The sequence below is a fragment of the Poecile atricapillus genome, chromosome 3, assembly GCF_030490865.1.
Source record: "Poecile atricapillus isolate bPoeAtr1 chromosome 3, bPoeAtr1.hap1, whole genome shotgun sequence".
Classification (NCBI taxonomy): Eukaryota; Metazoa; Chordata; class Aves; order Passeriformes; family Paridae; genus Poecile; species Poecile atricapillus.
Genome location: NC_081251.1, coordinates 68,066,720 through 68,643,435, shown reverse-complemented (window position 1 = coordinate 68,643,435; position 576,716 = coordinate 68,066,720). Strand labels below are relative to the sequence as shown.

Sequence of the window (576,716 nt, the reverse complement as noted above, 5' to 3'; positions counted from 1 at the left end):
CTGGATGCAGCGAGCAGCTGAGGGTGCCACTCCTCCAGCCCCAGCCAGCTGATGTACAGCGAGCTGCTTGTGCCAGGCTCAGGAGGAAGATGAGCAGCAACACATGCTCCCAGTTACGGCTGAAAGTGAAAACACTCCACCCAGACTAGGAGTGCCTTCACAGCTGATACAAACTGACCTGTTTATGCTGTAAGAGATGAAATAAAGAGGGGAGAGAAGGAAGAGGGAGTTTGGGTTGGTTTTTTTTTGCAGTACTTTGTGTGGCTGAAAGGGGCTGGTGAGTTTGCTTGGTGCAGTCTAAAAAAGGCCTGGCAATGGGGATGGCAGGGAAAGACCTGTCTTGAAAAGTTTTGTTACTGCATTCAAAGGTCAATTGCTTCATGTAAGGCTAAAGCAGTTATAGATTAAAATCCTGGACTGAAGTTTCAAAGGTGCTTTTAAACATTTCTAAAGAAACTCTGCATGAGGACTAAAGTAAGCTCCTATTGAACGTGTCTTGAAGTTTTATAGTTCAACTCCTGGTCAGATGCCCTGATAATAGCCTATTCATTCCTAGTTCTCTGAACATCGTCGGTCTTCTCATTTGCAAAGGACTCTGTGCTGCCCTCATAATTATAAGTACCACTCAGGGTGCTTTATCAAATAAAACAATAATCTATGTTCTATAACCAGTTATATCTGCCACTATGGCAGCTAAATACATCTGGCTGCTGCAATAAGAAAATGTAAAATCACAAACACTTTACTCTAGCCAGCAAGCTGTTTCCTGATGATGCTTTCAAAATGGAAATTTACTTCTGCTTCATTGTACAAATATCCATATGCTGTGTTTTTTCAGTATTTATGTCAGCTGATGCAACCTTTCACAGCTTTTTGTTGTGCTACTTAATGCAACTAGATATGAATTCTAGTGAGCTGTCTTTATCTTCTCTGAAGCTGTTTATTCTGCCTTGAAGTAGTAAGTCAGCAGGAAAGCATGGGAACTTGACTTATTGAAAAGGTTTAACAGCAATATTTTGTTACTTCCATTCAGCTGAGGTCCAAGAAAAAGTAATACAGTTCCTAATGCTGCTCAAACAGAGCATACTGAGAGTATGTTAGTCTGTTTCCCAAAGTTACACACATTTTCTTACAGTTCCTTCAGCAAGGATTTGCATTATTATTAAATATAAATAAATAGACTTGTTGCTCTGCACTATGGTGGATAGGTCTCATTTTGTAGCTATGAAATATGGCTACTTAGTGGATTTTTACATGGCTTAAATTAAAAAGTGCTTAACTTGGAGAAAGAAAAGATGAGATTTTTCTCCCCCCCAGATATCCACTGGGGATACAAAGCAAGAGCAGCACAAAAATCTCCAGTTAGCATGATGCAAGTAAAAAAAAAAAACCCTCAATTTTATTTTCTGTGCTTTTTTGCAGTTTTAAAGATTTGTCATCTTGATTGTAGCCAGTCTGAAAGATAATTACCTTAATGGCAGTTCTACACAAAACAAGCTAGGAGGGATCTTGCACAGTGTGAATGTGCCTTGCTTTTGGTTTATTTGAACAGAATATGAGAACAATTGCAAGAGTCCCTTGGATTTATTAATTATGTGATCAAAAGATTTTAGAAATGAGGAAATAATTGCCTCTTCCTCCTGCCTATAACAATAAAAGTCTACAGATGCTGTGGAAACAGCACTCTTTTATTTTTTCTTCACTGCCTGTGCCAAGCTCTGAAGTTTGTGAAGATTTTGCCAAATATCTTTTCCTCTTGATATATACAAGGACTGAGGGCAGGACAGGAGTCTGCCAAACACAGATCTAATCCATACAGGCAAGAAGTCTGCATGTTGCTTTGACCATAGCAATGTTCCCTTTGGAAACTCACAGGAAAAACAGGGGAAAATGAGAAGTGGATATAAATGTTTACAAGAGAGATCTACTGAGCGCAGAGAGAAGAATGATATGGAGCAACTACAGTTGTATGCATACTTACGGTTTTATTATGTTTTATATTATTCAAAATTATTGTAGCTGTATACTACAAAAATTAGTCTGAGCCCACTGCCTTACTTTTGAAGCTGTGCACTCTTTGCCAGCATCTTTCCTTGTGAGGATAAAGATGGGTATTTTGTTGAACTAGAGGGAAGGGGGAAAAGAAGAAAGGATGGTGCATGGAAGAAAATAATCTGCGGCTCTCACAGATTTCATTTTAAGAAATAGTATCAGATTCAGCAGCTGTTTTTTGACTTAAAGTGTAATGAAATTAACTTTTCCTAATTTTTAAGCCTAAGTCTGATCCCTCCTGAATAGGAATACATTTTGCTTGAGTGATTCACAGCAGTAATAGAACATATAAAATGCCCAGCCTTTCACATCTAGTTTATTTTTTGGAAAATAAGGAGCATGACTAGATAGCAGATGGTTGATTGAGATGGAATGTCTCCAATGGTAAGAACTCTTTAATTGTAATAAAAATTAACTGCAAAGATATAGGAAGTGTACATGGAGACCAAGTCTATTACATTACAGACTGGTTCTCCTATAGAAAGCAAGAGAAAATAACATCTTGTCTTCGGTCTTTGGACTGTTCTCATAATTTTTTTGAGTGCTTTGAATTCTCTATCTGTCAATATGGGGTGTTATTAGCCTTGTTTTGAATGCCTTTTTTGGAGGAGACAAAAAAGGAAAAGAGCTGCAAAAGCATCAGACAGATAACCCTTCCCTGCTGTGAACAACAGGCCTTGATTCATAGGTCAATCTCAGCTGCTGCAGAGTAGTGATGGAACACCCATGAGGTTCAGTGAGTTGTCTAACCACAGTTGAATTCCAGTTGCTGGTAGTTTCTTGTCAGAAGACTTATTTAGAGCTACCTGTCTGGCAGGTCATCTTATCTACATGTGATCCCTTTGTTCAAGAATTCTTTCATATTGCAGATATTCACTATTTTAATGACATAATATTAAATTTTAAAGAATTTTAAAGCCCAACTTCCTGCTATTGCTAGCTATTAACAACAGCCCAGTACTACACCATAATACACCATTAAAGCAATGGATTAGACAAATTTTGGGTAAATTAAATTTGCTATCAGTTCATCTACTGGTTTTGTTAAGTTACACAAATAGGGTGAAAGTCTTCTATAAACCTGGGATATTTAGAGCTGAGCTGAAGACAGGACATCCAAAAGTTAAGGGGAGTGACGGAAATCAAACTTAACCGGAATGGTTTAATCCTGAAAAGTTTTGACTTCTTTTCTGCTATATGAGGGAGATCCTTGGTGGATTAGATTTTGAAGCTGCTTTCAAGCTAGGACAGTGACTCCAAATGGGAAAGGTAAAATTAAAGCCCAAGAATCAGAAGCTGTGATGCTTTGCTGCACAGGGGATGCCTGCCAGCTCAGGTGTCACACAAAGCACAAAGAGGTCTGGCTCTTCTGCTGAGCCCATTCCCTTGCAAGGAGGGGACTGGGTTACCAGCATTTTCTGTCATCAGCCACAATCCAGTTGGGAAGAGGATTACATGCCATACAGGGGCATCATCTCTGATTCTGTATAAAGAATTATTCTGTCATACGGAGCAACACAGATAATGTCACGACTGATAAGTGCTTGCAACACCTGGCAATAGAGCACACTCTCTCAGCACCTCCTTCCAGACCACAGCAGGTGCGACATTTCTTACATGCTTTGGCATGACTACCACTGCTAAACAGTTTGCTGCTTGTGGTTTAGCTTTGGTGGGACACATGATACTGGAGTCAAGAATTATTCAAAGAGAGGAGGTAAGTGATACATCATTCAAGACAATTAAGGAGCAAAGGCTGTGAAGCTCCAGACAGTGTTGAAGAGAACATCAGTAGGAATGGGTATTAGAAGCATTGATTTCTCCAGCACATCCATAAGCCCTGCTAGTGGTATACTTGCTTTCAAATCAGATCTTGCTCACATCTAGCCGGCCTGGTTTGGTGAAGTGAAGTAGGTCATTCAGCAGTGGGCTGTGTGCTCACCTGTTGTAGCGCTTCACATAGATTTCTCTGGAAACTCTTATACCACTTTCAGCACCCCTGTATTGAGTAAAACTCTTACAGTCAAGCCTACATTACCATTTTAAATTGTCTTGTATAGCTTCAGGTAGAACATACAGAGTTATACAGGATTACAAACTCTGTTTTCAATTACATCTGTGAGATGTAAATTTGATCCCTCCCAAAGTTTGGCCCATGTTAAGCTCTGAGGCTTTGGTGCAACACCAATTGTAAGAACAGGATAAGGCTAATTACAGCAGAGTAAACTGACCTAGTAAGAGAAACCAGATCCTTTAATCCTGTAAACATACAGATCAGTTAATTACTAACATGGTTGTTCTTGTGGAGGGAGCTGCAGACGGCTGTGTGGTCTCAAAAGCTGTTCCAGTTTCACAGATAACATCTCACAGAAGTGAAGCAGCTTGCCCAGGATCCTAAACCAAGCTGGTGGCTGTAGGCCAGCATCCCAGCTCACAGAGAACCCAGTGAGGTACATGCTGTAGCTCTTTGGGTTTTGTACAATAGGTGTTTTGTGAAGAAGGAAATAAGACACCCTAGCCATAGCTGGACAAAATTGTGTGGGGGTGGAGTAGTTTTTGCCAGTAAGAAACATTCTGTCCAAAAACTATGTTGGACTTCCTACTGTTAAAATCACTGAGTGGGGCTGTAGCTGTCTGTACCAAGCATCCTGTGAAGGTGAATAGCTGTAGAAAAACTCCAGAACGAAATAGGAAATCAGAGGATGCAGTTCTTGAGAAATGCAGAGCTGTTATCCATGCAACTGGAGAAGGCAGTGCATGGTATACTGGGCTTTTGGACTTGGGGGAGGGACTGTGTGGTCCCAACAGCAGCTTTAACCTGCAGAAATGTTGCACAGCAAAGGTGTAGAGTTGGTGGTGTGACCTTCTAAGAAACAAACAAGTAAAGGAAAATGTGTATTGATTATCAGAGAGAAGGTGAAAGAATGCCTTTAAGAAACATTCTTTATATTAGGCTCTTGCTTATGCCATAAGACAAGAACTTGTAGTTTTCTCAGAACACACAAAAATCAGAAGTCAATCAGAATTGCTGTCTGCAGTATTGAGCTGAAAAAGGCTATTGGCCAGATAAGCATGGTCGTCCCCCTGAACTTACACATTGTGTTTAATTATTCATTATTGTCTATAAATATTTATTTTTAGCTTTACAATATTTAGTTATAATGTATTCTTTGGGCATAGGTGTTGTGGAGTTCTTTGTGTTAATATTACTACAACAGCAAGAGACTGCAATTTCTGTTTGTTTTCATATGATTAACAGAGAGCAGCAAAAAATTTAAACAAAAATATTCAATTTGTATTCATAACTGGAAACTTCTTTTTGTATGCAAGTATATACGTGAGGGGTTTTTTTGTAGGATAATTCCAAAGCCTATGATATCATTTAGTGCATGTCAGTATTTATTAAGGCTGGGCACTCCTACCCACAAAGCATTAGCCACCTCATTACACTTGCATTAAGAGAACAGGTTTTGGTAAGAGACAGCATCACATGCCTTCCTTGATAAATGGCATGTGCCTTGGGAAAAGTCCTGTCAGATATGGGAAATGTATGGCAGATGTCTGGGAGCTGCTCTGTGAGCAGCCTGGTGCTGCTGATTAAAACTCCACTAAATTGTATTAGCAAGTAGGTTTGCTACTGCCAACAAGAAATGAAATCTTTCAGAATCAGACACCTATGACAATATCCAGAGCAGAATTGTTTATATGTGACAGGGCAGAGGAGCTACTCCATTTCAGTAAGGAAGAAATCTACGCAAGCATTGTGGCAGCCAAGGTCTGACCTTACAGAGACACTCTGACAAGCAGTAATGTAAGCAGGCTTCCTCTGAACATTTTGGGAAGAATGGTACCGAGTGAAGGCAAGCTGTGCAATTTGCACACCCTATTTGCAGTTATGCCTGTGCACCACAATGAAGGCATTTGCTTATTAACAGCACAAGCGAGGTAAGAATTTGGCCGTGGGACTCAAGCAGAGACCTCTGCGAGCAGCCACAGGGAAAGGATGGCGTGACAAGGAGAGCGTGCTGAGTTTCACAAAAGCCTCCCAACATCCATGAGTGAGGCAGCGGGGACTGTCTGCCTTGTCTGATAAGGCACAGTGCCTTATGTAAACTTAGATCAAAATAATGCTCTTGTCAATCTCTAATAGTGCTAGCTTTACAAAACTCAATAGTGAGAGAATTAAATCTCTGTGACATTTCTTTTCAATCCCTGAGGCTAGAAGATTTGCCTCAAAGCACAGTCATCTACTGTTTAGCAAAATTATCCTGAGGTTGCATTTGGAAATACGTCATTTTAATTGTACTCCTGAAGCTGAATCCCTCCATTTTTAATGGAGCTACACCACAGACTCTGTCCCCACTTCCCATGTTACTTACATTGCAGAAATATTTTGCTACCTGCATCTTGAAATATTTTATCTTCATGATTAAGGAATCTTGGCCCCTTCTGCATAAAAATCCCTACCAAATTTCTGGGGGAGATTTCTTTTCACAGATAACGCAAAGAGATGCTGATTCATGATCTATTTCAAGGCTGAGTATTTCTTGTTATTCCAGAGGTGCCCAGCTGTGACCTTGGTTGTTGATTAGATGCAACCAGTGTATTCCAGCTTCACATTTTGGGGCATAAAACTGAATTTGCAACACAATTCTGATAATTAGAAATTATAACCTTAAAATAAGTCTAATGCAGAAAACTGCTTCCCATGTACTCAGAAAAAAATGTTCTTTTCCTCTAATCAAGGGGATTTTATTATTTAGTATTTTTCAGAGTATGTGTACTGTAGCCATGACAACCATGCGTGCCTAGATGAAAAGTGTGGAAATGCAACAGACATGCCAGAAATGCGTTATCTGACATGATAAAAGATTCCTTCAAGACCTTTGAGTCACAAAGCCAAAGTCCCTTAGAGGGTGTTTTAAATCATTTTCAGTGTAAGAGAGGCAATGTAAGCTCCACAGCAAGTGAATGGAAAATAATCCCTAAACCTTTATTCAATCCCTGTCTGGATTCCACTTCTTAGGACCTCGACTAGTACATTAGAGTTACAGCATTCAGTTTAAAAAATAAGTGAGATTTTTCTTTCTGTCTTAAAATAGCAAATAGTTTTAAAATTTCAGTTTCAATAAAATATAACAGCACAAATATCTGCAAAAACCCTAATGGAAGGAAGGGAAGGAAGGAAGGCAGGCAGGAAGGCAGGCAGGAAGGCAGGAAGGAATGCAGGAAGGCAGGAAGGCAGGAAGGAAGGCAGGCAGGAAGGCAGGCAGGAAGGCAGGAAGGAAGGCAGGAAGGCAGGAAGGAAGGCAGGAAGGAAGGTCCCTCTTCCTGTAGCTAGATATTCATCCAGCTGCAATTTAGGACCTAGGACAAATGTCCTTAAGGACTTTAATTTCAGTGAGAACCATTCTCTTTCTTGTGTTCATTGCTTACTGGCCCTCAAGCTGTATTCCCCTCTACCTGGAATCATCCTACAGGCATTCTAAAGTGTTCTGAGCTGCTGGGAGCTTTAGCAGGTTTCCTGATTGTCCTAGTTTAGGGCAAATTAGGGAGGAAAACTCCAAATGGGGATTTCCCCAGGGAAATGCCCCCTCCCCACCAACTGGTCCGGGAAAGGGGAAAAAAAAAATTCCTTGGAGAGAAGTGGAAAAAGCTGTTTATTTAACAGAAAATTGAATAATATTAAATAATAAAACCTCTTGCTGTTCGATGGGATGGCAAATCTAGGAAGAAAAGTCCTTTTCATGTGGTGTAGCTCGGCTTGCTCAGTTTCTTATCAGTCCCTCCGGCGCTGGAAAGTGCCGAGGCCCAGGCCCCGGTGGGCCACAGGCTTGTGAGCTCCCGGGGTTTGGCTGGGTGTTCAGTCCAGAGCAGGCTTGCACAGATCCAAGAAAAAAGGGAAAAAACAAAGGTCCAGGGAACTCTTCTGCCTCAGCTAGCTAAATCTAACTAAAAACCAGAGAGAAGCTCTGTCCCGCTGTCTGTCTGTGCTGCAGACACCACAGTCCAGGAGCGAGATGTGTGGGAGTGATGTTTTTCTTTAACACAAACTGCGGCTTCTTCTTCCCCCCTCTTCATTCTCAGAGCCAGTCTTAAAGGTGCAGAACTTATATATAACATAAACCAGACGATTGGGGATACCAGTATCATAAAGTCATCCCAGGACACTGATTTAGCTCCATGTAGCCTCATGTGCATCTTAGGCTGGGACACTTGGAGGTAAGTGCCACGCTGTCAGAAAAATGAGGTAAGTTTTGGGCTACTTACAAACTTTTGGTGCCATTGCTACATTACGTGGGGGCTCACCCAGGAGGGGAACCCTTGGCTGTCTTGATTGCAAATCCTGCTGTAAAGCCAAAACATAGACACAACATGCTTCATTTTCCTGGTCCATCCATCACAGAGATGAGCATTTTTATCTCTCTTCTGTGAACAAGCTCACAGAGAGTACAACACTGTGTCCAGGGTGTGTGTTCAAACTGAGGTTGTCACTGAGGCTGTGGTTTGGTTTGCATTCACAGCCAAGGTACGACTTTTAAGTGTGCTTGTTTTCAATGGAATTAACTCCTTTGTAAATGATGGAAGCCTCAGCCTCTCCATGGCAAAGGAGCCTGTCAGTTCCTTATCCCTTCAGCTACCCATATGATCCACAGCAGAAAGATTTGCAGGTTTCCTCCTCCCTCATGCAATGCTTGAGCTGCAGCACAGAATAAATGCTGCCAAGGATCAAATCATTTCAGAGCCCTGTGCTCTGGGGAAGGCAATTTTTTTGTCACTGGGTTTGCATTGCCTCTCCACACTGAACATGTGATGCTTTTCCAGCAACATCATTTTCTCTGTCTTACCTTGTTTCAAAGAGTGTTCAAGGGCTCTAGGGGAACTTGTGATCAACGGATATGAAGTGATCAGAGCCTGAATAAGTTCCTAAGTTAACCTATAGGCCAGAAAAGGTGGTTTTTTGTACAAGATTTCAATGAACCAAATTTTCATGCTTTGTGCTTATAGACTAAAGAGGCAAAATCAGTCATTTTTCAGTGTTGCAAGACCCAGTATGTTCCTTGCAGTGATTGTAAGGGATGACTTGTTCAGTCCAATACTTAGTCCAAACACTTCTGTTTCAAGTGAGCCACAAAATGTCAGAATTAAATAACTATTAATTTTGGAGGCTTTAGCATGAAGATAAACTTTAAAGAAATGTATTTCCTCAAATACAGCAAAATCAGTTAAGTACTAGTCAAACACAAATCCATATATATAACCAACCTTAAAATCCATATATATGTTATAATTTAGGAGATGATTCTCTACATGCAAGCCAACAGTGCCATCCACTGATTTTTTTGTATGTTTTCACACAGATATTCTTCAAGATGTTCTAAACCAGCAGGTCATCCTAAAAGCATTTTAAAAAAAGCATTGCTTAAAAGAACAGGATCCTCTTGAACATATCAACAAATAATAAAGAAAAAAGCCTATTTCATGGTCTGGTTAGATTTTTAATGGATTAGTTTCTTATGTCTGCATGGAGCTAAGAAAGATTTTGCAAGAAGCTGTCCTGTATTAGTTAGACACTTCCTTATACTCACCTTTCAAAAAATATCAAGAAAAAGTCTAAAAGTCAGATGGAACAGACAATGCTGGTTATGAAATATTAGCCCTTATTCATTTATCAAAGGACCTGAATTTGAAATAGTATCAACTAGCATCACTCTTTCAACCTTTTACATACTCTAGAGGGCACTCAGAAACCTGTACAAAATGATTCCTCTGCAAAAATCAATTCATTCACCATCTCTCTGAGGGGAAAATGTTTTGATCCAGGATATGCAGTCAGTTTCCACACTACAAATGGAAAAGTCATGCATTAGTACTCCCAGAATTAGGGACTTTTAAAAATATTTATGTATATTTAATGGAAGCAAGGAGGTAGGAGAAATCATTTATTTAACACTTCAGGTTTTTAAGCCTTTGATGTCTGTGCGTTCAAATTGTATTCTCTAGCTGTTACATGATGGAATCCTACTTTTTTTTTTTGTTTGTTTGCCTTTTGATTGCCTACATGAAGGTGCTGATTACCACGTAAGTATTTGAGATGCAGATGCACAGAAAAACAGAAAAGTTTTTGTACAACAAAACACACCCTAATTATAAGACCCGAAAATCAACCAATCAAGCTCCTCTTACAATTACATTATACCTGCATATTTGAGACTGACCATATGGTTGCTGTTGTTTGGGCTGAGGGGTGTCCTTTATTAACTGCAGGATCAGCCCCACGGAGCAGCTGTGTTTCTGCCACACGTTCATGCCAACACTCACATTTTCCTGAGGCTGCAATGTGAGCTACCCCTTGCTCCTACCTCCACATGTAACATATAGAGTGAAATTATTTTTCTGTGTTCATTTGTATTTGTTGTAACTGCTCCTCCCCAGCATCACTTCTTAATCATCTTTTGGAAGTTGGGTAACTTTGTATGTGGTTCAGATAAACATGTTTTGTGTGACATAGTAATAACCATTAGCATTCTAAAATTGACATAAAATAAATTTTTTAAATATTCTATAAAAAATTATGTTAGAATAATATTTAGGTATGGCAGGAGGGAACAGCATAATCATCCTTCCTTCCAAGAGTTGAAGAAAATCACTTCTTTAATAACTTTTTAGAGAAGTAGTTGCTTTCAACGAAGAGTTTTCTCTGCAAACCTCAGCAGCAACAACTAGGTGGCACTGCATATTCATTTGAGAGAAAAAAATATTATAAGAAAGGAAAGAAAGCATGAAAATACATCAAGATAGCTATTTTCTGAATTTTTAAAAATTGAGCTTGTTAAAAATTGATTAAATATGAATTAAACTCACTTGAAGATTCTAACATTAAGTATATAATATACTTATATACTACATGAGTATCTGTATCTATGTATCTATACATACCTCCACCATATACACTCTCCAGCCAAAAGAGTATGTTAAATGGTATTTATTCCTAAATTCTACCTTCTGGACAAATAAAAATGAAGAAGATATCTCTCTGGTAAAACAGTCCTTGATTGTGGCTCTTGAAGTGAAAGTGAATATTACATGCCACAAGGGAAAAAAAAGCTTGTAACAAAACTACTTAATATTGTTCCTCTGGTGTTTTCTTCAAAGGCAGAACAGCCAGGAGTTAATCATGAGGGGTCAGTGTCATTTTACGTTTTTTCACTCTAAGCCAAATCCATTAATCTGACCACAGCCCCCTACACCCTATTGCCAGCTCTCCAGGTGCCCATAAAGGCATGAAGGAGAGCAGCTGAGACATGGACCCGAGGAGGGTGATCTGAACATCTATTGCACAGAGTGTCTCTCTTTCTAAAGGCCATGAAAACCAATGCAGAAACAGACTCCTGGAAGAAAGGACTGGAAGGAAACGATCACTTTTAGCTACACTGGAGCAAGCCAGAGTCCCCTGTGCTGGGTTTCCTTCCCTCCCAGCTCAGACTGCCTGCCCCAGGCTCAGCAGGTGGTACTCAGAAGTATTACTTCTGTAACTGGTGGCCAGGGAGCTCCCCTGGCCATATTGACTGGGAGCTTGACCTTTACCATCTTTCCTACATGTTTAGCCAATTCCTGCTCTGCAAAAGCACTGTACCCCTGCTAACTCTTGTCAAGGGCATGCCCACTTCGGTTAGAAAGCTGTTCTTTGTGGGGGGACATGAAATTCTGAACCCCATGCACATGGATACGCCTATCTCAGAAACAGAAAACTATTGAGATATTATCTCAGACTTTGGGTTTTCTGCTTGTTTGGTTTAGAGTTGGTTTTTTTTCAATATTATAGGACAATAAGTTACCACTTCCAGCAGTCTTCTCCTCACAAGCTCTAAAGATTTCCACATTTATGTGGGCCACTGACAAAAAGAAATATCTTTTTCTTTTCTGCTAGTAAGAATACTTTCATTTAAAAGTATTTACCTTAATATATTGCTTCCTTCAGGATCAACTAACCTAAGAACTAATAGCCTCTAGCCTATATAATCTTTCTTTCTGCCCTGGCAGTAAACAATCATCATTTTTTCAGCCTGCTTTCCCTGTTAAGCTCAAATGACAAATAAAAACACTGTAACTTCTTAACAGTCCCACCATCATACCTGAGATTTCTCACATTCACTTTCAGGTATAATTTTTTTCATATTATTTTAACAGAAAAAGACAACTCTTCTAGTAAAAGCCAAGTGCAAGAACTAGAGCGTAGAGAAAGAGCAGTTTTAGGGTATACAAAAAGAAGGCTCAGAAAAGGAGCCTAGGAAGGGAAAATTTGGGACCAGGAAGAGAAATACAGATATTTCTAAAAGCTGAAGAACTGGCAGCTTCCATCAGTTTGGTGTTTTACTGCAGAATTTTCCAATGCTCCACTGTCTGGAGTGTTGATAGTTATATGAAATTTCCTATTTGTGTGATTTAGGGGAAAATTAGAAAATTGATTCAAAATCTATGAGCTATATTTGAATAATAGCAATTATTCAAATAGATTGCTAGCTTAGCCATACTTATTTATTTAGATGCAGAAGAAAAGAACATAACATTGAACAGTAAAGAGACCAATATAACCTTTCCTAAGTGCTGTCCTGCTGACATCACTGGCAATACTAACAGGGAGATTGATTCCCAATTTCAGCATCAGATTTTTAATTTGGTGGCTAAGCCTAGCTGCACTTAATTAGTTTGGTGTATCAATAAATATGAAAGACAACCCATGCCTGTGGACTGTTTATTTTTCCATTATGCTGTTTTGCTAATCAAACTACAGAAAAGCCTAACAAATGAATATGAAACCAAATGAAACAGGCATGCTTAGTACCATCAAAAATGCACAAAATGCACAAAGTTTTTCACAGCTTAACTATAATGACTTCCTGAAGAAAGTATAGCTGGTAGAATCATAATCAGAGGTATGAACCTACTGCTTTTTTGGTTCAGCATCCACCTGCTTGCCTTTATACCAATATATAGACCTTATTTGATTAAAAGTTAAGAGCTGATATATATATTCTCATACTGGGGCCATCATCCTTACTCTCATTGTTGAGTTAATTTGTAATGTTTTTGGTTAAGTGATAGAAAAGTCATCTCTGTTCAGGCATAAAAGTCTGCTACCTGTGTGCTGAATTATACCATGTTTTGGAATAAAAATATAAAATTAATAAATCAGTATCACAATAAAACCTTTGCAGAAATTAATTTGGTGTCGCTCTATTAAGGAACGGCTGGGAAGAGACGACACAGACTCTCATGGAGTCAGAACAGGAGAATTTCTCTAGTTTATTGCTTCAGGTCTTTTTATAGTCCGATACGTGGAAAGTACAGAAAGGAAACTCTTATTGGTTAGTAAACTGCTACATCACCATCATTGGTCAGTGGCACAATACCCTCTGACTTTCTCTTGCAAAGAAAACAAGGGATAGAAAACAACACCTGCAAGGCTATGTTCTGTCCCTGAGGATTGTTTTAATTCTTTCTCATGTTTTTCCCAGGCTAGCTTCTCAGGCCTGCAGTTTCACAGGCACTTTGCTGCCTGCTCCAGAGCTAGCATCCACAATTTGGGAATAATTTTATTCTGTTAATTGAAATAAAGTATTTGTCAGGACCAAAAAAAATATTTTCAAGGAGATTAATCTTGATTTATATTCTAATTACTGTGCTGTACCACAGATATCTCTTCTTTTTATTACTCTACCTGCATCCAGCTCCCTGTGTGGGCAGCTCATTCCCTGTTTCATAGCTGTGAGAGTACTGAGCCCCACCAAGCATAACTCTAGTGCTTCAGAACTCACACCAGATGTTCCTGTGCACAAAACAAATTTTCTTGATTTTTTTTCAGACTACCTCAAGGTAAATTTGCATGATTTAAAAAATTATTTGGATAACTTAAAAGATTTGGATGATTTAAAAGAGTTTCTATGTGTGGGGAAAACCGGTGTTGCTCATTGATGTTAATGCCAAAAGAATGGGAATCATACAGCTACCATTCCAGTTGCCTTGCCAGCCTACAGTGAATGGTTCTGAACTGCAAAGCCATGCTACATCTGTTCTGCCTAAAACAGCTCCAGAAGAATTCAGTGCCAGCCCTCACATTTTTGCATTTCACCATGCAGGCAGAGCAGAGAGGATCTGCTACCAGCGAGGAGGCAAAAAACCCTCCTGCTCTGCCAGCAGAACTGTGAATCTAATGGGATTCAACAGCTCCCTCCTGCTTGAAAGAGTGTGGCTGTTTCTGCAGCCCACAGCGCTTCATTCAGCAATATGCTGAGTCTTGGCCCCACAGCCTTGTGAGCCTGGCTAAGCTCTGATCCCACCAGTCACAGTGGGCACAGAGCTGATCCTGGGCTGGGGAGACCCTCCTGCTGCCACTGCCTGCAGCATCCTGCTGGGACCATCCTCCCAGGGCAGCCAGGCTGCTGGCCATGCCCTTAAGGAATGCCTGCCACTCCCAGCCTTTCCTGACATGTGCTGTGATCCAAGAAGCAAAGGGAATAGAAAAAATTTGTGCCATATTTTTTGTACCCAAACTCTTTTGGTGTCCTATTCTAGAGTTTCTTTCTTTCCTGCTTAACTTTTGCCTTGTTTTATTTCTGCAATTTTCTCCTTTTTCCTGCTCTATTCTCTGCCACAGTATTCATCTGTCTTCATCCAAATGTATGTCTGGTTTAAGCTGCTCACTTAAGAGCAATAAAAATAATATTATTCTTATTATTCTTATTATTCTTATTCTTATTCTTATTATTATTAATAATAATATTATTATTAGTATTATTAATATTAATAATATAAACAGTACTACTAATAAACATAGATCACTATGCTGTTTGTGTACCATATACACTGTAATGGTAATGGCCTTTTGGCAGGAAAGAGTTTTTCAACTTGTGCTCTTCAGAGAGCTCTTCTTTTCCCCTTTGCCCATATTTTTTCAGCTTTTATTGTTTTCTGGTTCCTCCCTATAGGATCGTAATACAGCCCACAGAGAAAGCTGTTTGAATACCCTTTGCTGACAGTAGTAATGCAGCTCTAACACAGGCACTGTGACACCTGTGGCAGAGTCAGGAGAGGTGGTAAAGAGTCACAGGTGCAATTTTGCAGCCCTGAAGAAATGGTTATTTCCACTGATGATTTATCAAAAGAGGGAAAAGTAGGTCTGACTTTCAGTGCTTAAACAAGGCATATAGGCAAAGCACCTTAAAACTGAAAGTTTATTAGCTGGGCTTTTCATCCTAAAATCCATAGGAAAATGTAGGTGCCCTGCTCTGTATATGCTATTACATTTTTTTTTTTTAATAAAAAACTAAATTATGTCACTTTTTTTTCTCTGATATTCACCAGTCAGTCCTTAATTGTTATCTGCCTGACAGTGTACATGCATCTCTCTGGAAATGAAATGAAAAATCTTCCTTTCTCTTCTTTTAAAGAAGCATTATCTAAATGCTTCTTGGCAGCTGATGATAAGTACACAGCCTGTAATACATTTCTCCAATTAATTTCAGGCAGAAAGCCAGATGTTACTCCCATTCAGCTTGACAAACCTATAGGAGCACTTAGATTCTGGCTATCTGTTCTTTGACCACGAGAGAGGTGGAAGGAGTCAGCATTAAGTCTTGCCATAAGCATTTGATTGAATATGAGGTAAGAGAAAACCTAGAGCCTCTGTTCTGATTCTTCTTAAGGTAAGTTTTGCTGTCATATTGTCTCAATAAATGTATATTTATATACCTATTAAAATTAGAATTTTTAAAATGTTTGCAGGAGGCATTTTTATATTTTTATAATTTTTAGACAATATTGTCTCTGTAAAAGTTATATTTACACCATAAAGATGTCTAGTAAACAGAAATATATATTTTTTTTTAAAACATGTATACAGCTAATGTTTTACATCTTAAGGGTAGGAACCTTTTAACCGGTAGCAAAATGTAACTTGCTTTATTTCAAACTAAAGCACAGGAAGGTCACCAAGTTCAACAAGAATGTTATGGGAAACTTCATTGATGTACATATCTTAAAATATTCAGAGCTTGCTGTGGAGGGAGAAAAGAAACAAATTTGTTGTTGTTTTTTTTTTTAAATAAGGAACCGAGCACTAAATGAAAAAAAAATAATTGAAGAGTGAGGAAGTGGCATATGAAGTATACAAACTGTGCATCTAAACAATGTGCTTTTGTCAGTAGAGGGCTTCAAGCTGGTGGGTGAGTTTGGAAAGCAATGTGAGAAAATCCGTCACAGCACTTGTGGCCTCAGTTTTATGCAGGAAATGTTTTTGTAACAAACATTAGAGAGCATAAATCTGCGTGGCTGCTGGCATATGGCATCTCCATCTCTTCTCTGAGAAGCACCAAAAAGGAGATTCACCTACAGCCCAGTCTTCCTCCATTCTTAAGCAGTGTCTGTCTTGTTTGGTGCAACTGGCACAACCACGTAGGGACAGCTTTAGACCTTTCTGATGAGTGGAGTCTGAGGGCCAGCTGGGGCCCCAAAACAGGGATATAGCTTTAGCTAAGGCAATCGGCTTTTTTGCAAGGATTGTTGTCTTCAGTGACTTGGACACGGGCCTTTGGCTCGAGGCAATTCTGTTTCTTAATTGCTCAACAGGTTTTGGCAAGATACATTGTGTGTCCATGCTTCCGTGCTTGTAAAAGGGACAAAGAAATACTGAGGTGTCGGTGAGGTTGCTATTGCTGGACCCCTTCTGCTTTGTGTGTTTGGCAAGCATGCAGAGGATTATATACCAGTTCAGCTGTGTGAATTACCCAGGATCTGCCCAGAAAACAATGGCAGACACTAGAATTAAGTTTCAGTTTGAACTGTGAAACACTTTCCCAATCCTTACAATTGTCAGAAAGAAACTCTATGGTTTCCTATAAATAAAGTCAATAGCTTTATTTTCTTAATTATGAACTCTCATTTTATCTTCCTGCTGTCTTTCTCTCCCATCACACAAATTCTTCTTTAGAAGCTGCATGAAAGACCCATTAGGCACAGTGTTAAAATTTGGAGTATATTCGCTGGCATGCACCTAATTTCTGAGGTAATAGGGTATTATCCCACATACTGGGATTATGATTCTCCTCAGAATCCCCTGCCTGGTGTTTTTCCCTGCAGCTGACAGCAGCTAGTAGAGCAATGAAGTTGCTTTTTCTGGCTGAGGGCAAGAATTGCATGTTTTTCAATAGTACAGTTATTGTAGACATATTCTGTACTATTTCTGGTCATTTGTGCTGTCTGATGGGACTTTACTGGGAACTTTGCCTCTGCCTTTGAAATGCAGAACATAATGTAAAGACCAAGTTGATACTCTAATTGGTTTATGACTCCTTCTGTCTCCATAAAATGAGCGTTATCTCTGTATGGGCTATCATAAAATTTAATAATATCCATCTGGTGTACTGAGGATGTTTTATATCACATAAAGAACTGCTTATTCAAAAAAACTGCCTTAAGTTACTCTGCAGGAACTCTGACAAAACAGTATGTCCAGCAGTATTTCTGTAAATGGATTTAAAATGATGACCAGAAAGTAAAATAAAGACTGAAAATTAAAGACAAATTTATAGAGATTTATCACTTCATCTGTTATGGGTTTCTGTGCTAGAGAAATTATTCACCTGGCCAAATATCCACCAAAATTAAAAAAAAAATACAAAGGATATTAGGAAATTTTCTTTCTATCCCTGTATAAGTAAAGATATACTTCTGAGCAGTCATAATGACAGCACAGATCTTTATGTTTCTCCATAATCTGTTTTTTTTTCCTGTGTCCTTGGAGTGCCTTCACTGAGGTGTGATCCTCTTCTATGTTGATCAACAACTCAATTTAAAATGCTTAGTATTTCTGTATGCAAGAATTTCAGTGCCTAGACCATCACAAGTACTGGTGCATCACACCACATCTAACAGAACCAAGAAAGCAAATCAAATATGGTATCACAGGATTTGAGAACAGTTAAAGAGCTTGCCCAGTGCTGAACTTTCAAACAAAGGAAAGTGTACTTGCTGAATACATTTCCTTATATTAAAACAAGTCTGTTTGCTGCTTTGCGCTTCTAAATCGTCGGAGTGATGTGTTCCAAGTTACAGTTCTTAAGTCACAAGTGTGGCTTTCAGTCTTAAAGCCCCATTTTGGTAATAGGGGTGGGATTAGAACTTGTTACAGCTAAGTACCCTGTGATCCTTCAAAATCTAATGTAACTTTTCATTCCCACCATATGGGATCTTCTCCTCTGCAAAGATTGTATTACATATGGAAACTTGAGTTCTGATTTCTCAATACTGAGAACGTCTGCAAGATTCTTCTTCAAAAGAGCTATGGTACCTGGTGACTCAATGTCCAAGAAATAACATTTGTAGCTTGCTTTCAAAACCCTGTGGGAGTAAAAGGCAACTATTCTCATTTCATCTCACTCTAAATGCTGCTTTGGGCAGTGGAAAACCATTCCAGTATTGATACCCTACACATGACTTTTGGAAGGGCAATGATTTTAAGATTTTAAGAAGGCATACTGTCTTCTATTTATATTTGACCAAGGTTAGGTTTCTACTTATGGCCTGCACAAAAACCAAAAAGAAGCAAAACACACACATGCAAACAACCAAAAATCCCAAAACCAGCAACAACAACAACAAAAAAACTCCCCAAAAAACCAACCAACCAAACAAAAAAAAGTAGAAACTAACAAAAACCTACAACCAACCAAGAAAAAAACAAAATCAAAAACCCAAACAAAATCTCATGTTCTCTGGCTCTTCCACTGCTGTGATTTTCTATACCATGTTTTTAAATATGGCAACTTCACTATATTATTTTTTCCTGACAGATAGAAAAAACTGAAATAAATTTTCCTCTCTTGACTGTAACAATGGGAGATGAAGCACAACACCTCCATACAGGTGCTTTTCTTGTAGGGCATTAGTTCTCATCATGTTTGTCTAAACATTAAGATAGAATCATTTAATAATTGAAGGCAAATGAGTTCAGGAGCAATTTCTTTCACTTGTGTCTGCAGTTAAATTAGCTCATGTAGTGCTAAAGATACAAAATCCATCCACATGTGACTCAGTAAATGATCAGTACACAGCGTAGGGTTGAAACCAGGACTGTAAATTCAGGGGATCCCACACAAAGTCTTGTAATTGAAGTGGAGGGAGCTCTGTAGGCAGGTGGGATGGAGCATACTCAGTATCTATTTAATTTGCTGTGATGACAGCTCTATAGACAAAATGTAGTCAAAAGGAAATGTTCCCATTCAATTTCTAAAGCAATCTTGCTACATTTTGTGGGTGTCTTTTTGTTGTTTTGGTTTGGAGTTTTTTGTGGGGGTGAGGGTGTTCAGGGTTTTTTAAACAAAATATATTTTATAACTTTTCTGACTGTCCTGTAGCTTCTTATATTGCTTATGCTATCTTCCTTCTTCTCAATATCTTTGCTTATAAGGTGTTCTTCATGAAATAATCTCAAATGATGTCCTCATGTTAATCTTGCTGACCTACTCTGCATAATGCACTCTGGCAGAAGAATTTCCCCTCTTTTGAATTATGGAGTTTTCAGATGATCATGGTGTGTTTGTCTAATTCTATGTCTTAGGTAATGATGATGCAGTCAATGTTAGGGTGGAGAAAATAGTGATATCATTAATACCCTTTAGCTCTAGTCCTTTGAAACTTAGATTGGGGAAGAAATCTCATGAAGCAGGAGTACTGTGACGTTCACATGGCTGCATTTGAAGGTTGCTGGAATTCTTTATTCTAAAGTATGGAAACTTCACACCTTTTGGCTAAAAGTATAGATGGTTTTAAATAATCACTTTAGCTGTAATTTAGACTGAAAACACACCAATTAAATAGCAACATCTCATGCTTTCAAACTAAATTAAACAACTTTTCTACTCACTGCCTCATTACATTTAACTTTTGGGATGTACATGCAGGGTCATTCCCCAGAGTTGTATATCTTTCAGGAGAATTTCCAAAAGAAATTACAAGATCATATCTACTGTCAATTACTTGCAGGCATCAAACTGACTTTTCAGTGTGGTGCTACACCAAGTAGCTCTTACTGAAACACCACACCCCAGCCATGTCTGTGGAACACCAGCACTGGTTGTGTAGCTCATTCTTATTCAGTACAACAGGCTGCTGGTGTCCTAAATTCTTATGGAAGAGGCAGTTTCCTGTCAGTACTTCATCTTTGAGGGACGTGATCATTAATTTAGATTAACATGAGCTTCTGAACAACAACAAAAAATGTCATTTACAAAGGGATACTCTTTGCTTCTGTCCTTTGCTCATCCAAACACAAAACATCTGACAAAAAATCTCCTTTCTGACAAATGTTGGATGGACTTAATGTAGAAGTATAAATCAGGTGATCTGTGCCCTGTTAGGAAGTCTGATGGCCACAAAATACGTATCAGCTCTTCCTGCAGAACTTACACTGCAGGAGTTTACCAGCTGCATTAGAACAACTTGTCACTGCACACTTACCAATTTATTTTTTCTCCTGTACATAACGCAGAATCTTGGTTTGCCAATCATTTGGTTACCTGTTTAGTGAAGGTGCAAGAGCTGTGGGAAATATTAATGGGGAAAGAGGAAATATATTGCTTATTTTCCTCTGTTTCTTCTTAGAAAAATACCAATATTCTGCTCCCAGAACCATGCAGAAGTTGTAAAGGAACAATGCCCATGTATTGCTCTTATCTACATTTAGCTGGCTCGGAGTTATTTCTTTCTGTCTCTCTCACTGACCTTAAAAGGGAAAAGGTTTCAAAACTTCTGAATGCTCATTGTAGGCTTCATGAGGTTCTTAGATTTTTTTTCTTCTTCACATTAAAAAGCCAGAGAGTGCAGAAAGGAAGTATCTCAGGTGGGAGGAAGGCTTAAAATAATCCATGTAACTTCCATTTACACTGAGAGGAATGAGAGTCTGTCAGCTAAGACTTATCCTGTAATACAGTGATTCAGGGACAGAGCAATGCCCCTTGAAGGTCACCTGAGTGTGAGGCTTCCTCAGAGCATGAAACAAATTGGAACAGAGAGCTGTATTCTGAGTGTCTCCATTACTGTGGTCCTATGAAATGTAAACTACAAATCTGTCCTCCTCCCCCACCGCCCTGATGCTGAACTCCTTCAAATAAAGACAATAAAAAATAGATCACTTTACAGAATTAAAAATTCTTTAAAATAAATAAAGGGAGGGAAGGAAGCTTACTGGAAGACTTAGGTGTCAATCACAGATTTATTCAAATCCACTACTTTTGTCAGTTTGCAGAATTCATCCCATTTAATTTCTCAAACTCCAACATCCGTTTAAAACTAAAATGTCAGTCTTCCCACATTTGCACACAAGTTCAACTTTAGTGAGACTATAAAGACATAAAAGTTCAGAAGAAAACTTTATTCAACTCCATAACATAATAGATATTTATGTGACATATTACTATGAACACCTATGTTCCTCCAAAAAAAACACATACCACATTTTCAATAACTTTTGTGCTAAGTCTTTTGAGCAGTGAAATTTCTTAAGGCATTTATGATTTATTTTTTTTTAACATTCCTGTGAATGTCAGTGGCTGTTAACATCTGAATCAAACTGTTCCCAGTTCATGTGACTGGAAATGGTGCCCAGAGCAAAAAAGCCAGACATTCTGACTCTCGTATAAGTATAGTCTGTGTGGAAATGCTTCTCTGAGCAGAAGTAGAAGTTGCTGAGTTCACATCAGAATACACTTTGGCAGGAAACAAGGTAAGGCTGCATTATGACCACTTTATTATCATTATTACCTTTAATTAAGGTATGTTTGGGAAATATATGGTCTAAGAGCTGAAGAAAAACACAATGAGCTAAATAAGGATTCTGGCTGGACACAAGGCTAAGTGGCTCACATGTTGCTGGCAGTATCTGAAACTCTTCTGGGATTACACTGGAATTATCTCACAGGATAGGAGGCTGAATTTGGGGTTTAGCTTATAACCACTCCAGGGAGAAGTTTTGAACAGCCTTAGGCTTCTAAGAGGTTTTCCACCTTTTAAGTAGAAGGAACACCACAGTGCAACTAGCTGTGCATAAGGGTAAGGGATGTTTTAAGCAATGAAGACTGAAAGAGATAAACTGAACTCTGTGCACATGTGAATGAGATTTATTTGGAGTGTTGCATGGTGGTATCAAAGACAGAAAACTGTGCCAGTCAGAAATGGCTGGACTAGGAGCAGCTGCAGATTTACACTTGCATTTGTCTCCAAAGGTGTTAGTGCAGCTAAATATATTTAAGACATAAGACTTGACATATGCACATCCTTTCAGAGAAATTGGAAGGTCTAAAAGCATAGCAGAAGATCTTTAACTGAATCCCCAACTCCCTATAAAGCTCACAGTCCAAAAGAGAAAAGGTTTTTTTGTTGTTGTAAAAAGGTTCATCATAATTAAAGATCCAGATGAGTTTTTAAACTTTATCTGTCATTTAGGAATAACCTTTTTTAAGGTTAAACTCTGCATGTCCAATGCAGATAGTTAAGGTGTACGTTAAGATACTGCTTTACTGAAAGGAGAAACAGGGAAGAGTAATTAACTCTTTCTCCCCAGCCTCCAGCTACCTTCTCTTGTTGTTACTCAATACTGTTGCATGTCCCTGGGTCCGTGGAAGCAAGCAGTAGCTTCAGACCATGACTGCTTTTTGCTTTGTTTCCCTTCTCTCTGCTCTGCATCCTGCCTACAGCATGTGCACAAATAGGAAAAGGATAGGATAGAGAAGCAGCTTCACCACACAGGAGGTTTGTTGCTTTGGCAGGACAGCACTTGTTTTCAAAGCAGGGGCTTCAGGCTGCCCACATAAAACTGGGCTAACTTATATTGATGTGACCCAGGCTTCCTGATTGAATGGATAGATTGCATGGGGGTTTTTTTTATCATTTCCTTTCATCAAAAAAGTTCTTTCCTACATGCCTCCAAGAGGAGGTATAGTAGGGATAAACTACGAAAAATAGGTGTCAATTAATTTGACAAAGGAGACTAATATTTCCAAAATAGCCTTGGTGTAGTGTCAGACTATTTGTGCTCATCCTAACTATGCTGGATGTGGATTTTGACTGAAAGACAAATCCTCAAAGAAAAACATGACGAGTGTGTTAAATAAATAAATAGCAGATAATGATGCTTTACAGAAGCTCATGTTCAATATTCCAAGATCTACAAGTGTTTTCCCTAAGCTGGACTGTCATCATTGTCTTACTATTTTTAACTGATAAAAAGTTTTGAGTTGTCTAGTGATTTTGAGGGAGAAGCAGGGGGAAATCTCACCACAGACAAAAAGGCATACCCCCAGTGTTTAAGAATAACGAAGTAGGTGGCACAGAACATCAGACGCTTTTTAGCTGGTTTGAGATGATAAATGAGGTGGTAATATAAACCCAGTTTCTCTGGATATTTCTTTAGCAGAAGAAACAGTGTAATATACATGCAAAAAGCCACAAACTGTTAAAATAACTAATACCACATAATCAAAGTTACATCTGTGTGCCTGTAGAAACCAGTTGCACTCCAGAATACAGAAGAATTCAGTAGCATTTTGTTTTGAGGTTTTATTAAGAATTTTTTTAAGAGAAAAAAGAGTGAAATTGAATGTTCTTTCATGGAGTCTTTATACAAACGGTTCTATAACCGAAAAATATAGATGAGCCAGGTAAAAGGACATTTAAGTAGTGAGAACTTACTTTAGATAGATCTGAAATAATCTTGTAATCACTTCCAGTTACTGAAATTCTTCATGTTTACAAAATATCTGTAAGACTTCGCAGTCTGAGTCATCAGATGACAACAACTCAAAATCCCCCCAAACCTAGTGGTTTTCCAAGTTTATCATCATACTGAACATATACAATGATTTTTGTGATTTATGTGTACACACATCCCTGACCTGGATCAAACTTCCTTTTATTTTTCTTTAATTAAATTAATTTTGCAGAATAAGAAAAGAATTCTTGGTTCCCTATGAAGATCTGAAGTAGAAAAAACTTACACATTCAAAATTTTAATCCTTACCTGTACTGAATTTCTCATGATGTTTTCACAATTGTACATAAGAAAACTCAGTTTCTTTCCAATGCTTTAATCATTACATTCCAATCTGCAGGTTTCCCTGCCTCATGCAATAGCCTGAGCTTTTTCTGTCAGAACTTTGTGACTTTCTTGAATGTTATATTCTGTAACACAGATGTTTATATGCAGGCTATATTTCAATGGAGAGTTTAAATTTGCGTTCTCTAAAGCTGCCTTTACATGTACTCATTATAAATATTTCAAGGCTCTCCTTTCTGCACTTATTTTCAAGATAGAATCAGAAGAGAATGTGGAATGAAACATAATCAAAATAGAATAACTCACAGCAGACACTATTATTAGAGGAATTTTTAAGTAACATGACATTCTATCTCTTTGAAATATAAGCTATACTGCATGCTAATATTTGAGTAAGAAACGGTTTTCTAGGTCATGAACAAGGTATTTCTGTCTTTTATCTGCATGCCTTCCCCAGAAAACAGTGGGCAGGATCTATTAATTCCAAGCTACAACAGGAGTATCAAGGGTTCTAGGACACAGCTGGAGCAGACCCTAATTGAGGGATCAAGGCAACAATGTCAAGATACATGTATATTTATAAATAAAGATGTCTTTGGTGTGGGTTTTGCCTTAAGGTCTCCCTGAAATCTTCCATGCAGTTAGGGTTTTAATTGGCAACATAAGCAGCCTTATTAATACATGATTTTGGCTTATGCCAGTTTAAGGAGCTGTAACTATGCTGCAGACTATAGGAGTTGAATTTTAAAATTATCTCTTTTATGCCTTTTATATCTTTAAAATTAATTATGATGCATATATAGGGAAGTTTTTCAACTTCTATTATCAGAAAAATCGTACATCCAGCATACTGCTAAACAGATGTTTATTCACAGCTATTTCAAATTCACTCATTCCTGCCTATGCAGACAATGTTGAGAGCTGTGGTTTAATGGAAAACCATCTTATTTTCTCTCTGGGACACAGCTGGATTTCCACATCAGAGGGAGAAATGTCAGACTGCTAATATAAAATTTCACACAGAAACTTTGGATTGCTTAGAAGCCTGTTTGTTATATTAGATATATCTTTTAAATATATATATATATATTACTTGATATATATATTTTATTAGCATTGAAATAGAAGGAACAGAAGAAGATTATTTGTGTCTAATCATGACATGACGGTAGAAGAAAAACTATTGTGTCATGAATAGTCCCTATATAGAGTGAATATAGGGAGTGAATAACAGTAAGGTCAATAAAGTGGAACAGGAAAAAAAGAAGGATTTTTAAATAACCCGTAAAATTCTTTTTTCCTTATTTTTCAGACTGGTATTACATATTTATGTTATGGTGTATATGTATATCTATCTTAAGGTGTATTTTCCAATATTGCATATCTCTACTTTATCGATAATCGTCTTGTGCACAAAGTTAAATTAAAAAAAACCAAAACAACATATAAATAAAAGAACCCACACCTACCACCAATGAAAATCATCAAGCAGACTCCCCAAAATCCCAAACCTTGTCTTAAAAGCATTCTCTTCTTACAGGATGTTTAGTGCACAGTGAGCCCTTGGTCTATAATAGAGCCTAATGTTAGTATTAGACCTGACATGAGTTTCCTGCTCTTTTGTATACTCATATTGAGCTACAGTATCTTGTCACAAAAGTAGCACTGGTAAGAGTAATGGTTGAAAATAACACTTAGCACATCCACATGAGTAATTACATGTTCCTGCAATTATGCAGGAGAAGTCCAACACTCTGGTGGTATCTGTGAGACAGCAAAGGTCATCTTTGCTTTTTCAGAGCTTGAGCATTCATGTATTTGGATGGAATGGAAACATGAGGTCAATGTCTACACCCACAGTTAAACCACCCAGAAATCAGAGTTTTCAAGGCAATACTTCCTTATGATGTATTACAGAAAAGACAGATCTTCCATCTGTCTTCAGCTTTCCTTTTCCATTTCTTCCTTTACTTTCCTTCACATCCTTATCACACTTTTTTATTTCATGTCATAATCATCCCATGTCAGTGACACCCATGATCTTTACTGTCCTGAGCCCTTCTGTAGCTTATTGTCCTTTGATTTGAAAGTACTGACAGATTTAGCGCTCTCTTTCCCACTTTACACATATTTGATATAACCATGAAACAACCACTTAATTTTACTAGTCCAGGATGTCTATTCTTTCCACATTAAGTATCTAGTTCATATTTTCTGGAAGGCTACTGATATTTATCCATCAAATACCTCTTCACTTCACTGTGATGCAAAAGCAAAAGTGGTGAAAGCCAGGGGGAAGAGAATAAATGCAATTGAGTTAATGAGGTTATCCATGTGAGTCTGCTTAGATTATCGTGGTGTAGGAACGGTGTGCTTGTAGCACTCTGCTTAGTGTTTGGTGCAGCTGGTCCCACCTTTGACTGTGTGTCTGTGAGTACAGAACACAGCTAACATGATAGCACACACCCTGAGTCCAGGCTGTCAAGCACAAGACTGTTTGGAGTTGTGAGGCTCAGTTAAAACAAACCAATCCCCTTATCTAAGGACATCCATTAACCTGAATGACAGACATGGGGAATTAAATTTCCCATTGCTTACACTTTGAGTGTTTCCTACATCATTGTCTGCAGTCTGTCAGACTGACAGAAGCTTGATGTTGAACCAGATGTATTTCCAGTCCAAATCCTGGGGTTTTTTTTACTTTTTCAGGTAATATATAATGAAATATTTCAGTATCTGTGGATATTGGGAAGATTTCTGGCACAGAAGCAACTAAAGCACCAGAGAATAATGGGAATACCCTATTTAAAAGTATTGGGTCCCCTTATGATTTGTTTTTTCTCTTTCTTTACATTATACTAGACATTACTTTAGCAAAGCAAACACCTCCTGTAACAATACCCCAGGTGAGCTGGCTCACAGAAGCCCATCAGAATTTTGTTAATTGGACATTTAATCTTTTTTTCCCCAGGTGGTGTACATTTTAAAAAATTAAAAAGTAAGACCTCTTGGGAAGTAATTTATTGTGAACACATACAAAAAGGTGAGCTGCTCTATGGACAGTTCACACAAAGTCTCTTTAATTTAGGGCTGTTGCTGAGTGTTTAAATTTTGTTACTTGAACATCTTTCCTGTACATAAAAGAAATGGAAATGTCATGTCATTTAACATGTGAAACTGACCAGCTTGCATGCTGGGAAGAAGTCTACTTTATAAATAATTTTATGTAAGCTCTTAATATGAGGGTATTGGCAAGACTGGGGACAGATCATAGTAAAACATTTGCTGAAAACTTTTCTTGCCAATTGTTGCATAAATAAACGCTTGGGTAGTACTTCAGGTTCTATGACCAATTTCCAAAAGCACTCCAGGCTGTCATAGAATCATAGAATTTGCTTAGTTGGAAGGGTTCCATCAGGATTATTGAGTCCAACTCCTGTCCCTAAGAGGAACACCCCAAAAATCACACCACGTGCCTGAGAGCATTGTTCAAACACTTCCTGAACCCTGATATGCTTGGTGCTGTGACCACTTCCCTGGGGATCATGTTATAGTTTTAGGAGAAATTAAGATCTTGAGCAAGCAAGCATTCTCTGAATTATAACTCCCTACACTCTACACTTCTCCCTCAGAACTGAAATTTTAGCAATTAAATATAATTTTCTTTAATCTCTTTTCTACATGTTTTCACAGTGTAAACTCTTCAAAAAGATAGGGAGGCAAATATTTAATTCTTTCCTTTCTCTTTATGACCGGTTCTGTTTGGACTGTGACACTGAAGAAAACTGGAATCCAACTCAGGGTTTTCACAAAGGGGAAATGTATCTGCTGCATAAAGCTAAAGTAGATTGTATAAAAACTACAGATAAAATAGATGAATACAGAACATCCTTTACATTGTCAGTCATGTCTTGACAATATTTGAAGGACATGGGCATTAACATTTACTAATGTTATCCAAGAACCAAGATATGGAAGGCAAAAGTAAAAACAATTAAAATGTCTGAACTGTAAACTGGTGAGCTAATTTCACTCTATTCCTTATCCACACTAATAGGTGGATATTAATAGGTGAAAGTGATGTTTGGTCCTACATGCTTCCACTCATTACTGACTATCTATCAAGAGTTGGAAGTGACTCCTTCTATCATAGCCACACAGGTGCCTCTAGGTACAGTCAACAAGATTTTGGATTAAAAGATAAAAAATGAGTGATGATACACCATTTAAGGACAGGACAGTTATCATGTATAGATGAGAATGGGGTTAGTTAGGAGAAGGAGAAATGGCACTGCAAGGGGAGGTGCAGTAAAAACTGGCAAATAAATGTAAGGGTTTGAAATTATCAACAACTTCAGAAAAAGGAATTAATAAAGATAAACCAATATAAAAAAAAGAGGTGTCATTTTGTATCTAGAAGTGTTATATTGAGGATATTCTTGGTCTGTGGATGACCTTGGATAAATCATGAAATGAGAAGAGACATCAAGCAAAAAATTATTGCGTACAGCAGTGGTGGAGACTAAGTCAAAGGAGAGGACAGGACAAAAAATTCAGTAGGACAGTTGATATTAGATACTTGGTCAGATGAAGATATTGAAGTTGAGGAAGAAGGCATAAAACTGTGAAAGATTGGGAATGGGTACAGTAAGAAGACCAGCAATATGGAAAAATTTAGCTTTTTATTGGTCATGGAATGAACATTCAGTCCCCTAACAGGATCACACTAATTGCTCTACATATTTAGCCCTACAAAATCTGTAGTTCAGTGGTGGCTTCTATGCATATTATAATACATTTGATACAAAAACATCATCACCCTAATTGAATTTCTGGGTTGTCTTACCGTGTTTCTTCTGTCGTAGTGTAGTTAAATAGTTTGCCACCTGTTCAATCATTATTGAAAATCAGGACCTTAACTCAGCTTATTACGACAACCATTCATCTGACAAAAGGAAAGCCATTTCAACGGCAAAACCATTAGGAATTCTTTGTGCTAACTGGGCTTTAAGGCCCCCATGCTAAGGCCTAGCTGAGGACATAAAACCTAAATTATGGATTGAGCCCACTTTGCATAGCTGCAGCTGTGTCAGTGCAGGTAATTCCTATCACAGCCAGTTCAGCCTAGTGAGGCAGCCAGGACTGCTTGGGTGTCAGCAAGTAGTGTAGTAGTGTGGCTAGGTAGACTTGTAGACCAGCTGATGTCCACTGTCCTGCTTTCTAATAGACAAAAGTATTTGAAACAATGCAACAAATTAGTACAAAATAAAAATTATCACATTTTGTAAACTTGTCCAAGTGTTTTACAGAGTTTGCCCCAGGGTTGTTCCCTCTGTGGGGAACATATAGCAATTGACAGGAGAACAGTTGGTGTTTCAACAAGAAATGAAAGCTGATTAAATGTTCTCTTTTTTTTTCATTTGATCCAAATTTTAAACATCCACATATGTGTATGCAACAGAACAATAACTGGTGTCTAAAATAAGATAGTAAATAATTAATATTATTTATTCTCTTTACATATTTCTAAAAATAATCAATGTAATCAGTCTAGATTTTTAAAACCTTTAAAAGGAATCTCAGGAAAAACTGGTCTTCAATTCTTCCTTCAGACTAGTAGGTAATTCTCCAGTAGAAAAGATAAAATTAGAGCACTAAGTACTTTAGTTAATCCCTTGTCTCCTGTAGAAAAGGAGTAGGCTCAAAAATACGCCATTGTTTCATGGCGTTTTGGGCTCTCTGCAGGCAAAGAGGTTCACTGATATGATCAAAGTCTACATTTTTCAAACCTGTCATTAAGTGCTCTGGGAGTTGTCCAAGAAAACCAACAAGACAATATGTAATTTTCCGCTTGATTTAACAGAATATGTTCTTTTCTAAGGAATGAAAATGAGGAGGCCCAGTTTCCTACAGTTTTGTGTTCTTTCTTCTTTTCTCTATCCTCTAGTACAATAAATCTTGTCCACTCTCATTTTTTCCTATGAAATGCTTGCTTGTGGTGGGTAGTTCTGAACTACGTTAATCCTGTTTGATGGACTGACACAGTCAGTTCTGCGTATCTTCCCCCCCTCTATGCAAATAGTGATTTCTGCACATGCATGAATTTTACAGGGGTTTAATGATTTCCATCTTAAAAGTTTGGTCAATATTTCCTACTGTATTCAAAAACACCTGAAGAAATAACCCTATTGCTTTGATTTCATTCCTTAGAAAATAAAATTATAACTTAGACCACTAATCAAATTTTTTGCTTGTACATTACAGCAGCTTGAATGGTAGAAACTGTTCTTTCTTTACTTTAACAGTCTGGTCATCTGATGTTTTGCTAATTATTTTTTTCTTGGTGTAGCCTAAACTGTGTTGGATTGAATTCATTCAGCATATACTAGCAAGCAAGTACTAGCTAGCAATTAAATTTGTCTGAAATAAACTTTGCGCAAGGAATAGGGGAAGCTATACCACAAGATACCTCACTTTTCAGTCTGTAATAGGAAATTAACCAGATTTTCAGGTTTCCTCATTGTTTGGGTTTGGATACAGTAGCAATGTAGTACACTGTGCTCCAAGTACAGGAGTCTGTGGCTGTAGTATTTGTGGAGGCCTGGACTTTTGGAGGATGTTTCTGTGACCTGAGCCTGAAATGCAATGCATAAATCTCTGGAATGCTGGCAAGGGTTTGAGTGCAGCTGTTCAGCCAACTCCTCCCAGACTTTTATGATGAATAGTATATTTTACAATAAATAAGCAGTAAGAATATGGAAATGCAAAGGGAAAACAATAAAGCAACTTATTGGAATGTGTATGAGTTTTGCTATGTCAAGCTGATCATATTTTTGCTCTATTTCACAATGCATAAATGTATTATTGCATTTAGGTGAAAAATTCAGGAGGTTAAATGCTTCATAGAGATTTTGGCTCCTAGCCGGTGCCCTTCTGCAGCACACAGCTGGCAAACATTGCATTGCTGAAGACATTGGTTCTTCAGATACACTAATGTTAAATGATAGTTCTCACTAGGTAGAAATTATGAGAAAGTTCAGCACTATGCAGCAGGAATTTGAAAATCCTAGTCAGTATTTTTTCATGCACTAAATAAAAGTTCCAAAACAAGTCAAATCTCACCTAGGATCATTGCTTGCTAGATTCAAGCTCCTTGAACCTTCCTAAAAGAAGCATTTTAATAGGTAAACGAAGTTTCCCAGTAGCTGGATCACCTCTACATAATATAAATACAATGCATTAGGTAGGCATGGTTTCACACTGCTTAAACAAGTAATAAAAGAAAGACCAGAATCTCATATTCACTAGAAACTAAATGAAGCAAGGGCAGGGCTACCTTTAATCCTGGCCACTAGGGCCTCTTAATTCACTTTATATGTTCTGATCTTCTGACTTGTCCCGTGCCAGTCACACCTGGAGCTTGTGAAATCCTGAAAGGCAATTTTATCTATAGCTGAAAGAGATGGGAGTGTGGGGCCAGGAAAAAAATTTCAACTGCTTGGAGCATTGGCTTTGGTAATGTAAGGGAATATTTAATGGTAGCTGATGCCTTCTGGGAAGATAAATTTTACATCAGGCTCAGAACAGCAGCCGGGGAAGGCTTCTTGCTGACACAGGGCAGCAGGAACTGGGACCAGGTTCCAGCACTGAGCTGAATGCGAATGCGTATGAAAATTCAAGCTTTAGTAACATCTATGGGTGGAATGTTTCAGTCTGCTTAAACGAGTCTTTCTTCACACCCTCTGCATTACCATATCCCAGTCAGTAATGTGACACCAGAGTACTTTAAAACCCTCCTGTTACTCTGTGTGCCTTTATCTCCAAACCAAACCCACACACATTGAGCCACTCATTAAAATTAATCTCTGCAGGGTGTTTATGGCAGATGTGAGGATCCCTTGCAGCCATGTCTTCTCTGGGAGCAGTGTGAGAGGAGACTGGAAAACACAGTACTGGAGGAGCAGAGCCCAGCTCCCAGGGCCTGCAGTACAGCACTGAGGCTCTCACACAGCTGCCCCAGCCCCAGTCCACCTCTGTGCAGAGCCTGAGTCCTTGGAGATTGAGATTCAGCCCCCTATAGTCGGCCTCTACCCTGGCCTGCCATGTGTCTTACGCCCCGGAGAGCACTGCCTGGGCTGCAGCAGCCCGTTCTCCCCCTGAGTGTCCCAGCAGGGAAGTGGAAGGGCACAGAGCCCATGTGTATGCATGGATGGAGCCTGACCAGCTACCTTGGGCCCCTGGAAGAGCTGGCTGTAACTACAGAGCCTGTCCCTCAGTCACTGTGCAGGGTACAGTTCATTCTTTGCCCTCCACATCTTTGCTGCACAGTGCTGATGGTGCAGCATCATGCTGGGATGCTGCTTTGGGTCCTTTGTCTTGCCAGCACTCCTGTGGATTAAACCCTTTCCTGTGGGTCCTGTGGGTGAAGCCTAACCCTGCCCAAAGTCTTGGACCCCAGCAGGCACGGCCTGAGGCAGTAACAGGGTGTTTGTTGTCTTCACTCTACCGGGACTTGTTCAACAACTACTGTTGAGAGCAGAATGAAATATCACAGTCAGTAAAGCACGGTGAAAACTCATCCACCCCAAGAAAGCTGTGTCTCTGCTGAGCAGGCTCCCCTAGGCACCCCTCATTTCCTGCAGGAAGCCCATGTTTGCCACAGGTCCAAACCAGCAGGATGCCAACTGATCACCCAGCCTTTGTGTAAGGAATCAGAGGGAGAACTCCTGACCTGGCAGGAGGGCAGCACTGCCTTGGCTGGGCTCCAGGAGGCTGAGTCCTGAGCCCAGGTGTGGGCAATCCGTGCTGCCCTTCCCCTCCCAGCTGATCAAGGGGGTGGGCGGGCAGTGCTGGGGGAGCCGCTCACCTTCCCAGAGAGGCTGCAGGAAATGGTAACTATCTTGAAAATAATCCCGGTCCCATAACGGGGTTTTGTGTTTTTAACAGGAATGTGTTAATGTGGAGGTCTCTGGGAGCACAAGGACAGCGTGTCTTGAGTTGTAAGTTTTGACTCTCCTCTGTGTGTAGCTATTTGCATCTCCTGAGTTTAGGAGGAGAGAGATGAGCAGGATCTCAGGTCTATGCTTCTAGTCTCACCCCTTAGTGATTTTGCTTGAGCACTGGCAAATATTGAATGAGCCAGGCAGGCAGGCTCTCTGAGTAGCCTCAGTAGTTTGCTGACAATTTATAGCAAGCAAAGAATAAGTTATAGTAACTCAGAATGAGTTATTATCATTCTTTAAAATTAAATATCGTTCTTGAACACCTCAATCCTTTCCTTTTCTCCATTTAGTGTCTGTTGAAAGTCTCTCCTTTTTTTATGTAGAATATTAAATACCATGTTAGCTTTTAAAATGTAGCTTATACTGAAGCCAAAATGTTCTGGTTTCTTGCTGACTTTTGTTAGCATGTTTTTCTCTAGAACCTAAAAGACTGGCTGAGAATGAAACTTTTTTTTATTGTAATATATTTTCATTTATATTTTTATTAAATATATTTATATTAAATATATTTATAAATAAATTTATTTATATTTTTATTGTAATATATTTAATTAATTTAGAATAAATTTAATTAATCATTTATATTTAAGTAATATTTTGAATATATTTTATTTTTTATATTTTAATTAATATTTTGAATTTTGAAAATACCTATGACTATACATTATGTGGGGTTTTTTAAGAACCGGCTCATCAGGATATGCTGTATGAAAGCTTATAGGAAATAATGTTCCTACATGATTAAAACTATTATAAGCTTATAGTATCTAATTAAAAAATGATGATTGATCTTTAAATTGACTCTCCTATAAGCCTAGCTGTGTCGATGAGTTGGTTTTGGAACACAATTTGCAGAGTAATCACTGCTGTTTCGTTATCATTAGTTGTAATGGAAGTGTATCGGATCTGCCAGGCAAGATCCCATGTTGACAGAGAAGGAAGGAAAGGGAGTGTTTCAGAACATTGCGCTAATTCTACAGTTCCCTTACACTTTCAGTCCATTCTATCTTTATATTACTCCTGCATTATGTTAATTTCCAGCAGATTTTAGTGGGAAAAGGGTTTTTAAGTGAGGTTGGAAGATACAAGTACTCCAGTTGTAATCAAGGCTTAGATCCTTGTCAGTTCTAGTCAGGTAACATACCCATCAAGGTATTATTCTACCACAGTGGTTCTCTCAAACTGTGCCTTAATTCTTACTGTGGATCTTCAGTTGGACTGAAATTATATGTGCTTTCAAAAGCCTTTTGCAAACACATAATAATGATGTAAGGGGTAAAATACTGCAACAACGTAGAAAGTAAGAAGGATAACAGGAAGAAAAAGCAGGAATAGAGTAAAAAAGCAAAATCACATAACATGCTCTTGCAAGTTTTGCTATACCAGGTCTTGTTAGTATGTTTATATTTTTAAAGTGTTAAAAGTGGAAAAAACCCTATGTTTTACTTAGATAAGGAAAAATAATTAAAAAAAAAACCCAACTGCAACAAAATGATCCCACTGAGTATACAAAGTCATCTGATCCACATACAACATTCAAGTTTTTGTAGACAAGAGGTTTCTTATGCTTGAACCACAGTCCCTCAGGACAGGGCTTACATCAGAGCATTAAGTGACCAAGAAGCAGAAGGAAGAAATTTTGATAGTTCAAAATAATTAATTTGCATGTGTTACAGTGTTATTGTTTCCAAACCAAATAAACAGTAATTATTTGCTGTTTATATAACCAGAGCCTAGATTTGTGATGGTATTTAGAAATCTTTGGGGAAAAAAAATGTGTGTGTCTTGGAGGGACCAGGAGGGTAGTGGGGAGGATGCCTGTGTAGTTTTTAAAATGTGAATGATGCTCCTTCTTTAATGCCTATTAAGGCGGAGGAAAGAAGTGAAAACTCTGGTACGAATTATATCAAAAGTAAGAGTTAGATAAACCAGTACAAGTAGAATGCGTTTCTCTGGAATGATGTATTCATTTCAGCAATCCCTGATGAAAGGAAAATTGCAAGGCTTGAGGAAGTTCATAGCCATGAGGAAAACATAAAGTCTTTCCCAGAAACTGAACCTAATAGACTGGGCAGTTTAGAGATGGTAAATTATAAAAATAAAATCTATCTGATTACTTCTTGTTTGGTGTTGAACCAAGGTATTGGGCAGCTGAACAGCTGATCCAACTTGGCAGTTTGGCATTCTCAAGTCCTTTGGTTTCTATTCCAGTTATTTTAATTCTAAATTTTAATAGTGGAAGGAAATATCTGTCTAGAGGTTCAGGAAATGTATTTATGAAATATTGAAGTTTATACATCTAAAGCAAAAATTAAGGAGAAGCAGCAACTGATTAAAACTTTTGCACAAACTTCCAAAGTAGTTAAAAAGTGTCAGCATCTAAATAAATTATTAAATATGTAGGGTGAAATAGAGGAATACTTTACTGTATCTTTTTCCTCAGTAGCATTTGAATACTGCTATTTTTCTTGTTTGTTTTATCTTGTTTCGTGCCAGATGTTTTTATCAGGGAAAACAATGGTGATGTGTTTTAATATTGATGAGTTGATTCTCCTGGGAATAACAGTATATCTACCTTCTCAGAATACAAATTGTGGGAGCCTTTTTATAGCATAATTACCACAATGCATTGAATTTTAAGTGCAACTCTTTAAAACTGTGGGAAGAACTTTCTGTTTATTATCTTTATTTTGTCTGCTTTAAAATGAGAACGACTCTTCTTTTAAAATTGTGTATTGTTTTGGTGGCCTTTACAAAGCAAACATATAAATCACCAGAGGTATTGTGTAATCCGTCAAAGCAGCATATGCTTAAGCACCTTATAAACTATTAAATAATCATAATATTTTTCTTTCCAAGTTTGTTAGTCGATTTGTTTAAGCAATTGCAGAGCAGTTGTGGAACAATTAAAGTACCTTGCTTTAACTTTTTTTGTCTCCTCTTTCCCTTCAGGAGCTGGAAATACTGAAATTATAAATGATTTGGTGACAAGCTGAGCTTGCAATGCAGGCAATAAAAACCGTGGAAAAAGAGGTGACTTTTATAAAGGAAACACTTTTCACAGAATCCTTCCTGAGGCAGCAAGAGTGCAGCAGAAGCCGGGCGAGCAGGCAGCTCCAAGAGCAGCAGCCATTGGAAGGAGCTGTCTGCAGCTCTCAGTGCTGCACTGAGCATGTCCCAGCGGAGCCCAGTGCGAGCAGCACATTATGCAAAAAGGCAGCTCTAGCAGATGGGAGAGAGGCACAGCAAGCGTTTGCTTCACTTGCATCACCACCGCTTGAAAACAAACCTGGATCGCTAGAGGGGATCTCGCCGGCAGGCCAAAGGAATGAAACCCGGGAGGATGGCCTGATTGCCGGAGGTGGTGCACTGCGAAAAATCATGGGGAATCAAGATGGGAAGCTAAAGAAAAATACAGGTGATGTGCAAGAAGGAGGAGAAGATGCCTCTGGGCCCAAGGATACGGACGGCACAAAGAAGGTATCGGGAGGCAGAAGGGGACTGGGGAAGCATGCAAAAGGAGGCGAATCGGGTAAGAAGAAGGGTAAGTCGGACTCCAGGCCCTCTGTGTTTTCAAATCTGAGGATCAGAAAAAATCTGTCCAAGGCTAAAGATGGGAATAGCAGTTCACGGGAGGATGTTTTGGAAAGCCAGGCCTTGCAGCCTGGGGAGCTGGACAGCACTCATTCAATTGTAACCAAAACTCCCGATATAAGCATCTCTGCAGACGAAGGGGGTCTCTCAGACACAGATGCTGAACATTTTGAAATCAGAAATGAAACTGTTCCAGCTGCTGCAGAGACACAGGATGGACAAAGGACCAGCTCTGGCTCTGATACGGATATATACAGTTTCCATTCAGCCGCAGAACAAGAGGATTTGCTTTCTGATATCCAGCAAGCTATTAGACTGCAGCAGCAGCAGCAGCAGGGGGCAATTAACATTGGAACTGAGGACCTCGCCACCAAAACAATGGGCCGACACTTGGCTAATTCTCAGGCAACCCCCTTAGATTTTGAACGGTTTTTCTCGGTAGCTAGCACTGAGAGAGAGAAGAGCCCAGACACCGAGGGGGCTTTTCCAGCGGTATCGGAAACCGTGGAAAACATTCCCGTCTCCTGTGCGACTGAACGTGAATTTACAGAAGTGGTAAATGGCACAGGCTCTCCTGGAAACGGCTCAGTTGAAACACAAGAACATCAGCCACTGATTGAGGAACAGCTCGTTGCTGGAGTGGATGCTGTAGCCAGTGAACTACAGGATGGTTTGACTAGAACTGCAGTAGAAAACGGGTCTCAGACACACAGCTCTACACAACCCTTTCCAACTTCAGTGGCAGATGCTGAGGCTAAAATTGCTGAAGTGCAGGCTGTTGATTTTCAGGGCTCAGTAACAGAGGGTGGTATTTCAGATGCAGGCCGTGATCGTGCTGCTGAGACTCAGGAAGGGAAACACACTGTGTCAGGCAGTCAAGAGGAGCTGCGCAATGGTTTGTCCACGGAAATGAAAAATGGCAGTTTGTCCTCTGAAGGAACAGCAGACAGCCCGATGCTTGGTTCCCGATGTTTTAAGCCCTATCTAATTAATCCCTGTTACATCAAAACCACAACTAGGCAACTGAGTTCTCCCAACCATTCACCTTCTCCCTCCCCATCCCAGAGCCCACTTTTCACCAGGAGGCAGGAGTCCTTCCACAAGAAGGAAAAAGTCTCGGTCAGGAAGAAGAGGTCTGCTAGTTTGGCAGGTTTGTTCAGTCGCTCTGCAGACTGGACAGAAGAGGTGTCTAATCACAAAAGCGAGGTAACGGAGAAGGTGAGCTCTGCAGACTATTTGGAGCACAAGGGATTTAGAGAGAAATTTCAAACGGAAAGAGTGCCTTTGACTCATTCAAGGAAGTCCTCAGGGGTCCAGGCTTCTACAGAGACATTTCCCAATGTCTTTTCAGGTGAGTGATATGTATTAACAGTTGTTTTGGGTTTTTTTTCCCCCCCACAACAGCTTTGAAAATATTTTTAAATACTTTAATTCCTTGCATGCAATACTTTGCATGCATTATCTTCTTTATGTGTGCCAACAGCTTTAAAATCCAAGGCCTGATCTTACAAACACAGCCACATTTCATCAGTCTGGCAGTACTGCCAGTAAAGGAAGTGCATAACTCTTTGAAGTTTTTCTTTCTACTTGTCTCCTTTGTCTACATCCTGTAGGAAAAGGCTGAATGCCTTAAATTATTCTTGTTGAAAAATGCTAAAGCTGCACTGTTGTAGGCAGACCAACTCTCTGCATAAATAGATCTTTCAAATGTAAAGCTTTCTGTAACCAGGATCCTGTTTGGGGTTTTCTTATGCTAGGTGCTTTTCCAGTGTGCTATAAACATATGAGAGCTGCACCTGGTGTTAGACTGAGGCAGTGATGAGGATTTGCTTAGTACAAAAAGGAAAAAGCCATGCAAGCACAGATGGACAGCACTTCAGAAAGGAACCAATTTCCTCTTCAGAAGGGGGCAGGGGGAGAAGAAAGAAATGTTAACGCATTGAAAGGCAGCAAAAACAGGGGAGGAGAAGGGAAACTGGGGGTTGTACAATTTTGGTAGCTGTGACAGGCTGCTGCTCAGGCTGCATAAGGTGACTCATTCAGTAAAGTATTTTTTACCTTGCCTGCTAGGCAGCTTGCATCCTGTCATGAGGACATGGGAATAGAAAGTTCACAAATGAAGTAGTGTGAGTAGATGGTTATATTTTCCTTCTGAGTTTTTTTTCCCTTTCCCTTCCCCCCATCTGAATTTTCTTTCTAAAGGTAATGTATTCATAAATAGGAACATTTCTGCCCCATAGGAGGTATGTATACAGAGAAAACTCAGCAACGTATTCCATGTATTTTCACTTAAGGAACCTGTAGAACATAAAATAAGAGAACATACTCTAAGAGCACCTGCTATTAGATAATATCAGTTTTGTTCTGAATGAAGTCAGTTCTAGATGCATGAGGACAGCAACCATATATGTGCACATCCTCTTTCAAAAATGGAGTGAGATTTTTTTGTGGTATTATGAAAAGTAAATAAAAGAGTATGATTTATGAAGTAAATAACTAAAATTATTTTCTAGATTCAAATCACAATGCTTTCATTCTTCAGTAGCCTTGAGCAAAAGTTCCCAATTTCAGCCTAGAAAATTAGAATTCAAATTTTTTAACAAAGAAAAAGCCAGTCCCCTCTGAGACTAGCCCTTTGTGAAGTGAGCTGAATCTTTTTTTTTGTTTTGTTTTAAATCACTTTCATCTGTTTACTAATTTCAGACATGCTATCTAAACTTTTCCAGTTTGAGGTGTTCACTGCTTTCAGATTTATAGCATTTAAAATGCACACTGGTTTTTGTTTTGGTTTGGTTTGGTTTTTATTTTTAGCTATCAACATTTGACAGCTTATGAACAACCCAGAAAATTTTTAATTGCCACATCAGTAATTAGATTTTACGGTGGTGCTATGATGGAAATAAATTTTATGTGGCAAACTTCAAGAACATGGTATTTCTTTTTAGATACCTGATTTCTGAGAAGTAGACTTTTTCACATTTCCTCACAAGGTCTTGATTTACTTACTAATAATTTTTGTTTTGGTTTGTTTTTTTTCCCACCAATGCTTTAGACTGTTATTGTGAAGGGACCAGTGTCCAATGCAACAGTAGTTCTGTCTCTTATGGAAATTACAGTGACCCTCATTTGCATGTACATACCAGCTGTCTTTACGGGCAGAGGACAATTATATCTTTCAGTTCATGCAGAAAAGCTTAAAGTGAGGGAACTGGAAATGACTCATCTCTGTTTGGCCATTCATAGTTTTAAAAATGTATTTACAAGCTAAAATTTATCAAGAATATAAAAATAACAACTAGTGTATGTAAAAAAAGGGAAATTAAACTTCACATTACTATTTCCATAAACTGCCATTGCTGTAAGAGCAGAAAATCCTCTTTCAATAAACCATTCTGTACAGCAATTATTACATAAATAATTTCCCTGTAACTTGATACTACTTGTGAAAAATGTTGTGTTTTACTTGCATACATGAGATACTTTGATTTGGGGATTAGCATCAGGCTTTTAGAAATAACATTCTTTATAGTGGGATATTTCTAGTTCAAAAAAACCCCAAAACAAAGCAAAACCAATCCCAAACAACTTCTTGCTTACAGCATTAAATCCCATTTTGTTGTGCAGTGACTGCAGTGCTGCTCTGCATTTCTAACTGGGATCAAGAAAAATATTCCACAACACTCTATCATCGATTTCAATGACAGCAGGTTCTATGCAGATGATTGGCCTACTTTTGCACCATGTTGTGGTTTGGCTGTGTCCCATTTGGTTTTCACAGTGAGCCATACTAACTCTTTAAGTCTGCTTTAATGTAAAATGTAGATGGAAGCCAAGGACTTGAACAGCAGAGAATTTGCATATTTTAATTTTGCTTTATATAAGAAGGAAAGTACAGAATTTTGAATTTGATACAGTTCTTAGGGAAGTGGTATGGACAAGTTTATGGGCATTTTGTAATTCAGGCATTGGATCTATTTCACTTTTTATGTGGACAGATGTATTTGAATTTGTAGTGACAGTAATTACAAGTTCTTGATTACCCAATGCACACTGGAGCCATGGTTTTTATGGTCCCAGGAGAACAAGAGCTCAACAATAGTTGGTTCTCTCACTTTCATGTGTGGCAGTGAATGATTTGCACTAATTTGAAGTGAATATCTTGGTGGGAAAATGAAATTTATGTTTCCAAACATTAACATAACTGAAATGAAAGAGCCAATAGACAGATTTTTAAAGGATTTAATTCTTGCATTAATTTGAGGTGCAGTGATTTCAGAGGAGCTAATAAGGGTGTTTTTTACATAAATTGAATGAGTCCCATCAGCTGCCCCAGATGGTAATTAAACTTGTCCCAGACAAGCCCATGCCCTTCCTAATCTCTGCTGGCTGGTTGTAACACTCTTGCTGCATGAAGATCTTTCAAACAGATAATTTATCTTTAAATTTTTCTTCAGAGATTTATGGTTTTTTCTGCTCTATCTGTAAAGAGGAGACAATCAACAAGTCCTGGTTACCATAAAACAAAACCTGAAGTCGGTGCTGTGCTTGTGTACTCATGTCTGCTTTCTGATTTCTGACACTTTATTTCACTTTTGTACTGTGCTAATGCCATCTTCCCACTTGCAATTGCAGTGCAGTGTCTACAGGCATATACAAAGGTTTAGTATAGATAAGTATGTGAAAACTTGAAAAAGTTGGATCAAAGTTTGTTTCTGAGACATAAAGTAGATCTTTCTAAATGCTTTTTCAAGGCTTTTTTTTTTTTTTCTTTCTGATTCATGTGATGCTGCACACAATATGGATTTGTATCTGTTGGCATTCTGAGTAGACTGTTTATCATGCAGCTGTTATTTAAGATTACTTATGTTTTGCTGTTTCACTGCTCATGCTTGTTAGCAGTAACACAAATGATTCTTTTATCAGATGGGTGTAGCCTCCTCTAACTAAGGGAGCTGCCCAACAGCAGCTCTACATGTGGTATGTGATCACACGCTACACTGAGTATTGCTAGCAAGTATCTGAAGGGAAAGATACTCCTCTTTTTGCCTAGTACAGACAAAACTTGGGGCAAGGGGATAGCTCCAATACTGCACTTCAACTGCACTAAAATGTGTTTGAAAGTGGGGTGCAATATATTATTGAAAGAGTGCTGAGTGCTGATAAATTACTTTAGTGTTACTGTGCCAGCACTGCAATATGGGATTTGGAGCAACATGACTAATTTCACTGGAATTAAGTGCTGCCACAGGCTTGTTTTGATGGAATCTCATGATTAATACTTTGATCTTTATCTAGAACTTCATTGGGAGTAGCAGGTTTTGGTCATGGGATTGGGTGGCTCTCTTAGGCAGCCACAATCTGAGGTATGACTGGCAGCCTGTCGTGTCTGGAGTACCAACATGTGGTCTTGGTTGTCTGATGGTCTTTTTTGGGGGGCAAAGGGAAAAAAAAAAAAGGGAAAACTTATAGCTGAGGTCTATGCATCTCTGCTTGGTTCTGAGACGAATATCTGTCACACAAGACATCTATCTGGAACTGACCATTAAAGGATGTTGTGTGCTTCAGTGACTTCATTTCTGTGAAATGAGCAGTGGATTATTCCAGTGGGAATAATTATGTGGAGTTTAAGTTTGATTATATTTCTTGGATCTAATTTTGATTATTTTTTTTTAATATGCATGCATTTTTAATAGCTTGGGGCATGGTTGGTCTATTTAAAAAAATAACAAAAACAACTGTGTGTAGGACTTATTTGAAGAAAAAAAATCATCTTTTTCTTGAGACAGGTCTTTTTTTTAGCTGTACTGCTCTAAGGAAAAACAAACTTGGATTTGAAAAGCAACTCTAGAGATTTTAGGCTGATTGTGTATGAAGGATTAAGTTTTAATGTCAATCATGGCGATAAAAAACCACAGAAATACTAGTTACCCAAGATATTTTGATTGTTTAGTGTTTTAATCAAGCTTAGGATATGGCCAAGTGTATTGAACTACTTCTGCCAAAATTTCAGCTTACATAAGGAGTAGCGGTGATGAACCATATATGTGTAGGTGCGGGTGACTGCAGCTCTGGTTATTTTTAGGTACTTTTAAAAACACCATTCTGTAGCAGTTAGCTGGACTGCAAGTTTCCAGAAACTTTATGCAGGCAGTTGATCTTTTTTGGGAATGGGGTGAGTTGGTACAAAGGGAACAGGGCAGAAGCAGAAAGAAGCTGTGAAAGGAAGGTGATGGACAGATGTTAGGACATTACATTGTGTCACTTCATTCCTGCCTCTTCATATGATAATAGAAGGCCAGTTGCATTTCATTAAATGCTTTAGAAAAGGCAGAAAAGTGGGTTCAGGAGCTGTATCATGCTATTATTTTCTCTAAGAAATAGCAGCTTCCTGCATTCCTACACTGCAGTTCATGTAAAGAAAAATTAGGGACCATATGGGCTGTGTTACCTTGAGTGAAAAAATGTCTGCTCCTCCTTTTATTTCCATGTTGTTGCTGTCCAGAATTTTTTATTCACACTAATGGAAATAGCTAGGTTTTCTGACCAGGAAGGAGGTTATGTTTTCTGATGCCAAACCTTGTTTTATTCTCAGATAAATACTGACCGTTGCTTCTTTCATCTGTAGTTGCACAGCAGTAGAAACATTAAGTTAGCAGTTTTGCAACAGTAAGAAGCAGTGGTTATGAGATTGTGTAAACATCACAAGTTGTAAAAGTAAACTCTAATATGTATAAAGCTAAATGTAAATACATAAATATAGAAGAAGTACATAAATATTGAGAATTTAATTTTTTTGATGTCTTGACATATATAGCTAAGTAGAGGCAGGAAAGCCTAGTCACAAATGAGATTTGAGACATTCTTATTTGCCAGTATAAATATGAATTTTTTGGCTTTGGGATCTATATAAAAGTTATCAGGAATGCCGGAGCTCTGAACCTGGTGTGAATTTGAATCAGGAGAAAATACTGATAACTTTACTGTGGAACTAATTAGAGAAGGCACCTTGCATTCTAGAGTTCTTTTGATGCTGAGATCTGTCTCAGCTGTCCCTTGAAGATGAAGAGATAGTATGTGCCAGGGAAAAAGTAACACCTATCCCTTCCTCTTCTTTGCACAGATAAGGAAAAAAAAATAAATCACTGTAAGAAAGAAATCTGTGCTGTAGTAACACAATAACTGTATACATTAACATCTCTTGAAAGTCATGGAAGAAAATGGAGTTTTCATTTAAACAAAAAGAAAAGGCGGGGGGGGGGGGGAACCCCAAACCATTGCCTTCATTAAAGAGGTTGTGTATTCAAGTGCTATTTTGTCATGCAGAGAGTCAAGAAATAATTTATGCTGAGAAGTTGTTGAGGTCAATATTTGCTTACATCAGTGAAAGAGCATAAAGGTCCAATTATAGCAAGGGAGCTGGTTGTCTTCAAACAAAGTCTAGAAGAACATATCGCCACAAATACATAGATGTGCATGTCTAGTTTTAGTTTTTGTGGGATCTAGTTCTAACTCTCTGCTTTTCCCCTTTCTTCATCTAACTGTTGTTTGTTATGGGTGCAAAGAAAAGCTTTTGTACATCTTGATAAATATGGAAAAGGAGTTATTAAAGTTGGAGATTAGCAGGCCTTGTGAACACAGCTCCTGGAGGGGCAAGAAAGCTAAGGCATGCCTGGGAGCTGGTGAGTAGGTTGAAGGAAATGTGTTGTGTTGTTCTTTAAAGACCGCCTAGTTTGGGTGAGTTCAGTTGTGTCTTGTGACTTTTGGCTGCTTGAGCACACTCTTGAATTTACTTCTAAGGTAGAGATAGGCCAGACTGTATGGAATGTGGAACAAAATGTTGAACCATTGGGAATAAAGTTTTACAAAATTGGGTTGTAAGGAACAGTGTGTATCAGGTTGGACTGACGAAAGATGCTGTTAGGAATAGATGCCCAAAAAGACATCAGAGGAGCTTCATACTTTAAAAGAGCTAGACAGAAAGAATTGCGGCTTTCCAGCAGTCTGTGAGAACCTGGCACAGACTGCTGCTTTCACATCACAAATCACCACAGAAACTAAAAGGGTAAAGAGGACAGAATTAAATACTTGCTGAGAGGAAGCTAAGTACCTGGAAAACACAATATGAAATTTGCCAAAGATACATATGGTCCCTAAAGGATTTGGTAGACAGACACATATAGGTTATCCTTCATAAAAAATTGGTATAATAAAGAAGCTTCATAAATGTACCTCTGTAAGCTGCAATAATACTGCATTAGAAACTGAAGAGAAATCAAGGTGGAAGGACGTAAGTAATTTAATGTTGGGGATGGGGGGGCATCTTGTTGATATTTTTAGAAAGGTATTTTGTACTCTGTGCCATGGCTATAATATAACTGAAGAATTGTCTGGCATTTAAAAATAATTTTAAAATCTTCAGCTTCTGAAAGTTCTTATATGAAAGCTTCTGAAAGAGGTATTCTTATCTTTTCCTATATATGTCACATGTTGATGTCACTAAATGACATGTATAATTGACATCTAGAAAAAGGTAGGGATAAAAGAATAGTTTAATATTCTGTCTCAGCTTATCCTGTTATACATATGTCACATGTAAGAAAAAATTCACTGTGGGGGAAAGGTGTAAAATCTTAGTCACCACGAAGGCAAAATTTCAAGGAGCTTATGTTCAAGTTAGGGAGACAGAGTGCTTCACAGACTTGCTAATCTGAAAGAATGCTGAAAGCACTGTCACAGCCTATCACAAATATTTTAATACATTTTGGAGCTCTGGTGATGGCAAAATTATAATAACTGCTTTTTATAAAAAGTAAAATATTGTTATTGCAAATAATCAAGCCAATTTTCTTCATGTTTTTGACTGCAGCAGCAAGCAAGTCCTTGGAATAAATCTTGAAGGAGGAAATGATAAGATGGATGATATGACAAAAGGGTAAAGAAAAGCAACAAAATGCAGCATGGTTTTAGCAAAGATCAATAGCATTTGATACATTGATAACATTTTATTTAAAGCTGCTTTCCAGACAGCACAAGAGTGGTAAGAAGGCATTCATCTGCATTTCCTTATGTAATGGTAACACTGCAAATCATTAATTCAAAGAAGAAAAGTCCTGGTGGTTTTAGATAAGGGAGTCTGGCATGTTACTTTACTCCCACTGAAGGAACATCATCATTTGTCCTGCTCCCCCCAGTGTTGTGATTGCTGGATCCTGTCAGGCTGCAGGAAGTTTCTTACATAATTAACACAAGTGTATATCTGTGTCCTGACCTTTGCCCTGACCACTGCACTTGTAGGACTTGATATTTTCACTACCAAGTCAAATTGTCACTCTACTTCTGCATTCCTGTATTATGACACAAATTTCAAAATTAGGAACTGAGCTGACCTTAGGATTTCATTCATCAGGATGAAGGTCTGCATTAACTAGATTTTCATATGCTTTCTAGCATGATTTGTAGAAATATGGTGTATGTTTAACTAATCTTATAACTTAAGATTATATGGGTTATATGCTGAAATTGGTGGTGTTGTCATGTCTCATAGTCAGCACAAATGAACAGGTTGTTTTAAAATACAGCTGCTTGGTTCAGTCAAGGAAAACTACAGATCAAGAGGGAGATATGTTTTTTTTGAAAATGGTTTGTAACATTCCTTCTGGGATAAATTTTTACTTCCTTAATTCAGTGATCTCTCTCTTTCACCTTTAATTTTGGAGAATTCTTTTCTCAAATTTTTTCAGATCTCTGCCTTTTCCATCAGGGCATTTCTGGCAGAATTTCAGGGCCATTTGAATGAGGTGCTACTTCTGCCCTGCTTGCCCTTTGGTGGCCCTGGGGACAGTGGCAGGATTCTCTTCCAGCAGCAGCTAATACCCTTGTTTCCAAAAGGGAGCATGCACATGTGTTCCTTAGCTCCCTTTGGGATGTCTCAAGCTCTTGGAGCTGTTAGCATTATGTGATGCTCTTTGTTTTTCTGTGTAGTGCATTGCTCATTCTTAGCCGAGTTGAAATCTCAGTTATACGCTTATTAAAGCTGTCTTGCACAACCCAGAATATGTTTAAGTTTTTAGTGATGATTATAAGGCTAAAATAAAGGAAAAAATGCCTGCTTGAGTTGCACAGGGGTTGATGTACTCTGGTCCTATTCTTAGAGCTAGTGAAGAGTTACATGGAAAATTTTTAACAATTACCAAGTGCACCATGAGAGATAAGACATTGTAAAAGGAGATTGAGATGCCAAGAAATTCGGAAAACTTGGCAAAAGTAAAGCATAGTGTTTACTGTGACAATCAAGTATAGGACTGAAAAATGTGAAATTAATAATTGATAGTCTTATTCTAGTTGTTTGAATAGTCTATGAATGTATTCAATCAATACATTATTCACTGTAATTTGATAAATAGATATTTCTGACTTTAAAATTACATTGAACTGTGTGTAGGCAGACATTGAAAACTGTGGGAATGAGGGAGATAGTGTTGATATGTCTTCTGCTTAATTCTCAGGCTTAGACAGGCTTTCTACTTTGACTTCTGAATTTAAGATGATGTGTGGGTTTAGTTCATGCCATCCCTGTGAACATAGCCAGGAAATCTGGAGGCAGAACATCAGAGAAGGAAGGACAATCCTCTTTGGTATTTCCACACATCCCTGACTTAATTATTAATGTTCTAAATACTAAAAATATAGACTCTAAATATGAAAAAATATTATTTTATGTATAATATGATAATATGCAGTATATATATAAAAAATACATCAATATATAACATCTGTGGGGTTTTCTTCCCCTCTTAGAAACATAGGCTTTTATACAACCAGTGAAGGCAGAGATCAGCTATTACACTGATAATAAGAACAAAAGGAAATATATTTGACAGTATTATGGCAATATTTGCCCTAACCCTAGACCTTGACCAATTTTGTTATATTTAAGGTTTATGTTGCCTGGAAATTATAGACTTCAAATTTTATTTTATTCTGTGTTTTTTCGAAGCAGAAGGCTTTCTTTTTTTTTTTCCTTTTGTTATGAAACTATATTGTGTGGAGGCCTGTTGCTTGCTAGGTTTTCCATGTTTTATGTAACCAGACTGTGAGAAATCTGTCACATGATTTTAGGAAAGTATCTGTCAATAAAAATTCAATCCCTTAAAAAAAAAAACAAAAATCCCAAAAAAGAGCTAAAGCAACCTCACAGGATGAGAAAACCAGAACAGTTTACCAATCTAAATCAGAAAAGGATTAGAAACTCTGCAGTGAAAAAGAACAATAAATGCAGTTTCTAATCCTGGAATATTGGGCATAATCTCCCAGGTCAGTCTTCAGTGAAACAACAGACAAAACTAAATTGCTTCTTTTTATACTGCAAATGCATATTTAATATGCACTTATGCAGTACTTGGGCTTATTATTTGAAGAAAAGTTGGCTAGAATACCAATTTCTGTTTCATTCCCCAGGTTACATGTGCATCATGGAAAACCTCTTCTTTCTCAGTAGTCACAAGCCGCACATTATATTCAGGCTGAGTATACAGGTTAGCTGTAAACTGGAAATTTGAAGAGATTGTGAAATATAGGAAAACATTAAAGAACTTTAATACTTTTTTATCATTGATTTAATAATTTTATATGTAAAATGTTGGTGTGTTTGATATATTTGAGATCTGGTAAAGTACGTTGAACAGCAAAAGGGTGAAAATGGAATGTGATTGATTTGCCCTGAAAAATTATTCATTAAGCTTTTGCTGTATAGTTTGAACGAATACAATGAACACATGAATATGTACTGAAAATTATTTAAGAACCTACATGTAGTTGCAATTGCTATCTCAGCTGAAAAATCTTTGAACATCTTTGCCGTATTTTTGTCTCTCTGACATGTTTGTCCTCTTCTGGCATTCTGGGGCACGTTTGGTGCTGCACTGTTCAGGTACTCTGCCAGAAGACTGAGGCCTGAGTTAGCTGCCACCTTGCTGGCAGCATAAGTAGAAAGGGAGATCAAAAAATAATTGAAACAAAGGAAGGATTTAGACTAATATGAAACAGCAAATAGCTGAAGTACAGCATTTCCTAACTTTTGAATGCAACTCTATTTTCTCTCTGTTTATTGGCTTGCGGGTATTTTTGTTGTTATTTTTTGTTTATAAAACTAGGTTCATAATTGAAATCCTTTCTAAATAAGAAACTGTAAGAAGACTACAATTGTCTTTTCACATTTTGCAAGACTAAAAATAATGTAAACAGAAATTCACCATTTTGTCTATTTCTTCCTCCTTTTCCTTTATTTTCTGTACTGTCTCCCAGAAGTAGAGTAAGGTCTGTGGTACATTTGGCTTCAAAGCTTATGAAATCAGTTTGCTATGGGAGCATTTCTGATCTTACTAAAATGGACAAAAAATGGAGTAAACTGGGGGGAAAGGAAGCAAGCAGATTTCAGCTTTTGAAGATGTGAGCAATATGTGCATAAATTAACTCTTGAGGTGACTGAGTAGGGTGCTCAGAACTGGTGTTATACTGAAGCTGTTCACTCTGCATTAGGAAGAATAAAAATGGAAAATCTGTCCCCAGTGTGTGCAGCTTAAGATGTGCTGATGCAACTGCTGTGTTAATGGTGAAAGTGTGGTGTAGTGCTCCGGTTTTTTGGAGACACAATCACTGAAACTGGCAGAAGGGGGAGCTTTTGGAGTAAAACTCATTTTGATCATTCGTCTCAACTGGTGCTCACTGCCAGCTGTGCTCCCGGGCTTTTGCAAATCCGGCATAAGGAGGATGGAAGACACATCTCTAAAGATAAATGTGAGGTTATAATAGCAAGATCCTCAGGGAAGCATTATTGCAAGCTCTGCTGTAGCTCAGTGCCTCAGTGAATTGTGTGTGTTTTCAGTACGACTATGACTACTCTAATTTTCTTCCAATTCTCACTTCCATTCGTGTCTCTTCCTCCCTTCAATAATTAAGAAAATTCAAAGCTAACATTTTCATGATACTGCTGATTGATAAAGATTTTCTTGCTCACCTTGTAGCCTTTGAAAGGCTTGTCTTCTGAGCATATCAAAGATCTATAAGGTGAATTCATTGAGTCAGGATTTGCTTGTGGACAATACTGAGCACTCTTTTTTACCCACCTTCTTCATACAGGGAGACAATATGAATGGAAACCATACTGGGACAGGTGAATTTTCATTCAGTAGTGAATAGATTGCATTTTCTACAGAGATGGCTTTCATGAACAGTGGTGTTCAATTCTTGGTCATAGGGATTGGATGAGAACCTGTTGTGTCATAGTAGAGGAGACAACATCAGTAGTGCTTCATCTTCATGGGAATGGGAGAAAGAGGCAGATCATATAGAGGTGGAGAACAAGGAACTTGGAAACTGAGCCAGAAGATTCTGGCTGAGTCACAGTAGCAAAATTATAACAAAATATCCCCAGAAGGCTAGAATCTGAGACTTCCAAACTTAATCTCATGTTCTCATTCTTGTAGTTGATTAATTGTGCAATCCTTTGTAAGAGAAGAAAAAACAAAAGTCTTTTTATCCCTTTGTGTGGTTTAATAAGTAATTCTAAGCTCCTAAAAAAATATCTTCTGAGTTTATAGTCATCATACTTGCTGAAGATTTTTGGCAGGATCCTCAGAATACTGGCTTGATCTAAAGCTGAAGTCCTTGCCTAATTCAAAATTTAGTATGCTCCCCATCCCTTGCCAAAATAATTAGGGGAAAGGTAAGAATAGGGTTCAGGAACTTCATGACCTGGAATTTCTAGGAAGAAATGTTTTAAACACAAATAGTGGTAATTTAACCTCTTAGAGGAAAAAAAAGGTATCTCAGAGACTTCAGTTTTAGTTTCTACTGTTCTCATGGCAGGTAAAGGCAGTCAAGAGAAAGTCTCTGCCGCTTCACTCACACCTGAAGCAGAAATCAGCCAGTCATCTAATAATTGTGAAATTATTAGTCATTTAATTATTCCAGATTATTTGCAAACATCTTCACCTCCTGAAGGTATTACCTCATGTAAATTATGAATATGAGGTGATTAAGGTGTCTGAGGCCAAAAGCTGTTGCTGCTGCCTTTTGTTTATAAACAAACAGTGCAAAATCGTAGCTCAAAGTCTTGGAGTTGACTGAAATTTAGCCTGAGATCAATTTAAATCAAATTATTGATTCTTCTAGATTAGAAAGTACTTGCTAAGATAATTAAATAATTTTTACTATCCTACTTATTCTAAGACTACTTCATGCTCTCATGGACAAAATTATATCACTTCTCTTACCATAATCTGCATTAATTAAATTCATGGATGACTTTTTTTACACATATACTTATTTTATGTTGTTTGAATACCAAAGTATTTTTAGAAACTTGTTAAAAACTACTATAAAAATTAAACTCCAACTGAATAGTAATTAAGATTCCGAACAATGTATTTGAATTTGAGCAAGACAGTTAGATGCTATAAAAATTAGCAAATGAATAGGTGGATTAAAGGGGGGGGAAAGCCTCATTTCCTGTTTTGTAATTTACAAATATTGTTCCTGCTAATTAGGTCAAAGCTAAAGGAAGGGGTTATTCTGGGTCTGAATATGCAGGAGAAGACTCTTTAAACATGACAAGATTATTTAAATGTTAAAATGTCCGGGGTGGAGGGGAGGCAAAACAAAATCTATCAAGTCTGACATTCTGTGGTTATGGATAACGTTTCAATATATAATATAGCCTGCAGAAATGTGTCATTTTCTTGCATAATTCTTTCTTTTGGGGTGTGAGCAAAGTGATCCTCTGTGGTCAGCAAGAAAGACTACCTTGAACTAATAAATTATTTTGAAAAATTAACAGCTGAACTGTGGTAGAGGGATATGTTGAATAAGCAGTTTTGTTGGCATTGCATTTCAGGTAGTGTAACCAAGGGACAGAGGCAAACTAATTGGCAAATGTAACAAAATTTGTCTCATACAAGTTTATCTCATAGCTCATCTCCTGTTTTATTCCCTTGAATGTATTGTATTTTGTCTAATAAAGGGCTATCAAACTTGGACTTATAATCAGATAATTATCAGATCTCTAGATGTGGAGAAGAAAATCTTAGAAACAACTTCCAGCATTTTAATGCATTGTTTATTTTAGGATGCATTGCCACATGAAGTTAAAATAATACAGAAACTCCTAGCCAAATGTCACTTACTGTATCTTTTTAAAATTGCTTCCAGATGTTTAAAAGAAAAATCTTTTTAGTATGTTCAGAAAGCCTGGGAAATTTTACATTTTGAATAAAGTCAGCGTTCAATCAGAAATCTTTCATGTAAAAACCAGTAGAATTATAATTATCAATATCATTGTTACTATGCTAAAGTACACTTTATGTTGCTTTCTTAACACGTTTTGGTTTTTGTTTGTTTTTTTAAAAATACCTTTGACTTTGAATGAAGGGGTGGAAAAAACAAGCTATAGAAACTTACTTCAGTACAAACTGTATTCTCAGCAAGTTTATACTCAAACATAAAATTGACTTTATTACCCCATTTGTCTTTCTTCTTTCAGTAGATCTATTTCATCTCTTTATCGATATCATGTGAATTGGAACTCTGGCATCTTTTTACATCTGACTATTTAGAGCTTAAGCAACTTAATGTTCTTACAATGTAGATTTTACTGCAACCTGTGTATGTAACTAATTTTGTAGTCTATTTCTGGCTTAACTCACAAAGCATTGTCATATTTCAAACCACTAATATTTTCTCCTCTAATATATTTTATAATATATACTTTCTTTTCATGTTCTGGTTGGATAACAAAAGAAAACACTTTGATCATGAAATCTGGCCCTATAAGAGGAATCAGTATCTTCCTGCTCTTTAAAAGCTTTACTTCTCTGATTTGCAGCTTCTGACCCTGCATTTTAGTTTGGAGCACTCCACCACTCTGGAGCAATATAAAATACAGTTTCATACAAAATAGTTATGAGGGGTTTTGTTACTATTCCTTTATTGAGAGTTTCTCCAAAGAAACACAGCAAAACTTCTCAGAGACTATAATAATTTGATGATTCTAAAAAACAAAGGCTCATTCAAGGAATAAAGAGGCCAAACTCTGTACTAGCTTTGTGTGACATCCTTGGAAGAATTTGTTCCATCTCTTGCTAATATCTTGATTCTCCCTTTGGAACAATTATATAGGAAATTGATGCCACAATAACGGTTCATGGTTTTTGTTCCTTTTTCACAGTGCAGCCAGCATATATAATATATACGTATATTTTCTTGAATGTCCTAATTAATCAGGCTCCAGGTCACTTAAAATCATTATGTATAAATACTTTATATTGAAGACTTACTATCAAATACATTTCTTAAGAACTTTTTTTTATTTAATAGCTTTTACTTCTAATAATTCAGATTTTCAATACACACTGTAATGCCTAAATTCTTGTGTCCTGCATATAGCTACAAATTCTTCTTGATCTCTCATCATCTTGGCAGGACGAACTCTGTTGGAAAAGCTCTTCAGCCAGCAGGAAAATGCACCGCAAGAAGAAGCAGAAAAACTGTGTTCTCGCATTATTGCAATGGGTCTTTTGCTTCCATTCACTGACTGCTTCAGAGAGCCATGTAACCAGAGTGCCAAGCAAAGCACACCCACGTTTGATGTAAGTACAGAAAAAGTTGTCTTTTTTCTCTTTTGTAAAGCAGGACATGATTTTCTAATATTTTATCCCCCCTGAAAGAATTCAGTTTGTCATTTTAATGAAAATTGTCCTTAGGAGAGTGACCATCTATTTTTGTGTGCTCAGGTATGTACACTTTTGTATCCACATTAGCATGTTTTCTTCAAAGAACTTAATTTCTTAACTTTGTAAGTCATATCTTAGTCTGAGTCTGTTCTTCATTTGCAGTTCTAATTTTTGTCCTCTTTGAATCAAAGCACTTTGTATGACTACCAAGATTTCCATCAATAGCTGCCTCACCAAAAAATAAAAATTAAAGGAATGACAGAAAAGAGCATGTCACAAAATTTTACAGAACGCAAAATGGATGTCTATCCTAGGTTGTTTGTTTGGTTTTTTTTCCCTGAAAATACTTTTGGTACAAAATAGTGCAGAGGTCAATGCAAATATGCTGGCATTCCAGCTATAGTGTTATCTGTACCTGTGGGCTATCTGGCCAGGCGTTTGCCTACTGTTACAAACCTGGGTGTAGATGTAACCTCACATACTTCTCCTTTCTCTTGGATAATTAATTAAATATTAGTATGTCTTCTTTTTGTAACCTATGGCACTTTGTACTGCTTTATGCAGCTAAAAATAATTAGGGATTTTCACTTCACTAATTAGCTTCAAAACAGTATACAAATATTAACTAATTGACTTAATGTCTTGCTGGTATAGTAAAGATCATCCTTATTCTACACATTAAGCTGAAGTTTGGTTACAAACAGACAAAAAAGTATTGGCATAGATATGAGAGAACATGATTCATTCTTAACTCTTTAAATCTTTCACATCTTTCTTAAAAAAAAGTTTAACAGAACTGGTGAAGGGAAAACTGAGAGAATAATTTTTCTTCCAGAGAATTACTGTACAAGCTTTCCTAAATAGCCCATTTTATCTACAAAGTCATCCAATGGTCCCTCTAGCAATATTATACATTTATGTTTTGGCTTTGGTGTTGCTGTTTGTTTTTTTTAAGATGAAAGATTTGAAACATTTTTAACTGGTTTTTGAAATTAATTGAAAAATGCAGTTTAACTATAATACTGAGGTTACTCAGGCAGCTTAAAATCACACAGCATTTGAAAGTGCTTGTGGTTGAATATACTCATGAAAGTTACTAGAAAAGTTTCTTATTTTTCAGGCTGTTTAAAAGAGTCTGGTAATATTTTCCACTCTCCTGCTGTTACCATATATTCAGCAATCTCCTTTAGATTATTGAATGCCATATTTTTAAAAAGCTTCTCTTACATTATAAATAGATTTTTTTATCAAATTCAAAGTTTTCAAAGAAACAGAAAAGGCTCTTTTTTTTTAACTAATATACCATGCTTTTTTCTGAATAACAGTACTTGAATTATCTTTTGTTTAATGTACCCAAAAGAAGGCACATAGTAGTAACCTAGTGTCACATCAACCATCTGTCAAGGGCAGGAATTTAGGATGTTGCTGAATTAGCAGTGATCTTAATTTGACTTGGTCTATCAGTAAGCCAGAAATGTCACAGCTTCTGTGACTTTTTGTCTGTATAAATCCCCTAAATAGATCCCACTCCTGGTAAAACAATGTCAGAAGTGGTGTATGGCCCTGTTATGTAACCAGGAGCATACAGCTGTCTTGAACACCAGATCTCCATAATTTAATTCTACATGGTGCAGAGCTGAGAGTTGCTGATGCTGAGTTTTGGAATATGTTTCTTCTCCAGCCTTGGTGACCACAGTACAGGAACACCTATTGGTTTATTCATTACACATTCTCCAAAACAGAAATATTTAGAACTTGCAGTATAAATTCTAACGGCTGAAAACTTGAAGATTATGCATCTCCTTTCTTCTTAGAGTAAATTTAAAGTATTTTACAGGAAATAAATACTAATTATTATGTAAGGGAACAAAATAATTAAAAATTAGCTTGAAAAAAATTATGGTGATGCTGAATACTGCTTTAAAAAGGACATGTAAAGTTGGCGAGTCATGTCCTCCCTTGCGTCTCTCTCCATGTGTGTACTTTGAGGTTTTTCACTATTAACATTTATCTTGTTTGTTTCTATGCATTTTTTTAAGTTCATTAGAGCAAAACTTTAATGTTGATCTAACAGTTTATTTTAAAGACAGAGGAATTAGGACTTAATTAAGGACTAGTTTTACTTCCTTAATTTCACCCATCTAGAATTAAGAGGTACATCTTTTTTGACCTTACTCCAAAACTGGGAGCAGAGCCAGACCCATATTCTTTCTTCATCTCTGAGTTCATTAATTGCCTCCAGTTTGGCTGATACCCTCTTCACTTAGCTGAAACTGCCATCAGCAAAGCTCCTGTAGCCCTGTCCTGGTCCCTGCCACCTTCTGGCCTTCTCCCTTCTTCATAAAGCCATGAACATGCCTGGTTCTTAATGTTACTTCTTTGGCTATTTTGATTTTCATCTTACTCTGGTGCTTGTAAAGTCTCTTGGGTCACTCTTTCAGATTTTTTTTTTTTTTGGCAGAATTTCCATCACTTTTTCCACTGAAACCCATCCTTGAATCCTTTTCTCCTTTTGTGATTTATCCCTCGTATTTCTGAACTTTAAAATACTATTTGTTTTAAATTAAATAAATTCCATGATTCCCTTCTTGCCTAAGTGTAGTCCCACAGACTTTGTTTTTTGAAGATGTTAGGTTACAGTTTATGAAAACAATTCAATAAGTTTTGTTCACTCTATGATCTATTGCTCATGGCTCGAGATGAATATAAACAGATTATTTAAAAGTCTTATTCTCTCACTCTGATCCCCTTTTCTGGATGGCCTCTAGTGAATTTAATTTAACATGGCTAATGCTGAAATCTCTTGAAATGTTTGCAATTGCACATTTTGATTATATTCTCATTTTCTTTATTATTCATGCTCTCTGGTCACCTCTACTTCTCCCTGTCTTAGAAATGTTTATCCAAATCTTTTGTCTGTTTTCTCAGTAACGCAAGAGATCTGGTCCACTTTTTTTCTCCCAAGATGTTCCAGTCTTCAGTGTAGGCCATTAAAGAATAGTACATGCCCTCTTTTTAATTTCTTTTTGTATCCTATTTCTTTCTCTTCTTCTCTGAATTGTCTTAATTGTCTGACTACAATTAAGCAGTGCATTAAAAGTAAGAACAGCTTCCACAGCTCTTAGTTTCTTGGGCTAATTCTGTTATGGCTCCTAGAATTCAGTTTAATTTAAATTCTTGGCACTTATGTCTCTGGTATACACTATACTTTGTGGATGTGAATTTTTTTTTCCTATATGGCAAACGTGAGGGATCAACAAATGCCAAATGAGAGCACAAATCTTAAGAGAACTAGCAGCTGTCACCACATTTATGCTGAGGACGGAGTCCAGTTTCCAAAGGCTTATATCTTACTCAGGTCTTCGGATAGATTTTAATGATGATTGGAGATGACACATTCATGAAGTATCTCTGAACCTCTTGTCAAATTAGCCCAAAGGACAGAAATTTTAGAACTGTTTTAAGAAATTATGAGAAAACTCGCATGTTCAATCTTAGCTTGTTTTATCATTTCTTTTGAAACAGTTGATGGCAGTTGCCCAGAATAAAAGATTAGTCTGAAAAATACAAGTTGAACAAAGCTTTAAAAGTAACATACACAGAGAAGGGTTGGTTTTTTTAAGATTTTTGCTGTTAAGAGGCAGTGGAAGCTTTTGTTATAGCCCTTCCTACCTACTGTCCCAATATAAAGAGTATCTTAAAGAGTAAGTAAATGTTCAGTGGCAGGTTCTCTGTCTAGACATACGTTGCCCTTAACGCTAGTTTCCCATTTGCTAGGGAGGCTGCTAATTATTGCTTCATGTATGTCATGACAACTTACTCATCAGGCTATCTTTAGTCTTTCATGCTTCTGCTAGTATTTTATAAAGAAAAACAGAGGGTTTAACTGAAAAGAAATGAAGTCAAGCAAGTAAATGGCAACTTATAGAAAGATGGATTAGCAAAAGCCTACAGAAAGCATGTTCTCTGAAAAAAATGCTTGCCTTTTGAACAGCTATTGCCTTTTATATTTTTTCCTTTTTAGCAGTTGTAAGTTATTCAAGACGGCTTGTAAAGATTCAAATTAAAACAAAATATCTTCTGAGTGAATGATATGCAAGACATTAATGCCTTGTGAAAAATACTTCCATTCATAAACCACAGAATCACAGAATTGTTAAGGTTGGCAAAGACCTCTAAGATCATCAAGTCCAACCTTTAGCCCAGCACCACCATATTCACCATTAAAGCATATTCCCAAGTGCCATATCCACATTCCTTTTGAACATTTCCAAGTATGATGATTCCACCACTTCCCTGGGCAGCCTGTTCAATGCCTGACTACCCTTCCAATGAGGAAATCTTACCTAGTACCCAAACTAAACCTCCCCTGGTGCAGCTTGAGGCCTTTGTCCCTTGTCTGGTCACTTGATCGCTGTGAGAACTACCTACCTTCCTACATGTGGTGCAACTGTAGTCTTAAGCTTTTTAGCATGTTAACTCATTATATTTTCCTATTAGAGTAAAATAATAATGAAATTGATATGTCCAAAGTGTGCATCTTTGGCAAGAATGTAATAACAGGAAAATTTTTCCTTCACCTGTTGGAGGATCACCGATTTTAATCAGTAGGGATCTCATCTGCTTAGCTCCTCTCTTTAAAATCACTGAAGGCGTAGGATAGCTATCTTCAGAGTGCCTTCAGTAAAGTGTATGGATTTTAAATATTTGTATTAGATTTTAAACAGTTCATAACAAGGAAGAAGCTGGCATCTTCCTATCATATGAGGCAACTTTCTTTAACATTTCAGTGCCAAGAAATTGTGACAAGTACTTGGTGTTTGCATTTTATCCAGCAGCTGCAATTAACACACATGTAGTGTGTGGATATGTAGTCCCTAATTATGTCTTACAATTTCAGATTTTCCAGTTCACGTTGTATATTTTTAAGCTACGGTCAGGTTTTTCTTTCATAGCAAGTTCCTACTTTTTTTCTGACAAGATTTTCAAGTAATTTTGTTCTGTTTCTGAGCATTAGATTTAAAACACCTAAATTCTGAATGAAAAATTTTGATAGGGGCTTTCTTTTATAATTTTGTAAGTGCTTTTGACAAGCAAATTGAGCATACCTTAGTATCCCTACTGTATTCCTTGTTTGAGGAACTTAATCTCTATTTCACACTGAAGGGTCCAGGAGTGACTACTTTTCAATTGGCACTAACAAAATATACCATCTTTCATCTTTATTTGTTTGTGGTTTGATTTTGACTTGCCTAAATCTCTACACCTCTTTTCAGTGCTTCTGTTTAATGCTCTTACTCTGTTGAGTACAGCTGTTAATGCCTTCTGGATTTATCAACAGTTTCAGCACATTCTATAATGAAAGGGCTAAATAAAATCTTCTGGATGGTATCTTTTTTTGCTGTGTTCTGATGTGATTTTATACAGAGTCATGTTTGACAGTTTTGGATAGTCACCGCCCCTTGTGCCATTTGTAGATATGATGCCTGACTAGGCTGTCATCTGTTTCTGAAATAACCCTTCCCTAAGGAAGCAGAGAGACAGCATGAATGGAAAATGCTGCAAAAAAGGCTGTTCTCCTATTATCTCCTGGCCACCTGTGGTGATGCAAATGCTTTCTAAGGAAATAAAGACACTGCTTTCTTTCTGCTGAGTAGTAGCAGATGGTGGGTCTTAGCAAGTCGGAAGGAAGAGAAATTAGTCACATGAAGGCTTGACTTAATTTTAACTTATTTGCACTGCTGATATCAGTCTGAAAATTAGTTGGTAAACAGATTGCAGATAGACTCCTTTCTCAGAAGACAGCCAAAATACCAGTGATCAGTTTCCAAAGAACTTTCACAAGTACTGGCATCAGCTAGGAGAACTTCAATTCTAAACTGCAGCACATCATTGGCAACAATGCATGCAGCATTTTTTCAAGCATACTTTCAATGCTTGGGCATATAATCTGTTAGACGGAATGTAGTCCCCTCTCAGAGCAGTGTTTATCAGAGCAGTACTTTTTAGTTCTCAATTTTTTCATCATATGATGGAGTCAATAGTGAATAAAACTTTAAAAGCAAACAAATGAAAATTGTGGACTAGAGCAGAGAAAGCAGATGATTAATCTGCTGTCTTATTCTTTGTTTGTAGTGTAGGTTACCATAGCAGTTCATTTTGGCTAAATCAAAGCCCCCATATATCCTCTTCCATTACACAGTCACACTTTGTCTTTTGTGGTAAGAAATTTGTTTTAATGTTAAGTGTAGTAAAATGCAGAGTTGGTTGATCATTGGGCAGAAGTATTGTTCCTTTGCTATTTCCCTGATTTCATTTCTTAAAAAAAATAATTTGTTTTACAGTTCTTGGCTCAGGTCCAGCAGTCTTCTACTCCTTTTACTCCTTTTCTTTTTTAGTTCTCTGTTTTCTTTCTCCTCTTTCTTTCTTTGCTTCCTTGTGGTGATGCTGCTGTATACACTTTCAACTTTGGTGTTTTATGTGTAGGACGTTGCTATGTTTTCAGGTTTCTTTTTGCTATGAGCATTGCTTGCTTATTTTTCTGAAGAACTGCTTCAAGAGCCGTATACTGAATGTTAAGTTTATAACACCTGTTTAAATTTTTTAGTATCATTGTGCATATGGTGAAGCTGGTGGTCAGCCTGTCACCTCAAGAGGTATTTTATGACTTTCTGTAGGCTAGTTCTCTTTCTTCAGAATGTCAGTCATAAAAAGATGTCTTTTCTCACTTGAAACTGTGAATAAATTGAGAGTTGAATTTGTATATATTGCATATCTTTCAGAGAGAGTTTTTACATTAGTACAAATTACATTATCAAATTGAATAGAGATGAAAGGAATTTTCTAAGGAAGCAGTTTGATTCAGGTGATTCCAATTTTTCAGAATCCAAACTTACAGAAATCTGTGTCAGTGTAAATGAAAGCAATTCCTAATGAAGAAGCTTCTTGTCTCAGCTTACGTTTCCTGATGAGTCAATGAGAGGTCGGACCCTCAGGTCATGTCAGTAGTAGCTGATAAGCTGGTGGTTTTGGGATGAGACTTTCCAAGTGGGTGTTCTAGTTGGATGTGTAGAAGGGCTGGGTCTTAACTTGTTTTTGAAGGTTTTCTTGAAGGCAAGCCACTGTTCTTCTTGCAAGTTTACTGTAAGCTCATCAGTTTAACCTATTCAGTTCTATTAAATGTAGAAGTTACTGGGTAGCAGGAAGACCAAGACAACAACATTGTAACAGAGTGAGAGTAGATGTGGAAATCTGAAATTTAGTTTCCTGGTTTCATATCCCTGTGAGAGTTCTAACTGCGGGGCTATTGGCTCTCTTTGCCTCTCCTGGGATACAGTGTTGAATCCTGAGCAAAGTTTGATGGGATCAAACATGTTTTTTCTCTCTGGTTGAGGGAGGCTGAAGTCATTTCATGGGTAATAAATGCTTCATGATTTTTGACACTTGAAGTGTTTTTAAATGCATTGTTGAGGCACATTGGTTCCCTGAAAAGAAAAAATCCCTTTGACTCAAGTAAAATGCTTATGTAACAAATTTAGTTTATGAGGATAAAGTGCTGCTTCAGTTATATATTACAGTATTATGAAGGACTTGCTGTTTTTCAGCCTTGGAAGGCATCTGTGCTCACCAGTGCAGCCAAAGGTAGCACAAGTTGAGGGCTGTGTTTAATCACTCCTCTGGTTCTGTCGGTGGCAAGACAGAGCTTTGTTACTGAACCTGTCCTCAAAAAGTAAACCACTTTCCCCATTCTTAAAAGTATTGATTTCTTTATTTTAAAAGCTGCTTAAAATAAAGCAGTCTCCTGCTGATAAGAGCATTTTGAGGTAGTCTGGCTCTAGTTTCTCAAACTAAAACCTTGCTTCTACAATTAACTCTTGGTATGCAGTGGAGAACATGCTGTTGACTTTCATTTTAGATGTTTACTTAGTATACTAGAATGATTAACCCTCCTGAATGGAAAAAAAATTCTTCCATAGACAATTTATTTTCTTGACAATTTCAATTTCTCAAAACATACTAAATGCCAAGAAATTATATGCAAATGTGGACAAGCTCTTTGGAGCTCTTAGCCTGGAAAACACCTCTGAGACATGGAGTCTGGTCCCTTCTTATCCCAAGTAACATAAAATGGAACTCCTCTATGAGTTTATCTCATTCCATCTTAAATGCAGTTATACTCTTTCCTCTCCCTGTTCTTCAACTTCTTCCCACCGAAAGAATGCTATCCAAAATGATTTGATGAGTAGGAACCTTCTTGTAACTACTGCTCTGGGTTTACTCCTGGCCCATTTGTACTTGCGTGAGAACACGCCAACACTTCTGTTCTTCCCTTTTCAGGATAGCTTCAAATGTTCATGGTTTTAGTGAAAAAATTTTCAAATTTACTATTAAAAAAATGTTCTGCAAAATAGAGCCCTATTGCATCAGAGCTCAGCACATCAGGCATGTTAGTGCCAATGCACTCTCATGTAAGAAAGTTTAGAGGTACTGCTGAATTACTTCCTCCCTCTACTGCTACCCAATGCTAGAGAATTGTGCTGCTGTACTGACTCACCTTTCCCACCTGACTGTGCTTTAATTATTTCCTTGAGAGTTTTCTAAATATCATTGGTCAGATTTTTTTCCCCCTTGAGCCTCACATTGCTAATTCATGCTTTTACAGCCATTTGGAGCAAATGTGTATACATCTATTACTATTTCAACTCCATCTCCTGTACCTCTTTTAAGCCTTTCTCACAGTGGCTATTTTTGTTCTTTGAACTGGAAGCAGATAAACAGCTGATTGAAAACTGAAAGGACATTGAGCAGAAGGTTATATTACCTGTATATTTCCAGGAGCAGTGTAGCATACATTCAAGGTTACATATTGTACTCCTACAGTGGGGGATATAGTAACCTGTAACTCAGTCTGTGGCCGAGGGAACAAAAGTGGTGTGAAAATTGTGTGAAAAACTTTTCTGAAAGGTTCTTCTTCTGATGTTTGCTGCAGGTCTAACTCATGGCCCTAGCTTTGGGCTGACCAGCCACATGGCACTTGCTAGAGGCCTTTCTTTGAGTAGCTTTCAAAATTCATTTCCATCTTTAAAGACAAGCTGGAAAGAACCTCCAGCTCAAGTAGTGAAGTGAATATTTAATATTTAATTTATTACATAGTTGAAGTGTAACACTGTGGTACCAGAGAATGAAAAGTTGTAACAAAAAGCCATTCTCTGTCTGGGAAGAGAGTGGGTTAAACTACAGACCTGACTCCCTGTGACTCTAAATGCTAGCATCTAAAAGTGGTAAAATGTATATTGATTAGGTAGCATCAGATCCTGCAGGCAGTTTGCCTCGCCCATGTGCAGAGCATCTTTAAGAACCAGTGGAAAGTGCTGTGTAAGGATGTGTGGAAACAAGAACTCTTCTTGACATAATGTTTAGTGCACTGGACTCAGACAGCTTGAAGCTTCCAGTGTCTGCCCAGATATGAGTCTGAAAAAATAAGACTGGCATCATTCATTACAAGGATATAAATGTAATTTTTTCCCCTCAAAAAAGATGCTTTAAAGACTAAATAGTGGAGTTTGAGCAAGATGAAGTGGAAATTCCAGATGTATCCAAAACTTGATCACGGTAAGCATATTCACTGACTGTATGCACAATGATATTTAGTAAAAATTGCCTCTGAAATGAAAGGTTTAAAGGAGAAGAATTTGAATGTGGAAATCTAGGTTCATGGATGATTGCTTTGTAATTATTAATACTGAAAACAAATCTGGATTTTTTTTTTTTAATTTGGGTTATTTTGTTTATTTTGCTTAAACTAGACTTCAGCATCACAGAATTGGCTGCGTATCTCTTTCTTCAAACTGTTCTAATAATCATGCACATTTATGGCATTATCAGATTTGAAAAATGAGAAAAGAGATGGATTACTATATTAACTGACAAGGAGCTAAAGACAAAGCATAAAGAGGATTAGGTTTTGGACCATAGCTTCAGTGCATAGGAATTAGGACATTCAAATGATTTGTATCTTTTGAAGGGCATGAAAGTAGAGACAGGGTTAATCTTTTTCCCTTTTAAAGTGTGATTTATGGACTATCAACTTGCCATCCAGAGCTTCAGACTACCTTTCTGTCATGAGGGTTTCTCATATTGGAAAATATGTTTATAAGCTTGCAAGTAATCTGAAAGTAGTTGTTGTTAAATACCTTGTCTATATATTGAAAATGGATATGCTTTCATTGTAGTGCAAGTTCCTTGGAGGCATTTTTGAAAATCTACATTTATCGCTGTAAATTTCCATTACATGAGGAGTCTATTCTATTGTTTTGCTCTGTATTGAACAGAAAATAAAGAAATCCCCCCCACCCCCCCACCCCCAAATGCAATGCAGACAAAAAATACTGCCTTTCATACTCACAAATAAAGCTCCCATGCTGGGGTAAGAGTTTATCAAGTTGTGTGATGTTTTAATTTATAACTGCTTATATTTTATATGCCGTAAATTACATCAGCAAGAACATAGGTACTTCATATTTTCTTACCTTCATAATTTATACCATCTGTACAATAATTCTGAGAGTTTGTTCTGTTTTTTTAAATACATCTTGATTCGTGTAGGCTAATCTTATTTGAAGATGCTTTTGCTAAATTATTGTATTATATCTTTCAAGAACTGGCATGGTGAAATGTCATGTCCAGGGACAGTTTAACTGTTTGTCTTCTTCATTTATGCTATGTCAATATTATCTACAGTCAGTTGTCTTTTGTTTTACTGCCCTATAACCCTACATGTAATCCTATTGAAAGTCATCTGTGCTTAACCAGTTAACCCTGTGCAGAGCATGTTCTTCCCTGTGTTCCCTGGACTGTAAAAGATGGTAGAGTGGGAAAGAAAACAACTTTTCTGGTTTGTCTCAATGACTTTTTCAAGTCTTATTTTCCTCTGTGTTTTTGAGATTTAAATGGTGCAGAAACATGACAAATAGCAAAATCCAGCACATTTTCTTCCCAGAACATGTACAGGTAGGACTCCCTCTTCTTTTTACTCAAACAGTATTGGAAATTGGGCAGGAATTCACATATGTACTCAGAAATACTTATTCTCTAAAATGCTGGAAATAGACAATGGAAAAGAATTAAGTGACTCAAAGGACTGAATTAATCAAGCCTTTTCAGATATTCAAATAGAGTAGCATAGTAATGCTGCTATAATGGACAGGCTTTTCAAGGAGCATCGAGTTTGGGGCTATGTAAAGAACCTGATGTTATTTTTTATTAAGCTTTTTATCCATGTATTTTTACCTTTATCTAAAGTCAATATACTTGTCTGGATTTTGGTCATGTTTTTCCTGCTGGAAAGGTCTAATGAGCTTCCTTTGACCCTGACTGAGGCACCTGCTGTAAAACAAAGCTTTATACTTTATTACCAGCATTTGTCTGTTCCAAGTAAGTTGCTCCCAACTGAACATTTTCACTCTTACAATAATTTATTTTTAGGCAAGTAGAAAATTAGTCACATAAAATAGTGATTATCCCAAAAACAAGCAACACTTTCTTCTTTGTCCTGCATATCTCTTCAAAGTTTATTATCTGCCAAATTTAAAAAAAAAAAAAAAAAGTTCTAATCTAAAAATGAAATATTTACAAGTTTTTACTCAGGTAGTAGAATGAATGAAATCTAATGAACATCATCTTTGTAAGAAAGTATTACTGTGATATGACTATATTTTCATCTTGCGACTTAATTTGTTTTCTAGTTTTGTGCTACAATAATTGCATCTTTCCAGATCATTTACTAGGTTACTTGTGCAATTACTGGGAATGATCTCTATAGAATTGACAGTATTCTAAATGTTTAATCACAAGGTGTGCATGTTGATGCAAACTTCCAGTCAAAAGAATAACTACTTGAATTGTGGTCATCTAAAATCTTGCTGCTAGCTTAAAGCATTACTTTGCCCTAGTTTTCATCAGAAACTCTCTGTGTGTCCTACTTTTAATCATAGACTCAAACTCAAAGCTATTGAGCAATAAGGATAATATCTGACTTGAGCCCAGAGGACTGAGAATACCTTTAGCTGTTGGTTTGGGGGTTATTTCATTTTATTCCAAATGAAAATCCACCTTTTTACCTTCTTTTCTAAAAATATTAAAATGGAAATTATAAAAATAGAGCTGAAAAGAGTGCACATAGCAGTTTAATTTCTGCCGAAATAATTCTGTTCATTTTCTTTGCTTGTGCTTTTGGTGTAAAATGATTATGTATGGTGTGGAGAGAAATATTTCCCTCCAAGCCATAAAACCGGCTGTATGTGACAAAGTGCAGTCATGATGGACAGAATGTGTTACTGCTCTAAGAAAAGAAGTGGCAAAGAGTTCCTTACTCAAAAAAGTGCTGAACTGTATCCTAACATGTTGTCGAGTTGTAGAAAACTGAAAGCTGTAATTTCTGTCATTAATGAATGTAACTATTTTAATATAGATTTATCTTAAGTCTTTATCAGACTGAAGAGCATAAAACCAAGTCTGTCATAATATAGGGGATATTGAGTTATTTGTACTTCAAAGAAAAGTTTAGATATTTTGACCTTGTCTTTCTATATGAACTTTTCCACCATTTGTTTTTGTGTTTTTTTTAAATCACAGCAAGACCAGCTTTATACTTGGGCTGCAGTTAGCCAACCCACACATTCAGCAGATTACATTGAAGGAAGCTTTCCAAGGAGAATTCCATCTGCGTGGCCTCCACCCAAACCTCCAGATGCAGAACAAAGGCTCAAAATTTCAGAACAAGGTACAGTTCTTGGATCTAGAGAAGATAAATGTGTAGGTGAGGGGAAGCTGCTGTGTTTTAGAATCTGAAATGTTAACTTAGTATCTTAGCTACTAACAAACACCTGGTTTTGAGAATCTTGGATTAGCACCAGAAATAATGTCAGCTATTATGAATCTAATAAAAAATATTCACCAAAAATGTGTTCTTTTTGTTAGCAACCAAGATCTGTACCTGGAATCTGTTGAGTAATGGATTTTGCCAGGTGCTGTGATCTTTATTCTTTTCCAGTTTACATACCTTCAAAGCTATGAGATATAAGTTCTTTTTTCTTAAAAATAAGGAAAACTTCAGAAGCTGACTGGTGCTGTACTGAAAGTTATTAGAGTGATGTAAGGTATTCCTTTGTAGATTCAGCAGTCCTGTGCTGACAGAGGGGTAGGAAAAGTGTATTTGAAAAAATAAAATCAGGGCTTGCTTAGAAAGTCAGTTTGCCTTAAAATTTGTGAGGTTGTGCTACCAGCTGTTTCTGCAATCGTCTTCATGCTCTTTAAGAGCTTTGTTTACATTGAAAATTAAAACCTAGAAAGAAAAATCCTCCCTTGTAGTTGACAGAGAAATTTAGATGAGGATTTCAAGCCTGTTTTCTATTAGTAGTGTTGATCCATAAATACCACAGGTTCTTGGAGGCTTTGCTTTTCATTAGTTAATATTCAGCAGCTCTCAATAATGTAGACTGCAGTCATCTCCATACCCTCCATGGAGAGTCACTGGATATTCTCAAATGTTTCATTCCTTTCCATTTCTCCTTTTCATTGCTCAGATTTGAAGAGTTAAGTCATTATTTCAACAGATCTCTTTGTATTGTTTGTAGGCTTTGGGTGGAGTTAATTTCAGATTTGCTTGTCTTGGGGACTTCTCTGCCACTACCTCTGGAACATAAGCAAAGTATTTCTTACATGCACACCTTTTACCATGGCAACATTTTATTTTTACTGGTATCACTTATTTCAGTGTTCACAAACAAAATAAGTGATTCCAACAAAAATGCAATACTGCTATATTATTCTGTTTATGCTTGCCTTTTACTGAAGGAATGCTATTGGAGTCCACAGAATTCAGTTCTGCATCCATCTGACTGATGCAATTCAGAGTGTGGAACTCTGCAGTGCTGGACTGTTGAGCCAGTCCAGTTTTTAGCCAAGGATCTCCTGTTTTATCTTGTATTCAATGAAAGTGCTGCCATATATGGTGATAGAATTCACTGCCATCTACTCTGGGAGTTGTTTCTCAGCTGGGAGACTTAGCTAATGGATGTGTGATCACAGTATTTATGAGCATACTGTGCACTGGAAAAACAAAAGGGTGAATTTCAAATTAAATAATTTTGAGGTTTTAGCCCAGCAGAGGTTGATGTAAGTCAAAAAGAGTTTAGTTTCTCTAAAATCTAGAAGAATGTTGATAATGTAAAATATTTTGAAATGTAAGGATACACTTAGAAGTGTATTTCTATCGAAAGGACAATACTAATAATTTTAAAATGTATTAATTTTGTATGTGATTTTTTTCCATCCTATGTTTTTCTGTTTATTATACCCATTACATGGATGTAATATGTACAGGACTTGTCTGTTCCTTGTCTCAGCTACTGCCCTCTCAAAAAAAAATGCAAAAAATTTAAGAAATAGAGTTAGAAATAAAGTGAAAATTGTGTATTAGGAGTTTTTCTAAGTTTAATGTAAGTAGCTCTTAAGATGTATTTATTGACGTTTTGGTGTGATTTTTCAGTGTAGGGAATGGAGGAAAAGAAAAAGTTATTATTCTTTTGAATACAACTCAGGCAGATTAATAATTTCATTTTCTTCAATTGTTCACATGCTTGCTATTTTGGAAGAACATGGAGGTGAGTGATGTGAAACCTGAGGATAAACACCTTCCTCAAAATTTGTAACTAAATTATTTTGTGTATTTACACATTTGCATTGTGTAGGGGACTAACTTTTTTTAAAAGATTTAAATTATATGCAGGGTAGATGTATTTTGTTATATATGTAATTATTGCTCTCTGGGTTAAAGAGATATATTAACATTAGAAACACTAGCTCATAATCAAAAACATGCATTTTAGACAAAAGCATTTCTTGAGAGAGGAATGCACCAGGATATTTTTATAGAATCTTTGTTTTTATTATATACATTAGCATTAGAACAATAGTAGGCCTTCAAGCTTTAAGACAAGACAAAATTCTGCAAGGTTTTAGGTAATCCATCCTAGATTAGCAAAGTAGTTAATCATCTGTTTAGTATAGTTTGTATTTAATAGTCTTGCTGTATGCTCTGTATTATGTGGAGCATTGCTGGATGTGTGAAAAGGGCTATTAGAGTGGAGTTTTTGGGGTTTTGGAGCAGTGGGTTTGGTCATGTTGGTTCTTGTTTGAGGATTTTTTAGGTTAGTTATTAATTTTAAAACAGACAATTATAAATACCTAATATGAATTAGGGTTTAAGCCAGCAACTTATGTTAAAAACATTTTCCATTTCTGGATTCAGTTAAAGTTTAAGACCAATGTGCATGGCACTAATTTTCTATTTGAATACCCAAATCTCTTCCTGCCTCTTCTTATGGCATTTCACTCTACCATTATCACATCTCAGCACATTGCCTGAATCTAAACTCAACAGGGTATTTGAAATTCAATTATTTTAATTCTTTGCTGATGACACTGTTCTACTTAACATATAGGAAAGGGCAAGTAAGCAGTGACAGTAGAGCCCAGTCATCCCATCTCCCATGTGGCTGTTTAACCACTTGTGAAGACATTCAAGGATTTTGCAACTTATGCAAAATGAAACAGTCTCAGCCCACTACATACCAGCGTGAGTTTACAACCTGAAACCTAAGTTAGTCTCTTAAAAAAAAAAAAAAAAAGACGACAAAAGAACCCCAAACAAAAAAAATTGTTTGATTTGGCTTAAAGGAAAGGTTTCATTTCTTCATTTGTTAAATATTGACCAATACTTAGGAGAGTTCCTATTTTCTTAAGTACTTTTATGTAAGGAAAGTGTGCTAATTTGCATGGCAGAAAACTCTAAGCGTTATGGGTGCATGTCTAATACTAGAAAATCAGCATAGACTAAATCTGATGTGAGCAAAGATCAAATAGATCAAATTGAGAGAACATTTCTCTCAAACACAGAGAAATCTAAAATCTAAACAATGAGTTATTTCTTGTTAGGTGAAGCTCATCCACATCCAGGTAAAAAAGTTGTGGATTGTTCATTTTCAAGCCTTGTGACATAACTCACACTTGGAATGAAACTGCTTCCTTGTATGTCTTGCTTCCCAACAGCTGGGATTGTCAGAAAGCTGTTAGGAGGCCAAATGTCTAGGAATTATGAGTCCAGAGCCTCTGGTTCACAGCTGCTTCACTCTTTCTGCAAATGGTCAAGAGATTTCCCTGTTGAATAGTGGTACCTTTAAACATATTGCAAGGATGCTACACATATAGTCTCTGGGCAGGTGTAAGAAAAATACTTCTGTTCTTGTTACATGTAAATAACTGGGCTATGATCAGTAAAGAGGCATCATTAGCAGTAGCTCCTAAACTGATTAAAGATCTTTGCACTGTGGAGTTGCTTGCTGGTTTGTTTTCCTTTTCTGATTATTTCCTGTTGGGAAAGGAAACAGACACAGTGTGGTTCTTTAAGGTCAGAAAAGTAATCTGGTTTTAAAATAAGAGAAGGATCTAGTTTTGTAGTGTCATATGTTTTGCTCTATTTTTAAGATCTGTATTACTACCTATGTCATTGTGGAGTTTTCAAATTTCTGTGGTAGTGGAGGAAAGGAAAACATAGTTGGCAAGAGTAAACCATTTTAAGGACAGGTAATGGTTGGGATAATTTGGAAATTGGGACAGTTTTTAACTTGACAGTCCTTTCATGAATTTCTTAATGTATATTTCAAAAGATCAGACAATTATTTTTTATCTATTTTAAAATCTGTATCTTTTCAAATTCAGAGTTGAAATCTACAGTCCCAGAAACAGAGAAGCAATACACAGGCGATGTTCAGCGAGAACAGGTAATATTCTAACAGAAATGTTTTATCATTTTTTTTTAAAAGGGCAAAAAGCAGTACTTCTTTTGAAATAGTTTTGTGTACTAAACGTCCTGTATGAAAAAGTTCCAAAGTGAGGGTATTTTATAAGCTCTATAGTGTACTATGTATACTACTAGGTATAAGGATTGAGGGTTCCTGCCTAAGGTGATTCTTACAAAATGTTATTATCCACTCAAAAGTAATGGCTCTAGTAAGGAAACTCAAATGGCTTTAGTAAGGAATAATTATAAAAGATCTTATAATAATAGCTAATCTACAAAAGTTTATGTTAGTAATAGTGGAAGGGATTTTTTTCTGACTCTCCTCAAGCTCATAGCAGAGGTACTATATGCACAGATTTAAAGGGTAATGCTAGGCTTAAAAAGGAGCTAATGTAATACTGGGACAATGGAGAGAATCTGGGTTTGACTTATGCCACAGAAACACAGACTATCTTGGTTTTTTAGCATGTCACCATACATGCTGTATTTGTCATTAAAGGTGGTGCAGTTTAATGGGGCTGAGGAATTTCAGATTCTGTTTCCTCAACAGACTTATCTCATTTGTAATTAACACTATTCAGTTGTTCTGGAAGTCATTAGAAGGAAGGCTAAATTCTGAAATCTTGGTTTGAAACAAGCAGTGACCAAAAGCTCTTGGAACCTCTTTTCTTCCTCCTCTGTTTCCCAGCTTGTTTCCCTCATTTCCGCCTTTGGGTTTGTTTTGGGGTTTTTTTGGGGGTGTTTTTTGTTTCTTTTGGTTTGCCAAGTGTTTTGTTGTGGGTTTTAAGCTTTTTTGGTTTTTGTTTTTGGTATTTGCAGGGCTTTTTGTGTTAGTGACAAGATAATTCAAGCATCGCTGTATCAAGCAGCATTTGTGAAAATGGTCAGTGATTTGCTTTTCAGGGAAAAATAAGGAATGTGTAGTTAAATACATACTACTGGTCATTAGACTTGCAAATTTAATTTGGGCTTGATCATGTATTTTGTGAGCCATGGCTGGAGAGAGTATGTGTATTAACTTTATGGCTTGTCTTGCCAAACAACAACTTCTGGCTGGTTACCTAAACTTCATAATATGGAACATTTTAAAACTGCAGCTCATTAATTAAAGTAATATTAAAAAATAATTTTTCACTGCGGTATTTTAAGTTTAACTTAAAATATATTTTTCTCATGCTATTTTTATATTCCAGTCATCCAGGTTTCACTAGCAATGGTTTCTAGTATGTATTGTGGAAAAGCACATTTTTCCTATATTTACGGAAAGTTATTGCATGTAAGGAGCATATTTAATCAGTCCCTAGCACTATAATTCATTGCATTGCAAGAAATGACCTCTATAAATGGTTTTTTATTGAAAATGTAATTAATTTAAGTAGGTTTATGTATACGTAGTTATTTTACCTATTAAAAAAAAATATTATGAGAATTACTATGAGAATGAAGTTTAATCAGGAGCTCTGGAGCACTGCCTGATTGCTTGAATGGCAATTGCTAATAGTTGGGAGCTTTACTTTTAGGACTAGCCTGATATGTCGTCCGATTGCTGAATTCCATTCGCTATTGTTTATGAGATCCCCATCCCTCTCACTCCGTGGCGATCTCTTATGACGTGAACTTCCATTCTATACTACTATTCATCAATGACCTGCAGAGCCAACTGTATCACCTCTCTTGCAGAAAGTCATCTCAAGATTTTGCTGTATTATGTTATCACCATTATTCTGGTTTTATTTTTTTACACTCCTACAGAGTGGAGGTTTTTTTTCTTTTGAGGAACAGTATGTGGATAAAATGTTGTCATATGTTTAAATTATGTCCCCAGCAGTCCAGCGTATTCTTATCCATCAGTGTTTAACTGTATCAATCTATAAAAACATTTAGAAAGTAGAACAGCCATCATACTTGTAGGTAAAGCCTTTACTGCAGTCAGATCATTCTTGGTGTTATTTATACATTTTTTTTAAAGTGATGAACATGTTTCTATTAGAGATATGCCCTCTTTTGTTGTCTAGTTTTAATTTATGTAAAAAGGAAACATTGGTTGAATTTAGCCTAGTAGGTTATTTTTCTCTATTTCTTTTAATACATAAATAAAAGAGAGCTCTAGTTTAAAATTTGAATTCATCAGCTGAATCTTATCAGAGACTTCTTCCCTCTCGTTTCTCTGGGAAAAGACATTCCCGCATACTACAAATATAATTGAAGATTATTGGCCAGAACACAGTTGTAACATGATGTGCTGATAAATTATCTCAGTTATAATAAATGGTTAACTAAAATAATCAGAATCATTTTAAATTAAAGGCACAAGTAGTACAGCCTGGATTCTACATTTTTTTTTTCACTTGAAGGGGTTTCTTTATATATATCCTCTCCATTTCCTTATCTTTAATAATAATAGATATGTGTGAGGTATTTTACATGCATGCTTTACAGAATAATTTATAAAAACAATTTCTGAAAGTTTTTTAAGTGTTTTATTGAGTCCAAAATATCAATTTTTTTCAAAATTACAGCTAAAAAAAAAAAAAGAGGATATGGGGATGTGCTTGCTTTTTAGTACAGGAATTGTTAAGCAGTGGAAAAATAAGAAAAAATTGGCAGCCATTTCAAGTCCTGGTTTGGAAATGCCAAATAGCAACGATGTCTGCTTAGTCTTCCCAGTACGAACAGAGAAAGTTTTGTTAGGCTTAACTCCTTTAGTGAAAGAAGAAGAGAAAAATGGGGTGCCCTAATTTAGGAACTCCAGCTTCAAACCTGATCTTTAAATTTGACAGCGATACTTTTTGCAAGAGCCAATTTCTGTTCTGTTTGTACCTCTGATCTTTTGCACCATCATTGCAATTTTCCTTACATTTAACTCGCTTTTCAGAGTCGCTTGATTTTGTTTGCACAGTAGGTAAGAATAGATCCTTAGAAAAAAGATGAAGGGGAAAAAAAAGAATCCTTTAATTGTAAAATGAGTACATGTAAAGTAGGCTTGGTTAATAGTGAGACATCACAGACTACAAGGGTGAAATTGTTTGAAAGGCACTTAAAAGCACTTTTTTATACACCGTATTATAAAATTACTTTAAATTTCTATTTTTGATCATTTGTGATGAGAGTCTATTCTGTGGACCACACAATTTTAAAAACAAAGTTCTTGTTACATTTATTTAATTGTCAGCATCCAGATATAATGAATACTTCATGCCTGGTCCCTGTAATCCCACCTCAGGAGAGGAGGATTTGCCAGACTGTTGCAGTCTCTAGCAGTTTGTTTATAAGATAGTTTACACTGACTATTTATGCTGTATTTACATCAGAAAAGCTTGTCATCAAAAAATTCTTATGCTCACAACATCTTAGTTTGGTTTGGTTCACACATTTTACCCAACAAATAATTCCTAAACTAAAATAATATGCCTTTTTTGCAATTCCAAGTACTTCCACTGGATACTAAAACCAGACAAAATTTTGGCAGTTTTGAGGCGTTGAAAGTGGGTTTCTACTGCATAATCTATTGGTGCATTTTCCAGCAATATCATAGGGGAACAGTGCTAATCTTAAAAAACTATATTGCAAGCCAGGTTTTGCCACCTTGAAGATACTTTCTGCTTTATAAAACCAGATTCATGGAGTGTATCTTTAGAATATTCCTAACCACTCCACTTTACTCGCAGCTCCTCTCTCAGCAGGGACCTTTCTTCTTAAACTAGTTTTTGACTATGACTTATTATAATTTCTTAGGGCAGTAGCTTAGTGATATTAGAAATGTTCCAATTTTGACACCTAGTAATACAAGAAAAAAGGTTCTGAAATCCTTTAAGATAAATACATAATCAGTCTGTTTAGAAACTATAGAACATTGGTGGGACTGGAATTTACTTTTCGTTATTATAAAATGTCACTGCTAGAATTTGTCTCAGAAACATGCATGCTGCCCAAAGCTCTCTCTTAAAAGAAATTTCAGAGATTATTCTTTATAAATAAGATAAAGACAGTAGATGTAAGATTAGTCTGAAATGGTGAAATACAAAAAATAATTTTTAAAAAGGGGAGATGTTATAAACCTGCATTAGACTGTTGCGACACTTGTAGTCTGGTATAAAACTTGTTTTATTTTTGTTTTACATGGTTTTAATCAGCACACAGACCAACTGTAGGCAAGAATAGTGAACCACAGACTTCAACAGAAACCTGAGGAAAACTGGGGACTCTTCCTCTGTTGGCCCACAAACAGTTCTGTGACAGTGGCACTTTTAACGCTGCCTGATTTTGCATGTTCTTTCTTGAGATAATTATTAAGGAAAAAAATCTGTGAAGAAGTGTCGTTCCCCTTCAATCCTTTTGCTATTTGACAGGTTGCTTTTTGTAAGGGGGAGGAGAAGGCTTGAGGAAACAGTGAACAGTTACTCTAAAACAATTCCTCTCCTACAGAAATATGACAACCAGAGTCCTAGATTTCAGGATGGAAAAATAAGTTATATAGTTGGTTAAAAAAAACCCAAAAAAACCCAAAAAAACCTAAAAAACTGTATGACATATTCAAAAGGATCTACTATATGCTGTTGTCTCATTGAGGAAATAAAGGATTAAGACAGACGCTTCCATATGAATCAAATGATACTGATTAGGATTGTATATCTTCTTTTAAGAACTGTACCAATATAAACTTTCTGCAAAACCATGTCAGCATACCCAAATTTTAGAAAACAAAAATTTAAAAAAATTCAGAGGTATGTATCTGGCTATTTTTATCTTGCAAAAATAAGCCTAGATTTTTAATATGTGATATGGAGGAACTTACATTCTAATTGTAGGTACAGTGTTAGAATTCCAATATTTTAGCTTTAAGCAGATGAATTTCAGGAAGCATATGCAGATAGATAGTGTTTTCTTGTTAGGATTCAGAGTATATGATGTTTTATCAGAAACGTACAGAAAAGAAACCAAGTTTGCAGGAAATGAGGGGCTACAAACCCGGCAGGTGACTTTACTGCCAGGGTCATAGGAACTGCTGAAATGCAGAGCATTTTTCTCAGGCAGTAAAGGAGAATTTAACTTTGTGGAACTCCAGAACAAGTTAGGTGCAAGTCAAGTATTTTATGTTCATGAAACATAATTTTTATGCAAAAGTTTTATTGATAGAATTCTTAGATTCTTAATATTTGAAGTTACTTTTCAGTTTAAATGTGCTGCCATTTTCAGGTTTATTTTTTTGATTTGTTCTCAGAAAGTCTTACAAGAACAAATAGATGTTTTATTTCCTAAAGCTGTAGCAGATAAATTAACTAAACTTCTTGAAATACGAAGTGAGATTCTCTGAGACATTAACATAGCTTAAGCAGAGACTGTCCGTTCATTCTGCGCTGCTTCCTACACGGCTAGTAGCCACTTTGTAATTAAATACTGTCATCTGATACTGTTGGAGTTTCTTAGGCTACGAAAGAAGGATGAGAAGACAAATAGTAATATTAGAAACGAATGTTAGAAGTACTATATCTAAGAGAATCTGAAGGACTACCTAAAGAAGTCTGCCCAGTTCCCCACTAGATGGCAGTTCAGTATTTTCGACCGGCCCGCAAGGCACTTGCAAGTCACTCCTGTGCGGTCCTGCAGACACCCTACAGCAGGAATTAAATTTTTTTTTTTTTTTTTTGGTCCCAGTCAAAGGAGTGGCTTTCTGCTAATTAATAAGTTAGCCTGTAGAATATACATACACTTGCTCTCTTAAATCTAACCAAGATTTAGCAACCTGAGCATCTCTCAAAGCTGATCCTCTACCCTCCCTTGAAACACTAAATATTTAGAAAGCATTGTTCAGTCACTGTTTAGTTGTTTGTTTTTCAAACCAGTGAAAGGAAAATATTTGCTTTGGTCTGCCAACCTGCTGGATGACTGCCTTCGAAGTGATAGTTAAAAAATTATCAATGAATTATCATCATTTAAATAGAGAGATCAATAGTCTGTGAAGATGAAATTTGTTTCTTCAACCACAATTGTGAACCCATTTTCTATTTAGTTCTGATGAGGCAGAAGTTTAACAAAACAAAAGGGAAAAAGTTCCATTGGACAAAATAAATTCACTTATATATAGAGCATAAATCACAGACTAAATGAAAATACAGGAGTATAGAATGTCATGCTTGTGTGGTAGAAAAATGTAAGCAGTTAATTCTCAGAACAAACATTAGTATTTTGTATTATATCCAGACTTCACAATACTTGGATTGACTTCTGTTATTTTGCTTGAAGGCAGTGTTTGCCTCTTTAAAAGAAACAATACATTTTATTATTTTCAGTGGAGTTACAATAACACATTTTTGAACTCTTTCTCCTAGTCATGGTGAGACTAAAATTTGTTTTTTCTCATCTGTGTTCTTAATGTTAATGTCAGGATTAAGTTTTACTTCTGTGCTCATTTGAGTTTCGAAGGTTCTTTATTCTGTTTTTCCACTTTTATTGAGACAGCCATATACCATAGATCTGAAACACATAAAAATCATAGTACAGTTCAGGGTTGAGTGGACATTAGGAGGTCATGATGTACAAACCCTTTTCCACTGACACCCTCCTCCAAGCAAGGTCAGCTTAGATGTTTGGTGAGTTTTCTCAGGACTTTGCTCATCTCTGAGTATGGGTATGAGGTAATGGTAATTTGCATTTCCTGCTTTGCCCAGTCAGTGGTAAAATGGTAAGTCTGCTCTGTTTCTGATGCATTGTTTTGATAACAGCTAAAAGAGATGAAAATGCGTGCTCTAAAAACCTCTATTTCCTGTGAGTTACTCCTAATTCAAGTCCTTTTAGACATTGATTAAAACTCTCAAGAAACTGTGAGTCCAGTTCTTGTGATTAATCTCATTTCACTGTTTCTTCATCACAGACTTTTATGCAAATGTATATTAATAACAACAACAGTAGTAATAATATAGATTTTGCATCCTCTAATCATAATGAGCATTCTCTTTTTTCCATTTTGGCTATGGTTTATACTTAGACAAACACGGGTTTGTGTCATTTTAGGTACAAATTCTTGGAAATGTAGCACCCACCTTAGGGTTTGGGCAATAATTTATGGGGGAAAAGGAGAACGAAAGTAAAACTGAGTAAATAATTTATTTTAACAAGAATTATTTGGCAATACTTTAAATCCTTGGCTATAATGTGAGAGACTTTCACTTCTTGAGAAAGGAGAACTATGGGATAGAGACTGTATAGAAAGAATTAATGCTTTTCTATCTGTGTTTAATTCTAAGCATTAATATATTTCATCTCTTGCCTTTTACAGTGAGTTTCTTATAAAATAATAGCAGAGTATGGTAACTTTTCTTAGGGAGCAGTGAATGGAAATGCATGATATCTACATGTGTGTTGAGAATTCTGTTTAAATTGTTTACTCTCTTGTCTTCTGACTGCTCATTGGTTTTACTCATGAAAATAAATAAATTGAGGTAGTGCTCATGCCATCTATGCATTCCTGGTTAGAGCAAAATTTATGAGCTGTATGCATGAATTGCTAAAATGCAATTTTCTTTTCATAAATTCTCTAAATCAGAAATCCTATTTCAGATGAAAATCTGTAAACCCCTTTTATACCAAAATATGATTTGTACTGTAAATTCCACTATTTACATATGAAATTTCTCTCATCTTTTGGAGAGCAGTGAAAACTGAGATTTTGTTTGTTCAGTGGTAACATCCCATACTTGGATTATGTAGAATATTTCTGCTATTATAGCATTTACTTTTCAAGCTTTTTAAAAAATAACTCCACAGAAATTGAAGAGAACAGATACAGAAATACAGGAATGCAGTTTGAAAAAGTGTATATGTGTAAGTCTGTGAGTGTATATTCGTAACAGTATGTGAAAAGAAATCTTCTTGTGACATTCCTAGCAGGACATTTCATTTGGCAAGTGGACTTAACCTATTTGAGAGACCTCCTCCACTCAAAAGTGAGAACTGTTTCAAGTTCTTCTTATATTTCTCTTGGCATTAAATATCAGGTGCTACCTTTTAGTAGTGTAGATCCTGAGATTCTCCACAGGACCCTCTGTGTAGAAGGGAGATAAGAAATGCTTTTCCTAGTAAAAATAAATATCCATTTAACTTAGAAATACCTTAAATAATTTAAAAACAAACAAAAAAAAATAAATAAAAATTATATACTGCCAAACCCGAATGAGAACTAAAAGGTAAGGCTGAGAATAATTTCTACTTTTTAGATACAAGACACAGGAACTGGTTTATCTTCTACTTACATTTAGATCAAAAGTTACCATTACATTTTCCATCTTAAGTTGGTATAAATAAAGGCAGTAAAATCACTTTTTTTCCTTCTCTGTATTTTGATACCTGTTTGTATTTATTCTTTAGAGAACAAGCCCAAAACTATTCATAAAAACTAACTCACATATTCCAGAATGTGTAATTGCTCTTTATGATTATTCAACTTTTTCTAAATATACAAATTGGGGTTTTTTTTTCTAATGTCCATGATACCAGAAAGATTTTAGTTAACTTCTCAATACCTAAAGCTCATTTTTGATCACTTGATTTTGATTGACTGTTTTAAGGTTCTTTCACTCAAAGTGATACAGCTTTGTTTTTAATGTAGCTTTCACACTTTTAATGAGTTAAAGAAGGTGAGAGACTTTCAGGCCCCTGCCTTCAGCATGTTCATGGATACATTTGCGAAGGCTCTCATTCCATTTCTCCAGACCTTTTCTGTTGTAAGTAGTAGGATAATTCATATCTACAAAGATTTATTCTGGGTATTTTTTGCTGCTTACTGTCTGTTGGAAGCCTAAGACAAAAGCAACATGTGAGCCTCCCATTCTGTGGTCTGGCTGAACTCTTGGATGAAAAAGCCAAGTACTGTGTAAGAAGTATCATACTCTGGACAGTTGCTTATCAGGATGTGGCAAAGTTCATCTGGAAAATCATTACCTTTCTTTGATCTTCCCTACTACACACTAAAGGCATTCCAAGCCCTTCAAATGTAAAGTATTAATGTTCACATTTTGGCTTATAGAATCTATATTGTTATTTCTACCATTAAAGCTTACAATTGTTGCCTATAAAGAGCACAAAAATAAGAATAGAATTAGTTTGCACAGTGACTGCTTTCCAGGTTGCTGGTCAGTTTCAGGTGGAACTGAAATTCAGGGAAAGATACGGTGTGAAAAGGTTTAACACCTTTCTCTAATATGTCAATGCAGTAATGTTGAAGGTATGCCAGATTTTCTATTTTAGCAGAGAGATGAATTGTTGCCTTGGCCTGGAAAACTAACCAAACACTTTAGTATCATAGTTGAAATACTTTAGAACAAACACAGGTGACAGAAGAAAGGAAGCAATTCATCATGTGTTAGGCATTTCAGTAAGCAATCTAATACTGAGGTGAAAATAAATCCAGATAGTTTTTATCCCAACTTTTAAGGAAATCCGTGACTTTTAAGGTAACTGTTGCTTATGGACAGCTGACATAAGTGTCTACGTTCTAGCTATCTTTTCATCTGCACTAGAAGTCTCTTTGCAATCCACAGCACAATAAATAGGACAACAGAAACAGGTAACATAAATTTATATTAAAATTAATAAAGTTCAACTTTTTTTTCAATATTCAGTCTTATTTACATACCTTTTATTTACACTGGATGAGTGATATAACAGTTAAATGAACTTCTAAGATATGCTATGATTAAGCTATAATATAATATAATTAAGCTATGTGGAAAGGTAAACCCTTTTTGAAGTCTTATTTATTGCTGTATTGTTGCATGCCTCTCTAAGAATGAAATTTCATCTAGGCCGGGACAGAAACCTTCGAGATTTGAAAGGGACTTCTTGATTGTTTTTTCAGCCTGTCCTGTGCTAGTTAGGACATTGCTCATTGCACATGGAACGTGCACAGCCTGTTTGAGGAATGCTGGGGTCTGTTCTATAGCCACACACTTCTGAGCATATTTTTTTCCTGCTCACTCTTTCATACTCAAGCCACCAGGATAAAACAAGGGTTAAGCTTCCACAAGTGTTATTTGTGAAGGTTTAAAGTAATACTCTGTAATACTACAGTAATTAAACTTGACTCCTGTGCATCTGCTAGGGTGGTCAGTGGTTCTGTGAGATTTTATTTTACCTTGTCTTGTCTGTAGTCTACAAAAATTCTTTTGAGGTTTCTATTGTAGTAAAACTTGGGGATAACCTAAGGTTATTTTCCAACAAAGTTAACAGTTACACCTTCAAGAGAGAAAATGCTTTCAATCTTTGATGTATCTCAAGTTGATTATTTATTAAAACGGGTACTGTAAAGAACTGAGATCTTATCCTCAGAAATATGCTTAGCTCAGGGATAAGGAATTCAAACTGTTCAGGAACAGAAACTTCAAGAAACTCAGCTCTTTTTTCCTCTGACTTTCAGCTTTCCAAGTCAGCATTTGCAAAGCATTCATCTTTCTTCAAAGGTTTATGTTCCCTGTTGATTCTGTGTTTGTTTATTTGAACTATCTGAATTTCAGTAATTATTGATCTCTGCATGTAATGGTTTGGGTTTTTTTGTCACACCTGATGGGTTATTACAAAACCACTAGGTTGATTAGATATGCCCCAGCTCTTTAGGACAGGAAGAGTTACCTAGTCCATTGCCAGCAAAGTGCAGGCTGCTGTAACCCATCTGTTGCAATGTGTCACAGAGTGGGAGAGTAGCTCACACTTACCAAATAAGTTTTATGACTTCGGGCAGGGCAATGCACTACACTATTTTTGTTTCAGGGCTTGCTTGTTCGCTGTTATGCTGGGGAGCTCTGCATCGTTTCCTTGTGGTTGTAGGAAGAAAAATGGACTACTGTGAAAACGTGTACTGCTTGTTCCCATATGTGCGATTTCAGAATAGTAAAAGCTGCTCTCAGAAAGATTTAATTGGGTAGTCTGAGGAAGAAAGCAGTATCCAAAACTAATTCTACTTCAGCAAGTCTCCCTGATGCTATTGCAAGTTTGCCGACCTTTGACTCAACTTCTACTGCTGTAAAAATAAAATGCTGCAATGGGCCTTGACATTAAGTGAAATGTGAGAATTAATTAGATGGATGCTATTTTGTTTGAATGCAAATCAAGTCTCCAGCAGTACTTCTCATTTGCCAATTACTGTAGCACTAAAAATGCCTGTTAAATGTTGTGTCTCCTTTTCTTAAGGTTGATCTGCAGTTGCAAGAAGTAGCTTTGAGAATGAGACAGCTTTAAAGAGAGAAACCTGAATAGAGATCACATTTCTCTGACTGAATTAAATTCTTACTGTGGCTCTACTTTGTGCCATTCGGTGAGCGTGCGCGTTCAAAAATTCACTTCGCGTAGAAAAGAGGCATTTATTAACAGAGCAGTTGGAAAGAGCATCCTTCCAAGTTCCTGTGCACTGCTAGTACCACCAAGTGCTCCCAGGCACACTTTTACTAGAAGACCTGAGGGGCTGTGTTTTGCCATCTTAATCCTGTTTAACAACTGTGTGCTTCTATTTCCTCTGTGCTCTTGCAACTAGGTAGCGGCACAGACTCTGATTCATCAATTGTGATGTAGAGAAGCTTATAAGTCAAGTTTTTTGGCAAAAAAAAAAAAAGAAATCAAAGCAAATATAATCCTATAATTTAAATATAAATTCCATCCAGAGAGGAAATTTCATGACACTAAGTGACAAATTGCTGAAAGTTATCAAATTGCTGATGCGACTTTTTGACTTGTAGTAGTATAAGGTATTAACTTCTAAAACTAAACTGTAATATGTCTTTATTTTTCGAATATGTCAAAATTACCAGTAAGAACCATCATTATGTTTACTTTAAAAAAAGATACATTATGGCTGTTCATAAAGCATATAAGTGAATGAAAGCTGAGATATGTATAGACAAATATATTATACAGACACACATACACGTATGTCTACATATACATATAGACTAGGGATAGCTTTTACAGATGTGGGGTTTTTTCTTTAGTTTAGTTACAGAAGTGTCCATAGGTTTCAGTCACTCATCTGAGCAGCTAGGTTGTCAACTCTGTAGCAGGAGGTAGCTGCAATCTGATCTTTTACATGTTTGAAGATCCGGGACGTGCTCTGTCTATATAGATCAGCTTTATGCTGGACGCCTGAAATGCACATGTGGAAAACATGACAAGATTGGAATGAAGTGTATGTAATGTACATGTGCAGATCCAGGTGTACAACCTTTAGCCAGTAAAGCAAATATTACCAGATCCGTGTACAAACAATCCTAGCAGTGCAACCCAAAGAGATCAGTCCCAGACTGAGCATCCAACTCGTTGCACATGGAACATGTACAGCCTGTTTGAGAAATGCTGTGCACTGTTCTATAGCCACACACCTCTGAAATGTTTTTTCCTGCTCACTCTTTCATACTCAAGCCACCAGGATAAAGCAAGGGTTAAGCTTCCACCTTTCTTTCTTTCTTTACAGAAAGAAGACTGTTCCACAGTACCTGGGTCCTGGGTAAGAACTCTAGGCAAGACAGAGTTTCCTCATATCTCTTTTAAACCCCATAGGTTTCTTCTGTGGAATTGTGCCCTGGATTGAAAATGAAACTTCTTTTCATTATGTGTGGGTTTTTTAATCTCAGTCTTCTGGTCCTTGTCAACAGCTTTTGACCATCTTTTACATGTATGAAAAATTAAGTATTCTCTTGCTTATTCTCTAAGGAAATTGTAGAATTTTCATTTCTGATTTGATTTATATAGTTTTGATTTCCTTCTTTGCTGAGGACAGATGAAGCATTCTATGACTTACGTTTGTTTGATAAGCCCTTTCAGATCTAGAGGTTGACTTTAAACTAGAACAAAGGCAAAAATCCAATTAAACTGCTCTGAGGGTATCTTAAAAGTCCAAATGAAAAATACCCCTGTCTAAAATAATTACTGAAACACATAAATACAGGGGCTGTGTTTTGTTTTGCTTTTGGTTTCCTTGTTTTTTAGACCAAATAAATTTAAGTACATCATATCCTCTGGATAAATATCTCCTCATTCACATCAAAGTCTTGTTTGTTCATACTAGTGCTGTTTCTATGAAAACCTGGATATGTTGGTGATTGTTAGGTATAACATGATAGGAAATCACCAGCTTGTTTGAAATGCCGTATCTTGAGGACAGCAGAAACACTGCTTCTTAGGTCATGGCTAAACAGCCCCTTTAATTCATCAGTGCATTTTCATTTCTTGTCTGAATTGCTAATTCATATCACTGGATTGCTTATTTTTAAAAAACTTGGAAAACTAGTTCTTCTCTTGAAAGAAATTTCATTATCTGCAGGGTAAATTGTCTTGTAAAACAGTGAATTCTAGGTTTTTCCTGCAGCGAACATTGAATTACAGTATTCGAGAACTACTTCTTTGTCTCGTTAAAAGTTGAAACTAATCTCCTGAGTAAAAGTGTTTAAAACAGTGAACTGTTCTGAGATCAGCCATTTTTAAGGCAAATCTCTTCAGAGCCATTGAATATTGTGCTTAATCCTGTTGGCTGCGGTTTGTTTATGGCAGAAATGAATTTACTGTATCTCTTATAAAACCTTTGTGGAGTGTTCTTGCACTTTAAAGTGGGAGCTGAAGAGAATTACAGTCTGGGGAAACTGGATTTGGTCTCAGCTGAAAACTGGTGTGTGGCCTTAATAATCCTAGCAACACATTTCCTTTGATAGACTTGCCTGTTGAAGAACTGGTAGGCATTATTGTATTTGCAGGTGACTGGTAGGGGGATAAGAGCAGATGAAACAAAGGGATAAACAATATTCTATTCCTCCTTTACTAAGAAATTCTTCAACAAAACTGTTGCTGCTATGAAGTAATGAGTTATTAAAGGAAACAGTGTAATATCTAATGGAAATGTCTTTCTCAGCCTTTTTTCTTATTATTATACTGTTTGTTATTATGTCTGTGTTAACTCCTTCACTATTCATTGTTTCATGTTCCTTTCTCTGTTTTACATTTTTCATCAACCTGATGCAAGGAGAACTAGTTAGAATACATAAATTTTGGTTCAAACTGCTGCTCCAGAAAGTTCAAACAATCTAAGAGATTGTAATTTTTTGATAATGGTGCTTCAAAATCAAACAATAATTGGTTTAAATGTTGCTGTTTTACTTCTGGGATTGCTTTAGGAAAACTAAGAAATTCTAAGATAAATAAGAAATTGAAATTTTATGTCTGAAAACCAATTCTGTGCAGAAACATTTTTTAAGTATTATTGAACAGTATATTTTATTAATAATCCCCAGATCAACATTATAAATTTCTTTTCCAGAAAAGCAAAAATTTTTTTTAATAGTTTCATGTGTCAAAAGATGAAAAAAACATCTTTTATTTTCTTGAAACAAATCAAGGCAATTGGTGTATTATATGTTTATTTGTAGGCCTCTTTACTAAACCTATAATCTGAATAGTTGAAATATTTCCTATTAAGCAAGCCTGTGGTCTCATCTGAGGCGCATACGATTTGGTAAAAGAGAATAAAAAGGCACTAAACAAGTCACTGTAACCACTTGTCAAGCCTGTTGCATGGCCAGCTTAGTTCAACTAAATACTTGAAATGCTGGCTAATATTTTAAATTGAAAGAGAAAACAAAAGTACTAAAAAGTAAATGTAAGCAGCTAGAAAATAATTTCTTTATTAGCAGATTTTGTTGTTGTTGTTGTTGTAAGGTCATGGCTATCTCTTGTTCATCAATCCTGAATAAGCACAAATGACACTTCTGTTGGCAGGTTTGGATGAAAGCACATATCCATTAAATTTTGTACAGTTTGTTACAGGTATTTCTTTAAAAATATAGGAATTAATGTGCATTTAAGGTTTAGGTTCCTCTACTCAGTCTACAGCAGGCAGGATAAGATGCTTTAGAGAATGAGATAAAAAATGTGACACCTGTCAAATACAGAATAACCATTCCAGGAAGGAATCTTTCCTATAACGGTCTGTTGCTTGGCAGAGTTATAAATTTGGGGTGGGACGAAAGTTCTCCCTTAGTTTTTTCTTGCTTCTTTTCCTCCCTAGTCATGCTGGCTGGAGAAAAGCAGAATTATTCTGTTCTGAGATTCAGCTGTTTTCCAAGTGTTTGTAGTGTTCTGCGTTCCTGATTTGTGTTGTATCACTAAGGTGTATTTTGAAATACAGCAGTCAATACTATGCTGAGTCCATTACGCATGGCGCATCCCTTTAAAGAACCACTTAACATTTTTTCAATTAACACAATTAAAGTAGTGCTCAGCCCTCCCATCACCATCTCTTCATATCCACGTGCAGCCAAATGCTTGCAGTATTTGTGCTTGGCAGCTGGTTGTTTTCTCAGTCAGGGAATTTGCAGGGAGGGAGGGGTTGCTACTGATTTTTGCTTTTGACAAGTATAATCACAGTCTAAAATATGCTTGTACTGATGAAGGTAGTGTCATACTGAAGTAAGTAAATTTCCTAAACTGTCGTCTTCCACTTAAAATGGAGCTAGCCAAAATGATTCCTCACTTTATAAAGCCTTGGTCTAACCAGCTTAATTTTGAACCTCTGGAATACTAGTATTCTTGATCTAATATTCTTGATCTGAATTTAATTTTTTATATGGTGATGAATGGTATTCTCTTTTGAGCTTATTATTTGTTTTCTTTGAAAGGAGGATTTTGAGGTGAAATCTGAGGAGCGTGCCAGTGTCATCCAGCAACTTGAGCAAACTATTGAGGATCTGAGGACAAAAATTGCAGAACTAGAGAAACAGTTCCCTGCTGCAGAGGTACAGGCTGCTGGGAGGGAGCAGGAAAATGATCACGCACATGCAGACTCTGGGGAACTCGGCAGTGTGACTCTTCAAAGGAATGAAGAGGAGACCACACCCAGGACTGTGTCACAGGCGAGATCCGTACAAACGTCACCAACAGAGGATTATTTAACACATACAATGCCTTCAGCCAGTGCACTGCCACAGCCACCCCCACCACCGCACATAGAAGGGGGCAAAAGTGAAGGGCCGACTCAGAAATTGCCAGCTCTAGAACTACAGCCCACATTTTGTTCTGAAATCTCCTTAATTCTGTCACCGAAGCTAATCTCAGTGCCATTGGATGCAAGCCAATCAGTACAGAGTATACCGCAGTCACCTCTTCCAGGACCCAAAGTTGATTTGTCCCTTGCATTTGAAGGAGAGACTGAAATGTCAGTTTCCCAACAACCTCTAAGTACTGTAGATGTAACTTGTAGTGAACATCCCCCTTCCTTGCCCCCAGAGCCCACATGTAGCATTCCCCCATCACTGCCAGTGACTGAACAGGCTGCCCCCCTGTCTGGAGCACATGGTCATTCCTTTGTTACTCCCACGTCTATGGCAGGATTGCCACTGCCACCACCCCTACCTGGCTCAGGACTCCCTTCTTCTGCTGTCTCAGCAGTGACACACCTGGACCACTCTTTCCCAGGCGCCATGACGTCACCTCTCCCTCCTCCTCCACATTTGCCAAGTGGGGAGATACCAATGCCGCCTCCAGCTCATCTCCTCCCATGTCCTGGATTCCCTCCACCACCTCTACCACCACCTTTGCCTGGAGCAGGAGTCCCATCTTCTCTGCCCGGTTGGGGTATTCCACCTCCCCCTCCACCACCACCTTTACCTGGAGCTGGTGTCCCTCCTCCACCTCCTCCTCTGCCTGGCCTGGGATTGCCACCCCCAGCACCACCGCTTCCTGGAGCAGGACTGCCACCACCTCCCCCACCTCTGCCTGGAGGGAGCATTCCACCCCCTCCTCCTCCACCACCACCTCCTCTGCCTGGTGCAGCTGTACCCCCTCCTCCACCCCTGCCTGGTGCAGCTGTACCACCTCCTCCACCACCTCTGCCTGGTGTAGCTGTGCCCCCTCCTCCACCACCTCTGCCTGGTGTAGGCGTGCCCCCTCCTCCTCCACCACCTCCTCTGCCTGGTGCAGCTGTACCCCCTCCTCCACCACCTCTGCCTGGTGTAGCTGTGCCCCCTCCACCACCTCTGCCTGGTGTAGGTGTGCCCCCTCCTCCACCACCTCTGCCTGGTGTAGCTGTGCCCCCTCCACCACCTCTGCCTGGTGTAGGTGTGCCCCCTCCTCCACCACCTCTGCCTGGTGTAGGTGTGCCCCCTCCTCCACCACCTCTGCCTGGTGTTGGTGTCCCTCCACCACCCCCTCCTTTGCCTGGGTTGGGGATGCCTCCTCCAGCCCCACCACCTTTGCCTGGAAGTGCACCACCCCTTCCAGTACCAGTCCAGGGTGGAAGCTACCCAGCAGTCCCACAGGGCTGTGGTTTTCTTCCTCCTCCATTACCATCTGGTTTATTTGCAATGGGGATGAATCAGGAGAAAGGGAGCAGGAAACATGTGATAGAGCCTTCTCGGCCAATGAAGCCTCTTTACTGGACAAGAATTCAGCTTCACAGTAAAAGGTAAGTCATAGAGTTGTGTAGAGTGGTGGTTTGGCTTTATGGCTGTCTTGATAGTATCGTTTGTCATTAGCAAAAGTTTTTCCTGCTAGGTAGGTCTTTGAGAGAACATCAGGGCAAAGAGGATTTTATGTATAATTGTGTATGTAAATAGGGTGCCCGTTTTCTCTAAAGGGTGCAAAAGTTACTTGCACATGGGAGCTCTTTGACTGGTAGCATTTTCAGTGTCCTTTGGGGCTACATATCACATGTGGATCAGAGATCTGGGGGTGATGGTGTGCCACCAAGTGTTCTGTGAAATGTTTTTGCAAATGCCATATTTGTGATTCCCCTCAAATTTCAAAGTAGCCTTGGTCTCTTTCTGGAGCAGCTTGCAAGTTTTGGTAGTGCCTTCCTTCTAGGTGAATGTATGCTGAACGCATTCGATCTTTCTCTTTCCTTTCTTCAGTGACCTAGAAATACTTTTGTTCTTTTTTTTTTTTTTTTTTACCTTGTACACTCAGCAGACTCAGATTCACTCTGCAATTTATTTGCATGAAGCCATTCTGATAGCCCTTACTTTGATATGACCTGGTTTCAGTTGTTGATGTTTTTTGGGGTTTGCAAAAGATCTTTACTGGTCATGGAAAAAGTTTCCTTATAAATATTTTCCTTATATCTCTGAGTAGTGGTAGTTATAAAATCCGTCTGCTGTTATTTAATGATGAATTTATTCCGTTTCAAGTTCTTGCCACTGTTGCACAGGTGGTCTGTCAATAACTGTCTATTTCTACTTCTCTTCCTGTCCATGTCTGTGTGTTTTTATAGCCCATATAGTCTATTTTTATTCCTATGCATGTAGAGTGGGTGAATATAAATAAGCCTGACCATATCACACATGAAAAGAGAAGAAAACCCAGAAGTATGAGGAAGAATCAACAGTAGTTCTTATCAAAATGCTTCTAGTAGAATTTAGGCAACAACTTTTAAATTGCTGCTATTTTATTTTTTTAATTCCTCCATTTATGACTTTATTTAGTTTGACATTGCCCTACATAGGTCTTTTGCTTAACTTTAGAGATTCTAGTGCTTCACTTGTGTGGGAAAAAATTGAAGAGCCTTCCATAGATTATCATGAGTTTGAAGAACTGTTTTCTAAAACAGCTGTTAAAGAGAGGAAGAAACCCATTTCGGACACCATTACAAAAACAAAGACTAAACAAGTGAGTACTCATTTAATTTCAGATCTTTTCTAGGCTGTTTTTTACAAAAAGACAGATTTTTGCATGCAGCTGAGATGAATTATATCAGGTGTGGAATTGTTACCATATATAAATACACACGATAGAAAAATAAGAAAAGGAGAGAATGCAGGATGGGTTTCAAAGCTGTACATGTTAAAGGCTGAAGATTTCTTTTTTCATAATTTACTTTTCAAGTATGTATTTTCTTAAAAATATCTTTGCTTTATCCACTTTAACAAAAATAATACCAAAATAATTAGGTGCATATATGATGCTTTGAAATTGACTGCAGATGTGCAAGGAGTAGTATATATATTATTCTGATTAATTTTATACATTAAATAATGAGTTGCATATGAAGTACCATGACTTCAGAGAAAAATTATGCTTCAGAATCTAATTCCTAGTGTTATACCAATCAGAATAGTTTTAAGTTTGTGTTTATGTATATAAAGAATATGAAGTTTATACAGACAATAAATGACAAGCACAGCTGGGAAAAATCCAACATTAATCAAACTGGTTTCTTGAGACAGAATGGTGTTCAATACAATAAAAATGGAAAGAAGACTTTAAAATGCAGAATTTTAAACCCCAGAGTAAAAGAATTGAATCTGAATGTTTACATGACTATTTGGCTGTAATCTTCTTGGTATCTGTGTAAAAATCAAATTGTGGTGATATGCTAAGTAATTTTTGATTAAACTTTCAGGTCAGAGAAGGGGGGTGGTCTCATGTGGATTCCTAAAAAGCAGTTAAAGTTCTTGTTTTATCTTGGCTTCATGTTCCTGTACGCAATTCAAATCTAGGCAGTTCTTTCCATCATCTTTTGACGTGCAGGTTAGTGCTGTACAAGACTTTATTCCACATGGGAATACAGAGTGGGACTCTTTAAAATCTCTATTCACTGGACCTTATATTTGAACACAACCTATTAGTTCTCCATCTTGGTTCTGGAGATCTTGCCCCCATAGACACATTTTGGTCAGGTGCTGTTCTGTGCTGACAACCTGTGGCAGGCAACAGATCTGGTAATGAAGTTAGGATGATTTTCCCAAGGTGTTGGATAAATCCTTTCTCTGGATGGATGGGAAGGATAGTGCAGACACACGTATCCCTGTGCTGCACTAGGCTGTACTAACTGGGATGGAGGGAAATGTAAGCTTCTGTTGCTATCTGCAGTAAATCTCCAGAGTCCAAGACCTTTGCTCCTCTTTCCTCCTTTTAGAAAAAGACATTTTTTAATGGTTATTCTTAGCTTAATTACTATAATAGTTGTTTAAGTAAAAAAAGGAATTAAAAAGTGATGCTGTGTGTCCCCGCACATTTCATAAGATTTGGTGATGAAAATCTCTCAAAAGAGTAGAAAGCATGATTGTTTACTTCTATAACATAAAGAGAGCTTAAAGACAGACAGTGATTATGAGTAAACATTAGATGTGGATTTTAATACTAAATATTTCTTTTTCTTGCAATACCATAAATTTAGATACGTTGTCAGTAAATGTAAAAGAAATGTAGCAAAAGCTGAATTAAAATTACTGGTTGTTCTTCAACTTCTTTGAAAAGAGCATGTTTTTTCTTACAGAAATTTTCACACAGAAGTTTAAAGCAATCAAAGTAGTTGCTGTCCCTAGGACAAACATTTCTGTGAGCCACCAAAATTCATAGAATTCTGTTCCTGTTCCTCTGATAAACAAAGAAACTCCTCTCAAAAATAAAAAGAAATTGCCTAATAAAGAAGTCTGGCTTTTTGACCTGTAGTATCTAGCAAGAGAAAATTGACTAAACAGATAAACAGGCTTTCGTTAGAACTATGGCTAGAGCTATCATTTATTGCAGATGATAAATTTATTTATTTTTATTTTTATAAAATTATATATATAAATATATATTACTCTCTATTAACATATAGGAATTAATATATTGTATATTAATATATCAATGAATGTATTTTAATATATTTTATAATTATATTTATAATTTATATTTATATTTTCTTTCTATATTTTATATTTATTTATAGTATTTAATCAAAGTTAAATAGTCATGTGTGAGAATCCAGTTAGGGCTTTTCAGAGTACTGCCATAAGAGAATTGAAATAGAACAGCTTCCCAAATATATTCCACTTACAGCCTCTCAGCAATTTGGAATGCAGGACACAGCAGTAAACACTTGGATAATGAAGTCTCTCCATGTTTAGGGGAAGAAAGAGTTATTTGGTGAAAGCACGGCTGTAACTCCACACGTATGTTTTTCACAGGGAGCACCCAGTGCTGCTTAAGTGGTTACTGACTTACACGGCTTCTATGATAGTTACGGGTGTTGTAAAGATCTTACAAATGGTGTTTCTGTAGTGATTTTTATGGGGACGTATTATACAAAGCAGATGTGTTTTGTCACCTGTTGAACTATGAGGAAGCACTGTACAGAACAGAACCAGGACCCTCACTCTGCTGCTTTCCAGAAAAGCTCTTGTCTGGTAGTTGGCTTTGCTCCTTGCGTTGATGTGCAAGGTCTGCTGAGTGAATGTATTGCTTAGATGGATTGGATGTAAAGTACTGGCTACACTGGAAATAGTAGTCATGAAAAAATGTACAGACAACTTTCAAATGGATAAAGTATTTGGTGCTCTGTATCAACATATGATTTTAATAAAACTGTTTTTATTGCAAGCTGAAATAAAAATGTATTCTTGCACATGGCAGGAGGGAGAATTCTAGCTAATCTGTAGGAAGATTTGATAGTTTTGGGATGTTTTAGTGGGTGAAAGATTAACGATTTTGAAGTTCACTGCTGTTCTATACCCAGGGCTTTAATTATCTAAGCTAGAGAGTGCATGCATATTTTGTTGTGTTTGTTGTGTATGTATATAGATATGTATGTTATAATTAATTTCTGAATAGTGAGCACTTTTTAAGTGTGTATTCTTATTGCTTTGGGTTGATTGGGGTTTTTTTTGTTAATGAATGAGATAATTTCACCCTACCCAACTATTGTCTGTAATTGTTTTCTCAGCATGATAATCTGCAAGTAATACAATATAAATCTGTAATGCTTAAAAAAAATCAATATTACACCTATCATTGAATGAAGGCTGCATTAGAACAAGAAAGAACGAAGTGTTATTATTTATTTGTGAATGCAGCTGATTTTATTCTTACCACCTCTTATTTGGTGCTATGGCAAAAACTGTGGTTTATTTCGCTCTGTTAATGCATATATATCAAATTTTCAGCTGCTGTTAATGTGTGCAGGCTCACTCAATGAGAATGCCTACTAAATCTTCAAAGAAAGTTCTTTATAGGCAATATTGTAGGTGGGGCTGCCATTGCTACCTATTAAAGTGGTCTGACTTTCATTAGTAGTCCCTGTTACAACATTGCCAAAATTTGGCTCTTTAGACTGCAAGTTTTGTTGGGTTGGGTTCCCCCCCACCCCAATTTGTGTCTCCTTCATTTTGCCAATGTTAAGAAAGGAAACAAGGTCTGGTTTTGCTCATGTTCGCATAGTTTCATAGACTCAAATTATGGAGAAATTTTATTATATGTATATTTTTAGTCGTATGAAGGGTGTCTTGAATGTTGACACTCTACAAGTTATAAGTCTGTTTCTGTTGCTTAGGAGGGACTTCAGGTATAATCCTGGAAGATTTTCTTCAGACTTTTTACTGGTAGTTGGAAAACTGGAACCAAGAGGAGGGAGGCAAAGGAAGATTAAGTAACTGGGGAAGGAGTTAAAAACTGAGGAGATCTGACAGCTGAAAATACAGAGCATATTTAGCTGCGATTCTGTGTCACCTCTTACTCTGTCTAAAGTAATTTCACTCAGAACCTTTTTGTGAGATTGGGGTGGTTTTGACCTGGATGATCCTTTAAACCAAATTGTCAAATCTCATCAAACTTGTGGTGTTTGACAGAGCAGAGGGTAAAACTCATCTTGTGTCTTGTTCAGCTGCAAGTATTGCAGTACTGCAATACTACAATACATAGTATTGTATGGAGTTACAAATCTAGTTTTGATTATGTGGCTGGGTAGTCTTTTTCACAGAACCCTTTCCATAGCTCCTGTCATCTGCATGGAATGAGCACAGTCTGTAATGATTGCTCATTAACTTAAGCTGTTACCTGTGTCAAAAATTGCTTTATAGCAGTTGTTGCAGAACTTAAAACACAAGTAATTAGTAAAGCAGGAAGAAAATGGTCTCATGATTAAGGCCACATACTCAAGCCTGATGGTAAATGCAATATTAAGAACATACTTGCATGGCAAACATTGGCCCGTGTTAATTAAAATAATTCAATGGAAAAATGGTACATAATCAGAAAACCTTGATATCAGTCAGCATAATAAAGATATAGAATGGACTGAGCTGACTTGCATAGGCTGCTTTTCTAATTTTTGAACAGTCATTTTAGAAACTTTACTGATAATCCTCTAACTGTACTTTTGGAAAATATTATTGAAGTAACTGCAATGAACTTTTCAATTGCAGACCATGTGCTTATAATCTGTCATATAAATGAAAAAATGTTAAAGATTTTCTCATGTGGAAACTTCACTCTGAATCTATTGACATTAAGATTTTAAATACTGTTTCCACCCCAGAATATAAATAGTAGATGGCTACAATTTCATTTGGTTTCAAAAGCCTCAGGTGCATAAAAGACATATCAATGAAACAGTTTAGATTATGATTTCAGGATATTTGAATTTTTAGTTGGACGTAAAGAAGCTGTGGGAAGAGCATACTTCTGGAAATAAAGTGCCACTCCAGTCCTTAGAGTTGGAACATGGTTCTGGTTTTTTAGCAAGGGACATTATACTATTGCTTAGCCTCCCATTGAGGAACACAATGTTTATCTAACTTAACTAGTTTCTAATTGAATTTAAGCAATCTAAGTATTTTTTTTTCACCTAATGCCATAAATGATGAACATTAACTGGGGCAGCAATCTCTTTGTAAAATATTATTCCTACAGTAATAGCTTCATGATGTTAATTTCAAACAGTGCTATTTTAGTGCTAAAACAGCACAGAAGGGCATGAATTGTTTCTCATCCATATCGGTAAAAGCTTTATTTATGAAAGAGCACAACAGAGTAATAGACAAAATATATGGAAAGTAAATATTATGTTTCATCGGTACCCTGAAGCATAAAGTTTCAGACATGGCTGCTTGACTTCACTAATTTGCATAACATGTCAACAGCTTGCATCTAAAATTATATGAGAAATATATAGATTATGAAATTCTTAAGTGGTTAAAAAAACTAGTTCATTTCCAGAGGGGATTTTCCATTTTGGTTAGGATAGGAGACAGAGATGTTGAAAATTATGCTTTGTTATTGATGCTCTGTGAGTTCAGATAAATCACTGCATGCTATCAGCATGGATATATTTTTAGGCAGCTGGGACTGGGTGTCGGTTGTGGGGCAGTTAGAGGCTTTTTTGTAGATACTAAGGAAAAGCTTTTGATCTCCTATTACATGAAAATGACTACACTACTTGAAGTAGTCCCTGTTTCCACTCTCACAGGTGCCATTACTAGCCAGAAGTTACTTCTGAATTTACCCTTAAAAAAAGGCAAACAAAAGGTTAACTAAAACTCCCAACACACATAAAACCACCCACCTTTATGAGTATATTATTCTGTTATACCTACAAGGAGGATATACATGGGAAAGATATGATGGGTCCACTTCTGTGATTGCCCATTTTACTCTTGGAATACACTTGAATCTGCAGAAAAGACTTGTTGTCACAATGCCTGGTGAGAAGTGACTGCATTACTGCCCTGACCCTGTCTCTTAACATTTTATTGGGAACTTTGTTGTTTCTGTCTCTTCCCTGTCACATGTATGAGCGATAGGTCTTCGTAAAGTGGGGTTTCCTGCACGTGACTTTGTGTAATGTAGTTGTTCTTAACCAGTGAGAACTTCGGGATAATTTTTCTAAACGCTCAAAATCAGAAACAGAAAGCAAGAATCATTGAAAAATTCCATGCATTAACTAAATATTATTCTGGAGAAAAGGCATCTTCATATTTTTTGCTTAGGGATTCTCATCAAACATGTGTCTTGCATTACCTTTCACTAAATATTTCTTTGACTGTTTTTGCTCATGCTAAACAATCAGGAACAAATTTGGCATGTAGTTTGTTTACTGCTCAACAATGAGGGCTACTCAACAATTAGAAAGTTTGTCCTAGACTTTGGGCTGCAGATAATATCTCTAGCTTCCTTTTTATTTATTTTTTTTAAATTTGTTTAAAACCGAGTTCCAGAATCCAGACTAAAAAGGAGCTGTGTATTGTGTCTGAGGCTTTAGATCTTGTAGAGATTGGATTTATCGAACTTTTGTTGTTCTGCCTTTAAATGGCGTCACTTGTCTGTAGCCTGTAGGTCCAGACTATGCAGCTGATTTATTTTGTTTTACTTTTAAGTGTGGGAATTGCTTTAGGCATTTATGCTAATATTCATATTTTCTGAATTAGTGTTGTATTGTTACATCCATTCTATTGGAGGAAACTCTAGTATTCATGCAATTGACTGCACTGGGAATGAACTGCATAATAGAGATTAGTATAAAAATTGACATAAACCCTACATTTTAAATAAAAATCAAGAAAGTTGGTAGCTGCTATGTGAAACTACTTTATCTATTGCAGTTCTGCACCCATTCACCTGACAGTCATGCTCTTTGTCACCCTTTTGATACCATCATGGTTCATTCTGGCAGCAAAGATAACTTACTCTTCATATGGACAGTAGTTTTTCTGGTTTGTTTTGCTTCTAATCACTGTCGAGATGTGGCACTCAGCAATTAATTATTCTCCTCAGCTCACTTTCAGAAAAAGCAGCTTCTTTTTCCTGTTAACTTTTAAGCCAGGACTTGAAAGGATGTACTAGGTCATACTAAGTCTGGTCCTGCTCCCTGGACAGGCATCATGTTCTAGCCTGCATGACAACAGTATAGCTAATTGATTTGCTTCCTTTTTCCCTAGCATTGATCCCCTTGTTGTATCTGTAAGCCTGATCTTAGTAGCTCTCTGAGCTTCTGAGTTCTGATCAAAGATAGAAACTGTGATTTCAGAATTTGAAGCAAATATAATAGTACATGGGTGATGAATTAGAAGTGGGAGAGTCCCAAGAACAGACTCCAACTCACCCCTATTCTTTAGGCCTCCAAGAGGGAACAGTGTAGTTCTGCTTCCTTTAGAAAGATCAAGTTGGTTCTAGGTAGGTTCACACCTGAATGCAGTTGTAATATTTTTTTGTGGAAGATCATTTCACAAAGCTATTTTGCTCTCTGTTTTCTTCTTTTGTTTTGTTTTACTCCTGGAGAACGTAGTATCCTGCATATGTTCCATTTCTACTCCGTTTTTGCAGAAGTTGAGGGATAGGAAACGTACAAGCTTATTTCAGATGAGCTCTTGCCACTCTGTGTGACCATTGTTGTTTTCTGATAGCACTTTTGTGATGGGTTTGCATTTGGTTTTTAATTCACTTTATTTGTTAGCTTTGGAATAGTTTTTTAGTTCAAAATAAAGGCAACAAAGGACTCCCACTATATGCTGACACCAGCAAGTTAGTTATGCTATTAGTACAAGATGTTTCAGACTTGAGCAATAATGATAGGAGCTGAAATCAACAGCTTCCCCAAAATTTTCTTTACCAAATCCAGTCTTTTCAATGTTGTTGAAATACACAACTTTAGGGTGAAGATTTTTAAATTTTTATGTAACAAACTATATTGTTTCTTTTGTTGCTCTGCCTTTCCTGCTGGCATGGTTTGGTAGCAACATCAGTTGAAAAAATTCTGTTCTTTTTTGAAATTCTGTACACTTTTTTGATAGAATGGAATATACTTCTTTGGTTGCAATTACAGATTGCAATTTAATAGTTAGAAAGATCTGCTCCATACCTTGCTACCCAAGATCTACTTTACTTTGTAATCCTTTTGTAGCTGCAAAGAAATGAATCAATAACAGCTTCTCTTTACAAGAAGAAAATCTTGTATTGACCCAGCTTTATCTCAATTCCAGGCTTGAATGAATTTTATTCCATTTAAAAAGGTATTTAGAGTGATTATAGCCTATTAGAAGACTAGTGCAGGTTGTCCTAATTGCATTTTCCTGAATTACATGAGTTTTACATTTGAATTCAGAAAAATCTATCCTATCCAGGATTTCAGTTCATTTGACTTCAGTTTTAAATTCCTAATAGTATATTAAATGGATTAAAAAGTTATGTAGGAATTTCTTGCTAATTTTTGACAGGTGATATCAGTAGCCATGTCTTGAATTTAGGTCTTGAACTTTGTGAACATCAGTTACGACATACTTGTTTTCCACTGTTAAAATTTTTGGTTGACGGGCATAATTTTTGATGTTGACGCATTCCACCCCAAAAGGGAAGTGAACACACAGGTGTGCAGATGCAAAAAGGAATGGCAAAAGTCAGAAGGTCTGTAAAATCTTACAGAGTTTTATTAGCAAATTATACATTTGTCATGGGAATTGCTATGTTATTTCCTTATTTTCCAGTATAAGCCCACAGTGGTGGGTTTTGAATAAAGAGATAGAGTGAGTGAGAGAAACTGGAAAGAGGGAGGAAGATCAGTCCTTGCTCCAGTGTCGATCCCGCTAATGGGATGTCCAGAGTCCTGGAGCATGTTTACCCAGCATGGGGGTACCTAGCTCTAGATAAGTTTTCCCCACCCTGGAGATGTTTCTTTACTTTCTGTGCATATCAGTTATCACACACAGTTCATTCCTCTAGACCTTTCTGGAAAGTGGTTGGAGGCCTTTGGGGGGGGGGGGGGTCTCTGGTGTCTTGATCCCTCTCTACTGGGCAACAATCCTTTTTTTCGACCTCATTCCTGCATGTGCACTGTACCATGCTGTGCTTTTCTGCAGGAGCCAGAACAAGGATTTCTGTCCCAGAAAATTGCTGCCCTACCCCCATAAGTCCCCCTTCTCCAGCCACATCCTGTTACTTCTCACAGCATGATAATACCGAGAATCCTTGGTTGACCACACAGCCATCTAACTGTTCATATTTGAGACATAAGACATTAGTCCCTTATCTTCAGGGCTTCTACAGCTGTATTTTCACTCCTCTGCAGCTAGTTTGGCATCTGTGAGAAAAGGGGGAATGAAATATCTTCATAATCAATAGTTATGAAGATTTAAGAGAAAATATAAAAAAAACCCCGTTGGCCTGCCAACCACATCCTCAGAAAACCTACACTGTAAGTACAGTGAGTTTCTCAAGTTTCCTTCCCTAAGTAGCTCCAGTGGCAGAGGTCAGGGTCAGGCTTTTTCTTCTCCTCTGCTGTTCAAACGTCAGTGTACAGACCTATGTCTGAAAATGTAAGTGAATCAAAGCTGGCAATGAATTAGTGAATCAGAGGGCAGACATCTTCTGGGTACTTTTTTGAATTTTTAAGATGTGAATTGCATAATGAAATTCTTTACTCTAGCTAACTTAATTCTACTTTTTCTAATATCTTTTCTATCAATTAATTAATTTTTAAATAATTTTGCCAGTGTGGTTGTAGATAACACAGCCTCTTGGTGCTACAACTGTAGCAGAGTAACTTGAAAAAATACATATATTTCTGATATGAACTAGCAGTTTTAATAATCTGTCTTTTCTTTTTTCCTCCAAGTGACTCCCAGAGGTTTTTATCAGTGTGTTTAGTACAGTGTAGAAATCAGCAACCTGAGTAAATATTAACCTCTCTCTTCTTGTGCTATGATTGAATCCCAGAATTGAAAATTATTTCATCTAGAATCATGTTGTTTTACAGATAAGAGTCCTTTTCTGGCATTACTTGTTTCTCCAAACAATGATATAAAATTTACATCTAGTTGAATTCAAATAACTTAGAGCCCTGTGCAAGAAAGTCTGTGAATTACATGCTGCTTTTATGCTTGCAAAACCAACATGTATGAAAGCCTATTTTAATCACTGATTTTAACCTCGTAAAGCAAGACATTTTGATGGCTTGATTTTGGTTTTTGGGTTTTTTTTATTTTGAAAACAAAAAAGCTTTGTGACCTTTCATAATCCTTAAAGTGATCAAAGAAAACCCCAATGTGTACGTGGTTATTTTGATTTTAAAATAAAACTCATATTGGCGCCTACTACGTCAAACATTCAAATAAAATACAAATTCTCACAGTTTTAGCTTACATCAAAGATGGAAATCATTGTGTGGTTTTGGAAACCAAAGCAATTCCAAGATAGACACAGTTGGATTTTTTTTTTTTTATTTGACAGTGTGTTTCATACACTTAGCAACATCAGTGTGAAGTAAAGTGTGCATTCTAATGAAGAAGAAAGACTAGGGGAACCTTTATAGGGACTCTTTCAGGATTAAATCCACCTAGGTGACAAAGTTACATACACTTGTAATGGATTTATACAGCAGAAGAAAACTTTAAGAATAATAAATTTGCTCATTTTTGGATATGTATATAGACTACAAAGAACTGTTTCTTGAATATGTCATTAGTAATGCAAACTATCTCGTACATCATCCTGCATAATATAAAAATACTTGTGTTTCTTTTGGCAGGTTGTCAAGTTGTTAAGTAACAAAAGATCTCAAGCTGTTGGAATATTAATGTCTAGCCTCCATTTAGACATGAAGGACATTCAGCATGGTAAGTGAAAAAACTATTGATTATTCTCAGATCACACAATTATCTGGAAATGATAAGTATTTCTAGACTTTGATATATAAAATAAATTAACATGAGGCCTTTTTTGCACTATTTTTTCTGAAAATAGCTTGTTCTGGCATTTATATTCCCCTTAGCATCAGCTGTATAAGTGGTGTATAATACAGACACTGATTTTTGGTCTTTTTGAGGAAGAAAGAATGATGTTTTGTTTATTTTAATTCAGATAACCTTGGGACATATCAAGAAAAGTGACTTATAATGTTTAATTTATTTGTTTTATAAAACAGTTCCTATATTTGGGTTAGCACAAACTGTGGCGTTCTTTCATCTGCAACAGCATTTTTTACAAAGCGAGATCTTTTAGGGGAGTGTAATACTTTTCACATTTATGCTAAGAGACAGTAGTGCAAAAAGGTGAAAAGTGGAATTGCATTTATATTCAGAGCATCCCTTATGTTTCCCAAAGGCTTTGGACAGATTTGAAGCAGATTGAATTATCCTGTGAAGTGCCAGCCTATCTATTAAATAAATGTGGTTTCAAGTATAACACAGGCTTCATAAATCACAAAAACATCTTGTGAACTTTCTAGGCTACATATTTATGGCCGTGCATTCAGTTTACTACGAATTGCTTATTTTGCGAAATTATTCGTAAATAGAACAAATTTGAGAGCACACTGTCAGCTAGTGAGTAACTCGTAATCACAGTTTTAAGGTTTTATTAAACTGTTTTGATGGTTACTAGACTTCCTCAAGCTGAAGCGCTTAAGATGGTAGTCATAGAGCAAGGCGCCAGTACTGGCGCCAAGAAGTACTTGGTATTTCCAAAGCTGGCAGATGTAGTTCAGTTAAGTCATAGAGCAAAATCTGAAAACAATGATATGGTCCTTTCCTTCAGTCAAATATTCAACTTGGTTTCAGTTAATAATGAGAACCTTATGAAAAAAGGAGTCCGCCTAACATCTGTGTCTGTGGTAAAGCCAACACAAGTTCATTGAAAATTTGCTTGCTTAACATGCAACACTAACAATAACATGGCATGAATGTCACTAGTTGAAGGGGTCAAACAATATTATTCTTAACCTTTATCCTATTACAATATTAAGCACACATGATCATCTAAGAGCTGTGTGCAGATTTTGTATATTCCTCTTTCAATAGCTGTTTTCTAAAACCCAATGTTTTTGCAAAAGGGAATTTAATAGTTCTTTTATTCCCTTGCTGTGCAGAAGTGAATGAACAAACATGAGAACTTTTTTCTGGTGGGGGAATTTGTGAAAATAGCTGGTGCTAGAATTTTTTATTTTATTTTTTTATATTTTTTTAGGAACATAAAATAGGCATGGAGAAAATGTGGTGAGGAGCGGGAAATAAATTTGCATGGTGGGGGCAAGGGAAATAGATATTGCTCGGAAGTATTTCTGGCATCAGTCACTCCATGCAGAGGTCTCTAACCATAGAGCTCATGCCGAAATTACAGAATCACAATCCTGAGTATTTAGCTTTACCTTCATGTACACAGCGTTGTTAATTCCTTATTAAAAACAAATGTTTTACATATTTTTCAGTATTATAACATTTAGGATTTTCTGCTGCAATTTGAATGTACTAACAAGAATGTACTAACAAAAATTCAAATAATGATCGAGTGCCTGCATTAACAAAAATAGTCACTTGATGTATTTGCATCTTTATACATTGTTGTATGACAATGAATACAGTAAAAAATGTGATCAGTGTTCTTTGTACCCTGGCCCAGGGCTTTAGGAGTGGTCTTGAGGTTTTTTTCCATGTTTGAAGTACACTGACATGTAAATTTACACATATCTCAGTACCATACAAGCAATTGTTTTCCATAAACAAGGAATCCAGTCAAATGAAACTTTCCCGCACCACCCTACTGAGAATTTGTGGTACTAGGCAACTTGCAGCTTTCTTGTAAATATTCCTATATCAAATCCTACATCAAACTTAAAGCAAATTTTTCGGATGCAGTGTTCATGCGAATCACAGAAATGTAATTTTGGTTTTTTTACTGGGCTCAGAAAGGCACCCAGAAGGAGAGAAACTTTCCGTGCTGAGGGATATTCCATTTCCTGTTTTGCAAGCTCACTGTGTTATATTTTTCTGGTGCTTTTGAAAAATTTTGAAGTTCTACATGAACAGAAGAGTAAACAATTATGCTGGATACTAATCCACCTAATAAATTTAGGATTTCAAGTTTTAAATCATATTGTGTTTAGACGAAGACCTTAAAATAATTTGACCTGGTCAAATGTTGTATTTAATGTCTTGCAACATTTTTTGTTCTTTGGTTGGTGTTTTTGGTGTAGTTCTATTTGCTTTTTAAGATACAAAATAATGATGAAATATTGTCTGCATATCTGATCAGGTGTGGCATTTAAAAGAAGATCTCAGTATACTGTAATACCTCTTAAATAGATTTCTTTTATTATATGGTTGTAAAGTGTCTGCTTGTAGAATTGCATTTGTCTGCTTCCAGCTTTGGAAATAGGTTTAGTAAGACAAATGCCCAGAGCCTGTCTGCTTTTAAAACACTTCTACAGTGTGGAAGGAGTAGTTGTAATAATCAGAGCATGTTTCTTCTGAACTCTAATGTGTCTTTCTAGTGGTGCTTCAGAGTTTGCTAGGTTAATTTTTGTTGTTGTGAGGACATTTTAGTAGATTCTAATTGCTAACAGAACTCCCATCTACTTTATGCAGACAAGGCTAGAACTGTAAGAAATGTTGGTCTCTTCAGTTGCAGTGCCCTTTCTCTGTTATTAGCACAAAAATGAGTATTCGTGGTTTCTCTGATTTCACACAAGGTCTTACTGATGCCTGTTTATTTTGCAATCATCTATCAACTATGCAAAACACTTTATCCAGGCATTTTGCTTGCTTTTGAATTTTCTGTATACCACAAATATCCTTTATCCAGTATTATGTTCCCACTGGAAATGTTGCTGTATTTGGCTGCATGATATGGCCAAAACTTGAGAAATGCCAAACAAGCACTTCTTACCTATTTTTCCTCTATAGTTCAGATTTTCTTCCTAGAGAAAAGACCTGAAGATTAACATCAATGTTTTGGAGGAGTTTTTCTTAACATTTCAGAGATGCAAAGTGTGCTCAGATTAGGGATACAGCAAGATTCTGGTGTAACTGCATAGAGTAACCTATGATGAACACCATCATAATTACATAATATACATTAAAATATAATTACACATTAAGCCTGTGTCTGCATTTAGGGACAGTGTCTCATAAATAAGGTATCTTTGTTCAAGTTGTCTGTCAGCACTTGAAATAGAACAGTTTGAAACTGCAGCCATGATGCAGGTAATAAGTTTGTCAGCGCCTTCCCCAATCCCCTTATTTATAAAGAAACAGTGTTATCCTCCTCTGTGTTTACAGCTGGTAATCAGTGCTGTAAGAATAGCAAGTTCTTTTGTGTGCGTATAAAAATAGAAGGAAAAAATTAAACTGAAGATGTCAGCCAGGAAAAAAGGAAAATTTGGTATTTTGTGCAGCAAAATATTAAATTTATTACACAGAGATTTTAATCTAGCATTTATTTCATATATGGAAATTATTCCTTGGAATATGAAAATTGTCTTGGTTCTAAGCATGCCTTGTAAATGTTGAAAGTAAAGTTTCCCAAAAAATGGCATATGCAGTTCTTTGTCCTTTGAAGTTGTCTGTTATCTTTTCCAATTCATTTTCTCTCAACAATGTTTGTCACTCCAGAAACTGTGTTGTTAAAATACTCTTAATTATTTTTCTGTAAAATTTTGCATAGCACCTTGTGGTTGCCCTGGTGCTGTTGGAAGTAGTTTAGAAATTTCTGGCTCTGAATTATGGATGACTTCTCATTTTCCTCATTTAATAAGTCATTTTTTCCCCCTCTCTGAGACACTGGTAGTATGCACAACTTGATGGAACTACCTGTCCCACTCTGATATCTGCAGGGGGGAGAAGGAAGTAAAGGCCAAGACACTGTTGCAGGCCTCAAAAAAACAAAAACCAAAAATTAAATAGGAAAAACAATTACAGAAAGGGCAGGAAGATTCACCTAACAGCTGGTAAAAACCAACCTTGTAATCATGACTGGAGCTTATTTTACTGGAAGTTATATCTGCAGCAGAGTTTGTTCTGCTAACAGCAGTACAACTTTGAACAACAAACATATCTTCTGCCCTGAATTCAAGACAGATGTGCAGGAAGTGAACATACTTTAAATGTTAGCAAGAAAAAGAAATGTTTATTCTTTAGTATTTGAGTATTAGTGACAAAAGAACAAGAGAAAAAAATCGGGTTTGTTTTCTTACTTGACCATTCATGCTGACATGTAGAAATGATGAGCAAGGAGAGACTTTGTCAAAGGCTCAACTAAATTATTTCACTAGAGAAGGATGATAAAATGTCTCTTACACTGCATTATTTCAATGTTCTGAGCAGGATTTATTCATGTATTGAACTACCACAGAGTCTGGGTCCAAGAGATGCTCTAAATGGAAAGCAGTCGGGAAAGAATGACTGAACATGTGGGAAATAAGACTTAGGATTAGTTTATTTTATAGAGAGTCCAAAGGTGATCTGAACATTATTTATCCTAACAACAATGTGTGTGCACAAGTACAATCATTTGAAACTTACAGTACCCATTCTTCACAAATATTTCAGTACATTCCTAAAAGACATGTTGTTGATTAAACAAGTTATGAGGACAAAACAATTCGTGATTGGATCAAGTTATCTGGCCACTTAATAGTTCTATAGTCTCCTCTAGTTCTTATATTAGAAAGTATAAGTAAATCTGCTGCCCAGAATTGTTATTTCTGCCCATTTAAATTATGGGGGAAAATGTTGGCTGGAGGAAGATATGCAGATCCTTTTTCTGTTAGCTGGCAAGTCTGTATTTTTTAAATTAATGATAAAGTGATTGCAATTAGTGCAGGTTAATTACAAAGTCTGAAACTTTACCTGTTACTTCTGGTTTATTAGTAGAGAATTGAAATTCTTTAAATGTTTCTCTTTTTTCCAAAATCAAATATTTGTGTGTACAAACACCCAAAAACCTTAAACTTCCCCTCTGATGGCCTTTCCAACACCTATGTAGAGCCTTCAGAGACACACCCAAATAGATTGGTTTGATACAGCAGTTTTTGATCTTGTGTACTAGCACTTCCTCAAAACTTCACGCCATAACTCTGAGTCTTATTTCTCTATTTCTTCTTGACTTTATGCTACCATATTCATTCCATTATGCCTGCTGTTAGGTGGTATGCTTACATGTTTTATTCACTTATAATTACTTTACAAGCAACTACTGGGAAATTATTGGGAAGGAAAAGAATGGAATACGCAAAATGACTTTTACAAAATACAGGCTGGAGTTAAATTTGAGTGTCACACATACGTATTGCTGCAGGTGCTTCTATTGCTTTGATGCTGTTATTATGCTCACAGGGCTCTGTACTGAGCAGTGATTTTGGACCCCTTGTCTGGCCACTCCTGTCAGACGCAGTCAGGGAGAAAGGACAGCAAAGGTCCTTTGAGACAGGTGGAGTTTCCCATGGAGCTTCCAATGGATGTGGCATAAACCCCTGAGCTGTGGGTGAAGGTCCTGTGTATTTAAAACATGCCTCTAGTCCTCTTTTTCTAAAGATCTTCTAAGATTTTCTAAAACTTAATTTAGAGTGCCCAGAGGTCAATAAAGCAATAGCAGCAGTTGTTAAGGGAAAAATACAGCTTCAATTATAATTTTCTTTTAATATATGGACAATACATCAAGATAATGAAGGACAGAAATATTAGTATCATCAAAAAAGGAACTGAATGTTTTATGTCATATATATCTTTCTAATTTACACTTAAAAACAAGTTTATAGAATTTACAATTTTTTTTTAATAATGCAAAATGCATTTTAAAGAACATAAGTTTAGGATTTTAAATGAGGAAAATAATATTGAGTTTTCTTCATCATATTTGAATCAGCAGACACTAATTACTGCCACATTGGACAGTTTGGATAATTAAAGATTTTTGTTGTTGTTAAGAACATATGAATGTAATTTAATAGAGAAGTTTTGTAAGAAAATGTAACTGCATTGTCTGTCTGTTGTTTCAGTTGAAACCATGGGTTTTTTTCTTGCAAGTCTGATCGAACTTTGAAAGTTAAAGAAAAGTTTCAGGAATGTTCTTTTCTCCCACAAGAAAAAAAAACCCAGTACTGTTATTTCTCATTTGTGTACTGTGTACTCACTTAGAAGAGGGATGATTACAAAATTCTTAGCATGTAAAATGTACCATGTAAAAATTAGGTGGCAGGAGGGAGAAAAAGAGCACCTTGTGTCTATTTTACAGCAAAGATATTTTCTGCTGGTCATACTCTTATACATTGCTTAACTACACAGAGATTCTAGAATTATTAAAATTAAGAAATCCCTATTAATCAAGATCTGCCAATAATACAGCTACATATTTTTTGATTGAATCAAAAGGTTTAAAAAAAAAAGTATGTTTGCCATAACAGTTTGACTGTGATTTTAGGTGTGTTTGTTAGATTTGACTACATTTACACACACAAAAAAAATTGCATTCAAAAATTAATGCCACTTATATCTATAATAGCTACTAACAATTTAAATACAAGGTAGTTAAAATGGGGATTTAGTATCATTGCAAGAAAAATAGGTAAAACTTTTTATTTTACATTCAGTGTACCTATAATTGTATTTTTATTAGTCTTTTTTTAAAAATCAATTAACACTATGTTACATTTGACCAAGTGGAGCTCTATCTAGTTTTGTACCTGATCTCTACAGGTAATGATAAAATAAAAATAAAAAGCTAAGGTGAGTGGCAATGACCACTCATAATGTATTTCTTGTAGGTCTCTTATCTTATTGCAGTAGTTCACTTCAAACTGAAAAGTTTATTTGGAAGAACTTTCATACATTTTATCTGTCCTTTTGATTTTTCCTTGTCTACAGTCCACATTTCTTTCTTGTCTTTGCCACTGAGGTGACTGACTAGCTCTGCATGCTGCTTTCAAGATCTTTGTGCACCATATGCCTTTACTAAGATGTCACATCATCTTCTTTCAGGCTCTGTTTTTTCTGTATTGTTGCTGATATTTTGTTTGCCCTTCACTGCTGCTAATTTTTGAGCTTATGTTTTCAGGAAACTATGAAAAAAATCTGAGTGTCTTTTTGGGGTAGCAGTTGCTAATTCTGTATGCATCACAGGACTTTTGCAGTCTGGGTTCTTTTTTTCCCATCTACTTTGCATGTATTGACACTGAATATTTGAGAGAGCCTTTTATCTGTGTGGTCAGCTTTTAATTGGTGTTACTATCTGAGAACATTTACGCCTTATGTTCATTAAACAGTACGGTAACCTTAGAGATCCTAGTAAGGCTTCTTTGCTGCAAATTTCTGCTTTGAAAGCTAATAATTTATTTCAGTAATTGATTTTTTTTTTTTTGAGCAAGTTTTGTGTTTTTTTTATTGTTGTTTTTTGGTTTGTCAGTTTGAGTACTTTTCATCCAAGTAGATGTTTCCTCTTATACAACAGAATAACTTTTTCGGAAGCCTTAGGTAAGAATAGTGAGGAGCCTTTTACAAATCCAGTATTAACCTGATCATTCTTACCTGGGCCTTTGTGGACACACTGTTAAAGCAGTACTACTTAATTTGTTGCTCGTGAGTGGCTACTATTGTAGTATACAAATTGTAGTACCTTGCTTTCTCATTACATTGTTGGGGTTTTTTTTTCTAACCAGCAGTTAGTTCCATGTTCTTTAAAAAACCTGTTCTTCTGTATGATACAATACAAAGGCATTTTCCAGGCATAAAAATCAGATTGACTGGTCTGTCGTTTCCAGTATCATCTGAGGAATCCTCTTAAAATTTTCATTTGTAGGTTCTGAATCTTGTTCAATTTGAGACAGTGCCCAAAACATATCACTTGAGAAGTATAGAACTTGTCTTAGAACCTCTTTGACCTTTTCTGTGGTTGTGAATCCTTACACAAATACTTTGTTTAACCTTTTCTGATTCTCTTTCTTTTGTGTTCTTTTTACAGCCAGATTATCTGCCTGCCCAGCTGTTTCCTGTCAGGCTTCATACATGTGATGTGTTTGAAAGCAGTTTTATTACTAGCTTTATGCATTTGGCAAGTTGGGTTTAGACCTTTTTGTTCTTGTCCAACTTACATTGAACTTCCAAGACTTTGCTTTTTGTTTTCTTTGGCTGATTTCCACTTTTGAAGAGTATCTTTTATTTACAGGTGTCTGCCATGCTCTCATACTTAATCATATATGTGATTGAGGAGTAAGAATAGGGATGTGAAAAGACAAGGAAGTGCATTATAAATTTATCAGTTGTCTTTTTTTCTCTGTGGCTCTAATGAAGTATCTTTAAGCTTTCTTCTGACCTTCAACCTTTTTTTGGGCTTTCAACTATCCTCTCATTTTAAGCTAATTTCTTGCTCTGAAATCTAAATTTATGGTGTTACTCCTAAAAATCTTATTCCCTCATCCTGCAGAGAAATTTCGTTAAAGGCTTGTTAGTAGATCAAGTGTTACTTTGCCTCCTTTGGTAGATCAACCTAGCTGCTTTGAGTAATAACTCTGATGCTATAAAATTTAGATGCGAATGATGACTCAAGCAATATGGTTAGCAGATTAAACCTTAGGCTAGTATGTTTTCTATGTGGCACACTGGCTTACACACAAATGGTGAAAGACTATTCAGGAGTCATTATTAAGATGCTTGTTGAGTGATCTCTAAGAGAGCACTGACTGTGTTTTTTCTATTTAGGTGTGAACTTTCCCCACGGGGACCGCGGTAGATCCTTTACACCCAGTTGCTTTATCTAACCCGGCCAATGCTCCCTTCAGTATTCGCTGCCTCTCTTCTGCTGTAACCCTTTATGGCACCACCTACAGCCTTCCATTGGGTCACGGCGATTATCGTCCTTCTGTTCCGCTCCGAACAGCCATTACATCCGCCAGTGAATACAAATCTTCCCTTTGCAGATGTTGGGTGACTCTAGGGACACGCATCATCCACACAGCCTGGCCTTTTCCCGCTGAGCTCGGCTTACCTGAGCACTGCCTCGCCTCCCTCGCCGATGCCCGCTCCGCACTCCTCCGCTGCCCGGCTCCTCGCTCGGGCAGCAGATGGCAACAGCGGCCCGCAGTGCTGCCCTGCCCTGCCCTTCCCTCCCCGGGAGCTCCGCTGCCCTTCCCGGGAGCTCCGCCGCCCTTCCCTTCCCTTCCCTCCCCGGGAGCTCCGCTGCCCTTCCCTTCCCTTCCCGGGAGCTCCGCCGCCCTTCCCTTCCCTTCCCGGGAGCTCGGCCGCCGGCAGAGCGGAGCCGCTGCCGCAGCGCCCCGGAGGCGCCCGGCCGGGCAAGGCGCTCGACCTTGCGGCTCCGAGGCGCTGCCTCTCGGCACAGTGCTCACACAGGGAATAGCTCCTTTAAACTAGCTCCGAGTGTAAGGAAGAGAGAGCATGATGCGAAGATGGTAGAGGGGCTTGTTTGCTGTGTCCATGAATCATCCATGATAGGGGAGGGTAAGAAATAGTGCCGGGGAAATAATGTTCTTTGCTTAGTTTGAGTGCCCACTGCTCCCCGTGCTGCAGTCAGTTTGTTGGTGTTCCTGTACCTGTCAGTTTGAGGTACCTGGATTTCTCCTACTTATTGCTTTCTTGTCTTTTGTTTTGTTGTTACCCACAGGCAATGAAAGATCAGGTTAATTTCTGTTCTGTTTCACATGAAACCTCCCCAAGCAATGGGTGTTAAGTTGTGTTTCAGTGTAATGTGTTTTCTGTTTTTAGGGAAGTTTCAATTACTTTTGCTACCTAGACACAAAATATAGCTCACTGTTATTGAACTGAGAACAACATCGACTGCCTCCCAGAATCTTAAAGTCCTCAGTAGGCCAAAGCTAATCATGAGACTGTAATATATATACATACGTTATTGTATATATAATGGTTCCAAATAACTTTTAGGTGGTTTTTTCTTCTAATGTATGTATTTTGGTTTTCTGTGTACATGGGCATTTGGTGTTTTTTTGTTATCCCAGCCTTTATTTCCTTGAATTAATACCAGCTTTTGAGAAATGCTTTGGAGTGTGAAAAAAGATGGAACTTAAACCATATACAGGCATCCATCTGTGCTCAGCTATCACAGTATTGTGATTTGAATTAGTAAAGCTGTGTCATCTGTCATGTACCTAGCCAAAAATCTTTTTGCATTATTTTCATGATCCCACCACACTTAAAACGTGGTGTCACAAGATCACAAGATCATTACATCACTTTCTTAGCATCTGTAGCTCCTTAGTACTCTAACTTCAGAATATTTGGTGAAAGGCTTAACGTGCCTTAATACGATGAAATCCCTGGTGTGTTTACCCAGACATCAGACAGGGCAGACGTGTAGAATACTAAGCAGCATCTAATATGCTTTCTGCAGTGCCAAAAATAAAATTTTAATTTGATTTGGAGAATGAGTTGAGAATAGGTAGTTTTTTTTAGTGAGATACTACCACCATTTGACAGAATGAAAGAAAAATTTAGATTTGAGAGGAAATCTCTCAGATGTTTTGTTTTTGTAATTCTTGAGCAAGAAAATTTGCATTTTGAGTTGTGACTAAAACAATTGCTCGTACAGCAATTATAGGCAAATGAGGACAAAACAGGCTTTGCACAATGTTTGAAACCCTGTACATTTCCACACAGTGCGTCCTAACTAATTCTGCCCCTATGGATTCTGGTATCACACCCAACAGGTTAGCTGAAACCATTAGCAGGGAAAGCTCATTTCTGAATGATAGTGGGTGTCTTCATGGCTAAAAGAACTTGCAGTACTTTCTGTTGTAAATCATCAAACAGCAACATTCCATGTGGTCTGTGTATAATGATTTAAGCTAGGTGATGTTACAGAAGACTGGTAGAGAATTTCAGAGAGACCTAGCAAGGGGCAGACATGCAGCTCAAGTGTAGGTTTTTTTAGAAAGAGCATTCTAAACATTTAGTCTGGCTACTGAATAAGGCAAGTTATGTAATATTGCCTGCTAATTTCTGCCTCAGGCTATTTGTATAAATATGAACATTTTAGCAGTATAAATGATCTTATGTTCCAGCTGAAATTCTGACCCTTCAACCTTTTGCTTTCTTTGAAGTTGCTGAAAGTTTTGCAGTTGGCTTTGGTGAGTCTAGGATTTCATAGAAATACTTTAAGTGATGGAGAAGTCAACATATCCCATGAAACATTGTTCAAAAGGTTGATTTCCCTCACTTTCAGCACTTCAAATATGCTTTCCATAGTGAATTTTCCAGATTAATTTACAGATACCCTTCATTATTTCATGCTTTTGGTCTGTGAAATTACAAAGCCATCTACTTTCAGGTATCTTGTCATGCAGGTATGTAATCGTGTAGCTTCTTAACTTTCTTTGTGTAAGTTAAATAGATCAAGCAACTCAATAGAGAGACAAGTTCTTGAGGTTATTCTGCTATCTCCTTTGTTGGTCTTTTTTTGATAGTACACTGGTTCTAACTCAAGTCCAAAAATCGCTTTAACTTCTAGCCACTCCTTGAGAGTTAGGTTAGTCATTGATTGCAAAGAGTACAATTAAAGCAGTTCTTTGGGTGAGTTTTGGTCTGCTCAGCAAAGAGCAGCTCTCCCATTAACATTGCCACCTGGGTTTCATTGAGGATTAATCACTATATTTAATATCTTTCTTTTCAATGTTGATAAAGATATTGGCAGTAAGCTGAGCATAGAGTCCTATGAAAACCTAAGATACTCTCTCCTTTGTGGTAATGTTTAAGAGCAATTGCATTTTCAGATCTATGAGCTGGGCAGTTTTTAGCTCATTTAGTTTTGATAAATAATTTTATGTAAGTATTCTAAATTGCCAACTGGACACACTAGGAGCCCCATTAACTAACTAACTATGCACTAACTATGGGTAAATTGAGGAGAAAAAAAGCTAAGATCCCAAGTTAGGTGCTTACTGCAAAGAATCTATTATTCAGGGAAAAAAATGTGTGTTGGGTGTCTGCCCTGATAACTTTATGAAATACAGCAGTTCACTACTGCATGGTTCCAAATACATTTCTTCTTCTTCCTCCGCCCTCCTGCACTTTGTTTGAATTTATAATTTATAATGAACTCCCTAAAGCAAGCAATAAAAAGCTTGTCTCTTTGCCTATGGGCTACACTTCTCAGAGTTAGAGAATGACTTTGTTTGCTGTGAGCTATTTTAATAGAAATAGATTAGGTGGGATTAAATCAAAAGCCAGCAAATTTGAATTCTGAAAAAAAATACGCATGTAATTCAAAGTCACAATTAGTTTGAAGCCTGAAGCTTTATTTGTATTCCAGCTAAGTCTTGCTAATTACACAATCACTGCTACAATTAACCTGTGGAACTCCTGGTCTTGATGCCATTGAAACCAACATTGAAAGACATTTCAGCCTATATGGATCTAAAAGAAAAGCTTAACACACAGGAAGCCCAAATTTTATGTCACCTGAATCATGAATTTAAAGCTACAGATCATGTCTGTCTTCAGATACACAATGCCAGACCTACTGCATATGTGCTTTTGCAGCTGATGTGTTTGTACAGTTTGTTGTTATAGTGTGCACTGTAAATACATACTGACACGTAAACATCCCCAAAATATATTCCTCAGATATCATGTTCTAGTAGTCTGCCCCCAAAAAATACATACTTGACAGGTATGACAAGCTTTCTTTTGAGAACCTCTAAATGAAATGCCTGTGGCATGCTGTACTACCTTAACCAGAAAGTGAAAAAGCTGATACTGAAATAAATGCCAAGAGCATTGGGGTTTTTTTATAGCAGCAATTATATTTTCAGTAACAGCAATTCTTATATACAAAATATACCAATATGCCGATATTAATTTTATATTGAATTCTTGTTCTTGAAATGCTTTAAAGATAAAATTTAAAGGTCAGGACGTTCACCTAGAGAACAACCCCCAACTAAAATCATGAATTGCGATTTTGTGTTTTTAAACTTATTTAAATGTGTCCTATATAATTTGCATTTATGTACTATGTTAAGCCTTAAGTAGTGTTTTGGGAGTTATCATAGTAACCCTTTTCAGTTTGTGTAAAATATTGAATCCTGCCGCTCAGTCTCGCACTTCAAATTCACTCCCCGATGGCCAGCCCCTGGCAGGTTCATTGAGACTGTTTGCTCCTCTATGCACTGTAGTTTAAAATACACAAAATCTGGTAAAATGCCAGTCTTTTCCCAACCTTCCTATATCCCACACCCATGTTTTTTTCACCTGCCAAATTCAAACAAATCTTATCTAAACAATTAAGATAAGCATTGAAGTACTCTCTATAGTCAAATCAGCAAACCTCTCAAAGCCAGAACTGAAATACAATCTCTCTAAATTAAACAGTCTACAATGGCAATCATGTTTGTATTTAAACATTTTATTCTGAAAGGATTACAGCATTGCTCTCCACTTTTTTTTTCCTGCCTAGACAAGAAGGCGACATACTGAGTCAAACAAAATATATTTCTTCTCTATGAGCTGAACTTGCACTCTTTTTGTAAACAAACTGTATAGGTGTATGAAGTTTGACTTCACATAATCAGTAACTGCTGTCCTTAACAAAGTAGGCACTTGTTTGAAATGTATGTAATGTAACTGTTTATATTAACTGTGTACAGCTATGTGAAATCTGGTGATATATTTTGTTGTATGTGTGAATATATATTTACATATATGTAGAAAACCTCTATTGGTACAGTTTTTATATAAGGGATACAATATAGGGAGCAAAACAACTGTCTTAAAGTTCTCTAAAAGTTGAGTTATGTTTATAAGAGAAAAATAATGGCAAGGATTCACTCCTTTCAATGAAGTCTCCTAGTTTTGTTACTTCACATTTTGCAAAACATATTCATGCTTAATTGATTCTTATTTTATTGCTTCCTAGAAATGTGAATGCATGTTCTTGAAGGTATTTAAAATTCTTAAGTTGTTTAAAAACTCAAGAAGCAACAACTCAACTTAATCTATAGCTTCTGCTTGGAAATTTTGTTTACTGTTCTGGTTTCTTACACAAGCTTTAGATCAAGGTGAATTACTGCTACAGTAAAACTGTGTGCAAGCAGTTCTAAGTGGTGTTTTGCCTCTGATCCATGCTGTATGTACCTGTGCTTAAGCTCCAGTCTCCCTTGTGCTTTGTGCACTTTAACATTGTCAGGATGGAGACTTTGTCTTAATAGACAAATATATCACAAAGGTAATGAGGTCAAGAAGGTAAGTAATAATATGAAGTTATTAATTTATGCTAACTCTACTCAGTGCGGCCATACCCCACCTACCAATTTTCAGTGGGGGTGGGGGAGATGGTTTGAAAGTTATGCAAGTTATGTTTAAGAATTCTTTTCTTCCACTTATTTTCTCAGGATCTTTAAAAATTATATAGTCATGACCCTTGTGTGATTGCAGCAATGTTTTTGCATTGCTTAGGGACATAAGGTTTTAGCACTGTTGTGTAAACACGGCCTTTATTTCAAAAAGCCCCATTTGGGGTTTAACTTTCTGCATTGGAGATGCACATTTCTATTACTTAAGATAAGGAAAAATCCCAAAAAAATAACATTAGTTGTCAAGCTGTTGGAACTATTACAGATAAAAATATGACCTTGTTCATGTTAGATGAATGATGCCAAAAGTGACACAGGGGAAAAAGAAAAAAACAGGGTGGGGAAGGGGGCGGGATTGGGAGGTGGGAACTAAGGGATATGAAGTTTTGAAGTTGTGGGTTTTCTATGTAACCAATAAGAGACTGTTTTGCATATTAGTTTATTTTAAAATATAAATACTAAGTATTTATTGGATGTAAATCTGGGTTTATTTTGCAAGTAGCTTCATATTACATCCAAACATAATCTTTATAGGAGCAAAAGAAGCCATTGCATTTTGATCACTTTCTTAGGCTCTTTTAGCTCTTTTGTTGATGAGGACACTGATGCAGGTGTTTTTTCTTCTACTTCTGAATGGAGCAGTTCAGCTGTCATTCATTCCAATGAACCTGATGAAATTGTCTGCCTTAAGACTTTTTTCCTGGTTTGCTTGTTTTTGTATGTGTCATGTTCTTGCATTTTCTTCCAAAGACACCTGTCAGAGAAGACTTCCATTCTGTATTCACAGAACAATTCTATATATATTCTGTATCTATTCTTTTTCTTTGTTGATAAAAGCATAAATTGATCAATCTATATATCATCTGACTTGTTTTTCTTGTATCAGAGTTCTCAATTTTTTAAGGTGTTACCAGTATGCTAGTTTTCTAATGGTGTTGGATTTTGACCACTTTCAATTTACTGCCTATACATTTTTCTTGAGGAATTTATTGTTTTTAATTAACTCAGAAATAGTAACTCGAGGAAGATCGTTCAAAGTGACACATGGGACCTACTCATGTGCCTTCTTTTTCTTGCAAATAACCCTTTTTAGATAATTTAGAATAAGTCCTGTGAAATTTGGATGAATGAATTTTAATCGTACCATTCTGCCTAAAAAAATATGTAGTAATTTTGAGACTCTAGTTATATAAAGCTTACTGTTTCTATGTTTCTACATATTGATATAGGTTCTTAATAACAACAGAGTCAGTTCTTTGTTGCAAGATTGGTTGATGCCTTTTCAGTTTCTTTCACTCTTCAGCTTACAGTAAATATTCTTGGGGTACAGATGGTTTCAGTAGAGCAGAAATACCTGGGGATCAAAGGCTGGAAAAAGTACGGTGGAAGTTGGAACCTCTGAATTGGAACCTATAATTTTCATGTTAGAGTCTCATGAAGGGCGTAACAGCTGAGAACCCCCCAGATGTGTGCCACACACAGAACTATGTGGCAAGAGTACTGTGGTTAGTTGCTGCAGAAACAGGAGGTCCTTCACTCAGCAGAGAAGAATAGATCTGCCTTTGTATGTTGCTGTACTGTCCATCTGTTTCTGCCATTTGTCAGAGAAGTTGTGAAGTCTTGCAGAAGCTCCTGGTGCTCTTCTGGAGAAAGAGAGCAGATGTGCAAAGAGGCAAGATGTGCAGGAGGAAAAAAGGAGTAGCCTCTTGAAGCAATACTGCTTGGTTTTTGGAGAGTCACGGAGAAGTCAGTTGAGGTGGAAATCAGCAGGAAGGACTTGGCTGGGTGGTTTGCATGTGTGTCTCCCTGAAGGATGGATCTGAGCAGGGCAGTACAGGTTCAGATGTGGTTTTAATCCAGCTACTGCTTCTTTATGAGGATTTAAACTCTAATCTGTTATCAGTCAAGTAGGATTTGGAAAATGCTGAGTCAGTTTTTAAGGAGACAGCAGTGCTTCCAGGAGGTTTCAAGGAGACACTTAATTTTAGATGGAGTCCAGAGACAGAAAAGCTTAGGAAGTATACTTGGAAAGGCCAGAGAAATGGAGTGTGATTTGAAACCTGCCCTGAGAAAAGGGAAGGCTAAGACTAAGAATTCAGCTGAATACCAGTTTTCTGAAAGTCATCCATGTGTGATTGTGCTAATGAGAGTTTTATGACACAAAAGTTGGATCCAAAGGGTCTGGTTTATAACACTTTTTTTCATTCTGAAATTCTACTCAGTGGGAAACTGAATTTTGGCCTTTTCATTTTAAAAGGAAATTCCAAAGTTTTGGACTTTGAAACAAAATTTGGTTTCCAAGGACTGGGTAGCTGTAGGAGCATTTCTCCAACAGCTTATGTAAGTGGTAGTATTGGTGGATTTAAATTCATAGCCGCAGGGAAATGTAGATTAGCTGTGTCTTCGTTGCCTATCGGCTTTGGTTTAGTGGCAGCTGGTAGTTCATGTGCTCCTAGATATATGAATATGCACAGCAGTGATCTGTCTAACAAAGGAAAAAGTCTAGCAACTTCGTTTTACAGTCTTCCTGACAATACACTGGGCATCCTACAGCTTCCTGCTGATGGTGTTTTCTCATACAATTCCTCTTCAGGATTACATTTGCTGGCAAAAAGTTTGATCTTGTTGTTGGCTTGATTACTGTCTTGCCCTGAAGACTTGAGGGTGGTGGTAGTTTATTGTTTGGTTTATTTTTTGTATTTTGCTTTATGGTTGGGATTTTTTTGGTGGACTTTTGGGGGGTTTTTTGTCTCTGTTCTAACTTGTCTTCTGTGTATCTATCTATCAGTTTTCAGTTCAAAAATGCTTCTGAATACTATCATGTGCCCTAAACTCACTTTTTACCAGCAACATATCCTCCTGTCAGGGGATGTAACTTATACACTTGCAAATCAATTGATATTAATAAGAATAGTAAATATTTTTCTTTCTGCTTGCATTTTTCTTTTTCTAGCTTCAATCTAATATCTAAATTGGCTTTTCTAATGTGAGTTTGCATATATATATTTTCACTCAATTTATATTGCAGAAATACAGAATTGAAACTCTTCCATTCTGCTAAAATGTTTATATTTTGCCATTAGATGTAATTTCTATCACAAAGATACCAGGTCAGATTTCCATGTACATTGTGACCAAAACAGTGACAATATCATGAAAGCTGAGGAGCAGCAATAGTTCCTTGACCCCTTTAATCTGGCTACAAATCCTTTGAAATTTCTTCTTCTCTGTCCTTTATAGTATCAACAAATCATTTGTGATTGACCCCCAACCCCTCATTTTACTGGGTGGATTTTTTGTAGTCATATGTTGACCCTGGCTTGCTTACATAGAAAAAAAAATTGTTGGTTTGTAATTCCATTTTGGGGGTTTTTTTTGGTGCATATCTGGACATACTTGGTTCAAATTTGATTTAATCTTAGCTATATATATATATGTATATATACACAATTATATATATACATCAAATAATTTTACAGTGTTAGGGCTTGAAACTGAAGCTGGTTTCATTGGCAGCAGTGGCAATAGGAATGCAAGAAAATAACAAAACTGTGAGATCCTGACAGTAAGAACTGAATTCCTGGGTCTGATGTGATTGAAGTTCTTTCTGTTAGAGCAAAAGCCAATAGTTCTTCTTCACTTTCATAGTAGTCAAGGCTAGGAAATTTCAATGACAGCTTTGAAACAAGAAAAAAAACACTTTCTAAACCAGTGACATGGGTGAAAACACCCAGGGACTGCAAGATTGATACAAACGCTTCTCCAGTTGTTTGCATCAAAGTATACTAGAACTGCTGCATGGCTAAAAATATTTTCACACGAGGAAATGGATCTTTGTCTGTGTTTCATCATTCTGTTGCCACCACATATGGAATCCTTTGGTTAGATGTTTGTGTAGTCATGCTGATTGTAAGGGGGCATGTTAAACTAGTAAGCTTGGCTACATAAGGAAACATCATTGTTTTTTTCAGTTCAAATTGTCTAGATAATGGAATTAAATATGCAATAGTTCTGATTTATTTTGCCAGCTATTATGTTCTGTAAGGTAATGCTCCAGGTTTGCCTATGAACAGAAGGTCATATCTTGACTCCTCAGAGTATCGGGATCACACCTAAGGTGAACATGGAAAAATCCTAGTGAGATGCTGGAGTACTACTTATGGACATATACAGGTTTAGATGAAACACATAGAAAAATATTTTTCCTTGGAAGAGGAGACTTGAAGGATATATCATAGGATCTAACTTCTCCATGTCCTTGTCTCAGACTGATTTGTTTTAAGCAGCTCCCTGAAGTATGTACACTCTTCTGCATACCTGTTTTGTTGAAAGTACACAGACATGGCACCATTGTGTTTGCCAGGCGTTCTCTTATCTCCTGCAAGCATTCAAACAAAAGTGTTCTATTGCTCTCTGAGTAATCCGTGGGTGATCTTAACTTTGAGCAAAAGTCAGGGCACTTTTTATGTTAAATTTCTTAGCGCAGGAGCAGACAGTCTCTGGAAGGAAGGGGGGTGGAGTAGGGAGAAGACAGCCACAATTCAAATTAAATAGTTGAAGGGCTGTGAGTGTGTCCATGTATGCAAACATTGCTTAAGCATAAAAGTGCTGAAATGTTAGATAGTATAAACCGAGTTTCATAATATATCCTGGCTTTAATAAATCTGTTTGTATATAGGCTTTGATGTTAGTGTTTTCTTAAAGTAGAGCTCTCAAGCCTATCTAGACCCAGTTTCTATTTGCATGCTAATTTTAGTGGCCAGTTCTACAAGGCAAATTTGGCACATTTTTAAGCATGCAGATAATCTTATTGAGCAGCAGGGATTATTAAATACTATGTATTTATGCCGTGCCTTGTGTAGAGGGCACCTTTATGTCTCTGCTGCAACAATTACACTTGGATGGGGGAGGGAATTTTAAAAATACCCCAAATAATTAGAAGCAGCTTTTTGCATGCGCCCCTACCCCAAAAGACAATGAAAAACCTGTTGCTTCCTGAACTGTTAACGGTTCCATTGGCATTATCTGCTACATTTCTTTCTGGTAAGGGAAATGTAGAAAAACCACATTATTTCTGAAAAAATAAAGAATTTTAAAATTATTTTTTGGTTGAGTCCTAAAAGTTAGCTTTTTGCCCTGCTTAGAGATACACTGTGACCTGCTTAGTTTAGTCAAGGTCAACACTTTTTTGTTTATAATGTTCTTATACTGCAACTAAAACTATGTCTCAGGCCTGGAAAGGGGAAGCATGATGAGTCCCAGACTCAGAGTGCTATCTCTAGGTGCTTTAGAGCAATCCGAAACACATGAGCTTGAATTATATTCTGTAGTCTTTAGGTGTATACAGAATTTCTCTGTGACAGTTAAGGACATGGATTTATAGATCAAAAAATAACCTTGTGCTGGGTCTCTATCTCTGATCAACGATGCAATTTCTAGATTAATCTCACCTAGGGAATTACTCAGCTTATTGTACAAGTGCACTCACACACCACACACACACACACACAGACACACACACACACACAAAGCCCATTACAGAAAAAGGGTTTCAAATTAATGAAGTGCAAAGTAGGAAAAGACTGGTATAGTATAATAAAAATTATTCAATTATAATAAAAATTATTCATTGCCATCACATATTCTAGTGCAGTATTCTAAATTTCAAGATGTAAATATGGATGAGGAAAATTGGATTTATATAGCTTTTAAATGAAGGGTCACTGTGCTTGCAAAAATGTGTAAGAGGAAGACTGAAAAGGACTATTTGAAAAATAAATGTATTAGGTGAGAACGATCTTTCAGTAGTTAGCACAAATATTTCCTGTACCTTGTAAAATGTTTCTATAACAAGTGGGGATTCAGGGTTCCATCTCTAAATGTGCGTACCTCTTAATGATTTATTTTTTTTTTTTAATTGAGTTAGGTAGGTAGAAATCACTCTCTTTGAGCTGTTCCTCTGGTGTTTTTTGATGCTGAAAAAAATACAGCGTGTGTGGCGCCAGAATTGGTTGGGAACAGGAAGGGCATATTTTGTATCCATACTAAATGTGTCGGCTTAGTGCACAGAAGACTTGACCCTTGTCAGGTGTTTTGAAGTTAACTGGCTGACTTATGGATTAATGAGTTTAAGACTGAAGTCAACCAGCGACAGGAATGAGCTTTGTTGTGTGTGTGTGTGTGTGGCTGCGGTGCAGATTTACAAATTTTTATAATGCTTTCAGCTGGACCATGAAAGTCTGATGTAAAGCTTATCTCTGATCTCTGACTATGGCCATACTCATGGGATCATGTTTGTGTGTTTGGGGGGAGGGAGATGAATTCTTTAACACTTGACACCTGGCTCTGCCAGGTTTCTAGCTATACTCTTAGATATGGCACTATTCAAGGCACTAATAAAGTTAAAACCCTTAAGCTGTATGACCAGTAGGTCATAAAAACTGTTGCTGAATATTGTGACCAGTCTTTCTTTAACAGCTGGATTATCATCCTGAACAACTCTTTTTTCTTTTCTCTTTTTTATAGCTGTTGTGAACTTGGACAACTCTGTGGTTGACCTAGAGACACTGCAAGCCCTGTATGAGAATGTGAGTAATCAGAGGAAGTCCATAAAATATAGGAATATTGTGTATCCATGTGAAGGTATTTTTACTTGGCATCAATAACATTCAGAAAGCTTGTAGAACAAGTCCTATTTTGAAGGGTCTTTCTTTCCCCCAAAACCAATGATGCCAAGTACATTAATTGCATTTATTGCCATTGTGTGTTTTATGAAGTGCATGTATTTCTACATAAGTAACATGATCAACTTCTAGATTACTAAATTACGTTTTGCTCATTTTTTTGCTTCTTGGGTGTGGCAGTCTTTGCTCAATGGTATCAAATTTTACACTCCGCATCTTTCACTTCATTTTGTAATTTCACTAATATAAAAATACTGTTCAATTAAAAAAAAAGAGTTTTGATAACAGAAATCATTCTCTTTGTGGAACTGGAACATTTAATTATTGTTGCTTCGGGGATTACACCAAAATAAGCTTAACTCTTTGAAAGGGAAAAAAATTTCTCTAAGGTAATGTAATAAAAAGTAGTATAAACTTCCAAGGGCTTCATACATGTATGATAGTAATAATCAGAGAGATTTGACCTCTAGGTATGTAAAATCAGGGATTCAGAATATGCTCAGGCATGTTCTAAAACTTGACAAAGCCTGTCACATAAAAAAAAAAATCAAAATCACGTCTCTTAGGAGCATGTTTCTGCCTTCAGCTGAGGCCAGTGAACATCACCCCTTTCTGTGGGTGCATTGCCTGGACATGTGGAGGTCTGGCTAGACATCTCTGGAAAGAGTGAGGAGGCTTTCTCTTTGCCCCCCAAAGAACCTGGAAATATGAGACCTGAAGCCGTGAGCCACAGAATAGCATTGAAGGCCAATGTATGCTGTTGTACTGGATCCTTAACTTCCCTCATGCAGTTTTGATAATGTCAATTAATTTTACACTTTTCAAATATTTGATTTTCACACTTTAGCTTTTAGTCACCTGCTTTGGAATGATTTGATGGTTTATGAAGTCCCTCTAAATCATCCACTTTGAGGTGCAGAAAGAGAGATAGTAACTCTAGTCCATTTTACAGAAAAAACTGAGGAGCTAAACAAAGCAGAAAGAAAACAGAAGTCTGACATGAGCTAGAAAGGACTTTTACTATTCATCCCTGAAGAACTAGGTTACCCATCACTGCTTGGGAAGATCAAAAGTAAAAACCTATTCTAACAACACTCCAAATCTCTATGAAGACTTGTCTTCTTTGCTCTGCAGCATTTCTGTTTGGGTCTATGGTATTTTATTTTAATTTCTTTTTAATCTGCTTCCTTACACAGTACAGATATATCCCATGCCGTACAGTTTTAGTGTGCAAAAAATTTGAATTAATTTTATACGTTACATATGTTTGAATGTGAGAGATTTTCTTGTGGGAAGTATGGAATAGATACTGCAGTCACAATCAGTTTTTGCATACTTCCCTCTCTTATAGTGAACAATATTTTTTTTTTATTTTAGTTTGTAAAAATATTCCTCTTATATTGATAATGTACTAATACTTTTCAAATGTTTACTTAATGTCATCCCTAATATACTTCAGAATCCAAATATAATGGATTATTTGCAAATTTGCAGTTCATTGAAGTAGCCAAATGTCATTGTGTTAATTTTATAATTACCTTAACTTATTACAGAAAATGTCTAGGAAATTTCCTGATTAAGGAAAATACCATACGTTAATCTCAGGAAAGACTCAAATTTTTCAAATGTCTAATATATTTCTTTGCTTTGAATAGAAAACAGACCAGTCAAACTTTATTATATTTGCTTGGGCATAAAACCCCCAAAACCACATTAAAAAACCCAACCAAAAACCAGAGAACAAGAAGAGCCCTCAGTTTACTTGGAGAGGGTTTTATAAGGGAACCTGAATTTTAATCCTGGATCTTCTTTTTGATTAAACTGTGTCTTGAAAGACACTTTCTTTCTAGTTGACTTTTGTATTCTTTTTTCCTTTCAGCCTTTTGTCAAAACACTTCAGACCTTGCATTTTCTTCTCTTGCTAGCTTCACTAATTATAACAATATTGTTCAATAACAGTTGTAAGCAATGGGTGGTACCAGAGAGCCTGGCATGTTTGATTCCTCCCTTATTTCTCAATCTCATCCTGTGTTCTAAGTGGGAATAACTTTGCAGCATTTGTTTACTTTGTAGCCATTAAGTTAATTTTTAGCTCTTTGGGTTTATTTATTGGATTGAGATATTTTTTTTCTGGATATTTAAATACCACTGTAGTAGTCCTCAGTCTTTCTATTTGATGTGTATGGAACATATGGGAGCATTTGTTCTACAGTCTTCCTTCAGAATGTAATCATATTTTCTGATTGCATGTGTCTGGCATAGTGCTTTCCCTTCTTAAATGTGAATGAAATTTGGGCAGTCTCCAAACCTAAACACACCCTAATTTCAAAAGCCACAGTCCCGAGGGTTCAATTCCTGTTTACTGAGGAATTAAACTCTTGTTAAACCACAGAGTTATTGTATATATCTTAGTAACTTTTTATAAACTAAGAAACCCACACCCCACCAAAGACCCAAGCCCTCAATAGTTTATTTAATATTATTAAGTTGAATTGCATTAAGTGAGGACTGTGTTTCTGCAGCATTGTACTGTACAGTCAAATAGCTCTTATGTGTGGTTGTGTAGCTTGGTTTGTGAAGCATTGTTTAAATGCATGTTGATAATTAGTTATGTATTAATATCTAGACAGCTTTAATAGGAGAATCTTTCTAGATAAAACTACATGTGGAGCTGTTACTTTAATGTGCTTTTACAAATTCTCTAATAGCAATGCTACCAGGAGACAGGCAGAATTAGAGAGACAGAAGGCAGGTGAAATTCATCCAAGTTGCTTTATGATGTTAGGACATATTGGTTGTGATGAGAAATGTAGTGATTGGCAAATCAGTGAATGTTTACTTTGAAAACATATTGCCTATCTGCAGCTGGGGTTGTAGCTTAAGTATCAAGGAACAAGGTATTAAGTAACAAGGTATGTCTGCTTCTCCTTGCATCTTTGCTATATTGTGAAAACAATTGTATAAAAATGGATTTAAAATGCTATTGAATCATTTATTATCTTTCATCTATAGATTTTCCCTTTCTACATCACAAAAGAAACATGCATACTTTCATGGCTCCCAGTAAACTGACCACCCGGTTGTTATCTTTAAAAGACTTAGTTCAATGCTTTCAAAAACTTCAAAATGCCCTTGCAAGAGAGAAAGGCATCCAGAATTCTGAAGTGCATGACACTTTTCTGCCACTAAGATTCAAACTTTCTCCTCAGTTATTTCTTGTGATTTTCTTTTTAACTAGCAATTACAGTGTGATATCTTAATATTTTTTTGGCAAAGCCTATAAATTGTACTTGAGTTCGGATGATCCAGCTCCAAAAGAACATGATATTTATTATTAACCAGGGTATCTCTGTATATCCTTCTTGTTTCAGCTATTGTTGGCAAAGTTCCTTAGACAACTCAAGGTTTTTGGAAAATATAACACAAACTTTTAAAGTCAAGTTTTCAAAAAAATAGAATTCCATACATTTAAACTGCTCTAAACTCACAGCTAAGGTTCTTTGCAAGGAAAGAAAAAGCTAACCAGGAAATGTATAATATTTATGTTGTGAGATGGAAAAAAGGGCCCTTACGAACTTTGGTAAGAGCAAATACAAGCTAAATTCATACTCTGGAAAAAAATGGGAGAAGAATTAAACTGAAGCAGAATATTTTTGCAGTAATTTCATTCAGATTTATGCTGTCTGATTTTAGATTAATTATCAAATTCTAGTACACTATATTTTTTTCCAATTTTGATGCTATATATCTAGCTAAAATTCAAGGAAAGAAAAAGCTGTAACATTCCAAGAGGTGCTAATGCGTTCAGATTAATGACTTTTATGAGAAGTATTTATTGAATGTATTCTTTCTTGACACAAATTTGGAAAGAAATATAAAAGCTTTTTTTAAACTATCCATCTGTAAATTAGAGCACAAACAGGCATTAACAACAAAGGAACCATAAAAAGGTAAAAATTCTGAGAAATTATCTTCAATAATTCCTGTGCAAAAGACACAGTATTCCTTTTCTGTCAGAATTTAAGGTACCCACAGATCACAATTCTGGATACCTGAGCCATAATTAGTGCCTTGAAATTCAGGTTTGATTCTGAACTTGGACCATATACTTCAACTTCTTGATTTTGGTAACGGGTGTAAACTTTCTCTCTTGAGTTTTGCTCTGGCCTGCCCATGAGTAGATCATGCTTAGCCTTTGTGTGTTTGACAGCTGTTACTTCGTTGCATACACAACCTGAGAATAATGGCTTAAATAAGGAATAGGGAGTCTGCCTAACCTTTGCCCGTGGGATTTGGTGGAGAAACATTAAGAGCTTGAACATGCATGTATGTAATAGATTGCTGTGATAAGCACTGTAATATTTCATTATGTGTAGAAGGCCAGAAGAGAGCAAACCCTCAGTATTTATTCTAAAATATTTGCAAATAAGCATTTAGTTTTATGCTTCGTGCTAAAATACTTACTTCTCTTTAACTGTTATGCAAAGAATGTCAAGTGATTTTCCTTCAGTTTAGCAGAAGAGAACTTTACATACTTTACAGACTGGCCAGAAATAATGGAACTTAATTTAAATTGCTAGTATGAGAACTTGTTTACCTTTACAAAAAACTAATTTTGTTTTTCAAAAACTTACAAGTGAAAATTGAGTACATGAACTTTTTGAAATGTAAGTTGAATAAATAGAATATAAATAGACTGTGTTCCTACACAGTCATGTCATTTGCACACCTAGACCTCCATTGCTCTGATGATGTGACCACTGGAACAATGCTACCTCTCTTGGCATTTTTCCAATTTCTAAAATCTGTAGATTTCACTTATTACCAAGAGAATTCTTACTGATCTGAGAAGTGATGGGAACTTTCTTTTCTTTTGACATTCACGTAAGAGTGTTCTAGATGAAGTTTGGACATGTCCCATTTACATTAGCTTTTTTAACACAAAGCTCAAGCCTTCTCCTCAACCACACATGCATTATCTAAGATAATACTTCTGCAGTTAACTGTCTCTTTTGTTGTCCTCATCCTGTCTCTGGAAGAGTTTTCTAAGATTAAATTAGGGTCGGATTAAATATCCCACCCTAATATCTTGGAAACATTCTTCTTTTCAGGATAGCATTATTCAGTGCCATTGAATTGCAACAGTAATTATATTCACAGGTCCTATGTCTGCTTTGACTTTATGCAGAAAAGTACCTTTGGAGGATGAATCCCCAAGTGTCTTTCCTCTCACTGAAGTGAAACTGGGGTAGAGAATTCAGGATACTAAGTGTTATGAATGGGCACTGCAAGTATTTTGGAATTAAAAACTGATAAATAAGTCTCAGCCTAGCCCATGTAAACTGAGAAAGGCCTGATGCTGTATAAACGAGCAGATAAAGGAAGGACCAACAATCAGGTCAAGGGAAGTGACCTGCTCAGCACTAGTGGGACCACGTTTAGGATGCTGTGTGCAGGTGTGGCCTCAGGGGCAAGAGACAGTGGCGTGTTGGAGCAAGGCTAATGCAGGGCAACAACGACGGTCAAAGACTTGGAGAATATATGTATTATACAAGGAGAGGCTGAGACAGCTGGGGCTGCTCAATCTGGAAAAGAGAAAGCTCAGAGGAATCTTACCAGTATGTACAAATACTTGAGGGGAGAGGAAATAAAGAACACAGATCTAGACTCAGGGATGTCCAGCATAAGGCATAGTGGGCCTCCTGAATTTGAAACACTGGGAATTCCATTTAAATAGAAACACCTATTTTCTTTTTCTTTTCTTTTCTTTTTTATTTTTTTTTTTTTTTTACTGCAAGTATGTCCAATCAGTGGAACAGGCTGCCTAGAGAAGTTGTCAGGTCTCCATCTTGAGGGATATTCAAAACCTGGCTGGACATGATACTGAACAAGCTTCTCTAGCTGCCTCTGCTTTGTGTCAGTGTTCACCTAGACAGTCTCCAGGGGTCCCTACAAACCTCAGCTATTCTATTAATCTTTGGTACAGGTACTACCAACATTATAATTTCTTAGTGTCAAGAGCAAAGTTTATTGCTGGACAAAAAAATTTATTTTCCAATATTTCCAATCTGTTGAAGTATTTAATATATAAGATCAGACAACTTTAGAGATGACCTTTGAAGAGCATCCATAGGAATGCTGACTAAATATTAGGATATTTGACATCCAAGTCAGGTGGATTTGCAGTCATTTCCAGACTTCTTGAAGTAATAAGAGAAACTCTGAAGGGTTTCTGCTATATGACTCTTCAGTCTCTTCATCGTTCTATTCCACATCAGTATTTTCTCCCTTTTCACAAGGGATGATGTTCAACAATCTCAGAAAAAGTGTCCAAACCCAACTTTCTGGTTTCAGGTTCCTGATGGAGCAGGTATCATGATTTGAAACAGCTCTATTCCTCTTACGCTAACCCTGCAAAAGCAGTTGAGAGAATGCAGATGCAGTGTATCTTACACTTTGCCATTATCTGAGTGATTAGAATATAATTTCCCACTGCTGTCTTCAAGTTCTGTGGTGGAGAAAGTTAAAAAATGAGTGTAACTTTTTTCTTAAAGGAATAAAGGTAGATACTCTCTTTTTTAAACTCTTGGGCAGATTAATGTTTTGAATCTTTTTTGAAAACTGCTGTGACTTTGAAAAGAAGGGTCAGAAGGATAGATTTTCATTTCAGTTTTATTCCTTTCCATGCCATTCCATTTTCCAGTACTACAGTTTGGAAAAAAAAATTACCATAGCTTGGAGCACAGAAAAAAATGAGGCTCAGTTTATATTAATTAGAATATTGGAGGAGAGACTTCACAGAGAGCCAGAGTTTTTCAAGAAACTAGGCAGTTTACATGTATTTTTTTTTTCTTATTATGATATAAATGAAAATAATTTTACTCCAAAGAATTATGCAGTAGTTCTCGTGTATTATATGTATTATAGTTCCATTATAAATCAAATATGTTTTTTGAAGTGCTTTTTCAAATCCCAAATAAAATTTAAATTGAAGTAAATAATACAAAACTGTTTTCATTTATTTAAAAAATGTATTATTTAAATACATATTTAAAGATCAGATCACATTCAAATGTAACCCAACAAATTTGTGAAGAGAAACACAACTCTCTAGTCCTTCAAACACTTCATAAAAGATCAAAGAAAATGAACTGGCAATGAAGATTATTGTCTCAATGCATCATTGAATGAGTAAATACTATGCAGACTGCTAGTAGTCAATATTATTATTTGCAAGATATTCTATTTTCCACCAGATCTATTTATACTTAAAATCACTTTGTGGACTCTTGTAGTTTTACCATAAGTAGATGCTAGAAAGAAAAGAAAAATGAGTTTGATTTGTTACAAGGGCATATTTATCTCTGTTTGTTTGACTAGTCACAACCATTTTTTGTTTTTTTTTTTTACCCTTTATTCCAGAGAGCACAATCAGATGAACTAGAAAAAATAGAAAAGCATAGCAAGGCATCCAAGGAAAAAGAAAACGCCAAGTCTTTGGACAAGCCAGAACAGTAAGAACATACTTATCATAGAACAGTTTTGCTCACTTCAGAAAACTTTCTCTGCTGTAGTAAATTATGTATAAGAACCCCCCCCAAGCCTGTACCTACTGAAAGTGACTCAAATAATCTTTCTAATCACTTCTTCAGGTTCCTCTATGAACTCTCGCTGATTCCCAACTTTTCAGAACGTGTGTTTTGCATCCTGTTCCAGTCAACATTTTCAGAAAGCATTGGTTCAATCCGTCGCAAACTTGAATTGCTACAGAAGCTGTGTGAGGTAGGTTGTGCTCTGTGAAAAGATAGATCTAAGTTTCTGATTTTTAATCTTGCTAAGCTTTACTCATATTTCAAAAGTTTTCACTTTATTTACTTCAAGTACTCATTAAAAATCTGAAGAATAGCAGAAGAGAACATTTTATGATTGTAGTTTAACATCTAAGTGGATTTTAAGATTACCTTTTGCTACTGAATTATATGGTGCTTTTGCCATCAGTGTGTGTCAGTCTCTGGAAAACAGTGCACCTTCACCTTTTGCTAAAGCAAAATCTTCCCTCTTCACAGTGGCCATTATCACTCTTTTTTCAAAGGAATGCCAGTTCAGCTAACCTTGTGTTTGCTTGAATTTGAGAAATGTGCAACTTAATAATATCTCTGATATCTAAAATCAGCTAGAGATAGCAATGTTGTATCTAGTCAGAAGAGATTACTGGAATTTTGCAGTCCCAAGAAAAACAAATACATAGCTTTAAAATGCAGGTTTCATCAGTATTTTAATAAATTAGAACTGTTTCAACTGTTTTATATTTTACTATGAAATAGCTTTTATTTGATTAAATGCTTTAATTTTTCAATATGAGTGTTTTATGAACTTCTTGAAGAATTTTCTGTGAAATTAAATATACCATTCACAATGTCAATCTCAGTTAAGGATTACTATTTTGTTTTTCTCAACAGGTCATGTCTGGTAATATAGTACAGATTTTCTTCCATTTTTTTCTAAGTATCCAATTTGGAAATAACATTCTGTATTCATAAAAAATTGCATATTAATATTGTTTTACTTCTACATGTTGCAGTAGAAGTTAACTTCCATTATCTGAGTCTTTGTACGCTGAGTTTAAGTACAACATCAACAAATCTCCTCATTAACCATAACTATTAATTGGACTTTTAATAGAATTTGTTTTTACCTGTATTTTAGACACTGAAGAATGAATCAGGAGTTATGCGAGTTCTGGGTTTGGTTCTTGCCTTTGGAAATTACATGAACGGTGGAAACAGGACACGAGGACAGGCTGATGGGTTTGGACTAGATATCCTGCCAAAGCTTAAAGATGTCAAGAGCAGTGTAAGTTAATTCAAGACTTCCTGAAGGCCTGAGAAAGTTAAATTCTCAGAAAATTACTTTGTTTCTGAGTGAATAGTGTGAAGCTTATGAAGGTGTGTAGGAGATACTCGTTTGTTTCTATGCTTATCTGATCACACTTCTAGAGATGGATGTATTTTGGTAGAATTACGAAAATTAACCGTCTATTTTCACTACTGTATGAACAAAAATACCTAAAATTATGTTTTAGTTCTTAGTCTGATGTAGGTTTGACTTTCAGTACACTTCATAGTTCCAACTTTTCTTGCAATCAGAAGCAATACTATGATCTTACTGTTAGAAGTTTATTACAGAAGTGGAAGGAGTTCCATGCGGATTAAAAATATTTGTGAGGGGAAAAAATGTCACTCCTGAAAATGACTGAATAGGCATCCAGAGCATTTGGGATAACCCCAAATTTGTTGTTTATTTACACCATGATTACAGTTTGTACTTTACATTGGAACATGAAGCTACCTGAGTAAAGGACTTCTTGATTCAAGATTTGTCTAGTGTAGTCATGTCAGTAAAGAAAATACAAGTAGTGTATTTATTTGCTCAGTTCTGAACTGTAATTTGTGTGTTATGAGCACATTTTGGCTTTGGTTAATAATTTTGGGGTTACATTCAAATATCTGCTTTTTTTTACAAGGAAACAACAATGTTAGAGTCTCTATGGCTAATGAAAAATCTTACCTGCATGTGACAGATTATAGCAATAATTCTTGAGCCATAAAATTTGTTTCTGCATCTGTCTGGTGAGTCACTGTCAAGATGGTCAATTCTGAAAATGGCAGAAAAAAAGCATTGGTTTCTCTTCTTGGTCCCTCAGTAGATATACGTTTTTTAGCTGCTGGATTAGGTCTTGTGAGCAGGCCATTAACCCTGAGTTGGGAGAGCATGTGAGCCATTTGCCTTTATAAATGGGTGGAGGAACTTCCTTCTTGCATGCTGGTTTCTTTGGTAAACCAAGGGAGTGGAGATGTGAATGGCATGTAGTACAACATGTTTAGAGCAGCGTACTCTAGCTGCACCTTCAAATTGACTCTGGATCCAATACATCACCAGTTGTAGAGCTCTGCTCTGTAGGAAATTTAGGCGCACTAAATTTAGTTTGGTAACTCAAGACTTCAGTATGTAATTTGCTGGAAATATTATGACTGTTAAGAATTGCAGTTGCAAGATACATTTCCAGTTTATTTCCATATTTATTTCCAGTTAGGACTGTTCTTACAAAATACCTTTCTGAAAATATCTGAAAACTTAATTCTGTCAGAAATCCCCTTCAAGTGGAAGATTTTCTGCTGAAGTTTCATTGGAGAGATTACAGAGGGGAAGCAATTAAAAAGTTCCCTCAACCCCCAACACTTCCCCCTGGCCCCCCAAATTTCATTTATAAAAATAAATTCCTTTGTTTAATTTAACTTTGGTTATAGTTGTAGTGTTGCAAAAGAACTTGTATACATGAACCCAGAAACAATTTCTCTTTTTCTTCTTGGGAAATTTAGAACATACATGTTTGGTTTGCAATCAGGTAGAATTAAAAAAATCAGGAGTGTTGTTATATGGGTGTTTTCTCTTTCTCATTTTACTTAATGATAAAATGGAATTTCAGGGTGTGGTTTTGGTTTTGTTGGGGTTTTTTTTAGTGAAGGGACCAAACCAGAAAAGTATTTTTTATACAGTAAATATTTCATTTATCTGAATTATCTTTTCTGAATTTCTTCTGTGAGTTTCAGTAACACAGCAACTCTATCCTCTTCTATACAGGACAACAGCAGAAGTCTTCTATCGTACATTGTCTCGTATTATTTGCGTAATTTTGATGAGGTGAGTGAAAATTAAAATTAACTCTTTTAAATCTAGATTAAGCAACCCAACTTACTAAATTTGCTCTTCTGCTGGCAAGATGCAGAAATACATACAAATATTCTCTGTGCTTTCAGTTATATATTTTAGTACAGAAAAAAAGTAATGAGCACTATGGAACTGTTCATTTCTTTTTTGGTCAGGATGCTGGAAGAGAACAATGCATCTTTCCTCTTCCGGATCCACAAGATCTCTTCCAGGCTTCACAACTGAAGTTTGATGATTTTCAAAAAGATCTCCGCAAAATGAAGAAAGATTTGCGAGGTACTGAACCTAGATTAAGTAGTAAATTTATGTTACCATTATATCACTTCTATTCTTGTTTATATAATTTTGATAGATTAGATGATACTGTAAAAATAGTTGTGCATTTTTAACTTCTCAGTTACTAGCTTGTTTCATTAATTTGCTTTTCTGTGATCATTTATGCCATAATCCACGATTTTCTGTAGATAACCTGTAAGAGGTTTTTAAATTAAACACCATCAAAAACAGTTAGGTTGAATCTTCTATTTCAAAACCGAACCAAATAACTAATTTAGTTTTATCGTTTGTGCAAGCTGATTTCAAGCCTTTGACCATAAAAAGCACTGCAAATTGTTGGACCATGTGCATGTTTAAAAAAAAGAAGTTTATAGCCAGGTCTAAATATTATCTAGTGGATAAAATCATATATATGACATTATTAAAGGCACTTGGAATATCTGGACTTTACTGAACAGTAATATGCAAAGAAATAATTTTTTTCTCTTCTTATGAAATGTCTTTAAATCAATTCTGCAAGCTTAAGATATATTTGCTAGACTTTAATTAAGAACATTTATCATATATTTCTTATTAGCATGGGGATCTAAGCACTAAATTTGTTAAGCAAGAGTAGTTTGCAGAAATGATCCGTGATCTTCAAAAAATCTCTGCTAAACTAGTCAGTTATGTTACTGTGCTAAATCTTTGAGGGAGAGATACAGATCAAGGAGTGATTACTGTTGCCTTGCTGCTTTTAAATGCCGTGCCTCTTGAGACCTAGGAATGGTTTGGTAATCCATTAATCCCTGAACAACCTAGAATGGGAGGTTTTCTATTACAACAAAAACATAATATGGTTACTAAATGATATCTGACTTTCTCTTCTTGCTCCTATCAAGCTTTCTGTTAGGATATTTTGAAAATGATTTTAAATCTTTTGAGTATTTAAAGTATTTAGTATTTTTAGTATTTAAGGTTGTATCAAAGTCACTCAGTGTGACACAGAGGAGTGAACAGCTGTATCATCCATTTACTGCTCCTGAACAATCTTGGGAGCAAAAATCTCAGAATTCAGTCATGAAAACTTGTTTCTTTACTTCTTGCAATTTCCAGATAATCCCAGAGTTGGTATCAAAGCTTGCACATGTAGAAGAAAAAGATACTTAGCTCTTACTAAAAAAGTATACTTAAATTCAGTTACATGTTAACAAATATACGTGAGGGTAGATTTTATTCCTGACAGATTCACCAAAAATGGGTTTTTGTACATGAATAGTTGAATATTTTCACATCAAGGCTGAAATTTGCACACAGACATAAATCTCTTGTGGAATAAATCCACACTGTGCAGTTATCAAAGCAGGGGTTCTGTAAAAATGGAAATTACACGCTTCAATCTGCCTTCAGATTGCAGTTGAATTCTTTCTGTGCTTCCAATCCATCCCTTAGGCTCAAGACTCTGTTGCCAGTCTTTTCTGTTGTGAATGAAACTGAAGAATAACTGCAAACACCATTGCTCTTTCTCTATTACATTTGGTACAAACTTTTCTGGGGAGAGCCTCAGCAGCTTCGTCCTATCCTGAATATGAAGTGAGAATTTCAACACCAGGCTGCAATATCAGTCATGACTTCTTAATGGTCTCCAGATACACAAGATTCTTTGTGTTAACTTTCTTTTTCAAAGAAAAGTGTCAGTATAAATTAAAAACCATTTGTTTTAAAAGATTTTATGACCACAAGAGCAGTAGTAGTAAAATCTAGTACTACACTAAAAATTCTCTGTATTTTGATGGCTTTGTTGTAATGATTTCAGTGAGATTTCAGCCTGTCTCAATGACAATAATTTCTAAAAAGAGTATAAATTTTAACCAAATGCGTAAAATTACTTCAAAGGGGTTCTTTTTCTCTGCATTTACTTTTAAGTATGCTATCAGGTTTACTAATGAACATGTGGAATATTCTGAGTTACCAGAGCTTGTAAGTGCCTTATCAAATGTCTGAACAGGAAAAGGATTGAATGATGCTGAGAAAGTTCTGACGAAATTCTAAATATGAACCTATTATTTTGAAGCCAGTGTGAGTAAATGAGCATTGACTATTCCTGGGAATCACTGACATTAAAGGCATAGAAATAAATGCCCAGAACACATTAGAATTTTATACTGAGATGTGGACTGTAGCCTTGGAATTCATCACTAGACAGCAGATTTCATGGGTGGATTTCACCATTTGGTGAGGGTGGGTGTTTGATTTGTTCTTTGTCACTGAGAAACTGAAACTTGTAGATAATACTGACACAGGCAGTATCAACAGTTTAAGTGTATTCTGTTTGTGTTAGTTTCAAATACACTGAAAACCGTGCAGTGAGATCATGCTTATTAAAATGTGGGAAGGAGGTTCACCCAGGAGAAAAGGTCTTGTGCAGATTTTCTATTGCTGTCTTAAACTTTCCATGATCATTATTCAAAGGTAAATTTCATTCCAGGAAGATCCTTTCATAAAATTTAAAAAACCCAACAGAATACCCACAAAATAGAGGACAGTTATTATTAAAAAAAGAGTTTCATAGCAATAGCAGTTCATTTTAGTACTGCTATATTTTTCCATCTAAAGATGTTAGTAGACATGCAGATATAAATAATCTTCATGATTCTGTAAAATAATTTTGTTAATGTGCTCTTTCACAGTTTGGAGTTTGGGCTCATGTTTTTATTAGAGTTATGCTGACTGCTTAAAAAGAAAAAGGACTCGTGATTTTCAAACTTCTGTGCTTTCTTCTGTTTTGACTATCAAAGCTGTTGTCCATTTTCCAGTGTTAGAGTTCTATGCCTTAGTAGTTTGTAAAATTTTAGAAAATAAAATCTCTTCTAGTATTTCAGATTTAAAGTGCAAGTTGCAAAGACTTCTAGAAGCATTCCATGTGCCTGTTCCAAGATGAGTAAGATAGTAAAATTTGGAGCTTTTAAATAATACACATCACAAGGATAAAATTTATATAACATATTTTTTAAGATAAAAAATCTTAAAAGGATTTGTAAGATAGAAGACCAAAGAACAGGTAGATCCCCTTACTAATGAATCAAGTGAGTTTGGCTCCATCTGTTGCTCCTAGATTTCACAGCTCTCCAGGATTCCCACTTTAGCCTTTTTGACTTCAGTGACATATAGTTTGTTAAGCAACTTGATCTGCTTTTGATCTCTCCTGGCTGTCAGCAATGTTCCTTGATGCAGTCATGCCAGGCAATGACTTCTGTTCCTATGTCATTCCACAGAAGAAACTTTAGCACTTGCCACATGACTTGAAACAACACACCATGTAAAGAAAATTGGGCATCCAGGATCACAGGAGCAGTATGTGACTCTCACTGATTAGGACCTGTGTTATGTAACTATTATTATCATTAGTTTTTTTCTAGACTCTTCAGAGTGCTCCAGGCAGAGCAGAAAGATGTTTAAAACATGTATTAGGTCGATCAAGAGTCTAACCCTCTTTGCTCTGACACTAAAGGTAAAATCTTGGTTTAGGAAAATGTTGGATTTGTGGTCCAAATCTACAATAGATGTGGATTAAATTTTTCAAGATGTGTTTAGTTTAGGAAAGAACTAGAACAGTAGAATGGCATTGAGAGTTATAGAATTATAGCAAGTTAAAAATGTTTAGAAGCTGTTCTTTGGCCACACATTAGCATTCTAGCTTTACAACATTAAGTTTGTTCTTGCTAATCAGAAACTAATTCATCACTTGTCACTTATTGCAAAACTTCCACTGAAGCTCAGCTAAAAGGGAATTAGAAACAATGTCAGGCAGAAAGTAAATCTGACTAGTAGAAGAGATTAATAGTACAATGATAGCTATGAAATTGAGTTGAAGTCAGTACTTGTTTATATATCATAGCGTCATATTTAATATATTTGATTGGAAACTGACTACAAATAGCAATTATGGTAATTAAACATTATTTTTGTAGTGATGCTTTCTTTTCCTATTCTGAGTGTTTACAACTCTGAAAATTCTCCATCCAAAAGAAGCTAGGCTGTGTGGCCCACTACATCTCCCTGATTTGGAATAAATGTGACTGAGAATGTTTATAAAGTGTTAAGCATCTGCAGAACACTTTGTATTTTAAAAGTGTGTTCCAAGAAAAGCCCCAGAGTATCTTGGAAAAATGCATGTTCCCTAGTTTTTTCACTGCTTCCTACAGTCACTTAATGTTACCTATTCAGTTTGGACCTGCTAGTTGCAAAGCTGTTATGTGCTCTCATGTTTAACGCCTGTTGTGTGAATAAGAGCATTGGAAGTACCATCTTGTACTTTTAAAAGCCTTTTGGGGCATTTTGGGATGGTGTCAATGTACAACTGAAAGAGTTTGGACAGCAGTAGGCTTGCTAATCATTCCTCTTGCCTCAGTAAAGGTAACCCTCAGTACCTAGAAAGAGTCTCCAACTCTGAGAGTTCAGTTGAGCTGTAGTTTGAGATGGAATTTTCTTCTTCATGGTCAAATCTATGTCTGGGGTGCAGGGATTACTTTGCAAAATAAGATTGCATCCACTATTAACTCTTTAATAAGTAATATTAATGCTTTCAGACTATTTTTTTTTAAAAAATGCAGCATTCTATTTGCCCCTCTCTTTCTCTCACACACACACACATATGTGTGTCCTTGTATCTTTTCATATTCTCAAGACTGTATTCTATCACAGTTCTGATCATGGATCTAAGACTCTATCAGTGCCACTTCTTGATCAGAAGCAAGAGTGTATTAATTGCAACTTCAGTTAACAAACTTGAGCAGCCTCAAGCTGTTTAGGGTCCCACTTCAGATGGAAGAAAGGGAAGGGATTACTCTTCTAAATTTGATTGTCCTCTCCTAAAGGAGGAGAGGGACAATCTAAGGATTGATAGATGTTCCAGTTAGTGAAAGGCCTCATCTGGTGATCTGTCTTTTAAAAAACTGAAGTTTGGTGAAATAAGATTCCTACGAGATTTTCCAAAAAGTTGTTTTTGATGTGCTTTTGCATTGATGTTTCAAGAGAAAGTGGAGCTGGAGTAGAGAGAATTGAAATGAGGGAAAAATTGTATTCTTTGGAATTTGAATTCATTGCACCATCAAAAACATTCTGCTCTAAGACAATTTGAAATGTTTGTGGTTTTGTCATTCTTTGTCAATAGTTTTGATATAAATGTGAATGAAGATATTTCCCAATTAAGAAACAGATCTTTTATTTTTCTTCTATGATCCATATTCTGATGAAAAAATCCCTTCAGTCTTTTATTTAAAAATGCCAAATCATTCAAGGTGATTAGTAACAAAATAATATAGCAACAGTAGTGGTTTGAGTCACTCCTCCAGTCATCGGTACCACATACCTTTACAGAAACAGGTACTGTTTTAACTAAATTTAATCTTTACATTTGCCTACTCATTAGCAGCTGTACATCCACAAATTCTATCTGTTCAGTTATCACTGAAAGGGTTAATTGCTGCAGCTATGCTGCATGCAGATTCCTAAACCTAAACCAGATGTAAACTAAAGCCAGGCTTTCAGTCAATCTGTGAGTCATATTTTACTGTCCTTAAAACTCCAAACAAGGAGCTGTCTATGGAAGCCCTTGAAGACTCAGCAGTTCTTAGTGTAAGTCATTACAATTCCAAAAAAAATAAATAAAAGAAAATTAAGAGCTCTTTCTGTATTTGTGGCTGGGTTCATCAGAGTTGGTCTTTTGATGAGGCCAGCATTGTTTCCTTTAGATAAAGTCTAAACTCTCTTTTAAAGGTTAAATCACAGGTTGCAATTGTAAGGAATCCAGAAAGTGCTGAGGAAGTTGAGAAAGCAGTGATTTTGTTCTTCTATAGTTTTTCAGACAAGTAGGACACAGGCACATCTCCTGTGGCAGTGAGTGCTCACAACCTCAGAAAATTAAGGACATAATTTCAAAGCTTCCATAAAGACTTAAAAACAAATAGTCTATCAAGTCTTAATTAAAGGTGTGCTTTCAAGTATCTTAAACTATCTTGAAAATCCACCTGACTTCTAGCAGGTTTCATGGTTATCTATATAGTTTCTGAATTAGTTAACAAAAACAGCTTAATGGATTTGTTAATTACTCATCCAAGATAATTCATTAGTCTGCTTGGTTTTTTTGGGTTTTTTTTAATAATGAGTTGGTTTTTTTATGGTTGGGTTTGGGGCTTTTGTTTGTGTGTTTTTATTTTTTGTTGAGTTTTTATATTTTGGGGGTTTTACAAGAAAAATCCTGTTGTCCATTGTTATTCTGGCCAAAGAAAATGCAATAAGCCTGAGGACCAGCTGGTTATCTGCTCACTCATTTTGTTCAAATAGAGATCTTTTATGTTTAGAAGAGATTTGTGCTTCCAGGGGCTAAAATTTAGCATCCAACAGAACCAGCTGGAAAATGTGCATTAAAAAGATAGCCTGAATGTTGAAAACTTTTTTTTTCTCCTTTTCAAAAAGGGAAAGTAACTATTTCTGATAATGAGACTGAGTGCATTTTACATCACTTACCAGAATCACGTATTGAAAATGTTAGTGCAAAGCACAGATTGTTTTGTCTCTTTCCTTTTCTGTATAGATGTCTCTTAAATGATACCGGCTGTTGTGAGACTTTATCTTTTTAGTAAATTGACCTGAAATAGAACTAAAAAAATAGGATGAGCAAGCTAACACAATAGCTTAAAAAAATGCAATTAATTGTATTTTAACATAGAAATAGAGAATGAGATGAATTCTTGAGATACTGGATACAGCTGGAATTGCAATTTGTTTAAATCTCTAAGCTGGTTTTGAGCACAGATTTTCACATCAATATCCAGATCAGGAGCATTTGAGACACCTGTGTATGTGTAGGCAAAAAGCTACCTGTTTGAATTGCCCACAAGAATCTGTTTTGATTGCTTCTATGAATAATGACATACAGTTCTCTGCAGCATATGATCTTGAAAGGAGATGAAATTAAATTATCGATCCTTTCCATTGTTGTTGATATATTACTTATATGTTAAAATTTATTTAGAGGGCTGGAGAAAAGGTGTCTCTGCCCTTGCCAACTTCTGCTTAGGATTTAAGATCTTTGGAAGGTCTCAAGTGCATGATTTGGGATGAGAGGATACCAAAACCTTCTCCTTGCTTCAAAGCAACAAAAAGTATCTTTATTCCTGTTTGGGCAATTCAGTCTTGTGAGATAAACTTCTACCTAGTGCTTGGCTTTTGTGACTGCCTGTATGAGTCTCATTTCTAGTGCCTTGAATACCTTTCAATTCTTCCACTACAAGAAAATTTAAAATCTGCTCAAAGTAAGTGGTGTTTTAAAAATATGTTAACTTTGTCTAAGTTTTTCAATTGTATATACATCTGCTAAAATGAGAGAATAACTAAACGTGAGAATAGAGAAGTTAAGATCGAGTTTTGAGTCAGTTAATAATAATCAGACAAGCTTTTGCTTTACACAAAACTTCTGCAAAATCATCATAGCAGATCCCCTTTGCCAGTCTATTCCTTTGATATTTGGGATGTTTAGCTGAGCTGTTTCATGGAGATAAATGTGTTTGAGTATGAAGCTGAGGAGAAAAAAAATTAAATTTAGAAAGTTGTTTGTATTTTCACATACCTTTTTTTTTTTTTCCCATGCTTTTTCTCCATGTTGCTTAGAAGTTACTAAATACCCTTCTGACAGAAGCATTTACTCAGTATCTTCTTTCTTCATTTGGGCAGAAATACTGAGAACTGGTATTTTGTACCGCTTTCATTTGATCAACACTCCAAGTTCTTCAGTTACAGTGAGGAACAGCAATGGCTCATATGAATAGTGGGGCTTTATATTCTAGTGACAAATTACAGAAAATAATAAATGAGTGCTATATCCAACAGGTTGTGCAGGGAGACTTCAATTCCAGTCTTGGTGATCTGGAGAACTTAGAAACTTAGGAAGAGCTTACAGGCCTGTTAATTCTTTAATGAAGAAAGCAACTGATGAACTAGTTTGTTTTAAGCATCATTATAATCATTCATATGGTAATAATGACTGGATTTTTTAATTTTTAAATCTGACTGCTACATACAATATTTTACTCTCTCTACAGCAAGAGGAAGGGATTGTTTTCCCTATGTTTTCTTTTGCATTTTAAATTATTTACACAGCATTTTCAATTCAGGAATATGGTAAAAAATGGACATGAACTGTTATTCTTCTGAACATCATTGATTTTTCACAGAGGGAGGGGTGTAGGCAGAAAAGAACAAAAATTACTCCACCAAAAAGTAGACAAACAAAGCTATCATTAAATGCACACCCTTTTCCCACACCACACATTTGTGCACAAACAAATCAACTATGGGAGAGCCTCCAGTATTGAAATTGTTAAGGAAGAGACATTTCCTTTTAACTGTCAATAGTGCATGTTTTGTTGAAATGGGTATGGGCTAAGATTTTTGGTGGGTATGAGTCTTCTTAATATACTTCTCTCACATTGGCTGAGAGATCAGAGGTTCAACTAAGCTGCAGACTTCAAGAGAATATAATGCTGTACTGCTCTGAAAAATATTTAGTCCATATTCTTGAAAAAGATACAAAATTTCAGTGATATTACATGTTACAGTAAGTTCTGTCACCTCTTTCAGCTCTGACACTTATTTCTGCATAAGAGAAAAGAATAATCCAAATTCTCCATATTACCTTCAGAATATCTCCCTTTGCAGAATGGTACATAGGTCCTCTATTTCTTCTTCTGTCATATGTTGTCATAAAATCCATGATCATTTTGATCCCTTCCCCTGTTTCACATGTACTGACTAATACTTGTTTAAAAACTACAAGCTTCCCATTATATATTCTATGACTATACTGGGGGGGTGTTAGTTATTTTTAATATTGCTTCATGGGTAGATTACCCATCTAAGTAGACATATTCATGTTTATCTTTCCCCTAAAAGTCTGCTGTTATTATTTCTATTTTGCTCTATGCTTAAAAAAAAAAATTAATAGAAATGTAATTGTTATTATCACCCTGGTTTTATTCCATTTGTGTGTTGAGTCAGTCTGCTTTTGAGTATATGTGCATTTTAAATATTAGGATAGTGTTTTCTGCTACCTCAAAATATTTTTATTTTTAAATATTTTTATTTAAAATATTTTAAACCTTTAACAAGTTTTCTGTCTTTAAAGACATAGTAATAATTCTTTTTTCCTAAAGAATTACCCTGGAGGGTAAGCAAGGAAATGCATGTTTTGGAATGTGTGCAATTGAACTGGAAATTCTGACACAGAATCAGGCAGAATAATTTCTGTTGAATTACAGGAACTTATCACAGCCTACAGAGATTTCCCTTATAGTGGAAATTGGAGTTTAACATTTACATGAAATAATATTCTCCAGTTTTCTCTTGACCCAAACTAAATTAGCTTGGAAAGCTGGTGAAAGTATGATGATACCACCTTACCCACAAATAATCTTTGTGTCAGGGGTGCTTTAGGCTCCAGATTCTGTCTTGGTTTTCAGTCCAATAAGAAGCAAGCTGTTCTTTTTCAAGTTCTCTCACAGAGTTTAAGCCATAAGTACAGTACTCTTACAAACTTCCACTTTAATCCTTTTGCATTATTACTTTTGAACAATGCAAAACTCTTCACTACATCTGTGATTTTATCAAGTATCAAGCTCTCATCTGGCTTCACTTTCTAAATTAAGGTCATTCCTACTATTTGGTGCACGTTTTGCATCTGAACCTTATCTTGATTCAGGCACTATTACCTCGAGCCAGGTATATCAACACAGCCTGGAATCTGAGGTTGTAATTATGTTCCCATACAATTCTGCCTCTTAAATTTGTCTTTCTCCTTCAAAACAACTTAATACTTTTGTTAATTTTTACTATCACTTATTTAAACTCACGTGCTGGGCACAAGTTATCTGCATATAAAAATATTTTACTGGGAACATGACTGTTCCTTATTCTATTGTCATAGTGTTTGTACTTGTGGTGTGTTTGAGGCACATATTCCAGCAGTTTCACTGGATATGAATTAAAGTGTTTTTTATTACAGTATGCAGATCCATGCTATGATGTTTCATCCTAAACTAATCTGTTACTTCAATTTCAGCATGTGAGACAGAAGCAGCAAAAGTTTATCAGCTATCACTAGAAGAGCACCTACAGCCCTTCAAAGACAACATGGAGCAATTCATTAGTCAAGGTAAATAATGAAACGTCACTTAACCTTTTCATGACATTTCAAAGGAAAGTTATGGGAACAATGTTTATACGTTGTGGGAATGGGACTGTTTATTTTGGCACCTTAGAAAGACATGGATTAGTTTGATCAGATGCCACACAGTTCTAACAGATTTGCAAAATTATTCTCTTGTGCTGTAGGTGACTCACTCTCCTTTGCATGACAGCAAAGACAAATGCTATTGGCTTGAGTGTGTGATCTTCTAAGTTCAACATTCCAGTAGAAAACAAATTTACAGCCTTTGTTCCCTGAAAAATTATTGAAGCTGGATCTGTTTCATTAACTTAATTCCAATGAGATAATTCTTTTGTATGCGCCAAAAACGTGGAATAAGCATAACAGAAGTAGTTAAAGATTTTCCAGATATACTGCAAATCCATGTGAAATACTTGGATGTGATCAATAGTTAACACTGCAAGGAAAAATATATTAGAAATATCCAGGATCAACTGGCATCCTAAGTATTAGTAGAAAAATACTTTCAAAATGAATAGACTATGCTTTACTAGACCTTTCTTTGATAAGATTTTAGGAAATATGGATAAGTTTAGGTTTTGACTAATGGTATGTCAGAGCATCTCTTGAAATACTACTCTGCAGTGACCAATTTGCTTTTTAATACAAGTCATAATTCAATGCATCAAGGTTAAAATACCCTGATGAGTACACCAACATAATTTAAACATTTTGCTGCTCCTTCTGCTTTGATATTTCCTCTTATAATCAAAGGCAGACCTGTTGTCTCCTGAACAGGCAAACTATGTGAGAATTCTGTTTCTAGTGCTGATTCATGAATTCATTAACCTAGAGATGTGTTAAAGAGCTACCATATCCAGAAATAGCTAATAACCAAATGTGCTTTGTATCTGAGAGGCCGGTCAGATATGTTTGTATTTCTTTCTGGCTAGAGTATCCGAGATGACTACCTATCCAGATGTTATAACTGGAGTGCCTACAGTGACAGATTGGTTTGGGTTGGAGGGGACTGGAGCAGGCTGCTCATGTGCTGATCCATGCTATGGGACTCTCAATTACAGGGAATAAATTGAGCACACCCAATATTTTTAATTGTCAAATATGAACTGATGTTTTGTAAGACAGATGTCTACTAGCTAAATCTGGTAAACAGGATGTTGTCTCCAGCACTGGTAGGTATGAACTGATGTAAAGCTGGATTCTGGTTGGGTTATTAATATTAATTCTTATTAATTAATATTCATTATTAATGAATAGTTCTATGCCATATAGACATTATATGGCATATCAATATTCCAGTAGTGGTATGATTGAACATGTAGCAAGTGTTTTACATTAGGCTTATATTATAGTTTTTATGTGTAGAGAGGGGACATTCAAATCACAAGTTTGTCTGTAAGATACCACTATTGGCATACTGTAAATCATGTCATTTTAACCTTATTAATAGAGTAGGAAATCAAACATGGATATTACCCCTGGAAGTGTTCAGGGCCAGGTTGGATGGAGCTCTGAGAAACCTGGCCTAGTGAAAGTGTCCCTGACTATGGCAAGAGGGTTGGTTGATCTTAAGGTGACTTCCAACCTAGGCCATTCCATAATTATATGATTGTGCTTCAGCAGACAGTAAAATCTGTTAAAACTGTGTTTTCTTCCTTTTAGAAACCATATTTTTAAAAGTATCTAACTTATGCTTATTTTATGATTTCTGGCTATACTTTCCAGAATATAATTTTATGTATCTTGTAGAGTGATCTGGTTTTGCAAGGATAGGCAATTTCCTTTGTGATTATGGGTCTACTTTAGGACAGTGAGGAAAAAGAGAAGGAAAAAAAAGTATATCCATCACATCCATTAAGAGCTTTGCTGTGTTCCCATATTAATAGTGTATATTGTTGGGTAGTTGACAAAAGGAGAAACCCATAATGTCAGTAAAAATATCACTGTCTCATTTTCATGAAAATAATTGAAAATGTGTATTGTGAACACAGTAAAATGTGACTAAACAATTTCTACATTTTTTTAAAACCGTAGGGCGTATTATGCAGAATTCCGTCCCAATGTAAGAAAGACAAAGGCTAACATATAGCAAAAAAGAATCCCTGGTTAAGTTCCAAAAATAAAGTAATTTAAATACCTTTCATTATGAAATCCTTTGTTTTTACTTCATGGGATTGAATTCCGACTTGAAAGAGGCCATGTTTAAAGCAGGATTTCTCTTTCCTGTTCAGTGTTTGACAGGCTTTTGATCTAGATATTTTTTCTAAGGGCTTTTGTTGTTTGTGTAGACATAATCGATGAGTCTTTTCAGCTAGACTGCACACGTGATCATTTAGAAAAACAGAGGGACAATTCTTGGCACCTTTTGGGGATTTTTGTTTATATAACATATGCTCTGGGCAAAGGAAAATCAAACTTTACGTTTTTATCTTTTCAAGTTCCAGTTTCTCTAAAGTCAGAAAAAGTTTTAACTTATAATTCAGATGAAAAGCATTTTTCATAAGGTTGAATAATTTGGCACGTTTATGTGATGCCTTTTCGGAGTAGATAACTCGTGTGCATAATGGGACCTAAAAGTTCAAAGTAGCTAGTTACTTACAACATATTCACTTATACGTGTTGCAAGCAGCTAAAATGGAAAATGGTTTTCCCATAGGCAAGAAAACTTGGACACCAAATTAAATATCCTTGGCAAGGAGTTAGAAAGGCCATGCTTTATAAGAATAATTAATGTCACACACAGCTAGATAACTTTGAGTTATGTTACTGCAACTAGTCTAGATGATTGTTGCTAATGATGTATTAATTAAAAAAAAATCTTTTTTTAATGTTAACACTTTTATTAGATTCATCAGAGAAAAAACAAGGTTGTATATCACTAGCTTGATTGTAAAAATGGTTTCATTTGAAAGCTAAAGAAGGGGAGGAGGCAAGAATGTGTTCAGAATCATGAATTTTTAGATGAAAATCGTAGTACTATACATGATGAAGGCTGTTCAGTATTTGCCTTTTTATCCAAGTGAGAAGGCTAAACAATCAGCATGTGCATTAAAATATGCAAATTAGTGACAGGATGCCAGTCTCTTCTTGAGGGACTTCATGATCATTCTTAAAATGATCAATATACTTAACAGAAGGTTAAATTACTGGTGCTCTCCTTCCTAAATTGGCTTAGTGGATATTGGCAAGCATGATTTATCCTATCCACTGGATATTTGAGGGTCTGTGTGCTTCAAAACCTCCAGCAAAATCCTTTCTGTTCTTCCAGGTTCCCTTGTTTTCTTCTACATTTTCTCTTCCTTGTTTCCATGTCTTCTTTTTGAGTTCCCATACTGCAATCCCATCAAATCACCAAATGTATATGCGGTTCTCTTGCTCTTACAAATGTCAGGGGTTTATTCTGAACTTTTCCATAGCCATACTGTTTAAAAAGGGGGGGAAAAAAAAAAAGTGGAAAATCTATTTCAAAAAAGGGTATTGAAGAAAAGTTTTCAGAAAATACAGTTTTCAAAATTATTTTGTTTCTTATTTAGTTTTTTATAACCATTTCTCTAAGCATTTCCAATATGTAATACATAATTGTGAAGTTTAATAAAACAATTGTCCTTTTCCAAAGAAAATTTATTCATACCACCCAACAGGATTTAACATTTGCATGTCCCCAGTATAGCATATATAGTCACATTTTCTGTCTTTGAGTTATTCCCCACAAGTTATCACAGTTTGAAGGAGAGGGGTTGAAAGCAAAGCTCTATTTGGGAACCTTGTCTCCATTGTTCCATATGTAGATGTGGATAGATGAGGATGTAAATACATGAGAGATCACATCTATCAGCTCAGAAAGCTTAGAAGGTTTCAGAAATCACTTCTTTCCACGGTGAAAATGAGTCTGACATGAGACAGTGGGGAAATGCTGACGGTACTAATTTCCATGCAGTTTGTAGAGGAATTTCATTAGCAGTTAGTAATCCTTTAACCTTGTCCCCACTGGACAGGTTAGCCAGCTCATGCTGAAAGAACTGTGTGTGCATGAACCAGGAGTGATTCGTAGTCCCCAGGTTTTTACTGTGGTTAACTTGGCAGTGCAATGCATTCTCTGGGTGTTTGCTGTTGGGATCCTGTCTAGGCTGTGCATTCTTGTCAGCTTGATAAAGAAGGAAGCTTATGGCAGGAGGTAGCAACCATCACTCCCTCAGAATAGTAAGTCTTGTTTTGGAGGTGGGAAGATTCAATATGTTGAAATCTCAGCTTTTCCACTGAGATTCTATAAATTGTTAAAATGTTGCAGACTTTAAATCTGAGCAAATCATCCTACATCATATTAAGAAGCCAAGCCAATATAATTAGTTTCAGACTTTAGAAAAAATATTATGCCATGGGACAAGAATTGTTTGCAGAAGTAAAAACAAAAATTTCTGATATTTGGCTAGTTCATTTAAAAGCAATAAGAATTATTTCAGTGTGATTTTAAGTTTGGGACCACAGGGTAACCATTCAATCTTTGGTTCCTTCTAGTCTTATTCTGCAGAATTCTGGTGTTCTGCTATTGTAAGTGAATACCAGCACCAGGTTTTGTCCTGCTGGACCCAAGAATATAGACTCTTCTCCAGACCTAAATTCTAGTCACATCCTCATGATGTTACAGAATAAAGGTGCTAAAATTGTCCTGTTGGTTGAACTGTCTGTAACTATCTCCTTTTGTCTGGAAGAGCATTCAGGAACCAAGTTTCCAAACTGTTAGTAAAGGAATGTATAAATCACAGTGAGTTCTATTTATCGCTGTAGCTGCAACCAGATAGCTGGTCGTGATTTGTTCTTTTAAGTCAAGTAGAAAAAGGCTGTGCATCATCAAATGATGGACTGTGAATGAGACTAAAGCATCAGACTGAATCTTGGATGTCTGCGTTAAGTTCCTGGCTCCAGAAATACTGTAGATGATTGCAAAACAAGTGCTGCTAGATCTTAGTTCTGGCCTTTTCTAACCTGGAATGATTGATTTTGCAGATTCCATTTTCTTTAAATATTGTTTTTATGATTTGATTAATATAAGGGAGAACATAGCAGTAGTTCATAATTTTTCTGAAAATAATTTGAGGAAAATATGACTGAAACATAATTAGGAAGATATATGAATAAATGTGTTTTTGTTTTTCTTTGAAAAATTGCATGGAACTTTAAGATGTTGAATATTAGTAATTTATGTGGAGACACTCACTTTAAATATTATTATGATTACCAAAATATACTCATTACCAAGATCTAGAAAATACTTTTTTCCCTTTTGCGGAAAAAATGCTGAAAATGAAAAGAGAAAGAAAATGTTGGAGGAATATGAAGCAGCAATATAAACTCACTAGAACAAAAGATGCAGGAATTCAGCTTAAGCAGTTTAATTTTATGAATGTTTACATTTTTCTGTTAGTGTTCTTTTTGTTGAATTATTGCAGGAGCTTTTAAAACTTTTTCTTTGAGTCCAGAAAGTATTTTTTTAATCTCACACTGACATCTTAATGCTGATAAATAGTTCAATGTCAGCATGATATAAACTTGTCCCTACTTCAGATGTCAGCACCTCCATTGGTGTGCATTTTTACATAATAATCCTAATTTGGATTGTGTTGCATTTGCAACACTAGACAGGCTTCACTGAATTAGCCTTACCTTGCTTCAAAGTCCATGAAAGACCAAACTTTTAGACTGGGGCTGTCAGCTGTTTTGTGCCTTGGCAGAGGATCTCTTCTAATCATTTTGGTAAGCATCACAGTGGTTTCAGACAGCACAGGTGTGGTTGAGTTAAAAAAAGGTTTTTTGTCATCACATGAGAACAGATTAATGTATGAGTATCACAATAGCATGAAACAAGTCATCAAACTCAAAAGACTCTGAAAAAATTAGTAAAAACCTTTCAGATAGTTGTGTAGGGCAGAAAATTCATATTTTAAGTCTCTTCTCCAGTAAAAATGTCATCAAATAAGATTTCTTTCATGACATAGTTCTTGGGATGGAGAATGAAAAATGAGAGGACATTAAAGCTTAAGAGCACTTAGGTCTTTCATGAGCTCTAGTCACAATGGCACGTGTTCTTCAGCACTGTGAAGTCCAGGCTCACAAGTGAACAATTCTCTTGCTGGATCTTTACCTGAAACATGTATTTAGTCATAGGTATGCTGGCTAACTTTACATCTGTTTCCTGCCTAACCTAACTGGACCTGAGTGTAGGATTTAAGATCAGTAGCAGGGAACATCAAGTGAGAAGCTTTGCTCCACACAAAATACAATGTATTTTACTTCTGTGAATGTGATATGACAACATTACAGTGAGTAGTTGCTAAAAAGACATAATTAAGTATGATGGAGTGATTTGCTGGGGTTGTTATGTTTGAGGGTTTTTTAAAATGTTGGATTTGGGTCCCACTTTTCCCTCAATTCAGCTGACAGAAGATGTCATCCTTCAAAGGCTCACAAATCACAGAATGGTTTTGGTTGGAGGGAGCCTTAAAAATCATCTAGTTCCAGCCCCCTACCATGGACAGGCACACCTTCCACTAGACCAGGTTGCTCAGAGCCCCATCCATGGCTGAACACTTCCAGGGATGGGACATCCACAGATTCTAAAATGCTCTTGTGGTATTGACTGTACCACACAGCACGATGTCATCAGCACACTTGCCCAGTGTGCCCTCAATTCCACTGTCCATGGGGCTTTTTAACAAAGCTGTTAAAAAGTGCTGGTCCCAAAACCAATCTCTGTGTTATTCCACTTGCCACTGCTTTCTACTTGGACATTGAGCTGTTAAGCACAAGTCTCTGAGTGCAGACATCTGCCAGATTTTTATCCACCCAGTGTCCCATCTGTCAAGCCTGTGTCTCTTCAGTTTAGAGACAAGGATGTCATGTGGGAGGGACGATGTCAAATGCTTTGTATGATTCCAGGCAGATGACATCAGTAGTGTCTTCCCTTATCCACCAACACTGGAACCCCATCAAACCCCAAGAACCACAAAGCCACCAAATTTGTCAGGCAGACTTTGCACTTTGGTGAAGCTATACTAGCTGTCACAAATTACTTCCTTACTTTCCATTTGCCTTAGCACAGTTTTCAGGGTAATCTGCTCCATGTTCTTGCCTGTCATTGACTTGAGACTGACTGGGCTGTAGTTCCCTGGATCTTCCTTATTTCCTTTTTTAAAATGGGGGGTTGTGTTTCCACTTTTCCAGTCACTGGAAGCTTCAAAGATGAAGGATAGTGGCTTAGCCCCTTCCTCTGACATGGATGAATCTCATCAGGTCCCATGAACTTGTGTGCCTTCAGGTTCCTTAGTCTCAAACCCAGTCTTCTCCTTCTTCATTATCTCAGTCTTTGCCTTTGCCTTCTGCAACTTTGGCAGTGTGGCTGGACCACTTGCTGATAAAAAATATTGAGTCAAAGGTAGATCTCCTTTTACAGAATATTAAGTTTTTTTTTTTTGTTTTTTTTTTTTTGCTTTTAAGGAAGTTCAAGTTTCTGTCCTTGCATATTCAATGAGGTTTTAAGCTGCTCACAATCTATGGAGCTAGCACATAATTTGCATTCTTGTTGTGTGAGGGTATGATGTCATGAGGAAATAAAATTGGCTGGAATCAATATAAATGTTTATATATAATTTCTACATAATTATCTATAAACTGATCATAGGTTTGGGGAAAAAAAAGGAGCAACACCATTAAGAAAATGTTCAGCATATTGGATGCTCTATCCCAAGTTATCTTCAAGAAATTGGGGTCTGAATGTTTAAGTTTAAATGTATTTTAATGTCCTCTTTACCTGTATGCATAAAAATCTTAGAAAATGGGGAAGGGGGCACAGATATTCTTTGTGCTGACAATCTTTTGTGAATTAGTCGTAGGAAGTGTAGAAGGATGTAAGACTCTTGATAGGATTCCCAGAAGAAATCCTGCTTTATTCTCTTGTAAGGCGTTCTTAGCATGAATTTACCCAATAGTAAGCCATCCAAATGACTTGGGTCTTTTTTTGGTGTAAATAGAAATTCTCAAAACTATAGCAACATGGCTCTAATGAGTCATTGAAAAGTCTTTGTATCTGTTGGAAAAAAAAAAAAAAAAAAGAAAAAACCCAACTGGCTCCACTTGAAAGTTACTGGAAAGCACATTCATAGCTAATTATAAACAAATACTAGTTAACACTTTAAATAAAAAGAGAGGAAAAAAGCAAAAAGATTTAGGACATAGACAAGCAGATGAAAGGATTCTTGTTGCCTTCCATCTGAGATTACTCAGATGCATTCCTGTATTCAATTACCTGAGAAGATGTGATATTCCCTTAAGAGAGATCGGGAGATCAGAAGGGATGGCAGTTTCGTGCATCTCCTTACTCATAGCCCTTTGAAACTGGTTCAGCAGAAATAGCTTAAATTGCAGCAGGGATTGGGGCCAGACGGTGACTACAGACAGTAATCACTGGGTCAAGATCATACCACAAACCAACAACAAAAAATTCTGGAGGAACAAAAGCTCTGTCAGGGTGTTTGAATGCAGTTTGGGTAGACTTACAGGGTCTGCATGTTATACTTTCTGAATAGGTATCAACGGGTCAGCTTGTTGTGTGACTATGCTTATCTATACATGCTTATTTATACATGAATGACATTAATAATTCTTATTAGTTGCTAGCTTTGAGTCTATTTTTCTCATCAGATCCCTTGCATACTTCATATTCAATTCTCAGCTTGAGTTCCACGCTTTTTTCATAAAGCCGCTAAGCACAAGCCCATCATCATTTAAAAATTAATGATTGTCTAACTTTTCTTTAGTCTTTCCCAAAAGGCACTTCCTTTTTGATAGTATCCATCTAAAATGGCTTAGTTCTTCCTAGTGCCACTCATGCCCCAACCACACTAAATAGGGCATTCATAGAGACCAAGCAACAACAAAATCCAAAAATTGAGGCAAAACAAATTCAAAAGTCTAAAAGAGAGTTGGGATAGAGGGGGAGGAGAAGAAAGAAACTTTTCTCGAGATCTTTCTGTTGATTCTGGTGTATTTGCTATTCTGCTTTGGCTGTTTCAAGGTTTTTCAAAATAGTCTTGAATAGTATGCTAACTGCCAAAAAAAAATAAATTCTTTAAGTGTTATTTTGGTGTTTCCTGAGGGTGTTTAAAAGTATATGTACTACCAAGGAGAATAGGGGAATTTTGTCAGAAGCGCCGACAGAGCTCTTGTGAAGGTAGACCTTAGACCCTAATAACAGAAGAGTAACTGCATGCTCTTGCTTGTGCTGGTAGTTCATCCAGTATTTTCTCTATATCCATTTTCTTTCAGTCCTAGACATGCTTGAGGCATCTGCAGAGGGTATCCTCATGGCCTCTGTCAGGCACCTCAGGTCTTAATGAAGCTGGGTTAGAAGTGACAGGTGAACTACCTGCAGTTCCATACACTTTTTAAGAAAAAAATATCAATTTCCCATGATTTTGTTCTTAGTTTAGTTTTGTTGGGACTTTTTTGAATTTACCTCTCTGCCAGTGGAGGTATTTGGTATATTTTCAAAGCCCCAGCTACTATTCACTCATCACACTCATCAGTGTGGAAGAAAATGCATCCTCTTTAAAGATCCTGGTAAATCTCCAACAAGGGTTTGTAAAAATAATAGTAATTTTTTTCTTTTCTATTTGGTTGTTTTGGGGGTTTTTTTCCGTAAAAAGGATTTCTATAACTTTTCCTGCTTTTTAATAATATATATATATAACAGTGGACCACAATAATCCTAGACTAAAACAGTTGTTGTATATCTTGAGTTTCCAATTAGTTATAAGTCAAATATTTCTTTTTAGATTTTTTTTTAATCCTGTGGAAGAAATGATAGAGTGAAGTATCACACTTTCAAACAAGAAATTGGAATAACTAATAACAGAGACAACAGATGTTATTTGCAATATCTGTCCACACAGAAAATAGTCTGTACATATAGAAAATAGATATGTGCATGTTATTAGCTTTTTTAAAAGTCAGATTTCGTGCACAGGGTGTAGTGGTTAAATTTGGAGGAGACTAGCAGAGAAAGATTTTCTGTATTGAAAATGAGAGGATACTTGGCAGTTGTCTTCATTCACAGCGTGGCTTGATTTTTGCAGAGAACTTAGCATAGCATCCAAAATGATCCACTAAGGTCAGAGGGGACAATTTGTGGTCAATCAATGGTTTATATCCTTGCCTTTGAATCCCATTTAATTTTGTCTTCAAGGCTTCTTGAAAACAAAAAAAATATTTATAGAAAAGTGAATTTTACTGTTCTTCTGAAGACCAGCATTTTCTAAAATGTCTGTGTCTATTTCTCACATTCAATTTGGTGAGATGCATCAGATTTTCATAAATGCATAGGTCACTTTAGTATGCTTATTCATGTATGTGCCTTTGTAAAAGTTCATATGTAACATTTGCAGGACCCTAATCAAAAAGAATTGGAAGAGCAAATACACAAAACAACAGCATGTATCATTCTGGAATGTGGGTGTATGCTGATAAGGACAGAAGATTTGAGAATTCAGTTAATTAGACTTAATTTGTGAGATCTTGTTTGAAAGCTCATTTTGAACTGCATGAAATTGCGTTTTATGCCCCAATTATAAAACACCAAGCACTAAGTTTAAGCAAACTTTAAAAAAAAAAGTGATAGAATAGAAATTAAGACATCTGATGTGAGTAATTTTTGAAGAGATGCATATGTCCTGTAGTTAAAAGAATTGATATAAGAGGCTTGGATGTAGTACAGTCCTCACACTTGGTAAGCAATGACGTAGGGAGGAAGGAATGTACTTGATTTTTGACCAAATATATAAAGTGTTTAGGAAGTATAGACTTTGCTCTAAAAGGAGACCTAATCTGAAGGTATCTTAATGGAAAAAGCAGGCAAACAGTGGAATGTCATCCAACGAGAAGGCATTAAAGATGCTTTCAAACTAAAAAGGGAAAATATAACTAAATCACTACATGTTGTAAACTGTTGACAAGGTAGCTTCACTCTGTTAGAGGTCACTTTGACTCTAAAATGCTGTGAGTTTTGAGATGGCCATGTTTTTTCAATATGACCTAAAGTTATTTTCCAACTATATTTGAAATATATTTTTCAGAATATATTTGCCTTCATGATTATGAAAGCTGCATGTAAAGCCCTACAATACATAGAGTATGTGAAGGCCAACATAAAAATCTGTTACTTTTTACTTACTTTTGCTTACCAATGTATTGCACAAAATAAAGAGGTTAGTATTTTCTGGTATGATATAGTCTTTAATAGATTTGGAACAGTTTATCTGGACATAGTTTAGCAAATTAGTGTCAAGAATCAAATTCTTAGCTGAGGGTGTTAGAAAAGATGATGAGCTAAAAAATATGGAATATTTAGGCAGAAAACTAACCCAAATGCAGAAATTCCTACATCTGTGAGAAAACCTGCAAGCAGTCACTGCTATATTAGCTAATGGATTCCAAATATATATGAAAGCAGATATATGAATAGTATATGACTACAAGATTTCTTTTAATGTTTTTCAAAGAAAATAAAATAATAATATTTTTGAAAGAATCTTATTTCTAGAAGATAGAGAGTAATTGTAGAGGCAGAAGAGAGTGCTCAGATGGTCAGCTGCCATGGTATCCCAGGATTTTTTTAATTTTTCTGTCTTGGCCATCGATGATCACTGTGTCATGATGACTGTGGACTGGGTATAGGTTTTTTATTTTTTTACTTCACCTGTTATAGGTGTTCTCTTTGTAACTGGAAGTACAGTTTTCTCCTCTGAATGTTCTTCCAAGGTGGGCACCTTTTAGCTGGCATTTGGCACTTAATGGATATATGCCAAGAATGAAGAAGCCAAACAAATGCCTTTCACACACTCTTTTTACACCTTTGAAGAACTGCTTTGGAGGAAGAAGTGATAATAAAGATGCATAATATTGAGTGAAATGATGAAGTATAATGCATTCTGGGACACTTCAACTGGATCCATCATAAAAAAATATTTCCCTTGCTCAAAGAGGAGAACTTAATTGGAAGTAGGTTACCACTAAGGTGATTAGTACAGAGCCAAAGTACGACTAATCAGATATTATTATATTATCAGATGATAATATTCCTGTTCCACAAGCTATAACAATCTCTAGCTGCTTCAACATCTAGTAGTTACTCCATTGTATCCAGGTGATAGTAAAAATTCTATTGCTTTGATAACTGGAAGTTTTCTTCCTTTATTAGAGAATTATTTATTCCATGATTAAGTTTCACGGCATGTCTTCAACTACCCATTTTGCACAGCTCTTGGATGTTTACTTTGTCTAGTGCAAAAGCAGTCATCTGGTTATTTTCTTTGGACAGGGACAGATCTGTGTGTATAAACCATGTTTTCTCTTTCACTGGTGCCACCTGTCGTCTTGTGGAAGCAGAATTGTTTTCATGTCTTTAACATTTTCCATCAAGAAAAATGATAATGCAAAAGGGTTACAAATTACATTTTCACCTGCATAATATCTTTTTGATAAAATGAGGAAAGTTTAAAAATATCATCACATTTGGATATGAGGCAACTACAAGGAAATTCTTCCTCAGAGAAAATCCTTTTCCTTGCAAGATTCTGTTTAATACCAAAAGGTGATTTGATGCAGGATGAAATCTCTCTCTGTGGGAATAGTAGCTGCCTTATGCTTAAGTACTTATTACTTAAAAAAAAAAAAAAAAGACACTATTATATGCATCTCTGCTGTTTAGGGTTTCTAGAGTTTCTTTTCATTGTTAATTTATTAGAAGTATAGATATAAGAAATAACTTTGTTTTGTTTTGCTTTATTTTGCTTTTCTTCTTCTCTGGACCACAATAACTTTCTTTTTTAATTTAAAAGAATTTGTGCCAGAGCGGAGATATTCTGACATGCTTTGATAAGCTTAGGATAATACGTTATGCTTACACTCTTGAAAAATAAATTGTGGAATATTTTCTCCATTGCTGGTGGGTAAATAATTGTTTGTAAAAATGTGCAGAACATTTGAAATAAAGAAGAAAGAACCTAAAACAAGGCAACTCTAAAGATATTCCATCCCATCAATCTTGGAAGTGATAAAAAGATTTACATCCTAAGAACACAACCTATGTGTACAAGACTGTTGTAGGATGGAATATGGTAGTCTCTATTTCTAAGCATTTTTTTAATTGAAGGAAGTCCAAATTGCATTGTTCAGTAATAGAATCATTTCTTTTAGGAGTTGTATCCACAGATAGTTAGTGATTGTGTTAATGCAGAATGAGATATTTGATCTCATTTTATCCAGAGAGTTTGTGTGCAGCAGCTTCTCTTTTGAGCTATGTTTTCCCTGGTCATACCTTGATTTTCAGGACTGAAGTATGAAAAAAAAAAAAAAAAAAAAAAAGTTTTAATGAAATTCTGTAAAAGCTACCACATTTCACCTGGTTTCTTATCCAAAGCAATGCAAGGCTTTTAAGAAAAAGTCTAGGTCAGCCCAAATTCACTCAGCACTGGGCTCAACTTCACTCAAAAGGGTTGTGAGCCCTCACAAACCTTCTGAAGAATCTGGGCCAAGTTTCAAGTCCATATTGAAACCTGTAATCAGGCAGGATTCACGTGCACTTCAATTTCCTTGAGAACGTTTACCCATCTCTCCCTCAAGTTTTCTCTGGTTTGCTGGGATTTTTTTTATTTTATTTTCAGGATAACAGTGGTGGAGCCCAAGTCTTCAAGTAATGATTACTGAATACAGTGTTTCCCGCTGCAAATATCCGAGCAGTAGTCAGCAGTGCTACTGCTCGGAAGACTACATTGCTACTAAATAAAAAGCATTTGCAGCACTAGACAAAGCTCTGATCGTTGTTGTGGCTGAAGAAAGTATAAGGAAATTCCATTTGTATATCTTCGCTACAGATTTCACATGCCTATTTGAGTGTATGCTTGTAAATTGCTGTTGACTGAAAAAATCTAACAGAAAAGCAGTGATTATCTTCGTATAATAATTATGCCATTGCTTTGCTTTTTTCAACAAATTTAAAATCAGGTTTCCTTTTTCAAAGTCAATGTATCTATAATGAAGAAAAATAATTTTAGTGAATTAATATTGTAGAGCTATGTAGGGAAAGTGGAATAAAAAACAGCTGAAAGTTTTCTTTTTTTAGATTTCTGTATGAATTTTATACCACTGACATTTGTTACCAGGACAGTTAAGAGCCTTTTCATATTTCAAAACTTTCTGACTCATGGGAATCAAAAAATTCCCCCTGCAAGTTAACAGGCCAGAAATCTAGCAGTCTGGAAAGTACCAAATTAAAAGAGCTTTCTGCTTAAGCATGCAGACTTTAAATGAGATTTAAGTTGCTTTACCTGAATGACTGCATAAATATAAATTTCACCTAAGCGCATGCACAGAGCAGATTGACAATTACTTTGCACATCGGTGATGCCTATGTTAATGTTCACATTCTAGTAGATGTTTTGTTAAGTGTTCTTTCAGTGATCTAAGTTAAGGAAATGTATGCAAAAATTATGAGAGAACGTGTGGCAAATAGAGAATTTTTTTCACGAGTATGTGGGAATGACGGTTTCTTGTTTGTACTTTCCTTCACATGATCACCAAATCATAATATCCTTTGGTATATAAAATATATATATAATATAGAAATGTTAATAGGGTTATCAAAATTTGTGTAGTTTTGTTTGTAGAGCTGTTTGTTGAATGGGGGGGTCAGCTGGTTGGGTTTTTATTTTTGGACTTAATCTACATGAGTGGATCAGGTGGTTTCTGTGTATTTTAGACATGACATATTTAAATTAAAATTATCCTAAAACATCTCTATCCTTCACCTTGTTTCTAATTATTTGATTTTATTTTTACAGCCAAAATAGACCAAGAAAATGAAGAGAAGTCACTGACAGAAACACATAAAAGGTAAGAAAGAGCAAGGTAGTAAGACTTTCTTTGAGAAATATGTTTTTTTAGCTGTTGCTGTACTGGTAGCCAGCATTACTGTGTTTTTGAATGGTATAGAAATAGACTCAGAGAGAAAAGTGATATTTAGTTATTGTCAATTTTAATTTGACAATGAAGATTGAAATTCTTTAAATAAATATTGTACATTGCTCCTGTCTTTCAGAAAATGCATTAACCTTATGTAAAAATAAATTCAGAGTATACCATTTGGACTGAGAGAAAACTGTTCATACTACACCAGAATCATGGTGATTTGAGAGATATTTAGCATTTTCAAAAACAATTATTATTCATTAGGTACCATTTCCTGTGCTTATAAAACGTCCATTTTATAAAAAGTAATTAAAACCTTTTTTAATACACTAATGAGATGTACAATTAAATGTGACTTCCTTTGTACAATTGGTAATAGATCTTCAATTACTTTTTGAGGCAAAAAGCAAAATACCTCATTAAATTTCATTATAGATGTGTGCAGTGGAGACAGTTTTCAAAACTGGGAACCTCACTGCATTGCACAACATGTGGTTTGTTCTGATTTTTTGGGGGAGCTCTCCAGCAGCAGTGTTTAAATGGGACAGATTTTTATTGGCCCCAGCAAGAGATCAAAATATGGCACACAACATTTATAGCCCAAATTTAGGGAAACTCACGGTCTGTATTTGTTTTTCTTTCACTAAAAATAGCATTTTGTTTTTGTACTAGCTACAACTGTCACTTAGTACATAGTAATGATTATATCCATTATATACTCACAGAATTATGATGTCTCTCAATAGGATTCCTCTTAAAGCTATTGCTATGAAAGTTTCTAGTTTTTACTGTGATTTGTTAGCCATTCTATGGCCTTAATGCCCAAATTTCCTACCTGCAGTAATGCCACAGGGTGGTTGATGTCTTTCCTGGTACAACATCAGGTTTTTTTCTCTATTCCCTTGGGCCATGTACTAAAGATAGTACCTGAAAAAGAAGCCAAGGGGAGTCAGTGCCACAAGAGCCTCCCTCCTTATTTGTAAGGAGATGGTAGGTCCCTAAGTGGTGTGTCGGAGGTGTGGAATCATGGTGGTGTGGAAAGGGAGAGAATAATGGAATGCAAGAGAGAGAATATAAGATAATCACGGCTGCTTTGAGCAGGTCTGTGTTCACTTAAGTTTCATTACAGAATCACAGAAGGATCATCAAGTCCAGCTCCCAAATGAGGGGCCTGTAGAGGGATCAAACCCACAACCTTGGTGCTATTAGCACAATGTTCTACCAAGCTGAGATAATATTAGGGTATTGCTTTTGCTTAATATCATACCTCTTGCTCAAGTATATGAAAGGCATTCCTGGCATTTCTTAGGTTTGTTTAGCTGCTCAGTTACATAATTCTTATCTTTAAAATTTTCCTTCGCAATAAAACTTTGAGAGAAGACGGCACTTTTAGGAGATTTTTATGATCTCTGATTGCTCTTTTAAGGGAAATATTTGTCCCATCAAAAATGGATTTGAATACAAGTCCAAAGGTGACAGAAATCTAATGACAGTGGAATCTTCAATCTGTTGAGAAATCTCGTGATTTCTCACTATCTTTTGGTGTCTAATTCACTTTTCCTTCTAATCTTTTTCCCTGGCAAGACTGGAACCATCATATCAAAAACTTTGTGTTGGTTTTATTAGCCTGATGGGGGAAGAAAGCAAACTGCTCCGTGGGTTCTGGTTTAGCTTGATCTGTTTCTTCTGACTTGCCTTAATTCTTTCTTCTCCCAGCTCCTTTTACACAGTTTGTCAAGGAGGAAAATTCTGCTTCATTGCTCCTCCTTTCTGTGAATATCTAGCAAGGATATTTTCTTTCTTCCTTCCACCTTCCCACTGAAATTCTTGATCAGATTACTGGCATTTGTTAGAACACTGAAGACAACTTCATATACCATTTTTGTATTATGTATGATTATTTTAGTAAGATTTTTAATTTAGCTTGGAAATAAAATGCTTGGGATCCTTTTTGGCAGGGGTGGGTGAAAATGATGATAGGAGCTTAAGAAGCTAAATAAAAGATTAGTTGCATTTGACTAATCATAGGTAGATATAAGTGCATAGGATGACAAGACAAGCAAGTAGTGCAAGGAAAAGTGATGGATTAGATGGAGCAAAGTTAATGTGATTAATGTGCTTGGATTTTCCTTGTTGAAGTGAATGACTTCAGCCCATGTATAAGTTCAGGTCTACTGCATGGAAGGATTTCTTTAGCTTTCATTAAAAACTAATTTTTTTTTTTAAATTATTATTTTCTTTATTTGTTTGTCTCAATTAAAATGCAAAAGCCCAAAAGAAAAGCTCTTTTAGCAATAAAAAAAAAAACCAGTTTCTGAAATGAATAATGATTTGGGGAAAATTCAGCAATGTGTCTTTTTAAAAAAGCTTAGTTGTGCAATAGATGAGCTGAAATGGAAAGTTAATCTTACACACAAAATGAAGACAAAAAAAATGGAATGTCTGCTCTAGGGACTCCATACAGTGTATAGCTGTTCATTTGTCACAAGTGAGAAAATGTTTAATCAGTTTTGAAATGATGTATTCTCTCTTTATTTATCGTGTTTAGTGACTTTAAGAGTGTCAGTATGTAAAGTGTTTATCCAAGGAATGGATTTCTGGCACATGGATAAAATGAAAAGTGAAATGTTTAGCTCGCAATAGGCATATGTTCCAAGATCTCTCTGAGTAAGTATCCTGAGATGAGAAGAAAGCACACAGGTCTATGTTTATCTAGCTTACGCAGGCAGACAAGGAAGGCTCCAGCCTGGTATTAACACTGAAGTGACATGGAATGTCTTCACCAAACCCCAAACAATTACATCATTCCCTTAACAATATTGATAAAGTGTAATAAGAAAGAACCTGGCACTTTCCAATTAGATCCTCATTGCTAAATGCTTGAGAAACTGTGAAATACTTGTCAAGTAAAAGCAAAAATCACTCATTTGGGGGGAGGTGAAAGAAATAAAACAGAAAAGAGAGAGGAGGAGGGGAAAGAGATGCTTCTCTATTTTAGGAGTCTTTAATTCGGTGCCCCTTTATTTTTTCTTCTGTTTTTATTTTTAAATTTGAAATATGTCCTCCATCCCAGGACTTGTATTGAAATGCTCTCTGTTCTATTTTCATTTAGTTAGTGTTAAATATGTTTTTGTCTTTTCAGATGTGATTTTTACTTAAGCAGCAAGAAAAAAAATCAAAGTATTATTGTTTCCAGGTATGCTTAATACAATTTCAGAATGAGATTGGCTTTGTCATAGTATACACAGCAAGTCAGAACCAAGATTGCAACAAAATTATTGTCCAAATAATATGACATGTGATACTTCGTTTGCTGCACTAGGATGAAAGGCAATAGCAACAGCAGAAATACTGTTTTGCAGACTTAGAATTGAGTTAGTTACTTTTCTTGCACTTCATTTCTGAAGAACCAGTAGCTAAACAGCCTGACTAAAGTTACTAGAAACAGCATTCAGTGAAGTTGAAGGTCCTAATTTTCTGCCTTGCTACTGGAAGGGCTGAATAGCTCTAGAGGAATAGAATGTAACTTTATTACTTTTTCTTATAATACCTTACCCAGTATTAAGTTCTCATCTCCTTAGAAGGCTTCCAGATTCATGTATTTTTAAAAAGCAAACAAATCCAGACTTGTAACACTGTTCTCTCTTCCACTGGAATACTTCAGATGATCTTTTCCTTCCCCTTTATCTGCAAACATTTGTGTCTTCTTGGAATAACACCTTGGGAATTATCCAAAAATTTAATTAAAGATGGAAGTTTTTTTATATCCAAGATAGAGTCAAATGATCTTCATTTTTTCTTGCTATCTCTCAGTCTCACAATCAAGCATTTGATTCTAAATTCAGTTCAGCAGCACTGAAAGTTGCTACTTATATTTCATATCATTAACTCATATTCCACTTCTGTAAGAGACAATGTATGCTAGAAATGTCAAAGAATACTAAAGGTCTTAAAATATTTTCCATTTTTTTGTTTGTTTGTTTGTTTTGGTTTTTTTTTTAGTATTTCAGATGAAATAACCTTGCTTGAAGAGGAAAAATAACTAAGTCAACAGTCCCATACACTGGTGGTTTAAAACCGTTCACCTGTTTTTCTTGTTGATGCCTAACAAGACTTGGAAAGACAGAAATTCCACTTACTGTCCTGGCTTTCTGTACATCACTGATTTAAAAAAAAAAAAAATCCTAGAATTTATTATTTTCTTTAGTAAATCTCAGTTCATTATGAGAATTATATATTTGTTTTATAAAATGTCAAACAGAGGACTTTTTGCCTCTTGACGTATCAACCGAGGAATTTAGGATGTGTGTGGTAGTGGTAAGAAATGCTCATCTCTCCGTGTCTGGATATTTTTATTTGGTTTATTTTATAATTTTCTTCCATTACTTGCACATTCCAGTGATTTTTGGGCTTTTAAGTGCTTTCTGAGTGCAGCCTCCCAGGCACCTCTTCTGTTTTCAGGACTTCTAATAATCCAGTTAGAAATGCGTTGTTGCTTTCTTTTGCTGTAGCAACAAAATGACATTAATTTTGAAGAGAAATGTTTACTTTTAAATTGCCTGCAAAAAAAGAAAAAACAGTATTCTTGACACAACACTCTTTGCAGACTTCCATTGACATCACTGAACATGAGAACTTGGGGAGGAACAAAGGTTTACACCTGCTTATGAGCTGACAAGTTGATGACATTTAGAGAAATAGCAGACAGTATGGTACAATGGCACTGCTGAAAAGCAACACCTCGAAATGTAGCACCTAAGTCTGGTAATCCTTTAAAACATTAAATGTTCCTCCCACCTCACTACCCTCCACACAATGTTTTGGATTGTTTCCAAAAGTGAACTGTAAAGTTAAAGTGAAAATTGAGTTAATGATAGAAATAAACTGCTGAAAAGCTTAGAATGGAAGAGGTATGTAGTTTAAAAAAAAAAAAAAAAAAAAAAAAAACAGAAGGAAACTTTTAGCTGAAAGGCAAGAATATGCTATTGGACTCTGTCTTTCACTACTCTTTGGCCATTCATCTATTGTTGGTTGCTTCACTGTTATGTCTATTTCTCGCTGTGTGGCTCCCAGCATGTAGGCTGGAATTGCTAAGGGTAATACATTTCAGACCCTAGGTATACATTAGTTGGATCAGCAAAAAGTAAATACTTGCTGAGCAGAGGAAATGTGTATAGAAGAAGCTTACAGTCTGTTAAACAGTTTGGATCACTCTAGTTTAGTATCCTGTCTCTGACAAAATATCAGGACCAGTACATACGCAGTAATGGAAACTTAGCCAGCAGTTTAGTTATGTCAGAAAGTCTCTTCTAAAATATGGGTAATTGGTCTTATCCTGGAAGATGAAGTCCCTGTCCTTTTCTGAAAACATCTGCAAAGTGACACACTCCTTAATCATTTAGATTATTGATTTTTGCCTGTAAGAGCATTATCTTTTCTTTTAAAGATGTTGGCCTACTTGCTTTGAAAAATAATTTTATTTGTTTGGAATTAGTCTTCATTTAATGGCATTTGGTACTAGTATGAGCAAATGGTGATACAGCTCCTAACAGACTGGGGTACAATTCAGAGATCTAATATTCTGCAATGTAAACTGATTTTTATGCAATTTATTCTAAAGTTTATATAAAGGGCATATCCTTAGATCTTGGAGTAAAAGAGAAAGGATGTTAGCTTGAGGTGCAACTACAGTTACATGGCTAAATAGCATTGATAACAATACAGCAAACACCCTGATAACAATATAGTTAAAATAACTTGGATCTGATCAACCCAAAACTAATGCTATGGCATCAGGCTGAGGATTAAAAAAGATAAAAGAAGAGATGAACCATGTAGATACTAAAATTAGTGGGAAAAAAATGGATGAATTAAAGTCTTTCAATGTGTCACATATTTTTTGGCTTCCAGTTTATGTTCAGCAGGTGGTTTCACTGAGTAGCCCTCAAAAATTCAATATATTCCTCTTGAGCTGTTGCAGCTGAAGTAAAATGCTCGTGTGCGTGTATGTATGTGTGATTAGCTCCAGTGCCTCTCCCTTGTGCATCAGCTTCTGATTATGTTCAGCAGGACTTCTCTTTCATCATATTGTCTACCTGAGCTGTTTGGTTAGATTGGTTCCTAAGGCCTTCATAGTCAGCATTTGCATTTGCAAGGACTGTGACTTAAATGTGGATAATGCATCTCTTTTACTCTCTTATGCTGATTTGCCACTGGAGTTGTTCCTCTCTTCCTTGCTGTATGTCACAGTTTACTTTAAGTATTACAATATTATGTCGCTGTTCTCATGTATATGCAAATGGAAAAGCAGAACGTCAGGGATGGGATTTAATTAGGTCACAAGTGCTGTATTAACTCATCTGGGAACTATCCAGTAATAATCTCTACAATATAGGTCATTCCTTCCATAACAATTTCCAGCTGATGGAAGGCTGCCATCCACAAGCCGATCCACGATATAGGGATTGCTTCAGCCTACTGCTGAAACTCCACTGTGCTTCTCATATATGGAGATTAGGTGACTAGGGAAAAAAAAAGCATTGACTCTTTGCTCTTCCTTGGTTTGTTCCTCAGCCTCATTGCCTTGTTTCTTGACTGCTTTGATGAGCTAGTTCAGAAACAGCTTTACTGTGCCAGATCCCTTCTGTGCTATGTCTTAAATGAGGGCTTCTCATGAGATAACCTCACACGCTTCTTTTCTCAGCTGCTGTCTGAAAGATAGTTCTACCTTAATCAGTCTGTGGAGGGGGTAAAACTTTTTGCTTCACCCTAAAGAAAACAGTTAGGGTGTGGTCACCCCAGACCAGAAACACAACAAAGCCTCCTTGGAAGGGATGGGAACAGCTCCTCCAGACATGAGACAGTTTTCTTAGGCCAAAGGAATATGGTTTGTCTAGCTTTGCTTGGATGCGTGAATAGTGATAATTCACAAATCCAGAGTTGATATGGTTGTTTAACACAATATTTCTGTTCATTCCAGTGGCTGCCACCTTTTCATTTAGACAGTCCTTATAGAAAATGCTGCCCATTTTCTGTACTCATCTACACAAAGGTTCTTTCACTTCTATGAAGAGAATATATTGGGATAACTTGAGACTTGAATGTTAAGTGCTTAACATTTGAAAAATGCTAATAATGACCTTTCCAACCTGACAGTTCATCAAGACAGATTTTGAAGTCTTTCAGTTTCCTTTCATGGGATTTTGTCATCATTGACTCTAAGAACATGAAAGCCCCCATGAACAGTTCTGTTTTCAGCAAAGGATCGATTTCTGCTATTCATAGTTCTGTTGGCCATGATGATATGAGTGGATGCATGTTAAGCTCCTGCATGCTGAATTAAGTAAGAATGCTCTCCAGAGCAACCACAAAGGGTTAAGGTGAAACTGCATCAAAAGACCATTAAAATGCTAGGATGTTCTGTAATACCCAGGTATTTCAGGCCATTTTCATTCGATAAAGAGTAAAAGCAATTTTATCCTATAAAGAATAAAATTTCAAAGGACAGAAACTGAAACCTAAGTTTGACATGAGCACCAAAACAGAAATTATTATGCTGAGAAAAACCCTGTGCTCTCATTTCACTTGCTATATTTAGAGTGTATTTTTTTCAGTGCACATATATAAAATTTTGTCTATGCTGAATTATACTCTTAGAGATGAGTTAATCTTATGTGTACCTGAAATTTTTTAAAGCATGTGTGTGGTTTCCAAATAATCTGCTCTAGATTTAAGAAAAAATTATTATTCCATTATATAACTGTTATTATTTTCTTAGATAACCCTGACCTTGCTTGTTCATGAATTTCAGTTATAAAAATGAGCCACATCATGGGAGCAGGCAGATTACAAGGCTGAGGCTGCGATCAATAAATTGAAAAAATATAATAAGCTTTTAATACAGTATTTAGTGCACAACAGCTCTGCACTACTTCCATAATTATAACCTCTTTAAGTAATAATGGTTGCTCAGAAGGCCTCTAGTGAACATGAGGAGTGTTAATAGAAAGATCTGAAGTCAAGTTGGGCTTTCACATGAGGCTTTTAGCTGTTTCTTACAGCACTGAGGCCATCAGCTTTTGTGTCAGACCCCTGCTGAAATCCACTCTACTGCTGTATTCTATGTCTAACAGCACCTTATTATTTCTTCAAGTTCAGCCAGCCAAGGGTTATTTAATATGTTTGAAGCTCCCATGTTTGTCTTTTTAAGAGAGAAAAATAGTTTTCTCTTGGTTATGTTACTGGGCCTGACTCTGCAGTGCACAAAATTACATGGTATTGTTTTACACATGCTCATATTGCCTGTGTCTAGCTTAGCACAGAGCTAGCCATATGTCTCAGCTTAGCTGGCAGGCGTGGGCATGATATCCACACTAACATGAATTAAAAACATTAAAGTCCAAGATACAGAGCCTATACATTTATGCAAAGTATTCAGGTAACTGTGGGTTGCAGCTAACACCAATGCTAGAAGGATCTAGAGAACTTTAACTACCTCAAGCCAAGGTTTTGGGAGGAAGTTTGAACTGATTTAAAATTATCATTTTAAAATTACATGGGGAAAGCACATGCAACTTAAAAATGCATTTGAAGAGTCACGCTAAATAATGCTTGATTTTTTAAAATGCATTTTGTTGGAGTGGCCTGTTAGAATATAAATATCAGAGGCAAAATAAAAGACACAAAGTTAGTTCTGTTTTTAATGTATTATCTCCATTCATTTTTTTATTTTGAATAATATTCTTGAATGGAAATATGACCTTTAAATATTCACAGGAGAATTTAGGTTCACATAAACCCCAGATTCTGGGTGAGATGTAGCTGACAAATGCTTTGTACATGGTATAATGAAGGTAGTAGCTAAAATACCTTTAACCTACATTTTCTGACCTTCAATTTTCAAACGGCTGTAATTGATTCAGTATATGCAGAATGGCTTTTTCAGTACAGTATTTTTTTTTTGTCACCAGAAAGGTTCCATTTGCCAGGATAGATCTCTCCTTATAAAATTTAGCTCCTAATCCTATGCCACCTTGGATAAAAGATGATATTGTTTTATCAGTGGAGCACTTGTTTACATCAGAATGATGCAAAAAAAACCACCCAGAATCAACCCAAACCCAACCCAAACATATAGAGGGACCAGGTTGTAGCCTATTATTTTAGAGATAAATGAGAATAAAGATACGAATTAAAAAATAATTAAACCAGTGAGGGAAGACCTTGCAGAATACTTTTTAAATGTAGTATTAACTGTGATCTCTGGTAGCCTAATGTTTCCAGAAGATAATAGCAACAAGGATTGATTAGGCAAATTTCATCATACCCAAACAATATACCTTAATCTGGACCTGATAAAAGTATTTTCTAAAATAAAGAATTTTGAAATTCTCAGTGCTCACATTCACCTTTCAACAAAAGTAAAATTTAATTTAGTTATGGCTCTTTTATTCTGCAGGTTTGCAACCTGCTGTTAAGAGGCACTTTGTTCCTGAAAGACAGGAATAAGAAATACTCTCCCATTGAATTAAGTAAATAGAAGTGTCTGGAATAACAGTTTAAATTGAGGTTGAAATGGCAATTTGATATGTGAAGGGTTCATCAGCTGTTAATACCATGACATCATCAGTCTTCCTAAAATTTTATTTTTACCAAATTGTTAAAGTCCAAAGCTATACTCCTAATATCGACTGAATGTAGCAGTCTGTGTCATAGCACATGCTCTGTATTTTGTAACAGCATTCAGTTACAGAATCTGCTGCCATCAGCATAAAATACGGAAGTTCTGCATTTGTGATATTAACAATTATGTACAACTTAAAATATTGATCATTGTAGATGATCATTAAAGTTGTAAAGCAGTCCTAGGAGTGGGAGGGAGGGTGTTAAAATTCTCATGAACAAGACAGACCAGCCTGTCAAAACATGATTTTCTGTTCTTAGTATTGGATGCTTTTTGTTGTGCTTTTGTTGGGAAGAAAAAAAATAGTGCTTCAAAGGTAAAGGGATTTTTTTTTTTGCTGTTATTGAACTGCTAATTTTCATATGGTCGAAGCAATAAAAAGTGTTTCTGTTTAATATGAGTTTATACGAGGCAAGGGACCAGGCATGAGGGAGATGACTTAGGATTCAAAACATTGCAAATGTTTGGCAGGTTTTTTTTAGAGGGATGGAAAAATCTCTTGAGACCTTTGTTTTCTAAGGAACAATATTACAAAATACATAGTTACACAATATAAATTGGCAAATGAAAGAACAGATTAATGATTCTGGCAGCTAATTTAAACTGGCATATTATCTCAACTTTCTTTTTAATATAAGAAAGTTACTTTTCTTCCTTTATAAAAGGGGGAAATAAAAGGACAAGAAGAAATTTCTTACCAGCATTTAGGTACTAGTTATCATGAATGAACCTATACTTATTTTTTTACATATTTTCACTTATAATTATGCAGAACAAGAGACAGCACTGATGACAGGAAATTATATTTTTTTTAAAAAGCAAAGAAAATGTGAAGAAAGTGATGTAAAGTTATAGTGCAGAGAAGAACCTTCAACAAAATATATAAATAGAAAATTACAGCCTTCATAGAATGCTGTGCATATAAAGTTTCCTAATAGTCTTGTGCAATCTCAATCATCAGGATGCTGGTACTCTTTTATTTTAGATAATTTTGTGTGACCATATTGAACTGGTTGGTATTCTGTCTGAAGATTAACTCTTGCTTTCAGATGTTGAATACACTCAGAAAATAGATACAAAGCCTTGGCCTCTTTATAAAACAAACCAAATACTGATATGATGATTCACATTATTATCATCCAGGAAACAAATACTCTTACCTGTATATTGTACTCACCTTCGGTATGTAGTGAACAATCCAGGATCAACACTGTGAACAGGCTTACATGCCCATCAACTCAGTTTGGCTTTCAATAAGACTCATATCAGATTTAAAGTAATAGAAGGCACAAATAGTCTTTTCTTTCCCTTTTACTTTCTTTCTTCTCATGGAATGTGCTTAGTTCTAAATTTTATTTGTGAGTTTAATTGAACTAAAGGGTACTTTAGTAGTTTCAGCCTGATTTGGAATTGCTTCTGAAACACAACTACTTCACACAAGTAACAGATTACACCATTTACACTAACTGTCCTTAATAATTTATGTACATAATGATGCTTAGAGATTTATGAAGTCGAAATAGAAAAGAATATCCATGTTCAAACTTCAACCAAAATACGTAGTCTGTTAAACAGTGCAGAATAGAAACACTTATTTCTGCTTTTAAATCCACATTGGAGTAAATCTTTACCCTTGCAGGCAATTTAGTTTGCTGCATGGGAAAACCAGATACATGTGTGTTTGTGCGTGTGTTCAACTTCTCTCAGAAAGGTCAGCCAGGGTGTGTCTGTACCTATGGTTACTTTGCTATTTGTTTGGCCAAGGAAGCCTGATAAATAATGCTGAGATGAAACTGCTGCTGTCTTAGTACTGTTGATTTGCTTTTGTACTTATTTGTAAGCCAGCCAATACATCCCAGACGGCAGGCTTGAATTGGAATTATTGTCTGCAACTTTTTGCTAGCTGCTTTCAGAATGGAATGGGGAAAAGGCTGAATAATCTATAGCTCTTAGAATATTCGTAATGGATCAAATCTATTAGCCAGTAGTGCTGTCAATGAGCCATCTGCAATGTGAATAGCTTCTTTTCTTTTTCATGTGATTAAATTTGGTTTGGCTGTTAGTACATCCATTCCTTTCTTCCTTCCAAATAGAAAAATCACTTTCATAGACTTGTAGTTGTACTCAAGGGAGCAGACATAAAAGTCCAGTGATTCATTCATCAAATTTCCGCATTTGAATAGGCAATGAGTTAAGACATGAGTCTGAAATAATTTTTCTGAATTACCCAAACACTTGAACCAAAGACATTAGAAGACCAGAAAGGAAGAAAAGGAACTAACCATCTATCTGGATGTTATTTCCTTCCTTACTTGTCAGAGATGAGCAAGTCTTCTATTGTTTTGAGAAAGATGATGTTTAATTCTCCTTCAGGGCCAGCATGAGGGATATAAAACCCAGTCTGAAACCTGTTTAAAGATTTCTGGCTTTTGCCATATCAGGGTAAGACGGCAGTGTGAACATCACTGTCTTATTTTTAACCATGCTTGAAAAGTCAGGCTGTTAGAAGCAAAGGCAGTGACGTCCTTTACCTCTTTTAATCCCTTAAACTGAGTTTCATGCCCTTCTTTCCCTCTTCCATGACTCAAAGATCTTCTCTAATGCACATTTGTTTCCTCTAAGACTCTCAGAAAGAGTATGGATAAGTATGAACCTTTTCACTTGAGTAAAGTTTCAAAATAAATTTTTAATTTTGCAGGTAGGTGAAATGAAATGAAATTCAAACAGGTCAGATGAATTTCCCAAGGTTTTATGATACCGAAATTAATTTTAGTATAGGAAGAAAAGGCTTTTGATAGCTAGTCCCTTATTTGAGTCAAAATGTCTATGCGATGCACAGTTAGAAATAGTAACAATGGTATTTGCAGATATTTTGTTTCAAAATCTGCGAAAGAATGAACAGGAAAATTTGAATGGCTTGTCCCAGAGAAAAGCACCAGAGATATTTAAGAAATTTACTGCCTGGCTGAAATCTGAAAGGATCGTATCTAGTCTTGGGGCTATGGCGATGTCATCCAAAATGCTCTTTGTATTTAAAACGCATGTCCCCTCCTGGAATTAGCCTCGAGATATGTCTAGTTTGACATATGTAAATATTTCCAAATCAGATACTTAAAGACCATGGTAACAGAGAGGATTTATTGCTGTCCATGTTTTATTATTTGATGCGTTTGGCTTGGCTTTATTTGCTTTGTCTTTCATGTGTGAATTACGCCATTTTGTCTTGTACTGTAAAAATGACAGCATCAAATGTATAACAAGCAGGTTTCCATATGTCTTCTAAATGAGCTCTAAAAGACTTTAATGCTAAAGAAGGGTAGGCCTCTCTGGTTGGAAAAAACATGCCAACTGTCTTGACTGTTTGATCTGTATGTATAGAAAAAAAAATTTGATTCGTGGAGATTTGTGTCCTGATGCATTATTGTGTTGCAGCTGATGTCTTGTGCATTGTTACAGGGCAATAGAAAGGTGTGACATACTAACAATGACAACCTCCTATGCTGCTGCTGTTTCACATTTCACAGACAGCTAATTTTCCTTACCTCCCAAACTAACTGCTAGGGAGTCAAGCAACCTGTAGGAGCGTTTCTCTTCTTTCTATAAACCTGGTAATTAAGTTACAGCTGTTAGACACAGCTGTGTGAATGTGTAAGTTCGCAACAGTCATACAAGCAGTCCTCAGGGAGGTTTTCAGTCACCAGAGAAAAAACACTGGTTATTGCCTCCTGCTCTCAGAGGATAGTTGGAATAATTGAAGAGCAGTGGAAGTCTCTGCATCTCTAATAGATGTTAGTACTGATTATATTTTTCTTTTTTTTTTTTTTTTTTTTAATTGAGCATTCTCTTATACAGTATGAATTTCATTTTGTTTGGCTACCAGTTTCTTGGGATATTTTCCTGTGATGGAATTCTAGGTCATAATCTCATATACTCATAAAGCATTACTTGGGATGGCCATTCACTGTCAAAGTCTTTTCTCATCATTGTCGTTTGCAAATGTCTTGAGCACACATTTCTCAAAACAAGGTTTCTTATATGAAATTGTCTTTCTCTGTTTTGTAAATCATTAATGGACTTCATTCAAAGAGCTTCTTAAAAAATAAGTCATTGACTCAGCTGATGCCTCAAGATTTCTCTCTTGTTCTTTATTCCTCGCGTTCCTCTGAAAATATTTTCAGTTTATTCTGAAAATTCAAATGAGCCCTTTGATATGACTGCCCCACTAGCAGGTGCAGAGCTGTAAGACTGGGGGAAGAGACTGGGAGAAAAAATACTTCCTTGATAACTTTTGCAATCTTGCAGAAAGTTGAGAATATGTGACAACAGGAAGAAGTTTAAAACAGTGCAGCTGACTGCAATGTCAGGTATATTCTTTTTGAATGATTCTGTGGGATCAGAGGATAGATAATAAATGTCTTTCCCAGTATAAAACTGTGGTTAAAGTATAAATAAGTAAAATGGAGTATTTTAATCAGTAGTATTAATCATTAATAAATAATAAAAAAAAAAAAAAACCAAAAAACACAAAAAACAACCAAACCCACAACAGAACCCAGCCAAAAAAAAAGGCATTTATTGACCAAACAGTGAGTTACAGATCAGAATGCTATGGTAGATTGAGACAGCTGATGAAATTATATGATCAGGTAAGGTGGCATTTGAGTACCAATGTTATGGGTTAAAAAAATGAGAATGTTTTCTATATTTTTATGTGCTACATCTTCGTTGCTCAACATCTTCAGTTTGCTCCAGCAGATGGAAAAACGAATTGCAACTTAGGAGAAAAAATGTGATGTAAAATTTGGCTGGTAAATTTACGTTAAATTTTTAAGATGTAGGCTTTTTTATTCAGCAATACGATAATATATGTAGATGCTTACTTTTCAGGTTGGGCAATAGAACTGGAATAGTCGGGTTTGAGAATTAGGGTAAACGTTTGTGAGAGTTACCCTTCTGAATGTTGAATCTTTGTATGTTACTTTAACCATCATAATCCATGAATGAAGACATAACTACTGTGACTAAAATTATATTTCCTTCATTAGCTGGAATTGGATTTTTCCCCATAATTGAAGTGATTAAAACTGTGATGTATGATTCAGAGAAAATTATGATAGGAGTCAATGAATAGTAATAGTGAGCAAAGCAGCTACAATTATATTTCAAGTGAGAGTTTTCTATTGCACTTTTAATAAAATAAGCAATTCCCCAATAGCTTGCATGTTAAGATCAGGACAAACATCTGTTTTCAGATCAGGAAAACATTTCTAAAATCTCCAGTATTTACAAAATGTACAGTGAAAAAACCAAAATGAAATAATAGTTAACCAGCAAATATTTTTAAAAATAATTATTCTGTACCTTCCTGTAACATTCCTGAAATAAATTAGAAGAAATTCAAACTCAGAAATACATGAAATTTTAGTTGCATCACAGTCCTCATTCAGTGTGTGAAGTATGACCTTTGCATTTCAGGAATAGCTTTTACTTAAGGAGTAGCTTATGTGTTTGCTACACCAGCTTTACTCTCACTTTACTCAGGAGGGATTGCTGGATTGTTCTGGTAGAGTCACAATAGGCACCTATTTTCTAGGACAGCTGCTCCTGGGCCAAGTTTTCTGTTGCATCATTTCTTGTTTAGTACAATGCAGGTTTGAGTTTTAACATTTCTGTGTAGTCTTCAGCCTAAGCTATTGTGTTGTAGCACGGCTCTAACAGAACTTGAAGAAGTTTATTTACAGTTCTTTATGAGCTTTGACTGTGTGTTTTGAAAACAGCTTTAAACACAACAGAAAAGCAGTATATGGGTGGGTGTGGATATCTAGATTTGCAGGGCTGTGGACAGTGTGTTCAGTTTAGCTTTTGAAATGGAAAATACTTTGGTCAAAACTAGAAACTGTGATAAATCCCAGATCCTGACTTTACTGAAGAATCATCTTATATTGTGTACCTACTTGTATATGAAGAGCTAAGAACTGTTATGTTTTTATATTCTTTTATTTAAGATCTGCTCCCAAGAATAATTAAATACTATGTCAGTGTCAAGAAAAAAAAAAATACTTCAGTGGATACTGAGGCATTTGCTATTTCTGCTTTCTTTGACAGCTTTTTGGAAACTACAGCCTATTTCTGTATGAAACCAAAAATGGGTGAGAAGGAGGTGTCCCCACATTCTTTCTTCAGTATTTGGCATGAATTCAGTTCTGACTTCAAAGACTTCTGGAAGAAGGAAAACAAACTTATTCTTCAGGAAAGGTACATTTGTTTGTTTGTTCAAAGGCTTTTCTCAAAGAATGTTATTGGGAGCAGTCGCACAGAAACCAGTCAGCCACACTTCATTAGCACACAACCTATTGAATGCCTTTTGGAGTTTTCTCAGGTTTTGTTTTTCTAACAGATCATGATACCCACCCCCAACCACCCAGTCATCCTAATTTTTGAATGGGATTTTAATACCAGTTTGTGCTAAAGTTTTTTGGGTCCATTACCTAAACAGTGTTTTTGGCAGAGCATGTAACTGCTATGCTACTATGAATCCAAGGAAAGGAAGTCTAGTTTTAGGCCTAGAAGTTGATTAAAGATTTTCATTTGCATATTTAGTCAAAGAAGGTCAAGGCATTAAGACATGGCATATTATAAATACATGTTTGATGATGTTGGGAAAAAGGAAAACAGGAATAAGTCATTTAACCCTGTGTTAAAAAAAAGACTCAGACTGAATCATGTCAGGTTCTAGGGTACACAAGAACAAGTGTAGTATAATATGGCAAAAAGAAATGAGACAGTGGCTTTGAAAAATCAGCCAGGGTGTCTGGTCCATGTTTAGAAGAGTTATGAAGTATCTGCATGCAGATACTTCACTGTGGTCACCCTTTGTTTATAAAAATTATGCCAAGAATTAATCAGTTATTTAAAAAGTAGTAAATGTTCTATAAGGAAAAATTAAACAAATGCAAACATGTAAATTCTAAGCATTGTAATATAATCCTACAACTATTAGCAGCTTGAGTTGAAGCTACATCTGAGCCTAAACATTGATGGGATTGAAGCTTTAGATTCATTTAATTATTGACTTCAGCCTGTTATTAGGTAAATTGACAAGAACAGACCCTTTTTTCAAGTGTACTTATCCTATATAATTGTCACAGACATCTGACTACTGGTTTAGAAAGTTACTGAAAACTTTCCTGAGGCACCTATGCAGTCAATGTTGTGTATACCATATATATTTGCTGCAAGTGGGTACATTTTGGAACAGAAAGTCTCACAGTGAAAAAAAACTGAATTCTGCTACTATAGCAAGAGCATGGTGCAAATGTTAACAGCACCATCAGATCTCTGGGGATCTATTCCATATTACTCACTGTCAGAATTAATTTTATGTAATTAAGTATATATTTTTTAAACTGATTTGACAGTTAAATAATATCTTGGTTCCCTATGCAGGGATTTAGCTGCCTAATTAGTACAGGTTAATTTAGTCTTGTATATTTTATAGAAAAGGATTTAAGAAAAATGTCCTTTTATTTCAAAATACTAAGCTATTTTTCTTTTAAAACACCAAAAATCCTCCAGAGAATTCTCACTGCAAAACAGTTTTCTTTAAAAGACATTAACTAAATTAGCACAGAACTTCTTCCTCCTTAAACATCTAAAGCTTAAGAGAAGAATGGGATTGAGATACGATCATTTGACGCTCTTTGAGTTCAATTTATGTGTGTGCTAAGAGGATGTGTTGAAGCAGCAGAGGAAAAAAAGCTGTCTGCCAGCTTGTCCCTTCTAGGGCAAGGGTGGTTTTAGCCTGAAAGGAACTGAGTGTGTATGAGGTACAAAATGGCTGCAGGTGCAAGATGTGACAGGGAGGGGAAAAGGCAGTCAGAAGGACCTAGAGTAGGAAAAGAAACTGGGAGATGCCTTAGAAGAACATCGGGGAGACTGTTGTTCAAACCCAGACTGGGAGCTGTGGGTTGAGGGAGTGTTTCCCAGGCGGACAGGACTCTGTAACTTCAGTCCAGGAAGTCGCTGAGATTGAGACTGAAAATAATAATACATCCTGAAAATCACAAGTAGATTTTTGGTTTGAATTTTAACTTTTACTTGCCTCATCAAGTTTAAATCTTGTGCTCTATTTCTTTTGTTCAGGTGAGGTAGGGTTTAGACTTTGGGGACCTTTGATCTTCCTTGTGCTCAACTCTTGAGAGGTCTTTGGTACAGTGCTGCTGTGTCAGGTCTGGCAAAGTCAAGCTCTCTTCATTGCATTTTAGGAATTAGAACATTTTGGCCAAATTGGCAGTAATAATAACAGCTTTTCAAGTAAGACATGCAATTTTCCTGATAATTAAGAATCTTCTTTGATTAAACAACTGTCTCAGCAAAGCCTTTGCACAGAAAATACTTTGTCTCCAAACATAGTTCAACCTGATATCTGAAGTTGTCTTTCAGGCATTTTTTCTTAATATCACATTTGTCTCAATAAAAGACAAGATTGTGTGTTATGAATGTGTCTTGAGAAGTATTGAGAAGTCAAAGGAGAAAATTCTCAAAGGAAAAACACGTTGCACAGAGGTGTAAGAATGTACATTTGATGGTTTTCAAAATCTCGGCTAGATCAAGAGATATGTAGGTAGATTTCTAGGACAAAAATCTGAAAATTTCCTATTGCCACTTAAATATATGTAATTATTTCAGGAAAATGGATTTTCCCCTTAGGGAAATGTTCTTGAAATTTTTTTTCTGCTGATAAAGTTGAGGAGCAGGCTAAAACTTTAATGGTGAGAGAAACTTTCTGTAATTGTTCATTGGCAGCAAAATCAAGGGACAGATGCAGTTAGACTTTTCAAACACTGTGGTGTGCCACCTTGCTGAGCTAATGACCTGGTTTATGCCTCATGAAACATACTTTATTTACAATAATTATTTATAAAATGTATAACTTTATTACCTTCTCTCATTTAGTTTGATCATCTTTATCAAACCATGGTTGGTTTGGGTTTTTTTAGAATATTTTGTATCCCAGTATATGGACTGCTAATAGAGTCTATTCCTTATTTAGTCTCTGCAAATACGTGTCTTAGTCCTTTACAATAATTTAATCAAAGGATTTTCATAGATGGTATTTCCAAAGGTGATACTGTATTTTGATAGGATAAAGCATGTATGTTCTAAAGAAAGCAGTCAGACAGTTCTTATTTTAAACACTTTTCACTTGGCATTTCAACTTCCATATTGGTTTGCCAGGCATTTATATGCAAAAGATAAACATTGACGTGTCAGACTTTGTATTTTCTTATGAGAAGATGAGAAAAGAAAAATGATGCAAAATTAAAAGCAATTAATTTTTCTGAAGTTTTCTACTGCTTTCACTCTTCTCTCACTTTGAAGTAAAGCAGAACTGGAAAATACCATCTTTAGGGAAAATAATGCATGATAAACTTTTAAATACGGTAGAAATAAAAAGAAAAATGCTCCTGAAAATTACAGTAAAAGCATAGGTCTGCCAAGAGGCTTTCTGATCTGTACTATTTTTTGTGGTCACACTGCAGTTAAGGCTAACTAGGTCATTTAATTAGAAATTGATACTGGGTTGTTTATAAAGTTTTCTATAATATTTTGTGGAGATTGGCATTTCTGATGATATATCTATCCTAAATATATATCCTTTTAAGTGAAAATTTTCAGATATTACTTCTTTCTGATTAAGCAACTTTAAAAAAATCCAAAAAAAAAAAAAAAAGGCAGAAAAGCCCACAAAACAAAGCAAAGCCATAATCAAACTTAATGGGGCATGTTTTGAGTTTTTACAGTTGTTGCATTGCTGTCATTGTCCTTTAAATATATTTATAATGTGTCAGTCATAGCCCATGGTTTTCATTCAGACTTTGCAAACTCTTTAAAGGTTTACTGTCACAATAGCCTGCATTTTGTGCTTGATCAGCAAGAAAGACTAGAAGAGCTGACATATTTTTCCTAATATTTTTTGATGTTGTTTGAAAAGAGAGAGTATGATTTTGAACTTCACAAGCTTCCTGTTTGACACCCTTACTATCTAGACATGAATTTGAGGTGTTGCATGCCCACAGATGTACTTTGCTCTCTGAATACGTGGTCAGGTAATGCACAGCTGCAGTAACAGCTCTGCAAAAGCCTCCCCTTCTTAGGAAAACTCTCAGGCAATCAAACCACCGGTTTTCCTTCCTGTTTTGAAAAAAAGTGTCTTTTACAAGCTGAACTATAAATGTATTAACCCTTTCCTCATTAATCATTTTCTTTTGCTTCTAAAAATGTTTCTTTATGTTTCTGAATTAGATGTAGTCAATCTGAAGTGCACTATTCCAGTCTAGCACTTCTCCAAGAGCAAGTGTTTTTATTTTTCTTGACATTCAGCAAAGGCCTGCAGAATTGTTGCCCAGACCCTACCATTTTCCTACCAACCAGGAAAAGATATCCTGTCCTAAGAATGAAAGATAATGAGTGCTCATGAAACAACGTCCCAAAAGAGAAGTCTTGAAATGTTCTAAGAAATTAAAAAGTTAAGCAACTGCTGATCATGGAAATAAAATATAAAAATGCAGTTATTTATCAAAAAATCTCAAATTTCTATGGACAACAATGATTCATCTTTAGGACTACATCTTTTCTTTATGGCCATGAAATGCACCCTGTGTCATTACAGTAGCAAAAAGCAGTCAGTCCTTTAGGAAATATTATGCTTTTAAGTACCATTGCTGTCAAATGTTAGTATCAATAACATCAGGTCATAGATACCAGTTCAGACCTTACTAAAAACAGATCAATGGTGTGCCAAAAACTCATATGCAGGGCCACAGTTCCACCTTCCCTTTCCCTTGGTGCAAGTGAGGTGCTTACACTTGTTAGCCCTCCCCAGCTCTGGATGTGTTTCTCTCTCTTCAGACTGCTGTTCTAGAGGGCCTGTGCAACTTTGCAAAGATTTACCTTGCATTAGTTGTACTTCCAGATGGGAGAGCTGGAGGAAGAAAGAGCGAGGGCACGTATAGGTGCCCTGTAAACGTGGGTATAAGGTATACAAAGGCCCTTGCCTTTCCTAAGAGTCATGTTGCTGAACAGAGGCTGTCAGGGATGCCAGCAGAGGAGACTTCATAAGCAGGATCAACACAATGGTAAAATTCTGTAAGTCCCTGATATCTTGCATCACACTAAGCTTGAGAATTTTTTTTGGCTGACTTTATTCAACCCTTTAACTCCCACGATAAATCTTTGACACATTAAAAATAATCTATAAACTCAGAAAAATTCCCTCGTCTCTCAAACGCAGAAGTTGCCCATTCCCGTAAGGATAGCAGTTAAGCTGGCACCTGGTGTGTCACACTGTGTATATCTAGATGAAAGGGAGATTCCTGGCCAGCATGTCTCCACAGCTCATTGATCTCCCTCTGCAGAAAGACTGGTATGTCTCCCTACAGACTCCTCGGCAGGATGATTTAAAACTTGCTGTTGAGCAATTTAAAGTCTGGCATGGGATAGCTGTACGTTGCACAGTGAGGAGCATATTGGTAAGCTGCCACTTCTGCTTGCAGAGGAGGGCATTAAATCCCATAGCACGAGCAATGTCCTCTCAGTAATTTAAGGGATATTTTTTTAACGCTTATAATATGAACCAGTGAGTCAGACTTGAGAGTGAGAAATCGAGGGACATGAGAATAGGTACTTGCAAAGAAATGCAGAGATGGAAGAAAAGAGAAGAAAAATGTATACAGAGTTGCAACATGAGAGGGAAATGATGAACATGTGGAGTATGTTTAGTGGGGTCACGTATTGCTTGGCATGCTCCTGCAATGCCACCTTAAAGCTCCAAGTGTTATGTTAGTGAGTAGTCATGGGCAGGTACATTTGCTGAAGTCTCTTGGAAGCTTTAATCTCAATGTGTTTATTACACTTTAACCAACTGAGTTGCATGCTGGTAAGCATGGGTTTACAACTCAGTTATAATGACATTTCAAAACAGAAGACAATTTTACATGACACTGAATTGAATAATTACATGGTTCTTCAGTTTTTGGGAGTATTTCAAAACTGTTAACCTTAATAGCTTTCTGATCAGAATATACTGTCATAGGCCCTGGAAAATCTACTTTTAAAAGCCTAAACACACCAAAGATTCAGCAGCTAGCTGAAAGGCAGTACCTCACAAAGACACTGTTTGCAATCCAGATAAAAGAGGCTGCTCAATATGTATGGTTTGGGTTTTTTTCTTCCTTGAGCATTTTTGGAAATTAGTTTTTTGGGTTTTTTTTTTTTTGTTTTCATTTTTGGGGTTTTTTTGGTTTTTGTTTTGGTTTTTTTTATACATCATCATACTTTGGTTGGGTGGGCGTGAACAGAACTTTCATTTATTAGCATTGCTTTTGAGGGAAAAGTTTGTGGAAAAAAAGCATTTGGAGATACATTTCTCAATCTGGATCTTCGGTGGAAAATCCTTTTGAATACCTTAGCCTAACTTTTTTAAGCAAGCCTGTATTTCAAAGGACAGGAAAAATACTTTGCAGCTGTGAGCCAACTGGTGCTTACAAATATTAAACAAAGTGAAGGCTCTAGTAAAAAAACTAGTTCCAAATGTGTCATATTTCCTAATTTTTGAGACTTTTGTGTGGTTGAATTCCAGAATGGCTCCCACGTAAACAGCAAAGCGTTCTTCAGTAGTATCTATCTGGTGATGGTGTTGTATCATGCTGGCACATTATGTTGCATCCTTGTTATGTGTGTTTTGTGTAAAAAGAAGGTAACAAACAATCATCACTTTTCATGTCTGTATTGTCAGACTGGGTGTGATAGTCAAAGTTGTCATGATATAGGGTACCATTATTCCTACCATGTGGTGATCTTTTCAGTCTTTTTTGAACCTTTTTCTGTTCACCACCTCTTGAATAAAGAATGACATTTGTCTATGGTAAAAGCAGGGGCTACACATTCAATAGATAATTGCATGTTGGTGAAAATAATTATATAATTAAAAATTTTAAACAGAACTTCTGTCAGGCAGTACACTTTTTATACTTGTTAGTGTTTTTATTCCCAGACAAAATGATCACTTTGGCATTTGAGGTACAATAAAGCATTGTGATGTTTTACAAATGAGCAGCATTTGTCATTAAATATTAGTCCCCAAATGTTTGAAATGCTCGCAAAGACTTAAAACCTATTGTAACCCACACTGATCCTGAACTACTGAAGATGTGAACTTCTTTGTTCTCCAGCACTTTGCTAAACCAACGCATGGAGCTGGAACAATGACAGCATCCATTAAGTGTAAGTGCATGGCTCTGGGCATGTTTTATGCTACCAGTATAGGGAATACTGTAATATCAGGGGGTTTTCTTACATATTTGAGAAGAACCTTACTGTGTCCGCAGTCATTTTTTGAGTTATTACACAAGGATGGATGGGCACCTTTTACTTCATGCAGCAAAGTTCAAGGCCTCTTACTTTCCTATCTCCTGCACTGGAGATCTCTGAATGTTGTGGCTTTCCAGTTGACTTCAGTTTATTTTATTTTCTCTTCTCTGATCCTTTCTATTCACTCAATTTTCATACTTGCTTGCACTTCCAATCTGGTAGCTATCAATTATCCAGTGTAGTAGCCTCAACAAACCCAGTGTAGCAACTCTTCAGTCCAGGGTATGTTTCCATATTCCCTTTAAGAATCGTCTTCTCCATGCAGTCTGTTTACCAAAACTTCTTATCCTTTTCTACACATTGGGGGTATTTTGCCTTCTTTTACCCCATCTGCTGCTTAAAAGTGTTTTACAGCTGACATGGTTTCACACTTCTGCTCACTCATGAGTTTCTTTTGCTTGCTGATTATGTTACCAGTTTTACTTCACTTCTAGTCTTCTTCCCTTTCCTTATCATTTCCTGTTGAATTTCCTAACCAAATAACCCAAATGTAGCCAGCTTCTTTGAGAGCAACCTGGCTTCAGTTCCCAGAAAAACAGTGGAAGGTTATGACTATCTTTTCTTAGATTAATTTCAATCTTAATATGTAAAGTCTGTAGAAAAGTGATCTCCATCTTGCATGAAGGTTGCCAGGTACAGCCTGAAATACTGGCTACTCTGAAAATTTAATGACAAAGATCATGAAATGTATTTAATGTATTTAAGCAGGGGTATGTATGTTTGCATTTTATTAGAAATATAACCATTCTTTAACAGTTTTTTTTTTTAATTTAATTACATTTTCAATGTGAAATTCTCTTTAATGTTAACATTATAGTCTTTAAATCATGCTTTGCACTGTATTCTTTTTATTTTATTTATATTCACATCTGTATATCTCTTCACAGATAAGAGCCAAACGTTATTTTAGGCCCATTTGACATGATGCACAGGAAAATAACAGTGGCATGAGTTCCCCAAAGTCTACACTGTTGACAGAGGAGGTATCTTACTCAGAGTCCCACTAAAGATTATTTGATATATTAAGCGGCCAGATTAAAACATTTTAATCTATTTGTCTGTGGTCCTCTGAGTGAAATTCTGATTAATCACTGTGTCTTTCCAACAGCCACTGTCTGCCTCGTGATCCTTGAATTAACCATGCAAGGAGCTGGCAGGGATGTCAGGACAGTCTATTATGTTATCTGTCTGTTGGGAGGCTAAGTTGCATCAGTTTGTTTGAGAGGGCCAGGTACATTACAATGTACTTCTTATCTGTATAAAGTCTTTGTAGTCAGTTACTGAATCTTCTCTGCCATCACTTCAACCCTATTGGCATGAAAGTAAAAGCTCTATGTTTTTATTCTACTGTTACACTGGAAATTATAATTTTCCATTATGGTTTTTGTGTTTTGGTTTCTCCCTTAGCAAAAAATATTTTCAATATTTCAATCAACGAATAAAATACAGGAACATTACCCTGGAAGAGTTTAAGGAAAGAGTTCTAAAGTTTTCTGCCCTTGAAATCTGAAAGACATTTGGCATTTCATAATTTAGTGGAGGATTTTTTTTTTATATATGTAAAGGTGTTATTATTATTATAAACAAGTTTAACTCAATCTTCAACCTAGACAAAGCTACATAAAATATTTTGGCAACACTTCTTTTATTTAACTGATAATAAGCACTTAGTAGTATAAAGAGTATTGGCCTCAGTGTTGTTTTGTGTTAAAAAAATGCAGAATATCTGCAGAAAAATGTCTTTTGGGTTTCATGAACTATACGGTCATGAACTATACTATCAACTGTAAAAGTCTGAGTTTATCATGGAAGTTTTTGTGAGCAGCTCTACTATCTAAGGCATAACTTCCCAGTGCTCTCACTGTGATTACATTTGTCATGTCATAGTGTTCGCTGGTGAATTGTAAGGCGACCAAGCCTAGATGGAGCCAGTAGGAAATGAATCTGTCTGCCACAGATACTTCAGACAAAATTATTGTTTTGTGGCAGGGAAGTGGCTACCCCTTCAATGGGTTGAATGATGACAGAAAGTCTCTAAGCCTTGATAACATTGTGGCCAGGCTGGTTTTTGGTCTAGAAGGTGGATAAAAACACTGTGTTTTGGGTTTTTTAAGCATGTCTGGTTTCTTTTTCCTATGTGCATGCTAAAGTGTAACTTGCTTATTCATCTTACAGGCTGTCTTTAAACTTAATCATAATTTTTTTGTCTCACAATAAATATGAGGTACAAGGAGGTGAAAGTGCTGGAGAAAAGGTTTTACTATGATGGAAATAAGAAACTACTTTGTTACAGATGACAATTGATAGACTCAATCTTATTAAGTAGCAGATTTCAGGACTGTAATTCTTAGGATCTGTAAGTGATTGGCTATTCATTCCCTTGTAGAATTTTTGGGTTTTGGGTTGTTTTTTTATCTGTTCCACTGATCACCTAATGTTGTGTGTTCCCTATGTGTTTTCTTAATGTTGGGGCTATTTGGAAGTGTATTCTTTCTGAAATAATGCAAGAACTGCTTTAGCTGAATTTAATATTTAAGGAGATTCAAGTGATGATCCCTCTTAATAAGTATTAATAGAATCTGCCCTGGGCTTGAATAACTGCTCTTCAGATTACTACATTGAGAGTTAATCAACTCTCTGGTTGTCTAGGCTGGGAACACTAGTTTTTTGTAGGGTTATGTTCTCACTAAGACAAAATCAATAAACTACTTGGGAAAAGAATAAGAGCCAAAAATTGCTAAAGGTACCACAGCTGATGTTATCTTTTGTGTCAAACTGATATGCTCACTTTTGAGACAGAATTGGTATAATATGGGATGGGGATTGATAGTAAATTAACCAAAGTCAGTTTGCTGAAATGAAGTGAGTTTGAGAAGTGGTTGAAAACTATGAAGTGGGATTGTTTGAGCATCAGTTAAGCAAAGTTTAGCACACTGCAAGCTTGCAAGTCATTCCCACCACACTTACCAAGTTAAGGGCACTACCTGGCTTCTTCAAGAGCACACCATGTCCTTTCCACCTCCATCTTCCTCTCCACTCTCAGATCATGCCTTGAAGATCTGTCCTGCTTCTGGGGAATTTGGTTGCCATTGAGAGTGATGGCTGTATAGGGGGACTGAACATCCTCTCTAACAGAAAGTATTAGTAGTGTAGAACTAAGTAGTTTAAGTAAAAACAGATTTTCAGAACAATCAATCGATCACATGCCTGCCTTTGCCTAAAGGTCATAATTCTCAGGAACTGGGGAACACTCACCTTCCTCAGACTTCTCTTCCAGAGTCTGCCCAGTGGCAGCCTATCTTTCCACACAAGGCCTGACAACCGAATACCCACTCCTTTCCTAGGAATGGCTTTTTAACTGTTTTTTTTCTCTTTGAGCTCTGCATTGGCACAGTGGTAGTAGTCAGTGGTAGTCATTTTGGCCTGGAGCTTGGAAATACATTGTTGTATGCTATTGCTTCTCCTTTTGTCATGTTGGGAGTCTTGTGTTTTTTCTCCAAAAATCCTTTTTTCTCCTCCCATTATTAAATTAGATCCATTAGTTTCTTCATAAAGCTCTGTCAACTCACCACAGCTGAGTTAACCCATAATCAGTAGCGTTCACACAATTTTTGCACTTTTTTGTCTTACATTATTATCTTGCACCTCCATGCTGATCAGTCTCACTGAGGTCAGTGGGAAGAAGTCGTGCAGGAAAAGCCTGAGCAAGAGGATGATACACAGGGATTTGCTTGATACTGTGAGAAGTGTGGCTTGAACCAGGCAGAAGCAATGTGGTTTTGCCTAAATCTTGTTAGTTTCATGGAAAGATGAAAAAACCTTCATGGCCAATATAGAAAACCTAAGATGACAAAAGCTTGCCAGTGGAAATTATTTTCCAACTGAACTAAGACTGTTGCCCTTACTTGAAAGGCAACCTTTTATCTGCTTTTCTAGATCACACAGTTTAAACGATGCAGATGCTCCTACAAAACACATCCTTTTCCAGAAGGATTAAGCTAATTTAATTTTACTTTAATAAAATCTTAATTAAGCTGAATTATCAGCCTTCACAAAATATATTTTCACACTGTAAAAAATTGGTAACCACACTCCCTGGTTTATGATTTAGCCCTGTGGAAGGTTAATAGTTGCCTTTGCCTCTATTTCACCAGTCTGATGGCTTTTCTTGTTTTTATACAGTTCTCCATGCTTCCAGATTTAATATGGTCACAAACTAAACCTCCTTGAAATGAGTCTTTGGTGTGCTATATTTACATTTATCAGGGCATTTATTGCTGAAGAAGCGTATGTATGGGTCACATGGGCTTCACTGAGGCTCTATCCAACCACTTGGATCTTCCTGCACAGAGAGCAGGATGCGAGCCAGGAGGCTGTGAACTCTCCCAAACCCACACAGTGAGTCAGTGATGTGGTTGGAACTGGAACTGAGTGGTTGCTAGCTCTCAGCTTTAAGTGCATTAGGGAGTCATGCTTCTCATCTTCTGAATTTCCCTTGGTATGAATAAATAGGCTGAAACTCCAAGGAATTTCATAAAAGCTCCCAAAACCTAGAGGACCACAACCATATTCTTGAGACCAGCTCCTCTTACATAATCCTGGAGATTTGGGTAGCACAACCTTTAGATTGTCACTTATCAGTCTGGAGGTTGTGGATCATTTTCTGAAGTGCCATTTCAGGGACGCAGACTTTCTTTCTGACTTCTTCCTTCACAGGGTGGCATGTTATTAACATTTTGCTGTTTCAGGCGGAGACAGTCTTTCTCCAAAAAGCTGTTTATCAAATTGAAGCAGAATATGTAGAGGTGTTACACTGACAAAGACACTTAATGGGACCTGGTCTTTAGAAAAGAACTGCATTATGAAGGGTTCCTCACTGTGTATTTTTGTTTTGAATTAACTTGAGACCCACAGGGAGCTTGTGTTGTCTCGTGACCTGGTATGTTAGCAAACAGGTCCATTATATATTCCATCCTGGAATGGAGATATTTAGGTGGGACAAAGACTGGAATTGAAGATTCCCTGGCATTTCCCAAGAATAACATCTAGATCCGTGTGAACTGGTTTGATAAATATTTTTATACGTTACATATGCTGCCATTTGCATGTTGAGTAGTCCGAATACCTGCATATTTATACCGGACATAATACTGCTTCCATAAAACAGTAATTTTGGTAAAGTCAGTAGTACTTGTATAGTCCCTGTACAAGAACTGGGATTTGATACTCATTTACTCACAAGTAAGATTTCATTTTGTTATTTAAATGATGTCTATAGTGAAGGGAACCATCTATACATGTATTTGTAAAAGAGGAAATTATATGATGTGCTATTTTATATCTGACTTTGTAAGAGTGGCTTTTGATAGGTTGGAATGTGTCTGAATATTTAGGAAAGATCAGGGGAAGATTAATGTCACAGATATTTTTCCTCCTTTGGAGGAAAGTTAGACATGAAGCAGAAGAAAAATTGTTATAGAGAAAAGAAAATGTCTTTGAATTTTTCTTCGTTCTGCATCATTCCCATAAATTTCAATTTGAAGCTATCACTACATTTTGGCTGCCACTTTTACTGAATCAATTTAAATACATTTTAAATACATTTTAAATGTTTAAATACATTTGGCTGCTTGACATTTTTGTTCTAAATTGTGCTGGAATCTATCTGATTTGCAGTCAGAGAGAAAGCATTACAGCCTGAAGTAACAGGTTTCAAAGCTTTTTTCCCCCCCAACCTGTGCACATGAAGGTCTCCCTACACTGGCAACATACAAAGCCGTCGAATGAAAAGGGCAGCTTGTGGAAGTGCTGGAAAAGAGCTGACATTTAAATTAATTTTTGAAAGTATAAATTTGAAACTTACAAAAAGAACAAGGTGTGTCTGGAGAAGCTGAATAAAGTAGAGATGAATGTGAAGGTGGTTTTTTTAATTCACTTAGCAGACTCAGCTGGAGTTTTATTTTCAAACTTTTGGCCCTTACCACACACACAAAAATACCCAAAAATAATAGTAACACAGTGTTGGATTCTCAGATTGCCCTGTGTAGCCTCAGTGGAATAACAGACATACAAGTAGTCTGGAGATGAACTGCAAGGAACTGGCCAAGGATATATGATTTCTTAATATCATTTAACTCTTGTTTCTTTTTTTACTCTTGGATAATGATGAAAAGTCAGACTAAGGGCCATCTCAAGACCATATTTTTGGCAAGATCAAGCCAATACAGGATATACATTTTTGTTTTCTACTTTATTTATCCAAAAAAAAATCTCATCTCTCATTGAAATAAAATTAAAGATCTCACATGATTTAATGTTTTCTTATAGAAAGTGTTTATCTACGTCTTTGCAGCTCAGTGAATTTATAACATAAATCTGTATTATCGGTGTTTCAGCAATCGTATTTACAAGGTTGATATATAAAATGAGTAAAAATTGTAAAGAAACATTTTACAGAGTGACATTGAACCCATCAGCTTGATTCTGACAGGTTCCCAGTCTGAGTGTAGTCCCCTGCCTTTCAGTTTGTTTCCTATCTGCATGACAAAAAGGGACATTTCTCTCACCAAAAATTTGGTGGGATTTCACAAGGTCCTAATTTGGTACTGTTTGCCATGTCAGGAAGCACTAAGAAGTGAACCCTTACTTTTAGAACCTGCTCCTCTCCTTACATCCAAGCAGCCCAAGTACATTCATCCCCAGTGGTCATGTAAGCCTTGAAGTTCCTCAACTTTGGAATTAAAGAGATGCCTGCATTGACATGCATCACCATGGGTTAGACATCATGTTCCATGGGAATTTTCCATTTTTTTTGTTTTTAAAGTTAGAGAGTAAAGACTGGAAATTTAGGTTAAGCTATTTTGCCATTTTAAATACAAACAAAAATGGGCAGAAGGAAACATAGCTTGGTGACAAACTTTGTTTAAACTGTAATTGACCTGAGAGTTGGAATAGGTGAAGAATTATTTTAAAAAGTGATGAAATGGAGATTTCCTGGCAATATTTGCATGAATGTTCTGAAATGCAAACTTAATGTCATCCAGTGTATTTTAAACCCTCATACAGCAAGTACTGATTGCTTTTGTAACTAAAATTGATTATGTAATTGATTATGCCTGTCCGTGTAAGTGCTGGGTATGCCTACAACAGCCCTGGAGTGCGAGAACTATTTTGTGGAGCATGCTAATGAATATATGGAGAATAAAGTTAGCCACTTGTGCCCTCAGGCCTTAACTTGTAAGTTATATACTGCAATGTCTTTGTAAATGTTGGTGTACAGGAATATTTATAAATTTTATCTCTCTTCAGGGTCAAAGAAGCCGAGGAAGTCTGCAGGCAGAAAAAGGGGAAGTCGCTATACAATATTAGACCAAAACATGACTCTGGAATTGTAAGTAAAAATTGTAGCAATACTTTATATCACTTCTACCGTTTTCTCTTTGCATTTTAGAGGCAGGTTATTCTTGATGCATGTTTTTGTTCTTCTTTTTGTTGGTTGGGTTATTTTTTTTTTTCTTTAATGTTTAACATTTTTCCTTAAAGGAGTTAAATTAACAAACTTGAAATCTGCCTATGAATATTACTTCACAAAACAGATGTAGCACAAGCAAGAACAGTTTATTATTGCCCCACTGTGCCAATCTGTGTTCTTCCCAGTCTTGGTGCAGGATGCACATAGAAAGCGGAAAGGCAGTTTTGGTCTTCCAGCTTATTCAGTTCATATTCACTCTCTTTTCTACAGATACAGAATGAAAGGAAGAATTTTGATAGTTACACATTTTTCAAGCTGAATCTCTGTATCAAATACAGTGGTTTCTGATCCACTCACATGGATTTGCTTGGAATAGAAACTCTAGAAAAAGATAATAGCCTGCTTTCACCATTCTTTTGAAAACAAATAAATAACTTCAGTTATAATAGAGGAGTAATTCTGGTCATTCAATGAAACCTTTCTCCTATGATTGCATAACCATTGTGAGGATCATGACTGGTTTTACATAAAAATTATTCTGGTACCTCACATTTAAATCACAGCTGTAGCAACTGGCCATCATTTCTGTTTGAAAAATATTAGATTTTTTTCATGTGTCTGTGTCCCTGTCTGTGTCCTCTGCTCCCCACCAACCCAAGACATGACTTAATTCTTTTGTGCTTTGCAGTCATATCTATGTAGTCATGTTATCTGTGACACATCTTGTAAATGAAGCATGTGATAATTTACTGTATTCTAACTAACATAATCTGATACAGAAAGCAATAATATTGCATTTACTGTTTCTTATTTTGAATGTTTAGTGAGAGTTGACTGTAGTTATTGCCACAAGAAATGTAAATGGCTAGCTTGGTAAGGAATTATAAACTACATTTTATTAATTTTATTTAAAAGCAGATCAACGTGTTATTTAAAAAAACAAAAAAACCCCCAACATTAACATTGTTTTGGATTTCTCCATCAAACTTATATACTCCTCTATATGAAAACACTGATATTTAAGAAATAACTATTTGTTTCATTATTCCTTTATCATTCTTACTTGCACCGAAACAGGGACCTTCAGTCTTAGTGAAAATTTAATGAGTGAAAAAGAAAGTAAACAAAAATATTTCACAAGCAGTGTATAGCTGTAGTCTACTTCAGTTCTAGATTCAAAGGTAATTTATAAAGTCTGTTCTACAGTAAATATAATCAAACATTTGCCTATGTATTTCTATGCTTTTCATATTTGTGTAAGGTGATTTTGTGTACACTCAAATTTTGTCCTTATTTTTTAAATTTGTTTTCTTTTTCAGAAAGCAAAGATAAGTATGAAAATCTGAGAGAAGAAATTCAAAAGCCATTGTTACCTGGTTACCAAAACTCAACATGCCTGTGGGTGGAGAGGAAACTACATCATCCTAATCATTTGCTTCCTTGGCCTTTTAAAATTTGCTTTTTGTTCTCTAGTTTTCCACCAACTGATGTGTTACTGTACATTCATTCATGAATGTAATCACTTCAATGGAGTGCCCAGAAATAGACTAGGTATGGACTTGAAACACCTTCCCTGTACTCTGTATCTCCTTTGCCACTCAGAAATGGTATTTTGTAAAGTGTATGGTATATTACAAATAGGACAAGTCAGCATGAATAAAAAGTGGCATCTGCATCAGTTCTGAACATGCTGAAAATTGCATTAAGTTGAACTTCATAAGAACTTGGTACAGTAAAACATTTCCATTCCTACTGGCAACATCTAACACAAATACTTCATGGCACTGCACTTAGATTAGGGAAAGAAATGTTACTCCTAGTGAATTGTTTGTATCCGTTTCATGTTGGCATTTGTAGTTTGTATTTTGAATCGTTAAGTGCTGTTTATACAGTATAATCGATGCTTTCCCAACTTGTTTGGTTGCCCTCCATGACTAAATATTTGTGGAACAAGATGTTTACTGTAACTATCTTTAAAATCGATAAGGCAGCATACTTTTACTTCATCTTTTGCCAGATAGTGAATGCCAGGTGGTATGGGGTTCAGAAATCCAGCATAAAAAAAAAAAAAATCTAAAAAAAAATTTTAAAAAAATTGAAAAAGCAAGAAAATAATGAAAAGCACAGAAGTATGATAGAGAGTATGAGAGATTTGGCTATTATAGTTTGTTACTATATAAAGCAGCTAATACTTTTACATGAACTTTAGAAGGTATAGTATAGTTTTAACTGCTGATCACTTAAGTCAGACAGGCTTTTGGCCACATGTACATGACTTCCCTTCTGGAATTAGCTTTACAGTTAATTTAAAACTCCTTTAGAGAGCCATTAAAAGATGCACATGGAGACAACATTTATGGAAAACAGTAGCCAATTCTAGTGACAGAACATAGATTACCAACTAATTGACATCAATTTCACACTTAACAGAATTACAGACATTTCCTCCGGGCTTTCAGTGTCCCTTACTACGAGGTTAATGATTGAAATATATGACTTAGGGCTTCCATTTTAGACCACATGCTTACTTCCTATTCAGAATTGCTGAATTCACTGTATCAGTTTTAGAATGCTCAACTGATAACAACCCCTTCCTCCAGTCCTTTTTTAAGAGCCCCAAACCAATCGGCTTGATTGATAGCATTTTTCTTTAAAAGCTAATCTTTCCTGAAAGCTGACTGTGTGTGCAACTCAGTTGGATGCACGTGCTCACAGCTTTGGAGCCTGAAAGATGCTGGGGTAAGGCAGATGAGCTCTAACCTGCTGGGTTGCATTATTCCCTGTCTAATCTAGCACATCAAGAGACATTCCAAGCTGTTCAGAGGCTAATATACTCTACAGGGTGTCATAAAAGGAAGTGCAAAATATGACCTCAGGAATCTGTTATTCTTCACATATACCAAGCACTAGAAAATACGTTTTTTTTCACTATGTGAAAAGCAAGTCTCCTGTTGCTGATAAACCTATGTGAAAATCTGTACTAGTAGTAATTTCTGGCAGGGATATAAATTACCAAGAATGGAATTCTAAAATTTTGTGTTGATGGGAGTAGCATTACTATTTGGGGAAGAGAAAATAAGAGATTATTTGCTGTTACAACTAACTTATAGAAGAAAAACAAACTTTAAAGAGTAAAGCTATTTTAATGGCACTGATTCAAATCCATGTTTGTATTTATGTAAACAACAGTCTTTTCCTCCTAACTTTGCTCCTAAGTGCAAGGATACAGTAGCATGTTTTCATTTGTAGCTCTCCTGTTCTCTTCAGTACCTACAGTATGTATATTACTATACTAAATGAAATAATAGATCATCTAACTAAGATCACTATGTGCAATACTGTATTTAGTGTTTCTATTCCAATTTTTTTAGAATGTTAATTTATAAGAAAATAAAAGGAATAATAATGAAATAACTGCCTTCTCTCATCACTCTTTGCCTATTCTGTAGTGTGCTACAAACTGTTTGCTCCCTAAGCACCACATCCCATTCTGGCTCCCGTGACTGAGGAGGAGCCTTCGTGAAGAGAGCAGAGGAAATATGGCTTCCTATTGCTTGCCTTTTGGAAGGGTAGTGACAGGAATTCCCAGATACGTGGTTATAATACCTCTTAGTGGTAGTGAGAGATTTAGCATTCCTTACCCAAGAGACTATGTAAAACTCACTTCTCCAACTTCTGCATGCCTCCCAGTCTTGCACTTGGCTCAGGTTTGTAACCTGGTCCTACTAACACTGCTGAATTAAGAGTCTCAAGAAATTGCTATTAAGTCAAAAATATGCATTGAAAAATATTATCTGCGTATTATATTCCTTTTAGATATATACAAGTGTTTTAGAAACCTTTGAAAAGGTCCAGCAACCTCTGAAATCTGTCACATACATACAGACCCTTTCTACAGGATCTGCAGCATGGATGGTAGAAGCCTCTCCCTCTGAAGAAGCGTTGACTGCAGCTGATGGAACCATATTATGATCACATGCTGCTATGTAGATAATTCTTTCATTCTACTCAGACCCAACCTATTTGGTTGAACATCTCTCTTCTATATAGCTCCTCTCCAGCCTGTCTCAAACATCCATTGCAAAGCATCCCACTACGTGCAGTGTGACAGTGGACCTACAGAACATCCAAAGGGGGATTCACAGCACAAGTTTCACTTCTGCTCTTTGTTTTTAGCAGCATACTCAACTTTTTACAGAATTCTGGACCACTGTTCTTTGTTTGTTTGGGTATGTTTTAAAGAGGTTGAACACCCTACTTAGTCCCCTCTCCCCTCATTTGCTGCAATCCTCCCCTTTACTGCAACATCAAGCACTCTAATCTTAGAGCTGGCCCTACTTCTACAAGAGTTCTAATAGAAAAAACTCTGAGCCTTTGTTAATTACTAACACCACGTATTGCTCACTGTTAGTTAAGTGCAGCAGCAAAAGAAGGACTTTCATACCTGAGCAGAAGATATGACTTGCTGGCAAGAACAATCTGTTTTTTTATGAAGAGCTAAGAGGATTCATGTTGTTTTGCGTGCCAATTAAAGCCTTTCAGAAGCATGGTACTTTGTCACGTCATGACACTGTAGTGGGTTAGCTTTTTTTGTAGCACCTTTCATCATCCCCAAACACTTCCAAAACTTAGTTAAGTATTAACCAACTGTGGCCGTGGGAATAATAATTAGAGGGATCTTCTTCAGACTTTTTCTTTTGCCCAGTTTTCAGTGATAAGTTTTGATCTGATCACTGAAAAAAGCTGGAAAGCAATTTCATTAAGAGAACATATAGCAAGTCATTGCATTGCAATTATTTTGTTGCAGACTCTAGGTTAAAAGCAATGCTAAATTTGTGAAAAATCCATTATACCAGTTACTTCAGTTTCATAAATTTTAAACTGCTGTGGATAGAATAAGTGAAAACCGATGAAGTTGAGTTTTTCTGAAGATAGTGTACACAAATGAGCAAAGGTTGAAAAGAGAAAACCATGCCCCACTCCATTCATGTTTGCCACCCATCAAGAGGATTCTCATTACAGAACAGCTTTTATGAGCTATTCTCTCACTTACAACAAACCCATCTGCTCCTCTATCTGATATTCATCCAACCTACTTTTAAAATCATCCAGTGGTAAGTCCATGGCCTCAAAAAAATGATGGCTTTCTGAACTAAAGGGTCCCTACTGCCTCAGCACTGTTACCTCATTTACTCACAGCTGTTCCTTGGATTTACACTTTTAGAAATTCCACTTGACCCCCACCCGAAACTGGGGCCCTGCCAACATGGCAGTCCCACTGTGGTTCAGTTTAACATGCGCTGCCCTGCTCCTTTCCCCTGTCCTGTAGCACCTGTCCACTTTATGAAGTAACTACATCTGTCTGACCTACAGCTTTTCCATCTACTCGGGGAGATTCACCTTGTTCTTGGATTGCTTCCACAAGGGGGAGATTTTTGGATCACGGCATATGCCTCTGGTAAAATGACAGTACAGCAGTTGGGCAGCAACAGACTGAGAGAGCTGGAGTCTGGGCTGTGGCTCAAGCTGCAGAGGTTCAGGTGGGTGCTGGGCAATCCATGACCTGCAAAAGCAGCAGGCTGGCCAAGAGATGGCTGGAAATGAGAGAGGTGCATTTGAGGAGGTGACTGCTGAGGTCCCTTTGAGTCAAGTGACAGAGGCACTTAGGAGGTCTGAGCAGGGAGCCTGACCACACCCAGGGAGCCAAGGCAAAGTAAGACACTAATTCTCTAAAGCAACAGCTACTAAAAAAAAAAAAGTCTTCAAACACTGAACTGTGAGAAGATTTGGGCAAGAGACAGGGAAGGGAAGACAGCAAAGGGCTCCTACAAGTGTAGTGCCATAAAGGACCTAGCCCTCCCTTGCTAGCTATGATCTAGGTTCTCCTTCTTTCAAGACCCATCACTTCTGGTCACATGGAGGTTCATCAATCAATGTGACAGTTCCCTTTCTGCACAGAAATTTTCCCTTAAGAAACTGCATTACCTCTGTGTTGGTAAAAGAAAAAACCACAAACCCCAAAATACTACCCTTTGTTTGGACTGCTGTATGGTGAACCTGTTCAAGAGCTGATAGCAACCACTCAAGCTCACCTGTATCTTAGAACTTTTTTCCTTATAAGTAGTTTAGTGCCTGTTACAAAAGGGTCTATATATATTTTAAACAAAATTATTTAGGTCAGTTACTTCTCTTATGGTAAATGATGGTGATGTTTCAGCCAGTGGTGGAGCTTTTGTCAGCAGTTTACCAAAAAACCCAGAATAACTGCACGCAGAATCGACTCCAGAATCTAAGAATAGTGCATCTCATTTTTGTGTCTTTTCTGTCTTGCCTTCCAGATACTTCTGAGGAGAAGTATTGGGAAACAACAGGAGAAGTAGTTAGGTTTTCCCAACTTGTCAGGGTGAGACATCATTCACCTATATTTGGGAGGGTGAAGAGGCAGTTGGAGAATGTACTGGTTAGAGAGCAGTTGCACACAAACTCTTGAAGCAAAACACCTGGATGCCATATAACCCTAGAGTAGCTTTATTATTTAATCTATAATTTAATAGTTGACCTATAAAATAATTACATTATACTTAAAGCATTTCTTCATTTTTTGTTGTCATTTATAAAACAAGAATTAAATACAGTTTTAACCATTACAAGCTCAACTCAGTTTTTACATAAACACAGCTCCTAGAAGGAGCTTTAAGCTGCAGCATATTCATATTTCAAACTGGTGAAAAACCCAGGCAGGGCATAGCTTAAAGGTAAAGATTCTTGCATGTTTTTATTACGTGAATTTACTAGGGTGATTTTCTTTCTCTGCTCCAAAATGTCTGACTTTCAGTTCATTCCTTTCAAAAGAAGACTGAGATCCCCAGGAGTCTTAGTAGACTGTATTGCCACCTTCCCCCGCTGCACCACACCCACACTCTCAAGACTATTCTGAATTGTGCCCATCCTGGGGCTGGCACGATGCCACAGGGCAGCAGCAAGAGCCCCTGAAGCATTCCCTGCACGAGGAGTCTCCTTGTGCACTTGTGACACGTTGGAAGGTCACAGCAGAAAAGCGACTTCTGTTCATGTAACAGGGCTGCCAGACCTGACCAACATCACCCTGCCCATGCCAGCCCCTGTAAACCGCTTGGAGCTCTGGTGGAGATCAGTCCTGAAAGCCTCTTAGGGAGGCCTGTGTCACATAGTGGAGACCTGTGGCTCTGAAGCCCCGGCTGGCGACGGTGCTGAGCACATTAACCCCTTGAAGTGGCTGCATGGGAGGAGGCTGGTGAGGAGGGGCTCTGCCATCAGGCTGCAGAGGCTGAACTGTGAGACATGCACAGGGAGTCAGCATGTCATTCTTAATTTGTAAGCTTCAGACAAGTGTGTGTACACTGGCTTTGGTTTGGGGGAAGGGGCTGGTTTGAGACAGGATTTTAATGCAGCTGGGACTAATACAGATCAGAACTGTAACAAATGGGGTATCGAGGACATGTTAAACTCCATCAACTGAATAACAATATAATATGATTTAAAATGAACTGAAAGTGTTCACCAACACTTATTGTGCAGGTCTCAAAAACTGAGTGGACCACCAATAGTGTAGCAATTACAACTTACTCTCTCCCTGCTCCCACAGCTGTGACCCATTCCAGCAGCACTGACTGAGGCGTTTGTCCTTTAACACTAACACATTTACATGGTTTCCAGTCATGGGAGAGACACCACTCCCAAAACTTGATGACACTTATGTAGCTTTTGTATTCAGTCCAGCAATGACCAAACTTTGTCCTTTGTGTGACAGTGCTTTTATACCTTTCGGGACACATCATTCCCTTAAGTGTTCTCTCCCACTACCCTTCCACCTCCCCTGGTTTGAGCAGGCATAAATATAAGGTCATAAATGGATGTTGTCCTTTTTGGAGTATGAAACACACACACACATATCTAACATACAAAAACCTACCAAAAGCATAGTAAAACCATGTCCATTTTAAGCCAGGCAGCCGACCTAGCAACTGAGTCTCTTAACATATTTTAATCGCTGGCATACTTTGCCACAAGAAAAATATACATGGCTAGGTCTATAATACTTTAAACAGCTGTTTACTATAGCTAGGTTACAAAATAAACATTGCTGCAGAGGCCATGTGTTCAATATACTCTAACCACAACAGCATCAGAACCCACCCTCAGTCTGCTCTGTGGTCACCGTGGCTGACCCAGTGCCTCACCCTCTTCCCCTTGCTTCTGATCTGCCGTTCAGACAACAAGCCCAGAATCATTTGTCATTGCACAATTGAAGCCGTCTTAAGGAGAGGAGCCTCATCGGAGAGTCTCGCTTGCTTTTCACACATTACTCCTCGTTACTCTCCCCCATCCGTGTCCCCCAGTCCTGGGCAGCACCCCAGCACTTCCAAGTGAGAGAAGCAAGCTCCAGATGAAAGGAAGGGGAAGGCATTCTCAGCTTGTGGAGGGAACTGGAGTGTAGGGCAGAGGGCTTTACTCCACACAGTGGAAACATTTAATGCTGGATTCAGCCAACTGGTCACTTAGATGATCAATCCAAACTTCTGTGAGCCTGCTTCACTCCAGAAGATTCAACTGCCAGATGATATTTAAAATATTTATGGTGAAGTGCCTAACACAGCCGGTTAAAAAGCGTTATTCCAGTAGGCAAGTGACAAGGAGCCTTTCCTTGCTGGAGGGATGCCTCCTGAAAGAAAACAAAACATAAAAAAAAAAAAAAAAAAAAAGGAAAGAAGAAACAAACCAACAGTCTGCTCAGCGGGAGAGGAGAGGCAGCAGTAAAGCTGATGGAGGCAACACCAAGCAGCAGCCACATGCCTGTTCTCACAGTTTGCCTGAGCTGTTCAGATTCACAGACATGCACCGGCACTGCTTGACCTTCTGGATTTTCTTGAGTCGGAACGGTGGGTCCAGCTCGGGGCACTCCAGCTGCACGGTTGAAGAGGTGACCTTGTGTGGCTTGCAGAAAGCACAGGACTGGAAGGACTCCTCCTCCTTCTTGACGTGCCGCGGGATGTAGAAGGAGTTGCACTGCCCATAGCAGAAGCGGTTGATGATGGTGCGGCTGATGCAGCCCTCCTCGCTGACAGTCTGCCGCAGCGGCTGTGTCTTGCACCAGTCGCTCTTGAGGTACTTCCTCTCGGTGACCACGAGGGCCTCCTGGCTGGAGGCCAACACCTCCTTGTTCAGCTGCTGCCTCCGCTCCGAGTGGTTGCTGCCGCTGCCTTTGTACGGGGAGGGAATGGCACCTGCAGGGCGGTTCTTCCTGGTGTCCGATACTCGAACCACTGCTGCCATCAGAAAAACGGACAAGGCAAATTTCCAAACCATCCTGCAAGGGCAACACAAGGCACTGTTAGGAGAAACGTATTTTCAAACCACAGAACTGGAATGGAGTTGGTAGTTCACACACGCTTTTAGAAGTGGAGATCTTATCGCCTTTATAATCCCATCACTTTTCCTAGATTAGCTCTATTCTTGGGTGATTACGTATCATGAAGAGGCCAGGCGGCCCTTTGGAAAGTCGCATTGCTCCCCCTCAGCCCTCCCCAAACTCTCCAGCTACTTGTTTTTTCCCCACAGGGACACTAATGCTTTGAGGCTGAAGTGGTGGTTTTACAGAAGCTTCAGCCAGAAATGTTTGCTCCTTCTCTGTGAAATCCTGGGCCAAACAGCTGGGCAAAATCCTGGCTAGCAAAGGCTCAAGAGACTCTTGCCAAGATGGTGAGAGCTGATTTGGGGATGGCAGGGGAGAGGGCAAGGGAATACCAGGTTACACAAAGTGCATGCCCATGTCTCTTCAGCCCCCAAGTCCCAGCCCAACCTCATGCCCCACAGAAGTAGCAAGGGGTGTCCAAAAACTATTTTTATTATTTTAAATTGCTTCCGAAGTTTCTTAGGGCTCTTATGGCACTTACAGGCTTGTATTTGTTGTCTTTGTATGAGGCCAAAATCTTGATGGATTTATTTTTGCAGTAAGAGGAAATGCTTAAACACAACTTTGAGGACTTCACAACTGCAAGACCTCTTGGGAAAACGGTTTAAGAAGGTTTGTAAACATGAGAAGATTCAATATTTATTTTTGATTTTAAGGAATAAGTTACAGCATAAGCTTGTTGCTAAGTTAAAATAGTCAGCCAGATAGCAAAAATATTTTTTCCTATGGTTGCCTATTATGTATTCTTGTTCTGTAGAGGATCTCTTACCAGCACTCATCCAATCCATTTTAGTAATGTGTCTCAATGTGCTTCCAGAGCATCAGACTAGGTGCACTAAACTTCCTTATGAAGTCAATGCTTGGTCGTGAACTGCTTGTTTGGCAGTTCATTTCATATCCCTCTCCGTGGGAAAGGAGAACAGATGATCTCTTCAGTGCCAGAAGTGGGTGCACAGAAGCTTCCCATTTGGAGACTAGAACACTTCCGAGTCTTTCTGAAGTGCTCTATTCACCTTTATTCTTAACGGATATTATTACAGTGTACAGAAGAAAGACTTATCCCTCTCCTCAAGGTAAAGCTTCAAACCCTTCCAAGTAATGATTTTCATTTGTTTTTCCTTTAGAAAGATGCCTAGACAAAAAAAACTGCCATCACACTGGTAATTATAACATCTAACACTTCAGATGTTGCATAGGTACTCCCATTTAGAAAACAGTTCACTTTCCAAACAATGACATCAAAAGATCAAAAAAGTGCTTGCCATAGAGGTACAAAAGAAGACAATAGCAGTAACAAATGCTTCTCACCTAATAAAGCTGACCTAACATGTTTAACTCCTGTGGAGATAAAGAAAAGGAACTACTCTGACAGACTAAGTGAGATAACATTGCTTAAGGCTATTTTCTAAGTCTACAAGATCCCAATGTCAGACTTGGACTAAGTCTCTAAAGGGAGAAGCCTGAAGTGCTGAAGGAAACAAAAGTGATAATCATATAGCTGTAAACAGAGGATGTTCTGATGCAGAGTTAAATTTCACCAGTGTATGCTTGAAACAGAACCACCTTTAAATGGAAATCAGTATTTCTAAACCACAAAAAAGTTCATTCATCTGCAACCATGCCATCTCCCCACTGAACACCCACTGAACACCCACTGTAGCCATGGGTACTTTAAACCAGTGGCCTATTTTCACACTGCTTAGCATTCAGCATGCAAGTCCAAGAAGTTTTGTCCAGAGCCTTTAAACGAAGCAAGACTAGACTTGGCTTTGCTGGCATGTATTGTCGCCAAGTCCACTGGATGTCAACCCACACAGCCAGGCCAAAACCTAATCAGGTAATTAGTTTCAGTTGAATATAGTGTTCCATGTTTCCTTTCAAACTGTTCTCATGTTATTCTGCACTGACGGCTGCATTTCAGTAGTAGATAAAACAACTGATTCCCAGTGCTTTGTGTTTTATATAGAAAGGGGGGAGGAAAAGAAACCAGATTTACAAACCTTTGTCTTCTAGAAAAAGACAGAGGTGAGCTCTCCACAAGATGCCTAATTCCACAGTTCTCAGGCACGCTCTTCTACTCTTTTGAAACACAAGGGATACTTGTGCCTCTCCAGTCTCATTCTCTGATCCTGGCACAGAAGAGTCAAAGGCAAAGGTCAGCAGGAGAGACACACCCTTTCCCCCACCCCCTCCTCTTTTCTTGGGATGATCTTCAAGTTCTTTTCCAACTTCCATGACTCTACAATTCTGTGAAACCCCGTGTTACCACGCCTGCCCTTTCTGTTCATAAAATGCAACTTGAAAGGACATAAAATTTCCTTTTTGTGTCAAGAGTGGTGGTCAAGCAGAACTGCTACACAGGAAGTCAGGAAACCTGACAGAGTAACTAACAACTCAACATCTATAATATAGAGAAAAACCATAGCAGTATTCTAATTGCTTAAATGGTTTTATGTAGGCATGGAGAGCCATTCAATAGAGTAAGCAGGATTTATTCAGTAAGTCTGTGTTTATAACTAATAAAGCATTATTAATCAAAGCCACTATTGTACAGTTATACACCAAACACTGCAATACATGCAAGTACTTCTACAGACAGGTAGGAATGCACAACTTATTTCAGTCATTGATCTTTATCAAACTTGAACCTTAAAATATTTACATAATGGAGTAATAATCTATTCTACACTAGGAGGTCAAATGTGCATTCTGTCAGATAGTGGAATTTCTAATCACAGTGTTACCCCTTACTAGCCTGCAAATCACCCCTTTCTAAGCCCTGGCACACAAATCCCCTATTCAAGCAAGTAAGAGTGCAAACAAGGTCACACAATGCCAGCAACTTGCCAAGGGCTACACGTGTATTTTCAGCACTCACATGCAAAGAGAAGAGACACTTCAGGCCTCCCAGAGAAAGAGAACCTTTTGGCACACTCAATTTGAATGCAAAGCAAGACAGTGAGTGCTGTCTGTCTGCAGACAGAGCAGGATGAGAAGAAACACAAAACGTACTGGAGAAGAATCTGGCTTTTGGCAAGGACAGGGCAGTTCTGCCCTACATAGATGGAAGAGAATGAAACAGCATGTGGCTGAGACCATGCAAGTGAGAACTGCCTCATGATACCAACGCCCCTTCAACTTGCACCAATGCCAGTCTGGGCCTCCATTCCTGCTGCTCTGGGGTCCCCATAGCAGACCCAGTGGCAGCTCCTTTGTGACAGGTTTCAACATCTTCAAGCATTGTTGCCAGCTGCTGCCAGTTCCCCCCACACTTTTTTTACAGTGCATGAGCTGAGAATAACTTAACTTTACACAAGATACCCAACAAGGCCTGGCTGCATTTACATATCACATGGCAAGTTTTTTCTCCTTCAGAAACGGAAATCAGCTTCAAGTATGAGTTCATAAACTCATCAAACCCAACATGCTGGGGTTGGGCTATCAGGCCCAGGAGTGTAAAAGTTCCTTGGCCATGGAAGCGAGAATGTCAAAATCCAGCTCTGTCATTCACAGGTCAGGTCACTGTGCTAGGAGGGGAAAACCGAGGATCACTGTGTCTGCCTTTAGCTCTATTTCTCCTTTGTATCCAATTACTGTGTAACATAAAATACCTACCAAGGCAGGCTCCCTTTTGCATGCTAACCTCCTGGCCCTATAACTCACATATTCTCAAAAGTAATCCAGCTCTAGAGCAGGACATGTAACCCCCACAATAGATCATAGTTTTGTGCTTAGGGAAGTCCTCTCTGGATTGGAGCACTGGATTTGCTTTCAGAATTCAAGGTCATCATTTTCTGAGAGGTCCCCCTGAGAAGAAGTGGGTGCTACTTCTGAAAGGCAGGGCAGGAGGTAACACCAGTGCCCATCTGTGCTGAGTGGCCGCTCCAATATTTCCTCTAATTTTCAAAGTCATGACCAGTTTCTCAGCTCAGGACAAAGATTCTTACTGGGAATTCCTGTTCTGAAGATCAGCATACTTCAAGCTGGCAAGTGGACAGAAAGAAAGAGGGATATAACTGAAAGATCACTGTGATATTTTACATTAGGTGCTCAGGAAATCAGGAGGTGCGAGACCCATCTGTTTGTTTTAGCACCTACTTTGTAGCACCTACAGAGCAGTCAGCATTATCAGCATTCCTGGAAGCATCCAACTCTCTGATATAGGTATGATACAATCATCTCTCCACCAGGTCTTTCTGGAGGGAATTCAGAAATAAAAGTCTCAGGCAATTTAAAACAAACCAAAACAACAAAACACAACAACAACAACAACAACAACAACAACAACAACAACAAATCCCATCAACCAAAAAAAAAACCAATCCACAACCAAAAAATCCAAACCTGCAAAACCTGTCTTACCATGGAATTTGAGACTCTACCTATTCAGCTTAATCACAGTATGGATTCATAAAGAAGAAGACTTAGTATTATAAACCTGTCATACACCCATCAGAAGTACAGTCTCAAGTACTTTGAGAGCCAGTGGCTGGGAAGATGATAAACAAATTTGGTTTTTTTTTATTTTTTAAAAATTTAAATTTAGTTAGCAGCTGCAGAGCTTCCCTTGGACAAATATTTCTCTGTAACTAGCAGCAAAATGCAGGCATTACAGACTAGATTAAATCAGGTCCCATTACCTTGTACAGTACATAGATGGCCACATTTCACCACCTGTATCACTTGCTTCCAGTTTCCACACTGCAAACTTCCGAGACATGAGAGATCTCCTCAGGGGTCATTTGAGTGTGGCTGAATACAGGAAGCCTGCATTTTTTTCTAGTCTCCCTTTACTTTCATACTGGACCTAGTCAGAAAAAGAATCTGTATAAACCATTCATATGTATAATAATGTAAGAACACGATGTACATGGTTAGTTCTCACATTTAAGATGGGACACAAGAAGCGTTCCTTGAAGACAAGCCAGGCCATAGCTTTTCAAAGAACTAAAACTTGGCTTTAGCAACAGATGTGGAAAGCCAGGAAATATCAAATTCTCTACCAGGAAGCCAAAAATGCTATTTATTTAATTTATTAATAGTTAGGCATGATTCTAATGGTAAAGTGTTCTCATAAAGACCTCAATAAAGACTAATCAGGCATCTTTGTGCAAGGGAGGTATTTGGTGCTAATTTTTCTCTTTTAGCTATCCTTTGGAAACTATTTCTCCGATGTTCCAACAGCATTAGCAGTAACTGAACACTGTACTGTATCTCCTTTTGCAGAGACATGGGCGTCTTATTAAATCATTCCATCATTAATAGATTCCCATTCCTAAATTGCCAAGAGTGAGGCCAGTGACAACAACAAAGCATGAAGGAGTCTGGGCAGACCAAACTTTTAGAAATGTAAAAAACACAATACAGGATTCAGTTATTCAGATATGCATTATAGCAGTAGTTACCATGTTCTAGGAGTACAACACATAACTTTTCAAAACAACTTCACAAAACACAAAAAACAATTACTTAAATACAAATAAATGCCATTACGGAAATTTACAGGCAGAAATTTTTCCATTCTTGTCCTCCAAGAACCTTCTATAGTGATTTGAAAGAAAGCTATTTTGTTGCATCACAGCCCTAAGAGTAGACCTCTGGGGGAGAAAACATTTCTTTCAGACTTAATAAATTCCTAGCACCCTCACTGGCTCACATGGACGGAGATCCTTCTCTCTCCCTTCCACAAAGGAGATCCATCCTTTTCTCTTGCACCAACACCTCTTCCCCAGAGAGTCAAGACTGTCTACAGGGAACACCACGAAGCTTTGAATGAACCAGGAAAGGTCCTCCTGTAGGCTGGATGTCCCAGGAGCCACACTCTACTGTGCGAGCTCTTGCTCTGTTTTTCGAAAGGGGGAGATGAAGTTAGGTTTCAACAATGCCAGCCTGCAGTCTTCAGAACAGGACAAGATTTCCCCAATAATGCCAGAACTTAGCAATTCTCCCTATCAAGACAGTTCCTGAAAACTATGAGCTTAAATTATTGAAAAATAAACTAATTAATCAACAAAATGGAAGTAGAAAACACTGGTGGAGACAGTCCATGCTAGTTGAAAGGATGTTGCACTATATTAGTTCAGCTTGCACTGAATAGATCTTCTACTTCCAAGAGCTTTATCTTGAATTTTTACTGAAAAGGCTAGGGGTTTAGAAGAATTCTTGATCCATGCACAAAAATATAAGAGGAACCAACAACTCAGCCAATTTTCCTGTCTTTCAGCAATGTGTTATGTGTTAATTTTAGGACAGAAGGAAACTTGAAAGTAAAGTAACCCTTGACACTAAAACTAACCAGCTTGAATGCTGGGCTTTTCCTCCTCATCTTGTCCTCTGTCTTTCTTATCTGCCTTTACTGACAACAGAAATTCATGTTTAAAACCACTGAACTATTCTTTCAAGAACTAAAGACAAGCTCATTTGAAACCTGTTTAAATGTAGCTGGTCCCTTCATTAGTGTTAAAGGATCACACTACTCCAGCAGTTTCACTTTGCACTCTCATCCTGCCACGAAGTATATTGACCTAAATATTGTATCACTGATTTATAGTATTAGGCGCTTCATAGGCTGAATCCTTCTTATCTTGCATAGCTTTCAAACCTTTGGGGTTTTTTTGTTTTGTTTTTTTAAAGTAGTATTAGTGCTGGAGGAATAGAGAATTAGAATAGATAATTTTTTAAAGCCAGGACCAGGAGTTTGTGAGGAGAATCACTGGTTGTAAACTACAGCTCCAGAAGACCATACAGAGGGGGAAGGAAAGTATTGAAGAAGTCAGCCCTGGTATTTTGACATACTTTTATCATTAAGGAGATGGAAGTAGGGTTAGCCCACTTGGAATAAATATAAAGAGGTTGTCAGAGAAGTAAAAATGAAAGAAGGAAGGTTGGGGCCATCTGGAATTAAATCTGGCCAAGCACATCAATGAGAACAAGAAGTGTTTCTTCAAATGTAACTATAGCAAAAGGAAAGCTAAGGATAATGTGGATGCTTCACTAAATGGATTGGGAATGCTGGTAACAGAAGACACAGAGTTGCCGAACATCTTCTTTGCACTGGTCTGAAATGACATCTCTTAGGCATCTTTGACCCAGGAGAACAGTGTAAAGGAATGGTGGAAGGGAGGACTGGCTTAGAGAACACCTACGCAAATTTGACATCCACAAGTCCATGGGCCCTGACAGGCTGCGTCCATGAGTGCTGAAAGAACTGGTGGACACCATAGTGAGGCTGCTCACAATCATCTTTGAAAGGCCATGGCAGTCAAGAGAGGTGCCAGGACTGGAAGAAAGTAAATGTCACACCCCAGTCTTCAGCAAGTGCAAGAAGGGGAACCCAGGGAACTACTGGCCAGTCAGCCTCACCTCAACCCTGAGAAAAGTGATGGAACACCTCATTCTGGAGTCCATCTCTAGCCACATGAATGACAAGAAGGTGATCAGGAGAAGTCAGCATGGATTCACAAATAATAAATCATGCTTGACCAACCTGACTGCCTTCTGCCATGAAACAACAACCTGTATAGATAAGGAGAGAGCAGTGGATTTTGCCTCTCTTGACTTTAGTGAGGCTTTCAACCCTGTCTCACAACATCCTCATAGGCCAAGTCAGGAAGTGTGGGCTGGATGGGTAGACAGTGAGGTGGATTCATAACTGGCTGAATGGCAGATCCTAGAGGGCTGTACCCAGTGGCACATGTCAAGATGGAGGTGGTGTCCCCCAAGGTCCAGCACTAGTGTTGTCTACCTTGTTCATCAATGACTCAGGTGAAGGGGCAGATGACTCCTCAGCAGGTTCACTGACAACACAAAGCTGGGAGGAGGTGCCAGTACCCCAGAGGGCTGTACAGTCCTTCAGAAGGACCTCGGCAGGTTGGAGAGACGACCAGAGAAGAACTGACCGAACTTTATAAAGGCATGTGCAAGGTCCTGCACCTGGAGAAGAGTAACCCCTGCACCAGGACAGGCTGGGGCTGAGCTGCTGGAACGCAGCTCTGTGGAGAAGAACTTGGGGGTCCTGCTGGACAACAACTGTCCAAGAGCCAGCAGTATGTTCTTGTAGCCAAGAAGGCAAATGGTGTCCTGGGATGGATTAGGGAGAGCATTGCCAGCAGGTTGAGGGAGGTGATCCTGCCCCTCAACCCTGGTGAGGCACATCTGGAGTGCTGTGTCCAGTTCTGGGATCCTCAGTACAACAAAGATGATTAAGAGACTGGAAGCTCTCTCTTATGAGGAAAGGCTGAGGGAGCTGTGCCTGTTCAGCCTCAAGAAGTGACAACTGAGAAGGGACCTCATCAATGCCTAAAAGATTCTGAAGGGAGTGTGCCAAGAGGATGGAGCCAGGCTCTTCTGAGTGGTGCCAAGCAATATGACAAGAGGCAACAGACAGAAACTGATGCATGGGAAGTTTCATCTCAAAAGGAGGAAGAACTTCTTCACTGGGTGGGTGACCGGGCAGTGGAACAGACTGTCCAGAGAGGTGGTGGAGTATCCCTGACTGGAGACATTCAAGAATTGTCTGGATGCAATTCTGCGCTGTGTGCTCTAGGATGACCCTGCTTGAGCAGGAAGGTTGGACCAGATGCCCCACTGTGGTTCCTTCTAACCTTACTCGTCCTCTGTGATTATGTCCATGATAAATACCAGTGCTTCCCAAAAAACACACATACACATAACAGATGCAATTACTAAATGACCCCAAATAGAAGAAAATAGTGCAGGAAACAGTGCTGCAAGTTTTGTTGGTTTGGGTTCTTTTTAAGGTTAAATGTTAGCCAGGTAATACAGTGAAGAAAGACACTATCAACTTCATATGACCCTGTATTTATCAGTAGCAAAGATTTTGATTTAACAATTGTGTCAGCATTTATTATGTTAAAACAGAAAAAGTGAAATGAAGAGAAGGAATGAAAGCTGCAAGAAATGTAAAAGCAAAGTCATCCTATAGTACCTGTGGTAATGGAGCAAAGCCTTTTTTAGGAGATTAGGAACACACTCTGAATACTAGCAGGTAACTGGACAAAGGTTGGGTTTTTTTTGTATCATTATGATTAAAAGCCCTAAATCTTGTTGCTATTTCAGCTTCAGGAACTTGTGGTTTTGAAACCAACCACAGACAAATGTCTGCCTGGTGAGCACATGTGAATTGTCCCAAGCAGAGTGAGATGTCCTACTCAGAAGTGTCTGGGTAGTCATCAGTACTGGCAGCATATGCAACACTGGGGAAAAAAGGGGGAGTGGGAGGAGGGAAAAACCCACAAAATAAAACCAGATTTCTGCTAGCTGTCCATGAGGCTGATTCTCTTCCTCACAACCTGGTTTTGAAGAATACTACAGTCAGGGGGTGGAAGGAATGGATACAAGAAGACGAGCTTCTTTGGAAAGAACTGATAATTCTCCCATGAATCTAAAAATGTCTTTCTGTGAGAGTGAATAAAGTTGAAAAGATACCTGGTCTCTTTCTCAGTGTTTCTCAGCTTTTCAGCACAAGATAAAGAGTCCTAAAGAGGCAAGTCAGTTCTGTTTGCATATGAACATTTTGTCCAGCAAGTAAAAACAGCCTACATTTAACTTTATTCTTCTGTGTCGAAGGCAGCTGTTACACTCCCATTTGGCAGCATTTCATTCAGGAGAAAACAGCAGACTTCTGCCCTTGGGAAACTAAAAACTAAATCTGAAGGGAAGCGGTGGCTTGAGCAAATGTCTTCATTTGTGACCATCCCTCTGCCTGTTGGAAAAGAGGACAGTCAACACAAGAATGGGGAAAGTTCAGCATTTAAATACAATAGCTCATTTCCTTGCTTCCTCACTGGAGAATCGATGCTACAAAAGACTATTTTGCAATGAACAGTCTCCATTATATTTTTGTTGTTTGCATTACAACAGAACATAGAAATCTCATCCAAGACCAATGCCTGACTAAGCGACACGACTTCAAATGTTTGTAGACTGACTTGGTGACCAACATATGGTGGGACCAGAACTGAGCTCAGAGGGGAAGTGAGTTACTAGAGGTTAGAAATTAACTGAGAATGGACTGTTTCCAACATCTTTCAATTGCACCGCATGGCACCAATACTCATCCTTTTGCAAAGAAATACAGATTTGTTACCCTTAGGCAAGCTTTTCTTTAAAAACATTATACTCTTATAAAAAAAAATTATTTTGTATGAGAATTTCCAATATAGTTTCCCTGACTTGATAGAACAGGGATGTAGTTAAGAGCTTCATTTCTTTGTAGCTTCAAACAACACACTACTTCTAGAATGCACAGCTCATTTTCTAGCCTCAATAAGGGAGATCACCATTTATCTTCAATTTATGTTCCTTACTGTACTTGCACCATTCTAGAAAGAGGGCATTTGAATGAGTTCTGTTTTAGGAGAAAACTGAGGTCTCTAAAGCATCATGAAAATGCTCAAAAGAAGTGCTTGCTTCTCTTAATGATCAGAAAAATCCAAGTACTTCTAAAAATCAACAGGTGGCATGTAATCTTGTATATAAGAAACATGATTAATCAGCAGAGAAGTAACATTTAGATTTTCCAGATTTTCTGGTAGATTCAGATAGTTTTATTCTTTCAGGCTCTGTGTCATACCACATTATGACTCTGGTCATGTTCCTGTTTGAAAAGTCTAAAACATTATTGATGGTCTAGTCTTTATGAGTTTCTGTAAGCCAGTATCCTATTTATAGAGCTGACACACAGATGGTTCAAATAAGAACTGCTATTATCCCAGTATCCCATAAGCTAATCTTTCTACTAGGTAGTATGAAAATTCCCATACAAACAAAATTTTAGCTATATATCCCACTACTTTCCAATATGGCACTTTTAAGAATCATTCCAGCTATTATTTTCATACAGTTGTCTTAAAAATGGCATAGATATATTGCTTGGGACATTTTTTCATTTACATTAATCTCTGCTTAAATTTGCCTGACAAAGCATCAGTCCTCCCAACTAAAATTTAGAGCAGTTCTGGAGACAGAGTGCAGAAGATCTAGGCTAATGAACAACTAAAAGAAATATTCACCCCATGCAGCCTGCTAACTCCAACCAGGTCCATGCCATGCAAACACGTAACTAAGTGCCCTGCCAGAATTATTAGTTTCACAGAAAAGCACTTTTTCTCCTCAGCAAGGCGAAATCTAGGGAATCCTCTCATCCTATTTTTCCTTTCCTTCAGCTTATAAGCAACACATCTGACACCTCCTCACAATTAATTTCTTTTCCTCTGCCAAATTTCAGATGGGTTGGACAGCAAGGCAGGATTGAAACTTCTATTGCATAACACTAAGTGTGTTTTCTTCTAGGGTACCCAGGGAGGCATGAAAAGTATTTCAGGGAAGGGGACAGGGGGAACAAGTCAATGGTACCACAGTTCAGAACAGGAGGTGTAAGTAGCAAAGGGGAAGTTTAGGGCTACTGTGAGGACTGGCACACTGAACAACACACACATAGAAAATCAGAGTTCATGAGCTCTAATGTTCACACATAGCACAGGACACCTTGAAAGAGCTTTGGGTCACCTCTAAGTTTTTAATACATTCTCTCACCCAGGGTGTAAGCTGGCCCAACAGCATAAAGCTTGTTTGCACTCTGTGTCAATGGAAGCCAAGCAGGAACAAGTCACTGCTACCACCACACACGGTATTATCCTTGGGTTGATCCTGTAGTATTTTGTAACCCCTTTTTGTTCACAAACTTACTTGCAGAATTACCAGATGTTTTCTTCTTTCCCTAAGAGCACCAGCCTTCTGCTTGGCTTACTTTTGCAGTGACATTTTGTGGGTTAACCAATGGTCCATCACAATCCCTGTTTAATTAGTTTTGTTTCAAATGTTTAATGCAGCTGTGGGCTTTGCTCTGAAAGGAGCCCTGTTCACTCAGGGTGTCTACAAGAAAAACTTGATGTATGCAACTAAAACATAATTCACACCTCTAAGGGCTGAAAAGTGCAGCAATCACATGCTCTGACAGGTTGTTTTGCTGTGTTTTTGCAAGCCTATAAACAAACATGACATTTGGAATTCAAAACCTTTAGAGTTACATGGCTTCTTGGCTGCCCTAGTCCATGCACCAGCTGATGCCTTGATGCACATTCTTCAGTTTTGAAATATTTTGACCCTTGTTTTTATGTTGTTTTCTAATATATCAAAAATAATTTTACTTCACTACATGTCTACTGATATTTCCAAACTGACAGTAACCTTTTTGACTGTCATAGCTGTCAAATGGACCAAAATAAGCGTCTCAACAGCTGTCAAAAGAAAAAAATCTTTTGAGATGTTATAAAGTCAGGAATACAAATAAAATTTTAATTATATATGCACTATCAACATAAAATGTGAAATACCTATGCACTTCAAAATAACTTTCCAGAAATATCAGAAAACACATAGCACACACAACGAATGGGCAAACTGCTATTTATGCACTGTTATTGGCAGTGTGTGTCACAACTGAAAGTAAACAGAAGACACATTTTAAGTCAAATGCTGCAGGATGATTTGTAAGAAATTTAAAATCCAAATATTGGAAATTTACTCCATTCCTTCCACTTCACACTGCTGGCAACACGTGGCTGTCCCACATCTATGTTCTTGTGGCTTTGATTCATGCTCAGATCAGTGATTCTCCCTCTGTCATTACACACAGAATGTAAATATTTGCTCTGTCTGTATTCTGGTTTACAGATCTGACCCACTACTGAATATGAAGGCTGTAATTCAATCACAGAAGGATCTGCTGCCATGTGTAAACTGGGATTTTATGTTTTATGACTTAGGCTTTGCAGAGCAGCCGTCTTTCTACTCACCTCCCCCTCTCCTTGCCCAGAATTATAGTTCTGCCTCTAATTGAAGCCTAGTATTATTCTATTTCTCTTCTGTGGAGAGAAAGACCAGAGCTATCATTCTGAATACACAGCAAGCCACAGGAGCCTAAATGAGGTACTCTAATGACAGGCCCTCCTCCACAGCACATTTGCAATCTTTCTGCTAATTAATTTGATTTCCTTTGTCTAGACTAACATAATACAGCAAGTTATGCTCATTTAAAGGGAGATCGTTAGCCATTCAGTTCACTCCAAATGAGGAAGAAAGAAGAGTCAATAGACTGGAATCTGGGGGAGACTGACTGACTTTGTCCTTGACTACACCATTGCTTATGTTTTCACTTGACCAAGACTTTGTCTCCAGGAGAACCCGAGACAGCACTATCATCAGAGGAGAGACTATAATCAAAATCAGATATCATTGGTATGTGCATGGCAAGGCAGTGGCAGCTACACAGAAGGGTTCTGTCTATGATGGACTGCAGTCAGCAGCTCTCTTCCTGGCAATCACTTGGCATTTGCTGTTCACAGCTCCTGACATCCTTGGAGGGCTGAACAAACATGTAATTAAAAACACACACAAAGCTGATTTCTTCAGACTCCCTTCACAGAACAAAAGGAGATTCAGTAGCATGCCACTGGACTAGTTAAAACAGTGGCAAAGCTAGTAATGGAGTTAAAGAAGTAACTTCCTCACTATTTGGAAGGCAAGACCTACATTTGCCAGTTTTGACAATGATTGAAACTTAGGAGCTGGACAAAGTCTCAGAACTGAGCTGCCAGTCACATACAGAACTTGGGAAATGTAGTGAGGCATGATAAACAGATGATCAGACCTGGATTTGAAAGTTCAGCCTTCTAAGTCATCTGGGTAGATCCAGTTTTAAACCCAGCAAGAAAAGTGACAAGAAATCAGACATCATATAGGAACCCTGTGGAGTGGAATGAGTTCAAACACTTTTTAATAACAGCAGGGAAGATCTTCCCCTATGACAAAAGAAGAAGGGAGAAAGCCGACAAGGGCAACCACCAACCCCTTCTACTCACACATCCACAGAAAAATCCCAGAGGTCCCCTTCTGTAGACAGTTTCAGGACCACTTGTATCCCTGTAACCTCAGTTGCACTTGTAATTTTGCAGCATCAGAGAGGAAGGATTCCAACTTCATTACTTACTAGCTGAGGAGTTATTTTTTTGGCTCATTGTAACTGGGCACCTTCTTTACTCAAACACAAGCAGAAGATAAACTGCACCTGGAGGCTCTTTATTAACTTATTCTGACCTTGGGTTTTTTACAGTGTTTGGCCACAAGCCACTTAAACTGTGTCACCACAGTTAAGGTTTGAGTATTTTTCCATTATTGATGCTTTCAAGCTCAGCAGAAATAGACAGTAACTAAAAGGAAATCTAAAGATTCTTCTCTTTGGCTCTGTCAGAAAGCTAATCTCAGTAAAGTCAGGAAAGTATCTTTGAAAGAGTTAGCAAACATCTAGCTATAAATTTCAGTGTGAGACTGCAAGCTCTGTTTCTCTTCCAGGTCTACACAAGGACTCTTCCCCAGATATGTCTTAGGCAGCTCTTCCTTTAATCTAGAGAAGAGAGAGAGAACACTGGTAATCTTGGATGACCTCATGTCGCTACACAGAAGGAAAAAGATACCAAGACCCCACTGCACATCAGTGCTTAATTGGATTGAGAGTATGGTCCAAGTGGACCAAATGGTCCAAGTGAAGTGGCAAAGAGCTTCCCTTCTGACAGGAATACAATGTGAAATTCTAGCTAACAGGTCCACATGTGACCAGTAAATGCAAAAGTGGCTGGGAAGAGAGGGAACAAGTGATCGGAAGCTCTCCCATTCAGGGTTTGCTTTGGCTTCTTTTCTCCTATTACAAAGTAGTCAGAGAACATAGGCATTACAGGTTACACCATTCTACCAATCCTAAACACTTAGTGCTGGTTCAAGCAATCACATATTGCTGAAGCAGCAAGGGAATTTGATCAGACGAAGGTTTTGTTCGATCAGATGAAAGTGTGTGTAGTGGCTCAGAACCAGATGCCATCTGTACCACTAGCCAAGTCTCACTGTAGCTGATTATAGCCAAGACCATTCCAAAGAAAATGCTCTGATCCATAGGTTTACTCTGGTTCCTAATGTGTGATCACACACACAGCTCACATACTCATTCATGAGTGATTTGGACCAAAAATACAAAAAATCATTATGTACCCATGAAATATACTTCTCTAATTGTTTTTCCTATGTCTTGGCTAAACAGTAGACTTTTAAAAGAAGTTATGAGCAATATGGGATTAACAGGACAGGAATCTATAATAAGGAATGAGGGAAAATATTTTCTGACACTACGAGAACTAGCCATATTGAAAGCCTCATCTTGATATTGGAGCAAATATTAACATTGGCCTACGTCTCCACTTAAGATCAGCTAAATAATAAGATTCTGAATTGTCCCTTATTTTTCTTTTCAAGAAGGAGGTGAAGTCAGCAAAAAAAAGATACTTTCAGTGTAAAATTACTAAATCCTCAAAAGCCAAGAAATCATTTAACAGAGTTAACATGAAACATGTTTTTGTCTTAGCAATGGGAAAGCCCTAAAAATGCATGTCAATTCAAACTGGGGCCTTCAGGTGCTTTCAGTCCAAAAACGTCTGTATCTCTTCCTTTGAAAAAGTATCTTTGAAAAAAAGTTTTGAACAACACTTCTGAAAACTTTCATTCCCACTGTGTGAAGAGACAAAAAAAGTTTCAACTGAACTTACCACAATTCCTGTAGTATGATGGACCTCAATGGGTCAGTGATAACCACAGCCTCATGGGACCTTCTATGCTTGTATTTTGAAAGGAGGCTCAGTAAAGAATTTGGCTTAGGAAAACAAGACTATGCTTCCTCTCTTCCCTTACTTAGTTTCAGAACAACAGCTTTTGCTTTGAGTGATTATTTCAGCTTCTGTAATTTTTCTTCAGCACAAAATTATACAGAAGCTTCATACATATCACATCAGTGATTTGGGCAGCATAAGAACATGGTGAATGTCAGAGCAACAGAATAGTTGCTGAATAGAATAGAACAGAATAGAATTAGGAAAAACATTATAAAAAATGCCCCTAGCAAAGGTAAAGCTAAAAGCAGCTCACCTGTCTGAAAATCTGCTAACTTGGCAAAACCCCTTCTTAGAGGATCCTAAGAAGCTCCTAATTAGCACAAAAACCAAAGAGTACCAATTGCTACTTGGCAAAACTTTGCTTATTAAAAACACAGGGACATTATTTGTGGGGTTTTTCCCCCTTGATTCCCACCCTCAAAATCAAACACATTGTTTTACAACATGAATGACACAAAAAGCATCAAAGAAAGCGCACATTTCTGTATCTGCATTTTTGTTATAAACTTGAAGGGGAGGACTCTTAAGCTTATCTAAGAAAATTAAAAAAAAAAAAAGGGAGTGAGAATTAAATCATTAAACTGTACGGTTTAAGCAGAATGTGCACTGGCAGACTTGAAACAGAAAAGAATGCGAGACAGGTGATTTTGAAATAATAGAAACAGACTTTAGATTGCAAGCTACTAGTGGATTTACAGCATAACTGTACAGAAGACATAAGGAGCTCCTCCCAATACCACAGTTTTAACAAAGTCTTCTCTATTCTCCACCCCCGCATTAAACAAATAATATTTTTGTTTTTAAGCTGCTTGCCAAATCCATGGCAAAGCATCTAAGAGAAACAAGAAATTTAGAGGCACATTAGGAATAGGTGACAGGGACATACATATGACTTGAATCAATATGAGCAATCCAGAAAACACCTGTTCCCACACCTACAAAGCCTCCAGTTTCATTCTGGACCGTGACATTGCTTATGTGTCCACATGGTAGTGTTTCTGTAGGATGCCCACATGTGTGGCTGGGTAGGTGGTGATGCTGTCTTCTGCCATTCACACAGAAGACAGATGAAGTTTGGGAGCCTCTCAGCAGCTCCCTAACAGCCCCGCTTTGTCATGTGTGTTTCACATACACCCACCACTGAGTGCAAGGTGAACCACATGATCTGCTTGCTTCCAGTCATCCAAAAATGTAGCCAGTGGGGGACGCTACTTATCTTTCTTGTAACAAACCTTTCAACAACATCATCCCTGTTTATGAATTTAAGCTTATGGTTTCAGTACACACATGAACCAGAGATAATTTGACCTGTATTCCACTCCCATTGTAAAAACAAGCAAAAAAAACCAAAACAGAAAAAAAAAACACCTCTAAAAATTGCAGAAAAGGTTAGTGAGAAAATGGAAAGCACAAATAGGCATTTACCATATTTTACAATTAAAGCTGGATTATGAGGTAGACAATAAACACAAAATGCCTGGACCTGAAGGGGATTACAGTACATATTCAACATTGTTTTAATGTCATTAGGCTTTGAGGTATGGAGGGTGAGGTCTTGATTTAAGATCCCTGAATTATATCATTCTCCCTGACAGATTAAGAAGGTCAATTGTTCTAGATTTTGAGTCCAAATGAAAATAATCACAGACCAAAACAATTAAAACCTATGCCTTTTTTCCTCAATCTTACATTCCGATTAGAATACTGCAGCATATCGGTTCAATTATATATTCCCACTACATATAGCCATTTTAGAATAGCACAACTCCCCTTTCAGGAAGAGTAATGGCACATAGAAAACCCTGTACCTGACCTTGGGAAATAACCAAAACAGCAATTAATGTCAGCTAGATATATTTCTGATTGCAAACCATGCCCCTGTGAGATACAGCTTAAATCATCTTACGCTGTCACCCAGTCCAGGATGCAGTTTAAGTCCTCTGGACTGTGAGCCACTGTCACTCTGCTCCTGATCTCACGTTCCCCCCACCCAGGACACAGGCCTGTGTGCAGCCACCCAGTCACCAAGACAAGTGTGCTGATCCAGCCAAAAAGGTTTGGCTTTTTCTGTTTTGCCTGCAGGATCAGTGGTGCTGCTGGGCTCCTGTACCAGTGCTGGGCTGCTCTGCCCTCCCAGTCCCAGCCTACAAGCATGCTGCCTCCAACCAGTGGCCACACCACACCCTGATACTCCTTGCAGACTGGGGCCTGGGAACGCTGTCACCCAACTTACCTGTTTCAGGGTGGAGGAGGCTAATGTAACTGGGAGGGTGTGGCTGATAAAGGCGGCGTTGACAGATGATCCTGCATGCTTTGGCTTCCTGTAAGAGATGCATGGTCCTTATATCTAAATGGCCTGATGTTAGTAGTACAGTCTGTACAACTGCAGTGAGAAGGATTGATAATAATAACAATAATAATAATAGAATAGAATAGAATGTGATGAGTAGTACCATTTCAGATGCCCAAGAGCATCACAAAGATGTTTGTTTAGGCTGACACATCAGAGACAGACTCTGTGAGAGATGCACACTCCTCCACAGTGGCCACTGGAAGCCAGGTGAGAGATGTGGCATATTTGAACAGGCACATGTTCTAGGACAGCCAGCTCTCCATCAAAACCTCATTCTGCTATAAAGACACAAAAACTTGATTATGGCAAGTGTTTTAAACACTACAGCTCTGACTTATAACTAGATTTCCAAAAGTGGTATGCGCAGTTTATCTCAAGTCCTCAATAGATACGGGGTACTTAAAAAGAGGATCTTTTATCTTATCTTGAAAATGTGCTCTGCAACTGTAGTGCAAAACTAAATATTAAACATAGAAAAAGAACCATGAAAATGTACTCTAACTTCTCCATCCTACTGTCTGACTTTCGAGTGTCTTGCCTTTTAAGTGCAAAGGTTTCAACTGCCAAAACATCAGGGTTTTAAGTGATTAAACACAACCACTGGTTACACTGCAAAAAAAATTATCTATATGATACATGAAACACTGATGCCTTCTGCCTCACTCTTTCTCCATTATTATCCTACCTGTCTTAACATTTACCCTTGCCGGATTCTCCATACCCAATCCAGAATCTAAGCTGGAAGATGATGGCAAGGTGGCTCTTTCTTTGTGTGAAGACACTATGTGCCCATGCAATTACTGCAATACAAAATTAAACTAAACTGAATTAAGGACAAACAAACAAGTAGTGTGGTTTGGCAAAAAAAAAAGTTGGAGGAAACACTTTTCCATTCTCTTTCCAGGTAACAGATTTCCCAGTACACTCATGAGATAGAACCAATCTCCTGGTTTATAGCTTGGAAAAAAAAATAAAAATCTGTCAGAATTATAATATATTTTGAATGCACATATTTGTCCAGCCTCCCTTTCAGAACAGAGCGCTAGAGCTGTAAAAAGAGTTGGTCACTTGTTCTGCTCTTGAATTCATATGGATTTTTGCCCTCCTCAAGCAAAAGCATAAGTTGTGCACTCACATTACATGGTAAGAGATGGAGTGATGCTGCTAATAACTGAATAAGAAAAACACAAGGCAAACATTCAGGAGCATTCATTCAGCAGAAGGCTGAAGCAGTCTGCTAATTTGGCCCCATTCTGTTTCTCAGGAGATAGCTTCAAAGCCAAAGAGCACCAGCTTGTGCATCTGCCACCGTACAGACACCACAATGACCAGCCAGTAGAAGGGAACATGCCTTGTGCACAGAACCTGGTCATTAAGCTTCTCCCTTGTTACTGTACAAAGGCACCTTCATCCTCCAAAAGCCTGGGTGATTCTGAGAACCACGTGAGCTAAGGCTTTCCATTTAACTACAGCTGCTTTTATGCAAGAATAAATGTAATATAATTAACAGTCAACAGATAGGACTAAGCTCTCATGCAGGTATGGGAGCATTTTGGTAATTAGGACTCTGATTAAGACAGGGCAGCTTTAAACTAACACTGTAGAAGTTAAGCAAACACTTAATTGGCTTCCTGCATTCAGGCCTAAAAGCCTGAAAAGTTACCAGACCTTAGAATAAGTGTGATAACCTACCCTGCACACAAGTCATAAGCACCAGGGAACACACCCTCTTCCCATTTGTAATTAGAACAAAGAGATGGAAACTGTACAGCAGTTGAATAAATTTGAAGTTTGGATTAATTAGCATTTAAACAGGGAAAGATGCCTGCCATCTTAAATATATAGCTCTTATTTTTAATCAATTGCAAAGTAATATTTATTCTTGTTAAAGGCACTGACAGCTTTCTGTTAAATCAGCTTCCATACACTCCCCCAGTTTTCTATTGTTTCACTGTGCATTGATGTCTCTCACAATGTTCATCAGAGTAATGCATCAGTCCAAATACATTCCACAATAGACAAGAAACTCCTCTGAGAATGGAAATTAAAACAAAAATCCAAAAGCTAAAGTTAATCCAATCTATATGCTGAACTCAGATCTATGACCACCACCCTTCACTGATGGTACACTGAGGATCTTAAGGACAAATCAGGAGTCTCTTTTTGGCCCTGAAAACATGGGTTCACAAATACAGAATGGAAAGTAGCAGATTATGAACTAGTCCTGGGCACCATGCTTCAGGAAAGCAATGCAGTCTTCCCCAAGGGGAGGCAAGGAAGAAAGACATGAGAATTTATGTACACAGACACCAGCTTGATGTGGCAAGATTGCAGGAATCAGTGATCTTTAGTAAAAAGAAACAAAGTCCAGAGGACTGATTTTAACAGGTTTTAAATGCATAGAAGGCAACAGCACAGAACCAAATGATGTTTTCAGTCCTCACAGATTCAAATGTAGTAATGTTAGCAAATAATATTTCGGACAATATTCCTATTAGCAAGCACCATGATGCAGATATTGAGTCATTGGAATTGAGTTGTCTCAGTTTATAGATTCATCATCAGAATTATTAAGGAAACGTGATGCAAAAGGAAAGAAGAAAATCACATCTGCAATGGATTATGTTAGATGAAATGGATCCTAACAAGCAGGAGAAGAGCCAGATGACTTCTCAAAGTTCCTTTAATTCCCTTTTAAGTAAATAGACACACACACACACATATATATACACACATAGAATAGAACAATCATTATCCACCAAAGAATCATCTTTTTGATCTTTTTAATAGGTTCTGGAGTTTTTTGCCTAGTTTTGTCATCTCTCTTCTCAGTTTCCTAGGCTTTTAGATTTTGTGCTAAGTATCGCAGAAATAAATAATCGTCATTTTGTCATGGGATCACCAAACCACTACTTAAAGCCAGCTTGATTTTTAACACACTGAAATGTGTTACATGTGAACCTACCAGGTTTATAATGCAGATACTATCAGATGGTTTCAAAATTAAAGACTGCATTTTTGCTGCAGGCAGAATGTGTAACTTTTGTGCAATGCTCCTCTGTTGGCAAAGGAGGTCAAGATTCAAGATTTTGAAGAATGTCTTGGCTTTTCCAAAATATCAGTTATTTAGAGGAAACACTGCCTTATTTCTTTTTTGAAGAAGACGGATATAAGTCATAAATCATTAGAAAATAATCCAGATTTCCTAAAACATATTTAAATATGCATAAAACACACAGACACCATTTTCTACATAAGGCTAATTTGGGCACAAATATTTGAAGACAAATTTCAGGACAGAGGAGTCAAAACTACTTAATTAGCCAGTGTGGTTAGATGAGCAGATGGAAATATTGTGCCATGCACATTTTTGTCCCTTCAGAGTCAGTGCCAGATGCATTGAACTAGAAGGCTGGCAATGGCACTGCTGCTGTGACACCAGCTGATGGAGCTGCCAAATTCCACAACCAAAAACTGAATGGGACAGCTGAGTGGCTTCTTATCCAGAGGTCTCAGGATGACAGAACAGGCTGACAAACAACCACATCCTCAAAGATCTGAGGCCAACTGCAGAGGTTTGCACAGAAGAAAACATCTGTAATGTACTCATGACAGCAAACACCCAAATTCCTCTCTATTTGTAATACCTGTAATTAACAGGTGTGGAATAGTTTGTCAACAGCTGTTATCATAAAGCTATGGCATTTGTCCTACAAGCACAGCAGTGCTCTGTGAAGCTGTACCCACTGTCCAACACTCCCTTTCCCACAGAGCACGACAAATGAGATAATGAAATTGCCCTCAAACAGAAACTGAACACACACTGGAAGAGAATTCAAGTTTCCCATCTGCCTTCTTTATCCTTCCAAAACCAATGTAAGTTTTGAAATTTTATTTACTTACTGTTGCTAGTTCCCTAAAATTAATATATAGAGTAAAGGCATCTCCTTGACATTTTCCCTATGAGGAACTGCTTCCTTACCTAGATATAGTCTAATATTTCTGATTACTGTAAACAGGTGAGGAGACACCGCAGTGTGTGGTTTCCTAAAAGCCAAGAGCCATTCCCCTTAGAGTACCCTACACCCCATATTAGTTATTTCTTTACTATTCATTCTTATTATGCAGTCATTTAGTAACAATACACTGCTGTTTCAGAGAGATGCCAGTTGTTGTGGTACATTTTTTAAACCAATGTTACTTCTATACTCACTTGTATCTCAATGCAAAGCTATGGTCAAGTGGATATACATGTGTTCACAGTCTATAAAAAAGTAAATCCATCACTCATTGCCAAGGAATTACTGCAGGATTGAAACAAAAGGGACGTTTAATACAAGACAGAATCCTTTAACAAATCAGTGCACCAGGGGATGAGAACATCCTGCAAGGCTTCACACACTAGGCAATACTGCAGTGCTTTCTACCAACAAAAAGTTCCACACCTGCCCACTGTGTTCAGTAAGCTCAGGAAAAGAAAACATGGCAGATAGGTGAATTCTCTGCAAATATGTATTTAAAAATATTTCAGAGGCTTTATCTGACAAATACTGACTTCAGTGAAGTGAATGGGAAAAAAATTATTTTAGTTCAATATAGACAATAATTTTACTCTGTAGAAATACCAATACAAAATTCTTGAGGTTTAAAATATACAGTCATTTAGATCAGGCAATGATCTGTCTCCAGGTAGACTTGCTGATATTTGACACATTTCAGGCAGCGCAAAAATGTACTGCCATTAAAAATACTTGATCAGGTTGAAGTAGCCAGCAAATGCTTACAGATAAGTTATTTTGACAGCTGACAGAGAGAAAAAAAAATAAAAATTACACCAAAAAAAATGTTTACCAGGAAGTAATTTTAAAAAACAGATTAAAAACATTTACGTTCTTAGAATATCTTACAATTCCAATACAAATTATTTTTCATTTGCACTTAATACCATGCTGCTTCTTCAGTGTTTTTTAATATTTAAAATATTATTATAGTTTTAATTAATTATTTTTCATCTAGCTAAAAAGAGGAAAAATGGACAAGGGAAAACTCTAAATATTAGTGTTTTTTGCCTTGATTAATGTTTTTGCTGTGTGAAACAGCAAATAAATCTAGTTTAGTAAATCCTAATCTAGGTTAGAGAAGCCCTTGGCTTTACAAGACCACCAATATTTCAAGAGTTTCCATAAAACATGGCTAAAAAAAGTAGCCCCCAAAAGTGCCTGGACAAGTTCCCTCTTTTTGAAGGCATCCAGTTCAGTGCAATCCTGCAAGCCAGAGGTAACCCAAACTTTTCTGCTTTCTGATTTTTCTTGCTTATGCAAGTTAGTGAAGCCGCCTGGCAGGCTCACTTAGGACATATGAGAATGGTTCAGTCTCCCATTAAATGCCTTTCCAAGAAGTCTGAGCCCACAATACTTTATTATCAACACACCACAGATAATTATCTACTAACATCTCTCTATCCATGACCTTAGTTATAGAGATCTAGTAAGAACTTAATGGAAGACCACTGAGAGTAAAATATTGAATTAAATGAAAAAGGAGAAAGGGCTGTAATACAAATTTTTCAGAAAATGTAAAGAAATGAGGAGTATTTTGTGGAACAAGTACCATGTAATTCTAAAGCAATAAATATATAAATATAATAGGAATCACCCCATACTCCATTGATTTACATTCCTGGTTTGAACCAAATTAAAACTTAGTTAAGGTTCACTTCAGAGATACCAGACCAGCTGAAGAAACCAGAGATATCAGATCATCTGAAGTCATGAGGTTCAGTTTCAGCAATGGTGACACATAACTGTTTTTCTGAAGCTAATGGTAATTTTCCCACAATGTTTGCATTACTTGTTGGCTTCGTAACACAAATGTCTTGTTTGGTAGTTTCCTGGCTGGAAGGACCTAGTTACTGCCAGTTGGCGGTACCAGGCAAATCATTTCAGCAAAGAAAGCCTGATCCTAATCTCTTCTCATGCAAGGCTAATACAGTATCAGTGAAGAATTCAGTATCTGTATTCCTTTGTGTGCACAGCTCCCAACTGAACTTTGGACTTGTAAAATTGGTTGTTATATAGGACTTCCTCATCTTGAAGTAAAGTCATGTTCAGTGATCCTTAAAAGCATCTGGGAAATCCCACAGCCCCTGAAAGGCTCACCATCTATGAACTGTGACATTCTGGCTACTGGCACCAGGGGTCATTCCTTATGTGAGGGCTTGACAGTAGAGGGGAGGGGGTAAAATGTATTTAGCTGTACTGTGGATCTAATTACATCTTCTTATAGCTCCAAGGATCTTATCACCTTTAGCTCCAGAGTATAATTTACTCTATGCATTCAACCCTCATACCCTCGATCCTCCCCAGCCTACAGTTGCACCTTCTTCCATGCAGATTGAAAATCTCAGCAGATACATCCAAAAACAGGAGCATTAAGCAGCATCTTGCAGCATTTCTTAATCTTCTTTTTCTGAATGCTTCTGCAGAAGCCTCCACTTATGAGATGTAGGTCTCTGTAGACACTCATTTCTTCAGCATTATTTGAAGTTTAATAATTTGTCACTTTGGGACACTGACTTAGGTACACTTTAAGGCTAATCCCCCAAACTCCCTACTGGCAGCACAAAGCGTGCAGGTGTCTTCCCTACCTCTGGAATTCCTCTGGAATCTAATTTTTGTGCTCTTCAATATTCCTTAGGAGTGCTGAGAGTAATGACTCTACTGAATTATTCTGGTCGCTCAGTTTCACATTCAAAAACAGGGGCTTTGGAAAACCATGACTTCCACTTCCATAATAGTGTGCAGTTCAGTCTAAAGCTCACTTCATTTTGTTTGGAAGCCACCTCGGCAGGTTACCACAAAGCAGTTTACCTTAGCTATTAGTCTCCTGCTTCTCTGCAAGATTTATTAAATTCAGACTGCCAGGCTAATCTATCTTCAGAGCTCCACAAATTCTTAGCCTTTGTAATTTCAGGCAGAGGAAAACTTAAGCACTGTTAAGACAAAGGTTTAAGGCAAGTTACCCAACAAAAAGTTTGGGGCTTCATGTTCACAAACTAGCACTCTAAGTATTGTTATTTGTAGAATTCCTTTGACCTTCCTAACTGACCAGTCTTCTGCACAGTGAAAACAGGTGGGAGGAAAGAAGGCAAAGGCTACTTTTAACTGCCACATAGCTAAGCAGTGCCACAGGAGCCAGACACAATTAGATTCTTCTTAGCTTCTTCTTAAGCTACTCAGAGGTTGTGCAGAAATTTCCAGAACAAAAGCAAAATGCTCTTTTCATTAACTTATGCATTAATCAAGGTATTATTGCAAGTCATACACATATGCAAGGTTGGGCTAACAGGTATATTTTAACTAAAGAGTAAGCTGATATGAGAAGGTGACCGAGACAGAGGAGCAACGTCACAGCAATTCTGGATTCTTGATTTTTTTAGTGTAGCAAAGTAACACAATTCTATGAGCAGAAAGAGAGAAAGAATAAATGGTTAAATACTTAGCCCTCATCTCCCCACACCCCTACTATGCCCTGCAGAGCTGTCCTGTGAACAGGAGCAAGCAAGATCTACAAACGTGAAACCCTTCTTGCGGACACCAGTGATTGCTGTCCTCAGAACAGATTGAGCCAGCATTTGTCTTTGTCCCTTTTCTCCTCCACATTCCTCCTGCAGACCTCTGCAACTCTGCATCAGGGCAATAGTTGCATGCCAAAAGATGATCTGGAGAGAGACTGCTGTCTCAACATAGCATGGACATGACTCAATAGTGACAAAGTAAATCATCCTTCAAAGATAAGTCAATAGTGAATAAATAATTTTATCTGTCAAGAGTTAACATGCAATGCTGCAAAGGTTACCCAACGTAAAATCTACTAGTGGTTAGACATGAGTTCCGTCACATATGCTAACCAAGGAAGTCCATGAAGGAATAAATCCCACTTGAATTCTTATGAATAGCCTTAAAAACAGCAAGCTGTATATATACACTCCTAGAAAAAGATTATACCCAAAGAGATGGTTAGTTTACAGACAGATATCTTTAAGAAAGATGCCTCTTGTAGGTATGTCTTAGGAATCATGTTAAATTGCCATGTAAAAATACTTTAAAAAACAGTGAATGTGTGAGCAGAATAGTTTGCAATGAATAAAAAAAAAAAATCCTAAAGCTACTTCAAAAAGCCCAAAACACTTGTTGAACACCCACACACTGTGAAGCCATAAAGTCTGGAATTTAACTTCAGACCACTGAAAAGTTCAACTCACTTTTCATTTCTGTCACTATTTGTATTTTTTTTTTTTTTTCCAGTTACATAAAAGCATTAATCTGTTTGGATTTTCTTCTTGAATGTACTTTTCAAGTTCTTACATAAATTTCTAGTACGGCCTGATATCTTTCCTATAAACTCTGTGAAAACATAGCTTATGATGTTTAAAACATTCTATTTAATTAAACGAAATTAACAGTCCTCTTAAAATGTGCAAGCAGCAGTTGTATATTCTGAAATCTAGGCTGTAAGTATACATCCCTTAAATTTTCCTAACTTCTTGAATAAATAGATCCTTTGAGGTTTCCCAGATAAGATATATTTTAGATTACTTAGGCTACCCAAAGAATGCTTTTGCCACTCTGTGCAAGTAGAGCTGAAAGTGCATTTATCTTGCTATAAATAAGGTGACTCTTAAAGAATGAAGTTCAGAAGTGTTAATGTCAACCCTTTAGTGGACATATCTTTGATAGGTTAACCCAATGTCTCAAAGCACCTAAGCTAGTTTAACCCAAATTTGAAATCAACTCTGACCTTTACAATATATGCAAGTCAGGAAAAGATAATTGAATAACTTCAGAATTAAATTATACAAGTTTCATCATAAAACATAAGTAGGTAAAAAGCTGTTTTGAAATTTTCCATTTAAATATTACATTGACTCACAACTACCATGAAAATCACAGAGTAAAAGGTATAACTGAAATGTCCAAAACCAATCTATGTATGGAATAATTCAACTCATCAGAAGCAAATTCTCTCTTCCCTGGTTTATATCTAAACTTGGGTTTAGATATGCTGCTTCAAAAGAGAAAAGTGCAAGGACAATTAGCAATTGTTGGCTTTATTTTACTACAATAAAATTTTTTTTTACAGGTATGGATGGCCTTGGGCAAACCATAGATAAAAACTTTGGATATCCCAGGTTAGAAACATTAAGTAGTAAAGGTAGCATAGTATTACACACTGGGGTCAAATTCTCACTGCATAGAAAGCATGGTTAAAAGTGTTAGGTTTTTTAAGCATAAAGTATATTTGCATTGTCTTGAAGTAATACATTGTTCTTCTCTGTGCAAGGAATTTAATCCAGTATGTGCAAATCTACATTAGAATTCACATCCTTATGGGCTTTGCAGAAAAACAAAACATTTAATTTTTTTTTTTTGCATCTACACATAAGGTCATAGCTACCTCTTTTAGATACTATTCATATTTGCTTGCATGCACATGTATCACACTGAAATAAGCAGTTAATAAGAGAAACATGGTAGCCTTTCATAATTTTTTGAAAGTGCTCAATGACTTACAGTAAGAGTTTTTACAGCTCATAAAGTGAACCATTAAGGCTCTGTTCAAACAATGACAGCGTTATACAGTCACAGAATGGTCTGGGTTAAAAGGGGAATTTAAAAACCTGCTAGTCCAATCCCCCTGCCACAGGCAATGGCATATTCCACTGGACCAGATTCCCACCTAGTCTTGAACATTCCCAGTGATAGGACATACACAGCTTCTCTGAGCAAGCTGTTCCTGGGTCTCACCACTCCCATTAGCCCACATCATTTCAGAAGATTTGGGAATTCTGGTCTCTAGGCTGTTTCTTAAATAAAAATCTTATCTAAAGATTTTCCACACTTAGCAACTAAGCCTTTCTATCTAGACCACTAAGGCAAGTCAGTACTAACAGGGTTTTCAAGACATCATGCAAGGAGTCTGCACCTACCAGCCTCGTCAGTTAGAGGATATACAGTGTTTTGAACACTTGTGTCAACATTTATGGCACAGTTTCTGAGCCACTTTCCCATACATATTGATTGTATACCATTTCATACATGCCAGAGGGCACAAAGAATGGCTGGAACAGAATTAAGACACAGCCTAATGGCCAGAAGCAGAGCCAAAGGCAGGATGATCCTTTCAGTTCATAAGTTTAGACCTACGCCTAGGTAAAGTGATGTCACATGGGCAGAGCTGGGACAAAACACAGAGACTCTCTGGACCATTAATACTTTGTGATGCTTTTGGCAGGGGGAGCTAATAGAGTTAATTTTCCTGACAGTAGCTGGTATACAGCAGTTTTGGATATGACAGTGTTGATAACACAGAGAAGTTTTAGCTATTGCTGAGGAGCACTTTCATGGCATCAAGGCCTTTTCTGCTTCTGATCTGACCCCACTAGAAGGAAGGCTGGGGATGAACAAGAAGTGTGGGGACACAACCATGACAGCTGACCCCACCTCACACATGGGATATTTAAGACCATGTGCTGACATGGTAGGAGAACTGTTTGCAGTCTTGGCATTTGTCTTGCCAAGTCACCACTGCACACGGTAAAGCCCTGCTTTCCTGGGGACGGCTGAACACCTGCCTGCCCATGGGAAGGAGTGAACAAATTCCCTGTTTTGCTTTGCTTGTGTGCTCAGCTTTTGCTTTTCCTATTAAACCATCTTTATCTCAACCCACAGGTTTTCTTGCTTTCACTCTTTCAATTCTTTCTCCCAATCCCACCAGGCAGGGGAGTGCATGGCTGGTTGAGTGGGGCTTAGTAGCCTTGGACAAGGCTAAACCATGACACAGACTCCAGATTATTAGATTCTGTCACCTGAAAAACACTGGTCATGAACTGAAGTCAAAAGGCCACATCACAGAAGCTTTAGGGAAAGCATGAAGACAGGACTTAAAAACACACTGAAGCATGACTCGCACCCAAAAAATTCTATCAGCACTACTGTGGGACTAAATACTATATATGTTATCGTACACCTAGAAGTTCAAAGTGTATCTTTAGCTCAAATTAAGGCATCAGCCTTAATCACAATGAAGTAAGCCAGCGTTCAAACATTTTTAAAGTAAAAATAAATATGTTGGTGAAAAAATGTAATTTGGAGCCCTTCATAACCAAAAAATATTAAACTGCAGTTCACTTTTATATTAGAAAATAAGCCTCCCTTTAATGAATACAAACTTTACCATGCAAATTCTAATTTAACATTGAAAACAACTAATTTGGGGTTTTTAAATAGTGAAAATAAGTCTAAACCCATGATAAGTATAATGACCAGTAAGTTTCAATGTTCTTAAAAAACGCATCTAAATTTCAGCGTGGAAGAAGAAAACCCGAACAGCAAGCACGGCATTAGCATCTCAAACTCTCGTTTAGATAAAGTAACAGCTTAAGTCAATCATGTCTGACTGCTGTCCAGCTATTTATAGGAGCAAACGAAGCTGGCGTCCGAGTGGGGAGATGAACTGGCAGCTTGCCGTAGAGCTTTGAGTAACAATTTGTGTATAATGGAGACACTGCAAGCACTCTGACTGCAGTCTGTCTATCTGTGTGGATAAAACTAAGCAGAAGAGCCCGAACAGGCAATATTCTGGTTTACCTAGTGAGAGAGATTCCTTCAATGTGCAGGTGAACTTGCCACAGGCAGACCTGCAGAGGAACTCACCCCAGCTGTGGCCTGAAGCCTCGAAGGGGCCAGCAGAGTTACATACACAGCAGTCTCCCTTGAGACAGGGAACCCTTGGTATGGGCTTCCTAACCATGCATTTGCAGCTCTACTGACTGAACAGATCACCTAAAACCAGAACAGAAATTCCCATGGTTCCTGGAAGTCTCAAAGACTCCACAATATGCTGGACTGTACTACAGCCATGGTTATAAATGGGGAGGTATGGCCCATAATGAAATGATAACTCAGCTGGCATGGAAAGGTCATCTCCACTGATTCCAGAGACCTTTAAAGTCCAATGGGAGGGGGGTGAGGGAGGGAGAGGAACACAGGAGACATTTTTACTCCACAGTTTGAACAAATTACATCAGACTTTAGTATCTGAAGCAGGTTAGGAGCTCACATTCACATCTTACATCACCAGGAAAAGGAATTAATATTTCGGGACGATTTCATGGGTCGCATACAAATCCATAAATTTCACACAAAGAGTGATCCTTGCTTTTAAGGCTTGTTTCTAAGAAATTTCATAGTTGAGAGGAATGTGGAAATTAACTAATTTCCCTAATCACCTATTTATCAAATAAATGTGTTACCATACACAGCATGAACAGCTAACCGTAGTAGCTTCTCTAACCAACAGTGGCTCCATCCTGCAGTTCCTACTAATTACCAGCACATGGTGGGAATAATCCACTGGCCTTTTGAGCTCAGAAGCACACAGTAAGCATCTGCCCACTTTAGCAAGAGATGTACCATTTTGGGGGTGATGAAGACATTTACAACAGTAGCTTATGTATCACTGTGTGATTATACATCTCCCTCTACTCCTGGTATTTCCAAAGAAGATTTTCTGCATGCATTTCGTAGAAAAAATTACTTCATTCTGTTTTACTGATTTGTGACCATGTGAAAATGACCTCTTAACTCAAACTTAGGAATGAAAAGTCATCCCCGTGGTCTTTTCTTTCTCCAGAAATCATCCTCTAGTTGAAACACTGGCCAAGGCTCAAATAAACAAACGTTAGTAAAGACGAGACTGGACAGCCATTGCTTCTCCAGAGTAAAGTCTGCCAATGCCAGATATGGATCCAGAGATATTGCTGGTTTTACCTCTTCCAGAATAACTTTTCCAAGGAGCTACACCCTTGTCTAGCTTGCTCAAATTCTGAAAATTGCTGTTTATGACTGTGGCTGTAATAGCTGACCTAACCAGAAGTGCCAGGAATCAAACCACAGTCTTTGGAAAGCAACAGGATCCATAAGATAGAGACTCCTTATTTTGAGAGACTGTGCTATGAGATTCCCAATCCTAAGCCACACGAGATGGCTATGCCAGGATAACAGCTCAGATTCCACAAATCACACCCATATTGTTAAGTTTTTGTAGCGTCTGGTGTACTTTTAAATGGACATCAAATCTGTTTGTCGGAGAGAGTCTGAGCTGCTAAATAAATAGTGATAAATTTCCTAATACTACTGGGCAGAGTGTTCCTGCAAAGTACAATGTGTGTTTATCAGTTTCCCACTGAGCTAGCGTTGACTTTCAAATTTCCTTTAATCTTATTATAGTAAACATAGTACAGCTCTCTGGCACACAAGAGGAACATTCTTCCTGTAATATCATATGCTTCTTTTAAAGAAACCTTAGAGATGTCCAGAAAATAATTAGGCTCAACTTGGAATAACACAATAAACTTGTTTCCAAAGAAACAAGTTTCACAAAATATTATATTTTTGGACTGAAAAAAAGTGGCAAATTCTGATAGGTACTCAAAATAGTGTTTGCATGTATCATAAAGTCAGCTATTGAAACACCGACAGAAAAATATTTTTCTAGTTGGAAGCAGTCTACCTGAAGGAAAAAACAACTGGAATTTTGAATTTAGAATTCAGAAAATAGGAGAATTTATGTTGTGAAGGAGCTTTTGCAACACTCTTTCAAGAAGAAAGAACATCAAGTGCAGACAACTTTAAAAAAAAAAAACTAGATAAGGAAAACAAAATGGGATCTATTATGGTACAGTCTGTATTTAAAGCCTCTTTTCATTTGAGAGGAATGTACAGTAGACAGGGGATTTGTCTTACAGTTCAAAAAAACCCAAAAATCTAAGCTGAGTTGTTGAATAACTTTATGTAAGCGACTGAAGGGACTTTGGGAACCCGAAAGCAAGACAGTTTCAGGTGACGTATACTAGGTCAATTTCCAGTTGTGTGCATTTTTCTTGTTTGCTTCAGGGTTTCTAGAGAAAAAGGGTCATTACATATATAAAAAACTGGAACACAATGGTGCTATTTTCACATAACTTCTGTGATTTTTTAACAAAACAATAAAAATTCGTAATAATATGTTTCTTTATGTGACATTTTAATCTTTAGCTTCAGCTACCGTTAAGAAGCCATACGTTCTGAGCTATGACTGTACCAAAGGCTCAGCTTCAGTAAGGAATGAAAGTATTAAAGAGCCAGATGAACAATCTTCCCCTGCCTACATGGAATTCAAGATGCTTAGAATTTGTTTCAATTTGTAGGTAGTCACTCTTCAGACTATCTCAGCAAAACCTGCTCTCACTGAAGAATCAGGCAAAGTTTCCATGGACACTGAATTAATGAAGAATATAGACCAAAGTCAACAAACATGCTTAGTGTAAATCCATTGTGTGTTGAAATCTGAAAGGTGTCAGCCAGAGAACAATTTAAATCAAAATACAAGCTATAGCCATCTATTAGCAGACGTTACTGGACGCATCCATTAAGTCATGCAACATGTTCACTTATTCCCATCTTCTTTGCCTGTCAGCCTCCTCTTGTTCCTCACAAAGGACACTGAGCTCCAAATGATGTTGACAGAACAGGAACGGACAAACGATAGATGGATCATAACAAAGAACATGCCTAGAGCAAGGATGCCTGATATCTGAGAGCTTCCTTTTGGATGTTTTCCTTTTGGGTAGAAGCTCTGACCCACTATTTACACCCCTATCCCAAGCTCTCCCACATATTTTTAAACGACAGCTTTCCAGATGTTATCTCAATGGAGACTGGCCAGATTTATGGGCAGGATCTCGTTTAAGTGTAAGCCAAGCTAGTGTTTTGGCCTCACTGGCAATGAGATTAGGTCTGAGATTTGCACCAGGGAAAAAACCTGCCGTCCCATGCCAGAAATGGTCATGGAGAATTTTTATAGTGCTGTTTGTTTTTTTGTTAGCACTACTGTATAATATCAGTCTATTTGAGCATTATCATAACAGCACTTAAGTAGGGTAATAGGATAGATGAGACATGGTTGGAATCCACAACAAAACTGCTTGTAAACGGAGACGGGCAACTAATTCACATCTAGACCAGCTCAACACAGTTTTCCAACTCCAGAAAGTGTTTGTACAACACAAGGTCAAGAAGCCATTCTGCATGAGCTGTACAAGTGTTGTTTCCAAGTTTTAAGAGATGTTAAAAATTCAGGAAATTTTCAAGATTTATTGTGTTAAATCCACAGTCTGATGTTGTATTTGTGCACTGCCCATCACACTCAATAAAAAGTGGTTCCAAAATTAAATTTGGAGGGTAAATAATATATTTTCCTTTCGCGGGGTACTTTACTTCTCCCACTTCCTTAACACAAAATAGACAGAAACAAAATCTTTATGAGTTTTTGTCTACTTGAATAGATCACAGTTTTAATTTTCTCAAGTTTCATTGCAAATTATGGTTTCTTAAAATACTCACTTCCTAAGCAACAATGACTTTAAAACTGTCGGGAACGGGAGATATATTTACCCTTTTTCATCCTCTGAAAGTCTTGAATTAAAGACAGTAGCATGGATTTTTCTGTATACAACTCATGTTTACAGCCTAATCAATTCTATATGGCAGCAGGGTCTATATGAAAAACTGACCTTAGTAAATGCCCCTAACTTTTATGACTAATCTAAAATACACCATTATAACTCTTAGAGATATTATCTGGACAGCAACAAAGAACAGAATATTCAGAATGTCATTGACAAGTATGGTTAAGCACAGAAGAAAAAAAAAAATGTTAAAAGTAGGTGCTGTGAGATGACTTTTTGAGAAAGACAGGTTACAACTGAAGTTGCCATGACTGTATCACACCAGATATTGGAAGATGGATTGACCTCTGTTTTAATGTCCTGGAGCGAGACAGATTTTTATGGTCTGCTTCCCTTTCTGAAACAAGCTTCAAAAATCTTCTTAAAATTGATAATAAAAGGCTTAATGCATTGAGAACAAGAAATACCATGGTTTCAAGTGACATATCATCATCTACACAACTCATGTTAAGATCTATACTTCATCCCACTGAGCAGCTATGCATTAAAATAAGACTTGGAGTAGACAACTTCTAGCAACAGAAATACGGTCATCTGAGAAGGAAACGCTTTCTTGTTTTTCACTTCCTATTGTTCCACATAGCACAACATTTTCTGCAATCTAAACGCAGTCTTGGAGCAGTCACAGTGATCCAGGACAAGAAGAATATTTGCACCAAGCATGCTATACACATGCAATTCTGCCATTTCCATCATGATCCAATGGAAATGTAAAACTGAAGAGTTGGTAAGAAATCCACTTTTTGCAGCAATGACAACTGCCTTCTGTTTCTGCATGAAAGAAGGATCTGATCCCTAATTGCTCCAATAATATATTTTTAAGTAAGAAATGCTTTCATAAAAGAGATAACTGTTTATGATTAACAGAGTCATTTTTCAATTTAAAATCATTTTACCCAAAGCAGCAAACTAAAGAAAAGCATTAAACTGTAAGAAGCCAGCCAAATCACCAAAAAACAGAATGGAATTTTTTCCCTTTACAGTGAAAACTGCAGAAAAAAAGGTTTAACATGTTTTAATCAAGCTTGAAGTTTTAAGTGAATGTTTCTAAACATCTCCCCTTAAACATTCTCCCCTGCCTGAGGCAACTAGACTCCAGGATCAGAGCATGATTCTCATCATGTCCTGCAACACAGGATCCACAGGTGGGATCCTCTCCCAGGCAATACTTCTGGTGCCCTGCGGGAGATGCAGTCAGCCACAATGCTGCACCAAGGGAACAGAGTGAAGAACTTCCAAATGACAGTTTTAAAGCTTCAAGCCAACATTTCTCACCACTCCCAAACACAATGAGGACTATAAACAGCCTTATGGACTTTATATGCAGAAGGGCTATAGCCAGTGACAGGCAAACAAACATGAAGAAGCACCAGCTGTCCTTTCCTAAATGCAACTGCTACGTCCACACCCAGCAGAGAGGCACTAGGCTACACTATCCAAAGTTCCCACTCAAAAACTAGTCTGCTATCACATGCCAGACTAGAGAAAAAAAATAAAAATTAGCCATCTTCATTTTGAACTGAAGAGATCTCAGCAGGATAGCCCCGGTTGGTTGCAGTGCTGTGCTCTCCAGATGAACCAGGAGTTTTTTGGTAACAGACAGGTGAGCAGTGGTGCAAAAAGCAGGGACTAGCCCATGCCCCTGGGAAAGTATGGCTAGTATGGGCTTCAGACTGCATGGTACCTCAGTAACAGCACCCTGCAAAAGCACCATGTCTACTGCAGCAGCTAGCACAGTCCAACAGGAACTGACAGGCACAGAAGACACTGTATGTATTTCATAGGGTTTTACTTCAGGCTAGATCTGATCCTACCGATTCTATTTCCAGCAAAAACTCTAGCACGTCTTTTAGTTTCAATTCATCTTCAAGGAACCCAACTGGCCCACCATGAGGTATAAGGAGAAGGACAGCAAGTGGAACAACTGAAGGATGGGCATCAAAAGCCTACTCCTGACATGAACCACAACACTGTAAGTGCACAACCACACCCAAGAGCATCTGCGAGCAGAGGGAAGGACTTTTGTGCTACTCTTTAAGATACTCTTCAAATGTCAGTAAATCTGCACAGTCGCTTCAACCACTTGATTCTTACTCAGTAACTTGGAACTGCTCATTGAAACAATTCTAGCTCTAGATCAGAAACTGGAAAATACCACTGTACCAATCCCAAACTGGAATTTACCAGTTTCTGATGATTGGGTTAGAATTACTATGTTATTTTAGCAATAGTGTTAGAATTAAACGAGTTACCAGATTTATTAAACAAAACTCAAACAGGAGTCTTTATTATAAAAGATAATCTGGATCTCTGGGATTTGCACTTTAATAAACATTGACAAATGCTGACTGAAACCAATCATGTTCCAATTTATTGATGCAGTTCCATAGGTACTTCAAATACTAATTTTTACCCTCGCCTGATACTATGAAATGAAACAAAAATCTCCACAGTTAAATTCTTCAGCTTTTCATATGTTTGTTCTATTCCACATTGAACATCATGCACAGTCCATTTGAAAGATAAAAAAAAAAAAGGAATTTATTTCAGCTAAATAAATCAGTTCAAAATCTTGTGTTAGCAGCATTTATTTTTGTGGCACTCTTGTGGAGGTCTTACTAGTGCTTTTCACTGACACATCTTTCGCTTACTTATCATACTGCAGTGGAAGACTGAGCAAAACTTGCTGCTACCAGACACACCTCCTCCCTGCACACAAGAGCTCTGCCTGAACAGCGGGCTGCAAGAGACGTGAGAAGGCAAAACCCTCCTTGCTAGGTTTCTCGCTCGTTCTACAACAGCGATTCTGCAGCCCAGTCTTCTCTTTTCAGCTGCACAGTGATCACAAATGTTTAGAACTTAGGACTTCACTTGGATGATTGCAGCTCATGAGAACCACGAGGACCATGCAACAAAAGTGAGAGAGACCACTTGCTCAGAGCTTGAACACTGTCACAGCACCCTCGTGTCCTGGCTCTCAGTGCAGGCACACTGCTGTTCCACACAGTTACTTTCCTGAGGCAATTTTTTAAAACCTTAAGGTATTGCTCTTCTTCAATTTTTGCAAGTAATGAAGAAAGACTAGCCTGAGAAGTAGGAACCAAGTTTTGCAAGAGAAGCATCTGCATTAAAATACATCAAGTATTAAAGCAAATACTTCAGGCTGTGCGTACTTCTTGAAGTTCAAGAAGCAATCTAATCCCCTAAGGAAACACAGCATCTGTATTGTATTGGCACGGGTGGGAACACAAAATTCTGAAGTGATTGCTGATTTCACCCTGGTTTAGCAAGAAATAGCCTTGAAGTAGCCTGATAACCAACTTCCTAATTGGGGCTCTGAGCTGACATTGCTTGGTCTTGCACCTGCTGCTTCATGATTGTTGAGAGGGCTGTGGGATTCATAAACTGGGGGTTTTTCTCAGAGAATCTTTATTGTTGGTTCTACTGAAGTTCACCTGACTCTACTCATTGGGATTTCATTCTGTTTATTTCTCCTCTTCAAGGGAAAAAAAAATAAAAATAAAAAGATAAAAAAGAAAGTTAAAAGGTTTAACTTATTATGAGCTGTTAATTTTGTCCTCAAAAATCCACCAAAAGTTATATAACCACTTTCACAATAGCATGCTAAAAATAAGAGCTGTTCAGCCAAATGCCACCGCAATTTTTTGTAAGACCTGTGTCTCCAATTCCACAAGACCTGTGGAAGCACAAATATTTCAAAGTCAATGAGGAGCTCCCTGTGAGACAGACGTGGGTTTGTATAATCCTCAAGTTCAAGGTAAAAAAAAACCCCGAGTGTCTGTACACACACACGTATATTTCCAAGTCATGACTTAAAGTAATGCTATTCGCTCTTGGAGCTGATCCCTCGTGGGGTTTCATAATCACAAACCATCATTAACCCAAAGCAAAGAAAGAAAGGTACAAAGGGGCACAGGTTTCACGCACGAGCTAATATTTTTTCTGGTTTGTCTTTCTTTTTTCCTTTGGGAGGGAGCGTGGTGACGGGACGCAGGGCGCTCCGGGCGCCGGGGAACCTGGCCGTGCAGGTACCTTCCCGGGCCGCTCGGCGCCAGGCTGCGGAGCCCGGCTCCGCTCTCGCCCATTTCGTTCCGTGCCCCGCAAGCGCCCGCGGGCGGCAGGGCTGGGGCGGCCGCGGCCCCGCCGAGCTCCCCGGGTTGTCACCGCCACCGCGGGCCCCGCCGCCCGTCCCCGGAGGGGCGTCAGAGGGCAGGGGAGGAAGAGGAGGAGGAGGAGGAGGAGGAAGGGAGCGGGCCGGCCGCAAGAGGAGCGGCGCCGGGTCAGGTCGCTGGCCGCCCCATACCTGCACGGAGGCGGAGAAGGCTCCGCAGCGCGCTCCGTCCGCCGGCTATAGATCCCAAGGGGCGATGAAGCGGGGTGGCGGTCGCCGCCCTCTGCCGCTGCTGCCGGTGGCGGTGGTGCGAAGCCCTCGCCGGCTGCAGATGCCCATAGGCGCTCGGTGGGGCCGGCGGTGCGCGGAGAGAGCGAGGCGGCCGTGCCGGTCCCCAGGGCTGCGGGGAGCGCGGCACTGGCTCGGCGCAGCCACTGCCCGAGGAGAGGATCAAGGCCCCGCTTTCGATTGGCTCCGGTGGCCAAACAGCTCACACCGGCCTGCCCGCCCGCCGCCTCCCGCCCGCCTCCCCTCCGCCGCCCCACGCGCCCCGCTCCCGGCCGCTTCCCAACCTGGCGGGCACAGCCGGCTCCGCTCTCTCCTCCTCACACCCTCCCGCTCCCCCCTTCGCCCCCCCTTCTCCACCCCCGTCCCTAAGACGACGTCCAATCGAGGGTCCAAAACACCCTCCTTCCCTTCGCATCTTCCTCCGTGAGCTGAAGGACCCGCAACTTTAAGCATTCGTGACATTTTGTGTCATGCTCAATATTCGGACACGTTTGTTCTCTGAACGTTTTAAAAAAATATCTTTAGCTGGTAAAATTAAAAGCATGCAGCGCTTGATCACCTGAGGGCTAAATCTGAGGTGGGACAAAGCATTCTTTGCCTGAGCTGAGTTTGCTTTTCTTACGCCGTTTGGGCTCCTTCCTAGCCCCAGCTGGGTTAACTACACGTCAAATCTCGGCGTGCACAGAAAATAGAATCAGGATGCCTCCTCGTCCTGAATCTCAGGTTATTCACCCTCAGCGGCTGTGGTTGTCATTCCTTGGTGCACCTTTGGTGTTGGTATTCATTCCGCTCAGGATGACTTAAGTGACCTGTGGAAAAGCCTTTTCCCTCTCGCGGATGTCCTGTAATCTTAAGGCAAATCTTAGACCGGTCTTCTGGGCAAAATGGCAAGCCTTTGGTTTGACCCTCTGTTTAAACAGTATACAGTAGAACCAGATAAATAGGTTCTGTGGGTTTTCTCAGTGCAGGAAGATGTTGTAATATTTCCAGTAAGTATGCTGGCAAAAATGCTTATTAAAATTAGGGAGAACAAAATGGTGAGTTATAACAGATGCACTCTTAATTAATGCAATGACCTGCATTTAACTGATGCTATTGAACTAAGCAGCATTTATGCCTGTTGGTACATCAGATGCAATTAAAAGTCAATATTTATCCAAATTTGGCAGATTGAAACATTTGAAACAGAGAATGGAGTTGCAGAGATACTTTTGCATGACACCAGTATGTACATTTTTAATGGCAACCTCCATAACATTTTTAATTGATTCTGTAGCTAATTAATTTTTTTCCTACAAAATGGTATGTTATTTTTCATTCCCTATAAAGCATGCATACTTTTGTCTCTTTGGGGCATACAGAACTAGTTAAGAATGGTTTTGTGTATCTTTTCTATGGGCAAAAGTCAGAAAAATAAAAATAGAAATATTGAGAAATATATAAACCCAGACATATTTAGAAATATCCATTCTTGGAGTATAATGCATCCCTCATTTTAAAAGCTTTATTAGCAATAACATCCCTCAGTGAATTCAGCGAAGCTACACCTCTGGAACTTTACTTACCCCCCTCCCCAAGAATAACTAAAAGATCCTGTTTCTTTTTTATTATATGTTTTTTCTTCACATGTTGCCAATTAATTTTTCCTTGGAGAAATGAAATTGCTGGTTTAGAGACCAAGCTACATTTCCAGCCATGTCCCAAGAGACACAGCAGCCACTGCACCTCCATCGTCCCCCCAACACCTCTGTCACAGGCATTCCCTTCCATGCATGCTCCTGATCCAAATGACTAGCTCACAAACACATGTATATATATATATGTATGTATGTATATATATATATATATATATATATATATATATATACACACTGTCTTTCAGTATTTCTGAAGTCAGAAAGTGTTGCCTGTCCTCTCTCTGACTTCTTTCTGGGAAGAATGCAGACTCCATTCTCAAGGCCTCTTTTCACCCTCCTGTTTTTCTCGCTCAACAGATGGGTATTTGTGTCAGAGGAAGGGGTACAGCCATCCAGCTGAGCACTGGCTGAAACAAACATCATAGCAGGCTGTTCCCTTAGGCTTCTTCTAGCTACAAATTTTCAATCATGTTGTCTTATAATTTTAATGCAAATTTTATATCCTGCTATGTGTTATTTGGGGGAAAAAGCTCCAAAATCATTACAGAAGTTTTCCTGTAATAAATTTGTCATACTTCTCCTTATGGACCAAAAACTTTCATTGGTATAGATGACTTGGGACTTAATAAGATTTTGTACTTCCAGAGTTGCTACTTCCCTTTAGCTATTTTCAACATTGTGTTTGTTTCCTTCTGTGTTTGGATTCTTTTACAGAGCTGATAAGTTTCCCTCTAGTCTTGTTCAATTTGATAGCTTTTAACCTGTCTGTTTTATTTATGTCTGCTTAAGTGCTTATTTAATCTTTTCCCTTATAACTATAATGACCTTCCACAGGTTACTATAATCCTAGAAGGTATGTGGAGAATTTAAAGATTTAAAAGTCGTTTGACTTCATAAATAATTTTTATTTTCTCATTATGGGCTTTATTTTTAAACTAAAAATGTTTCATTTTCTGTTTGATCAATGATTGTTTTTCCCATGTATTTCCTTCACATATATAGTAGTAAGCAAACTGAGACATTTTGGAGTCTAAGCAACTTTTTTCTTTTTCTTTTTTTTTTTTTTTTTTTTTTTTACAGCTTGGTTAGTGAGAACTGCAAAGGGTCTTGATCTGACATGGAAAATACACAGCATATTAATTCTTTGGTGTGGTCTACAACTAGAATTTTATGCCACTAAAAATAGTTATGTAGGGTTTTTTTTAATTTTAAAACTGGAAGAATTGTATTCTGCAGATAGCATTTATCCAGCAATATCCCTGTAAAGCACATTTGTATAGATATTGCCGCATCTTTACTGTGAGTGCCTGACTTTTATTGTATGCTGTACTTAAACTAGCAGTCTAACCTTTTAATGTCCCCTGGCAACTACAGAGCCATTAATTCAGCAAGATGTTGAAGCCTATACCTACTTTTAATCTACAGATTTAATACTACATTCTTACTTCTGATGTGGCCACACTTCAGGAATGACTGTAATCCATGTCTTTTGTCTCACACTGAGACAAAACACAAACAACTGGTGCCCATCTCCTTCACAGCAAGGACCATATCTTTGTCATCGCCACTACAGAAACTGTTCTGCTTTGCAGCCCGGAGCACAGAGCTTGTGTTGATCTGTGAGCACATCTGGCAGGAGTGCCTGCAGAGCACGAAGGGCCGTAGCACATCCCCAGAGCCAAAGGGGGCTTGAGAGATGGTAGTGTCAGTCACATACCCCAACCTCATTCCTGCCCCAAGACACAATCCGCAGTTACATAAATGAGAAAAGAAGAAACCTGGGAGATATGGTGTTCCCTATTGGTGATTATATGAATTATTCCTGGTTTTAATGAATCATTCCTGGTTTTAAATTGACATATATGCACTGAATGAACAGACTGATCATTTGTGTCAGGTTACACACTTATCCTCCTCTCTTAGGCCCTGAGTAAATGACCAAGCTCTGCAGCCAGGAGCTGGCTCAATACCCTCCTGAGAGATTGGTAAAGATTGGTTGAGACTCCTGACTGTCTATGGGATGCTGTATGTTTCTGATTCAGGTACAGTCCCACAACTGATTTCACTGCCTTACAAATACCTCCTTGTTTCTTCAAGGTTCCTGCCTCTCAGCTAAACTGCATTGTCTTGTTTAAGTCCTAGCTCACATTTATCCACAACTTTCAGTGCAAGCTCTTTGATTTCCTGACTTTGCTCTTGATTTACTCTTTGCTTTGAGGTAGCCCTGATTTCTCAGTTTTCCTTGGTGCATTTCCATCTGGAGCCTTGGGCTGGCATGTCCTTGGTGACTGACTCCTGGTCTTGAGTTTCTTCAGTTTCAGTGGCTGGACCCGCCCCAGCTACACTCACTCAGCACAAGTATTCCACTTGTGGCTCCTTAATAACTTCCGTTCCAAGGCACCTTTCTGAATGGGAATTACAAAGCATGATATCCCACTGTTGACGCAGAACATTTGGCACACAGCTTATCTGCGCGATAATTCCGCCGCCGGTGGGCTGGGTCGTGTGGGCAAGGTTGGGTCCTGGCTTAGGAGAAGATGCAAGAATGCAGGAGAATGTGGCGTCCCTGTAAGATAAATCACACTTGTCAAGATCTTCAACGGCTCCTACTGTTTTCACAGACAATTAGGCACCTAAATGCCTTTGGACATAGTGCACCTGTTTTGTAGTTTGGAGTTCTTTCTAACATTGTGGATTCAAGCCAGGAAAGCACTCTAAGGAGCGGTAATTTTGATCCTGTTTTTTTCAGTACTTTATCTTTGCTATGTGAAAAACAACTCTAAAATATGTTTCTACCTAGACAGGGCAACATCCCATCCCAGAACATGAGCAAATACTTCATACAACCCCTGATAAAGAACTTCATTAACATGGATAAATGTATTCCTGGCAAAAATGCCACCTGTGTACTTCACGGTCATCATGAATGAAACAGTATTGCCTGGTTCTGACTTCAAATATAAATTACTCTCTATGCACACCTTTGAAGGAAAAGAAAGTGCTATCACCTTTCTTTAGCTTCTTTCACTTCATTCCCATCAAAATTTTACTTGAGATATCCAGGTGCCCTGAGCCCATCTGTGTGCTCCAGGAGCTCAGGCTTTAGACAGTGGAAAGTTGTTTCTCCTTTGTTTGTTCTCTGGGAGGAAATAATTGTTCTTCACACATCTACCTTTGAAAAGTCTCCAGAAGGCTCACAACTTCAATTTACCAGATTAAATAAGATTAGTCTATGCAAGGCCTGAAGTAAATTTCTCCTTGACTGGAACTTTTGTCTACCCTGGGGATGATTCCAACCTTGACTGATGAAGACTTAATATAAAATTATGCCATACTGTTTTTCAAGAGATCATAATAAGAAAAGGGATAACTAGTGAAGAATAGGGGGGAAAAAAAGCAGAGGGAGAGAAGGTTATGAGATGTTAATGCCCTTTTAAGACAGAATGGCTCTGCAAATATTCACTGGTCTTCTCTGAATATGGTAGTCAAAAGTGCCTCTCAACACTACCTTTAAAGCTGTGGATCATTAAGTCATGAACACTTTGCAAAACCTTCCCATTCACCAAAGAATCCTTCAAAAACTGCTAATCTAGAATGAAAGCAGTCATCTCATGTGCCAAAGCATCACAAATGTCCTATATTTTCTGTTTCGTATGCTCTATGACCGGTCTAGACTTTTTCTTGTAACAACTTTCAGTGACAATCAAAATAAAAAAGTGGTGTTTACCTTTCTGAAGTCTGTCATTCCCCTTCTCTATATTAACTTTAGACACCTTTTTTACCCTGTTTTGATAATGCTCTACTGGTTTTAGAGCAGACAATCCTGCCAGAATCTGGGATGAAATGAATGAATGAGGTCACCAGTTAATCTCCACTCCATCTCTATTTTCTCTGGTTGGATTGTGATATTATCTAGACAAAAAAGAGAGATGAGTAGCAGAGAACAGAAGTCCATTTAAGATGAGTTCTCTTCCTTCTTCTCTGCCATGAGGGGCATTGGGGACATCTGGATCTCTAGGGAACATCACTAAATAGGAACAGATAACCTCAAAATATTAGAGCCAGACCAGCCCTGTCATGTATGATTCACTTGCTGTATAACGCCTAATAAAGGCAATATGTGTGGAACCAGGAAGGCAGCCAATATAGCTTCTTCCAAGAACTGTGAGTAATTAACAGGGTCTCTGGTTAATTTCTTTCATGAAAATGTGTTGAGTGAGATTCTTACAAGTGGTGCTTTTTGTGTGACGCCTCCCTCTACTCCCAAACAGCACATGCAACTTGGAGAAAAAGTAAAATTCAAAGTTTCAGAATTTGGGGGGAGTTTGCCTTCAGCTGCATCAGCTAGTGTATCCTTGCTCCACTTTAGTTCTTCATCTCCTGGTGGTTTTCCTCTCAAAATCTGGCCTATAACCAAGCTGTAATTATTGTATCCTCATATAACATGCCCCAGCTTCTTGCTTTAGCTTCTTGCTTTTTGTAGTGTTTCAAATTTCTAGTGTTTCAGAGGAAAATCATTCAGAACTTCCCTAAGATGAAAGAAGCCTAATTAGTTGCATCATGTCGCAAAGGAGAAGAGATTCACAGAAAGCAACATATTGTCCTTGTTTGTGGATCTCATGTCACAGCAGCTATGAAGAAGAGGGAAGAGCAGTTCTCAGCCTGCCACCACTGTTACACTTTGTAAGGAATGTTCCACCTCTTTTGCTCTGTGCTCCTCAGGCTTTCCCCTGGTACTGCTCTTGAAGCAGCCCATTGCTGTCCATGACTGAGGACATGTCTCCTTTGAATTTAACAGGCACTTTCTTCCTCACTACAACAGGACAAGCAGCTTGTGGAAGATGTTTGAATTGCCCAAAGCAAACAGAGCCTACCCCCACCCCAAGCAGCAGAAGATGCTCCAATCAAGCAAATAAAATGGTGGGTGGTTCCTTCTGACAGCGGGGAAGACTTTAAGTGACAAGAATCCTGCCAGGGATATGCTGAGGATGGAGTACATGTGATAACAATTTAATATGTGCATCACACAAGGCAGAAGTTAATATCCCTTGTTATATTAATATCACATGGCACAATTGAATTTGATATTTTAATTAAACCAAAATATATCTCACTGATAGTAATTGGCTTTGGATATTTTGGGAAGTACACAAGCATTTAACTGAAACCATCAGTTCAAACAAAAGACTATCCTCTTCAATATTTCAAATGTATTATGAACATGTCAGCTAATAGTTATGAAGAAATAATACTAAGCTGCTTCTGAATTAGGTGATGAGGTGACAAGAGAATATCTTATAATGTAATGTTTGCCCCATATGGCTGTCTCTGCAAGCCCTTGAAAACATAATGCCTGGTCTAGATCCCTTTATGTTCAACATCTTTGCTGGCAACATGGGCAGTGGGAATGAGTGCACCCTCAGCAATTTCACCGATGCACCAAGCTGAGTGGTGTCACTCAGTGGCAGTCGACATGCTGGAGGGAAGGGATGCCATCCAGAGGGACATTGACACACCTGAGAGATGGGCGGATGCAAAACCCATTGAGTTCAACAAAGCAAAGGGCAAGGTCTTGCACCTGGGTCAGAGCAATCCCAGGCATACCTCCAGGCTGGGCAGAAAAGTAATTGAGAGCAGCTCTGTGAGGAAGGACTTGGGGGTGATGGTTGATGAAAAACCAATGTGCACTGGCAACTCAGAAAGATTCTCCGGTGGAATCCTGGATTGCATCATAAGGAGTCTGGTCAGCAGGTTGATGAAGGTGATTCTCCCCTTCTACTTTGCTCTTGTGACACCCCAGCTCACCCCAGGAGTATCGTGTTCAGTTCTGGTGTCCCCAGCAATAGGACATGGAACAGTTGGAGCAAGCCCAGAGGAGGACCGTGAAGTTGTTAAGGGGACTGGAGCAAGTTCCCTGAAAATGTGGACTGAGAGTTGGGACTGTTCATCCTGTAGAAGAGAAGGCTGCGTGAGACCTCACAGCAATCTTCCAGTATCTGAAGGGGGCCTACAGGGAAACTGTCGAGGGACTCTTCATCAGGAACTGTAGTGACAGAACAATAATAATGGTTTTTGCAAACAAAATTAGGGAGCAAAGATGTTAGGAAGAAAATCTTTATAGTGAGGGTGGTAAGATACTAGAACTGGTTGCTCAGGAAAGTTGTGGATGCCCCAGCCCTGGCAGGTGTTTAAAACCAGGCTGGAAAAGACCTTGGGCAACCTAGTCTAGTGAACGCTGTCCCTGCCCATGGCAGGTGAGGCTGGGACTAGATGATATTTAGGGTCCCTTCCAACCCTTAACATTTTATGATTGTAAGCAATTTTCTTAAGAGGCTTTTTACATAATAGGAAATTATGAGAGAAAATAGAGACAATGAAAAGTCAATAATAACAAAATATTTGTTTCACTACAAAACCATTCACCTGTGTTGCATGAAACAGAATGGGACTGAGATTTGGCAGGAACAAGTGGCATCTTCTATTTGCTGGAAATCTAGGATTATTTATGTGTATTTTTAAGTGAAATGTACCAGTTTGAACAGCATCAGCTTGTTTTAATTGTACAATTTGACCATGAATTGAATTATTTTTGCCAAGTTTTGTTAATTTACCTGTCCAGTTTAATACAATTTATGCACAGTTAATACTTCATTCATCAATTCAATGTAAGTGATGGAATTCTTTCCTTCTTTTTGCTCCTAATGGCACACAATAATGTCTGTCCATTTCTGACTAAATTATCTAGCTAAACTTTGAGAGATATATGTGCAGTAACTAATATAGCACATTGTTTAATTCCTTCAGTTCCTTCTTTATTTTTTGTTAGTTATTAGGAGATATTTGTCAGCTGTGGGTGGATTCACTATAAAGTCTTCTTTTAAATAAAACATGATCCCAAGTACTGTGTGTTATGCAACCAAAATTATGTATGTAAAGAGGGACTATTTAAAGAAAGTGAATTTAAGGAAAAATTAGCTCAAGATTTGTCTTTTCCTCTTCTTGAAGAGGCCAGGAATTTCTTGGATTTGAGCTGACTATGTGAGCACAAAGGTGCAATGTCAGGTTCAAACTGATAAAAGAGCTGAACTACCCAAAAAAAAAAAAAAAAATACATCTCAAGAGCAAATCTGGCACCTGAAGAGCTCTGTCACAAATTCTAGGAGCAAGGTGTGCCATCTTCCCACTCCAGCCATCCCGACTTCCATGAGGACACTTGCTGCTAACCTAGACGACCTGCCGCCTTCTGGGAGGCTGAGCTGGAATCTAAACAAATGCAGATGGCTGTCCCTTCTCAAAAATCAGCTATCCTTTATGAACATTCAAAAAAACCATTGAGGGAGGTTGTGGTCTTTTGCAGTCTATAGCAGTCCACATCTTCCTTGCAAGGGGAGGCTGAGAGGCAGGTGCCAATCTCTTCTCTCCGGTGCCCAGGGACAGAACACAAGGGAAAAGTATGAAGTTGTATTGGGGAAGGTTTGAATTAGATATTAGAAAAAGATTCTTTATCCAGAGGGTGGATGGACACTGGAATAGGCTTCCTAGGGAAGTGATCACAGCACTAGCCTGAGAAGGTTCAAGAAGTGTTTGGAAAATGCTCTCAAGCACAGGGTGAGCCTCCTGGGGTGTCCTGTGCAGGGCCAGGAGTTGGACTTCTGGATGCTTGTGGGTCCCTTCCAACTCAGGATAATCTATGGTTCTATTTATTTTCTTACTGATGGGCCAGGATTATTTCCAGAATAATAGACATCAAAGGGTAGGGTGCTTCAGGTAGCTATACCTAACACTTAGTAATTATTCAGTTTGATAATAAGGTTTGATAGTGAGATGTCTTACTGTTCACATAAATGCTTTTACATTTTCATATCAATAAGAGATAAAATATGCTATCTATTTTAATTTAGGTTAAATTATGCAGGGACCAGAAGGGGCTCATCCATAGAGAACACAGAGCAGTCCAGGCAGTGCAGGTATGTTTATTATTTTACAAGGGTCTGCAGCAGTTGCCATGAGTGCTTGACACTGCATGTGGAAAACACTGTACTTTCTCTAAATGATACATTTGATTACAGTCAAGTACTTATAATACTTCGAGCTGCAAAGTACTTAAGGATCTTCAGCAAGTTAATAATGACAGTACTGCCATGCACACTTATCTCATGCCATGCTATTCGAAATCTGAATAATCCATTTTTCTATATAAGATGGTAAGCCTGGGTTGGAATAAGGAGAAATTCACAGGCTAATGAAATATGATTAAACCACTTAAATCATTCTAGAAACCAGAAGGCAATGCACCCCATAGTTATTTTTGTTCTAGTCCCAGATCTGTACTTTCGTGTAACAACCTCATGAATCCTTTAGTTGAAAAGGGAGGCGTATGTTGCTCCTAGCAAGACAACTTACATAACTGGAAGTAAGCCAACAAACTTCTGAATATATAAGCATGTCTACAGGTCTGCTTTCAATACCATCATCTGATTAAATGTTATGTAAGAGGGCAGGCTTAGTGCTATTCCCTCTAACCACAAGGAAATTCAAAAAGATTCAGAGATAAAGATTAGAACTTTTGCTGCTCCTGAAGTGCTGTGGGTACACACAGTGAGAATATTACTTCATGCCATAAAGTACTGTGTGTTTCATTCAGGTGCCCTGCACATCTGCAGTGGAAAACTGGACTTCAGATGAGCAAAACTCCATAGTGTAGCTATAGCAAGGGGACTTGCACATATGCCTCCTAATTTTCACAATTTGCATACTTTTCTAAATCAAGGGCCTGTGGGAATGGAATCATCTGGAATTGAGTGGTCAGGATGGGAAGAAAAAAGACATAAGGAAAAGTCTGAGAAAGCTCTGGTGACAGAAGTATTTGACAACTAGAAAGTTAGATACAAAGAGATGGAGAAGCAATAGGTAAAAGGTGCAGCATAGCACCTAGAAAAATGATGTGTAAAAGAGAAGGGGACATCACAAGTCTCTGAGGTATCAGTCCACTTTCCTCTGAAAAAGGTTCTTTGCACCGGTGCACTGGTGCAAAGAACTCAGAGAATATTTTAAGGACCTCAAATAATTTCAGTTTTGCCTATGCACATTTTCATATTCTGATTAAGTAATGAAATTTTACTCAAGGAAACATTTGTGGATAGCACACATGTACAAGTATTTGTGCTTGATGTGTTAGGCCAGTCATCCACTCAGGTAACATAAACAATACGAGGTAACCACTGCAGTAAGAATGTCAAATATAGAAAATATGAATGGTTTGAAGTAAATTCTTTTAGTAAAATATAGCTGAGTGCCTCTAAATACTGATCAAATCTGATGAGTCTATGATTTGCAAGTGAACTTGGAGTAAGTATGGAAAGAAAGAGTCCTAGAGCAAATTGTTAGCTATAGCTGTTCTTTGCAGCATGATCTCTTCCTGGGCACTTTGAACATGTGTCTAAGATTGGATCACATCTCTACTACACACACACAGATACACACACAAACACAAACAAACAAAAAAACCCTAAACAAACAAAAAAACACCGCAATGCATTTTTTTTGTCTATAAGAATCAAAGACCATAGTTTAAAATAACCAATGATCAAAGTTTATCTAAAGCTAGGCTTGGGTTTTCCTTTGGGTATGTGACTATTGTACCAACTTTTAAGGGCATGCTCAAATAGAGAAGACATGAGATATAATGCTTGAAAGTAAGTACCTTACTTCACATTGATTTACTGCTTATCAAGATCCAAGAGGAATCTTAAAAATCCTGAAATTCTCAACTCAAATCCATACTTCTAGCTAAGCAAAGAATGATTTTTTTAATGAGATAAACCAGTCTAGATTCAAAATTTGCAGTGATGGATAATTTAATAAGTCCTTCCCTGCTTATGCAATTCTTATAACCTTTATTTTAATTTGAATATTTCAAAACACAGCTTTCTGATACTGGATCTTGTTATGCCTTTGTCTGCTGGATTAAAGAGTTCTCAAAGCATTCCTGAAGTGGTTTCCTGAATGCTTTCCAATTTTTCAAAATCCTTTTGAAGGTGTAGATACTGGGGCTGGACACGGTATTCCAGCTGACAGTTAAGTTTCATTACCTTGAAATAAGGATTAACTGGGAAGTCAAAACTACATAACTTGGTGTAGTGACATTTCACCTTTGGTGACCTGGCTTAAAACTTGTGTTTGGTCAGCAAAGGAAATTGTTTTTCTAATCTTATCCAAGCCCCTTCTGACGTTTTTCCATATCAAAAAGAATTGCTTTCACTGGCATAATTTTCCCTCATGATTAAGGACAGGCCTAGCACTGGGCTGGCTGAATACCAGGTTTGAATGGCAAGGACACACTGCCAGAGCTGTGTCTGTCCTGGGTGCAGGCTGTGGCTCCTGTGCTCCCAGGCACAAACACATTGGGAATAAACACTGTGTGCACAGGAGCTGCAGCTGCCCACTTTCCCCTTCTCTGACCTCAGTGCAGTCCCCAGCAGGATCCCTTCTCCCCTTTGCTTGGTGGTCCTGCCTGAACAGTGGCGAAGGAAGCAACCTTCTCTACAGCCTTAGAATGAAACGGTATTTCACTGCTGCAAAACTACACAAAGACTTGAGGCTTACAAGATGAGTAACAGGAAGCAACCTAATTTTAAACCCCTTTTTGCACTAGAGAATATTGCCAAACAGTATGCAATGAAGAGAGTGAGATGTTTCCAAATAGGTTTTCTTCAATAAGTTAAAAAACTATGACCACATACCAAGTATTCAGGCAGTGATCTCTTCCAGACTTTGAAGAGATAGAAAGGTAGGTGAAAAAGGAAAGAACACAGTTGGTACAAAGAATAGCTATACAATTAGAATATTATTAGAATAATATAGTTGTGCTTTTATAGGGTTTGGTAGATTCATTAGGATTTAAATACATATGCATTTAGCATATGCATAGCTATATTCCAATATAGAGCTTATTGCTTGCCAAACCTCCATTTTTCACTGCAAGGTAAAGTTACAACATGGTTGCTGGAATTCATCTGACACAATTTTGCCTTCTAAAGTATTAAATATCTGCTTTTAGTTAGTCACCTAGGTCCCCTTTTTTGACTGGCAGAAGGAAAGACACCTCTTGAGTTATTGGTACCATAGTCTCACATATGGCATCAGAAGAAATTATTTGCCCTATAAACATGCTTCTTTCTCTTCACTGAGTATCAAAAAAGCTCACAAAATCTTTTGTATTTGATGTGATTTTTAAGAAACTGACGTTAGGTAGTTGTAGATATCCCCAAAATGGCTACAGACAGTGTTTAATCAAAGCAACAAATAATCATAAACTTCTTTGTAGCATAGTTTTAATGCAGTGGTGCCAGCTATTGTGAAGAAAATAGGATGAGGAATAGTTAGATGTGTGAGAGCCCTGAAAGAAAGCCTATGCTAATCTCAAGAGCTATTGATGTACCTGATGTTGGTATGGTATGATACTGAGCCAATACTACAGGAGGATTTTCAAGGAAGAGGGAGATAATCAAAAAATTATTATTGAAGAAGGGTCAATGAACCCTTTATTTTTTGCATCAGAACATCCTGTAGTACATGGGATAGCCTTGCCACACTCCTAATTGGGAAGTCATGATATGACAGCTCTATGCAGCTTAAAGTGTTGGTAAGAAAACTTTGCTTAGAAAGTCATGCCTTTGGTTAGAAATCAGACTGTTTGTGACCGAGGGCTAAACTGGATGTTTCCACTGCTTTGCTGAAGGAAGAGCTGGGATGTGGGAAGTTGTCCTAATCCTGGCTGGAGGCAGCCCAGATGGGCTCAGTTTCCCCCGGAAGTCCCAGAAGCAACAAGCAACAAGCCTGGACTGCTAATGCATTTCCTTGTCTCTTTCTCACCTGCATTCCTGCCCGCTCTTCCTCTCCTCTTCATGATGAGAATGTTTGGCTCTTGCCCTGATCCACTTCAATTCCAGTCTTGGAATGGAAAAAAATCAGCTTTTCTTGCACAACTGAGATCTCACAATCTGTCCCTCATTATTAAACTCTGGCAGACTTGAAAGTGTGCGTGCACAACATGGGGAGGTAAGCCTTTGACATGGGGAACTCTTTAAAAGAGGTTGAAAGAGTCTTTCAGACAGTGGTTTTGTTTAAAATTGATGCACTCTACATTGAAATGTCAACTTTTTTTGTTGTCCTATAATTTCCACTAATCAGTTTCAAAATCTCAAACAAAATTATGTTTAGAGTCAAAACACCAATCAATTAATAATAACTATATTTATAATCTCTTGTTGTGTTATAATTAGTAATTTCATTGCTTTCTTAAAAAATATGAAAAGTACTGTAACAGAATATTTAAAGTAGAAACATTAATGTTTCAAAGTTTCTAATTTTTTTCTGAATCTGTTCAAAACTTCCTGGAGAAAATACAAGATTATTCTTCAAGCAGAAACATTCCTCAACAAAATTTTCTTTTAAAAGGCTCTTGATGAGATGCATTTGGATTTCTGAGCAGCTATTGCCTTAAATCATTTAATCACTGAGTTCTGTAAAAAGGAGCCTCATTTGGTAGAAAAGAAGTAACATCCAAGCAGCCTCATCTGGAAGAATATTAGCAGTAGCAGAGATCTGCAAGGTTTTCATTTGCTTAACAGAAGGCCTTCAAAGTTTGTAAAGTAGTAATGTTTCCTGCTTCAGAAGGAATAAGGGTAAAAAAACAGTTTATAATTCAGATGAAAGGAAGAGTATGAAACAATTGCTTACTTTCTTGCCAAATACGATGTAGCAGGAAATAAATGTTCTTAGGAGTTTAGTAGATACTGAGAGGGTGGTCAAACACTGGAATAGGCTTCGTAGAGAAGTGTTCAATACCCAGACCGTTTCAGTGCTTAGGAGGCATTTGGACAATGCCTTTAGCATCAAACTTGGTCAGCCCTTGGTCAGGCTGATGGACTAGAGAATCATTGTAGGTCCCTTCCAACTCTAGTCCTATTCTACTCAGTAAGCAAAACAGTTCCTAAAACACCCTTGGACATTTGGGGATTTCAATGGTTTCAGGCATATGCAGATTTGGTATAATTAAAAAAAAAGTGTAATGAACTTTATGTAGATATGCTTACCATTCAAACTGTGCTGCACTTTTCAAAGTACACATCTGTGTGTACTAGATTTTCAGAAACCATAACTGGTTATTGTCACCTGCCACTTAAAACAATAACCAAACTCCCCTAGATGGAGTAGAGCAATGATGAGCGCATCAAGGAGTACCGGCTGTGCTTGAAAACATGATTGATAATATACTGCACACCAAGAAGAAATACCCCGTGATTTCCCCATGTGTTATGAGCATCTAATTAGTTGAGCAGAAGACAGGAGTTTAGATGCACGCAAGGACAAGTGCAAAAGGTGGGATAACAGAATGAAAGAGAAAAAGGGAAGATGGACTATTGCTTAAACTCTTTGAAGGTTGCTGGCACCGCCAGATATTGATGATCTACCTTAGAAACCTAAAGATAGAACCTGTGTGCCTGTGTAGTCACAGCACAAGGACTCTCTCTATAGCTGAAACTCCTTATTTACTCATCTGAATCGGGTGCTGGAAGACTTAGAAAGGATCACTCTTTAAAGAATTTGACTTGTTTTCTGGTATACAGCTTGGAAAGTCTACATGTCATCGATCTTTTGCTTGAACCCAAGTTACAAATCAGAACAGCACACTAACACTAACAGGGCTCCCTCACTCCAGAACCAGACAGGCTTGGTTCTCAGCTTAATCGACTTATTTAGGAAAAAATCCCCAAACAACAAAAAACCCCAAACCTATATAGGGAAAGGATGTGTTCCCATCACAAAACTAATAAAATCTACAGTTTTGGCTTCACTCCATCTAGTGGCAAACAGGCAGAAATCCTCCCTCCTCCTTCCCCACTGAAGCAGCGGTGTGTGAGCTATGGCTAAAAGCTAGTTTTGGATGTGTGTGGCAGGGTTTGGACTTGTTTATAGTCACTGAAGTCGAGGAGTCATCAATTAATGGGTTTTGATGTGCTCACCACTGACAGAACATGGTTCCCATTGCACCATACCCCCCGTGGTGCAGGAGCCTGGCACGGGAACTGCTCAAGAGGAGGCAGGAGGAGAAATTTCCCAATGTAGATGGAAGCAAAGATCTGCTGAATGACTGTAAGTGAGGGGTACTGTGGTAGAGAGGTGTGAGAAAAATGCATTTGTAACTTCTGATAAAGGTTTCTTAAGCATTGGAAAGGTAACAGAGAAGGGGCAGTTTCATTCATCATCAAATGTGTCCTAGAGTCCTCAGTTAAAAACCTGAGCTCAAGTCTTCTTTTTCTGGTGTGCTGTTCAAGCATTTCATTGCTTGAAATTATTTTTCTCTGATGCTTTATCTGCGCTTGCAACACTTGGGTTTCCATGTGAGTTTCTACACAGAATAAAAGTCTCAGGAAGGTAGAGCACATCTCTGTCTGCCTCCAGGTCCATGCTCAGAAGCAAAGGATTATCTGTGAGTGTATCAGTTCTCACATGAAATTGCCCTAGTGCTAGGCTGGGTTTTATACTGGATTTAGATACATTGAATGGTCTGTAAAATGTACACACACATACAAACACACACATATTTTACTACCTGTGTATATAGTTACATATACGTAATGTAACTGCTCCCTACATTACTTAGCAAAGGATCTGAGTCCCGTTCTCCTGTATTTTGTGCAATGGACAATTTAAAAGCAATCTTTCTGAGGTTCTCTGTGAAGGCAGATATAGAAAGTCATTTTACATGGTCTCTCTATCAATCAGGGTAAGAAAAGGAACAAATATAGTGAGATAATTTTTATGAAGCATAACTGAATCATGCCTCTGTTTTCATTAAAATCATATAGCAATTAGTAAGTGATGATCTGGTTTAGAAGAAGGAACATATTGTTTTTGTACACTGTGCTTTGTGTACTGTTTGGGCTAAATTAAGACAAATAACCAAGACAATATTTTGCTTTGATATCAGTAAATATTGGCATCAAGAAACCATTGCCCCATTATTTTTAATGGGAAGAATTCAGTCTAAACCTTTTTTTCATCAAGTTGAGGAGGTGATGTCATATGGTAAAGGCTAGATATTCCAAATAAATCACTAACAAGTCATTTTGGCTGAGCAATATGTGTATCAGATATGCAACTGAACATGTCTGGAAGAAAATGCATTATTGTCATAAGACTTAGGAGTCAGAGCCTGATGAGTTTGTATATCTTGCAAACAGTTACACAAGTAACCAGACATTTCCTGCACAACCCAACATTTTTAAGGGAATGTCCTAGACTTTATAGCAAATAACTTTGGATTGCACACTCAGACCCTGATTCAGCACCCACTGCTGCGTGTTTCGTTCTCTTCCTGCAGGCCCTCGCACGACATGCTTGTCAAATGTGCGTTGCAAAATCCACTGCAATATCCAAAGGTGGCCGAGTTTTCGGCATTACTGTGTGCCAGACCTGCACTCCCCAAGACGTGGCAGCAGCTAATAATTACAGGCCACTTTCTCTACTTTTCTTAGTCTCTGATGCTGAGGGTCCCAAATAATTTAGAGCCCAGGGAACCGGACCCACCCCCACAGCGCCCAGAAGCTGCTCCGCTGCCCTGTGCTTGTTCTGCTCACTGGAGGTGCCTGCCCATGTGGGGATTGCTCCAGCTCCATTCTCATGGACACCAGCAGTGATAGGCAGATACTGTTCTGTCCACTGCTGTGCTTCAGTGTACACATGGGAGGCCAGGGATGTGTAGGTGTCTGGCTAGGGGTGTCTGGCTCCAAGGCAGATGTCATGGAGGATGAGTTAAGCTCCCCATGGGGAGTGTGCAGTAGGTTTTACTGCCTCATAGGCAGTGTGTGATATCCAAAGGTTATGAGGGTATCTACTAAAGCTCCTACTAATTTGATCTGCCATAAATCCTTAAAGGTTTTATCAGCAGGAGGAATCCGAAAATAAGCTCATTACTCTTTCTCACCAATCGACTGTGATCTTTTTCCCTAATTTCACTACCTAACCTTACGGATTGACAGAAAACAGAGTATCAGAGGACAAATTAGACCTTTTCCTGATGACAATGTAGCACAGCTCCCTCCAGAAGAGGAGCTATGCCAGTATAAGCTTGGTTTATATGATTCAATTTTTGCAGCAGGGTTACTGAGGATCCACCCTGCAGAAAATCAGAGCAGATGTGTAAAGTCTATGTGGAAATAGGAGCCTTCCTTTCTGATCGATCTGCAGTGATACCTCAGGCATGGCTAGACCCCAGGAAGGGCATTTCTCATGCTATAAAGTCTGGAGGTGGGTGACTATTTTTACAATCAAAGTGAGGCTGTGGCAAAAAAAAAAAAAAAAAAAAAGAATAAAAAGAAAAAGCTGGCATGTCTCCAGGAAGCTCTGTTTTTCATTTCACCTGAACTGTTTAGAATTTTTACAACTGAAAATTGCTTCTTTCCATCTGTGAAGCATTTGCTTCTTGGAAAAGATGCACAAAGCCAAGACATGAAAGACATTTGAAATAAATAAATAAACTAAGGCATTCTTTGGAGAATCCATGCTGTTTCCCTACTGCTCCCCATTTTCTTATGAAGACCTCTCCACAGATGGAGGGCAGCCGTGGTGTCCTCAGCAGTAATGAGTGAGGGAAAATAATTTCAGTAAGTAAATTGCAGTAGCTGATATGCCTGCAGTCTTAATAGATACTGCTTCTAAAGCATAGGCCACAAATCATTTTAGTAAGAAGAGGGCATCTTTCATGTGTGTGCATTCAAAAATGTGACAATTTCCAAAGAATAGTTACCTAATAGAATCGCCCATGGGTAGTACTGCCTGATATAAATACTTTGTGCAGGAATGGCATGGAGGCTGTTCAAATGAGGCTACAGCAGCACTTCAGACACAATTCAGGCTGTGCTCTTGTTGACATTATGGTAGCTGAAGATTGTTCTGTATAGTTCAGTAGAGAAAGAGATAAAACAAGCCATTTCTCTGGTCTCTCTGTAACTTCCCAAAGTTTATAAGTACCCAATAACAAAAATAAAATGGTAATGGTGGCTACTGCCAGATTCATAACTCCCCCTGCTCCTCTATGACTACATCCCTCTTTAAAAGGCATCACAAAGAAAATTACCCAGAATTTCTGAACAGAAACTATGGCAGGTAATTGAGGAATTTTCCTCTGCCCTTAAATCTGAAATGATTGCAATAAAGCAGAGAGAAGGATCTCCAAGTAAGAACAACACCAGGGGCAGATACTTGCTCGGAAAGAACCGAAGACTTCCCATTGACTTTGGCCAAAGGATGCTGGCTCATGCTGGCTGCAAGTTTTACCCGATGTTGTTCTTCCTGGAAAGGAGTTACCAAGTGTCCTTCTGTATGTTCCTGCTAGTGACAAAGTTCAATCAGCAACAGCTATCAAATTCTGCCTGGACAGAAGCAGGGATCTGTGTTTGTTAAGGGTTTCGTTTGATTCCGAATCAAAAAGCAAATGTTGCATTAGCAGACAATAGAAAAAGTTATTGGGCTGTCCTCTCTCAAAGTGATTAATTATTCAATGTGACTAATATGATTAATTAATTATTTAATGGAACTTCTCTAAATTGTTGCTTAGCAGCTCTGAAACAGTGGAAGGAGTTATTCTGGAAAATTGCATGCCATTTTACTGTCAGGTATGTTGATTTGCAGCTGGATGGTGGCACCAGCCTCCATGGTTGACCAAATCTGAGACTGCATTTCCTTTATGATTTGTGTTCCTGGAGCTAAGGGATTGTATTTAAAGAATGCAGGAGAGGATCCAGGTCTGGTAGGGGCCTGAGGAATCCTTTTGTTAGTCCGATTGAAAGCTTGGCTGGTTATGTTGAGCAGACAGAAGATTTGCTCCCTCCTCAGTATCTGCCCTGGAGAACAGAAAGCGTGGATGAAATATCCTTTGGAAGCTCATACATTGCCGTTAAAATAGACTCAAGAGTAAATCTATTCTTCTTATATCTTTTCTTTAGCTTACAGTAATTTTGGATACACAAAGTCTCAGGCTTTGAGGAAGAAAAAAAGAGGAGAAAACCCATGAAGGCCATGTGTTTGATCCCAGGCTCAGCAAAGCGTTGTTCTGTAGATGAATTTGCAAACCTCATTTCTATCATTCTGCTAAAGTGAGAGCTATCAGGGTCTCCTTAATGTGTTACACAAAAGGGCTGCAGCACACAAAGCCTGGAACACATCAGTTTACAGATCCCAAGAGGGTCCTGTGGAGTCTATTACTTTGATGAAGTGGTATTTAAAATTGCATTACCCAGCAGCTGTTTAACCCTCCAGATGTTGCCCCTGTGGAGTGTTTAATAGGACGTGAAGTGCTGGTAGGCTAGGCCATAACCTCATGTCATCTATTCAGCAGGTCACATCAGGTCTTACCATCTTCTACTAAATCAATACAGGATGACCTGACATAGCAAGTTTCCTCATCTGCTGCTCTTTTTCTCTTTATTTTTCAAACAGTGAGTAGAAAAATAGGAATAAAATAAAATAAATCCAAAGGAACGGGAGAAAAGAAGACCTGAAAGCAAACAAACTCAGAAGCTTTTGTTCATCTCAGTTCGTGTTTCCCCCTTGTTTTCCCCTTGTTTTCACTGAGAGCCCCGATCCAGCAGCTTGGTGCTGCCATCTGCTGTTGCTCTGCTGCTCACGCTGCCCACGTTTTTGGGCAAATCAGCGAAGAGCAACTAAAATAAAGCAGCATCATAAATGAATAAAAGGGAGTTCTGAAGAGAAATAGGTAAAGAGCCTAGAAAGGAAAAATCCCTCTTGACCTTTAATTTTTGGCAGTATTTCTGAATCCTTCTGTGACATGCTAATAGTGATTCCTATGGTCATCAAAAGAATGAGGCATGATCAACTCAAATTTTAGGAACATTTAGTCTGGAATGTCCTGTGGCTTATAGGTCGAGTACCTGATGCTCCACAGTGTTTTTCATGGTTTAGATATTTTGTGCCACAGGTATTTGTTTTACAGAGCTGGCTTCCAAAATCAAGTTAAAACCAAGGAACAAACTTGTTTTGATTAGCACAGGGCACTTGTTACATCACCTTTTCAAAGATGAAACTTTCTATACAAAGGCTGGATACCTTCTGGATACCTTTTAAGAACATGAACAAAATCCTTGTATTCACCAGAAGGAACTCAGCTGGCATATGACTTGCCCCATCACCCCTCACAGAGCTGTCAGGTATCTAGCTGGGCTGTAGTTCTGCCACCATCTGGATTAAAACACAGTCCTGACAGGATATCTGGTTTGGAGGTAGATATGGAAATGAGGGGTGAACTTTTGTTGGGAGGGTTCCTTGCAGCACAAACAAATCTGAACTTTTTATAGAGTAAGAACATTGACATCCAGGATGTTGAAAATCAAAACCATTTCACTGTTATTACACAGACCTCTGTCTTTTGCTTCCATACTTTTTTTTTTTTGTGTGTGGAAACCTATTTACACTTCTCAGTCAAGTCCTTACCAAAGATTTCAACAGGGCCAAGATTTCAACCCTTGCTGGCCAGTGTTAGCACAAATGCGACGGCTGTTACTATGATTACATCTATGGAGAACTGGTACTTAGAGAAAATAACAGCTTACTGGCATCTCTTCTAGTGAAGTTTTTGAGATTCAAGTATCAAGAATGTAGACATGTATTGAACTCACTGTGCCAGCACAAATAATCTCTTGACACATGACTGCAGCCACAGAAATCAGTGCCAGCACGGCTCTCTCAAATTTGAAAGGATTGACCACTTCCTCTCACTGTTACAAAACCCTGTGTAGGAATGTAAAACAGATACTACAGCACATGACAGCTCAAGAATGGATGTCTGTCACACCAAACTCTTGACAAATGTGTTTTTCATCATCTGGCTTCACCTTCTGCTACTCTAATAGCATCCATTGGGGTGGTATCTTTGGTGAGTGGTATCTTGGAAGTACTGAAGAATCTCCTTGCCTGATACAGATAGCAGCAGTAAAGCAGCACTTAGTGTGGCAGAGGTTCTCCACTGTAATCCATAAAGTTGGAGCTTGGGAACTTAACAAGAGTTGCACTGTAATTTCTAGCTTTGAGGAATGGTCTTTCTTACCTTTGCAGATCCATCTCCTCTGTCACTTACCTCTTCCAAAAATGCAAAGCTTTGAGAATCCTTTGGCTGCAAGAAGAACAGGCATCTTTGCATCCTCTCAGGATGAAGTAGCTAGACTCAAAAGAAGCATTTTCTCTGTGTGTGCTTTAGTGAAAAGATGTAAACAAGGTCAGAGAGCAGACTTGGGCTTACGGAACAGCAGACCTCACGCTCCAGGTGCAGTTAGTGCCAGTGGGACAGAAAGGGCTTCCATCCTGGGAACTGCCCAGTCTTGACTGGCACCCAGCATTCCAGTTCTGAGACAGAAACTGTGCTGCCAAAGATTCAGCAGACCTAAACCCAAGCTTAGAAATCCTACTAACACACTCACAAGTCATTTTAGTCTCTTCCCTCTCCTCACTTCCCTCCTGCTCTTGTTGAGCCCAAATATCAACAGTTAAAGTAGGCATTTGATATAATGCAAAATGTAAAGTGGATTGGCAACAGCATAAATCTGAAATGCAGACATGTAAAGATACATTTAGAGAGAGAAAACTTCTTTAATATATTTGAGTTGCAACAGGAACATGAGTGCATGTGGAAGAAACAATACTTTCAACTCATCTTACCAGACTTCCAGACCTGGAGCTGGCTGTGCTGGCAATAGGGTAGTAAGGGTCAGCCTGGGGCTGGAGCTTGTGTTCATGTCTCTGGGAGTAACCAGGAAATGAAAATCACCGTTTTTGTGCTGGTGTAGGTGTAACTCATGTGCACTTGGTCAGTACTTTGCAGGGGAGCCAGAGAGAGCACGCACAGGGAGCAGGCAGCTGTAAGGGTACATGGCAGCTGTGGCCAAACAGGGCTCTCCTTCCCAGGCCAAGCACATGCCATTACCAAAGTAACAGGTGATCTGGCCTTTGAAAATCAATAGTATCACCATCCCCATGTCTTCCTAGGTACAAAGAGCACTTATAAAAACAGGTTGTACTGGATCATACTGCACAGTTCAGTTTACTTTTTAGTATCAAGGTTTTGTTTAAATGGTGCATATGTATCAATAAGAGTTAAAGATAATTCAGTCATTACCAAATTTTAGTCTCATCTGATCTGAAAATTCCCATTCTAATACCTGCATTTTGGGTATAATTATTGTCAAAGTATCATCTTCTGAACATAAAAGCTTTAAAAGATTTAAACTGCTATTGTGACTGTCCTGTATACAATAGAAAAAATATATTGTTACTGCAGAGGAAAATGACTTGTTACATGCTTCTCACATAGTATCTTTATTAAATGTCTGGACAGATATGCATCCATTTATTATATAATCATCTATGGGTTCTTAGTTTGCAAATGCTGGTTGAAAGTTCACAAGAGCAGGCTTTTCTGTGAACTTTCTGTATTTGTAAGTTCAGTCACTGCAATAAATCCTGAGCCTATTGCCTGCTTAGCAGTACTTTGCACTGTACCCCAGTGGCTAAAGGTTGGAGCTCTGCATCTGAATATTTCAAAACCTCTGACCAGCTTGATTGGAGTTTGTTTTTCTTCTTAAATAATGCAAGTTGTTCTGGAAAGAACATATAATCGCAATTATCTGATAGTCAAATCCTTGGTCACTAACATACCAAGCTCCACTTGGTAGCTTTATAAGCTCTACCACTAACAGAGGTTTCATTGGAGCAAAGCTTACTGCAGCATTTTGTAGTTGTTAGAAAAAAGGTGTTCTTTGTGCGTGCTGTAGTTCAGAGCTGTGAGGTCTTTGTGAATGGTTACTCTCAAAGCGCTACAGAAGTTCCCCGGGTCAAGGTGGCTCCTGGCTCCTCGGAAAAAGGAATGTGGGGTTCCAGCCTGGGAGGAGAGAAATAAGTGAAAAAGGAGCATCCCTGGGCTAGGCAGGACAGGTCTGCTTAGTGCAGTTCTGCAGCCTGGATGGTCAGCGCTGAGCTGGTTCAGCAGGAAGAGAGGTGACCCCAGCAAACACAGTGCGCATCCATGAATCCAAGTCACCAATCACAGCAAAAGCTCCTCCGGCCCTATTTGTCAGAGCAAAAGGATTTTCAGATTATAAAACCAGGAGTCACTGTGTGGTCACTTAACCACATAATTTAGGACACAGAACATCCTTGAATTTGATCCAGTTTAAACTTGAGTAAATATTTTAGATTAAAAAAAAAACCCAACAACATCTATTCTCGATTTAAAAATTGCTAATGGTAGAAAAGCCACAATAACCTCTTGCAATCCACACCAGTATCTAAGTATTTCCCTGATGAAATGTGTAGCCTTTTCATCCTGAGCATTTGTCGAGCTCCAGCCACCAGACCTTTTTATATCTTTTCTCGCTAGATTAGAAGAGCATTAGTCCTGAAGTAAATACTTACCATCTACAACCAAAATCTTTAAATTTTTTCTTGGCTTGCTTAAATGATTGCAACCTACCACCTCTATCCAAAGATGCTTTCCAGCCTTTTGGTTGGTCTCAGAGCAATCTTTAGGAGTGCCTGAAGCAAACACTGTACTTCAGAGCTCAACACACATACAGGGAAAATCAGGCATCCATGCCAAAAATGCATATTCCCAGGGGTTACATTAGTTTCTGACCATTTCTGGTCAGAACTGGTTGTTGACACCCAGCTAATGCCCTGGACATGACCAGCCTATCCAGTTTAAGCACACTAGCCCCCGGTGAGGCATTCTCCCCACAGCACATACAGCCCCTACAACCTGTTTCTCTGCACCTGACTTCACTTTTGCCCACCAGGTAAATGACTATTGCTCAGTCATACAACCTCAAATGACCAAACACTTCAAATTTTTGCTTCTAAAGATCCTTCAGTCTTCATTTTAGGTTTTAGGAGGAATCTGGTAATCTTTGTAATCACCGTAAGGTTTTAAGTGGTGATTTTATGCTTCTATTACTAATAGTAAAATTTGTATCATTATTTTTCAGGACAATGTCAGAAGCAAGGCTGCTCACAGCTGAACTGCTCAACTGCAGGAACATTAGCCAGTGTCACTGGTACTCTGCAGACCTTCACTTCCCTGAAGTCACACATTATTATTCACATATGTCTAAGGTATTACACAAAGTTACTGTGCTGCATTTTCAGCTCAGAGTAGTCTCTCTCAAATGATGTAAGGAAGGGTTGCAAGTGCAAGTAATTTTCTGTGCTCCTGTCATGCTTTTCAGGTAAGAACAGCAAGTTATTAATCAATCAGCTCCATGAACTTATTAAAATAATATATTCTGCATGTAACAATTCATATAACATATGTAGGTGAAATAAAAGCCATAACAAACATAAATAAAAGTTTCACAAGAATTTAGTGACAGGCCATGAAGAGGACCCTGGGAGGAAAAGGGAAACAACTCACTTGTGCCTTGCTTTATTCATAAAGACAAATTCACTTTCTTTCTGAAAATGGTTGATACTCAACCTTGGCTCTGCGTGTCAACTCTACTTCTTTTCCTCCTTTGAAATTCTGAGCATCTTTTGATATGTTTGGTAAGTCTATATTAATCCATTCCCATCAGAGTGCTAAGAAGACACATATCATGTAGGAAAAAAATTGCATAGCTCTCCTTCAACATGGACCTCGTCAAAAATAACCAGCTGCAAACAAGCAGGGATGCGTATTTTCCATGATTCATGCTGCAGAAGCCACCATAGGCTGCGGGACTGTTGTACAGAATTTGAGCTTTCACAGAGAAAAAAAAACTGCTACCAGGCAGCCTGATGGTGAGGGAAGTCTTCCCAAACAGGAACTGAACATGAATCAAGTCAGGATGACTCAGATTGTTTTTGTGATTCTGCAGAGAGACAATCTGAGATAATAGCTGGGTTGTGTGAACTATTGCTATAATTTATTGTAATAAAATTCAAAATACAATGACTTACTATTGTGAATTGTTTCTTTATTTTCTCTCTATATATCAAAAGCACTGTAATATTTAGATTTCTTACCCCTCTGTATGAATAAACACATATAAAAAATATATATAGAAGTCCTCTGTATGCTTCATAGAAAATATGCAAACTATCATGTTAACAAACATAGCAACATCCTTTTTGTATGCTCAGTGAAGTGCACTTTGATAAGAGGACAGTAATGTGCAGCAGCAAGATTGGGTTATGATGGAGGTAGCCAGCCTTAGGACATCCAGGAACTTATAATTCTATTGTTACATGTTGAAGCTTGAAGCTTATGACAGATCTTTCTAGGTGGTGGGGAAAAAAAAAAAAGAATGACTGAAAAAAATAAGCCTGGGCCTTTGCTTCAATATATAAATTAGGCTATTGCTGCTTTGGATTCAAAGAAAGAAAGAAAAATGTTCCATTTGTGTTTCACAACAACAAGGGTACTGTAGGCAGCACAAAGTATCAGCACAAGTAAAGGACATCGCTCTGTTTGTGTGTTGTACACACAGGTTAAGTAAATGGTTTTACTTTAACCAAACAGGTCCCATGACTCAAGGTGAGAAAAATTCTTCTTTAGTGCTGTTCTCCATCCTTTGCCAGAAAGCTGTTCCCAATTGAAACTATATTTATCCGTTATTTACCAGTTTAGTCAGCTGAGGACAAGTTGTTCTGAAAATGTTTGTTTAAATCAGCCAGCCAGGCATCAAGAAGAAAAAGGAGAGGGGTGGAAAGAAAAACCAATATGGAAACATGGCTGAAATTCCAGGGAAAACCTTTCTGTTGACTTTATCTGGATATAGCCAAGATCTGCAGTCAACAGAGAATGATGACTATTAAAATAAGGGAAAGAGACTAGAGACTGTAAAGAAAGAAAAGGCAGAGAAAGGAAAATAGAGGAATTTCCTAGATTCCCATTTAAAGAAAAAGGCGGGGGGGCAGGGGAGAGGAAAATGAAGTTCAGCTGCAAACAAGCAATGGAAGGGAATGAAAACTGATAAAATTAATTAAAATATGTATGATCATTGATTTTAATGGATAAAGATGTCAGACATTGGCCTTGTTTGCAAATTTTCCTGAATAGATGGTAGAAGCATGGGCTGGTTTCAGTATGGATAGGATATTGAAATAGCTAGAAAATTTGGAGAGATTGTTCACGTCTGAAACTTTGGGAAGATCATACCTGGTAGTAAAGGAAAGATTTAACCTTTAGTTTTAAATTGTTTGGAAATGACTGGGACATTTTCGTTATGAAATTATATTTGGGGTCCTCCCTCTTAGAGAACATTTTAATTTTCAATTTTTACCCTGACAAAACCATTTTAGTAGAGCACAGTGAGTGCAGCGAGTATGTACCAGTAATGACCATGAAAGGACAAACACCACATAGTGAACCATATAGGATTCAGGAAGGACAGAATCTAAGTTTAACCACAAAGAAAGCCAACTTGTTAAGAAATGTGTCTGAAACGAAATGACTAGTAAATTCTCCAAAAATCAGTCTTTGTGGGGGAAGTAAATGTGGAAGGCATATTGTCTTCTTAATACAGAACAGACTGACGCATCTTTTGAAGAACAAACTGAAATTCTTTCTAAACTATGAAATCTTGAAGGGAGACCAGGCATGAATTTACCAGCCAGTAAAAAGGTCCTTTAGCCGCTTTCTGCTTGTCCCAGCCAGACCTCCACATGCTGCTCCCTCGTCTGTTTTTTAAACAGTAACATCCAAATATGTAGCTAGTAGAGAGATGGGTGGATGACCAACAGATGGGTAGCTGGTAGGTAGAGGCCACTTAGTTTGTTTCTCTCACAGTTTTCTGGTTTGTAGTAGCTTTATTTCCCTTATCACATCTCTCCATCTGTCCTTTTTGAGTTGGATTCCAGCGCAATGAACACACTGGAATTTTTTAATATAGCATACGTAGATAATTATAACTTCCCTGTGGACATGGGCAAAGAGCTTACAATCTTGACAACCACATTATAAATGATGGAATAATGTGCTGCTGATGCCCCAGCTAGTAGAAGAATACAGGCCTCCAATATTTTCAGAGTTTACTACACAAGATGACCTTGTTAGCTCAGTCTTACAAACATGGATCAGGACAGAGATGAGCTGTCACAATAAATATCTGTCATATGATCCAGACCTATTTCTTCATGGCCACCACTTTCCTGCAGCACATTCAGGTACCAGTGTTCTCATGCATTGCAGCATCCTCCTCGCTTCTGTGTGTTTGCCCATGTTGTGGCATGTCTCTTCCAAGCCCCTGCCGCTGCCACCAATGCCCTCCTCAGGCTAAGGCCCCTCCAAGCACACAGGCACCAGTCTGATTCTCCAGGACAGCAGTGTATTGGTCTTTCCCCTTCCATGGACATACAAAAGTATTCTTCGCACAAAATCAAAGACTAATTTTGTCAGAAATTCTCCAGGTGCTTCAAGAATGCCATATGGAGAACCCAACTGACAAAAGCAGCCACTGATGAAGGACAAACTGTCACAAAGCTGTTCCTTTTCCTAGAGTGGAACTGAATTTTCTAGCATGTTACACCATTACCTCCCAAGCAGAAAAAGACCCATGCAGAATTGCACAAAATGTCATATAAAGCCTTATTACCAAGGGGAAAGAACAGTTAGTAACAATAACTCAAATAGCTATGCTTCAAAAGCATCAGCCTGTAGTTCAAAACTCTAGAAGCCCTTTTGACATGAGCAGATCTTCCCTTCCTCATCATCAGCTGAGCCAGGTTTTGAGCCAGCAGTGTTTCCAAACAAATTAGTAGTAGTAGAATAATTGTAGTAATAGTGCCTGCCCCTTTCCATCACTGGAAGGATTTGGAAAGCAATCTTCCAGCAGAGCTGTGCCAGTTGCACATAGAGCAGGCAAATGCAGAGAACATCTGTTTCAAAGTATGTGCCAGCAGTGCAGGCACCGTGACATCGAATGCCAGCGTACAAAAAGGCACCAGGAAACTTGTTGTAGGATCATGTGGGGAGAGAGCATTGTCCCTCCTGTGACCAGAGACAGGACTGTTCCGTCTGTGTCACAAAAACAACATGCATCCTCCATCCTGGTGCTCCTTGCTGCTCCACACACACTGCACCACAGTCACATGCTTTCACCTCTATAAATACCAGGTCACCAGTGACTAATATGAGTTTTTTAAATCTTGATGATGAATGGTTTTACATTCCCAAAGAGGAATGCTGTGTCCCACTATGCATTTTTAATTGTCTTGTCTGTTTCTGTAAAGTTGGGAAGATGGACTAACAAAAATCACCTGGAGTAATGAAGGGCTTTGATTAAAGGCTCCCCAAACTCAGTTTAGAATTAGCTATCAGTACCCAAACAGATGCCTATACAAGCCAGGTTGGAGCAAAACAGAAGCATGCATTTCTCTGAGCTGAGATGTGCCCTCCCCTCGCTCAGCTGAACACAGCACAGTCTCAGGCACCACCAGCTCAACAAGGATGCAGCCCCAGATGCCGTGGTGGCGTGGATGACAGCAGACCATGGTCACATTTCTTAGTCTCAGATGCATCATGCAAGCTGGAGCCCAGAAGCCAGCTCAGCTCAGAGCTATGGCGCAGTATGAGAGCCTTCCTCGCTCCCCAGGGAAGTCAACTCTGCTCCAAGCTGTGGGAAAACCACAACCAGACCCCACATTTTAGGTTTTTACTGCCTGCCCAGCCACATCATCAGACTACCTCATCTTTAGCAAATGATCTAGACATCAGTGAATTCTCCAGATATTAAAAGACTATCCTTCAGCCTCCTCCACCGCCTCTGAACGTGACCCCCCACCTAGACTGCAGCCCTTCAAGTTATCCTCCATTTGTTTGTTGGTGTGCTCCCTTAGATCTGCAGATCGCTTTGATTATTTGAACATCTGGAAGTTGTCACATGCCTTTTTCGACCGTGACCATCTGAAATATTACCCAGCAGGACTTGAGGGGAGACACAGTAAGGAAACAAAAACATCCTACTCATAAGAACATGTGGCAGGAATTATCAAATGACACCATCCCAAAGAGTAGTGCAATATATCCAAGCAAAGACAAACTTCCTCTCCATCCCCTAAAGCCAGGACAATTTTTTCCCATAATATCTACTCCAGACATAAAACAATATTACATAAAAATACCTAAAGAATTTTTCATTAAACATTATGTTATTAAAGTTAGTTGTCTATTACTAATGGAAAGTATTTCTTTCATCCTCTGGCTTTCAAAACTGGAGAGCAGATCGTCCAGAATTTATTCATACATGATTCTAAGCAGAAAAACCTCTCCAGAAAGGTTCAGTGACTGAGGTATTAGGGTGCTTATTCCTGGTTTGCCTGCTGTCTTTACAGGCAGAGTGCAGGTTCTTTGGTAAAGCTGGAAATGGGATATATAAAAAAATGAGATTAAAAAAGACTGAAATACAGAGTCAGAACATCTCAGCAATCCCATCAGAGGCAGGAGGGGCTCTGGAGGAGACAAGACCAAAATCAACGCAATTGTGCAGGTGGAAACCCAGGAAAATCAAGCACAGATTTAAGATTTGGTTTCTCATTCTTAACAAGATACAGAAATGAACAAATGAAGAACAAATGAAGCGTGGAGAGCAATACAGACCATACTGCTGCAGTCTGGCAGCTGTTAGCCAGTAATATTTTGGCCTTTGTCAAGAGAAAGGTTCTCCCTAAAATCAGAAGTTGGCAATGGGTTTCCTTCTGAACAGCTTGTTTGCTTACAGATCATAGGTCCGAAATCTTACTGCCCTGGAGGAAAACAGGAACAACTACGTGCTCCCATGCATTAATTCCAAGCTCTCCTTTCCTGTGGGCAGCCAGCTAGAAGGGGGCCAGTCTTTGTTGGGGACATGGTACTAGCAGAAGTAGAGCTGCTTATTCCATCAGTCCTCAGCCTCTGCATGTCTCCAGAGCCGATTCAGACCTTGATGTACTGGCTTTGCTCCGTGGCTGTCACTATTTCTTCTGCCTTTGGGGGTGCTTTATATTTGGTTGCACAGCACTCTGATTTTTTCTTATTATGCCAAGTGCCCCTGGCTACTGAAGTAAATTTCTGAAATACAAAATATATCTTGATAACCCCCCAGCATCCTAGAAAGAACTCGTGTAGCACAGCGACACTGTTTCCCAGGAATCCTCTTAAAAACAGACGGCCTCCTCTGGTGTAACGTGACGAAAATCTTCCACGGTCTTTCTGTCGGGACACGAGGGAGGGAAGGTGTCCGGACTGTCCGGGAGGGGCCGGGAGCGCCGGTGTGAGCGCGGTCACGGCTCCTGGCCGGCCGCTCCAGCGCTTCCTGCGCGCCGCCGCCAGGTGTCGCTGCTGCCCCGGCCGGCTCACGGCTCCGACTCCCAACATCACCGCAGCCCCGGCTTTAGAGGAGGAGCGGAAATAAAATAAACCGCGTTCATTCGTTTCCCATGAATATCCATCCGTTGTCAGCACTAACATCAGCAGGACTCGGTGTGAAAGAAAACCGAAAATGTCAAACAGAAAAAAAAAAAAAAGAAAAAAAAAAAAGTGATTGCTTCAGGACTACGGGAGGAAAAAGGAAGGAAAAAAAATAAAAAAATTCACTCGGCTTTTGATAACACCTAACTAGTTTGCTCTACTGTGGTAAAGAAAATTGCTTTGACTTCCTTCCTTTGTTTCCGATTTTATGCTCTATTTAGTTTCCTCAAATCATTTGTTATAATGAATACCAAAATAGTCCCACCCAGTAAATTTTTCTAATGAATATTTTTTTCTAGCAAGCATTACACAATTCATAGTAGTACCATTCAGATTGCACATTTTTCCTTAGCAGGAAACTGCAGTAGCAGGGCAGCAGGTCACTGCTGATACACTGGCCATGCTGGTCCTACCATGTCAGTACCTATAAAACAGAAAGTAGGAATATGCAGGGGATGGAGTTGCTAAAAAAAGCAATTTCTGTGTTACATGAAGGACTGATGCTGACTGCTGCAGGAAGATTTTCTCTGGTAGAGCTGCTGCTGCATGCACAAGATGGCAAGGCCTCAATAATGAGGAGTGATGACCTCCATCCTGGTGCAGAAGTTCTCAGGATCTGAAAAGATTGAAGCTTCTCCAGGCAACATCAGATGTCTTCGCCACACTGGGCATGGATAGGTTTTTTCTTGTCTCCTCTTTCTTGTCTTTCTTTTTTTTTTCCCACAATGCTATTAGGGTAACATATTCAAAATCTTTATTTAGATGTAAAATAAAAGCAGCTGGCTTTGTTATTTTTTTATCACTCTCTCCTCTCTCTCATATTCCTTGAAGTCTTCTGGCCTGGAAACCCTTGCTTTTTTATTTCTTATTAAAAGACACAAAATAATCACAGCCACTCCATCTAGTCCATGCTTTTTGTGGAAAGAGGTTGTCTTCAAAAGCTTTCTAGAGACCAAGGTGCATTCCCAGCACATGCTGTGGTCTGAGGTGAGAGAAGAAGTGGGAGAAATCCAAACCATCTTTAAAAAAAAAACCCAAACCCACCCTACTAGCCCACCCTACTGTACCAGAGAGATTCCACCACTGACATCCAGCTAGCAAGCACTATTTTAGGAACAAAGGGTAACTGTATTTTAAAGCCAGTCTTAAAGCTTTCACATCTCTGATTTCAATGGAAGTATGCTTTGGGGTAGGGGAAAAAAGCACTCTTTGCAGATGGGAATCCCAAAGTACAGCTTTAATACAGCAAAGAGGTTTGAGAGAGTATTCTTCTGTTGTACCACTTAGCTCTGACCAGCAGCAGAAGATATATCTGAAATTCATATCTTCTGTGTTTGTTTTTTCACTTGGTCGGGGATCAGGACATGCCTTCTTTTTATTCCAATACCACAAGTACACAGAAAAAGTAGGTGATATGGGTCTGTACAATGGAAATTGCACTGGGAAGAAGCCCTTTGGAGCAAAGTGAAAGTCTGGTATTTCAATTTTCTCATTACAGGACAAAAAGAAAGATGGAAGTGAAAATTCTCCTCTGCAATCAAATGCACTGGCAGGAGAGCCGCTTCAGCTACTCCCTGATGGCCAGGGTCTCCCACACTGTCAGAAAAGGATTAGGAAAACAGCTGAGAAGGAAATCAAGGGAAGAGAGATAAGGAAAATGCTTGCTAGTCAAGGAAGTTTTCTGAACTACTTTGGAAGGGATGGAGGAAGGAGAAATGGAGTCACTCATAATGACTTAGGAATTAAAAACTTAACAGTTCTCTAAAAACAACCTTCTGGAAACCAATTCCCTCATTAATTAAGCATATCTATCTAATTGTCTGAACTGTATCAGCATTTTTCTCTATGCATTGATGAAAGTCCGTATTTATGCCTCCCCCCAAAAAAACTTTTACCTGTGGTTTAGGCACAACATGAGCTTAAACAGGCCTATTCACTGGTATCACTGGAGCTACCACCCAGACCAGTATGGACCAGGACTTAGAAATATCTCCTAGTCTTGGGCTTTAATCTTCATCCCTGCCTCCCACGGACACATTCTTTGATAACAGAAAGACACATCCTGCATCATTCGGTGGACACCTTCACCTCACTCTTATCATGGATGAAGCTCAAGCTCCTTATTTATTCTGAACTGGGAAGCTGGGAGTGAATGGCCTGAGTACTCACCCCCTTCCTTCCATCAGTCCTGGGCACCAGAGGAGTCACACTTTTTGTCCGTCTCCATCCACCTAAGCAAAGGAATAACTGCCCTGTCTCGTGTCTCCTGAGGTTCCCAGAGACACCTCCCCAGCAGCAAGGAAGGATGTCATTGCCATGCACAGGGACCCTCCTCCCCAGGACATGGCCCCATGCTCCTTCTCCTTCACCCTGGGGCAGCAGTGGCTGTAGGAGTGGAGAGCTCCTGGGCACAGGGTGGAGAAGAGGCAGGCTGCTGGGAGAAGGATGTCCCCTGAGATCAGGACAGAGTCAGAGGCACATTGTGCATCCACATCAGCCCCTGCTCTATTGTGTTTCTTTTAATGCTTTCTCTTTTATTTTGGGTTTTTCTTCTAATTTGTTTTAGTTCCAAGAAGGATAAAAGAGGGAAGGTAAGTATAAAGAGCATTAGTGGGCACTATAAGACCATGAGAGAGAGATCAATACAGCAAGAATCAGAGGAACAAAGGAAAAAAACCATAAAAGATGAAGAATCCTAAAAAAGATGTTATGGAGCGGGAGAGAAGAAAGAGAATCTAAAAGAAAAGTTGTCTAAAGAACAGTGCATCAAAAGAGATGAACTCAAAAAAAGTTCATAGATTTTGGGTTATACATTCCTCTCAGCAAAAAAGTAGAAAAGTAAGTCACATTAAATATGTCATTGCCACTCATCTTTTAAAAATGAAAGGGGTAAAAGAATAAAAAGGTGGATAGAGCAGATAATGTGCATAATGAAATGCAGCTGCCAGGTTAACAGGAAGGGTGGGAAATAGTACCCCCTTTGAAAGATGACATCTGTGATGAATCTAACAAGATATTTCAAAATCTAGTCAAATCAAAAAGAAAGCCAATGAAGGTGAATGCAGCAGAATATATTTTGGGAGCAAAGTACAATAAAAATTGTGCAAATGCCACTAACAAGGTAACATTTACCATCGTGTCTTAATATTGTTTGATATTTACTGTCCATGTCCACACTTGTAAATAAGGACTATCATCTAGCATTTGAGCAGGTTCTCAGAGTTTATTATCTGGACAATTTTTCTCTGCAATTTACACATACAGATCCCTTACAGCAAATAGTGATGATGGTACTCATTCTCATTCAAGTGTTTGTGTTACAGGACCAGGCCAGCAGATTCCTCACTCACATAAAGATACCTACAGATAAAAGGACTGCAAGCAGTGCCCAGGTGGAATATAAAATAATAATAATATTAAAAGATCTTGGGAAAAGAGAAAGATGTCTGAAAAAAGATGATGCTATTCAAGAGACAACTCAAGGCACTTCACTGACCCAAGAAGAGTCAGCTACATGCAAAAGGTAGCAACCACCTATGCTAGACTGCACAGGATCTGGGCATCACTGTGTCACATCAGCTGGCACAGTTCAGTAGTGGCCATCTACAGCAAGAAGGGCAAGTCCTGTAGTTGTGTGTATGGGCAGAAGTACAACAATAATCCTCTGCCCTCCTCCTGTAAAACCCTGGTGGAAGTCCTGAAAGCACCATCTTCCAAGAAATTTGTAAGAACCCTTGGCCCAGAGGAGAGTAATAAAGTCACTCAACACTTCAGAGAACACCGACGTTGCAATGTTCATTTATGTCGGGAACACATTGTAGTGACTGCAGCAGCCTGGTCAAAAATAAAGGGATAAATCAAAGCAAGGGAGATTCTGTTTAGATATTGGGGAAACAAAACTTTGTAGTTTCAGAGATAACAACTTTCTGGAGAGACTCTACACCCCTCAAGTCGATGTCAGTACAAACAAAACACTTTGCATTGTACACATGCCACTTGAGGACTCCACAGTCTGCAACAGCATGAGGAGGGGAATTCAGCCTCAGAGAACTCATCCTCTCTTCCTCTTCACCTCTTTATTATTGGGACTTCAACATATCTTCAATTCACAGGAGACTAAAGCAATCTGTTCAGCATAGTCAGATCAAAAGGCAGACTGGTGTGAGTCACAACCACTTAGCAACTTGCTTAAATGAATTGTGGACACAGAATATGTTCAAATAATTTGCCAGTAATTTCCCTTGAACATGTTGGGATTAAAGCCTTATTTTCTTTAAATCCCTGTAGCTATTAAAATTCTTCTAGCAAAATTCCTATGTTTTGTGCCCCTGTTATAATAAGCCCAGTGTTATGCACCTACTATAATATGTCAAGTGTTAGTTCTATGCACGATATCTTTAGCTAGAGGAGACATAAAAAATATGTCAGTTATAGAATGTAAATTCAAAGAGCTGTTATTCACTATGTATAAAAAAAAATAATTGGAAGAGCCACAAATAAATCATTGGCTTTTCCAGCTCCTAGTTCTAGCTACATATCAAAACCATCATTTCCTCACTTTAATGGTCTGCTTTGGTTTTAACTTTTTTTTATAAATAACATCCTAAATGAATTCCTATAGGTTTTATTTTCTGGAACTGGTTGTTGCCATTCTATTTTTTATTTCTTAGGAGACTATCTGGCATTTATATCTCTTGATTTCAGACAATATTAGGGGTGCAACTGGAAAAAGGCAACCCTGAATATTTTATTATTATTCAGTATTGCTTTGTAGATAAAAAAACCCACATAGTTGTTGGGTTTTAAGATGCCAGTCACAGTTGATCTTGCCTGATTTTTTTAATTCCAGTTCAGCATGGCTGTGGCCAACAGGCTGGCAATCTACCAACTGCATTCTGCCTCTCTTGCTCCTAATTATTCAGCTCTCCAGCTCTCCTCCCTTGCCGGTTCTGTTCTGGTCACCACAATTAATTCCCATTCCTCAGTCCTGTGTTCACCTTCAACTCATTAGTTTTTGGCTGGTCTCCACTACTGTTTCAGCTCAGCATTTTGCAATTTATCTCATCACTATCGCAAGGCCCTTTTTTTCTGTCTTTGGTTTTTTCTAGGGTTGAAGGACTGTTTTTGCTTGTTTCTTACAGAAGAATGGGTGAATATTTTGCAGTTGTCAGGTAGGTGCCAAGGTATCTTATGTCTCTCCCACCAGCCATTTACCTTCACAGACTGATCTGGGAGCACAAAACCATCTGAAGTATGCAGCATCACCATCAAACACTGCATCCTGTAGGTTTCAGAGCTGTTTTATGTATAAGGATATTTGGGGAAAGAGACTGTGAACCCCAACTCTCAGATGAAAGTCTCAAGCTCCAACTAGTTATTTTAAGGAATATTACAATTAATATCCCACATGGGGGTTTTAAGCTTCTTGGGCAGGGCCAGGAGGCACTGATGGCTTTTCCCTAGAAGACAAGAAATATGGTCCCTTTAGACTGATTTTCTCTCTTTGTCCTTTTTTCCTCAGCAGATTTGTGGCCTCACTGACATTCTTAATTGGTAAATTATTGTGTAACCAAAATCATACTGCAGCTGTTTGGTTATTGTACGAGCATGCCTTAGTCTGAGACAATCTTAATTCTTGAAGTGGATCTTTGTACAAATTTGGAAACACAAATTTATCTTTTCTCTGTGGTGAAGCAAAAGGAAGATTATGCCAGCTTGGGGTTTCCAGTCCCAGTATTGTATCACTGTCTGATGACAGTGATGAGGTGAAGTATCAGAAGATTGCAGATAAACCTTTTAAAAATAATCTAGTTGTAGGGTTGATTTTGTTTGGGCCAAGTTCACTCATATGGAACACTGGAGTTGTATCACTTGGAATAAGCTCAAACGAAACCTTAACACAGCTTCCTGACTACTTTGAAATCCTTATTAGTAATGCCTAGTTTTACCTTAGAGACAAATTGTTAAATCCTATCCAAATACAGGGAAAGACAGCCATTCAATACAGACTTCATAGTTCTTGAAAGAAGATGTCCTGGACTTGGCTGGGATAGATTTCACTTTCTTCCTAGTAGCTGGTGCAGTGTGGTGATTTGTATTTAGCATGAGAATTCTGTTGGTAAGACACTGATGCTTTCGGTGTTGTGGAGCAGGTGTTACCCTAAGTGAAGGACTTTCCAGTTTCCCATGTTCTGCCAGGGAGCAGGTGCACAAGAAGCTGAGAAGGAGCATCCTGAGGACAGCTGACCTGACCTGGCCAAAGGGATATTCCATACCATAGAACACCATGCTCAGTACAGAAACTGGGAACAGGTAAAGAGGAGCCAATTGCTGTTTAGGGGGATGAGCATTGGTCAGTGGGTGGTGAGCAATTGCATTGTGCATCACTTCTGTTTCTTGGGTAGAGGGTTTTATTCCTTCCTCTCTTGCTCTCATTTTCATTAAGACTGCTGTTATTATTAATATAAATTGTTTCAATTAGTAATTTTTTCTTATCTTAGCCCACGGGTTTTACTTTTTCCTCTTTTCCTCCCAGTCCCACTGGAGGTAGGGGGAGTGAACAAGTGCCTGTGTGGTACTTAGTTGCCAGCTGGAGTTAAACCATGACAGGAAAAAACTAGAATAAGTACAGAATGGGTTCAGGAATACAAATGCTTCATTACTTTTTATTACACAGTTGGTGCTGCAAAGTGATTTGGAAAAAAAATGAAATACATTTCTTAGGAGGAAGTTGCATGTAATGCCTAATGCTTGAATTTGAAACATTAGGTATTTTAAGGAAGTGATTCTTTGAAGCAGACAGTGGTATGTAAGTAGTTAACTACTAAGGCAAAGGAGGAAATATACCAGTTGATGCAATTGGTGGCAGCAGGAGTTTGGAAATAAATATCTCTATTTGGCACTGAGAAGTGAAGCAGAGCCCAAATTTCTGTGGATTGCCTGGCCCCAAGCTCATGTCTCAGAGATCACATTTCTGTGGTAAAATTAAATCTCAGTTTATGATCTGTGATTCAGTGTGGTTACTTACTAAAATTCATCTGACCTCCCTAGGCTGTGAGTATTTTGAGTTGACCTGCATGGACCTCTTGCTAAGATCTTGGTAGGACCCAGCTCTGATGGGCTATTTCCCTAAAAGCTTAGTAGAACTATGATAACAAAAATAGAGACACTTTAAAGCAGTAATTGTCATCCCAGCTAGAAACCAGAAACACAGTGGCATGTGAAAACAATGAACAAACAGAAATCCCAAACCTCAAGAAACCCCAACTGAGCAGAATATGGGCAACAGCCATTCATGGATTTGTAATGCATTTTGTACTGGGTTCACCCAGACTGCCTCTTTAAAGATGCTGCATTCCTGGCTATGGCTGCACCAGGCTACTGACAGAGCCAGTGGAGAAGTGAGTGTTCTCTGCAGAAGGCAGCTCAGCTCCCTTCTGCCCAGAGCTGCTGAGTGCAACAGTCCTGTCCCTAATGGCACCAGTGCAGGTGTTTTTCCAATGCTCAATGAGATATCTCTGGTATTAAGGCAATCAAGTTGATTGTCTGCTTGTACCCATGTCCATCCCACTTTGTGTGTACGTGTTTAGGATTCACAGTCCCTTTGAAACAAGATTCTCAATATCAAACCAAAGTCAGCATGACAGATGGTAGTAAAGTTGGCTGTCCTGAATCTATTCTGTGCATTGCTAAAAAGGCTTGTTTGTCCTGTGCACCCTACCATGCTCTAGAGGTATCAGCATTTTGTAATTTCACTTAGTTTCCATCCTTTCTTTTGTACTCTGAGATTCTGTCTACTATCCTTACATCACCTCTATCAGTCGACAGCACTGTTTCTTAGGCCAAGCAGATTTCTGGTTCCAGCTCAGATTAGCTTCAGAAGCTCCATATCTACTGTCTCACGGGCAACATCAACACACGCTCATAAATCTGTCAACAGGTCTCTGTGTGAGTAAGCTCAGCAGTGGAACACAACAGCATCCCCAAACAGAGACCTGGAACTCAAATGACAGCCTTCTGCTGCATTGCTACCAGACCAGTGCATACTTAGCACTCCCAAACCACTACCTTTTCAGCTTAAAATGTTGCCTTGCATCAGAAGTGACAGCAAGGAGAAAAGGCACTGTCCTTCCTCTTTAGCAAGCGTACCCTTGCATTCTCAGGCAGCTTTGTTCATGTCCATTCCTAAGGAAGTGCAGTCCAGTCCGGCCAGCCTGGGGCAGTGACCGAATGGCTGTGCAGGCTGCACTGCCACAGAACGGCCAAGCTTAAAGAAAGGTTTGCTTATGCAATGATGAGCAAGCGGGAAAGGTCTCTCTGCTGCTAGCTTGATAAAAAGAAAAGAAAAAGTAAATGATTATCAATAAAGTGTGTTTGATTAGGTGTCACTGAGAGAAAGAAAATGCCATTTCATGTCACTTTTTAGAAAGCACAAGGTGTATAACTTTTGGGGATCATTTTGCTCTTGACTAATCTTCTGATTCAATATTAAAATCTCAAACTTCCCAAAGGAAAGAGATTCTGCATCTTTTAATGAAAGATAAAACAACAATATAAACATACACAAATTTACAGAGAAAGGATCAACTTTAATACATCTGGAGTAAAAGGTGTTCTTTTTTAAATATGGTATAAAAATAAATGCAAGAAACATTAACAGAGAATATACAGACAACAGACAAAGACACAGGCTTTCTTTCTCAATGTGAATACATCAGTGAAATGAAACCTTCTGTGCTAATTTATTGTGCAATAAATGTGATGCCATATGTATATTTATTAATATATGCATTTTTTACATTTCTTCCAGTTTTTGATTGACGTATTTTTTTAATAAACTGTGCCTAGCAGAAGCTTTTTTTTCACTGTACTTGAGCTTGCAGAAAATAAAAAGACACAGATCCAGCTTGATATGAAGGAGGAAGTGAGCAGACAGTTTTCGAAATGGAGGCATCGAAAGGCTAGAGAGTCCCTCGGAGTCTGTAATGCCTTAGTATACACAAAAGAAAACAAGTCAGGTCCTTGCTCATGCAACATCTTGTTCTACTGTCCTCTGAGTCAGGCAATCAGTGAGCTACAAAGTATGTATAATGATTTGAGTCTGCTTCCATGCTACAAGGTGATCCTTTTAGTAGGACTGCACTAGACTGGTTAACCTCTTTGATGTGAGCGATTTCCCCTGAGGAAAAGATAAAAACAAAAAACAAAAACAGAAAACAGAGGCATGATCACTGCAAACCTGTTCATCAGCAACCACTCAGTGTTGCCACATCACTCTCAAATAACTAGGGGCACCAACTGGAGTCTGTCAAATCTTAAACCACAGGAAGTCCTTACACTTAAACACCTGCACTGCCAGCCAGCCAGATTGTTTCACAGAACAAGCCAGCAAATTTATAGGCCATTTTTTAATGAGATTGGTTTTGGCTGATGAGAAACTGATGCTGAGGTTTTTGCCATCAGTCACACCCAGAACTTGAAGGCTACCACAAGCAAGAGTGCCTTGTGCTGCAAAGATGAACGTGCAAACTGTGGTAGCTCTGTCACGGAGGACAAGAAAGCTACTTTCAAGTTAAGGTAAGAAAGTAAGAGGCAGATATAGGTAGGAAAGCAGCTTTTCCATGAACACAGCTGTAGGTTTGCTGAGACTGTATTTACTATTTAAAAGGAACATTGGTCAGGTACATTACATGTGACTGCATAACACTGCTTTGAAGGTGCTGGATTTCCATATTGTTGTTTTCCTCATCATTCCTCCTGTTGCAAGGATGTGGTTTCAATTTTTTAACAAGTTCTTTTAATAAGGTGTAATGACTGTCTCACAAGAGCTAGGTCTACAGTGTGAAGAAGATGGTGGAAGGTATGTCACTCTGGTATATTTTGAGCTTCATCTGAGCCAGACAGAAACCACAGAACAGGAATTAGCTCTCCTACGGCCACATAAAAGGAGTTAGCTCTCCAAGGGCCATCCCACTGTGGCTCTGATCCAACAGAGGCAGAGCTGGCACAGCAAGCTGACATCACAGGCATACCCTGACAATGTAACACAAATATATCATAAAACATTAAATAGAAAATAGCTCTAACTCAACAGTTAGATATTTAATACTTACATTTATTATATTGTTCATTTTAAGTGCCCAATTCAGAAATATCAAACTGATTTCAATGACAATACAGTAAAAAATACTGTAACTATCAAGAGATGCTTCATTCTCTGCAGTAAGTGGTAAATGAACATATTCTGCCATATCAATAAATTGTTAAGTCATCTGCAGTGTTATAACTCAGTGGAATTACACAATTTAATTTTTATTGTCATTATCAATTAAATTTAAGCTCACAGGGATCTGTAAGTGTGTCTTGAGCATTCGCTCAAATGCAATACGTCGGAGTGGGTTTTCATAAAAAGAAGAATAACTATTTTATTCTTTGTGCTGTGAAATGCAAGTTGAACAAATTAGGATGAATACTTCCCCTACAACATAATTTAAAAGGGAACTCATGATTTGCAATGTTGGGTTAGACTGCTCATCCATCAGGTTCCTCATATCACCTGACAGTACTAATTCCTACTTCTTTGAAAGATGAAAAGTCTCTCTCCTGGCACTCTGTCTTCCCTGTATCTGCCACTTTCTACCTATATTAAATTCACAGACTCTTGATACTTTTTAACCCTTAAATTATGTCTTCCTCTAATGCAGCACGTAAACTCTTACAGTAAGATATCTTTTCGTTTTAAATAATCAAAAAAGCCTCAACAGCAGTGTGGCCTTGGAATACAATTTTAGACACTAGAAGCATTTCCAAAATTAATGTTTTGTTAGACAATTTTGTTAGACAATTCATGACTTTTGGTGCTGGACACAATCTCAGAAAATACTGAACATATGCTTGTCTTTGCCTTTCATTAGGTTGCTTGCACTTAAGTTTACAAGTGTACAGGTTCTGGCTACTTTTTAACATGTATGAGTTCCCTTTAGTACTGAACTGCATAACCCACTTAATTAAAATATTAAAACCACGAGTTCTCGATTAGTTACAATTTGCTCCATACTACACTTGAAACCTGTATAAATGCTTGTTGCGGTACAAAAATCTGTGAAATGATTGTTTTTTATTATTATTTGTAACTACTATTTGGGAGTTTCAAAATTTCTGGAATTTCTAGATGAACCATAAACAAATTCTAGCATCTCAGGAATAAATTATGTTATCACATAAACTAGGAAGTCCTGACATAAAATCAGGCCAAAAAGTAGTTATTAGTTGATCTGGTTTGTGTGACAATTTTCTAGATATTGATTGAATTTTCCCCTAGAGACACAGTGAGCTCTCATGACAATTTTTTTCTGCACTCCACATAACTTGTTCCCTGGATATTATTGATCTTTGAATATTTTTTCTCCAAAGCCCTGCAGTGATCAGGAACTCTCGGGATGGTCCTCTCCTTCAACTCCCCTCCCTGCCTCAGAGAAACTTCCATCTGAACAAAACAACAACAACCAACTGTCTTTTTCCATGCATCAGTAGTTCTAATTTATCACTAAGTTGGAAAAGTGACAACTTAGAAGATCCACCCTCCTTAAGAGATCTTCTTAAATGCTTATACTGAATCATATTAAGTTCTCTGATTAGGAAAATAAGCTTTTAATACACAGAATCCACTGCAGCCCCAGATACGGAATTATCACATCTTCTTATTAGATCTGCAGGGACTTGTTATTTTCCACTTTACAAAATATTTTGTTAAAACTCTGTTCTAGAGTATACTTTTGCTTTAGCTCTCTGTGGTAGGGTTTCATAATTACTGCTTCTAGGAGATTTCCAGATTTACTTAATTTACAGACTATATTTACTGATATAAGGATCATCCATTGTGGGTCATAATTTAATAGCTGCCATTTCTTTCAGATACTTTGTTAACAGCATTTCCATAAGCCAGATTTTGGTTTGGGAACCTGCATCTAACAGGCCAGTTTTCAGAGTTGTAGCATATGAAGATGTTTCCTGTGCTAATGAGATTAAAGAAAATTAGGGGTGGAAAAAACCAGAAGTTGTAGATGTTTCTCTGAATAATGAAAAGGAGATCCTTAGTATTTTCAATATATTCTTGCCATCAACATTTAGAAGCATATGGGAAAATTCTAAAGATGATTAGGATTTTTTTGGCTGTATTAGTGCACTTTGGACATAACAATTGTAACTATTTGAGTATTTTATTAGTAATGCAAATGCCAAAATGGAACCCTGCACACATAGCCTGACAAGGGAGTCAGAGTATGAGAAGGCAGCACAGCAGCTGGAGTGAACAACTACATCTAAAGTACAAAATCACTTGGCCTCAGCATCAGTCCCTATTTGAACATACTAACTTCTTGACATAGAACTGCCTTCCAGCTTTATTCTAGCAAATTTAGGGGGCAAAATTGTAAAGCTATGTGCAGATGCTGCTAAATACAGTTGTGCTGACTGACCCATTTATGCAGCATGACACTAACACCTCAAATAATCCAGCAAAAATGTCAGCAACAACCACTGCACATACGTGGCTTAAAAGAAATCAATATGAAATGTCTTTTCCTTTTAGTAGATTAATTATCTTCCTTTCTGCAAAGAAACCTCAACTGTTCCTTTTCCATATTTCTTTATTGCCAGTGCAGGTGCTACTCCCCAGGACCTATACTGGTAGCACTAGAAAAGAAAACTCCATGCATCTGTTGAGGAAAGAGAGGTAGTGTCCCACTGTGAGCAAAATGAGATGTGGAGTGAGAAGCAGCCCTCCTTGGTCTCAGTGTTACCCATCTGCTCACATGTGAAACACCTGCAGCACACAGTCAGCCCATCCAAATCAGCAGGGTGACATTGCAGTGCACTACACACAGAGCTGGTGTGTAAAGAGCCCCTGAAAGGAGCACATCACTGGAGAGACATGGGAGAAGAAGCAGTAAATCCCTTCTCCTGTTGAAGCAAGCCTTGCTCTACCAGCACAAGGGAATTGCCTCTGCACTGCTCTGGGGTTCAGAATTGTGCTTCAGCTTTCACAGCAGCACAGGATGCTGCTGTCAGCCATCTGTGCAGGTGTATTTCTCTTTCAGATGTGAGGAAGGGGACAAGGTTAGTGTTTACTGAATTTGGGGCGCAAGTTGTCAGTACAGCTGTAGTGCTAAGTGGTTACATGTGCAGGGAAATCCTTCTGCCTCTGGCTGAGATTTGCAGCCCTTTGTTCCCTTCTCATTAGGGCTGTTCTGTTTCCTGCAATGATCTGAAGTGGGAGGCAGTGGCTGAACAACTGCTTTCCTGTTTTGGCTCACTCCAGATCCAGTGGCATCCATTTCTTTCTCCTTCTGCACTTTGCATTTACTGATGAGCTGCTCTCATTTGTGATTAACTTAAAACCTCCTGCCAGATGGGGTAGTTTAAACTTGAATAACCATTTGCAATGTATGTTTCCAAGGGACCGATTCACAAGAAAAATATTTTTAGTATGTTTTTCCTGGGCCTGACTCCTCAAATTTGCATACCTCTCTGCAGTTCTCCTTCCTGCAAATGGCCCAAGATTCAGGTAAAAGGTTTGTCAGCTGGAAAATGGCAGACACTGGCCCAGTAACTAACCAGTCTGTGCTGGCTCCTCACTTGGATGAACCTGTTTATGGAAGTGCTACCCCAAAGCTCCTCTCTTCCAGCACAGAGCACAGCAGCTTAGCTCCAGTCACTGCAGAACAGCACAAAGAGGCCAGTCCTCACTGACATGTCCTTTATAATTTTGTCCTTAATAATTCTTAACTCCTAAAACTAGGGGTTTTTTTTACTAATTAGTACGCCAAAATAAAAAGCTCAATTATTTATTTGTTCTTTTTATTCAAAAGTGAACAAGACATCTCTTCCTAAAACAGAAAAGGCATTCAATTCTACAAATAATTATTATTTTCATTCTTCTTTGTCAAATAAGTAGCTTTGTAATTTATATTTCTTCTGACTAGCTGTTTTTTTTTGTTTAAATTTTGGGAATACCCTGTAAGTAAATTCAAAATGAGATTCCACAGCTGAAACTGCATTGAATTTCTTAGACAATGTTATACTTGAGAAAAATCGAGCCCTTGTCAGGTTTTCAGGACTTGATGGAGTTTTGGTCTGGCACAGTAGGGCCTTGTGTACACAAGTTTTACCTATTCATATAGAAAAATTTCATAATTAACAGATGAAAATTATTATTTATCTGCTTTTTTGCTCTATAAAAGGGATAGATTTTAACATTAAAAAAAATTCACTTGTTTAAGCATTTAGAAAGTCTGTGACCCACTGATAAGAACTGAGGAAGCTACTTTTATCAGTTTTAATTTCCATCTCTAGACCATAATTCACAATGTCATGTTAAGTGACATTGGATTGAAACTTGGTGAAAATGTGCACTGTACAATGGCCTTTGCATTTCACATCTCCTGCATGAAATGGTCTATTGTTACTGGTTTGGAAGGGGAAAAAAATCAAAGGACTCTGGTCAGCAAGTTCTTCCAGGTAAGTGGGAGAAGAAGCTGGAAAGGATACAGCTAATATAAGATATAATGGTTTCAAACTCAGAATTTTTAAATGGGGTCTTGTTTATGAGGTTATGAGTGGAGATAATTATATTTTGATAGCTTTCTAGTTTAATATATGAACCCGAACTGGGTCTGTTTCGTACTGCCTGTATTTCCCTAAGACCTCACAAATGTACAACAAGCACCTCTCTTTTGTATTCTGTGTAACTGTGCAGTGACAGATGAAATGCTAACACTGATGGTGGTGTCTGAAGTCATGGCACCAGTGCATGAGGATGGAGTGTCTCCTCCCACAGCTCTAAGGAGGAAGGCTACCCCTTCTTGCCCCACTGACTTGGCTCCTGGTGGGACAATAAAATTTGTGTGGAGTGGAAATTGAATTAACTCTCTCCCACTGTAAACCAGGTCCCTTTGTCTTGAGGGTTCCAGACCAGTAATTGCAGCTAAGCACCAGGCTGGGGTTCACAGAGTCCTGCTCAGTCTGCCACTGTCACAAGTCCTGCATGCATGTGAGAAATTACAGACAAAATTGTTCCCTAAAGAACCTCTTTGCTCCCATCAACATTACCAGTGTATATTCACCTGCTTTTTCCCCCTGTAATGTAGATAGTACTTGAAGTAAATTTGCTGAGATTAAGTTTTTGGGGTTTTTTTTATAGTTTTTTTTCCCCCATGTGAACTCTTCAAAAGAATTTCAATTCTTAAATGCTGCAGAAGCTGCTGATTTCAGTCTCTCAACTGCTTGAGCATGCAATGAGATCCTCCAGCTCCATGACTTAGATCTTTAACTTCCCTAGTCCCTTGGGAAGCTGTGGGTGACTGCACTTTAATTATTGTCAAAGAGAAAGCTGAGGGCTGAGCTAGGCAGGGAGGAGCCCAGAGCACATTGTCACTGCTCTCTGTGCCTCTGACTCAAAGCTGTGACACACATGGTAGCCTGTGTTAGTCCAAGGCAATTCATGTATCCGATGGCTTCATTCCAGTAGTGCTGAAGTGTCTGTGCTCTTTATTTTCACACAGTACCCAGGAGTGTGAGGCAGACCAAGGATAGCGGGGGTTACTACTCAGAGACAAACTTTAAAGAGTTCACTAATAAATATTAGATATAGCAAATGCCAGCTCGCTATTACTTCTGTATATTTTATGTGAACACAGACCTGTTTATAACTTTATCCATATTTTCTGCTGCAGACAGCTGAAGGCATTAGCAATTTTGCACTAAAAAATCTACAGAGCAGCTAATTAGTTTTTAAACTGAGCATTTAGGCCTTTCATGAACTGCACCAACTTACTGAAAATTTTCTGGAAAGAAAGCCCTTCCATGTCAAAGAAATGCAGAGCTGAGCGTAGTGTATAGCTCCACTTCTATTTTTTCTCCATCAGACTAAAATAATGACTCATTATAATAGGTTACTTCCACGTAATTCATGAAATAGTACAGAGTAATTTCCCTCCACAGTTTCTAAACTTTCTGGTTTAACAAATGCTTTCTAGTAGCAAGTATAACCTAATTTTGTTTAACACTGATCAGGAGCGTCTTAGAGTCAACAAATCAGAAAATGAATTGCAAGTCCATTTGTTCAGATTGAGTCCCTAGACATAGCCAGGGTTACTGGTTTTTTTTTAAACACTTCAAATGGAAAAAAATGAGGTCTAATTTAGTTTAATACAAACCCACTTTGATATAACTGAGAAAAGAAATCCAGTGAAAATTAGTCTAAATATTGCAAACCATCAGAGATGAGAAACTATAATTTTCATCTACTAAATCAGAGATGATAGCATTTATCCAGGTTGTTGAAGATCCTTTTCACACCTATCTTCTATATTAATCAGCAGAACAGATCTATTCCACAGTCCCTCACTTCACAGTTATCAAGTTAATCAGTACACTGTAGAATATTCTGATAAATTCTCATTCCTGCTGGTTGGAACCACTGTACCAAGATAGATAGTTACATATTATAAACTCATCACAACCAAGAACAAGAGTGGAAGAACAAGGATGTCTGGTGGAAAGAGGTCCTGAGGAAGTGAGTGACATGAATTCAATCATCTTGGAAAAGAGGTTTGCATTTGAGCATCCTGATACTCTGGATTAATTTGCAAGTTTCAGAGCTGTCAGTCTAATAGAGATTCTAGATCTAGCAGTGACATATTTTTGTTTCATACCTGACCCGACTTGACAGACTCCACCCAGGTTAACAGGTAATAGTTGGAAAAAAAGCAAAACCACAGATTTTATTTCAGAGTTTTCTCTGTGAAAAAAACCAAAAAAACAACCCTCTTCTACTGAACTACTAATGTCCAGAAATCCTCTTTTCCATTTCTAGTTCACAGCTGGTTTATTTGGCCTGCATTGCATCTCTGGCATGCTGCTATTCTGGTACTTCTGCCCTGAGATTAGCAGGATGAAAATCGGGCATGGCTGCAGGGCACAATGCTCCAGTGTTTGTGCCCAGAACTGCTGGTTCGTCCATAAGGCTGCTCTGGGAGGGATTTCAGCATCTCCCAATCTTGTCTTCACATCCTCCCTTTTTGCACTGTGTTCCCGACCCCTTTACCTGCAGCTTGCTTTTTCCCCCGTCATGGCCACCTGTTTACATAATTTTTACCACAGCCAATTCCTGACACCTGGGCTGCTCAAAATGCTATGCATTAATGTAGCATTGCAGTCTGCCAGACACTGGGGCTGGGAAAAAGTCTGGCTCTCAGAGGTCCCGGATATGTTACCAACTCTATGCACCCTCTTTTACAGACTTTTTATTAATATGGAACTTCCTACTGAATTATAATGCAATTATCATGTATAGTGCTATCATGTACAATGTTGTTTTATAGATCCGACCTGTTTAGACAACACACAAATCACACTGCAACATGCTATGGCAACACCACCATGCAAAACATAGGGGTTTTTGTTTCAAACATTGGGATAGTTTCCTTTGTGGCTGTTTATTTACTTTTAGAGTCCTTTACTGACTTTGTCCCATTGAATTCAAATTTCTTCCTGATTACAGTGGATTCAAAGCATATTACAGGAAGCCTTTACCTATAAAAAAGTAGTTAAAGAATTACTGTTTTGTTTTTAAAAGTGAGATATTCCCACAGCCTCACAAAACTTTCACTGTGTTTGTTTCTTTTTTTGATTACTGGAAAGTATAAATGTATTTTTTAAATACTTGAGGCAATACTCTTGAGCCTCATTGCAGGGGAGACAGTTTCTTTCAACTGCTTCTCCTTCCCTAGAAACTGAAAAAACAAAAACCATGATCTTTGCTGAAAGCTCTCATATTGTTCATTTCAACACACACAGCTCCACTAACCAGGTCACAGAAAAAGCCACGGACGCACACGCACACACACACACACAGCAGCGTCACCTGCACAATTCAACAGACAATGCAGACAAACTCGAGTATAATCCAAGATCTTTCTACCTCTTTTCATAACAGGTTAGTGCTCGCCCTCAGTGTTGGTGTACAGTTTTTATGGCATGGAAAAATAGGGATGTTTCTGCCCTACAAAAATAAATGCGTTGAATTCTTTAGTTGGAATTTTCACAATGTAAAAAAAAATAATCCCAAAGAAACTGGATAAGTAAAAAGAATCCCAAGTATCATGAAATCAGTGGATCTTTCGGCAGGTGGCAAAAACCACCAGCCTTCATTTTTTTCTGTCTTTGCGGAATAGCTTTCAAAAGTTATACATTGAAACGAAAAAAAAAAATCAGTTCTTGTAGTCCATTATGAAAATGAATCCAAATCAAACCTTTGCACATAAACTGCATGAATTCTTTGGTCCTGTAGAAGCTGTTAGACATTAAGGAAGATAGGAAGAATATTATTGTTTTTTTTCCCTGTGCCCAATTGAAAAAAGGGGGACAAAGACTTTTTTAGTAAAATAAAAAGAATATAGGATGGAAATCCAATGTATTCAGCAGTTTTAGACTTAGTATTTTACAAGGCACCAGAAAAAGAAACAACATCAAGCACGTTTTCACAGATTTTTTTACTAAAATTATAGGGGGGAAAAGAAAGTGTCTAATTTCATGCTTCCTAATGCAAAAAGCATGGCTCCCAAAGGTCCGTTCCTCCATGTGTGACAATTGAGATCAGTGGGAAAGGGACTAGGGGAGGAGGGGTTGTAATGAAAGCACATTATAAAGCTGTCATTCCCAGGAAAATTCACAAGCTGTGATGAATATACTTTTAACCATCAAATTAGAAAAGCAAAAGGGAGAGTAGGGATCAGTGAGGGGAAGGGGAGAAGGACGTCCCATCAGGCTTACTAGTCTTCCGAGGCAACAAACTTACCACATTGCGTGTGAATTTCTCAAAAGATGTTCGACGATCCAGAGTGTTTTCCAACTTAAATTTGAAATAAATAAAACAAAAGAAACAAAAAGAAAAAGGACGGGGAAAAGAAAAGCAAGAACAATGGAGTAGAAAAGAAAGTTTGATGCAACAGTGGACTGAAAAACAAAGTTTGTATAAATCAGGAAGCAAACACAGGTATGAGGCTGTAATGGGACTTGGCAAAACAGGGGATGGGCAAAACAGATATAGTACTCGACAAAAATAATTTTTTATGGGGATCAAACTGGTTTGAATTTAAAGAAAAACTGAAAGTAAAAAGAAATAATGAAGTGCACATCTTGTGTTAATGAACTGACATTCACAAACTTAAGGACTTCACACGGACAGTTGAAGCTTTCTGGTATTTTCAACATCTCTCTCTATATTGGATCTTCAGAAATCAATGTTTGAACAAAAAACAAAATCACACAGTACTTTCAGATAATTTTAGGTTGTCATTATTAACAATAGAACGCTACGGTGTTAATAACTACCTTGTTCCAGTAACAATCGGGGCCCTGATTTTGCAAGGCACAGGGCTCCCAACTGATTCTAGGAGATTACTGTTTAGAGCCCACTAAGAGAATTATTTATCATCATGGAAATCTGCATTGTAAAAGCTGCTCCACATACTCTGGGCTGCGGCTATTCAGAACCCATTCCACATTCTGGAGTTTTCTATGAAAATATTACATTACAAGACATGAACCTCTGTTTGCCAAAGTGTGACATGATCAGTCTTTCAAGTCAGATTCCTAGCCTACTCAAAACTATTCATGTAGTAATAGGGAAAGAAACAAAATTAGGAAGCCCCTATATTTATAGTTGAAGTTAGAAGTTATTCATATGAATAAGATTGTTTCTAAACACATTCTGTAGCTTTCATAGGTGGAATAAAGAGAACAACAATTATTACATAAGCAAACTTGCAAACATGAAAGACTATTCTTCTGGGATTTTATTTTATTTAATGTATTTGTAAAGCACTTTGCAATTTAAGGTGCTTCATAACAGAGAAAACAGTACAATATGGGATGTAAAAATAAAAATAAGTTTTGCTAGATTAACTTATTGAAACATGCCCGCATGCAGGATATATACACATATATGTATATTGAACTCCTGTGTGTATGTGACCCTCCAAAAACGCCAAGCTGGTCACCTACCAGATATCCAGTTGCACTGGCACAGGGGAGAGAAGACTGAGTATTGTTGCAAACATAACCACTGCTTTGCACAGTGGCAAGACAAAGGCAAGATGGACCAATACCTTTTTCTTGGCCTGTAGCAGCTCCTGGTAGGCACTGGATCGTATAAAACGAGGATAAGAATCACTTTTCATCAGTTTGTAAATGTGCTCCTGAAAAGGAAAAGAGAAGCTGTTACTCCCAGAGAACAGGACACATGTAAAATGGGAGGCAGCCACATGTTTTGGCTGTGGAATGTACGCCAGCTAGCACTATTATGAATAGGAAGTATTAGAGGAGAGCAGGTTTCAGCTCTGAAGCTAAGGCTTAATTGCTTTCTATTTTTAAAGCCAAAATCCCACCCATTTCTTACGTATAATTATACAACACACTATCTTTAATTTATAGACCAAATTTTCCAGTACAAAATTATTTTCTAAGAATTGACAACTGAGTCCTAGCTTCAGACCCCTTACTTGTTAGTTTAGCTAAGTGATGACATTAAGAGCTGTGGGTCCTTCCTCATCAGATTTTCTGAATTAGTTTCTGGAGATACTCTCGTGATTTCAGAGGCTAGGTAGAGGTACTAGGTTTTCAATTCAGCGCCACATATAATGCTTAGGTTACTGAGGATTTCCCCTGGCTACTCTTGAAAACATCCTTTAACAGATGTTTAGTCTGCTCTCCAGCAAACAATATAAAAAGGAAAATACATATGTAAATTGAAAAACTATTTCAGGCTAATCTAATTTTCAAGATATTAATTCTTCAGAGGATTATGAAAATTTGGAAACCTTCATTCAAAAAATAAATGACAAGTGCAGCTTAAAAAACATTTAATTTTGGAACATTCTAATTTCTGAAAAAGATGAGAAACAAAAAACCTGTGATGTAGAACACTTGATAATTCTAGTTCTGATTATATGCTAAAGATTTGTAGAAAAAGCAACCAGAATATAAAACACTCTCAAAAATATTTTTTAAAAGTCCTGAATCATGTTAGCTATCTTCATGGAGTTTTTCTTTTACTCAAATTCTATTTTTTACTGTCGGAAACCTGTAGCCCAGCAATTGGGAAACAGCAAACAAACTAGAAAGAAAATACTGTTTCTCAGCTTGATAGTGAATAAAATTAGTGAGCACAAAAAAACCCCAAAACAAACAAACAAAAAAACCTCAAGCAAAACTCCCCACACCTTGTCTGAGAATTAAGGCAAGGTAAAATTAGAACTGATATTTAATTTTTGCTGTATTAAAAACCATAAAAATTATTCTAAATGTGTTTCATTGTATTTCTTACACTAAGCAGAGAAATTCTGATGTACATTCAGAACTTAGACTGGTTTATTTGGAGCAAGTTTTTTTTCACTCAGTGTCTGTGAAAGCAGACAATGAATGCAGTTAACAGAGAGCAAAAAGTGGTAATAGGTATTAAACTTTAATTTCTGTACAAGAAATATGCCTGTAAAAGCTAGAATAAATTGGGCTGCATTATTATTGTTAATGTACACATTAGCCAGGACACGTTAATGCACATATTTAGTGCAATCAGGCTATTTTTACATACATGTCCCCTTTTACTTATGTGTCTGCATTTGACATGGAGTTTCATCTGTCAGTATTTCCAGTCCAGAAATGCTTTTCATACATTTTTAATAACAGTTAAATGACCCACCAACTGCCAGAATGGCACACCAGCGGTCTCCTTCCCAGCTGGCAGGTCAAAAAAAGCCTGTTGCAGAGGCAGAGCCCTAATCCTGACAAAACCCTTCACCTCAGACAGGACACTTTAAAGCTCCTGAAGCTTCAAGTGAGAACACAGCAGGAGCAGCCTGTCCTTTTTCCAGAGAAATTAAGGCTTCCAGGTTTAAGGTTTTTTGCTGAACTAGATGAACTAAGCAGAAGTCCTCTCCAGGTGGCAAAGTCCTGATTGCATAAATACTGAGTACTCCAAGTCTTTTATAAATGAAGAACAAAATTCCAAGATAAATCTGGCAGTAAAAGAGTATTGAAATTTTACACTTATTATGTATTAAAAAAACCATAAATAATACTGGCAAGGAATTTAAATGTCCATTAGTCACTCAACTGCAAAGACATATTTTTTAAAACCTTCAATCTTGCTCTGTTGTTTACTTTTGCTGTTTACATCTTTGCTATACACTGCGTTCTTAAATCTCCAGGGGTCAGCAGATGTAAGCAAAACCTGTATGTTTGGTTTAATGCACAGTACTTCAAAATAGTGGCTATTTCATAGGGTCTAATGAAAATTTTATTGTTTCTTCATAGGTTGCTAGTCTCATAATGGAAAAATGAAAAGGAGGTAAAATTATTCCACTTCCTATTTAGGGAAGAGGCATTCTCCCAAAAAGTGGAAAGCCTCAATTCAATTCCCTTCCTCTCCTTCATGGGGCCATTAGCAGCTCCCAAGATGATGACCTAATAATCAAGATGCAGGAAATTCTGCAGGGATATGACCTCAGTCTCTCCTTCTGACACCATTTCACTTTGCATTAATAATTAAATTTTCATCACTGGGCTGCTGAAGAAAATGGAGGATGATACCAGTTCTGCTACTTTTACTGTGGATCCAATTATTTTCTATTGCTTTTCTCAGAAGTCTTCAAAGATGAAATACTAAGTTATAAGTCACATGAAGTGTTGAATTTAATACAAAAGTATTTAATTTTTTCTTCACTATACTCTTTCCTCTATTCAAAGTCCCCTTGAAAACTATTTCTAGCACAGAAGTTTCATTAAGAACTTCTTATGCCTCCTGAAAGAAAGAAAGTTACACATTTGCATTGCCAAAATGGCATTTTAGGAAACAGGAAACATTAACTATCATTTAATTCCCAAATACATCTCATTTTTGTATATAGATTTCACTAGCCAATATTCTTTTTCAAATGTCCATAAACACAATTGCAAACTGACCTGAGCATCTTCAAATGTGTATCTTCCAGGTTCCTTCACATTCTGAGTGGTTTTGTCATAACTTTTTGAATCTAGGTTGATAGCGCTGGGTGCACCTGGAGCAAGAAATTCTTGCCAGATTTCTTGGACACGAGCAGGAACTTCACGGATTGGCCTCTTCTTCAGGTCTTCTACTGCTAACCAGAACCTATGGCACAACACAGCACCTTGACTTCCAGCTCACGATAACCACTAATGAGGTGCTCTCGTTCTTCCTTGCTCTTAAAAAAGAAATTAAGTAACTGACGTTTTCATCTAGATATGATAAAACAAGAAAAGGCTGACTGATTTTATGTTGGGACCAGCATTCTGGTATGCTGTCAAGGCAATCAATGCACCTGAGGAAGCAATTATTAGAAGGCTCTTCATGGGACAGATAGGAAATCCTTCATTACTTATGTATGGTAACATGCTTACAGGAAGATCCCAGATTTAGCTGGAATTAAACTGAGGCTTCATTTTGGCCAAACCACAAGGGCTTATATTATTTATAAATGGACTGCTTTTTGACATTCCTTCAAAAGCTAATAATTATATACTTGCTATCTACACGAATCTCTGAGTCCCACTAAATCCTAAACCATGTAACTCTAATCTTTTACCCACATGCGTACATTGGAAAAGCATTTGTTTTGCTAATTATAATTTAATTTCTCTTTTCAGCATTCCATTCATATGCATATTTTTGCTAAAAATGCTGAATGAAATTACATATTCTCTCTTCTCCTGCTGAGCAAACCAGCACTGGGCAGTCATATATAGTGCAGCCAGTTCACTGTATCCTCATTCAATCTGGAGCAAGATCACTAAAAAGGTCTTGAGCACTTTATGATCATAGCTAACTAGCTGTAAACTTTATTTCATTGTTTCTTCTATTGATGTTCAGACTCTCTCATGGAACAAAATAATCCTAAATTAATTTAGGATCCCATTCTTAGACATGGTTCAAACCTTTTAGCTCTCCCCCAAATCCAAGAACTCAATGGAAGTTTGACTTCAGTAAACATGCAATATATACCATTGCAACTTTTCATTATTGTTCTGACACAGCTATGAAATGGATAAGCTGAGCCTTGAAGTGATTTAACTTTGAAATCAGCTGGATTTTCCAAGGCTCACAAATAAATTGGGTGCACCTTTAAAATGTGGTTGCACTGTGAAATCAACTTAAGCTTGATTTAAGCTGCTGAGTTCAACAAGGATGGGATAGAAGAACAGTGAAACTCTACTCAGACCCCCAAGAAAGCATAATGATACCACCCTCAATCCAAATTCTAATTTGATTATTGCAAAACACTTAAGAGAGGATAGTAAAGCATAGCAAACCTTAGAGTATTCCTGCTACCAGATATTCTTCACTTGAGAAAAATTACCTTTCAGGAAGCAATTATTCCTTCACAGTCCCGTTTTGAAATTTCTTTGTAGCACAGATAGTATAGTCAGCTTCTCACTACCAAGAAGACTATTTTAGGTATCTCTACAACCTTCAATTTCAATAGTACATAAGCAAAATTTTTCATCTAAAATTCTCCAAGAGGCAGAGATGCAATATTGTCCCAGTTTTGCAAATATATTAATAATGTAATAATGTACAGTGGTTTCTCCAAGGTCACAAAGTGGATCTGCGCCAATAAAACTCCAGTTTCAAAACTTGTGGGTAGCCCCACTTTTATATAAGAACTACAGTGTAAATTGAACATAGTTCTGCACAGAGCAGAATGGGGATATATCCTGAGAATCTGATGGCAATGCAGCAAGGAGAAATGCCTGATAACTCATGTTTCAAAACTGCAAAGCTCACAAACTCTAATTCAGTTCACTCTCAAATTTGGGCAGCCTACTTTGGTTTCCTTAAGCTGCTTTCGATATTTGCATTTAAAAGCACATATCCTGCAGTGCTAACCCCTTCAAGTGCATCTTCTGGGATTGACTGGTTACTCATGTGTCTCCAAGTCAGGTAAGGAACACAAAAATTAAAGGGAAGGATGCTCTTTGTAAACATACATTTTCTATCTCCCTGCAGACATCCTGTAGATCTAGCTCAGAGATGTCACTTCCTTTTTTTGTTCCATTGTACCACTGCCAATAATTCTGGAAGTCATTGCAAACATGCCTTAGGATGCTATTTTTTTTGCAAGTAAACTGGTTTCATATAGTGGGTTATAGTCATTTATGGGGAAATAGATGGGAGATAAATTTCAATAAATTTAATTTCTATGCTTGCAGCATAGAATATGGAGGTTGTATAGACCTGTATTCTTACAGGCTAAACACTGGTTCTTTGATAGATTGATTTAATTTTATCCTTCTAACAATAGCTTTCAAAGACTCTAGTAAAAATATGAAACTCTAAATATAGAAACCTCTCTAAAAGTGGGAAGAATTGTGATTTCTGTGTTATGTCTAGGGTGCTTATTTCACAGCCAAGACACATTTTTAGATTTTGATCTACTTATTTATCTTTTAAGAAAAGATGCCTGCCCTCCTCCCACAGAGAGTTGAATTCAAATATTCAAAGTTAGGAAATGACAAAAAATAGGGCTGCCCCCTCACGCATTTTCAAAAATGACTTTTTCCAATATCCCATGGCAACCAACAGCACAGATGAAGTTGAAATGGAGTCAGCAAGACCTCAGCACAGGGCCTCAAATCAGAAGAGCTCCCTGTACCATTTTGCAGCTCTCTGCCCCATGAGCTGTGACCAGAGCAAGGGAAGGCTCCCGTAGCAGAAAGCACACAGTCTGCAACATTAACTATGTGAAGGGCAGGAGAGGGGAGAAGGGGAATTGCATTTTGGGCAATGATGTACACTAACTTGGTGCTACTTAGTGTAAGGAACTAGAACTCAGCTGCCCTTGGATGAAACTGCATCTCCTGTGGGTGAAAGTTTGCTTTTGCCATGGAGACCCTTTCTAGCAGATGCTCAGCGCTGTTTGAACAGAGACCTGAGTAGCTGAGTGTAAACCTCGCTGCTGTCTTCTACTCCAGCATTTGGGCTGCTGGAGTCACACAGCAGACACACAGCAGAGTGAGAGTGTGTAGTATATGGTAGTAGTACATCCAGCCACATGCACTGGTAAAATACATGTTGCAAGATATCTGGGGATTACGTCCTACAGCTGGATTACTTTCAAAGCCATGGTGGCCTCATGGATAAATAGCACAGCTGCAACACAGCTTCTGTCCCATCAACTGACCTAAATGTCAGGTGCAGCCAGATTCCAGACCAAGCTAATCAGTTAAATTTAGCCCACAGGAACAAAGAGTGGGAGAAGGGCTGCAGTGGTTCTCCATGAAATTTGTGAGGTACAGTGTGGAAACACTGAAGTGATAATTATGTGAACTTTGCATTCAGTGCATGTGACACAAAAAGCAAGAGGCCAGACTTTTCAGCATTTTTAGAAAAATAGCAAACAAAATCCTAAACAAACTCTATTAACAGAATCATGTAATATTTTTCCAGGGGCAGGAAACACCGCTCTCAGATTTCTAGAGTCCACCTTGCCAAGCTTCAAGGCATAGTAGTACTGAAGGATTTCAAGAATATGACAGAGAAACTCATTAAATCTTGCAACTAGTTCTTTCCCATCTACTCTGCAGAAATGGCAAAATTGCTGGCACTCGATATTTAAGCTTGAGTCTGAATGACAAATAACTCACATGCAATTTCAGCTCTGAGGATTAAATTTTGGTCAAGTTCTTAGCATCCACAACAGGGCCTCATAATCACCAGTGTAAAGGATAAACACCTCAAAAAATGTCAGCCTGCAGGGGAATGGTCAGACAAAAATTATTGAGGGAAAACATCCAAATCTAACAAATTTCTCAATGCCTCTCTTCTTTTTCTGGATAACAAGAATGCAAAGTCCCTTTTCCCTACTAGTCACATATTGCAGACCTAAGAAATGAGCATCAAAGGAGGGGCAAGGGGTCCAGTGGCTTTTCCTTCTGTGTATCATGGAACCTAACCTGTCACCACTCTCCACTAACCAAGGAGGTTTTTCAGTCTTAGAGCTGCTCTGGAGATCATACCCACTACAATACTGCATTAGGATTCGGACAGGCTTTCAGGCTGGCAGGTCTGAAATGATTTAATCTTTACAGGCTCTAATTCCTACAAAATAACCAGTTGGGAGCATAGTCAGCATACAAATATTAACTTTCCAAAGAATTCTTCTGCACTACAGAAAAAGGAAGGACAAGAAGAGGAATACAGTTTCCTACAGAAATTAAAGACATTAGGTCTCCAGGTGCCATGCTGCAGTAAGTTTGATTTCATAAACTCATTCTCTTTGAAAAGTACTTTTTTTAGTACTTGGAAAACCTTCTGACCAAGCTCAATAGTACTGGATCATACTCAAATTTTAGTCTTGTGCATTTTAAACAATGGTCACCATTTTTGTAATAGGCATTGGGAATTTCATAAATCTGTTATCCAATTCATATGTTACTTTAGCTATTTGTTCTGTGTATTGAGCAGCATACAAAACCATTCTTCCAAAAAATCTGCATGGTAACAAGAGAGACCACAAGTCATACCCTGCATTAGGTGAGTGCAGAATCCAACCTGCAAACTGCAGGCACTCTGTAATGAAGTTACTGCACTGATAGAACTGCTTAGACAGTTTTATTCCTTTGCTATGCTTTTCAAAACTCCTTCAGAGAGTGAAATACTAATAAGCTCCATTTACAGGCAAAGATAAAAGCACAGACATACAAAGTAAGAAGGGGAAACCTGGTTATATTTCTGATCATTGCACAATCCTTAATATTAAACCACAGCTAAAGTTCCTTTATCCCTGCTGTGTTCTTTGAGACAGGATCTGTATCCACCAAGAATGATATTGTCAGATACCTCAGTTGAAGTTAATGTAACTCTAACACTGGGATTTTTGCTATATAACATCATTACACTTGAATAGAAATGGTGTATCTGGTAGACTTATCATTTCATGGTTTTGGTACTTGTTTCACCAAATGAGGTATAAAACATCTAATCTACTAATACTGAAGCTCCTGTCATGCCTGCAGTCCGTGCTGTATGCTGTGTACTCGGCTTGAAAGCTCAAAAGCAGGGTCCCAGCTGCCTATCCAACTATAGGCTTGGCAGTGTTGTACATTTTATGATTAGCTCTGTAAAAGTACAAGAACCAGCAACTGATTTGAGTTGAATTTGTTGCAGTGGGAAGATGTGGGTGGACATAATTATTTTTCTCAAGGTGGCTGTCAAAATAAAAATTTAAAAAATACCACTAAAAACCTCCAAATTACCATGATGGGGTTAACAGGTGAGCAACAAAAGTGGTCGCCTTCTAAGGTTTATTTAGTGGTAATGCTTGAAATCATTAAGCTTTTAACTTCTGTTATTGACATCTAAAACATTTTGACAGCCATGCACAACAAGCTTTACAAATTCATGTTTTCTACCCCAAATTTAGTATGTGAACCTAATGGATTGATTTCCCTACAGTTTGGGAATTTACAAACATAATTCTGAGCTTCTGAGGCAGTTTTCCTTCAGTTAATTATCACAGAAAGCACCTTTTCAGAGCAAATTTATCCCCTGCCTGGCCTTTAATATCATATCCACCATTACTCAGACATTTTATAATGCAAATTTAAGAATTTAGAGGAAGAGACAGAAGAGTAGATGGCATGTCAAGGAATCATCTCTGAAGAAATTACTTGAGAGAATTTTTCTAGATCAGTTACTTGCAGTTTGCCGGTATTTAGTGTTGTAAATAGGATTAGACGAAAGAGTTAGGGATTATGCGGTAACAGTCTAGTTGGCAGAGAGACAAATTAATCAGAGAAAAGCACCAGAAACTGCAGCACACACTGGGCTCAATAGGTTCATGTTTGAACAGCTGCTCTCCATAATAAATTACCAGGATGCTCTTTAAATAATAATTAAAAAAAAAATACTTTTCCTTTTCTTGGTCTTATTCTGATTTTTAAAAATTCATTTTACCAACTGGAGTTTTTAGTAAGAAAAATCTGCATCTGTGACAAATAAAGTCATCAACATACACATACAGGTCAGACTGTATTTGTGATGCAAAATCAATGCTTGAATATGAATACGGTCAGCAACTTAAAGAACTCCAACTCCAATTATTCTGCTGACAAATTTAAATTAACAACAAGGAGATCTGTGCAATTAATCAGCATTTATAAATCAACACCATAAATATTAAATGCCGCTTGTAAGATGCTACAAAAGCATAATTTTAGTATGAATAGCTGTGCTGCACCACTTTAGAGTGAGAATTGGCATAAGAAAAAAGTAGGTTAGGATTATTCTGAGTTCTAGAACATAAATGCAAATAGGATTTATACTACTTATGTTATTGGAGAATGGAAAGTGATACATATGACATCTGACAAGAAGGTGGAATTAAGAGAAAAACATGTTGCCTATATTTTTGTACTATGCTCAGCTTAATTTGTCTGTCTATAGAAGGGCTGTTATTAATCTCTCTGAAATAACTCTTACTGAAATATGACTTTCTTAAAACAGCAAAACAAAACATGCTATTAACCAATGGATGGACCATAATTTTTAAAATCAAATAATTTTTCCCCTCACTTAAAAGTAGTTCTGTAAATACACTTTCAAAAACGTGCCCTACATGCTTCATACTCTAGGAACACTTTACCATTTTACAGTTAGTGAGGAATTTGAGAGATAGATGTCACCCAACTTCAGCTGTGTCACATGCACAAATACTAGAATATTGGCAGAGATTTTCAAAATGATCCCCAGAAACCAATGATGAAAGTCTGTAGATTTTACTTTTAGATCCTTTATTTATTTTTAAACTTATTTATTTTCATTTTACTCTTCTCATAATATTTGATTAAATATATTGAACAGGCTTTGAATGAGTCAGTTTTATATCTGTTTAAAAGACAAGCTGAGAGAAAAGCTCTTACATAAGTAGTTTGACCAAAATTTGAATATGAATGGAAAAATATGCTTCATGCGAGTCTCTGTTAACTATGTTAATATTTCTCTCAGCCTGTACATGAAAGTGGGCTGCAATCTGCATGAATTAATTCTGAAAGGTGAGGAAAATTTTTAAAGGGGTCAAAAATCGGAAAGTATCAGGAACAAAAAAAACAAAGCAAAAACCAAATATAACTTACAAGCTATTATAAAATAATGTAGCTCTCATTTACCTTAAATTTTCTGAACTGAATTCTGACTCCAAGAATTTCAGAAACTGCTCTCTTCCCACAGGGTCTTTCAAAGCTTCATCCATGCCAAATCCCCATCGTTTCACTCTCTGCTGTCCTGGCTCTTTGCTACAGAAGAAAAAACAACAGAATCCAAAGTGGGCAATACCTCAGTATTCTAACAATCTAACAATTAATTAAATTATTAATCATAATTTAGACTAACTCCTAAAGTTCCATGGTTTTCTCACTTTTTTCTCACTGTGCAATGTTCAGCAATGAGCAAACAGACTGCTAAGATGAAGGTAATACATAGAAAAATAAAGATTTCCAACCAGAAATGTTATCAGAATTAAAAAAACCTTTTTTTCACCACACTAGAAGCCTGGAAACTGGTTACTGTAACATTTCACACAGACTTATTAATCTGTAGGACTTCCCATCTTACAAAACTGTAAAACTTTGGAAAGACCAAAAGGATACTGCATTGCCCTTCTGCCTCAGTATTTTTCCTGCAGTACCTCTGTCTGAAATCTTCACCTTTTCAGAAAAGCATGCTATACTCCCTTACTTCCAAAGAAGAAATAAAATTATATACCTTGCCTCCAGTTCCCAGAAAGTGGTGTCATCTGATATCCAAGGGTTTGAGGGATCAGGGGGCACAAGAAAAGGATCATATTCCAAATACTGCTCTGTATAAGCTAATAGACTAGGAAAACAAAAGCATCAAACGTCATGTCAGGAGGAGAAGAAACCTGATCACGTTACCCTGGTTAACAAGTTACCTTGCATCAACTGAACCATGGTAATTGTGTATGCACACACCCAGAAGGCAGCTACAAGCTCAGGGTGAAATAGGTTTGCACAAGCTGTTTGAAAGTGGACCATTGAAGACAGAGGGGTGGCTCAGGTCTACCAAGAGTAGAAATAAAATAAGCTTCCCTAATACTTCCACATAGCTCCATTTAAGGTTCCTTTAGGCATTAATGAATTAGATCATACAACCTCTTCCATGCACATTTTTTTTCATAAAGGAACATGTTTTATATCCCTGTGGTTTTAATCATCAGTTTCCTTAAAATCTGTTCTAAAACACTGCATGTTACGCAGGTTATATTTATTAGCCCTGCAGCTGCTAGTACTCATTTTTTCTTAAATATAATTAATATTTTTATTTTTTCCTAATCAAAGGACATTATTCGCAGGTTTACTTTTTCAAAAATAAATACTTCTTTTCCACATTTTTTTTAATATTCAGGAATTGGTCTGACTCGGTTGCACACACTAAAACTTTGCTTGTGTTCTGGTAATTTACATCTCCATTGTCCTTATTTATGCTTGCTTTCCTTTGGCCTCATAATTTTTGTAAAATTATTGCCAAGTGAGGACAACTATTCTTTCTTTTCAATTCCTATTATATTTAGTGTAAATTATATTTCTGCTGTTCAGCTAACAAAAAAAATCTTAACCTGCTCTCTTTTTAAATATTTATATGTATTTGCACATGTATGCACACATACACACATATAAGCAGATATATATACACAAATATTTATTGAGAAGATGAAGAGCAATTTGTATTTGGCCTTATTTTCTTTACTAAGCCCTATGTAGCTCAATTTTCTGTAATGTTGGGCTTTTTGTTTGATTTGCTTTCTAGGCCCTTCCTGACAAATTTTGGTCTTATTTGGAGACAGATTCCTATCAGTGTTATATCTCTGACCCAATCTGAGCCCAAACTCACATTGTTCAAGCACTGACTGAGCTCCACACCAGCCAGTTTCCCTGCTTCATCAGTGAATAATTCAATCCTTTTGAAATATCAAAACAATAATCCCAGACCTATTCCCATTTAGCCTCTCTGCCAATGAAAGGTGAAACTTGTGATCACTTGGGCAGAGGCTCTTTCAGTGACTTGGGTTTATCAGAAATGTATCATGGAATATCTGGAATATTTTTATCACTAAAAAGAACTTCATACTTCTCCACTTAAACTCTCATCAGTTATTTCTGTGACATCTGAGCTCCCATGTCTCTCTTTGAAGAGCTATTTGCTGCGAATAGCTCTTTGAAGCTATTCCATACTGACATTTTCCCCAGTAGTTATCATTCTAATTGAAAAAAATAGAAAATGTGACAATATACGTACCTCTCTGCAACTTTTGACATTTTTAATCTATGTCTGTCTAATTGCATTTGCCAGTGCTTAATCTGCAAGAAAGGAAGGCAAAGAGTTTTATATGTAATTTATTGCTTGACTCTTTCTGTAACTTTTTTTATCAGGGCTGTAATTGTACCTTAAATTATCCTAGGGCACAGAAGAGAAATATATCTGAATTAAAACAACATTTCACCAGTATAGCTCTAAAATAAATGAAAGTTTTCATTAAATAGAAAAGATCCTACAGAGACAAAAAATGTGCCCAACATAACATAATTTTCCCAAAAGGTTCATCAACAGAAATCCAATTAGCCTTTTTTTTAGATTTTTGAGGAGAACTAATACTTCTTCAGACATTTAACTTCTCCAGACACTAACATCTCAGAAAGAGTAACAAAGTTTTAACAGTAGATAAGTGTGTGAACCTACATGGAGTAGTAAGTATACCCCCAAGCCTCAAATCTGTGTTGAAAGAAGAGCAAGATGTCTGCATTGAGTAGGCCACTCAGTGGCCTACTTCCCACTGCCTTTAGGTGTTTAATGCATGATACAAGAAGTTCAGGTTTTATCTCATTAATTTTGATGAAGTTACGTGTCTAAATCCATATCCCTTGAGATGAGGAAAAGGTTTATGAAATGTTTGCAACAGCTGTTTTGAATAACTTCCCAGTTACAACAATTTTTGGGTGTACACCTAAAAAGTTATTTCCTAAGAAGTTCACTTAAAAGTACAGGTTTGTAGTTATGTTCCAAACCTCTTGGTGTAGTTCATCTTCTGTGGGTGGCTTAGTCTCAGGCACTGGCGTGTGCGTAGGGCTGTGACTTCGAATGTCATTTTGTAAGCCATAGACAGACTATGCAAAAAAATATGGAACAAGGACAGCTGCTTTCAGACAATGCTTTCTACACACACTCATAGTAACTGTGCTCAAGGAGTTAGCCAAGATCATCTTTCCCTAAAGAAACTGCAATAACCCATGTACTCAGATTAAGTCGTGCATCTCCACTGGAGTGTAAAATAAAGACTCCCAAACTCCCACAATTCCATAAAACCACACAACAAAGGATCTACTTTTATTAGGTCTCTATATTAGTATCATAGTAAACATGGGGAATGACACTGAGAGATGCTATAACAGTAAGTGGAGACCACTGGTAGGTGGAATATCCTGAGAGGTACACTGACACAGATTATTTGGATGACTTCCAAAATTGCAATTACTGTCTAGTAAATTACATTAATCTGGACTTTTCACTATCATAAACAAGCCAAGCTAAAACTTTCTCTAAATCCACCTTCCATCTTAAAACATACATTTCTATGGGTCAACATGCAAATGCACCTCAAAGGAAGTACTTTAAAGTGGGAGTGAGTCTACATGGTTATGTTGCAAGGGATTTAAAAGTGTTGAGCCAATCCATCTGTACATTTCTAGAGAAGTTATACTCTAATTACAACCTAGTTTAGATAGAGCTAATTTCTTCCATAATTTCCAGTCATCCATTTGGGGCATAACTGTAAAATAGAGACACTCTTTTCATTAAGACCAGGACAAAAACTGCTGTTCGAGTTTACTCTGAATTTTAATTTTGTTTTTCCTTAATTACTGACAGAAACATTTTCATACGCTTGATTCAATCTCTTAAACAACATGAATAAAGCATGCAAAAATGAATTTTATCTTCAAAATCTCTTTGTATTTCTCCAAGAATCTTATGTGATAGCATTCAATTAGCATTAGAAAATTTGTTAATACTAATTCAACAAAAAGCTTATGAAATATTAATATATGTTCATGCATTTGTTCCTTGCAGCTGTAAGAAAAAAGTGATTTAAGAAATTATGGAAATTCATTCTATAAATTTCCTCCACCTCCTGCTTTTGCTATAATAACCATACTTACCTTTCTTGTTTTATGTGGATTTCTCATTCTTGAAGATTTTTTTATATCCACTTCAGTAGTGTTTACACAGCCAGGCTATTAAAAGAAATAGAAAGAAAAGCAAAAGGCTAAATCTGTGAAGGAACTCTGAGCTACTCCTCTTCAGTGTGAAAGACTGAAAAATAAATTCCACACCATGAAATTGAAATAAAATAAATTGCTAAGATAATGGAAACCAGTCAGTTTCTGCTTTGGTTTTGCCAAGGAAGTAATTCATTACATTCTAGCTATCCCTCTAAGGAGCATGGTTGACCTAATGAGACAAAATAAACAGAATTATGCAATATTCACCTCAGCTGTGAACCTCAGGCTCACTTCAGAAGCATGTGGTTTTAAATTTTTAATGAGAATCTCCCTTTAAAACTAAATTATTTTTTTTTTTAAAAAAGTACCAAAATGGGTTTTGTTTCTTCAGAAAAGAAAGGAAAAAAACTCAAACCAAAACAACAAAACAGGCTTCTGCAGCCTGACCAGAAGATTGAGAGTCTAAATAAAATTACTCTCAACACATCAGATTTGGGTTTCAGTGGTTCATTCTTACATCTCTGTGGCCTCCCAAAGCACACAAATAGTTTCTAGTTTCTCCTAATTCAACTTCCTTTGACACTTACCTCTAAGTACAAAATCTATGTGTAAATCTGTTTTTTACCCATTCCTGGAAACAAATAATATTAGGTGTTTTGCTCTCAGGTGAGTTTTATCTATTGATTTTAGAGGGATTACATTTGACACTGAGTGGAAACAACAAAATCTGCTCTCTAGTGGGAGCAGATTTTTAGTGAAAGTAGGTTGGGATTTTTTTAATGGAAGTAGCTAGATATTGAATTTACTTGCCCAACAGCCAAACTGGACTTATCATTGATCTAATGATACAACCTCTGTCTTCTTATCATAATGGAAAACACTTGATGTGACTGTAAATTTAATATGACAAAATTTTAAAAACTTCTTATATAGCCTAAGAATTTCTTATATAGCTAAGAAAAAAATAGCTTCCATTAAAGAGAGCAATAATACTTTGCATCTGGAAAATATTCTAAGCAACATACTGATTTTTTTTTTAATCTAATATGCTTTTTTAAAATAAATAAATAAATAAGTTTCTGTTTTAAAGTAATCAATTCGTGTGCATTTGATTGTGTAACATTTGAAGTAGAAACAGTTCCTCATTGCTAATGATAGAAAGTAGACAATATGCTTAAGACTGCATCTGACACACAGAATTGGGATGGTATCTTTTGTGCTTCTGAACAAAAATGGGAGGTTTTGAACTCAGAAATAACTTGCAAATCTCAAAGAAAAAGGTTGAAAAATACAAAGTTCTGCATGATGGTCAATTTAAAAGCAGAAAGCAATTTCCCAGGGTAGTATACTGAGATATAAAGTTTAAAAAGAACAAGTGCATCTACTTTAGGATTACAGCAGCAGCTGGCAGTGAAGAAGGCAGGGGCTTTAACAACATCTACAGCCTTTGAATGTAACAATTGGAATAGCAGGCACACTTACATAAGGTACAAACTGTTATTTGTTCAGTTTTCGGTTATGGTTTGTTACAAGCATGTCCTAAAAATGGAAAGGGGCAGAACAAAAGGCATAAACCTCATCTAAAGCATCTTCTTTTTAAAGATTTCAAGCCCACCAGCAGTAAATTGGTACGGACAGATCCCGCGACTTGCCTGCGTAACTTACATGCCAGAATTGTGCAGATTGATGCCAGGGGGACAAGAAATTCTGGGACACTCTTAGAAATGACACAAGGGCAAAGCTTTTGCTGGTTGCAAAGAGGCCAAACCCAGTCCTGAACTTCTACAGCACTTAGTGGATTCTTACTGACACCTGGCTGTTTAAAACCTCTCACGCTGAAGTGAAGTTGCTCGGGTGGGGGCACGCAGGAGAGGCTGTGGGGGGAGAAGCTGGACCAAGGTGGGACTGAAGAGAAGCTGACAGGATGGCAGCCCCAGGAAGGTGGAGGCAGGGAAGCATCAGGAAACTCCAGTGCAGAAGGGGAGGTGGCTAAAGGGTGCATCAACTACTCTGACAACCTGGGGTAACAATAGTAGCTTAAGACATGTATCACTATCTCTATACAACACTGTTCTCATAACTTTGTTTAAATTACATGCAAACACAAAAAATTGCATTATATGAACATTTTGCTAAAATAACTCAGTCTGTTTGGGAAAACCTTTGCTGGACAACATTTAATTTTATTTGTATGCCCTCATTAACATAATAAGTATGTGTTTGAATACAATTATATCCAGCTGTGTTTTCGTGTTGTTTTTTTAACTGTACTACCACAGTTCAAATAGTGAGATGCCTGTCAGAGTGCTCTGCTGCAAGAATCCCATTTAGTGTGTGGTATATAATTTGCATACTAATACTGTAAATAGTTTTCAAACAAATTTCCTGGAAGACTCGAGAACTCCTCTATATGTATAAATGGAGAGCTTATTTCTTTCAGGAGTAGTGTTCTGTGTGAAAACAACTTCCCCCCAGCACACACAAAGGAAAGCCTTGTGACCTTCTTGAATTTATCATACAGCAAAATCATAACCAGGGCAGAATCTAGTCCTCATCAATTTTTAAATATCTGGGTGAAAAACTGTCATACCTTCACTTAGGTTTTTTCCATCCATCTTTTAGCATGTACTTATCTCAAAGTACAAATGCCCTTGTATTAATTTAAATCAAAGGACAGGTCAGTCCAGTTGTGATAAATTCACTGTTGATATAAATGGATACAGATAAATAATATTAAAAAACAAAAGAAGGAAGAAGCCCTGTCTGTAAGCAGAGGAGGTGCCAGAACATACATGTTTTGATCTGGCTATGACCAGCATTTGAAGCAGCCATCTAAGATTACACTGAGTTAAAAAAAATCCATATTGATATCGATGTTCTTTCCCTGCTAACTGTGGCAACAGAGACTAAATGAATTAAGCCCTTCTAATAGTGCTACAGTGTATTAATTTTAGGAAACCTGTAACAACTCTTCAGAAGAATTAATTATTTACATTAAATGGCATGCCTGAGCCATGGTACATTTCCATCCAAGCAGTGCAGAGGATGGAATATTTATAGTCTGCTTGCTGTACAAAGTTGAACCAACTACCCTTTTTATTGCCTGGCCATATAGCCCAAATCAACATCTGTTAATGCCCTTTTTGCATAAAAATTTCTTCGCTATGATGTAATTCTAAAAAGTGCAAAATGCTCAATAGAGAGTAAATTAATATTTGTAATTAGGTCAGCTGAAGTTTTGATGTGGTTTTCTTTCTTTCTCAAAAAAGATGGCAATTGAACTGTGAATCTACTGAAGCCAAAATAACCAGAAGTTTTCTTGTATCTGAGACAAATATACCCCTGTATGTGGGAGGGAATAAGCTCGTGCATTCCGATAGGCAGGGAACTGTCTGTCTGTATTGCTGCTCTGTAGGAAATGATCTGAAGGAGAAGCTGAACATGAGTCAGCAGTATCTCCTTGCAGCAATGCAGACAAACCACATACCCAGCTGCATTAGCAACGGCTTAGCCAGCAGGCAAAGTGCTCATTTCTTTCTACTCAGCATCACATGGAAACTTCCAGAACACCAAGACTACTTTTGAGCTCCAGAAACAACATAAGAAATATATTTCAAATGGGAAAATCCAGTGGAGGAACAGACTTGTTCTATGCTTGCAAAAGGGGAGAGCTAACTGCTGCCTTTTGTGCCTAGAGGGGATTAGAGAGCACTTTTTCCAAAGGTGCACTGTGGAAGGAGAGGAGACAGTAATCTGAAATTGCAGTAAAGGAATTTCCAGTCAGCCATAAAGAAATATACTTCACAATAAAAATAAGAGAGGCTGTGGAATATCCATCCTTGTTGATTTTCAAAACTTGTTTAATCCAAGTGCCCGGACAATCTTATTCACCTTAGCAGTCAGCACTGGTTTGAGCAGGAAGTTGGACTAGAAGACCTCCAGAGGTCCCTCTCAGCCTACTTTTCTGTGGTGCAGGCTACTTTGCAGAAGCTGCAGGGACTGAAATTCAAATCCACTTTACAGAACACTCCAATCACACTGGTGTGAAATTCATCTCTCTACCTTCCCCAGCCCACAAGAGCAGAGTGGAAAGAAGACTGGTATTAGCTTCCTTACTGCTGCCCTGGTCCTGCAGCAGCCTGTGGTGTGTTCTCAACCCATACAAACAAACCTCGGGTTGATTTAAGGAAATGTAATTTCACAGTCTCTTTAGCTAAAAATACATAGGTGCTATTTAAAATAATTGCCTCATTTCAATATGCACACCCATAAATTCAGAGTTCATTAAAGCAGTAAATATTTAGGTAGATTGATTCACATACCTTATGCAATTTCATTGCATTTCAGTGTCAATACACTGTCAAATAGATACTTTTTATTTGTTTCGCAGGCATGGATGCAATTACATGTTAAGTGTAATTGCAAAATACTAGATTTCAAGATCTCCAAGCTTTCAGAATTTAAAGACTGTAAATTTAAATTATGGACCTGGGTTCACAGATGACAGGTCATCTCTTACTGGAAAAGATAAAGTCAGACACACAAACATAAAGAAAAAGCAGAGATTGAAATCTTTCTTTTACATTATGTGAAATAGAAGATTATCACCAAAAATTTAAGCTTAAAATTTGAAATTTTCTGAGTGTCAGATGTTAGAGTTGGATTCTGCAACAATCTATTCTGCTATTTCTGTCATTGCTGCTATTCCTGTCATTTTTCTAGGAGTCTTCTAGCCCTCAACAGTAACTATTCATATCACTTTCTAAAGTATAGAAAAGAAGCTAATTAGGCAGTGAGTGATAAGCAGAACAGCAGAGTTCATTTTATTTGTAGGTTTTCTATTCCAGTTTACTTGTGCAGCTATCTGAACAGTGCATAGTTAAAAATCAAGGGGAGTAGATTATAAAACGGAAGATTACAAAATAAAGAAATGAGGGGAAAAAAAAAAATCAGTGGTACTCAGCTGAAAAAAATCAAAGGAGTTACTAGTTGGAAAAATACCCAGTTTGACTCTGTTGATGTGGGAAAGATTGTTTTTTCTCTTACACAGTCTAGCATCAAAGGAGACATTAAAATCCTTTACTGAGTAAGTTGTCAGTAATGGCTAAAACTGAGGCTCTCATAAAGAAAAACACAGGCTACATTCTTCTGAACTGCACCAATTTTTCATTTCACTGAGATGGAAGTTATTCGAGTGTGCAGAACCCACTAGAGCTTACAAGGAAAAGGTGAGGTTTAAATGATTATCACTGTATTCTGGGATTTTACCTCATTTTACACACTTCAGGATCAACAAATAAAGAGGCTTTTCCAGTGGAAGAGCTGCATTATTAAAACCTTTGCTGGTGCAATAGAAAGTCTCAGAGGAACATTCCAAACATAATGAGTACAAGTGGTCAGGTCTTTTAATAGGATTTGGAAAAATGGCTGTTATCTTAAGGTGCAGTCAAAGGACAAAATTTCAAAATCAGATAAAAATTTCAGCAAACACATGTTTTAAAATGTAGCTCACTTTATAATTAGAGATCAATGAACCTCAATTAAGTGATGAAAAAAATAGACCCAGAAGCCATACCTGCCAGAACCTGCAAATACATAGGGCCATGCACTGATAGTGCTGCTAGGGGAGATCTCACCAGCCCCTGTTATACCACCCAAGGCAGCAAAGACAAACCAGTGATCACAGGGACTGGGCTACAGGAACCACTTCCTTTTTAGTAGAAAAAGGTGCTGTTACTTAAAACTGCAGAACTTAATAATGGGGTTAATTTACAATCAACTAGGCATACCTAATCTGAATCCCTATTATGATCCCCCCTAAAAGTGTATGTTTTTATTAGTATTTCCATTTGGTTCAGCAGTTCTGTGAAAATAATTCTGAGAAGCCAAGTGTGTGAACACTTGACAACACCTTTAGTAACAAGATCCGAGTAAATCAGCAAATGTCTGAAGAAAGAGGGAAAATATTATTCTGAGTTTAAGTATTCTGAAACAAGTGGTGGATTTTATTTTTTCATTATGCAGCGCAATCCCATAACTACAAACTCTAAACTAAATTGGATGGGTCTAGCTACTTAATGATTGTATTATATAATGTTATAGCACTTAGAGTTTCATACACAGGTATAGTAGTATAAAATGAAATTACCATACTACTTGTAGTGGTACCATAGTCCAAGCTTCTGCACAATTAATTTTAGCACAACTATCTCTGAAGACGTGTCCTTTTCATTACATGCAGTGTGACCGGACTTCCAACACCTGCTATTAAATCACAGTGCCTTTGTGGAGGTCCCACTTGCATTATAGCTCTAATGAGAAGCAGACACAGAGAGACTAATATTTGGAATACAGTCCAACAGCCATGGTAACCGCAAAGGTAAATTGTAGTAAGTGTGTAAGTTTGATGACTACTTTGGAAAGAGCTCCTATCAAGACTTCACCTCTCTACAACTCCAGACCAAACTTCTAAAATTAGCTCAGGATGTTACTAGCTTTTCCTACAGACTCTTGTCTGTTAGAAATTACCTCCTCTCAGAAGCACAGCCATATCTTTCAATTACCCTCTATGAAACACAATTTTTAGGGAGTAAATCCCAAGATTGTTCTCAATAGATTCTGTACAAGAAGGATTCATATTTTATTTCTAGAGGCCTCATAAATTTGTCAGATAATCAGGGAAAAGTTATTAAAACCTGCTTGTTCTATCCTTAGATATATTCAATATCAACAGTCTTTTCATTATGTATGTGTTATGCTTCTAAATGCTATCTTTTTTGGAACTCAGGATAGGGTAAATAATTGCAATGTATGGATTCAGTGTAACACTAAAGTAAAGGCATATAACTTGGAACTGGACTTGTGTAGAATAACCTCAAATTTGTTCATATTTCTTAATACAAATCTATTTTTAAAACATGCAATAGATCTGTCATATGCTGCAAATACAGCTGAAAATCGTGATCTACAATCAAGTAGGATAATGGAAACAAATTAGTTATACACAGCTTAACAGCTAAAACCAGCTATCAGCTCATATTAATGTAAAACCTACTGGCTTTTAATTAAGTAAATAAAAGCTTTTCATTTTTTTGTATTCATTTATTGGACTGATATTTCAGACCACAGAATGTTCAATACAAAATCATATTGAGCTTCTTCCTTCAAAGGAAGAGATTATCTTAATTCATAAGAATTAATAAAAACTTTGTTAGGATTAAGTGCTCTCTTCTGTTGAAGGTTTTAGTATAGAATTACGCAGATAGCATAGAATGAATTTAAATGCTCAATACTTCTTCAATAGCTAATTTCATTTTGACTCATTAAAGAACAGAGAAAAATAATAAAAAGTTACAGGCCTACTTGTTAAACTAAAATGAATGAGCAATAAACCTCATTGGGTGATGCACTAGAAATATATTGATAGACAAATCATGAATTTTGCATAAGTCAAACATACTGTAGAGATCCCCACATGGAGGACAGAAAACTTGCCACTGGACCCATGAGTAAAATCAGAACATCCTTTATGCAAGGATTGATTGGGAGATCACTGACTACTACCAAAATAACAGTAGTTCCACTGTTCTGAAATGGACCTAATCAAGACATAGAAAGGTGTGCAACTGACAGATAAATGCTCAACTATGAGCTGTTTCTCTTATTTGGACAAGACAAATGAGGTTCAAACATCATCAGATAAAGGAGAGACATTTGATCAATTAGTTTGATCAAACTTTAATTATGTTCTCCGCAAAGTAAAACTCACAATTTTCAAACTAAGAGATGTGAAGTCTCATGTAGTATACACTTTAGGATTGCTTTAAATTTCAAAGACTTTTAGCATCTTCCCAAGATAAAGAAGCCTACACTGCATCAATTTCCACTTTATAGTTATTTGTCTTCTTAAACTGGAGTTCAGATCTCTTTCCTAAGTACTATCAGACACACAAGGAATTCCACTGGCTGTGCAAATGAAAGACCTGTTTGAAACAGGAGAAAGAGAGACACACAGAACTTTCCACGGAATATAATACTAATAAATGAAACCATAAAATGTATCCATAGGAGACAGAACATCTTGAACAATGATGGTGGTCATATTCTCACACACTTGGTTGTTTAAGGACAGATACTGTTGAGAGCTGAGCTTTCACCTTAAGAAAAAAAGATTTGATCACTGTTTGTTTTGTTTTTTTTAATTAGTAGTCTGTGTGTCACAGAATTACATAATATGCAAAATGAATAAGAAAATTGTGTTAAAATTTAATTCTCGAGACAAGTCATATGAAATTAAAGAAGCTGTACCCAAAAAAATACTACTGCATTGAAGTTCTATGCTTAATTCTTCTTGCAAGTTGATTTAATTTCTAATTAGTTTTAATTTATGATATACCATTTCAGATTTGTAGTGACTGCAGTTTCTGGTTTTCAGAACCAGAAATTGTTGCATAGAAATTAGATCCATTGTATTTATTCAAATGGTATATCAGTAGTATGAATTTTACTTAAGGCTGTATTAAAATGACTTTTGTGTATGTGAAGATTCCAGTATTTGTGACACTATTGCACAAGGAAACCTGTTAAATTTATCTGGTTTTTTTCCCCTTTGCTAAATAATTAGATTCATTATTGCTTGCTCCGTATTTTTTTTTTTTACCGCAAAAGGCAGGAAACTGCTGTTTTACAGACTCTGTACAGAAGAAATTTAGGTTATTCACTTGAAAATAAGTGGCAACAGAACAGTCTAACACATCTCTGAAAATGCTGATGGCAAATATAGGTGACATTTAGAAGTTGATTATATGCCTTTTGACTTATAAGATCTTCAACAAAATGCTTTGGATTAAAGCAGCAAATTTAATTCCCACAGATACAAAGATCAATGTATAAACATTGCATTTATAAAAAAAAATTCCTTATACTTCTTCAGTTTACTTTCCTAGCTCCACAAAGAACTGGGTCTTACTCAAAACCATATTGTCATACCATTTTTCTTGGTGTCCTTCCACCATCTCATCAATTAACTCTTTCACAACTTGTGACCTCTTAATTTTAACTTCCAAAAATTCATTTTGTTACACTGTTGCAAGAAACTTGGCTTCTTTTTCCCCATCTGCCCCACCTTTACTGAAGTATTAGACTAAATAAAATGTTAAATAATGTGAGCACAAAATCTTCTACAAAGGTCTTAGCAGGCCAGCTAGAAGGTTTATAAATATGTGCCTCAATTACATGCAAGTATGGATCATAAACATTATAACCATTTTTTGAAATTAAAACATTGCACGAGGCTTTGTTTCATTACTAGAAGGGCAATTACCTGAGAATGACAATTTCTGTTTTGGCTGCATTCCCTGTCTGCTTGTAAGGATATATGGTCAAACAGGTACAAAAGAAGACATGAAAATTATGTGTCTATATATCACTAGAGAAGTTGGACGACATGATTTACATTTGCCTTCTGAAGATGTTTAAAAATATTCAGAAAATATCATGAAGAAGTAGAGAGAAGGGTTCTCTGGTTAAACAAGTGACTGGCCCAGAAAAGACTAGTACTGAGTGTGAAATGCAAGCATGCACCATCTTATCCTAGGGAAATTCACTGTTTTGACAAGTCTGAGGCTGATCTTGAAGGACAGGATGAAATAATTGTCAAAATACAAAAGAACCCCTTGCCTGGCCCACAACACCTGGTAATGTTACCTGCCAGGTCAGATGTCAAGGGTCATGTTCAGACCACATAAAATACAATTTAAAAAAATAAACAGAGAAAATTAAATTAATGGACATAGAGTCTCATAAAAAGAGAAAGAAGCAAAAGGTGTGGGACATGTGACAAAGTTTTAAATATTTGAAGAACACTGTTTTCCTAGTTTGGTACTAGGAAACAATGGCAAGGAACACCCAAATCCAGAAATTATACAGATTTCAGAATTTTACAACAACAGTGAATTATCATAAACCCACCCTTGCTTTTAATCTTACTGCTTGTCCTTACTAGACATACTCACCCCAGATACCTTGCTGTCCTGTATTAAACCACACAAATACTGCTGTTGCCTTTCATAAAATCATAGAATCATATAAGTTGGAACAGACCTTGAAGGTCATTAAGTCTGACCTTTATCAATATTTTATATCCATTTTTTTCCCAGAGCCAAAATAATCACCATAGTCCAGAAATGGGAATAGAAGTCCTGTGGATTTGGTTTAACCAAGTTATAAAAGGCAGAATGGAAGAACTGGCTCATACTTTGACTCATGCTCATGCTTTATCAAATCATACTATGACTAAACCATAGACAGTGTTTAAACTTTGGAGAGGGACACACACCAATGCAGTTTTCTAGTACATCTGTTGCATATTTCCCATCTTTATTTTAAAAGCAACTGCACAGAAACCTGCTAAATGTGACTGTAATACAACCAGCACAGACTGATGGCAAAGGTCAGAGAGGCCTTGGAGAAAACTAAATGCTTTTTCAAGTTTTTACAGTTACAAAGTATACAGGTGACTTTCAAAAGAAAAGGATACCTCTCCCATTATCTTTTGAATTAGTCTGAATCTCAGCAAGTATCCAAAAGGCCTTTTTTATTGCATTAATGTATTATCTCAGTAAGAAAAGTGAATAATTTGTAGCAGCAAGACATCATTTGTCTTGCTTGTTACCTAAAAGAGTTAATTTTACAGCAAGCCACAGCTTTGACTGAATTTAGCGTGGGTTTGAGGATGTTTTAGGGGATTTACTGCTTTAGTACCCATTTGTCCCTTTTTAACAAGTGTAAGATTATGGGGTTTAAAAAGAGATAATATTCAGGAAAGTCGAAAAAAGTTCTCTTTCAAAGACTTTAATGAGGAGTGCAACATTTCTTTTTGAATAAAAGCAGGTCCTCAATTTCTTTCTCCTGGAAGTAACTCACTGCCCCAATTTAGCTTGATTTATTATTGTTTTTGACTAACACCTTAATCCTCCTAAACAATTTTTGCTTATTTCCACAGTCTGCTATCAACAGAAGTTTCAAAATTATGACAATAATACTCTTTCTAAGCAGGTGAAAAGAAGAGAAAGATTTTTAAAATACGTTTACTCTGCCATCAAAAAGAGACATGCATCACTATATGTGAATAATACTAATTTCAGACCTATGTCAGATACTGGCTCTACCTTGGAAATAACAGCATAGACTTTATTCTAGGCCTGCTGCTCAGGATTGCAAGGGAGTTTTTACAGCTCTCCCTGACACTTGGCTTTTGCTATGGCTGGTATCTGAACAAGTGAAATTAAAACTTGTTTGGGAATGTCTCTGCAAGCTGCAGTTATCTACAAGAAGCTCAGCCATACTCTTTTTAACTGCAATCTAAGATATTTCTACATAAAGCAGAAATTGGGATTTACAGAAGTGACCGAGATTGCACTCCACATACCCTGAAATACACACAACAGCCCCCACTCTTGTCCCCCCCCCATAAGAACCCAAAAAACCCCCACAGGGAAACAGCAATTAAATTAAATTTGTAATGGAAACTAAACAGTGAGATAATAAAACTGTTCTCTAAACTGTCTCTCAGAAGAAAATTGAGGAATAGATGATTATTTGAATAAAACTTTCCAAATCCAATTCCTCTGCCTCATCTCCAAACATCATCTCAGTTGGAAGACCTAGGAAAAAATTATGGGCCAGCCAATCAAAAGTAACAGTCATGATGATTTTCAAGAATTTGTCTGTCCCTCAGACTGCGGCACAAATCTTCTAGAACTTCTGTAATCATCTGCAGGGCTGCCTCCGACTTGGGACCCAAGAAACAATGGTGGTTTTTGAGGCAAGTCCTCTTTGCATGTCCAACCTTGGTTCATTTCCTTTATTTTAAACCTGTGAGTCACAGTGATGTTTCTGATACCTAATCAACCTCTTTTTCTGCATCACCATTTTCCTGGCTCCACTGCCATACAGCTGTTCTCATGTCTCACTTTCCTGTAGTGCATTGCTGCCCTGTTCTCCAGGAATGATGACTTGCTTCCCTCTTCTGCTCCTTTTGTCAACTTAAAGTTGAAATACAATGCAAATTTAATATTCATAGTTTATATTTCACATGTAAATCTTCTGTATCAGTACTGTAGCTGGGTAGGTAACAAATAAAGCAATAAAGCAACTAAGGACCAGGATACCTGTAAGAATACCCTGAAAAAATATTTATTTACTCACCTTCAACCAACCAACCAACAAAAAATAATGAAACATTTGATCCTCAAAACTCATTTTCAGTAAAGAACAAAAATTACACTGGGGTGGATTTTGAACCATGTTGTCACTGCCCCTAGCCTCTGAACTTTTATCAGATGGTGAAACACTGTAAATAAAAAATAAACATTATACACAGATTCTCATCCAAACACTACCTTAAAAAACTATTTTAAAAATTTAGCTGTCCAGCATTGCAGCAGTCATTCATAAGTTTTTGGGAGGCCTTTGGGCAGCTTGAAAATCTATTACAAATTGTATTTAGCTCTACCATCACCCTTCCCTTTTCAGTCTGTTTGTGTTTTATCTTTTGTTCTTTTCAAAAGAAGTTTCTGGTTTTTACTGTGACAGTAAATTCATGATGGTGTTTTCAAAAAAAATTATTTCAATGACTCTTGAGAGTAACAGTGTAGCCAAAGTATGAACTTCTCCATTCTTCCATTTATGTCTTCTAAAGCCAGAAGCCGACATTGCTGACTGTAAGCCAGTCTTTTGCTTCTGATATTTCCTAGGTATGTTTACAGTGAGATTAAAAACATCTGCTGGACCAGGCAGATTTATCCACAGTTCAGCCAAAGCTCTTAATCAGATTCAATTTCCTCTTGTTCTGGTCCCTTTTACTCTCTTGATGTTTCCACAATTCATCTCTTCCAAACCTGAAAATAACATTCTCAGATTCAAAACCTTTAGATCCATTTCTGTAGCAAATATAAAAGCTCTCTGCACCTTCACAGGTCTCAGGTCCACAGATACTTTGTGTTTATTCCCTATCTAGCTCCAATCTACATCAGATGGAAAATTGCTTTCTGTTCTCCTTCCTTGATGTCAGTGATTAGACAATAATGTCTCAGTCTTTTTGCATCTATTTCCCGTGGTTGGAATCTTTCGCACCAATACTGATGCTATTGACCATGTTCAAGTTTTTTATTTTTTATTTAAACTTTCTCATTGTATTCTACTTTTCCACACACGTCATCACCTAATTTTACTTCCCCCACTAAAAGTAGCTTTCCCCAGTGTCAGAGCAGAAGATATAGTTCATGTGTGACTTCACTGGTAATGATACCAAACTGCATAAACAGAAAAGAAAAGCTTAACTCTAGGTATGGTGAAGCAATATTGAGCTGTAGTAACGAAAAAAAAAAAAGTACAGTTTAATTGGAATTATTGTAACAATTGACATTCTTTTTCACAATTCTAGAACTCAAACACAATTGAGTATGTAAGAAATTTTATTTTTTAAAGTTTTGTTTCAGATGGACTTTGACAAAGAACTCAGAAAAATCTTGTTTAGACAGTGTGTGACTCCCATAGCTGAAAGCCAATATCTTTATGTACTTCAGAAATAGCTTGGAAACATAACTAGAGTGAAGTTAAAAGGCTTAGCAAGCAAAAAAGCAGACTAAAAAAGAAAAATAGTCAGAGTTATTTAAGGGTATTTTTAGTTACGCTGATAATTTCGTTTGTGTGACTCATACCCCAGGAAACCTTTGAGATGATAATAGTCAAAGACAGGTACCTTCTGATTCAAGAAACCAGGCACAACACGTCTATTCACTAAAAATCATGAACTTTTGAATGCACACACACCTGAAGTCTACAATATCAGATTCATATAAACTGTAGATCCTTAAAAGAGGGAATCAAGCCCTAACCCCTTGCCCTACTGCTCTTTTCTTGTCTCCAGGCTACCCCAATGCTCCACAGAAGCTGACATTTATCAGCAATCCGGCTCATGGACCCAGCAGCCCCACCAGCACTCACCACTGGACGGTGCACGTCCCAAAATGCTCGCTCCTGACTGTCAAGAATCTTCCTCTCTATCTTGTCTCTCTTCTTGTCAACCCTGTCAATGTCATAGGATATTTAAAAGAAACAGCATTGAGGACAGTAGTTTTAAACATAAAATGTGTCCAACCCCTTTTCCCCCACCCCCTTCAAAAAACATGCGAAAAGAAAACTGCTCATCTCCAAAGGAACTTACTTTGCTTGTGCTTCAGCTTGCATAAAAATAAACTCCCATTTCCGAGCAAAAGCTCGCTGTAGCCTGGCCAAACTCTCCTGAAAATACATCACAATTTTAGTGGGTTAGATTGCAGGTTACTTACTCTTTTACAGCTTCTGGCTTTATCTTTCCCTCCTCTCCTCTCCTCACCCTCACCATGATGTAATACAAGCCATGATAGTTGTGTCAGTGTAAATGGACCTTACTTATCTGATATAAAGTTTTTTCTTGACACCAAATGAGATGCAATACTTTTGAACGCCTTGACTATTTTAGTTTTGAAACTCTGATGAAAAGGACAGATGCATCCTTCAGCAGAACATGGGATTTCTGAAACATTTTTATATACTGTGTGCTATCTTAGCAATTTTGAAATAGTACACAGAAACATCCTTGTTTTGAAAGTATGTAATAACGAAAAATAACAGCAGTTATCTCCATATTGGATGATCCATGTGAAAATTCCTCATCTGTCATCTATGCAAATGGTTTCCACTGAACAGTGTTGGCTGCCATTTTTTGTAGTATAAGCAAACCTCCACAGCTATCCTCTTTTTTAAAAATACAGAGTATAGTTCTTCAATACTGTACAGGAAATGTATCTATTCTACAGCCAACTAATAATAACAGGATTTATTTTATAAAATAATCGCAAAATTCTTTCTTCCACTGATGATGGAACATTTTCACTGTCTCCAACACCATCTCCTTTTTAAATCTCTTCCCACCTTAAACAGCAGCAGTATGCAGTCTTCTTAACCAAAATGTGTTGATTTTACTATATTTCTATGCATTGCAAATGTATCTCTGTGCCATGTTTACCAAAAATAAAGACTACAGAAAGAGAAGAGCAGACTTTCTAGAGATCTTGTCAATACTAGAAAAGGCTCTCATGGATTGTACACTGAAGGGGAGTTTTCTAAGGCATGTGAGTATAAAATTATGCATATCCCACAGTGCAGTACACTGAAAAACAAGCTTGTGCCAGAAGAAGCAATACAGTGTCTCAGCATGGTGCTGTGGCTGGAGTATCTGGTGTGTTGAGAGGTCTGGCTGACTATCCTGCTCTCAGGTCACAGCAGCACAGCTGGACAGCTTTCAGCACAGAGACAAGGCTGTTCATGAATTTTATGTTGACATGCTCATGAAAAATTCAGGAACTTTTTGGGTCAGAATTCAAGACATCTCTCTCCTTATATAATGCCATCCTCATCAGCTAATCCAGCTCCCTCCTTTTCAGGTTCTTCTTGGTCCCAATTGTCTTACTTTGCCCAAGGCACAGCACAACTGTCGGGGAGTAGGAATGCCTCTAGTCTGACCCTCTTTGCCTCTCATCTAGCTGATGGGAAAAGGCTCAAGTGTCAGCATCACTTATAAAGAATGAGATTTACATTTCCACATCTATCAAGGGCTTTTGGAAATATTCTCAGGGATCCTTTTTTCAAACCATAAATGGTGTTGAAAACTGCTTCCAAACACTCATGGTGTGGCTGGGATTTGTGAAGGTATTTGTGATCCTGGCATGAGGATCTGAACAAAGTAAGATTAGAGATGGGTTGTAATCTCAACATTTGTCCAGTTAGCCTTCACTATCATGTCTCAAATACCATTTAAGACTACTGAGCAGTGTTAGACCCACAAGCTGGAAGAACTGGATAACTAATAGCTTTTCACACATAATACCCATAGTTCTCATGCTCAACATTATTTCATGGGCTTACTAGGCCCAGCAGAGAAATTTGTGGTTTTTGCCAGGTACTTACAGCTTCATAGTCTGCTAGTTCTAGCCTTGCTTTGTTTTGCATTGTCCGCTTGCAGAGGTAAACAGCTGGAACAGAATAAAATAACACAGAATTTACTACTATCTCATCAAACATGGCAGAGCAGAAATAAAAGCATCATGTCTGGTTTAAAGCTAGCTTTTTTGGTTTGATTTCTCCCTTTGTTCTAGAAATCTTTAAACGTGGGATCAATGCTACCAGTATTGTAACTGAAATGATGGATCAGATACAGAGGTTCATTAAATAATAATAAAATCTGCTTTATGCAACAGACTTCACGTGCAAAATTCATGAGGTACCTGAGGTCAGGGTTTTTTAATGGCCAGGGAACTAGCACATTAAAGAAAAATGGCAAAGACATTTTTCAAACTGTGTATAAATAATAAGGCATGAGAGTTTTAGCAGGAGCTGCTGCTGTATTAGTCAAACAGGTTTTTAAGAACATGAATACATGTTTTTATTTATTTTTACTCTATATTTAGAAAACAAAAACTTTCAGCCTAAGAGGATTTCAGCTAAAATATAATTCCAGATAAAATTCATGTCTCATACAGATTAGTCTGCTATAACCAATACTTAAACAAGAAAATAACGTGAGACCAAAATATGGGGGGGGGAAGGGGGGAAGTGTTATCTATTGCATATTAAAAAAAAAAATTCTTTCATTTATTTTCTGAATCAAAAAATCCTTCAGAAGACCTGTCCTTCTTCCACTTCATTCAGACAGAAGAGAATCTTTGGTAATAAAATGCTGAAGTACATTTTCGATAGACTTTATTTGGCAACAAATACTTTCCAGACTCTGAATATTTTACAGCTTCCCCCACCAGTCAGACAATGAGTGCAGCACAACTCCTAATTGTGCAATATTTACCCATTTCATTATTTCAGAGCACTGCTCATATGAGATGGATGAATCTTTTGATCAGTGTAGGCAATAAAACCTTAACTTATCTGTTGTCTCTACAGTCAGCAAAAAGAGCCCATAGTTACTGGTTGTGCTTAGGAATGTTTCTGCTCCCTGACTGCCAGCTGGTCTACTACAGGAGCAAAGCCTCTCTGGGAAATAACTTCACACAGGAACTTAATGCTTCCTAACTAGGAAGAAGTAGGTGCTCATTTTAGATATAGCTTTGAGCATTAAGGTGGTCAACCCAAATATAATTTAAGATTCCATGGAAATATTTATTCCTGACAAGACACCTGCAAATGCATACAAACCCACTCCAGTGAATGTTCTTTTAGTTGAATTGATTACAAGCACTTCTACCTCCAATGAAAGGTGTTCCTTGATGTAAAATGAAGTTCTATTTTAATGCATTGTTTTAGTGCGTTATTTGGTCTATTTTCTTTTATAATATTTCTCTTTCCACTCTCATAAGAAGCCATGGTCTCTTTCCCTATTCCCTGTCCCCCCATATACCCTCTGGTTCCAAAGCAGTTTCTGTGTCTACAAAATCTACAAAGACAGATATATATCCATGTCACACACAGCAGACAGTTTCTATAGCTTTCATGAATTTTAATATTATTATACACTTACACTAATGCATTGGCATGCATGCTGAAATGTCACAAAAAGATGAGGGGATGAATTTTGGACCTATGTACCAGGGTTGCATTCACAATCAGTAATGTGGTAAGAGATTCTTGAGGAAAGAGACAGTCATTGCCATTTAGCTTCTTTTACTTTGAAACCTTTTCCTCCTTTCCTTCAAAACTGGTTATTATATCGATCAAGAGAAAAAAAATTCCTAAACCCCTTGTAAATAATAGCAATAAAATACACACTTTATATAAATGTGATGTAGACAGTTCTGAGAATTCCAGGGGTCAAAATTTGTCTAGCAATTTAATAATACCTGAAGAGAAACACAAAATGCTACCTATTCCTGCACTTGATCAAGACTTTTAAACCACATTCTTATAGTCCCAGTACAGGCACTTTTAGTTAGTTTGGCTCTCTCTTGAGTCCCATTGTGGGCAGATTCTGGGATTATATTTTGTGCTACCCCCTACAAAAATTCTTGTTTCAGTGATAACTGACTGCTCATCTTTCTGTCAGGATAGGTTTCATCAAAAAAAGTACCTTCAGACAACAGAGATTTCAACACTGGAGAAACAAGCACCAGTCACCAGGAAACAAATTAGCTTGACACATTATTAATTTAATACTGTGTCTTCACTGTGTAACTCTACTGCAGTTATTTTCCCTGCAGGGTTCTTTTAATGACCCTCTTTGCTCCCGATCCAGAGTAAAGACTCCATATAAAGGTGTTTGGTTTTCATTATGAGCATAACTTGGCCAAGACTCAAAAAAATCATATTTATCCCACAGATCCTTTTTTTTTAAACTGAAATATTCAGATCCCTTCCCCTTCAGAGAAGCCTAATGGTTATAACACCTGTGGCTTGGATTCCTTATGACAGAAATGTACCTATGTGCCACTGTCAATAAGGTAGAATAGGCCCAAGGAAGAATTACTATTGTGGGAAGTACAGCATATCCACTAGTGTAGAAAAAAGTGCTGGAGGACATTCCTACTCTGACTCAATTTACTGCTATGTGCTAACAATTACATCCTTATAAAAGTGCATGTTTGAGCCTCTATTTAAGACCTAACTGTACTGCCACGAAAAGCTGGCAGCAGCTCAGGAATTTGTGTTCCCCAGTTTACACTCTCTCTATTATATTATTTGGTTTATCTGTAAAAAATTCAGTAGCATGATGGAAAGCAAGAATGTGAAAATCAATTATTTGAAGATATAGAGTAATGAGGCTTTGTTCTTCTGACTTTTAGGAAAATGAGATTTGACATATGGATACTCCCACCTTTCACAGGCACTGCTCCTTTTCTGCACCAAATCACAAATGAATAACTGTACTTGTCCAGTATTTGGACTTTGAGGATGTCAATCAATTTTCCTCTCAAAGCAGAGTCAGGATCTTCCAGAATTTCAGTGAATTACCGTGTCTGCTTTTCCAATCTCATGTGTTGACAGTGTTTTTATAGTTTCACAAGCAGTACAGCCTGCAGGAAGGATCTCCAACTAAAGCTCTCTATTTCTGTATATAGTTCCCTATTTATCCATCCCGCAAAGGTCCTGCTCAGGGCCCTCAGTATACCAAGGAGCTGTAATTCCACCCAGCAGGCCTGTGCCCAGGAGCTTTGCTCAAGCCTAGCTTCTCCCCCTGACACAGGGTTGAGCTGTGTTGTAGATACATCTCAAACAGCCCTGTAGCCTACCCATGCTGCTACCTTGCTCCTGCCTGCACTGTTGTCTACCTTAGTTCTTGCCTACCTTCCCTTGATTGCCGCTCCCTGACAAGGATGCTGAAAAATGCTTACCATGGGGATGAATGATATGCAAGGAACAGGGTCTGATTAATAGCCTCAATTTGCTAAATATGGACTGCCATATACACTCTTATTTTTAGAGCCAGTGTATTCCGATGGATTTTGCAATCAACATAATTGCCTCTACTAAAGTGAATTATATATTAGATGCTATAACTTGTGCTTTAGAAGTGACTGATTACCATGAGAGAACAGATTCGCCAATAATTTTAAAGGCCATATTAATTTGTAACATTTCATAATGAAAGATGGTCAGTGATGTTTATAAATGGGTATTTGAACAACAAACCATGAAACTGAAACACATTTCAGTAGCTGTGCAGTAAATAGAGCCTACTAGGTCTTGAAAATTCTTTTCAGGCATTCACAAAATGTGTGCAATATGACAGTTTCAAGTGAGACTACAAAGCCAGAGTTACATAGAGAGGATGCCTGTATTTTTCTCCCTGCAAGTTTTTAAACTGTTAAACCCCCTCCCCCAAAGAAAACATTTTCATGGTTAGCTACATGTGTTTCCTATTCTTGACCGTTCACTTGCACTTGAAAGCTCCTAAAAAACCTCTGGAGCTTTTCTTTAGATAAGATCATAGAGATTATGACAGGTTTCATTCTAGACTCAAAAAACTGGACTGAATACACATTATAGTATACACACTTACTCAAAAAAACCATGACAAACCAAACCCAGAACTTTCATCAAAAACCCACACTGGGGAGTTTTATATTGTTGCTAAACAGGGGCTAAATCTTCCCTTTTGCCAGAATGGAGAAAAAGCCACAGCTAAATTCAGTGTAAGTTCAACTGGGCCTCTGAAGACCACAGACTATGGCAATTACACACCCACCACCATGTACACAAACTTCTTCCACAATTGTGCCAGCGCTAGCAGTGTCTCAGCTTGACTCAACCCAGACGGTGAGTGCGCTTTCAGTGAAAGCTCGTTATGTCCACTGAAGCCAGGTTAAATTTATGCACTCCCTGAGTCAAAATTCTGTTTTTAGAGTCAGTGTGTATAAGTCTAGTCTGTATCTGAAGAGCAAAGAAAATAGCAAATACCGCAAGGTCTAAGGGTTTCGAAGTTCCTGTGGGCAGACAGTTCTTCCTCTACATGCAAGTGCCTGCTTCAGATAGAGATTTACAGGACAACTGGCACAAAACATGACTGCAGGATGTAAAGCATGAAATGAACCCTTTTATTTAAACATTCGAATTTCTAGGTCTATTTCATACCATCTTTAGGTCACCTCTGCTCTTAGTCATTAGAAAAAAAAAATTGCCCTTAGCAACAGCTATTGAGTTTCACTTAGTCTTAAAAATGGGTCACCACAGAGCCCTGAGTATCTATAAAAGAACCACACTCTTAAGTAAATGCTAATAACATTAAGTTATAAGGAAGACCATGGTCAGGTTTATGTACATTAAACTGCCAAATCATCAAAACCCGAAGTTATGAAACACTTCTCCCCTTCTCTGCTCTTTGATCCTGTTCTTTCCTATAACACCTCAGTAAAGCAATTTGATTATAGGTTTACACAAGCAGAGGACCTTCTTACAAAAACAAAGGTCAAGAAAGAAACCAAATTTCAAACTGCCAAAGAGATCAAGAATTAGAAAAAGATAAATTCATCTTCAACATAAAGAAGTCCCCAGATGATGATGGCCTTGGAAAATCCTGCAGGGTGACAAAAATGAGTATGGGAGAAAGGTCACCCAAGTTACATGAACTGTAGGATCAGATGGAGAATATTCAATTGTCAAATACAATTTAAAGTTATATCCATTGAATCATTTCATGCTTCTTGATATTATCATAATGCTTTCAATTTGCCATAATGGTTAAATTTTCAGAGAATTAGAAAGCCTACAGCTCCAGGGACAGTGCAGGAAAAGGCATGAAAGTGGAGCATTCCTCCACACCTTTCTAATCTGTGTCTCTCGTGTTGACGGGATGAGGGAAGTCATATGAGTAGGGGCTTTTCAGCCTAGGAAAGAGAAGACTTAGGGGAGATCTCATTGCAGTATGCAGCTTAATTGTCAGGGGAAGAGGAGGGGCAGGCACTGATCTCTCTGTAGTGACCAGTGACAAGGCCTGAAGTTGTGACAGGGGACGTTTAGGTTGGATATCAGGAAAAGGTTCTTCACCCAGGGGTTGTTAGGTACTGGAACAGCACCAAGACTGTCAGAGTTCAAGCAGTGTTTGAACAATACTCTCAGGCATGTGGTGTGATTCTTGGGGTGCCCTGTGCAGGGCCAGGAGCTGGACTCCAACGTTCTCTGTGATTCCCTTCCAACTCACAATATTCTATGAAACTCATTTAGTTTACTCAACAGAGTAACTTGAAAGCAATTCAGAAAACTCCAAGTTTTGTTTATGAACGTTGGAATTCTGATAAGAAATTTTATTTTTATTTATAGGGGACCTGGATGCACATTATCAATGCTTTTAAAACAGAACTGCAGAAATATGTACTTAGATCAGTTACCCTTTCTTGTGTGTGCATACACATGTATAGGCCAAACACATTTTCCATGCTCCTCATATTATGGGAATAAGTTATACTTTTATGGAAAGAATAACTTTCCATAAGGTAAAAGGTAAGCACAAAACTCTAAATTGGTGAGATGATTTGAAAGCATTATCAGGAAATGCCTCCTGGTTACAGAGCCCTCATTGCAGTGATTTATCAATGCAGAATTAGCAAGCATCAGAACAAAATTCAGGCCATGTTTGTTTGAAGTGAGACTTTCATTTAATCATTTATATGACAGAGGTATCTTCTAGTGAGTGGATAATGTATCTCTGCAGAGAAATATATAATGGTATATGAATTCAGAGTGGGAAAAAATACTGTAGGTCACCTCTTCCATCCATCTGCTAATATAAGGGTCTTCCCTAAAGCTCATTTTATTTGGTTCTACCCAGATCAAATTCTATGCATAGCAAGCACTGACACCAGTCACATTTTTCTTGAGAGGCCGTTTTTCTTGGTGGACTGTACTCCTCACTTAGTCTTGTCAGCAAGATTTTAGTCAATACATTCTGTATATGTAGCTTCCTAAAGGCAAGTCATTCACTAAAGGAGTCACAACCCAGTCTTAGAAACAGTTTAGTATGTTACTTGAGTTCTGGTATGAAAAGTCTGTTTCTTTCTCCACCTAGAAATCCAGAAAATTTTGAGAGATAGGTCCTTAACAGAGGGATCTGTATTAAGGACTTAGAAGAATTGCTTGCAGGAGTCATTGCTGACATATTTTGACATTAGCTGTTGAAAAAATGGGAAGAGAATCAGGATTTGAGATTATAGAATGGCAAAGCTCTCTAGAAACTATTCACACATTCTTTGTAAATTCTCATGGCATGAATTTTAGCAAATATATATTATATATATACAATATATAAATATATATAGCAATTTGTATCAAAAATGCTTCTCTGCTACCAGTTTTGCCTCAACCTATTGACTCATAGATATGGATTGATTTCCAGAGATGCTGAGAACATGCAGTGTTCCAGCAGAGTTCAGGTAAGCAATAGGGGTCAGTATTTCTCAAATACAAATTGCTTACTAATAAACTGTTGCCAAGGAAATCTTTCTTGTGCATTTGGGCAAAGAAAATATATAAAGCATTCTCCACACAGTTCTCCTTCCAAGCAGTCACTCTATGGTAAAGGGTACAATAAGACAAATGAGAGAGAAAATTCCTGGACTACTCAAATTTTCATAGAGGAATTTGAAGCTAAGCATGTAAAATAAGTAGGCAAGAGACTCTAAATAGAAAATCATTGGAAAATTTTCAGTATGTGAAAAATATGATATATGACTGTAGTTACTTTCTGTGCACTATGTGCTTTTTAGCATTATGGTGGGTTTGGGAGAGAAAAGGGAAATGAGCCAGGGGAAATGGCTCATGTTCCGAACAGAGCAGCAGAGAGAGAACATAGAGAAGCCTCTCTCAATTTACTTTTAAGTGATAAGAAAGTATCATTAGGAAGGAAATGTTGTTCAGACTGACTTGTTAGCTGATTAACAAGTAAATTTAATAAGGAAAGACTTGTACTTTCTTAAAAATGCTGGGGAACAACAATGAAACAGCTTTGACGCAGCCGAAGCAAATGGCTAGCTCATTTTACTGTAACACAGGATAGATAAGGAAGTGATGACTATCTAAAGAACTGCAGCATTTATCCAGACAAGTATCTTACACTTTTAAAGGGAGTAATTAATTGAGTTACCCCAAGCTCCAAGACTGCTCTAATTTCCTAGGACACTGCCTTTTTAATACATTACTTTACCTGGAAGGCTACTGAAAATATGTTGTATTTTCAAAACTTGTCCTTCACAGCAATAGAATTTAAGAATTTACTTTTAATACAGAGAAAACTAATCTCATTTAGTATAATTTGAAGATCACATGGTCAAGTGCTCTTTAACGCATGTTGCATTATCACTTATTTACTGTGTTCTCTATAACTTACCAACATTCTGCAGTCCTCCATTTTTAACTCATTTGAGAGAAAAGCACACACACAAAAAAATACAATGCTCAAACAACATCCTGTTGCAACTATATAGATGCAGTTGACTTTTTGTCTTCTAGCTTGTCCAAACCTCCTAAAGACTGTGACTGGCGCTTTCTAAATTTTATTCTTTCTCTCCTTTGAGCAGATTTCTTTTTTTAATATGCATTTAGCTGTAAGAAAAAGTCTGATATGTCACAGATAACTACTGAATCTAACTATCAGCAAAAGTTCACTAGAGAAAATGAGTAAAAATTACTAATTCTTCTTATTTTATATGTTTGTAATTCTTGTAAGCCTTTTACATTTTCACAAATATGTAAAATTAAGCCTAAAGAATAAAAAAAAGGAAAAAAGCAAATAATTGCTATTTCTTTGTGAATTGATTTTTTCCCTAAAATTTCATAATTTTTACTTATTCAAAAAAGAGGAGTGATAGACTAAATGCCTCAAATTTGCAACAGCTGTGAGTCACTAAATCTCCAAGAGAACCTGACAGGTTCCATTAGAACTGTGACCAAATTCACATGGAATAATGATTGGATATGTAGCATTATATTTCCCCTTTCTGGGATGCAATTGTCTTAATTAGCCTCCATATTTAACTAATTCTTAATGACATTAAGAATTAGTTAAATAGGGAGGCTGTTTACAATATGGAAGGAAAAATCTAAATCCATCAGTTACAAAATTATATCTGTAGGAAAAGAGAAGGTAACTACAAGCAGGTCACATGCTCAGCCACTAGCTGTGCTCATTTCAAGAGCCAGTTTTTCTGAACTGAGATCCAATTCTATTTGTCACAAAACCTACTCATAATTCAGGAACATGACTTAACTCACAGGAAAAAGCAAAGTTATTTGAACTAGACCAGCCTTAATAATATTTGTTATTATTATTACTTATTTTCACTAACATAATCACACAAAAACCAATGGGATTCTACAAAGAACAACATGTCCTGCCTGGGTGGACTCCAAGACATATGGCACTAAAATGGGACTTCAACAGATGGGACTTAAGGACCTGCCTTTGTAAAAATTATTTGCAATTTGAGGAATCTCTCTTGACAACACTTAAAGCATGATTTTTAAGAAAAAGGAGATTTTCAGCACTTTATGAAAATTAGCAGTTTCTCAGTAACCTCAGAATGATCACAGTCAGTATTTTGGAAATTACAATCAAAACGCTATTTTCCATTCTGACGAAAATTAAATTAATCCAAGTCCTATTTTTGCCACCATGTCATAGCTGTGCACTACAGCTTTATTATGAGAATGTGTCCGGGTTTTTTTGACATATTGGAAGATTCTGTTTGTATGTCTTTTTCAGTTATACTTTCTACAGGAGAATATTTTTTAAGGCAAATATTTGCTATTACAAGCTCATATAGATCAAATTATATTTAGAGAAGATATTAACATGTTATACAAATATGTCAGGATTATTTGTTTCTTAGTTCTGGTAATAAACTAACACACAGTATCTCAATCTCATTTAATTTCTTCTCTAAGATAAATTATTTTCCTGGCAGAGTGCTACATTCTGGATAGTAGCCCAGTTATGGATGAGTAAAGATGAATGGTTAGGATTAATTTTTAAATTAAAATAAAATCCTAGAGTACTTCCAATGCCTTGTAAAATTAGGTTAATCGCAAAGAAAGTGATTTGCCTTGTTAGTAACTTTGATCAAGGAAGATTACAGTTTACTTTTTGCTGGTCTTGAGAGATTTCTAATGCCTGCCACAGTCATTAATTTTAGAGGGCACAGTTTCAAGCTTGTTCAGGACAAGTTCATGAAATTGGTAGCACTACACAGCACCATAATGTGTGATAAGAATGAAATGCATTTGCGTATCTGTAAAAACATATATTCTATGTACTATGTTTTCCAGGACAATTACCATGAAAGCTTGAAGAACCTATTTGGTGTATACCTGAGGTGATATTTATCCTTTAATATTCTCAAAATGTTTCAAACCTACTTTAGATTGATTTTGGTTCCTTAAATATTTTGATTAGCTATTTTGATTTCCCTGTGTTCCTCTGATCACCACTGTTTACAAGGGAAATGCTAATTTCTGGGACTCGGATGATGCTAACCTAATAAGAACAGTATTGAAAAGATTTCTTAGAAGTTTACTTTCCTGCAAATGCTCTGGCATTATCCAGTTCTGGTGACACATAGTCACCTTTGGTAGCTCCTGTACGATGCTCTGGCCCTGTTGAATGGGGAAGCTGTGGGTCTGTTTCATACAGGATTGCACTTTTGGCTCATGACATGGAAGGAGCAGTGAAATAGCAGGCTTGGAGATTTGCTCCCTTTCTTTCTCCCCTCTGCAACCAAAAAGCTTAACTCAGCAACTGAAACATATTTAAATCTCAAAAGCTCTCAAAAGAGTACATTTACTGTTCAACAAAAGCACCTCCCTGCATGATGAAGACACTGATTCCAAGTTTAATTCTGTATTCCTGGCATGCAGACCTGGACACATTATACAAGATTTCTATTTACTGACTAAGGTTTATAATTAATTGACCAATCCAGCGATCAGCTGTGACAGGAAAGTTATTATCTCCTACTTTAGACTAAAGGATATTAATAGAAACTTTCTCAGCCTGATCTCAAATTCACATATGTTAATTCATTTATTAAAACCACACCAGTAATGTGATACACATTACAGATGAACAACTCAATGTCTCTTAAACCATAGTTAATTACTTGCTGATCTTTAACATATTAGGGGACTGTAATGAAGTAATAAATGGTAAATCAACAATTTTTCCTTCAGTGACCAAGTTCCTCGTGTGGAATGGCTAAGCACACACTTGTGGTCAGAATCCCTCCTCCTTGGGAACTTTCAATATCTATTTACTGGACATCTTCAAATATCAGTAAAAAACTGAACATTTTAATACTCCTGTAGGATGAGGAAAATGTCACATTTTCAAACTGTACCTTGCAGACACTCAGCTCTGCTGAGAGTCTCAACTTAAAAATACTTTATCTGGCAATGTATTTGAAATTAAACTGTGTCTGCTCAAAATAGGAAAGAAGCATTTACTGGAACCATCCATCCCCAAAGCCTTCAGCTCCCAAGGGCATAGAATCCAAATTACAAGTGAACACTCACCTAAGTTTCTGAAAAGCTGTAAAAAGATATATTCATGGCCTGAAGTTTTAAAAACATAACCTATGATGTACATGCTCAGTTATCTAAATAAGTGACCTGGTCGTCAGTACTTACAGTTTGGATTAGAATGAACAGGAGGCTGCTTACAGATCCACTTTCTTTAAAAATTAGGTCACTATTCGATGTACAGAGGAACCTAATTTTGTTGCCATTTTTAATAATATTTTTTCCTAATACATTGCTACCTGTTATCTTCAGCTTTTGCTGTCCAATCACACCTCAGTAATTAAAATGTGTAATTTATTTATAAACACCCAAGACAGGCAAATAAACAATAAACTGTATTTTCTAATACAGTTCATATTAGAACTACATAGTCTTCATCATAAGTAATTTTCCACATGGTGTATATTAGAAATAAGAGTTCTAAACTAGGTACATCTTTGGGTCTCAATCTGATAATAACCATTGCACAACCATCAATAAAGTCTCCTCTGCTTCACTGAGATTCTCTCTGTAAATAATTACACTTGCTGGAGCAAACAGAGGATACAAATGGCAAGGTAGGTTTTGATGAGTCTTGAATTTTGGGACTTGTTTTTTTTTCCTTTTTTTCCTCAGATATACTCCAAAATATAACTTTGATAAGCTTCTCAGAAACTTTGAAAAAGGTAGCAACACATTAATTTCAGTATCAGCAGCTCTTGCACAGGAATTACACGGCATGTGATTATGTTTTAAACAGTGGGATGGTGAAACAAGACATCACAATGATGCATTCATTAATATAATGCATAATTTCCAAAAGAAATAGAAAATATTTCTACACTGACCATAGTCTGTGTTTTCTGGCTCCCAACAATTTGATGGCCAAAAATAGGGTGTCTATAGAGAAAACAAAGAAGTAGGAAACTGAAGTTAGACAATGCAAGCATTATACAGTCCTTGGATTGTTACTGGTTTTCAGAATAAATTTATATTTTTTTGTAGATCTATTATACTGTTAACTTGACATTTTTGAAATAGGCATCAAAACAGAAAATTACATGTATACATCCATTTATGTACAAATAAATATATCTGTTTACATCTTCCCTAGAAATCCATCTCTCACATGTCCTGGAGAATCGGGTTTAGAGTTATACAGACAGAAGATGCTTTGAAGTTCATTCAGTTCTTGATTTTGGAGAGTTTTCATTCACAGGTTAATATTCAATTATCTTTCCTAGGTGTTATTTGTTTAAAAATGCCACAAAATCATCCTGTTTTCACAAAGTCATCAAAGTTTACTTTTTAATAATTGTCTACTGGTTGTGATTTAAAACGTGATTTTTTTTTTTAAGGGAAAGACAATAAAGTACCAAAACCTACTTCAGCACTATACTTATTAAGACTGTGCTACATGTATTGTTAAAATAATTCACTTCTAACAAATGGAGAATGTGACTGCATAGACATTTTTACAAAATTACATACTAATTACTTCATTTTTAAAACAGCAACTTTTGGTTAAAATTGATATTATTATAGTTTTTTTACAGAGCACATAATCCTCATACAGGCCATTCACTCAAGAGTTGTACTCGATAATCCCTGTGAGTTCCTTCCAACTCAGAATATTCTGTGATTGAGTGACTGATCCATATATAAATACATACACAAAGATACAGAGAATTATATAATATTTGAGCAGTTGAATGAAACTCATTAAATGTGTGAAGTGGTTTGAGTGGTATTTCAAAACCCAGGTGGTTCTTCAGGAAAACCTTCTGCTCTACTCTCTATTTCTTGTTTTTTTTCTCAAAAATCTCCCAGCTGCAAAAATGGAAACCTCTTTGCTGCCCACTTCAAAATTGTTTTAATATTAATCTGGAATCCAACAGGGCTGAAGGGTGACACATTCACACCAATTGTCAAACTAAATATATATCGTGAAAAATCTCTTGGTATTGTAACATTGACACATCAAATTTAATAGAAGCAATTTTCTTGCTTCTTGCTTGCTATTTATCAAGCAACAGCAAGGAGCTAAAGGATAAAAAAAGGAACTATCACAAGCTACCTTCAAAGGCTAAGATGTGTTTCTTGCAGGCTCTTTTTTACTTTTTAAGGCAGCAACAATAAGTAGTTCTCCAATCAACCATTCCTTCACAGTGCCACTGAAATAAAATTGACCAGCAGAAGCACATATAAGCACAAATAAAAAGAAGATTAACCCCTAAAAAATGAATGCAGTACTCAGCACATTTTGGAGAAGCAACTATTAAACTTTATAGTGCGATCCGTATAAAGCAAAAAGTCACTGTCATTGAAATATACAGCTTACAAACTCAAGAAGTGGGAACAGTCCTTCTTTAGAGGCACAAGATGTATATCCAGAGAGGCCCAAGAAGAAAAGCACAGCTACATAATTTCTCTGCTAAAAGGAAGGTTAACCTCTGTTTACAGGTTCAAGCTGAGCTTCTGAAAAAAGTATGCAGTGAGGGTTACTAAATACATAGAAACCATATCTGCTCAGGCAGCACTCCAGCTGAAACTCTTGCAGTTGTGGGCACACTTGCTGCAAAGTCCATATTAAAGCTCCTTGTGCATACTTAGGATTTCTCTTGACAAACTGCAGATTCTCCAATCCCAGATGAGATTAAAAACAAATTTAACCTTCTGATTTAGAGAAAAATCACAAACCTTGTTTTCAGCTCTCATTTCACAACAGGCTATGAACAAATACTATATATTCACAACTATGTTAGCGATGCTAGAGGAGGACTCTCTTGTTTCATACATAAATGAAAAGCTGTGTGTGGCCAGAGTACTGTTTTCAGTATTTAGTTGAAATAACATATTTAACTTTTACTGAAACTTGCATTTTGGTGGTGAAGGCAGCGTGGGCACTGCACACAATATGGGAAAAGGGACAGGATCTTCAGTGTTGTGAAACGTTGTCACTTTAGCCTGCTAGGAGGCAGAGATGACCAAGGCTTTTCTGAAGGATAAAAAGGTGCAACCCAAATGCGAAGAAGAGATTGAGGAAAAAAGCAGAAAATAATTCACTGCCTACTAAGGATGAGTGTAAGCCTCCCTGAGCCAGGGAGATAAAAGCAGAAAAGTTAAAACAGAACATGAGTTTTAATTAGCAAAGCACATGATGAGCCATATTAAAAGGTTTCAACTATGTGTGATAAGGTAAGCCAAAAAGAAACCCCAGTAAAAGGCGACCATTACAATATGAGAAAGGGGTTCAAATAACAGCTAGTACAGAGAAGTACAGAAGATTATTAAATGCCTCCCTTGTTTGAGTCTGCAGAAGGAGGGAGACAGTGGGCAGATAAAGGGAATGTCACAGAGGCGTGAGGTCTCCTCGCCGATGCTCTGAGCTGGGCAGGCACAAGCTGCCTCTGAACTGCAGGCCATGACCCTGCCTGCCTGGCGCTCGGATGCGTTTAATGGGACTCGCTGAGAAGCGCAGCTCATCCGCTCAGGCACTGCAACGTGGCTAGAGCTGGCCTCCAGCCAGCTGGCTCCCAGAGGGAACAAAGTTCAATTCTGCCTGCAATCAGCTCTGCCAACATGCCCAAAATTAATTTGGACACGGAGATAAGGCTACAGGGCAAAGCACGGGGCAAAAAAAAAAATTCAGGGAGGGAAATGTTTTTATGAGGTCAGACAGTTCAGGTTAGAAAGCTGATGAAATTCAGCACAGAAAGCTTAAGGATTTCTTGTGTTTTCACATAGGTAAATTGTGTTTATTTCCGAAAAAGCAAAAAAGCCTCGCCAAGCTAAAGAATGACTCCCGGTTCCTCAGGACTGTGATTTATATGCATGTGTAAATACTATGATGGAATTCTTTCTCTGGTATTTCTTTCTCCTTCTATCCCCAGTACTCTGTAACAATTACTATCTAACTAGTAAGCATTATCAAAAGTACTAAATTTTCTGCATGATGTTTAAAGGGATGCAAGTTACCTGAAGGGTAATTTACACATGAAAAACAAATTCATTCAAGTAACCTTTGAAACATGGACAGTTATTTTAAAAAAAAACGTATAAAGCAGAGGAGCTTCAAAAGATAACAGCAAAGGGAAGAAATGTATTTCCAGAAAAGGTAAAAAGCTTAAATTTTCTCTTTTATAATGTTTCTACATCTACTCTCTAGATTGAACAGCTGCAATACACTATATGTTTCCAATCTTTGAAACCTAAAGGTTACTAATATTTGAATTTTTCAAAAACACATTTGGTCACTGACAGTGTAAAACCCCTACTAGAGGAGAAATAAACATTAGATGCTATGTATTTTGACCAAGGCAAAGTCCTACTTTCTTAGCAGCAAGTGAAGACTTATGGTATCACCCTAAGATATGTTCTCAAAGGCAGCTACCTACAGCTGCTGATGAAGTTGTATTCGAAGAGTAGATATCTATTATTCACTTTCAAAGCAGGAAATGGCATTGTTGTGTGCAGAGATAAGGAAAACTCTCCTAAAAGCAGGCAAAAAATAGGGATAAGGGACAGACTAAGATTTAAACAGAAAAAAAGTCCAAAATACCAAGGTAAAAAAACCTTTGAGAAAAAAGCTTTGAAAATAAACCTAATATAGAAATCAGTTTCTGATTAATGGACTTTTGCAATTCTGTGTTTGTATGGACAAAAAGCACCAACAGTAAACATCCATGTAGTTAAAATGTCTGATGTTTTTCCAAAGGAATATTCCACATTTTCTTGTCTAATTGCTTGGTTTTAACAGTCATAAAATTCTGGTCTCAATCTGAAGCTTACCTTGTTCCTTATTACAGACATCAAACAGTTTAATCACACAACATGTGACTATAATGCATGTGCTGATTTAACATTTCCATTTCTGTTTCAAAAGTCTCCACACAATTTCACGCTCCAGATATTTAACAGTCTCAGAGAAGAATTTGCTAGAGAGGTTATCCATGAAGACTACAGGAGAAAGATTTGCCTTGTTCCACACAGAAGGATTAGGAAATAAGAAGAGTCTGATAAGAAGATCCCTGGTCTCATGGAATGAGAATAGGAGGCGTGTGCAAAGGAGAAAGCTGCCTGCTCTCATCTGATCTATTACAAATATCCCACAGCAATGCAGGGAGGCTCTGCTCACATAAATTACCTTTTAAATAGCTGGACTATGCAAACAAAGCTTGGTTCAACTATTTGTTACAAATCACATGTCCAAATACACTGTAGAAGAATTATAGCATTCCTTGCAATATATTCATTCCTATATATATTCCTGTATACAAATATTACACCATCTGTGTGCCTGGATTCATGATCTAGAAGCTCCTAAATGAAGGTTTCACCCAGGAGAGTTATGGATGTGGTATAACATGTACCACACCACCACCATTTTCAAAGAGAAGATTATGAAATACTGATGTGGTTTGGTTATCTTCCATGACTGTAGAAAACCTGAAGGGATTATCATACTTAAGAATTTTACTTTTCCCCAGAAGGAAATGTGAAGCAGTTCATCATGAAGAGGTATTAAAGAAGGAACGTTTGTCATTTTGCCATGACATCCCACTTACAGCTGAAGGAAGGTGGGTGGTAGAGTGGTTATGGGAAAGTCAAGGACTGTTTATCAGCCCAGGCAGAAATAATGCTGCCAGTTTTTATCACTATGCTTTTGAGGCACTTTGTTTAATTGTAGGTTTAATTTGACTTGGCAGCCAGAACAAGTCAGGAACTAGAGAAATAAGGCTTACCTAGCACTGCAGATGTGATTGCAGGTACATTTAAGCCTCCAGAACAAAACAGTTACAGGAACTTTATGCCCTTTACCCAGAAAACTGGTTTTGCACACACAAACACATACTGGCTCTCTTGTGTTATACATTAATATCATTAAACCTAACCACATAAATCCATAATTCTCCTGTAATAAAGTCATATAAAACAAAATCCTGTAATATAGCACATATTCCTCAATAAATAAACCAGCAGCAGTGAGTGCTATGCATTCTAAGGTATCTAGTGATAAAGTAAATAGATCTGCTTTGGTTTTACCTCAAAATTAATCAATAATAATATCTGAGCTAATGGAACAGCCACTTGTAAAAATCAGTGTTGCCCATCAGCTTTTACAATATATGATTAATTTCTATGAATTAAACTGTATGACCAAGGAGGGGAAATCACTAAGCATCTTTCATCTACCTCTTGTTGATAGTAGTAAGAAAAGAGTTGTTGTCTCCGAAGCTGCTTTGTCCCACTCCACAATATTTTTTAAAATCCAATTACTTGGATGGGAGAGGAGTATTCATATCACTTATAAACCTTTGCATATTACTGCTATTCTTCTCTCAGGCACCAGGGAGTCTTTATAAACAGCAGAATTCAAGCCTTTGCTAAAAAGTAGTTATACAAAATCTCAATTGCTTTGCATGATGGACGGCAGATTTCACTGTCATTGTGTTTTACATTTGTTTGACAAAAATAATTTCTTGGTAAAGTAAAAAGGTAAGATTGCTAGTCTAGTACTGTCAAGCCCATACAGGAAGCAAGTAGTGCTCTATGATCAGAATAATTAAAAAGAGGTTGAGGAATTTGGAAACAAGACTTTGGCTTTGTGACTCATTTTTTCTAACTGAAAAGAGGATGAGCACGGAAAACAGTGTGGAGAAACATGTGTCTGAGTAAGGAGCTAAAAAAATCAAAAGTGGCACTGATAGGGCAGTCAGAAAGACATGTGGACTTAAAATCTTTTTCCCTCAGAAACCTTAATGGAGCCTGTATATGCCAAGCCTGAACTGAAAAGACAATGAGTTAGTTATCACACCTGCAACTGACAAAGAAAATCTGCCAAATGCTACATAATATAAGTTGCTTCTTTTTAAGTTCTAAAACCTGGCTTCAACTAAGATCCTTCCCTCAAGGCACAGTAGATGATCCAGAAAGGCTCTGGAGAGCAGCTGAAGAGCTCTGATATTCAGCTACAGACTCAGCCTTCAGAATGGCCAGAGGTCAGTCCAGAATGAGCCAAGAAGAAGCTGGCTCAGTAAGGCTGACTCAAAGAGATGTGTAAAGCAAAGTAATTCCACCCGAGACACGAGGTGCCCACAACACTTCACACTCAAAACTACTTTGCAACATAGATATTTCAAGATCCTTACTGTGATTGCTGTATAATTTCAACCCCAATTTAGGCAAAACAACACCAGAGAGGTTAAATGCATTTGTCAAGAAAGTGTTCCCAGTGGCAGAACAGAAGACATCAAAGTCCACACCTTCGTCTTTCCAAGGTACATGAATTTTGCTGCTATTTTCACCAGACTCATGCTTTCACAAGAAACTGTTCCTGTTTTCACACTTTTTCTCAGATATTTGTGCCTTTCATCTTAGAAGTTACAAAACAACAGCAAGACCTAACTCTCATCTCAGAAAATTAATTTATGTTAAATCATGAATTAATTTCATTTAAAAATGGGAGTGTGACTATCACTAGTCTCAGGTATACTAGGAGTTTGTTTACAACCAAAAGATACTGGGAAATCTGGGAAACTTGTAGAGGAAATGAGCGTATTTTTCTGCAGGATGATATTACAGAAGCTTACTAGCTGAGAGGGCAAGTCAGGCATTCCTCACCAAGCTGGATATTATCGTTTGGGTGGACATAAATGAAACATCTCCATGAGTAATCTCTGGTCCAGGGAAGATATGCTTTCTAAGATGCAGCTTGCTTTTCTTATTTGGGCCTCTGATATTTATTTGCTCTCAGGGAGAGGAAGAGGTGAGTAAATATTCAGCTCCTTTTTTGGTCACAGGTTTAAATTACCAGGAAAAGGCAACACAGCTGTTTCTGCTTTTTCTTATTGAGACTAATAAAAAAAATCCTCACTTAATAAGGCAATTAATATTTAGATTCATCTCCTTTGAATTAAATTGATATCACAGGAACTAAACTAATTAACACCTGAGTAGGTCACTGAATGATCCAGATTTTTTTTTTATTCCACATTATTTAAAAAAGCTGATGTAACTATACTCTTGCCTCCTGATTGCAAGAGTAATAACTGAAAAAATACAATTTTTGCCCATAAAAGGGCATTTGTCCAGATGAAGCACAATCTCCACTGCTTTTAGCTATTTCTATACAACAGAAGGTGGTTTAAAACAAGCTAGAGATAATTTTACTGTCAGGAGGGAATGTGTCACCCTTTGGAAAGCAAAACACCAAGCACACGGAGACCATTACTATAGCTAGTCTGTTTTTTGTAGGTTAGGTCTTTGTATTGCAAAGACTTCTCTGCAGGCGTGGCTTCTGAACTTTTCAGTGCTGGCAGGTGCATGGTTTTCTCCTATCATCAAAATCACCACAAATTTGTGAATCCTGTCCAGTACTAAGAGGGTACTATTTGCAAAGAACCTGAATGTCTATTCTAGTGCAAAATTCACACATTTTCAGTCAAACTTTCCTCCCCCTTGAATATGTTCTCTTCATCTTCTAATTTAACAGTTCAGTAACAGATTTTATACTAGCCTTATTTTGGTGGGGAACGTGGAGATGTTACCACAAAAATTTTGCTGTTATAACTCCAGTTAACAGTATGTCACAACTATGAATTTTTTCTCATCCTATGCATTAGCAGCTTAAGTTTCACTGTCACAACAGCAAAGTCACATTGTTGGCATAGGAATAGCAATGCAAAAGGTACCACAGAAAAGCAAACAAGCCAAACACCGCAGATACAGACCGAGCAACACTTGATTAAAGCTTCCTATTTCATATGCATTTGTCAAATAGGCGCCAAACCCTTAACTTATGTAAATAAGCTGAGAAGATTTTACAGTCTAGCCCTCACTGAAGCTTTGTGTCCAAACATATAGGCTATGGACCGCTCTGAGGAGAGCTCACAGCAGAGTATCTGCAGTACTCCCAGTGGTCCACAGTGAAGCTAATTCTAGTCTGTACTTTCCTTCAGTCAGACTATCATGCCAGCACAGGTGCTTATTTCTTGTGCTAGAAATGGAGGCAGGCCAGCAGCTGTGCAGAATTCAACAGCTAGCACTCCTGTAATTAAGTACCGTTCTCTACAAAATTAAGTCCTTGTATATTTTGTCCTTCTGGACACTGCTTATTCAGATACCAAGCCAAGAACTGGAGCCTCAACCACTCCATGATTCCTTTCCACTTACCTCATAAGCACATCAGCAAGCCCCTTCAATCATGTGCCATCTCTCCTCTTTATACTGAGCACTGAGGAGAATGAAGCCTCATGAACTTAAAAAAACCCTTTTCCTTCAAATACTCTCTCCAGGATCAAAGATAACTGTGGATCTAGGAGAGGTGGCTTGGAATGCTTGCTCTTAGTATTACCCATGTACACATCTAACTTTCTGTTCTGCTGAAGAATAACTTTTTTGCAGTCTGACTCACAAGACCTAAATATGAAAACAGGATAATACTGTTTGCATGTATGCAATAACAATTCTCTTCTTTGCCAGACTATGCTGTGCATATTTAACTACGTTCATGCTAAGATTTTGATTTATACAAATATTACAAGTCTTTCTATTCCCTGGCATAGGTCTGTAGGACTTAAGCCAAGATATCGATGGAAGTATTGTACAGAGATAAATATAATACAATGTTTGAAACTATGACTGGTCTCCAATCTGTAGTTTTATTCTGCATTTGAAACATCACAATTTCAGCATTATTTCATTCTTGATGGCTTCTTATTTAAACAATCTTTTAGTTAGAAGTTTAGTTAGTTAGAAGTTTAGTTTAGTTAGAAGTTTAGATCTATATATTTTGCAGACAATATATTTTGTTCTACCAGATGTTATTTTGCTGAGTATTTAATACAGTTAGAAGTAACAGAGAAGAATTAGCAAACTCAATTTCATAGTCATAGTTGTCATACCATTTCAAAGCAATAAATACCTAAAAAAGAGCTTGGAGCAGCTGTTGGTGATACTTACCAGGAATACCCCTTAATAGAAAGAGCAGTACAGAACACAGCCACCATTTTCAAAGTGGCACATGACAAGCAAAGTGAATTCTTTCCATTGAATTCATAATCTGGTATTTTGCAGACATATTTGTTTCAAGTCATTAGCAATATTGTTCTGCAAAATTCTAGCCAACTAGTCATTATTAGAAAAACACTTCTGCTCCCAGGGCCTTAGTTTGAAAATTAATATAATAAAAATTAAATTAAAAAACTATGTCGGTTTCTGAATAATATATATGCAAGAGTAGATGCAGACATATGTACATATTTATGCTTCCAGCTTGCTCTGAACCATCTGCACGTTTATTGTATGCAATGGGACTGACAGATCAATGTAAAAATGTCTCTGTACTTGCTAGAAGAATACACACTACTCGGATACTACTGAGTTACCAGTAAGGAAATTCTCACAAAAGAAGAAAAATAAATATTACCCTCTATCATTTATCAGATTTCTGCTGTAGACTTAATATTTAAAATATCCCCATTTCCAAATTCAGACTATACTAGGAATAAGAGGCAATAACATAATTTAGTTTACTACGTTTCAAAAAGAGTACATTAATTTATTTCATGAGAGATAGTTCCACAGTCAGCATTATCACACTTTTATTCCAGATATCAAAATAGTCATTACCATCTAAACACTTCCCTTAAAATTCATAAATAAAATCGGTCTACCATTTAATATTTTTAGGGCAATTCCTACTCTTTACCAGGTTATGTGAGAAACAAAGTATGATTAAATTTGCTATGAACTTTTCTGTAAGGTCTTTGAACCTCCATTTGTGCAAGTCAAGAACATATTGAAAATACATACCTGGAATCGATAAAAGGTGCCATCATCCTTCAGTGTTAGAACATGGTCTGAGATTGGAAAGAAATAGCCATGTGCTGCCATCAGAGTTCCCAAATGCAGAGCTTCAACTGTTTCATGAAAAAAAAAGAAAGATAAACTTAAAAAGTTAAGTAACTTCTTTTCAGCAATTTAGTTTTGTTGTTAAGACTCACCTGATATCCTGCAGATAGCCACTTTGTTCTCAAAGTCCTACCATCATGAAAGAGCTGTCTTTTTCTATGTAATATAATGATGCAATCAAAAAACACTGCACTTTCCTTAACAAATAGCTTTTATATGTCCCACTTGTAGCTGCAGTTCCACTACCTATATAGACATTAAAAGGTAGCCTTAATGTTCACTTGCTTGTTCTGAAGCTGAAAACAGCTATCACTTTTACCTTGACGGTGCAGCCTGCTTTTCTTCTTCAGAACAGTTTCTGATTACATGTTAAAATAGTTGATTCCAATTACATGGTATCTTTCTCAGTAGCTTTATCAGAGCCACTGTAAAGGACAGAGATTTCCTCAAAAGTTTATTACTGGAAAAATAGCAAAGGGTAACAGGTTCCTAGAACAGTTGAGGTAGGAAGATACTTGTGAAGGTCATCTTGTCCAACTCCCTCACTCAAGCATAGAAACTTTAAGCTACTTGCCAAAGACCTTTTCCAAGTGTTTTTTGAATAACTCAAAGGAGACACCACAACACCTCTGGATAATGCCCAGATTCATACTCATCCTCTAAGAAGTGCTCATTTGTTCCTACTGCCTATAATTTGGCTTTCAGCAACAGCAAGCACAGATTTGTCTTGTCCTGACTCTTAAAAACACCACTGCAGCACCCAACCAGCAGTCAAGCACCATCACGCAAAAAGAAATCAGAGTCCTGACACCTGTGCTCTTGCTCACAAACACAGAAAAAGACATTCACTTATGTTTCACCCATTATTATTTTTAATGTGAGAAGGCTTATTTATTTACCCATACTTCATCAGCATCCCAAAATATTCCCTCCTTCACCCTTTGCTCACCAGAAGACATAGCCTTCCACTTCCATAGGAGATACAAGAGAAGCAGCAGAACATGTTTAGGCTAACCCAAAGGCAGAAAGCATGAGAAAGGAACAAGAAAGGGGACCTGGACAGTACTTAACTGAGAGCACATAACCCTACAGGGTTTATTTGATACCAAATATTTATTGCCATTCCTGTGGTTCTTGTCCCTCCAGCCAGAGCCATTACCTATAATACAATACACCGTCTCTGGCAGTGAGCTCTCCAGCCTGATGTAAAACTCCACAATGCTGTTTAGACTTTCCCCAGTTGCAAGTCTACAAGAAATCTCTCTAACAGAAGGAAGGAACTTGCTTTGTTTCTTGTGCCTGAGATGTTTGTAAATCCACATCTGAACATTATCTGAATTATAAAAAGTTTATATATTGTTATTATTTATTCATTTCAAGTTGCCAAATACTATTATCCCTTGAATCAGAAATTTTGAGTCAATGCTTTCTGTAGTGTGTCAGTCACTGAGATATTTTATTACTGTTTCAATTCATCTGCCTTTTAATTTTATTAAGCTTTCCTTTGTTCTTCACATTGCATCTTATTGACAATACAATTTTTTTTTTTATTTTTGCACGTATTATGTGTCTTGGTGGAATGAAAGAAAAACAAGAAAGAATATGTGCTGACTTTTCTAGAGAAAGGCTTTTTCAGACAAGGGTGACAGAGCTTGCCAGGGAGCTCTGACACAGATGAGAGTGCATTCTCTTTTGATTTAGTATACACTAAATAGGCTCCAGGTTTTTTTCATGCACTTCCTAGATTCTGAATCATAATATTTTTCAATATCACAAGGAGCTCATATTTCCTTTTACCCAGCAATTTTTAGAGCATATCTGGACTACTATGTCCAGTTATGATTAACATGTCTATTACAGTACAAAAAAGACATCAGCAAACTTTGAGTGAGTCAGGTGGGAGTCCACCAAGATCACTAGGGCTGGAGAATGCACCCTATAAGGAGGGCTTGGTCAGGCTGAAAAAAAGGAGGCTTTGGAGGTGTCTAGAAGTACCTTTCCAATACCTGAAAGGAGATTTCAAAATGAGGGAGCGAAGATCTTTGTGGAGTTGCAGGGCAATAAAATAAAAAATGAAGAAATAAATTAAAGAGAAAATGGTAATAAACCAAATCAGGTATAGTTCTGATTTTCAGCCAAGCAGCAGGAGAGGCTGCCCAGATACATTGTGTAATCTGCATCCTTGGAGGGTTTCAAGACCTGAACAGATAAAGTTCAGGGCAACACATTTGACTTTACAGTTTACACTGATTGGAGCAAGGAGCTGGACTAGAATCCTCCTCAGATTCCTCTCAGCTTGAATTATATTACAGCTCTGCAACCTTAGATGGGTCAAACAGAAATGGAATACACCACATAAAAAAGGGAGGAAGACAAGAGGAGAAGAAAGCTCCTGCAAGAACCTATATTCCAGGCAAGGTGGGATACAGCATCAGTAAGAGCTTGTATTTCTCTCACTGACCATTGAGTCATATAAGCAAGTATAGAGTCACAATAGTTCTCCATAAAAAAATGGAGTCACTTGCCCTTCTTCAGAAGTCAATTAAGGTTATCTAAGGTCTGAATTAGTCCCAACAGCAGCCTATATCTCTTATCCAGTTATGTATGGAGAGTAATGTGATTATCCTCTTACCTCAGGCAATCTCATTCAGCTGGAATCCGCACTAACACAATGTTAAGGTATATCTTTGTCTCTTCAACCACTAAGCCTTAATATGGACATATAAACTTCTCTTTTTATTTCCTTAACTAATACACAATTAATTTTCATTTTTTTATGGTTGTCAATACAGCAGTTTCTTTCATAATTACACGAATATGAATGCATAAATATTCCCTCTTAATATCCACCCAGGTTCCACTGTAGCTCACACTTCGAGTGTTACAAAATGTTACCCAGTGAGTAACACCCACAAGTTTGTATTCCTGCCTCACACCAGGCTGGCATGGACTAATGCCGGTGTTCTCTGTGCAGCACCAGCAGAACTACAGCACAGAAATAAAACCCAGCTCTCAGAAGGTTTCTAATCTTCAAGCAAGAGGTTGTCCAGTGTATTACAGAGGCAACACTTTGATATCCGTCTCAATTTGCTAAAATCAGACTGAGAAAATAACTACTGTAAGAAGCCAATGAAGTAAAACAGTAGTATTTAGGAAACATATCCACGAGCCTGAAAAGGAAAATGAAGCCAGCAGCAGACTAATCTGAAATGCTTAACCTCCTAGAATTCAAATACAGACAGCTTCTGTATTTCCCAGCTATTCCTGTGTATGAAGTTAGAGGATTTTCATTTAAGAAGCACATTTCATCTTGAAAAATGGCAAATGTAGGTTGGGAACATCAAAAACATCTATGAAGTGAATTAGATAAGAAGAAAAATGAAGTCTGAAAGAATGTTTTTATACATACTGGTTGCCAGGTGAAGAGTAATGTTTATAAGTATTCAGAATACAAACTCAAAAAATTGGAGGAACAGAATTAAAAAAAAACAAACTGTTTTTTTAGATGGCAAGTGTACACAAATGCACACAGAAATGTGGTATCTACACAACTATTATTTTGCAATCCTCAGTCACTGTGTATAAAAAACATAGAATGTAAACAACAACCCCAGTCACACCCAGACAGCCTCACTGAGAAGGCAGATTTCAAATGGCAGTCAGTGCTATACAAGGAATACAAACTTCAGCCAAAGGTGTCATGTAAAAAATCTGAGGAAGACAAAGCTCCTGAAGATGTAACTGGCAAAACAGAGTAGACTTTGGCTTCCTTGACTCATCAATTATCTGATTTGAGGTTCCAGATACTTCCTAGCAATTAAACTGTGGAAAAGTGGAGTGGCACATTCAAAAAACAAATGTACCCAAACCACTGGTTTTTTTATGGGTGAAAATAGGAAAGTGTTGAGAGCAACTATAGCCAATGGAAGAATTCCTCAGGTGAAAGACAAAAATGCATTTTTATGAGCCCTTGCAATTAAACAGGATGCAAAATATTTTATATAAAATCAAAATACTGCTTTGGATGTAGGTTTTATTCTTAATGTGCATATTATTGTTGGGCTAAAAGCTCAGAAAAAGCTAAAAATTCCATGTTTCAATCTGCTGTTGAACTTTATTTAGTTGAGTGGGTGAAGTGAACAACACATGTACATAGATTGATTAGAAATCATTTTTATGAGATGTTATATTGCCCAGCCATCTGCTGTGCCATTACAAGACAGTGATCTTGACAGATTAAATGTCAGTCACTTTTAATATACCTTGTTATACAAGAGTCAGATATTTTCAATGCTTTGGGACAATGTAAACTGACAAAATCTAAGGAATGAAAAACATACCCTAGTGGTTGAGTTTTGACTTTATTTTCTTTTTAAACATAGTGCAGCCTTCTCCTTACTGCAATAATTATTGCATGGATTGCTGACAGTTTGTTAAGCTTAAATTACAGGGAGTGGTAGTATTGGTGGAACGAGTTGTTTCTTATGATAATGTCCACAGGAGGGAATTAAAAAGGAAAAATGTTTCTTGTTTTTCTACGGAATAAACATATTTCTGTGCTTTGAAACCCCTCAAAGGATATATTTTCAGTGATTAGTGTGGATTTTGTTTTTTCTTACACATCTCAGGTCTACATGTGATGTGGTATCTATATTTATTTTTACTCTGAAGTCTGTAAAACACTTTATGGTATCATACCAATATAGTCTCACAACACCTGAAGCTCCTTGCAGTAATCTCTGAGGGAGTGAGGAAAGAAAAATAGTGTATTTTCCAATTGTGCCCCACTTAGAAAAGTCCTTTTCTGGAGTCTGTGTACATGGAAAGATTTCCTACAAAGAACATGACTTGGGGCATTTTGCATCCTTAAAATTAATTTATGATGTAAAAAACAGTGAAAACCCCAAACTTCCCAGTTTTTCATATATTTTTAGGATCCAAAAATGTCAAACAAATGAAAAATCCCCTTTCCATGGAACAATAAAATGTTTGGTATTCTGGGTTATTTGTCGAATCTAAAAACCATCACAGTACTGAAACAATGCTAAGCCACACAGCAGCCTGGAAAAAGAATTAATGAGTCAGAACTTCACAAGAACACATTCATTGTAAGTATCTAATGCCAAGACTTTATCACTTACTCTCACCTCACTCCTGCTGTCATTTCATTGCCAGTGTGAACACAAGCTGCAAAGGATTAGAGTAATAAAATACAACCTGCTTCTCACACTGACATAAAGCATAGGAGAGACTCACTGTCTCGGCCTGACTTTGCTGTTTAAAGAGGAGAAAATAAACCAGCTGGAAACATTCTTGAACACCCACAACACTGTAAACCACTCTCTTTGTCCCATCTGAAGGACTGAATTTGTAAGAGGGGCAGCACTCCTCATTTCAAGGAGGATAAACCAGGTGGTGAAGGAAGAGGCACTATTTACCTAAACACAATTAAAATGAGATTCATACTTGATTTCAAGATAACAATCGCAAACCACGTTACCCATCAACAAAGCATCTTACCTAAATAGGCAGGATTTTTCTTGTGCTAGACACTGCCTGCTGATGCCATCAACAGGGCAAAGGCTTTGGTAGGAATATCACTTAGAAGTAAGGAGGAAAACCTATCAAAGATGGGCTATGAGTCGTCATCTGCCCAAGGAATGGTAATTTCCTTTACAGTCTGTGATGCTGTGTAACGTGCCGTGCATCCCAAGTCTAGGAACAATGATGCACACCTGAAACATCAACTATTTTCTTCACAAAAACATCCAGCAAAACAGGCACTGTGACAGCAGTGAAAGACAGCTGGGCTTCCTGCATCCTCCCCTCACCACACCCCTTTTTGCCCCTGTCTCTGGTGGGCAGTGTGGTTTGCCCTAAGATAAGAACACCAGGTGGGTATTTCATGAGGAATTTTTGGATGCTCACATGATTAGTGTATTCCAGTGATGGAGAGATGAGATGCTTGTGACTGACTTTCACCTGCATCAGCCTGCAAGAGGGTGTAAAACATTTCTGAAGACTGATCCAAGTCTGGGCAAACTGGTCTTTCAAGGCTGGACACAGTTTCTGGGTGGAAACACTTCCCAGAGGGGATTTTGGCAGAGTACATCCTGCCCAAAGTGAAGAACACTTTAGGATGGGTGAGTAAAATGTGCTAGGATCCAGTCAACTGCAGATAAAATCCTGGGGTATCTACATTTATGTTTGTTGTTTTGTAGTTGTGAATTGTGCAAGGCCAAAGACTGCAAACCTGTACATTTCTAGATAAACCTGCTTATATTTTAAGCCTTTAAACATCAACCGTTGACCAAATCTGAGACTAAGTGGACTCAGCTGCACCCAGACTTGTCTGAGAAGTTTAGAAAGCAGGGAGTCTTACTGACTCAACAGGAAGGACTACAGCCTGATTATACTATAATCCACTGTACTAGATGATACAGTTGGTATTTAAATATTGTATTGGCAAGATTTAGATACTGTATTAGCAATAAATCTGATCATAATCATCTACATAATCACCATGTCCTACTTCTCATGCCTGACCAAGAGCATTTTCTTGATTACCACAGGGACACACTACCAGTCCTGCCTTAAGTGCTCACAAGATGTGGGTGAATGGGGGCCTGACCTAGATCTAAAGAACTTTTATCCAGATAAGATCAACAGAAGTCATGTCATCATCAAAGACTGAAGGAAAGGAGAAGGTACCCAACAGTTTCTGGAAAGAACAAAACAAAAACGAAGCAAACTACCTTTATTCACTCACAGGAAAGGAAAACAAAGAGAAAGAAATTATTATATTGTAGGGGAAAAAAGTAGTCCTTGAAAAAGAAGCTGCATCTCACTGCTAGCAACACACAAACCCTCCATTTTAAAACTTTTAAGTATTTCCTCTTAATTTTTTATGTGATTGTTTCCCACTGCAATTCAGCTGATTACACATGAACTGTGGCTATATCCTATTAAAAGTCTGCTTTTAATCTCTTAATGAATTTTTTGTCTTGAAAGGCAGATGCCTGAGATGTCAAAATGCAATGACTTGAGGTGATAACCAAAGTTTCATGTTGATTAAAAAAATAAAAAAAATTATTTTGCAACATGAGGTCTCAAGAAACAGATAAATGAGGAGTGAGGTGCTGGCATTGAGCAGTGCTATAACTTCTGAAATATTTGTGGTGTTTGGCAAACTGGAAACACACTGCTTCAGAGGCTGGAAGAAATCTATCCAATCTGTAACCAACAGGCAGACTTAATTATGAAGCAAAACAGAACACAGCACAGTTTGGTAACTAGATTTTGTTATAGTCCATTCAGTATTCAGTCATGAAAAGCAGCCTGAAAATGTTTTAAGTTGCATTTATGGTTTCCCTGTCATCTCCAGCCTCAATTTTTTGAAGTACCTATCAATATCACACCAGCAATCAGACCTTCCAGTAGTGGAATCTAGCTCTGTACCAGTGAAAGTCAGCATTTATGAAACTTTTCCTCTAATTTCACTATTACTACTCTTGGATCTTTTCTACTTTCAATTTTGTAGAAATCACAGACTTTTTGCTCTACTATCACTGATATCTCTTGTCTGCTCAAATTGAAATGATAGAAGGGTGAAATCCAAACCTCTTTGAAGTATGGGTTTCCTGCTTTTCCCTCGGAGTCTTCCTCTGAAACTTCAACCTTTTGGTTGAAGCTTTTCCCATGCTTCTTTGGGGTGAAATAGAGGAAATCTAAACCTGTATGATTTGTTTTCCCTAATGGCTCTCTGAACATATCTCCATCAGATATTTCTGAACACTTCACTCATTCCCTCCTCCAGTATGAAACTCTGAGTAAATATTTAAAATCCTATGTGCACCCTTTTGAGCAAACCTGCTAAAGACAAAGAAAAATAATTACAAAAAAATTAAGTTTTTGCAAATACACTACTTTTGAAAATTCCTTCAGATGAAATCTTGCTCCACAGTTTCAAGCATCTGTAAAAGACCCAAAATACTGGACATAGACTGCTTCTGCTCAGTATTATAATTATCATGCTATTATTTCAGGTTTTCTTGTATACTGCTTGCCAATCTCTGCTAGCACATCAGATCTTCCTACTTTTCTCGCCCCCAGTGGCTGAGTCTACAGACCTGTGACAAAATTGTTTGGCTGCAAATGTTCGGTGAGGAAGCATGTGATTCATTCTCCCCATGACACCCAAGAATTTGTACATGTTAGTATCAGCCAGGAAAGGTATTTTACATCACAGTTCCCTCAGACACGGTGCCCTGTGTGATGGTGAGCTTTCCTGACCACAGCACAGTGCCATTCCTTCTCCCTTCTTCGTCAGCTCAAGGGAAGGCACAGCTGCCATCTACCCTTTCAGTCAGCTCTGCTTGGATACCACAAGCACTGGAGTGTTTAGAAAAGCACATTCCAGGCACGTGACCAATAGGCACTGCCACAGACAGTTGGGATGGGGTTTCAAAGGAGAAGACCTGTCCTTAAGGCTTAGCAGATCTGAGCCATATGAATAACTGGAGAGGTTGATGCAACACATGGATTCATGGCCAGCAAATACAAAAAGTAAGCTCAGGCTTTTTCAGTGCACAATATATTTGTTCCTGAAGGAACTACAGGAGATAATATTGTTGAAACAGAAGGACATCGGTTAGCATGGAGTTTCTGAAGTTGGGTGAGGGAAACAATAGAAAGCACTGACTCTCGCAATGATTACTGCTGGTCAAGATGAATCATGACACTTTTTTTAGTCTCTAAGTCTGTTTCGATATGAATTCCTATTGCACCAACCATTAACTTCGTGTCATTGTCATGCATTGCTATCATAATCACAAAACACCCACTTATGACCAAGCAGTTCAGAAAATACAAAGAACACACAGCAGCCACAGCTAGAAATATAACTGCCTCTTTCACTGCACTCAATTCAGTAAAGAAGAAAACAATTCTCTTTATAACAATTTTCATACCTCCAGCAAACTGAGAGCATAAAATACTGAAAATAATGTGCTTTCTTCTGTGGGAAGAGTGCTGTGATTTTAAAGTCCACCAGGAGTTAACAGCTTTATAAGTAAATTGGTGTCATTGAGACACATATCAAGAAGAAATGCCACCAAAGCTCAGGAATGGTAAAAACAAAGAATGTGGAGGTGGCTTTTTTGAAGAATAACATGCCACTCCCCATGTGATCAGATACAGTTATCTGGGATGCACATACACATAAATTCCCAGGGCAGTTATTACAAACATGATCACCTTTAGGAAGTTTTCTTTGTCCATTCATTATAGTGGTTTGGTTGGCAAATAAAATGTATTTCACTGTCCTCATCAAAATGAAGAAGCAAAATTCCCAGTGTTGCAAAAGTACATTTTATGCCATCCCGTGTTTCTATTATCATAACTCCCACTCCTAGTGCTCACTTCTCCCCTTTGCAATGGATTTACACAGATAATTATAGAGAACTATCAGTTCAGCCAAACTCTACTATTAAAAATACATAAAATACTGACATATATTAACTAGCAAAAATAACTCAGTGAAAACTCTTTCATGAGTGCCTTTTATTTTTTCCCACAAAAAGAGAAGAGGCCTCAATGAATGACCTATTTCTTCTCTAGTGACAGAATCTAAATATAGAAGGAAGAGATAGGACTGATGACAATAGCAGCAGCAAAAACTATCAGTCTTTAAAATAAATTGATAAAATGAACAGAAGTATCTGGTTCAAAATAATGATCAGTCTGTGTTTTATGGCAAGTAAAACATTAAATGGCTGAACTGTTAGCCACAGTGTGCCACTTACCATTTAATCACCCTCAGTACTAAAGGAAAAAAGTTGAAAAACATATCCTTAGATTTTAGAAAGACATCCAGCGGAAATATGGGGGGAAAAAAGGGATGTGCGAAACAGATAGCCACACAGACAACACGACAGGAGCTACAATAAAGGATAGAAGGAATGAAAATAAAGATAAATGCAACAAGAAATGAAGATTCAGGATGACTTTTGTTGCTGAATACATCTCCCAACTCTGTGAGTGTTCCTATGTGGAAACAGAGAACATATAAGGTTATGAAAATCTGGTTAACATATTATCTTGGATTCCCAGGGAGCTCTTGGCATGATTCCCTCAAATGTTTTCTAAAGGTATTAAGCAGATCATGAGAAAAGCAATAGGTAGAAAGGAGAGAATAAAGGTTAAGCACAGCAAATCAGTTATTACACTAAATAGTGTAATATTACACGGAAGAAATAATATTACACTGAAGGGGAGGTAACCACAGTAACTCCATTTAGTAGGTCCTGAACTGTTCAGGAATAATCCCAAATAATCTACAGTAAGGTGCAAATGATGAAATTCAATCAGATATAAAATTTGCTGAAAGTATAACTACTGAGGTCAGCAAAAAGTGGGTTGTGAGGAGGTCATGTGAAACTACATGATACTGATTCATTAAACAATGAAACAGCAGTTGAAACTGAATCTTAATAAACGGTAAGTATTTTAGGTATGAACCTTCCCTCCCCAGTTGTATATGTCCAGTAAGTGGCTGCTAGGTAACTGCTGCTGCTCAAGACAAACTAGAGGTGTTATATGTGATTCTGTGAAAATGTCCACTCAAATCTCAAACAGAAAATAATAAATTATTGGGAAATAAATAGAAAATAAATGAGAAGACAGCAAGAGCATAAGCATAGCACATACACACAATAAATTCTGTGCCCCCACTGCAAGAAAGACTTTGAGGGGCTGGAGCATGTCCAGAGAAAAGCAACAGAGCTGGTGAAGCGTCTGGAGCACAAGCCCTGTGAGGAGCAGCTGAAGGAGCTGGGGATGCTGAGACTGGAGAAAAAGAGTCTTAGGGTGACCTTATCACTCTTTACAACTACCTGAAAGGAGGCTCTAGCCAGGTGGGGGACGGTCTCTTCTTCCAGGTAACAACCAATAGGACAAGCAAATGATCTCAAACGGCACAAGGGGTGATTTGGACTGGAAATTTTTCTTCACAGAAAGGGTTGTCCAGCATTGGAAGCCCAGGGAAGGATTGATTCACCATCCCTGGAGGTATTTAAAAGATGTGCAGATGTGGAACTTAGGGACACTGCTTAGTGATGGACTTGGCTGTGCTGGGTTAATGGTTGGACACCATGATCTTAGAGGTCTTTTCCAACCACAATGAGTCTATAATTCTGTTCCATAGTCACAATGCTAGAGTAGATGCTTTGTATATTTTTGCTTTTTTTTATTTTTTATTTCATGCTAGTGGTTATATTGGACAATGTAAATAATTACAAAATTTCAAGAGGGAAATATTTAACATTTCTAATAACCTTAAAGGTTATTAAAAGGTTAAGTTTTCAAGTTTAACTGAAGCATTAACATAAAGTAGATAGTAATTAGGAAGCAAATTTTCAAAAGGAAGTGTAAATTACTTGCAATAATTTCTGCATGCCCAACTGAGGTGAATAGAGTATTTTTATGGCTTGAATTTATTTTTTTCATTAATTGAGCCTTGGCCGTAATGAGAGCAATAATTTTTTTATCACCTATAAAAATTAAATTCTATTGACATTAGATATTTTATATTTTGTGGTTCCAGGTGTTCTGAAGTCAAATGTAGTCTTGCAGCTACATAACCAGACTCAACATCGATCTGATCACCCAATCTGCCACACAAACAATTAAAATCCTGACAGTTTGTGGAATTTGAGAAGATCACTGAACGCAACCAGCGAAGTTAGGAAAAGGTAGAAACATTAGAGGGAGAACATCTGAATGGAGAATAACATGTGAATTAGATCCAACCACCAGTGTTAAATAAGTGACGGAGAGGAGAGGAGAGGAGAGGAGAGGAGAGGAGAGGAGAGGAGAGGAGAGGAGAGGAGAGGAGAGGAGAGGAGAGGAGAGGAGAGGAGAGGAGAGGAGAGGAGAGGAGAGGAGAGGAGAGGAGAGGAGAGGAGAGGAGAGGAGAGGAGAGGAGAGGAGAGGAGAGGAGAGGAGAGGAGAGGAGAGGAGAGGAGAGGAGAGGAGAGGAGAGGAGAGGAGAGGAGAGGAGAGGAGAGGAGAGGAGAGGAGAGGAGAGGAGAGGAGAGGAGAGGAGAGGAGAGGAGAGGAGAGGAGAGGAGAGGAGAGGAGAGGAGAGGAGAGGAGAGGAGAGGAGAGGAGAGGAGAGGAGAGGAGAGAGGAGAGAGGAGAGAGGAGAGAGGAGAGAGGAGAGAGGAGAGGAAGGAGAGGTATTGAAAAAAAAAAAGAGAGTGCCTGGAGAATATTAATCTGTCCAAGATGAAATGGCAAGCAGTGTCCTTGCATAGTAAATGTCATTGATTTTGGACCGTCACTGTACCCCTATGTGCAGAGCAGTATCTCTCTGAAAGTGCTACGGAAAAACTTTTTAACACTCTTAAGGTCAATTATTAACAAAATCAAGAGAAAGCCTCACACTAACCCTCCAGTCATCCAATACTACATATGACATGTAAATATCAAAACATTTTTGTTTACTTGACTATAAATAGCTGCAGCAGCTGTTGGCAAGATGAAATAGGATTTCAACTGCTTTTATTCAATTAAATTGGCCAGATTTAAAGTCTCACTTCCACCTACTTGCATTTTCCATTACTACAGAAAACAGTTCTTTGGCAAACAAGGAAGCAGAAATCTAATGAAGTCTCTAGACAGTTATTTAGCTGCTTTTAATTAATTATGCCAATGTGAACTGGGAATTAGTAAATGTTCTTCCTCTTAAACCTCTAAAACTTGGTATGATCACAAAGGTTCAGAAGGAGGCTGTCAAACAGTAAGAAAAACACAAAAATTCCTAGTAACTTCAGTAGAAATGAGATAAAACGACTTATTAAGAAGATCATTATAATTCAACTTATGCAATTAAATAATTGGTTTTGTTTCTAAAAGTTATCAGAATTCCCCCTAAAAGAGCATGTTCTTCCCTAACTTCATGGGTAAAAGATTTCAATTGTGTAATTTAGATTATGTCCTAATTTGTTCTGTGACAGGATGGAAGTCATTCCTTCAAATGGCACAACAGAGCATCTGAAGTTTTTTCCAATGAAATTACTTAAAATTAAAGCTTACTGATGTTTCAGCTTTTATCAGCTTGATCAGGTAATAGCTTTAAAATAAACTTTTTATCTCAGTAGACTTGTTCAGACTTATTTTTTATCAGTATTTTGTATTCTAGTCAGTACTTTTTTTCATCCTTTTCTCTCAATAAGACTCTCAAAGACCTCAGTGGAATAAAGCCCATCCTGCCTACGGAAATGTAAAGAATATGCTGATTGTTGGTTTATTTCAGTTTTTAAAACCTGAGTATCAGACATATATTTTGGATTTTAGCCTGAGATGTAGCTTAAAGGCCATGTTACACCTAATCCTATTTTAAAAGGCACCTAGTTGAATCTTGTTTCATTGGAGTTAAAAATAAAACCTCCAATTTTGTGCAGAGGTTGGAATTTCACCTTCAATAATTAAAACAAATGATAAAGGAGTGAATGTCATGTGAAGGTATTATACTTAATACTGAAAACAATTCTGAGTATAATCTAAAGGCAATAATTATTCCCAGTTAAATTAAGTATATTTGAATTCAGCACCACGGAATCAGGGCTAGTATTAAGAAAAATTAAAATTTAAAGAACTCAGTTGATGTCTTGCTTTTAACCAGAGATAAGGAAGTATCAATAGAGATCTGTTTTTGCAGAAAATGTGTATGTCACACAAGTTATAATTGAACTGTAGAATTATAGTACAGTTTGGGTAGGAAGAGACCTTAAATTTCATCTAGTTTAACCCTGCTGACATGGTCAGGGACACCTTTCACTAGGTCAGGATGCCCAAAACCTAATTAGAAGCAAAAGAGATCCATTTTGAATCTGTATTTTATTGACAATATCAGACAGGTTACTCACAGAAACAACTTTACAGAACACATGTATTTTGTCATACCAATACCTAGTACTATCATTTTATTTTTACAATTGTTTTATTGTACAGAAAATTATGCTAGATAGCATCAAATTCCATACTTTTCATCTTTACCCATTACTCCAAGATGGACATGAATTTATAAATTACACAGACACAATTCATTTATAATTCCCAGGTAATTAAAATGTTTATAAAATTTCTTAATTGCTAGGGTGAAAAGACATTGAATTTTTTTATTAAATCTTGCAAAATAATGCCGGCTTAAGACAATAACAGAGGAGGAATTTTATTTAGACATGCTTAGCATGATGAAACAGTTGTAATAGTTTTACCTATCTGGTTATGTGAAGGAAGCACTTTGTCACCAATACCAATATTTTGCATCATAACACTGATCTCATACTTTGCAATGCACTCAATACAGTCACAAAATTTGTATCTCCCCATTAAGTGTAAAAAACTGATCTTTTTTAACCAGATGCCACACTACCAAAAAGGTCACAAGAAATGACTGCTGCATCAAAAAAAATTGAAAATGAGTACTGATGTAGCCTACCACCTATCTAAAAGTGACAAAATAAAATGGCCAAACTAGGAACATATTAATCACTTTCAAGAGTGATTACACGGAAATGAGACTGGTCAAACAGCATGGGCACATTTGTAGAAAAAACAGCTCGCTCTAGGTGGCTCTGCAGGTCTGTGTGCTCTTGGGAAGCACTCCTAACACATGCAGTCTACACAGGGTAATAGATTATACAAATCTGGAAGATGCTCCAGTGGAAAAAAACATGGAATCCATTAAATCTGATATATCCCATTACAATTGAATTGCAGAAAGTACACTTCTGTTCACCATTTACAAAATCTCTCTAAAGGCTTTGGGCAAATAAAACACCCGTGATGTTCACATGAACATTTTGCACTCCTGGGACCTCAGGAGTGGCTAGAAGCTCCCTGATTGCCACACACAGATAAGTACCCCCTATGCTGCTTGTAATTATAGGAAACCTGACCCATACATTTTTTGCATGAGTATCACAATGTTAATATTATTGGTACTAAAGCATTGTCTGTAAATTCTGATATTTTCCATTCTCAAACAGAATTTTGTTCTATTTTCTTTTTGTTCACCTGAGATTAAAGTCATTATTCCATTGAAATGTTACAGGATCTGACAAGCTTAGATCAAATTCACCCAGTAGAAGAAAGCTGGGAAGTTACTTACATTAGAATTGACAAAGGTTCATGAGGTTTCCTATTGAACAAAATGTGCCTGAATTTCTATGTGGCATATGAAAAATTGAAGTAGCTGGTGTCCCCGGGTTCCCAGCATGAGGGGTATGGTATGTGCACAGGCAGTATAAATTACTTTTGTTGGGGTTTTGTTTGTTTGTTGTTTTTTTTAAGTCAAGATAATAAAAGGGGAGCATTCTACTCTTGCTCCACTTGCACAGGTTTTGATTAATGCAAAGACTGCAAATATAAGCATGACCTTTCCATTCCTTTCTTTATTCCTTCTCATAAGAGACACTTTTCTCTGTTAGCAATCTCTGGAAGTACCTCCCCTTTGCTTGGAGCTCTCTGGTGCTGTTTCCCAAATGGCAATTGTTTAGAACATCTTGTCTGGCTCCTGCTCTCTGCTGCTACCTTTCTGCATATAATTGGTGAAAGGACAAAACTGAGAACTGAACAATTTTTCAAGTAAACTTTCATAAACTCAAATAAAACCCTAACATTTTTCTTCTAAGTCTTTCAAGCAAGTAATGTGTATTCTCAAGGTCATTATTAGTACACCAGCTGCTGGGGAGAGACTTTAGTAAAGAGGGAAAACTGGAAGAAACATAAACAGATGTTGTGCTACTGAGCCCTCCCATTTTTACTGCACTGGATCAGTGACCACAGTTCACATGCACGCTGATGGACATCTAGTTACAAATTAGTTACACCAGTTATGTGAAGAGGCTACAAATGGTGAGAACTGAAACTGAAAAATCACAGGATGGCATAAATATCAAGGTAGCCTTTTTTCATAACTATAAAACCTAGATTTAGTCATATGTATTTTTGACTTCAGTGTAATTTCTGCAGTCCAAGAGCAGTAGCAAACTACTTTAACAGACTGCCTAAACAAGCTGGAGCAAAGCACTGTGAAAGCAGAGGCTGAGCATTCTAGAGCAGCTGCAGTGGTTCTGCTGGAGCAACCATTCCATAAAGAGGTGCCTCCAGCAAAATTCAGCTGGTTTGCAGCTGTGAGAAAATTCAATAAGCAACACTCAGGAATAAAAGTACTTTAAAGGAACATGAGGATTATGTCTAAATATATTATCTACACTTAAAGGCATTTTCTGAGACATCTAGATGAAAATTATTCATGGGATGACTTGAATATTAAATGAGTGTTTGTGAACACCATTTCCTTGTAAAAAGACTGGAAAACTCATATGTTCTTTCTCCTTTAGGAGACAACAGCATGATTTACTATTAAGATGTTGAATGCTAGGGAATAGAGAAGTCAAGTGTTTGCTGAAAGGGCATTGAAGAAATCAGTGCAGTAACCAAGTACAGGATTAGATTCTTGGCAATATGAGCTGATACCTTTAAATCAGCTCATATACCCTTTTTGTCCTATTTTTCCCACTAAGGATTAAAGGAACTTCAGTATCTGATGTGGCCAGTCTGGTGTATTTAATGTCATTAATGATCACTTCAAAAAAGAAAAACACAATGTAGAAAAACAGAGTAGATTTTCCACATTACGAGTAATTGGCAACATCAGTGAAGAGTCAGCACTTATCCTGTAATGGTCAATTCAACCACACATGTCTAAGTGCCAAACCACAAGCCCTTACAATTCAGTAAACTCAGTTAATTGCTTTTTTCAGGTTGAGATCATGCTTATATTTATGCCTGAATAAAACTTCCCCATTAAAACAACTTGGACAATGTCTGTTCCTTAAAATTTTACAGATGAGTTGTAGGCTGAAACACAAACATTTTTAAAGTACATATTGAATAGCAAACAATGTAACAGCAACTGTACATTACAGTGTGCACAGCTATTCTGGGGACAAGTTCTGCTCCACTGAAATAACTTCAAATCTGGTACAAATTAGCAGAATCCACCTATCATCTCCAGTTTATTTTCTTGATGGAGATCTACTGCAGCAAGCCTGAATCTTTCAAATATTCCACTTAATAATATTTTCCATTTATTAAAAATTTGCATGATTTTATTGACTGGCAGCTTACAAGTTCCAGCTTGTTACTATTTTTTACTGTAAATTGCTGCTTCCAGGTGAAAGCTTTACACTTATTAACACACTGAAACAAATGCTGCTTCAAATCCAAATGAAGCAATGTTCAAAAGGCCTTCTTCTGCCTTATGTTCTCCCACTATCCATAAAGCTGCCTACTTCATTCCCTCTTAAATGGTATTGGAGTTGCATTCCCTATGCAAAACAAAGGAAAAAGCTGCATTTCAAAATATTACTTTTTGTATATAAAGTGCGATAGCATCACTTTCTTCTTACTATGTCTTATTAAAGAACAAGTTGACTGAAAGAGTTAATGTTTTCACCGTGGTGAAAAGAAGGCTCAAGGTGGGACCTCCTCACATTTTTCCAGTTTTTAGAGGACAGAAATTCTCTTCACAGTGAGCCACACTGAGAGGATAAGGGGCAACAGGTACAAGTTGCATGGAGAGAGGTTTCATCTATTCAAATTTTTTACAGTGAGAACAAACAATCACTGGATGTGGTGGAGTTGCCATCAGGGGCAGAGCTCAGTATGAGACAGGACAGAGTGCTCAGTAATCTCACAGAGGCTTTTCTCTCCATGAAAGTTTGGACCACATGAACTTCTGAGGTCCCTTCTAACCTGAGGTCCCTTCTGTGAATCTCTCTACTTACCCCTTAAATCATAGTTTACCTGCCTTGCTTGCATGAGTAGTTGCACAGCACTGGTGTCATGGAGTTCCTTTACCTTTAAGAAAGTTAAAGTTGCTGGGGTCTCCTGGGAGTCTTTTCTCCTGACCAATTATCGGTCATTGCTGAGAATTGACAGCAGTTTTAGCCATTGAAAAGTAGAATCAACTTGTGAACCCCACCTTAAAGTGTACACGCAGAAGTTTGTAGTGGCTCTTTTTTTCCTGGCTGTGAAAGGTAACAGAGCTCAGGCTGGCCCCCCGTTCCCTGCCCAGGCCATGCGGCCCAGGCGGGGGCTGGGCTGGGCCCAGCGGCTCCCAGCCGGGAGATGGGGCCTGCGGGGCTTGCCCCGGGCTCTGGCCGGGCCGGGCCGGTCCCTGGCTCGGCTGCAGTTTTTGCTGTGACTGAATTCACCAGAGACTGCCGAGTAAAGAAAAAGGAAAAAAGCTCTGGACCTGCTGCAGGCTGAGACAGCAACCACACTGCAGAGCAGCCATGAAGAATCTTCTATCAAAGACAGCTCCAGCTGCTGCTCCGGCAGAGATCACAGAACCATCTACAAAAGCCTGGGCAAGATTTTAACTTTTTCTTATCCAGATGAAACTTGCAGATTAATCTTTTCATCCAGAGAGAGAGAAAAGGAGAGTAATCAACATGAAAAGAGACTTTATAAACTACTAGTGGCAAGAAAGAAAAGAGACTTCAAGAAAGGTAGAGAATTAAGGAGATGCTTTAATTAAGCTGAAATATCTTTCTGTTAAAACTATGGAGATGGACAATGAAGTCCTGAAAAAAACCCCTTTAATTCATAATAGAGTATGGAGAGGAATAAGGTGTTCAAAGTGTAAATTTGAGTAAAAAGTGAAGTAATTGTAGTATAGTGAAGTGCTGAGAAATTTGAAGCCTTGAGAGGCAATGAGAAAACTGTTTCTTAGTGAAGCTCACAGAAGCAGATGAAGAATACTTCTTTGCCTTTGACTAACTTATCCTTAAAAATGCTATCTTCAAACTCATGACCCATAACACATTTTCAGAGTGATGTAGAATGGGAGGGGTGGGCTTTAATAACAGTAGCTCTGAGCAGCTAATATCAGAGAAACGAGAAACTATAACAAAAATAGTTTTCTTGTGACAAACTCCATAAATTAACAGAAAGGAACTTCTGTTTCTCTACAGAAACTGAGGAAAAGACTATAGAAAGAATTAGAACTGTTTAAACCATCAAAATTATACAGTTTTTGTCTCTGTTGTCATGTAAACAAAAGAATAGTGAGCAGTGAGAAATGAAAAGGTTTTTTCTAAAAGTTTATTCTGGTGTTCTTATTCTTGTAGTTTGTCAATAAACTCTTCTTTATTCCTTTTAAGTTTTATGCCTGGTTTACTCTTATTTTAATCCATATCTCACAGCAAGAAATAAATAATTCTTTTTTCCCCTTTTTGTTAATTACTGGTTCAAACCCACGACAACTGGTCAACGAGGTGTGCAAATAGTCCTTACATTTTTCTGGACAGAGTAGAATGTAGTCTTAAAATATGTGCCCCAAGGTCTACTTTATGTTGTTCTTCCAGGTATGTGGCTGATATCAGATTTAGACAGAGATGGCAATTTTCAGTGCAAACCAAGGCATGATTTACTTCTGCATCACAAAACTGCATAGCTTCACAAATTATTTTTAACAGGACCCTACGGGGTAGTTTTAAAAGATAACCAGGTTAAACCCTGACACACAGGTTAAAAGTGATCAGAAGACACCGGAAATCCAAATTACAGTGACAACAGATTGCAGAAATGTAGGGCTTTTCCATACGAGGTTCTAGACTGACTTGTCCAGAACTGAAATGAAAAGCCAGACACATGGATTTTAAAAAACAGAACATTTTCAGAATTTCTGTCATGTGAAAAGCTCTTGCTCACCATCTGTCAAGTTTGGTGTCATCAGGCAATTCTGAGCATTACCCAAAGGAAGCATTTAGGGCTATTTGTTTTCTGAAGATCTGAATTTAACCAGCTCCAGACAGCTGACTTTGGACTAGGACCAAAATACGTAAGACTTTTTCATCATTGTGGATAGTTTTTTTTCCATCCATGTAATCTGAGAGGATAAAACCCAGCTTCAGTTAAATTACTGTAGTGTTTTGCTTACATATGTTACATATGTTAGTAGTTTGTTTCATTTTAATTGGATAGGAACATAAGGAACCAAGGAGATATGTTTTCTGTTTAGTAGAAGCTTTTACTATTTCAAATTTTGCAACAAGCAGGTAATCTGAATGACAGCCTATTCCAGTATTGCACTTCTGGTTTGACAAATAAAGGTTAAGTTTCAACATCAAATAATAGCCTAACAACCTTTCAAACCCTGGTAAATACAAATAGGTGAGTGTTTTGTAGCCAACAACTGAGAAATGCAATATCACACTTAGGTCTCTTGAAACCTCCACATGATCTCCAGGAAGCAAGCATTCAACACGGTTCAAAGTCAGACAGAGATGCAGTGATCCCTTTCACGCAACATGTCAATGTGTTGTGAACTGACTACTTCCAAATATCAAATTATGTATTGATAGTTCTTTGTTGCTCAAGTTGCAATTTTAAATACAGTGATTTTGCTTTTCATAATGATCATATTTTGATTTCTGATTTGACAGAAAAATACATTTTAAAAATAAACACAATAATGACCCCCAAAAATATGAAAAAGAAATCCTGAAAGAAAGCAAGGGAAAAAAGCTTTTTTGATATTTTTTTTTAAATAAGGAAGATTACTTTTCCTCTAACCAAAAGAGAACAAGAACTTTCATAGAATATTTTGTTTCTCCAATTCAGCATTTTCTAAGAGAAATCATTCCTTTATGTAAAATTTCTGATCAGGTAACTAGATTCCTGTAAATCCAGGAAATAAATAATAGCTAAATACAATAACCAAACTGTGTTTCCTGCTGGGCATACAAGAAATCAATGGCAGAGTTTGGAACCAAACCCTTACTTCCATGTCCCAACACAGCTGATCAAGCAATGAATTTTTCTTCCTCATTTCACTGATTTTATTTGCCTTTCACTTTCCATTTAAGAGGCTATAGAAGTGTCCAAATGTAAGATTAGCTTTTGGTTACAGTACAAGAATGTATTTTAATAGTTCTATTTATGTTTTATATATTGAAAAATTCTGTAAAAAAAGAGCATGTATTTAGCAAAATATTTAGCATAACACTGAGTAAATTCCTCATGGAGTCAACCATATTTTTTAATCAAAGAACTACCATTATCATTCTCATATTGTTTCCTGGTACCTGTTGAAATAAAATGGATAATCCAAATCCTCAGAATGTTAGTAAAGGTTTCAAAGATTTTATGTCTGTTTTGCTATTGAAATTGGTCAGATGTTGTCTCGTCACTCCCACTGCAGCACGAAATAAAATCAGGTCTAAAGGTCTTTAAGAAACAAACTATAGTTTTAAGATGAGAAAACAAGAGAAATTACCTGGGTCTTCTATTGATAAGTTCTTCGTTAACCATTGAACAATATCTGAACCTAGGAACAAAAAAAAAGGTATTTATAGATTAGTAAGTTTTCTCTCACTATTCTTCAGATCCCTGAGGCAATTCATATTGTTCTCCCATGGAAGAGATCAGCATTTTTTTCTCCTCAGTCTGCCTAGAAAAAAAGCACTGGCTATTCTATTTTAGTTTAGTTTTGTTTCATTTTTTAGCTTTGTTTTAGCAGTGAAACATAGAACTTTTTTCTTTAGGCTTAGACTGATAAAAAGTAATACAAGGGCATTAACTGTGCAATATTAATCTGCATTTTAAAAATTACACTACTGCAAAATGTGCATAGAAAAACACTTCATTAATCTAAGTTTCTACCTTCCCCCCCACTTAAAAATTAGTTTACTTGTAAAGGCATATTCAGATACCTAGATACAGGCTACCAGTGTATCAAATTTCACCTCATGGCTAAGCTCTTGACAAAATTCATTTTTCCCTCAGTGCTAAAGTGTTTTCCTTATGACTCCAATCTCCCTTGCTCTCTATCCCTTCATTTATTGCACATCCTTTTATTTTTATTTAATTTCCTGCCTTTTTTTAAGGTCCCATGCTTTTGCTTGCCTCCTAACATCTTTGATACCAGATTTCTTCCTGCCTTTCACACTGAGTATCCTTCCAACCTCATCTCCTAATTCCTAACCCATCTGCTCCTCTTGGGCATGCACTTCTATCACACTTTGCACTTTATGCCACAAGCTGAAGTCAGCCTTGATTTTCAGATAGAAAGCTACAGTTGAACTTCACCCACTGTGAACATGATTTGCCAAATGAATTATGAAGCATTGCAGACAAAAAACCCAAACCATGTTCATCATTTGAGCAACTTGAAATAACCAAACTGGCCCAGAAGGAAAATGGGAAAAACACTGAGGGATGTTACATGCATGCTCTTCATGTTTCATCATACCCCAAGTTCAGACAAGCAATGTAATAGAGATATCACATATTTCCTTACAGAACCAATATTTGAGTTGCTCATCCATTTCCCAACAAGCATAATAACAAAACTCATTTATACACTTTAAACTTAAAACAATAATAAAAATTCTATACAATTTACACAAATATAAACCAACTCAAATCAATAAAATCTCTTGAACATACTATAATATATAACATTAGAATGTAGAATATACTTCCCCTGTCACTCCTTAGATTCAGATTTCTTCCTGTACTTTACATACTGCATAATTTCCTTTGCTTTTCTTAAGGCAATGAAAACAGTATTTTAAAAAGACATTTCAGAAAAGAAGGGATATTTACTTCTCCTTCTAGCTTTTATTTTATTACACTAAGTGAATAGCTTTATCATGTATTTTGCAAAGCCTCATTGATTATATCATAGTTTTCCATGTGTGTATGCACTACAAAAATGATTACATAGAAGTGAAAATCCCTAGAGACTTAACAACCATGTCTAGAGTCTACGTTTTTCATTGCTATGTTAAATGTCTAAATTTTGATAGATTTTAAACTGCAATGGCAGAGTTTCTCACAGCACTTACATGGCTTTATTCCTTAAATGAGGCAATTTACCTTTTCATGCTGTTGGAAGTATACAGAATGTTTCAGACAGATATTCCTACCCCAAAATATTTTATTTTTATAAATACAATTTTAATCATTTTTTTATACATATGACATTTACAAGGTTTACACTGACAGAAGAATTTCAGATTAATATAAGACGAAACTTCATAAACCTCAATGACGCAGTTCCAAGCATAGCTATATTTTTCTGTCAGCTGACTAGAGGAGTTAGTCAGCCCTGAATATTTTCCTAAACCTTCAAAGATCAAAGACAAAAATCAGAAAAACAAAATGACATTTTGAATACTGATTTTTAACTTTGTCTGCTTTCAAATCTCTCAGGTGCCATATGGGAAGAAGTTTTCTATTCTTTTTATCTTGCCTTCAAACACTTTTTTCCTTTTTGCCTCCTTTGAAAACTTTCTTACAGTGACATGCTGTATTCCTCAGTCCTCAGCTCCCGGCCTCTCATTTGAGTGTACATGGTCTATACATCAGAAATTTCACCTCCATATGTTTCAGTGTCTTTTGGCTTATTATAAATAATAGTGGGAAATCAAATTTCTTGAAAATGGCACCATCTGATTATGAAAGTTCATTGATGCTCTATTCACACTTTACCCTGAAGCCATTGCCCTGGCACACAAAAGCCTGGACATGAGTTTAAGCCAACTATTTCATTCAAACACACTGATGATTTCAGAGGTACGACTTTAATGACAGATGAATAAATATCAACATCAACACTCTCCTTCTAGTGTGAAGGCTATTCAAGTAAAACAAACTTGCAAGTAATTTGTCATATGGCAAGTGAGAAATGTATCAGTTAATATTTCTTTGGGAGACCTTAGGGCCAACTCTAGTCCTAAAATAATAAAGGTATTAACTTGTAGAGCTTGTTGGGTGTTTTTTTTAGCTACTAGTTTTAATGTGTAATTAACAATATTGTTTCCCTTATTTATTCCAGAGCCCTTTTCTAAGGTTTATTACTTTTGCAGATCTATTTCTAAAAGCAAAACCATTACTCTAACTTCTTATCTCAGGAGGGAAAAAAACAAGGCAGTAAAACAGGTGAAAACAGGAAAATAATACTTTCTGTGAGTATAGCTTTGATAAAAACTACCAGTAAATTCATGACAGTTTTCACACACGGCACTTCACAGCTATAGGAATAATGATCCAAGACTATAAATTTAATTATTTGTAAACAAGAACCAATACTTATAGGATGAAAAGCTTTAACATTCAAACCCGATTCTATCTTATCATCAGAAATCTAGCAAAAAGACAAGCTAGTAAGATGATATAAATTTAATGGAAACCTCTACCTTGCTACTGGTCTCACCTGAAAAGGAAAATTTCAGCAATCTAAAACAGAAAATGTTTGCTGAGTCAAACACTCAGTTTTTGTACACTTTTTAATGTGTGATATCAAAGACCCAGCTATAACATTGTTAAAGCAGATTCTCAAGTTCTCCAGGTCTCCCCTCCTCACTTCCATCAAGCGGCAAAAATAGGCAAGTTGGCTATTAGATCTGCAAGGTACAGAAGACTTCAGTCAAATTGCCAGCAGAATTTTGAAATCCCAGAAAAACTTTCAGTTGTCATTTCTAAATTAGAAGATTAAATTGTCATTTCTAATTTAGACATTTCTAAAAATTTCCAAAGCAAATAAAACTGGACAAAGCAAAGCGATAATTTTTAATAATACCTTAAAGCTAGCAAAAGAAGAAAACATTTGAAAAAAGGGGGTTCTTTAGACATAGAGCCTAAAAGCTAAGAGTGAGATTCCTTAAATGCCAGCACCTATCCCGATAAGGGCAATAAATTCACAAGACCTTACTCTAGTCGGAAAAAAGACAGACTTTAATCTTCTTTAAAGAAATAGGCAAAAACATGTCTATATTCATATACAAATGAAAAAGACTCAGTCATGTTCTTTTTGAAATGTACTTGCTGAAAATTCCACAAGTGATTAATTTTAAATGAAATGGTCCCAAAATAGCAGTTGCTGAGGCTGTCACAGCATCTTAAGAAACTATTTTTGAATAAAGCATGCTCTCTGAACTCCGCAATACTGATTTCCAAGTCAAAGTCATAAAGGCCAGGGCAATGCTAAGGTCACCTTTCAGAGAAAATCACCTATTTTAAGCAAGTCCTCACAGAATACATTTTGAAAAGGTGCTGGTTCTGACCTATAGAAAATTTCACAGGAATTATACATCAAATTTTTGCTATGCATAAATGCAACGAGCCATGCAATCTTTGATCTGACAGAAAAATTATATGATAGTAGTACCGCAAAAGAAAAGCAAAATTCAAAATGCTCTACCTTTTTCAATATTCAAAAACATATCTAGTGGAAGAAGAGACAGCTGCAAGAAAGCATACCTTACTAATCAGAATCACAAACCAAGAGACCACTGAGAAACTTAATTCAAGGATTTCTTCCTTCAGAATGAGACAGGTTCAATCTTGCAAAGTAAATAGTCTTTAGCTGTTGATATCTTGGTTTAGTAACTAAAACCTATTCTTTTTACTTTTGGACCTCTGAGTATTTGCAGAAAATGAAGAGAGAAAGTGACGCAGGAAGCTCCCCTGCATTGCTGATACCAAAAGAGAGGCTTTTGCTGTTGACAATCAAGGTTTGTGCCATCTGAACTCTCAAGAGCAACATAATCATCGTGGTTATGTTTGCCCAGCACTGTGAAATCTGGGCAGCTGTGCCTGTTTGGTGATGCAAGGCAGGAGCAGATAATTCGGGTGCTCCCACAAGGGAGCCTCGTTGTTGGCTGGCTCAGCTTCAGTGCTTCACTACCACCTAGCCTTGAGAACCTGGAGAATTTTTTGCAGGGCAGCTCACAGTACAGAAAACTTAATAAACATGACTCCAGAAAATATCACTGTCTAAATTTAAAACAAGGCTGTTATTAAATTAGTAAGGAAACAGTACTGTATTTCCATTATTTCTCTTCAATATTTTTTATATATATATTTTATATTGAGAGAGGAGGGTATTGGGTCATTTTAACTTCCATCTTCAACACCATCGCTTTGTGTGATACATCAGGAAATTAAGTTCAGTCACTGATATAAACTTCAAAATCCTTGATCATGACTGAAAAAAAAATATAATGTGCAATTTCATTTCTCACCACTGATTCAGACATTGGAAACACAAAAAGTGGATTAGATGAGCAGTGAGATTGTAAAAGCCAGTGGTCTCTCAGGCTTTCAGCACTAGCTGTTTTCAAATAAAAATTGCTGTCTAATGGCAAGTAGGACTCTGCAAGAAGGGCCTTTCACTGGTGAATGGGACAAAAAATGATCTGCATTCTCCCTGAAGTTTTCACAGTCAGAAACCATATCATATATTGCCTCGATTATATCAGCATGGCTGTTTTACAATTTCTTTTCTGTATCAGAAAAGAACAGTTTGTGTATGACTTCTTCATGCATCTATCCGAAAGAAATCAAGTACTATACAGTTATAGGCAGAAGGGCAGAGGGAAGAAAAACAATAGCTATATTATATTTGGCTTTAGGTATGGAAAAATACATTATTATCCAGTACCTACACTGGTTTATTCAGATTAATTTTTCCCTAAGTCTATTACAGCTGAGAAAAGAGAGGCTGTGCACCACTTGATTGCAGTGTCCTCAGAAAGGTGAAAGAAGGATGCAAGGACTCCTCTCTGAGACTGGGATTGCAGGAGGGCCCAAAGGATCATATACCACATAAATTCTTTCCACCCTATAATTTTAGTTAATACATTTTTTCCTTTCTGTTCTGTATTCTTTTGGATTAATGTAAAATAAGATTTATAGATTTAACTTGATAGAAATTTTTATTGTGAGTGGCAACAGAGCTGACACTGATAATTTGAATACCCTGCTGATTGCACTTACATATTTAACTTTCTGACCTTTACTAATTAAATGGGTTGACTTTTTAAAAGAAAAAAAACATCACTGATCAGAGTGCAATTTGATTAAGGAAATTATTTACATCTCAACTTACACACACATTTCTGCCACTTGTTTCTTCAGAATTACTGAGGAAAACAAATGCAGAAACTTACTATTTTGACTTATAATTGAGAGTGGACCATAGTTTTTTTTTCATTTATGTTAAGGAAGATTGTACCCAGGTGCAGATTCAAAAATGTCATCTGAATAATACTAACAGTAGAGAGAATATAACATATTTTAATGAAATTACTCAAGCATAAAAGTAATTGCAGTTTTCTAGTTTTATAGCAACATAAACTGAAATATAGTTTTTTCCAAAGTGAAGGTATGAAGGATAGGAATTTGCAGAAATAAAACCATCTGGATTCTTTCATTCTCAGCTGTAAGCAGTCCTCAGAAATACTCAAGCCTAGAAGGGAAGAAAGTATCCATAATTCTGGCTAGCCTAACTTTGTGAGGAACATGTTTCTTGATACTGTTATGACTTTCTGCTTTAGATAGGAAAATTCATATGTGAAAGAGCTAATAAAGCATGCAAAAATCTCTTCTACCAATATGAAATAAATCAATGGTGCTGACCAACAAATTTCAGTAATGTAAACCCTGGTGTCATACTCTGCCTCAGAGCCAAGCTTCAGAGTAGAAATATGGTTTATAAACACTAAAAGGATAGTTAAATACGGCTGTGTATCTGTGTTAGTCTTTATTCTAAAAGTGGCAAACCACACAGGTCCCTGTGTCCTCCAGCAAATGGGATTGCTGCTTCATTCCAGCAACATTTATCTCTAAAATTTCCCACAAGACATCCTCTACTTAGATCTCTTCCACAGCCACAAATGACCGTTTTACAAATGACACTAGCTGTGCATAATTGGCAATATACCAGTAACCACAGATTAAAGCCCTGTAATCCCAAGGCTCTTATCCCATACATTAGAGTTTAGCATCTTGCTGAAGTACATTGCTCCATGCTAAACATTTGCAAGGCAAAAGTGATGCTGTTAGGAAAACTAAGTTGCATGAATGCCCTGTACATCCTGTCTACTGAAAAGGAATTTTTATGCTTTTCTTCAAAATGATGTAAAGCCTTGTGATGAATGATAATAGAGTATCAATGTGTACATGACATGTAAAATCTTTAAAACTTCCTATATGTAAAAAAATATTTGGGGGGGGGGGAAAAGCCAATAAAATATAAGTAGAATTTTGAACACCATAAAAATGTCCTGAAGAAATTTCATTTATGAGAAATCCTCACCTCCAAACAAAAAAGAAAAACAAAACAAAATCCAACCAACCAAAACCAGAAAAAAAGCACACTTAATTTTTAACTACTGTATGCTTTCTTCAAGCAAAACTTCTAAAGACTGAGATAAACAAGGAGGCTGGGAGACTTATCAGTGACACCTACTTGATTTCCTGTTCATCAGATATCTTAAATAATGCTGAAAGAAAATAAGAAACTAAGTAATTACCAACTTTTCTCATCATGATACCCCTTCCTTTTTCTCTCAATCAATTCCTCTCTTTACTTATCAAATACCTGCAGACACATTTGGGTACCATTAAGAGAAACGGCCAAGAATTCAGCTACTCATCATGTTTTCCATCTACCACTAACTTTGGAAACTCAAGATAAATCACATCATCCAAAACAGTTCTGGTTCCAATGCCAAGGGGAGAGAAGAAAGCCTCCAAACACCAAGCATAATGGTGTCCATGCTCTTCCCAGCCACCCAGCCACTCCCAGTGTGTACTGTGTAAATCAACTGGCAACAAGACTGTTCTGCAATATCAATGCCCCACCTTGTAGGTGAGTGCCTAGTCACCAGCTTAAAGAACTTTTTTTTCTATCTTTCTTAATGATGATGTACTTTCTTTTTAAAAATAATGAGAAACTCCACATGGAAGAGAACAGTCTCTACTGTCTGCTAATTACATTCTCTAAATCATGAGGCAGCTTAGTCCAAATTTCTGCTCAGACACAAGCACTTTCAGGCCTTCAAACTTGTGTGCCCCCATTTCAGATTCTAGGCGATTTGGTTGGGGTATTCTGGTTGTGGCCCCTTTTAATTCCTTTTGCTGGAGCTCTAATTCTTTTATGTTAGATAGCTTGGGAGATGAGAAGAGCAAATAAATTATTTACAACACTATAGGACACCCATGTGGGAAGCTGAGCACCTGGAATTCTCTCCCTACTGCAGAGCAGTCTGGTTAATGGGAAGTAGAACAGCACTGGCAAGTGTATCCTGGTGGAGAACACTGCAGGGCATGAATGTAAGAGCAGCCACCCTCAAGAAAAGCTGAGAAGGAAATGGATATGTGACTCCTATGCCAAGTTTGACCTCCCATTCCTGAAATAACATATGAAAGGGCAATAGTAACATCACTTTTGTCTATCTTGAACTCTCGGTCTGAAAAATTCATCCATGATTATTCCAGGAAAACTGACAACGTATTCTTAAGAGAAAAAATTGCTGCTTGCCATAAATAGTTCATCTAGCCTTCTTTTTGTATTCTGGATGTTTTACTTTGTCTTGCTGACAACTTTGTACGTAGAAAACAGGTAGATTGATATGTGTATGCTCTTTCTTTCATACACATGGCAGTAAGTGTTTGCACATTGCACTTTGATAATCTTCACAACACACTAAAAGCTGCCTGAGTTTATCTCTGCCACAATAAACTCTTCTGCTTTCTTTTTTTTTTTACATCAGCAGTTTGAAAATAGAGTGTAAAACCAAAAATCCTCAAAGTTCAACAAAAAAGCTTTGTGAAATTCTTGTGAATTCTTTGTGAAATTATGCATTTTTTTCATATTTCCACATTAATATCTCCAAGAAATACAATATTTTTCTACAGAAATGCTTCTTCTAATTCTTGTCATACTGGCCCCCAAAAGACACCCACACACAGATGGCAATGGAAGGAAGTGAGGAGCAATTTCTGCTAGACACTTTTAACTTTCATGGAGGATTTTCACAGGGGAAAATCCTCAAGTCTTAATTCAGGGGTAATGGGAACAAATATATAAATTATATGAGACTTGCATTGGGATTTTGACTCCAGGAAGAAAGTCAGTGGGGACACAGTGACTTGCAGTTTTGACATTTTCCCGGCAACAATGTCAATGTACTTCCTCACAAAGTGTTCCTACACAATAATAGTTAATTTATACAGTTGGTTTGAAAACGGGTTTTTCCCTTGTTGCTATTTCAAAACATTTTCAGTGACTCATGCCTTTACTGTTCTCTTCGCTTAAGACTCTCAAAACTGATGTCCAAAAAAAACCCCTTTGCTCAGTGTAGACTTCCTGACTAACGTAATCTATTTAATTTAGTTATTTTGACAAAAATACACCTTTTAGAAAGATTTATAGTGATGCTTAGTACAACAGCAGAATGGTCTGCAGAAGCTTCTGAACCAGAAGTTTCCCAAGAATTTGATCATTACCCAGCCATTCTCACACACACAGAAACCACTCAAACAGGAAACTGCTTCTCAATAAAAAAATCTACAATACAGCAGTTGCACAAAATACTTATCTTCAGAGATACAATCCAGTGTAGGGGAAAAGGCTATAACAGCAAGTCTGAAAATTTGAATTTCATAACAAAATGCCATGAAATTGCAGGATAAAAATATTTTGTTTGGCCAAAGTAGACATCTGAGGATTTTAGCTCTTTATTCCTATTGTTCCTCAGCCTGTAGCACAGACCAGCTATTTTTCAAATAGTACTAATAAATACAAAGTATAAAATACAAGAAAGTTTGCTGAAGCCGAGTAGAAACCTTCAACCTTAATCCGAATATTCAAGTGTTACACTAGAAATGTCACTGATGCTGATCAAAACTTTGCTCAAGGCTTCTTTCTTTTCTATTTGAAATATGAAATGTTTTAATATTCAATAGACTACAGAAAGTTCAAATGAATTTCTATTTTTGATTAATCTGAGCTGGATGCTTTTGTGGTATTTCCTCCAGTCCCATGATTATTTTAATAATGCTATGTCTCAGAGTTTACACTTCAAAGATCTGCTGCAGGGCTACATTTTCAAAAGGGAAAAGAAATTAAGTTATTCAAATTGTAAGTACCTACATTTTTTTATGTATCTATTTATTCTGACTGAAAATCTAATCCCATTCAGCTTTAACCAAAATATGGGACTATTTCAAGACTTTAGTATGCTCAGTTGCTCGGCATAACAAAAATCACTTACATTATACAATATGGAATGAACTGTGTTAGAACTAAAAATTAATTTGCTCCAACTCAATACTTTCACCAAATTCAGCATATTTTTCATTTGCAGTCTTTCATCACTATTCAGAGATTATGAATTAATTTATTCTAGATGTCAATAATTGTGCTACACAACTATCTGAAGCAGATATTATTGTGTCTGCTCTCCAAGACATAAAAATCTCATAGTTCTTCTCATGGTAGTTCTTTACATATGTACCTCAAGAACCTTGTCACAATAAAGGCAAAATTCATCAGTTCTTGAGGAAAATTCCCGAATATTCATTGAACTATAAGTTCTGCTGACAATTGAAATTCTCTAACATGATGGCTCCATCAATGGGGATTTAACAAAAATTGAGATAGACATGAACTACTATTTAACAGTCAATCAGGAGTTCTTGGGTTTAAAATAAACTTAATCATATCCACAATACGTAATATATTTCTATCTCAAATTGAAAATTGAAGTATGGTATATGTTCAATGGTATGTGAGTATATACACCAGTTGTTTTATATATTATGCTCCCATCCATCACAATGAACTTAGAAAACCAAGAAGAAAAACTTGGAGAAAATAAATCTCCCTACATTTCTGTTTACCAAGTTTCTCTTGCTGCTGAGTTTCCCAATTCACATCAGCATTTGTAAGATATAAATTGCAGCCCTGTAACTAGTATTGGCTTTTTTCTCTGACATTTTTATAGTAATTCAAAAGCCACCTTTCTGCTTTGACCAGTAATGTGGTACCACATTAATCAAATACATTTTTGAAGCGAAGTATTTTGCTTTCCATCAGTATCAGGCAATGTTCATAGAGCCATCATTAATGTCTCCATTTTAGGAATGTCTCTTAGAGCCTGGACAAAGAAACAATCTCTGCAAAAACCTTCTGTTTTCTCCCACCCCTACCCTCACATTCATTACATCCAGAGCAACTATTTAATAACACTAATCCACAACCTCATGGGAAGCATTTGCAAGTTTATGTGGAAAAGTTGGAGAGAATAATTTTCCACTGCCCAATATCAAGCAGAAAAATGATAAAAAGACATTATTCTGAACAATCCTGGACCACTAGCGCAAGATGTAACCTTCGGTATTTATCTCTACAGTAAAGATAATAGTTCCTTATACTGTGCTGTGGATTTTGGGGGCTAGAGAACAGAGAAGCACTTTGAAAAGATCAACCAGTAAGTGCTAGTGCAATAAATAATAGTGCATGTCCTGGAGTCTGGAGTCTATTCTTCATGTTATTTTAATGTACAGCTCAATGTTTTATTTCTTTAGATGAAACAGCTGAGAACTGGTGTCTTACTGTGAACATAGGATGGGTCTTTTATAACTTAGTCTTGTGAGTACAGAAGCTCTTTGCAAAGATGAGACTGTAGTTCATTATTTTTTTCCTTCTTCACGAAATGAAGAAAAAAATCAGGTTCATACTGTTGCCTAGGAGTATGCAGTGACGTGAATACTACTTTTAGCACCTGTTGCGTCTTTGCTGTTTACATTGCCAGAGTAAGAATAAATAGTATCAGGATGTAAAATCAACCTTGGTGAGGGAGCAAGTACACACAGCCATTCACCTACCTATCCAAACCAGCCCTGGCCCCCTTCCCAGCCTCTGTACAAACTGTTTATTTGACTTTTGGTTTCTCCATGTAATTTTTGAGGACTTGTGTTACCGCTGAAGATGAACAGATCACACGGACACAGGTCGAGGTGTGGTGAAGAGAAGAGACAGGTTTATTTTTCCCTCCAGGATTTATAGGCTCCTGACCACAGCCAGGTATTGGGTGGTCAGGATAACACTTTCTCACAGCACTGGCCATGAGAGATGTCCATCACAAGACGTGTAACAGAAAGAATGTACACATATCTATGTTTACAGTTACTGTCCTGGGAAAGTCTTTAGAAAACCATGTCAGCAAGCTCAGAAGCTGAGTTTTCAGGGCGACAGACTTGTACATATTTTATGTAAAATTGATGATGGCCACCATTGCTTCTTTAACCACTGACTGCAGACTCAGGTACAGATTATATATATTATATACATATATATATATATATTCTCTTTATAAAAGGCAGAATCAGTAAAGAAATATAAAGCAAACAGATATCCAGTATTGGGATTATTGTTCACTAGTGGAAGGCAAAAGTAGACACAATTCTTGTGTTGAGGGCCTGGAGAAAATAAAGATTTGTCAGTCAGCTAAGGAATTGTGCTATCTACATGAAATATGGTTCCAAGGTTGGGAGGGAAGAGAAGACATTTTGGAAAAAACATGTTGTTGCTCAATCTTCTTACATCCTTAAAAGTGCTAAAATGAATTCATCAACAGATTACAAAGGGAAACTAGCTGCCCTCCCCTGAAACAGGGAAAAAACCCAACAAAATCACAAAATTAAAAAATTTAAAGTGTTTCTTCATTAATAAATAAACCCTGTTCAATCTGGCACCAGCAATTAATATGATTCTCCTGCTACCTTATTGTCAGATAAGAAACCAGGGGAAAGCTGGTTTCAAAAGGTGCCTGTGCTTGGATAAGGAAATAGCCTGAATATGGCAGTATGCATATCACTTCCCCTTGATAGTCTGGGAATAGAACCATTCTCCTCTTAAAAATACAGGGGAAAGGGAGTAGTGGTAATATAATGGTGAGAGTTTTTCTGGATGCAAAACAGGATGGATATAAGTCATGTAAAAAGGAAGTCTTAAGTAGCTTATCCCCATTGAATTTCGGCTTCACTTTGAATGAGATAGGCTTATACTTAGAAACTAAAAATATATCAGGCTGGTTTAGCCCTCCTTTCTACTATCCTAATTCTAGCTGACCTGGCATAAAACCTGGCTCCTGTCAATAACCAATATACAAATAAATGCCTGCCACAGCACTGCTTTCAACAAATAATGGATGGGAACAGACTAGCCACATTAACAGCCAGTAAAACATGCTGCTCTCAAGTGAGAGATGACCAATCTATTTGTCCTGCAGCACGCAAACACAGCAACAATTCACGCCAGTCAGAAAATATCAGAATTTCTTCATCTCAAATTCATTACTCTCATCTTTTATTGACTTAACAAAGAGTATGTCTTTGGCCATTGCCATTTCTGGAACAAAGTTCTGTGCTTTTAAGTAATGGCTGATGGAATATATTTATATGCTGCTTTTTTGGGTTTTTTGGGGGGTTTTTTTTGTAAAGAAAATGATAGCTTACTAGTTTAGGTGAGTATATTAAAAAATATCTGTAGATTCCACTTTTAAACTGTCTCCCTTTCTTACCTATAGTATTGAGTTTTCCCTCGCATGTTATGCTTCTAGAAATGACTGTCACTCAGGGAAAGGAAGCAACAAGGTTTTACCACTGTTAATACTCTTTACATTTCAGCAATTTTTCCTTCTCACATGTTTAAAATTATCATTTAGCTTGCATTACGAAAGTTGTCCTTGCTAGTTAGTGTTTTCTTGTTTTTAGCATATAAGCTAACAAAGGTGGACAAGCTCTTGTTCTTCAAACAAGAACGTGTGCACAGAAGAAAATTACAGCCCCGAGCACAGGGTCTTAAGATGAAGCTCCCACAAGTAATTCTTGTTACATACATAGCAAATACAAATATGTAATGCTTTAGCAATGCCTAAATTTGATGTACTCTAAACTTAGTAAAGATGATGATCACAAAACCAAGCATATCAGGGAAGGCAGATCATTTGGCAGAGGTAGGAGTTACTCTGCTGTTTCATGTTGCAGAGCTCATTCAGTAATTTTAATATGGAAGCATTTTATACTAATTGCTATTCAAATGTGTTGGAACAGTGAGTCCCTCTGCTAAGGACCCTACAATCAGCATTTCTGATGTGACAATTTAACTGAATAATTAACATCTTCTGTGTTGATCATGTTCAGTGGTTGCTCAATAACACCCCTGACTTGTTATTCTCTGCGCTTCCCCATTCGACAAATCACAACAGAATCAGAGACACCAGAGTTTCTTACCCTGCACTATACTTTGAGGTTCTCAAACTTCATTTTGATATCAAGTGGAACCCCAATACCAAAGATCAAAGCTTTGCATAAACTGAAAAATTAAAAATATTTTCCTTTAATGCTATTGAAATGTGATTCAATGGGGACAAAACCTTTCTCTTAGCATAAAACAAACAGAATTTTTCACCTTCATCTTTCTGACTCATACGACAACTTCTAACAGGAGTATAATAATAAAACAATAAAAGTCCTCAGTATTTCAGTACTTTCTGATAATGGTGATGTCAAAAAAACTCTCCTGAAAAAGTGTGGCTCTGAAAATATTTCACAGCAGAAAACTGGTTTGCCAGATATAGCATCATAAATGTTCTTAATGGACAATTCTTCTAAATTAAGCAGATGTAGAAGGCTTGAACAGAACTAAGATGGATGTGCCACATTATCCTATGATTCTATGATCTCTCTGACAAGACCAGAGGACAGAGCCATAGGGTCTGCTACATGGAGCACTCAGGGACATTTAATTGATAGTTTTAGACATAAGAGATAAAATAAGAAGAGAATAATGGGAAATTTCATCTGCCTTTTTTTGCTAAGGTGTTAGCTTGTCAATCATTATCAGAATAAGTAAAAATTTTTATTGCATTGTATGTCTTTAATAACTTGCCACTTCCATTTTAACCTAAACTAAATTCAAAGATATTCTTATTGTGCAATATAAACATTATAATGATAGCAATCATAGCTCTCCTTATCTCATACCATGCCTCTCTCTTGTTGATGAGTCATCTCTCCTCTTACCATGTAGTAAAGAAAACAGAGGAGCCTTGAAAAGCTAACGCTTTTTGCAATTTTATATAGCAAATACCATTTGGAAAATATATTTGTAAAATCACAGCTCCTGTAACTACTATACCAGTTTCCAGACAGTGAGCTATATACAGTGGGGATGAAAACATTTGGCAAGTATCTGGAATTTAACTTATAAAAGATGTTTTCTTTGAAAATAAGAGTAAGAGCACACTCACTATTTTGGCAGTTTTGAATCATGTCCTTTTACGCTTCAGTTTCAAATCTATTTTTAATTCTGGTGCTATGCTTAAAAGTAATTTCTCTTTATTGAATGATAAAACAAAGGGAATATTATAAAACCATTCTCTGTCTTAGTTGCAATGGGAAAATCTAAAGTAACTCCATTACAGTCACTAAAAACATTTCAAAACTTTCCAACCCGCATAGTTTCAAGAAGTGATTGAAAAAGATATTAAAATATGGCTCAAATTCTTCTCAGCATATGACATATGTTGAGATTTACAGAATACAAATGGCAATTTAAAGTTGCTTAAGAAAATTAAAGTCTATTTCTTTACTCCTCCTAAGATCAGTATGCATGCAAAATTGTAGTAAAACCATAGCCACCTGGAGCTATTTACTTCTAACAAAAAACTTCTCTATACAATACTGTACATTTTTATACTCATCAGCACCTTTGCTACCTGACAGGTGAAAGAGATGTGCAAAAAAAGGCTCCAACTCTTCATATTGTTTAAGAAGCTGTCCTGATTGTCTCCCAAGCACCTTCCTGGGCTATGCAAACTAAATCATGCTCTAAATCGGGCATTATCACATTCTATAAAGAAGAAACATTCAGACTATTTTGATATAAACACATTTGCTTTACCAGAGGTATTAGCAATGTAATGATATTCCCTCCTTCAAAAACACTTTATTTGATGTATGATTGATGCCTTCACAAGGAAAAGTAGATGAATGCTGGTAATTAAAGTCACGTATGTAAGAACCAGGAGAAGCTGTGCTCTCTCCACTCTGTGTAGGGAAGCTGAGGGAGGATAGGTCTTCGGGGTGTCATACAGGGAGTGTCTTAGATGCCAGCTAGGTAACTATGTAGAAAACAAAGCAAAAGGAAAAGACAAGTAGCTATGTACAAACAAGTGGGACAAAGTTATTGAGGGACATATTTTTTGAAGGACCTGCTGTTGCCTTGGGTTTCACTGATGTGGTCACCTGCACCAAAGCTGGTTACCTATATTTGGCACAAGGGAAAGGATTTGACAGTAGAATGATCACTGCTCAAAAGAGTTTTCAGCAAAGGAAACAATGATCAGTTTGTTCCAGAAGATGTATTACTAAAGTGAGTGCTATTTCCTAAAGATGTAAAACTTACAAAGTTCCCTGCAAAGAATTACAGAAAGTTATTTAACTGATTTACAGTTTGTACAATGGTATATGGAAGAACTCCATTTAGTCGCCTAGTATTACTATGGTGAAGTACCCAGTCCACTTTATAGCTGTGTTAATGGTCAGAGAGGCCAAATGAAAAGACTGCTGCCACAAAGAGAGAATAGTTAAGCCAATGATGAAAATCCAAGAGACTTAATTTGAAGCCCCACTTATGAGCCATAGGTTATGCTAGCATGCCTTCAGCAACACCAGGGTTTTGGGTTTGTTTTTTCAGTTTGTTTTTTTTTGGGGGGGCGGGGTGGTGTGAGGGGGTCTGGTGCATTTACAAGAGGAATAATATATTCATACTATACTCAAAATATAAAAAAAATATAATTAAAGAATGACAGGAAAATTTTCATGTTGCTTCAATGGGAAGATTCAGCCCTAATAACATCGATTGTTAGCCTGCTGAACTATCTACTGCAAGCACTTCTTTAATAATGAATGACCCTTGGTCTATTTATTTATAAAAGCCATGCAAGATACAGGAAACATACAGATAAAGGTCAGTGTTTAACATGATGAATTCAGGCAGGACTTCAAAGTATATCAGGCTTGTTTTTGACTTTATTCCATATGAAAATTCTTCATACCATTTGCATTGGGCTGGGTATAAGTTAAATGGGTTTTTGTACTTTATTTTATTAATGTTAGCACACATTTTTCCAGGTTTTCTTTTTTTGCTGTTATTTAAGCAGGTGAGAGGGAATATAAACTGAACACTTGAGCAATGAAAAGAGTTCAGCTTCAAGTTTTCTCTCTGGTTTTGTTGCACTATAACCATATACTATGCTGAGTATCTGCCAGATAAAAAAGTAATGAAAAAATACAGCATGTATATAATACTGATGACTCTTTTCCAGCACTTTGATTCCTATCACGTCCTTTACATTTTTTTTTTTAAATGCTAATTACACTCAGTCTGCTGTATTATACAGAAGATGCTTTGGGAAAAAAGGATTATTTTGCAGTTACAAATGGTTATTAAAGCACAATTCGTGTGACCCAGTGGCTGATACTGTTAATAAACACCCTCAACTGGAAACTGCAGAAAAGAACTTTGCAGATAAAGAGTGAACACCTTTGTAAACCCAGGGCAACATCTCACTCCTAATGGGTGCAGCCACACTTTGTTAGATTTCAAACATACATTTCAGATTAACTGGGCCTCTAATGCAGCCACAGTGGGATTCTGTTCCATACTGATTTCACCCAGTGCCATGCTGGCTGAGAGCAGTTTGGAGATTCCAAGCCCTGCTCCAGTCGACACCATCTCTGCAAAGCACCCACATGTCGGCACCCGGCTCTGGCAGCAGCAGGAGCCAGGCACAGGATTTTTCATCCCTTTCAGCAGAACAGCAGCCCAGGGCCCTGATGATAGGGGCAGGGGACATTTTTCTTGTTTTTCTCTGACCTTGCAGGGTGCTGTCTCATTTGTAGCCCATTAATCGCTTGAGACTCCTCACCAATAACCATAAAAACTAGGCTGCTGTTTCATAGCTGCTAAGACACACACATGCTTCATGTCTTGGTGCTGTGGTATATGTTCAGTACAGTGATTTAGTAAGATTCTGAGTGAAGAAAGATCAAATCTAATGTGCATGGATTTCAAGTTTTTCTTCCTGTAAAAGATATTTAGGTATTGTTTTTGTGTATAAGAATCTTTCAAATTCATCTATTTATTTTATTAGCACTAAAGTTGCAGGGTTCACTTAGCTATAGAAAAATCTCATGTTGGAAATAGTAATACTCAGCAAAAAGAAAAAAAAAAAAAGAAAAGCATTTTGGATTTGAGGCAGAACTTCTTACTCTGTTTCTTTCATTCTTCTTTCTTACCAAGTCAATACTAACCACAGATAAGAAACATGTATTATTTTTTTAATTATGTCAGCAAGAGGAACTATTTCCGAAATAATGGTACAAAATATAGTCCAAGAGATTTCCAACAATGATACAAATCTACATTAGATCTGAGACCCAAGTCTACAATCTCCTTCTTATTTGACAGATCTGTTGATTTGAGAAGAGTTTCAGCTGACTGAGGACACCTACTGCAAATGTTACAACTAACATATTCCAATTTTCTTTTTGCTATGTATTGTGCCTGTTTATATGCTTGTTGAAGGTAATGCAAAACTTATGAACTCTTGCTTTTAATCGGTGAAGTGTTCCTTTTTCGTTCAGTTTGCTATTTTTTCTGTAAATAAAATCTCCTGTTTGGATAACCCATTATAAAATACACCATTTAAACTGAATAACTCCCTTGCTAAAGCACAAATTAAATGTAAATTTTTTAAAAAAATAATTATCTTCACCTGTAAGTGGTGTCTTGGACAGAAAGTAGCAAATTATTATTAATGAAATTATATTTTATCTATTTCTCTTAATTCTGGACTTCTAGATCTCTCACTACATCTATCTGCACATCAGGATTCCATTTCTGAGTACAGATAGTACAGACAGTTTCTATTTTGGCTTTACTAGTAAAGAACTGAGCACAGAGATTCAGCAAATATTGATGTCTAAGTTTGATGGAGTGGCCTGAATAGCCAAGCTGTAGAGATGTGCCAGAAGAATATTTCAAATACACTGAATTTGAGATTTTTGTCTCATATTTTATAACAAAGGATCCAAAACTATTTGACACAAACCCCTTAAACTGGGAGCTACTTCTCAGATGAACGATTATGACTTGATCTAAAATAGATGCAATATATAGAAGAACTAAATTGACATTTCACTCTCTAACCTCAACACTTATTTTGCTTTCCGTACTGTTTTAAAAAAAATAAAATTGGAACGAAAATTATTTTTTTGAAAATTTTCAGCTGTCAAGCAGTGAGTTTTCAATTGAAACCAATTATAATACTACATTTTAAAACACCAGTATATGTGTAATGGAGATATTTAATTCTTACAAAATAGTAAGATTACCACAGAGCATTAAAACAACGTCTTCACAGACACCTTGTCCTGGATAGCCATAACTCAAATAGCCTTTTATAGAACATGAACACCCCTCCTAACTCACACCTTTCAAAAATTAAGACACACTTTCCATATAAAATTCTGCTTCTTCCACAAGAAATAATGACTCATTCCACATTTAATATTTATGTACACTAAGGAAGTCTCTTCCTATTTTCTGATACCTACATGAATAATCACTGCTCCTTAATAATCCAAACAGATACTTTTTCCAAAAAAATGCAATGCTTTTGATCAAAAAGTATAAATCTTGAAGCACTTTGGAACCTTTAAACTGGTAATGGCATTCCTTCTCTGGTTAAAAAGATTTCACGTTGCCTTCCCTCTTCCCAATGCACTTCCTGTTCAGAAGTCTGTTTCAATTCTTCCCTGCAACTGAGAGCTCACAGGTCCCTTTCTCCTTTCGAAAATCAGGTGGTTCTCCATTTCTCTATTGGGACTTTCCAATTAGTACACTAGTTTAAATTTCTTACTCTACCAATTTATTTTTGTTCTACTAAAAAAAGTATTTAATGATCAATTTATTCTCAGCTTTAGCATTTCACTGAAAATGTTTCCCTCTAGCCTCCTACAATTACCTGGCTTTCATAGCCTATTAATTGCCCTATAAGGTCTTCCCTCTGCCTAATACACAATTCCATTTTAATACAGTTATGTCTATATAAACTTGTTGAAATCCTTTTTCAAATTTTGCATCCCATCATTAATGATTAGAAATAAAAGGCTTAATAATAAAAAGTGTAATCATATCAGACTAAATCCAAAACTAACTAGGCGACTGTTTGGATTAAACACAGCATATCATCCCTTAGAATAATAGGAGGAGAGTTTTACTACTTGTGACTAAATTCCAGAGGTCATTTAACTCATTGCAGAGGTAATTTATAAGGAGTGTCCTAGATCTCAGTGACATCACGTGAAATTAAACATTAGACCAATTCATGCACACTTTACCTTTCTGCTGGTGTGGCAGAGCTCAGGACAGCCACTGCTGAATTGTCCCTGCTCTGTACACTGGAGCTGTGGTCCCTGTCCCTTGCATTGCTGTCCAAAGGAGTTATGACCAACACATGGAGAAAGATGGATGTCCCACTTGTTTGGGGGTGATAGTTTGTTCTTTCTTTTTAAACATGAAGAAATATATTTTTAAGACAGAGGGAGAAAAAGCAAGACAAGCTGCACTCTTCTATTTACTTTCAGCAACTGTCCTAGAACAGTAAATTGCTACTATGACCAGTTTTCCATTCATTTTCTGGAAAATAGACTCAATTACTGACCTTTAAATGGTCTAGAGTTTGGGGACATCATGCCTGCTGGAAGCTTTCTTGTAAGCATGACACAAAATTAAGTTTAGTCTCATAAATCCTACTTGAGCAACATGATGTTCTTTAATACAACCATATTTGCTACCTACTTCCCGTCCAGAGCAACCAACTCTTCACTCTTGCAGAACAGATGGGGTCCCTCTGCAAATGCTGACCATCATAACCATGTCTTTGTGGTTTGCCATTTTAGTACTCATGATAAATTTTTAGATGATATCAACAGTCTGAAAAGACGTAAGCAACTTGCAAGGCCTAAATATTTCTGTAAAACTGTATTTGACCTCAGGCATAAAAGCCAAGGAGATGAGTCACTCCACCTCCACCTTTCATTAAGACAGATTCTGATTTGTTCTATTGAACAGATGCTTTTGTAAGTATGAAAGGACTTGATAAATTATTTTTTTTTAAAAATCACCCACTTCTAGAACTCAGGTACTAGGAACACAAAAATACTACTACTCAGAACACAAGTGACTAAAGAACAAAGAAAGTCTATTTTTCTCTAAATAGTATGGAAGAAATGAGAATTCAACTTGATTACTTATGAAAGCAACTAGAAAAACACAGAGAGGGTAAAAATGTGGGAAGAAAAGCAGAAGGTGGAATTTATGTGATCCAACCATTAACAGGCAGGTTTGGCTTGATGCCTTTTCTCTATTTGCAACATATTGTCTAGTCTAGAGATACAGTTAAGAAAGCAACTTAACATTTTACTGTATAGCTATTAAGATCTGCAAAACTTCTTTCCATAATAAGTACAAAACTTACAAGAAGATGGTCTTGATGAACATGCATCATATCTGACATATAGACTTATAGACTCAGTTCTATTTGTCTTTAAACTACTTCCACATTTTAGCTGTTTCATGCTTTGTTATAAAATCTCAAAAGGCAAGAATTCTGGTATCTGACAAGCACATGGGTGTGCGTATCCATCCATGAGAGCCTTGCATGCACATATTGTGGTAATTGCCTCTGAAGAAAGAAAAATGCAAAAAAGTCCCATGTGTGCTTGTACACACAAACACTATCAGGCCTTTTAATAAAAAATATTATCTTAGAATATGTGGGATTGGGGAGGAGAGTTTAATACTAATTTCCTTCTTTTCTTTTCTTTTCTTTTCTTTTCTTTTCTTTTCTTTTCTTTTCTTTTCTTTTCTTTTCTTTTCTTTTCTTTTCTTTCCTTTCCTTTCCTTTCCTTTCCTTTCCTTTCCTTTCCTTTCCTTTCCTTTCCTTTCCTTTCCTTTCCTTTCCTTTATTTTCTTTTCCTTTATTTTCCTTTATTTTCTTTTCCTTTCTTTTCTTTTCCTTTCTTTTCTTTTCCTTTCTTTTTTCTTTCCTTTTTTCTTTTTTTTTCTCAATGTTTTCTAATTAGTTTGGCTCCACTATCCAAGTCTCAGAATTGACTGGGTCCTCCTTCCTACCAACAAATCATCTTTTGTGCCATCTACCCAGATTCCAGAGGATTCCTGGGTTTCTGCTCTGTTCCTGAGACACCAAACTCCCCAGCCTGCTCCTTCTGACTTGCTGGCAATCACTGCAACAACTCTGCCTGTTTCCCACTATGGTCTAACCTTTGCTAGGGGAAGCTGCTCAGGGAAGCAGCAGCTACTCCACTGATCTTCCCTAGAAGAGGAGGCAAGTAAACCAAGAGTATCCCCACTGGGGTCTTCCATCCTTAAGACAAAAAGACACAGATGCTGTGTGGCAAGGCGCACAGCAGGAGTGCTGAGATTTTGCCTCCAAAGCTGCCAACATCCCTCTGGCCTTGGGGACTGCTTCGTCTGCGGGGTTGGGATAAGAGAAAAATATGGTAACTACAGCCAGTTCACATGCTGGTTTTGTAACAGCAAGGCTTACTCTCTAACTGCATAGACTAGAAAGTAGGTTTTTAAACAATAAACGCAATTATTGACCTTTGTTATGAAGCTCAGGAGTATAATAGGTTTTGTCACATGTGTGGAACATTGTAAGCAGCACTCATTGCACATTTGAGTATTCTTATTTGTTGTTAACAAATTGTTCTTGATATCGCAATTCCATTTAAAATTATTTTGATAAGTTGTAGAAAATTGATTACTATCAATGGACCTTTTATTTGCATTGTGATAGACTGTCAGTCACAGTATGCTTCATGAAATTACCTTCACTTTCCACGAGGGTGACTTTCTAATTTAATATATGTTACTGTTTTCAGGAACGCAGCTGACAGAAAATAACAGCAGAACTTCTTCAGCATCATGCAAAACTAGCCTATGGATAACTTCAGCAACAACAGAAATATAAGCAATTACAATTACTACAATTTATTTCTTGCTTCCTTTTTGCAAAGATAAGTCTGCAATCTTCTGATGCAAATGCAATGACAATGTCTTTTTCCTCATAGCTGGAACCAATAGAATTAGGAGCTAAATCACAAGTAATCTTGTAAACCCTGCTAACTTGATTTCTTGCTTAAGGGGCATATTCTCTGGGGAATAATTTTACTTAGTTTGATTATTTTAACTGCTAGCCAGCTATATGTATGTGCCTGTAAAAATGGAAGACTGAAATCTGCAAATACAGAACCACTTTCTTTTTGTTTAAAGTTCATTTAAATATTACAAATTGCTTTGAAACAATAGCTTTTAAGACAATAAGATAGAAAATTATGCACTAAAAAAGTAAAACTGAAGTAGAAAGAAATTATGTTGCTTGAGAAGTCACAAAAGGAGTTAATGTTAGACATCATTTAAGAGGAAAAGGGGACTCCTACTCCAGACACATATGTATCATCCTAAAAAGAAATTTGTTTACACTGTATTATACCTATTAGGATGCCTGCAAATAATATGTTATTTGTGCCTGTACCAGCAATGCTTATCATATGTCTACATTGCTTGCTAAACTATGGTTAAAAATCATCACACAACCAAAAACATGTCACCATACAATAGGGTACAAAGCCACATAAATTTTAAAATAACTATTTTTCAGCATGTACTCCAAAATATAATTGCATCAATAATTATTGTCTCTGTTTATAAAACAATTACAGTACCTGCTTAACTACAGTATTGCATGCAGAAATTCCCTGTAATTATTTTATTCCATTCTAATTGACAATATATTCAGGACCCAAACCTACTAACACATATTTCCAGCTTTAGAATTACACTGCACTTTAGAATTACACTGCACTCTACAAACTGACATCTACAAATCCCATGTACCATTGCAAAGTTTTGATTCTTGGCAAAGCAACGGATACTTTTTGGGACTCAAGGGTTCTGCCCTTAGAGGAACCATATTGGTTTTCTTGGTTTTCTTCTCCTTTTGTCCAAGTGGATGTTCATTTCTGAAATAGTATCCAGAGACTGCTTAACAAGAGTACCATGAAACAGATTTCACCCTGTGGCAACATTACTAATGCTGAAAAAGGACTCCATGATGGGACTTCATTTGTCTTCAGCTGCATACTTCCTCTCCCTGTTCTTAATACGAGCTGCAAATCTCCTGCCTGTCTCAGAAATTAGTGATGGCAGACACAGTACCAACCCTTTCCTCTGAGAAAGCACTTCTGCCTTCCTCAAATTGCTCTGTGTAAAAATTCCAATGTGATTTAAACAGCTTTGCAGTCACAGAACTACCTCTTAAACTGGTGGAGTTAAATAGTTTTGCTCTGTTTCCTAATTAAAACAATTACTTAAAATACACATGCCTGACAAATTCCCACTGATACTTATTTCACTAGTTCTAATCATTGTTATGCAGCGTCAGGAATATTTCTCTTTAAGACATTTCCAAGAGATAGCAAGGATGGAAAACCATTTTCACAAAACTCCTGAATATATTTCACTCTTCTTTAGACATAATCTAGTCTTTTTCTTCCTACAGGGCTTTATGCACGTAACAGATTTTAGTTAAGCTATCACTACTACAGATGCTGCTTATATCAGCTTAAGAGGGTTTCTGTTAAGCTGATATATTATGCACTGCCTCCACGGGCAAATACAAATGGCATAAATATGTGTAATACTTATGTTTGTATGTCTGTATTGGATGGGGCTATTTTCCCTGCTTTCTCAAAGGACTACTCACTGTTGCTGATGGAAAAACAGCAAAACACAATTATTAACCAGTGTTAACAAACAGAATAAATGTCACGCTACTGAATTTGAAGCTGTGATAGACTGTGGAATTCCTGATAACTTCAGATTTATGTGAGGCTGATTCAGGGCTCCCTTTTCACCCCACATTTTCCATGAATGTTGCATGTCCAGAGCCCAGAGACTATGTCGACGATAGCAGACTAGGTACATTTTTGGCTTTGCTGAATGCAGTATATTTTCCCATACTCCCCTTAAAAGTTCTCTAACTTCAAAGCTGCAATCCTCTTCCACTTAAAACAGTGGCAAAATCCTATACACAAGGAGATTAATAAGAAGGCACAGCAAAGGGAGGGGAGTATTTTCATTATGAAACAACATAGTAGGGTAGCAAAAAATTTCTGCTGCTGATCAACAAGGCCCAGAGCTAATTCTCTGAAACAGGGGTTTGGGAGGAAGCATGCATTTGGGAAATGAGATCATCTAATTCAAGCTGTACATTTCATGTGGACAAACTTCAAAGATGAATGTTCCTAGCAATTTTCCATCTCACAACAAGTGAATAGCTATTATGGTATTTTTTCCATCATTGCAGGACTTCTATACTTATTTCTTTTGCAAATGTCTGTGAAAATAATCTTTTCATATTTTAAGGGAACAGAAATTTATGATGATTGTTTTGCACACAGATTACTTTAAAAGACTTTTTCAATGGGTTTTCAGTATATTTCAGTTTCTCAGGACAATTCTGCAAAATTGCCTCAGACTTTTTTCACTTTATTTCCTTCTTTTTACTAATGCTCCCAGTGGCAATTGCCACTGAATCAAAAAGTAAGCATAAGAATAACATTTTTTTATTATGTTGTTTGGTTAGGAAGAAGCAATAACCTTTAAATTAATATTTGTTGTTCTGTTTAAAATAACTTCACATTTTGCAAAGCTTTTCATTCCAAAAGCAATTTAATAATAATTTAATAAATGGAGAGCACAATTATGTTGGAACACGCTGCCTAGATAAGTTGTGGCTGCCCCATCTCTAGAAGTGTTCAAAGTCAGGCTTGATGGGGTCCTGGGCAACTGCATCTAGTGGTTGATATCCCTGCCCATCACAGGGAGACTGGAACTAAATAATCTTTAAGATCCCTTCCACCCCAAACAATTCTATGATTCTATTACTAAAGAAAGTGGAAAGAGTTCTTCATTTCTTTCTGATGAGCATTCATCTTATTTGATCCCAGCCCAGCTTGTTCATTCTGCACTTCCCAATGGCAAAGCTGTCACAAATCTGATTTTCCATAAGATACAAAAGTTCTGTCAAGTTCTAAGCAGCTTAAGATCACCCTTGGTTACCATCCCAGTCACAAGGCCAAGACAGGCAAACAAACAGAAACAGGAGGTGAAGGGATGCAGCACTCAAATATCCACTTTGGTTTTCTGTAAAGCATATAAAGCATCACTCATTAATCACTTAATTATGTCAATACTTGGAAATGACAATGTGTCCAATCTTATGGCTCCACTTAGTCAATCTCTTCTACTCATGACTCTTAAAATCATGAACAAATAATATCCATTCCCAAAAGATCATGAATATTTGAATGTAAATCAGTCACTCTGACAAAATGACAAATGCAAGAGACTGGTGGTATAACTTCAAACAAACTATTCATTTGGTTATAGAGGTTTACTAGCTTTTTGATCTTGAAATTCTGCTTTGAAAAGTGAAGCTGTAAAGATGCAAGTCCCTGCTCCAATCAGCCCATCAGAGAGGGCACAGAAGAGGGAATGATCCAGCTCCAGTCCTTCATGAACTGACAGCAAGCTTTTCATCAAAGCATTTCACTAAGAGTGGAACCTCATCAAGGAGTGAGCTTGCGGTTTTAACAATGAAGGCTCAGTTTGCAAACAAGAGGCTCATTTGGCATAAAGAAATCAGCAATGATTCTACCATTAAAGCATGCTTTAGGACAATGCAGGAAAAGAGAGATGAAGAAATGGATGGAACAAGAAAGTAGGAACCTGTCATCAACCCAGCATGGGAGACACTGTAGTTAAAAACAAGGTCTATAAAATTCAAGACTTGGGAGATGGGAATCCGAGATCCTCCAAAATGGTTAATATACTCTGGAAAATCTCTCAAAAATAGAAATACTGAAATCCTTTTATTTACCTGTAATGCAACATTACTTAGCTCCAAAGGCACCAGACAATCGAAGTGTTATGCCTTTGGCTTTTACTTCTTGTCAAACCAAGCAGTAGAGCTTTCTATTTCATTTTGTGTTTCAGGTTGGTAATCTCCAGTGGTGAAGTGGATAAACCAATCAACTAATTTCACATGCGGTACTGAGAAGTCATCAGATGTTAACAACTCATTACTCAACTGGAAAATATCAAAACTAATGACAGATGAAACTCTCCTGTTATTAGTCCCCTGAGTCATCCAATTCTCACTGTACTGCTCCTCATTTTTTGCTGCCTCTCTCTGTGTAACAAGCAATACTGTTGCAGGTAGCCCCTGTAGCCCCTGTGACTCATTCCTTGGGCTCACCCATCTGTGATTTGTGAGTATGATGAGCTATTATAATAATTTCCTCTGGAGTCTCTCACTACATCTGTCCAGGCTACTGAGACTGCCAATCTGCTTTAAGTTTTTTTAATGTTCAAACACCTAAATTCTTTAATTTTTTACCAAGCATACTGCTACTGGTAATTAATAATTATATTAATACATTTTCTAATTAAAATGCAATATCTCATTATCTTCATGATTTCCCAGGTAAAAGAGAAATAAGCATTTTCTGAGATCAGGGAAAAGATTTTACAAAAATTAGGTATGACAGCAATAATCTTTCTAAAAAAATGGGAAAACAATGTTTATATGGAAAAGATACCATATCACCTTCACCTACAGGAATGAGAAAAAACTAAAGACTTCACATGGGTCATATTTTCCAGTGAAAGATAAATTAATGTTTTCATTTTCTCTTTAACACAGGAGATGTTAAAAACACACCTTTCTACTGATCTCCTCCTATTTTTGTTGGTTCAAGCTGTGACTACATTCCAAAATCATTGAGCCATTCATCAGAAACACCCAGTAATAACTAGTATGAGCATGTTATTCTTGAAAAGGTTTTATTCTCCCTCTGTGTGTATTCTTTAGCTGAACTTACATTTCTCATAGTTCTCCCCGCTCCTTCAATAAAAATTCTCATGTTCTACACTCAAGCACACCACTCAGTTGGCACATTCTCCACAGGGTTTATTCATCACCAAGCTCAACCAAGTATTGCCCATTTTAAAGTCCTATGAAGAATCACACTGATACTCCTTAATGACCATAAGACATCACTACATCTTCTTCATGAAATATTCACGTTCTGATTAGTTTACAAAGCTTTCAGCACTTATACTGGTTAAACCACCCACACCCCCTTACAAAGACTTGTTTGTCCAAAACAAACCCACAACTATTGCTTTGTCAGTAAACTTTGAATTATTCTTTCTGCTTCAAACTGAACAGCAAAGCTTTGGTATTTTCTTGCATTTTTCCTTAGCAAAAATAAAGATTATATTTTAGAGCTCCTTCTAATTTCTACGATTCATATGTTAGACTCCCTAAATTCATCATTTCAAGCAGGATTTTTTATCCATTTCCAGGTCCAAAGGTGAACCATGGACCAGGAAAATCACCTCCTCTTTATTCCTAATACTCTAATCCACGTTAATAAAGAATGCACATGACAACCTTCATGCAATTATTGCTGACCAGCAAGATGTCTATATACATTTTCTTCTTCACTCATCCAAAACATTTCAAAAGCATAAAGACAACAACAGTTAATCCTTGTTTTGTTCATCAAAATGCATAATCACAAAGAAGGAGCAATCTCCTGCCTACTTTTTTCCTTATAGCCTTAAAAGTTTCAAATGTTTATTTGCTCTCTATGAATGTATGGAATATATGCAACATAAAGCAAAATGATTCCTCATATTTTCAAAATTTCACAAAGTGGAATAATCTTTAATTTAGGATCATATTTTTCTGAAGCAAAAAATCTGTACAGTGTATAGGGAAATATCTGTATTTCAATTGTTTCTCTCTGTTGATATTTTACTTGTTTAAACATTTCAGGAATGACTCAGTAAATGAGATAGTATGGTTACATCATCATATTTATTACAATCACAACATTCTGTTAAATTCAAATACCGTTCCTCAGGCTGATTTTGCTAATGCAGTCATCTTTAGAGATGGTCAGTAATTCAGCAATAAAAAGTGACTGCTCTTTCAACTAGTTTCTCACCTGCTGTTTTTAGAAGCAATACCATGAAATAAAAGTACACTGAAAAATGCTTATAACAAAATAATTAAAACTGTCTCACATAACACCCTATTTCTACAGACAATTTATGGGCACCCTTAGTTTTTACAAGTTGTTTCAAGGACTTGTAGAGTCTTTCCTCAGTGCTTGCAGGAACATGATTTCACTGTGGTAGTTATCCAGTTGGTATCTCCCAATTAAAAAAAAAAAAAAATCAAACAATTGCAAAGCTCCAGTATTCTTGGGGCATAATCCAGAACAAATGGATGTGTACAAAACATCTTTTATGCACACCACACATATGTAAAAATATATGAGCATATAAGTATATATATTTTAACTGAAGAACATCTGCTTTGAGGCTTTTGTGGGTATTAACAGTATTATAAGCGTTTGTTAAATATATTTGCATTATTGTCGTCATGATCCTTAGACAATATTCCCATGTTTCTAAGCAATCAACAGTTTTGAGTTCAAGGTGGTATTTGTTTGCTACATATACATAAAGTCCTTTATTTGAAAGAAATTAGTGACTTAGGGCATAGATTTGAAGCTTTCAGATTCCACTCAGGATAGAAAACTGACAGGAAAGTAGATTAATTGAACTAAAATGACAGTTATGCTTTTCTGGTGGGAGTTGTAGTCATTTGCAGCAAAAATTACTGGTACTCCCTTGTATTTGAGAGAGAAAATCAGAAAAGAGGGAAAAAATGAACTGTCCTATGATTTTTATTTCCCTCTGAAGCTAATAAAGTTTACACATCAATAGAAAAGGTGGTACATCAGGAACTGCTACGTAGAACTGTATATCTATTCTAACTCAACCCTTAAAAGTATAATGTTTATTCCAGAAAAAAAGAAAAAAGAAAAAAAAAGACATTTTGGTCAGTCTATTTTGAAATCCAAAGTACACAAGTCAAGGCAGAAATTAACAATTAATACGAATTATTCAATAAGATGCCATGCTGCACTAACTCATGGCAAATAAAGGTCCATTCTCCAGAGGATATTTTTTGTGCAAGTTTCTAAAATCTAAAATCTATTTCCTAAAATCAGGAAGCAGTTTTATTCACTCTTAAGACTCCACCCTTCTTTATGACAGGATTATTCACTAGCAAAAACATTCCAAAGGTTGAAAATTAAAAGAGAATTCTTCTTGGTGTTCTGGACAGTAGAAACTTGTATAAATCCTTTCTATATAAGAATACATTCTTACAGATTATGTTAAATTATGGAAAAATTATGTTAAACAATAGCATCTATTTCAAAGGAACTCAACAGTCACTGAAATATATAGCCACATACATAAATGCATAAATTGTGATAAAATAATGTAAATAACAGAATAATTATGCGCTGAACAATTAATGAATAGACAGATTCTTGTGCCTATGACTGTATGGATGCTAGCTTTGGAGCAGGCTGTAGGCCCATGGCCTGACAGGCCTGCCTGAGAAGCTAGCCTGGGAAATTCATGGGAGGATTCAAAACAATCCTCAAAGACACAAAACAGCCTGCAGGTGCTGTTTTTCTGATTCCTGTGTTTTCCTTACAGGAGAAGGTCAGGGGGTGGTGAACCCCACTGACCAATGATGGTGATGTGGTATTTTGCTAACCAATAAGAGTTTCCTTTCTATGCTCTTCACAAACTAGTCTATATAACATGGCTGTAACAATAAACTAGAGATTCTCTCCTGATCTGACTCCCTTGAGAGTCCGTGTCGTTCTTTCCGCCGTTCCCAATTAGAACGACATGACTGTACTATCCTGGACCAGCTATAAAGTTTACAGCTGTCTTACAAATCACCACAAAGATCTCAGCCTTAGTTTCTCAAGCACAGGCACTGAGCTACAGAAGCAGATCACGAACATTGTAATAAATGTCACAGCCCCTAATCAGCATCAGTTGCAGAGTGTGGTGATGATTTTTCTTCTGTTCCTCTGCTATGAAGTTTCTTATCTTCATGTACTGGCCAATACACTAAACTCATACTTGCTATGGAAGCTGGCTAAAAACCAGACCGGACCTGCCATACAAATATTGCCATTTTGATATAATTAACTTTTTGTAGTAAATTAAGTATTCCCTTCACCTAATTTTCAGGAGAAAAACATCTCTGTGCAATCCTACTCCAATCTGAGAGAAACATCAAAAACTTCTGTAATTGAACCATTCAAAGGATAAAGAATGTCTCCTCCAGGCCAGACAACTGAATTCTCAACAGTACTTATTTAAAAGTGTTTCCCACTAGAGCATCTCCTTACATAAGGCAGAGTGAAAACTTTAAAATAGTATGAAATTTACTTTGACTCTTACCAGAAAAGACACTGGGAATCTTGGAAAGAAAACTTTTCACTGTACGAATAGGAATCCCATTTTTCTCATCTTGCATGCGTGCTATGACGTCTTCCATCTGAACAGAGAAATAAACAAAAATTTAAAAATATAAAATAAACAAAGAAAAAAAAAAGAAAAAAAAAAGAAAAATAATCCAGAATTATTTCCTAAAATCAGAATTATTTCCTAAAATGAATCTCCAAGAAATCCTAGAGCAGTCTCTCAGAATGACAGGTCCCCTCTTTCTACTTCTTTCTTTAATTTATATTCTATAATTTTATTAAACATGTTAAAACTGCAAGTAATTTATTCATGAAAAACAGTAAAAAATATATGTATTCAAGGACTCTTGAGAAAGAAACAGCAATGCAGAACAACTTAGTTAAAGTTAGATTTAGTTCATGTACATAAAAGAAATTGTGGAAAACCATCATTTGATATTAAACTTCATGTTTTGATTGTTTTAATGGTATTGTTTAATTGTTAATCAACCATATTGTTTGATTGTTAATCAAAATAATATTGTTAATTATGTTTCCACATATAAAAGCAAAATAGATACATACAGGCTTTTAGGGGACTGAAAGAGTTCTCAAACAGAATTCTCAAAACAAAATAGAGCTTTTAAATACACAAAAATTCCTTCTTTCCTTTTGAGAAGGGGGAGTAAATACAACATGTTTCCATAATTTTGCATTCCTGGAGACAGTAGAGCCCAAAACATAAGATTTGTTTGTAGATAATAATGGAGTAGGTATAAAAATATTTTCAGTCAATTTTCTGATTTTCTTAAGTATATATTTTTACATTATCTCAGTTTTGAAATTCAATTTTTAGGCTAATTTGGACCATACATTTTAATTATTGTGCCCAACTCAATAGTTCACTTTACTATGAACTATGACTGGAAAACCCTTTCACTGGAAAACAAAGAATATTTAAGTAGAGTCACTGACTTACAATGCAAGTTTTTCTTCTTCCCATTTCGTAATTGAAGTTCACACATTTGATAATTTCCACCTTTCTTTCTTAGAATAATTAACTTCTCAAATGTTCAATGAAACCATAATGAAATTAATTACAACTATTCTTTCTTTTTACTTAAAACACCAACCAGCTTCATATGAAAAGCTCTGTGTGACAGGTAATTTGATACTCCTTTATTAGTCAAAGTTTAAAAAATTTTTGTATGTTGCTTCTGTACCCCAATAGGTTCCAAAAACTTCATTAAAAGGTTGTGGCTGGGCTGTGTTGTGCAAGCAGAATAACATGACATTCTGTCATGCACCTTTTTCCCATAAAGACAGTTGTCCAACGTTAGCAAAAATCAAACAGGCATTGAGTGCAGTTGTGCATTAATTAGCCCAATAAGGGAGTTGTATAGAGCCAGGAAAGGGAACAGCATTTGGAGTCACCAGTGGTATACTTAGAACAAATGTCTTTACCAAAAACAGAAAAAGGAAAACAAAATAATTTAGCTTGACTGCTCATAAAAAAGCTATTTATACATAGAACTGGAGGTTCCCATGTTCCATGTACTTACAGACCACGTGTTAACAACACGTGAATACAAATCCAGTGTCATTGTCCAAACCAAAAAGTAAACACAAGAAGTAGATACTGCTAGCAAGGTGTGAAAAAGTCAGTCTATTGCTCAGAATTCAACAATGTGCAAAATGTAACAGAAGAAAAGAACCAATATTCATCTGACCTGGAATTGAATTATTTAAATGGAGAAGGCTATTAATAGAATTCTGAAGAAATTGTCAAGCATATCTATGCTTGTCAACCATTATCTGTGAAATGGCATCTGTCCCTACATTTTTTATCCACATAGTAACTGAAGGTTTGCATCAACTCCTTTCAAATTCAGTTGGTAAACTGTCTTATTTTGCCCTTAAGTGAATAAGAATTCAGTCAAATTCAAGTAAATATTTTTGCTGATCATATTTGGTGAAAAATTCCACACATGCAGAGTAAGCTTGAGAGAATACTGCTAGAACCACAGAGTGAATAACACGTTACACTAGAACAAAGTACAGAATATAATTTGTACATTAGGCAATGCTAAAGATGTTATTTGCAATATAATAAGGATTACTATAACACAGGCCACACTTCTCAAACACAGTATTACAGGTAGAGAGATGCAGTTACTGCTTGCTCAAGAACATGAGTGCAAATGTTAAATGCCCAGTGCTGTCAGTAGTCAGTCTTTTGAGAGTACAGGGAACAAATTGTTAGCTGACATTTACATATGCTTTCCTAAACTTTCTTCATGGACAGGATTTAATTTAAACAGCATAAAATCTAAGTCTGAGAGAGACTGAAGCTCTGGGAGAGTCCTCTCTGGTTTTGATTAGCAAAGTGAACTCTAGGATGTCTGCACTGCAAAATCACAGCTTCCCCTTTATATCAAGCTCATGTTACTGTTCTGTGTTGGGCATGAATTCTGTCTGTGCAAAAGGCAGCTCACACTCCAGACAGCATTATTGGGAGCTGCCTGGATAACTCAGTGAGCAAAGATTACCTCCTAAGTCAGCAGGAATGTTCTGAACACACAACACAACAGCAGTCTACTAATTAGGTACAGTTGACCTCTTGCATGAAAATCTAAGTTACTTGTGGTTTGTGGTTAGCCTAAACCTTGAACATAAGAACTCTAGAAAATGAAGGGCAATTCAAAAGAAAAAAAAGTTCAAATTAAAGATTCAAACCTATCCAATCCAACATATGCAGGTGCACAGTTTAACTTCTAAAATATACAGTTCCTGTTTCTGTTTCAGCTGCTTTAAATTCAGCAAATATATAACCTGTTCCACTGAAAACCATCAAACTTAATTATATTTGGGAAGCAGCAGTCAAGGCACTCCTCTGTCATTCATCAACAATGACCTAAAACAATGAAAAGGGCACAATAGTTTAATTACAATGATGAAAGAAAATCTTAATCTAATTTTGCTCAAGAAGCCTAATGTGGGAAACACATGCTGCTGCCTGATATAATAATCTTCCTTCCTGATGTATCATTGTTTTTTTCTGAGTCACCTGACCCAATGCTCAAAAATAAAATAGAAGCTTCTTCATTTCACCTCAGTATTAGACTTTTTTCTAGTCATATGCTCTTACCTGGCTAAACCTGTCTGGCTCTCATCTTGCAGTGGGATCCTTTATTCTCAAGTAACTCAAACAAACTTACAAATAATTTGCCTCCTGATCACTCTGCAAATGAAGGTCAATATGTTTGAGAAGAGGAAGTGGTGTAAGTGTATCTTTTAGCTTTTTAGTCATCATTATACATCATTAACTGGGAAAGTATAGCTAGAAAGATTTTTCAGTGCAGCACAAATCCTACAGAATGCTTAGAAATAAATGTCTTCTTAAAAAAATGTGCCATTTTTTTTACCAGTGAGGTAATTCTAACCCTGACAAAAACTCACTAACTGATGCATAGGCAACTCAGAACAATATTAATATTTAAAACTTCACTTGTCTCCTTGTGAAGATAATTTGCAGCCTTCATCTTGACACGTAAAGACTCTGTGAAATCTATTTCAAAGCCTAACTCTATGACAACAGTGACAATGCATCTTCTCTAAAGCAAAAAGAAAGCAGATAACAGTATCCTGTAATAGAAGGGCTACAAGATACAGGAACCATTGAACAGTGACAACTGACTCTGCTCTGAAGACGCTGGGAGCTAGGCATGCCCAGCTCACCCCAGCAGCAGAACCAGTGGAGCTCTTGACAACACACCAGGGGCAGTATCCTTTCACTACTTACAGCTAGGTGAAAAGAATACAGCTCCTGAGAGCAGAATTTTTATGGTCCCTCATTGCCACTGTGCCATGTGGTTTGGGGGGGTAAATCCTGATCTTTAAAGTTCTAAGTAAGAATTTCATTGCTGCTGGTCTGCACATCTTGCAAAATTTATTAATCTGAACCATAATTCAGGATCACTGCATCTTAAGAACTGGTTTTGCTTTGGGTTTTCTCTTATTAATTCAAACACAACAGAAGTGAAAAACAAACCGTTTGTTAGTGCAGGACAAGAGTTTTTTTTCTTCCACTAAAACTGAGCCTTAATCACTAAATTGCACATAAAGATGATCACTGGATACAAATATACTAGAAAAAGTAATCAATCTGGAACTAAGCTAGTCCAAGAAATACATGGTAAAAACTTGAAGGCTTGGCTTACTTACACATATGCAGATGTCTTAATTTGATTTTTGTCTCATAAAAAAAAAATAAATTCAGTACCAGGGAATTAAGACTCTACCAAAATGAAATAAGTATAATTTTGCATTAGAATTTCAGTTATCATACATCAGAACGGGGATTGCTCTTACATTGAGAGTACTGGGGTCCACCCACACTACAACTTTCTTAATTTTGCTAAAATCTTTCTTCTCCTTTTACATAAATGCAGGGGTGAAATAGCCCAGTGGAACTAGCTATAAGCCTTATCCAAACTTGTTAAAAAGTACAAAGAGTCACAGTATATTTCTTACAGAATGCAACATATTTCCTTAGACATTTTCTCCCCTCTCCCTTTAACACTTCCAAGTCCAAGGTCATCAGTGCAGTTGGCCAGAAGGTTGCAGGAAGTTTTCCTCAGCCTGTTCACTGTGCAGAGATGTACATCAAGCAATATGAGCTGAACAAAACTTGCAGGGTAGGAGACAGATACCAGGTTCCTTACAACATAAGGGCCACTTTTCTTCTGACTGCTTCACTGATAAGCACAGGTACAGGCAAACTGATGGCCAAATCAAATCAGTAGGAAATAACCTTGGAGGTGGAGATAGAAGGTTAATGGGAAAACTTCAGTTTAACCAGTGTATGAAGCAAAGTCACCAAAGTAAAATAAACAATCTCAGTTTAAAAATGCTGACACCTCTTTTTCTAAATCAAATGTGTAGCAACAAGATAGTTTAGTATCTTCATGTCAAAGATTTTAGCATTTTCCATTTCATGCAGAATTGGGTTATTTCAACTCATTATTCCTACTTGGTATGAAAACCAAGTTTAAAACATTCAGAAGTTCAGAAAAGTACATTTAGATTTTTGATTAAAATACAGTGCTGAAAGATGGCTTGAAACATGCAGGACTAACCAAAATGTTAATGACAGTCATGCACGAACTCTCTGAGCTTGCTGATATAAAAGCAGTCAGTCAGGAGTTTTTCTAAGAAAGCAATATTGCATCTCTGGTCTACAAATACAGGAAACAGCCCTAGGTACTCTCTGATGAACATTAAATTATAGAATAACTTAATTAAAAGAATACAAGAATGACTGGTCTCATTCTTTTCAGAGCCTCTATTTGCTGAAATAATTATTTGACATCATAAAATCAAACGAGAAACCAACACAGAAGTTTCCAACCATATAAAATAGATGCAGTGGAGATAGTTTCAAGAGCCTAATTTTCTACATGTTCCTATGATGATGGCACCTCTGCATCATGCTTCTTTCCTTCTGCATATGAAGACGCTGGTGTGGGCAAATAGTTCATACTCTGTCCCTAAAAAGAATACCTGTGGAGAGCAAAAGATGTTCTGGCTTCACGTGTAGCACAAAGGTCTGTATTGAATCATTAACTGTCATTACTCTTATGGCTTCATTTGTAGTTGTCAATGTGAATTTCTAATTAAGATTCAAATTCATCTTCCCTAATTATCCATACTGTTTCAGATTCAACCAACAGGTAATTTTTCAGAATGGTTGCATAACAAGAGTGCTACTACATCTCTAAGCCTGTGCTTACATTAAATGAGTGCAGGGCAAACCTTTTGTCATTTATTAAGAATAATTAAGGTTATTTGGAATTCATTTGAAAATTGATGCCAGTTCTGTGCAATTATTTTTTGAGGCCTAATTAAATGAACAGTCTTACTGGGCTTCTCCTTACTGTCAACCCTGTATGTTCATCACTAAACTTGCATCAATAAGACAGGCTCTGCATACTTTGCTGATTCAAAATTGTGGGTTTGAATGATAATTTTAAGCATGATCTAGTCTTATTCATGTAAGTAAAATGCTGACTCATCAAAATCAGCATGTAATTTAAAAGGTTCCTGTCATTTAATACAAACCATATAAGTAGTTCTTGCACTTTTCAAAAACCTATTGTAATACTTTTTGAAAGAAGGATAACTTAAAAGCATACTTTGAGCTCCTGTCATTAACCTGTAATCAGGTGGCTTGTTTGGAAGCTAAAGCTGTCAGTGATCCCTTGGTAAAGACTGAATAAAGGCTAATAATCCCTGTCACAAGAAACTGTACAATACTGAATGGAAAATCTTGAAGATACCACATAGTACATTCTATAGGTAGTAATTTATGACAATAAGTAAATATCTTTTCTCCTAAGGACTGCTAGCCTTGAGCTCATGGTTTGATGCACCACTCTTTTCCTCTGCTTCATACACTGAGTAAACGGAAGATGTCCCAGAAACCTTCTATTTTCTCCATCATTCTACAGTTATTTCTCACTGTTATTTCTTTGGATAAATTGATCTGAAAACACTTACTTAATACTGTATTCCAGCCCTCTGCTGGCCCAAAGGAAAAAAAAAAAGTTCCTCTTCATTCCAATTCAGAAAAATAGTGCAAGTTTGCTTCTATCACTGTAATTTTTTTGAGAACTCAGCATGTCAGCACATTGTCAACAAATCAATAACACTGCAAGGGCTACTAGTCTCACTTTTTTTAATTAAATTTTTTATCTCACCTAAGAATCCTACATCTGGATATATAAGACATACACCCAGTTCACTGAATGTATACCAATGCTATATAGCTGGGCTGTGAAGAGTAGACTGAAGCTAAAAACAACTCAACTGGCATTACAGAGAGATCATATAACTTTGGAGGAATATATCATACTGATTCAGCTTTGAAATCAAGAAAAGGTAATAGAAAATGCTATACTAAGTCTATGAAAAATCAGGCAGTTGGCTCATGAAAATGCAATTTCAAACAAAAAAAAGTTATGTTTCTTTAATTACCCACCTGCAAAATAATACAGATATGCTTTAAAATTGTTTCATAGTATTATTACTTCATAATTTATTTTTGCTCTGCCCTTTTCTAGCCAAGAAGCATTTTCCATATTTAGTCAATGTCAGAATCAGATACAGAAAATATAAAAGGCTATGAACTGATCCAAAAATTACTAATTTTACTAAATGTTTCTCATGTTTAAATTCCACATAGATAAAGAAAAGCATTTCATTTTATTTACCTGTTTTTCTTGGAATTTAGAAACTATTAATGAGAATTAATAAAAATACACATTTCTCAAACCTTCAATGTTATTGTTGCACAACAAAACCAGAGACAGCTTTCCCAAAGGAGTTAAAAAAACACATCCAGATGGTAAAATTTCAAAACCACCTAAATCAATGGTAATTTTGGAAATTGCATTTCTGCTTTCAGTAAAATAATTATTTCTATCACATGTATGAAACTTTGGTTGGAATGACAAAAAGAGAAGCATCACTATGGGCACTTCAAAAGAAAACACAGTTTGATGAAAGAGGTCTTGGTGAAAAACTGTTTTTATTAATAGAGAGATTTCTGTAAAAATACTTCATTCAAAATAAAATATATATATTTTTAAACAGCTAAGCCTATAAATAATTTTTATTAATCTCTCAGGCCAAGATTTCAGCTCCTAGACTGTGCTACCAGAGATAGAAATAGTATTTCTTTGGAAAAATTCAAATTCAAACCAAGCTCTTTCCTGGGTTGTAGTGATCATTTGTAATATGATAATCCTGGCACTAAAAATGAAGTCCCCTTTACATTTCAGAAACAGAGAAGTTCAATGGAAACTTGATCTTTGAGATCCCAAATGGACCTTCATAAACAATATCACAAAAGTTGTCAAAATGTTTGATTTTGTTCTTCCAAAAAAAGAAGAAAAGTAAAATGTCAAAACTCAGCAGCAAAAAAAAAAAATAATTAAAGGACAGATTCTGGTTAGTACACAGGCTAGAATTTTAAAGAAGAAAACAGATGCAGATATTTTTGTAGAAGATTGAAAATAATAAACAAGTTAGTTTATACATAGGTAACTCAGATCCAAAAGTGAATTGTAGCCAATAGCAAATTTTGCCTTCACAAAAAACAGTCACAAAAAATATTAGCTATAACAGAGTTATGATACATTCATCCACCTAACAAAAAGTGATGTTCCTCTGGAGAACACTTACATTTACTCTAAAACATTGTTATTTAATTATAAAGTCTTAAAAACCAGATTTTTTTTCCTAAATTAGTATATCTTTCTTATGTCACCTGTTATTAATGGTTTTAAATCTAAATTTGTCTGGTTGGAATATATCTTTTCCTTACTTATCAGATGATCCCAAACTTTACGAAGCCACATCACAGCAGCAGATTATTTTAGAAGCAGCTACTGTTGACCAAGGATTAAATCTTTCTTAAAAAGTACAATATCATTATCCTACAAATACTGATGAGCAAAAAAGTAATTACAAGAAATGTTCCAAATTACATTGACAGAAATAACACTTAGGGCAAACAATGGTAAGTATTTTGGTGATTTCTGCATTGCTCTCTGCCCTGTGGTGGGGGAATACTGAAGGAGGCAACTTCTTCTGATCTTCTGTTAACATTTCAGCACCAAGAGAAGAGAAATACTGTATAAAAACTTCATTGCTACTCTCTTGGTCCTTGAAATTGCTCTGAGTCATTAAACTCCATTAAATACAGAAGTAAAACTGCTACCATCAAAATAAATTTCTAAAAGTGACTTTTAAACCATGTTCTTGTAAAAAAAAAAAAAAAAAAGTTTTCTTAATTGTATTACAGTATGGAAAGCTTTCAGAATCAATTCTATCTGACATTTTAAAAAAATAGGCTGCTGATGTAATACAGTAATGTAGCATTATATGGCAGATGGACTGGTTTCACAGGAGTCTGTTCACCCTCTGTTACATAACTTACTTGAAAACAAGTATTTTATTCTTACCTAATCTGAATAGATAGAAAATAGACAGTTGTGGATATTCCGGCTATGTCAGTTCTTAAAGCATGTTTAATTCATCTATTTTCACTTAAAGAATGTAAAAGAAATGAAAATAAATTAAATACTGAACTATTGATCTGACTTGTGAACAATACAGATAATTAATGGATAAAGTCCACAGAAAACACAATCATGAAGCATTCCCTATGCAAAAAAAAAACAAATAAAAAAACAAAAAAAAATCCCCCAAAAAACCCAAAAAAACAAAACAAAAAAAACCCCACACAAACATATCAAAAAGAATACTGAAATAAATGAACCAAAACTTTTAAATCTTTTTTCCATAAAAATTTAGTTACCAGCATTCCAATAACACCAGAATATTTTCACTCCTTATTAAAAGTCTTATCATTATCTCCCCTTTGAGCCAGCAGAGCTCCAGGCCTTATCATCCTTTTATTCCTCTCGAGAAAATCACCCACACTGTAGCACTAATTTTCATGCGAGAAAGCAAAATTATTTTATACAGCTCTTGTTAGTAGCAATTCAGGAACTGTAGTGCAAACCATAGCTTTATTTAAGACAAGCAATGCATACAAATATTAATTTGTCCTTCAGTGACAAAATTCTGCATTTCTAAACATAAAGCAAGTTCTTTTCATCTATTTATTGACTACGGAAATTAGTCAAGCTCTTCATCAATCAGAACATTAGAAGATTTAAGAAAAATAGGTCATAGGTCTTATTTAGCAAGGAGTAATAAAATAAAGTTCTACATACATTTAAAAAACACAAACATTGGGGTGAATTTATGTGGAAATAAATGGGTTTTTCTACATTGGCTTTTACAGTTTTAAAATGTATTTCAATTTGATTGTGGAAAAACACCCAAACAAAATGTGAGTATTTGCTATGAAACAAAATTATAAAATGTAATTTAAATAAGGAATGGTATGTTGCAAAGAATGCCAGAACTGACACTATTTTATTTATAATTTCTTAGCATATGTCGTGGTTTTGAACCAGTAATTAACAAAAAGGGGAAAAAAAGAATTACTTATTTCTTGCTGTGAGATATGGATTAAAACAAGAGCAAACCAGGCATAAAACTTAAAAGGAATAAAGAAAGTTTATTGACAAACTACAAGAATAAGAACACCAGAATAAACTTTTAGGAAAAACCTTTTCATTTCTCACTGCCCATCATTCTTTTGTTCACGACAACAGAGACAAAAACTTTAGAATTTTGATGGTTTAAACAGTCCCAATTCCTTCTATAGTCTTTTCCTCAGTTTCTGTAGAGAAACAGAAGTTCCTTTCTGTTAATTTATGGAGTTTTTCACAAGAAAACTATTTTTGTTATAGTTTTCCGTTTCCCTGATATCAGCTGCCCAGAGCTGCTGTTATCAAAGCCCACCCCTCCCATTCCACATCACTCTGAAATGTGTTATGGGTCATTAGTTTAGGGATAGCATTTTTAAGGATAAGTTATTCAAGGGTAAAAAGTATTCTTCATCTGTTTCTGTGAGCTTCACTAGAAAGCAGTTTTCTCATTGCCTCTCAAGGCTTCAAATCTCCCAGCCCTTCACTATACCACAATTACTCTACTTTTTACTCAAATTTACACTTTGAACACTTTATTCCTCCCCATACTTTACCATGAATTAAAGGAGTTCTTTTCAGGACTTCATTGTCCATCCCCATAGTTTTAACAGAAAGATATTTCAGCTTAATTAAAGCATCTTCTTAATTCTCTACCTTTCTTGAAGTCTCTTTTCTTTCTTGCCACTAGTAGTTTATAAAGTCTCTTTTCATGTTGATCACTCTCCTTTTCTCTCTCTGGATAAAAAGATTAATCCGCAAGTCTCATCTGGATAAGAAAGAGTTAAAATCCTGCCCAAGCTTTTGTAGATGGTTCGGTGATCTCTGCTGAACAGGAGCTGGAGCTGTCTGCGATGAAAAGTTCCTCATAGCTGCTCTGGAGAGCATAGTCACCGCCTCTGCTTGCAGCAGGCTTAGAGCTCTTCTCCTTCTTTACTCAACAGTTTTCTGGTAAATTCCATCACAGCAAAACCTGCAGCCAAGCCAGGAACCGGCCCGGCCCGGCTTAGCTCGGAGCAAGCCCCCGCAGGCCCCATCTCCCGGCTGGGAGAACGGCAGGCCCAGCCCGGCCCCCGCCCGGCCACGTGGCCGGGCAGAGACCGAGAGGCCGAAGCTCTGCTACCTTTCACAGCTAGAAAACAAAGAGAGCAAGAGAGCTCTGGTTTTACACTTTAAGGTAGGGTTCACAAGTTGATCCCCCTTTTCAATGGCTAAAACTGCTGTCAATTCTCAGCAGTGACCGATAATTGGTCAGGAGAAAAGACTCCCGGCAGTCCCCAGCAACTTTAACTTTCTTAAAGGTAAAGTAACCCCATGACACATATCAAGAGTTATTCCCATATAGGATTCTAACTGTATCAGCCAGACTCTAAGACAAATATAAAATCTTTTTTTCCTAAAATAGAGGAAATGTTTCTGTGGCATTCACAAAATCCTGGCATTCTTCTAAAAATTTCTTAAGTCGTAGAAAACTAACTTTATTAACAGAATGTAGCCCATTGTTTTCTTTAGGAGTTATTTGGAAGAAGAGAGTCAGAATTTTTTTATGGGCTTTTGATTCTACACAATGAGTGGGCAAAACAGAAATGAAAGTTCCTTATTTAAAAATGAAACCTAAGTTAGCCATACTCTTTGCTCACAGTAGGCTTTCATAGGAGTTTTCTGAAAAGAAATCACTGCTAAAGAGCAGTAATGTCAGTCCACACCTAATTCCATTATACGCAGTTACCTTACAAACACACAAGCCAAAACTTTTTGGCTTCATCACTTATAACTAAATTTACCTTGTTTCTTTCTCCACCCATTGAAAAAGGACATAGTTTGTTCTCAATCCCACTCCAAATTGCTGTATTTTCACAAGGATCCTCTACCATGTAATGATTCGGAGCAATTTCAGTAAAGGCTTATTTATCAAAGTGCTTAAACAGTTAGTAAACATTAAGGCTGAAATTTTCTGAGAAAATGGAAGCAACTAAATAGCTAACTCATTAAAAACTGGTGAACTGACATATCAAAGTAAAGTGGGTGACGCTGTGATGAGTGTGTATGTTCCAGTGCTTTGTGAAATAGGACCCCATTCCAACGTGACATTTCCCAGTTTATATTTTGACTGGTTGCAGCATAATTAGGAAAAACAGAACACATTTTATGATACTTCCTTTCAGTTATATGCAGCAATTGCATCAGCTATAGCATCCCACTGGACTTGGAATGAAGGAATTAAAGAAATTTAAAACTATGTGCCTTTATCTTATTTAATTCTTCTCTGTTTTTAAAAACATGAATTTGTCTTAGGAATTCATGTTGTATTTTCCCAGAAAAACCATCCATACTTTAATTTTCTTTGGAATAAAGAAAGCAGAAAAGGCTATCTTGCCATCAAATCACTAGAGCTTTTGAATTCTCATGATTTAGACACTTTAGAGCAAATCAGGTCTGGATGTTCTGTACTTGTCCAATTTAGTCATAGTTTGACATTTACAGTATCTACATTTTATTTTCCTTTGCAGTCACTTTCCTTTTGATTAGAAACATTCTATGTCTTTATTGTCAAATTGTATTTGCGCCACAAAAGAAAGTAGAGCAGCAGTCATTAACAGATTTGAAATATGTGAGCTCTAGAATTGTGAATAATGGCTATAAAACCATTTCTTTATTCTATCTGATACACGGTTGGGAAAGTAGATATTCTTTTGTTATAAACAAATTTTAGTATTCACATACCACTGTATGTATGCAATGAGATTAGAATATTAAAATCAGACACACTGTAACTTAAGAACCAATAAAAATGGATTTGAGCAAATTAAAATTAAAAAACATAAAACCAAAATAAATCAGAATTAAAGCCCAAAAATTAATTTGTGAAATTATTTTTCACTCTAGAAAAAAAAAATAGGCAAAACACTGCAGGAAAAAATTATGGAATGCTAGCTTTTGGTCAAATTTTATTTTGCCAGAAGGACAAACGCATTCTAGTTATCTGGTGCAATGAGCAGTATATATGACAGAATGCTCACTGGAAGTTTGAATGCAACGCCCACCTTTCTGTCAGCCATAGGGGTGGACAAGACAACTCAACCTCAAATCTCTCAACTGATATGTAGTTGGTTAATTGGAATACTTGGAAAAGTTAGAATCTCTGTAATAGAGATCAAACTGATAGCATGAACGAGAACAATTTTCATAGAAAGTTACTCTCAGAACAGAAAAGCTTGATTGCAATAAAGGCATTTCTCACTTGAAAAATCACAAGTCTTTTGAAAGAGATTTTTCCCATCATGAATTTATCTGATTTACCAGTTTAAAGGATGGAAAGTAACCAGCTTTAACAACTGAAGCACTGCTTCAGTTAATCCTGCATCTGTGTTAGGAAGCATGGAGAATGACCTGTTACATACTGCAAATATCTTAGCTATGAAAAATTGCTAGAATAAATTAGATTCTTACTAAAAAAAATGTATTTTCCTATACAGAGTGATTATGCTGAAAGAGATCTCCACACTAATAAGTTAAAATATAATAAGTAGAGATAGTCTGCAAGCACCTACACCTTCCAAGCAGAAACCACAGATTCCTTCTTTTGGCTGAAAAGAGGTAATACATTAGACAACTAGTCTTGACCTTGAAAAATTAAGGGGCTGCAGATGTTGTGTACAAACACAGAAAACCCTAATTCTCTTCTTTTAAATAGTTTCAAATAAGGTCAGAGAAAAGTAAAATACCTACACACAGGTAAGATTCCTCTGGCATTTAGAAAAAACAAACCAAGTAACATTTAGCACAGAAGTCACTTAATGAAGACTTAAGAATCCTTGGTTTTCTTCACTTTGCTGCCAACTGACCTTTGGCAAGTCACTATAGCCTCCAGTGGCTGAGAAATGTGAAAGACAATAAGGAAACAAACATTAAATAAAAAAACTTTCTAAAGTTCTTAATGTGCTGGAGCATTGTAATGCTTCATAAAATTAAAGCATCTAGATTTTAAAACAGACTGCAGTTTCTTTCTGTTTCAGAAAACTGAGGAGTCCTGACATTTTTTCACACCCTATGTCTTCTCAGAGACATGAATCAAAGCCTACTGTAGTCACTTAAGGCATTTCCTTTGATATTTTGGGAATAAATATTAGCATCATTAGGCACTGGGCTTCTAAATATTAAGTACTTCATGACTGTCACAGCACATATCCTCCTTTTCTATCAAAAGCTAAACTATTTATATAGTTCCAGAAATTAAATCAAAGAAGTTGCATTCCATATACAAAACCACAAAACTGTACTTCTGTATGGTCCCCCCTCACAACTAACTTATCGTCTTGGATGTTGATGTCTTGAGTGCATTTAATATGTTAAACTTTGTTGAAAAGTTCAGTATTCTGAATTAGAATGTTTAGGGACATATTTGTTTACTGTATGCCTCTTTGTTCCATCATTACCTTATTACATCCTGTTGCAGTACATGATGTTGCAAGAGAAACATAAGGAATAACCTGTACACTGAAATAGTTTCAAATGGCTTTTATGTGTTAGACAAAGCAGAAAGGGAGGAGGGAATCACAAAGAGGGCAGAGGAAAGATCCATGTTCATTATCTTTGCATCTCCTTTGAAACTGTGTAGATTTGCATTTTATTTTATGGTCATCATACACACCCTTACAAGGATTTATTTTTTCATATACAATCCTACTTAAAGACAATTGGATAGGATCTTTGAAGTCTATTACTGAAAAATGAAGTTACAAAAATATTCACTGTCTCATAACACTTGGCAAGACCTCCCAAAATCCTGCATCCAGAATAGATCACTTCGATAACAGCACTGTATTCTTAAACCCTATTTTTAAAGGAATCTTTATTTACAGATCAAATAAAGGTGTTGTCTAGGGAAATCTTGTAACATCAAAGACCCCAGGTCTGACTGTTATGACTTATCATGGGTTAACTTCACCTTTAAAACCGAGTGAAAAAAAAGAGGAAGTTGAAGCTACTGGTGACTGATGGGAGTTTTTCTTCTTGACCAATTATCAGTCATTTCAAGAATTGACAGCAGATCTGACCATTAAAAAGTGAATTCAACTTGTAAACACTCCCTTAAGAAGTACACTCAGAGCTGTCTCGTTCTTTTTTTGTTTCCGGCTCTGGAGAGGTAACAAGCTCCGTCTTGGCTTTTCCCCCCCCCTCCCAGGCCCGGGACAAGGCGCAGGGAGGGGGGGGGAGGAGAGAAAAGCAGTTTAGCAGTTTTGTTTAGTTTTCAAAGTCTGTTGCTAGACTGAAACCGGACACTATGAACTTTTGTAGCTTTCTTCTTTTAACTCCTTTATTACCTAGATAAACAACAGATTACTCCTTTTCTTAGAACAAACAGAGAAAGAGAGACAATTAACATGTAAGGCATCATAAACCTACCAGAAACAGTGAAGAAAAGAGTTAAGTTTAAATAAGAAAGAGAGAAAAAGAAGATGCTTGTTGCTGAAAAGTCTTTCTGTTGCAGCTATGGAGATGGACAGTAGTTTAAAGACTCCTTTAATTCATGGCTAGAGTATGGGAGGAATAGAGTATTCAAAGTGTGGACTTTAAAGAAAAGAAAAAATGATTATGATCCTGTGAGTTGCTGGAACTTGCGAGTGAAGTGAAGATTTTAAAGCCTTAAAGGAGCCAGGGAGATGGCTGTTTTCCAGGAGGGCTCACAGGGACAACTGAAAAAGATTTCTGCTTTGAATCACTTATCCTTAAAAATAGCATCCCTAGATTCAATTTGACCCATTGCACACCTCAGAGTGGTGTGAGATGGGAGGAGTGGACTCTAGAAACTCCATGGATTAGCAGAAAGAGACTTCTGTTTCTCTACGGGGACTGATGAAAAGACTCTAAAATTGAAACTGTTTTTGACCACCAAGATTGTAAAACTTTTTTTGTCTCTATGTTGTTATGTGTACAAAGAAATGATCAAGTAGTGAAAAGTAAAAGGGTTCTCTGAAAGTTTATTTTGGTATTTTTATTCTAGTAGTTTGTTAATAAACTGTCTTTATTCCTTTAAGTTTTAAGCCTGTTTTGCTCTTATTTTAATCCATATCTCTAGCAAAAAATAAATAAGTTTTTATTACTAGCTTGAAACCACGACATGACTAAAATGACAAACTGACAAACACAGACATAACATTTTAATCATTCCTCACTCTAAAACAGTCTCCACCAGATAGTGACCATGGTACTTCCACTACTATCTCAAATATTTTATAGATCTGCTATCGTAAGAACTAGTTGCAAGTTGAGAGTTAATATAAAAAGATTTGAGATATAAAAGAGAAAAAGACCAAAGAGAATGGAGACTCTAAATTCCGAGTAAATCTGCTGACATTAGACTGCAGACAACAGTGATTTCTAAGTATAAATGGGTAAAAGCAATAAAAATATTTGATCTCTGAATGCTACATATCCAGCATGGATAGTCTGATATCAGGACATTCATGATAAATTTGGTTCAGAAACAGTCTTGAACATATTAATGCCCACTGTATACCTTGCAGCCTAACACAAGCTGAATTGAAGACTTCTGCATCAGTACTTCAGTTTCAGTTAGGAAGAGTTAATTCCTTATCAGTAGCAATTACACTGCTGTGTTTTGGATTTGGAATGAGAATGGTGTTGAACACACACTGATATTTTGGTTCTTTGTTAAGTCATGTTTATTCCAAGTCAGGGACTTTTTTCTTTTCTTGTGCCTTGCCAGTGAGGAGGTTCACAAAAGAAACTGGGAGGGAGCACAGTTGTGAGAGGTGGCCCAACTGACAAAAGACATATTCCACACCACAGAATGTCACACCTGGTATATAAACTGGGGGAGTTATCTGGAAATGTGGCCAGTTTGGGTTCAGGAAAGGGGATCTGGCATCAGTCAGGAGGTGATGACCAATTGCATTGTGCATCAGTTGTTTTTCCCTTTATATTATCATTATTATTATTATAATTTACCATTATGGTAGCATTTTACTGTATTTTCAATTATTAAACTGTTCTTATATCAACTACAAGTTTTACTTTGATTCCCCTCCCGATTCCACCATGGTGAGGGGGCAGAGAGGTGTGGGTTGAGCGAGAGGCTGCATGGTGCCTAATTTCCAGCTGGGCTTAAAACACAGTAATCAGGGTCTATCCCGAGTTGTCTTTGTCCTTGATAACATTTGTAAACTCCCAAAAGTGAACTTAAATCTTGGCTTAACTTTAGGAATTAGTTCTGTAATGTCACTGAAAGTCCGACATTCATTGCTAAGCAGTAGTCCATCTCCATACCAAAGTAGTTGCGGGCATGTCTTAAAAAAAATGATGCAAAAGGGCTGTCTTGGAGATGTTGGAATATAGTATTGGTTTTAGATTTCTTATCAAACCATAAACAAAAATTCCAGAATTTTTGTTATATTTATGAATCCACACAGCAATCACTTCCACATTTAACTGTACTTTCCAAATAAAATACATGCAGGAAATCCCCAGACACAGGAAGTTCATTAGGAATAATTATGAGATCAATCTGACCCAAAAAGGAGACAATTATGGTTTGCTTTATTTCCTTTTTTTATTATGTCAGTTAAGGTTATTATCCTGTGAGGCCATCCCCACTGTGTGCTCTAAAGCATCTAAAGGAGTTGCAACAACCAACTGGAAAGTGAATCAGAATTTATTCTACACTATGCATAGCAAAATGAGGAATCTAGACTTTAATTTAGGGTCCAAGTTACTCCAAGGACTACACATTCCAAGCCAGATCATAAAACTGTAAATTTTTACCAAAAGCTCAAAAGCAGCACAGTGCATGTCCTTTGATAGCCCTCAGAGACATAAAAACTAAAAGATAAACCAGGTGCCAAAATACAGAAAACCATGTGGTAATTCTCACAGTTTATAACTACTGAGTATTGTTGCTGGCAAACCAATTCTACAAGATAACTGCACCAGAATACCTCATTCATATCCAAAGTTTTCTTCATGCTGGCAAAGCAGTAAGCCACACTTGTTGAAATCTATTGAAATCCATTTTGAAATTCATTTGAAATGCAGGGCTGAGCTCTCTCTGGCCTTGCCTGAGCAAACAAGGGAGGGTACAACACCAGGATGGCCCCACCTCAGTCCCTCTGCAGCTCACATGGAGGCAGCTGGGACAGTGCACTACCCTGAGGGCAGCTCTGAGTGCCAAACTGCTCTTGCTGCCTTTTCTCTCGCATCCTTGCCAAGCACATACATAAAACAATAATTAGTTCTTAGCCTCACTAATGCTCTCCTAATGTCATCTCAGATGCTGTCAAATCCATGACTCCAGCACTAAAAATCAGATTTATATAATTAATAAGTAATTAACATGAAGTTTATTTTAGAACTTCAGACATTACAGTGAGGCTCATTTAATTAAAACATTCACAGTAATTTTGTTACATTGATTACAAACTCAACAGCATTTAAAACATTTAACTTCTCTAGATTTTTAAAATTTAACTTGCAGAAGTAAAAGCTACAGTATCATTCCTTCTTCTGACTATATAGAATAAGTAATATTTATAGCTAGAGAAGATGTAGTGATGAAAAAGGGAACCATGAAAAAGAACAAATGAAGTTATGGAAGGTGGTCCTTGAAGGAAGGGGTTAAACATCTGCACTGAAAAAGCAGGAATCAGGATTACCAAACAGGTAAAGGACAGATGTCAAAGACATAGACAGGTTTTTGATCTAGTGAAAGACATCCAAGTCCATGGCAGGGGAGTTTAACTAGATGATCTTAAAGGGCTCTTTCAGTAACCTTTTGTGATTCTACTGATAAGCAAAAGGCAAAAAAATTATTATTTTTAATAATAATTAATATGAATATTTTATATATTATTATATTTATTTATTAAAATGTATAATTTTAAAATATAATATATTAATATAATATAATTTATATTTTATTTATAAAATATAAATAATTTAATTAGAATTAATATTTTGCATGATGCATAAACTAAAAAAATTAAATTATATTAGGTAGAAGGTTTAAAGCAAAGAAATAAATCAGTACATAAATAAGTTGTGAGACACAACTTCAATTTAGATAAATAAAATAGATGGTTACTCCAACTTCTGCAGCACATGAGAGCTCTTACAATTTAAATGATCTTTATGTTACCTATACTGGGAGAAAAGCACAGCTTTCAGTGCTGCTGCAATAACCTCAATTGCAGTTATTAAAAACGCATAATACTATACTATTTAAAACACATTATTCAAATTCAGGTTATGTTTTCTCATCCTTGATATCTTCAAAATTTCACTGCAAAAACTTTGGCAGGGCTTTTGAGAGCCTTAGTAACCATTTAATGGCACAGTTAGGATGATGCATGACAGGGGAGTGTTATATATATCGTGTCTCTTGTGCATACAGCTGAAAACAGTTTCTACATGGAAGAAGAAAGAAAATGAGGTAGGGAGAAAATGAGGTAGTGGTTTTATGATGAAATCAAGTAATAATTAAATGAATCAACAAAAAAAAAAAATAGAAACACTTCTTGATGAGAATGTACATAACTTGTGCATGCTGACACATAGTGCACAGACACAAAAACATGTTCTCAATATTTAGATCTCAGGACTTTATCATATGTTCATCCTTTCCCCATCCCATCAAAATCTTAGAGAACCAAACCACTGATCTTCAAAAGCTATTTTAAGTAATACTATTTATTTTTTAAATGTATCATTTAAGTCATTATTGCATAATTCCATTTTATATTAGTAATGTTGAAAAAGTTCTAAAATAGTACATTTTTGTTTCAAATCTATATTTTCTCCAGACACAGCAGTATAATTATTTCAAGTTATTTCTGACTAAATAAGGTAAAAGTATCTTTGCTATAAACTAAGGCCAACAGGGGTGCAAAAGGATGATCAACAATTGTGAGGAAGTGGTGAAGCAGATGGGCAAGCAAAAGTTGTCTGGGGTTTATCAGACACAAGAGTACTCGTAATCAGCAGTACAAGACTAAAAATGAGCCCACCCCAAGCATGTCCGCCTAAGTAAGCTAAGCAAGTACCTGTGGCTACAGGACAGCATTGTGGGGAAAACTCTCTTGCCTTTCCTAGGAAATCAGCACATGGTGCTCTCTGAAGTGCCTGTACATCCACAGAAACACCAAGAGAAACAAGTAGGAGCAGCTGGACAGCTTGGTTGTTCCAAGAAGGTTTTTGGACGGCACAAATGCTAACTTCACAGAGATGATCAATAATCTGAGAAAGGCAAGTGCCCTTTTGAGCTTCACAACCTCTCAAAAAAAAACTGGTTGGGGGCAATTTTGGCAGCAGTGACCAAGTCTGATCACCTCACAACATGCACTTCCTCTTTCCTCAGAGAAACCTTTTATGGAGAAATGATATATGAATTTTATATATAAGTCACAGAAAAAGAGAATGTACCTAGGCAAAATTCCCCACACAGATACAAGCCCTGCCTGTGCTCTGCAGTAATGAGCAGCCCACCAGCCACATGAACACAAAGGCAAGAACCTGACATAGCCAGACTCCCAGCTTTTTTCAGCTCGGGATTAGATCTGTGCTCCGTGTGCAGCCCCAAGGCAGTGGGGGCATAACCCTCTCACATTCACCTACAAAGGACAAAACATCTCTACTATCAGTAACTTGATAAAGGTTGTGAAATAAATACAGAAAAAGCAATAAATTTAATCCATGCTTCACAAGGATAGAATATAAGCAAGTCAAACTTCTTTCCCTTCTTGCGGTGTCTGTCAATCATTATCCCATGTATTGAAGCAACCTAATTTTTGGGCCTAGGGCACATGGACTGCAAAGACTGAGACAATCAATTTGAATTCAAAAAATATCTGCCATAATTTAAAATACAGAATAAAATAAAATTTAGAAAACATCTCCATTTCTATATTTTTCATCATTCTTCCACTCCTACTGGACAAGAGGTAACTTTAACATCAGCCTCAACAGTTCAGGTGCCAAAAAGACTTTTTCATTCAATAATCCTTCTCTGAAGTTATACACATGAATGTCCCAAGCACAAAAAAAATAAAAATTAATTATTTTAGATTTCTATAAACCCCACCTGTATTTGTATTTTATTACTTTCTGACCACTCCAGACTTCCTTTACTGTTGCTAATAGCTGCAAGATAGTGAAGCTCTTGTCTGTATGTCCTTGAGTAGAATACTGCTCCAGTCATCTCCTGACTGTCCTGGCTTTGAATCTCCAAATTTGAAGTTTACTCTTTTTTTGAATATATTGTAATTGTCTTTTATGTATATATTACACTTGTAGCCTATCACTTAAAAAAAACTTCTTATTTTGAGGCTCAATGTTCAGCTCATTATGTAAGGTATATGATCGAATGATATTAAGTAACACTGCAAAGAATAAAATAAAACCCACTAAAAATGGTTTGCTTATACTGCAGCACATGTTACCATGGAATTCATTTTTATTTCAGTCATAATAAAGAATTATTCCCAAGACAGTTAAGGGCTTATAAAATTCATAAATTCTTTTGTACTTGTCAACAGAGTCTCTCACCTAATAGCATGCAAATTTCTTTTTGGATTTAGTTTTGATTCATAACCTCTTTTAATCAATTAAATGTAATTGAACTAAGAGTGATAGCAATACAGGAATACTTGGTGAGATAGGAAGTTAAATGAGATGATCAATTCCTACTGTAATATATAGCAATTCTTCCAAATTTTTGATTCTAGGATTCACAGCTATTATTACATGCAGGATTTTTAATTTTTTATTGTACAATGCAATTCAACCCCAATATTTGCAGCTGGTCCTCTCAACAGTTCCATTTAAGTGTGCCACCCTTTGTCTAAGCATCAACTTCAGCAAATTGTTTTTCTCTCTGTACCTCTCTGCTTTTCCAAATGTAACCAACTCTTGTTTCCTTTCAAACTCTCATTGTCCTATCTTCCTTCTAGATTTTGGTAATACATCCTTGAATTCAGCTAAGGTCTCAGCCCTTTTTATCCAAAGTAACAGCAAACAGAACTCTTCTCTGCCCTCCAGAACTCAAATTGTGACATTGCCAGGCTCCCACATAATAAGTATCCTCCATGTCATTGATTTTTCAGGTAGAGATTATAACTGATATCCTCAAATCAAGTACAACAATTTGTTTGTAAACTACACAGAAATATCTACCAAGCAACATTTTGAAATTAAGACAGCTACTGGTCAACAGATGTTTGAGCTCTGTTCCAACTCAATTATTTATGATTTTGAGGTTATGTAGATTGATTTCTGCAGTTTCTTTTAGGTGCCTGAAAAAAACAAAAATCTATTACTGACAGATGATGAGCCAGCTAATGAACACCATGAAGTGCATATACTGCAGGATGTACTGCTTCAGAATGAGAGTGAAAGAATTGCCAGAAAAAAATAGCAAAAAAAAAACTTCTGGTGATTTATTTCTTATTATTAATGGAGTGCTTGGTCTCCCTTAAGTATGAAGAACTGGCTAGTACTGGTAATGAATGCTCTCAGAAGATCATCATTTTAGTTCAGGTCTCGAGCTAGGAGTTTTCAATTTTCTTTGTGCTAATTCAGACCTTTTTATAAAATGTATGAAGACATCGTTGCCACTCACTTGCCTTCGCAACTGAACCCCACCATAAGCTTCTTATATGCAAATTACTAAGGAGACAATCCTTAAAATAAAAGAAGTAGCATAAAGGAGAGGGAGAGGAAACAGCAAGCTGGTACACCTGGACAAAAACAATGCACTTCACACATTTCCCAAAAACTGCAAATACATACAAAATTTTCAGAGAGTTTGTGCTCATTTACAGAAGGATAATCTCAATATGACCATATCAAAGAACTAAACAAGTAAATGCATACAGTATTTTACAGACATTTAATATTTTTTTAAAAGACATTTTGAAATTTAATGTTTTTCTAGTATAAAAAAATATTCATCATGATGCATAATTTCAAAGAAACCCAGGCTTAAGCTCAAGATGCAGTTACCAATGAGCCCCATAAAGTAAACTCAATTAATATTGTATTTCTTATTTAGAGCTGAGCACCTTCTCTTACTAACAATTTCCCACTTTCTGCTCCTTCTGTTGAAAAAGGAGGTTTTTTGTCTGGTTGGGTATTTTTAACTGTTTTTCATTTCAATTTATTGTAAGTTGCAAGATACCAATATAAACATTAAGAATTAAATAGTTTATATACTACAAAAACAATGTGAGTTTCTCTTAATTCAGAATTATGAAAATTAAATGGAAGAATATTTTATTTCAAGTTTAGTTTTGGTTTGTATTGGTAAACCTCAGAGAATTCTGAATTTCAAAAAGTCACAATCACTCAGTGTGAGAAAGGTAATTTATAACATTTTTGCAGCAACACAAACAGTTCTCCATAATGAAAGTCAAATACTCTGGCAGGACAACAAGCTCTATGAGTAATTCTGCATACTAAAAACCTGACTATTTCAAATTTTCTTTCATAATTTTTCCAAACAGACACCATTCAATTTTACAGATCATGAATGCTATGCCTTCCAGTGCCACATAGAGGCAGATCCAAGACTCCATGTTTTCTACCCTGTCTTACAAGGAGGGTCAAGGTCCTTCAGTGCTTTAAAAGAATAATAAAGTTGTCAAGGTTGTAGCTGCAAACATTAGTGGATACACTGATATCAGTGGAAAAATAGTATTTTATTTCTGACTTTATTTCAGGACTTTCTGAAAGCCATGAAAAAACCACAACTGAGAACTGATTTGGCAGGTAGCTAAACTAAGAGGTAAAAACCTTCAGTGTATAAGAATCAGAAAGTTACTTAGTAGAGTTTCGACTGATGGAGAACATTTCTATTATTTAATCTATGTAAAAGGTTTATAAAACCAGAGACTTTTTTTTCATGCCACACCTCCACTGCTGATGACTTTCACGTCCTTATGTGTGCTGAACCAATCACTTTGATGCTGTATGCACTAACGTAGGGGCAGAAAGCTCAGTCAGTGACAGTAGTCAGGAAATGATTGTGGGGCAAAAATTTGCATTCCTAGTCAGCATTGTGTTCCAAATAAACAGACATTGTAGAGAGTGCTACCACCTAATCCATTTAAACTTTTGGTACTATCCAAGCCAATTATTTGATGGCAATAGGAGGATCCATCAGCAGAAAGACTAGAGGTATTCTTTCACATCTATTTGTTTGTAGTTCTGAGTTTTAATAGCTTTTCATTGCCTCTTTTTCTCTAACTCACCTAAAACACCGGAACACATATTTCTTCTATCATAGGACTTCCAGCTTCAATCTTTAATTTACCAGCCCCAGGAAAAATCTCAAAAGTAAAAGCAGACAGTATCATTTGTAATTTTACATATGACAAATTTTTCCATGCCAGCATCTCAAAAGAACAGATAGAAACAGAATACCTCACTATGTCTATGGAAATAGAAACATACCAATACAATGCTTATTGGAATTCCCACTGCCACTACGTTTACATAGCAGTGAGCATTTCACAGGTACACTTGCATTTTCTGTGCAAACAAGGCTGAAAGAAATAGGAGTTTAGTTGGAGACAATGTGATAGAGACTTACAGTGTAAGCTAATGGCAATACTGTGTTTCTGCCTATTCTTACAATTACATTTTAATATTAACTATTCTCTTTTACATACACATTCAGATTTATTCACCACAGTCATGGTTTGGTTACATATGTCATGCATACCAGATTACATACAGCATCAAAAAAGTATAATTAGTAATAATATAAAGTATTTAGTAATATCTATTATAATACTGATTTTAATAAAGTAATTGAAATATTAAAATCCTTTTAAACAGAGCTTAAAAACTCATAAAAAGTTTAAAAACTCAAACAGGAAGAGACTGATTAGCTTCTATCAAAGAACCTAATAGTTCCAAAGTCCAAAAGAAGTAATCTGTTTCAAAGATACCATATGAATATATATCTTTTTGTAGCCATGTGATACGTTCTGACTAAATCCTAAATCTGTGTATGTAAGACCTTGAATTACTCCACAAAGTCTTCAGTTACTATGCCATCAGTGAGCCAGCTTGCTGTGAGAAAAACTGTACAAGAGCCCATAACAAGAGGCCTGTAAGGATGCAGATACTCCTACTGCATGAGTGTCACGGACGGAACGATACACTGCGCTTGTTAGAGAGAAATAGCAATAAGTTTGTTGATATAAAACAGCAATTTAACAAAACTGAAGGGTAAATGTCTCAGAGATTTAACAAGACTCAATGGCAAGGTACACTTCATTTATTTACTCTAAACCCCCTCACTCTCTAAACTCCTTTCTGAGGAAGGTGTTTAAGGTGTGCTGGATCCAGACTTAATCCCAGACTTAGCCAATGGTTTATGTCTAAAGAACTAAATGTGCACAGTCAATCCTTTATATCACTTAGAAAAGATTTCGAAGTTTCAGCACATTTATTCCCAACTCATTTGCTGACTCAGACGAAAGCAGTAACTTTGAGAGGTGTCCCGGTTCAAGGGAAGATTCTGGCATGCAGCCTTTCTGCCAGGCACGAGAGTTCAGCAGGCCCTGGGCTGTCCACTATTTATGGAGAAAGATTATTTGCTTCTAGTCACATTCACATACCAGCTGTAGTTTAGTTGGCACATGCTCAAATAGCTCTCAGCTATTCAGCAAGGCTCATGGCTCTAACTAGAGTGCTCTGTATCTGCCCAGAGTCCAGCTTAAGCCAGAGACAGCCAGTCAGACCACCACTGGTATCCAGTACTCAAGCAGGAAAGAAAAGAGGGGCAGGAGGTAGTGGGCATACCATCATAGTGAACAACTTAGCAATGCCTTGCTTTTGAGAGTGTCCTTTTATATTCTCGGTATTAGAGTCTATCACCATGCACAGAACTTCCAACATTTTTAAACACCAAGAAAGACAATAGGAATTGTTCATCTTCCAGTTTCTCAACCCTTCCTAGTCCTTATCTCACTACCAAAAGCCCTTCAAGCCAATACCTCAGCCCTGCTGCCAATACATTTCAAACCAATACAGCTTTCTACCTGAGTCTAAACTCGAGTTTTATGAAATTAAGATGTACAACACTTCTGCAAACCATAACTGAAAACAGTCTTCGCTTTAAAATTTCAATCTGAAATTTTAATGTTTCTATCATTTATTGTTCTTAAGTGTTATCAGCTTCTTAGTAACTGCCATAATTAGGCATAACACTCCATATGGATTGATTTTTTTTTTAAGTTTCAGATGTTGTAGTTTTGCTGACAGATAAATGAGTCATCAGTCTGTCAAATAAAAAAGAGCAAAAGGAGTAGGTAAGAAAATCTCTTTTTTCAAGGCTTTTGGAGGTCATGGAATCAGTGGGATTTTAGAGAAATTAATATACTTTATATAAAGCTGCTTCAAGTACAAGAAACAATTACCTGGCACTGTAGCCATGTATGCCTTAAAAACTGCTGACCACAGTAGATGCCCAGGCTGCACTCAGCAAAGGCTAAGGATGGCATTTCAGAGCCCAGCACTACACACTGATGATCTCACAGCCTGCAACAGAGACCTGAAGGACATCCTCCCCACACTCCAGCTCATGGCAGCAATGCCCACACTTTCATCATTCAGCCTCCCTTTTAATCCTGAAAGATTTCTGTGTTTCAGTGCTACTCAGCTAAAACTCACACCATGCAAAGCCTGGGGGAAACCTCATGGAGTGCCGCAAGCACAGCCAAAGTGGAGAGCACGGGTACCCCACCTTCGGTCGCTCCCAGTCTGCCATCTGTGCCCATGACTGAAATGGCAGATTCCTTTCACACTGCTGCTTCTTTAGAAGAATGACAGAATACAACACAAGCTGATGTTCTGCCACTGTAAGAATCCCTCTGCTCTGGTGTCCCTGCCCAGGTACCAGGGTGCTGCAAGAGGGATGGGAGCTGCTCCGGGCCAGGAGCAGGTCATGCCAGCCAGCTCCAACCCAACCACTGCAGGGCACAGCTGAGTCCCACCCCAGAGAGTGCCTCAGGAAAGTGTGTTTCAGAGGGACAAAATATGCCTTTGGAGCAACAAGGGATGAGGGGGATAAGTGTGAGAAACAGTTCTGGAAATACCCAGGTCATCCCAGAAGGTGGCAGGAAGTTGTGCCATCTGCACTGGGACAGGATTCCCTGGCAGCACGCAGAGGAGCCAACCAGAAGAGGTGGGTATGACTGTGTATTTATATCGCCTTAAAGCTTCCCTCCATTTAAAAGAAAATACCACCAGTTTGGGGGCTTGAAATGAGTCCATGAACGCTACTTTGTTATTGCTAATCCTAAAACTACAAAGAAGAAGAAAAGGTATTTTCTTTCAGAGGATGAAGGATACCTCACATGCCGAGGCATTTAAAGCATTTATGTTTCCAGTTGTGCCAGTGTCAGTTATAAATGGTTACTTTGTTCTTCATACAAATTTGTTGGTGACACAGGATACAAACATGTGCTCCTATCAAAACTAAAAAGAGGGAATCACAATAGACAAACCCTGATATTCAGCCCGTTCCCTTTCCCTTGCTCAGTGGGAAAGTCTAGAAAACCATTCACATCTGCACAATGTATTTCTCTCCAGAGACAGCACTCAGCAGCAGAGCACCACACTTGGAAAACTTTTCTCCACTTGCCTGATTTTCTTTGTTTTATGGCCAAATGGTTCCCACAAGAGTGACTTTTTATAAGCTCAGACTGAGCCAGTGTGAGGTCAGAGGACAGAGCTGTGAGGTACCTGATCTACGCACGAAAGCAGCACTGATATTTAACTGAGTCAGAAAGCTCACCGAGGCTTTTGAAAAACATCCATGAAGGCATTTCAGTTTAATGTGATTTGCATGCTAATTGCATCAGCTCAGTGACAAAGCAAAGACAGTGTCATCTGGAGTATTCAGAGTATTGTGACAAATCTTTAGATATTTATACTGTTTTCTATTGTTTTGTCTCTAGAGTTTCTTCTCTGCTGTGAACCTACACCAATTAAGCTAATTGAGAATATCACTATATTTTTGGTGCAAGATTATCTTAGACAATGCAAACTGAAATATTTAAAAAGTGTAAGAACTTTGCATTTATGTCAGTAATTTGGGGGTGAGGGAAGAGGGTTACTAGTGATCACTGGTCCATGAAAATCATCACAGATTCAAGGGCTGCAATATTACAAATGCACTCAGCCATTGCTTCACTAGAATACAGCAACTGCTGTGCTTATGACAAAAAGGATTAGTGGCAGATTTTGTGCTGAAGGTGATGCAGTTGAGGAAGGAAAGCTGACGTCATGGTTTAATTCCTTTAAATTGGTTATCTCAATGATTCCTATCTAATTCAGTACACACATGTTTTTGATATTTATAATGCTTCTGCACTGAGTTTTACAGCACCTTTCACACGGTCACACAAACCGCACATTTACGTATGTTCTGTGTGCGTTCTGTGCAAGCCGAAGGTGAAGCATAAAGCAAGGTTTGGCAGAATGGTGGTACAAATCATAAAAGGGAAACCTGTCAGAGAAGACAAGCTCAGAAACTCCTTTTACAAATCTCAAAATGTGTGATTGAGTATACCAGCAACGAGCAAGGCTTTTCTGCTATAGTTACATTACTGTTTTTTCAGCACCACAAAGGAGATTCTCTGTTTTTCATATTATCTTGTGTGTAAATAAATATACCTTAAACTTAGCACATACTCTATAAATGGTCCCAAGAAATCATACATGAAATATTGCAAACTTTATTTTGAGGTAGATACAAAAGTGATAGAAACTGAAAAGGCTATGATGGAAGTTCCATTCAAAATTATACCAAGAAACCAAGAGCTTGACTCTTTCATGCTAATGTTCCCATTCTGTTGATCTTTATTATACAAAAAAAAAATAAAAAATAAAAAAGGTCTTTTTCAGGAAATTGTTCTATTATGAAATGTCACTTACCAAAACACATTTCAAACAAATAAATTACATTTAATTTCTTCCAGATTATATTGCTACCTGAAAGACACCAATATGTGTGAATGAGATTATAAATTGTGCATTCTGTTTTCCAATTTGTCTCTGAGTTTGAGGATTCAGAAGCAGCATGTTCACCTCTGAAGAAAATTAACAAACATCCATAATACAAACAATGAACATTTAAAAATCTCTTAGGCTAAGCTAAGTATAAATTGAATAGTGCAAAGTTATAATAGGACTATGTTTTCTTTCACAAACAAGCATTTATTATTATTATTTGGTTTTAATCTACTTACACACAATTGCATAATAAAAAAATCAAATAATCATTGCATAGATATTAAAAAAATGGTAAACAACAACAACATAAACTGTCATTTAATCATTAAAAACACCAAGCAAAGCCAAAATCAGGGCTGCCAGCACTGCCCTGCCTAGCTGCCTTCATGCTTTCCCTTTCAGACACTGACATTGTACTATTTTTGCCTCACCTCAAAAGATGAAAGACTAACTGAAAACCGCAAGGCATAGCTGACAACCCCATAGGTTTTTTTCCAGCCTACTGCTCTACTGCTTTTTGGCAGTACTGAGTTTTGTCCAACATTCTCTGGACATGTAGGAGTCAGAATTAAACACTATTTTCAACAATGAATTTCAGAGAGCTTATCAAAACATGGTCAAAATAGCCTTTTTAATTCAAAAGGCATTTTCAGATTTTCAGAAGTTTGGGCCATACATTCATAAATGGAGAGACTTTATAAATCAAAAACAAGTAACATTCATGTATAATTAGAATGAAATTAGTTCACTGTCATACAAAGACATTCATGGTACACCACAAAATCATTTTAGATAGCAGCGAGGGTCAGGCTTAAAGTCTACTATGGTTCTTTGTAGCAATGCAAATGTAATGTTTAATCAGCACAATGAAATCAAGTTGTGATACAAAGTGACATATATAACCATGTGAAGCTTACGATTGGTACATTGAGATATTAATGTGTTTCAGACAGATTTTGGACACTGTTTATCAGTCAAAAATCATCATAGCTACCACAACAAAGTGTGTTGCATGAAAAGAAAAACTGTTAATACAATCCTTATACCAAAATTACCTTTTTCATTAGTGCACAGATGGCAAGAAATCAGGATAACAAGGTCGACACTTTCTTTACATATAACTTAAAAAAAACTTAGCTGTTATAAGTCTGTGTTTTATATTTTCAGATAGTATTCTTCTGGAGTTATTAAAAACATGAACATGCATTTTAAGCTTCATTATTATTTTCTTAAATGGTTATAAAGTAGATAATCTGAGCATATTTTATTCACCTACAATTACTCTGAAAGTAAGACTTGTTTATGCTTTTTTTCTTTTCCCTTCCTTTTTGTTCCTATTCTGCAAGGAGAATGAAATATGGATTCCTTCTGTTTGGACAGAGGAATGATGCAAAAGAAACAAACAAAGCTTATAAATATGCTCAGAAGATATAAACTAGAGTCCTCTCCAATCTAATGTAGTATTTTCCTTTAGCCAGAGACTCAGTGTGGTATGTGGCTCTTTTACTGAATTGAGGAATCATTAAGCCTTATCAACAAGTGAGTGTTGCAGACAGGCATTGGTATTTGGATCTAAGTTAATCTCCTGTATAAACTGAGGACAAATTGTATAGTTACTTTGAAAGGAAGAAAAAGAGGCTTAGGACTCTAGATTATCTGTTCTGCTAAGAACAAACAGCTCCCATGTGAAGAGGATTTGGCGAGATAAGTGCTACAGAAGCACTGACTCAGAGCAGTCCAACCCACTGTCCAAGTCCACAACCCACTGACAGAAAATTTCACAAGCTATTTCTTTCATTTATACTCTTTCTTGATTATTCCTTGAACAATGAGAATAACCACTGCTAGCCAAAAGCTGCAGCCAATACTGGAGGCCAAGAGGCACCACTACCTATTTACGTTATTGCCAATAGCCTTCATCCCAAATGTGAGGCATCCTTACACAAAAAAAGCAAGTGAAATTCCCACAGTTCTGTTGGAAAGTTTCTTGTTTGTTTTTTTTTTTCAGAAAGTTGACGTATCACAACAGAACAATAAGCATAAACAACACAGCCATTGTGACTTGAAACTGCAGGTAGCCTGAAGCAGTATGTCTAAGTGTATGGAATAATCACCCAGCTCACATTAATCACTGTCCTCATGAATCTGATTGTCACCCTTCTCAAGGACACATAAGAATTTGCCATGCTTACTTCAGGACTATTACCCTACTGCAATAATACAAATAGCCTTTTGTTTTCCTCCCCCCCTGCCTGACAAAATCTGTTCTTGCTCTTTTTCATAAAAAGGAAAACCATGTTCCCCACACTCCTCTTTGCAGATCACCTTTATGGGATGAAGACAACAGACCATTCAAGCTTTCAACAAACATCTGCCCTATCACAGTGCAGCTAGGAAGCTGGAGATGGCTGATTAAATAGAAATATCCAAAGAGATACCACAGCAGAATCCTCCCCTCTATTAAAAGACAAACAAAACAAAATCAAATAAGTCAGGAAAACTGAAGAATATTTTGAAACAGAAGTATCTGGAGCCTTGAATCAAGTATTAATACTACAGGGTAATGAAGAACAGAGTATCTTGAAAAAGGCACTCAAAGCAGAACATGGTACACCTCATAAACCTACTACACCCTACTGAGTAGCTGGTGAGTTTTAATACCAACAGTCTCCTAATAAAAATTATGCAGATTAGAAAAATTAAAAATTCCAATTACAACTGTAATTTGTAATTTCTAATTACAAATTAGAAAAAATTCAAAATTACAATAGGATAAAAATGGTAGAAGATTCAGGTAACACATCCGTCCCTCAGTTTCATAAAAAAGTTCCCTCTGCAACACATTGGTCTTTACTTAAAAGCTGTTTGAGGCAACAAAACAATGAAAAAAAGCAACCAAGGATGGGGCTGGCTTGGAAATCATAATGTGAGAGAATCTTAATGGCTTGCAAAGAAATTCCCTAAATTTGGGAAAAAACTCTAAATTACCTGCCTTTCTCTCTTTAGGAGCAGTTCTGTAACATAAAGAGTATGTTTTAAATAAAAAAAGACCCAACAATGTACATAGCTTTCTAATTAGACCTGATTATTTCATTACGAAAAAAAAAAGGAAATACTATCCCTCCACCAGCTCCTTTGGTTTTGGGGTTTTTTTGGTCACATTTTAAAAGAATGAAACCATTTCTAAATGCTAGCACCAGTGGTCATTTTAAGAAAAACATAGTATAGTATAGTATAGTATAGTATAGCATAGTATAGTATAGTAGAGTAGAGTAGAGTAGAGTAGAGTAGAGTAGAGTAGAGTAGAGTACAGGTAACAGGAATTAAATTTTAAAAGCAAAAACAATATGGTCCTCTGTTGAAAGTAGAGTTATTTAATTAATGTCAAAAGCACATGTAGGGTATCTCTAAGAACTGAAGTTGGGATATTTTTTTAAGAAAAAAATGCACAAAACACTTAAACAGCTGTATATATTTAACATAGGTCAGCAAAGAAAGTTCTAAATAAACTCATACACAATATTCTGATCAAACAGGAGCAGACAACTGAACAGTCCATCATCTTGATGCCAGACATATTTTTTTCTGTTTCCCTGGGAGAAAGTAACTATGTGCTTTTTCTTGTCAACTATGTACTCATAATATTTTTCTTGATAGTTTAAAGTGTGAACACTTCCATACTTTTATTTCTGTGCTTACATTAGAAAATACTTCTAAAAGCCTGCAACACTTGCTTAGTACTAGTTTCTTGTTTAATTCACTCAGAATAGCCATAAATTTTGTGAAAGAACATGTAGTTAATGAACTGCAAATTTAAAGAGAAATTCATAAGTAACATCTATGATTCACCTAATACTCTGGACCTAATTCACAGAAAGCACCTTTAGTAAGATTTTTACTTACATAAGCAGCATTTCTCAGAGGTAAGCTTTCTGCTCCATGAGCTGTCAGTCTGAATCAGGTTTGATATAGTGTGGTGACTATGAAACACAAGTTTGGGCTTTAAAAGAAAGAAGATATGTCCAAAATAAAGTTACTGCTTTTATGCCAGCTGAGGTATATCCCACAGGGGAACTGCAAAATGCAAGAGTAGGAAGAAAACATTTGTCATTTTATGGAATTTTTTCTCCTTTTATGACTTAGTTTTAGCAGACAGAGGCAACTCTTTGCAGCCACCTTGTACTACCTCAAATTCTATGACACGTCTGTAACAAAACATCAACCACAGAGATTTTGTCTTAGAGCTGTCTCAGTGTCCAACTCATGCCTACTTCATTTTTCTTTTGTTGGGTGGGTGGGAGCTTTATTGAAGTGGCAGAAAACCATTGTTTTGAATACAGGTTTCAATAATAAAAAAAAACAAACAGTATAAGAGTTCACCTCAGGGATGATACACCAGTATACTAAGGCACTGCAAATTACTCCTCCCCAAAAGGGATTTTCTAAGTATGGAAAAAGATTCTTCCTGTGAGAACTCCTACTTGACTTCCAGACCCTAAACTCTTCCTAAAGAAAACATCTGCAGCCTTTCCGTCCTTCACTAAGCAGGTCACCCTTTCATAGAAGGAGATCAGGTTGGTCAAGCAGGACCTGCCTTTTATAAACACATTCTGTCTGGGCCTGATCTCCTGGCTCTCCTGCATATGCCAGATGATAGTACTCAGGATGATCTGCTCCATGACTTTGTTTGGCACTGAGGCCAGGCTGACAGGTCTGTACTCACCTGGATCCTCTTTACAACCCTTGCTGTGGATGGGTGTTTGTCTCTTCCAGACAAATGGCACCTCTCCAGTTAGCCAGGACTGCTGGGCAGTGATGGAAAGGGTCTCAGTGAGCACATCTGCCAGCGCCCTCAGGATTCTTGGGTGAATCCTATCCTGCAGCATAGACTTGTGCAGGTCTAAGTGGTGTAGCAGGCAGGGAACCATTTCCTCCTGGACTGTGAGGGCCTCATTCCACACCCTGTCCCTGTCTTCTATTGCAGGGAACTTGGTACTCCCAGAACAACTGGTCTTTGTATTAAATATTGCAGCAAAGACGGCATTAAGCACCTTAGCCTTTGTCACTGTGTTTCCTGGAGATCCTGCTAATTTTATTTCCAATGTATTTATAGAACATTTTTTTATTGTCAGAACATGGTCTGCTGTTGCGGCTGGGTCCTGGGGGCCTGTCCGACCCCCAGCTTCTGCCGGCAACAGCCCAGATAGACATCCCAGGGGAGAGAGCCGCTGTCCGGGGATTCCAGGCAGCCTCCAGCCAGTGGTAACCCTTAGGAGCATGGGCAAAGGGTTTGGGTGATCAGCTCTTTTAGAAGGTGGTTTCTGCCTGTGATCAGCTCTGATCAGCCCAGCCAGCTCCCTTCAGGGGTTCCCCTGCCGACGCAGACAAGAGATAGGAAGATCATACGGCGTTCCACAGAAAGTTTTTAATGCAAGCTTCAGTGAAGGGAGCCAGTGATGATCTAATCCCTGAACTGGGCAAAAGCTGGGTTTTTATAGGGAAGGGGGGAATTGGGAAAGGGGCCAGTGGTCTGAGACTGGAATAAGATGACCAATAGTTAACAGGGAGATAGCATGGGGTCCTGAGGCAAGAAGGGGTCCATAGCTTAGTCACAGTGACTAGGCAGCTCTGTCTTATCTTAGAGGACAGATCTCCAGGAAGGATGCCTGTCAGAGGACTGGCTTCCTCCACAGCCTGCTCCAATGCCCTTAAGATTTCCTTCTTAAAGCATGTCCAGCCTTCCTGGATTCCTTTGCTCTTCAGTACTGCCTCCCAAGGGACTCTCTCAACAAGTCTTCTAAAGAGGCCAAAGTGTGCCCTCTGGAAGACCAAGTTCTGGTGATCCAGCTCTTCTTTTATCCAAGAATAAAATTTATCATTTTGCGATCACTGTGTCCAAGACTGCCTCCAACCATCACATCACCAGCCAGCCCTCTGTTCACAGAAAACAAACACAGCAGGGTGTCCTGCCTAGCTGTTCTCTCACATCAATGGTGTCAGGAATTTATCTCTCACACACTCCAGGAATGCCCCAGACTCTTTGCTCTCTGCTGTGTGCTATTTCCAGCAGACATCTGGTAAGCTGAAGTTCCCAAAGAGCAGCAACTCTTTGAGAGCAGCAACTGTGAGACTTCTCCCAGCTGTTTACAGAGCATTTCATCTGGCTGTTCACCTGGTTGAGTGGTCTATAACAGACTCTCACTATGGTATCTGCCTTACTGGCCTTCCTCCTGACACTAAGGCATATCATCATAAAGCTGCAGACAATGAAAACATTCCTGAACACAGTTAGTCCACTGCCTCTCCTTGCTAGCAAAAGGACATTGAAACTTCACTTGGTTGTGGCTCACTTGTACGACACAGAAACAGCACCACTGAGATCAGAAGGGACTTCTGTAGATCATCTAGTTCAAGCCACTGCTCAAAACAGGGTCAATTACATTGCAATTGAATGTGCAAAACCTCAGTGGTCTACTCAGTAATTTTAGAACACTTGCAAGTGATAGCATTAAAAATTCTGTGGCATTGCCTTAAAGATAATAGCTTCAATTCTTTTGTAATTCCTGCAGGTGTTGTGTTATTATCTAGTGAAGCATTATGAACTCACAGTTAAAACTGTTACATTTTTGTAGAAAAAGCTAAAATATTTTGTAAATAGCTTCGCTTGGTTTAAATAATAGTCCCTTTTAATTAGAGAGAGAAATGCGTGCTATAGCATAAGTAAAAGCAAACACTTTAAAAATGCACAGTACAGTGAAAAATATGTTTACTGATAAACACTAAGTAACAAAACATTAAACAGATGTTAATGAATGGGAGATAGTTTAGTTTTATGCCTGCAGGAGCTGGAGTTCTAAAAAATTTGCACTTTTACTTAGACATTTTTTTTTTCCTGCACAGCTGTTCATCCTAAAAAGAAGTTTTTTCTATTTTTCACTTCAAACTTCAAAATAATGCTAAGTGTTAACACAGCTGGTACTGATTTTCTCTTCTGTCCACATCCAATGCCCAGAATATGTCCGAAACCAAAGCACTCATTCTATGTAAAAAAGTGATGCAAATCACTGCACTAAGATTTTTATGTAGTGCTATTTCCCTGATGCTGAAGGGCCTGAAGAACTTTAACCATCTCAGTGATAGCTCAATCTTGCTGCTGTTCCACTTGAAGACTTTGAAAAGGTTACCATGGGGACTTCAGTAGAATAGCATTGTATCAATTTGAAAGTTTGGAAAATGTCAGTTGGGAAGTACATCTTGAGGCAGACAAGCTGGAATTTACTTCAAGAACAAACAGGGAGAAAAAACATAGATGCATTCATTCATCTGCCGCTGAGCATAAAAAAAATTCCAGTTCATAAAGCAAATTCATAAAAAATGCTACTAATTTCTCTGTTTTTTGGTTTTGGGGTTTTTTTCTGTATATTTAATAGAGACTCCTAGTCTCCTTTCTTACAATTTATTTGAGACTGAAGCTCTTTGTTACTTAGGTGATCACACAAATTTTCATTTCAATGCCTTGAAGCTTAAGGGGAAAAAACCTTGATTGACTGTGAAAAGCACACTGATGCTGTATCCTCAGAAAAGCTTCAAGACCTTAAATTTCACTTTGTATGAGACATAGAGCTTATAGAAAGTTGCAGGGTATATCCCACAAGCAAAACCAGCAGTAATTAGTAACTGCTATGAGCAGGTCTTGGTACAGCATTTCAGCAAGCTTAAATTCCTTCGATGCCTGCAGTCTGATAACATGCATGCAAAATATTTCTGTATCCATGTGTAATCTGGAAACAAATCAGCAGCTTTTAGTCAGGGGCTGTGTACTAAACTCTCTCTGTCTCAAAACCTTTGTACAGTTTGTGCTAGAAATCCTTTCCCATCATCTATTGTCGTTCCCCAGTTTCTTGCAAAGTCACTGTTAATGCCACCCATGGAGAAACTTCTACACTAACTTCTTTGAACAGTTTTTATTAGTGCTGTAATGACAAAAATTATTAACTATTTCTTCCAACTGACATGGGGAAATAGAACTCCAGGACGTTATATGCTACTGAGAATGTGTGAGTGTTGCATAAGAACAAAAGCCAGCTCATTTATATAAACAGCAATGTTTGTTCATGTCTAGTTTAATCCTAAGAAAGGGAGATAGTAAGCATGTCAGTTGCTCTAGGTTTAATTGGACCAATGTTCAAACATCCTTATCAACTTTGTGGTGCGTATTTTGATGTGAAGCTCTGCCAATATTCTGCTAGTTGATTTTCAAAATAATGTGATTAATGACAAGACAGAACTTTGTGCTATAGTAATGTGCTTAAATATAACCATATATAATATAACCATAATATAACTTAAATATAAGCCAATTACTTTTCCTTTGGCAGTAGGAGGACTAAGAACTTCAGTGTTTAGAGATCTCTTCAGCTTCTTATCGAGAGGCAAACTATATTTCTTTTTCTTTCCCCTGAAGTTCAATATTTCCTTCTCGAATTCTATGCCTCACCTTACCTTAATTAAATAAAATTTCATGAGTGGAACCTGTCTACAAAGAGCTACAGTCCAGAATTAGCCTGTGGCAGTGAGGAGAGCAAACAACAGCTGCACTCAATCACCTTTATGTTTTCGTTACACTTATCTGAATTTCTAATGTTATCTCTATGTCTAATGACAACTGTTGACTTGGAAAATGTATTTCTTAGTTGTCAAGAGCTGAAAATGTGCTGCATTTAGCATTTTTGATAAGACAGTACCATTATTGTAGATATGTACCTTTTCCTGCTCTTATCTAAGACTTTTATTTGTTTCAACAGCAATCACAGCAAAAAGAAAATAATCAGACATGTGCCCATGCAAACTTGTATAACACAGAGGTTAATACATTTTTAAATGCTGTGAGTGATACTTCTTGTTTCTAGTTAAATGATTACTACTCAAGAAAGCCTGTGATATGGCAATCTTTTTCATGTAGCATTTTTTTTGTGTATAAATATTAAACATTAGATAATCTAGTTTCCAAAATGTGTTTGGAATACCACACAATGAGGAATACATTTGCTTTTGGAAATTCAGTGCATATTTCAAACTGAACATCTTAAGCAAGATAAAATTACAGACCCATGGCAGTTTTGAGCTTCTATCCAAGTGAAAAACCCAGTGACACAGCATCAAAGGAAGAGATGGTCCAAATGTTAAATGAGTGGATAAGCATGTGCAAAACAGTGCATAAGAAGTTAAAGATGATGCTGGGAATCCAAGTACCCAAGTATTAACTGAGCATTAAACAAGTTCTTCCAAACAAGCACTCATTTTGAAATTTATCAAAAGGGAAACAAGATCAGTCACCACTAACCATCCAGGAAAACGTAGCAACACCTTGCTCTAAAGGAAAGTCTCCAACAGAAACTACTTTGAAACTTAGAGACAAAAGGGTTTGTAAATCTGAGACGTTTGAAGAACTTACACTGTGAGAGGTAAATGAAGAAAAAGTATCCATAGTGAAAGTAAGAGGCAGAATTTTAAAAAGCATTTGAAAGGTAGGAGTGAGACTAGACAGCATTTTCCCAAAACAGAGAGGAAAGCATTTCAATAAGAGATATAATTCGGCAAAGTCTGGATTAGTGCTGCACAACAGGAGAGGAAAAGTAATAAAGGAAATGTTGTGCAGATTCACTCAATCTGAAAATGTATTTGTCAGCCTGAAGTCTCCAGAAGCCAATGCAAGTTTAAAAAAAAAGGCTTAAAGGAAAAATCTTTTTCCTAGTAAAATTCCAGCTGACCATGTAGGTTAGACAAACAGATTTAGTTTGGATACAGAAGACAACTACAAACAGCAAAACATTATCAGTCTGGCATACAAATTGTAGTTAAGATCATATCACAAACAAAATTATTCTCTGACTTTATCACTGAAGAAGAAGATCAAAAATGATGGCCTGTCCTCCACAGACAGACAGGGATGAAGGAAGGAAGATCATATAATGGCAGAAGGACAACTCATGAGAGTAAAATAACACCAATTACTACAAAGAAGATGGCTTAATTTTAAAAGTGAATGCTAGCTTGAGAGTCAAAAGTATGTCCCACTTCTGCCCTTCAGCCAGTGGGAAACCATAAGAGACTTTACTGGTAGCAGAAAACAGAAGTGCCACTTCAGAGTCCATCGACAAAAGTGGAGGAAGTGCTTTACACTGCTACTCTTAACTTTGACAGCAAGGAAGAGAGGTTGTAGTTGGCTTCCAAAAAACATCAAGGTCAAGGTTATGAAGTTAATATCAAATATTTGATATTTTTGTGTAATTAAAATTATTAGTTCCTACATTCAAGGGACAGTTTTAGCCCATTCTACCCAATGGTAAAGTTCCTGAACATTAAATTCTTGCAAAATTTAGGAGAGTTAGCACCTAATGGAAGAAACCAATTTGGGAAAGGGGTATTGCTTAGCTATATTAGTTATTCATTTCCCATACTGGCTACTCAGTACTCATGAAGGTCCACACACTGAAGAAAATTTCCTCCTCCATAAAAGGAGGGATGCTGTATAAGGCTGGGGGATGGCAGTTTCTATTTTTCCCTCTATCTACCATGTTTGAATAGAAAATGTTAACAAATATTTGTACTGCTAGAAAACCACAAAAGTTTAGTCTTTTACAGCTGAAGAGAACAAACTGAACAGAATTGATGTTTTTGCATGGGCAAGGCAGAGATCAGAAAAGTCTGAGCTCAAAATTAGTAGAAAAAAAATTACAAAGAGAAGCCAATTAACTACATATTATTCTAAAAGTCTGAATCTTTTTGGTCAGGAAAAACAACAGGATGGCAATTTATTAGCTCTCAAACACTACAAAAATTTTAAAAATAGAAACAACTTACACTATTTAGCTTTTACCTAAAATACAAGGACACAGAAATGAGACATGGGCTGGGTTTTTTTCAGAATTAGCTGGCACCAAAATCAAACATAACTTTATTAGAGTCAGCAGATATTTGGATTGAGGACTTTAATGGGTTATATTCCAAGACTAGAGAATTAGATGCACAATCAAATTGTGAAGCTATTTAAAATGTCTGGTGCAGACCTCTAATAAACGTGTCTATGCATCAATATACTGATAAAACTTTTTTTTTTAATGTAACTTAAAAAGTGCTCCAGCAATCCTCTGCCACAAGACAGCTGAGGTCCACCACGGCCCAGTAAAAGAAATCATTCAGCATAAAGTCAGAAGCCATATTATTCTAATATTCCATTATTTTCAGGTACTTTTCAATATATTTGCAAGCTTAAATAAAAATATTTATAAACCATTATGGAATTTAGAAGATTTTTTTTTAAAGGTAGACTGTAGCATGGTCCAGTTACATAATCATAAATTATCTGAATATTCAGATGGGAAGTTTGAGTATACACTAATTTTGTATTTTCCAGATGGTGCTTGTTATTTGAAACATATTTGTGGTGCATTATGAAAAGTAACTACTCTAAAGACCTTTCTTACATTCTACAGATTTTAAAATTTCAGTAACCCACCCTAGTATTGCATTTCTATGGCAAAATTGGCAGCACTTTTTCAGAAAAAGCTTCAGTAACTCACTGTAACCAGATATAGTCCATGTCTTTGTTAAGTAATGCACATGTCCAAAAAAAAACCTGTTAAAGTGATGAATAAGTAAAGCAGATTTCAATTTGTATGAGTCATAGCATCTTTGGTTTGCTGCCATTAAACTGGGTTTCATACATTCACATCTGTGAAGATTCTTCCAGCATGTAAGCACAGCTGTCCCTCAGATCCAATTTTCTCCACATTTTCTGAGCATCCTTTTGTTTGTCTGGCAAAATTAAGCCTTCAATTAGTATCATACAAATTATTCTGTCTTACAGGTAGCATCTTTCTCTTCCACTAAACATCTGTTAGGAAAGCTGAGCATTTGTGTGCAAATTATACTTTCTTCAAACATAATCTTTTAAGATTATGTTACTAGATAAACTCCTAATACCTGTGGGAGATATTAAGTCACCTAAAGAAAAAGTGAGTTCGATTTATCAATGGCTAACACTTCTACAGCACTTACTTCAAAAGCAGTTTTACCCATCAGACAATGTATGTGGCTCTATTAATACAAACTCTACCGAAATAGTTCATGTACTTTGTAAATCTATGCTGAGCAGTTTAGTTTTGTTTTTTTCATGACAATCAGGAAAAATGAGATAATCCTTAAGGTCCACTCTAATTATCTAACTTAATTTTCTTTTCTATTGATCAATTGCGGTATTAACTTGCTTATTGTACAAGTGACAGTCTGAAAATTAATTTCACACCAGAATTTGTTAAATATTTTAAGCATTCATCTCCTAGCCACATATTTTGTGATTCAAAAATGTTCTCCAGGTTTTATTAATCCTAAATAAATCTTAGGTAGGGATATAAGACTTTCAAGCTGTATCTTGGGGGACAAGTCAGGGGCTTGGCTATAGACGGGCCAGATGGAACATGTGGCAAGGACAAGCCCACATTTTGTATGCTCACCCTGCCTCATGTCCTCATAGGAATGCTCTTGGGCTTATGTTAAGGGCTTTCTTCACAATCCCTAAAGCTCTCCAAGCCCTGAGTACAGGCTGGTATCCAAACCATAAATTAGTACGGATGCAGACGAGATGAAGCAACCGCATTTTTGAAAAAATGCAAGAAACAGAGAACAATTTTTACACATGATCATATATGCTTACTACTGCAATTTTTATATGTCACATTACCCCCAGTATAAGCACAGCCAAGCCATTTTCACACATTTCTTAGTTCTAAGAACATAGTTTTTCCTCCTACATAATGCCTCATGAACCACGTCACCACCTACGTATCTTTGTATTTCCTGCACAAAAATACACAATGCAGAATCTGTTTATATAATTATTATATAATTATTTCCACTGTTATTTATTTCCCATAAGAACTGTATTTTTCATTCTGGTGCCACTTGAGGAATTTTTAAATAAAATGTGCATCTATGACAGACAGAACTACAGTTTTACATCACTGTATTTATCTTGAAGTGGACTGATCTAGTCTATATAACAGTTGAACTGGCAGGATATCAGTCTGCATCACCTGCTAGTCTCAGTTTTAGGACTTGTTTCAGGGTTAGATGTTTTAGAGACTACAGAATTTGTGTTATCAAAAACATTACAAAAAACTGTTACCCATACAGTCACAAAATGAGCATTCAGAAAGAATAACTTAAAACTCAGGAGTTACATTCGTTAACATGCACATCTCTGAATTAGTTTGGGCTTGGTCTTCAAATACAGTTTCACATCCTGAGGAGTGGAAAATGTTTTTCCCCATCTCTGGGGTTCCATAGTTATTTACATAAATAAATAGCAATTATTTATTAACTATTTCATGGCCAAATGATTCAGTAAGAACATCTGATTCTAGGACTGAAGAAGGGCAGGGTCCAGGGCAGAAATTGAGTACAAGGTAGTCTTGTAACTACTTACTTTGAGCTTTAGAGTTTTGGCACTATGGCTTCATAATTGTATAGGGCTATCGGGATTAAACCTTGCCCCATTCTTCCTACTTCAGTGATACATAATTGCTGTATTGCACAGGAAGTCAAACAATTCCAGAGACAGTCAAAAGAAATCTGTAATACATAAATACCAGATTTTGAAACATTTTACTGCATCTTAAAAATCTCCAGTTCAGGTGAAGAATGCCAATAGAACCAGTCATTCATGTGCTGCAGGGCAAGCAGCAGCCACTTCCCTGTTCTGCATCTGCACCTCACCTTTATTTAACACCAGGTACTCCTTTCCACAAGAACATTGGAACAGTTGTCTGCAGAAACACAGGTCAGAATCAGAGAGCTAAATACATTTAGAGAGGTTAAATATATTTCATTCAGCAGAACTCAGTAATTCATCTAGAGTATTTAAAGAGTCAGCTAAAGGAATATCTGTTTGATACTTCAAGGAAGACCAGTGAAATCCCAAAGGATTTCTGAAATACAAATAGAATACTTTAGAGTCAGAGGGAGCAACCTATAGACAAACTTACAGGCGAGACGATCTGACTGTGGCACCCAGGAAAATACCGGGCAATGCTAAATTACTTTAGATGCGCATACAAGATAACATGAAGTTCAGCATGTGGTCTGTGAGATCACCCTCCCTCTGCACCACCACCACCCCATTCTCCAATAATTAAACTAATCCATGTTTCCATGTTTCATTTTATGTAAGATGATTCTTAACAAGGAAGGAGGAATTAGAAACCAGACTTAAGTAAATTTCCAATGCTGTTTATGCAACTGTGTTTTGATGTTCAGAAACTAACATCTTAGGAAGTAACTGGGTATAAAATAAGAATGGTTAGGAAAGAACAGTTAACCACTGGAACAAGACTATCCAGAGATTCTGCAAAGCATCTCCAAAAATAATGTTTTAGCAAAAAAATTTAAAAAAAAAAAAAAAATCAGGGCTGGCTTAAGATTACTTTTGGTCTTGCTTTCACATTTTTGGGAGGGGCTAGATCTCCTGAAATCCCTTTTGGTATCCATTTTCATGACATCACAATATCACATACACAAGTAGAATCAAATTACTGAAGGAAAGATATGCAACTAGCCAACTATTAAGAATTAATCCTTGCCTGGAACTCTGCCTGGGACCTTCCTGCAGAGGATTCTACTATATTAGATAATATTATTTTCCGTATTCAAAGGATGATAGAGAAAACATACTCACGTAGCATTTGCCGTTGAATTGAAACTCAGAGAAAACCCTTAAAGGATCAGAAATAAAACTCCAATTTATGAAAACAAAAAAATAAAAATCCAAACTTAACCACACTGAATCCAGTGATGAAAAAAGTGCTACACCATTCAAAGGTAAAAATCTCTTCAAAACATGCAAACATATAATGCAGAAGTAGAAGGATTAGAAACAAAAAGTAATTTCAATTAACCATTCATGTCATTTAAGATCTCCTAGCAACAGGGTGGAAAAACAATCTAAACTAAATTCTGCATAGTTTCAGAAGAAATTGTCTTAAAGAAAAAACAATCTTGCCACTATAATCATCAGATTTGATTTGCCTGTGGCAAAACACTACAGAACAAAAAAAAAAGTCTGATATCATCTCTGGGAGGTAACTTAACTGGTTTTTTATTTGAATGAATCACATTTTTCAAATTGAACAAAGGTGTTCTTGAAAAATTATTTTCATTAAGTCATTTACCTCTAGCACTATCATGTCATTATTCCTCTCATTTGCCCACTGAAGTTGCCTCTTATCGGGTTTATTACCAGTAAATACTGATATTTAGTCTCAGAACATTATGTACTTGGAAGCCTCAACTGAAAGAGTAATTTTGCAATTTCTGGGAAGCAATTGATACAGTTTCCAAATTTATTAATGTTCTAAATGACACTGAAAATGCTAAAGTACTAAATATAACTTCCAGTTAGAACATACTGAAATTCTACAGAAGCATTCAAGGTAATCTCTGAGATAATATAAGCACTTTCTATATCAGTCTTCTGAATAATTTTTTAAGACATATAATTTCTCATTTTTCTATAAAAAGTCTTCCCATTAAATTGTGCAGAAGATTTTCTTCATCCTGTTCTGGATGAGTAGAAGTCTTTCAGTTTCATGACTTTTCCCAAAAAAATTGAGGTGTCTGAAAGGAGTAAACTTCAGTTCACCCAAGAGAGCCCTGCTAAACTTCAGTAGTTAATGAAGGAATTAATAAAAAAATATTTCTTTCATATCAGAAGGGAACACGTGGTTCAAAAGGAAAAGGGATAAAACAGAAAGAAGGAACAGTGTCAAAGATTTCCTACCAAGAATACAAATACAGATAAACTAATATATTAACCCTTCTTTCAATTAATGAAAAATTGTTATCAAACATACAGGTAAAATACAGTCCAAAATCCAAGACCTTCTAATTTTAGTAGTAAAAGAACACAAGCAAGATTTTTTTCTTCTCTCTTTGGTTCTGTGAACCAAAGATTTTTGACAGTAATCCAATAAAAAATGTACAGATATTTCTAAATGTTTTGTAAACTGATTTTAACACATAAATCGTCATTAGTTCTATCAATAGCCCCTTTGTCTTCAGCTAGGCTAAATCCTTGTTTAAACACACAAGCCTCCAAGGCCTTGAACACTGTTTTTGGACTCCATGCTTTTAATGACAAAGCAGAATACATCATAGTTATAGGCCAGATGAACAACATTTGTTAGCCATTTGCAAATTCCCATACCTCGCAAAGAGTATTCAAGAGGCCTAATGATCAAAAAGACACTGATATTTCCATGGATTATGGTGGATTTTGCTAAGTAACATTACATTTTAAAACCCATACAATTCAAAGTCTACAGACAACTAAAAAAGTGAAGCTGATTTTCTTTTATTGTATACACTTTGAATATTTTCTGAGAGGAACATAGGACCTTGAATAAATACACCTTCATATATCCCAGGTAATGTAGTAGAAAATCCACAAAAAACCCCAAACCAAACACGTGAGTAGTAGAGAATTCAAAGATTACACATGCAATATATTCATTTACTGTTAATGTACCCAAACCTATCAGCCAAGTCAGCCTAAATGCAAGACATATTTCAAAATCCTTTCATGGCAGCAGTGCAATAACAGACTGAAAATTGGTGGGAGAAAAAAATGTGAAAAATAAAATATTTTAAAGGAGAGCAAAATCCTTTATCACCTGAAAAGCTCTTAAATAGCCAAGAAAACTAAAAAAACATGTCCACCAATCTGTAGCCATCTTTGTAGAGGTCTCTAACACAGAGTTTGTTGAATCTCCAGCATTTCAGAAGCACACATGCATGTAAGGTATGCCAGGATCCCATATAATGCTTCAAAACACTGTTTTAAGGAGACATAAATTTAAGGAAGCTTTTCAAATTTGGTTCACTTCTTACTTCTGTCTAACATTACGTAGTTTCTGTCATGTCCCTGTTGCTTCACAAAATCATAGCTGCAGATTAAGGTATGAGTTATCACTGCTAAATAAGGCAGCCTCACTAAAGTATGCTGACACAATTTGTGCTAGGTTTCAAAGCAACAAGGCATAATACCCAACTAAATTACAGTTCCACAAATAAAATTTTGCAAAAATTAACTTTAACAGCATTTATTAGTAACTGAAAGCCCATCATTTTACTAAGCATAAAATTTTTCCCTTCTTGTCAACATTTCACCCATACCTTAAATTTTCAGCAAATATTTTAGTTAAAAAACAGTTTCATCTGAAGTCTATTCATGATTTATATTAAAAATTTGTCATTCAGGGTAACCATTCACAACTGAGTCTAAACAAGGATCAAATAATCAAATACTTAGAAACACGGTAAAACCCATATATTTCCTAAAAATCATCAACTGCAGATTTTACACACATAATGTTAAAAGCTCAATAGGTATTCAATGTTGTTTGACATTGATGAGGTAAATTTAGAGACTTGCTCACTAATTACTATAAATACTGAAAGGGCTAGCATCTGGGCATAAAAAGGATTGATTATACTGTAACAAAATATTCCAACAGCATAGGAAAATGCAAACAGGAAGCATGGCTGCACTTTTACTAGAAAGTTTTATCAAAACTTTCAAATCAAGGTCAATCACTGCATTGACTTGCAACTATTCCATAAAAGATTTGTTTTACTGCATTCACTATGAGCATTCTGAAAAGAGAGGGCCCAGATTTGGAGAGAGCACAAGTGATTTGATGGCTACACCCCAAGCAAGCAAACTACCCCTTCTCTATTCATGGCTTGTGGATTCTCAGCACGACAGGTTTGTTTGGTTTGCTTTGGGCTTGTTTGCGGTTTTTTCCTCAGCTTTTTTAAAGGACAAAGAACACAAAATTTGTTCTTTTCAAATTCAAATTTATTTTAACAGGGATTAAATTTTATCTCAATATCACCATTAATGCCATAGCAAGTGTTCTGGGCTCATATTCCTTGGTCATTAATGTGCTATCAAAAAACGTAACAGGATTGCAGCATATAGGGAAACTGTCAGATGTGTGCCCAGCCTACAGTTGCTGGGATAAGTAACCTCCAGGATGCAACTGTCAGAGGATTCTCAAAGGGAAAAAATAGCATGCTCTTCTCTCACACAGGACAACTGACTGAGGTTTACAGGCATTGTCACAATCCAAGCAAACAGGAGTTTTAACTCTGAACAGTATACATGGCAGACACGATACAAAATCTATGGAGAATGAAGGAAGAAGAGAATGTCAGGACACGTCTAGATAAAGCAAAAGGAAGGCACAATTTTAAGCAACTATTAAATAAGGTTCAGTTCTTTTGAATGACATCAGTATTCACAATGGAATCAGTGGGAGCAGAGTATTTATAATACCAGTGACACCTGAACTTCAGTTACGTGGACTAAGAGTAATGTCAGCTTCAGATCACAGTCTCCATACTAGGCAGGAACACGTGATGACCTGCAGAATCTAGCTATTCCAGAGAAGTTTCCTCAATAAGTTCCTCTGGAAACCATGTAAAATAATGTGCACTTCTTAAACTGATAGAGTCCTGTATCAGTTAACATACTGGGTTTGCATGGCCAAGCTTTGGTGGCCAGGGGGCTGCAGGGGTGGCTTCTGTGAGGAGCTGCCGGAAGGGTCTTCCATGTCCAGCAGAGACGGCCCCTGGCAGCCCCAAAGATGGATATGCCACTGGCCAAGGCTGGGCCAATTAGAAATGGTGGTAACACCTCTGTGCTAACATATTTAAAATGAAGAAGAGGAAAAAAAGTTATTGCAGAGTTGTAATTGCAAGCAGAGAAGATCAGAGTGAGACCACATGAGAACAAATCTGCAAGCAACAAGGTCAGTGGAGAAGGAGGGGTAGGAGGTGCTCCAGGAGCTGGAGCTGAGATTTCTCTGCAGCCTGGGGTGATGATCATGGTGAAGGAGCTGTGCCCCTGCACCCTGTGGAAGAGTGATCCACACCACTACAGTCTGAGAGGAACTGGTGCCAGTGGGATGGATTCAGGTTACAGCAGTTCAGAGATGCTCATGAGATGGAGCCACATTGGAAAAGTTCTCAGTAAACTGTCTCCTGTGGTAGGGACCCCACGGTGCAGCAGGGGAATAACTTCTCTCCCTGAGCAGCAGCAGAAAGCACAGGTGATGAAATGATCATAACCCCTGTTCCCCATCTTCTTGAGCCACTGTGGGAGGAGATAGAGCTGGGAAGGAGGGACCGGTGGGGGGAAGGTGTTTTTTGAGGGAGGGGTGGGGGGAAGGTGTTTTTTAAGGTCGCGTTTTCCTGCTCCGATTTTATTAGCAATAAGTTCAACTGATATCTCTACTTTTAGCCTGTTTTTCCCATGATGGTATTTGATGAGCAATGTCTCCTGGTCCTTACATCAACTCATGAACACTTCATTGTATTTTCTCTCCCCTGTCCAGCTGCAGAAGGGAATGAGCAGCTTCAATGGGTACCTGGCATCCAGCCAGCATCAACCCACTACAGTCAATTTTAAAATTTCTCAGTAAGCTAAAGTAGGGGAGAAAAAATACCCCAAATGTAGTAGAACATTCAAGGGTGAGTATACTGAAACCACAATCGATCTTCTATCATTAGACCACCATTTCAGAAAAAAATTAAGTAGTTTCTGAAAGAAATGGTCTGGTTTTAAATCAGATGCTTACTTTAAGGGGAGTTTAAAAAATGAAAGAAATAAAAGAAAACCTGCAGAATTTATTGCCATTTAAAATACCCAGAAGCTGTAAACTGTATGAAAAAAACACTGAGATTACCTCACATTAAATGCACAAAAGTGTCTAAATTTCTGGCTGCATTCTACTTTCTTGAATTCTGTTCCATATTTTAGAATGTCACAGTCCATCTAGCCTGCCAATTAGTCCTCAGGACAAAATGCTTGCTACACAACTGTGACAAACAGGGCTTAAGGTAAGGCATATCAGCACACAAAAACATTAATTAGTAAATCATCCTTTTTTTTTTCCCTCACATTAAAGCTGCCAAAAGGAAGAGAAGGCATCTGCTTATATTTATTAAAATAATATCTCCTGCTAGTGATTAAAAAACAAGTTTAAACTGCAAATAATAGAAAAAACAATAAACTACCCTATTTGGAGATGACAACATGAAGAGTAACTGAGATTTGCAAAAATTTTATTGTAACTAGTTTTATTGTAGCACTAGTTCAATGCAAATAGTGTTGTGTATCTCTTCATTTCAAGATGCTGCATGTTTTCTTACACAGAGAAATAGCAGAAAACCTTCTCAATCTTACTACTTATTACATATTTCACTATTAGATTCTCCCTGGATATTCTGAATATCTGAAAAGTGATAAAGGCTTTTTAAAATGGCGTTTTTTCCCCCTTTTAAATTGGGAGGCAGACATAAAGAATTGTTTTTTTAGGGAAGAGTGTATCCAATGGACATTTGGCAAAACTGCACAATGGTTATTTTTTGCTGCTTTGTTATGTAAGAACCCAAACCCTCTCGTAATTTGTTCTGGGATGCCTGATTCCAGGCCCACTGCAGTTCACAGGAACCTAGCCAGCTGATGTCATTAAGCTCTGATTCAGCTGCATCCTGAAAAAACTGCTTGGAAAATAACATTATTTGGATTCATATTGCAATTTGTATCAAATCAGGCATATTTTGGAATCAGTAGTTTGAATCCCTATTTGTAGGAGACCAAAAACTGGGTGAAATATTGTTGTTTCATCTTATGGAATGCACAAGCAACAAGCTTCCTGATAAGAATGGTTTTTCAGTTGCTATCCTTATTCTTTTCGAATTTTCTCCACTCTCTCCTCATCACGATGAGAAGAGCAGAAACCTGCACAGAATTCAGAATGCTGACAAACCATGGATTTCTGCAACATTGCCCTGATGTTCTGCTATGCTCTGCGTTCTCTTCCTAATGAGTACTAGCATTTTATTTCCTTCTTTGACTGCTATTTAGCATTAAGTTGATGTTTCCATGACTATATCTGTAATGACAGATTGCTGTTTGTCCTTGTTAGACAGTAACTCATTGTGTAGCAAGGACGAACTTGGAAACCATCATGTAATATATGAATTGATGGAAGAAAAAAGATCCCGATATTTATCTACTTGAATTTTACCTGCCTGTTCTTTAACCAGCCAGACGATATTTTAACATACCTCTGCCATTCCTCACACCTACCATAGCCCTATTCCCACAATAACTTGCCATTACACTATCCTCTTTTTCAGGTCATTTAAAAATATACTGAATATTTCAGTATATTCAGAATATGGATATTCAGAATGTGGACCAAACCCCTGCAAGTCTTCTCTCCCTCCTTCCATCACCAAACTAAATAATTTATTACTATCCTCAGTTTTTGGCTTTCCACTTATTTTTTGTAAAAGGAAAGATGTTCCCACGTGGGTCTTGACTGCCTTGTTTCCATAAAACAGCCTGGTTTATGAAACCAGATTTTGTTACTATATTTGGGATGTCCAAGTACAGCACATCACTCAGGTCACCCTCATCAACAATGAACTATATCCTTCAGAGAACTCCAAAACAAAGGTTATACCAGACCATGCTTTCACAAAATCCATGCTGACAATTCCCAAGTACATCTACTGTATCTATATCATATTTATCCACTAGTTCACAAAGTCTATTTTAAGTAATTTGTATTATATTATATAGCACAGAGACTTACAGGCTTGCAGTTCTTTAGATTTCATAGTAAGTCCTTTCTAAACACTGGCATTGTATTAACCATCCTCTAATCCTAGGCACCAAGAAAATTTTAAATTAAAAGTTGTGCATCACCAGCTGTTTTCCCATTGAATTCCTGTAGCATTCCAGGGCAAACACCATCTCTTCCAAGTAATTTGTTATCAAGGCAGTAGGTACTCTCCAGATAAACTGAAAAACTCCTCCTGCTCCATATTTTGAAGCAGTATAACTGTCAGATACAATTAAACATTTCAAAATAGTAATTCAATAAATTGAATTAATCATATGCACCTCCATATGTTATTTTTATTGTCTGCATTTTGACATCACCAGCATAAACTAGCCAACGGACTTGTGATGCCAGAAAACCCACTAACATATTGGGTATAGGCAAAATTTATGGAGAACTCAATGTCTTATTTAATCAAGTAAATATAAGAGTAATGAGGCCCATTGAGCTACAGAAATGCACAAACTTACACTTGCATTATTTCATTAAAAATACACAGAATCTAAATGTGCTGCTTATAGCAAACACCTAGAAACTGGCATTCTTCTACAAAATAGAATCCTCCCAAACCTATCAAGTAAGCACAGGAAAATAAACAGCAAGTGTTAGGTAACAGTAACCCATATTTGCATATTTAAGATTCTCAGATGATCTCATAATATTATTTTGGCTTTTTATATAACAGCAGCAAAACAAAAAAACACAGACATTGCTTGGAACACTTTCATTGCTAGCTTTTCTCCACCCACAAATACATAGAAACAAGCCCAGGCATTTTGATTGTTGGTGTGCATGGTTAGAAAAATTTCTAGGACAGATGCTAGATCCAAGCCATTTTGCTCCATAACAATATGAGCCTGACCGTCAAATGAAATCCAAATATCTCCATTACGTGAACACCATGTTTTATTGATTTGCCATCATGGAAGACATGGGTTTTTTAACTGTTCTGCTACTCAAATAGCTATAACACATAATGCTCTTTCTTCAAGGTCCATGTTTGTTATTCTGAAACCTTTATTATCAATCTTAAATTAATACTGAGTGTTTTCAAAAAACCAGTTGAAATATCATTAAAATTGTAGCTGTTTTGTAAGACATAAAAATCATATTAGATATGTAATAACAAGTACTGTCAGAGTGATACAAATTAATAAATCATAGAAATTCTTAACTTTTTTCCCTGGAGTTTCCTTGTTATTTCTGCCAATTTTTTTTTATTCAATTTCTGAGTTTCTTCATGTGTATGAATTTGCTTCTTTACATTTGATATTTGAAAAACATGTATATTAGTCAGATACTATTGTTCTGTTTGGGGGAGTTTTTCAAAAGAGGTAGTTGGGCATGAAATTGATATTCTTGAGTACTTTATTCCAGTCTTTTTTTCTGAAAATCCAAATATCAATCCAAATCTTTTGGTATTTCTTTTGTGGAAAAAGTTCTTGTGCAATGCCAGGAATAGTGTTCTGTGTTTTAACTGTGAAATTCAAAATGTACCTGGTATTCCAAAATACGCGGTATTTTTAAAGGGTACACTCTAACACCAATTATGCACCTCCTGCAGAACAATGAAGATATAGGTCTTCTCCTGCCAGAAGACTTCCTCTAAGAAATTTTTCAAAATTCTCAACACAAAAGGCTGCAGGTGAAATTAAAAATCCATAGATGTAGGGCATATATACCAAGCAGACTTTTCATGCCATGAAATATTCAAAAATGAGATTTCTGGGTTGTGGGAAAGTGTGCCAGGTGTGTCTAACAGAGGACACAGCACCCACAGTTTGCCAGATACAGGAAAGAAAGTTATGCCAGAGTTTCTGTCACAGAGTTGGCAGTCTAGAAGTCCCAGGAGCCTCAGCTTGCAATCAGGCATGCTTGGGAAGTCTAGTAAGAATTTTGGCACCCCACTGCAGAACTGTGACTCAGAACCTCAGGAACCCTTGGCTGCTATCTTGATAATGTCACTGAGCAACTGCAGCACACAGGGAGAATGCTAAAATTTAGAAGCATTACATTTCAGTGTTTCTAGGAAAGTGAAAAGAAGTATCTCCAGCTAGAAATGGATTAAAAAATGTATTAGCTATGAAATACCAAATCCCATTCAAAATAACAAAAAACACAAACCTTCTTATGCATGAAAACCCCTATAATCTGAACTCACCAACATATTCAGGAATGAAAAACTCCTTTTCACACAGGCACAAAAATTAATCATTCCACTCTCAGAAGCTGACAACCCTGGTTAGCTGCAGACTGGGCCTAGAAAGTCTGTAACCTAAACTCATTGAACTGCTCTTGTTGAGTAGCAGAAATCTGCTGCAAGTGATAGAGCTCAGGTCTAGGTTTTAGTACCATTCTAGGCAATTTGGACTATGAATAGTGAAAGGAGGGAGCAGCAACAAAGAAACCAGTAACAATACTTACGAGACAAATTTTTTAGAAAACACATACTAGACTTCATATTTTAAAGACAGATTTCAAATATTTGTAACATTATCCTTTTAGATGTCTGCTCTATGCATTCATTGCTGGTTTGAAAGTAATTTCCACCACCTCCTTTCATTTCATTTTCAGGCAGAAATTCAGAATCCTAGTTAATTTTACCTTATACTGGCATTAAGATTCAATTTTTGAAATTATGTTGTCCTATATTTTCTAATATTTCATTATATCAGATAATCATTCACTTATCAGAAGACAGAAGCAAAAGGAGCCACTGTCTTTTCATTTTCCCTCAAAATGGAGGATCACCACAAGATCCAAAATAGTTGCAATCAATTGAGCAATTGTGCATTAAGATGAACATATGATATGGGAAAATGACACATACTAAATATACTTTTTAAATATCACTACTAAGTTGCTTCCTAACTCTCCTAAAATAAGCCATGCTGGTTTTTTAGTGAAGACAGAGCTCTAAAACACTTTTGGTAGCCTTGTTTGAATTGTTTTATTTATTCTCCAGTTGCCTTTCTTTCTTGAAAAATGCATTATCCTGCCAGAACAAATGGCATGTAAACACTGTTTTTTTACTGGCTCGGTCAAGGTGACAGAGGAACAACCATTTTATATCCTAATTACCTCAGCATGATCTAAAACAGCAGAAGGTTGTGGAAGCATTTTTACACATCTGAGAGAAACTTCTCATGAAAGAAGATTAATAGATGGAAGAATGTGTAGAAGTTAAGAAAAATTACATTTCCTCTGCACCAAAACACCTTCACAACTGAAGACTTTTTGCCTTCCTCCCATTCTTCAAATATGATATAGACATATAAAGACAGGCGAATCTTTACAGAAAAAAAACAATCTCAAAACAGACAGTTAAAAACTACCACAAATTATGGCCTCCCTGACCATACATTAATAGCCACCAACAGCTCTTTGAAACCTTGCAGAGAGGCAGAGCTCAGAGAGCCTTTCCCGGGTGACTAAGTTACACGAGGGAGCAAGAGGAGGACATAGCTATTACTCAGTGTAAGGACTGAGAAAATAAAGCTTTACACTTGAGAAAAATACTCGGATTGCTTAGTGAAAGTGTTTGTAACTACAAAACTGTCTAAGCCTACAGAAGTTTTATATGCATCAACTCCTAGTATTTAAGTTTGATGGAAAATTTTGAACTCTAGCTAACTCAAGCAACTATAGAACACACTGAGCCTCCATTAATGCAATTACAAAATAACTGACAGTAAATTTTAGAAAAATAGAACAGCTCAGGTTAGAAGGGGCTCCAGGAAATCCTCCAGGCCAAACTTTTGTAGGAAAGGGAAGCATAAAGTGAGATTATTCATCACTCCGTCCAGTCACATCTTGAAAATCTCTAGTCACAGGGGCTCCACCATGTACCTGGGGAGTCATTCCAGTGAAATAGCTTACAGTGGGGTAATAAAAAAAATATACCAAAAAATGCAGAGACAACAGAAAGTGAAACACAAAATCTTATCCAGTAGCAGCACTTGTCACAAAAAATTACAGAAATACATCGAATAAAGAACCTGCAATTGTTAATTTAATAATTTACTAAATTCATCTAAAGTTATTCAGATCTTTTTATTCTCATTCAAAGAATAAATTTTCCTTAACAGATATGCTTAAAATTTCAGCATTCTCCAAAAGGAAAACCATCTTTTATTCCAGAAAGCTTCTAATTAAGTATGGCTTTAAAAGTCTTCACATCTGGATAGTATTCATACTTCAACAATTCCAAGTACTGTCATTAAGAAGCTGCCAGTGAATCAATAGCTGTGGAGACTGCATGATACGTACCATGCTCAAGGCTTATACATCTAGGGATCTTATACATCTATAGATCTTATACATCTTGCTGGCATTTTCTAACAGGATGATTAGCTTCCCTGTAAACTCACCTACATTAGTGTGCCAGTTTAGATGACAAATCTTCTTCCAAGGCAAGCTTTCCACCTAACTGTGGAGACCTCGCATTATCACAGAATTACAGGATGACCAAGTTGGAAGAGACCTTCAAGATCACAGAGTCCAACCCATGCCCTAATATCTCAACTAAACCATGGCACCGAGTGCCATATCCAGATTGTTTTTAAACACATGCAGGGATGGTGATTCCACCACCTCTCCAGGCAGAACATTCCAGTACTTTATCACTCTTTCCATGAAGAACTTTTTCCTAACGTCCAACCTATATTTCCCTTGACAAAGTTGAGGCCTTGTGTTCCAAGTCCCTCACCAGCCTCGTTGCCTCCTCTGGACCCGCTCAAGTATCTCAACATCGTTCCTCAACTGAGGGGCCCAGAACTGGACACAGAACTCCAGGTGTGGCCTCACCAGTGCTGAGTGCAGGGGGGAATGACCTCCCTGCTCCTGCTGGCCACACCATTCCTGAGCCAGGCCAGGGGCCATTGGCCTTCTTGGCCACCAGGACACACTGCTGGCTCATGTTCAGCTGCTGTCACCAGCACCCCCAGGTCCCTTTCTGCCTGGGCACTGTCCTGCCACACCATCCCCAGCCTGTAACACTGCAGGGGGTTATTGTGGCCAAAATGCAGGACTCAGCACTTGGACTTCATCTTATTAAACTTCATCTTGTTGGACTCTGCCCACCCATCCAACCACTCCAGATGTCTCTGAAGAGTCCTCCTCCCTTCCAACAGATCAACACACCCAGCTTAGTGTCATCTGCAAATTTACTAATGAAGGACTCAATACCCTCATCCATGTCATCAATAAAAATATTGAACAGGACTGGCCTCAGCACAGACCCCTGAGGGACACCACTGGTGACTGCCTCCAGCTGGATGCAGCACATTCACCACCACTCTCTGGACCCAGCCATCCAGTCAGTTCCTAACCCAGCACAGAGTGCTCCTGTCCAAGCCTGCGCTGCCAGCTTTTCCAGAAGTGTTCTGTGGGAGACAGTGTCCAAGTCCAAATAGACAACATCCACAGCCCTTCCCACATCCACCAGGCAGGTCACCTGGTCATAAAAGGAGATCAGGTTGGTCAAACACAACCTACCCCTCCTACACCCATGCTGGCTGGGTCTGATACCCTGGCCATCCTGTAAGTGCTGTAAGAGGGCACTCACTATAAACTGCTCCATTAACTTACCTGGTACTGAGGTCATGCTAATTGGTCTACAATTACCAGGATCCTCCTTCCCACCCTTTTTGTGAATGGGTGTCACATTGGCCAGCTTACTATTATGAAGAAGTCTCCTAACAGGACATCAGCAGAATTCTTTTCACACTAAGGTAAACACAAAAATGTGCTCCTAAATATCCACTGTACCATGGGATCAAACAAGCGTTGGCTGAAATAATGTCCCTAAAGTGTGTGTGATGGGGACCACACCAATTATTTCATTGCACAGGTCTCCTCTCATTACCCCCTACTACACTGTGTGGAGACTTTGTCATCAAAGCTTTATATCATGCCTGACTGAGAGAAGCATTTTGTCTCATCAAAGCAAGTTGCAGCTGCAGTCCACATGCGCTCCTGCAAGGACCCCCACAGGGGGTTTTCTCAAGGGACCAGTGCTGCCTACTCCAGAAAATAAACATTTCTGCCCAAGTCCTTCGCCAGATAGTGTCCATCTAGTAACCACGTAAAAGTAACAACTAGGACAAAATGAATGCACAGAAGAACTGCAAGGATTTACTCACACTTTAACAGTGATTTGATAGGAAAGAACTACTGTCACAGAAAAAGAAATAAATGGAACTACATATAAATAAATAAATACTGTCGGAAGACTAGATGACTGTCAAGACAGCACTCCAATACAGACTGTTTCAAGTAAACAGCAAGTTATATTTAGCTTTTACTGGCAGTTCAAGAATCTTGAGGCTTCCTACTGTCACAATAGTGAGAATATTAGTGTTGAGACTAACTGGATAGTTATAAAAAAGTGGTATCATTACTACCTGAAACATTGGTTAAATAAGACATCCTCACAAAAAAGGCGTCAGCTCTCCTCCCATGATAATGCTGCTATTTAGCTTTATAAAACCAACACAACAAGCATAAACAAAGCAGTACAAGTCTTGAGCATAAGCAGTCTCAAGGGATAACCATGACCCAACAAATTTCATTAAAAACAAGTTATCAAAAGGCAGGATTTGACTTTATCCTGTCATTCAAAAAAATTCTTTTGTCACATGCAAAAAGATTAAGATTCTGGCTTGAGGTCCTAAAGATGGTTTTCCTCTCAAGTCATGCATGTAAATTAATAAGACACTCTTCTCCTTCATGATTTTCTTCCACAATATATGTGGCGTTACAGAAAAAAATGAGCTACAGGTGTTCAGAATCTAAGAAAGACCATTTTCTATTTCTGATACTTTATGGTATAAAGTGTATTTTAAATTAAAAAAAAAATAAAAAAAAATAAAAAAAAGCTTTTATCTTCCAATCACCAGAAAGTTCTCCAAAGCCCACAGTGCCACTCTGAAAATAACACCATGTCATCTGATAGAACAAGTTAGAAACACAGTCAGTGCTGCATGAGCAGGCAGGCTGCCCATTATCTCCAGTTTTCAAAGTATAACTGAGCCTCCCCTCAGTAGCATTTTAGATTTCACTTCATAAGCAAAAAATAGACTCATGTATCTTGAAACCCTTAAGAAAAACGAGCTCATCAAGCAATTCTCATATCTCACTTTACAATCTCACAAAGAAAAACTGTGCCCTAAAGATCTTCTGCTTTCTTGAGGAGTTTCACTTATAAAACAAACTCCATTTGAGATTTTCCTTCCATTTTGTTACATATTATGGAAAATCTCCAAAGATATTAAACATTGCTCAGAGATACAGGCAGAAGAATTCTAATCTTGATGTATTTTACAAGTTTTTATAGAGGCTTGATGATTAGCTGTACAGCTAAACATCATTAACTTACGCTAACAATCATAAGTTAATGACATCTGACAGAAATTTTCCTGACAAGGAGCCACAAGAAGCAAAAAAAGGTGTTCCCTTGGTATCCTCCAACTTGCCAAACATTTATTTTTAATATTTTTATTTCATGTCGTAAAAAAATTTATATAAGAGCTGTAAAAGTCATTTAGACATGTCTGAATTCTCTCTCTGAGACACAGCCCACATAAGAAAGTAAGTGGCACAGTGTGATTAAGCACTATGCCAGCAAGAGACAGGATAGATGAGAAGAGCTTGAGGTAAGGGTGAGTGTCAGCTCAGCCTAAACAAGTCAACAAGCAATTCTGTGGGTCTGCTGACTGCTCTGATACTTTTTAGTTGGAAAATGCTTTCATGCTAAAATGCTTAATGAGTATTCCACACCTACTTCTACTGCCATAAAATCACACCTCTAATACGGGATTTAAACACATAAGAATTATAATGACCCCTTTGCTAGACAAGATGCCTTTAATCTTAAGGTACCTTCTTTGAAGGAGAAAAATTAATGCACAAATCCAAATAAAATTTCTGTTGACAAGATGCAATTCCTAATGAAAAAAAATACAGATAGGATAAACTACTACCACACAGTTAGTATCATCTGCCAGACACAAACCCACCTCACACATCTCTGTCCAACTTGTCAGTGACTGAAGGAAATCAGCTATACAAATTTCCTTTGCCAGCTACAAATTACCTGTAACAAAGGCTCAGAAGGAAACTAGAAAATACAAACCTTTTAAAACTTTTCCTGGGTAGCAATATTAAACTACGGGCCCTTCTGCCAAATTTGTCCTTAATTAAAGCATGAGATATGAAGAAACACTAAGGGATATATGACTACTAATATCAGAAAAAGCCTAAATTGCATAAGATTCAGAGATTGGTGCATAAAATATACCCTCCATTCAAAAGGAAAACGGTGTAAATTGAATTTCCTGAAGTTGACAGAGCATGGCTTAGAGCCTTCAGAATGCTACTGCTCTCAAACTAAACATTTGGTTCAGAGCTTAGCCAATGTCACGGTTTATGTGATTTAGGCTATCTTTGTCACAGCCAGACACAGAGCAGTGTTTCCCCTGTGAAATGGCACAGAAAGCAGTGAAGTTTTCTTCACTTCTTTGTGTAGCACACACAGACACTGCACAGGGCCTTCTAAATATAATCCTACCTCAAACATCCTTGCACATGACATTGAGGTTCACATCTTACCTGAGTTTCACTGACCTCAGAGACATTTTCTCTATTTTGCAGATTGATTTTCCAACCCCTGCCTTGCCAAAGCTTGGACAGGTTTTGTTCATCTACATTTGATTTCCTGAAATCATCAGTAGAGATTATTTTAACCACCTGTGCATTTTAACCATTTGTGATTTTAACCACAAATCTTTGAGTGAAGCAGGGTAGTGTGGGATTCTTCTAAGGGAGAGAAGGTAACACTGCAGGTCCTGTTGGGTTTTGTCAACTCCTTTGACAACAGACTATACAGCTGTCAACAATGGCAATGTGTTTTTAAAAAGTTTACACCCTCTGATAGGATATAAAAATGTCCATTCTACATTTGTTTGCATTTTATTAAATACAATCTACTCTTCAACGTCTGTGCTAAAATTCAGTTGGAAAATGGGGTTTTCATCAAGAAAAATCACCCACTCCTTTCCAAAATCAAGACCAACTTAAAATCCTGCTGTCTACAGTCTTATCACACTATTTAGTTTAATACTTATTATTGCACAGGTCTGTTAAAATAAAAAAAAAAAAAATTAAAAAAAAATTGTCAGTGGTCAAAGGAAAAAAACTATCCTTCCCTTCATCAGCCCTGAGCTATTTTAGCAACCCATTAACGCTTTGAGGATTTACTTTCTTCAGCTCTTTAAAAACACCTCTAGAAAACCAAGACAGCACTTCCTTCAGTCCTCTGCAAGGCTCCCATCCACACTGCAGTGCTCGATTGACTCTGTGCATCCGTTTTTTTCCCTAATGTTTCTGTATTTCTGATATTGTGTAACTAAAGCCTGAGGCATGTGGTTTATTTTATTCTGCAAACAGATTATGTGAAGGACTTGCTCACCAAGCTACAGATTCTCCAAACCTTGAAATACATCTCTCATATGAAAAACACTTCATTTTGATGACTTATTCCCTTATTCTCTGGCTCCTCCTATCAGGTTCTATTGCACTTCAAACAAGTTCAGCTACAGCAACAGCACAAAACTGTTTTTAGGCTGGAGCTGGAAAATGCAGTGAGGGTATAAAGACTACAGAGCTTTTGGCCCTCTCTTATGAGGGAATACAGTGATGTTGGATTTGCTGACATCTGAATAGATTTTATAGGACAATGCAGACATCTGCCTGTAAGTCAATCCTTCTGAGCGCTCTTTTTAGCCCAACAGTCTTCTCTAGGGTGTGATTCCCTCTGCTAAAAAGAACATCTACATTTGGCTGGAAAAAATCAAATCCCACAAAGTATCTGTTTATCCTCATTGACCATAAAGAGAATCTGAAGGTACTAAATCATCTGCACGTCTATAGTACACTAAGAGTCCCAGCCGTGGCCTGCAGCATTCTAGAAACTCCAGCATCATTCCACCCACTGAGTGCAGTCCAGCAGCTGGGTTGATAGAATATATATAGTGGTTGGAACCCTAGTAAAACTTTTTTACATCATGTGTACTCTCTAGCACATCCACCTGCATGTCTGTCTAGGTTTCCTCAGGCAAAAATCCAGTAGTTCTAAATTTGTAACTCTGGAACACATAATATGCTCAAAAGAACATCTTGTTTCTATCAGGGTTTCACGCAGCCTTCATTGGCTAAGGAGATGGGACACAAGACACGAAGGCAGAAACAGGGAGAATCAGGTCCTTTCCATTCACACTAAAAGATCCCAGCTCCCATTCAAGTCTACATACAAATCCCAACTCTTACATAGGCAATAAAATTAAACAGAAAACCCATCAGTTGCTGTAAGAGCTAGACCAAGACTTTTCTGGTCCCATGAAGAAAGAGACAAGACTTCTTCACATTTCGGTTTTGCAGAAATATAAAGGCAGTTTGGAAAAAGTCTAAAATATTTTGGATTTGCCTACATCATTGTTAAAGTTCAAAGTAAATCACCAAAAAGTAGGCTGGATTATTCAACAATTTTGAACCATTTGAACGAGCTGAAATGAAACAATATTTCATGTCATAATTTATGTTTGATGATTAAAAGTTGAGCTACACTTAGGTCTTTATTTGTGAGGCTGAGATGGCTGTGTAGGGATGGAGGAAGTAAGTCATGTTCCAAATCATAAATCACTGAACAAATGCATATGTACCAAGTAATATGAAATTGAAAACAAATACTTACAGAACACTAGAACATTGATAGAGATTATCTTTAAGGCATTTTATTCGTCACTGCACCCTAATCATACCTAAAAAAAGAGATGTGATCAACTCCCTATTGAATTCAATAGGTTTTCTTCTGTGTTTCCAAAGACTGCTCACATAAAGGGTAACTCAGATTTCCCATTATATCAAGAGATTTGCAAGGCTGATACCAAGATGGGTACTTTGGTAAAAGTTTGCATATACTGCATCCAATGTATAAAAACAGATGATTTATGGAGGGAAGATAAGAAAACAGATCTGAGTGATATGCAGTATTTTGCAAAAAATCTAACCAGGGAAAGCCAAAGTTTGAGAATTTCATTCAAAAAAAAGCAAATGTATTTTAGGTCTCTTGAAATTTGGAAGTGACCCGATCTCCCACCATCAGAATTGCTTTTACTTGATGTGGAAGTAGAAATAGACATGGGCAAAGCACATGAATCTCAGAAAGATACATTTCAAGTAGTGGTCTTTTAGCCTTTCAAATCTTTTTCTGAAAAACACATCTGTTGTCCATATTAAGGTACAGAATTGTTTTGATTTTAGCAATAAATACGTTACATCATCTTCATAAGCAGAAAGCAAAAGCTGATGAAGTTTTGTTATGATTTAAATACCACCGCCACCTGAGGAAGGTGCCAAGTGTTAACTTCACCCCTCTAATTTCTGTCTGAACTGTCAGCTTATGAAGAACCTTATAAAGACAAATTGGAAGAAGAGTTCCAATACCAGATTAAAAATGTAGGAAGGAATTTAAAGCTTTAAAATTAGGAGAGTGGCAAAAAGAAAGACAAAAACAAAGGAGCAGAGAGTGGAAGAGTTGGAGGAGCAATAGAAGCAGCTGGCTGAAGGGGTGGAAAAAGAATTGGTGCTTGAGAGTGAAGTCATAAAAGTATGGGGGAAGGTGTGGGAAAGAAGTGAGCAAGAACCTTAAGGAAGGAGAAAAATAAGGAAGAAAGGAGACAGCATATATTTTAAACTATTTAAACATTTGAAGAAGCTTCACATTTTTACCATCTGGCAGCATATTCAGTTTATTATGAAGTGCTCAAATGTGTTTTGTGGTGCAGGGAGAACTGTTTCATGAGCTCATCAGAACTGGATAACTGGCCTGTAGTTATCTTCTGAATAGTGGGAGAAGGCCCAGTGATGAGTTGGATGATCATGTCTAATCCCATCACCGGTAAAAATTAAAAACTAGTTCAAACCAGAGTCAAATATTCATGCTGATATAAACAGATCTGCTCAGCAAATTCTCCTACTTCTAAATAATGCATCACACTAGCATTTTGGCCAAATAACATTTTCCAGGAAGAGTGCTATCTGTTAGTCATCATCATGTTGCATGGAGTGCACTAAGCCTGAAACAAAATATCTGATTTATCTCTATTTCAGGGACAATTTCATGCAATAATTCTTCTGCTTTCAAGTTCTCAATGTTGTTAAAGATAAAACTCAAAATAGAAAAAAAAAATCCCTAGTCTTACAGCTCAATTTTAGCTTTTTACAGCCAGACACACCTGGCAGTGCTACTTGGGAGCAGAAGCTGTCTCAATTAAACCTGAGCATACTTCACAGGTCTTCAAGACCAGTTTCCCTTATCAAATTTGAATTCATATTTTTATTTATTCTAACTCACCAGGACCTACATACACTAACAAATTTCAAGTCCTACTGGAAAGCATATGGGGCTTTCTGTTTGGGGTGCTTGGAGCCATTTCATGGAACAAAACACTCTGATGAAAAGGCTCACCTGTTCCAAACATTCCTCTGCTTACAGGCATTAATCTGTCAAAGATATGCCATGTCATATAATCAAAGGCATAAGAATGGTCTGACACAGGTAAAGTTACGCTAAAATTGTGTTCAGACTCCCAATTATCTCTCATGCTTTAAGCAGCCTTCATTTATCTCACTTAACAAGATACAGTTACAAACTTTATGGGGAGCACAGCATTAGAGGTAGAATTCACCCTGTGCAGCTGGACTTCCATGGGTATACCTGTAGGGGGGTGTTAAATTCTGCAGCTGTAGAGTTTGCCACACTATCTGTGTAGCATAAAAAAAATATAATTCTAGTGTAGCTTTTTGGCAGGAAATAAGACCTAAAATCATAAACTGCAATTAAGCTGTTGAAGTCATGTTTGCCTGAATTTGCATAAAGCGTGACATAAGAGCTCAGAACTATGAATTCTTTAGTTTCACTTCAGCATCAGCATTAACTGTCTCATGGTTAATCAAATATGCTCTTCAGGCAAACCAATCTCTCTCCTACATCTTCTTAGAATGAGAATGAGAATGTGAAGAATAACCCTCAGTTATTTCTAACTCTTAGATATTATGATTTGCCTTTGAAAACTTTATCAGCAGGAAGGATGTGACATCCCACTACTCATTTTCATATTCAAAACTTTTAGTACAGAATTCAATTTCACATTTTAATCTGAAATCAATGAAAAACTCCAGCTGCAGATCTTTCTGTCTTGCCGGGAATGCATAAGACTTAGTTTTCAGTATTCAACATAGCATGTTCTCACAATGTATATTTTTTCAGATATGTATGATTTAAAAAAAGCTTTTTGTTTCCCAACTGCAACTCAAAATTTTTACAACTATAAAAAACATGCCATAATCCCTGAAAAACAGGTGCCAGCAGCCACTTAGCAGCCTTGGCCAAATTCAGAAGAGCCTTACATACCCACTGCAGTCTTAGCATGAGTGGAGAACAAATATAACTTTGACTCTAAATCATGTTGGAGGTGGTGTTAAAAACTATTGGAGAACTGAGGCAAATTTGGCAAGAACTGGACGTTTGTATTCATTACAAATCACTTTGAATTCAATCTTCAAACAAACACAAGCCTGAGTGTGAGTTACAGTTTGAAGTGGTCTGACCATCATTCTCCAGGGCTCTTAAGGTAGATGAACATGTTTGCTCAAATGTCTCAGGGATGTCAAAAACGAAAGTAGTTCCTAAAAGGAATTTTTAAAAAATTCCAGAAAGTAGAACACATGCTTTAAATTCAGCTCTACTTTAACAGGAACATTCATACCTCTCTGTTTACTTGGCTCTTGGTATGGAGGATAAATCTAAAGCAAAAAAATCTCAGTCTCTGGATCTCATGCCAACAATAAGAACTGTGGGAAGACAGAGATGCCAATTTGTATTCCCGTAGGCATCCTAGGGATTCAGGGACAAATTTAGGTAGGGACACATACTTTATGTATGCAAGTTACTTTATGGATGCAAAACTGAAGGAGAGTTCCACAGGAAAACATTTAATTAGGTTAAAGAACAGAACAAAAGATTTACTCAAGCAGAGTTCCTAATGCCTTCAACAAGTATAAATTAGAGGTGTCTTCAAATAAATAGTCACAATCCATTTCTTTAGAAGAGATTTTGTTAACAGGTGTTGTAAGTAGACAATCTGAAGATATCAGAAAATCTAGAATGAAGTTATAAATGGGCTAGAAAATATAAAATTCACATTATGGGTCATGAAAGCTTAGAGCCAGTCTAATCCATGAACCAACTCTACTGATTTTTCTGGAAGTTCACAGTTATTTAGATTCTAGAGCATCTAACACACTATAATGAACCTCTAAAGGACTTCTTGAACACAAACCTGAGCTCGCAGGATTTTATGACAAAATTAATTTGCTGTAGTATCAAATTAGGGGACAAACAACTTTTATATCTTCAATAAAAGATGGAACTTTACCTTCCCTGGAGAAACAGGTTAGCTTCAGGCCTACACCTGAAGTTCACTTAGATACAATACAGAAACGTTGTTTCTTAAAGATGACAAAGTTGGATCACAGAAGGGTGCATCAAAGCAAAGTACACAATTTTGGAGTGGAGTGATGGTGGGACTCAGATTAGCAGAAGTTCCAAAGATTTGGATACCACAGCAGAACTAAGTAAGTTTAAATATGTGTTATATTTGTAAGCAGAATGTGATGATAGCCAAATATAACAGCCTGACTTCAGATGTCATCTTTCAGATTAAAGTCTAGAAAGAGTATTAGGAGCCTAAAGCAGGTCCAGAGGTTCTGAAAAGTTGCACCTCATTAACAACAACAACACTGAAAGCCACAGTGAATCCCTACTGATTTACATCCTTGTTATTAAAGCATTATTCCATTTTTATCAGGAATTTAATGCATTCTGACACATAAATGAAAAAAACATTTACTCTCTGCAAAGAAGAGATGGAGAAGGAGTAGAGGAAGCAAGCAAAAAAGTATCACGGTATATATGAGAGTTTATCTCCAGAGCTGAGACAACACAATGCTGGAGGTACACAGAATAATTCTACATTTGAAAAGCAACATCCACTTATCAGTAAATCAGCAAAAAATATAAGATACCAACGTATATCACCCCCAGGCATTATTTTTACTTTTTTAAGTTGATATCTGCCCTGTGTCCTACAGCAAAACTTGCCTAACTGAGCAGAGGGGTGAGAGCACTCCTTATCAAATCTGTCAAGGTTATGACAAAATTAATTTGTGATATTATCACAGTGAGGACAAAAGAAACTTATACAGCTTTGATGGTTCCCAAGAGATGGAACTCTGTTTAGTAAAATGGGAAGATGACATTACCATTCTGCCTAGCAGTGGACAGTGCTCAGTGATAAAATCTGCCTATCAGAGCATGGGGTGCAGCACTGGTTATTAAAACAGATCAATATTTCCCATATTAAGAAGCTTTTTCTAGTTGGTTATAAAATTATACTAAATGAACCAATGAACTAAAGGTGTCAAATGCCTGACGTGCTAAAGACTTTATTTGAAAAAATTTCTGAAAAGCCAATAATTCCAAGAATCAAGAAAAAGGAAAATAAAAAATTATTATGTTAATATTAAAACAACTCCCGCATTTTAGAATAGAAATCAGTCTGAATCTTGACCAGTCACAGAGGCCGTTCTACCCTGAAATCCAATGGGCTTTATTGGAGATTCCTGAATCTCCAATAAAATAACCCTGAATCTTTAGGGATTCAAATCAGAACTCTTCTCATGAGCTAAGCAATAGTTCTGTTCACTTTTGCACTCTGCTCATTGGACCCATTTCTGCCATAGATCTCTCTCAGGACAATCAAAACTACAAATTGCACAGACACTAGAACATTCTGTATGTGAAGAAGGACAAGAATTCTCAAACGTCCCATCTGTCAGCACTTCTGAATTCATATGAACAAGAAATAAGTACAGAAATAAGGAATTCTTATTTAGCAAGCACCTTTTCTTTGTCACAGTCTTGTTCCCATCTATGAGGGGAAAAAATTAAAGCTTAAAAAAACATATTGAAATGCTACAATACACAATGTTAAATGCTGTAGTAACAGCAGCATACCTCAAAACTAACACTCTGATGTTTGACTTTTAGGCACTCTTGAAAAAACCAAACTGAAAACTTATTCAAAGTATGAAAATTAAGTTACAGTATCAATGTAATTATACAGAATGTACCACACTGACACCTTGTAATTTTCCAGCTCTTGGAGCAAGGATTGTTGGAGCTCTACTATGGGTGCCATTTTGCAATAATTACTACCTACTATGATTGTGGAAATCAGAGATGACAATACTAAACTCTTTCTATATATTTGAATATTATGTATTAGAGCAAGGGAAACAAGGATGGGGGACTAGAGGGAAAAGGCAGGATATAGGTCATATGTGGTGATTCAAGCTGGAATCAATGAAGCTCATGCACAAATTGCTGTGCAAAATGTAGTTTGTTTGATCTTTACTGAGCTGTTACTCAAGCATGTCCCCAGCAAATATTCTTCTATAAATGTAATTCTGTTACTTCTGCCAGTCACAGGAGGGAGCTGCTGGTGCTGGTGTTAATGACAATTGCCTAATGGTGCTTATCAAAACAAAGGTACTTACCTAAAGAGGAGAAGTCTTGTTTCTGACAATGAGCTGTGACAAGCAGAATTAAAATCATTGAAAACATAATACAATTTAATGATAAAATCTCCAGATTTTTCAGATCATTGAATCATTTAGGTTCAAATAGACCTTTGAGATCATCAAATCCAACCAGCACTACCAAGTCCCCCACTAAATCATGTTCATAAAAGCTACTTCTACACATCTTTTAAATGCCTCCAGGGGTATTTAAACTTAGATTTAACTACTTCCCTGGGCGGCCTGTTCCAATGCTTGACAACCAACCCCTTAGGTGAAGAATTTTTTCTTAATATTCAGCCAATACCTCCCCTGGTGCACCTATAGACCTTCCCCACTTCTCCTATTGCTTGTTACTTGGGAGAACCCAGTAACAACCTCTACCTTTCTATAAAGTCTTTCAGGCAGTTGTAGAGAGCAGTGAGGTCTCCCCTGAGCCTCTTTTTCTCCAGGATAAACACCCTTGGCTACCTCAGATGGTTCTGGTAGGACTTGTGCTCTAGATAGACCCTTTACCGATTTTTGTTTCCCCTGCATTTAATAGAATTTTAACATTATTCAATTAGAACAAAGAATGTCAGAATAAAAAGCACATACAGTTTAGATTGGGAAATCACTGGGGCCATGGACACTAAATCAATTTTACATTCTTCTCCACTGCTTTGGAGATAATTCTTTTCTCTTTTTTAATCACAATCACAGATGAAAGTAAGTACTTTTATAAATGTAGCAAATAATTTTAAGATTGTCCCCACTTTGCAACAAAGCAAGTCTGAACCATGTGATAAGAGGCATAATGTAGGCCAGATCCTTTGACACTTCCAGGAGCCATCACACACTTAGAACTCTAATCACTCATTCCTTTTCTAATCACATGGGTCATTTGCAGAACAGGCCAGAAGCACAGCATTGTTTAAAACAGGGTTCTCCCTCACCAAAAATAACTAGCCAAACAACCTAGTTTTTACACAAAGAAATGTAAGGAAACATAAGGAAACCAGAATTAGCTCTTGCTTGCGAAAAGAAGTGTGCTCTCACATCTCTCCTGATCAGGTAGTTCAAGTCAAGACTCTTCCAGTTTATTGCAGAAAATGGAAAAGTGCTAGGAGGTAGGAAAATTATTAGACCTACAAATCATGATTGGAGTCCTGTTTAAAATGAATTTAAGACTTAAATTTTTCTGAATGCAGGAAGACACAGACACACACAGTTTCTTTGCTCAGTTGTTCAGCTGGAACGCCCTATTCTTCTACATCAATTCCTCTATCTCCAGCTGTCTCATCTTCTTTACTCCTCGATTCTTCCTCTGGTTCACAAAACTTTCATTAAAGAAAATCCAACTTAGGGACAAAGAACAGGAAAAAGGAAGGAGGAGTGCTATTTTCTGTGTACTGTTTTGAGGCTCTAATTTAGCTTTCTGGTTGATCCAGAAATGTAACCATTTCATATATTTTTCTCCAGTAAGTGGATGTTTGTTACACACATTACTTCTAATCTGACAGATAACATTTCTTTCCATGAAGAGCAGATACATGGAATATGTGAGACTGCTCCATGAAACTAATGCGGGGAAGAACAAAGACCATGCCTATAAGTCTAACAACAACTGATATAGTTTAATATTTTTCAGGTGATAGTCATTTCCATTCCCTCACTAATTTTACTAGAAGGCAGTGTTCATGTACTTTTTCAGTTCATTTTTAAATATTGTTTTATAAACAGCGAATATCAATTCTTTCCAAGTCAAATATTTTACTTTTTAACAACCACTATGTTCCACTTTTCACTGAAGAAAAACAATAATAAAAATACTTACAGGTAAATTACCTTACAAGAAAGCAGAAGTTTCTTCTGCTACCATTTATTTTCTTGTAATATGAAATCCCCGTCTGCAAAGCCAAAGCAAGCTGCAGGAAGCTACAGTTTGCATATCTATAGAAAAAAACCCAAACAGTTGTGGATGGAGGAAGATGATAAAAAGTGGTTTTGACAAGGTAAAAATACATGAAGACTTACACAAGAATTTCTTAATTAAAATATAAGGCAAACAGAATGAATGATTACATTCATTCTCACCCACAAACAAAATCACATATACTAAGTCACAACTTGTTGCCCCCAGCCAAGCATAAATATATTGCCATTCTTAAATACACATTTAAACATAATTAGATTTTATATATAGGCTTGATTAAAGTTACAGTTTCTGTAATGAAAAAGCTCTAACTGGGTCATCTATAGCTTAAGCAAGAGTTTAATCACAGCTTCTCTCTGCTCTTAGAATAACCAGTAGGATTTTCTGAAATGCATAACTTCTTTAGATTTTTCTGCTATCTTCACCAGAAGAGAAGAGAGAAGAGAGTTCTGAAGAGAGCTTGCCATTTTATTTGACATCAACATACCATTACACATGATAAGCATGGAAATTCATATTTCATAAAAGGATAAGATTTCTCCCTCATGATACTACCTAAGGAAGTGTCATCCTTTTCCTTTTTCCATCTCTTCCAAGAAAATGTGTTTTCCCAATTTGTGAAATTTTATTGAAATTGCAAGTCACCTTTTTTTCTAGTATATGCTCTTACTGTGTAAAAACAGCTCACAGACATTGGGAACTGTTTTTAAAAACCTTTGATATGGAGTTTGATATGGAGTTTCATAATGCTGCATGCTCTGGACTAGGTCAGACACCTTTCCTTTTAATCAGTTTCTTCCTATGTGGGCTGCTGTGCCTAACCACAGAACAACCTGTCCTACATTGTTACTCAGTTACTTGTAATGAGTGCAGAAATGTAATTCGGCATTTTTGGGCACTGTGAGGTTTGTACCCTGCAAACTTACTCTAAGCTGATTACTTATGAGAAGGACACAGTGTGTCTAAAACCTTAAATAAACAGAAGCCATCTATATCCATTGACCTAATGGATTAGAGAGGAAAAAGAAACCTTGTCTCAGGACAAGAAAGCTAAACAGCACCAAGATTATTTGGTAGAATAGTTAGCTATTTGCTCTGGTGTGCTGTGGCTTTGTTCCAATCTTCTGTCTCATAATGCTTCTCTGCCTTACAGCATTCAAAAGTACATGATTCTCAAAAATCAACAGAAATGGCTGCCTTTGAAGTCAGCCAAATTCAACTTAAAAGGTTTGTAAGAATGCTGATGCAAGTGGCCATTTTGAATGTATGAAGTCTCCTAATTTTCAACACCCAAAATGTAAGCTTTTTTCAATAAAGAACATATTTCATTAGCATTCAGTGACTTGTTCTGAACTATACACAACTGCAAAGGATATGATTTGAGCTACAGAATCTACAAGCAAAAAAGAATCCTGGTTAGTAAGCTACCACCAGCAAATTTCCACAAGAACTACTATCATAATCTTGATTGTGTTTTTATTGCATTATGTTCTAAGGGAATTTTAGAGATACTTGAAATCTGCAAGATTATTTGATTACATAAAAAGGACACTAGCTGTGCCATGCTCAAAGGAATATATTCTTCCCAGCAACATACTTTTTGTCCTAACAAGCAGCACTGGGCATTTTACAGTTTAACACTCTGCAGTGGTCTCATTTACATAATTACATAATTATTGCAAAGCATGCACAAATTTCTTGGGATTGTTTTCTTTTAGTATCAGTTTTAATAAAACATTAGTGACTGCAGATATATTAAACTACTTCATAAAAGCATGTCTTGCCATGTAGAAGCATTTAAAATGCTTAATCTATGTACCTGGTGTCGTAGGTTAGCTTCACCTTTAAAACCGAGTTAAAAAAAAAGGGAAGTTGAAGCTACTGGTGACTGATGGGAGTTTTTCTTCTTGACCAATTATCAGTCATTTCAAGAATTGACAGCAGATCTGACCATTAAAAAGTGAATTCAACTTGTAAACACTCCCTTAAGAAGTACACTCAGAGCTGTCTCGTTCTCTTTTTGTTTCCGGCTCTGGAGAGGTAACAAGCTCCGTCTTGGCTTTCCCCCCCCCCTCCTAGGCCCGGGACAAGGCCGCAGGGAGGGGGGGGAGGAGAGAAAAGCAGAGTTTAGCAGTTTTGTTTAGTTTTCAAAGTCTGTTGCTAGACTGAAACCGGACACTATGAACTTTTGTAGCTTTCTTCTTTTAACTCCTTTATTACCTAGATAAACAACAGATTACTCCTTTTTCTTAGAACAGACAGAGAAAAGAGAGACAATTAACATGTAAGACATCATAAACCTACCAGAAACAGTGAAGAAAAGAGTTAAGTTTAAATAAGAAAGAGAGAAAAAGAAGATGCTTGTTGCTGAAAAGTCTTTCTGTTGCAGCTATGGAGATGGACAGTAGTTTAAAGACTCCTTTAATTCATGGCTAGAGTATGGGAGGAATAGAGTATTCAAAGTGTGGACTTTAAAGAAAAAGAAAATTATTATGATCCTGTGAGTTGCTGGAACTTGCGAGTGAAGTGAAGATTTTAAAGCCTTAAAGGAGCCAGGGAGATGGCTGTTTTCCAGGAGGGCTCACATGGACAACTGAAAAAGATTTCTGCTTTGAATCACTTATCCTTAAAAATAGCATCCCTAGATTCAATTTGACCCATTGCACACCTCAGAGTGGTGTGAGATGGGAGGAGTGGACTCTAGAAACTCCATGGATTAGCAGAAAGAGACTTCTGTTTCTCTACAGGGACTGATGAAAAGACTCTAAAATTGAAACTGTTTTTGACCACCAAGATTGTAAAACTTTTTTGTCTCTATGTTGTTATGTGTACAAAGAAATGATCAAGTAGTGAAAAGTAAAAGGGTTCTCTGAAAGTTTATTTTGGTATTTTTATTCTAGTAGTTTGTTAATAAACTGTCTTTATTCCTTTTAAGTTTTAAGCCTGTTTTGCTCTTATTTTAATCCATATCTCTAGCAAAAAATAAATAAGTTTTTATTACTAGCTTGAAACCACGACAGCTGGTCAAAAATTATTAGCTACTGTTAAAGCCTATTTTTAAATCATTGCTTTAATTTACGAAGAATTGTAACACCTCTTTCTTGCATTCCTTACTTCTACCAGCAGTAGAGAAAATCACTGCCTCCTCTAAAGGCAATTTTGGCTGACCACCTTGATTCAGAGGAACACCCCTGAATTTCTAAGTTGGACAAGTAAAAGCAAATAGGTTTTATGAGACAACAGCCACCTTTTTGTTTCATAGGGCTTCCCACATTCAAGGCACTGAATTTAAGACTGCATGTCTTTGGTTTCCTGCAGGAACTGTAAAAAAACGTGAGTTATACCATTTCTCACGTTGTCCAAAAGCCTACCACACAGAACACCTGAAAACAGGAGATTGTCTCACTGGTAGCACAGCTATTTCCTAGAGTAGAATTTATATTTTGAAGCCCATTTAGAATGACAAAAAAAAATCTTTTAATCTGTGCAACAAGTGTGGTAGCCCCCGAAATCTTCCTCAGAAGCACCCATAATGTGCACTAGAAGCAAAACCAAAAAACTCTGAAAAGTGTGAGGGGTTGTTACCATGACTTTATATGGGACTCAAACTTTATAATTGACTGAACTGAAAGAAGAATAAAAAAATATAGGTGATATCTTTAAAAGTAGTACTTTGAGAGAAGGAAGGGTGAAGAGTGACTGTAAATATTACCACACTATGTTTTAAGGCTCCTTGCAAAGCAGAGACAGTCAAGTTCTGCATAAGAAGAACAGTCAAAAGATTTGGTAATTTACAAACATTTAGGAAATTTTTATTTCTCAGTTTTTGGTCACAGTGCAAAACCTGGCATGTCAGATCAGAAGCTCCTTTAATATTAAACTAACATCTAGGATGGCTCCTTTTTCAACCTTAGTTGAGGTTTTAGCTCAACTAGTATTCTATCACTCTCAGTGTGGTGTTAGCATTGAAATCTTATCCTTTCTCACATTTCCCTTTTGCCCCTACAAGGAAAAAAAATAAATAATAATGTCTACAGTAACAATGTACACATTAATTTACAAAATGAGAACAAATCCCACTTACGAGACTTGGGGGAAAAAACAAAAAAAAAAAACACCAAAAACCCCTCAAATATCTATAATCCTGTTCAGGGTAGTACCAGTCCTAGCTGCAATCTCAGCATGCATCTCCAATCATATATTGAGCACTTTTTCCAAAAGAGTTAATGATGGTGATAATGAATTTTGAAAGTACTACTTATATGCAAGTCAGTAAAGCCAGAGACAGTTAAGCCAGGCAAAGAAGGCAGAAGGCAAGATTTTTTGAAGTCTGCAAGTTTACAGAAACAATTATTTGCATGCTGCATTTAGTCCTGAGAGTCTGTTTTCATACTAACTATTCTTTCAACTACATAGTCTAGAGCAAGTCTGTTCAAGACTAATGATCTGGCGCCAAGACCTGAGGACTTGGGATGTGGCTGCTTTGGTGTGGCATTACCCTACATTCTGTTCTTCCATTCCCAGCCAAAACCAGGTATCAAGACTTCTACCAAATGCACCACATCCTACCAAGACTCTCCCAGATTTGCCCTCTTCATTTTAGGTATAGTATAATGACAGAACGCACATGGAACCTCTTATACATAGCAAACGAAAGGGGGTATAAGATTCATCAAGACTTTGAACTTTTGCAAGTAGGCATCTGTATTTGCCATGTCATCTGAGTATTTTGATTAGCAAAACTGATAAAGCATCATAATATATTTACTTCATTCAGCAATTCATTACCTCATAAATAAATGCTTGTGAATTGAAATACATTAAGACATTTTCTCTTCTGTAAAGGCATGTTAGCTTTGTAGGCTGCCTCATTACTTTTACATAATGAAGAGTTTCTCAAACTGTAACAGTTTATACAGAAGTTTAACAAATTTCAGGTACTCCTTAATTAAGTAAAAGTGTGACTTGCTTTATTCCAGACTTAATAGAGATATTACTGAAACTCTGAACTTGCCATGTCTTTTTATGGCATAACAAGTCATCATACAAAGAAAATTCTTTGTGGCAATCAGAGCCCTGAAATTTTTTAAGGCACATATTTGCTCCACCTCACTTTGGGGAAGTAATTTGTACATATTGGTAGAAAAAATATAGTTTATGAATGCATTTATTTTTCACTTCCATTTTCCATTTAGCCTCACAGATAGACTGCTGTTTGTTGCAAATTATTTTAAAGACAAATGCATTTTTAAAATTCAAATCCTGTTTCAAAGTCTCCAATTAAAGCTGCACATACTCCTTGTGTATTTTAATAGTTCTCTGTTTTACATACTATAACACAGATCTAAGGATGTAATTAGGGATTTTTATGAGAGTATAAATTTGTGTTATGCTTGATTTTGAGTATGACAAGGTCAAGTAACATTTTGTTAGATCAAACATTCATATCTAGCTATCTTGAGAGCCAGTGTGACTGCAGTGTTGTCACTGGTCATATTTATTTCCAGGAACATATAAAACACCTTAATCCCATTCTTACAAGACAATGGGAGGGAGGGAGGGAGGGAAGGAGGGAAGGAGGGAAGGAGGGAAGGAGGGAGGGAAGGAGGGAGGGAGGGAAGGAGGGAAGGAGGGAAGGAAGGAGGGAAGGAAGGAAGGAAGGAAGGAAGGAAGGAAGGAAGGAAGGAAGGAAGGAAGGAAGGAAGGAAGGAAGGAAGGAAGGAAGGAAGGAAGGAAGGAAGGAAGGAAGGAAGGAAGGAAGGAAGGAAGGAAGGAAGGAAGGAAGGAAGGAAGGAAGGAAGGAAGGAAGGAAGGAAGGAAGGAAGGAAGGAAGGAAGGAAGGAAGGAAGGAAGGAAGGAAGGAAGGAAGGAAGGAAGGAAGGAAGGAAGGAAGGAAGGAAGGAAGGAAGGAAGGAAGGAAGGAAGGAAGGAAGGAAGGAAGGAAGGAAGGAAGGAAGGAAGGAAGGAAGGAAGGAAGGAAGGAAGGAAGGAAGGAAGGAAGGAAGGAAGGAAGGAAGGAAGGAAGGAAGGAAGGAAGGAAGGAAGGAAGGAAGGAAGGAAGGAAGGAAGGAAGGAAGGAAGGAAGGAAGGAAGGAAGGAAGGAAGGAAGGAAGGAAGGAAGGAAGGAAGGAAGGAAGGAAGGAAGGAAGGAAGGAAGGAAGGAAGGAAGGAAGGAAGGAAGGAAGGAAGGAAGGAAGGAAGGAAGGAAGGAAGGAAGGAAGGAAGGAAGGAAGGCTAAACCCTCTCAGGAAACTTAGTATATGCCATGCAATTTCCCAAAGCTGAATTAGGTGATTTTTATTTTCCAGAATACACCTAAACCAGGAGATATTTGTCATATGTACTTTGAATTTCCATTTTAAGTCAAAATTAATTTCAAATCATCCCAATGTAATATCTGTAATTAAACTTTATAAAAAATCAGTTGGCTTTTAAAGCTGATTTTTATTCCAAGGCTTGTAAAATAGCAAAAAAATTCTTATGTTCAAAATAAGTACTGATCAAGGGGTAAATAAAATTAATAGATGTGATCTACATTCATTTGCTTTAGCCTTATATATCACAGCAAAAAATAAAGGAACATTTCCTTCTTCATTGAAGAGTATAACATTTATTTTTATTTTGTACATCCATATAAAAAGAGCCTATAAACCACTTAAACCAGGGTAAAACTACATACCTGTTGTTAATTCATGTTTTACTGCAATGAAGGGTATTATTTGCTTTAGTTTGGGTAACAGTGGCTTTGAAGCCACTTGTGGAGAAAGTAGATTGATACCTTAATCAACTGCTAAGGGAAGCTGATTTTCTCCATAGCTCAGCGCCACAACAATATAGACACTTTCTGGCCAGTTATACATGGCTCCTCAACTTCTTGACTCCATTCTTAGTGAGTTTCTATACAGACTATAGGAACAGAGAATTGCTTGCTGATTAATAACCTGTACCAGCTGAGCAACAATGCTGCCTGAGAATGGGAAAAGCTTCTGGTCACACTGAATGGGCTGAGATAGCTCGTCATTCTTTCCTGTTCCACTATAGATATCAACAAATTAATACAATGTATGTACCTGCCTTATATGCCATATGACATATGCATTGCTTCATGTCCACAGAACAAAGAAAGATGCCCTTCACAGATAACACTGTAGGTTAAGCTGATTACCGATTGAATACCTCAGAAAGTGAAGAATATTAAACAAAAGGTGAATAAATGTTAAGTGTTAGGGATGACACAAACTTTTTAACCAGCAGATCTTCATCGTTTCATTTTGTCATGAACTTTCAGGGCTGCTGTACAAATTTAATTCTCATAGAGTCAAAATTATAACATTCACTACTACTACTCAGGGAAAAGCTACAATCTCAACACAAAGTTTAAGGAGGAATACAAGCCCAGCCCTTCCAGCTACTCATATTCTCTTCAGTCTATATATAAAACCACTCCTGCAAATCAAGTGAACAGTCAATGCTTGGGTTTCACCTTTGAAAGGTGTAGGGTAAAAGGTTAGAATTCCTACAACACTTTCAAAAGCAATGTCAGAATGTTTCAAAAAGTAGTATACTGATGTAGTCTTCACTTGAAAAAAAAATAAATCAAAAAGCTTTTATTCCAAAGAGCTCAGCCTTATTTTGTAAGCAAAATCATAAAATGCCATTGCACTTATTCATTTGATCATTCTGAGGTCTTGCACCTACACAATAGCAAATTACATTCTGCAAGAACTAAAAAAAATAACCAAGACCGTACACTAGATAGCTTGGGCTTTTCTTTCCTTTTATTATATTGCTAACTGTCCCTGTCATAACAGATCATCTGGTTTCTAGCAAAGAGATGCATAATGAACTGCTTTGTGGGTGGCCTACAAAAATGCTGATCAACTTGACCATTTTAAATTACTTTTCTGTAATACTCCTGACTGGAGTGCTCTGCATGTAAATTCCAGCAGCAGCAGCAGTTGCTGCCATAGCAACAGAGTTATTTAGGAAATAATTTAAAGTAAGTACCACATCATATTCAGCCTCTCATGAAAGAAAGCAGACTTGGCAGGAGGAAGAAAAGTGGAAGGAGGCCTAGGACTTTAGACTGACAAATGAGTTTGTATGTTTACCATGTTTACCAATGCACAGGAAATTGTATAAATCAATTCTTACCTTTGCATAGTGCTTAGCACTTTCATTGCATTTTTTGCTATAAAATAATCAATACTCAGGAAGAACTTTACAGCTACATGAGGTCAGTCTTTGTCAGTCCATTTCTCCAGCCTGCTGAGAGATGGCAGCACAACCTTCTGGTGTATCAGCCACTCCTCACAGGTTTGTGTTATTAGCAAAATTGCTGAGGAGTTATTCTGCCCCATCATTCAGATCATTAATGAAGATGTTAAACTTAGGACTCTTTAACACTATCTTTCTGACACACCATCAGCTACTGGCCTCCAACTAGCTTTTGTACTACTGATCAACACCCTCTGGTCCTGGCCATCCAAAGAGTATTCAGTCTACTTCACTGTGTGCTCATCCTACATCAGCTTCTCTATGAGGATCTTATGGGAGACACCATCAAAAGCATTACTGAAGTTAAGGTGGACAACATCACTGCTCCACCCTAGTCTAGGAACCCAGTCAACTCAATATAGAAGTTTATCAAGTTGTTCAAGCAGGATTTCCCCTTGCTGAATCCATGTTGACTACTCCTGATGACCTTCTTGCCTTCCATGTGCCTAGAAAGGCTTTCCAGTATTAGTTGTTCTTTCATTTTTCTAGAGTTCAAGGTTGACTTGCCTGTATTCCCCCGAATCCTCCTTATTTTATTCGAAGACAGAAGTGACACTTGCTTTATTGCAGTTTTCAAGTGCCTTTCCCAGTCACTGCAATAATTCAAACATAATTGAATATGGTCTCATACTCAATTACAACTCAACAACACCAACCAGCTCCCTGAGCACTTGTAGGTGTCTCCCATCTCAGGATCCACACTCATTTATGTCCAGTTTGCTAAAACTTTATCCTCTTTCACCAAGTGCACATTTTCCTTGTTCCAGATCTTCCCCTAGTCTCTGGGACCTGGGTTTCCTGAGGGACAGTCTTTACTATAAGACTGAGGCAAAGAAGAAACTCAATATTTTAGCCTTTCCTACCTTGCCCCATTCAGCAGCAGGTCCATATTTTCACTACTGGTCTTTTTGTCACTTTTGCACTTACAGAAGTCTGTCTCGTTGCCTTTGGGATTTGGCTTTCCTAACTCCATGTCTGCATGTTCAAACAGTGTCTCTGTGTTCCTCCCAGGATGCCTATCCTTGCTTTGTTTTTGTGAGTCAGTTTTGACAGGAACTCCATGTAGAACTCCTGGCATTTTTTTCCTGATTTCCTACTCTTTAAGATGAATGGCTCTTGAGCTTGAACAAGGTGATACTTACATATTAATCAGCTTTCTTGGATCCCTCTTTGCTTCAGGGCCTTATCCTGTGGGACTCTACTGAGCAGATCTCTGAAGTCAGAAAGTCAAAGTCTGCTCTCCTAAAGTGACATCACTGTGATCTTGCTTTTTGCCCTGTTCCCTCATCTCAGAATCCTATCTCTCTATCATCTATCATCTCATAGTCACTACAGCCATTCACATTCTCAATGAGCCCTTACTTGTCTGGAAGAGGTCCAGAACAGCATTTTGCACTGTCTCCTCATCACTGACCTTGGGAAATTGCTATTAAGATTCTCATTCATTCATACTTCAAGAAGTTTACACAATTGCACAGACATTAGCTTCCAAAGGGGAAAGGTGAGAATTATTTAATTCGCTTACAACCCTCCCAGCTTGCTAACTAACTAAGAGCAAGAAAGCAAAATACATTTCTAAATAAAATGTCAATATTAGGGTCAAATCAAGAACATGATAGAAAACAAAATGGGCTACAGCATATTCATATAAACAAATAATATCTCTATGAAGCACAAATCCATGTGACCCAACACAGAATGCAGAACAGACACACAAAGATTTCTACCTTTACCATCTTCAAAGACAAAATATTTATACTTGACCAAAATAAGTATTCCAATTTATCATTACAGAAAAGAGGAAAATTTATTTGGGTTTTTTGAAGACAAAAACTTTTGTGTGAAGTGACCACTTTTTCACTAGCTGCAAGCCCCACTGAGCTCAAGGAGGCTGTATAGGATGAAATTAAATCCCATCAGAACAGTGTGTCCGCAATCTCTCCAGATTCTTAAGCTAGCTTCCAGCATACAGCTTTTCTTTTTTATCCCTCACACATAAAATATAGCCTCATTCATGGAATTCTCACTGGAAATGAGAATTACAGGAAGGATGAGAAATGTGTTATTAGAAGTACAAATACTTCAACAGTGAACACCAAGTAAATTTAACAGGTTCTCACAAGCAATGTCAGTTACAGCATACCATAATTCTAAATTCTTCCTTATTTGCTACACTGACAGGAACTGGATTTCCATACATATGCCTCCATTGCTTTTATTCCACCCCCTGTATTTCATGTAGATAAATGAGTAACAGAACTTGTTCCTAGACATGATTATGGCAGCTACATCCACACAAGTCAATAGGGACTCATTTGCTTGCTCAACATCGTTTTCTTTAAAAGACATTCTGCATTTCTCTCCAGGCATGATTATTTGCAATAATAGTAAGTGTTCTCAAATCTATTATTACATCACTCAGCCTTTTATATATACTTTAAAAAGCAATATTTGTGTATGTACACATGACTCCAAAACCAGCCATATCAGTGTGTGCTCACCTGCTGCACCACTAATGTAAACCTACACTATTGAAAAATATCCTATTGTCCAGCATAGTCTTCACAATGCTCTCCTGGGTTAGCTAGAAATGCAATGAAAGAGCTAGCCACATGTCTCACCTTTCCATCTTAACAAGTAATGAACTGTATAAACTCATTCTTAAAAATACTGTGCAAGCCAAAGCCATATTTCATGGCAAAATTCTATTATTTTACATAATTATTATGTAAATTAAATATTAATTAATTATATATTTTACATAATTAAATATTTTACTGCAGACTATTCTGTAACAGCTCTTTCGTAACACTGAAAGGATACATACATCATACACCTCCTCCTGTTTGCTCATAGATCTTTGTAGAAAATCTGTACCCTGAACTTGTAAAAGGATAAATTTGTAAGAGGTATTGCTGTACATTAGAATGTTCCATGGGCAGATGACAGGATATTCAAATGTCATATAGTGCAATAAGTACTCTCTGCCTTGCAGACATAGATGTTGACATAGAATATCATGAATCCCAGTTTATCATAATCCTGTCCCTATCTGTGCCTGAATGATACAACTCTCACACAGACCTTTTTCTAAAGGGTATTTATGCTGAAAACTACATTGTAGTGCTTTTGAGGATAAGTGCTACTTCACTAAAACTCAAACTAAACATACTGGAAATTTCTTGTACTGCTGATTATCTGAGAAACTGGATACCTCCAACCCTTTTTTACCACCTTGATTAAATTCTCTAAAAATTCACTGTTTCTACAAGAAGCATTGCCATTGGTCACTGACCTTATTAAAACATGTTGGGGATAAGTTAACTTCTCCTGTATAGTAACAAATTTTACTATAAATCCCTGCCCTCACCTAAAAGGAAAAAAACAAAAACCAACAAGCAAAACAAGCCTATTGTTTAACCAATTAGTTGCATTTCTTGCAGAAGAATATTCTCCAAGTAATGCAGTCAAAATTTGTTGTTACATACTCGTATCAAAGATGAAGGAGAATTTTTGCTTTACGTCATGAAGCATCATTGCCTTCTGAGTCACAGAAATAACTTAGTATACAGTTTTAGTGACAAAATTATTTGACTGACCAAGGTTTTAGTAAAAGAACTATTTGATTGTCTACAGACTGCAAAACAGAGTGTCCATTTTTATTGCTTTCTACAGCTCTAAAATATTTTTTCCCTGTCTGTACCATTACAAGCTAAACAAATAAGGGAGCTCATTTACCTTGTTACTAGACTAGAATACCGTGCTTTATTGTTATTTCACACTGACATTTCCCAGTACTTTCTTTTTTTCCACCACAGCAGCTAAGTTGTCTTTGGCATTCTAGCATTGTTTGGTTTGGAATATGCAAGTAAAAGGCAAAAAGAAGGAAAATACTTTCCACAAATAAACAGATGTTTCAAATTAATTTGCTTCAGTTACATTTGTTACCTTCTCTGTATTGAGATGATTTTAGAAAGTAATTTAATTTTGCTGCCAATAAATAAATGTAAAAGTTTTCACTCAAGTTCCACCAACTGCAGTTTCATCTACATTGCATTCTTATCTTCAAAAAATGACACATAAATTCAAATATCATATAATTTAAGAGTACTTCACATGTTCAGTGATAACATCAACTCTAATAAAAAGGTTACTTACTTATTCATTATGATTTCCTTCTACAGTTCATATTCTTTTTTTTAAAATCTGCCTTTCGTTAGAACTTCCATTACAACTCCGATTCAACATTGAATATCAGTAGTTTCTCTCCTCTGTGAACACCAATTTTTTATATGAACATCTAGTAAATAACTAGAATTAGGACATAAAGTTTAATAATTTCCATTTGATCTATTGAGAGGCACAGTAAACAAACCTTAACCAAAGCATTACAGTTTAGTATTTCTAGGTTAATCCGTGGGCAAAATCGGAACATTTCCAACAAAGCATTATCACACATATCATTCCTGAATGGCCTGGCAGTATGAATGAGACAAATAGAATTGATGGGAAAAGAAAAAAAAAAACGCTGAAAAGATGAAAACACTTTAAAGAAGGTAAGAGAAATATCAAATCAGAAAGCAATTGTTTAAGGAAGAATAAAAAAAAAGAGACCATTAGACACATTTAGATTCAAGGACCAACTGCAAAATATACACAGTACATTTACATTAACTGTAAAGCAAAGGCCATTGCTTAGTCTATGTTTAACTAATTTGGTATACTTCCCCCCCTCCCCCAAAATGCAAACATATTATTCCTGGGAGAATTAATAAAAAAAACAGGGGGAGATTGGGAGATTATGAGGAAAAATATTTCAAATGGTTCTCAATGTAGAAACTTTAGACTGGATGATCTCCGTGACAAAATATTCAACCACCAGCCCCGGAGAAACATTTGTATAAGGGAAAACAAGTATTTTTTCATTCACTTCAAAGGATACTATAGATGCTGATCCTGCCAGCTAGGATCCAGATGAATATGTAGATATTAAATTTTTTCAAACCAAAGTTACTTCACAGTAGATTTTGTTCATTTAAAAAAATTGCAAGGGCAACCAGCAGTGGAAGGTAGATAAGTACTCCTTCACCCAAAGTTTGGGGCACAATGGCCAGTGACAAGCACACAGCCATTCCACCAGCTAAAGCTGATTATCACTGGGCTTTCAAACAATACCAGAATCCACCACAGATTGAGATCTCTTTGACCATGTCTCAAAATGACATTTGCAGGCACATAAAGCCCCAGTTATTGTGTTGTGGAGCAGGTGTTACCCTAAGTGAAGGACTTTCCAGTTTCCCATGTTCTGCCAGGGAGCAGGTGCACAAGAAGCTGAGAGGGAGCATCCTGAGGACAGCTGGCCTGACCTGGCCAAAGGGATATTCCATACCACAGAACATCATGCTCAGTACAGAAACTGGAAGAGTTGGTTGAGAGCAGCTGGTTGCTGTCTGGGGGGCTGAGCATTGGTCAGTGGGTGGTGAGCAATTGAACTGTGTATCACTTGTCTGTCTGGGTTTTATTCCTCCCTTTCTCCTCTTCATTACTATTATTACTATTATTATTACTGTTGTTTTTATTATTATCATTAGCATTATTAGTACATTTTTGTTTGGTTCAGTCACTAAACGATTCTTATCTCAACCCACAAATTTTAACTTTTTGTTATTCAGATTCTCCTCCCCACCCAGAAGGCAGAGGAATGAGCCAGCAGCTGTCGGCTATTTAGTTGCTAGCTGGGGTTAAACCATGACTCTGTTTTAATACAAAGCTCCAAGAGACCATCATGGCAATCTAATCTGACTTTGTACATAACAAAGTACAAAAGAACTTCCTCTAATTAATTCTGGAGCAAGCCCAGGACTTCTAAATGGCTTGTAAAAGAAATAAAACAGGCCTCTTGCATCCACTCTGTCTTCACAAATGTTTCTCTCCTCCAAGGAATCTTATCTTTTAACATAGCAATCAGCACTGTTATGAGCCCTTTCAGTGTACAATAGGAAGTAACTCAAAAATACCCAAAAGTTCCTCTTCAGGAGAATGTGAGCAATATACTTATCTCTAGCACCCTCAGGCTCCAACTAAAACATTGGTCCACAGGCTTCCATATTGGAGTCAGAGTGTTTTAACTGATTTCACTAAACAGAGTAACTCCATAACTTCTGTGCTTTTATCTTCTTTATGCAAACACAATGGTATCAAGGGCACTGTGCCAATGTATGTTTCCTAACATGAGCAGTGATGAAGGCTTCTCCCGTTACCCAGATCAGTTAAGTCATGTGCCACTGTGAATGTGCATTTAGGGAAGAAATAGTTCAGGAGTATTTAGGTCACAAATCCTTTCCATCAGGGGCATCTGGTATTAGAATTATGGGCATCTGCCATTTAATGTTTGTTCTAAAAGTAGAAACAGCTTATCCTTAATAAGTATTTAGTGTACTGCATACAACTTGGCCAAGAGATTAAATTTCAGGGCTGTTTATACAATCTCATTTGGATTTTTTAAAAATTCAGTGCTCCGCGGCATATATATCTAAATTCAGAAAACATGTTTTTATCTTACCAACTAATAAGAACATTCATTATCAACTTAGAACAGTGACTGTACCTCTAAAGCAAAGGTGCCATGGTGATAGGAGAACTCCAATTGCAAAAAGTTTGGACTTAAAAAGTGTCTTCTGTGGGGTGTTGAGTGAGGCAAAGGATAAGGAGAAAACACAGGGGATGTTGCAAGTGAAGAATTTTAGCATCACATGCACACAGCCTCCCTAAGTAGAGCATAAATTAAAAAGTGATGTGCACACCTTAGGCCTGAATTCTACAGATGGCTCCAAACAGCAATGCTGGAAGCTAACTCATCAGAAGCACTGTGACAGCACAGAAACCTCATACTTCTTTGTACAAAGCAGGGAATATAGCAGAAAACTTCTCAGTTTATATAGTTTTCAACTATAAAAGAGTTGGCATTATTTTGCCCAAATATCCTTTCACCAATATAAAACACCCAGGGAGTAAGCCAACCAAAATCTTCCATCATTTTAGTGCAATGTAGAAAATTTACCAAAAGACAAACAATGAATAATCTGCATTATAGAGAGTGCTGCAGCACTCTTTAAAGTGTATTCAACAGGATGGGTACCAGGAACAGTTCTGTCAGCTGGAGCAGACACAAATGGGCTTCATAAGACAAAAATAATCATGAGATATTCTGCAAGAGAATATTAACTAATCAAATAGACAATAAATTAATGTTTGCCTTCTATAAGAGAAGATCGATTAGGAGATTTATCTACAGAATAGTTTAATTTTATAAGAAAATAACTGGTCACAGCTTTTCCTATCATCTTGGCATGTTTTGGATATAATGTATATTTAGAGAGAAAGTGTGGGAGGTCTGTTACTTTGATACACTTGAAAACAGCTTAATATTTTAGAAAGAGAAGGTTCTATACAAGAAATCTTTTGTTATGACAGTGGACAAACAATTATTGTGGAGCCCTGGAAGACTTCCTTGTGTTAACCAGGAACTGGTAAGGGAACAGTTGGTAAAAGATGCTGTTATTAATCTTTGACTGCTTTATGCAGATGCAACTTTGTTGGCTGAAAATAAACTTTGACTGGAATGTCTCACTTCACCAAGCAGAAAAGACCATCACACATTTATTTGAACACCAAATTTGCAGGGTACAGGTGCTTAACCAGTCACTTCAGCCACTCTCATGAATAACCTGGAAAAGGAAGCTGTTAAACAGCCTGTTTGAGAAAATGTTAAGCAGGGAAAGAAAGAGTCATCAAATTTGACCTAATTCACACAAAATCTGCAACAGTAACTAAAATTAGCTTCTTTGTGACTGCAACCACTTTTACTTTTTAAAAAGGTGATCTGCTTCCCAGTTCTGAAATGCACACAAGGAGAGAATACAGGCCTGATGAAAAGCTACTTCCAAGAATTTTAGAATATGCTATTTTTACATAACAGTCTATTTAGAAGGACCCCACTCACATACTAAGAAATTCAGATAGACTTTACCTATTTGGAATATGGTAAGACAGAGCAAAATAAAAAAAAAAGCAGGAAAATTAAGCACTGAGAAGAAGGATAACAGAACCAACAAGAGCATTGTGCTTTGGATGTTAAGATGCACCAAGATACCAGTGGTGTTATGGGCTCCACATTTCACAGGACGGTGATGAGTGGAGAAAAATTCAGCCATTTACCACTACACAAAACTTTTTCAATAGCACCACAAAAATTTGAGCTGTAAGTTATCTCTGGGACTGCTCATTAAATCATCCAATTAAAAAGCATTTTATCCTCTTCTTGCCTCCTGGTGCAGTGCAGGTAGGTTTGCTGAAGAACTGCTTCCAAGACTGCAAAACAATACCATCAGTCCTCCAGCAATAAAACCCACACCTCATAGGCGTGGAACCCTGGAACCACATGGGAACCAATATATACTGAACTACAATTCAATGCGGCTAGTATGAAGCTATGTTTTGGATTTGTGATGATAACAATGTTGATAACACAGGGAGTTTTTTTTTCTTTCCAAGCAGCATAGGCACAGCATCAAGGCCTTTACTGCTTCTCACCCCAGCCCACCAAGTGTGCTGGGAGCGCACAAGAAACTGGGAGGGGACAGAGTCAAGACAGCTGCCCCGAGGATTAGTCTAGACCATACTGCTTCATGTTCAGCATCTAAAGCTGAGGAAAAGGAGCAGGGGATATTCAGGGTGATGGCATTTGTCTTCCCAAGTCACCATTGCACATAATGGAGCCCTGCTTTCCTGCGAATGGCTGAACAACTGCCTGCCATGAGAAGTGGTGAATAAATTACGTGGTTTGCTTTGCTTGTGCACACAGCTTTTGCTTTTCCTGTTAAACTGTCTTTATATCAACCCACTAGTTTTCTCAGTTTTTGTTTCTCAGTTCCCTTTTGATTCTCTCCCCAGTCCCATAAAGGAGAAGAGAGACTGAGCAGCTGTGTGGGGCTTAGGTGCCAGCTCAGAGTAAAGAACAGTCCCCTTTATAAAAATCAATGATAAAACTATCACCTGGATAATCTTCCTGCTGTGTGTTTAAATGACTTGAAAAGTACTCAGTGTCCTTGGAATAAATTGACTCAAGTACGAGAGTACAAAATGCAAGATAAGAAGAGAGATCAATACAGTAATGTGCAGGTAGGTAGGTGAGCCAATAGATACTTATCATTGGTAAAGCAGGTAGTTAAATATAAATGCAATGCAGCCTAAGATGAGAACGCTGATAAAGTAGAATGATATCAACCACTAATTTAATGTCAGTTAGTATACCTGCAAGAAAGTAATCAAACAACAAATGCTTCCATATGCAAAGCAACATTAATAAAACTCATTATCAACAAAAGTGGATTTACATCCAATAAACAAAACACAATTTAATTAAAAATTCTTTTTAATAGTCAATTTTAAAATACTAGTTTAGTTAAAATGTGTATCATTTACTTTATAAAACACAGACAAACTAACATTTGGAGAAACAGGGAGAGATTTTATTATAGTTAGGTGGTTGGATGATGGACCTATGGACCTTCCACAGGGAAACAAACAAACAAACAAAAAAAAAAAAAATCTGCCTCTCCTTGAGTATAGAAATTGTTTCAGTAGGAAACTAAGGAACCTCCAAATTCATACCTCTAGCTGTTGTATCCACCAGCATAAAGGCCTGCATTCTTCAACCAGAAAACCTTGCCAAGTGTTTTGCTTCTCAGCCAAACACTCTGCAGTGCAAGAGGACATATAAAACCAGATCATGCTGCAAGTCAACTCAGCAGCATGGTAAATGGTATCTGTTAGTTGTTGTGTCAAAGACAAATCACACAGTTTGCCTAAACTGAACTACAGGAAGGTTCTAAAAATACATAGCCATGTAGACCTACTAATGAATGGATCTGCCTTACCATTTTGGCAACAGAAATGCTCAGCAACAGTCTGTCTCCTGCTAAGACTTACAGAATCAGTGTTGATATTAAAGCAACAGCAAAAAACCCAAACAAACCACGAAAAATAGCCAACCAAAAAAAACTACAGTGGAAAAACACCACTCCAACCCACTACAAAGAAACCCACCTTCAGATGCCTTAACGGAATACGAGAATAGTTTAGACTGGAAGAGACATTTAAAGGTCACCTAACTTACTCTGACCTATGCAATGTTATTCATATCTGTCAAATTTCAGATAGTCATGGGTATGCAGTCAGAAAAATGTTTTATTATTTTCTACTAACTGTGGTTCAGAATATTCCTAAAAATATAGTGACATTTTCTGGCAGTTTTAAAATTTGACCACTCAACCAGGATCCTGTGGTTTATACTGTCATTATTTTATTTTTTTTTTAATCTTATTCTGCAACTGGGATACTAAAATAGTAGATCTCTTTCAAAAGCATACACTAGCCTGTGCATTAACTGATCAGTCACCAACAGAGTTACAGAAAACTTGTTACACCAAGTACCTACAGGCAGTATCTCAGCATTTCAAAGTTTATGATGATCAAGGATTGAAATGATGAGTGCAAGTGGTCATGCAGAGACACATGAGACAGAAGACAAGCCTGAAACTTAAGAGTCTCTCAAACAGAATAAGAGTCACGATCTCTACAACAAGTGAAAAAAGAGTAAAAAAGTCTTATCTTTGATTGATCAAATCAGAGTAATAAAAGCCAGTGCTCTTTTGGCAATTTATTTCCCTAAACATGTCCTTCTCCAAGCACATTAATTCCACATAATAAAATGAGATAGATGATAATATTATGCACTATTTTTTTTTTTTTTCATGCTGTTTATCATCAATTCATCCAATTAGTGCTTGCAAAAATCTCATCATTTTTAGGACACCTGCACTGATAAGAGTATGTATTTCAAAGCCAAATCACAAGTGTATAGCTTAATTTTTAATCATCTAATCATTCCTCTAAAATAAAAACATTTGAAAAAATGAACTTAAATAAAAATAAAGCAATGAAAACAATTTCAAAACTTCATGCAACCTTGGAATTTCATTTTAAAACTGGAATTCAAAATATTTCAAATGTGAAAGAAAATAAACACACCTCCTTTGAGGGAGTATGGTTGGTTAGTCATGAAATAATGTATAGAACATTCTCCTCACCTTTTTGATTCAGAAACTGCAAATTCCATTTAAGGAACAGTAAATGGAAATATATCTTCAATGTTACTGTAGCACTTTTAAGCTGTAAGATCCAACAGTACACTGCAGGAAAATATCAATTTGTCAGGCTGTGAGATAAAAGGCATTTTCTCTTGCTGTATTAGTGAAGCACTGGCAATCAAAGACTCTGCTCATCTGAACTACAACGTCTGGTGAGCACTTCAATATAGGAAAAAATATGAACAGCCAAAACTGAAAAAGGCCCTTGTAGACTATTATTAAAATAAGCCCAGAGAGATTTGCTTGCTTAAAAAGTAACAAACAGAAGTCATTGGCTGCAGTGGTTAAGAAGACATATGGTTCCAACAGAGCTTCTATAAATATCACTTGCAATTGTTAGTTGATTTACTGAGTTGTAGCTTTCACAGCAATATTGCTTGATTAATATAAAAAGAAAATACATATTTTTGTACCCTCACAATGGGAACAGAATTCTTAGTCTTTCTTAAAAACACTGTCAATGATGACAGAGTGTACTTGTAAACAAGAAAAGTTATATGCAAATAAACTGCCTTTCATGTATAGCAAATTCAAGAGCATCAACACTGTCAGCTGAGATGCTTCAATTATTCGGGGCATCAACAACTCTGATTTTCAGGGTCTCTGATTAATACTGTAAATGCCATTAATCTGAGAGGATGTTCAAATTATATCCAAAATCATTCTGCTTCTGCTTTTTATTTAATAAGGTCTTTCTCCTAAATTCGTTTAAAATGATTGCAAAGTTCAAACTGCTGCAAGGTCAGGCATCAGTTATAAGACTTGCGTGGAAACGGGTAATAGTCGCTTGTTTGCTAAAGGTCATGGTTTTTAATAGGGCCTCTAAGATTACACTCACCAAGAGTCTAAGTCTGCACAAGTGACTATTTTTGGATAACAGCTATGGATTTGACCTGTTATATTTACCTCTCTTTTACTGGTAATGTGTAAATGGTGTATTCTGGTCCACAGATTGTAGACTATGTAAGATTTAGAAGACAAATCCTGTGGCTCTCTCATTACTTTAGAAAAGGCAAACATTTAGAAGCTTTAAAGGCCATTGTATTTACAACCAGACTAATTTGCCTTCTTTTGTGAAAACTGTTATAGGGGACTTTTGGTAGCATACCAACAAAATTAACAGTGAGCAATTACCAAAACATTATATCTACACGAATCAGTAAATACACGTATTTTCTTCTGGATCATTGTTTTCATACAGTAAACAATCCAGTCATCACAAGGGGATCACAAGGATGTCCGAATAAATTATTACTTATGTTAAAGGAGCTTGAATGTTGGTAAAGAAAATGTAGGGTTTTTTTTTACAGAAACCCCCAAAAGTTCAAGCAGCGGATGATAGCAGACATTTTTGCTGGTACTGGTATAGGCTGACACCTGTGCATCAAGGCTAAAAACACAAATCATATATCGTCAAATTCCTAGTGAAGGAATACAGACTTAGCAGCTGAGTAAAACAAGACCTATGTAGTAAAACTCAGATGTGATATGGAATTTGGGAAGCAACAAATAAAGAGCTAGCAATGTGATCATGTTAGCAAACACAAAACAAGAAATACAAGGAGATCCAAGAACTATGAGGAAGAAATACTTAACATCAATGTTATACTGTTTCTATCAGGATGCAGATCCTTCGCCATCCCTCCAGAAGACAGCTTGGCACTATTGACCCTAGGGCCCTAAAGAGCCTAACACCAGAGAAAGAAATGGATACTAAACAGCTGTTTGAGTTTTAGCTCTAAAACTTTTTGAAATTGTCAATAGGATAACTAGGGATTAAGATTTGAGAGTCTGTCTGTGTAAAATATTATAACAGGACAAATAAAAACTAATTAGGATGCTAATACTTTAATTAGACTAAGAAATAAATCTTGCCTCTGTATATAAGATGCATTTCTTTAGTCCACATCAACTGTATGTGGTGTTTTATTTGGTCCCTTGCTCAGGGAACATGGGTTAAATTTCAGTGCAATAAAATCATGCAAATTAAAGGATTTATTAGATTTCTGTACTGAACTGATGCACTGGAAAAGGAACTAAAGTTGCAAAAATAGATGTCTGACGGCCCATAAAAGTTTTTGTTATTGCAGAAGGAAAATCTTGGTTAGTCTCAAATTGTAATTTGTCACATATGTCTCTTGGACACAGCCAGAAACTGCACTAAATCCAACACAGCATCAGACTAAAATTCATGCAGTGTCCAGGACCATGACTCAACCACATTAGCATCCAGCAACATTCTAAAAAAACAATTTAAAGGGATATTGATTTTAGTGTTATAAGTTGCCACGTATAACCAAAAAAAACTCACAGCTTCTGAGAGGTCAAGATGTTTTTGACAAACATATTGGTTTAGCACCATGGATTATGGAAGTGACATAGTAAGGTGTTTTTAATGCTATTATATAAAAGTTTATAAAAAGTGAAAAAGAAACCGGACACTAATCCAAAGTGAGGAAAATATTTTACATCATTGGCAAAGCTAATCATTCCAGAGCACAACTTAGGCAAAACTAGAATACCAGAATACACATGGGTACACATGCACAGACACAGCTTGGGGAATTGCATCCTGCTAGCAATGGCACAGAAGTCAATAATATCAACAACAGTGAAAACAAAGAAGCAAACAAAAATTCACCACCAAAAACCCACAAACCAACCACAACTGCCAAGCAAAAGAAACAAACAAGCCACTTGATTTGCAGGTATAATCATGTTTCATGGGAATATTGTGTATGAAGCTGCATAGATTCATTCAAATCATCACTATCCATACAAATGTAAAATGAAAGTCTGCTTCAGCATCATGAATGTTAGGATATACTACTGAAAGATACAATAAAAGTATATGTTACAAAAATTAAACCTTGGGGTAAATAGAGCATGGATCAATATTCCTTGAGTTACACTCACCATTACACCTATTGAGTGTTCTGACTAACTTTAAATTCCTGAAGAGCAAAATCCCACAAACATGGCTCCACACATCACTTAAAAATATCCTCTGGGTTTTTAGTGGCATGAATTTTAAAAAAATAAATAAATAAATCCAACACCCCATGTGTTTGGCTTCCATAGAAACACAAGCACTTGAACAGAGCACTTACAGGCATTACAGAGTGAGATTAGGATGCAGTGGTTATAAAGCATAAAATGCCATTCTGTCAATAAAGGTCAGCACTTCCATCATTCTTGCTTCTTTCAGCACACGAGTTTCCCCTAGACAATTTACAGGAAATGGAAGGGAAAATAACCAAATCATTGGAAAATTTGTTAAATATGCCATCTGGTCTTCACAGATGGGCCTGTACTGTAGGTCATGTACATCTCCTTTCCTCTGTCATCACTTACTGAAGAATTAGAAGCAGGTAAAGGAACAGAAGCAATGACTCTAGAAAGTAAATTATCAGCACACCATGTGGAGATTTAGCCACTGTGTCTCCACTTACACTCCACTGGGAGACAGACAAAGTTTTCCAGACTGATGAAACCTAACTCAAAAGGGAAACAAAATCACTTCATCAAAGTTTTGATCTGTAATGAATCAGTGATACTATGAAAAACAACTGGAAAAAGGTGTGTCAGAAAAACAAGGAAATAATGGTTATTTCAAAACTGCTATCACTATACTATACAATGTTCAAAAACACAATCTTACCATGAGTGTGCCTTCATAACCCACCTGAATTATCTCCAAATTGAAAATGAGAAAGAGAGGCAGAGAATAACCAGCATATTTTCAAACATGACAGAACAACGATTATTCATATCCATGTTTCCACTACCCAATTTTTAAACTAACTCCCTGCTCTTAAGCAAACAGCACTCTGGCAGCATTCAAGAATTCTGCAGCCATGAGGCAATAAAGCACTGCAGAACTCGAGATTTTCTGCTGTTCCAATCTTCCTTCTTAGAGATGTGGAAAGGGGTCATTTAAGATAAATGCTGCCTACACGCCTTTCAGCTCACTTGGTACAGAGTGGTTTATTCAAAACCTCTCAGCAGCACAACCCAGAAAACTTCTCACACTTTCAGTCTCCTCCTGCATGATCACTTTCAGCCCTAGAGGGAGGCAATCAGCTGAGATCTGACATTAGGACAGTGATGTAATAGAGCACTGATATCATCTCAGCCTCAGCAGAGAGTATGGCTACTGTTGAATTCTAGTGTAACCTGCCCTCTGCCACTGTGTTCTACACAGATTATGTCCTCAAGACACCACACACCTCCAGGAAAAAGGTTCTATGCTGGCTAATGTCTATTATGTCATTTATTCTCACCTGTCAAATATCATTCACTGCATTAGTAGTCCATGTTACAACTGATATACCAATTGTAAAAACTTATTTAGCCTGCAGAAGAACCAAGTCATCCAAAAGTCTTCATTAAATTTATTTTCTTTGAAGGGAAAATGGAAAACATTATATTACTTCTATGTTTCAGCTAATTCATTCTACAATGTAGCCTAGTTCAGTGGAAAACAAGAAAAACTGGAATTCACACCCCTAGTACACCATAACCAGAGCCCCAGCATGTAACAACTCCTGTAGTAGCACCTCACCAACACAGAAAGCTTGTGGTACTACTTTTTAAGGAATTAAGGTTAATAACTTTAGTGAGAACAGCAGAAACTCTGCACTTAGGGGCACATAAATGAGGCAAAATTGCACCTCCATTTCTACAAGGTAAATAGGAAAAAACCTAGCTTAAAAAAAAACACACACAAAAAAAAAATAATAGAGGCAGCACCATTATTCTCAACTGCACCTACTGCAGGTTTGAGACATTCAAAGATGTCCCCAGGATAAGCAACAATGCATTTCTAGTAACATTCTGAAGTCTAAGTGGCTAAAACATAGGTACAGAAATAGTCTCAATCAAGACAGCTTGGAAAAATAATAGGACAAAAATATATTAATGCAACCAACCATATGGCTATAACTTAAACTGATGCTCATACATTCATATCAGCCATGGCCTAATCAGCTAAAATCCATTTACCATGCGTATATGGACTATATGCAAAGGTCAAAAAGGTGGGATATGGGAGAAAAGTGAGAACATACAGAAACATATTTCTTCTTGCTAAGACCTGTCAAGATAAAAAATTAAATCATAGACATTTGGACCAAATCATGTGAACAACTGAATTTGTAGCAAATTTCAGTTCTATTTTGGTGATCCTCAAATACTATTTTAAAGGTGATATAAAGACCATTCCATGCATTGAGGGAAGAATAAAAATTACCTAGTCCCAGCCTTTCCTGCCTGGTCTCCCCAAATCACTTCGACACTACTTACTTTATATTTAAATTGAAAATCTTATGTGCAAAAATTATCCTTTCAGTTTGCCAACAGAATGTTAAGCCCAGCAGCCTCCCATGCATAACACAAGTGCAGACAATTAAAACCACTGTTCAGACTTGCTGACGAACACATGGTGACAGTGGAGACATCCCACCCAGCAAACCACAGAACAAGCACCAGTGAATTAAAACAACTGTCAAAAGACTTGATCAACAATTTGACCGGGGCAGTGGCACCAACATCAACTTCTAGCATGGAAGACCTCTTTGTGAGACCAGCATTCATTGTTCCCTCAAGAGAATCCCATTCAGCATCCCTGTGGGATGTGTGCTCCCTACCCAGGAGGAAGAGCACCACCTAGTGAAGCTCCAGCAACGTTTCCTGAAGCACCTGCAGCATTCTGGTGGTCTCGGTCATCCCTGATTGATTCACCATATTCACCAGCCAGAGCAATTGTGGTACAGATCACATGAATACGGTGTATTGCAAGTTACAGAATGATGCAATGTTAGTATTTTTCTCTCCTTGTCTCACACTCAGCGTTTTGTCCTTGAACATACTCCATATCCTTTAATACTGCCAAAAGTGACCAAGAATAAACCCCATAGAATGATCTATTGAAATAAACTATTTCACAGGACATAAAGGTAGAATTCCTGTTTGAAGGGGAAGGAAGAAATATAAATCTTCAATATATTAAAAATTAGATTTATACATGTATTATATCAAGATGGTAAGTGAAAGCCCTGAGCTTTGCCCTGCACAACAGCGTGTCCTATTTTCTATCATTTATAGTTGAGAGTTCCTAAACCATGGAATATGGAATTAGAAATGATTGTCAAGTCCATTATCTTGGAATCAAAGTTAGCCCTCAATTTCTGGAGCAAAACAAATGTAAAGCAAAAGAACACCAGAGACAACAAACATGTTGCCTGTGACTTGCGTCACCAGCTGTGCACCACAGTGTCTGTTAAAAGGCTGATGGCATGACAGCTACAGATACATCACAGATAAATACAAATTCAGCTACATAAATAGAATGTTTCCACTGGCTTTTCTTCTGAATATACCTCAAAATGAGATATAAACACTACCTCAATATAAGAACAGGACCTTGTGTTCAGTAAACTGATGAATATGAACGTCAACATCCAAAAATAAGGCTATAGAAGTGGAGTCGATGGTAAAGAGAAAGAAAGATCAGAACTATTTTTTTCCATTCCAAACAAACTTAAGTGCTTCAGGGCACAACTGTCTGTAGCACAGCATATTGCTTAAACTCTGAGAAAGATTTTCCTATAGCAGAGGTACTATTCTTGCAGTACAGATTTTTAAGAAATGAGCACAGATAAAACACTGTATCAGTTATTCATCTTTTTAACAAGCCAAAGATACTTCTCACTTTTGGAAACCAAACCAATGCATTAACTTTACTGGGCATTAGTATGGTTCCTGTACTATGATGGACACTGACACACCCTCCAGGTCACAGGAGACAGAATCTAAGTATTTCAGGCAGGCCATGTGATGACTCCACCATGTCACAGATGTGATTTATGAAAGGGTTCTAAAATCCTTTAGCTCCTAGTGACTTGAATGAGAATTTTTGTTGCTTAGTAACTCTTGAAGAAACTGAGACATTTGAAAACTAGCAATGCTGTGTGCAGCTGTATAGAACTCTTGTTTATAGTATTCTGGTTGTCTAAAACTTCATACCTATAAGTGTAGTATTTTATCTAATGTAGTACTTTGATGAAATTAAGGTACTTTGCACAAAGTAAACAGATCTTCACAGAATTTCACTAAGACTTGTTTAATCATACCACAGACCACCTATTTTGCAGATGACACAGCTAAAACAAATTACTCATGACATACAGAAACTTCAGAATAGCCCTATACAATAGCATTTATTATTCATATGTTAAGTTTTGCATTTGCTACTAAGAAGCCATCCTGTTTCACAACTTTGAACTTATGCCTGCAACACTAAATATGCTAATATCAGGGGGTTTGCAGTACAGCCATAAAATGCTTTGTATTTTCTCCTCCATACAGACAGAAGTATACAACATAAAGAAAATCCTTACTGTAAAACACCTGACTCAAGCTTTTGTAATTTTGAGGGTTATTATTAAGGTTATTATCATTTTTTCTTTTTGATATTGATATTACATCAAATGCAATTGTATGGTTCCTGCTGATATCAAGAGATGCCATGAATCCACATCTGAGGGCAGAATCTAGCTCACAGAAGATTAATTGCAGTTTCTAGTTCAGAGAAGTGTAGGTGTTAAGAAGCACTAATATGTCTTTCAAAAGGCATTCAGTAAACTGCTTATTCATCCTGATATAAAAGGAAATAAGAAAAACTGTAGTTTTCCATCAGAATTAAGGGCGCTTTTAAAAAGCTAATTGAAATATTTCAGTGCAATTCATTTCCATAACATGGAAATCAATGTACAACAGTGTACATATATGAGATATTGTAAAAAAAAATATTTAAATACAAATACTATATATTTTTAGTACAAACGTTTGGTCATCTCTATTCAAATATGAATCAATAATCAATAGGTCTTAGGGCAGCAGGACTCTGCATGGCTGGGAGGATATGTGTATACATACATGTACATTCACATTATACAACCATCTTCATCATCAAGAATAAGTGGAAGAGAAAAAAATTCCTTTGATGTTACAGGGAGCAGTTTTCACTTTCAGCTAGATAATCCTTGTACATCCGAATTGCATTGTGAAGAGATCCTCTGTGCTTGCTACCTCTCTCTCTGTGGCACACTCTCCCTAGAACTTCACACTCCATTAGTCAACAGAATTCAGCACAGGTCAGAGAAAGAAAGCAAACACACAACTCCAGCAGAAGTGACGCAGAAGAGCTAATATACAGCTTCAAAATTCCCATTTTACCCAGTTTCAATAAAAACAGTACATAAATGCCAGGAGAATGATCATTTCACTGCGATGGATAAATTTTCATCCAGATGGTTCTTGGTTTATTTGGCTCTTGATTGAGGTTTTTCAGATTCAAACCAGCACATGTTTGATATGAATACTACATGATAAATTCTTAGAGCCTTCCCCAAAAGGATTTCTTGTTTGAATGACACCATGGATCTGATAGACTTCAGTTTCATTTAACAGCTATTAAGATGTCCTCAATTGAGTAGAAATAGTAGAACTATAAAAATCTTGAAAAATAGGCCTCTTCATTGGAAAAATATGGAGAAAATACACATTACAGTGTCATCTTTCCAGATTTTAGTCATCAGCAATAAACTTTCAGCCAGAAGTATATTTGAGGAAATAACAGTAAGAAGATTTATAAAAACAGTAAGAGAAAGCAAGAGTGATGTCCCTGATTTTTTGATGCCCTGACCACCTTCACAGACAAGGCAGCTTTTCTGAAACTAATCCCATAAAACTCTCTACTCGAAGACACCCTGAGCATTACTAACTGAGAAAGATCCACAGCAGCATCTGAAAAAGGAAGCTTTCAAACACACATAAATACACACACAAGCACAAAACCAGCCCCAAATTTTTGGAGGCCAAATAGTCCAAATGCCATGGTCCCACTCCTGTCAGTTAAGAATTCTGTACAGTATCTAGTAAAAGCTTCCCCTGACAACTGCAACGAGTTTATGAGATGCTCCTATACCTGTTCCTACATCTCTGTTTCTTGGCCAGACTGCTCTCCTGCACTAACCCAGGCTACTCTCATGTGCCAAATGAAATTGAAGTTCCTAATTCTGCTTCTCAGACAATTCAGCACCAAAGTCACCTGTGGCTTCCCAGCCAGCCTCATTCCCACTCCATCTATTCCAGTTACTTTTATAACCAACACATACTTTAATAAGTAGCTCAACCTTTTTTATCTTCAGCTTTTAATTGTAGCTAGTGGCAATCTTTTGCCAAAAGTCAAAATTCTTAGCCTATCCCTTCACCATGTGAAATTGCACCTATACTTTTTCTTCAATGCATCGTCATCTCAAAGTTTCAGCTGAAGACATTTCTCTGAAGTGGTCCATCTCTACAAGTACTAAGCCCACCCTCAAAGTTCTCTTCCCTTATACATTTTGGTAAGGTTCATATTAACACTATTAAAATCCAGATTTTAATAGTGGCAATCAAGACCAAAAAGCCAAAATTCTCAGCAGACCATTTTAGTGTGGAAATTCAGGCAAATTTCTTTCCTTTTAGTAGCTTTTACAAACTGATTAGAAGTGGGTGAAGTGATTCCTACACTGGGTTGAAACTATGCTTCAATTGGTTTCAGATTCCTGAATTGGGAAAATAGCATATTTTAAAAAGTTGTATTTACATGGAAGTATTTTATTGTATTTACCAGCATAGTTCATATCAGCTTTGGTGGGGACCTGTCAAATATTATGATACAATAGAGATTACTATAAAAATTCCTGCAGTCCATGAAGAATGTTTTAAGCCTGAACTGAAAGAAAACAAAACTCCAAAACAAACAATTTCTGCCTCGGTATTGCACGTCACTCTCAATAGCATCATTGTTTCCATAGCTACAAATGTAGACTGCTTCAAAGGAAAGAAGCAGAGAAACTGAAAATGACAATGCACAATCAAAACAGGCACATACATTTTTCAGACGGCACATGTGGGATGGAGAAAGGAATTAACATGGTGGCACAGAATGCTGTGGGGTTTCTGCATTTGACAGTAATGCCAGTGATGCGAGCACGTCAAGCTCAGAAGAATAAACAGCAGTAAACTCACTGCAGTATCACTTGATGTATTTCTACACCTAGTGGAAGGAAGAGGAGAACAGAAAGAATGGAAAATACCAGCAGGAATCACCAGAACAGGGCAAGTGCCCCTCTTGGTGATCTAGCCACCTGCAGTCTTGGACACATGCTTTTTTAATCAAGTTTCCTTGGAATTTTCAATCATTCTGTGTAGTTGCGAAGACAATAAAATCATTTATATTGCATTTATCACAAATGATGACAAAATTTAGATACATTCTACACCTAGTACTAACCATTACCATTCCAGGAGAGGATACAGCAAAGTGAATCTGCACAGAAGATAGATACAAAACATGAGGGTGAGAGCATACAGGAAAACAAAAGGCACTACACAGCATCTAGCAACTATTCTGTCCATCTCTATTAAGTTCCTGCTCCCTAAATTTCCCTGTGGAAAAGCTTACTTCACTATCAACCAGCTACTCCAGGACTACAACTTCCTTATAATCATTAGACAAGAAGGTAAATTCTTTTCTTCCTACAGCAGGAATTCACAAGGTTCACAAATGTAGACCCTTCCCTATCAATTGTATAATGATGAGTGTTGAAATAACACCAAGACCATCAACCAGATTCACACCAGCGCCACTGTTCTTTTCAGAAGAAACAGCATAATCTAAAGGTATAATATAATTTAATAAATAATTTTTTAAAAAATATTTATAAACACATTAAGAATAACCACACCAAAAAACCCCAAACAAACAAACAAACAAAAAACCAACCCCACACTACTTATGTCTAGTACCTTAGAGCACCCTGACTTTTCCAATGTAGTGACAAACAAGATGCCTTCATAGAATGTCATGGCATATTCAGAAACGTGTAGTATCAGAGCGATTCTTCCCTTCTCAAAGTGAGTGACAGCACTTAGAAAGACCCACCTAAAATGTCATTCCTTAGTTTCACAGGCTGTAAGGAACACAGTTATCCATGATATTTTCTTCCAACAATCCTTTCAGGGATTTCAGTTGATAAAGGCCACATGAGAACACAGCATTATCTCAGTCTACACTGGAAGTCATCTCTGGTGGTAGCAGAGATGGAGAATGGTTATTAGAAGATGGTGTCACTGTTTCCTCAGATGTTGTCCCAGCATGGCTACTGCTCATTCACAACAACATTGGAAAGTATCATGCTTTGGAGGCGTGATTTCTATGAAGAATATCAGAGCATGATAAACTAAGGAGTTTGAGATTACAAATTCTTGTAATCTTGTAATTTGATTACAAGCTCTTGTTATACATGAGCACTGACATATGTGACCTTCCACCATTGTCACAGAAACAGAACAAACACCTCATTATCTTTATTAGAACCCTGAAAGCCCCACTGTCAGTGATTTTAATCAGACTTGGCAAAATCTATTTTAATACTTGGGCAGTGAGAAAGGTAGAGAGCCAAAATCTCAGCCACAAGAATATTACCTTTCAGACAAGGATAATCTTATTGCTGCAAAATAAAGTTATCAGCTCTCCAATGAAGCTAGTTCAGGCAGCAGTACAATAACAAGTTTGCAAATCAGAACTCCTAATAGTTGCAGCATATGTTTGACTGAAAAAAGTAAGCAAAGCACAGACCAGAAAGATAAAGTAAGGTTTAGCAAGACCAGCAGTAGGTCTGAAATAGAAGTTTCTAACAGGAAACTCTTATTCTTTTAATTGTGTACAGAAATTTAAAATTTAAAAGGCAGGTTAGTCTCTGAAACTTAGAAAAATGTCAGTATGGGCCTTCTACTACACTACTACATCTCAAGTTTCTTCCCTAAGACCAAGCTTGCAGCAGCAAGTCAGTGTTGCCAAAATATGAGATTTCTGTGTGAGCAATTTGTGATGTTAAAATGCTATGGATTTCAGTCTCTTACCTCTTTTAATTGCTGACTGGAATGGACTCTGTTAGAGAAGAAATGAAAAGAGGGGGTTTATATTTTTCATATTTGCCTCAGGCTACCAGCAGAAAAATTCAGGACTTTTTCTAAGGTATGTCAGTGCCAATGATGTGTCACATGTCACTACTTTATAATTAGGCTGATAGACAAAAAGAATAATGCAGCTGACATTCTATTAAAATAAAAATTATTCCCCAAGGCATAAAAACACTGACACAAGCATCTTAAAAGGCAGAGTAAAAATTATACAGGGAACTATTTATCTGTGCTGCTGTCTTTTCCAGATTCAAGTAAGTAATTCTTAGTTATGTGTGTATTGAATATTGAATTATCCTATGCTGATTTTTTTAAAAAATTCTTTTTTGAAAGCAAAATGTATTGAGACCCTTTTTAGCTAGGAATAAAAGCTGCTATGAGAATAAGAGAGTATCTACACTCTGTATTACTTGAGATTACAATTTGATTATCAATTATTCAGATTTTCAATTTCAAAATGTTTCAATTTTTCAAATAATCATCTAATCAAAAAACAAATATTTTTTTTAAAAAATAGAAAGCCAGCCCTTTTCTGTCAAGCGTTTGAAACAATTAAGCCTTAAAAACCAAATTTGCAAACACTAGGACTTCATTCTGTATAGAAATTTTTATAAAATGCTCCTGACAGAATCAGGCAATACAAGGCTGTAACTCTGAACATGTAGTTGAGAACATACTTAGTTCAGATTATGTCTGGAAGTTTGACATACTAGCAGAATTACCAGATTACAAAACTGTGGTTTATAGCCAAAATAACAGCCTTCACAGCACAGCAAAATTTTTATTCTTCATCAATGTAAGTAAAAGATGTCCCATCTATTCTTTGCAGGTGATGTGTGCTTTTCCGTCTGTTGATTATAAACTACTGTAAGAAAGCATTTCCACCTTTGTCCATCTCAGCAACATTATTCAAAGGTAAGACTTCAAATTCAGTTCAACTGAACCCAGCCAGAAGCATTTTTTCTTTTCCCAAAAACTGTTAATACTTTTCCAGTTGGCCAAAAGAGCCCTTCATGAAGCTGTCAGACCTAGTTCTTTGCTCATACAGTGCTTTCATTCCCAACACAATGACAGACAGAGAGAGAAATATTGTGTTTTCAAATGTATTACAAGGAATCCTGTGATTCAGTTGCTCCTATTAAAGAATTATACTCAGAGACGATATACTCTAAAGTGAAATGATTTCCACTTGACTATCTTCCTCTTATATTCCAGACCCAGAATTCAGAACATGTTTGTTTGCCCCAATATCCTATTTCAAGAAAAGGCAGATGACTTCTTGAAAAGTTATATATTATTTTGTTGCTTATTCCTTGAGTACTGCTGAAGGAAGGGTTACTTAGTTTTCTCTCTGCACTCAAATACAATGTGCATAATCTGAAATTATCTTTATTTCACTGTGCTATAAAAATAAGTAGAAGAAAAAAAAATAGGGCAGGTAATGCTGTAGAAGGTCAGTATTTTTCAAAGTTTAATATTCAGAGCACCACTTGTTTAGTGACAGCAAGGGAAGGACCACTGCTGCACTGAAGGACACAAATTCATATTATCCCTTTACAGATGTATTGCAGAGAACAAAAGAGGTGTTTGACGTCTTGATTTGCTGAACATACATCTAAGTGGTGTGTCCTGTTCCCTCTCCTCATTTTCAAATCTCCTGTGCATCACCACAACTCTCATAACTTCCCTCAGCTGCTCCATTCAACCTGGACGCTGCTCAGAGGTGATGCGACCCAGAGGCAATGATAAATTTTTGGCATGAGGTCATACTAAATACCATATGTCACAAATTTTACCACTAATTTTACCAAACACATCAAAGGAAGAGAGAAACAGGTTCTCCGTACTGTCCCTCTGTGTACTAAATAAGCTGAGAAAAGACCTTTTTGCCAGCATTGAAGTAAATGGCAAATGTGGAAAGAGTCTGTTTAGAAAGTCCAAAAGCCTACAACAAACACAAGATTTGATATACTGCTTTTCATATATGCAGCATATTTTCACGTATGAAATCGCCTTTTGAAACACACTTGTGGTGTTTATGGCAAGGTGATCTTGCATTTTTCTAGATGTACATTTGTAGAAGGATAACTGCAGTTAGGTTCCTAAATTCATTCACTTATGTAAAAGAAACCTAATTTCACAAAATAGCAAATACAACAAACTAAGTGAAATCAGCAACATATCTGAAAAAAGGAAGAGAAAAAAGCATGTATCAAACTTCAATCTGAGACTAATTTTTAATTTCTGGGAAAAGCACACTTACCACAGTTACAGTTTATACTTCAGTTCACCTCAAAGACTAAACTGAGTATATATCAGATGCTTTCTATTACAGTTAACTTGTAAGGCAAAAAGTCAATGCCTCTAACAAAGTAAAGTATTGATTTTTTTCTCCACCTGATAAAAGCAACCACAAACAAGTTAAGAAGCACTGTGTTCTAAGAATAAACAAGCAGTTGCATAATTACTTATTTCAGTTTGCAACAGCAAAATTATTTTTTCTCCATTATTATTAGAATTTATGTTGTTACTTTTTCATAAATGCAATTCAGGCTTTTTTAAAAAAGCATATAAGGGCATCTCAAAATCTCCAAGCATTTACTCTCACTTAAATTTAAGCATAATCACAAAATAAGCCTCACTATTAAAGTTCAATACCTGAAAATTTTGTGTATTGATGTTGTTAGAATAACTACACTAGAAATCTTCCCAGAGAAAAATTTTAAAGTGTATTTTTTGGGGGGGTTTTTGACTTTTTGTGACAACTGCAGATAAGTGAGATCTTTAATAAGTTTTTCCCCTCATATGAAATAATTTAATGGTTCCAACTTCTCTGCACTATACAGAAATACTGTATTGTACAGTTGATGTCTAGCTTTAATACATATTAATTCATTTTATGAATAAACTTTAAAAGTGAACACTTGACCTCAAAACATGGTCCAGTCTCTGGCACATCACCACCATCACAGATGATATGTATCAATACAGAAAGTGACTGAAATACATCAAGTATCTCAAATTGAAAAGCAGCTGCTTCTGAACAAGATGCAAAGTTGACACGTGCAGATTTTACCATTTCAAACAACAGATACATTCAAGAAACTGGGAGAGAAACAACAAAAATAATGGCTTCACTTGCCAGGCAAAAGAGTCCAGGACTTCACCTCCCACAGCTTCTGAAAAATACAAAGGCTTACCTTTCTGTACACCAGCATGTTTGGGGATTCATCAGCCACCCCATTGCTGCTTTGCCCATAATTATTTCCTTGTGCCATGTCCCTCAAAATTGATCCGCTTTTGGATGTTGCACTGTAAAAGGTAAAAGTGGTTTCAATAGGGCATCGCCTCAGCTCTCCTTGCTTCCCTGATGATTAATGAACCTGACTTTCTACCAACATGTTATCAAGATCAGTGTATGCTCATACTCCAACAGATATTTACATTGAAGCCAAGCTGCTAATTCACCGTTTACTGTCATTACTCTCTTTTGCCGGTAAATAATGGATGTGACGTGTTGATCTAATTTAAACGTTAATGAATTGCCAGTCGGAGCAGCTCCCTGACACACCACTAACCACCGCATCACAGACACCTCCTCACAAAGCGCTTCTTCCTCCTCTGCACGGGCTGCACCAAGGGACGCTCTGCACCTTCCAGGCCAGTTTAGGGGGCACTGACTGACTGATGTGAATTCAGCAATGCCCTCCACTCGCAGCTCGGGTCGTAGCAACTTTCACAACATTCAAACGCACAAAAAGCAAGCTAGACGCTTTGAACCTCCCTGTAATTCAACAGCACATCTGCGCTCGTACATACACCGGGGCAGGAGAGCAGATGACGAGGGAAAATGAAGAAACAAGCCAGAACACTGTTCCGGTTGCTTTCACCTACTTTCATCGCACTTTACCGCCAAACACCGGCTCCCTGCCAGCCCCGTCTCCTCCCCGCCCTCCCCCGGGTCACACGGGAGCTGCACTAAGCAAGAGCTCGGATCATGCCGTAGCTCCGGCTTTGCACGCAGGTGTAAGAATGCGCTCCATCTACAGACCACACCGGCGGATGCGGAGAGCCCGGAGAGCCGCCGAGCCCTACTCCAAGCACTAACCTCCCGAGCCCTCCCCAACCCCGAGACCCCTCTTTTCGGGCTTGGCTGCCCCCCGTCCGCCCGCGCTGCCCCCGCACCGCTCGCCGGGGCTGCGCGGCTCCGGTGCCAAAGGCCGGGCGGAGCGGCTCTCCGGCGGGCAGCCCGGCGCGGACCCCGCAGCTCCAGCACCGCGGACAGCGGCGGCGCCGCCCGGGGGCCCGGCGGGAGCGGGGCCTCGGCCCCGGCGCGGGAGGCGCGGGGCGGGGGCGCGGAGGGCTGCGGAGCCCGCCCGCTCGGTTACCTCCTGGGCCAAGGTCACTGCGCGCTGGCCGCGGCTCCTCGCCTGCTCCTGCTGCTCCTGGCGCGCCCCGCGCGGTGGGTGTCAGCCGGCAGCGGGCGGAGGGACGCGGCGATCGCTCATCACACACACGCACACACACGCACTGCGGGCGGAGGCGCTGCTGCCGCTGCCGCCGCCGAGGCTGCGGCTCTCCCGTGCTCTGCCGGAGCGGCGGCGGCTCAGCTCAGCTCCCTCCCCGCAATGGAGCGGCCGTCACGTGGGGGACGGGCACGTCAAAGGTGCTACCGCTGCCGCCGCTCCGCCACACAGCAGCAGCCTTCCTCCTCCTCCTCCTCCTCCTTCCTTCCTTCTCCTCCTCTTCCTCGGCGCTCTCGGCTCCCTCACCGAAAACAGCCGCCAAGAAACTGCAGCTGCCAGCAGATCTGGCAGCAGCCCCCGTAAATGAGATTAGGCATCACTGGAGGGCTGGGCAGGAAGAGAATGTGGGCTAATGGGATAGGGAGGGAAAGGGGGAGTTGTTGGGGAAACTGTGTCGCCTCCTTCATAATTCTTTAACGACAGCAACAGAGAATCTGCCTCTTCCTCTGTCTTATGCTGGACACCTCATGTATTTTCTTCAGTGAAAACTAAGGAGAGCCTGTGCTCTGTTGGCACTGCGGACTTTTCTGAGCAGTAGAACAGAGAACAGAGAGTGAATCTGTTTCAGGCAGACAGGAAGAAACCCTAAGGACACCTCAAGACACCCTCGGGACTGTTTTGCTATGTCCTAGGCAACTGCCTAATTTGTGAAGGCCTCGCAATGGTTACAATAAAAGAAAAAGATCAGATCTGTCAGTCTCACTTCCCCATCTCATGCAAAACAGAATACTTTTGCAATACCACTTTTGCAAAGGGGTTGAAATTCCCAGAACTCAACATCCACAAGAACACGGGATATTTAAGTGCTTAAGCATTGGTATATTTCCATTTAAAAACGTCTTTTCTGGCAACAGTAGCTCTTATTACAAGAGTGATCTTGCAAAAGAATCCTCTACTGCACACTGCACCTTGTGGAGTGTGTGCTGGTAAATCATGCAATTCAAGCAGAGAGGTTTCCATGCATTCTGGGTCACCTTCACCCTTACTTGTTCTACCTTTCTCACATCTCAGAGAGTCTCAAACCAACATGATCCTGCAACAAGTTTGTTATTATCATCTACTGCAACTACTTCTAACTACTCTTCCAAACTTTGCAGATGCCTTGAGATACTTTAACTTGAGACACTTCAACTCTGACTTTAACAGAGGATGTGGTAAGTTAGCTCAGGCAACGATAGGAAATCACAGCGGCCACAGCAAAATGAAGGAAAAAGGACAGAACTGATCTGGACTTCTTGGAGAGCTGAGGAAAGGAAGATGTAAGTTGGATAATGGTCCTAGAATGAACACCAGAGTAAAGAAAGATGTTCTTCATCAAAAATAGGAACATTTTTTGGAGACAGAAGTTGTAAAAGGTGAAACGATGCTGTAAAGACCATCAACTCTATTCAGTGAGATATATTGGCAGAAAAGGAGCTCTGTAGCACACAGACATTGTGTGTCTCAGCTTTGATAGAGGAGAATAATTTAGCATGTCACAAGGATAAAGACTGTGAAAACAAATGGTGTAGAAAAGAGAAGACTCCAGAGTTTTGAGGTGGAAGAGACCAAGGGAAAGAATTCAACAGCACAAGCATAATGTGAAGAAGTATCAATGTTGAAAGTAGTTGGCAGAGGAATTTATTAAACCAAATATTAAACAAAGAACTAAGATCCGTTTCCCACTAAAATTCATTCGACATACAATAGCATCTCGGTGAGGCTAATAAAGTCAGAATCAAAATATTAATCTTCCAAAAGATGCTCTGATTCAGCCCAGTCCACTGATGAGAAATGGGAACCAGAAATAAAGAACTCGGTCTATAATTTCCCTAGCTTTCATAAAGACATCTCAGATGAGCAGCACTGCAGTGTTCAGAGCTCAATGATTCGACTTTGTTAAGTCTGACAGGTGCACTAGAAGACAAGGGAAATGTCTCCCAAGGTCTGCTAAGAACACAAGTGACACCCTTTTGGTTGTATGGCATCAAAATAAACTCAAAATCTTATTTATCAGACTGGTGTTTAAATTGCTTTTTCAGAGTAAAAATGGGAACTGCACAAAATATAATTTGAGTAAAATTTTACCCTTAAAGAGGGATAAGAGGAAAATCCTCAAAAATATTGGTAAGATATATATTCTTTCCACTTGTTCTGCCAGCCATTTAACATAATCATTGTATTAAAGGGCATAAAAATCAAACATTAGCAAGTTTCCAATGAGATCAAGTATTTGCTTTCCTACCCTGCCTCATTTTGTTGTAAGGGACAAAAAACCCCACATAAAATGAAACTGTTTTGTACTACAATTGGACTATCTACATAAAGTTACTTAAAAGCTGATTTCAAACTACCTACTTTCTATAAGGTATTCTGAAAATAGATTTTGGTAGCAGTTATGTGTCTTTAGAAAGCTCCACAACAAAGCTGACTAATTTAGGCAGCAGCATTTTCCAAGCTTTTATTTTCTGAGAATTTCCTTAAAATTAAAAGCAGAAGAATCCCCAACTGAGTTAGATTTTGGCTATGCAGCCTCCAGCCTTGCCTTTGCTTTAACTTTGTTTTAACTATTCTAATTATTTTACAAGTAAAATACAATATTCTATACTAATAGGCAAGGTTTATGTATTTTTTTTCAAAAATAATCAAATGTTAATAACATAAATGCAGTTCTAAAGCAGAGCAATTACTTGGGCACACAGAAGTTAATGGATATTTCTCGAATAACACCAAAAGGAACTGTATTCCACATAATTTTAAAATCTTGTCCTCAGAGCCAGAGGAATACCTTAAATAGCTCAATGATGTATGTCACAACTACAGACCTGCTACACTGAGGCACATCAAAATTTTTTCACCAGCATGTCCACTGTCTAAATGAAGTATAATTCTAAACCCTAATGGGGTTAGACAGAAGAGAAGACCAGAAACAACCCAACAGAATTTCATTTTTACCATCACTTTGTGGTGAGACACCCTTGGCTGGACTACTTCCATAAATGCAAATAAAAAGAAAATAATTTATTTCAAAAAATATGTAACAGGATAGTCTCATTTTATGGTACGTGGTGTGTTTGTTCAATAGCCTACAAAAGACTTTAATTTATAAATTACTTACACATCTTTCCCATGTTGAAAGTCATCACTTATCTCATATACAACCAGCATTAGCTTCCCCAGAAAGCATGGTCTGCCAGAAGAGGAATGGCCTTTTCAAAATGCAAGGCAAAACTACTCATTAATAAAACAAAGATGATGGGGAGAGGCTGCCAAGGGGCAGCTTTATCTAACAAGGCAATAAAGTACACATGGGTGAGCAAGGTGGTGACTACATATCTGTGTTCAGCTTTCCCTGTCAGTACAACTCAAGTATTCCAATAACATCACATACACGTGGCATTTTTAAGTAAAAATATTATGTCAGGATGTGTGCAACAATCTATCTGGATATTATGAGAAATTCTGCTGGCCAATGCTGTAGCATTATGTCAGTACACCACCTATATCCATCAATTTGTCTTGTCTTATGCCTGGACTAAATGTTCCTTGGAGTGAAGACATGTTGTGCAAGCTCTTAGCACAGCATGATCTTGTTCTATGACCAAGTTTTTTAAAGCTTTAGAGCATTATAAACAACCACGTTCAATTTTACTAAAATAATGTAAACATTCTAACTAGGCTCTAAACACTGACGTGAGTTAATGCTGTGTTACCCTAAAGTATAAGGCACAGATTTTTTTTCACTCACTGGTTAAGCACAATCTGTCTACTTTAACTGAATTCATATATTTATGACCCTACCAAATCACAAGTGTTTCACTGCCAGGCTCTGAACAGGTACCTAGTTATTCTGGGCCCAGTCTTTGGCCTTTTTGATGAGATCTGAACACCTGCTCCTTCAGGAGTTAATTGCAATCAATCTGTTTAATGTGGGTCTCCAAATGTCATCGTGATGATTACAGGTTACAATATATATTTTCTAGAACTGAACCCAGGAGTGACTTAGAAACTTCACCACTTTGTTCATGGCACTTTTTTATGCTCCAGGAATTTGGCTTGTCACTCAACTTACAACCCTATTGAAACATTAATTACCTTTGTCAATTTATGATGCTGATAATCAAAGCTATTTGTATTCTGTCAAATACAAGGGAAGTAGTTAAAAAACAACAAAAGATATTTTGAGAACATAAAAGATGGAGGTAATTAAAAAGAAATCTGGATTTTAAAAAAAGAATTCTGATCTGATAGGAAAAAAAATTAGCCATGGAAAGATATAATTTCACAGGAATGAAAAATCATTAGAAATAAGGAAAGTCCGTATTTCCATATTTTTTTAAGAGATAGATAGATAGATAGATAGATAGATAGATAGATAGATAGATAGATAGATAGATAGATAGATAGATAGATAGATAGACATCCCCACAGAGAACACGGTAGAATTTGAATATATTTGAAACCTTAATGAAACAAATTTTATCCTTTACTGTTATTGCAACAGAAAATCCATAGTTACATAGAATGTTTTATCAATATAGTGGGGCATCAAAGCTATCCATGGAAATTCAACAGGTTCTCCAGACAAAGCAGAACAACCTCAAGCAGCTCCACTGCAGTCCTGACAATTTATCCAGTTCTAACTTTACCCAGAAGAGGGCAGGCTTTCTCAGGCAAAGAGAGCGAGGCTCCGATAGCTGACACACTACTAGGATTTATTTTTTCCACCTAAAAGAGTTACCACAACTGGCTATACGTTATTACGTATTACCATAATTTCATCAAACAGTGAGAGTGTTTATAGAAATGAAACCTCACACCACGTTTCTTTAAAACTGCCTGGAAGACACGTGATTAATAAGCCCTGATCTTACAATAAGTTACAAGCTGGAGAAATCAATCAAGCATGAAGGGATAGAAATCTGCGGGGAAAAAAAAATAATAAAAAAAAGGAGTCTCAGTCAAATTTGGATCTCATCATAATAACAGCCTTGACTCAAGCATGGTTCTTAATCCTGATTTCCCAACTTCCAAAATAGCTCTTGGGGATGTTTTCCATTTTGTGTAAAAAAATTATTATTGAGAGAGAACAAACCCTGAGTTCACAAAACAGGACATTTTGTTTCTGCTTCAGATAAAATAATTAAAATAAGGGTGTGTTGCTCCCAGCATGTCTTATCACTTGGTATTTAGAACGTTTTCCCAAGAGGCAAAGATGAACAGTTTGTAGGTTAATATCTGCATCTTCAGATGGCACATACTTCACATAGGAGTGTCCAATTATTGAGCAACTTCATACAAAGGAAGGAAAGAAAACACAGTGATGGTGGTTTTGTAAATATAGCTACAATGCTTTTAGCCCGCGCTGTTTGCTTAAGTCAATCTGACAGTAGGCTCAGGTTAAAAATAATACCCATAGTATTTTTATTTGTGACTAAACCAACAAAAAAATGCCAACAAACTGAGGAACAGGCTCTTCCCCTTCATTCCTCAATAAAATCTCTCATGCAGGCCTGATTCATAGGACAGTACTTGCTCAGATCAAAATAGAATAAGCCACCTATTAAGGATTAGTTAGAAAGACATTGATTTAGAATATTTTGGCATGAAAGGACCAGAGAAAGGAGGACTCAGAAGCCCTATAAAGGGAGGGAGGAAAGAGCACCATGTATGAGAATGCCATGGTTACAGACCAGAACAGATTAATTGTCAAAAGACCTCCTAACAGAATTAACAGGAAACACTGAGAACTAGCTGAAGGAATAATTTGTGTGGCAAAGAACCAAGCTGATAAATAAGAATAATGCAGCAAAAGAAAGAAAGGAGAAAACAAAATCCAGAAACCCTCACACTGGTCACAGTTAGCAGAGGGTAGTTCTTGCAAGCTGTTGAAGTAGTTTTGGGGGTAGATATCTTGAAGGTGTTCATAAGGGGAGATGAGGGAGCAACTGAGAAATTTTGAAAAGTAAAAGTTGCCCCTTATTGTATCTCATCTCATCCTCTACACATAGAGACAGAATTTCTAGAAACTCCTATTAAATAGGTAAATGCCAAACATACAGAATAATGGCTGACTTCTGCAGGTTTTTGTCAGTTCTGACAGGTGTTTTCTCTTACTGAGAAACAATTTTTCTACAACATACTTTTTTAGACTGCAAGAAAAGCTTACACATACCACAAAAATAATAAAAACAGTGGCAGCTATCAAGTCAGGAAATAGCTTCAAATGTTAGCAGCATGCCATCACTGGTAGCCTGCAAGTACCAAACTTGCCTATGCAAGCTACTACTGAAATTGCCCACTTTGCTCATTCCCTCCAGCAATCAGAGCTGATGTGACTTAATCTCATTAATTCACTGAGCTGAATGCACTGGAGAAAAAGAGAGCTCAGCAGTTTAACAGGCTTCGTTCATCATTTTTCTTTCCTTCCCCTACCTTTCAGTTTGAAGTTCCGTCTATCATTCATGAATTCCCTGCCTCATATCCACAGACAATAGAATATAACAGCTTTCTTCCCCCAATGTTGCCTTGTTTTTCTAAAGGTTTAAATCAGCCAAAATCAATTTGCTGACTGTGCATCACAAACTGAACCAATCTACATCCATTTAAATCCAAGTACACACAATAAATATAGTCATTCTCTCACAGGAAATGAATGGAGTTTTCATTCTTTTAAACTCTACATAGCATTCAGGCTAAAAGAAGAGCTTTATTTTTTAAACCATATTCTCCAGAAACACAAAGGACTAAAAATTACAAAAAGGAAATAAGCAGGTGTGTAGGATAGCCAAACAGTCCCATTAAAAAAAAAAAATTAAAAATTTTAAAAAAATTAAAAAAAAAAAAAAAGAAGTAGTAGAACCACAAAATAGGGATGTGGGTTTGTGGGTTTGCTGGGGTTTTTTCAAACCACAGTATAAACCCAAGTCCTCCCCAGAATCCACTCCTTACCACAAAGATTGTTTTCCTTCAGCCTACAAGATTATAACAAACATTCAACTTCTACCCATTTTCTTCAATATTAAAGGAAACCTCCTTAAATTCCGGAGTATAGATGTATAGTTCCAAACAGTTGGCTGGGAAAACAAATTATATTTACTTTTAGAAAAGCACCAAACTCTTGGCTGTATTATCTAAAATCATAACAACCTATTTATTACTGAAAAACAGTATATCTAAATTAGATATATATTTAGTAGTTCAAAGTAGTCAGTCAGAATAGCTTAGATAGCCAAGAAAAGTCTCACAAAAACTCTGTGTCATAATACTTGCCTCAGCTTTCAATATTTGAGAGTCAGTGAGTAAAAAATGCATTTTTACTAAACTATAATATAATATAATGCCACTTCCTTGCAAGCAAGGAAATCAAAGTAGCCCTTGACCTTATAGCCTGAAATACACAGGCAGTGAGGAAAAACAACAAGGAAATTAAAAGATGTCAGACATGTAGGAAAAGAAATCTTATTCTGTGTACTCTCTTTCCAAAATGTCTGAATTTCACTGCTGTGCACAGTATCCCTCTCTAGTTAAAAAACTGCTTAACACAAGGATACATGCATTCAGTTTTGCCACTAGGTTTTACTTCAAGAAGCAGACACTGAAGTCTGATGAGGTATGTGACAGATAAAATGCTTAGCATGAAAGAATTACTTTCCCCCCCAACACAGCAATGGTTTAAACTTTATTTTTTGCAGGAGAAGAGAGACAGACAGGAGCGTGAAAATAATCTGGTACTAAAGAAAGCAGAGCTTCACTGTGCTAGATTTGGAACTGAAATTTTGTGCAAGGCCTATCAGCTGTCCAGCATGATATTGTTACAGTATAAAGGCTTGTCTTGTATACGAGGAAACAAAGATATTTAGGCATGGATTGATATTTAGACTATGGATAACAGAAGAGAGAGAGAGAGAGAGAGAGAGAGAGAGAGAGAGAGAGAGAGAGAGAGAGGAAGAAAGAGAGAGAGAGAGAGGAAGAAAGAGAGAGAGAGAGAGAGAGAGAGAGAGAGAGAGAGAGAGAGAGGAAAATTAATAAAGAGGTCATAACATTGAATGCATGAAGGTAGCATTAATACATCCAGACTGAAAAATGATCCACAGTGGGGAAGGACAGTACTACTTATTTAATAAGGAAGCAGAGTGAAATCAGATTTCACTATCTCAATGACTGTATGCCAAATGAAACTTATGCAGCTTCTGGTGGTAAAGTAAGAGAATGGACTAAGATGAAAGAGAGGAAATAATGAAGACAATTCAGAAAGCAAGCATTGATCCCACTTTCTCTGAAAACTGGTTAGATTTTCAGGATAAATTAATGAAATAAAAATTAAAACTAAATCCAAGAATACTGAAAAAAAAAATAACACTATAGAAACGAAGAATGCACCTGGCTATTCACCTCAACAAAGAAAAGAAAATGAAGATAAAGACTCAGGGAGTTATAGGAAACCAAAATACTTGGAGATTGGACAAAAAAGAAAACAAAGAGCAATATAGGTACAGAGCAGATGAATCCACTGTTACTGGACAAAGACAACCAATCTTTGAATTGATAACTCATCATTTGATCAGTTATCAATCAATTGATCAATTGATAATTGATCTATTTCCTGACTGCAAATAGGAAGGGAACAAGTTCTGAGCAACATTCTGATGGGGAAGAGCATGGCTTTTTATCTAGGAATAAGTTTAGCTAGCAAGGAACAAAACTGGCTGCAAAATATGAAAAGCTAATTTACTAGTCTAAGCCAAAAGAGATTTCAGGGAGTTCTCTAAAGGCAGAAAAGCCACAATAGGGTGGCTAAAACCCTAAGTATATGGCTTTCATGTGTCAGAGGGAACTGAAATTTACAGACACAAACTCTAAGCACTGTTCATAGTTCTTTCACACTCCCTCTCTTATACAGCATCTTGTCACCTGACAGTGCTACAGGACGGTAATGCAAAGGTTCTACCCTGTGAATTTGACCTCACAATACTATTTGTTCTACATTCATCAGTCTGGATATGTAGTGTCTGTAATAGATGTCATTTTATGTCATTATAATGCACTTATGTCTAGCATAAAATCATCACAGAAAATGGTTTCATATTTGATAGCGGAAGAATAAACAGAAGTGAAATCTGGCATCAGCTCAGTTCACCTCAGACCAAAAGCTCACCAAGCAAAAAGCAGCAACCACGATATTTCCTCTGGCGTACCGTAGACATTCTGGGGGCCAAAGATTAGGTCCACAGACTCAGCCACAGCTCTTCCCAGTTGAGTTCATGTTTCCTTTCTGAGTAGTTTTGAGATTATTCCTATGGCCATATTCCCATTTCAGTTCTCATCATTGGAAATATTTTTCATTCTCCTAAAACATCAAAATTTGCAAACATGTAAGAGGAAGGACCTTGAAATACGGAACCAACCCTACAATTTGGACAGATAATACCTTGCAAAGCAACAATCACTTTCAACAATCACTTTGACAGCAAGTTTCATCAGACATGAAACTCACATCCAGGAAGCAAACAGAAGATATAAAAATGTAAGTACACACACCAACCTAACCACATTTTTTAGCCAACCAAATAACATTTTGGTCTGGAGAAGCATGTTCCAGTATACTGTTACTGATGTTCTAAATATTGTAACAGTGCTTTGCCAGTCACAACAGAGCTATTGATTGTCCTTCCCAACCTCATTCCCAAGGCTACATAATATCCCAATAATTTGTACGCAGGCATCTATGACAATGGAAAGTCAGTATTTTTTAATTAGAGTAGGAAGAGAATAAAGTCATGAACTCAAATGATGATTAACAGTAACATGAAAATGTTTCAATTCTAAATATCACCAGGTAATAATGGCACCATCAAAGGGTACACGTGCTGCATCCAATTCCATCCTCTTCACTCTGGCCTCTCTCAATTTTACTACCTAGCAGTTGAGCAATGGTACCTGGGTAACCTCTCCATGCCAGCAATTCAGAGGGAAATGAACAGGACAGAAGTCACACTTCCTCCTCCTCCTACAGAGTGCTGATTCTTGACTCCTGCAGTCTGCAGAAAAGCAAGGAATTGCTACTCTACAGTTACTAGGGCAATGGATGCAAAGAGGAGAGTGATTTGAAGCAATGACTGCATGTCTAAGCAGCCAAACTTACACTGCAGTTTTCATTCTGGGACAAAAATCCCCTAAGAGTAACTCCTACAACTCCAGAGAAATGAGATGCTTTATTCAGCTTTTGCTACCAACTGTAACAGAGGCATCCTCACCTCACAGGCCCTTCCTTCCTCCTCAAATCACTATTGAAAAAAAAAAAAAGAAAATGCTATCATAGTTTTTACTGATACCAAATATTCATTGCTTCATCCATGGGCACAAGGAGGTGAGGAGTTTTGCTTTTTCAACATACTAAATTTTCTGCAATATCTCAAGATCCTTCTTTGCCCTGATCTCTTGACAAAAAATACATTATTCTCACAGTGGAAGCCAAGTAGCTCTAAAACCTGTTAAAAGCAGCCTAGCAGAAATCATCTCTAGGAAACAAAAAAAGCATCAAAATTAAGAGGCAAGAAATCAGGTTTGACCTTCAAAAGTTCTAATCGGTCATTAAAAAGGTTGTATCTCTTCCTTTAAAAATAAGTAATCACTTAAACAAATGCAACACTGATGTCTGAGCTAAATAAGGCACCCCTACCAACAAAGAAACTTGTCCATATGGTAAAGTTCAACTGGCTCCATTTAACATTGATAAAATATTTTTGAAGATTTTCTTGGAACAGTATCTAAAATATTACAATTAAATGTGTGAAGCAGCAAAAAAGGGAATTGAAAAATGAGTTTTCTAGGGCATCAAAAGTGGGACACAATGCATGATTAATTTTTTTTCAGATCTTTAACTTTTCAAAAATATGTTTAATTAAAAGAAACATATTTTCATTACTCATGCAGTTTAACATTGCTCAGGTCACCAAATGCTTTGTGATTTATAATAATTAACAGTTTTAACTTACACTGAAAATTAAATTAGATGACTTGGAAAAAAAATCAAGAATCTTCACCTCTCATTTTGTAAGCAAACATTATTTACTGTATCCACCTTTAGGTACCAATTTATATTGCTCTTACTACCTATACCAGTGGGATGTAATACAAAGGTTTGGGTCCAGGGTCTTGTTTGGCTGCCTTTTGTTGTAAACAAAAAATTTCACTTTCTGCAAATTGCCAGATACTATGATAAAAATACCTCTTTCAGGAAGGCAAAATGGGAAAGAATTCCTTTCTATTTGCTCTGCTTTACAGCAATTAAGTTATATCCAGGACAAGCAGATAAACTGTATAATCTTCCCAAATTATTTCTCAAAGAGATGGGAAAAAAATTGAAAGTGTGATTATCAGAGAAACGTCTCCATTACAGACCATTGGAGGGCTCTAACCCCCAGTTATGCTGCTGGCAGCACAAACCAGTTATGGGTTGCTGAGAAACTACCTTCTTCCTTTCCCGTGTTGTTTCCCTAGTTAAGAATACACTGACTTCACAAAGCGAGTGCTAACTGACCTGAAAAGCTCATTTCTTGTGTAGGGAACTCGAAGTCCAACTTGCTCATTGGGGCCTGAATTTCACCCTTCAGCTACACTGCTGAGATTGAGTGGTTGCTGCTGAGAGAGCAGACATACCCTTTTTCTTCCTCTGTCCAGTTTTTTATTTTTTACTTGAAATTTTTTTATTATTTTTTTAATATAATTTTTAATACTTTCTGTATTGGCTTTCTGACTTTCCAGGCTACCAATGCAGGCAGGAGCTCAGGAGTACTCAGAGTATGTGCACAGGGCTCCAAGCAAGGCACACATTCCCAAAGTGCAGAAAAATCCAGAAGTGTTTCTCAGGACAGCCACAGCTTCCCAATTTGAACAACAGGACCCCCATAGGTGAGGACAGGCCTAGCAATTCCACAGCTTTCAAAATCCCATTTCATGGCAATTACCTGAGAAACCACAGCTCCCTGAGGTAGAGTAAGGAAAGGAGCTTTGGTCTCCAGACCCTGTGGAAACCCACCTGAGAAGGCTCCTTTGAAACCTCATTCCAGCAGCATCCTAAGGACCCAGTGAGCTTGCTTCTGACACATAACACAACAGAGACACTTAATATGAATACAAGAGACATCTATGGGACAGAAAAGTGCAATTGCACCAGATCACAAATGGGAGCAGGTCATTTAAAACGTGTTACTTCGGCAAACAGCACTAAGACAGCCACCCTGTCACAGGGAGCAAAATAAAACTGAGAAATTTGCAGGTACGAAGCAAGCAGATGAACAATAAGAGACAAAATTAGGGCCATGAATTTAAAGGCAAGAGACAATAGTACAAAACCTTTCTGACCCATAGTAAGTCAAGTACAGTGATATAAGAAACAGAATAAAAGAACATAAAAAGGATTTTATCATCAAAGAGAGAGGTGGGAACACAGTAAGAGAAAGAAAAAACATTTTTAGCATGCAGACAGGCACTTCTCCCTAAAGACATTCACCTTTCAAAAAAGCTATGTGTGGTATACCTAGGATCATAGCAGTATGTTTCGCTTGAGGGAAAGAGACTAGAAATAATGGCTTGTAAAAGACCCAAAATACAGGAAAACCTGTGCAATTTCAAGCAGAAGATGGATTATTTTGGAAGGAAAAAATTGCATTTGCTTTGTATTTTGAGACACTAAGCATGTAAGGCAAGGACTTTCATACATTCCACAAATTATGTAGACCTGGATTTTCTGTAGGCTTTTAGGAAAATACTGTTTCTACTGGAAAATAACATTAGTTTTCCAAAAATCAGTGTTCAATACAAACCCTATCTTAGGATTTGTGAGCCCTGTTTCAATATAAGGAGAGTGTTTAGGGAAAGGATGCTTGGTATTTTAATCTAACAAATACCTTCATCGTTTAATTCTGGATTTAAGTAAGATTGAAAGGCAGATCCTGATATTTTGACTAAATTCAAGTCTACTTTGTGGGGAAAACTAGGCTAAGGAATCAGCTACTTCCTGTTACTTCTGAACAATGATCAGTACTTGACTCTCAGTGCTAAGCAAAGGTGATTTTATACATACAGCTGTTTTTCAAGTTGTTTCAGCAACTTCAGGCAAGATTTCCCGAATTTCCAGAGGTTTCTGGGTTCAAAACCTACAGACAGCACTCCATTCTCTACTTGCAGATGGTTTACCTTTTATGTATAAAACAAAAATTAAATTCTAGATTTATTTTTAAAAATACAGACATTATTGTTCTTGGAGAACTCATTTTAGCCACATTTGTTATCTACAATAATTGCATACTGCTACAGACTCAAGTTAACAGCCATCTCCTCCAAGATACTTCTGTTTCTCCCACTACTTCAATTACTGAAAATAATTCCAATTCTTTACATAATTGCTTCCTTTAAGACCTCTGTCCTATCACCAAGTCCTTGTCTTACTTGGCCATAGAACTGAATTTCTATAGGAAATGAAATAGGCTACTCTCCATTCCCTTCCTTTTGGGAGGTGTAGCATTACAGTTTGCATCCATATGGCTAATCTGTACTCCCTCAAAACAAAGGGGGTTTCTTCCTTATTACAAATGGTCACTACTCCATGATATCCATCACAAGGTATTCTCAGAAAAAAAAAAAAAAAAGCAATTGCCTTTGGTGAAAATTGCACCAGGAAATTCACTGAATACGGAATCAAGGGGCAGTGCTGAAACACAATCCCTAGCCCTTCTAAGTTTCCTAAGAGAGACAGTCTTAAGGCCCAAACTGGTTCTTTCTTCCCTCACCCATCCATATTCCAGTTAGTGCACAAGAAGAAATACTATTGCATCATATGGACTGCCAAACAACTGGCTGGTAGAGTTATAATCAAGGTCTTTTTAAAAAGACTGCACACTCAAATTTTTCTGATAGTGATATCATATTTGTAATGGTACAGTGCAAAAGTAATGAAGTTAGGGTAACAGCTTCTTTATTCATCACAGTTACTGTAAGTATTAGAATTATCTTCAGACTATCACATTAAAGATGCACTAAAGATGTGTGACTCCTTCCCACTCCTTCAAAAAAGATGGGAGGGGAGGGAGGGAGAAAGAAACTGAACTAGTACAGCTTGTGAAAATAACACATCTAATACTGAAAAAAATCACAAAGGCAAGGGCTACACCCTTAAAATAACCTTTTCAGTTTAATACAGATATTCTTCCTCATTTCCAAATTTAAGCAGGTATCCCTCCTACCGATTTTATGACAAATGCTGTCATGTTGAGCAGTCCTTGGCTCTCTAGAAATGTACATGCTCACTGTCTTCTAAAAATAGTTCTTGGTTGTTCTTGCTGCAAGAATTATTTGTTTCAGACTGTAATTTCTCCTTCCCATTAACCAAGGCTCAGTTCTGTTTTGGATGAATTTTAATGTGTGAGCAAACCTCCTGACTTATACAGTATGATGTAATTGTGCTGACACGATTCACTTGCTAAGCTAAAATATGCAATGAATAAGAATGAATAAGCAAGTATATACAAAAAGCTGGCCATATCATCAAGTCATCCATTAAAGCTGTCTAGCACTTCTCTTAAAAGTGTTGAAATTGCTTAGAAATCTACCAAAAACTGCTGGACTAAATTTATGCCCACAAAAGGTGTTGGTCATAGCCTGAATTTTCCTGAAGAGTTCAAGAAGATGGTGAAGGCTGCAGTGATTGGGCATTTCCTTGTCCTTGCTGTTTTGGACTGTTATCAACCAAGATGGTGGTTAGAGATCCTACATTTTCAACCACTATTCTTTAGGGAGGATTAAATTGTGTATTTCATATTAAGGTTCTACAAGAAAAAGAGAGGAATAGATTTGGATGAAGAGCAAAGAAGAATTTTTCTCCTGGAAAGGCCACCTCAAAAACTCAAGGAGAAAGCAATACTGGTTCTACCAAAAGGACATGAACTGAGAATATGAGGCAGTAGATACTGGAACACGGAAAGAAGTGAGAGCTGGTGTGTAGGCAGAGAGACAGATTGTACAGGAATCTGAAGGAGGACAGATACTGCTTTACACTGCTGAGTAATCCTGGAGTCATTTGTCCACAAAGGTAACTTTCTCAGCTGTACAATCAATTTAGGCATATGGACAAATTATGAGAAGTCTAAGAACAAGGAAGATTGAGGGGTGATTTTTATGTGCTTGGAATTTCTGGACTGAAGAACCAAACTCATCAACCTGTTGCTGATTCCCACTCCTCTTCTAGGGTATTTAGGTGAAAGATAATATCTCACGTTTCCCAGCAAGCTCTCAGCTCACAAGCTGAAGAGGACAGGAAATGAAAAAAAAATGTAATCTAAGAAAATAAACAGAACTATTTACCTGAAGAAGAAATACTTCCTCAAAACAAAAGGTAAAGTCTAAAGACTGTCTTTCCTCTTTGAACAGGAAGAGCTGCTGTTTTATATAACACATATCACTGAAGCAGAAATTTAAGACTTAAAAAAGTCTTAGAGCTACTTATATGGACAATCAAATCATATCAGATAGACATTGCTGTGAATTAGTAACAAATTATTTACTAATTAGCATTTCATCTCTTCTATATATATTCAGAATTGGCCACATGGAAAAAAATACTGATTGGGACTATGGGAGAAAAATTATGGGGTTTTATGTGTGGATTGGCAGTCTGAACTAGAATAGCATAAACTTTATTACTACACAAACCAACGCTTTTTCCTCCTTAAGTACAACCTTTAAGTGCAGGCCCTTCAGATGGCAAAAATTTGTAACAGAATGTAATAGTATATTAACCCTGTGTTAATATCTATTTTTCCCCCCTTTTAAATCTTCATTTTTACTTATTATAAAGGAGTAAATTTAGCTGATTACATTATCTCATATTTTCACACCTAATGTTTACTGTAAGAATATATGAAAGACACAAAGAAGCAAAGTATTTTTCTTGTCTATCTTCCTCTGTAAATCCTTTTGGCAGACTCACCTGCTGCAGGTCTCTGGGGGTATCTACTTCTTTCCATTCATCACAGAGGAAAGGTAGAGAGCTAGCATAGGCTGGACACTGAACTTTCAGACTGCAAAGACTCTGTAACATAACCTGAGGTTACTTCATTTCAGTTCCATATATACAAGAGTTTCTAACACCTTCCTAAAGCAAAAAACATACTGAAAGTCACTCAGTTCTTAAATCCTCCTAATGTCAACTAGTACCACTCTGCACTGTTGACTTGAATACCACTGCAGAACATACACACACACAAAAACTTGATACACTGCATTTTCTCATTCAAAGAAAATAATAGGAGAATTACCGGTGATTGTGTTTTGTGATAATGAACCAAAGTCTGGGTTTAGTGTTTCTTCACTCATACATATTCAAACTTTTAAACATAGGTTGAAAGAATGAAGGCTTAAGTTTACATGGGAATAGACTTAGGTAGTTAATGAAATTCAATACTTCATAAGAATCTTTGTTATGAATTAATTTCTAAAAGGTAGTAAGTCAAGCCTGTAATGCCTTAGAGTTAACCCTTCCATATTCCCTTCCCTATTGCTATTAATCTTTAATTCAGTACACCTAAAAAAAGATTCATCTAGACGCTTGGGGAACAGAAGCTGGAGACAGTATTCAGTGACACTCAAATCAAACTGACTGTCACGTGGAGTGGTTAATGCCAAGCCAAAGTCTTTTCATGAGAACTTGAAAAAAAAAACCAAAAACAAAGTAGGACTTCTAATTTTACTAATTTTTTTCATCTTCTCTCCAGTTATTTTCTTTGAAACAATGCAAACTAGCAACTGTCTGCCAAGTTTAATTGGACTACCTTCAATTTTACGAGCCTCTGCATTTAAGCAAAAAGCAATACGGAAAAAATGAGTAATTCTTGTCATAATTGTTCATTGGACTGCCAGAGACTTACAGCAGCTACATCACCTTTCTGGGTATCACCATATGCTGATATGCAATAAAAGATAAAATATGATGTACCTAGGGTAAATTTTAAAGATATATATATATCAATGCAATCAGAACTCATTGGGAAGACTGATAATCAAGAGCCTTGAACTGTTGCACACTTGTGTTTCCTAGACATTAACGTTTTTTCTCCTTCCCTCATGTACAGCAATATATTTGCTTTTAGAAAACAAGGAACTCTTCAGAGCACCATTATTGGCTGTACTTTCATCGTACAATAGGAGCATGCTCCACTGTATAAGTAAATATTATCTCAAAGTAAACACCTCACACAAATGTACTGACTCTGACTTCTACTTTACTATTTGTTCCAAGCATGCAGGCCCGTTTGCTGCCACCTCTACAAGGATTATGCTGCAATCAAAGCCAGATATCACTTTCCACCCCTAACCTGCCAGTAAACTTCTTCACATCCAAAAAATCAAATGTGGACAAGAATGCTACAGAAAGCAAACCTATCACATGAATATCTCATGTTTGACTTAGTTCATATTTGGCTTAATTTTTATTTATTTCAAGAAACAGAATGTGTTTCTGTTCTGAACTTAATTTCCCATTTTATAGGAAATGGCTTATTCTGCCACCTTCTCCACTGTTTTTTAGTAACCCCAAAAGCAGCATCCTGAAGACCAAGCAAGAAGACACATAACGATCTGCTCCTGAGGCTATTACAGATGCTACTGGAAGCACATTCCCACTTCCATACATAGTGTGATGGTTTTTCTTAAATAACCTGACAAATCCATATGGTATCTGATCCTCTTGATACCACTGTCACTAGAATGAAACATGCACCTGGAAAATACTTGACTTCACCAGCACCACCACCTGCAGGAAGCTTTTCTTAGTAGTTGTGTTTCTTATCTACCTCTCTCATCAGAATAATGGTGTCTACAGCAAGGGCAGATATCCCAGGCCTACAAAAGGCAGGAAGGAAATGAACCTGTACCATTACAGTTAGACCTGGCCTTAAGTGTCTTTTCCAACTAAATGTTCTGTGATTACACCATCTCTGCCATGTCAACTGTGAGTCTTCTGAGCAGAGTAGAAGCATGCTGAAAGCACTCTAGGTTCCTGTTTACCCACTGGCTTCCCAACTCCCAGACTGATGGCAATATCTGAAGTTTTTTGAATATCTCCACAGAAGTCAAAGTTTTGGTGACATGGTTTTGTTCAAGCCACAGAAAATGCAGGAAAGATTACAACACAAGTAGGTTTTTCCTGGTCTGAAGACTATCCAAGAAAATTTGCTTTGTTTTCTCCCCTCTCCAAATAGAGTGTCAGAAAATTTATTTTCTTTTAAAAACAGACCTCCAAAATTGGAGAGTCATGGCAAGAGACTCTAAAGATCCACAAAATGAAATTGTCAAATTACTCTGGTAATAAAACGTTTTATACCATTTGTTTCATTAGTGTTCATTTGTAAGTTTTTAGGGTTGGAGAAACAGCACAGAGCATGTGTTAATATTTGCCTAAAAATTAAAACAAACAACCTAGGTTAGAATTACCTATTAGAACTTTCCCCACTTTATGTGAGAACTTTCTTAGTTTTATTTTTAAATCCATTCAAACAAAAATGTGTGATGCCCCTTTGATTACTATGGTCACATAAAAAGCCACAACCATGACAAATCTGTGAGGTGCAAGGAAAAACATGCAACATTTTAGACTTAGGCTCAGAGATAAAATCCCATTATGAACTTCCTTAGTTTTTAAGAATTCTCCACGGAATCAGGTGGATATGTTCATTTATTTCAAATGGAAAATATACACCAAGTTTGGCACTAGGACATCAAAGAATATGGGAAACTCAAATCTCAACATATTATCTCTTTCTGCTCGAGATACTCTGACTTCATTGAAGTCTGAACTCTGAAATTCAGAGGAAACTCAAAAGGCACACTGAATAAATGAATCTTTCTGGTGCTGATGGTGCTAAGGGAGTGATGTAGCAATATTCCCTTGTGCAAGTTCTGTTCCATTCTTTCCTATATAATTCTATAAATAGCCTGACTCTTAGAAAGAAAAACTGTGTTTATATATCAACTCAATCAAAACAATACAGAACAAAACAAAAAAAATATTTTCTAGTCATTTTGTACAAAGAACTGTTCCATCTTTTAAAAATTCTAATGATTTTAATAAGAATTAAAACCTGACGGAGGAGTCTCCTGAAGAAGCCCACAGGTTCACTAATGCAAAAGTTTAATTTTTCAACTGTCTGTGGATAATCCTAGCTAAAAATTACTACAGCAGGATTTTTACTGGAAGGAGAAAATGTATCTTTTCATCTAATTTTCAAGAATAACACAGTTATCCCAGAAAGTAAGATTTATTGCAAGTAATTTATGCATTCTGTAGAAGCATGACATACAGTTCAACATAAGTTTATTTTGCATGATTTCAGTCTTGATTGTTCAAGGAACTCCGAGAATTTTTATCACCCTAAAATAGCATGGCTTCTTGGTAAGTATCAAGTTCTGACTAATCTTTTTACAGAAAAAATTATCTTGCAATTTTCACCAATACACAGTAATGGAAATAAGGAAAAACTACAGTTACTTTTTATTGCATTGGTATTCAACCCAACATACATCTTACCCAGGAAATATTTTCATACTATATTTTCATACTATATTTAAATCAACTCTTTGAAAGATTCATCAGATAAATCTGAGATACAGTTGTCCTCTTTCTCTCAAAACACACCCTCTCCTAATCTTCTACTATACACCATCAAAGCAGGATCTACTCTGACACAGGATAACCACCAGTTGAATCTCTACCTAAATATATGCAAAAATTATGTCAGCAGACTCAAATTCTGGTGACAACCTGTCAAACTCAGCAATGTGGCAGTCAGCAAGGACAAATATTGAAATTCAACAGTAACCAGAATGAAGAAAGACAAGCAATACTGAAATGAGTGGCATGTCTGTTGCCAGTTGCACAGCAGATATAGAACACTATGTATGAATTGTCCCAAGTCTGCAAACGTGGCTTACCTACGTCCTCTTCCTTGGTTTTTCCCTCCTATGATAGGAGTTCTGCCACTGAAATCACAAGTGCTCACACCAATGGAGTCTAACTCCAACTTCTGACTCAGGTGCAGCGGACCTGCAGAGCACAAGGGGCCAGACAACATTCCTGAGCCTATGTGTGAAGCAAAGCATCTCCAACACACCAAATGGGGAAAAAACTCACAAACAGATTGATGGCACAGCTGTCACTTTGAATCAGCAGGGAATGAATAAGCTCTGAAGTCTGAGTTAAGAGACACATGTACATAAGGCTAGGGGACAGTATCGTTCTATATTCTAAGGGGCTGAAAGAAGAAGGGACAGAACTGTGACTGCCAAAGACAGCACCAAAGACAGGATGAACTTTGCTACCAGGTAATTATACTCTGCAGAAGCACCAGCACCTGGCATCATTAACACAGCAAGAGGCAGAGCTCAGACAGACAGTGCATAAGCAACTGATCCAGCCAAGTAACTGCCAGAGATTGAATGAAGAGCAGCTAAATACTTAGGAGATAAAAAACCCTAGGTACTGGGAGGAAAAATGGTGAATTTCCACAGACAGCTAGTGAAGGATACATCCTGTACAGCTAAGTCTCTAGGACATCCCTCTTTAGTTTATGATTTTGCAGTGCAAAGTACAATGGCATCTTAACCACAATGCAGACTACAGCAGGATAGTGAAAAAGGAATAATAAGGTAGAATTATTATTCAGGGACACTTTTCAAGATGATCTCTCTGACAAGATATCAAAAAGAGGAAAGCAATGACATTAAAAAGACACACCCTCATTTTCCTATAAATGCACTTAAAAGGGTTTAGAAAAATTGGGTAGTCTTTCCTAAAAAATATTTAGAATACCACACCATCCCCTAGAAAATAGTGAAGAGGGAAAGTTTATCAATAGTAAGAGTTCAAAAGATATTTAAATGGTTATTTAACCAGTTGTAAATCATTCATGAGAGAAGACAGGGAAGCCCTTTATTAGTTAAGGCCAAGAGCACCAAAACCAGCTAAAAGAATGTTTTCTTCCCTTTCCAGAGGGAGTATTTGAAGCTTAACATAAAAGAGAAGAACTGGATTTTTCAAAACTTTTGGAGGATGCAGAAACACAGATAATCTTCGTTCTCATTCTTCCATACATGCTGTATGCCTGCTAGCAGTACCAGCCATTACTCAGAGCATTCTTTTGTGAGAAAAGCTAACGTGTTTTTTTGGTTTTGGTTTTGTTTTTTAATCCAGACATCTATTTAGGTAGATAGATCCTAACACACTTGTAAACAAAAGGCAAAATCAGCTTTGGGTAGACCAGAGGACTACTCATGTCTCTACAGACTAGAGCTCCCCAGCTGCTCCTCTCCTGCAGGATATTCCTTCATTCCACCCAAGGGAGATGGTGCAGGTGGGGTATTCCTCCTTCTAGACAGCCCCAGTCAAGAATAAGAAACTAAACAATAGCAAGCTATTCCCTCCTCTCTTTCAGCACTCCCACAGGAGGAGTCCCAGGGTCTCTATAAACACCCACGCATGCCGTAGCTTCTCAAAAACAACATCTCTGGAGCCCTCTTGAGCACATCCAGCCCTAGAAGCTGAGCTCTGCCTTTTCTAACAGCTGCTTCTAAACTACTGCACAGCCACTGCTGGAAAACTAGTCAGGCTGAACCATATTATTGAGAAGTAAAAGAAACAATAATCCAAAAGTCATCCACTTTTATTTACATTTATTGTCCAATACAGGGCTTACAGGTCTGAATATCTCATAGCATACTGCTTCAGTCTTCTCTCTGTGTGACCAGCGAAGGCATTCTGTCAGCACAAATAAAGCAGGTGGTAGGACAGCAATCCCTTGTCCAAGCATGTGGGATTTCCCCAATGAAAATGAAAATCATCCAAAGGGCAGAATGTGTTCTCACTGATCACTGCACTCACTTTCAACTATATCCCTATCCCTGTTCAACTATCTTCCCTCTCTTTTCATTGTGACTGGATCAAAATGCCATCAAGAAATGAGAAAGTTAAAAGACCTTTTCTTTATGATTTTCAATGTTTGCACCTGGTATTCAAAGTACATGCAACACTGTCATCAGAATTACAGTCAGAAAAAACAGATGTTTATTGTGAGAAGGAAAGGCCGTGCTTCATAAGCCATTTTTTGATCATGAAGTATAAAAGAAATTAGCTTCTCTGATCAACTGATCAGTTTTGACCATGAAGCCAAAAGCAGGAAACTGCATCATTGATTTTATTGCGTGAATTTATAAACCTTTTAGTGCTATATAAAATAACTGCTCCATCTGTGCTAAAGACTTGGAACTCATGTTTCTATCTATTGTAAATAAAGCACCTTAGAAATCCATCTGATGCACAATAGCATAGGAAACTGAGGTGATGAGAATAGTACCCAGTGTTCCTATCAGCCAATTCTGCAAAATTTAGTTTGAGACTTTATCTGTAATTAGTTACTTGTTCTCATCTCAGTGAGTAACTGCAAACACAACACAGTCTGAGAACAGCAAAGTTATGTTTTTTTCTTTTCCCATTCCAAAGAATTGGAAAAAAAATTCTGTGGTTATAAAAAAATAAGTGGTTATAAACTAAAAATGCACAAAAAGTTTCCCTCACACATTCAAAAGCTTGCAGGAAGTGATGCTTAACACAATTAGATTTAGCCTTTGACAGGTGTCTTCTGGAGGTGTCACTGGGTTCTGCACAATGGTCAGAAACCAGTAGTCTGGTGCCAGGAACCCTCAGTCTCCTAAACCCATAATTTGTCATTTGGCTCCAGTTTCTCTTTTGCCTAGGTTCATCAATTCTCTCTCTGCATTCTTTTATTAGCAGAAGTGAATAGGAAAAAAACTTAAAAGTAAAGGAAATTCAACACAATCCTTGGTTGTATGCTCCCACTTCTGTAGTCCACTGGGCTGTCTGTACCGTTAACTAAAGCTATAGAAACATACAGGGGGGAAAGTGCTTTGTTTTGGTATTGCAAGTCAGGCAGTGAGAGTTGGGCACTGTCCATCTTAGATGCAGCCAACTCCTGTTTGCCATATCACACCTCAGATTCACCACAGCCTTACAGCAAACACAGGCCATATTTTTGCAATTTCCCCCTAGGCCAGCATCGTACTTCAGTGGACTTCCCACCACATGTGGTTTCTCAGACATAATATTTTCTTTTCTTTCTAACAGTAAATTTAACAGGTTTCCTACAGACTAATTTTTATCCAGTACTGATTTTCCCTGAAGGGCTAGAATTTTACCTAATACACTGACATACAATCAGCATAACCACTGCAAGTAGAACTCTGCCAACACCACTTGAAAGCATACTGTGCAAAATCATAATGTGGTGAAAAAAAGAATTCCTTTACAGCTCCAATCACATTCTCCAGATAGCCACATTTATAGCACAATTTGCGAATAAGGGTATAGATTTACCAGGCAGTTTTAAGAAAACACATTAACAGAAAAAGCTTAAAGGAGAGTGGTGGCCTTTTATTTATAATGGTGATTTTCTTCTGTAAAGAGTTCTAATGTGTTTTTCAGCTGATTTTTGCAAACCCTCATGGATTACTTGGTCCAGTACTAAAGCAGAAATGAACACTTCCTTATATAATTATATTTCTCTTTTGCTAATAATATCTAAAATTCAACACACTGCAAATATATGAAAGGCATCAATCCTATCTGAAAAACCAATTTATTTTATCAAGCCCGAAATATCTAAGAAAAGTGTTAGTCCCTTTTTCTACAGAATTTCATGCGCTGCAAGAAACAGATTGTACTTATCATATTATCAAAAACTTACTGTCAGTTTACAAATATATTAGGCAGGAGTATTTCTCATGTAAGGAAACATTCTGAGTTCAAAACTCCAGAGAGTTAAAAGGGAACTCTAATACATTACAACACAGCTCTCTCTCCTTTCAGAAGTCTGAAGACCAAATACCAGCTATTGTCCAATGTCTTCCTTACTTGTTTAAATAATCAACTTTCCTACCACCTTTTATACATATAGACTTGTGCCACTCCATACATACAGTATGACAACTTACAGAAAAACATACAAGCCTTGTGATTAATTTTTTCTCATAACAACAAAATCTAAAAATATAGCTAGCCATTAACAATTAGATTATGAGAGGAGACTTTCATGAGAAATGCTTCACCCTGAAAGTTCTGTAGAATGACCTAAAATACAGCATATGGAAGCATCCTCCAACTGCCTTCCTCCTATGAAGCCTTTTACTGCTCCTTTTTGTAGGAGACCCTTTCTGGGGACGGTCTGAGACACGGCAAAGACCTCTATAATCGAGTTAGGTGTTAGAAGTTTATTTCAGGGCGCGGGATAGAGAGAGAGAGAGAGAAGGAGCCTGCTATGAGCCAGCAGATAGAGCTCAAAGCAGGCTCAGAGAGAACAATACAAAAGACAGTAAAATATGAATACATGAGTTCAAGACTTAAGATTGCTAAGAAAGAGAGTAACAGAACAGAAGTGAGAGAGCCGGGGAAAAAAGAGAGAGAGTAGCAAGAGAGAGACCAAGAGAGGTGTAGTAAGAGAGTAGCAAGAGAGACCAAGAGAGCCGAGAGAGCTAAGAGAACCAAGAGAGCAAACTCGCTTTTACAATTACTTATATAACCTATACCTTTGAATATTCTATTCCTTTACTAACCAATCTTTCTAAGTATACTAATACAGTAACATTTGTGTGCAACCTATAGAAATCGCTATTTTTGCATATTTTTAGTTATCTCAGGGTCCTTCAGACCTTTCCTTATAAGGCTAGGAAGAGGGGTCGCAGCTTGGTTTTATTGCAGGAAAGAATGTGTTCTGGCATACCAGCCAGGTTTCTTTGAATTATTCAAACCGTGCTTTCATTTGTATTTCTTCCTTAGCCTTTCTGGCTAAAGAGTCATATTTATAATTTCTTTCTAATTCTACCTTCCCAACACCTTTTTCCATAATTTTTCAGATATTCCAGCTTGTCTAGCCCCCTAGGCCACCTGAATCTTAGTTTCTCACTACCTGTTCCTTCTTTCGTTGCACTGCTACCAGTCATAACACCTCCCTTATGTAACTTCAACAGAATCTCATCTTCCAATTGTCAGCCTTCACTAGACTCTATTCTCCTCAAAATTCTCTGCTTTAACCTGTTATTCCCTCCAATATTTAGCCCTAGTGTACCCATTGGATCTATGTTTCAGCCATATGCTCACCTTTGTTGATGGCAGTAGCCTCAGCTCAACCTTTATCAAAACGTAACTCTACACCTTAGTGTGGACAGTAAACCCCTGAAAGGCAAGAACCTGACCAAATGCAAGGATTGCCCCCGGCTGAGCAGGAACCAGCATGGCACTGTCTCCTTCACTCCAGCTGCCACCCTCCAGCAGTACCTTGATTTTCAGATGGTTAAAACTTCCATTAGGCTTTAAAACACTTGGCACAAGGCCATAACAAGGAGTTCATTGTCCTTTCGATGCTACCACTGCTGTGTGAATCCTAAGTAGAGGCAGTTCAAATGAGATAGTTCATGGAACATATGTCCTGGTGCTGCTCAAGTAGGCTCCATCACAGAAGGTCAAGCGAGAAGCTAATGTTTGAATTCAGGTTTATAATTCCCCATCACAAGTAGGCAATAGGAGCACATTGAGAAGTCACCTCCGTTTTTAAGATGGACCATCTTTGAGACCACGTAGACAAAATGCCTGGCAGGTAGTGAGATAAAACCTTTATGCCCATGTGAATAAGCAGGTATGTATATATATCCTATTTATGTTATGGCAACTCCACACTTTTCCTCATGCTGTTTGTACCTTCATGTGCACTGGAATCAATCAGCTTCAGTACCAGCAGTTCTTAGTTTTTATCTCCCAGCATTTTCTAAAAGTGGCTCCTGGTGACTTACATAAATAAAAGCAGCTTTTTACAGGAGCAGATTTATAACTTTAATAAGACTGCCCTCCTTCCTGCATTAAAGTCTACAGTACATGACAAATCACGTTAAGCAAGCTGGTATCAAATCTGAAGCCAAATGTATTTTTGAGCCAAATCTTAATTCTCTGAAGAGCTTCAAGCATATTTTGAAGATGTTAAATTATTGATAAGGAAAATCAATTCTTTTTCCAGTTCAAGCAATGTCATACAGTCACAGTATGTGCAATAGCCAAGGCAGATTTTCTGTTGTTTTTTTTTACTTTATGACCCTTTCAAATTAAATTGCCTACTTTTTTCCTCTTTAGAATCCAGGTAAAAAGTCACTACTGACAGCTTAACAACTTCTGTTTGCTTCAGATAAGAATAAAAGATTTGTCTGGAAACAGACTGTCAGAAACAGTCAAGAAAACCAGCATACTCCTAAGTTTATTTATTAAACTCTTATTGTTCCACCATTATCATTAAACCTGGACACTTCAGCAAATAAACTGCAATATGTTCTGATCTGATCATGCACAGCTTCCTCAAAGGGTCTGAAATAATAAAACATGTTCCATCCAGGAAGGCAACAAAACAGCAAACAATCCTGGAAAAAAAGTTGGCAGACAGCAAGAATAGCTCTTTGCAAACCTTTCCAAATTAAAAAATTAGTAGTACCTACATATATACTTAGTTATTTCAGTTCCAGTGATTTTACTCAATATCTGTCTCCTAGCTTTTCGAGAGAAAATTTTGAGCACAACAGTGGATATGGTGATGGAAGCATTTTTTAAAGTAGCCCAACCATTATAGTGCAAGATACAAAATGTTACCAATCTTTCCTGTTCTGAAGTAGAACAGCAGTAGTGAGTAAGCAATTATTTACCAAGGATCAACAACCACTCTCATTCCCTTTCCCAAAAACATCCTAACAATCCGTTTTAAGACCTAATGATATCATAAATAGAGATTTTATATTGAAGATATCCAGTTTAGTAAAAAATAGGCAAGTATCTGACAGAGGAAAAACTGACTCTCCAGGTTAGTTACTATGCTTCTCCCACTGGATCCCTCAGATTATACCCCAATGTACTGCTATACACAGAACAACAGCCTTAACAGATAAAAATTAATAGCTGTGTGCACACAAACAAAAATATCTTTTGTCCCCTGAATATCCTACCAGTTAGGCCACCATCCAAGATGCCTCTGCCAAGAGCAAAAAATCTGTTCCCAGTTCTTAGACAAGTGCCCCAGAACTGAGAAAAAGCAGATTATTTTCTGTAAGTGATGTGAGCCAGCAACGCTACAGCGCCCAAAATGTTCCCAAATGACACCATTTAGCAAAAAGAGTGCGGCTGCAATTAACTACTAAACAAGCAAATGCATATTTTTGATGACTAAAGCATCTCTAAGAAAATCCCTTCTAAGTTCTAATATGAAACACGCGATAGTGATAAACGCCTGTTTTTCAATCAGCCACAATTCAAATGTACGATGGCAAATATCCAGACAGGAAAACTATCTGAAAAACATACAAAATGGCCCTCAAAATAGAGTGGAATGAATTCCTTTGTTGTAAGTAACTCTCTTTAAGCTCCGATTTTCACTACACTGTTTCTGCTCTAATTAAATGAGAAATCTGCTGTGGCAGGAAGCTCACCTAAGTGCTCTAGAGCGAGCTCACACGTCTAGGCAAAACACAGCCACTTGCGGAGGGTAAATAACAGATGTTGTTTTTCCTTCTCCTCCTTACTTAACTACTACTGCACCTGCCGCTTCTCTGCCCGCGGAGCCCCACAGCTCCCGGCAGGGTTCGGGAGCAATGGGCAGCGGCCACTCCAGCGGCAGCGCGGCTGCTGTCCCGCAGCCCCTCCCCGTACACCGGCGCCCGTGCCCTGCCAAGCTCCCGGCCCGTAGCAGAGGCGCCGCCGCCCATCGCCCCTCAGGGCCGCGCCCTCACAGCGCCCCGGGCCCGGGCCCTCCCCGCGCGGGGCCGGAGAGCGCGCGGGGCCGGAGAGCGCGCGGGGCCGGGCACGGCTGCGGTGCGCAGGCGCGGGGCCGCCTCTTCGCCGCGCACACCGGCGGAAGCCGCAGTGAGCGCGGCCGCCCGCGCCCCCTCCTCGCCGGTAGCGCCCGAGCCCCGCGTGTCCCTGCTCCCGCATTCCCCCGCATTCCCGCCACCCCGCGCGGAAAGGATGGCGGGGGTGGGCGCGGCCCTGCTGGCGGGGCTGCTGGGGAGGCTGGCGCTGGTGTTGTACGGGCTGCACCAGGACCGCGCCATGCGGGTGCGATACACCGACGTCGACTACCGGGTGTTCACGGACGCGGCGCGGCTGGTGACCGAAGGGCGCTCGCCCTACCGGCGGGCCACGTACCGCTACACGCCGCTCCTGGCCTGGCTCCTGACGCCCAACGTGTTCCTCGCCGAGGCCTTCGGGAAGCTGCTCTTCGTGGCCGGGGACTTGGCGGTTGCCGTCGTGGCCTACCGGGCCCTGCGGCTCCGGGGGACCCCCGCCGGCCGCGCCTGTGGCTGCTGCGCCGCCGCCTGGCTCCTCAACCCCCTGCCCATGGCCGTGTCCAGCCGGGGCAACGCGGAGGCGCTGGTGGCGCTGCTGGTGCTCGCCACCCTGTACTGGGTGGAGGCGGGCAGCGTGGGCAAGGCCGCCGTGTGCTACGGGCTGGCCGTGCACATGAAAATCTATCCCCTGAGCTACGCGCTGCCCATAGCGCTCCGCCTGAGCACCGGGCCGGGCCGCGGGCAAGGGGCGCTACTGCGTGCGCGGGGTGACCAGACGGCGAAGGTCACGGTTATGGCGCGCCTCTGGCACCTCTTTGGAAAGCTGCCGAACCGCGACGTGCTACTCTTTGGAACAGTTGCCGGATCAGTGCTGGCTGCCTTGACTGTGGCATTTTATCGTCTCTACGGCTGGGAGTTTTTGGAGCATGCCTACCTCTATCACCTGACTAGGAGGGATATCCGTCATAACTTCTCTCCCTATTTCTACATGTTGTACTTGACAGCAGAGAGCAAATGGAGTTTTGCCCTTGGGCTCGCAGCTTTCCTGCCCCAGCTGCTTTTGCTCGTGGTGGTGTCCATAGCGTTCTACAGAGACCTCGCCTTCAGTTGTTTCTTACACACCGCTATTTTTGTGACTTTTAACAAAGTATGCACATCCCAGTACTTTGTCTGGTATCTCTGCCTTTTGCCCCTCGTAATGCCTAGCATTAAGATGTCCTGGCGTCGGGGCATGCTGCTTCTTTTTCTGTGGTTCATCGGACAAGGACTGTGGCTTACTCCTGCATACTTTTTGGAGTTCAAAGGATATAACACTTTCTTATTTATATGGTTGGCAGGCTTGCTTTTTCTTTTAATTAATAGCCTCATAATTGTTCAGATTATTTCACATTATCAAAAAGAAGCACAAGTGGCAAAAAAACTGAAACAACGGTAATAAATTTTTAATAAGTAAAAATTATTACCAATAAATAACAATATTTAATATTGTTAGAATTTAATAATAATTACCAACATCTAGAAACAGCCCTACTGTTCCTGACAAGGCATCAGGTATCACCAGTACTTCATTTAACAAAAGTGTAAGTAAGTTGTACTTAAGGCACATTGTGTGTAATTGTTGCTGTTTCAGGGCCATGAGAGTGCTGATTTGCCTCGGTTACCCTGAGCAGCCCCAGTCGTGCCCCGAGCAGTGTCAGCAGGTGTACCTGTCTCCCCTGGGGGTCTTGAAACTTTGTTGCAGCCCTCCAGCACTGCTTCCCTCTCTGTCCTCCTTCTGTCTGGAATCTCTGGAAGTACCCTGGCCCAGTCCATCACTTAACTGTGTCTGGGGCTCTGATGAGTGGGCTCTACCCATCTGCACTGACTGTCTTTACCTGCCATCTCCAGAGACAGTGTGACTGTGCCCTGCTCCTTGACCCCACCCTCAGTTCCTGCTCATACTCCCTCATGGAGTAGCCGTGGCACCTTTTTTCTCATTCTCATTGTTAGTCTGCTTGTTGAGGGCCTTGGCTTTTGTCTAGAATAACAGAAAATTATAAAGGTGGAGTTTGATTATAAAATTGGAGTTTGACAGTTTTGTACATTCCAGTATGTAAGTGGAGTGTTTGGCAAGGTAGTTGTTCGACATTTACAGTGGGGTTTATTTTTCCTTTTGTTTCCACAATAACATTTTAGCTATGCACTGTTTGTGACTTTCATGTCATTAACTCTTTGAGACTTTTAATTTATTTTAGAATCCAGATATACCACTCTTTAACTTATTATTTCATATTCTGTTCTCTTCGAATTTTTGAATAGATTTATTCCCCTTGCCATGGAGGAAGATTTTCCCATATATCTGTCTGGGATCACAGAGATGTATAAAGCTTAAATATTTGTTTCTTCCTGCGAGGTTCTAGAAAAGAGGCCACTGCCTTAAATTTCAGTTAATATATGGTTAATGTGGGTGTTAATAATAGGAAATACAGAGTCAAAATACAGTTAGAATGGCACCTGTGTCCCAAAAGCATTAGAGTTTATACCAAAACAGTAATTGGAAATTACGTTTCCCAGTGTTTCTGTTTCTCTTCTATTAAAAAGAAATGAAAAAAAATGAAAGGAGTTGAGGAAATTGGGCCATTGCCAGACAAAAATGGAAGTTTTGAAATAGGAAGCTCTACAACTTGTCAAAACACATTTGTTCCCATAGGAGACTCAGAAAGATTTGGAATTGAGTGCCAGGTGATAGTGGGAGGAGAGCAGAGCCATTTTGGAATCAATACTCTCAAGAACATCCAATAAGAGGTCTGATGTACACAGCTTTTAACAGAGGTGGAAAATGACAATGTATTTTAGTAAAATCTAGTTTCAGTAAGCATATGCCAAATAAAAGAATTTCCATATTTGCCTCACCTTTTAGCTACATCCAATGTGAAAGTGAAAACCGTAGTGTGTAACCTAGAGCAGGGCTTCAAGGCAAAATAGCTTCAGCCACTTGGTAGAATTCCCAGTGATGTCACTGGGAAAGGGTATGGCCAAGTGGATTTGCCACTCTGACTCTGAACCCTGGTGTCTCCTGAGGCAGCCCTCTTCCTCAGGACTGCCATGACTTCCAGCTGCCTCACATACAGGATGTCCTTTCCTGCTTGCACTGCTATCTCATGAGATGGAATTACAGTTTTTTCATCTGTGAACTTTTCCCATTGCTTCTCAGCCCCGTTGAGAAAGGAAAGGGAACCCAGGAGTCCCCACAGCCCAGAACCAAAGAGCATGTTACCAGGAGGTGTGACCATGTCCTTACACCACTCTGGCCCAATTTAGACATTCTGATGTGTTAGAAGGACGATTTCCCTGTGATTTCTGTGGTCAGACTATTGGGGGTGTTTCTGCTCCCCCACTGGGAAGTTTTTCTCTGCCATCTGCCTTCTCACTTACCTTCAAGCTGTGAAAATCCTGACAGCCTCTTTGCAAATCCAGAAATTGAATAAGGCAATGGATATTCTTTTGGCTGTCTTGGTTTTTTGGGGCAGACGTGGCACTAATTTCCTTCTTTCTCTGGGATAAGGAAAGTTTTATAGCACCAGCTTTTCTACATCTTCCACTAGAAGTGTATCAGTCAAAAAACTGGCACCAAAAGCCACTTGCACAGAGTTTTATATTAATCAGCAAGACATTTTGTGTGTGCAGTGTGTGTGTGAAGCAAAATCATCCCATGTGGTTTTATTTTCCAAGGCAGAGTTGGACATACCCAGCTTCAGCAGAATACTAAAGAGGCTCTTCTGCATAATACTTCTGCTCACCCCGACCTGATGTCCAGGCAATGGCTCATTTTCCTGTGCAGCTGATCCTCCATTATCTGCTGCACATTTTTCTGTTGCAAAAAACGTGTTTTCTTCGCCCAGGGTAATGTTCTGTACCACTTTAACAGACCTACTTATGCTGTTTGCAGACATTCCCACACCTCTATTTTTCCCTTCCTGTTGGCAAAGAAAGCAAATGCAAGCCAAAAAGCATTTCTAACCTCAAAACCTTCTACAAAAAACAGCATTTTTAAGTTACTGTATTCATGACAGAATTGTAATTTTTTTTAGGTAAGAAGTAATTTCCTTATGAAAAATACATTCCTAACTTGTTAATAGCTAAATCATTTTGAAAAGGCAAATTTTGCAGCAATTCTGCATCATTTTTCAGAATACAAATTCTGAAGCAGCAACAGGAACTGAAGGGTACCTTCCCTTTACAGGTCAGTACCAGTCCTGCAGTGATGATTTGAGAAAACCATGCATAAGAAAGTTATAAAAAGGCTAGTCATCATTTTAATAATCCAGGATGAGCCCCTCTTTTTACAGTTGTTTTTTAAATCACACAAATGCATTTGCAATTCAGCATTCAAGTGACTCATAAAAGCTGAATAAGAGAAATAAACTGAAGGAGACAAACAAAAAGATATTTGAGAGTTTAGGTCTTGCAAATTGCTTTTAAAAAAATGATTCCATATTTAAATGGAATTGAGTAACTTCATTCATTTAAAAAAAGCATTAAAATAATTTAATGGATTACCAAATAAGTTATAGTTCTTGTACAAGTTATAGTGAATAGTTATAATGTCCTTAAAATGTACCAAATTCATTTCCTTTGGAACATTTATTGCTTTTGATGCTGTTCACATTATTTTGCTTAATAACTTTGAGTCCATTTATCCTCTGGCAATTAGGAGCTGAAGTGTCTGAATGTTAGTGTTCCTTCTTTACCATGGATTGTGGAATTGTAATGCTGAATACTTTGCTTTTAAAAGGTTGAAATGCCCATTGAAATATGTCTCACATGCACAAATTTTTCACACTGCACTGAAACCAGCCCTTAAGCAGAAAGAACAAGAGGTGAAAGGGAAAGGGAAAAGAAGAATCAAGAAAAGTAACATTTCTGCCTTAATTTTTACACTGTAGCCTATTGTCCAAAGACTCGTGACTGGATTCTCAAGTGACTTCAAGCAAAGATCAGCATTTAACAATGATTTGCTTTAAAGTTTATAAATGCAATTATTAAAAAAGCAGGGTAAGCAAAAATATAATAATAAATATTTCATTCAGTTTTATTACGAGGATGCTGAATTACTATCTGTGACAAAATGTACTTCTTCCTTATTAAGGAACTTCTTTGTGTGTGTGTCACTTGCATTGTATTGACTCCTGCAATAGTAAAGAAATCAAGCAGGTGTGCTAAACTGAGCTCATCAGTTATGAGTTATGATGGTTTCCTTTTCAAATAAACCATGAGATTTTTACATGTAACAGCAAGGGGAAACTCCAACATTTTTCGTAATGTTGTATAGAGAAAGTAAATGTTAAAAGAGAGTAAATTATGAGCAAATGGTTTGCTTTTTTTATCTTAAGAAGAATGAGTCATCTACTTCAAAAGGGCTGCAAAAATACACAGCGAACACAGGGAACCTCAAAATATATGAGGTATTCCTCATATATTTGCCAAAGACAGCTGCAGAATGCATGTCCTAGTGGTAGCAGCTTTATGGAATAGGATTACCCTGAATTTAGGACAAACCCTTTACTCAGACTGAAATCAAACCACTCAAGCTATTTTCTTGCTTAAGAGCATATTTATGTGCACTATACTTACAAGCCCAAGCATTTGCCTGCAGAATACAGGTAAAGAATACAGAATCAGGAATACAGAATGAAAAAGAAAATCCCAGTCAATACACCTTTGAATAACATTTTTCAGAGCTACCCTCTGTAAAACAGGTTCCTTAGGTATTTCTTATATTTAGCACTAAGAATCTCTAGTGACTCTAAAAATGAATTACATAAATTTTGTTGCATAATGAAATAAAATAATATGCTGTAGGGATCTTGTGGTGTAATAGACATAATAAATAACCAGCTAATTATGTATTTCAAGGTGCACATTCCCCTGGTAGATGCTCTTTATTATAAAAATTTGCACTAGTCACATATGTGTAGGATTATTGTTTCAGTCTTTATGCATGATGAATGAGGTCAGAGAGCTACATTTTGTACTAGTGAAAGTATGAGAAATATAAAAATGTCTATTTATGCAGTACCATTGTTTTGAGGCTTTTTTCAGATGATATTTCTTTTAAGACATTAATAAATTGATGCAATGAATTCATGCAACTGTTACATGCATTTTTAACAGCTGGAACAGTCTCTTTTTCTTTAGTATGGTGAAGAAGACCAAAATTCGTCATTTTTTAATGGTGTAAGTTGATAGTACTTTGAGCAGAATTCCTCATGAGCCCTTTCTGGTATATGCTGAGAAGGGTAGGGTCTTCTGCAGAAGAGGTTCCTTGTTGGGCTGCAGTCTTACTTAATGTGTAGATAAAGCTTTAGCTGCGGTCTCATATTAGTCTTAGAGCTTAACTTTCAGATGTTAATGATCTCTTCAGATAAAACATTTCATAGCTTGCACATAAGGAAATTACACATAAGAGTTCCTCCCTACTTTTCATGGAAATTGGTGGGGAAGCCAGCTAGAACATCTGTGGGAGAAATGTCAAAAGGAAATGCCTGCATCTTATTATCTGCAAAGACAACTTCAACCTTGGAAATCAGCTGAAATGCAGGCAAATTGAGCAGTAAGCCCATACTGTGAAATTCACATTATTTATATGAAGGATATTGGATCAAAAGTGCTTTCCCATTTTACAGGAGGAAAATGGGATCTTGATAGCTATTGTCCAGGTGGATGAATGTAACTCTCCTTCCTTCACATTATCATAAGAGGGTCTATAGAATGTTATGTGCTGCAGTAGCACTTGTGCAGTTGTACAGGTGTGACTCACATAAGCTGTTTGGCAATACTGTTGGTGTAGCAAGCAGTTATTAGTAAGCAGTTACTCTGAAACTGCTTTTCAAAGGTTAACTCAAGTTAAAATCTGATTCCTGCTTCACAAGTCAGCAGCTGTGTTAATTGAGATGGTACTGTTTTGACAGTAATTTTCCGAGGAGAACTGCACTCTGTGGCCCATATGCTTCCACTCTGTGCAAAAGAACATTAATTCAAATCCCCTGGTGATCTGACACTCAAAGCTTTTTTAATCTATCCCATGTCCCTCCTACTGATCCAATAGATTGAATTAGCCAGGAAGCTGGTTAGAAAACGAAGTGGAAAACAAAATATGATTATCCTCCCCTTATTTTCCACCCTGGATAGTGTGCATATATTGAATAATTATGATTACATTTTGGAAGAACAGAGTCCCATTTGAGATAGGTGTTAGAGTACTTTGTTAATACGAAGTATTTTACCCAAATGCACCCAAGAGAAAATTGACTCTTTGGGCTACGTGGACTTCTGTCAAATGATAATAAAGCTACTGATTTATGGATTTATGAATTTATGTCAGCTTCAATATTAGCACTATTTTGTCATATCTGTCTGAGATACATGTGTGTGTGTGTGTGTGTGTGTGTGTGTGTGTAAAACAGAAAACAGAGTAACTAAAAATAGCAATGCTTGTTAAATTCTAGTTTCAATCTTTCCTTACTCAAAGATTTTGGAGGACACATACAGCCATATACTCACTAAAAGAGAACAAATGCTATATCAGAGAGAATTAATTAATAACTAGTTATGTTGTTCCCACAGCTGACACCCTTGTGAAGAAAGTAGCACTTTTATTTATATACAGTCTGGAAATTCACATGAATAACAAGTGCTTCACCTTAAAACAGTCAGATGTATTTGAAAATAGATTTTAATTACCATTAGCACTTCCAAGTTTAGTGCTGGCATCAGCCAGCTTGTTAATTCCAGCAGTACAGGAACTGAAGTCATGACCAATTTTCTTTCATGCTCTAATAAACTGGCTGATTAGGTATAAGAAAGTTCATTGTTCAAAGTGAACCAAATGTTTGTTCACTGGAAAGAAATACTGCATGGCCAGGACCAAAATTTATATATGCAGGATGGAGCAAAGTGATCAAGAAACAAGGGCAAAAAGTGAGGCCCCAGAGACCTTGACTGTTGTCTTGCCTCTGCCACTAATTTATCATTAAGAAGTTATTGCAGTTTGCTGTGCTGTTTGCCTTTGCCAGTTGTGATGGCTTGGTACATTTAATTGACACCTTATTTGAGCCACAATGTCTCCTAATCTATTTCTGTAACACACTGCCATAAGTGATTGCAGTCTTGTTTGAAACAATTATAAGTCTGCCTGGCAGCAAACTGTAAACACTTAACTAAAGACATTTTGATTACAAATTTTTTATTTTTTTTTTTGCATATATTTAAACTTTTCTTATGGGATATGTTAGGCTTTCATGTGCATTCCAGCGTTTCATTTTTAGGAGAGGGTGAATTACTGTTGAAGCTAAATGAAAATCTGGAAGCAGATAATAGAGTTCATGATAAAAAGCTAGACAATTTAGGAAAATAATTTGAAAAATTATAGTGAGCTGATACCATAATTAAACAAGATTTTATTATTACTGGTCTGCTTAGATTGCATTGGAAATTTATACTGAAAATGTATTGGGAAAATGAAATAGCAGACAACTCTGCAGCTGGTATAAATAGCTACCTCAGATGTGACAGATAATGGCTCAGGAACTGTTTCTGTATATTCATAAAAATATATATTATGCTGTTATCCAAGAAAAAAAGTTAATAATTTTGCAGCACTGTGAAGGCAAATTACAATTCTGCATTCATATACAGGTGAAATTATTACTTTACCTGGCTCTTTCTCCAAAGCTTTTGTTCAAAGAGGCACAGACTACGAAATTGAAATCTGGACCAGATGTGCTGTGCTAGAAGCAGTTACAGGGAGCTCTACATTTGCATCAGCCTTGTAGGCTTCCTGAACAAGTGCCTGCTGTGTGCTGGAGGCCACATCAGTGGTGGGAATGCACAAATGCAGATTTGGCCATACCGTGCCCAGAAGTGATTTCTCTGCAGTTCTTAAAGTACCCAGATGTTGCCTTAATCTATTTTATATCACTGTATACAGATATATATATATCCTCATAAATCTATGCATATCTTAAAGAGACATGTATACCCTATATAACCATACCTATCCTCATCTATAATACCGCAGCAGCAAATTCAGGGACTTCATGCCCACCCTGACTGGATAAACATCTGCTAAGGATAAAGGAAGGGGCCCTGTTTGTTTTACAGGGACTTGTCAGTCACGCCTGAGAGTGGAAGAGTAGATTTGTGTGGATTGAACTGCCTCTAGAAGGAAGGGGTGAAGTTCTTAGCTCTCCCCAAAAGACAATTTGGCCTCTGCAGACTAATTACTAATGAAACTGGGGAATAAATCTCCTAATATTGGAGACACAGGACAATGAGGGTGCTAAGTTTCATGGCTGCGGAACAACTGATGCAAATACATAGAAAAATATATCAGGGGCTATTAAATACTAAAACCGTGTTCTCTGGTCTTGCGAATTCAACAAGCTGCAAATCATGGTGAGCTAGGGAAATATTTCTAGGCAAATCTCACCTCTATCTGGTTTTCCTCTGCATCTGTTGCTGGCCACATTTGGAAGATACTGGCCTGATCCATGAAGGTTGTTCACAGATTCTTAGCCACACAAGTGTCCCCAGCAGAGTACTCCTGTCACCGAATGTGCTCCATTACTTGGCTAGGCCCTTTATTTGACACACCAAGCTGTGTGTCAGATAAATCCTCAGTTCTGGGTCTGGGTATCTGCTTGCCCTTTTCTTCCAGAGGAGATACTACCAGAGTGTGCCAGTAAACCCAAACTGCATCTTGTTTCACTGGTGTTTCACAGATGACAGCTAGCAGCTGGTAACAGATTGAGAGGTGAGAAGGGGAGAAAAGGGAAATCAAAGCTGACAAAACAGATCTGTGTGATCAAAAAGAGGTGTTTTTAGCTTGCCAGGTAATTAAAAAGCAGGTAAATTGAGACAGCTTATTAGGCCAGGTTAATTCAAGCACACCAAACCCCTGGAGCTTGGCTACCTTCTCTCCCAGAAGGAAACCACAGCTTTCATGGGACTTCATATGTTTTCAATGTGGTGAAAAGAAAGTGGGGAATGTGAGGGAGAAACAGATAGATTGGCACAACTCCAGTTACCTGTACTAATGATGACTTGTGTAACTGCAAAATAAAATTAAGATCCAGCCCTTAGCTGAAATTGTCTTCAGTTTTAACAATAGCTTAGCTCTGGAATGGTACGTACTGCTGTTTAAGATGATCAGCTTACCCTGTAGTTTTGGCTGAAGAAAATAAGTGCTTTTTTGTCAGAAAGTAAACCCTTTCTACAGACTACTGCAGTTGACAAGGCATACAGTTAAAGAGTTTGGCAGATTTGCCATCTAAAACATGATTTAAGTAAAGAGGAAAAGGCAGCATTCCAAGCATAGCCAATGATGCCTGGCCTGGATTGACCTGTGTTGAGAAATTGTTTAATCTCAGGAATTCAAGCCAGGCTGCAAATAGCTGTTGTGCTGGAGAGACTGGAGGTCTGATCACACCTGGGCTTGTGGCAGCTGTCTTTGGTTGGTCCAGGATCCTCAGAGACATTTCCTCCAGGTATTGTGCATGTTGCACTCCTCCCCTCTGTCTAACCTCGGCATGGTATCTGCTGGTTCACAGGGAAAGCACCAGTCACATTTTAGCCTCCTGCTCCCCATCACTTCCCTGTGAGAGCAGCCAAGTATGCCATTGAAATGTAACTTTGGACAAAAGGAATTTGCTTGTGTTCCCAGTGTTTTGAGTGTAAGAGTTAAAAGAAACTTCACTCTATGTGATAATGCTTGGAACTGCTCATAAATTACCTGCGTGACCAGAGCCCTAAGGTAATTCTTTCCTGTGACACTACTCCCATCTAAGTCCTGTGTCTTACATCCAACAACTCTGTGTAGATGGGATCCAGAGGTCTTTGAACCTGGCAGCTAATGTTAAGCCAGTGCAAAAGATTGCCCTCTATTTCTCTGTCATTTGTTGGTTCTGATTTTACAGTGATCCCCTGAGAATTCAAAGAAAGCTGTTGAATGCTTCCTTGCAATCTGGAATAGATTACTGTTGGGAAAGTTTCTGCTTTTGTCTAAACCAATTTGTTTGTTTAATTATTCTCACACTAGCACATTTTCTGTCATTTGCCTGCAGGCAGGCTACCTCTTCACAGAGCATGAGTACCACACTTGACTTTCATGACAATGGGAGCAGAGATTGTCCTGCACTTCTGAGAGCAGCCTCGACCTGTTTTTCACACTGAGGTTAGAAGCCCAGCAAGACACATCAAAGGTAAACAGTGTTGCCACAAGATGTATGGAAATGCCTTCTTTAAAGCCACTAGTTAAGGCTGAGATTTGCTGCACTTTTTTTCTCCTTGCTTCACACTCCCATATTTTTGTCTTTGCCTATGCCTATGCAGAAAGAGAAGTTTTCTTACAGATGCATTACAGACAATTTACAGTTCATGCAAAAATGTATTTTTGCTACAATTCATCAAGGCTAAAACCATATTAATTTAGCAGCCTGGAAAATTACAATTTGATCTTTAGTGTTGATTAGTAGCTGGCATTCTGTCTAAATAGGAGATGTCAACTGGGGATTTAGCTGCTTGAAATTGGAGCATTCCTTGGACCTAAATTAAAGTGTATTTTCAAAAACTGACACAATTACTAAAACTAACACAATTACTTCTTGTCAAGCTAAGGTGCTAGAATTATTTCCAGTGCTCTGACTGCAGGCCAAATCAAAACACTTCACAAAGGAATCATAATGCATTAGTCACTGAACCTGCATAGTGTTTAGCAGCATAAAGGTCAAATATATTCATGAGAACGTATAATCTTATGTGTGTATGATGAATGAATAAGGAAAAGGTATCTGTTAGAAAAGAGGAGGATCAGAATATTGTAAAAAAAATATGACACACTTTTACATGGGTATTACAGGTGTTATTCCAATCACAGATGTCTGAAAAACAGTTTCAGGAACACTCATGAAAACCAAAGGATATGCTTCAGCCATCAGAATTTAGATAGGTGCTATGCTGCCATATGGCATAGCTGTTTTCAGAGCAAATGCAAGGGTTTTTTTCCTTTTCTGAGAGAGCAGATGGCAAAGAGGTTGGTATCTAGAAGCTGTCACACCTAGATAATCAGTATCAGTCAGTTGCATGGGACAGTAGGTAATTTTAATCTGGTAGCTTTTCAGTAGTTTATATAAATAATGCATGCAGTTATTTCCCAAACAAACACAAAAATATATGGTAAGATCCTTGTGATAAATTAAACATGTTTTTGTGCAGTATTGATGAGTGACAATTTGATGCACCAGAAATGTGAACTATCCCTTTTCACAAGAAGTGGTCCTGCTGTCTTCAGGGACTTACCAGTAACATGTGTAGTGTGCAAACCTTCCTGAGACCTGTGAGAACCCAGACTCTAGCACTGCTGACCAAACACCTTCCAAAAGCATTACAGCTACTAAAATGCATTTTATGTTGCTAGAGCAGATGAGAAAGAGTTGACAGCAACATAGGTTATCACCCAGAGCAGATGATAAATGCTGAATTTGTGGTTTGTCTCCTATTAAAGGCTGCAGAACAAGGTGCCATGAACAGAAATTCTGTGACAAGGTGAGAGCAGACCTCAGTGAAGTTGTTAAAGCATGCCATTATTTGTAATTTAGTTCAGAGCAGTAGGGAAGTGAGTTTCCCCAGCTGTCCCCACTCTACTGTGTGCTGGTTTGCATCACAGAGTGAAAATACATTGAAGCTTTGTCAGGATGTTTTTGCTGTGTCTCAGAGGGAAGGGGAACTTCCTTTCTCCCAGAAGCAGGAACATGGCAGTTCAATACAGACCAACGGCAAATGGGTCAAGGACACTCCAGTGGCTACATTTTGACAAATTTTTGTTTCCAGTTGAATATCTATTACCAGAAAAATTAAGCAGAAAATATGGCAGAGCCTTGAGATTTTCATCAATTAAAAAAAAAAAAAAGAAACAAACAAACAAAAAACATAAAATCTATAGTAGCTACAGTAATTCTGACAATCATCAGTCAAAAATCTCAAATCCTTTTTTTCCTTCTTGAAACAAAATATGTTTTCTGATATTTCCTTTTCCATTTTGCAATAGGCCTTCCTGGATTGGCCACTTGACATGAGCAAAAATTATGCAAGGAAAAAAAGAAAGAGAAACATCCAACACAGAAAAGCAAACAATCTTTTTTTAAAAGTATTTTTTTTCTTTTTTCTGGACTAAAACAAAAACATATGATCCAATCTGCTTCTGACAATCTTCTGACAAGCTGCTACATTTCCTTTCATTTAATTTAATTACAGTTACTTCTTATTAACATATTGGAGAAGTTTCATGACTTCCTATTTGGGTGTTCTACCCAAAATGCACACAGATAGTAAATAGCAGTTTGTCATAAGAACTGGGAATGGAGCAACATTTTAGTAGTTCCTAACTCCCCTTTCTGATTGCAGTGAAACAGTGGTCATGTCACTGCTTCTGTTGCCAGTTGGCCACAGAACTACAAAAGCTAACAAGGGATGGAGGTTCTCATCTGAAAAAGCACACTGAATACATTGTTATTGCCAGAATAAATTTGATTACAAGGATTGCAACTAACCAGAATACAGAGAAAAATAAACAAACCTGTGATATGGCAAACCCATCATCTGAGCCTTTTTACTCAGCAGCCATTTAGAAAGAGAAATGGTAATCAAGTGCCTCTGAGGAGGAGTTCTACCAATTCCTTGTTTTCACTTTTATTTTTACTTCATCCACTACAATGTATTCTTACTCACTCTAAAAGGCCCTTCATCTTTTCAGTTTTGTTTTTTTCCCCATTACATCCCATAATTTTATTTTCTGATGGTCTATTTATAAATTTAATCAAACACACACAAATAGTGACTGTAGATAATGCAGTTGGACTTCATTAAAAAACTGCAGGAAATTGTAATAGCATTGTAGTGCACCAGAGTGGAAAGGCATTCACTGCTGTTCTGTATTGCTGCTTTTCTGAAAACATACTTATTATCCACAAGTACATCATAAAACATCATATTCATTAATTGTATATGGGTCTATGTCACACTGGCAATTAACCTGTTTACATCTTTAAATTCAGCCTTGTGCATGGACTAAGCTCCACATCTAAATTAATCATCTTTAGGCCTCAGCAACCATTCTGCATCCTTTGAATCAGGTCACTTACTGCAAAACTTCAATATTACGTACAGAATTTTATCCAAGACTTGTTCGATAGTCTGAATTGTGTCTAAAAGATATAACACTTGTAAAAATACTTTCTGGCCTTCCAAAGCCATTTAAGACACTGAAATAAATATTTGTTGTATTTACCATACAGTCATTCAATGAAAGCCTCATAATCTAATCTTTTGATGTGGATATTCTGTAGAAAGTAGAAATACTCTTCAACATGTTGGACACAAATGATGGGTCACATCATCAGAGGGACCCCTGCCTTCTCCCTTTTATTTTCTTGGCAAGGAGCAAGGTCCAGCTGTGCTCAAGATCTCTGTGGAGCAAAGTCTGAGGGTACAGATGTCTAAGTGGCCATTTTCTCTGCTTGCACTCAAGGCTGCTGGGCACAGAATGGGCACACAGTGCATTAGAACTAATAGCTGATGTCCAAACATTGAGAGACAATTGAGCCAAGCTGAGCAACTTCACAGCCATTTCCACATGATTCTTCTCTGAAAAACTCAAACTTCTTCTTCAATGCAGAAAGAAAAAGCCAGCTTTCCTTGATGGGAAAAGAAAAACCTTTGTCTAAAGAATTCTGTGTAATGAGATCATTTCAAACAAGATAGTCTCAAACTACAGCCCAACTGCAGCATCTCTGGCAAAATAGATGGTGTTGGGGCAAAGGTGAAGCTGTCAGGTCAACTGGGACCTGAAAGATCATGAAAGCTACAAATCTGCTGAGCATCACTGGCAGCTATTTTCACTGAACAGGCCAAGCATAGAACTGGGGGTTATTTATAACACAGCCCAGTGCAGATTGGGTGACACTGACAACAGTGACTCATGCAGCCCTGGAGGTTTCTCACCTGCAGCCCAGGAGCCTGGGAAGACTCCAGAACTCTTTACATTTGCACCAATATTAGGGGCCACCTCTGTGTTGAATATGCAGAAACCACAATCTCGTTTTTCTCTAAATTAGAACTTTGCCACTCAAATGCTGATTTTTTTTACGAGTGACCACCAAATTCAGTCTCTTTCTTCATGAGAGATAACTGCTGAGTGACTGACTGTCTTTCCTGGCTCTCTCCAATTAAAATCTCATTTGCAGTACTTTTATTATTAGATTTTTTTTCCCACTTAATGTAGGTTTGGAGGGTATTAGAGTATTCAAGTGAAATATTAGAAGATAAATCTGAAAATACCTTTCAGTGAACAGCACAAATGCATCGTTCATTCAAATTTATCAGATCAGACAGTGAAATGACAATCTCTTACAGGAATTAAATATATGGTCAAGTATATTTGTAAATTAGCAACCATTCATCCTTATTCTTTAGTGCACTGTGCCATGTTCTGCATAAAATGAGAAGACTTGTCTTTCAAAGGGATCCAACGATTTGATTTACTTTATAAAATGGCCTAAAGGAGACAAATTTTCCAATTCTTTCTCATAATTTTTGATTCAATCAAGGGTAAAAGCATTATTTTTGGAGTACATAATATCTATTTCATATATATCTACTGCTCTGGTTGGGTCTGAGAAGAAAAGATCTCTATAAATCAACAATACAAGAGTGACATTTAGAAACAGCAAATCTGAAAGAGAAATATGTTGCTGTTCTATTGAGGAGCTATACTAGCTGCCAGCTCCTACAAAAACTGGAAAGTTGCCACTCCACATGCTTGGTATCGTACCAGCATTGAAACAACTTACATTGCTGTTAGAAAGATCATTGAGAGTTGTCTGTACTTAGCTGAGTGTGAGTTACCATGGCACACTGATCTCTTGAGACCCTTTGGAAATACAAAACAGGTATCAAAGGTAAAAGATGAAAGAAATTAACAAATCATACAGGTGAAGCTCACAGAAATAAATTAAGAAGGCTGTCCTGACTCAAGTAGCAAAATTTCCATAATGAACAGGCTGCTTGAGTCTTTGTATGCCCATGCCTCAATGTGGCATGGGCATAACTCTCCTTCTGAGTTAACTGTACATTCAAACTGCTAAAGATAGTTACAGCTTTGTCATGATGCAGTGATCTTCTCAAATTGAACAATATCCTTCGGGCATTTGTGAAATATCTGATCATATTTATCATATTAGACTTCTTCATGTGCATGAAAAACTCAACTCCGAATTTAAGATGTCCATGTACAGCAAAATTAAACAGGCAGTAAAATAATCTCTCTCACTACTATCCCACTCACTTTTTCTGTTCCCCATGGTGCTTGAGAAAATGACTCAAAGTCAAATATTTCTGTGGGCTTTGCTGGTGATCAGACTGTTCCTATCTAAGAATCCAAACTTGACAGCTGCTTTTGGTGCTATCCCTTCATTTGCTCTCTTGGCAATCTGCTCTGCCTTGTAACATCCTGTGGAAGAAAGGAGGAAGGAAATGAGAAATTACTCATGACTGTGGGCTAGAAAAGCAATAGCAGTCATGAAATGCTTTTGCATGATCGATCTATTAGACACTTCTGTTAGCAGGGTTCAGTTATGGAAAGTCTGCTTCGGTCAGAACTTCTCCCAACCCATCTTGTGACACTCTTCTGAAGGGAAAAAGGGTGCAGAGATGTAATTCTGCTCAGAGAGGACCTCTTTGTTTCTTGACTGTCAGTGGCTTTACTACCTCTCTCAGTCCTCACACTACTGAAGTGTTTGTTGAAAAATAACTTCACACTGAGGTTACACAGCTCATGTTCACCACACTTTCATTCCCTCTGGCATTGGCCAGAATGTGATAATTCTGTTTGATAAAAAATGCAGAGATTTTGTTCTAGAGTGAAACCAGAAGAAAAGATGTCTCAAGATATGTTTGGAGTGTTGTGGGGGAGCAGGAAGAAAGGCAAGATAGTGAGAGTGATCATTAGTGCTGTCAGAGTATAACCATTGACGGTGAAACCAGAGTAGTCTCTTGGATATCAGATTCAGAATTCTGATTTTAAAAAAAATGCCTTGTCTCTGTCACATGGGGGGAAGAAGGGGGCATGCCTGCTCTCACTATAGAACACTGATTGCATCCTGTCTCCTGCTGCTCCTTGCCTCACACTAACCACTCAGTCTCCTGCTCTCCCCAGTGAAATCTCAAAAGATTTTGGTGAAAGGCTCCCTATCATTTCTTGTTGTTCTTGATGTAATTTCTTCCATGCCATATCCTGATAGGCACCGGGATGAGTGGTGCCAGGTAATTTCTTTGTCATCAAGGGAACACAGACAGTCTTACAAAATCTCATGCCAGTATCATATTGCCTATTTTTAGCTCTGCTATATAGGAAAATCACAGAGGAGTTGGTGCTGTCACTTCTGTGAGATTCATGCATGGTCACCAGTTTAACAACTTTATTTTTACCTACTCAGGGGATCACATGATAAAATCATAAAATTTTTCCTTCCACTCTTTCTTTCACTTAGCTGTGAGATCTCTGTGCTGAAACAGATGTATGAGCAGGAGAGGAGAGGAGAGAGGGAGGACAGGTGTGTGCTAAAGGACAAAAAGCTTCATGGACACTGCTCTACACAGTACTACTAATCCTCAACTGTCCAGGTGTCCTTCCACCTCTCAGTGCTGGCTGCAGATCTGCCATGAAGCTCATTTTTAGAGGAACCATGCCCAATTTCCTCTTTCATGGAGGCTGTCATGGGTTTGTTTGGTACACTGGCAATGTAAAGGGCCTTTGAAGTGTGTGTGAGTAGAAATGACACCCTTTAAGGCCCCTCTACACTGCATAAAAGAGCTTAAGTGTAAATTAGAAACAGATAGAACTATTTTCAAACAGATACAGTATCACCTGCAGTAATGGCATGTGAAAAATCCTTGCCCTAATTTTTATTACTTTGATTCAAAGTAGTAGAAAAATTATAAAATTATAAAAGTGAGTGGGTTATGTTTCTTTAATGCTTAATAATTTACAGAATGATGAGCTTACTGTGATTCAAGGAAGCTTCTTGTTGATAATACTTCAGGCTACCTATCTTTTAGGTAGGTAGTATTTCAGGCTACCTATCTTTGTGTCCTCCAGGCCTTTTTTTATTGATGTGAGGTCAACTCTTAAGCAAGGTTCTTTACTGTAGACACAAATTCTTCTGGAAATGAAAGTGCTTCATTTCCTGTATGAGAAGGTAAGCCAGATAATGCTACAAAGGAGACATCCAATCCTGGACCTATATGTGGCCTCTGCCACATGAGCTCAGGACTTATTCTCCATACCCAGGAGCATCACCATCTCTCCTTATGCATCCCCAGAATAACAGCCTAGCAAAGCTGCCTGTTCCTCTGAGGAACAGCCACAGTTCCCCAGCAATGTGTCCTCAGCATCATTTCCCTGCTGGAGAATGTGTGGTGCTGCTGCCCCTGTGGCATTTCTGAGGCATAGAAATGTCTGTGTGTTGACCCTGCTAATGTTCCTGTGGATGCCTCTGGCATGGTGCTGCTCCCCACTGGGAAGGGACTGTCCTCACTGAGGTATTTTCTGAAAACTGTCTGAGATATTAGTCTGACTCCATTCCTGATTAGTGATAAATCTTACATACTTTCCAGGGCAGACAGATAATTTTTTAAAAAGTATCTCTATCTAGTATCTAGGAGATTCTTTTTATTCACATCAAGTGATAGTGGGTCACATTTACTCTGTCCCCAGCTCAAAGACATCTAACTGCTGTCAGCATTTTGGTTTAGATGTTTTGCTTTGGTTCAGATGGATCCTACCTTTTTCTCCTCAGAGCTTGCCTTTTAATCTTCTCATTTAGTATTCTGGTCTTCCTGTGCATGGAAATAAAATTCCAAATAAAAGTAATTGGGGTTCCAGACAATGCTTTCTCGGAGTAATCTGAAAACTGAAAATTTCTGAAGATTTTCTTCTATAACCTCTCTGCATTTTTACCAAATTAGCTTGCTTTGCAATGTCTTTACAGGCTTTGTCTCCCACCAAATCCTTCTGCTTATCTGGTTCAGCAGCTCTGACCTCAAAATGTTGTACTTGACTTGAGATCCATGAGCTCTATGTACAAGTCAAATAGTTAGACATACAGCACCTTCCCCAGTAATCTAAATAGCTGTAAAAACTGGAAATGGCTTTACACCCACACAGTTCCATGGAATATTCTTAGCTCCCTGTATCCTCAATAGAACTAGGTTTGAGGCCAACATTTGGAAGCAGTGTGGTAACCCAGGAGATTTTAAAATTCCATTTCTCAAGTAAACGCAAGTCCCATCAGCTCCTTAATTCCTAAACTGCTTTTGAGTGCTGGCTTGAAGTCTCCCAAGCCATCTGTTGGGCAGCTCCTCTGGTTCCCAATGTGCATCACTGTCTAGAGATCCCAATATGTTTCAGAGACTGTGAGGGAAAAAGCTTATACACTGTAGTCATCTGTCTTGTCTGATGCAGGAGGCCAGATGCAGGTAGGAAAGTAAACATCCTTTCTGAGCCAACAGAACTAGAGATGTCTATCAGTTTAATTGCTGAAATACGTATTTGCTTCAGAAGGAGATTAATGAGGTCATTTTTATTGACCTCATAGAATGGATGCCAGGGTATTTTGTTGCATTGTGAAATTTTTGTGTTGGTTCCCACTTTTCAGCCATGGCATCTTGAGGGGTATACTTTTTTAATCAAGGATGACAGACATCCACTAGACTGATCTAATTAATTTATGACTTTCCTTTGAACAAGTAATTTTTATTGATTGATCTCCACTGCCTCTCCCAGAGGCATCTGATGAAACTTAGGTAGTAGCCACTTTTTTATTATACTTGCTATGAAAACATTTCCATTTGGGTGTTCTCCCAGTCACAGAAAGGAAGTTATAGAACTTACAGAAGAAGTTTACATAGGAAGGTATGTGTGAATTTTCTAGTTTGCCCTGGGGAAAAACAAAATCTCCCTTCTGCCACTGGCCTGTTTTTTAACTTTCATATTGTTTTTCACCTAAATGATTGCAGTGAGTTCAGGGCAGTACACCTAATCCGAAACCAAACATTATTTTGTCTACTAATACATCTACTCACTTCTTTCCTGACAGAATAAGGTTAGCTTGCTCCCACTGATCCTAGGTATTTTATTTTGCTCATCCTTGCACCTATTAGCTGCTGAATATTCTGCCTGGCATTTTGATTCACTAACACTGAACCAAAACAGAAAAGGGAAGGCAGGATTAAGGGAAGAGGGGACAGATTTTCAGCTGTGTCAATGTTTTCAAGGAAAGCAGCAAGTAAGCCTCCTGAGTTAGGTGCTGGGTAGCTTTTATGCACACAGGTTCAGGGATCCCAGAACAGCTGAATTAAGGGAGAAATCTGGAGGTATTTCCAAATAACATTGGCCTTCTTGCCCATTCATGATCTTGCCCTTCTGTCAGTACAGAAGCGGGGAGTGCAGTGTTTCTGTGCTGGAGCTGCAAGGTACCCTAAATCAGATGCTAGAGGAGGGATAATGGGCTGGAGATGTCAGCACTCCACACCTTGCACTGGAGGAATCAGTGTTTGGAGGGGCCCAGTCCCAGCACAAGGGACATCCTGGAGGGTTACACTGGGAGCCTATCGTCATGTTAACTCTTGAACACAAGGAAGCTCTTTCTTCATGAAGGTTGCTCCTCCAGGGATAACATTTAAAGTAAACTCATGTAAATACAAATTGATCAGGCTGCTGAAGATGACGCAAGAATGAAAAATCACTGTCAGTCTGTGCTTCAGCCCTCTTCTTGAGCTTTTCTATATTCCTTTTTCCAAGGTGCACCTCTGGCCCACAGTCAGAGCTGACCAGAAGAGCTGGCAGGGTGTCAACCCTGATGGACACCCCTGCACAGGTACAGTCTTGCTATGTAATTTTAAATACATGGTGATGGACACAAATCTTTCTCTGAGAGTATTTATCCAATTACATCCTCTTCTTCAGTCCAGGAAATAATACAATGTGATGGCTTATGTAGCCTGTAAGCGTGACATGGAAGCCATGCTCTCAAAAAAGAAATACTGAAAAACTGCACAATTCACCTTTAAAGATTACACAAAACAAAGGGTGTCAAACCTTATCCCCATGCAATGTTTGATATGTTTACTAGTGATAGAGTGATATTGAGCATAGTGCAAATAACAAAGTGTCAACAGACAGGAGTTGTTGAGCATAAGAAAAACATGAACTAGACCTCCTCAGCATTTTAAAAATATATGTTGCATAGTGTCAGTTGGGTACTTTTATCCCTACCCCACCACTAAGTGAAGCCTTCCTCTTCCTATGCATGATATCTCTCAGAGCAGCCCTCTATTTGTGAAAGACTTCACTGTGAGGTGAAAGACATTGCTGAAGTAAAACAGCAGACGCTGAACAATGCTCACTGCTTAGCTTCTTGTTTGGAAATGCTTTTATGTCTCTGATATTCACATTCTTTTCTACTCTGAACAAGAATAAAGGTAATGACAACAAAAGATCATCAACATTCAAGTAACATACAAGTTACATTCAAGCAAGGTGGTGACCAAGAAAGGTTTCCATGAGGAATTATTGTTCATGAGCCAAAAATTATGAATACAACAGAGTGTTTGATAAAATATGGCCTTGGTAAATATCACTCTGGTTGACTTAAACAGAAGAAAAAACATACATCTAATAAAAAAGCAAGACTGTAATCTGTATGATTTTGACAATGCAATGTTATTCGTTATCCTGACACTTAATATTTATCTAATTTAATTCAGTTAGCCTAACCAATGAATAGACAGCACACACCCCCGAAAAGATGAACCCATGGGCCTCTTCAAGCACCTACCCATATTGATGGCATTCTTCACCCTCTAGTTTAGACAGGGCAGGATTTGTTTTTCTGTACTATAAGTTAGCATCTGAAATCTTCAACATGAATCACAAGCAGTGAAAAGCAGTGTACCTGTTAATTAACATTAGAAAAAGTCTCTGCTCCCTGTGATCTCATTTCTTACTCAGTATGGCAAAACAAACCACTGCTCAAGCACTGACATGCATCCCCTATCCAAATAAATACAATGCATAGGGTGGTGGAGAGGGGATGGAGAAAGAAGGCAAGCAGAAAAGGTTTGTAGCAAAGTTTCGAAGCACTAAATTGTTATTCTCGCTGTTGGTATGCTTTGTCTTTGAAGCAGGTGCTTTCTGTATGCTCAGACTAACAGGGACCTGCCTCAGGTTTTGCCTACATGGATGTTCAGCTCTGTTACCTCCATCAAAAGCCTTCCTCATTAATTTGTTCATCCCCTGTTGGCTCAGTTTGTGACCAGACAGCAGTCAGGGAGGGAGCTGCAGGCATTTCCTAAGAGCTTTTAGGAATTTAATGCATTTTTGATCCAAAGAACACGTGTATGTTATCAGAAAAAGCAATTAGCATTTTCATCATCCAAACCATGAGCTTTTATATAAATAATACAATAACAGCTACAACACTTTAATGAAGGCCTATCTTCTGTATCAGCAGTTTTCCTTTTCCTTCTGCAGGTGTACTTGTGGTTTTCTTTTGTCCTGCACATAAACACACATTCAGATGTGCAGATGCACTGATATTTATTTACCTTCCATGTTGAAACTGAGCTATATCAAAGCCTAAGGAATGTTCTAGTAGCATGATTATCCAGATCAGTGCACATTAGAGCATTTTGTGGACTTTTCTGAGCTCTCAGCATTGAAGCAACCTCCTCCAGTATGTTACTAATATCACCTTTCCCAAGCAAAATTAGGATTTTGTAAATAATATGCAGGTACCATATGCCACTAGAAGGTATTTCATATTATGTGGCTTCACAATTAAAAAACACCCAACATAATGTGGCTACAGTATGCAACTGATCACAATACAGCAAAAATCAAATATTTCTGCAAAACTGGACATTTTCATCTCCTGCTGGGAGTATGATTATGCCTTTTCAATATGCTAATTTGAGTCACACGAAGTTAATCTTGCAAAAGGCTTTTAACAATCTTTTTTTTTGGCATTTAGTCATTTTAGTCACATGCTTTGCTAGTTTTGCTTAGGTTATGCAAAAATAACCAGACGTTCATTAAAGCTTTTATTTGAAAGGTATTTGTTACAGTGTTTTTTTAAACTATTTGCTAAAACTGAGACAGGATTTGAAGTTTTATCTACTGCCCAAATAGAAGTTTGGGACAAAATCTTGCTTCACCTTATGCATCCACTAACTGCTTGTATCTGTGTCTGCCATTTTCTGTCCTAAATCTGTCCATCTACATTGGCATTTGCCCCTAAAAGCCACATTGTTTTCATCTTTTTCTCATGTCCTCTAATGTGCTCTATTGTGTGGATGTCCTCCTGACACTGAATGTTCTGTTCTATTATTTTCTCTTTTTCTGTCCTTCTGTGGCCAGTTGTCCCTTTACCCTTTCCCATTTACTATTATGGATATATATATACACACATATATATATAGTCCCTATACAACATCAGAATTAGTTATGAGGTGGAAAAAGCAGGGATTCATAAGAAAGGGGAGCAGAGATATCTGCTTTTTTTGTTTCTTTCTGTTTCTTTTCTAATTTCTACCAAAAAAAAAAAAAAAAAAAAAGATGCCAGAGAAATTCCAACAGCAGATTAGTCTACTGAAAAAGAGGTTTGCCAGTCAGCCTGAACAATCATTTGTTAGCTGTCAAGATGGAAAATGCATCTGCTGAGGATCTGAGTGAAGTCTTTCAGCAATGACCCAGCACTGAAGGTCCTTCTCCTTTGAAATCTTCAAGCAACATCATTAAAGTGTTTGCTATATTTTTAAATTTCTTTTTCTCCCATCCTCTGATTCTCTAGCCTTCACACTTACCTTTTTTCTGACCTCTGTTTCTCTTCTTTGATCATTATCCTCAAACCAATCTTTTTTGAAGACTCTTGCATTGCTCTGTGCCTACTGAAGCAAATTCCCTTTCCCCTTATTGCCTGCTTGAAGTCCTTTTCCCGTTCAGCCTGGCCAGGGGGACAATGCTGTAGAGAAAAACCCCGGGAAGTGTCTCTACTGGGGCAAAAAGAGTCACCACCTGAGAAACACATTTCTTAATGGCTCCACTGGAAATGTGACTGGCCTCTGCAGCAAATCTTGTGCCTGATATGTCTCCAGGAGGCACAAACAAGGCCTTTTGTACAACTGGTAAGGAAGTTTGGGATCAGATATTTGGATTTCAAAAGGGGGCCCTTAGATATTGTATAGAAAAAGCGTACAGGGTAAAGCATGCAGCATGTCCAGCTCTGTCAGAATTCCTGATACTGGTGGATTTTCAATCCTACATTTGAAATTGCTAATTGTTTTCTCTTATTTCTTCTGTGTTCCAATCAGATGTCTATTACTGCAGAGAATTTGTCTATGAGCAACAGCCATCCAAAAAAAGCAGAAGCAGCAGTTTGTATGTAAGTCTCTCTGTCTGTCTGACTCTTAACTGGCATTAGAAGACCAAGTGTTTTTAATTTTACCATGGGTCTGTAGCACAGCAGGAATTACAAAACTAGTTTTTAATCAAAATGCTGCTGTGAAACAAGTTTCTGAAGTCCAAGCCAACTTTTCTTGATGTAACTAGAAAGAGGGACAGAGGTCTCTAATTAACCACATAGTGCACAGCTTGGGACAGCAGTCTGGCAGTGTAACTTTTTTAAAAAATTCTTTTTCATTTCTTTTTTCTCTTTCTTGATTCTTCTGCACTTCTTCTGTACTTTTTTCACTCTTGGATTTCTCAGTCTCTTCTGAGCTGAGCTCCTTGGGGATATTCCCTCACGGGCAGTCCCGCTTATCACAGTTCTCCGGGTCAGGACAGAAACTCCAAAGCCTGTTAGGATCTTGTTTCTCATGTTTATTAGGATGTTATTACAGAACTTGGCAGGTCTCTCCAGACTTTCTGCACAAGTTCAATTCACTGCAACCTGGCTCATTTCTTTCTGATGGTACAAAATGGCTTTGTGGCTCACTTTGGCTTTGAAAGCACAAAATGGCTCCGAACTACGCAATTATTTTATCTTTATACTCATTCTTATCCAATTAACAATAGACATGTATATTATTTTCTTAATGACTTGATGACCCATCACCTGTGTGCTGCACTGCGGTATTTTCTGTCCAATCACCTACTATTACCCAGAAACCTCTAGAAGAAGAACACGAAGAAGAAAGAAGGAAAAGAAATAACAGTCTAAATCTTCCATCTTGCCTTCTGTTTCTAAACTAGCTTAACTTTAACTTTTTCACCCAGTGACTTAAGAAAGCTCTCTAATCTACACACACTTTTAGCTTTTCTATCTAACTTTAACAGTTGTTTTCATGTATCACCATGAAAACATGCCCATAAATTTTATCTTATATGAAATTCAGTGTTTTTCTGGATCTCAGAGCTAAGCATCAGAAGCAGGTACACACACTCTGTGTCTCAGACTCCAACAGGCAGCTGTGGGGGCAAGTGGTGTAGGATCAGCAATGCTCTGAGCACAGAAGACCATGCTTCCCAGTGCTAGATTTGGCACAGATTTTTCTCTTCAGCTTTAGGCAAGCAAGCTGGCCTTGCTGGTTCAGTATCCATGCTGCCCCCTTTCCCAGACAGTAAGGACAATTATCTCTTGTAAAGGACTTCAGAGACTTACAGGGCCCCATAGCTGCTATGGCCTGAATTCCTGGCTACATACAGGTCCTTTTTCAATGCTTAAAGGTGCCTTTATGCAGCCAGTGATGTAAAGATCCTTTATCTAAGTAACAGTTGATCCCTATGTATCTGGAACACTGTTGTGTTCCTGACACCTGTTACTGGAAACTATCATCAGGAATTCGGCTTTCTTCTAATGCAAGTGTCCCTCAGTTCTGTGTGTTGGTGTAGCCCAATTACCAAATGTGGTCTCTTCCCACTGACATCTTTTCTGCAAGAAACAGAGTAGCATAATCTATTTTCAAAGTCAAAGCCTATTAAATGAAAAGGTCTCCAGCTCCCAATCATGGGCTAGAAAACATTCAGCTCAGAATGTCCATTTCCACCTCCCACTGTAAAAGAAGCATCATTTTTTTTCCCAGTGACTAGATCTGCTGCCATGGTTACAGCTTCACACAGAGTAGGGTCACCTTCCCTTTCAAGAAAAATCAATGGAAGATTTAATTTACGCTATCCCCATACCAGTCGCATTTTACACCAGTTTTTACTGCCTTAATGTTCCATTCTCCAAAAATGAAGGAGCAAATGGGGTGTCAACAAACAGTGGGATGGAGATGAGGGAAGCAGCTGTTAGGTTGATAGATACCAGCGCTGATTAATTAAACAGCTCTGCACATTAACAAAACCTTCAAGCAACATTTCCTTTTCTCCGCTTCCTAAACCTTGCAGTTGTAAGCTTGCAGCTATTATGGAGTTTAGTATTTCTATGAGACAGAGCTGTTTTGATAATGATAGTGGAATTTTTTATGCTAGGACGTATTTAAAATGCTGTCACTGGAACTGGCCTCTCATGTTCTTAGACAGCTCTCTGCCTCCCACCACACTTAGTTACAGAGGACAAATGTGCAAGCCCAAAACCCCTCTACCTTTTTCATTGGAACATGATTTCCTAACACACCAAGACTACCCACAAAAGTGACCAAAAACCCAGTTTTTATAGGTTTTTTTTGTTTGTTTCAGAGGAAGGAAGAGATCAAAGTGTGGTGGTGACTGAGTAGCCACCAATGCTGCAAATCATGTTTGCAAATGCTGTTAAGCTGAGAATGGCATTAGGAACTTACAGTGTCCTCAAGAATATACTATTTTTCTTTCATCTATGATTTAATTAATAAATCAGGATACTTTCACTACAGCTCTCAGGTAAGTTTAAGTTACCTCAGCCCTACAAAATAAGTGGGACCTGATTGTAATAAGCTTAGTGACTTTATTTCCAAGGTGACATTTCTGACTAAACCTTTGCATCATTCAGGCAGTCACCAATTGATGCACAAACACTGCAGAGGAGGTTCTACCCTCAGAAAGACTGCAAGGTATTGGACATTTTGGAAAACTTGTCTTTTTTTAACATGGAAGAGAGAGGGAACCCAAGACCACCAGTTGCTGTTGAGTTACCTTCTGATCATTCAGCAGAAGCAAGTAGGGAAAAATGGTCTCTCCAGACCCTTCCCCCTGATCTGGGTCCCATCTCTTTCCTTTCTGACACCTTTGCTTACATAAGCAACCAGGTAGGTCTCTGCTTACAATATTTCATGCCTAGGATTTCAAAATGCCATTTTAACCATGCTGATGAGCAGGCCAGTTAGCTTAGCGAGGAAAATTCACTCTGGAGGCCACTCCATGACACCTCTGACGCAGCTGACAGCAAAATGCTTCCTGTGAAGGCTTTATATAGAACATCTCTCCACTGACAGCTGCCAGCCCATTCGTCTTGGTTTAGCTGCCACATCTGCTTGACAGAAACAAGTTGAGGGATACTATTCCACCACACATTTAAAACATTAAAAAGTGGAAAAGACACCCTTTCTTAATGCTGTAACCCCAAGCCAGGAGCTCTGTCCCCACAACATGCTTTCACAGTGAGGACTGAAGAAACAGGTTAAATTTTTAGCTGTTTTGTCACTGAAGCTGGATTTCCTGAACTAAAGGCAGGCACCTTCATTAGTCTTTTGTAGCTGAAGACAAACCTATAGGGCACAATGCAGACTACCCATAGATTGACACCAATATGAAAAAGAATGTAAAATCAGGTTTTTTGATTTATCTTCCAGTGGGCACCTTTTAAACACCGGGTTTAGCACTGGTGTGTATTTAAGAAATGACATCAGGTATGAACCTTTTCCAATTTTTACCTCTGCAAATCTGTAATCCACTTGGAAGAATATCTTCTCATATCTAACAAGCTGAACTCCCAGCATGAGTCCAGAACACAAATCTGGGTTTAAAGACAATTGTTTCATCACAGCTTTTGTGGGTAGCAAGAGGCAATCAAGAATGAAAAAGTTATTTAAGTTTCTCAACTGAAGACACTCCTCATTTATTATATTCCTTTACAGCCTGAACTTTCCGTGGTTGCTTTGTCTCTGCTTGAGGTAAGTATGGTTTCAGAGTAGTCTGTTCTGACATTTTACAATTTGGGAAAGAAATCCAGGACAGTATGCGCTTCTGCTAGTGTCAAAGAGGAAGCACTGACATGGATATAGGTGCAGATAGGAATGGAGGTACTGGAATGAGCTGAGAGGATTGCACCCAAAAGCCAAAAACAACCATTCATTTTTATCTCATGTGTTACAGATAGAATATGCCAGGAAAGTGTTGTCATTGCTAGTCACAGGTCACATACTGCCAAAGGAATGTGATGATGAAAGAAATGCAAAGGCTCATCTGTAAAGCCACAAGCCAGGACAGAGCACTCAGAGCTTTCTTTGTGGGCATGCTTAGAGACCCAGACAGATGGACATCTATTGTCACTTGTAGTTTTTATTCTGCTTCCTGTCTCATCATAGTCAGGCACCAATCTAGCACTTCTAACTGAGGTTGTTGCATCAAAGTTAAGCCTGTGCCAACCAAAGTTGCCCTGTGGCCACCTCTGCTTATCTCTAGGAAAGGGAAGCCCTGCTTCTCCATACTGTTACTGCAAAATGACACCAGCATGGGTCTGAGCTTGCTGTCACTCAAATGACTTTGAGTTCAACCTTTTTTAATTTGTTCCCTTGAACAGGCCACCAACAGGCCACGGAATTTTATATAATTTTCTCTTATTTAGTTTTATTGTTACTGTGTTTAAAACCTCAAAAAAACATTTTTTGAGCATTTCTTTGTCTGTGGTGTAGTTTTTCTGTCCTTGAATTCCAGTGATCCTTTGTGATATCCAAGCACTCTTAAGCATTAAGATGAGCTAATATGAAAATCATAATAACTGTTTCTCAGTGCTCATGCAAACCAAAGAGAATAGAAGTGAAACACAGATTCAGTGGCTTGATGTCATAAGGCCCTGATTTACCTCCCAATTACCGCTAACAGAAAATTGCAGTTGCTGGGAATGAAAAGCCTGTGGACCTTTGACAACATGTGCACAATGCTGTTTATAGACAACAGCCTCGTAATAGCTGACCTTGAGGAACTCTGCTGGGTCTGTAGCTTTGCTTCTCTCCTAATGCTTCCTGTAAACAACAGCAGCTGACAAAACCAATGCAAAAGAGAGGGAGGAGGAAAAGTATAACTTCATTTAAAAACAAATCCAAAGATGGTCAAAACAATTTAATCTGTTAAATAATTGTGTAAGCACTGCCTACACCCATCTCCCACTGACTTCAACCTCTTCTGTGGTGAGCAAGCACTGTTGATATCAACCAAATGACCCCTGAGATGTATTGTCCTCTGACTCAGCAAACTGAACTGTAGCAACTAATCACCATTCAGCTCATGTTAGAGTTTCTTATTTCATTTTGGTACAGATTTCAGGGTTTACTGAGTGACATCTCTGGCAAATTAGCAGCTAAAACATAGCTTCCATATCTCATCAGCAAAGGATCTATACTATCAGCAGCTAGCCCATTTTCAGAAAGAAAGCCTGAGGCAGGAAAAGACAGCTATTTCTGTGTGGTTTAGATTCCTGACAGATTCTCTAAGCTTGCCCTGTTTTCACCTCCTGCCCAGCTCTCTGCCACAGACCTGCCTCCCTAATCCCTAAGAAGCACCTTTACTGCCACATGCCAACTGCCTGCCATAGCTGTGGCTTTTGATGTTTCATGATTCACTGCTCACCCGTGGCCTTGCCCAGGCCAAAACCTTTTTTACAGCTGAAAATCTCTATGATTTTTTGCTCTCTTATTTGATTTTCTCTGGCTGTTGCTTCATCCAAGTACTTGCAACACATTGTTTTACACTACATTTATTTTCCCACTTAACAGTTCTGCTTATCAACCCTGCATGAGCTGAAGCAGTGCTACTAGCATTGCCAACAAGCCAATTCCATGATGGATTTATGTCCATGAACATGAAATGGTATTTCATTGCCCAAGGTCAGTCTGAATAGTCTTTATGGGGATCTGTCTTTTCCATTTGGAGCTATGACTGCAGGTGACAAAATTTCCTTCAGCTGGATTTCTTGCATAATGAATGAGCGTGCCAATCCCGTTCCTTTCCATAGGAGACATGAGGGTTTGTAATGTCAGCTGTCAAATACTTAGGGCCAACATTAACCACAATGGGCACAGTACAAAAACAAAACAAAAAGTGCATCCCCAAAGCACTTATATTTGTTCTCTTACTAATTATTTCCCAAATCTTGCTGCTGTTAGGGGTGTAGTGTAATACTGAGAGCCAACTGTGAGAGTGCTTGTAGGGAAATCTGACAGATGATGAAGTTTGACTAAGACAACAAGCTGGGAAGGCACTCAATCCTTGTGCTGTTTTCATAGAATTAAGGAAATGTCTGTCTCCAAAATAAAGCCAGTTTTTATATGTTCAGAATTTTAAAGGTTTGAATTTCTAATAATGGCTTGTTTTGTGCTGCACTGTGGAAAAAAGAGAGAGCCACTATGTCTACCAGTGTCCCCTGAAACTAAGTCATTAGCTGATATAAAGAAATGTTCAACATTCCTATTACATTGTATTTGAAAGGGATTCATTTGGTAATTCCGTAAGTGATCAAACCATGGAAAAATGTCTGCTAAATAATTGTCTTCAGGTTTGCTAGGACAGTAGGAGTAAAACCATATTAGCATATTTAATCCATTTTGCAGTCATAACATTTTTGCTCATTCTAGTAACAGCAAAGGAATTCTAGAAAGGCAGTGACCTGGGAAATTCATAGTTAGCATTTTGTGACCTTTATTTCAACAGCTTTTTAAAATGAAGATTAAAGAAATAATTAGACACTGAAATGAAATGTAACTTTCAAATGTTCTTGAAACCTAAAATAGCTTCTAAGGAAAGCAATGTTGAAGTTTGGCATTACAAGTTATTTAATGGAACAATTACTTTCTCCATCAGAAAAATCACCCCCCTGTGGTGCTCTGATCAAGAACAGCTTTCTTCTTTGTTAGCAGCAGTAAGAATATCTTCTTGTCTGGTAAGAGAAGTGGTTCAAACCTCTGTTGTAGTGATTGTCTTTTCATGAGTAGGAGGGTTCCCAGATCACTAAAGTACAGAAATGCTCCTGCTGCTGCTATTGACTTTCCTGCAGGACCAGTCTTCAGCTTGGTTACTTGTATGAGACATAGGACTGTCCTGCTGTACAGAAATATGAGCATAATTTGGGGTGATCAGGCAGTATAGTGAAGGAGAAGCCATATGGAGATACCCAAAGTTTTGGGATGCAAAGTAGATTCTACTGGAGAAGCTTTATGTTGGGGTCCCTTTTGCCTTCTATCTCAAGCAGTTAGTTTCCCCCAAATGCTAAACGCATGCAAATCACTGCAATGTTGATTTGGTAGCATTTTGCATCTCCTTTTCACCAGCTGACAACAAACTAATAAAACCAAGTTGAAAACTGTTTAACATTCAGAACACTACCACAAATATGAGGGGAAAAAACAGCACTGGACTTGAAGGATTCTCAGGAGCAAATTTTTTTCTATTGACAGTGCTTTACTCTTTGTGGAAAGGTCAAAATTGTTTTTTTCAAGTTAATTATATGTTCCTAAGGAAAGTTATTTCAGTCAGAACATGGTTTTCAGGAGTAATATTCTCGTGCTACTTTCATAGGTAGCATTAAATATCTCCTGTTGAAGCCCATAATACTTCAGCAGCTGCTCACTTTGAAATGAAAAATCCCTACTGACTTGGGATGGCATAAACATGTTTAAAGACTTTTTATTTATAAAAAAGACTGAAAGACCTCTGTTTGTCTCATTCTTCTCAAGTAGTGCTAGCCAAAAATATTTCAATGCAATGCTTTTCAGTAAGAGAACACTGTTCCAAGGAAATTACACCATTTAGTGGAATTGCGTTCATTAGTGCCAAATTCATAGGAGAAGCCAGCAACAATCACGATACACACACAGAGCACATTGCAGACAACAGCTTGCCTCAAACTGTGTAGCCACCTGATAGTTGTAAAAAACTGGGCCAGATGATGCATCTGGATAAATTATTACATGTAACAGCCTGGATGGTAGTTGATTAGCTGCCTGGGTGTCCAGGTGAAGTTCAAAGTTTTCTACTCAAGAAAGAAAGAAAAAGGAAGGCAAGAGAAGCCCTCAATAAAACTCACAGTGATATGACTGAGTCATTGTTTTAAAAAGCCAAGTGGGTGAAAATTCAAGCCCAGACATCTAGACACCTATATTTGGACACAGAATTTAAATGCTCAGGTATATATGTATAAATGTATGGATTTTCACTGAAGTCAGCAGAGATCTAATTCTCCCTACTTTTGCACCCATAGAGGGGCCTATTGACACCTGAGATACTCTAGGATATTCAAGACATCCATGGGTATGATAAATTAGATATAGGACCTACAGAAGGCATGCACCATGGTAGTACAACAGCTTGAGGTCATACATTTTTGATGAGCATTGCCATCAATAGCTTTAGTCAATACAGGCAGTGGAATTCTCAGAATCTGGAATTTAATCAAACATATGTTCTGCTCCAAGATAAGCTGAACAATTCTCTAGAGTCATGGTTGGTTGGTTGGTTGGTTGGTTGTTTTTTTAAGAATGAAATTATAGTGACAAAGTGAGGCAATACTTCTGTTTAGTAATACTGCTACTTCACAAAAATACTGTGTAGATGGTTGATACCTGAGCCTCCCTGTAGGAACTGGGTGAGACCAGAGCTTTGCTGTTTCTTCCCACCAGCCTGCTTGGGCAACAAAGTAAAATCATTGTCTGTGCCACACAGGTTTGACAGAACACTGTAACTTCATTCAAATCAGGGCAGGCAGTTTCTATCTATCAGATCTGTCAGTAAAATATTGTTTTTATTTTCAGTACTTCCAGACATGCCGTGGAAAGGAGCATCGTTGTGAATTCACCTTGAAGTACCAAAGACAAGAGGTTTTGCTTGCATGGTCATATTTTTCCCAGACCATTTAAAGTAGCATTGAGATGATTGACCTACAAAGACATTTATGGGCTAGGGAGAAAATAAACCCAAAGCCTAAAGTAAGTACTAGCAGGGAGTTTTACAGTAATGTGAAATTGCTGTGGTTTCCATGGATGCATGGAAAAGGCTTCCATATTTATAAAGTAAATTGAAGTACAGTCCAAGAAGCATGTAGAAAAAAACCTTTACTCTGCCTTTATGAATTATTAATTTTAACTGGGCCAGAAAGTGACTCAGTGGAGAATGGGGAACCAGGAGAGCATGTGCTTCACTGGGTAGAAAGGGAATAGGAAGAACAGTTTGCAGTAATGATATTAATTCCTGGCCTCCCCATCCTACCGGTATTTCCTCCTCTCCAGCATATTTCTCCAGCCTTTAATATATATTCTTCAGTGTAAGACAATATTAGCAATCCTTGTCCTTAATTTTGAGCAAGTTATATTTGGAAAGTATCACTGTGAAAGATATTATAAATCAGTAAGTCTCATTATGACCTGACCAAAATTTAGACACATTTAAAAATTCTGGTCTGAAAATACAAGCTGCTAAGGAAAAATGATCCTGTTTTAAAATTAAAGCATGTTTCTCTCTGCTTTAGAAGGGAGAAATACAATGAGGAGATAACCCTCCAGAATTATCTAAATAGGGGTGTAAAAGAGGCAGTGGAACCACTTCAAAAAGGTCATAAAAACAACTTTAGGAGGACTGAGAAAGAGCAGGATTAGCCAGAAAACAAAGGAAAACTCTTCCTAGGCAACACAACCTTACAGTTTACTAGAGCAAATAATGTTTGTGAAAAGAATAGAAGCTCTCTTGGACATGCACTGGCTCCAAGAAAGACATTTCTGTTGTAACACAGAAAGTCTTGCAGGTCACAGATACAATTTTCCCATAGGTGCTAAATGGCTCCAAAATAAAGAGAAAAGCATCACAAACATTAGGAAATGGACTGACATTGTTATTACTTGTTATGTTCTTCAGACTTGTACTGTTATGAAGTGGGTGGAGTTCCTAATTTGGTGGCACATTTACTGAGGAAGAAAGCAAAATAACTGCTTTAACTGAGCATTGAAATCTCACAGTATGACACAGAATATTAACTTTCAAATAGTAAGGTGCTGTAGCATAAAACATCTCTAGAACCTCTATTTGGAATTAAAAATCTCTCAGCTCTATGTCTTCCAGTTCAGTCCATATAATAAAAATGGAACAGCTTTAGCTTCCCAAGAGGAATTGTCTGACATAATTGTAATTCAGCATGTGTCTACTGCCAACATCTGAGGCAATGCCAGACATAGTCACCTTAGCAGACTGGCAAAGAACAATCAGGAGTGCAGCTTTCTGATTTGGGGGAAATCCAGCAATGGTGGGGCACAGTATAATTACAGGTAGAAACAGCAACAAATTAAATTCTGATCAGTAAATACTGCCCCTTTTCTGTACATGTTACATCAGACTGTCTCTGATGGTAAGTCTTCTTTCCCATGAAAATAACCTTTCTTTTTTCCTCAGCAGAATTCTGGTCTCATCTGCACAGAGCAGTCTAAATCCAGATATGACACTTGGACAGTTTGTACCCTTGTAAGACCTGCTGCATTTTATACAAATTAAGCATTGTCCTTGCTACTCTGGAACAGGATGAACCTCTTTTCCTGTGTTGTTTCCTTTGCAGAGAAAGCACTAAGCATGTAATTGTCACCTCTAGGAAGGATAAATGGTTTAAGCGATGAGTTTCTGCAAAATGTAGCAAAGCCTGAGGAAAATTAAATCCGTAATCATTCATCCAAGCTCACTATAAAAAAAAAAGCAAACAAAAATAATGACCTAACAAGAACACACACGCACAAAAAAAGTCAAATTCCTGCAATAAAAATACAACAGCCTTGTTTGGCTTGATATCCCAATGGCTCCCTCTGCAGGGTGACACATCTTATCTGGATATAAAATGGTCTTGCTAACTGATGTACATCTCAAGCTGTTTCCAATGGAAGCTGACATATTTTCAGGATCAGTGAATACCGTGTTCAAATAAAACTCTGTGTTATGTGCAGAATAAATGTATGATATATCAGATTTAAAGTATACGCTGTCTCACTTGAACATCACTCTCAAAAATTTTTGTATGTACCAGTTCAATTCCCTTTCCCACTTCTAAATCCATGATGTCCTCACAAACCTCCTTGAAATAAGGCAGAGGTCTCAAATATATTATGTTGCTCTCTTTACTTAGCGGAGTCCACACATCTGAGCCTTTCTCTTAGAAAAGGACACAGTCTTGATGAAAGAATATTAAAACTAGTTTAAAAAAAATACCCAGAAAAAAATAATATGGAAGGGACATCACTCAGAAGAACAACAATGTTTTGTTAGTCTGCAAATTCTATTTCTAATAACAATAAATATCTATATAAAGAAAGGAAGACAGTTATCAAACGTTCTGATATTTGACTTCTTCAGCAGAATTTCTGTTTCTGTTCATTATCTTTCAGAAAAAAACATGATCATTTATGTGCCTCTTTGCAGTGTTTCAAGGACTGGTTATTAGGAGTTGATGCTCAAAAGCTCAGGCTTGGGACATACTGTTCCTGGGAAACATTCTGTCCACTTTAGGTAGCAACATGTCCTTTTCTAATCACTAATTTCTCATTCACCTTGGAAACTGACAGTGTATGGTCTCCAAATTTCTTTTAAAAGCTGAGTGTCTTACAATACCCTGATCTGTGTGTGTAAAATGTAGTTAGAGAAAACACAAAATAAATATGTTTGTTATTCTGCCTCACCTTATTGCAGCAGTAGGTACCAATAAGCTATTTCAAAACAGTTGCCGAAGCAAATGCTTCCCACTGTCAGTACATTTCAAAGTAATTCTCTGGAAACCAGACATGCAATTAGCTTTAATAGAAATAGCTCCAAGCCAGGAGACAGACTGCCATATCCTAAGCTTTTACTTAAAATTTTAAATACATCTAAAATTCATGCGTTGGACTATTTTTTGTAGCCATATCTTACTTGAACTATTTATTTACTGAGCATCTCTAGATGCTGTTATATACTCTTAAACATCCTAAGTATTTACTAATCATATGGCTACCATCATCTCCTCACTAGAAGAAAAAGTAGGCAATGTTCTAGTGGTTTTGAAAAGAAAATAATGTCTTCCCACACTTTTTTGCCTCCTGTCCTACTAGCCCCTTGTTTAGAAGCTTTCAGGCAACTGAGAAAGTGAAAACCATACAGAGTTCTGTGGATTGTAGTTTCACTGATTTCCAATGAGTTCAAATAAAAACTTCTTTTAATACTATCTCTGTAAAGCCAGAAGTCATGATTAATAGGAGCCATAATGTGACAGAAAGGTGTACATTAGTATTGTCTGATACATATGGGTGCTATACTAACACTATCTACCCAGAAGATATTTTAAGCTCAGTACTGAAAGGGTTCAGAAGTGGACAAAAATCCACTTCTGTATTTTACCTCTAGGAGGATAATTAGAAATCATGTTCAAGAGCTCCCAAGTATAAATTCTCCTTAGACCCAACCAGCAGACATATTACTGAAAGGGTGCTAAAAAAAATGCATATTTGGCACAAGATAAAAAAAACCTGCTCAGTTGTGAAAGGGCCTCTTACTGAAGGCTTCAGCATGCCTTAGAAAAGAGTAATTGCAGATGGAATTTGCACTGACACTGTTCTAGATATCTGTCATGGCCCATCCCATGTACTCAATACTCAGCTCACACCAACACAGAAAATCAAATGAAAGGCACAGTGTGTTGGGGGCATATTGTTGCAAGTCAATTAGATAAACCATGAAGACAGTGGGATATGTGAAGAGTATTTTCTCATTACTCTCAGATTACAGAATGAGCAAGTTGGAAGAGACCTTCAAGATCACAGAGTCCAACCTATGCCCTAGCACCTCAATTAAACCATGGCACCGAGTGCCATATCGTCTTTTTTCAAACACATCCAGGGATGGTGACTCCACCACCTCCCCAGGCAGACAATTCCAGTACTTTCTGTAAAAAACCTTTTCCTAATATCCAACCTGTAATTCCCTTGATGCAGCTTGAGGCTGTATCCTCTCGTTCTGTCTGTTGCTGCCTGGAGAAAGAGACCAACCTTCACCTGACCACAACCACCTTTCAGGGAGTTGTAGAGAGTGATAAGGTCACCTCTGAGTCTCCTTTTCTCCAGGCTAAACAACCCCAGCTCCCTCAGTCATTCCTCACAGGACTTGTGTTCCAAGTCCCTCACCAGCCTCATTGACTCCTCTGGACCTGCTCAAGTATCTCAACATCCTTCCCAAACTGAGGGGCCCAGAACTGGACACAGAACTCCAGGTGTGGCCTCACCAGTGTTGAGTGCAGGGGGGAATGACCTCCCTGCTCCTGCTGGCCACACCATTCCTGATCCAGGCCAGGGGCCATTGGCCTTGTTGGCCACCAGGGCACACTGCTGGCTCATGTTCAGCTGCTGTCACCAGCACCCCCAGGTCCCTTTCTGCCTGGGCACTGTCCAGCCACACCATCCCCAGCCTGTAACACTGCAGGGGGTTATTGTGGCCAAAATGCAGGACTCAGCACTTGGACTTCATCTTATTAAACAACATCTTGTTGGACTCTGCCCACCCATCCAACCACTCCAGATGTCTCTGAAGAGTCCTCCTCCCTTCCAACAGATCAACACACCCAGCTTAGTGTCATCTGCAAATTTACTAATGAAGAACTCAATACCTTCATCCATGTTGTTCATCACAGAAACAAATTCCCATTTTTGTTACACCTGAAAGCTCACCAATATAACAGAATTTCAATTAATACAGATAAAAAAGGAGGTGGCAGAAAGCCTATTAAATAAGGTTTGATAATTCTATGCTATATCCTGGCCTCAATCTCAATCATTTATCTATGGAGTGGTGAAAACCAGCATGGCTAATTGATACACATACACTTTATTCCCCCATAGAGCAGACTTCAGGCTCTTTTGAGAAGCAACAGATTGAATTTTACCTTCCCTTGAAGAAAGTTTCAGCAAGGCTAAAAATTTATTTAGAAGCACTTTAAAATGGCGCTCCAGCACCATGCCTACACAATCTATATAACCAGCCTATCTGGCCAGATTCTCCAGAATATGCAAAGACATAAGGTCCTCCAATTATCACTATGACAGGCCAGATTTTCTATTAGTTACAGATATCTATTTCCTATAATTTTTCAAAGACAGAAGTATATGCAATATTTTAAAAAATACAATAGACATGGAACAGTGAATCTTCCCATATGCAGAGGAAACATCTAAGGAAAACAATTTTTCTAGAAGGCCAGGCTCTTCTTCAATCAGCAGGCACCGGGCTGAGCAAGCCACAAGAGGGAGCGCAAACACTGTTGGAAAATGCAAGGAAACTCCAGGAAAAAGGTCCAGGGCCAGGCAGCGCTTCATGCCAAGTCTGTTGCTAGTAACGTGCCTTCTCATTTGTACTAAAAATCGATTTAATTTCCTCTTCAGATTTAATGTGCTACAATTTTTTCTTCAATACTAATCTGGTCAGGCGAGAGCAAGAAAAGAGCATTTTTTATGTTTGAGCTGGTTAAATGGAATGCTGAGCCAGGTCAGAGCTGCAGGCAAGGCAGCCTTGTTCATCAGGCAAGTGGAACTCAAAGGCTGCAGCACTTGCCTGCAGCATAGGAAAACGGAGATCAGCTGGGAGCTTCTCCCTCCTACTTCTCATCCCGCTTTTACTGCCACTGAGGCAGAGACATGGACATGTGCAAGCACCAGGCTAACCCCAAAGGGGCACCTACTGCCAACCCTAAGCAGCAGCAGGAAGAGGCATTCCCATTCTCTGCGACAGTTCCAGCCTCACCCCACCCTTTTTTCCTTCATAAGAAACGACAACGCTCCTTAACTGTGGTGACATAGACTGACAAAAACTGAGATGTTTGCATGTATGTCAAACATCAGTTTGTGAAATCTTCCACCACCATAGCCAGATTTTTCTCATCTCTTACCTCCAGATATTAGACAGTCAAATTCTGTTCTTGACCTGAAGGTTGTTTATATAAGCCAAGGATAAATGTATTCTTAAAAGCTTCTCTTTCTGGGTGGTTTAGCACAGTATAGTGGTTGTGTAACCATTTCACTTAGCTGATGCAGTATTCTAGCAGGAAACAGCAGCAGGAGACCAATGTTATTGCAGAGCACGAGCAAAAAGGGTATGCTTGTGAATACTGATCTCCTGACTGATGTAATCACTGTGATAAAAAAATAGTCTTGATAGCATAAGGCCCAACTCTTCTGCATGAAGTTAGATACACTCAAAACAAACCTAGTTTCTTCTAGGAGCTGAAAAAGGAGGAAGATCACACGGCTGTAGAGCAGATCTGTTGCCATCCTGCAGTTTCTTGCCTCCATGGGATGCAGCATAGCAGCAGAAGCCCCTACACTGGTAAGTCAGTAGGCACTGCTACAGAATTCATGACTGCCTCAAAACACAGGGTGAGAGGGAATCCCTTCCCCAGCATGAAGGAGATGCTGAAATGCCTCCCAACCAGGTGCTGGGAGACAACAAGTTAACTGAGGCTTCTGCATTTGCCTTGCATTTGCAAGGCCTTGCAATACATGGCCCTTGCATTTGCAATTTTGCTATTAAAAATAGTATTTTAGCTAAATCATTATACGTATTTTTCTATTAATGCACAAAATCAGTGAAACATCCTTAGGAGAAATTAATTGGCTCTGAGGTTATCATGGTACTATTTCCCTTTGCATGACAGGATCATGAATGTTCTTACCAAACAGTTTATTTAAAATCTTCATTAATTATATACCCTGCTCATCCCTTCTTATACTTCTGTCCTTTCCACTTTCTCCTTCTCTTATTTCTTAGTCTGCAGTTCCTTTACTCAATGAACAACTAATTGTTCAAATCCTAATTCTAACCATCATCCCATTGCCTGTAATAGGAGAGAAAGGTCCAGCATCAATCTTTCCATCTACACTGTAATAAATGTTTTGGTTGTGACAGCACCAGAACAGACCAAGAACGGACTTTCAATTTTTTAAAAAATATAACAAAATTGTAAATAACCTGATGCTACTCAGACTGACAGTTACAACACTTAAATTCTGTAGCAGGGTGTGAATTTTGAAACAGTGCTGCAGTAAGTACAGAAAATAGTTATATTTAAAAGATGAGCAAACAGGACTGCAGCACACTAACTTCACAGAGTCATACTCACAAAGCCAATGACAGGCTACAAGAAAAAGTTACCACCAACAGTTCAAAAAAAAAAATTAGTTTTAGATTGCTAATTCATCCTACAGCTCCAGGGACACTGACACTCAAAAAGGCCTTGCAAGGGCATCATGGCATCACATTGCCAGGTCTGCACTTTTTAATCTATTAATGAAAATTTATTGTTTCATGAAAGGAAATGAAATCTCACAATTTCAATGAGTATCATTTCACAAAGTTTCAGTCATTCCATTCCATTATTTTCATTTCAGAATTTTGTTTTTTTCAAACTAACCTTTCAGCAAGCTTGCGGCTGCCGCTGATGTGCCCATCCCCATTTATGGCCCAAATCTGCAAGGTGTGAAGGCAGCAATCTTGTGCCCCTGCCACAATCCTCTTGGCATGCACTTTCCAGCCCCAGTGTCCCTGGAGCTCTAGGCTCTTTTCCTCTCTTAACCCCAGAGGCCTAATGCTATCTTGTCACTGGGGCTGAGGTTCTGATTACATGTGAAGTCCAGATTAGAAAGATGTAGGAGCAGCAAAGTTGGTGCCCTTCCAGGATCACCTTGGCATGCCTTTTCCAGCCCCAGTCTTCCTGGAGCTGTATGCTCTGCAGCTCTCTGAACCCTAACCTCAACCATAATGGCAACTTTTCACTGCTGCTGTGATCTCCATCACTGTAGCTGGCTCAGATTCCAAAAGCGTAGAGTGAGCAATCTCAGTACCCTGCCATGATGAAATCTCTTCATTTCATGAAAGGAAATGAGATCTCGCCATTTCAGTGAGTATCACTTCTTGACGTTTTGGTTCATTTCACTGTACTTCATTCCATTCCATTTCAAAAATTTAACTTCTCCTAAAAATTTTCATTTTTTCAATTTCATTTCATTTCCTTATATTTCCTTTCTTTGTCTTTTCACTTTACCTCATTTGTTAATTTCTTGTTTCATTCCTTTCATGAAAAGAAATGAAATCCATTTCAATGAAAATAATTTTATGAAGTTTCAGCTCATTTCACTGCACTTCAGAGTACCTAAGATAAGAAATTTACCACAACTTCTAGTATTTAGTTTTCATATATTGTTACATGACTGTCAGTGTGGAAAATATATTGTGCATTAACTAACAAAGAATCACACACTGTTATTGTTAATAACTCAAATTTTACCTTCATAAATCTGAACAGTGGGTAGTTTCTCTTTACAAACTCTTACTTGATCTTTAGAAAGGTCAACTGAAACACTTTTGTTTTCTCAGGTTCTAATACTGCCCTTCAAGCTGTATCCAGCAAGCTTCAATATCAGATCAGCCCTAGTTAGTGTGGGAAAAAATATTTCACTGAGAATAAAATTATATAAATGATCCATTTAATTATTCACTGAAGGCTCAATATACAGAAAACATTAAGATACCAAAAGTTCTCAATAGCAGTCATAAAATACGCTTTAAGAAAATTCAGAGTAATGACATCCATCAACAATTTTAGCAGAGATTTCCATACTGTGACCAAAAGTGAAATACTTGGAGAGCTTCAGACGCTGAATCCCTTCAGTATTTCACAGCTTAAGAATGTGGTTTTCTTTGGCAGTCCACAGACACTGCCACTGAAACCAGCCTCCAGCCTCAACAGTCTAGTGGTTGAAACCCATCTCATTCTCATGTCTCCTCAGCTCATCCCTGCAATGGCTTTACTTGGATGACATTAACTTTTGTCTCATTGTGTTTACCACTGTCATCTATTTGCTCAGTGTCATCACTGGTGATAATAAAAATGACAGAGGAAGAGCTGAAAGTCACTTTCTTCTTTGGCCTGTCCCCTGCTTTCTGAGACATAACTATTGGTCGTATTGGTTTGTCACTCCCTGTTACTGGTGTCTCTTTCATTGTCCTCTGGAACTTCATCAGGCGAAAGCACAGGAGTTGCAAAAGGCAGCGTCGAAACTGCAAGAGAGAATAAACAGAATTATGTTCAGCTTCCTAAGCGTTCACTACCACCTACAAGCAAGTGAAGGGCACAGTACAGTAAATTACTCAAAATAAGAGACTTCTGCATGTCTTCTGAGTTAGTTTCAGTAACAAAACATGGTGCCTTTGTAGTGGGTACTTTTTTTCTCTACATCTGAATAGGACCACCAAGCCAACAGAGGGCACTGAAATGCAACTGAATACTTTACCAGCTACAAGATCTGCAAAAGACAAGAAGACCAGGTTCCAAAGTGTGGTATAGGTTTTGTTCCCATATTTAAAAATCACATATTAGATCCAGCAGGGAAAGAATATTCTCACAAACACTTCACAGGAGGCTACAGGGGGAAAGAACAAGGGGAGGAAAGGGATACAGAAGGATGTTTTCCTCCTTTTAAGTAACTCCAGGGTCTGGAATTTTTAAAAAGCATTTGGTATCACAGATCTAAAATGAAATTTCAATGTTTACTAACACAGAAGTCATATGTTCCCAATGAATATGGATGGCACAGAAGTCTTTCAGCTGACTAGCAGCTACCTGTGACACAGGAAGTCTGTTCTACCGTGTGACTAACTAATGTGAGATATTCAGTGAAAGCTCACTGAATATCTCACACCAGCACATAGAATGGAAATTTGAGTAGTAGCCCTGCATTAATTCTCTAATTATGGTCTCCCCTTCAACAAAACAGAGATCCAGGTATGAGGGTTAAGGGATGTGCTCATCCAGTAGTTCCATGTCTGCACACATTTAAAGCTTAAATATGATCCTTTGGGGAAGAAGTCTGGTTCTACAAGAAATAAGAGAGCAACTTCCCCTTTGTTTAATAACCTGTAACAAGATTTGCCTGGAACATATAAAGAAGACTTCAATCAACCAACTAAAATACCAAAAAAACCCAAAACAAAAGCAGCAAAACCCCCAAACATAACAAACATCTGGGAGCAGGTGGGAAATAATGCACCTTCTCTCTGAAAAGGGGTAGGACATCTTTTTTTATCAGCCTTCCATTTAGCTGTGTTAAGGATTACCCTGTATTATCCTGCACAGCTAGTGCCTCTGTTTTCCCAGATATCATGCAAGAAGAAATCTGACATGCCAAATTGGAACAAGGTTTTGCTGTGGAAAATTAATCCTACTCTGACATAGGGAAGGCAATAGGTCTGTCCTGTTGGGAAAGGAACCTAGCTAATTACAAGATCTCATAGAAGGATAATCTCAGAGAAAGAACAGTCATGTGGAAGCCTTGCCAACTTCAGAGGTAATGGTCTACCTCAGAGTAGCAAAGAAGTTAGCAAGTACAAGCATGTCAGAACCAGGTCAGATAAAGAAAGGCTATTAAAGATAACTTGTTTTAGGATTCCTTCTGAGGGTAAAATAATCCAAAAAATTAAGCAAAAATACTATAATATTGGTCCTAATCTGGAATTAGAGTCAAGAGAAAATACTTCACAGTGCCTCTCCAATAACCGTGTTCAGATTATTGATACTTATCCTGGCTGTGTCTTTATTGGCATCATACTTGGTACAAGTTTGATTTGTTGCTGGGTATCAGAACCCACAAAATGTTTTCAGGTAAGATACTCAGCCTGACAACTAGGTACAGAGTCAGTGCCAGTGTATTTAAAAAGTCACTCTGTTGAAAAAGTCTTTCTGAACGTGACTGTTGTTAGCTTCCCATATCCAGGATAACGAACATTGTGCAGCCATGTAACTGTGGATCAGCCTGCTGTGAAATGAGTTGTGGGGGAAGAACTGCAAGATGCCACATTGGAGGCCTCCTGCTTTTACTCAGGAAAACATTTCAGCTCCCCCTTGCCCTTGGTCCTGACCTGAGCTGCACTCAGCCTTTGCCTGGCTGCTTTTCCCTGCAGGCTGCTGGCCAGCCCAGGCCACTGCCTGGCAACTGCAAGCCAGTATAGAAAATTCCATCTCTCTAATGGGTTTAAAGATAAGGAAAACCTACCAAAACCCCTCCAGCAATCATTCATGGTTTTTACCCTTTGTCAAGGGATTCTATTAAACACCAGATATCTTTATACAATCTTGGTTTCATAAATTTATAATGTGTATGCTACACATCCAGTTTCAGTCCTTGTGTTGCTATAACATAGAAGTCAGAGGCAAGTTTTTTTATTCCTAAAAAACAGACACTGATTATTCTAAACTTCCTCTGATGGAGTTCTACTGTGGTAAGGGAGTGAATCAGATGAGGTCTTCTAGCAGCAATCCATTTAATGGGTAAACTGTCAAAACTAGACATTTAAACTCTGACACTCTTTCCCATCCCATTCACGTGAGTTTAATGTTTGAATTCACATATAAGCAAATTAAATTTCTAATCTGGTGGTATTTAAGCACCCTCAGGGATTTTATTTCTTCTAAATTGTTACCATTTATCCTAGCTGTTGAAATTTTTTTTTAAAATTTCAGGTTAAAGTAAATCAGACCGACACTCTACAGCTGTGATACTGGCTACTAGTAATTCAGACAAGAAAACCTTTAATGTACCTACCTTTCTACTCATGAAGATATAGATAACTGGATTATAAGCAGTGCTTGACTTGGCAAAGAAAGATGGGATGATAGCTACTGTTGGAGTTACAAGGTTGCTATAGCCATATGTTATCAAGAGGGAGACCACTGCATAGGGCATCCAACAAATAAGAAACGTGGAGATCATCAAGAAACACATTTTAGCCACCTTCTTTTCATATCTTAGAAGTTTGATCACTTGAACTGTCTGGAAATCTTCCACACAGCGAAGCTGTAGAGAAAAAAAAAAGTAAAATAAAATAGCCTTATGTTTTACTTGAACCTGAATAGTTCTACATTTATTTATAAGTAACTGACTCACTCTTTTAGTTTAAGGCACAGACAACATATCTCTTATCTTTTAAACCATATTTCTTCCAGAAGTTTACATCATGTTTCTCAGACTTTAATTCTCTATATTAAGTGAAAAAATACAAGCTGAGAAAAAATGGAATAGCCAATCTACTAGGAAACAACAAATCCAGAGATGTTACGAAGTATGCTGCAGTTATAAGTATGTTAGAAAAATAACTTGCCCTCAACTTTTGCATAAGCAAGTTCAGTTTACATTAGTGGTCCTTTGTCTGACTAGTCAGACAGTCCTCTAGATTTGTGAAAAAAATCTTTAGAGGAAAGAAAATTCATTAATAGATTTCTCTGTACTGCTTTATCACATAGTTTGTTGACTTAAAATTATGAAATCTCTAAAGCAGAATACAAGGCAGCAGGTTTCCATGTTACCTGAGTCATCAAATAAGGAAAAGATAGGACATACACATGAATATACCACACAAATTGCCCATTGTGCCAATACTGTTGACCATAAATTTAAGTGGGTCCAGACTAATTATCCACAGAATATGAATCATTAACACAATCTCATATTATGGATCTGGATTGAATTTTCAGGTGAGGATCTTATGTGGGTTAGTATGCATAAGCAGTTCTTTACTTCCTCCCAGTAAAAAAAAATAGGCACAAAAAAACCACACAAAAAATAGGCCTCGGTAGGCTGGTTCTATCCCAATCCTACAACCTGTCTAGTGGTACCTGACATAGATGAACATCAAATATTCAAAGGTTTAAAAGGGAAGTTAAATTGTAAATTTGGCTTGGATCCAACCTAAATATACACCTTCAACATTTTTCACTGACAATATTACATTAAGGGAAGATTTGCACTAACTTACCATTCTTACTGCATGCAGAATATGGCCATAGCAATAGGCCATGATCCCAACAGGCGCCACGAGACAACCGAGGAAAAAAAGGAGCACAAAGGAGGTATCATTGGGGTCTTTTGACTTCCAGTCCACTGAGCAACCCAATCCATGAATCTCCAGTGTGTATCTGTTCCAGCCCAAAAGAGGTGCTCCAGTCCAGGCCAGTGAATACAGCCAGATGTATGTGATAGCCCGCCAAGACCAAGAGAAGTCAATCACTTTTGCATGGACCACCCGAATGTAGCGTTCATAGGCAAGAGCAGTGAGAGTCATAATTGAAACAATTCCTGTAAGAAAAATAAAGAAAATCAATTTGATTATTCACAAGTAGTCCACTGTAAACTGGACTGAACTCCTCCCGATAAATGTGTCCTTTGCTAGCAGGTTAACTGAAAGTGAACTAGCTCATATTATGAATCTAAAAGCAGTAAGTTTTTCTGTGCATTACTTACTAACTACTATGCCAAGCAGAATCACCAACTTCAAACTACTCAGAGTAGGATGCTGACATCTGATCCGTGATGTACAATGGCTAAGTGGGACAAGGGAAAAAGTGACCAAGCCAATACTTCTTCCTAAACGTTACTTTATTAAGGGAGGTATCATGGTTCAAGGTTTGGGGTTTTTCCTGATAGAAGATATTGTAGGGTTTTTTGGTTTTATGTGCTCCTTTGGGGTATGTGGTTTCCTTTGTCTGTTTAGGGTTTTTAAAAGAAAAAGCTGTCATATAAAACTGAGATAATCAGCAATAAAAAAATCTCTTAGAAATGTAGTGAATTGAGAGTTGAGACTGAGATTAAAGAAAGCCTTCAGCAACTGAAATCAGAGATGTGCACCTTTAATGTGAACAAAATGACTAGAATAATTCCAATTTATTTCAAGATATCCTGGAAGTCTTTGCATTCCGCGAAGAACCAGGAAGGCAAAGCATTACATTGGTGAAGGTGTCCTATCTGAAAGATATTCAGTTATTTTGAGTGTCCTTTTCTATCTTGCTGCTTTCATAAAAATATCAGTCCTTGTTTATTAATGCACTCTATTCCTTTACTGTCCATCTCAAACCCAGTACACAATAATTAACATGTTATAACAGAAATCACACATTATCTTCAGCTCTCGCTATTATGCTATCCAGACACCTTTATAATTTCATGAAGCCAAGGCATTTCTGTCTTGATTAGAATATAAGGATTTCTATTTCAGTGATTTGTAACACTTGATGATCAAAAACCAAATTGCCCATCAGGTAACTGCCAGACACCTGAAATCTGTTATGAGTCAGTCATCAGTTCAGGCTCTTAAACAAGAAAAGGGTGTATTTCACAGCATTCTGTTAGATTATACAGATATCTGTGTCTAAATCTGTATAGATTTTTGTCGCCCTGAAAACTCAGCTTCTGAGCTTGCTGACATGGTTTTCTAAGGACTTTCCCAGGACAGTAACTGTAAACATAGATATGTGTACATTCTTTCTGTTACACGTCTTGTGATGGACATCTCTCATGGCCAGTGCAGTGAGAAAGTGTTATCCTGACCATCCAATCCCTGGCCATGGTCAGAAGCCTGTAAATCCTGGGAGGAAAAATAAACTTTCTCTTCACCACACCTCGACCTGTACCCGTGTGATCTATTCATCTTCAGAGGCAACAGATTTTATCTAATACAAAGTAGAAATATTTTTTCATGAATCTGTACAGCACTTAAGTTCCCCAAGTACATTCACATGTGCCATAACATGCAAGTATAACGCTCTAAGAAGGTTAACTGTGCAGATTTCACTGCCAAAGAGAGAACAACTACTTTATACTCAGCAGGAACCTGATCTCACTTTGAAAAAGGGATAAACATTTATCAAAGATAAATTAACAATAGCACAGAAGGACCAGCAACATGGCTTTTAGGAAGACAACTAAGAATAACAAAATCTAGAGCAACACATAGCTTCTCTGTAAAGGTATTCAACAGCAAAAGCAGTTTACTATTAACCAAGTATCTCACTGTAGGATATCCTTTAGGATTCTTAGAAAGTTACTTTATGCTGCAGTTATTAAAAGATTCCCTTTTTATAAAGGGTGAGCATAGAAAGTTTTCTTGCTTAAGAAAATTTCCCGCTCTAAAAGAAAATGTCCCACGCGCTTTCATAGATTTCTTTAAAATGAAACAGCTTTTTTAATGTGCTTTTTTTCTAGTTATCTTTAAACCTTCATCACAAAAATATATAGACATTGTTGGCCATGCAGTAACCTTTCACAATTAGTTTTGTGGGTTTTTTCCCTTGTAGAACTCACTGCTGTAGAATTTCACTTTCATAGTTTGAAATCAGACTAGCAGTTGTGGGCCAGAAAGCTTCCAAAGACCTCGGGTTAGGTTTTTTGGTGGCTTTTTTGTTGTTTTCGGGGGTTTTTTTAATGAAATTGAAAAGTAGTCCTTCACACCCTTTTTTGTGACCTAACATGCTGAAAATACATTAAACAATGTGGATCTAAGCAAAATATTAGCAGGCATTAGAAAATGACTACAGGATTTTACAGGTACTATTCTACAATTACACTGGCTCACATAAGTGCTTTATTCAATCAAATGCAGTCTTCTTCCTGAACATAAGGTAAGGCAACAAGTTCCCCTTCCATTTCTCTTACCCAAAGACTAGGAATTACAAACATTTACCTGACAGTTATGATAGTCATCCACAGACATATTTACAGAGGAAAATTCACATAATCTAAAGGCTCAGTTTGCTAATATAGTGCACTGCAGCTTTTTCTGATCACTGAAGAGAAAGAGCAGCTCCTCAGGATGATGAGTCAGAACATATAAATTAACCTTTTGCTCCTTACCACATTTCTCCATTGAATGGTATTCAATTACTAAATGTCCCTGTGTGGTCTTAATATTTCCCCCTCCCTTTCATGAGTGTTGAATTCTAGCCATGACAAAGTAATCAAGAGCACACATGCTTGGCTGAAAGTACAGGTGTTCACAAGCAATAATTTACTGAGTCCTTGACATTCTCAAGGAAGTCATTTTATGCTCAATATCTCTAAAAATCAGTATGTGAATATAGGTATTTGAGCAATGGTCTATCAAGCCCCTTTCAGTCTGAAAGCACTGTTGTTCAAAGACATACTTGAATTTTCCCCCCTGAAGTGTAAATAGGACCTTGGACAGACTGTTGGACAGTATGCACAAAAATGCAAGTCTGTGTTGATATTCAAGGAATGTCTGGCAGCATGCAGACATGAGGCAGGAAATGCAGGTCACAGTGTAAGATATATATGATTTATGCATATGTATGGCTCTGTTTTCTATGTATCGTTCAGTTTCGTTAGTCTAGCACAGAGGAAAGCACTGAATTTTATTTCCCTCACGGCCCCCACTCCTCTACAGGAGCTTTTCTGGAAATGATTGAATTTCATCCTGAGTGAGCTGCATATTTTAATATGATGAAATGTGTGCTGATTAGAAACCAAATCTGTTACAGAAAGCCATTATGGTTATTGGTTAGGTATTAGCCCCCTCTCAGCAAAAATACGCATTTTAAACCAATTTCTACCTTTTATCTGAAATAATTTTTGTTATACTTCTTGAGGTACTGGAGATCTATTTATTTTGTTTCAAGGCTAAGACCCAAGATTCTGTGGGTTGATTTGCTCTACCAGCAATTCACTCTAACTCTTTCAGAAAGACTTTACTGCTCAGTGTTCACAGACACTGCACGTCTGATATACAGATTTTCATCTCAGACAATAGCCCTATCTGTAAGTGCTGATTATAAACACAAACACTCTTTGTGTTTAGGAACCACTGCTATGATTTAAGCCTGGGCAATTACCCTAACACAAATGGAGTCATTCCCATTGAAGCTGCAGATAAATGTAGCAAAACCAAAGTGTCTTCTTGTTTAAGCCACTAGTTGGCAATTTCTGTGTTCCAACTCCTCCTCTTCTCCAGCAGCCAGCCACACAGAAGCAGGGAGCAGTGCCAGGCAACTTCTTGTAATTTGGATGTTTATGAAGAAAATTCTCATTTTTACCATTTTGTATTGTTTTACTACTGAAATACTGCATTTAGTCTAGATATGATTATGTACCATATGCAATAATTATCTCTGTTCTGGGCTTTTCCAGGAGTCAGTTCTGGATACATCATTAAATACTTCAATCTACATAGTGTAGGTCATCACAGAGAAGACTGCAAAACACAGCTAAGCTGTACTGTGTTATACCATGCAATATGTATATTCTGACTTTAAAAGTCTTAATTAGAAGAAAAATATTGCTGTGCCTTCAGAACTGAAGTGTTTGTTTCCAAGTGTGAACAATCACAACAGCTTCTGCCCTCTCCATGCAAGATACACCTGATCTTCATATTGAGCCGCTGCCCCAAGCATGGCCTACAATTTGGTCAGAGGTGATACCAGATACTCCCGAAAACTGAGCATCTCTACAGAGCAACTGCAGCATAATGTAGCAAGTAAGATCCATTTCTCAGACAGACCATGGCTTCTGCCAAATATTATTTTCTACACCAATTAATCTTTGCCCTACATTCAAGTGCTGAATGACTATTTTGCATACCTAATCACAGAAGAAAGCCATGCTTCTGTAATCCTGCCTCACCTCTTTTCACATCTGAAAAGCTAGACAACAGCAATTTAGTAGAAGCAACTTCCTGTTATTGCACTCTCTAATTTTGTACTACAAAATATATAACCAGTCTATTTGAATTCAGCAATTAGGCATTACAATAAGTTTTAGGCACCAGCTATGTATCATGTCTAATTTTTCATGCAATTATAACATCTGCATTCAAATCTAGGTAGGTAAAAAATCACTTCTCTTAGACATAACAGACTTCAAGCACATTTTATATGTAGATGTCCTATAAAATTACAGTGAAATAAATCACCTCTTCCAGATTCAATACTTGAAGTGATTAACTCACTCTGAAAAAAAAAAAAAAAAAAAAAGAAAAGAGCTAAAGCTCTTTCTAAAGCTTCATCGAAAGCATGCTGATTGAGCCTCCAGCTATTTGTAACACAAGATCCTAAAACTATCTGCTGAGTAACAATAGAAAATGCTTTCAGTGAGATTAAATCAGTGCATATAACATACATGGGTAATGCAAGAAGGTGGCACAGGACATCACTGTCACTGTGCAGGGAAGAGCCTTAGATGAACAGGCTGTACCTGAAGCTAGGTCCACAAGACACTCTCAAGCAATTATTCCTTACTTCAGTATATGGTGGGTGTGGTGGCATCAGCCTGCCTTGAAACAAACAAATGAAAGAACCTCAGCTATACACACAGTAGCTTTTCACAGGAGCGTACTGTCTGTAAAACTCTTACAATTTTTCCTATCCTCTAGTTCACATTACTGGAGTGGAGTACACACCCAGATATCAAAATTGATTTGGTAGCTCATCAAGAGCTAGCTGCTGAATACCAATGGTAATTTGTCCAGAAGGGACATAATACATTTAATTAATTTGACATTAAAAGCTGGCAGTGGTTTTTTCACCCTTACAAAAACAGCTTGCAGTTAGGAAAGACAGAGGTCTCTAATCACGCTTCAGTAACAGCAGCCTTTCAATCGCAAACAAGGTTTAATGATATAAAGCCTACCCCAGAGTACACCCTGACCATTCAATCTTCTGTCAAGATACTGCCTCAGATAAACAGCTTTGGTCCATGTTCCTCAAGACCATTCCTGTTATCAACCAGTTCTTCCACTCCTTTCTTCCTTTGCACAATTAAACTTAGAAGGTGTTAGAACACCAGTACTGGCCAATGGTTTAGCTGCCATTGCTTTTAGCTGAAGTGATTTCTGTTTGAGGGGTTATGTGTGTATGCTCCACATGATAAGCTAGCTTACCTCAAAACCCTCAGGGCCTATCTCTATGTACAGAAGGCATTAAAGCAGACACCCGCTGCCTGGGGGTGAGCAGCACACAAATTTCTCTTGTGCACACCAAGTTCTGACAGTCACTGTCATTCAATAAAACCCCTTGAATATCTTTGAGAACCCAGCAGGTACACACAAAGATCATGACACTCTGACCCTGTAT

The 576,716-nt window shown here is 37.4% G+C and overlaps 5 protein-coding genes and 1 long non-coding RNA gene across 11 annotated transcripts in view; 2 read left to right on the top strand and 4 right to left on the bottom strand.

The window, feature by feature from the left end:
• The first annotated feature begins 36,120 nt into the window (after positions 1-36,120).
• Positions 36,121-192,078, top strand: FMN2 (formin 2). The gene is made up of 19 exons (XM_058836733.1): positions 36,121-38,107; positions 53,233-53,399; positions 66,117-66,264; positions 70,263-70,324; positions 85,992-87,112; positions 87,332-87,775; positions 88,830-88,974; positions 99,584-99,671; positions 120,668-120,729; positions 128,248-128,339; positions 128,478-128,607; positions 129,532-129,678; positions 131,467-131,526; positions 131,709-131,829; positions 141,926-142,018; positions 156,922-156,973; positions 172,836-172,985; positions 187,470-187,551; positions 188,952-192,078. Exons 1-19 carry the CDS (start codon positions 36,166-36,168, stop codon positions 188,976-188,978), a joined length of 5,133 nt encoding a protein of 1,710 aa, XP_058692716.1. The 5' UTR covers positions 36,121-36,165; the 3' UTR covers positions 188,979-192,078.
• LOC131578209 (uncharacterized) lies at positions 157,884-192,208 on the bottom strand. The gene is made up of 3 exons (XR_009277410.1): positions 192,077-192,208; positions 160,604-160,767; positions 157,884-157,975 (listed from the first exon to the last, which is right to left on the bottom strand). It is a non-coding gene; the product is annotated as an uncharacterized LOC131578209 (long non-coding RNA).
• A 4,135-nt stretch (positions 192,209-196,343) lies between these two features.
• Positions 196,344-235,198, bottom strand: GREM2 (gremlin 2, DAN family BMP antagonist). Of its 3 annotated transcripts, none has more exons than XM_058836724.1 (3): positions 235,066-235,096; positions 215,054-215,141; positions 196,344-196,978 (listed from the first exon to the last, which is right to left on the bottom strand). In XM_058836724.1, the coding sequence occupies exon 3, from the start codon at positions 196,975-196,977 to the stop codon at positions 196,471-196,473; it is 507 nt and encodes a 168-aa protein (XP_058692707.1). In that variant the 5' UTR covers position 196,978; positions 215,054-215,141; positions 235,066-235,096; the 3' UTR covers positions 196,344-196,470. The 3 variants fall into 3 exon arrangements, with proteins under 3 accessions (XP_058692707.1, XP_058692706.1, XP_058692705.1); XM_058836723.1 differs by lacking the exon at positions 235,066-235,096 and adding an exon at positions 199,084-199,212 and having other exon boundaries at positions 215,054-215,117; XM_058836722.1 differs by lacking the exon at positions 215,054-215,141 and having other exon boundaries at positions 196,347-196,978; positions 235,066-235,198.
• A 22,962-nt stretch (positions 235,199-258,160) lies between these two features.
• On the bottom strand, positions 258,161-525,036 carry RGS7 (regulator of G protein signaling 7). 4 transcript variants are annotated; one of them, XM_058835395.1, is made up of 17 exons: positions 496,492-496,633; positions 495,304-495,415; positions 391,052-391,148; positions 359,960-360,010; positions 338,506-338,612; positions 328,539-328,590; positions 316,672-316,736; positions 314,888-314,964; positions 314,668-314,749; positions 300,598-300,672; positions 299,449-299,547; positions 298,682-298,743; positions 297,131-297,241; positions 296,536-296,661; positions 289,315-289,501; positions 286,461-286,550; positions 258,161-258,753 (listed from the first exon to the last, which is right to left on the bottom strand). In XM_058835395.1, the coding sequence occupies exons 2-17, from the start codon at positions 495,379-495,381 to the stop codon at positions 258,592-258,594; spliced, it is 1,521 nt and encodes a 506-aa protein (XP_058691378.1). In that variant the 5' UTR covers positions 495,382-495,415; positions 496,492-496,633; the 3' UTR covers positions 258,161-258,591. The 4 variants fall into 4 exon arrangements, with proteins under 4 accessions (XP_058691378.1, XP_058691379.1, XP_058691382.1 ...); XM_058835396.1 differs by lacking the exons at positions 258,161-258,753; positions 495,304-495,415; positions 496,492-496,633 and adding exons at positions 274,807-275,280; positions 285,149-285,202; positions 524,903-525,036; XM_058835399.1 differs by lacking the exons at positions 258,161-258,753; positions 496,492-496,633 and adding exons at positions 275,138-275,470; positions 524,903-525,035.
• Positions 524,592-531,868, top strand: PIGM (phosphatidylinositol glycan anchor biosynthesis class M). Its single transcript, XM_058835400.1, has 2 exons — positions 524,592-525,975; positions 528,256-531,868. The coding sequence occupies exons 1-2, from the start codon at positions 524,723-524,725 to the stop codon at positions 528,290-528,292; spliced, it is 1,290 nt and encodes a 429-aa protein (XP_058691383.1). The 5' UTR covers positions 524,592-524,722; the 3' UTR covers positions 528,293-531,868.
• Positions 531,869-566,316: 34,448 nt separating this feature from the next.
• OPN3 (opsin 3) overlaps positions 566,317-576,716 on the bottom strand; it is a 15,630-nt gene continuing 5,230 nt past the window's right edge. The window contains exons 2-4 of the mRNA XM_058836761.1: positions 570,617-570,936; positions 569,407-569,658; positions 566,317-566,866 (exon numbers count right to left, since the gene is read on the bottom strand). Of these exons, the coding sequence (XP_058692744.1) occupies positions 566,597-566,866; positions 569,407-569,658; positions 570,617-570,936 (842 nt within the window). The 3' untranslated portion in view covers positions 566,317-566,596. The remainder of the gene's footprint in view (positions 566,867-569,406; positions 569,659-570,616; positions 570,937-576,716) is intronic.

Coding starts and splice junctions, on each gene's coding strand:
- FMN2 (XM_058836733.1), top strand. CDS start 36,166: ATGCAGGCAATAAAAACCGTGGAAAAAGAGGTGACTTTTATAAAGGAA. Junction 66,265..70,262: donor GCTCAAAATTTCAGAACAAG/GTACAGTTCTTG, acceptor TTTCAAATTCAG/AGTTGAAATCTACAGTCCCA. Junction 120,730..128,247: donor TGCAAGCCCTGTATGAGAAT/GTGAGTAATCAG, acceptor CCTTTATTCCAG/AGAGCACAATCAGATGAACT.
- PIGM (XM_058835400.1), top strand. CDS start 524,723: ATGGCGGGGGTGGGCGCGGCCCTGCTGGCGGGGCTGCTGGGGAGGCTG. Junction 525,976..528,255: donor GCAAAAAAACTGAAACAACG/GTAATAAATTTT, acceptor TTATTTTCCAAG/GCAGAGTTGGACATACCCAG.
- RGS7 (XM_058835395.1), bottom strand. CDS start 495,381: ATGGCACAAGGAAATAATTATGGGCAAAGCAGCAATGGGGTGGCTGAT. Junction 338,613..359,959: donor CTTATCAATAGAAGACCCAG/GTAATTTCTCTT, acceptor TTCATGAAACAG/TTGAAGCTCTGCATTTGGGA. Junction 314,965..316,671: donor AACTAGCAGACTATGAAGCT/GTAAGTACCTGG, acceptor ATGTATTTTCAG/GAGAGTTTGGCCAGGCTACA.
- GREM2 (XM_058836722.1), bottom strand. CDS start 196,977: ATGGTTTGGAAATTTGCCTTGTCCGTTTTTCTGATGGCAGCAGTGGTT.